The 516,652-nt window shown below is 45.9% G+C and overlaps 3 protein-coding genes across 6 annotated transcripts; 2 read left to right on the top strand and 1 right to left on the bottom strand.

Moving 5' to 3' along the window:
• Positions 1-11,177: 11,177 nt before the first annotated feature.
• IKZF2 (IKAROS family zinc finger 2) lies at positions 11,178-93,564 on the bottom strand. Of its 4 annotated transcripts, none has more exons than XM_056861130.1 (7): positions 93,519-93,564; positions 92,852-92,956; positions 53,761-54,030; positions 41,286-41,453; positions 25,237-25,374; positions 16,714-16,857; positions 11,178-12,002 (listed from the first exon to the last, which is right to left on the bottom strand). In XM_056861130.1, exons 1-7 carry the CDS (start codon positions 93,550-93,552, stop codon positions 11,278-11,280), a joined length of 1,584 nt encoding a protein of 527 aa, XP_056717108.1. In that variant the 5' UTR covers positions 93,553-93,564; the 3' UTR covers positions 11,178-11,277. The 4 variants fall into 4 exon arrangements, with proteins under 4 accessions (XP_056717108.1, XP_056717105.1, XP_056717107.1 ...); XM_056861127.1 differs by having other exon boundaries at positions 53,839-54,030; positions 93,519-93,552; XM_056861129.1 differs by lacking the exon at positions 16,714-16,857 and having other exon boundaries at positions 53,839-54,030; positions 93,519-93,552.
• Positions 93,565-94,113: 549 nt separating this feature from the next.
• On the top strand, positions 94,114-314,322 carry SPAG16 (sperm associated antigen 16). Its single transcript, XM_056861239.1, has 17 exons — positions 94,114-94,304; positions 94,796-95,238; positions 95,577-95,800; positions 128,774-128,872; positions 136,202-136,329; positions 139,144-139,281; positions 141,530-141,637; positions 143,408-143,525; positions 145,754-145,823; positions 146,612-146,757; positions 159,277-159,407; positions 231,519-231,662; positions 250,055-250,240; positions 274,163-274,289; positions 296,896-296,961; positions 313,743-313,869; positions 314,237-314,322. The coding sequence occupies exons 1-17, from the start codon at positions 94,114-94,116 to the stop codon at positions 314,320-314,322; spliced, it is 2,532 nt and encodes an 843-aa protein (XP_056717217.1).
• Positions 314,323-406,086: 91,764 nt separating this feature from the next.
• Positions 406,087-465,315, top strand: VWC2L (von Willebrand factor C domain containing 2 like). Its single transcript, XM_056861516.1, has 3 exons — positions 406,087-406,485; positions 429,409-429,538; positions 465,167-465,315. The coding sequence occupies exons 1-3, from the start codon at positions 406,093-406,095 to the stop codon at positions 465,313-465,315; spliced, it is 672 nt and encodes a 223-aa protein (XP_056717494.1). The 5' UTR covers positions 406,087-406,092.
• Positions 465,316-516,652: the final 51,337 nt, after the last annotated feature.

Below are 516,652 nucleotides of genomic sequence, written 5' to 3' on the forward strand. Positions count from 1 at the left end.
TCCAAATGTCCAAGTAAGAATGCCGGCAAGTATAATATTTCAGGTATTGTTCTGTAACTAAAAATACAAGCAAGTATAATTGTCCAAACAATAGTCTTGATCTAGCTAATGCCAGTTCCTCCTCCTCCGTACGTGAGTGAAACTGATAAGAATAAAGTAATGAAGCCAGACGATGACCAAGCAATGCGTTACTTGTGGGAAATTCATTACAGAAATTTTGTAATGTGAAAATTGCTATGTAAGCGCTTGAATGTGTATTAATGTGCAATACTAATTTGTGTTGTTTTGGGGATACCGTTTGGCCGTCGGGCTGTTGATTAGATTACTGTCCGTGTCTGGTGTAGCAGTTCTAGAACATCCGGCCTTAGCTATGCATGTCTGACAAAAGACTTTCTGTCTCCAAAACGCCACTGTCCGTTATTTGCACGGAGCAGCCCAGGAACTCCGAAGCCACCTGAGCAGCCCCTCTCTGCCTTCACACGTCGCCTCTTCCGAGTTAAGAGGCCCCACTGAGAACTCCTCAAATCCGCTGCCCAAAATTTCCTCCAAACGGTCCAAAGGCCAAAGTGGTTTCTACTAACAGCTTTTCTTCCTGGAAAAAGACTCACCAGGGGCGAGGAAAGTTTCAGTAACAACCTGTTTCATGTGAGAAGTTTATTTTTATTGGTAAAATATTAAATAGTATACAGAATTAAAAACTGCACGTACACATTTGCGAAATAAGTCTTGGACAAATTTTATGCTTGTTCCTGAGATTCCCTACATTTAATTCCAGTAGTTGTGCACAGTACAAACGTTCATAATATAATCATTTTCACAAAGTTTCTGCAGCTCTGTCTTTTATTTATATACATATTCACTCTCTCTCATGCATTTTCAGCACCCACATCCATATACGGTGCACACGTACATGTATTTAAACCATTTGTATGCTTTTAAGGAAAGGAAAAAAATATATGCCCCATTTCAGTGACTAAAATGTACAGCAGCTGTATACAAACTTTGATAGCAACTCTAGCGTCGCTTACTCTAGTCTCGTTTCACTGCAGCATTGCTTCCTCTTCTTCGTCATTGGGTTCTACAGGGTGGGGAGAAGAAGACCTAGCCGGGTCTTCATCCCTCATATGTACATGACTTCACATCCTCCCCCTTCCCTTACAGAGCAGTTGCTTGGTCATTTTCCCCAGTTCAGGAAAAGGGGGGGGGAGGCTCTTGTTGTGGCCCAGCCCAGAGCCCAGCTCCAACCAACAATACCATGGGTGGTGACCACAAAGCACCCTCTCCTGAGCATCTCCAACCCCCCGGACAATTTTCCCATGTGTCCAGTAGAAAGGCTACTTCTGTGGGGTCCATCATTAGCCACTATTGGAAAGACTGTACCATAATGTTGCTTACACAGACCTGATCTAAAGCCCTTTCTGATTCCACAGAAGTTGCTCCCAATTGTTTCACCTACGTTTGCTTGAAATAAGAAACACTTGTTCATAACTGTAACTCTGCAAAACCTCTCATAGTTAGAGGGGAAAGTGCATAGTCATTGGGGTTACTTAATTTTTAATTTTGTCCAGAAAATTACATATGTCAAATTTAATCACAGCATAGGCATACTGGAAATCCACGTAACGCCATTCTCTTCAATTTTCAAACTGGCTTGTTCACATCATGCCCCACCACACGCTAAATATTCTTCCAAACTGTGGACAAAAATAAATTGTAAAAATATTCCAGCTTTTAAAGGAGGGATCACTTTTAATATCAAAACAATGAACAAATGTGGAGCTGGTTGACAAAGGAAAATGTAAGATGGGTTAGTGACGAGAAAAAAATGCAACAAGAAACCATACTGGATGGAGTGTGCAAGAACAGCGCATGGGGGGCAGCAGTCCTGGCTTTAAAAGCGAGCAGAAAAGCCAAAGAAACCAGACAGATGATCCACACAAGACATCCCTTCGTGTTGTGTTGACGATGCAATGTGTGGACTTGGTGAACTTTTCCCAGTTACTCTGCCCACAGGAATGGCTGTCAGATCAACGCTGTTGCCTGCTTCACGTATAAAGTTATCTATATGAATGTACATCTGGGAATCTAGAGGGAACATCTTGGGTGCATCTTGCTTTAGATTTTCAGGCATCCAAATTGTGCACCATGTACCAGATGATGAATGTTAGGAACAGCAGAGGGAATTAGGAGGCGGGTTCTATTATATTTCCTAATATCTAGAGGCAAAAGAAGCTGCTCCTGGCTGTCTAGTAAGAAGGACTCCCAGCAACATATTCTCCATGCCCCTCCCCAAGGTCCCAATTGTGCTACGGGCTGGAGAAGGTAAGAAATTGTCTCTTTCAAGCAACAGGAGAGATTCTGCCTCTTTCCTCTCTTCTCCATACCCAGTGCAAATGAGAAAAGGTGGCACCTCTCCAGAAACCTTTCTGGCTGTGCCAGTGACCAAAGGAACTGGGGGGGGGGGACACAAAAGCTGGTAACACCAACTGCAAATAGCCATGTGAACCCCCCCCCAACATTTGTGGCCCCACCCCCAGAAGCAATCCAACTGACTCAAAAGGAAAGTTCCACACAATACTCAGGGCGAGACCCCAAATAAAGAAATTCAGCCTGCACCAAAGAACATGAGCCTCTGGCTACGGACTCCTATTTGGGATGTGCTTTTACTTCTTTAAATAAAAATGTTTTTAAAACTATTTTTTTGGCAAGTGCTTAAAATACAAGATTAATTTTGCTAACCTCTCTCAACTAAACAAAAACGCCAAGAAGCTTCTGCGGTCAGTGGCCGCTTCCCAAGAAATAACACGAAGAATTTCATTCCGTACCTAGTCACATATTTACAGTGCTTGTCGTTTCCAACTATTGGATTTTAAAAAAATATGACATATAAAACAAGCCCCATCACACTTGCAAAAGCCAGGAAAATGGAAAGCAAGTTGTCCTGGTGAGAGAAAAACCTCTCTTGTGCTTCTCCCCACAGACAAAACTCCTGCTGATATAAGTGGATCCAACACTTCTATCCTGCTGGAGAAAATACTCCTTCCCCCAGCAGAAAGCGTCTACCTCCGAGGGAAGATCGCCCACTTGTGAAAGCCGACTCATCGCAAGTGCCAAGCCTGATCCTTTAAATCGGAGGAAAATCTGGAATCGGCTTCCACAGACTTTGGATCCACAGGTCCCTATTAATGTTAAGTGCTTTAACCAAGGAGGAGGAAAAAATCTCACAGATAAAGGGGGAAGCAGAACTCTGGCCTTAACAAGGACTTACTGAGGCTGCACTGATCAAAGGCACGCTTGTAAGAAGGGAGAGGGCCCAAAGACCCTGCCGCGACAATCCCCCCACCGAAGAAACGATTCTGCATTTGGGGGATTGGGCTGCATCCACTGGTTCCTCTCAGTCCAGTCCAGCTCCAGGTGCAGACTTTTAACATTTGTGCTCTTTCCACTCGAACCATCCTACCTCATTTCTTTCTAAACCAAAGTGTACATTGAAATGGGTTCTAAGGAAAATACAGTATGGGCGAAAACGCAGGGTCGATTTATCCTCCTTTAATCCCTGTTTCACTCAGGATTCAGCCAGGATCGAACCCATGCGTTTCGCCTAATGTGCGTTCGATCCTGGCTAAAACAGGGATTAAAGGAGGATAAAGCGACCCTGCGTTTTCGCCCTAAGACTCAACAGGCCCAGCCAGCGGCCCACAGGAACTGATCATGCCCCTCGGGAGATGCCCTAGAATCCTCTGCAATGCGTGGCGGCCTGGTGGTGCACGCGCAGGGGCTCCACAGCTGATGTCAAAAGGGTCCCTTGAAGGGAGAAATTTTTGAACCCAGTGTTTTAAAACATTGGCCTGAATGACGGCTCACGCTGCTGGTCAGTAAGCTTCCTGACTTCATGTAGTTACTCAATGAACGTTAAATGTACAATAAGACTTCCAGTATTGCACTTGAGCAGACAGTGACTCAGATCGGTCAGCGGGTTGTTTGTTCTTTTAACCTAAATAGAAATGAACAAAGGCTCCAAGCCTAGAAGTATGCTCTAAAATCAAGGTCCAAGAATGAAGCATGGCGAAAAACCAATGTGTGATGGATGGGCTGTGTGGTAGTAACTCCTAGACCTAGGTATACAACAGTAACAAAACTTCCTTGAAAGCATATTCTTCTATCAGGAAAAATTACATATTTTAAAAATTCAAATCTGTTGCATTGTAAGTTTCCAGTAGATCATAAAAAGATACACGTTTTAAGGAAAAAAATATTACAACCAGAAAAGAAAACCAGCATAAAGGGAGGGAATTATACCGTTCTGTAGCTCTGTCATCCCTTTAGGTACCGTAGAACTGAAAGTGCTACAAAGATTATTTACCTTTACATCTACCTATGTTGTCAGATCTGCTTTTTTCTTTTTGTTTTTTTAATATAAAACTATGTTTGAGTACAAAAATATGTAAACAGACTGTAAGCCAATGAACAGACAACCACAAATTGAAATTAAAAATGAGACATCTAAAATGCTACAGCTAAGAAGCCTAAAGCTAGAACTGAAAAAAGACAGGAACAACTGGACACGAAGAGACCAAAAGGAAACAAGAAACACCTTCCGTGTGACACAAAAGTCAGAGGGCTTGGTAACAGGCCACATCTCAAATCACAACTTCCAAGTTTAATTACTCAAAAAAATAACTCAAATCCTTCCCTTTTACAAATTTCTCAGACTTGAATATGTACTTCCACAATACACTATGACAGGGGGGGAAATTGTAATTTTAAAGGGCATGACTAGGTAACGTTGTGGATTTTAAAGGGCATGACTGGGTAACGTTTGGTACTTGGAGCCCCACTGATTGAAGCACACACATTTATGAGCATTACAACAAATTAACTTCTCCATTTGTTGAGGTAAAACTTTAGTTTTGAGGATGAGGAGCCAAAAACAGTCTCCTATGTATGCCCAACTACATCTGAACACACAAGTCAACAGAAATAAGATATGGGCTGTTGTTCTGCACACACCCCTCCCTCCCAATGGACTTCAGCAGGGTTTCATTTGTTTCCAGGAAACTTACTGCCACTTAAAGGTGACCACGACCACAGCCTTAAAGTCTAACCCTTGTGCATGTTATGCGCCATCGGCGCTTCAATCCTACCCGTTTAAGTGGAGCTAAACAAGCGAGCATAATTTTGCACACTGGAATGAACACCTTGGATATCTCCCAACACCACACCGTAACAGTTTATCTACACAATTAAATTGTGGAACTCAAGATTAATCCATCAATTATTATTAATCTGTCAGTCTGTAATAGCTGAACCCCAAGAACTGCAGCCCCAGAGTCCAAAGCCAACAGAAGGCCATATCGGCTCTTCCACGCTCACCTCAATGATACAGACTGGAATAGACATTTTTTTACTGGCATAACCAATCAAAGTGTGTGCTGAAGATCAGGACATGGAAGATCTGCATGTCACAGAGAAAATACTCTCCCTTCAGAATATTTAATATACCATTGGAAGGAAGAGAAGAACAACAGTTACTCTAGAATGCAAAAAGTTTGTGAGCATTCAGAATATTATTGAATCCTCACCAAAAAGAAAGTTTGGAAAGGGGTTATGTAACAGGAAAATAATTACAGACCTGTCACTTGTATTAAGATAGGTAAGTCACATTCTTTCTAGTATGCACAATTTCCAAAGATATGCATTGGTCTTGCAATGTGATAATTAGTAATAAAGGAAATTGATAGTTCAAGTATGTGTTGCTACTACGTAGTTGGGACTGACTGACGAGTATTGTATTTTGTAGGAGGTATATGTTGAGTCAATTGCTGGAACTTAAATTCTCAGTGTTATAATTAAAGGTTTGCCTCTTGAAAACAGCCATAAATACTGAAAACTAGCTGCTAAAATCAATTTCTGAAATATTTTTTTTCAGACATCTGCATTTGTGCATTCAAATTTTAAAAAAAATTCATTTCACCCTTATTTTTAATCATTCAAAAAAAATTCACTTCACATGCTTCCAAGTTTCACACCATTAGAATATTCCAAGTGAAATCAATCTCCATTCCCCCAAACCATTTAAATTATTTTTTGTGGACTCAAAGCCTGATTTAAAGAAAACAGGACACAAATTTACCACCCTTGGGTAGTTTGATCATTCTTCCTGCAATGACACCACTATGCTCTAGTACATATAATATAGTATAAGAAACACTGAAAGCGATATTATAATCCAGGCCCAAACTGTCAACCCCCTAACTATAGCATTCAATATATGCTGACTATGCTTTTTGGAATGCTCAATGCTAAATGAACAGCAAGGAGATCCTGGAAATGTAACAGAAATGGTAGCACATCTTACTCCTTGGTAGAAATGTATGAGAAGAATGAGAATGGGCATGGATTCCCAGATTTACATAATCTCAGATTTAAATAATCTGAGCATTCTAAGAAACTTGGCAGAAATCAAATTGATTTCAAAATCTCTCCAATATAATCTATAGAGCTGGCCATGAATTTCAAGAGCATTACAATATTTGTGGAGATACCAATCTTTTTTTTGCCTGTTCACTACACTCCAAAAGCTTCAAAATCTGTGTCATTATGTGGAGTAATCCTCAGGGTGACACAGGGCAATGGGACTGCCTTTTCTGCACTGTTTGTGGCCACACAGACACTGACCGGGAGCCAGGTGGACCTACAGGAGCATTTACAGATCTCTTCAGCACAAGAGAAAAGGATCCCTCAAGGGAGGGTTGCCAGCCCTGAGTTGGGAAACACCTGGAGATTTTGGGGGTGGAGCCTGGGGAGGGCAGGGTTTGGAAAGGGGAGGGACCTCAGCAGGGTATGCCACTAATTCCATCCTCCAAAGCAGCCATATTCTCCAGGGGGAACTGATCTTGGTTGTCTGGAGATGAATTGTAACAGCAGGAAATCTCCAGGTGCCATCTGGAGGTTAGCAACCCTACCTCGAGGGTGTAATGGGTCGGGTCCTATGGATGCATGAGTGGAAAGGGCTTGTGCAAGAGAATCCTCCTAGCTTTCTCCTGCTCCAGCAGCCTCTCTCCTGAACAGGGGACCCTTGTGAACAAAGTGCCTTGAGGCCTGGGAGACAGCAAAACCGCCTCTCTCACTCGACAGAACAGAAACAGGGGCTTGGCTTGCTGTGCCACACGCAAGGAGCAAGCGCCACCATTTTCCTTCCCCATTACCATTTAAAATGATGCCTCCTAAACACTTCCTAAGGATCTTCTGAACCTCGGGAACACCCTTTTCAGGCTGTGTGGTGCTGCAATATGGAGGGAGCACCAGTCCAGTGCTGCTTTTCTGACGGAGATCTTGCATACAATAAAGGTTTTCGTAGGTCCCCAACTCAAAACACTTCTATCAGTCACTCTGACAATGGATTCCACCACTCCACTGAGTATTTGGGAGCTCTCCTCCGACTGGCCTCCGTTGCAATGTCTTCTCACCCAAAGTTGGTTACCTGCCACTATCTTTTTTCTTCTCCTGCAAACTATGTTGCTCCTCAATAGGGATCACAGAGAAATTCTTTTCCAATATAAGTTTGCGAACCTCTCTTCAGTTAACAACTTGAGTTGTGATAAGTCAGCAGGAATATCACTTTCTCACCTGCCTCACAGAAGCGATATTGACATCCAAACCATAACATGAAGAACAGATCCTATGAAGATCTGTTCCATCAAGGTCCTACAATTTGCCTTTTGAAACCCCTTAGGGTTCTAATTCAGATGTATGTGTTTCCATGGGAAACTGAAAGTATGGATATTATTATGTTGGGACCAGGCCTCCCCAAGGACTGTTCTGTCAGCAGCTTATTGCTCTTCCAACAACTGTCCAACTATTACACTTTACTTTCTGATAGCTCCGGTCACTCATGGAAATATTTCAGTAGTTATCAGCAAGGGCGGAGGGCTCTAGAAGGTGCCAGCACAACAGAAAGAAGGAATCGCCTTTTCTGTACCTGTAAATTCACCCAGAGAAAGGGAGAAGCCAGTGTGTCATGTACATAAAGATGGGGGCCTAGAACTAGAGGGGCCATGCATGCACATGCTGCATCCAGCATTTTCCAAAACAGCATTTTTGCTGAGCTCCTTATAAAACCCCCATGTTGCTCCTAGAATCCCCCCTCCTGATTGGTAACGTAAGAAGGCAGTGAGGCAAGAGATATTTATACACCCCGATGGCTTTTCCACTGTGGTGGAAAGCCATCTTTTTTGCCTAATTCCAAAACTTCTTTTTGAGTTGAGAATAGGTTAAAAAGCAACTTGGGTGTGCATGGATCAGCTGTAAAGTCAGCTGAGCCAACAGCTGGAAATACATGCTAGACAGAGGGCTTGTTCATGGAATCATAACTTCAAAACAGGAACCACTATATTCTCTCATTAGCTAACATGATCAAGGGATTAGCCAAAGGAAAAGTCAAGAAAAAAGATCCAGGATAATTTGGGGCTGTTGGCTTAGCACTATTTCATCCTGGAACAAGAAACCACACAAGCAAAAGAGGCCACTCTCTACGATACGCATATATGACCAGAATTCAGAAATCTTGCCCCACCAGGAAGTTCTTACATTTCTTAAACATTTCAACCTATATTGCGTTTTACGCACACTTATTAATCAAGCCCTTAGATATTTCTGCTAAGAGTATAGTTAGTGCTGGACAGCCATCACACAATAATCCGGCTTTGTCCTTTGAACATAGTTTGTACCTGCCAAACATATGGCCAGAAAGTCATCTAGATCATTCCGCTCCTATCAGATGCTTGTGCAAACCTGGAAAGGGGTAAGAAAACACGCCAAAGCAGACAGTGGGGTTAAGCCTTCTTGCAGTCTTCTGTGGGGGAATTTGCTCACTGAAGTCACCTTAAAAAAATTAGCCAGATGGTTCAAAAACACTTTATGAAGGATTCAAGTCCACTTGTATGCATGGTCATCAGAGCTCAAACAGCAAATATCAAGGAACTGGGTTTGAACTGAACTGGAGTTACAGAAGAACAGTCAGACAGACCTACTGGGGCACCGTCCAGCCTCCGCTTTTACCACAGGGTGGAGATACTTCCCACAGTTCTTCAGACTTGTTACAGAGCCCCAGTGAAATGGCTGCTGGGGCTGACGCCGGATGGTGAAAAAAGCAAGCCGAAAGCTACAAATTATTTGTCCAAGGAAGTACCGTAGGAGCTCATCAAATTCAGTAGCGTGCAACTTTTTATGGATTTTCTTTGCAGTTTTAGAGCAAAACATCTTAACCCAAAAGCTGGGGGGGGGGGGGGCGGAGAACCAAGGATGCAGACAAATATGAGGTAGCCAGTGATTTAAAAATAAAAACAACATTAAGCAAAAAAGAAAGATCCTAATAAAAATAAAAATCCAGAATCCAGATATTAAGTCACCTAAATTAAAGTCAATAGAGGGTTTGTCTATACAATCATAGCCTCAAAGTAATAACCTCTTTATTCACTTTAATTGCTCATTAATTAATATCATCAAGGGATTAACCAGAAGCCAACATTTCTAGCGAAGAAAAAAGCCCCATGCCCATTCAGGGCCCTCAACTTAGTTCTGCTTCACCTTGGAATAAGCGATTGTGTAAACAATTAAGAGGTCATTATCTCTGGCATGCAAAAATGTAAGCCAAATTCACAATTTGCTGTGGACTCCGACTACACCTGTAACCCGAGTATTACTGAACATGTCAGTCAGAGTGTATGTCGGTGTGTGACACCGAGGGCTACTTCACACATGATAGCTTTCCAACATGGTACAGGGGATATTCTCATGCGCCTACTGTTATGCATGAAACGAATGTCTGTTTTGTTTCACATACGTATACTTGGAAGCTACTGTATGCTTTAGGTTTCAAGAAATTTGTGAAATTTTCTTTCCATGCGCCATTGTTTTTCTCTGAAACCTGTGCTGAAATAGTATCACACGGGAAGCGGATTGGGCTTCCCTGAAATCCCTGCCCATGTAAACGAGAGCGCTGGAGTCAGAAGAACAGCCCTGGTATCCTTGAGCCTTTGCAACCAAGTCAGGGTATCCAGAAGGAAGATCACCAAGTCCACAAAAGCGCACCAGGAGAAGACCTACGTTCTCCAAACTTTAAGCCTCATTTTAAATGGCGGCTGAGTGGTCAACACTACAAGAAAGTTTTTTTTAAAAGTATTTCATAATTAAAACCTATTTGTGATTAATACATCTGAGATTCTAAAGCAATATTTAAAACAGCAGAATCTGTTACATAAAGTTTGATTCTTGTACTTCTAGAACTGCATTCCTAAACACACTTACTAGGAAGTAAACTCTTGCTGAACTCAGTAGAACTTACTCCTGAGTAAACATGCATAGAATCCGATTGTTAGTCACCTAATCAGGTAGATTTGAAAATGTCTTTCTTTGTACACAGGGCTCAACTCGTTAAGGCTAATGGAGTGTCTATAAGAAGCCAGTAAATTAATGTTTGTAACACAATAGCATACCAGCAATTCTTTTGTTTTGAAAGTGCATGTTAGAGTAAGATTATAGGACTTCAGGTCCCTTGCAGAATGTCATACCATGTCTAAAATCAAGCATCTAAGATATGATGGTTCAGTATTACATAAAAAAAGTTTCAGTTATATTCCAGGGGAAAAAATAACACAGGGGGTCATCATGTTCACATTGGGAAGCAACTTCTGAATGAATATCAATATTGGTTTGCACTCCTAAATGGCTGGAATACGGCTGAGCCTTGAATTACTCCCCATCCCCACCCCCCATGCTGGAAAATTTTGAAAAACAGGAATTATCCCTCCTACACCCCCAAATCTACGTACTGGAAAGGGATTTTCTCTGAAATGTATTACTCATTTGCCTGAAATTACTCATCTGCCAAAAGCTGACACCTTGATAAGTTGTTGGAGCACGTAGCGGGGTTCAGCAGTACCTTTGGGGATTATAAAATCTATGGAAAATGGTTTGCACCAATGCACTGCCTGTCAATTTCCACCAAAAAGGTAACGCCGGTTTTCAGAGCAAAGCAACAGAACTACACTGTGGTCCTTTCCTTTCCTTCCTTCCCTCGTCACCATGGGTGCCAAGTGAGGTTGGGTTGACAAAATAAGGTTAACAAGAAAACAACAATAATTAAAAAAAACAGCAACAAAAATGACAATAAAGATAACCAACGGTGTGTTAACATCTGAGGAAAAGTGGGATTGTAAGTGCAGAATTTCTTCATGTGCAGCTGTCTACTTCAGAGTCCCCTTTGGAAGAGAAGGCCTAATGGAATGTGTGCTCTCCTCGAACGATGTGCGACGAGAACTCATAGCGGTCCTGACTCCGGTAGCCACAAATGTTGCACTCTAATGGGTCCCGGTAGCCATGACACCCCATGTGTATGGTGTACATGACGTGGTCTAGGAAAAGAACTCGACAGTGCTCACACTTGAAGGCCCTTATCTGTTCTCCTTCGCCATTGAAGACCTTGTAGATATCCTTTAAAGAGCCCTTAGATGTTTTGGAGACATCAACAGCCTTGGAGTCCTCCTTCATGTACGCTGGGCTTTGCTTCCTCTTGGGGTTTAAGGCAGGGTTTCCTTGGTAGGATTGGTGGTCTTCGTGGCTGCTCTCTGAGTCACTGGAATCCAGGCAGCTATTGCTGGGTGAGGCCTCTCTTTCCTGGGGTCGACTCTTTGGTCTGATGAGGGAGATGGGGCCGTCCATGTTGTTCTCGTTGCTGTCCGCCGTTTCTCTGCTCACCGGCCTTTCTATCCGGTTCGGGTTGTAGACTGGAGCGTAAGCCGAAGTGATGACCGGCGCAACGTCAGCCATGGTGCTCGGCGTGTGCTGCATCAAGGGGTGAAGCGCCTCTGCTCCCAGGTAAGAGATGGCGTTGTTGATCGCTTGGTCCATCATATGGGTCTGCATCAGCTCAGCGTCTCTCTCGTAGGGTAAGTTAGTCTCGTAATGGATGTCTGGATAGCCGAACCTCATCAGCTTCTCACCTACATGAGAATGACAGCAACAAGGCAATACATTTATATATATATATATATCACTCACAGGATAAGAAAAAAAATTATTGGTGCTCTACAGAGAATCATAGAGTTGGACAGGACCTCCAGGGTCATCTTGTCCAACCCCCTGCACAATGCAGGAGATTCACAACTGCCTCCCCCCCCCCACACACACACACCCCAGTGACCCTGATTCAATGCCCAGAAAATGGCCAAGAAACCCTCCCTCTCATGATCTGCCTAAGGTCACAGAATCAGCATTGCTGACAGATGGCCATCTAACCTCTTCTTAAAAACCTCCAGGGAAGGATAGCTCACCACCTCCCGAGGAAGCCTGTTCCACTGAGGAACCACACTAACTGTTAGAAAGTTCTTCCTAATGTCCAGATGGAAACTCTTTTATTTAATTTCAACCCGTTGGTTCTGGTCTGACCTTCTGGGGAAACAGAAAACAACTCGGCACCCTTTTCTATATGACAGCCCTTCAAGTACTTGAAGATGGTTATCATATGCCCTCTCAGTCATCTCCTACGTATCTCCTTGGTATAAAAAGAGAGTTGCTTGGAACACAAATGCAGTCACATCGGCAAGAAAAGAACAGCCACAAATATTCCAAAGTAGGCAGGGGTCCCGAAGAATTTACCAAATCAGAAAGAGCTGCATCTATATCATAGAATCATAGTTGGAAGGGTCCACCAGGGTCATCAAGTCCAACCCCTGCACAATGCAAATAATTCACAACTACCTCCCTCCCCATACCCCCAGTGACCCCTACTCCATGCCCAGAAGATGGCCAAGGTGCCCCCCCTCTTATGATCTGCCTAAGGTCATAGAATCAGCATTGCTGACAGATGGCCATATGTGAAAGGCATTCTGGTGATAACTTTGCAAGAGTAAGAAACAAGTCTTCTACCTAGGTTGTGCAGTGTATGTTCAGTTTAGGATTTAATGCATTATAATTGATAATGTTGGACTCGTAACTTCACAGTCCATAAACCAAAATCGTAGTTCTATAGCATGCTTAAAACACAGTCTGTTAAGCACTCTTCAGTCTGCTTGACAGGCACGTTTCAGAGATCAATCAGAACTGCATTAATAAGAATAGAAGATATACTGCGGTACAAAATATCCACAACTCTTTCCAGCCTCAATGGCAGATGCATGTAGAATGCAACATGGACACCCTTGTAGTATGTGGAAATAGTGACTGAGAAAGGATCGGGTCTCTGTTTTCATGCTCTGAGGAGCATCTGTCAAGTTCTATGCAAACTCTGAACTTGGCAAAAAGGCACACGTGTTTTTCAATATGGCAGATATGCTGGAGTGTAAAATACAAAGGCACTGAAGCAAGTGAAGCTCAGTAAGAGGTAGCCTTGGCTAGCGAGGGGCTCCCAAGTAATATGTGTTTCATCCCTTCATGTAAAAATAGCCTGACTATTATGGTGCAAAGGAGCAGGATGGGACAGAAAAAGAGCGGGACACAAACACTGCTGAAAAGATGGCACAGAAGAATTTAGAACATTGTTTTTGTATAGTATTTAATTCTCCACCTATATCTAAAAGCAGAATATTTACACTATATACATATATATAAGGACAATGTACTACTGGTAAGACAAGTACTGCTAAAACGGCAGCTAGTCTACTAACAGAAGAAGCGAACAGAAACACACCAGGTTCATCAGATACGAAAAGGTTTTAGGGTTAACATTTGTGTCATGAAGACAGCTCAACAAAATTTGCTTCACTCAGATTTCTGAGAAATGTCTCGTGAATACCAAGACTTGCTTAGCCTGCTTCAATTCTTCCCTGTTTTGGGAACGTGCCATTTCCCTTCCTTTGTCCTGAAATTTCAACCATAACATTGAGATTGCTCAGATCACAACCCCACCCACCCGAGAGTGAAAGGTCACCAGTACTACAGGCTGCAAGGAGCCCGTGCCAGAGCATGGATGGCACCCTTCCCTGCTCTTCCAAAGCAGCCAGACCTACTGCAAGTTGGTTCCGCCCAGTTAGGGTTGCCAACCTCCAGGAACTACTGGAATTCTCAAGCACTTATGGCAAAAGGCAGATACAATTTTGCTGATAATTAAATCACTATATTGTACATACAAGCACAAAGTAGTGGTACACATATCAATTCCGATTGAAGTGATACAAAAAGCCCATGTGTCTTCAGGTCCTTGCAGCTTATAAATGAGTCCTTAAAGCTGCAAGGACCTGAAGACACACGGGCTTTTTGTATCACTTCAATCGGAATTGATATGTGTACCACTACTTTGTGCTTGTATGTACAATACAGTGATTTAATTATCAGCAAAATTGTATCTGCCTTTTGCCATAAGTGCTTGAGAATTCCAGTAGTCACATTTGGGGCACTAGCTCTTGTTTCGGTTGCACAACCTCCAGGAACTAGCTGGAGATCTCCTGCTATTACAACAGCAGACAACAGCCAGCATCATAGATACTCCCCCCTCTCCCCGTGCGAGTCTTGTCTGGACATCTTCTGTTTGCTACCTCAGACCCACAAAAAGGGGCCCTGGGTGCCCATGATTTCAGGAATGGGTACTTTCACCAACAGACCTCTTGGCTGCCTCCTCAGGCTCTACCAACAGGATACCACAGACTTCCTGAGAAAACTATAGCCCCCTGGCTATAGTTTCTACAGACTTTACCCTAGCTGTTCTCGTTTGACTAATCCTGTTTTATGTTAAAGACCCTAACTGACCAGGCTTGACAGGGAGCCACACTGTCCAGGATGGGTCCAGCAGGTAAAGTGACAGAAGGGCCACCTGCAGCGCTCCGCTAAAGCCTCTCCGTTGCATCGACTGTGATCTTCAGCCCTTCCTGGAAGACGATCCTTCCTCCTCATAGGCCTTTGGGGGGCAGGCAGAGGGGCTGGCCCTCGCTTTACAACAGTCCTCTAATCTGGAGGACCAAATCACCAGTGGTAACAGACCACCCCAAGGAAACAAACCCAAGGGTCAGCCTCTGCATAAAGTCCCATTTCCAAATTAGTCCTGGTACCACATGAAGCTGCCTTCTACTGAATCAGAACATCAAGGTCCATCAAAGTCAGTATTGTCTACTCAGACCGGCAGTGGCTCTCCAGAGTCTCAGGCTGAAAAGGGTCTTTCACATCACCTCCTTGCCTAGTCCCTTTAACAGGAGATGCTGCCCAGGATTGAACCTGGGACCTTCTGCATGCCAAGCAGATGCTCTGCCACTGAGCCACGGCCCCTCCCCAATTGTTGAAGGTGCCAGAAGATTCCTTGTGATTTTGGCTGCAGCAGGCCTTCACGGCTGGCCCTCCGGAATTTCCCACTACGGATTTCTGAATGGCATTATCGGAAGTTCAGCCTTTCGGTTTCACTTCTTCAGCAATCAAATGGCTGTCAAACTTCAGATTTACTATGAAGATGTGATGGTACTACTCTTCTGAAGCTAAGACAAGTTTTCTTGGCGATGAGGGAACTGTTGCTGTGCCCAATCCTCTGAACTCATTCTTAAAGGGATCGTTTGTAAATATGTTGGAATTAAAAGTTTGGCAAAGAGGGGAATCTCTGCTTGTATTTGCATTACACTGACCTGATCTCATAGACTCATAGAGTTGGAAGGGGCCACCAGGGTGATCTAGTCCACCCCCCTGCACAATGCAGGAAATTCACAACTACCTCCCCCCTCACACCCCCTTTGACCTCTGCTCCATGCCCAGAAGATGGGGGAAACCCTTCCAGGATTGGCCAGGGAGGAAAGTTGCTTCTTGACCTCAGAACAAAGGTAATCATTATACTTGTGCTTTCAAAAGTTTGGGATCACACTTTATCCTTAGCCCAGGGGTCCCCAACCTTTTTGAGTCTGTGGGCACCTTTAGAATTCTGAAACCCGGAGTTGTGGGCACAACCAGAAGACGGCTGTCATGGGAGGCATAGCCCCCCCCCCCACAGAGAGATGAAGCCCAAGTGCAGGAGAGAAGAAGAGTAATTTTTAAAAATACATGGGGAAACAGCAGTAAGAGAGAAAATAAAATTAACACTGTGGTGGCAGCTGCCACTGAAATGGTTTAAAATATGCACAGCCAATCAGATCTCCAACAGCCAATCAGATGCTTGCTAGGCAAAAGTCCCACCTGGCCTCACCCACTGCCTAGAAAACACCTGGCGGGTGTCCGTGGTCAATCCAGCGAGTTTCCATGGCAGAAGTGGGGATTCAAACCCGGGGAACCCAAAGTCCAGTCCACCACTCTGCCCACTACGCCACACTAACTCGCTGGCAGCGGCTCTCCAGGTCCTCAGGCGGAGGTCTTCCACATCACCTACCTGCCTGGTCCTTTTAACTGGAGATGCCGGGGATGGAACCTGGGACCTTCTGCGGGCACAGCAGAGGCTCTGCCACTTGAGCCACGGCCCCTCCCAAATTTTTGGAACTCTGAACAACTAGATATGTTTTTTAAGCTCCCCAGATTCCTAAGCTACTCTGCAACCCTGAGGAATGGCACTCAATTCTGCCCAAGAAGCCGTGTTGTGGGGCGCTCGTGTGGCACCACCTTCTGGCTTGGCCTCCATCCAGCTTGCCTGCCCCACCCTCCCAGCGGGACGCCCAATTCTGAAAATGCCAACAGGGAATGAGTTTTGAGGATTTAACAGCAAGCTCTCCTTTGGGCCACAAATAACAACAGAACGGCTCGTCTGACGCTTACCCACAAACTTCTGTGGGGTGGAGCTTTTACGCTTTCCCATGTTGCTGGTCAGCTTCTCTATAACAGCAGGTCTTTCAAAAGGCACCAGAGTAACATTGTTGTCCATCACAGGTTCTTGTTCCTTACAATCTTCCATAGTAGGTACTACATAAAACCAAAAATCCAAATCAGAGAGGTCTACCAGAACCAACGGGTTGAAATTAAATCAGAAGAGTTTCCGTCTAGACATTAGGAAGAATTTTCTAACAGTTAGAGCGGTTCCGCAGTGGAACAGGCTTCCTCGGGAGGTGGTGGGCTCTCCTTCCCTGGAGGTTTTTAAGCAGAGGCTGGATGGCCATCTGTCAGCAAGGCTGATTCTGTGACCTTAGGCAGATGATGAGAGCGAGGGCATCTTGGCCATCTTCTGGACATGGAGTAGGGGTGACTGGCGGTGTGTGGGGGAGGTGGCTGTGAATTTCCTGCCTTGTGCAGGGGGTTGGACTAGATGACCCTGCTGGTCCCTTCCAACTCTATGATTCTATACCTACGCTTCCAAGAGAAACGTAATAAATAAACAAAACGGTCAATGTTTTGAAGTCTGGAAATGCTCGTTAGTCAGGAGAGTGATTGTGTGGAGAGACTAGAGCTGTGGGGTAATGGATCAGCCGGGAAGTTATCTCCGCCAGGGATCCGGCGCTTTCTCTTCCACTTCTTTAGTCCCAGCCCCACCGCATTATGTTATTTAATAGGGATCTTTGCCATTTCGGCTCAGATGTTGTCTCCATATTTTGTAATCCGCTGATTGCCTGACTCGCTTTATTTCACCAGGAATCTTTGCTGTTAGATTCAAATGTTATCATTCAAAGGTTGCTACCGTATTTTGTAACTGGCTTATTTTATTTGTTTACTTACAACAACCCTGTGAGGTAGGGTAGGCTGAGAGTGTATGACTGGCCCATGGTCACCCAGGAAACTTCCCTGGCAGAGTGGAATTTGAACCTGGGTCTTCTAGATCCTAGTCCAACACTCCAACCATTATACCAAGCTGGCATGTTGGTAAACTGAATAGATCTATCGTACTTGTAATCTGCCTTAAGTCCCAATGAGAAAGGCAGAATATAAATGCAATTAATTAAATAGAAATAAACCAGGGCCTATAGAGGCACTAGTAAGTTTGGGAAGTCAAGGGTACTCTCTCACGTTTGTCAGGTATCAGTGCGGATCTGTGGAAGGCATCCGTCTCCTCACATCTGAAACCGAGTCTGATGAGACCACAGACAAGGAGCTCCTCCACCCCCCCATTGCAGGGAGGAGAGGAGGGGATTTAGGAATGTCAAAACAGGAGGGATGATATGGACACAGGACTTAGTAAGTCACTACGCAAACAGAATGGCTGCATGATTTCCAGAAAACAATTTCTGAATTTGTGAACTGAACTCATGGTTCAAAGACATGATGATTTAAAGTGCACATTCGAAGACTACACAAAGACTGTTCTGTCTGTGATCATAAAGAGAGCAGTCAGATTATTATTATTATTATTATTATTAATTGGACTTATATCCCGCTCAGAGCAGTTAACATCCAGTCAAAACACAATACAACAAGATATTTCTACTTGTTAAGCAAACAATCAGACTTCTGTATTAGCCTCCACATTTCTTGCTTCCAAAATGATTCCAGCTCTCCTGTAAGATATCAGCGGTTCCAAAGTAGTTATATGAATCCAACACCCCAAAGGAGGAATAAGGGCAGACTGTGACTGGCAAACTTCCACCATCGAGAGAGCAAATGATTTTGGAAGGTGAAAAACCTAACGGGACAGAAAACTGCAGCTGAAGCAGCCCCAGAACAAAAATGTTGGGGGGGGGAGGATAGGGAAGGGACTGAATATGGAGACAGAGAAAGACATCTCTAATGCAAGAGCTCCTCTCTTTGATCAACAAGAAGCCACCAGGCATTTCTCCCAGGTAAAAGAGCGACTGCAGACCTCCCGCTTTCCATGGGTCAAAAGAGGAGCACGGCCCCTACGCTCCCCACCGGAGTCATACCGTTCCCTGCAATGCTGTTGGCTCAGCTCCACTCACTGGGTGTGGTGTTCTTTCAGCCGAGATACCCTGAAGCAGAAGGTGTTAGCACACTGGCCACAACCATGTCCTTTTAAAAACTTAGCATTCACCAGAATTCAAATAGAACACCTGAAACAGGCTACACCAACATGGCGCCCATGGGTGCCATGGCACACACCAAGACCCTTCCTGGAGCCCGCCAAGTGTTTTTAGGAAGTGGGTGGGGCCAGGTGGGGCTCTTGCCCAGCTGGGCTTCTGATTAGCCACAGGAGATCTGATTGGCTACACAGATTATCATGTTTCAGCAGCAGCAGCAGCTGACACCACATTGTGGGTTTTATTCTTTCTCACGCTCCTCCTTGGGCTTCCTCTGTGTTTCTGTATGTGGCTCCACCTCCCATGGTGCCCATTTTGTGGTTGGCTCCACCTCCTGTGGTGGTTATGCCCATCGCCCTATGTCAGAATTCCAAAGGGGACCACAGACTCAAAAAGGCTGGGGGGACCCCCGACCCGAAACAAAAAAATCTAGCAGTGTTTCTTACAAAGGGAGGTGTTCATGGGGGGATGGAAAGAAACCAGTGACCTGGGGCATCTGACATATCTTGCTCCATTCTGAACCAGGCTATTCTGTTCCTTCAGGCCTGCTGAACAGAGTCCAGAAGGCACAGATGGTGCCCCTCCGGGTGTTTGACCCCTGCCCACCTTCGTTCTGCTGTTACAGGCAGGCAGCAACTACAGGAGGTAGATTAAACATCTGGGGACTGCCTTAAATGGCTATGTTCCCCTTAACGGGGATATCAGTCTGATACAATGCACCTGCCAGCTCTCTAAATACGGATGCGAGGCCTTCAGAGTGCAGAGGAGGACATTATTTTATGTGGCAAATGTTTTACTACAGATTTACAGCACAGCGCTTTACAGAGTTCATTGTCAGACGTACAATGGGCAGTTGGCCACCACCAAGTGGAAAGTGCACATGACTTGCCCACGTCTGACCACTTCGTCTCCACGACACCATCATCAAAGTTCAAGTCTAGGGCCAAACGGGATGTCGCCCAGGAAACACGAGAATAACATCGTGATGGAAGTTCTGTTAGAGATGATCAGCAACCAGGGGTGGGGACTGCTTGGCCCTTTCCCAACTGGACTTTTTCTTCTCAATACTGCGTCTCCTCCCCAGCTGCTTTTTTCTATCCACAAGAGGAAAAACGCTGGGGGGTGGGCCAGTTCTGCATGGAAAAAACAGTCTAAGGGGATACAGAAAAAGGTCCTTCTGTCGATCCAGCAGACTCCTGCAGCAGCTTTTCATTAGGAAAAAAATCCCCCAGACTCTCCTTGCATCTCCTGCATAGCATCTAGGACACTGTCCAGCGAGATCTCCTGGCGATTTGCAAGCCCTTTGCCCAGACCAGCTTATGAACTGTTTGGCTGAAGTGTACGGCACTAGTGTCTCAAGCGCGGATTCTTCCGTAGCCTCACCTCGTCTCTGCGCCTTTCATAGAAAGCAGCAGTTACTACATCTTCATCCAAGGATACCCTGGAGCTAACTGGATGGCAGCAGAAGCATAATTACAATAGTCAATCAAAAACTTGGCATGTAAACAACTTGCAAGAAAGCACTGCGTGAAGCCTGTCTAATCTGAAGGGCCTGTAAGATTTCCCCGTACGTTCAGTCCCAGTCAGAAACTGGGACATGCTGGCAAATTCTCAGGAACTGGGGATTAGTTGTGATTCTCATCTCTCACATCAGGCTCTAACACAGATGGCCCAGTGCACCATCTGGTCTGTTTATTGATCATTTCAGCCTGGAAACTGTGAGGGATGTTGATAGGATCTTGGGATCTGCGAAGACCACCACTTGTACTCTTGATTCCTGTCCATTCTGGTTACTGAAATCTTTGAGGCCCACACTAATGAGACCCTGACGTTCATAGGGTTGCCAGGTCCCTCTTCGCTACTGGTGGGAGGTTTTTGGGGCAGAGCCTGAGGAGGGTGGGGTTTGGGGAGGGGAGGGATTTCAATGCCATAGAGCTCAATTGCCAAAGCGGCCATTTTCTCCAGGTGAACTGATCTCTATCAGCTGGAGATCAATTGTAATAGCAGGAGATCTCCAGCTACTAATTGGAGGTTGGCAACTCTATACATGGAGCCTCATGGGTGTAGGGTTTTTCACCCTCATTTTAGCTCTACTCTTTGCACAAGCATTAAGACTTTTGAAAAGTGAAGGTGAACTGATCTCTATCAGCTGGAGATCAGTTGTAATTACAGAAGATCTCCAGCTATTACCTGGAGGTTGGCAACCCTAGACATCCATCATACGGCAATCATCGACTCAGGGCGCCTTTCCTCGGTGACTATAACGGGTGGTCTTCCACGCATTACTTTAGAAACCATCACTAGAGAAGAACTGCCCTGGCTGGGTAAGGGGATTGAGAGCGTGGATGCAGAAGAACTCCAGGTCTTTCTGGATGCCTCGTCTGCTGTTGACCCCTTTCAGTTTGGCTCCGGGGCAGGCTATAGGGGTGGAGACAGCGCTGGTGGCTTGGGCTGATGATCTCTGTTGGAATGTAGACCCCAAAAAAGCCTCTTTGTTGTTCTTACTGTATTTATCAGTGGCTGTTGATGCTTTGGACTACGCCACATGGTTGAGGATATCTGAAGACCGAGGGAGGTAATATGGGATTTGTTTTGGATTGGTTTAGATCTTTCCTTATGGACAGGACTTGGAGGGCAGCTGTTGGAGACCAGCTGTTTGTTAAAAAATAATTCTAACAGTTAGAACAGTGGAACTGGCTTCCTCGGGAGGTGGTGGGCTCTCCTTCCCTGGAGGTTTTTAAGAAGAGGTCAGATGGCCATCTTTCAGCAATGCTGATTCTTTGACCTTAGGCAGATCTTGAGAGGGAGGGCACCTTGGGCACCTTCTTGGCATAGAGTAGGGGTCACTGGGGGTGTGTGGGGGAGGAAGTTGTGAATTTCCTGCATTGTGCAGGGGGTTGGACTAGACGCCCTGTTGGTCCCTTCCAACTCTATGATTCTATGATTCCTGTCGTGCTAGCGAGCCATACAGAAGTTTAAGAAAAAGAGATCTTAAAAAACACAAAAAGGTTTATGAAACTGCAGAACCAGGGTACCAGCACTGTTTTACAGAGTGACACAAACCCTTAGTGTGTGAAACTAATTCTTTCACACACACTAGGAAGCAAATTTAAACCCTAATTTCTGAAAGTGATCCGGAAATGGGCCTTGGGGGGGAAAGTGTACCCTGCCATGGACGCTCTTCAAAGTCGCCCATAACATTTAGACGTCAAGCCTACACGGATCTATTTTGGGACTTCCAGGTTATGGGTAGACTGAATCACTACAAACAAAGCCAGTTTGACCAGAAAGCATGACAAGATAGGAAAGAAGGGGGGGAAATACACCACCCGGCTGCATTCACACCAGCAGCTATTGTTCCACCCCCACGTCTCTTAACCGCTATCATTTGGGTTCGAGCAGCTCTCACCCAACAGAGGTCGGCAAGGGGTGTTCTCAGGGCTGGAGGTGCCACACCCGGGAGCACTTCTTCCCACCTGTCTCTTTTCATAAGAACAAGAGAACATGAGAAGAGCCCTGCTGGATCAGACCAAAGGCCCATCAAGTCCAGGATGCTGTTTACGCAGCAGCCGACCAGCTGCCTCTTGGAAACCCACAAGCAGAACGACTGCAGCAGCATCCTCCAGCCTGCACCCCCTAACAACCCATGTAAAGAGGCACCGTTCTGCCCCTGGTACTGGAGAAAGTAGAGATCCATCAGGACCAGCAGCCATAAATTATGCACACAAGCAAGCACACTACAAAGAGGTCTCAAGGCCCAGAAAAGGATTGGGAACCACAGCAGAAATGACAGAGCCGAGTTTGAATCTGGCCACTGGCAGTCTCTGTCTAAGTATGAGCTTATCTGGCTGAACACCAGTGGAGGTTCATGCTTTGCATTTTTTGTGGCATCCAGCTACTCCCCAAACCCACGGGCCCTGCCCCCACTGTGGCTCCCGGTCTGACTTTTCCCATTCTGACGTGGTGGCACCTCCACGGCTCACCTACGTCAGTCCTCCACTGTACCACTGAGCTCTTGGAGAGTGAGCCAAACGGGCATGGGGACTGCTGCTACCCCAAGGCTGTGTGACACTGGTCAGAGCCGAATTGGCTGTATGAGCAGTATCACGAAAGTAAAGCTACCCCAAGGCACTTGGAGCAGACATGGCTCCATAAGAACATAAGAAAGGCCCTGCTGGCTCAAACCAAGGTCCATCAAGACCAGCAGTCTGTTCACACAGTGGCCAACCAGGTGCCTCTAGGAAGCCCACAAACAAGACGAGTGCAGCAGCAGCATCCTGCCTGTGTTCCACAGCACCTAATATAACAGGCATGCTCCTTTGATACTGGAGAAAATAGGCATGCATCATGACTAGTATCCATTTTGACTAGTAGCCATGGATAGCCCTCTCCTCCATGAACACATCCACTCTCCTCTTAAAGCCTTCCACCTTGGCAGCCATCACCATATCCTGGGGCAGGGAGTTCCACAATTTAACTATGTGTTATGTTTCCTTTTGTCTGTTTGGATCTCTCACCCTCTAGCTTCAGCAGATGACCCCGTGTTCTGGTATTATGCGAGAGGGAGAAAAGCTTCTCCCTGTCCACACTCTCCATGCCATGCATAATTTAATGTCTCCCTTATCAAGTCTCCCCTTAACCACCTTCTTTCCAAGCTAAACAGCCCTTAGCGTTTTAACCGTTCTTCATAGGGCAGTTGCTCTAGCTTCCCAATCATTGTGGTTACTCCATTCAGACATAATGTCAAGACATCGTTTGGCAAGCAGGAGCCTTGTGGACACGTGCGGAACACATCTCATCGTTCACGAGTGGATTTTCTCCTCCATCTCCTTATTTGACGTAACTGTATGTGTGCTACAACACCTGGAACTAGAAACTATGGCTACCACCTTGCCTGCAGCATGCTATGAACTGAAGCCATAGTTTGAATTTGCACATCAGGGCAAACTAGGGTTGGCAGCAACCCGGAAGTGGAGAGGAGAAGGAGGTTGGAGGGGGTGTGCTCCCAAGCCAGCGTTTGCTTTTGGCTAAAAGAAGCCCCGGGGTGGTACCGGCTCCCCTCCCAGCGGACTGCTAAGGTGCAGAGATGGGAGAAGCTGCCTCCCACGGGAAAGGCTCGCTAAATCCTAAAAATAAAACCTAAAAACATTGTGGCCGACAGAGTGAAAATCTGCAGCTGCGGGAATCCCTTCCCCAAAATGTGGGGAATTCCGCTGGAACAAGTTTGGGATTCTTTCCGTTTGCTGTTTAAAAATCATCGCTACTGCCCAGACACCTCGGAGAGAATATTTTGCAATTGACAACATCAGGTTCATCTTGTACTTGACGCTGCTACACAGGCAACGCAGCCCTGACTCACCCAGATTAAAACACTTTTCCTTGATTAATAACAATTTAGCCTAAACACCCAAGAAGCAAGATTAATGCCTGTCAAATTTAACATCTCATGGCACAGGTCATGATACACCATGTATTTTTTTTAAGTACCAGTTTGTAGTCCTACCCAAAGCCTTGCTTGAGACGCCAATGCGCCCGAGTTCCTGTGGTGTTTTGGCTGCCCCTCCGTTTTAAGCAAAGAAATGCGCAGGCAGCTCCATGTGCAGACCCCCGGCTATGGCAAATGGCGAAATCGTCAAAATTACACTCATATCCTGCCCTTCACCCTCACCGAAGTGTTTTACTTCAAGACTGCCTTTCATTTCATCACTATCCACCAAAATAAGCCGCTGCTGAGCTCAGCCGGCAACCTGACTGTACAATGCTAATTCTGTAGGCCGGAGGGCTGTCATATATATACAGGATGGTGCCAAGTTGTTTTCTGTTGCCCCAGAAGGTCGGACCAGAACAAATGGGTTGAAATTAAATCAAAAGAGTTTCCGTCTAGACATTAGGAAGAATTTTCCAACAGTTAGAGCGGTTCCTCAGTGGAACAGGCTTCCTCGGGAGGTGGTGAGCTCTCCTTCCCTGGGGTTTTTTAAGAAGAGGTTAGATGGCCATCTGTCAGCAATGCTGATTCTATGACCTTAGGCAGATGATGAGAGGGAGGGCATCTTGGCCATCTTCTGGGCATGGAGTAGGGGTCACTCACGGTGTACGTGGGGAGGTAGTTGTGAAATTCCTGCATTGTGCAGTGGGTTGGACGAGATGACCCTGGTGGTCCCTTCCAACTCTATGATTCTATGAGTTTTTAGTTAATCTTCAGAATCCCTTTGGGTATGTGAACCTACTTTTACAAGTGCTCCCCTTCCTGTCTTTGGGGAGGGGGAGCAAAAACAGGCAAGGTTTATGATTTTGGGAAGGTACAATCACCTAAGCAAAAGCAAGAAGGAAGGAAACGAGTCAGAAGTGAAAAGCACCCTGAAGTCGGGCTTCTACTCACCATGGTGACTCATTACTGGCCCTGTAGCTTCCATACTGACATTCTGAAGGTAGTTGTGACACCGTTCCTTGTGTTCCTCCAACGAGCTGCGCTGCTTGTAACTCCGTCCACAGTAGTTACATTTGTGAGGTTTACCCACTGTGGAAAGAACAGGGGGGCGTTGGGTTAAGCATCACCGCCATGCCGGCCCGCAGCGCCTCGAAACCCCGCCCGCAAAAGGTCATTCCACCACCCCCCGCCTCTGCTCCTTTCTCGACTTCAGTGTACCGCTGCCCTTGCCGTTCTTCAGCCACACCGTGAACAAACACCTGCCAGATGCTGCAAGCAGACTCACAACAGTGGAAACAGATTTACGTGCAGCTTCAGGGACACTTTCCTTTCCATAGGAAGAGTGAGGTGGAGATTCCAAAACGGGATACAGAGAAGAACCTCAAGCAAACTCTTATAATTGGGGCTTTTTTTTATGTACCAGTTGCTGTGGCCATGAACCTCTACCTCTGGTAATGGCCGACAGCTTACGCTTGTAGTGGTTTGGCCATATAAAAACAGAGGCCGTTGTACATGTGCAACATTCCCACAATCTGCGGTGTTGCACCAGGAAACAAAATCACGTAGGATGTAAGATGAGCATAGCAACTTTGGACAGCGCAAAAGTCCGGTGTGAACTAGAGGGACCATCTTAATGTGCTCTACGGTAACCAGGCATTTACTGTGGCCTTCGGAATGGTTTCCACTCACTGTAAAAGTGTACTAGGGAAAAGGCTTTGGTCATTTATGCATGGCCGCTTTTATGAACCTCCTTTATTAGATACAAGTGCTTTGAAACAACCTTTAGAGCCACTTCTAACATCTAATTTTAAAATAAAATGTGTAAACCAGATCTCCTCTGTTTCCTGGTTTGGGGTCTCATGGGGTGTGTGAATGTACCCCATGAGGAATGTGCATTCTGTCCCTGCATTGGGAAGGAACGTGTCTCCCCTCTTTGTATCAAACCCAGAAGGGGGGGGAATCACAGCACACGCAGCCCCTTTCCCCTGACTGAGGGATGCACAAAACCACCGTGATCTGGAACAGATCCTTTCCAAATGCTGACAAAACAGCACAAAAAGTGAAAATTGTTTTTGAAATCTAACATACAAAAACTACAAAATAAAACCCTTTAAAAAAACAACAACGACAGAATTATTATTGTAGTAGAAAAGAGCAAGGAGCCCAGTAGCACCTTAAAGACCAAAACAATTTTCTGGTAGGGTCTGAGTTTTAGTGAGTCACAGGATATCTGAAGAAGTGAGCTGCTACAGACATCCGAACACAGCTACCCATCGAGAAAGATGACTGATGATCTTTTAGATCAGTATCTTCACTTTATTTATGGCTGTTTTGGTGTAGACGACCACTGAATATCGACGGTATCTGGCACTGTCAGAAAGACTAGACTGACTTCCTGTACGTATTATCATGTTTGTAGTGACTGAACAAATGAGGAGTCTTAATAATGTATCTGATCTCAGGCTGAAAGACCCTCTGTTCAACCCCCTTGCCTCTCTGTCACTGCGTGGATTTCACCGAATTTTAAAATGAGTAAATCCCAAACTTTTGGTTTTGTATTTACTTAAGTGAACCTTCACTAACCTAAAATACAGATGCTTATCACATCAAGGTTGTTCCTAAATTGGTAGCATTTTAGTACCGGGAAGAATAAACAGTTGTGAAGGGTTACCTGATTTTTGTCGAAGGCTTTCACGGTCAGAGTTCATTGGTTCTTGTAGGTTATCCGGACTGTGTGACCGTGGTCTTGGTATTTTCTTTCCTGAAGTTTCGCCAGCAGCTGTGGCAGGCGTCTTCAGAGGAGTAACACTGTCCTTCAGCTGCTGGCGAAACGTCAGAAAAGAAAATACCAAGACCACGGTCACACAGCCCGGATAACCTACCTGATTTTTGTTCGACTGCTTTTGCCATTACTTTACACGGCAATTCTAAATTGTTTTTAAAGTGAATCAAATATAAGATGTTTTAAAACAAGCCTAGCAGGCTGATACATGCACTCCCTTTAAGTAAGTGACCATTTTTGCTCTTCATTCATGGTTTTTGTTCCATGAAGTTAACATTCAACCAAATAAAATCAACACTCTACTACCATGAGCCTAAATCATAGAATCATAGAGTTGGAAGGGGTCATACAGTCCACCCCCCTGCACAATGCAGGATCCAACCTAGAGCATCCCTGACAAGTGCTTGTTCAGCCACTGCCTGAAGACTGCTAGTGAGGGGGGGGGGGAGCTCACCACCTCCCTAGGCAGCTGGTTCTGCAGCTGAACGACTCTTACTGTAAAATAAAAAATTCTTCCTAATGTCCAGCTGGTACCTTAAATGAAATTGCCATCCTCTGGAGATGGACTGCAAACAAAATCCTGAGCAGTTCTGAGTGCGAGAGAAAACAAACATACATTTACTACACAGGTTCCAGCAGCTGATCACTGCACCACGTTTTCCTCCGAGAATCAGTTACAAGACCACATCCTGGACTGCTTGGTCATGAGACACTCTAAAATTTAGACACGAAACTCTGACGCTTTCCATCAGGTCGCAGGTGCAGCCTTACCACACCGTCTATTTACGAAGCGAGCAACTGCAGAAACGCTTGTCGGCAGCAAAGCCACAAGGACAAAGAAACGGATTCCGTCCCCTTCACCTCCCTTCTCGTACTAGCTGCTGCGTTCAAGGAGAAGACGGCGGGAGATCCCAAAGTTAAGGCCACCAGGTGTCCCGAAGTTCAGACTCTCAAATGCAAGGAGTGGAGCTGGGAGCTAGAGCTGGCACCTGGCAGATCTGGGTGGCGTTTGGGATGGAGCTTATCGAGGCCTGGAGAGGGCAGTGGACGCTGCTTAGCTTACTGGGCAAACCCAGCTTTGTGTTTTGCTTCTGGGTTAAGACAGCTGGGGGGGGGGGGGAGGAACAGCAGAAGCTCAAAAGCCAAGCAGAAAACGGCTGGCCCCTGCATGATTCTATACTGCAACAATGAAATTTAGAACTAAGACCCTGAAGTTTCACATCTTTCCTGATTACCTCCCTGTGTTCAACGGAAAACCTGTGAGGTAGGTTAGGCTGCAATTGCGTGCCTGACCCAAGGTCACTCAGCGAACTGCCACGGCAGCACGGGGGTTCGAACCTGGGTCTCCCCAACCCAAGTTTGACACTCTAATAACTACCCCACCCTGGCACACCTTGGCTCAAAATGCTGTTCCCCTGCCTCCTGAACCACTGAGAAGACCATACTGGCATCTTGCAAATGCATCTGTACAACCACTTATTTATTTAAAACATTTATCAGCTGCCTTTCTTCCTTAGGGTGCTCAAGGTGGCTTACAAACATAGATAAAACACACAGGAAAAAATACATCAAAAAAACTATTAAAACCAAAATTTAAAATCACAACTCACGACTGCTAGTAAATTGAGCCAAACGCAGTCCTAAATAAAATTGTCTTCAACTGCCCCCCGAAGATCGAACCTTGAGGCTAGACGCACCCCCCTGGGGAGGTTGTTCCGTAATCATGGTGCTGCCCCTGAAAAGGTCCTCTCGCGCGTACCCACTAAACAAGCTTCTTTGATCAATGGGACTGTCAGGAGGACCCCTCTGCGTGATCTTAATTCCTGGGCAGGAACATCTGGGAGGCAATGGTCATTTGGCAAGAAACCTGCCTAATAAAGGACCTCAGCGGCTTTTGTGGTGCCAATTAGGCATAGCCTCCTTGGGCAAATGCTTGTGCTCCTAGAACGCCCCTCTAGCACATGTTCCCCACAGCTCCTCACTTGCTCCTTTGCCTCGGGTGGGTGGGCAGCACCTTTCTCCCTCAGCATACGGGTCCTCCCTCCAACTGCTTTCCTTCCTCTCTGCCCACGGGCTCTCCCGGCAAGCAATGCAGAGCCAGCAGCAGCAGGCAACACTGGGTCTCGAGCCTGGTACCGGAACCCAGCTGTAATGCCACAGCCCTGCCTACAGCATATGGAGGTGTTTGGGATTACGTCACCTCATTTCCTTTCATCGGTGTAAGTTTTTTGTGTGTGTTCAACATCAAGGAATATGCAGGCAATTTGCCAAGAGCTTGAGGGCCACAATTAATTTGAATATAAATCTCCGTTTATCTGAGGCAGACGGCCAAGATGTTTGCTGGAACCTGCACTTTCCTTGAGAGTATAAAGTGCCTCCTTTGTTTTCTTCGTAAGCACTGAGAAAGTATTCAACGTGGAAGATACAGTTATAAACTATAAGGATGTTGCTTACTCAGCTGGAGGAATCTAAAGGAAGGGAAAGTGGTCAGTAAGGGGCACTAAGAGGAGGAGGAGGAGGAGAATATTCTGGGGGTCTTGGTCTCTCTGAAGCCAAACAAGTCATGCAATTTTTTTTTGAGTGATGCTTGAGTTGGGCCCTGGGGGTCCGGAGGGCAGAGGGGATCTTCGTCCGGGGGCCCATGGCAGTTCTAGACAGCTCTGGCCAAGACTCAGTGGTCTGCATGTAGAAGGTTCCAAGGTCAGCCTTCAGTCTTTCCACTTTAAAGGATCTCTGGCGGCGGCTTCTCTCTGCCCAAGACCCTGGAGAACTGCAGCCATTCAGGACAGACAACGGCAAGCTAAGTGGACCCAGGTGAGAAGGCAGCTTTCAACTGATTCAGCAAAGATCTGAAAAAGTCAAGGGCCACCAGCCGCCGTAAAGGTAAAGGTCCCCTGTGCAAGCACCAGGCCATTCCTGACCCATGGGGTGACGTCACATCCCAACGTTTACTAGGCAGACCTTGTTTACGGGGTGGTTTGCTAGTGCCTTCCCCAGTCATCTTCACTTTACCCCCAGCAAGCTGGATACTCATTTCACCAACCTCGGAAGGATGGAAGGCTGAGTCAGCCTTGAGCCGGCTGCCTGAAACCGACTTCCGTTGGGATCAAACTCAGGTCGTGGGCAGAGCTTGGACTGCAGTACTGCAGCATTACCACTCTGCGCCACGGGGCTCTCACCAGCCGCCTACATAGAATGAAATTCTGTGAACTTAGGCAGATCAGGAGAGAAAGGGCAGGAAGGGATGAGTCAGTGTTTGGCTCTCGTGGCCCTTTCTTACATGCCCAGGGAAATGTTGATCGCCACTTTGGGGTCAGGAAGCAACTTTCCTCCAGGCCAGATTGGCCAGGGATCCTGGAGGGTTTTTGTTGCCATCTTCTGGGCAGGGAGTAGGGGTCACTGGATGTGTGTGTGGGGAGGTAGTTGTGAATTTCCTGCCATGTGCAGGGGTTGGACTAGATGACCCTGGAGGTCCCTTCCAACTCTATGGTTCTATGAAATGGGAGTGGGAGGCCAAAGTGTTGTTAATGTAACAAAACAGGAAGAACCCTGCTATACCAAACCAAGGGACCATCTCATCCCCCCCTCCCATGCCCAACAGCAGTAAGTGTTCCCAGTAAGCAGGGCACAGAAGCAACAGCTCTCCTGTGTGGCTGTTCCCTGCAGCTTGGATTCAGTGGTACACTGCCTCTGAACCTGGAGGTTCCAGTTAGTTGTCATGGCCAATAGCTAACAACAGATACTCCACAGATTTGTCTGATCTCCTTTTTAAAGTCATTGGCTATCATCATATACTGTGGCAATGAATTCCGTCATGTATTATCCGAAGAAGCGCTTTCTTTGTTCCTGTTTTGAATCTACTACCCATCAGTTTCATTGGGTGAGTCCAGTATTACATATGAACACTTTGTCTTAAAAAAAGGTGGTACACCCCCTGGGATCATAGGCTGATATATCTATGCAGTTCCTTTCTCCCACCTATAGACTTCTTATCTTTTGGAATTGGAGTACTGCCGTTTAGCCATATATGGACTCACTGAAATTCATAATGACCTACATTATTACAATTAAGGTCAGGAATTTTAGTATACAGTCTTTCTAAAGCTAAAGGGGAATTTAGGATAGGGCCAGAAACAGAACAATGAAATAGGTCTAGGACTCTAGCTGTCTTGCAAACAAGACAAGAGAGCAATCCGTCAGCAGGATGGATTAACACTTTACAGAACAGAACAATATTAGGGCAGAATAAAACTAAATATTTTATGCTAACAAATATTTACATTAGTCAAAAAGGGCAAGAGTCCAGTAGCACCTTAAAGACTAACAAAAATATTTTCTGGTAGGGTATGAGCTTTCGTGAGCCACAGCTCACTTCTTCAGATATCTGAAGATATATTCTTCAGATATCTGAAGAAGTGAGCTGTGGCTCACGAAAGCTCATACCCTACCAGAAAATATTTTTGTTAGTCTTTAAGGTGCTACTGGACTCTTGCCCTTTTTGACTACTGCAAACAGACTAACACGGCTACCCACTGTGAAATATTTACATGTTAGGTACATGTTATATAAGCATGGTTTGGCTTCTCCATGGCCTTTATTCTTCATGACAATTGTAAGGGCAGAAAGCAGGGCTCTCAAAACAAACAAACAAACAAACCAACCAACAAGCTAAACCAAACAGGTTACAATACTAAGGTCTGAGTATGTATTCCACACTGAATTCAGATTTCCAGGCTGTGAGAGAAACATAATTATTCTTGGGCCCAAAAGACCCCAGAAAAATTGATTAGGGTTACAACATTATATATCTGGTTACTTGGAAGTAGGTTGGACTCATTGAACTCAGTTGGACTTACTTGTGAATATTTGAGCCCAGGAGCACCTTAGACTCAAAAATATTGTTCACAAGGTTGGAAGAGACCACAAGGGCCATCCAGACCACAAGGGCCATGCAGGATCCCACAATCAAAGCACTCCTGACAGATGGCCATCCAGCCTCTGCTTAAAGACCTCCAAAGACGGGGACTCCACCATCCTTCGAGGCAGTGCATTCCACCGCCGAACAGCCCTCACCGTCAGGAAGTTCTCTAAGGCGCTACTGCGCTCAAATTGTTGTTCTCTAAGGCACTACTGCATTCACATCAAGCTGTTCTACTGCAGACCACTACAGCTACCCTCTGAAATGGATTTTTTTTTACTAGAAACCCAGTTGTCCCTGCAGGCCTTGCTTGACGATTAGTGGTGAAACGAACCATGAGTTTTTCCCTTCAAAATGTATGCCCTCACAATCCAGATCAGAATCATAATTAACTTTTCCAGGGGATTTTAATCTATTCATTTCATACCTTTCCTTTCCAGATTTAAGGCCCAGTCCGAAACATGTTTTCTCAAAAGTTTAGCCCTGCTGAGTTCAAGGGGGCCAACCCCCAAGTAAGCATGCATAGGATTGTGGGGTCATGAAGAAGGAGAAGAAGGAAAGAAGAGTTGGTTTTTAAACCCTGCTTTTCTCTAACTTCTTCTCCCTTAACTTCTTCTCCCCACAACAGACACCTTGTAAGGTAGGTGGAGCTGAGAGAGTTTGGAGAGAACTGTGACTGGCCCAAGGTCACCCAGCTGGCTTCATGTGGAGGAGTGGGGAATTGAGCCCAGTTCTCCAAATTAGAGTCTGTCGCCCATGTAGAGGAGTGGGGAAACAAATCAATTTCACCAGATTAGACTCCGCCGCTCATGTGGAGTGGGGAAACCAACCCAGTTCTCCAGATTAGAGTTCGCCGCTCTTAACCACTGCACCACACTGGCTCTCCTCTGTATCTAACAGGGGGCTTTAATTTTGCTTTCAAGATGATCTCTCTCATTGCAGAGGAAAGGAAAAGAAAATACCAGAGAAAGAAAGAGCAAAGAGCTGCTGGGCTTACTAAGATCCACAGGATCTCTGTGTGCATGTAATGAAATGCATAACTTCGTGGTGTATACTGTATATGCCCACAAGCCCTCTGTGACATCTTACTTTGATAATCTACTCCTAATATCTACAAGAGCCAGAAGTAATGCTTGGCAAGAAGGAACAGGTTTCTGGACAAACAGGTTTTTCTGACTCACCTGCACGGATCAATTGGGAAAAATAAAAAAAGGCCGAGGGTGGAGATTACAGAGAAGGGAGAAATCACAGGTAAGAGGAGTGAGTCACACAGCTGGCACGGGGCCTGGTAACACTTGCTCCTAAGTGCCAAGGATGTCAAGCTACAGGCTCACCTCTCTGGGAGGAAGAAGGGAAGAGGAGGAAGTAGGAGAAAGATAGAGAGGAGGTGAATGCAGCTGGTATAGTTAGTTCTGGAGGTGGGGGAGGAAGGGAGAACAACATACCCAGTTAGGGTGTGTGTGTCTGGGAAGGGTCTTCAAGTCACAGCCAGCTTGTGGCCACCCCCCCCCCATGGGGTTTTCAGGGCAAGAGATCAACAGAGATCGTTTGCCATTGCCTGCCTCTGTGACCCTGGTGGTCACATATCCAAATACTAACCAGGGCTGACCCTGCTTAACACCTGTGATCTGAGGAGACCGGGCTAGCCTGGGCCATCCAGGTAAGGACAAAGACAAATAGAGGTGGTTTGCCATTGTCTGTCTCTGTGTGGTGACTCTAGACTTCCTTGGTGGTCTTCCATCCAAGGACTTAACAGGGTCGACTCTGCTTAGCTTCCAAGCTCAGGCTAGCCTGGGCTATCAAAGTCAGGACACACAGTTGGGTAGGGGGTTATATTCTAGTATCCTTCTAGTATCCTTCTAGCAAGATTGTCAGGGATGCTCTAGGCTGATCCTGCATTGAGCATGGGGTTGGACTAATTGGCCTGTATGGCCTCTCCCAAGTCTATGATTCTATTATTCTTAACCTACGTTTTGGACTCGTGGCTACATTGAGCAGGAAAGCGTTTCACAGATCAGTCCTGAGCTGGACTGAAAAAATCTGATTTCATCTGCTTCAGTTTCCCACTTACATGTTCCGTCCCTGTCACATTATTGGGGGTTCCTTACTAGATCTTCAGGAATGTGGCTTTTCCTGACCCACAGCAGAGACTGTGTATCTAGCAGGTGAACTCAGTAAGAGATGGTCAAATAGGCAAACAAAAGAAGTTTTCAAATGGACCAAATAGCAGCTGGTTATTTAATTCCTGATGTCCAGCTCCTCCAAAACTATTTGATGCTATTTATTTAAAAGTGGCAACTTTAGTTCTATCAAATGAAGTATGAGTCACTGAACGATGGTTATACAATCGGCACGTACATAAAAACGATACCCTTGTGCAGAAAGATAATAGTATAAGGAAGTGTACCAAAGCTTTTACAGAGCAATATGGACATTTACCTTCAATCTTGATTCCCGGGGACAGGTGCCAGTTAATTTCACAAGAGGGACCAACCCAGCCAAATGAGCCCTTGAAATCCCTACAGACTTTGGCTGGTTTCCCAACACTTCTTGAAGGAATTGTTTCTTCCAGGATTCCACCAAATTTTGCCATACAAATGCAGCATTCGTAACAGTGGCATTATTAAAGAGTACAGGAGTTTGGAGACTTTTTTTGGGTAGGGGAAAGGTCTGTTAGGTAGACAGAAAACACCGATTGCATGCAGCAGGAGTCCCCAACCATTTTGAGCCTTTGGGCGCCTTTGGAATTCTGGCACAATGTGTTGGGGTGAGCCACAAAATGGCTGCCACAAGAGGAGGAGGCAGCCACAAAATGGCTGCCGCAGCTTACCTTCAGTCCCACACTGAAGATAAGAACATAAGGAAAGGCCCTGCTGGATCAGACCCAGGCCCATCAAGACCAGCAGTCTGTTCACACAGTGGCCAACCAGGAGACTCCAGGAAGCCCACAAGTAAGACGACTGCAGCAGCACCATCCTGCCTGTGCTCCAAAGCACCGAATAGAATAGGAATGCTCCTCTGATCCTGGAGAGAATAGGTATGCATCATGACTAAGAACATAAGAACAGCCCTGATGGATCAGACCAAGGCCCATCAAGTCCAGCAGTCTGTTCACACAGGGGCCAAGATCCTTGTGCTGTGATGCCGGCTGCTGCCAGAGCAATGTGTTTTTTTTTTAAATCTGCACAGCCAATGGCCAATCAGAAGCCTTGCTGGGCAAAAGCTCCACCTGGCCTCTCCCACTCTATAAAAACACTTGGCAGGCACCAGGAAAGGTGTCAACGGGCACCATGTTGGGGACCCTTGGCATTCAGTGTTGTGCGCGCGTGTGTGTGTGTGGCCAGAATGATGACTAGGAACGAATATCCAGGGACTTCAACAAAAATCTCCTTTGTGGTCCTTAATGGCCTTGAGTCCAGCTTCCATAGGTTGTCACAGTGAGGGGGCAGGACAGAGACAGAGTTCAGCCAGATGTGACAGAGGCAGGCAAAGTTTGAGCTGATGGATCTGCTGTCTATGGAAACCTGATGAAAGATGAGCAGCTGCGCTCTCTGCTTCCTTCACAGTGACCTGCTTGTGCAGCTGCAGATCAAGTTGGTATCCCCAACTTTACTGCATTTGGTCCTATGTTATGTACAAGAGTACTTTTCTTCAAGATGAGGCGCATCTTTCCAAATGGCCTGCCCAGTGTATATGACATTTGCTGTTCTCCTATCAAAAACACTGTTTGAGATTTCAAAAGATTTCTTTCCGCTTTTCCTTCCATCTTTTTTTGCACCTTTGCTTATTTCTTTTTTTCCTGCCTTTATTTATGCTATCCCAACCTCTGAGGTGTGAAGATATAAATCTCTTCCTTTACTAGACATGGTTTGGGTACCTTTGTTGGGAGTCAACACAGCACAGTTATGCAAAACGTTTGCAAAGGACACCTCTTGTGGATTCCACCTGTATCAGCCCCCAACAGTAAGGAAGGAGAAGTACAAGTGGGGAAAGTTCACACTTGATCAAATACGGACATTAGAGAAGGGCCAGAGAGCTAGAACCAAGCTACAAGCAGGGCCTTAACACAGTAACCTTATAGAATCTATAGAGTCATAAACCTATCACGAATCATGATGAATGCTCTCTGCATACCTTCCTTTTTAAATTGCATCTTGAAGATGCAATTTTAAAAGGAACGAGTGCGGAGAGCATTCATCATGATGCATGATAGGTTTATGACTTGTTGGCCATCTCCTTCAGAAACCTCACCATCTGAGGTTTAGGAAGAGCCGTCCTGCCTTACCAAAGATCACTGTAGGAGAAGGCCTGATCTACTCCCGCAACAAAAAAGAATGTCTTTAGAGGTAGAATTCTGAAGTGGAGTGGCCTACACCACTTCTATGGATGGAGAGGGTCACTTATTAATACTTCTCTCATTTAAAAGAAATATGAAAATATACATATTAGCATATCATAGTCTCAAATGGGCCTCTCTGAGAGCCATGAGGCAAACATCACTGATCTAGAGTTTCCTATAATGAGATAAAGTAGAACATATTCTATCACCTACCCCAAACAGTAGATGAGAAATCAAACATTAAAACTGTGTCAAGGGAATTTCTGCTGTTCAATTTCCTATGCAAGCAAAAGCAAAAATATACTTTTTCTGTTCTAATCTACATTGAAAGACCAAAATTGAAAGTCAAGAGAGACCGATAGCTTCAATGCCTTAAGATGATGCTATCCCCTGCATACTAGGAGATATACCTACACCTGAGTAGGCCTTATGCCTAGAAGATTTATTTCTTCCTACATGGCCCAATGCCATTTTCTTTTTCTGTGATGTAAACACAATTTCTTATTTTGAAGCTGCTGTTTAACATTGTCAAGGAAGGAATTATCTTGTAACACTAAAGCAAAGAGCCCAACCTAAACTTCATAGGAGCCCTTCAAATTACTTTCTTTTTATTTATTTATTATTTTGACTAACTATCCTGCTCTCCCCGGCCAAAGGCCAGGCTCAGAGCAGCTATCTTATCAGTAGGAAGCAGATCTTTGGGGTTTAACATCTAGGGACTGGCTTACAATTCTTAACAGTTAAGAGTGCAATCCTAGACTGAGTTATACTTTCCTAAACCCATCAACCTCAGTGGAATTAGAACAGTGTAATACTGCTTAGGATTGCACTGTTACTGAGGAATCTTAAAAAAAAACTTTCCACTTCCTTTAAGGTAAAGAAAACCCAGACAATTCTAGATCTATATCCTTTAAGGATTTTGGAGTACATAGCCAAATTCCCACAATTAGCACAAAAGAGCTACCCATCAACAACCAACACATCTATCATTTTCCATTTTCAGAATGGATCAAAATTAGCCTTTTCAAATCATTTGCAAGTAGTCTTTCTTTGGATATTTTGATGTTATTGACAATACCATCAGTGCTGAAGGCACCAAATATTTCTGCCAGACTGACCACCCGGGGCATTTTTCACACTGCACTTGTGTGTCCAAATGGACACCCCAATGGACACAAATTGACAATCAACAACAGATCCAAGATTACCTTAAAAGGTAACTTTCAGTGACTTACAATCTGAACACCAAGTGTATGACGTGTAAATGAAACTGAAGAGAAACAGTAGAATATAGAAGCATACTAACAATAATTCTTAGGATTCATACCCAAAAAAAGTATTTTCAGAAATTTTTTGAACAAGCTCTTTCTCTGTACACTGTGATGTATGGTTCTCTATATCTTCACCCTTTATAAGAATTTGCTACTGTAGGTCATGGATCTTAACTAACATTTCCCGTACTGTTTTTTAAATTTACTTCATTTATATCTCACCTTTCTCCCCAACTGGGACCCAAAGCAGTTTACATCATTCTCCTCTCCTCCATTTTACCCTCACAACAACCCTGTGAGGTGTGTGAGACAGAGAGTTTGTGACCGGTCCAGGGTCACCCAGCAAGCTTCTATGGCAGAACGGGGATCTGTAAAACCTAGTCTTGGAAACCCTGATCCCACACACTAATCACGGCACCAGGCTGGCTCTATTCCTAGATTCTTCCTAAGATATACAATATTTATTTTATTAAAACATTTATATTCCACCTTTGCTCTTGGTTAAAGGCAGCTTACAATAATTCTAAGATATGATTCTTCCTAAGATGTAAAGTGAGGAAATGTTATGTGACTGTAGTTAAACACTACTGCTTCCTGTTGTCACGGAGTAGGGAGAAAGTGACAAAACAGAAGCAATTTTTGTAGCAAACTTACACGCAAGGAATCAGGGTAGTTTTTAAAAAATGCATGGTTGACATTTCGATATGTTACAGAATGATACGATTAATGCTAAGTTGTTAGAAGCCAAGCTGCTTTTAAGAGGAAAATCAGGCACAAGCTTAACTCTTCCCAATTATAAAAGACTGAAAAGTCAAATTTTGTGTAACTGTATGTTCAGGTAGATTTTATGAGCCCGTATGCTCTCTGGTTATGGGTACAAAAGGGTTGTTATAGTGTACCCAGTCCACTGCGTTCTTGTGAGTTTGCCCCAGTTCATCAACATTTTATGAGATGGAATTTCATTGATTTAAAACATTTGTTCTCAAAAGATATTTAAAGAATATCACAATGAGTTTTAAAACCATCAGCTAAATACACAACACTGTAATCATATAATCCAAAGAAAAAAGGCCTCCCCTTCATGATCCAGCTTACCATGTTTATGGTTGGTGACTCCCAGGAAAGCGTTTTTAGGATTGCAGCCTAAAATTCCCAGCAACATAATGCAGATGTTCTAATTGCCACAGACTGAAAAGATCTCACAAAATCATTGTGGGATTCTGGAGATGGCAAGCGAACAACTCAAAACACCAAATACATGTGGTAGCTCTTCTAAATGAACAAACACGTCACGTGAAAATAGAAGACTCTCCAGGGTGTATATACTAGACCAAAGAGACCACTTATCAAGTGTATTAGCCAGATTTAAATGCCTTCCTAAACAATCTGGCCTTGCAAAGCCTTCTGAAAGATTAACAAGTGAACACAACAAAAGTGATGTTCTTGGAAAGGCAATTCCACAATGAAGGGGCCACCACTGTAAAATCCCTTGACTGAGTTTTACACATCTGCATAAGGGTCTGGAGAGGAGATACCAGAGATGCTGGAAGGATTTGTGCAGGGCTTGGGGTATTAAGGAGGCGCGTATAAGGTACAATGTCCTTCAACATGCTCTCCTGATGGCCTTTCTAATAGTGCCTTTGCTGTTAATAATAAAGGTTGAAGGGCTCTTCATAGATTGCTTTCTCTAGAGTTTTGTTCACTCTCTCTTTAAATATTTCTATTTTGTTTGTTTGCATTTGATAGGTTTGTTTCCAAAGTAGGCTGGAGATGGCCAGGATTATTTCCTGGGTGCAGGAAGAAGGGCTTGTCCAAATACAAGCCCAGGCAAGCTGAGAAGACATGTGCTATGTGCATGAACACCAACACACAGTTACATGGAGCACACACCTCTAATACAGCCCCACCGGCTCTGAAATTCAGTGGCCATGCCCCCTGGAGCCTTGGAAGAGTAACAGAAATGAGCAAAGCCAATTCAATGGTTAGTGCAGAGACTATTCAACAAAAAGCTCTTTAAATTTTGGTTGCTATGTTTTTAATGTATTTTATGTGTTTTAGAACCATAGTGTGGGCCTGAGCTAAGGGTTAATGAAAATAATGAGCATTGGTTTTAAAAGGTTGTTGGCCAACAATAGAATCATAGAACTGGAAGGGGCCATACAGGCCATCTACTTATCTGTCTTGCAAGCCACCTTGAGCTCCATAAGGAAGGAAAGCAGCTAGCAGATGTTTTAAATAAACAAACAAATGGCACGTTTTTCTTTTTCCATTGTCATGCATGTGGGGAGGGGCAGCCCTAATGAAGGGGCCTTTATTCTTAGAAGAAGGGAAACGCTCATAAGCAACGTTGACAGGGTGAAACATGCAAAACTATGGGTTGAAAACAGACCCAGTTAGTTTCTTTAAAAGTGCCCAGATACCAATTGGCATGACAGGAGGATCCACATAGAACAGAAATATAATATCATAGAGCTGGAAGGGACCACCAGGGTCATCAAGTCCAACCCCCTGCGCAATGCAGGAAATTCACAACTACCTCCCCACCCCACACCCCCAGTGACCGGAAGATGGCCAAGATGCCCTCCCTCTCATGACCTGCCTAAGGTCACAGAATCAGCATTGCTGACAGATGGCCATCTAGCCTCATGCGTTGACATAGAAAAATCATTACTTTAAGTCATGAGTTGACCTATCAAGTACTTAAAAGGTAAAGAACTTTGTGTATAAAAAAAGAGAAATAATATTGTTGAAATTATTAAAGGAAAAGAAAAATGAGAAACAATATAAAAAACACCTTGTAAAAATCCCAGGAAATTCCATAGATTACCTGTGAAGTTTAGAATCAGTGTGGATTCATTTTGAACAACTATCTGGGACTGAATTGGAATGGACAGAGAACTGGGATGAGATCTGTACATGGAAGCATGGTATTGGCAAAAGTCACTTTGGGCATCATTATTAAGATTTAAAGGGGAAGGGTTGAAGACATGCATCCGAAGAGATCTTCCAGCCATTGGTATGGAAAAGAAGTGCCAAAAAGGGGCTGTCCACCCTTGTTCCAAACGCTTTTGTTTAAGATTTGAGCTTTTACACAATATGTGACTTTTTAACAGGATCAGCTGCTCAGAGTTACTTTGACACCTCACCCCAGAATGATGGAATGCCTTTCCTCTTGGATTTTGGAACCCGTATCACAGACAGCGAGTCCATCTCTACGCTCACACCATGAATCAGAAGCACGGTTTTTATACTGCTTGGCTTACCCGTTTCTACGCATGCCCATTTCTTCAAAATGCGGCTTGGGTTTTGTAGTGTTCACTACATGGAAGAGATTATCGGAGATAGTGGGGCATGAAAGCATTACTATACTGTGAGAATGCCCATGTCATAAGGGTACTTGCTGATGGAGACAGGGAAAACGTTAACATTTCCTGAATGAATGGATGGCAGATTCACAAAAGCAGCGGGAATTTCAGTAACACCAACAGAGTTGTCCAGGGGCTGGCATGAACTTTGCAGAGCCATAAAAATTAACTAAACTTCAGAAGCAGCATTGAGACTTAGTCGCAGGGAGAGAAAAAAGCGACTCACTTGCCTCTAGTTTACTTCTGACACCCTAATAAAACATCCTTATATTGCTACTACATATCACAGTTTAATTTAGAAGTGAGAGAGAGAACAGAGACTCACCAGAGTGTGTCCTGAGGTGTCCTGTGAGGGCGTCCCTTCTCCGGCAAGCATAGCTACAGAAGGGACATTTAAATGGTTTCTCCCCAGAGTGTAATTTGATGTGCCTCAGGAGGTTGCCTTTTTGTGTGAAGGAAGCTCCACATTGGTTACAGTGAAAGGGACGCTCACCTATGGTGGAGAAACACAACAGAAAATAACTGAGAAACCAGGGACAACAAACGCACCAATTCAGTACTCCTATATATGGATGCATTCGTAAATATATCTAATTCAAACCTACAAAGATTACAAATTTAATATTATATTACACTTAATTGGAACAATTTCATTGGTGGCAGTTTGGTACTAGAGAGTCAGCTGAGGAACCTTTTGAAGTCATGATTTTCACCATGGAAATCAAACACTCTGGAGGTTCATTCCGCCCTCTTTGCCAGTTGGAGTCGGGCTCAGGGCGGCTCACATCAGCAATAAATCATAAAACACAATAAAAACATTCGATTTCATACAATATTAATATAAAACCAGAAATTCTCAATTAAAAAGTAATTAAAACTCAATTGAAAAGTAAGTACTGGATATATTTCAGTTTTGCCCCAAATTTAATTCCTGCTCCCCTCCCACCAACCCCACCCCCTGCAAGCAAAACAGGGGAGAAGAGGTTTCTGGAAAATTTACATCTCTAGATTTGGAAAAAGCCAACCTTATTTCTATTTTTTTGACAAACAGCTTGGCTTCCCCAAGTCCAATCCCAGATCAAGCTGAGGGAGGCAAGCCCCATCTCCAGTAGGATCCATCTGAGTAGCTCATTCTTCCCTCATTCTCCTGTCCTGCATGCAAAGCGGACCAATGAACTGACGGATGAGCAGAGCAGAGCCCTGCCTGATTTGTGATTCTCCTCTCACGAGAGAAGCTTCTTTTCTTCCAAATGATGCCAAATTCTGGCCCGAGACCCTCTGCCAGTCAAGCAGACTTTTGGCCAGTCAACCACCATTTGCAGTCTGGGGACAGCGAATGAAACCAGCTCTTCTAGGAGTCTCATTAAAGACAGACGGAACAGAATGGGATTATGCGCGTGCCAGGTTCCTAATTGTTCCTAAAGACTGCTAATTAATTAAGAGGTCACCAATCAGTCTGTGGTCTCCCACATGCTTGAAGAGACATGGGCTTTGAGACAAAACCCTTGGGGCATGCTCGCCTTGCCACGTGACTAATCCAGCAAGTTCTCCTGGAGTGAACTTGAACAACGGGGTTCTCCATCACGACCTCTTCAAAGACCACTCCATTTATTTGAACAAGGCCCAAACAAGCTTGGCTCCGTCATAAGGGAACCTGAGTAGGTAACTACAGCGTAATGTTATTATAAGGTTCTCTGGAACAAGTGCTTCAAGTTGCAGAAATACAAAAGACATATAATGAATTTTTTAATTAAAGTTTCTGAATTAATGCACACTGTACACCAGCGTGGTGTAGTGGTTAAGAGCAGAAGAGTCTAATCTGGGGGACTGGGTTCGATTCCCCACTCCTCCACATGAAGGCAGCTGGGTGCCCTTGGGCCAGTCACAGTCCTCTCTGAACCCTCTCAGCCCCACCTACCTCACAAGGTGTCTGTTGTGGGGAGAGGAAGAGAAGGAGATTTGTTTGAGCAGTAGTGTGTGTGAAAAAGATCTTGGGGTCTTAGTAGACCAAACACTGAACATGAGTCAGCAGTGTGATGCGGTAGCTAAAAAGGCAAATGCAGTCTTGGGCTGCATCAACAGAAGTATAGTGTCCAGATCACGCAAAGGGATGGTATCGCTTTACTCTGCCCTAGTTAGACCTCAACTAGAGTACTGTGTTCAGTTTTGAGCACCACAATTTAAGAAAGATGTAGACAAGCTGGAACGTGTCCAGAGAAGGGCAACAAAGATGGTGAGGGGTCTGGAGACCAAGTCCTATGAGGAAAGGTTGAAGGAGCTGGGTATGTTTAGCCTGAAGAGGAGAAGACTGAGAGGGGATATGATAACCATGTTCAAGTACTTGAAGAGCTGTCATATAGAGGAGGGTGCCGAGTTGTTTTCTGTTGCTCAAGAAGGTCGGACCAGAACCAATGGGTTGAAATTAAATCAAAAGAGTTTCCGTCTAGACATTAGGAAGAATTTTCTAACAGAGCGGTTTCTCGGTGGAACAGGCTTCGTCGGGAGGTGGTAAGCTCTCCTTCCCTGGAGGTTTTTAAGAAGAGGTTAGATGGCCATCTGTCAGCAATGCTGATTCTGTGACCTTAGGCAGATGATGAGAGGGAGGGCATCTTCGGCATCTTCTGGTCACTAGGGGTGTGGGGGGGGAGGTAGTTGCGAATTTCCTGCATGTGCAGGGGGTTGGACTTGATGGCCCTGGTGGTCCCTTCCAAGTCTATGATTCTATGAGATTGTAAACCAGTTTGATTCTCCTTAAAGGGTAGAGAAAATTTGGGCATGAAAACCAACTCTTCTTCTTGATGTAGGTTTCTGGGAATGATTTCCCTCCTACATTATGTAATCTTGGAGGATGAGATTAATTCGGCCTGTGCAACTAAATCCTGGCAGGCCAGTAGTAGTATTTTTGTTCTGGATTGGTTAACTCTGGCTGGGTATGCAGTGGCCCCAGCACCTTGGGGCAAATGGGGAGAGGGTGGCCATAATCCTCCTGGAGGCTTTCACAGATGCCTGATCCAGACAGCGGCTGGCCTTGATTCTTTGTTCCCTTTGCTGGGCTCCAGGGGCAGGGGAGCAATCTCCCTGTTGTTCTCATCCCCCTTGCTTCTCTGAGCTCCCTGTTAGAGCTGCTGCTGGTGGTGGTCTCCAGCCTGGTAGTAGAGACTTCCCCGTGGTTCAGCGGTGCTGGGATTTTCCACTTCCATGCCAAGTCTTACCCACCTGGCCATGCTTCGGCCTTTTTGGCATCACCAAAAAGTGAACCTGAAATCAGGTCAAGAGGACAACAGGCGGTATGAAAGCGATTTAAAAGCAATGAGAGCCCTGCATACTCCCTGAATTGTATAAAGCTGTATCCCTGAATTGTATAAAGCGGTCAGTTAGGCAGCTTTTGGCAGACGCAGGCCTACTTCTGTACCTATAACTCTACAGCATCCTTTTGTATAAAACGAATATATGCAACTTGCTCGTGACCAACTGTAAGACGGCAAGGTCTGCGTGGCCATTCACAGACTTTTCCGAGAATCGGCCTCACGTTATCTCTCAGCTGCACACTACTTTTTCATGGGTGTGCAGTTTGAAGATCAAACAGTGACAGGCGCCTCTCTTCTACGCTAGGGCTGCCCGTCGTCTCGGGGCCTCCTGATACAATCAGAGAATGAGAGGCCAGGCCAGAATCAAGCAGGCAGGATGTTTGCTGCTCGGCTTGAACGTTGTGGCCATTACGCCTCCCCCTCATGTCCATCTGGCTTGACTCTGCAGCTCCAAGCACAGTCAGACACATTCCCTTGACCTCTCAGGGGACTTTAAGGCCTTACGTGGCTTGGGACCGGGGTAGCTGGAGGACCATCTTCTCCCTTTCATTCCTGCCCAGAAGTTAGGATCACAGGGTGAGGCCCTCCTGACTCTCCCACCGACCCAAGAAGCTCATTTGGTGGGTACATGAGAGAGGGCTTTTTCAATGGTAGCCCTATGTCTATGGAACAATCTCCCCAGGAAGGCGTGTCTGGCCCCCTCACTTTCCAACTTCAGGAGGCATCTGAAGACAGTTTTATTTAGGACTGCATGTGGTTAAGTTTAGTTGCAGTCCTGAGTAGTGGTTTTAAATTTTGGTTTTTGTCTCTTTTTAATTATTATTTTTTTGCAGCCTCTTTCCAGGCTACTGTTTACCAAACAGATGTCCTGACTATTTTTATTGATACACTCTAACATAATATAACAAGATGCTCACATGATGTTTAAAATCAGTTGTATGTAGCCCATCTCTAGCACTGCGAGTGTGGGTACTGTGTACCTTTTAAATGATGAGAACCCCCATCTTTACCACCAGGACCATCACTGGTTTCATTTGAAGTACCGTCAATGGTACTTACATGTAAAACTTGGTCAGAGCTATCTTGCCTGGTGTGTTGCAGTATTGATGATGTTCTGAGACAAAAAATCAAATGTACATATTCTTACAAGTGACCCATCAGTAGATCGGAAAACTGCTATCAATAATATCAGTTAACTGACCACTAGGTGATTTGGCCATTGGTGTTTTTAAAATATTTTTAATGTGTTTTATCTACCTTGCAAGCTGCTTTGCACTCCATAAGGAAGAAAGGCGGCTAATATGTTTTACATAAAATAAATAATAAATAAAAGCTGCTGTCCCCATCTGAGAGCCAGCGTGGTGTAGTGGTTAAAAGCGGTGATTGGAGCGGTGGACTCTAATCTGGAGAACCAGGTTTGATTTCCCACTCCTCAACTTGAGCGGAGGAGGCTAATCTGGTGAACTGGATTTGTTTCCCCACTCCTCCACAGGAAGCCAGCTGGGTGACCTTGGGCTAGTCACAGTTCTCTTAGAGCTCTCTCTGCCCCACCTACCTCACAAGATGACTGTCAGGGGAAGGGAAGGTGATTGTAAGCCAGCTTGATTCTTCCTTAAGTGGTAGAGAAAGTTGGCATATAAAAACCTACTCTTCTTCTTCTCTAGATCTCCTGACGTTCAGACCAGGGCAGTTTAAAGAAGAATCAGGGAGTTTAAAGGCAGGAATCATTCCTTAGCTCCAGGGCAACCTGCATGACCATACAGTTGTGAGAACCCATCCTAAGAAGACAGTCAACTGGGCAACACTTGGATGTCACTAATTGACATCTGGTTATTAAGAAAACGTTAATAAATGTCGTCGGTTTTGGCAGTGAAGCCAGAGTCATAATGCAGGTGCATGGAAGTCCCCTAGGTGATGCCTGGCACATGCTCATGTCATTTCCAGAGAAAGCCAGATAACTAATTACACTTCAGAGCCTCAATTACTCCTTATTTAGTTGCTTACGTTATACTGGCCTGTTACATCACCACAAGTAAGAACTGCCTCCAGGAGAGCAGGTAGGGAGATTTCAGTCAACTGGACCGGTTGGACCTTTCCCTCCCCTGCGTGTTCAGGCAGTTTGATGTTCCACAGGTGACTAAAAAGAAGGGCACTCAGGTAGGCTAGCAAACGGTTTGTGGGCTGTGACCTGGGGCTGGCTTATTTGCAAAGAGATTTTTGAAAACTCGGCAAAAATGAACAATGAATACCAGTACTTAGCAGTTGCTGACTACACTTCAGACTGCACAAAAGCTAGAATGCATGGTGGGAGAGCGGAGAGCAGGCTGCACCATTGAGAGGGGTGGTCGTGTTAGCTAACTGTAGGAAGAAGGAGAAGGAGAAGGAGAGGAGGAGAAGGAGGAGTAGTTGGTTTTTATACCCCAAATTTCTCTACCTTTAAGGAATCTCAGACCGGCTTACAATCACCTTCCCTCTCCCTCACCACAACAGACACCTTGTGAGGCAGGTGGGGCTGAGACAGTTTGGAGAGAACTGTGACTGGCCCAAGGTCACCCAACAGGATTCATGTGGAGGAGTGGGGAAACCAACCCGGTTCTCCAGATCAGAGTCTGCCACTCTTAACCACGACACCAAGCTGGCTCTCAAAACAAAACAGCAAAACAAAAGTCCAACGACAGCTTAAAGACTAACAGGATTTATTCCAACGTGAGCTTTTGTGAGTCAGAGTTCATGTGTGGGGAGCAAAAGGGTCGACAAAAGCTCATGGTGGAATAAATCCTGCTAGTCTTTAAGCTGCCCCTGGGCTTCTGTTTTGTTTTGTACCATTCCGACCAAAGATGTGGGACCCTCCTCCCATCTGAAATGCTCCATCCCATTTGAAAAAGAATTCCCTGAAAATAAATGCACCAACATAACCATGGAGGAAGATTCTCATTCAACCTGCTCACTGTTCTGATCCTTTCTACTCTCGGGGAGATCATTTCAGAGAGTAGCTGTGTTGGTCTGCCATAGAAGAGCTGGATTCAAGCGCAGAAGTACCTTAGAGACCGGCAAGATTTTCGAGGTATAAGCTTTTGAGAGCCAGAAACCTTCATCAGCATTGACTCTCAAAAGCTTATGCCTCAAAAATCTTGCTGGTCTCTAAGGTGCTTCTGGATTTGAATCTAGCTACTTTCAAGGAGATTTTCACCTACAGATAATCCAAATACATGTTCTCCTGTCTGTAGGATGGAGGGGGTTCCCACCCCAGAACTCAATACATCAAACCCATTTCCTTCTGATGCTTGTGTAGACCTGGCCACAGAAATCGTTGCAAGCACCTTGAAAGAAGCCACGGTATGATCAGCCCAGCATTGGAGATCAAATGCAAGCTTTTATATAAATGTGAGCTCTAGCCCTGCGGCAAACCCATAAACAGATTCCAGCAGATGGCAAGTCCATGAAAGCAGTTTTATTGGTTAACATTGACAGGTTACAGAAGCCATATTCAGAAAGACACTAGTAAGGGGCTACGGCAAGGTACATGGCATATATGGAAAAGCAAAAGGAGATAACCGGTAGTCCAGGCAACCCCCCCTCCCCCAGAGGCAGGAAGGAGTACTTGGCAATTCCCACACTAAAGGAATCTATGAAGGACTCTATGAAGTCTAAACACGGGGCACGGGCTGGCCTTGGAGAGAACTGCAAAACAGCACCTGGAAGCACAACCATGAACCGTCTTCATGGCCTGCTCCTGACAATAGGATGGAATTGTTTTTCTCTTTTAAATTAAAGTAGGGGATTCAATGTGTACAGGAAAACCCATCAAGAAAAGTTCTGGATCATAAAAAACTGAAGTGGCATTTGGAGTCAGCAGAAGACAAACCACTTCTGCACAGCTGAGAATATTTGAACAGCCGATGCATTTGCACAGGATGAATGGCGGCCATTCCTCTGTGCAGGACTTCTAACAAAAGGGAAGCTTCTTACGGAGTTCCATTTCTTTTCTTTTCTTGTCACGATGCTGCTTCAAGAAGAAAGCCCTGAAGTGCTTAAGGCATTGAATGTACAAATCATCTGTACACTTGTCCACTACCACAATGCAAGGTAAAATCTGAAGGGGCGCTTCACAGGGACGGCCTGTGATTTTCTTCTGTGGCCAGTTCAGTGGCAGTTATTCTGGGCCACTACCCTCCATTCACCTGCATGCCCAACCATGTGCCCCTCAGGGACATCAAAAGCCGCCTTGAGCTGGAGAACCAGCCTTCCTAGCCCATTCAGGTAGGCTGCAGGTAGGGTTGCCAGCTCTGGGTTAGGAAATACCTGGAGATTTTGGGGGTGGAGCCTGAGGAGGGCGGGGTTTGTTGAGGGGAGGGACTTCAATGGGGTATAATGGCATACAGTCCAATGCCAAAGCAGCCAGGGGAACTGATCTCTGTCGCCTGGAGATCAGTTGTAATAGTGGGAGATCTCCAGCTACCACCTGGAGGTTGGCAACCCTAGCTGCAGGTCTCCCACAGAGGGGGCGCTGCCAGGGACTGAGCGCCCACCCAGGGCATCCCCTATTGGCCCTGGCAGGGTCACCCAAGCAGCCTTTCACCCTGCAGACGTTTCTCAGCCACACTGGTCAGTTTTTCCTCTGAACGACAGTACCCTCTCCTCTTTTCACCCCCACTCTGTTCTTCTTCCTTCTTCTTCCTATTCTGCTTACTCCTTCTCCTTACTATTTTCATACTGTCAGTGAGGGCACCCAGTCGGACCCGGGATGAATAAGCTCCGTGCTCATTCCTCCCCCCTTCCGATCCCATGGGAAAAGGGATGGAGACTGGGAACTGTAACACCTCCACTTCAAAGCCTTCCCGTTGTAAATCAGAGATCGACTTTCCTAGTGTCATTCCTAACACCTTGTGGAAGCTTCAAAGAGACTTGATGTTTTTGCATTTCAAAGTCTACTTGTAATTAATTCTTTGTATGTTCTATATATGCTGTGTCTTGTCTTTGCCTTGCTATTCTGTCGTTGAATTTCTCAAGGATACTGATCTCGTATGCTTCTCTGAAATAAACTTTAAACTCTCTGTAACGTCTGGAGGGAAGTTTATGCTACTGGAATGCTACGAGGTACTGAAACCCTGACACATACCTTCATACTTAAGTTCCTGAGATTCTTTTCTCTCCACCCCTACCCCAAATCCATATATTTAATTTGTTTTTAATTCCTGCATCTACACGCTGTGGAGCTTGAGAATGAAGCTTTGTAAGAGAGCCAGCATGGTGTAGTGGTTAAGAGCGGTGGTTTGGAACGGTGGAGTCTGATCTGGAGAACCGGGTTCGATTCCCCACTCCTCCACATGAGCGGCGGAGGCTAATCTGGTGAACTGGATTGGTTTCCCCACTCTTCCACATGAAGCCAGCTGGGTGACCTTGGGCTAGTCACAGTTCTCTTAGAGCTCTCTCAGCCTCACCTACCTCACAGGGTGTCTGTTGTGGGGAAGGGAAGGGAAGGAGGTTGGAAGCCGGTTTGATTTTCACTTAAGTGGTCGAGAAAGTCTGCATATAAAAACCAACTCTTCTTCTTCTTCTGTAAATATTAGTGAAGGATCAGCTGCTGGTGGGTCATGAACCGGCTGCCGTTTGGACACGGTGACACGGAGCCCAGTCTTTACGGGCAGCGTGCCACGTAACCTCCCGCCAGTACTCACAACACACTACATGTGCAAACCCACCCACCCCCCATAAAACAAACTCGGCTTTGTGTTTAATCTCTGAGTGAGGGCGAGGCAGGCAGGAAAAAGTCCTGCCTCTTCCACAGCCTGCCCTGACCTTGGTGGCCCAGGCTAGCCTGATCTTGTCAGATTTCAGAAGCTAAGCAGGGTCGGCCCGGTTTAGTACTTGGATGGGAGACCTCCAAGGAAGTCCAGGGTTGCTACACAGAGGCAGCCGATGGCAAACCACCTCCGTTCACAACTTGCCTTGAAAACCCACCAAGGTCGCCATAAATTGGCTGCAACACCACGGCGCTTCCCGCCACCGTTCCACGACCTGGACGCTCTTGTGTGCCACAAACGGCTGTTACCGGTGCCCACTGCATGCAGTTGCTTTGTCTTATTAAAGAAATAGCCAATTTACTTAGGGTGGTGGGGGGGGGGAGGTAACGCACCTCTATGCGGTGCCCTTGCCGGCTATTTCAGCTCAGATTATCTGAAACGGATCCTCCGGGATGGTTTGATCTTCCGCTTGCGATGTCTTATTATGGAACTTCTACCGGGAACAGGGCAGGCTTTTCAAGGCAGAGTGAGCTCACTAGCGGTATTCTCCCTATATTTACCCTTGCGATGCCTGCAGAGCAGAGAGCCACGGCTGCCCGTCGAAAGCCATTTCCTTGCAAATTCCATCAAGCCTCATAAGACACACTTCGCATGAATGTTCCAGAGGGGAAGGTGCATTAGTCTATGGCAGTAAATATAAACTACGAGTTTCAGATTTGGTGAGAAGGAGGAGGAGAAAGAGAAACAGAAGGAAGAGATGGTTTTTAATACCCCGCCTTTCTCTACCTTTAAGGAGTCTCAAAGTGGCTTACAATCACCTTCTCTTCCCCTCCCCACAACAGGTAGGTGGGGAGGTAGGTGGGGCTGAGAGAGTTCGAAGAGAACAGTGGCTAGCCCACAGTCACCCAGCAGGCTTCATGTGTGGGAGCGGGGAAACCAACCCAGCTCGAGGAAGAGGAAGAAGAAGAGTTGGTTTTTATATTCCGACTTTCTCTACCACTTAAGGAAGACACAAACCGGCTTACAATCACCTTCCCTTCCCCTCCCCACAACAGACACCCTGTGAGGTAGGTGAGGCTGAGAGAGCTCTAACAGAGCTGTAACTTGCCCAAGGTCACCCAGCTGGCTTCGTGTGGAGGAGTGGGGAAACAAATCCAGCTCACCAGATTTGCCTCTGCCGCTCATGCGGCAGAGTGGGGAATCAAACCTGGTTCTCACATAAACACATGAAGCTGGCTCATACTGAATCAGACCCTTGGTCCATCAAAGTCAGTCTTGTCTGCTGAGACCGGCAACGGCCCTCCAGGGTCTCAGGCAGAGGTCTTTAACATCACCTACTTGCCTAGTCCCTTTAACTGGAGATGCTGAGGATTAGAGTCCAGATTAGAGTCCACCACTCCAAACTACTACACCACACTGGCTCTTAACCACTACACCAAGACTACGATCATGTTATGCTTGCATTCACTTTCATGGAATAGAGCCCATTCCTTCAGGCTCAATGAGAAGATTTCCATCATACATTCATTTTACGTAGGGGTATGGAGGAGGGGGGAAACCAAGAGCAAATAAACAGCAAGGTTACGTAAGGGGTCATGAAATTAAAGCAGTCCAGGGTGAAATGTAATTATATAAAATTCAAACCAGTCATCAAGAAAAAATCACACAAAGAGCATGCTATTCTAACACCTGTAGTTAACACCTGTAGCAGGTGGGAAGCACCAGGTTTTGCCAAGATAGTTAACACCAGGAATGAGCGAAGCCAAATAAAAGGGTTCAGGGTTAAGGGCAGAGACTGAACTCTTTCTTAATAGACACACTCCGCCATATCTGAAAACGACTTGCACGAACAATTAAAATGGAAACAAATAAATTATGCATGCATTTATCAGAAAGACGCAAAATAAGGACAATCCTTTTGGATCAGAACAAGGGGCCACCCTCCTCCGTCCAAAGCAATGAGCTTCAGGGATCGGCTGCGTCCTAACACAGAGTTTCCATTTAGCAATATGGCTAACAGTGGCAGACAGATCCATCTTCCATGATAGGTCTTACCACTCATGCCATGTTTTTAAAATATTTTGCATAGTGAAAAGTGTCCTGATTTTAGCAGTAGAAAAGAGCAGGAGTCCAGCAGCACCTTAAAGACTAACAAAATTTCTGGCAGGGGATGAGCTTTTGTGAGCCACAGCTCACCTCTTCAGATACAGCTAGAATGCGAATCCATCTATCCTTAAGTAGAGAACAGTGAATTAGACACACAATGGAAATGGAAATGTGAAAAGCAAGTAAATGACATTAGTGGGCGTGATTGGATTGGGTGTGATATGCAGAGGGATAGTAGGCATGGAGAAATTAGCACTGGTAATGAGACAGGAATCCCAGATCTCTATTCAATCCAGGAGAATGCATAGTCTTGAGCTTCATTATTTGTTGTAATTCAGCAGTCTCGCTTTCTAATCTCCCTTTGAAATCCCCTTGTAAGAGAACTGCTACTCTTAAATCAGCAACTGATTGTCCTGGAAGGCTAAAATGTTACCCCACAATAAGCAACTCTTCTTCTTCTTCTTCTTACCCAACAAAGGGAGCTTTGTGTGACTCATGAAAGCTCCTACCCTGACAGAAATGTTATTAGTCTTTAAGGTGCTACTGGACTCTTGCTCTTTTCTACTGCTACAGACAAACACAGCTACCCATCCTGATTTTAGCAAATATCCTATTCTTGGCAAGTGGCTCAGGCACTTGAACACTTGAAGGTAGATAGGAATTTGCAATGGAGACCAGCTTTAAGAAAGCTGGTGGGGAATGTGCCCTTACAAAGAAGAGCAAGATTCAAGTCCACCCGCACCTTAGGGACCAACAAGATTTTTGAGGTATAAGCTTTCAAGAATCAAAGCTCCCTTCATCAGGTAAGAAGAAGAACTGGATTTTATACCCTGATTTTCTCTACCCTTCTAAGGAGAATCAACCTGGTTTACAATTGCCTTCCCTTCCTCTCCCCACAACAGACACATTGTGAGGTAGGTGGGGCTGGTAGTGTCTGGAGAGAACTGCGACTAGCCCAAGGGCACCCAGCAGACTTCATGAGAAGGAAACCAACCTGGTTCTCCAGATTAGAGTCCGCCACTCTTAATCACTACACCACGTTGGCTCACCATAATCCATAAAAACCATAATCCATGGAATCCACACTGGGTAACTGACGAAGGGAGCTTTGACTCTCGAAAGCTTATACACCGAAAATTGTGTTGGTTTCTAAAGCACTACTGGACTCGAATCTACCTGTTCTAGTGCAGACAAACACTGTTACCCACTAAATCTGTCTTCACAAAGAATGACACCTTACGGGGAAATGATATTTCTATTGCTGTGAAGTGGTTCAGTCTGCAAGTCTATGCTGTGATCCCCCCCTTCTTTATCCACATGAACACATGAAGCTGCCTTATACTGAATCAGACCCTTGGTCCATTGAAGTCAGTATTGTCTACTCAGACTGGCAGCAGCTCTCCAGGGTCTCAAGCAGACCTCTTTAACTGGAGGTGCTGGGGATCGAACCTGGGACCTTCTGCATGCAAAGCAGAGGCTCTTCCACTGAGCCACATGCCCTTCCCCGCCAACAGACATCCACTCTGAAGAGCAACACCATCCCTAGCCCCCGTTGGGGCACAGAGAAAAGCAAGAGAGCACGTCAGCAACATCAACACGAGAAACCAAAGGCAGTCATCACGTTTTTCTTTCGGCTGCTTACCAGTGTGACTCCTTTTATGTACCATAAGCACATTGGGACCAATGCAAACCATGCCACAGACGTCACATTTCAGTTTACCATTCGGAAGCCGGATTCCTCCCTCGCCCGACAGCTCCTGCAGCTTCCTGTGGTCCACCATCTCGTGGTTCTCAGAGAGAGGCTCCTCCAGGCGGCCCCCTTCGTCGTGGCCCCTGAGCCCGTCCTCCTGCTTCAGGGGCTTCCTGTCAGAATCCTCATCATCACTTTGCATTTCTAGCTTTATGGAATTTGCTGCAAATTAAAAAAAGATGACATTACTGTTAATTTTGTTTTTCCCCGAACTGCTAGAATAACGAACAAGTGTTGCTGTTTATGTTAGTTGTAAAAGTTGGAAGATTCCAAAACTGGTTCACGGGACATTTCCCAACACTAGCACACTGTGCATTGCTTGAGGGTCAGTGTTGACTTACTGCAGGGGTCCCAAACGTAGTGCACGTGGCACCCATTAAGTGTTTTTATAAACACTTGTTTGTGGGCTTCCGAGAGGCACCCAGTTGGCCGCTGTGTGAACAGACTGCTGGACCTGATGGGCCTGGGTCTGATCCAGCAGGGCTTTTCTTGTGTCCTTCTGTATATTTTTATGTAAAGTGGGCAGGACAAGGTGGATCTTTTGCTCAGCAAGGCTTCTCAGTGGCCACTGGAGAACTGATCGGCTGTGGGGATTTTCTTAAAGCAATATTTGGACAGCAGCGGCCACCACAGCACAAGGATCTTGACCGTGTGACTGATGGGTAAGCTGCGGCAGCCTCTTTCTGGCTGGCCCCACCTCCTGCGGCAGCCATTTTGTGGCTGTGCCCCTCACGCCGTGTCAGAAGTCCAAATGTGCCCACCGGCTCAAAATGGTTGGGGACCCCTGACTACCTGTGAGGCCAAACTAGCTCACCAGGGAGGAAGAATGGTTGGCCTTATTTGACTACAAAACATACAAGCTTGTCTTCTTACTATTAAGCTCAGTCAAATCATAGTTTAGTTAAATAATCCTTGAAAACTTTAACCAAAAGCATTATCAGCGGGAGAATAGTTTGAGAAAAGTTTCAGTCAGCCTTCACTGAAACTTTTTTTTGCCACTGAAAATGCTTTTGATAAAAGTTTTCAAAATTTATTTCACTAAACAATAGTTTAGATCCCATGGAGTATTTCCTCAGGCAGAGGGATATGCACTTACAAAACGAAACTTTCTCGCCTCCTCCCACCCTGTGGCAGCCTGAAATGCCCCCTAAAAGTTGTTCCTGGGGGACCTCCAGTGATAAGATTGGGGGGGGGGGTTGCTGAAGGAGAGAGGTGGCGAGAAAGTTGCCTTTCATGAAGTGTGTACCCCTCCGCCAGAGGAAAAAACTCCATGGGGTCCAAGCCAATGATTTGACTAATCTTCGTGAGAAGACCATTTTCTGTTCCTCTGAGCACTGATCTATATTTTGGTTCTTGCTCTTCACCCTGCCTCTTAAACAACAAGTCTTGATTTTCAGAAGGGTCAATTCCTCACCAGACACATCCACTGGAGTGACAGATTGTGGTGGTTTGCACATCGGAAACCAACTGACAAAACACACTTAATACTCGAAAGATTTCCTAACAACCCCTTGATTCGCCTGTGATGTTCCATTCTAAACTCTGGCTAGAATCCAGTTGGGGAGAACGGCAGGGCAAAACAGCAAGTCCGCTTCCACTCAAACACACCGCCTGAACCCACTTGCATCCAAAGACATCCACGCGGAGCAGAAAAGGTATGAAGTCACCCATCTCCCTTCGCATCACCTCGGCACCAAAGCCAAGCCGTGCGCGCTTGCTGCGAAACATCTCCACCCTCCCTGTCCTCAGACCTTACCCTTGTCGGGAACCTGCCATTAGAGCTTGTTGCTGAGTGAAGATTTCCTCTCCACCTGGGACCGGCAGGTCTCCAAGGAGGGGAATGCTGCTACAGCAGGGATCTCCTCCGCTCTGCAGAAGTCGTTTGCTACTTAGGTAATTCCCACTGCCTTAATCTTACTTCACTCACCTTCAGATACACATGTATATTTATATAATTGTTTATATAATGAACAGAGGATACAATCCAGTAATTTTAATAGGAGAGATTTGCATGCATGCGGCAATTTCCTACTGAAATCAGTAACACTCCAAATCACAACTCTGTGAGGACCATGAGTTCTTTTTATTTTGCAAAGCGCTTTAAACTGTTATTGGGTTGACCACTGTATGTGGTTAAGCCTTTGCAAAAATACTGTTAAGGAAGTGGGGAGGAATGGCCAACAGGATAGGTAGGACTTTATTTCGTTAACATCACACATTTCTTCAATGGAACTCAAGGCAAATTTTGCATAGCAGAAGGTCCCAGGTTCAGTCCCCAGCATCTCCAGTTAAAAGGACCAGGGAGGAGGTGATGTGAAAGACCTCTGCCTGAGACCCTGGAGAGCCGCTGCCAGTCTGAGCAGACAATACTGACTTTGATGGACCAATGGTCTGATTCAGTATATGACAGCTTCTCTCCAGGATCAGAGGAGCTTGCCAAATATAATAGGTGCTGTGAAACACAGGCAGGAGAATGCTGCTGTAAGTCATCTTGTTTGTGAGTCTTCCTAGAGGCACCTGGTTGGCCACTGTGTGAACAGACTGCTGGACTTGATGGGCCTGGGTCTGATCCAGTGGGGCTTCTCTGATGTTCTTATGAGTCAGCGTTTATATCTCGTGGTCCTTTCTTGCATGCCCAGGGAAAGGCTGATCGCCACTTTGGAGTCAGGAAGCAATTTCCCTCCAGGGCAGTTTGGCCAGGGATGCTGGACAGGTTTTTATTGACATCTTCTGGGCATGGAGTAGGGGTCACTGGGGTGGGGGGAGGTAGTTGTGAATTTCCTGCATTGTGCAGGGGGTTGGACTAGATGACCCTGGTGGTCCCTTCCAACTCTATGTGTCTATGAGTGCAGCAGCCATGTGGACTTCACAATGTTAACTAACACCTCTGAGTTCCACACGTCCAGTCTGCTTGGCATCCTTTGACAAAGTGGGCAACAGCCCGTATTAGTTCTCATGTTCAGTTTTGAAGCCTAGACTAGTTGAGATGACTGGACCAGTGCATACGTTCCGTCAAATTAAACTGGCAAAATATGCAATTAAATAGCTATTAAAGATTTCCCCCCCACACACACACACTATATGTTTCTGGTCTGTACTTCTTGTTCCAGCGACAGATGGCAATGAAAAGAAAGAAAGAAATGTAAAGTTACTCAGGAATGCAAACTTTCCTTCGCTTCTGTGTGTGCCGCAGTCTTTACTGTAAATAAATGGCCTTGTGGTACCTCATTAAGTCCATACATCTGTGTAGCAACTTGCAATTTCTGGATATTTTCTGACACAATGTTTAAATCGACAGCTTTTGCTCACATGTTTCCTTTCTCACAATACCACAAGAAAGGCAAACAAAAGCAAAGATGTCCTGTAAATATTTCACAAGTGCTCTTATTTGCCATTAATCTCCTCTGCTTGTCTATAAAAGACCGTGAAGCGTAGCAGCAATTAGGTTTTTGCTAATCGGGACGTGCAGCCGAAGGAAGCTTTCCTCTGTTAAACAGTCCCATATGCCCGGCCTACAGAGCAAACTATAATCCCGTTCAACTTCATCTAGTGGCAAATGAAATAACGCCGGGCATCCCAAGTTCAGAAGTGGACGTGTTTGAATACGTTCGAAGCCACAGCCTGCGTTTGCTCTTGCTGGGCACGAGGGCAGTTTGTCGCCCGACCCCCTTTTGCCAGTTTGCGGGCAGAAATCAAACTCCAGTCAGCAGAAACGGCGGAAATGCACCTGTACCTTTCCTCACCCAGTTCAGATTAACAGCAAACTGTGACTTCCTGAAAGCGAGGAGTTCACAGAGGGAACAGGAGCACGCAGTGGGGATGAGCACATTCGTTTCTCTTTTTTTAAAAAAACTGACCACCAGACTCTTCCCTCATGGCTCATCCAAACTGTTCTTGAAAATTCTCCCATTTCTAAAAGCATTGTGAGCTACATGGCATGGGGAGAGGGCTAATATTCAGGAAATACAAGTGCAAAGAAATGTTTTCACATGGAACTAGGAAAGCGTTTCTTTGGACCTTGGCTGCGAAATGCAGCTCCCTGGCTCTCGAGCAAGGGGGAAATCAAGACGTGAGCAACACAGCGGTGTGGGATTGTGGCACATGCATGTAGACAACAGTGACCTGGCTGACATTTTGACAAGGTACTTCACCAAATACTCCTGAGTAAACTCAGCATGGTGTAGTGGTTAAGAGCGGTGGTTTGGAGTGGTGGATTCTGATCTGGAGAAAAGGGTTTGATTCCCCACTCCTCCACATGAACGGCAGAGGTTAATCTGGAGAACCCGGTTGGTTTCCCCGCTCCTACACATGAAGCCAGCTGAGTGACCTTGGGCTAGTCACAGCTCTTAGAGCTCTATCAGCCCCACCTACCTCACAGGGTGTCTGTTGTGGGGAGGGGAAGGCAAGGGGATTGTCAGCTGGCTTGAGTCTCCCTTAAGTGGGAGAGAAAGTCAGCGTATAAAAACCAACTCTTCTTTAACATTTTTAGGATAGAAAAAGGGCAAACGCAGATTGCTTCATGATGGCCCAAGGAAGCAAGAAGATCCTGGCATTCCCCTTCTTCAAAGAAAAGCAGAAACTAAGATGGCTGCTGAGATAGAAGAACTCTGATTATGTCACACTCTGGTCTTCAAGGCCTTATCTGGGCAGAATTTGGCGCAACAAATGAACGGGGTCATTATTTCAGGAATGCTGTTTTTCTTTGCCGTTTAGGAGCCGATACCACGAAAAGTGTCCCTAGGAAACAGGATCCTCGGACTGCCTGCAGTGGTGTCTGAACCCGTTTGCCTGGGACTGGGCCGGCTGAGCTGCGGCTCACTGGAGCTTTCCTGTTCTTCCAGATGGTGATATGATTTCCTTCACTTCTGTGCTACAACTGGGATCGGCCAGCAGAATCCAGCCAGGACAGGAACGCTTCCCCTCTCGTCTGCGAGAACCTCGGCAGAAAGAGGAACAAACCAGCCGTTGTTTTCCAACTACATTTTATGCTTCCATGAACGTGTCCCAAGAACACGGGGACTGATGGATGGTGTACAAAGGGGAAGCAATAGCAAAAGCTTTTGTTAAGTCCCTATTCCAGCAGATTTTCACAGGGGGGTGGGGAAGAAAACACAAAACTGTAAATTCTGGTGTTAGAAAAACCCTGATCTTACAAAGCCAAACGGTCAAAGAGACAAACTCAAAGGCTTTAATTTCACATTCAGAAACCTACATACATAGATATAGACATATAGAGCCATAAGGGGTGTATATCTAACAATTTGTAAATAGTAAACAAGTTTGAAAAACGCTCTTAGGTTGGTTTTTTTCTTCCTGAGGGCAGCTAGAAAATAAGGGTTGTTTACAATGGAAGTTAAAGTTTTTAGAATCCCACAAGACCTTCTAATGTCTGAGTTAAGGGGCATCATGGCAGACATTCGGCTTGCCAGGCATGGCCCAGCAACCAGCTTGGGAGGGTGCCATCAGGCAATCAGGGAAGTGGTGTCACGCCTCTCTAGGAATCGCTAGAAACTCTACGCCAAAACAGCAGACTTTCTGGCAACCCCTACAATAGACTGAAATAACTTTTAAAGATTATTTTAGGGTGTTTTTTTTTCTTTTTTACATTATTTTTCTCCTGCTGGCAGCCTGAGCAAACTTCTTTGTTCAACTGTGGAGATAACAGAAATGGTACATGGGACCATGTCCCTGGCCATAGGCACAGTGACAGCACAGAAAAGGAATGCAAAATCCCCCCCCCCGCAATCCATATGCTGCTCCAGTAACATGATTAACCTGCCCTATGGTTTCATCCCACATGATTCTGGTAAAAGAGGAATACAGGAATACAGGAAACGATAACCATCTTCAAGGACTTGAAGGGATGTCACATAGAGAATGGTGCCGAGTGGTTTTCTGTTGCCCCAGAAGGCCAGACCAGAACCAACGGGTTGAAATTAAATCAAAAGAGTTTCCATGTAGACATTAGGAAGAATTTTCTAACAGTTAGAGTGGTTCCTCAGTGGAACTGTCTTCCTTGGGAGGAGGTAAGCTTTTCTTCCATGGAAGTTTTTAAGCAGAGGCTGGATGGCCATCTGTCAGCAATGCAGATTCTATGACTTTAGGCAGATCGTGAGAACGAGGGCATCTTGGCCATCTTCTGGGCATGGGGTAGGGGTCACTGGGTGTGTGTGGGGGAGGTAGTTGTGAATTTCCTGCATTGTACAGGGGATTGGACTAAATGACCCTGGTGGTCCCTTCCAGCTCTATGATTCTATGATTCTAGGAAAACACACAGATAGCTATATTCTGAGATTAGAAGTCAGAGCTGCAAAAATACATGAAAGATAAATAGCTCAAGCCCAGCAAACTGGTCCTGACCTGATATAAAGAACATGGAAGTAAGGTCACCCACCCACACCCCCGCCGCTGTGGTTTATGGACATGGGCCAAACAATAACCAGTTCCTGAAAGGCTGTTTCCAAAAAATGTTAGGAAGCATGGAACAAGTTCCTCCTCTAATCCTTAGAACATAGAATCATAGAGTTGGAATGGACCACAAGGGTCATCTCGTCCAACCCCCTGCACAATGCAGGGAATTCACAACTACCTCCCCCCTCCACACCCCTAGTGACCAGAAGATGCCCAAGATGCCCTCCCTCTCATCATCTGCCTAAGGTCACAGAATCAGCATTGCTGACAGATGGCCATCTAGCCTCTTCTTAAAAACTTCCAGGGAAGGAGAGCTCACCACCTCCCGAGGAAGCCTGTTCCACTGTGGAACCGCTCTGACTGATAGAAAATTCTTCCTAATGTCTAGACGGAAACTCTTTTGGTTTAATTTCAACCCGTTGGTTCTGGTCCGACCTTCTTGAGCAACAGAAAACAACTCGGCACCATCCTCCATGTGACAGCCCCCCAAGTACTTGAAGATGGTTATCATATTCCCTCTCAGTCTTCTCTTCAGGCTAAACATACCCAGCTCCTTCAACCTTTCCTCATAGGACTTGGTCTCCAGACCCCTCACCATACTGGGAGTAAGCCCCACTCCCCACTGAGTAGACTTGAATAGGATTCTGAGTAGACCTGCTTAGGATTGCTCTGTAGGTTTCGGAAACACCAGTGGAATTAAGAGTTGGGGATTGCAGTATACTGAAACTGGCAACAATGAGAACACCCTCACGCACACATTATGGCCAAGACCATCCGAACAGCATATGCCAGAGCGGAGCACCCCCTCGGGATTTCACCAGCTGCAGCCGCACTCGGCATTACACCACTCTTTATCCTCAAGGGGACACATTCGCCGTTGCAAAAGCAAAGGTAAAATCCCCAGCGCATATGCACGCTCTCTCTTCTGCATGCATTACTGGCTCTTCAGAACTAGTCACCTCAATTGCTGTTTATTGCACTTCAGGAGAAGTAAACTAGATAATGGGAAAGAAAATAGCCTTTAAATGATCAGGAACAGGTTTTTATCACAGCTGTCAGGAAATCAAATTTTCCAGTTTATGCAAATTGTGGCTACCCAGGTAGTGTTTTACTTTGGTGTCAGGACTGCAGCATGAAAGAACGATGGGGTTCTCAGATCTTGCTTCTGTAAAGATGCCTCAAAAAGAACTAAGCCCCACTCACCACTTACTGATGATCACCTTACTGAGTGTTTATATTAGTCACTGGCTGCTCTTATTTATTTATTAGTTTCCTCTTCTCAACCATTTTTCAACCACGCGGCCCCACAAACACACACGGACCTGCCTTATGCTGAATCAGACCATCAGTCCATCAAGGTCAGTATTGCCTACTCAGACTCTCTAGGCTCTCAGGCTGAGGGTCTTTCAAACCACCTACTGCCTGGTTCTTTTAACTGAAGACTGAAGCTGGGACCTTCTGCATTCAAAACAGAAGCTATTCCACTGAGCCAAAGCCCCTCCCCAAAACAGGAAGATCAGTTTTTGGATCTCCAGTATCACATATGAAACTGCCTTATACTGAATCAGACCTTTGGTCCACCAAGGTCAGTATTGTCTACTCAGATTAGCAACAGCTCTCCAGGGTCTCAGGCAGAGGTCTTTCCCATCACCTACTGCCTGGTCCTTTTAACCGGAGATGCCGGGGATTGAACCTGGGACCTTCTGCATGCAATGTGAAAGTAGGTGATGTGAAAGACCTCTCTGCCTGAGACCCTGGAGAGCCGCTGCTGGTCTGAGTAGACAATACTGACTTTGATGGACCAAGGGGGGTCTGGTTCAGTACAAGGCAGCTTCATGTGTTCATGTGCTGGATGGAGCAAGACTGGCATCATTTTTATGGGGAAGGGCTGTGGCTCAGTGGCAGAGCATCTGCTTTGCATGCAGAAGGTCCCAGGTTCAACCCCTGGCATCTCCAGTTAAAGGGACCAAGCAAGTAGGTGATGTGAAAGACCCCCGCTTGAGACCCTGGAGAGCTGCTGCCGGTCTGAATAGACAATACTGACTTTGATGGACCAAGGGTCTGATTCAGCATAAGGCAGCTTCATGTCTTCATGTGTTCTTCTAGATTCGAGTCCAGCAGCACCTCAGGGACCAACCAGATTTTCAGGGTAGGAGCTTTCGAGAGTCAGAGCTGCCTTCATTGGATACCTGACAAAGGGAGCTTTGACTCTTGAACGCTGATACCCCCAAAATCTGGTTGGTCCCTGAGGTGCTCTTGGACTTGAATCTAGCTGTTCTACCGCACACGCCTATCCCCTGAAACTACCTACTAGATCTTCACTCTCCACAGAGTTCACATGAGAAAAGGTGTCTTGTCATGGAACTACTAAACATTGTCAATTGAAACATTCTCAGGTGGTAGCTTGGCACTAAATCCCACTAGGTTAGGAAGATAAAGGTCAACATAGTTCCTTGAGGGCTTATGATCTAGAGCAGGTCTATGTAATTTGAGATGCACCAAGTCAAGCAGCTGTCTATCGGGGCTCTGTGAAGCCCCTCGTTTTCACAGTTTTAAGACCTGTCGGGCTGCTCTGCGCGGCTGGTGCCCACACTGGGATTTGGCAGCCCACCTCCTGTTGGCACACCACTGAAGAAGAATGAAGAAGTCAGTGTCTCCGTTCCAGATTCAGAGTTAACTACTTCAGTCTCCTGGGACTGTTCAAATAGACATTTCTTAGAACCACTACGACTGAAGTAAGTAAGGAGAGAGGAAACAGCCCAGTAGGAAATTCGATCAGCAGTATCTCTAGCATGTGGATGAAACAAAGACCAAGCAGGCTGCATAGTACCATTTTGGGGGCCGGCCCAATCTGGGTCGCCCACCAAGGTCTCAATCAACCTGACTTTGTTAAGCGCCTGGCAGGCCCCGACATGGGCTATACTGGGTTGGGTGGCTGAGGTCTCCTATAGCAGGAAGCACCGGAATAGTAACTCTCAGGGGAAAAGATGAGAACACACAAATACTCGCATAGTATCACTGTGACCTAACAACAGCTGGGGGGAGGGAGGGCTCATATTCTATAGCGCTGGAACTAGAAAAGTCAGTCTAAGAATGTCAGGTGCCTGATTCTCTACTCTGCGGTGGGAAAAACAAGGCCTTTTGTTTCCCCATTCCCACAGGGAGGAGCGCCTAGAGAGAAACAGAGAAGACATGCACACTTTAAAAGCCTTCTAGGAAAGCTACCGGTGGTTCTCCCCTCTGCTAACAAATACCTCCGCGGTGATTTGTAAAAGAGGGTCCTTCATGACATCGCCACAATACAGACACGGTGAACAACAGAGAAATGTGCTCAGGGGAGAAACATTCTTTAGGTAAAGATGTCCTAAACTTATAAAATTAGAAATACCCAGTATGAATACTTCTTTATTACCCGTTTTCCCCCAAAAGAAGCTAAGGTTGCAGCAAGGAATCCTGAGAAGAATGAGTCTGTTTTGACAATAAATGAATAAAACCAGAGGGGGTTCCCCCCCTCTATAATCTACTGCATTTGCAATAAGAATGTATTCATTCTGGACAAAAAGTTTCGCCAATGAATCTGTAAAATAGTCAATTATTCTAAAGCATTAAATTTAGAACAAAAATACCTTTCAATTATTATTTTTTTAATTTGAAAGATAAATTTGCCATTGTTTGGTATCCTTTTTAGAAGTGCAAATGATTTCACTGAACAGTTCTCTATCTTTTTCCTCCTTGCAATTACAAAACAAACAAAATAAAACAGCGAGAATTATTTAGAAAGGAACCTGTGTGGAGATGTCTGCTGCCAGGTTTGCCCCCAGATCGGCTGACAGACAAGATCCTCCTGAAATGACCACGGCCGAGTAACACCTAACCACACCTTGGCATTCTGACCATGGTTCGATAACCAGCGGCCAACAGGCAGTATGCACCAACCTGTCGGGGCAGTATGCTATGTGCGAACTCCAAAGAACTCTCTGATTTACTATATCTTCACTTGCTCCTGCCCTTGAATCCAGGGTCACACACCCCGTCCTCATGTATGTGTGAGTGAGGGGCTCCACCAGGAGAAGGTACCTTCCGCTCACTTTCTAACCACTGCCTACTACAGGGGGCCCCTAACCTTTCTGAGCCTGCTGGCACCTTCGAAATCCTGACACAAATTGGTGGGCGCAGCCACAAAACAGCTGCCCCAGCTTACCTTCAGCCACCACAGCAAAGATCCTGGTGCTGTGGTGGCAATGGCTGCCAAAGCAACACTTTCCAAAATCTGCGCGCTCAATCTAATCTCCAGTGGTCAGCCAGAAGCCTCGCTGGGCAAAAGCCCCACCTGGCCCTGCTCACATTCCGAAAACACTCGGTGGGCACCAGGAAAGATGCTGGCAGGTGCCCTGGTGCCCACAGGCACCAATTTGGGGACCCCTGGCCTACTAGCGCAACATCTGGATGGAGTGAGCTCATAATGAGAAGAGAAAAGGAAGGGACAGCACACACGGTCTTGGACATCCACGCCTCTAAAAATCCCAGTTTTTTAAAAAATTGCTGTACTGTGCTCAAAACTGAAAGTTGAGAATCCAGCACACGTTACTCTGACCCTTTGCCAGCCGCTTCCATCCAGCACCTCCAATCAATGGCAGGGCTTCTCAAAGATGTGATGTTTCATCTGCCCTGCTAATGTTCTTTAAGTGCAGGTACTTGGCTGAAGGTTAACTGTCAGTCACGTTTATTTCACAGCAGATGATAAATTCATTTATCGCACATCTCTCCACGGGCCTCCTTGGCTTTCTTGAGCAAATCACTGCGGTGATCCATCAAGATCCACCAACAGCTACATTACCCTTAGCCGGAAACACTAGGCTAGGTGTTCTGCAGGCCGGAGCCTCCTTCTCATTCGAGTAAACAGACTCTCAGGTATTCAACTGGGGCATCAGAAAACACAACAGTTAGGAAAGCTATTACACTGCCCAAGGAAGTCATGTTTTTTGTATCAAAAGCAAATGTTTGTTCAAGCCATCTGTTACCCAGAGGTACCAAGTCCTTTGGCTAACACCATGCAGGACTTCACGGCTTTAAAACAAGTGTTGACCAAAGTCTTCAATCACCTCCTATCATCTCACAGACAAATACTTTCTGCCTCTGCAGCAAACATCTACCAAATTCCAGCTGTTCACTGAGTGGTCTGGGAATAGAGGAAACGCTCCACCCCCTTTGAAATTTGCCAGCTGTGAAACTAGCAATCTTGGATCAGGGCTAGTGCTGCAGAGACAAGGAGGAGAAGCTTCCTCTGCTCTACAGAAAACCTTCTCTACATTAACTTCCACTTCAGCGGGCAGCTTCAAAAAAGTTCAGCTCAGCAGCTGGAAAAAACAGCTCACTGTTAAATTCCACACCTTTCATGTAATGTCTGTTATTTAAGAATCAGTAACATTATTCTGATGTGACAAGAAACTGAAGTGCTAAGAATACAAGCAGTCTTGCCTAATTCAAATATTACACTAGGCGGGGGGGGGCAACATGGTGCCCTCTGACACCTTTCCTGGCACCTGTCAGGAGTTTTTAGAAGAAGAAGGGTTGGATTTTATTCCCCACTTTTTCTCGACCGTTAAGGAGTCTCCCCACAACAGACACCTTGTGAGGTAGGTGGGGCTGAGAGAGTTCGGAGAGAACTGTGACTAGCCCAAGGTCATCCAGCTGGCTTCATGTGGAGGAGTGGGGAATCGAACCCGGTTCTCCAGATTATAGGAGGAGAGGGGAATCGAACCTGGTCCTCCAGATTAGAGTCCAACGCTCATGTCGAGGAGTGGGGAATCAAACCCAGTTCTCCAGGTCAGAGTCCACTGTGCATAACCACTACACCACAGGACGGGGCTAGGTGGGGCTTTCACCCAGCAAGATGTCTGATTGACTATGAAGATTTTTTTTTAAAATAAAAAAACAGCTTTGACAGCAGCTGCTTCCACAGCACGTGGATCTTCACTGAAGGGAAGCTGCAGCAGCCGTTTGTGGCCGGCTCCACCTACCGTGGCAGCCATTTGGTGGCTGCACCCACCACACGGACTCAAAAAGGTTGGGGGGACCCCTAAAATAGGCATTTAGGTATTAAAAGAGATTCTCTTTTTTTTATCGTATTTTCAATTCTCAGCTAAAAGGACATAAATAAAGGCAGGCCCAGTCCTTCCATTGTTTTTGTGATGGGATTGCCTCCACAAAGACACCACCCTGCTTTGGGCTCACAAGCCACTTCACTCACATGTTTTCCTGAGTGTGTCATCTCTACGCAAGACTCCCCGCTCCCCAGTCAGTGGCAAAGCGCAGACTCCTAAGGCCATGAGCTCTGTAAGGAGCGTTAAGAATCCCTAGATGTCTGGCTCTTTTCTGACTCCTTTCAGACATACAGATATTCTTAAAACAGGAGCCAGGGACTGATGAGGAACACTTGACCCAATTTCCATCGGGGCATGAAGAAGCTTCCTCGGTCCATAATATACAAATAATGTGGTGCTGTATTTCAGTATTTGTATCTTGCTTTTCTGCTCCATGGAGACTCAAAGCAGCTTGCAGAGAAGCAAATATAACACGCAACAACAAAGACGGATCACGATGGGTAGCCGTGTTAGTCTGTCTGTAGCAGCAGAAAAGAGCAAGAGCGCCTTAAAAACTAACAACATTTCTCACAGGGTATGAGCTTTCGTGAGTTACAGATCACTTCTTCAGGTATCTCACGAAAGCTCACACTCTGCCAACAACAAAGATGTAAATGAAACTTTACTAGACTTTCTATCCAATTTACAGAATGATGCTGTTTTTGTAAGAGGGCAAGAACATCTGCTTGGCATGCAATAGGTCCTATGTTCAATCCCTGGCATCTCCAGTTAAAAGAATCAGATGGTAGGTGCTATGAAAGATCTTGACCCGAGACCCTGGAGAGCTGCTGCCAGTCAGAGCCGACAAGACTGACCTTGACAGACCAACGGCCTGCCTCATACATGTAAGCAGCTTCACGTATGTATATCATCTACCAGCCTCAATGTCACGGCCTTTTTCTGCGCACAGTACATTCTTAACTCACTTTTGGATCAGAGGCCCAACAGCACACACCCGAGCAATTCTCCCCAAGATTTCATTGACCCCCCACCCCAAAGTCAAAAGTGTCATCTTACTCCAATAACAAAAAGAGGGGAAGTGCTTTTCCCACCCTTCTCCTTCACTTACATCCATCCGAGTAGCCCAATCTTCCTGTCTTTCCACATTTTCTAGCAACCTAAAACCATCCCCAAGGCATATCCTCAAGGATCTCAGAAGACGGGACAGGTTCTCAGCTTACAGTTCATCCCTGTATTTATCTTATTAAAGTCTTAGTGGAATGATACAAACAGCATTTCATCCAAAGACTTAATTCCACCCCCTCCCCCTCGAATTAACGTTGCCATGAAAGTCACAGGATTTTTCTGAGCAGGAACCCATGGGGCAGGTCAGCCTTGGGGCAGGTCAGCCACTCTGCTCAGCAAAGCCTGAACCTTTCCCTCCAGCCTAAGGAGACTTCAGCCATCTTCAGTGGCTCAAGTTGCCAGGGGAAGAGCTGCTGACGTCCGAGAAAGGCTTCAGAGGAGGGTGGCCACATTCACACCAACAGCACTGGGTCAGAGCAATCCTTAAGGGGTGTGTATGTGAAAGGCTTCTGGAGGGGATGTGACCCCAGCGCCGGTGTAGATGTCACTTGCAGTGTGAAAATGGGCATCTACGCAAAAACCATGGTGCAGCCCCATGTAACTCAATGGGGTGTTACATGGGGTTTTGGAAGAAAATACATTTTCAGGTATCCCCTTAGGATTGCATTCTAAGTTAAAACAAAGAGACTCAAGTTGCAATACTGGAAGAGTCAAGCCAGTGAAATCAATGTGATTTGCCCAAACAGGATGATGAAGAAGAAGAGTAGTAGTTGGTTTTTATATGCCGACTTTCTCTACCACTTAAGGGAGAATCAAACCGGTTTACAATCTCCTTCGCTTCCTCTCTCCAAAACAGACACCTTGAGAGGCAGGTGGGGCTGAGAGAGCTCTAAGAGAGCTGTGACTAGCCCAAGGTTGCCCAGCTGGCTTCGTGTGGAGGAGTGGGGAATCCAACCCGGTTTACCAGATTAGAGTCCACCGCTCATGAGGAGGAGTGGGGAATCCAACCCGGTTCTCCAGATTAGAGTCCACCGCTCCAAACCACCACTCTTCACCACTACATCACAGTAAATGAAACAGAAGAACACAACAGGAAGGTGTTTGTGTGTTTGGGGGGGGGAGATTTTGGGGGCAGAGCCAGAGGAGGGCGGGGTTTGGGGAGGAGAGGGACTTCAGTGATCTCTATTGGCTGGACATCACTGGTGGCTGGAAGCTGGACGCCTTCAGGTACCTGCTTTACTCATTCCCGAGTTTCAAACCTGCCTTGCTTTACAAAGAGTTGTCAAGGGCACTACTGATAAACAAGCGCCATTCAAATCGCCTCGCTCTATAGACTGGCTAAAAAAAAGGCAACCTGGCATAGCCAGAAGCGGAATGATGCAAGCAGAGAGAGGATTATAATGTGAATCCTCCAGGGAGAACATTTTATTCACTCCGGCTTTGTTTGCTCAAAGGTTTCCTTGAAGGGAAATGTACGCCAGGTCTTTCCCTCAACACCGGCATCCCCCACTCCTGGAATTAACAGCTGTGGGAATCTGCAGCCTCCGAGGTAATCGCCCTGAAAACCAGTACCTCCACCTGCCTGCTGCGTAGTTAGTCTTTTTTAACACCCTTGCTTTACACAGAATCTCCAAGCAATCACAGTTCGATTCCTACCGCTGTGTAAGCACAGGCAAACACCTACACAAAAGGGGGATCGATACTTACAAAAAACAAAAAAACTATTGCCCAGGCTGGTGGCCCAGGCTTTTCTTAATCCTAGTCAGGGTGTGTGCAGATCCAAGTCTATATTAAACAAATATCACCACACTGAGACTGTATAAACTTCCCACAGGAAGTTGATTATTCTGGGACAGGAATAATGCAGAAGGTGCTTGGCCAAGGAGCCTTGCCCCTGGAATTCATTTACTCTCAGCGATGACTGTCTACAATTACCCTTGTGAACAGTGGAAGAATCATACATTACATAATACAGGCGAGAAAACTGTGGTTATTTGGAAAGCCCCATGTGAAGGAAGAGACTCGCAAGCTCTTCCCTGTTCCTTCTGGTTGTTCCCTGGAAGGTTGGGAAAACCCACGGCCGTCCCAAGTCTTCCCTTTACTCCCTAAGGGTGTCAAAAACAAACTGGGTAACTCCCACTGCCACCAACGACTCTGAGAGTATCTCCTGCTAAACTGAGTTGTAAGTCTAACTCCCTAAACCTGCATTGCCATTTAGAGGCTCCACCTAATGGCTGCACCTCCCACTATACTCCAACAAGCTAGCACGGGGATGAGAATTCATAACTTCACAATTTGCAGCTATCGTGCTCCGGGCATGGTGAGCTCACCCGCTGACCCTCCCCATTAGACTGTAAAACTGAATAGGAGTGGTGCATTTCCACGGGTCAGGCTTAGAACATTCAAATAAGGAAGTCTGTGAATAAAAAGAATACACACATCCTATTCAAGCATTCTGGCTGAGCAAGGAAACAAAGAAAATGTGAAAACACACAGTCCCCCTTTCTTCACACTAGTACTCATCCTAAACTATGTTTAATTAGAGCAGGCTAGTTTTACTTGAAGCAGCACTGGTTCAAAGTTCAGCATCACCTCAGTCCTCTGGGTTGGGTCTTCTCCCCATGGTCCCTGGTCACATGGACAGGAAAAGATGGAGTCCCTACGCAATGCTCAGTCCTTCGTAGTTTGTGCTTCCCAGGCCAAAAGCTGGAAGCTAAGAGAATTTCTTCTCTGTGTCATGAGAATTTATAATCTCCTTGGGACAGCCCACCTGCTCCCACCCTGAGTGGAAGTTAGTCATTCAGATCTTCCTGTCCTATGAGGAAGAGAATACATTCTAGCAATTTGGCTGTTTCCCCCTCTGTCCCTGGGAGTCATCTTCCAACCAGGTGTGGGGTGATCAACCATTGCCCTGCTTCAGCCAGAGCCATCAGCAAACCAAGAGCTTGAGTGATCTGTGCATGAAGCTTGATGGCTCCTTCCCTTAATCCCCGCCTTTCTGCAAGCTACAAGTTTGCATCTGGGCTCCTGAACACATATAGATTGTAGAAACAATGACTGAAACACCTGGATGAATTCTTGGGTGAAGAGCATTTTCCAACAGACCCCTAATTAAGAAAAGTATGCTTACATCTGTATCAGTGGCCTGGCTGCTGTTGCAAGCCCCTCAAAAGCCATCATTGTGGGACAAACACAAAAATCTGCTTTGCCAATCCTTGCTTCTTCTGTTAAAGGTAACCACTTTGTCATGCTATTAGTGCTGCCCAAATAATTCCTTCAGTTGTATGTTTCTACAGCCAGTATGATGTAGTGGTTAAGAGCGGTGGACTCTAATCTGGAGAACTGGGCTCGATTCCCCGCTCCTCCACACAAAGCCTGCTAATTGACCTTGGGCCAGTCACGGTTGGGGGGGGGGGGAGAGAAGGCAATTGTAAACTGTGCAGAAAAGAACAGAATCCATCGTATTGGATAATCTTAATCTTTTCCTCAAAACTCCATGTTTATTTATGTTCCCATGCTACTTGACTGCAGCGTTTCCTCATGCACTTGCGAATGGGAACAGCTCACTAACCAACATGGCAGCTCCCCCCCCCCCATTGTAACCAGTTAGTTATGACATGAATTACCTTGACCTGCAGGGGGAAAAGGGAGAATTATTGTGGGCCACCTTCTCTTCTTACACCTATAAAAAAAGCATACCCTTCTTCAGCTTCTACCCAAAGGTTTTTGTGAACAAGAGGAGTGGTGTGCTTCTGCATTGTGCTGTTCCCATTTGCTGAGTTATTTTAAACAGCAGACCTATTGTGAGGATCAATGGAAGATCCATCTCTATTGTCTTCATTCCTTGGATTACGGGTACAAGCTCTTTGGCTTCCATTCGCTTTATTTCCAGCCTCAGGCTCACAGCCTCCCAGCCGCACCAGGATTGCTAATGCAACGCTGAAAGCAAGCTATGTCAACTCTTGTTTTTTAATACAGGAACCCCAGAAGCTCTCTGCTTCATTGTAACGATGCACCAGAAGAGAACCTTTACTTATTTTCAATTCTTGAAGCACCCCTTTCATGCAATTTCACATGAGCCCTGTTTCAAATTAAGACATCCAGAAATCACAGGTGAACACACACATGAAGCTGACTTATACCGAATCAGACCCTTGGTCCATCAAAGTCAGTCTTGTCTACTCAGACCGGCAGTGGCTCTCCAGGGTCTCAGGCAGAATCCATCACCTGCTTGCCTAGTCCCTTTAACTGGAGATGCCAGGGATTGAACCTGGGACTTCTGCATGCCAAGCAGATGCTCTACCACTGAGCCACAGCCCCTCTCCGAGGCTCTCCAGGGTCTCAGGCAGAGGTCTTTCACATCACCTACTGCCTAGTCCTTTCAACCGGAGATGCCAGGAATTGAACTTGGAACCTTCTGCATGCCAAGCAGATGTTTTAACAGAAAAGAAGAGAGTTTAAAAATGAATAAGGCTTGGCTTCCTGTCCTGAAAACCTCCAGATTAACAAAGACTACAATCCACAATAGCCATGCAGATTAGCTTTGGATTTAACACATTAACAGATCACTTCAGGATACAATGGTTCCATATTAACATACCACACCCTCATTAGCACATTATCTTGATACTTACAGGACAATGATTAGCCCATTACCTTTGATACTTTTTGCAGGACAATGATTCAGCTCAAACCCAACCCCTTTCTGACTATATATTACTCTTCCTACACACTTGACAGAGAGACACTGTCCTTCAGTGTTACTCCTCTGAAGATGCCTGCCACAGCTGCTGGCGAAACGTCAGGAAAGAAAATACCAAGACCACGGTTACACAGCCCGGATAACCTACAAGAACCAATGAACTCTGACCGTGAAAGCCTTCGACAATAAAATCAGTTTTCTTTACAAATATCCATTCACAGGGAGGGAAAAAGAAAAGGATGCTGCCTCACCATACGTCGTCATTTTAAACCAATTGGGGGGGGGGCTGATGGGGGGGGCTGATCATATTGCACAACCTCAGAGAGATGCCTTTTGCACTACACCTCTCTTCTTTGTAATAATAGAATAATAGTTAGAAGGTACCACAGAGGTCATCTAGTCCAACCCCCTGCTCAATGCACGATGAACCTAAAGTATCCCTGACAAGCGTTCGTCCATTCGCTGCTTGAAGACTGCCAGAGAGGAGGAGCTCACCACCTTCCTAGGCAGTCGATTTCACTGCTGAACACCTCTTACAACACGATGGGTAGCCGTGTTAGTCTGTCACTAGTAGCAGAAAAGAGAAGGAGTCCAGTAGCACCTTAAAGACTAACAAAAGTTCTGGCAGGGTAGGAGCTTTTGTGTGTCACAGCTCACTTCTTCAGTGCTTGTCTCTACTTAAGGACAGATGGAATCACGTTCTAGCTGTATCTGAAGAAGTGAGCTGTGGCTCACGAAAGTTCACACCCTGCCAGAAATTGTGTTAGTCTTTAAGGTGCTGCTGGACTCCTACTCTTTTCTGCCTCTTACAACAGACACTCATCAACTGACCAGAATGCCTGTCTTGGGGAGACCACTGGACAATCCATGCCAATTCGCAGGGACACTATTAATTGTTGTGGGGCCAGAAAGTGTTGGGCACACAAGTGCTGAACCGTCCTTAGCTTCCTGCTCCAACTCCCCGCTCCCTTCTCCTCTAGCTGCCTAATTAGTTGTTTCCATTCTTAGAGCCGCTCCGCTTCCCAGTTTGGTTAGAGGCCCACACTAATCAGAAGCCGAAATCTAAACGGATGATTTCTGAAGTCTCAACAGATGCAGAAACCAGGGGGAAGCAGACAGATGCGTCTGCTGCCTGTGTGTTCAACGAGCCAAAGGAATGCTTTAGTGAGGGGGGGGACCACTCAATCCATCATATTGATTATTTTATTCCTTTTTTCTATTTATAACCCGATTTCTGCCGAATCTGTGCTCTGTTTACATCTCACGCACCCGAGCCAGTGATAGAGCATCTGCTTGGCACGCAGAAGGTCCCAGGTTCAATCCCCGGCATCTCCAGGTAGGTGATGTGAAAGACCTTTCTCAGCCTGAGACCCTGGAGAGCCCCTGCCGGTCTGAGTTCAATGGACCACTGCTCTACTAGGTTGATACCTGCACACATAGTATATGATAGACATATACTAACCAGTATTACAACTAGAACCAATCTGACCAGATGTTTGAGTAATTGGTAATAGATTTTACAACCTATACACATGCCTGGTTGGGTTTCAACTGTCTGTGTATGTATTTATTTATTTCTGTAAATGTGTGCAGGCTTAACATGTGTTTTAGTTAACCACTGATGAAGGCCCAATAGGCTGAAACACGTTTGGTATGTGGTTACAGAGATCAACCCTAGGAAATGCCATTGTGCTATTTTAATGTTTTTAAATATTTTTAACCTTTACATAGCGCTTCTAATAAATTATATTTTCAGTATTTATACAGTAAAACATCTTAAGCCACAAATAAAGGTAGGATATAAATATTTTAATAAAGACTTTAAGATTTTTAAAAGACCGCCATTTTTAAAACTAATGCATTTGTTTCTATAACCAAGCTGTGGTTCAGCTGTAGAACAAAGATGCACTTGATTCATAATGTTACTTTATGCCCCTCACTACTGTAAGATGCTGCAATCGCTCAGACGCTGAGGGTCTTCTTAAATAAACACAGCATAACTTCACTCACAATAAATGCAGAGAGGACAAGGCCTAACTAGGGTTGCCAACTCCGGGTTGGGAAATTCCTGGAGTTTGACACCCCTGTTGTAGGGCTATTGTAAGAATGACTGAACTCATATACTTTGAAACCCTGATACCTAGAAAAAACAAAGAAGTTTTACTACTTCTGAACCTGGGTCATAATTCTATAGGCTGCTGGTGAAAGCATCACAAGGAGGTTTCTTTGCATAGCTGCCCCGCTGTCAAAACAAACTTGGCATTGGGAGCTTGGAATGTCTATTATAATACATCTTCCATTTAACTGACAGAATGTGATGTTATATTACTGAATTGTATCTTTAAAACATACTTCCCCTACTTCATCTCATGGACTGGTGCGTTCCCCCCCTCCCCCGAACTTCATTCACAGCCACAGCCACACGCCAAGGCTTCCATGAATGCGGGAGCTTTCTCCTATGGCTGAGTAGAACTGGGAGGTGAAAAACCCAGCTGAGGGGTCCGTATAGGTCTGTGGGGCAGCTCCGCAAAGGACTCTTTGGCCTTTTATGCATGGCTGTTTCCTCGCAGTCACCTGACGACTTTGGGTCTTTGTTTTGATTATGCCTGCCGTTTCCAACAGTCAGAGGTCGCCTCGCTCTCACATGAACACATGGGGCTGCGTTATACTGAACCAGACCCTCCTTGGTCCATCAAAGTCAGTATTGTCTACCCAGACCGGCAGCGGCTCTCCAGGGTCTCAGGCAGATAAAGTCTTTCTCAGCACTTACTTGCCTGGTCCTTTAACTGGAGATGCCAGGGATTGAACCTGGGACCTTCTGCATGCCAAGCAGAGACTCTGCCACTGAGCCGCGGCCCTTCTCCCCGCTCGTTTCCACAAAATTTGCCCACGTTTTCAGGGACCTGTTTTATCACGAATTTGAAAACGTGGGCAAAATATGGAGAAATGAAGGGGAAGAGCGAGGCAACCTCTGTCCGAAATGGCATGCATAGTCAACACAAAGACCTGAAGTCGTCGGAGGGGGGACCGCAAGGGGAAAAGCCATGCATGAAAGGCCTATGTGTAATCCTGGTTGCTCCTTCTGTTCCTTTGGAAGCACCAGAAGTAGGAAGGAATATAACCAAAATAAAATGCAGCAAAATGCAAGGATTAAAGTTTAGAACTCAACAGCTCAAGATCAGTTGATCTTTCTTGAATCTCATCACTAGCAACATTTCCCTATTTATCAATCCTCTGACAAAGCTAAAGTCTGATCTAGGAAATCAGAAGAAAAAAACATGCCCGGCAAGGAATAGAAGCTGCATTTCAGGGCAGGATGATTATTGATTTCTTAATGGATTACTACTGGACAAAATTTACACTCCCACCAAAAGCATCAATCTTGGGATAATAATTACAAACTCTCTCTGTGTTGAACATCCTGAGTGAAGAAAAAACTTATTACTTTCTGCCGGGAAATGGCCCAGATTTCTATTTCTCCTTTCCCAACCACATTACGGCATAGATTAAAAATATATGCTATTATAGGATGGTTGGTAACAACTGAAACACATATCGTTGCAATAAAGTTACATTAAGGAGGTATCTGGCTGAACATTTGAGGAAGCCAATAAACCGAGCTAATCATGACAAATTAAATAGGATAATAGCTGCTTTGTCATTAATTCAATACCAAGTAATTCATCCCCACAATGCCCCGCCAGGTCTGCTCTTACATGGCAACTTCTTACACTTAAGAACAAAGTCACAGAAAACTTTAACTGCAATTTCTGCATCTTCACTCACTCCATCTGTTCTCATATAGTTGGATACACACAAAATTTAATGCAAAACAGATTACAGTTAACACATTTTAATTGCTTTCTACACAATCAGGGCATTCCACCATTAAAATTAGGGGCGTCAAAGAATTGTGAATAGTGTGGAGAGAGACCGTTGCCTCTTAAAACTACAACCTGGTGTGGTAAGTGAGCTCTCTGCAACGCACTAGGGAAGAAGGCAGAGTTGCCACATCTGGGTAGGGAAATGCCTGGAAATTTGGGGTGGAGCCCAGAAAGCCCTGCTGGATCAGACCAAGATCCACCAAGTCCAGCGGTCTGCTCACACAGTGGCCAACCAGGTGCCTCTAGGAAGCCTGCAAACAAGACAACTGCAGCAGAAGCATCCTGCCTGTGTTCCCCAGCACACAAGATAATAGACATGCTCCTCTGATACTGGAGAAAATAGGCATGCATCATGACTAGTATCCATTTTGACTAGTAACCATTGATAGCCCCATCCTCCATAAGAACATAAGAAAGGCCATGCAGGATCAGACCAAGGTCCATCAAGTCCAGCAGTCTGTTCACACTGTGGCCAACCAGGTGACTATAGGACGCCCACAAGCAAAACGACTGCAGCAGCATTGTCCTGCCTGCGTTCCACAGCACCTAATATAACAGACATGAACCTCTGATCCTGGAGAGAATAGGTATGCATCATGACTAGTATTTGTTTTTACTAGTAGCCATGAGAACCCATGAGCCATCAGTTAGTGCCAGAGAACCCCAGCTCACTGTATAGTTTACAATGTTTTATGCTTGGTCCCTCCCGCCTAGGGCTGTCGATTTGGTTCATCCGAACCGAATAAACAGCCGAATTTCCCTCGATTCAACGGTTTTCAGTTCGGATGGTACCAAACTCAAAAAAGGGGGGGAAACAACGCGCCGAATTCGGCGAGTTTGGGGCGATCGCCAAATAAATTCGGCAAATTCGGGGTCCCCGAGTCAGCAGCATAACCGTCAGTAAGCAACTAGCGGCATTCTCCTGCGGCCAATCGGTGGCCAAGCTGGGTCTTCTTCTGGCCAATCAGTCACGGTTGAGTGTATGAGCCCAGCTGCTGCGTGGCCCGGGGAGAGAAAGAGAGAGCGTCTGTTTGTGTGTGAGAGAGATCCCCGGGGTATGTGTGCACATTGGCGGCATTCCACGGCTCCGGGGGGCATTTTTGGGGGTAGAGGTCCCAAACTTCCAGGGTAGCTTAAGGGGACCCTTCTTGCAAGAACCCCCACGTTTTGTAAAGATTGGGTCAGGGGGTCTTGAGATATGGGGCCCAGAAGGGGTCGCCCCCCAAAAATCGCCCACAGGAATAAAGCCACTTCAAGCACATTGGTGGCATTCCGCGGCTCTGGGGGGGTATTTTGGGGGGTAGAGGTCCCAAACCTTTAGGGTAGTTTGAGGGGACCCTTCTTGCAAGAACCCACAAGTTTTGTAAAGGTTGGGTCAGGGGGTCCCAAGATATGGGGCCCGGAAGGGGTCGCCCCCCCTCAATCGCCCACAGGAATAAAGCCACTTAAAGCACATTGGCGGCATTCCGCGGCTCCGGGGGGGTATTTTTTGGGGTAGAAATCCCAAACTTTCAGGGTAGCTTGAGGGGGCCCTTCTTGCAAGAACCCCCAAGTTTTGTAAAGATTGGGTCAGGGGGTCCCGAGATATGGGGCCCGGAAGGGGTCGCCCCACCCATCTGCTCAGCCGAGGGTCTGGCTGCCTCGGCAGTTGGGCTGTACCATTACCCCGGCCTGGAGGAATAAAGAACTTGGGGGTTCTTGCAAGAAGGGTCCCCTCAAGCTACACTAAAAGTTTTGGACCTCTGCCCCCAAAAATGCCCCCCGGAGCCGCGGAAAGGAGCGAATGCGTTTTTAATGGCTTTATTCGGATGAATTTTTCCCCGAACTCGGAACTTGGCGCTGAATTCCACGGATCCGTATTGGGGGAGTTCGGACTTCGGCATTTCCCGAATTACAATGGGCTGAATTTTGCTGAATCCGAATTTTACCGAATTTTTTTTCAACAGCCCTACTCCCGCCCCTTTAAGCATTATCGTTTGACCAGCCCATTGGGATGATGCACTTAAAAGCCTAAATAACTGCTGCTTTTTTCCCTAGTTTATTCTGTGCAGCAGAAGAATGCACGGATCCAGCCAGTCCTCAGTCTAATCACAAGGCTTCTATGTCTGGGCTTGTTTTACCAAAAAAAATTTAAAGAAGGTTTTTGTGTTTTATTGCTGTATACAAAATGATTTTATAGATCCTTGCAAACTATCATGAACATTTGGAAAAGTGGTGTATACACCTCGAAATAAATACATATTACATTTTCCCCATTAATTTCAACTGGAAAAGCCAACAAGGAGGGAACAAGAACGAACTTCAAAATGCAATACAGATCCTTAACAATATTAATCAGTATTTCAAGACTTCGAGAATCTATTTGAGGACAATGTTTTTATGATGTATACAGTAAAGAAATGCTATCATATGTCAGTTTTTAAACAACAGAAGCCAGAAGTTCAACGTGCTTTAAGTTACTCACAGTGCAGTCCTAAGCCAAGTTATACCTTTCTATAACCACTGAAGTAAACGGGCATTGAATGGTGTAACTCTGTTTAGGATTACACTATTCATTTGTTAGGCTGGATCCAGCCATCTTTTCCACCCAAAAAGCTATGACGGGTATCACGGGCATGCGTGGATGAAAGTCATGTGGAACAAAGACTATAATAAAGAGGGAATTAGGGTGAGTTTGAGTGGGAAAGATGGCTCGATCCAACCCATTAATCTACACTGGATTGGATTTTAGGTGTCAAATGTCAAAGTGTTCATCTAGGACGCATGTAACATTGGTGGTGGTGGAAAATCAAGTCTCAGATTACTTACAGTGACCTCGTAGGGCTTTCAAGGCAACAGACATTCAGAGGTGGTTTGCCATTGCTTGCCTCTGCGTAGCAACCCAGAACTTCCTTGGTGGTCTCCTATCCAAGTACAAACCAGTGCCAACCCTGCTTAGCTTCTGAGATCTGATGAGATCAGGCTAGCCTGGGGCCATCCAGGTCAGGGCCACATAGCATTACTCAATTTCACTTCTGCACTTTGTATACATCAAAATCCACGATTTGTATAAGCATGAGGGAAAATATCCTTAAGATTATCTATCAATGGATTTGAATCTGCTAACAATCAATAAAAATTTTACACGGACTAACACATATGACCGAAATGTGGACTAAGAGGAGTAGATTTCAAGCATATGGTGTGGCCGTGCCCAGCAGTAAAGAACTTTTGAGCATAAAATCATAGAGGAAATGAGACATATGACTGAGACATTCAAAATATCAGATCATCCAAAGCAAATGCTAAAGGGTTTATAGGGAGATTCAGTTTCAGCAGTACATAGGTACATGATACAAAATTCCTTGATAGCAGCAAAAATGGCATTGGCTAAATGCTGGAAAAGTACAGAACAGTTAAATATTAAAAAACTGGATATTGCAGCTGTGGCAGACGACTAAATTGTACAAACTAACTGAATTAATTCAGTTGAGAGAGGGAAGCGTAAAGAAGCCATAGTTTTCAATAACTTGTAAGCCCGTTTTTGAGAAGTTAAAGCTATCAATTGAGTCATATAATTGTGTAACCCTGCCAAATTTCTTGTGTTGTGCGTTAAGGTAAAGGTAGCTCCCTGTGCAAGCACCAGGTCATTACTGACCCATGGGGTGACGTTACATCACAACGTTTACTAGGCAGACTATGTTTACGGGGTAGTTTGCCAGTGCCTTCCCCAGTTGTCTACTCTTTACCCCCAGCAAGATGGGTACTCATTTTACCAACCTTGGAAGAATGGGAGGCTGAGTCAACCTTGCACCGGCTGCCTGAAACCGACTCCCACTGGGATCAAACTCAGGTCATGAGCAGAGCTTGGACTGCAGTCCTGAAGTTTACCACTCCGCGCCACGGAGCTCCTGTTGTGTGTTATGTGCCGTCAATTTGCTTCTGACTTATGGTGACCTTATGAATTATCTCCAAAATGCCCCATCATTAACAGCCTTTCTCAGGTCTTGCAAACTGAGGGTTGTGGCAAATTTCTTAGATTTTCCTTTTTCTTTATGAAAAAAAAATCACCTAGAATATGACAAATTGCACAAATAACAAAGAACTGTGCATTTTGTTCCATCATACCATATATTGATGGTCTGTAGGAATTTTTGCTTTGTATATTGACTTGTATGCATATTTTCAAAATAAGAAATGAAAAAGTTTTAAAAAAGAACACTCATTAGCATTCTGTGCTAAGTAGGAAACGGAGCGGCCCCCTTTTGTCTGTGGTTCACAGAAAAACGCCACCCAGGCAGCCCCCTCCCCCACAAAAAACCACTGTAAAAAAAGGCAGGCATTATTTGAACCATCTGTCAATAGACTCCTAGCAACAATTGCTCATTTACAACTGGAAATATATCACATTATTCCAGCCCCACCTATCCCCTATAACACCCAGCAAGCTGTCAGAGATCGTGTTACAAAACAGTTATTGTAAGAGATCCCCTTAAGCAATGAAATTAATTTGACCTATTTTATTACCGAATTATTACTCCCACACAACTTCTGTATAGTAGATATCTATCAGTGTTGACATCGGCATTCTAGTTAGGTGCTCTCGGCAGCAGGCAGCCTCCGCTGTCAAAGAGGACCGAGGAGATGTGAAATAAACACTCTGACACCAGACGGATCGGGCTGCCTGCATCGCTGCAGTCGATAATCTACATACACCATATAGAGTACAAATGAACACCCGAAAACTAAGCCTAAGCATGCTTATTTCCCATGGTATCTGAAGGAGCGATCTGTGACTCACGAAAGCTCCTTCCCTGCCAGAAATTTTGTGAGTCTTTAAGGTGCTACTGGACTCCTGCTCTTTTCCGCTGCTTACAGACAGACTAACACGGCTACCTGTCGTCATCTATTTCCCATACATTTGCTCAGTGCACGATTGGCTTTCATGTCTACATTTCAACTTTGGCAGAAACTGGCAAAGCAGCAAGGTGATGGCAGGGAAAGTGAGATGGGAAACTGTGGAGAAAGTGATGGGATTTGAGGTTGTGGGCGGAAATAAACCCATCTGGGGCTCGCAGCTTCTACGTTGCAAACACCAGAACACGTTGCAGCTTCTGCCTGTACACTCTCAAGCATAAGACCACCGCTAAAAAGCCTGCTGGCAAGTCTACATGGGAAACAAGAGTTATAAGACTCGAAGTAAAATTCAGCATGTGTAGAATTACAACAGATGATAGTATTTTGATATATTTAGTAGCGAGTGTGTGGATGGCCCAGGCTAGCCCGATCTCAGAAGCGGAGCTGGGCTCTCCCTGGTCGAGTCCTCTCCGTCACCGACCTCGGCTCCTCAGATTGGATTCGCTGGGCCGGTCAGAGGGGGTCATGGGAGAGCTCCATCTTCTCCACCCCTGTGCTTCCTACCCCAGAACTGCTTCGCCTCAACAGTTCCTTCTCAAGGAGACTCCCAGTCTAGAAGGCACAGGAGCACAGTGGTTTCAGACTGAAAACACCTTCTCCACCCATCTCCTTCCCTGACACCCCCCCCACACACACACACACACACCTCGGACAGATTTGGCAGGATGCGAGTTTAATCCACTGTCTCCATGTGCTGGACTCTTGTGAATGCCGTGACTCTTGTGTCATAGTAAGTGTTGCGGTGATATGGCCGAAGTTTACACCACTCGGTTCAAGTGTATACCATGCATCTGTCATCATATCGATCCAGATTTCTACCTCCCTCCAGAACTGGAAGAGTGAAAGACGAATGAGGCCAGCCCTACAAAGTGACAGGCAGCCAGAGGGGAGGAAAAGCCCTATGGATTGCCTTCAACCCATCCCTCCTGTGTCCGGATTACCAGATTAGGACTAATATTCTTTTTTTTAAATAATGTTTTATTTTTAAAATGGAGCAAAGGGGTAGGCAAAATACAGGAAGGGGGGACATTCGAAAATAGAACAATTCAGATAAAGAGGAAAGGGGGGAAAGAGATTACTTATGTGCATACAAGTTACATGGCTGCATGGCCTACATATATCAAGACAGTTTACCCAACATAGAAGTATAGTTTATAGAAATATCAAGATTTTGTCAGTTCTAGCCTTCTAGCCTCAATTGTTCTACTATTAAACCTTTATATGTTAAACTAAATTATGAAAATATATACAGGGACTAAGATTCTTAATGCGATAGCATGCTCACTCATATGTTTCACAGGCCACCCAGTAAAAAAGAAAATAAATCATAACCAACCATCTCCACACACCATCCATAATTTTAGAAAGAACTTTACAAAATGATGGTTGATTAACATTTTGTGTGTGTGGGGGGTTCTGTTTTAGAGAGAGCACAGAGGACAAGAATAATCCTCCCAACACACAAACCACTGCAAAGGCCACACACGTCTATGGGGGTATTAACCTCATGGACCTCACTGGGCCAGTGTTAGAGTATTAGATAGACCGTTGTTTCAATCCATCAAAACTCACGTGGAGGAAGAAACTGCAGATTCCAAAACGAGCCAACGAGTCAAGGAAAAAGTTGCTTATTTCCCCACTCCTACACACGAAGCCAGCTGGGTGACCTTGGGCTAGTCACAGCTCTCTTACAGCTCTCTCAGCCTCACCTACCTCACAGGGTGTCTGTTGTGGGGAGGGGAGAGGAAGGTGATTGTAAGCGGGTTTGAGTCTTCCTTAAGTGGTAGAGAAAGTCGGCATATAAAAACCAACTCTTCTTCTTCTATCCGCAAATGTTAGTTGCACAAATCTGAAGAGCAATCTAAGATACAGTTTGGGCACAAAATATATTCTTAAAAACAGATCCAAATCTTCAACATTTAGCAAATGCCGTAAGAATGCAAGCAAGTGAGCTTTTACATTTTTAAAGTGTAATAGGGTGTATGATGGCTAAACATATTCCTTTTTCACTTCAAAAAACACTGCTAACTGCACATATCGGTCCAGCGGCTGCTAACACAAAACAGTTATTTCCTCACTTTATGGTGACCAAAGCCTCTGACAGAAATGCTCTCATTTCCAGGACTGTAATCAGGGGCTCGTTCACATGCGCCCTGCGTGGAGGGAGTCCTGTTCTCCTCTGGTTCAATCCTACCTAGCACTGATGGTTTTTCTGCCCGGAAAAGCAAATGGAGGGGATGGCAACTTGGGAATAGAGCATAGGTCAGTCACAAAGCCAAAATGGTGTATTGGTTAAGAGTGGCGGACTCTAATCTGGAGAACAGGGTTTGATTCCCCACTCCTCCACATGAGCGGCTGACTCTAATCTGGTGAACCAGGTTCATTTCTGAGCTCCTCCACATGAAGCCAGCTGGGTGACCTTGGGCTAGTCACAGCCCTCTCTGAACTTTCTCAGCTCCATCTACCTCACAATATGTCTGTTGTGGGGAGAGGAAGGGAAAGTGATTGTCAACTCGTTTGAGACTCCTTAAAGGTAGAGAAAATCAGGGTACAAAAACCAACTTTTCTTCTTCTTCACGTACAATCCCAAGAATCTCCTGTTAAGGACCAGGCATTAGGAGATGGGAAAAACTTCTGCCAGAGACCCTGGAGAGCCGCAGCCAGTCTCAATAGACAAGACTGACTTTGATGGACCACCAGTCTGGTTCAGTATAAGGCAGCCAGAGGCAGCCCATATCTGAACTACAACTGTCCCTACTGTCGTTTACATGGAGAAAGGCTCTGGAGATAGCGTGAATACAGTGCGGGGGGGGGGGGGAAATGTCTGGAAATAATTTAATAATCCTCCGGAAAAGCCCTTGGGAATTCTCAGTGTAAGCAGGATGAGCTACCTTTGACAGGACTCTTGCAAAAAAGAAAAAAAAAGAAAAAAAAAACATGTGCAGCCAAGAAACCAACAACCAGATATCTGTCCATGCAAGTGTGTGTGTGCATATATACACGCGCACACTATATAATTTCACCTCTATTACTAGTAAGCTATATTTAACAAGCATTACACCCAGTAATGAAATTTGACAAACTTATGGTGAGAGGGAAGAAATAGTCTCAAACAAGCTTTACAGCATTGCTATACAATTACTGTATGCAAATTAGGCAGAATCATGTCATATGCCAATTGGGTGAGTCATGTCTGGGGTAATGATCCTCCCAGGAAAGCAGATAACTGTCTGTTAAGCCCTTCATAGGCCAGTTTGGGGTGGGTGGGAGAGAATTCACTTACTAAATCCATTTTCTAAAAGATACCAGCATACAGGTATTAAATCTTGAAGCAGTTTTGTCTGGCTTACTGGAAAAACAGGGGGAATTGTTAGAAATATCACACACAAATATTTTATAAACATCACAGAATGCTTGTATTTCTAAATAGTAGCCGTAAAAATATATATATCTCCATTTTCTGCTCCCAGAATACAAAGATAGGTGTAACACAGACGCACACAAGTCTGCTTCAAATGGTGCAAACCACTGTTGGGAGAAGGCCCCTCTCAGTATGGCCAAAGCAGGTCAGATGTTGACACATATGAAGCTGCCTCATACTGAGTCAGACCCTTGGGCCATTAAGGTCAGTCATTGTCTACTCAGACTGGCAGGTGCTCTCCAAAGTCCCAGGCATAGGTCTTTCATATCACCTTGTATCTAATCTTTTCAACTGGAGATACCAAGGATTGAACCCTGGACTTTCTGCAAGCCAAGCAGATGCTCTACCACTGGGCCACAGCCTCTCCCTAACTGAAGCTGCCCTATATGGAGTCAGACTCTTGGCCCATCAAGGTCACTGTTGTCTACTCCTACTGGCAGTAGCTCTCCAGCAGAGGTCTTTCCCGTTACCTGATCATTTCAACTGATTGAACCTGGGACCTTCTGCAAGCCAAGCAGATGCTCTGCCACTGAGCCACAGCCCCCTCCCGGACACTCCTCGCTGCACACGGCGGCTTTGTGCAGAGGATGTTCCCGACCGTGTGAAGCAGCCTGCCCCCTTCCCCACCTACCCTGCCCCAAAGCACTTTTCTCCTCAGCCCCACCCTCTTCCTGCACCAGGGCAGCCCCCACCCGCCTCGTTTAGCCCAAAGATTCCAAAGCAAACAATGTTCGACGCTGAATGAGCAGCCACCAGACACGACTTCCAATTTCACAGGGTGTCAACCTGACGGCACGACTGTTTTACACGCACACAACAGGAGAGCAGGGTGTGACAGCCTGCACTTTATGACCGGGCAATCTCCCCAAAAAGCCATTAATGTGGATATAATCGTATTCAGGGAGATTAACCAATGAGTCAACCACACCCTGGCAATAACCTTTGACGAGAGAGGAATGGCTGAACAACCGAGGCGCTGGCACCTCCGGAGCATTTCAAGGGTTTTGCAGAGGTGGGAGAGCCAAAAGTTGCCCCCAACCTCTTCTACAAACTCATGGGGAAGGGGGGGTGCTGTTCAAGGGGGGAGAGAGCTCATCTTCAAGGAAGTTCTTGCCTTGGCTTTACATACCGTCAAAAACATTTTTTCATATATTTTTTAAACTTTTATTACTATGATTATTTTTGTATTTTGTTCCTCTGCATATCACCCTGAGCATTTTCCTGAAAGTGAAAGGTGGTATATAAACGGCACAAATAAAGAAAGTTGGGAATGACCGTTCCAACAGCGCCTGGTAACGGGTTCAAAAAAATGCAAGCCCTCTGCCCATTTTTCTTTGGCAAACCCACCTCTGAATCAAGCAGCAGAAGATGGCATCTCTAGCGCAGACAGTCGCCACACTGAGAAATTTAGAAGAGTTGGTTTTTATACCCCACTTTTCTCTACCATAAGGAATCTCAAAGCGGCTTACAATCTCCTTCCTCTTCCCACAACAGACACTCTGTGAGGTAGGTGGGGCTGAGAGAGTTTGGAGACAACTGTGACTGGCCCAAGTTCACCCAGCAGTAGGGTTGCCAACTTCCAGGTAATGGGGGAGAAAAAGGCACCACTGTACCAATATCTAAAGATAAGGAACTTAGTACAGGAGCGAAACATACAACGAAGTGCAAAAGTACAAACTTTATATGCTACAAAAATAACCCAAAAGTGACAAGGTGTCTATATAAATAATACACCAACAACAAAGACAAACAACGTGGCTATGTACAAGAAAAAATAAATGTTCATGAAGTAAGGTAGTTTTCTCATAACATGTCTTTCTATAGTAGATGGGTAGCCTCCGAACATGAGGGATCCAGAAAGAAGAAACTTCACAATGAGGAGACGATCGTTTCGAGTTCCACAAAGCAACTCTTCATCAGTCCTTCCTATATTTCATACAAAAATGTATACTAGATATTTGTTCATACAGTCACAATTTTTAAAAGGAGTACCAATAAAAATTATACTTACAAAAATCTCTTATACAATCATATGTTTAAATGCATTCCCATTCCGGGTAAAGTTTCAAAATGCCAAGTTTGTATAGCTTCCCCAGCTCTTACCCCTCTGTAATACCCATGCAGCAACAGGGATATTAGCTAATAAGAATGGGGACATGGATTATGGCTAAGAGATTATTAAAAGCCCGCAGTACACGTACATACAAAACAGAACCTGAGAAGAAGTGCAACAGCTTGGTCCTTCGTCAAGTAGCCAAAATCCCATCCAGCTCAGTTATAAATGATGCATTTCATATTGTTAAAGATCTAAAACAGCGGTTCCCAAACTCTTTGAGTCATGGAGCACTTTTCAGGAGAGAAATTTCTCACAGAGCACTAATTTTCACCTAGCACCTATATATTAAACTGAATGACAGTAGTACTTTTCTTTCCAATCTCTTTACGGAGCACTGGGAGATGTTTCGCGGAACACCAAGTGCTCCGTGGAGCACAGTTTGGGAACCACTGGTCTAAAATGAGGCTTGAGAAGACAGTAAGTACTGCCTACATTTAGATTTTTCTCCCAAATTTCTTCTGTTTTGTTTGAAAAAAGGGTTTGTCCATGGCTTCAAAATTCCCAGCAATTTTACATCTCTAGCAATAGATCAAGCCACACAACTGGAAAACACAGGATGGCAAACTTGAACAAAAGGCAGCCACTTGAGTCTCCCTGCGGGGGGCTCATAAAATCACACGTTCTTCCATACAAAGACACCCCCCCCCAACAATCTGGTTTGCTGTGTGGAGAAAATGTCGTTTCTTTCCCACACAGGAGCATTCGATCCTATGAGCCCATCCCTAGATCCTGAAGCCCAAGAGTCGAACCATAAGAGGAAGCATTTTCGTAACCCTCACAGGCCTCAAGGAAGGCCTCAGGCATTCATGGAGACCGACGTCTGCTCTGGTGCCATTCAGCTCTGGCAAACACGGATGACTGTTAATCGAGCAGAAACTTAGCCCAAGAATATACAGGCACTGCCTGTCAGTACCGATTCCTTGTCTATACATCTGTTAACCAATAAAAATAACAGAATATACGGATTTAAGTAAGAAAAGCAATTGTCAGATATGCAAATGTAATAACTCAAAGAAGGTAATATTTGCATTGCAATTATAAAGTAAGTTCCAGTACAAATTCATAATTTGATGATTATGTTTGTATGTTTTGTTTTGGGAGGGGGAAAGTACCGCCTTCCAAGTGGTGAGGGGAAGCGGAATATTTTTCTGTTCTCACCTGGAAAACCAGGAAGCAATTCTCCTCACCACCTGACAGAAGACTGGAGATCTCTGGGTTACCAAGCGGGAGCCCGTATTCACCCTCCTCCCCATTTCTTCCACTAAATATTAATTTCTTCCAAGTCTAGAACTCCACATCTCTAGCCTGCATGTGCGTATCTGCAGGTAAAATTCCATACTGAGTAACAGAGAGATATCACTGCCTGGTAACCACTATATCGCTTACTTGCTGAGGATAAAACCAAAACAGACACCGCCAACCACACTTGGATATGCGTCCATTGAAAAGGCAGATAACATTCCAGCAGCAACCACCATTTCTTACAGAGAAAACGACAACATGCAAATTAGGATGCATCTTTCTAAAACTTGGTCACCCAGGAACCCCACAAGTCACCTGAACTGGAAAAAAAACAACTACCTCTTTATCATAATACATCTTTTTGTTTTTCTAACAGTCTTGTTCTGTCCTCTTCATTATAACAGAAGAGGGATCTTGGCTTCAACTGTGATCTACACATGTTCTATGTAATTAACGATGCTGTAACAAAGAGACACACCTGACATCTCTCCAGCATCTGCCAAAAACTTTTGACCTGCAACCTTTTGGAAGCAAACCTGAATACATTCATGATTTAGCCAAGTCTTACTCACTTGGAATTGCCCGTGGCTAATACCAAGGGGAAAACCCTCTCTCACAAGCATGCCGCTTTACTATAGTTGGTTTGTTTCGAACAGTGTCGTTTCCCCCTCCTGTCTGGTGCGCACACTATTGACAGTACATAAAAAAGGCCAAGAAAACGGCCTGTTATGGCTTCCTGCCTTGTTTCAAATGGATACAAACACAGCGAACATAAATCAAGGGGCATATAGTCCTAAATGGTCTACTCAAAACAGTCTCTGTGCAGAATCTTCTAGGATTTATTTATTCATTTATACTCCACCTTATCCCCCAACAGGGACCCAAAGTAGCTTACCTAATTCTCCTCTCCTCCACTGAATCCTCACAACAACAACCCTGTAAGAGGGTGAGGGTGAAAGAGCGTGACCGTCCCAAGGTCACCCAGCAAGCTTCCATGGCAGAGTGTGGATTCAAACCTGGGTCTCCCAGCACCTAGTCCAACATGAACCATTTCACTACGCTGGCTCATTAATGTTTGGAATAGTGGAAGAGCAAGAGACTGCGCTGCTGAACTTGAGGAACAATATAAAGCCCCACCTTGTTTTTGTTAAAGCTAAAATAATAAGCCAAGATTGTGTGTGTGTGTGTGTGTAAGTGCCATCAAGTTGCAGCTGACTTACGGTGACCCCGTAGTGTTTCCAAGGCAAGAGACGTTTGGAGGTGGTCTGCTATTGCCTGCCTCCACGTCACAACCCTACCCTTCCTTGGTGGTCTCCCATCCAAGTACTAGCCAGGACCGACCCTGCTTCGCTTCTGAGATTGGACGAGATCAGGCTAACCTGGGCCGTCCAGGTCAGGGCAAGCCATGATTACCATGTACGAAAGTGCAAGAGGGTCAAATATCACCACCAACACTTTGTGCATCAGTCAGTAGCTACATAAGTAAAAACGAAACCAGGACGGAGTAATTTCTGTTGCTTTCAAGGGAAGGGTAAACAACACGGAGTAGCTCTCAGGCCCCAATAAGCCATCAGCACAAGCTGCCCAGCCCAGTCCCCTTGGGGAAAGATAGGATACACTTTAAAAAAAAAACAAAAAAAAAAACACCTCGATAATCCCTGTATTCCAAAACATGCAGAAAACATGAACAGCCACTGCATATTAAAGCAGATTCAAAGAGCACGGTTTTTCAGGGGCTGAACAGGCACACACACGTCAGAGCAGCGATTTAGTTTGGGGGTGAAAACACTACAGGAACACAGAATGGCTACTGGAGCACGGGGTGGGGGAGAGATAAGAAAACATCTGCACTCCATACTGAGAAACCCCAGCGTCAACTGGGTTCTGCATCTCTACCGAGCTGCACCTCAGCGAAAAGGACCCTATTTTATGCATTTCGTTGTATTGCAAGCCGCCTTGAGATCCATACATACAGAAGAAAGGAGGCTGATAAATGTTTTCAATGAAATCAATCAATCACGGATGTCCAATGGAATCACAGATGCCATACAAATAAAACGGAAATTTCTGTACCCCAATTCTGATGCTACTAGGGACTCCCAAGAGAAGCACATACACACTTTTCAGAAGACCTATTTTTGGGGGTAAAAGGTAAAGGTAGTCCCCTGTACAAGCACCGGGTCATGTTAAAATCATGGGGAACGTATTCACATTATTTCAACAACCATATTTTAACTCAGTACATAAATGGGCGGGAGTTTATTGTCTAGATGATGATGATGATAATATTTTATTAATATTCCGCCCTCCCTCACGAAGTATATGTAAGGCAACAGAATGAATTCTCTTTCAGTATTAATAAAAGCAGAAAATAAAAGAAGTGAGTAGTACACTTTTATAATTCATTAAAATATGTATCTGAATCCCAATTCCACGTTGTCTAAATATGCTGAATTATGAAAGACTGCCATGCCATATAAAGTTTGCCTAAGAATACTAGCAATTATGTTCTTTAACAACATGTATATAATAATTTAAGATTTCATAATAACCCTACATTTTAATGCTCATAAAATCTATGTTTTACTCATAAGTTGCTGGAGGACAAGAGAAATGTCTCCGTGTGGCACCTTCCTCTCAGTCAGGAAATGATTGGAATATCATTTTTACAACAAGCTCATTCTGAAAGTTTCATCTTCCTCACAGAGCGGTATTTGCAAAATAAAAATTCACTTAACCAGTAGTTTACACATGAATGCACACCCAGAGAAGGGCAGATACACAGAATACAAAGTTGTAAATTCAATATTCTCAGTTGGATAGAACCTGGTCAGATGATTATTAGATTTCTAATCAACTGCAAAACAATCCACATTCCTTAATAAAAAAAATATTTTTTGTGCAATTACAGACTGTACTTTTATATTCTCTGTCTTAAAAGCAAAGAAATTGTGAGAATGAAAACACTGTCAATGAGAAGAATGTCTCAAAGCTGCCGAGAAAGGAATAAAGCACCAGAACAGGAAAAAAATATATTCATTGAATCCTGGACCATGCTGGACTAAACCCTCTCTGTCTTTGGTTTGAAATCATGCCTTAAAAATGTTTTGATTGCAAAACCTAAGGGACCCCAACAAGTACTAGGTTTTTTCCTACCTGCTTCAGGTAAGGACCACCTCCCATAAACCAGCCTAGGATAACTCAGATAAACTCTCAAGTTCATTGGTTCTTGTAGGTTATCCGGGCTGTGTAACCGTGGTCTTGGTATTTTCTTTCCTGACGTTTCGCCAGCAGCTGTGGCAGGCATCTTCAGAGTAGTAACACTGAAGGACAGTGTCTCTCAGTGTCAAGTGTGTGGGAAGAGTAATCTATAGTCAGAAAAAGGTTGGGTTTGAGCTGAATCATTGTCCTGCAAAAAGTATCAAAGGTAATGTGCTGCTAATCATTGTCCCGTAAGTATCCAGATAATGTGCTAATGAGGGTGTGGTATGTTAATATGGAACCATTGTATCCTGAAGTGATCTGTTAATGTGTGAAATCCAAAGCTAATCTGCATGGCTATTGTTGTTATTTCCTATGGGATAAAGAATTTTATGAACAGATTGATGGAGTAGCTATGGGAAGTCCACTCAGTCCAGTAATAGCAAACTTTTACATGGAATATTTTGAAAAGACAGCATTAGAATCGGCACCTTACAAACCTACAGTCTGGTTCAGGTTCGTAGATGATACATTTACTATTTGGAGCCATGGGGAAGAAAAATTAATGGACTTTCTAAGCCATCTTAATAATATCCATCCAAACATTCAGTTTACCATGGAAAAGGAAATTGAGGGTAAACTCCCATTTCTTGATACCCTTGTCATCCGTAAAACAAACTTTCAGTTAGGTCACAAGGTCTACCGGAAACCAACTCACACAGATCGCTACTTACACAAAAACTCCAACCACCACCCCCGACAGAAAAGAGGAATAATGAAAACATTAATGGACCGTGCAAGATGGATCTGTGAACCACAGTTTCTCAAGGAAGAAACTAATCATCTAAATCACGCACTGCTAGCAAACGGCTATTCCAAGAATGAAATCAGAAGGGCCATTAAACCAAACAAAACCCAGAAAACTCAGGAAAAACAGTCTCCCATAGGAAAGGCATTCTTGCCATTTATTAAAGGAGTCACTGATAGGATGGAGAAACTTTTGAAAAAACATAACCTATAAACAGTGTTTAAACCCACCAAGAAAATACAACAAATGCTACGATCAGCCAAAGACAAAAGAGACCCCCTCACCTCTGCGGAAGTATATCGTATACCTTGCAGTTGTGGACAAGTTTACATCGGGACCACAAAACGCAGCATATAAACAAGGATAAAAGAACATGAAAGATACTGCAGACTTGGCCAACCTGAGAAATCAGCAGTGGCTGAACATGGACTGACACAAACAGGGCACAGGGTCTTATTCCAAGACACTGAAAGACTGGACAATTCTACAGACTATTTTGTCAGATTGCACAGAGAAGCCATTGAAATTCATAAACATCAGCACAACTTTAACAGAAAAGAAGAGAGTTTAAGAATGAATAAGGCTTGGCTTCCTGTCCTGAAAACCTCCAGACTAACAAAGACTACAGTCTACAATACCCATGCAGATTAGTTTTGGATTTCACACATTAACAGATCACTTCAGGATACAATGGTTCCATATTAACATACCACCCCCTCATTAGCACATTATCTTGATACTTACAGGACAATGATTAGCACATTACCTTTGATACTTTTTGCAGGACAATGATTCAGCTCAAACCCAACCCCTTTCTGACTATATATTACTCTTCCTACACACTTGACACTGAGAGACACTGTCCTTCAGTGTTACTCCTCTGAAGATGCCTGCCACAGCTGCTGGCGAAACGTCAGGAAAGAAAATACCAAGACCACGGTTACACAGCCCGGATAACCTACAAGAACCAATGAACTCTGACCGTGAAAGCCTTCGACAATATTCTGAAGTTCATGTTTAGAGAAGACAGTGACACCAACAAGATCAAATCTATCCTGTTCTTCCCCCGTCGCTCGCATTAGTAAACCACAAACATGAGACCAATTAACTTGCTTTAAAAAAAGAAAACTTACTGCTTGTCATGTGACTGGGTGAGGTATGCTGCCCATTGGGGGTGCTTGAGGTGAGGTCAATCGCCATATTTGAGTGTTCCCTTTCGGGCGAAAGTTCGTTGTCACCTGTGCCGCAAAAAAAAGAAGCTATTATTTCTATTACAGGAATAATTGTCGCTTTTATGCAAAAAAGAAAGCATAACCTCAAGAAGGGGGAAGCCTTATCTTAACCCACAGCAGGAATAGATTCTCCCACTGTTAGTTTGAAGGGGTCCCACCCTAACGTTTGCAGATCTGCTGACACAAGAAACGGCAGCAAACGCTTGTTTTGCTCGGGGTGAATCAAGTGGTTTTATATTCCCGTTCTGGGACAAGCCCCCGAGGCTCTGCCATGCTCAGCTACCTGAGTTTACACACAACGCACAGTGGAATGTGTCAGCCGGCAGGGAACTGCACAAGCACCCGCCTCCAATTTCAGTTTTACAGGCTGTCCCTTTTCTGCTCCCTCCGGTGCAGGCAAGCCTTTACGGACCCACCCCCCTTCCCCCAGCCCTGGCCAAAGCCAAGTCCCCCCCCCCTTCATGAATTCATCAGGAAGGCAGGCGAGGCGAGAGGCGCTTTGTAACGTTTTGGCTCTTCAGGGGGAAAATGCTGCGAGGGCACAAAGAGGAAGAAAGCCGATACTTACATGGCATGTATCCATCAGTAGCCTCTGCTTCCATACTCAAAGTGCAGTGCTGAAAGGCAAAAAGGGCCCCGGTCAGAGCTGCGGCTGCCCCCTTTCCCCCCTCCGCTCCCCCCAGTGCCTGAGCAGCGCAGACCCCCCTGCCTGCCCGAAGCCGGTCTGCAAACTCCAGGCATGGCTGCAAGCCCCCCTCCCCCCCCCCCCGGGCTGCAACTGGCAGGAAAAGTCAGCTGATGTGCCAGGAACAAACCTGTCCTGGTTGGGGGGGGGGAGGGAGGGAGAGAGAGAGAGATCCCACTTGGACTGGAGAGTTTCTCTCTTCTTCCCAGCAAGGTCCTGCCTGGAGCCCTTCCTGCCCTCCCCAGAAGCCCCCCGGTCTCCTGGGCACCTGGCGGCCCGGCGGCCCGCCCCGCTGGCAACTCCAACAGGTGGAGCCGGCCCCTTCCCAACTTTCTACCGGGGAGGGAGGGAGCCGCCTCGTCCTGCCCCTTCCCAGGTGGGTCTGAACGGCCCGGCCCCCCGGAGCCCCCCCGTCCCCGTTCCTGGGCGGCGGCGGTTCCTTGCCAGTGGCTGGCGGCGGCGGGCCAAGTACCGGGGGATGAGCCGGGCCGCGCATCGGCCGGCCGCCGGGCCAGGAGGGCTGCGCGAAAGGCCACCGGGCCGCCCCGCTCGCTCCGCTCCCCGCCCGGCGCTCCAGCAGGCAGCTAAATTATTCACCAGCAGCAGCCGCCGCATCCGAGCCAGCCAGCCAGCCGGCCAGCAGCCCCAGCGGGCATCGATCGCTGCCGAGTATATTTAGCCGCGGCTCCGGGCAGCGCCGCGCGCCTTCCTGGAAAGGGGGCTGCCCGCGCCCCCCCCCCCAGCCCAGCCCGCGCCTCCAGCCCCCCGGCCCAGGGAAGAGGCCCGCAGGGGCGGGCAGCTGCCCCGAGAGGCCGGCGGTGGGTGGGGGGGGGGGAGCGCCCCCCCCCCATGAGGAGGGCCGGAGGAAAAGGGCCGCCGGAAAGTTGCCTCACCATGGCCAGCGCCGCCGCCGCCTCCCGGTCCCGAGCGCAGCGCCGGAGGGACGGAGGGGGGGGAGGGAGGGAAGTGCGGCGCCCCAGCGGGCGAGGGGAGCCTTCGGAGAGCCGCCTCCCTGCCTGCCTGCCTGCCTGGCTGCCTGCGGCGGCCCAGGGAGGAGGAGGGAGGCGGGCAGGTGGGGCAGGCCCGGCGGGGAGGAGGAGGAGGAGGAGGAGGGGGAGGAGGAAGTTGGTCGCCCTCCTCCCGCCCGCCCGCCCGGCCAGGGGCCGCGCCGCCCGGCGGGCGGGCAGGCAGGGGACGCGGCGCACCAAGGGCGCCCGCCAGACCGCCCGCCCGACCGAGGGGGCAGCTGTGGCGCGCCGGCTGGTGGGCGCGCTCCTACCTGGGGGGCCGGCGGCGGTGGCGTTGGCGGCGGGGCGGCCCATGGGCGTCCGAGGCGAGGGGCCGGCGGGGGCGGCGGCGCCCACCTACCGCCCGCGCGCCCCGCCGCTGGCCGAGCCGGGGCCGGAGGGGCAGCCCAGCGCCGCCCGCCCGACGCCCTCGCCCTCGCCGCCGTGTCCGGCCTCCATCTTGGTGGCGCAAGGCCGGCCCGGCCCGGCCCGGCTGGTCAAACCCCGAGAAACCGATGCATGCGGCCCAAGCAGCGCGCCACATCGCGCCCCCCCCCCCCCGGAGCCCGATGCCCGCCTGACTGGCTGGCTGGCTGGCGAGCGCCCCGGCGGGCGGGCGGGCGGGCGGAGGCGGCCGCCGCTCAGCCCACTCGGCGATCGATTGGAGGACGAGGCGCCCCCCCCCCGCCACGCGCGCCGCCGCCCCCCCCCCCCCCGGCCGGCCTGCCGGACGGACAGCAGCGGCCGGACGGACAGCCAGCCAGCCGGGCCGGGGCGGCCAGGACCGCCCGCAGAGGCCGGCGGCGGGGCTGCGAAGGGGCGCTTGCGAAACCAACGCGCCGCGCAGCCCACACAGCCGCGGGCGGCGGAGGGGGGCGGCTGGACAGGCCGGCGAGGGGAGGGGGACGGGGGTCACTTCACGACGCCTCGGCAGGCCGGCGGCCGGGAGGGGCGCGCGCACTCCCCGGGGGCCAAGGCAGGGGCTTCAGGTCAGCCAGAGCGGCTTCAGACGCGGCCGGGCCCGACGGGAAGGCAGGCAGCGCGCACGGGCCAGTGGCCGGACTGGCCCTCTCGGGAGCCACAGACAGGGCCGAGCGCCAGGCCGCTTTGCCGGACCACACCTTGCCTGGCCTCCCAGTGCCCCGAGAGTCAGCACAGGTGGGCAGACGCCCCAGTTTCGGGCCTGGACCTCCAACAGGTGCTTCTTGGCAGTGCCCGAGGGTGGGCCTTTGCCCAGCAGCCAAAGGGACTGTTCCTGCCTTGCTCTTCTTCCAGGAACACCCCCCCCCAAACCCTGCCCCGAGGGGAACAGCCCTGGGCACGAGGAAGGGGTCTGCAGTAGGCTGCAGGGGAAGTATTTTTGTGTTGTCCAGCGCTGGCCCCCCAGATCCATCCCACTGGGGGTTTAGTATTCAACAAGCCGGTATACATCTGCCCCAGATCACCTCCATGTGGCAGAGGAGTCTGGGGCACACCTTAGGATGGACAGGCAAACACCCTTGGTGCTGACATTTCCCTCTGGGCACCCAGAGTGTCCTAGAACTGGGGATCCCAACATGTTCAGGGTAAGAACATAAGAAAAGCCCTGCTGGATCAGACCCAGGCCCATCAAGTCCAGCAGTCTGTTCACACAGGGGCCAACCAGGGGCCTCCAGGAAGACTCACAAACAAGACAACTGCAGCAGCACCATCCTGCCTGTGCTCCACAGCACCTAATGTAATAGGCATACTCCTCTGATCCTGGAGAGAATAGGAATGCATCATGACTAGTATCCATTTTGACTACTAGTAGCCCTATCCTCCATGAACATGTCCACTCCCCTCTTCAAGCCTTCCAAGTTGGCAGCCATCACCACATCCTGGGGCAGGGAGTTCCCCAATTTAACAATGTGTTATGTCTCGAAATACTTCCTTTTTTCTGTTTTGACTCTCTCACCCCCCAGCTTCAGCAGATGACCCTATGTCAGGGGTCTGCAAACTGCAGCTCTTTGGCCCGTTGAGTGCAGCTCTCCAAACTTGGTTCGGAGCCCCTGCTCTCGCGCCCGCTCGCACCGGCAGCCAGGCTGCGGAGCCAGCGCGCCTGAGAGAGAGAGAGAGAGAGCACGAGAGAGCAGGCAAGCGGGCACACTGTCTCTCCCCCCTCCCCCCCGCCGTGGAGAATGGCCAGGTCCCCCTTTCCCTTGCCCTCAATGGTTGGGAGGCTAAAGCCTTCCCTCCCCTCTAGCCACGCGATTGCTGGGCGGGCGGCTCGGCGGTTCCTGCCCCCCTGCCTTTCAGCTGTTGGGCGGGTCGGGCTTCCTTTGGTAGACCTGGCCTCCAGCTGAGTCCCATTGGGAGGCCATGTCTACCCATTGGCTTTCTTGGCAGTAGACCTGTACTCTGAGGAGGGGCCAGGTCTACCAATTGGCTTCTATGGGCCTCTGGAGGCCAGGTCTACTGCCAAGAAAGCCAATGGGTGGACCTGGCCTCCCAATGGGACTCAGCCGGAGGCAAGGTCTACCAATAGGCTTTTATGGCGGTAGACCAGGTCTCCAGACGAGGACTCCGGACGGGGAGGGGGAAATGGCAGGGACTTACAATTTAATTTGTATCAATAAATAAGATCACTATTAACTATGATATCAAGTTTTATTCAGTGTACCTATAGTTTAATTAAGACAAAACTTTAATTAAAGTTTATTAAGTTAATAAACAGTGTACCTACCTATATAGTTTAAGTTTAAGAAATTTGGCTCTCAAAAGAAATCTCAATCGTTGTACTGTTGATATTTGGCTCTTTTGACTAATGAGTTTGCCAACCCCTGCCCTATGTTCTAGTATTATGAGAGAGGGAGAAAAGCTTCTCCCGGTCCACTCTCTCCATACCATGCATCATTGTATAGACCTCTATCATGTCTCCCCTTAACCGCCATCTTTCCAAGCTAAACAGCCCTAAGTGTTTTAACCACTGCTCATAGGGCAGTTGCTCCAGCCCCCTGATCATTTTGGTTGCTCTTTTCTGCACCTTCTCAAGCTCTGCAAGAATGGAGACCCACCAGTCCAAATTTACTTGGTACAGTGACCCATCTAGAGCTGACCCAAAGGTTTGTTGGTGCCCTAGACAAACTATGACCTTGGCACACATCTAGTTCAGCAGTCCACTTTCTACAGGTGCCAAACAGATGTTTCTGAGAAACCAACAAACATCGTACAAAGGGTACAGCTGTCCCCGCTATGAACCCCAAGCAAGTGGCATTCGGACATACACTGCCTTGGCATATGGAGGTTACATTCTAACCTTTGACCAACCTCTCCTTCTCCGTTACTCCCCCTAATGGCCCCAACAAATTTAAGATGCTCGCTCTAGTAACCATCAGGACACATTTTACTTGATCGTTGTGTATGCAGTGAACAAAAAAAATGCCAACTAATGTGTGACATGGAAGATACAGTTTGCAGGGTCAGATCTTGGTGTCCCAAATACAAAAGAGAGCAATGGAAAGGCGAAGGGGTGGCCATTTGGGAGGGCTGACCCACAACCAACTTTTGGGTCCTGACTCACAGGCTGAGAAACACAGATCTAGAGTACCCCCAGCATCCCCTCGTGGCTGGCTGGACAAGCTGTATCCTACCTTCTCTTCCTACTAAGGATCCTCTGGCAAGCGTTCAGAGATTCTCGGGTTGCCAGAAGATAGTCTGTAAACCACACACGCATTGTAATTATGGTCAGTATGCAGCAGCAGTTAATATCTTTTTTAAAAAAAGAAGTAAATCATTTTAAATTAGGAACTGATGCCTCATCCAGAAAAACCTGCAGCTGCATGACCGCTGCTCTCTCAACTACCTTACCCAGGTACGAAAGATTCAACACTGGGCAATAGTTGGGCAGTTCTCTAGAATCTAATGATGTTTTTTTAAAGAACCGACGCACCACTGCCTTCTTTAACCCCCCTGAGAAGGTCCCATAAAGGACAGGTTGATAATCTCTCCCAGGGGGTCTGTGCTGCTTCCCAACTGGCCTTAACCATCCAGGCGGGGCACGGAGGTCCAGAAGGCAAGTGGTGGGCCTTTCAGATGACAGGATTCTGTCCACATCATCCAGAGAAAGCCGGCCGAAGTAGTCAAATACTGGACCTCAAGACGGGCAAGAGACCTCCAGCTTCATTACTGTATTAAAGTTGGCCGGGAGGTCATGGCGAAGCAACAAGACTTTATCCACAAAATAGCTCAAGAATGCCTCGCCGCTGTGGGCCGAATCCAAACTTAAATTTTTGCTGTCCCTCTAATAGGGACATTAAAGACCTAATAATTCTAAAAAATCTTTTTGCCAGGTGAGAGCTAGTGGACAAAATGGGGGCTGCATAATATTCCTTTTTAGTAGCGTCCACGGCCGCCTCGTCGGCTTTAATAAGCATCATATAAGGTGCTCTTGAGGCCTCGTCACGAGCACCCAGTCAAACTTGCTCTAGCCCTCTAAACTCCCGCTTCATATCCCTGAGCCCCTTGGTATACCACCAGGCCCACTTTCTGCGGGGGGCAAAGAGGGCATCGGGGAGCGATTTCATCAATGGCCATGGAGAGTCAGCCATGCCAGTCCTCTACAAGCACATCTAGAGAATCGCCAGGATTTATAGGATCCCACAGAGCCCTCTGGAATCCAGCCGGATCCATGAGTCTCCAGGGACGAGCATAAATCAGCTCATTGCCCAAACAGGGAGGGAGTGGAGAGTCAATTTGGGCCTTCAGGACAAAGTGGTCTGACCAGGGTACTTCCTCTTTTGGCATCAGACCCACACCCACCCCTGCCCCGAAGATCAAGTCCAAAGTGTGTCCTGCTTGAGCTATGCTAGACCATCTTGGGAATTACGCTAGACAAATGTCACCTTAATTTGTAACTAGACAGTCTGTGTATTTAAAGGCCAAACCCAATATTACAGGTATCTGTTTTCCTTACCATTAGAAAACTGTGTGTGTGTGGCGGGGGGGGGGGGCATTGAGGTCGGTGGAGGAAGCCATACATGGGGGGGGGGAGACATTAAACTGCCCCTCCTTGTGGTGCTGTGGTTCTGATCCAAACCAGCATCCCTTTTCCTTGTAGCCGTCAAGCCACAGCTGACTCAGGGTGACCCCGCAGGGTTTTCATGGCAAAAAGAGACATTCGGAGGTGGTTTTGCCATTGCCTACCTCTGCACAACAACACTAGTGCTTCTTGGTGGTCTCCTGTCCAAGTACTAACCAGGGCTGACCCTGCTTAGCTTTTGAGATCTGACGAGATCAGGCTATGTATTGTAATGTTGCGTTTGGTCCTATACCAATAGGGCAGTGCCCTCGGGCTGCCCAGAAAGAGGTAAATCTGGCTCTGAGAAAGAAGAAAATTGCAAGAAAATCTACAACTCCCTGTGTAAAAAACAAACAAAAAACAAGCAATGAAATCTTCCTCTGCAATGAAGACTAACACAGCAAGAAATAAATTCGTTAACCAGCGTGCAGTAAATAATTTCAAACATAGTATCCGCCCGGCCATTATTCTGCCCCTGAAAGAAATGAGCATAGGACTGATTTATTCCTCTCCTCTTTCTCCCAAGAGGCTGGTGATTTTAATCAACAGCCTGAGTCCATCCATTCTTGTCACCGACCAGATTTTTAAATCAGTTGACATATTACAGTTGGCTTCCTTGCTCTCTCCCCCCACACTGAGGCTCCAAAGAGGCAGGAGGTTGGTTAGAGGCTATAAGTTCCCAAAGATATTCCCATCACACGGAAGAGAAGTGGGCAGGACAGCCTCGTTTCCTGTCAGGAGTCAGTACCCTTGAAGGGAAACGGGATTGTTACCAGGAACACACCATGCACGGGAGGGTTCTTCAGGTCTGATGCCACGGAGTCAGAATTTGTGGTTTTGGAACTGCAGGTTGAGAATGTGAGGCAGCTCTTACAATGACGGCACGGGTTCCTTTCTCTGCCTGTTTTCCGGAACGGCTTCCATCAATGCACCCCACTTACAGAACTCTTCAGTTTCTCCTGTCAGTACAACACATGTCCCAAGGGCTATGTTCAGCTGCCCCTGTGAAAACCACGGTTTACTTTAACTATGGTTGGTTTGTGAAGCCAGAGTTTGACTCACTCAAAGGCTGACTTCACTGGCTTTGCCCTTCCCTCCATTCCAGCCTCCAGCGCCTAAGAGCAAAGTTGCCAGTGGCCTTTAGAGGGCAGGATGGGGAATGACCCCTCTGGTTGGGGAGTAGGGTTGCCAGCTCCAGGTTGGGAAACTCCGGGATATTTGGGGGTGGAGCCTGGGGAGGACAGGGACCTCATTGGGGTACAATGCCATAAACTCCACCCTCCAAAGCATCCATTTTCTCTGGGGGGATTGATCTCTGTAGGATGAAGATGAGCTGTAATTCCAGAAGATCCCCAGGTCCCACCTGGAGGCTGTCACCCCTAATCGGTCATGCTCGGCCGACCCCCCTTTCTCAAGCTACCAGGTTTTCCTCATGAGTCCCCTTCTTCACCGCAGCAGACCCAACATCCCAGTGCTAATTTAACCACACCTTACATATGCACTCCCCCCCCTCTTGAAGTTCTGGGGCCTGGGCTACTTCTTATGGTGGAAAGTGTCATCAAGTCGCAGCCAATTTATGGCGACCTTGTAAGGTTTTCAAGGCAGGAAGAAGAACAGTTGGTTTTTCTATGCCGACTTCTCTACCACGTAAGGGAGACTCAATCACCTTACCTTCCCCTCCCCATAACAGAACCATGCTGGAGATGTTCAGAGATGGTTTGCCGTTGCCTGCCTCTGCATAGCAACCCTTTCTTGGTGGTCTCCCATCCAAGGACTAACCAGGGCCAACCCTGCTTAGCTTCTGAGATCTGATGAGATCAGGCTAGCCTGGGCTGACCAGGTCAGGACTTCTCTACTTCTGCTTTAAGAAAGGACCGAGATGCCTTTTGCACAACCACAGCGTTTCTACCAGTGTCGGTCACATCTGTTTCTGCTCAGCAGGGCTGTCAATTCGGTTTGTCCCGAACCAAAAAACAGCCAAATTTCCCCTGATTTGGCGGTTTTCAGTTCGAATGGAACCCAATTCAAAAAAAGGCGGGAAAACGACGAGCCGAATTCAGCGAGTTCGGGGCACCCCAAATAAATTTGGCAAATTTGGGGGCTCAGAATCAGCAGCATAACCGTCAGTTAGTAAGCAGCATTCTCTCATGGCCAATGGTGGCCAAGCTGGGTCTTCTCCTGGCCAATCAGAGCAGGGATTCTCAATTTTGAAATGGCCAGAAGAGTCTAAAAACTCCCGGCCCTCCCCTACCATCCTGACAGTATTCATTGCCTTCCAATTTGGTGGCGGTGCTGCTGAGAGATCCGATTCCTGACTGGGCCGAGCTGCTGGTGCTTACCGGAATAGGATTGGATTTACTTCTCCTCCATGCTCCTGCTAGAAGACATCCACACAGTTTGATTTTGGGTTTTTTCTCTATACCTTTTCTCCTGTGTGTGTGTATGTGGGGGGGGGGAAGCAGAGTCTGTGTGTGTGGGAGGAGCAGTTTCTGTGGGTGGGGGGGAAGCCAAAGGGGGCTTTCACCCATTCTGCTGAGAGGTGCCCGCTCACCTCTGCGGGAGTGTGTGTTCTGCTTTTAAAGTTTTAAAGTTTAAAGTTGAGTCTGTGTGGCGGCTAGCGAGTCTCTCTCCGCTTAGCACCCGCGCCTCCTCCACCTTGGTTTTTCCCCCGTTTGGGGTTGAGCCGAGCCATACTGGTTTGAGGGGGGGGGCTTTGCCCGTTCTGCTGAGGGGGGTGTGCCCGCTCGCCTCTGCGGGAGTGTGTGTTCTGCTTTTAAAGTTTTAAAGTTTACAGTTGAGTCTGTGGGGCGGCTAGCGAGTGTCTCTCCGCTCGGCACCCGCGCCTCCTTCTCCTTGGTTTTTTTCCTGTTTGGGGTTGAGCCGAGCTGTACTGGTTTGAGGGGGGGCTTTCACCTATTCTGCCTGGGGGGGTGTGCCCGTTCGCCTCTGCGAGAGTGTGTGTTGTGCTCTGCTTTTGTTTTTTGCCCCTAGCCTGGGGTTGAGTGCGACTGTGCGGCTTGCGTGAGTCTCTCCCCAGCGCCGCTCGGCACCCGCACCTCCTCCTCTGTGATTTTTTTTCCGTTTGGGGCCAAGCCATACTGGTTTGAGAGGGGGGAACTTTATGGCTTTATTCCAATGAGGAAATGGAATAAAGATGCACATTAAGGATTGGGGGACCCCTTCCGGGCCCCATAATTTTGGACCCCGTGACCCAATCTTCACAAAACTTGGGGGTTCTTGCAAGAAGGGTCCCCTCAAGCTACACTGAAATATGGGACCTCTACCTTCAAAAATGCCCCGCCACGGAGTTACGGAAAGATGTGACTGTGCTTTATGGCTTTATTCCAATGAGCGAATGGAATAAAGATGAACATTTAGGATGGGGGGACCCCTTCCGGGCCCCATAACTCCGGACCCTCTCACCCAATCATCACCAAACTTGGGGGTTCTTGCAAGGGTCTCCTCAAGCTACAGTTAAAGTTTGGGACCTCTATCTTTAAAAAGGCTACCCCCGGAGCCACGGAAAGCCGCAAATGTGTTTGTAATGGCTTTATTGCAATGGGCAGATGGCGGGCCAATTCTGGGCCCCATAACTTGGGACCCTCTGCCCCAATCGTCACAAAACCTGGGGGTTCTTGCAAGAAGGGTCCCCTCAAGCTATGCTGAAAGTTTGGGACCTCTACCTCCAAACATGCCCTCCCGGAGCCACGGAAAGGTGCGAATGTGTTTTTAATGGCTTTAAACGGCTGAATTTATTCCCGAACTCTGAATCTCGTGCCGAATTCCATGGATCCGAATCGGGGGAGTTCAAACTTCGGTGTTTCCCGAATCAAAACGGGCCAAATTTTGCCCAATCTGATTTTTACCGGTTTTTTTTTAACAGCCCTACTGCTCAGCTAGTCTTGGCTGAAATTTTGCAAGCCCCGTCAAAGCCGTTCGATCCGCTGCAGGGTAAGCATGTCGGGCAAGAACGAAGCACCTAAACTCCGTCCTTGATTTGCATCATCAGAATAACTGCGCTGTATCCTCTTGCACTGGACACTATAAAATTGTATATGGCTTAATCTGTGCATTATGCCCTCTTTCCCCCCTACATTACACATTTCTTATAAAGTATTCCTTTTTATGTTTAGATGCAGCAATACCAATAAAAAGGCCTATAAAGAAAATAATGACTCTCTTGAATATTTGCAGGACTTGTCCTATTAATTTTTAAAGGGATCTTATGCATGACAGCGATTGTTTTCCATTACGACAGACTACTGTTTTTATTAAAACTCTGGATAGTTTGGGTGCATATGTATTGGATTTATAGAGAAAGTCAGAGTCTTTTTTTTTAATTCAGATTTTTCATTCTGTTTTCTTCTGTGAGAGGGAGAAATGTCTGTTTTCATAGGAAATTATTCTGCTGCACACTGGGTGTTGGGGGTATGTTTCTGTTGTACTCTTCACTTCCCTGAGCCACAAGAAGTCCCGATCTTTGGAGCAAAGAAAGTTGAACTGGGGGGGGGGTATTTTTGGAATATTATGCTTTATTTACAAGTATACTAGCAGAGCACAGGTGGATGCAATGCAGAGTTCCTACAGGCCAGGAGACGCACTGCCCACCCTACGTAGGGGATCTCCTGAAACTATAACTGATTTCTAGGCAACAGAGATCAGTTCCCCTGGAGGAGGAGGAGGAGGAGGAGGAGGAGGAGGAGGAGGAGGAGGAGAGTTGGTTTTTATATGCTGACTTTCTCTACCACTTAAGAAAGAACCTAACTGGCTTACAATCACCTTCCCTCCCCCTCCCCACAACAGATTCCCTGTGAGGTAGGGGAGGCTGGGAGAGCTCTAAGCTAGCTGTGACTTGCCCAAGGTCACCCAGCAGGCAACCCCAGGATTCCTTTCATAGAAAAGAACAAGTGGGTAGAGCGGGAAATAGAAACTTGAGGCACGATAGGAAAAGCTTATTGAACTTCATTCGATAGCTTCGTCTTTGAGAATGCAGGCGAGGCAACCATTTGCCGTTTCATATATCCCAACATACATCAGCTTGATAAGTCACTCAGTCTTTTGATCCACGAGTGTTTAGCAGCACCTGTTGCACCCGAGGCAACCCTGAACAGTTCCAGCCCCAGTGACTCCAGCCAAATTCCTGATTTCTGGATTCCTAGATTTCTATCAGGCAGCTGTTTCTCGAGACTTGAAGTCAGGTGTCAGTCATGTTAACAGGTCAGGCTGTCTTTTGACTCCACAGTACCCGAAACACGGCTCATGTGTGCACTGCGCCCCTCAACAGGTTTTTTTGTCACCAGCAATTTCTTGTGTTGCTTGAGTGTTTAGGCTGGATTTGGGTTTACTAGTCCTGAGGATGCTAGCTGCCTTCTCTTGCACTGCCGGCCCGAACAGGTGGAAAGTGCTTTACTATCTGCAGTGGAAAAGCCATTTATACTTACAGATACTGCCAGAGTTTTCCAGCTTTTCTTGTTTTGATAGTAATTGGTTTTGTTTTAAGCTGTTGTATAAAAAAATGCAAGCTCCGTGTGCCACCAGTATTGAATGGAGGGCAGGGTGTAAATGCCCTGAATAAACACCATAGTCCTTGCATGACCCTTTGAGGTTTCAGGTGTTATCTTTGACACTGGGCTGGAGGAGGAGGAGAAGAAGAATTGGTTTTTATACCCCGCTTTTCTCTACCTTTAAGGAGTCTCAGAGGAGGGAAGGCAGCATGGTACAGCCCAATCTTGTCAGATCTCGGAAGCTAAGCAGGGTCAGCCCTGGTTAGTATTTGGATGGGAGACCACCAAGGAATACCAGGGTTGCTGTGCAGAGGAAGGCACTGGCAAACCACCTCTGTCAGTCTCTTGCCATGAAAACCCCCCAAAAAGGGGTCGCCATAAGTCAGCTGCGACTTGAGGACACTTTACCCACATACACAAGGAGTCTCAGAGCAGCTTACACTTGCCTTGCCTTCCTCTCCTCACAACAGGTGGGGCTGAGAGAGCTCAGAGAGAACTGTGATTAGCCCAAGGTCTCCCAGCTGGCTTCATGTGTAGGGGTGGGGAAACCAACCCGGTTGACCAGATTAGAGTCTGCTGCTCATGTGGACGAGTGGGGAATCAAACCCGGTTCTTCAAATTAGAGTCCACCACTCCAAACCACTACACCATGCTGGCAGATCACAAGTTGTGATCTGCTTGCAACTCAAACATGTCCCGCCTTCCCCCTGTCTTCTGCATTCCTGGCTGTGCCACACAAAAAGCCGCTTCTGAGGTTGAAGGACTTTCCGGAACAGCGTGGGAGGCCAGAGGGCTGCAGCACAAGGGGGAAATCCATGGAAATCATGGCTCTCCCCTTTGTGTAGAGGAAGGTCCTTCTACTCACGCAAGGGACGTTGTATCCAACCTATTCTTGGCTGTGTGTCTCTGTGTGTGTCTTCTGTCACCCACATCTGTCATATTTATGATTGTCATAGGCCAGGGCTCTGTGCCTTCCTCACCAGGCAACAATGCCAACGACTCAGCTGGTCCTTTGACCACCACCGAAGGAAGCATCCGAGATGTCTCCAGGAGGACCCTTTGATGTCCAGGATGCATCCACGAAACTGGTTCAGCTCACTTAGGACAAAATCTTGCCTTCTTCCTTAGACTCTGGGTCCAGATGCAGCCACTGAGGTCTCTCCCCAACTTACCACAAGCTCCACAAGTCAAGAAACCTCCCAACCCCTCTGGAGCGCTCGCTCACTGCTCTAACCAAGCAGGGTACCTTTAACAGCCAGCAGCCTTTCTTTGGCTTACATTTTCACTGACAAGTAAAAGGACTTGATAACTGCAGACATTAAAAGATAAATACTGTTCGTCACACACTTTGAACAGGGCCTACACAGGATTCATCGACATTCTTCTCCCCCTGCTGAAGTTCAAACCACCGCACCGTCTCCAGAATGTTCTTCTAGGCTCAATATCTTTCTCATTCTATGAGAGAGAGAGTGTCTGAGGAAAACATCCAAACAGGTGACAGCAAAGATATATATTTGGAAATATGTGGAAAAGAGAATAATAATTATGAATTAGTGATTTAAAAAAAAACATGGAGCGAGGCTTGAGATCTCTCTTGAGTTGAAGGAAGGGCCAATGATGTTACCTGTGCTTCGCTAGGCCTCTGTCCCTGGAGATTCAGGAGACCTGGCAAGCCACACTTCCCCCGGCTCTTCCCCAACATTTTCTCTCTCATTGTTCTTCCTTATTCCAGTGCCTGGAATATATCTTTTTCAATAGATGAAACTGCCTGGCGTTGTCTCCAAGCAGTTTCCCAAGGTCTCAGATCCCTGATCTCCAAGACGGTGTGAATCGTAGAATCCCAATATATCATACCTGGCTTTAACAAAGAAGGGACAATGTAAGAACACGGGTGAGGCATTTTCTATTGCTCCAGAAGTTCAAGAACACTTGAATCACAGAATCACAGAGTTGGAAGGGGCCACACAGGCCATCTAGTCCAACCCCCTGCCCAATGCAGGATCAGCCCAGAGCATCCCTGACAAGTGTTTGTCCAGCCTCTGCTTGAAGACTGACAGTGAGGGGGGCTCACCCACCTCCCTAGGTAGCCGATTCCACTGTGAGTAGAAATACCACTCGCCCTGGGATCTTACGTATGCAACATCACAGAAGAGTGCTTTGCCGTTTATACCTAGCTACTGAGTGCTACACTGACTCTGAAATTATAGTCTTGGGGAAATTTCTTTTTCCATTTAATTGTTTTTCCTGGTAATTTAAATGGCTAAACTTTATGCATATTAGAGTGAAATGTCCATAGGGCTGGCAGTTGATTAGCACTGAAACACCCCACATCTGTTAATCTTGTGTCTGACTTATTTTTTCCAGATAAGGGCAGTTAACTTTGATTTCTCTTTGCTGTACTTTCTTATTGATCGCAGGCCCTGTGGGCGTAGCTGATTTACGGCATCTGTTGCATCCGTGGATTCAGACATATTTGCTACCAGGCAGTTGAATCCTTGCTAAGATCTAAACGAAACAAAACCTGAGCTATTGTATTCATTTTTAATCTGTGTAACAGTGTTAGGTATCCTATTATGTCCTTGTTTATGTAAATTCCAGATAGTGTAGTTTCAGAGGGTAGAGCATCTGCTTGGCATGCAGAAGGTCCCACGTTCAATCCCCAGCATCTCCAGTTAAAGGGGCTAGGCAAGTAGGGGATGTTAAAGACCTTTCTCTGCCTGAGACCCCGGAAAGCTGCTGCCAGACTGAGTACACAATACTGACTTTGATGGACCAAGGGGGGGGTCTGATTCGGTATAAGGCAGCTTCATGAGTTCACATTGTCACCCACTCACCAATTTGTGGAGATCCTCCTGGAGCTCTTCACAGTAATCCTGGGTTTTCACACTCCTGAATGTGTGAAAATTTTGTGCCCGGATTGTGTACTTATTTTAGACATGGCACTCTATGTAAGGAATGGATGCATACTTTCCCACAAAACTCAAAGTTTTCCAATTTGCAAAAATATTGTGCAGTCGCAGTTCTGAAACGTATTCCTAACAACTGTCAGCACTTTCCCGAAATGAGGAGCTACCACATTTGACCCAGAAGCACCCTCACCTCTTCCACAATAACAGTATTACTGAAATAACTTTACACCGCTTGATACCTACCGCCGATGGCAATGTACCATGTATTGATTTTGGCATTTTAAAACTTAGTTATGATTCTCACCATATAAAAAAACTGTTCTAGAAGAGGGTCTCTACTATAAATTGCTTTTATGTTAAAAAATAAAATTCACTGTAATGCTAGTCTGGGATTTCAAAGACTTATCTTACACAACCATGAGGTTATTCTTAGAATATAAATAAGCTCCAAGCGTTATAAACAATCATTCATTTCCTCCCCTCCCAGCTAGTTTGATTGCAGAAGAGAATTTCCATATAGGCTACCCAGTTTTTCCCTTGATATATTCTGTGGGTGTCTTTGCATGATGGAGATCTACCCTACACTTTTAACGAGACACTCAAACCCCAGCCCTTTCTGTCCCGCCCAACTCCTTTCCTTGTCTGCTGTCAGGCACACCTGTGGTGCTGGGAATTACACCTGATGTCCAGCTGCATCAGGGCATGTGAAGGTCCCACGCAGATCTCAAAGCTGGTCCCCAGCAATCCTGTGAATTGGAAACCAGCAACTCAGAAGAGGCCAATTGGGGCCTACCGTAGGGTGGCCAACCACCAGGTACTAGCAGGGGATCTCCTGCTATTACAACTGGTTTCCAGCCGATAGAGGTCAGTTCACCTGGAGAAAATGGCTGCTTTGGCCATTGGACTCTATGGCATTGCAGTCCCTCCCCAAACCCTGCCCTCCTCAGGCTGCACCCCAAAACCTTCCGCCGGTGGTGAAGAGGGACCTGGCAACCCTTGCCTACAGTTTTGCCTAGTGGCTTTCCCTGGAAAAGGCCCGCCTCTGAATGCTGACGGAACCAGCATGGCCACTAAATCTGAGTTCACTTCCCTTGAGTTCAAGCAAGACCACAGTTAGACATTGCATGAGACTAAATGCCAGAATTTTAAGAGAGTGGCATAAGCAGACGGAAAGTAGTTGCTAGTTTTTGAAAGTGCAACAGTAGAAGTTTGGAATCACGCAATATATCACCCTAGATGTTCTGACAAGAGCTGCCCGCTCCAGGTTGGGAAATACCTGGACATTTTGGGGTGGAGCTTGAGGAGGAGGGGATTGGGGAGGGGTAGGTGTCAGGTTGCCAGGTCCCTCTTCACCACCGGCAGGAGGTTTTGGGGCCGGGCCTGAGGAGGGTGGGGTTTGGGGAGGGGAGGGACTTCAATGGGGTACAGTGCCATAGAGTGGTGGCTGGAGATCTCCTGCTATTACAACTGATTTCCAGGTTTTAGAGATCAGTTCACCTGGAGAAAATGGCTGGTTTGGAAGGTGGACTCTATATGGCATTATATCCTATTGGAAGTCCCTCCCCTCCCCAAACCCCACCACCCTCAGACTCCACCCCCAAAATCTCCAGGTATTTCTCAACCTGGAGCTGGCAATCCTAGGAGGGTAGGATTCTAGATAGGAGCACCTCCCCTCAAATCCACTTCCAGTTAATATATGCTTCTCAGGTACAGTCTACCGCCCCTTCTCCCCTGTTCTCTCCTGCTCTTCCAGTCTTCCTGTTGTGGGGGTCCTAGAATATAAACCTATGCAGAACAAGGATTTGCAGGCCCCACATGCAGACTGCTGTTTAGAGGTGGGGGGAAATTGTGCCCCTTGGACACCCACCCCCTTTGCTAAACTAATACCAGTATCAGAGATTTCCTGTACTTTGAGTCTGGAGACTCAAGTTCATGTTAATCTGAAATATTAATTTGAGGAGATTCCTTCACATAGAGCAACAGTATTGAGTCTTAGTGAGAAAGGTAGAGTATAAATAACATCAATGAAATAAATAGAGTGGCCATGCCCGAATTATACAGGGTTTAGAACAGATATCTTCTTGTACAGCCGAGGCCGTTAAGAAGAGATCTTTCAACTCCATTTCCTTAACAGCTCCTTAGCATTTTGCTGGTTAAACGATGAAAGCATACTAGAAATTAATTTGCAAATACTTGTTAAACTTGATAGAGTAACATGCATACTGGAAAGAATGCAGACCTCAAATTCTACATTTAATGCCTTGAAGTGATATAACCTCTAAGCCTGGCCCTTTACACAGGTTACTGTTTGTAATGAACTGATCAATAAATGAGGAATGACAGAATAAACCACAATACAGCCCTACCCAATTAAATATATGTTGGTATATATACTGGGGGGTGGGGCTGTTGGATTAGCATTGAAAGAGTTACTTCAGTTTTACACTTTAAAAAACTGGTGATCTATTGGTCTATCTTTAAAATTTCATTTTTAAAATTCAGTGCAGCACTAAGTTTCATTAAATGTTTATGATGCTATTACATGATACATTTTTAGATAGCTATAATAAAAATGAAGTTGATAAAACTTCATTATCTGGTGTCAGAGGAAGAATAAAATCTAATATCTACAAAGTTTGTCCATAATATTTGTTGCGATAGAGCTTCAGGGGGAAAACATTCCTCTAACCGCATTTAATGTCACAAGAAGACACTTCTTGGTTTTTTTGATGCTAACAACAAAAATAACGAGTGGAAACTTGACTAAAAAGCTTGAACAACATTTTTGTATTTGTCGAAGAAGCAGTAGAGGTTTTAGCCCTCAGATATTGGCTGCCCTGCTCGAATGTCAGAGACCACCGTCGTTACCTGCCAGTTGGTATAGAATTTGAGATTAGAATTTCCAGCCTCCAGGTGGGCCCTGGAGATCTCCTGGAATTACAACTGATCTCCAGACTACAGAGATAAGTGGAGAAACAACTGCTTTGGAGGGTAGACTCTATGGCATTACAGTCCCCTAAGGACACTCACCTCTCCAAACCCCAACCTCACCAGGCTCCAGGAATTTCCCAACCCAGGGTTGGCAACCCTAACTGAGAGACCATCAAAGTTTTGGAAATGCTAATGGACATCCTGATCGGAGACAATTAAAGGGTCAGCTCATACCTTAACTGGGAATCTAACACCTAGAAAGGACAGAGAGACTAGGGGGTGTGAGGAACTAAACATAGAAACATAGAGCTGGAAGGGTCATCAAGGGTCATCTAGTCCACCCCCTGCAATCTGGCCTGGAGGAAAATTCCTTCCTGACCCCAATGTGGCGACCAGCCTTACAGATCCCTGACCTTTTTGAGCCCTCAGGTGGGCTCAGCAACAAAAGGGCTGCCCCAAAAGGGCTGCTGCAGGAGGCGGAGCCAGCCACAAAAGACTGCCACAGCTTAGCTTCAGTAACGCAAATGTAGATCCTTGCGCTGTGCTGGCAGCTGCTGCCAAAGCAACATTTTTTAAAAATCTGCACAGCCCATCAAATATCTAATAATCAATCAGAAGCCTTGCTGGGGCTCACCGTCTTTCTAAAAACACTTGGCAGTCACCAGAAAAGGTGTCTCTGGGCACCATGGTTTATGGACTACTAATATTAGGGTTGCCAACCTCCAGGTACTAGCTGGAGATCTCCTGCTATTACAACTGATCTCCAGCCAATAGAGATCACTTTGTTATGTATGTAAATAGTAGGGTAGTAAGCAGGGGGAGAACATAGGAGCTTGAGTCCCAGGCAAAGGCTCCTAAACCCTGCTCGCGCAATTGGCCCAAGCCAGCGCGCCCCATTGGCCCTAAGCCAGGTCGTGCTATTGGCGACCCGGGGGTTGTTCCCCCCCTATCACGGATTGGGGGGGGGAGTTGCCGCAAGTGGCCAGGGGGAATATAAGCAGGGCCGGTTTTCACAGTTCTCAGTTCTGTCTTGTACTACAATAAAGCATTGTTGTTAGAACTCCGTCTCGACCTCGTGTGTCCTCCCCACACGGACTTAACAACTTCACCTGGAGAAAATGGCTGCTTTGGCAATTGGACTCTATGGCAATGAAGTCGCACTCCAAACCCTGCCCTCCGCAGACTCTGCCCCAAAAACCTCCTGCTGGTGGTGAGGAGGGACCTGGCAACCCTAACTAATACTCCTCGATCCTTTCCACACATACTACTGCCAAGACAAGTCTCCCCTATCCTATAATTATGTGTTTGATTTTTCCTACCTAAATGCAGAACTTTACATTGATCGCCATTGAAATGCACTTTGTTAGTTTGAGCCCAGTTTTTCAGCCTGTCAAGACCATCCTGTATCCTGACTCTGTCTTCTGCCGCATTTGCTACCACTCCCATCATAAGGTCATTAAAATGACCTTGAAACAGCGCCTCCCGATCCCCTCCCAGATAGATGGTCCAGAAAGATACCAAGATTGATGGTACTGAAAGCTGCTGTGAGGCCCAGGAGAACATGACTCAGGAAGACCACAGGTTGTAAAGATCCAGAAGCTTTAAAGGGCCGAGAAGCAAACATCAGGGCAGGGCAGGTCCACATCTGTCTTCCGTGATGTTTGCTCTCTCTCTCTCTCTCTCTCTCTCTCTCTCTCTCTCTCTCTCTCTCTCTCTCTCTCTCTCTCTCTCTTGTATTTTGAAGTTTAACCGACTTGACATGCATAATCTCAATAATCTGTACGACAGCCCTGTCCGGTATGGCTGTGTTGTTCTTCTCATATGCCAAGTTGGCTATTGAGGCTGAGAGGAAACGGCCTGAAGCGACTTGGTGTAATTCATGGCTGCGTGGAGATTCAAACCGGGGATTTCCCAGCTCACATTCTAAGATGCTGCTGCACACCAGCCCACCGAATGAGTCCTGTTCAAATGCTGTGCTTGTCTTTGAGGAAAAGGCCTTCCAGCAATTCCTCAGACTCCACCTGAAAATACAGTGCAGACAACCACATCTTAATAGGGTTGCCAACCTCCAGGTAGTAGCTGGAGATCGCCTGCTATTACAACTGATCTCCAAGTGATAGAGGTCAGCTCACCTGGAGAAAATGGCCGATTTGGCAATTGGACTCTATGGCATTAAGTCCCTCCCCAAACCCCTTCCTCCTCAGGCTGCTCCCCCAAAATCTGCAGTTATTTCCCAACCCTGGAGCTGGCAACCCTACATCTTAGTTATGACGCAGGGTTGCCACGTTCCCCCTGGCCACCGGCAGGGGATTGGGAGGGTGGGGTTGCCAGATCCAGGTTGGGAAACTCCTGGAGATTTGGAGATGGAGCCTGCGTAGGACTGGGGCCTCAGTGGGGTACATACAGTCCACTCCCCAAAGCCTCCATTTTCTCCAGGGGAACCAATCTCTGTAGTCTGGAGATGAGCTGTGATTCCAGGGGATCCCAGGTCCCACCTGGAGGCTGCTGGCATCCCTATTATGACGGTGTATTTCTTTTACTTTCTGTCTTTCATGCTAAATATAAGACATTTTAAAATCAAAGAACAGGCGAGTGGAAGGCCATGGGTCTTCAAAAATTACTAATTTTTTATTGTGGCCTTGAACTTTTAGGAATATGCCTAAAAGTCAAAATAAGCAAATACAGAATCAATATCAATTTTTTTATTTTGAATGCCCCTGTGGGCCCTTTTTCACAAAATGGTGCTGTGCTAATTCAAACCGCCTAAAACAATGGTAAAATATAACCACTATCGCAAAATATCATCAGATATGATAGAAAGTTCCAGGTCATGTTAAATATTGAAGATAAAGCTACTATCATCTGTTAGTTATTGGAATTGAGAGCCCGGCTTTTTTTATTATGCACTAGGTGAGGAGTACTTTATAAATCACAATAACTCCTGACATGCAATAACATTCCATCTTATTAATATAAACTGCAGGGATTTTTTGAAAAGCCTGTTGGCAGTAAAACCGGCCTTTGCAGATAAATTTGGCATTCACTCATCGCCTGCAGGCAGCCCATCACCTTGAAGTGCTACAGATGATCTTCAGCGGCTCAGCGGGCGCCCTGCCAGAGAGGGAGACCCTTTCCACGGGTGTGTCTGCTACACACACACACACACAACTTTCTCTCTGGGACTCCAGCAGCTGTTTGTCTGAAAGAGGAGGAGGAGGAAGAGGAGGAGGAGAGACTTCGGATTCTTCTGTGATCCTGCTTGGCCCTGCTGCCACCTGGATAAGGTTGCCAACCTCCAGGAACTAGCTGGAGATCTCATGTTATTACAACTGATCTCCAAGGTGATTGAGATCAGTTCACCTGGAGAAAATGGCTGCTTTGGCTATTGGACTCTATGGCAGGGGTGTCAAACATAAGGCCTGCGGGCTGGATCCGGCCCCTTGAGCGCTCTTATCCGGTTCGCGAGCCAGCCGAGGCAGCCACCACCCCCATTTTTGCTTTGGGCTGGTGAGGCCCAATCAAGTGACATGTATGTTATATCTGGCCCTTGTAATAATTGAGTTAGGGAAGGGGTTGTGGCTCAGCTTGTAGAGCATCTGCTTGGCATGCAGAAGCTGCCAGGTCCAATCCCCAGCATCTCCAGTTAAAGGGACCAGGCAAGTAGGTGATGGGAAAGACCTCAGCCTGAGACCCTGAAGAGCTGCTGCCGGTCTGAGTAAACAAGACTGACTTTGATGGACCGAGGGTCTGATTCAGTATAAGGCAGCTTCATGTGTTCATGAGTTTGACACCCCTGCTCTATGGCACTTAAGTCCCTCCCCTCCCCAAACTCCACCCTCCTCAGGCTCTGCCCCAAAAACCTCCTGCCAGTGGCAAAGAGGGACCTGGCAACCCTGTACCGCCTGGACCTACCCACAAAGGCCAAAGCAACAAATAACGTTTGTTTTGATCTTAACATTTGCTATAGTCCGTTCAGTCTTAAAATATGTGAACTGGGCAACTGGGAGAAGCTTCTAAAGGTCTACTACACAACTATCCCACACATCTTTCGGAGAATTTTCCTTTTCAAATGTTGCACCTGAAGAAAATCTTCAAGTGTGTTTTTGGAAAAGAATACGAACCACCCCCACTTACACAATGAAATGAGATGTACAAGAAACAACTTCAGCTAATTTTCAGCAAAGTGTGCATTGCCCTACAGTTTTTTTGCATGCTGCCAGAGATTGTGCAGAAGCGGAAAGAAAGACGTATCAGCAGCCTGACACTCTTCAAAAACTGCAGGCATTCTGCTGCGGGGCAAGAAGGGTTAGGCCACCTAGCCGTCTTGTCTAGGGAGTGCGAACTTGCAAGAGAAATGGACTTCGGGCGGGGGGGATAATTCATGAGTTTGCAATGAAAAATAAAACTTTGAAGTTAATTGGCCTCATGTTTGCAGCCATATGGGTCCATAAGAAATAGGGCTGCCAACTCCAGGTTAGGAAATTCCTGGAGATTTAGAGGTGGAGCCTGGGGAGGGTGGGATTTGGGCGGTGGGGACCAAAGTGGAATATAATGTCATAGAGTCCACCTCCAGAGCATCCATTTTCTCCAGGGGAACTGATCTCTATAGTCTGGAGATTAGTTCTAATTCCAGGAGATTCCCCAGGCTCCACCTGGAGGTTGGGAACCCTAAAATAAAAATAATCAGGACATTGACAGGATAACGACCAAAAAGTTACAAAATAGTTAGCAAACTTGTAGCGCTCTCAGGCTTGGTGTTATTATTTAAGCAAAGGATGACATTTTCCAGAAATGTAGAATATGTAAACTGCTCAAGATGGTGTGTTCGAGATGAGGGATTGTGGTGTCCAGGTGGGGGCGTTTACACCCTTAGGTCTTTGGGGGCAGCCTCGCCTTCCAGCCCAGTGGCCAAGGCTCCAAGATCTGTCCCCGCCCCCACACCAAGAGTGGATACAAATCTGGTGGGGTGGTTCAAAAAGGGAACAAGAACCCCAAAGGCAAAGCCATATTTTGCAGCATGCCTGGGAGTACTTTTCTGACCTCGGTGCCTGGCCTAAGGTTGCCAGGTCCCTCTTCACCACCGGTGGGAGGTTTTCTTGGCAGAGCCTGAGGAGGGAAGGGTTTAGGGAGGGAAGGGACTTCAATGCGATGGAGTCCAATGGTCAAAGCGGCCATGGCAGAGTGGGGATTCGAACCTGGGACTCCCAGATCCTAGCCCTACACTCTAACCACAACACCTCCCTGGCTGTCAATTCAATTTAAATTCACTGTATCAAACAGTACTCCCCCCCCCATGCAGATAATGAATGAGCGCAATGAGGCCAAGCTAGGGTTGCTAACTTCCAGGTACTAGCTGGAGATCTCCTGCTATTACTACTGATCTCCAGCCAATAGAGATCAGTTCATCTGGAGAAAATGGCCACTTTGGCAACTGGACTATGGCATTGAAGTCCCTCCCCTCCTCTAAACCCCACCCTCCTCAGGCTCCACCCACAAAACCTGGTGGTGAAGTGGGACCTGGAAACCCTAACTTTGTAAGGTTATCAGAATATATTGTTCTGGCTTTGCTTGTTGATAATGGGTTTGCTTTGGGCTGGCTAAAAACACCCCACCTGAGGACAAACCAAGAAGAATGATTTATTTATTTTATTTTATTACATTTCTATCTTGCTCTTCCCAACCCAAAGGGTTGCTGTCTGTTAGTGGCTGTGCAGATTTCCTTAATGAGCGCCAGTAGTCAAGCTGTGGGCATCTGACTGCTTTCTCCTCCTGTTCAAGGATGGAAGGTGCTGCCCTCTCCCGGTGAAGAGTGCGTGTAAATGAAGAGCAGTTTCAAGCTGTGGAAGAGACAGAGAGAGACACGAACAGCATGTTGAAGCATCTTGGGGTCTGTCTCCCCCAGACTACTGGGAAGAGGTGCAACCCTGACCAGAGCAATTCCCCTTTTTCTCCAGTAGATGTCACTGTTGCCATGCTGCCAGGAGGAAGAAAATTTTAAAAACTGCTCACATTCTGGGATGGAACAGTTTTAATTTTAAAAAGCTACCATAAAATCTAAAGAAAACATAAAAGGCCATTTCAATGGAGTTCATAACATAATGCTTTTAACAACAATGGCAATATACATATATACATATTTAATCACATGAATGCACTCTTCAGAACAATAAGATCTACTCACCTGTCTAAAATTCCTTACTGCCCACCATATTGCAACCAGAATATGCTGTTTTTAAAAAATCATTCCTGTGAAACGGGAGACCTAGATGTGCCTTAATAGAGAACTTTTAATAGAGAAGGTCTTTTCTTTGCAGTCGGCTTCAGTCATTTATGCATATAGTTAATTTTAGTAAGTGTGGGGAAGAAATGAAGAGGAAGGTATGTAGACAAATTGAAGTCAGAACCCCAAACAGGAAATAAAGAAGGAACGCTGGAACGCTCGACTAATTTATCACTCTGCTGCGAATGCTGAGTAATGACTGAGCCACTGCCCTTTATCAGGAGGCTGAAGGCGTGTGTTTTGTACTCGGCCACGCTGGGCCCGGACTCCTAATTAACAGTCCGCCCCGTGAGGCTAGGGTTGCCAACCTCCAGGTGGTTAGCTAACGCTTGTTTACCAACCTCCAGGTGGTGGCTGGAGATCTCTTGCTATTACAACTGATCTCCAGCAGATAGAGATCAGTTCCCCCGGAGAAAATGGCTGCTTTGGAGGGTGGGCTGGCTCTACAGTGTTGTACCCTGCTAAGGGTTCTCCCCCCAACCCCCGCTCCTCAGCTCCCCACCTCCAGGAATTGGAGCTGGCAACCATAGCTCTGTGTGTGTGTGTGGGGGGGGAATCTTTTCCCTTTTTCTGTCCAACCTCAAACCCCCCCCCCCCCATGTGGAACTTTCTCACGAAGCTGGTAACGTCTCCAGATCTTTTTATGTTTATCTGGGATTGATTTCAACTGCTAACTGAACACGTTGAACTTTGCACCAACTTTTTAGATGTGGTTTCTCACCCTAGCTTTTAATTAAATATTTGATTAGTTTCCATAGTAAAAAGAAAATTTCAGCTTTACAGCAATCCTATTGTTTTTAAAATTATTGGCATCTTTGACTTTGCAAGTATCACATACATAAGATAATTAAATGTCAGTTCTTCCTTAGTCACCCAGTTCTTCCAGGAACTCGCAACACCAGTCTCCCACAGTCTTCTTCGAGAGCCTTCAGACCCCCTAAAGAACGTATACCAATCGCAGTCAGATTTAAGCAGTCTGTACAATGCTTAAATCCCCTGAGACAGTGACTTAGTTCTACACAGCTAACATTTTGTTTGTTCAGTGTGATCCTAAACAGTTGCACCCGTCTAAGACCAGTGACTTCAACGGATTTAGAAAGGTGCAAATCAGTTTAAGATTGCATTGTTTGTGTTGCAGAAAGCAAGCACTAGTTTACCAGTGGCTAGGGTTGCCAACCTCCAAGTACTAGCTGGAGATCTCCTGCTATTACAAGTGATCTCCAGCCGATAGAGATCTGTTCACCTGGCAAAAAATGGCCGCTTTGGCAATTGCCGTCTAGGGCATTGAAGCCCCTCCACTCCCCAAACCCCGTCCTCCTCAGGCTCCACCCCCAAAACCTCCCGCCGGTGGCGAAGAGGGACCTGGCAACCCTACCTCCTATTGAGTCCAACAAATGGTCCATCCAACCCAGCAACGCCCACTCTGACCAGCAGTGGATTTCAGCATCTCACCAACAGATCACTCCAGCCGTGCAACCCAGGATCCTTTTACCTAAACACACCAGCATGGGAACCTGGGGATCTGCATGCAAAGCAGATTTCTTTATCTGGAAAAAGTGCATCTTAAAAAGGTGGCTCCGCTTCCGGTTGCCAACCTCCAGGTACTAGCTGGAGATCTCCTGCTATTACAGCTGATCTCCAGCCAATAGAGATCAGTTCCCCTGGAGAAAATGGCCGCCTTGGCCATTGGACTCTATGGCATAGGAGTCCCTCCCCTCCCCAAACCCCGCCCTCCCCAGGCTCCACCCCAAAAACCTCCCGCTGGTGGCAAAGAGGGACCTGGCAACCCTACTCTGCTCTATGAGCTCTTGCCAACAGAAGGTGTTTAACCCGTCATTGAGTTGCTGCAGAACTCCTTTTCACTTTTGGGATAAATTATTTTTTGCATGGAATTTGAACTAAACATTGTACCGGCCCACTGAACAACAAATGGCTAGTTGTTTATGACAAGCTCAAATACTTTTTGTGGTACAAACCATATGAAATTATTGATTGCCCCAAATTTCTTCTCATGTTGTGAAAGAAATCTCTCTCCGAAAATGTCTAAAGTGGTAAAAGTTATGTATTTGCGGGCACAAAAGTGTAAAAATATGAAAGGGCCAGAGTTAACAACAAAATTGCTTTAAATGTAAACATAATTTCATGCGCTTGTTAATTTAGATAAGATTGAAAGCATTTTAGTATTGACATTTAAAGAACTGTTTCCTTTTTATCTTCATCTGCCCACCCCCCCAGCCTTCACCCCACCCTCTTTCCTCTCCCCTGGCAGCCTATCCCTGGGAAAACCCCAGTCCAGGTGCCCAGTGGCCAGGGGGGCCATCCCTGGAAAGTCCTCTTCCATCAGAGGTCATGACAGGGGAGGGGGGGGATGGACCATTTCCCAGAGATGCTTTGGCTCCAAGCCCACCCCTCCTCCATGGCTTTGCTTTACAGAAACAAGGCTTGGAAAGCTCAGTAGTGTGATAAAGTTTATTGTCTGTGGCCGAAGGCCATCACCATCCACCCACCACGCATTGTTGTAGTTGCTTAGCAACCTCCGGAATGGCAACTGAGAGCTCAGCGGGTTTTGTTTCTAAAAGGTACAGATGGTGTTTTTAGTATTTCGGACAATTTCAATTCTCCCATCTGTTCCTAACTCCATTTTGAAGAGCTATTGATCCACATTCTGTGGCCCAGCCACTTCCAAATTAGATATATGACGTTGTGTTTAATTGCTTTTGTTTAATATGTCTTACATTCAGCCCAAGGCACAAATAATTCCATAGATTTAAACTAATTCCATTTTTAGATTAGGGATCTATAGACTGTTGCCTTAAGGGAGTATCAAAAACCACAACATTTCGCTGACATTACAATGAATTACAGCTTTCAGAAAGGCATATAATAGTTCAGCAGATAGGGCTGTAGGAGCATTGTCTAGGGTTGCCGGGTCCCTCTTTGCCACCAGTGGGAGGTTTTCTTGGCGGAGCCTGAGGAAGGTGGGGTTTGGGGAGGGGAGGGACTTGAATGCCATAGAGTCCAATTGGCAAAGCGGCCATTTTCTCCAGGTGAACCGATCTTTGTCGGCTGGAGGTAGGGTTGCCAACCTCTAGGAACTGTGAATTCAAAGTGAAAGCACAAGCAAAAGTAAACCCACAATAAGGTTGCTACAATACAATATTGCTGTTTAGAAAAATATATTGAGAATAAAAAGCTCACAAACACAACCTCAGTTGAGCAAACAGGAAATTTGCAGTTGGTCTAATACAGACCCAATATAACGACGCAAAAAGCGTTACAAAATGGTAAGTATAGGCAAAAATGCTCAATTCGGTTCAAGTCCATACATATAAATTGCAACAATCAGGCAACGGAAACAAGACGTTGTGCAATGGAAATCCGGTATAATTCCATTTCATGTGAAACTTTTTCAAGCTCTTAGTCCTCCCGTGCACAATTCATTCAATATCCGAAGGAGTGTGCCTTCCTTGTATGCATGGACTTCCTTCTTTGCCAATTGGACTCTATGGCATTGAAGCCCCTCCCCAAACCCCACCCTCCTCAGGCCCCGCCCCAAAGTCCTCCCGCCGGTGGCAAAAAAGGGGCCTGGCGACCCTCCCTGGAGGTCACTTGTAATAGCGGGAGACCTCCAGCTAATACCTGGAGGTTGGCAACCCTAGCATTGTTCCAGCTATTCCTTGCCAGTATCTGACACATCATTCTCAATTTTAGGAGAAAGAGGTGTTACACCTGTATTGGACGTGGGCTGTGATGTTATGCTACTAACACATTTAAATCCAGACAGGTATAACAGGACATAGGTTACATCTAGGATCCACAGGGGAAACAAAGGGTCAAGGGCGAGATTTGTTTTATGAGCTGCAGGAAAAGCCTGTTGGACGACCCTTAAAGGTTTATTTCCCGCCATCGGGGTGCCCTATGTGTTGCTATGGTAACGGAGCCTGGGGCGGCGGCGGAAGGGTCTCCGCCCTGGGGCTTCGGTGGAGAAGGGAAGTAAGAGAGCGTCACAGCCCAGCCGCAGATCCCTCCGCGCTCAACACGCCGGGCGGGCCGGACTTCTTCCCACCCACCCCAGGTAGAGCGAGCGGCCGGAAGTCTGGCGCTGTGGGCGCGACGCTCTGCCCCCCTCTCTATGGCGGAGCGGAAGCGGGCCCGGCGTTGCCCGTAGCAACGGGGGACGCGCCGTGCGAGCGAAGGGGAGGCCGAGGGGGCCATGGAGGAGGTCGCCGCCGCCGCCACCCCTCAGGGGGACGCTTTCTGCCTGCAGCGTATCCTTCCCCGGGGGGGGGGCGCTTGTAGCGTAGGGGGGCACCGGCAAAAAGCCCCCCACCCACCCCACAGGGGGTCTCCTGCTTCACTGTCTCTCGGGGGGGAGGGGGAGGGGGAGGGGGAGGGGGAGGGGGCTGAATAAATCTCAACCAACTCTTCCTCTGACTGCTGAACCGGCCAGCACTTTGCACATGCCCAGAGTACTTTATGAAAGGGCTTTCTCCAGAGAGAGAGGCCGGTGCCTGGTATGAGGCGGGGGGGGGGGAGTTGCCAGGCTCAGGGGGCTCCCGTGTAGGTGAGTCATAGCAGAACTGAGGGCCACCGCACAGCAGGCCCTGCCAGGTCTCTCTCTCTCTCTCTCTCTCTGTGTGTGTGTGGGGGGAGTTGGCACAAGTCAAAACAAGGAAGGAGGAGCAGCAGCTGACTCTCCCCCTCCCGCCCGCCCCCATAGCAGGGGGCAGCCCAAAGCACAATGATGGTAGCTTCACGAACTCCTAAAGCCCACTTCCATGCTTGTAGGCCTCTTAGGTTTACCCTAGGGTTGCCAGGTCCCTCTTTGCCACCGGCAGGAGGTTTTGGGGGCGGAGCCTGAGGTGGGTGGGGTTTGGGGAGGGGGGGGCTTCAATGCCATAGAGTCCAATGGCCATTTTCTCCAGGGGAACTGATCTCTGTTGACTGGAGATCAGTTGTAATAGCAGGAGATCTCCAGCTAGTACCTGGAGGTTGGAAAGGAAAAAGACACCACTGGGCATGTACCTGGAGGGTTTGGAAATCAGCACAGGAGCGAATGACTATTACAAAGTACAAATATTTATATAAATCGCTACAACATATAACATAGAGTCACAACTATACATTTATTGAAACAAACAACCTAAATAATCTATCCTACTAGATACAATGTATGTTACAACAATCAGGCTGGAATGAACCAGACTGAAGATTCAAAGTTGCTAAAACAGATGAGAAAGGTTAGCGTTCTTCCCTTTCACACACACCAGCAAGCTATTTACTAGCTAGCAAACTAGGAGTATACTGCTACACATCTGCGTTACCCTATGTGGGAACTGGTTGAAATTTATCCTGCTTGAAGTTTTAGCAAATATGCAATATGTAAGCTGGAGATATTACATGATGACTGATTTTTGTAAGTCTGTTTATAATGATTACATGTGAATTTATGAATGCCTATTGGGATGATATTACATGAGTAGCTATTATGTTTTTATATGTCAAAGGAGGGACTGATGAAGAAATTTAAAGCCAAAGAATTCGAAATGGCCGTATCCCCTTTTCATTTTTTGGCATCATCTCATGGTAACGTCAGAAACACCATTTAAAAGCTTGAAGAGAAATCAAGGACTTCCCTGTGATGATTGAATATAACCTAAGGACTATACCTATACTTTGAATCTTCAGTCTGGTTCATTCCAGCCTGATTGTTGTAACATACATTGTATATAGTAGGATAAATTATTTAGGTTGTTTGTTTCAATAAGTGTATAGTTGTGACTCTATGTTATATGTTGTAGCAATTTATATAAATATCTGCACTTTGTAATATTCACTCCTGTGCTGAGTACCTGGAGGTTGGCAACCCTAGTTTACTCTTTATAAACCAAATCAGCCACCAATGTGACTAAGAATAATAATTAAAAAAAATTAGAAGAAGAAGAGTTGGTTTTTGTACCCCAATTTTCTCTCCTTTTAAGGAGTCTCAAAGCGGCTTACAATCGCCTTCCTTTCCCCTCCCCACAAAAGACATCTTGAGAGGCAGGTGGGGCTGAGAGAGTTCAGAGAGATCTGTGTCTGGCCCAAGGTCACCCATCAGGCTTCATGTGGAGGAGTGGGGAATTGAAGCCAGTTCTCCAGATTAGAGTCTGCCGCTCTTAACTACTACACCACGCTGGCTCTGAAGCACCAAAACATGAGATAAAGTTCTTAAAGTGTATGCACTGCACTTTGAGGAGGGAATACGGCAGAGCTGGAAGATATTCTTTAGTACCACACTGATCTTTGTGTGTGTGTGTGAAGTGCCGTCAAGTCGCAGCCGACTTATGGCGACCCCTTTTGGGGTTTTCATGGCAAGAGACTAACAGAGGTGGTTTGCCAGTGCCTTCCTCTGCACAGCAACCCTGGTATTCCTTGGCGGTCTCCCATCCAAATATTAACCAGGGCCGACCCTGCTTAGCTTCTGAGATCTGATGAGATCAGGCTAGCCGGGCCATCCAGATCAGGGCACACTGATCTTTAGCCCTGCCACAATCTTCCCTCCCTGCCCCTCTAACAGATAACTCCATTAGCTCAGGATTAGACCTTTCTGCTTCAAAGGTCCCATTGGATGCCTCTTTGCGTCCTCTTCTATGGTAATGTTTTTCCTCCGAACCTTTAGAAGCCTCTCATGTTGCTGGATGAAATGTAATCACTGCCATGAATGAGCTAGAGTCCAGTAGCACCTTCAAGATTTCCAGTGAGATTTCCAAGGGTCTGGGTAAGCATTTGAGAGTCAGAGCTCCCACGAATGAGGCTGAGTTGCTGTATACTTGCATAGTGCAAATATTTAGTAGGAGAAAGCTATATCGGACGGGGCTGTGATGAGAAAGAATATCCAGCAGGGGTCACCCTAGAACAGGGGGACTCATCATGTGGCTCCTAGAGCAAAGCTTCTTAAACTGTGGGTCACAACCCCATATGGGGTCACATAACTGAATGTGGGGGTTGCGAAAAAATCGGCATTCATCTGCAAGATTCACTGCGGGGTCTTTCAGATGACTTGGGGAGGTAAGCCATCTCAGCCCCTGTAAAGCAAGACTCGGAGCCACCTACCTAACATGGCTGTCAAGAGGCCAAAGCTCAGTGAAGATTTTAAAGTGCTTTGAAAATTACAAAAACGATCAGCAGCATGCTGTGTCCCTAGTACAGTAGTCACACTACAGCTGATCCATATGAACTCAAGGGTCTCAATGTTTTGCCCGCTGTGCCTTGCTGTCCAGCCCACAAAGGCTAAAGGCACACTTCAGAAAGTACGTTCAGGTCATTCTTTTTGAAGCGTAAGTCTTGAGAGTTCAGTTCCAGACTGTCTATCCTGCAGGCTGTAGCCCCCAAGTTTATGAATGAGAAGGCACTACAGTACTCTGAGGGGAGCAGGTGTAGAGCTGCCCAGCGTGATTCTGACTGGTGGGAAGAGCCTGATGTCGCAAGGTGGGATCTGGTGATGCCATACTGAATAGTAGTATTAATGGTATGGGATGCAGAAGTAGCTGTTGTACTGCATGGGATCTGTGAATGTGATCGGTCATTGTCAAGAGAGAATCTGTCTTGGAGGAATTTTCCAGTCTGAAGTCTTTTGCTGACTTCTGCAGGTTCAATGGCCTCTTTCCAAGGACAGGTTCTCAGGCTAGCTAAATTAGGTCATACGTTTCAGCTACCGACCTAGTATGGGAGGGGGGAGCTCACTCACACCCTGGAAAGTACCATGGATGCAGCCCCATGATTGGTTGTAGAAATCAGGAGGTTAAGGCCAGCTTTCTCCATAGGTGTAGCTAGTGAGAAAAGTTTAGAATCCCTTGACCTCTTCCTCTTACCCCCTCGTTGCTGCAGAAAGACACTTGTATTATGCTCTGGAAAATGTTTGCCTCAAGAACCAGCTTTGCTGTGTTAGGGCTCCAGTAAGTAAGATAGCTTTGTTATTTTATTGCCACTGAACTGTATGCCTTGTTTGTAAATATCTTTTCTAACTTCCTTCAGTAAAGCCTTATTTAGCTTTATGGTGTGTGTTGTTCAAGGAGTTACTGGTACCAAACCCAGGTGAGCTTGGTTGCATTGCCGCACCATGGAAAGCCAATCCTGTGGCTTTCAAGAGGTGGGATGTTTACTGCGCTTAAAAAAAACATACTTGGAAGTTAATCATGTGTTTGAATGTAAAATGTAGTTGAGGTGCTAGTATCAGATTATTGCCTTCTATCTCTAATTGACACAGTTACCACAAGCAGGCATGCACAGACACCATCATGCGCTAGCTGACAGCTCTGGTGTTCCAACCGGTGGCCCTGAGAATGAACCACAAACTGGAGTCTTGCTGGGAAACAAAGAAGAAGGAAGTCCAGGGCTCAGGGGGAGAAAGGCGAGGCCATGAATTTGGTCAGTCAGTTTATGTCTCCACAGCTGGGTTGCAATTACCCCTCCCCTAAAGAAGAAGAAAAGTTGGTTTTTATATGCTGACTTTCTCCACCACTTAAGGGAAACTCAAACCAGCTTACCATCACCTTCCCTTCTCCTCCCCACAACAGACACTCTGTGAGGTAGGTGAGGCTGAGAGACCTCTAACAGCTGTAACTTGCCCAAGGTCACCCAGCTGGCTTCGTGTGTAGGAGTAGGGAAACAAATCCAGTTCACCAGATTAGCCTCCGCTTCTCATGTGGAGGAGAGGGGAATCAAACCTGATTCTCCAGATCAGACTCCACTGCTCCAAACCACCGCTCTTAACCACTACTGCTCCAAACCACCGCTCTTAACCACTACACCACACTGGCTCTCTCCCTGGTCCTTCCCACACAATCGAGCTGAAAAAAATGTTTGCCAATTTTTTTATAGCTCTGAGTACAGTTTATTACTTTTTGTTGTTAAATTTAATATAGGAATTCAGAGAGGAGGCATGGGGTATTGCTAAGGGAGTGCTATCCCCTCAATCCTGTAGGAGTGGACTTTAGAAATATTGTGATCACACTAGAAGCAAAAGGAAAAGTGTGAATGCAAGGAAGTGGAGTTTTTCGCATTTCTCCATGAGGAAGCAATTCAGTGGATAGAGGTGTGGAAATCATACAGTCCTAATCTTAGCAAATTCTGCTTAGTCTATGATTGGGAGCATTTCTTCCTAGCCTCAAGGGCTATACGTGTTCTAAAACATTCAATTGGGATTGGTTGTTGGATGAGCAACAGCTCTGTGAATAGCCCCTGACAGCTACAGAAGGCATAAAATCTGGGGAGCCAACGATAGCATCACCAAGAATGGAATCCAATTCTATGATTGGAGAAAACAGCCGTGTTGGGGTTCAGACTGTATTGTTATATCAAGGCAAAGAGAGGCTTAAGTAGTGCTTGAGGCTAACGGTGCCATCCTAAGCAGAGTTGCCCACTTCAAAATCCATTGAACTCAGTGGGCGTGGAAGGGTATAAATGTTCGTAGGATTTCACTGTTGGTCTCGTTGAGTGATTTTTTCTATGATGTGTTCATTGGCAGCCAAGACGATAGCTCTGAATAGATGGAGTTGGCTTCTGTCAAGAACTGCAAAGAATTTGTTTCTGAATGAACAGCTTGACACTGTTCCGATGGCAGAGAATTGATATATAAATTGTAAATAAAACATGCTATGAAATCACGTTTGAAGTAACACAGTCGCTATTTTCCGCTTAACCGAACATGCAGAGATTACACTAACAGAAGGCTCTGAAGATGACTATCAGTATGAAGAGGTAATAATCTCCCTTTGCCTTAATTTGTAGTTGCACGCTGTAATATATATATAGCTGGCAAGGATGTTGTTTATTTTATTGTTTGCAAAATATGTACATGTAAAATATGTAAAAATATTTCACAGTCAACCAGAGTTCAGATCCATGTTAGCTTGGGTGTGCAGTACCTACATGCACACAGATATCTGTAGAATCTTGTTCTTTATCCCCAATTCCCCCCTCCTCCCGCACTCTTTCTGCTTCCCAGGTGTGATTTTTCTCAAGCTCTGAGGTCAAGTAAATTGTAGTAAATTCTCCCAAAAAGGGAGAAGTATTAGAGAGGTGTAGACCGGAAGTGTTTCTTCCGGCCTTGAAAGGTTCAGTGACTCTGTGGATGCCCTATTATGTTCCTCCCATGAATGCTTTACCTATGCTAAGATATGTAGTGTTCTTCACTTTTAAACTTACTGTTGTGGAATTGTTAAAAAATTGTTTTTTAAATATACTGCACCAACATTTTAGTGCAATGGTGTGAAGTTCTTAAGCTGCCCTCAGCAGTCCCAAAAAGTTACTTGCTCGAACAGGTAGAGTTGAAGCAGGTAAATCTTTATTGAGGAGCTTGAAGGTACACAGCATGAGCAATTCACGGAGTCAAAGCTGCTAATGGTGGCCAGAACTACGAAGCATAACTTTAAGCATGACACCATCCCAGGTGCAGAGCTAAGCGGGTTGGGAACCAAGAGATAACAGCGCCTGGTAGAAAGTAAGGGAGTGAACCAGCCATAATACTGAGAGGCCAGCTAGGGGCTCAAGGTCAGAGTAGGGAGGGAGGATGGGAAAGTGGGCTGCGTGAACAGTACAAAGAAACGAAACAAAAATGAGATGTGTGAACAGCAATGGGCCTAACTCATGTCAAGAGCCTGTCAGACTGCTTGACAATGCACAGTGAAACAAAACCACCTGACCTGTTGCTTGACAGAACCAGGCATCAGACCGTCAGAAACCTGATACAGCGGTCAGGATCCTGACAAATGGAGTGACTGTGTTGGTTGGTGGGTGGGAAGGAGAGAAGAAAACAGGAAAAGACAGCAGGGATAGCATATAAGGGCTTTCAGGAAAGAGGAAGAAGAAATGGGGGGGGGGGGGAGGAAAATCAGGTGCTGCCCACAAATCTTTTTTTCCTTGCCTACAAAGGAAAACTCTTTCCACTTTTGGGTCTGCCATGTCTCCTCACTGACAGAAGTGCAGCAGCCCGTTCATGCACAGAAGCCTGTGCCTTTTGCAGCCCCGTTCTGAGGATTTGTGTGCCTTGGCAGTGCCATTAATTTAAGTAGAGGGGGCCAAGTAAAAATGTGTGTGGTTTGACTTTGCCTGTTGAGTTGAATACAGAAGTCATTTTAGACAAAGAAGCGATAATATCAAGAGCTGCCTGAGAAAGAATCAAGCCACTAGCCCGTCTACCCAGTACTGTGGCTGGTAATAGAACTCAAGGTTCTCAAGCAGAGGGTTTTCCTAGCTCTGCCACCCAGGATTATTCTTTCTTTGAGTGTGTGTGGAGATGCCAGGAACTGAGGCTGGGGGACCCAGGCCCTTTGCACAAGATGGATGTGAACTTTCAGCGTTCTTCTCCACTGGGCTCACGTGGCTGATCATTGCAGTACTCTATGTGCTGTTTTGTGTCCAAAGAGGTTTTCTTGGATTCGGCGAGCGTGCTCATTTTCCATGTCTTTCTTTACCATTGTGGCTTAGATACCAGCAGATGATGATTTTAGCCTGCACGAAGGTGATGAAGACCTGACAAAAGCTTTGCAGACGATGGAAGACCAGGCCATCGATGCCCAGATTATGGTAAACGTTTTGTTCTTCAAAATGGCTGATCAGTGACCCGCTTTGCAGTTCATAAAGTGATACTTGTGTACATGATACAGATGAGTGAACACAGGCTTACTTTTATGTCATATAGTGTACAGCATGTGCACGATTTATACACAGAAAGAGGGAGTAACATTTAAGGATAAAAGATGATATTGCTTTGAGGATGCTGGAGAGTGCGATTTACAGCAGAAACATAAATGACATTTGAACTGAAGCAAGTTGAACTATTTAATATTTCCATGAAGTGTGGTGAACTTTACAATGGTGTCCAGAGCAAAGGCTGAGGTAAAATGTGGCATATTGTGATCTTTCATATTCAGATTGGCTGACTCATCGTCTAGTAGCACTGAAAGTAACGGGATCGCCGATTGGGAATAGATGAAATGTAATCCAGTGTCCCTGCCACCAGCCAGGCTCAAAGGAGTTGTTCTCAGCGGGCTCCCTCCTCCCTTTGGACAGCAGGGCCCCATGCTTCATCACAAGAGAGCCAGCGTGGTGTAGTGGTTAAAGTCGGTGGTTTGGAGCGGCCGGAGCAGCCGGAGCGGCCGACTCTGATCTGGAGAACCGGGTTTGATTCTCCACTCCTCTGCACGAGCATCAGAGGCTAATCTGGTGAACAGGATGGGTTTCCCCACTCCTCCACATAGAATCATAGAGTTGGAAGTGACCACCAGGGTCATCTAGTTCAACCCCCTGTACAATGCAGGAAATTAACAACTACCTCCCCCCACATCCCCAGTGACCCCAACCCTCGCCCCACAATGCAGGATCCCACAATCAAAGCACTCCCAACAGATGGCCATCCAGCCTCTGCTTAAAGACCTCCAAAGGCAGGAACTCCACCACCCTCCGAGGCAGTGCATTCCACCATCGAACAGCCCTCACCGTCAGAAAGTTCTTCCTAATGTTTAGGTGGAATTGCTTTTCTATTAGTTTAAATCCATTACTCCGTGTCCTAGTCTCTGGAACAACAGAGAACAAGCTAGTTCCCTCATCAACATGACATCCCTTCCAATATTTAAACATGGCTATCATGTCTCCCCTCAACCTTCTCTTCTCCAAACTAAACAAACCCAACTCCCTAAGTCTCTCCTCATAGGGCATGGATTCCAGACCTTTGACCATTCTGGTCGCCCTCCTCTGGACACGCTCCAACTTGTCAACATCCTTCTTAAATTGTGGAGCCCAAAACTGGACACAGTATTCCAAGTGAGGTCTGACCAATGCAGAATACAGTGGTAGTATTACTTCCCTTGATCTAGACACAATACTCCTATTGATACAGCCCAGAATTGCATTGGCCTTCTTAGCCGCCATAGCACACTGTTGACTCATGTTCAGTTTGTGGTCCACTAAGACTCCCAGATCTCTTTCACATGTACTGTTGTCAAGCCAACTGTCTCTCATCCTGTACCTGTGCCTTATGTTGTTTCTGCCTAGGTGAAGTACCTTACACTTCTCCCTATTGAAATCCATTTTACTACTTATGGCCCAGCTCTCCAGTCTATTGAGGTCATTCTGAACTCTGACCCTATCCTCTGGGGTATTAACTACCCCTCCTAACTTGGTGTCATCTGCAAATTTGATTAGCATGCTCTCTATTCCATCATCCAAGTCAATTATAAAAATATTAAATAGTACCGGTCCCAGGACAGACCCCTGTGGTACCCCACTAGTCACTCCTCTCCAGGATGAAGTTGTGTCATTAATGAGCACCCTTTGGGTTCGGTTGGTCAACCAATTACCACTCCACCTAACAGTAGCAGTGTCCAGCTCACATTTTACTAGCTTTGTTTCAAGAAGATCATGGGGGACTTTATCAAAGGCTTTACTGAAATCAAGGTACACATTCCCTTCAGCTACCATACTTGTCACTTTATCAAAAAAAGATATGAGATTAGTTTGGCATGACCTGTTTTTGAGAAACCCATGTTAACTGTCAGTGATCACGGCATTTCTTTCTAAGTGCTTACAAACTTTAATTATCTGCTCTAGTATTTTACCTGGTATTGATGTCAGGCTGACTGGGCAATAATTGTTTGGGATTTCTTTCCTCCCCTTTTTAAAGATGGGGACCACATTAGCCCTCCTCCAGTCTGCTGGAACCTCTCCATGAATTCTCAAAGATTATTGCCAGTCGTTCTGAAATCACTTCAGCCAGTTCTTTTAACACCCTTGGATGCAGTTCGTCCGGCCCCGGAGACTTGAATTCATCAAGAGTAGTCAGGTATTCCTGTACTATCTCAGATTCTATACTATGCTGTAATTCCCCTATTGCAGTGATGGCGAACCTTTTAGAGACCAATTGCCCAAACTGCAACCCAAAACCACTTATTTATCGCCGAGTGCCAATGCGGCAATTTAACCTGAATACTGAGGTTTTAGTTTAGGCATTCCCGCACATTTGGAGTCATGCATAGTTTGGTTCAAGTCCTGCAGCACCTTATAGACCAAAAAGATTTGCGGGGGGTGGGGGGGGAGAGATCTAGCCATTTATGCATGGGAGGTTTTGGCTTGGATTTGCCGCTCTCTGGATGCGCATTTCCCCCATCCGAATTCTCAAAACAATAAGCTTCCATGTAGTTTTGAGAATTCAGACTGGGGAAATGTGCACCTAGAGAGCAGCAAATCCAAGGCAAAACCTCCCGGGCAAGAAAGGACCTCTCTCTTTGGAGAGCCAGAGGTCCCTTCCTCAGATACAAGCAGGAGCGGAGACCCCGAGCCCCTCTATCCCAGTCAGAAGGCGGGGAGGGGTGTTGCAAAGAAGGGATGCGGGGGGACAATGCAAAATTGCCAGCAGCTTGGTTAGAGCCGGGGAGGGGGGTGTAGAGGGAGCAAGAGAGAGGGCGAGAAGAAAAGGAAAGGCCATTTACGCATGGGAGGTTTTGCCTTGGGATTTGCCGCTTTCTAGATGCACATTTTCTCCATCTGAATTCTCAAAACTCTGCTCTCCAAACGCACATTTGCCCCAGCCAAATTCTCAGAACTCAACAATAAGCCCCTGTGCAGTTTTGAGAATTGATTTAAATTGCGCCTTCTATATCTTTCTTTTAAGAATTTCCCATCCTTCATGTACTCCCTTCTCATTCAATATTCTCACCCACGGGATCACACCCAGTAGTTCCCTAAATTTATTGAAATCAGCTTTCCTAAAGTCTAGAATGCATGTTTGACTATTTCTTGCTTCTCCTTTCTGCTGTATAACAAACTCCAGGAGAACATGGTCACTCCCACCTAAAGATCCCATTCCTTCTACCCCCGTGTTGGCGAACGTATGGCACGCGTGCCGCAGCTGGCACACCGAGCCCTCTCTGGGCACGCGTGGACCCGTCTCATCTGCCTAGGGCTGTGCCGTGTTGCCGTGGTGAGGGCGCTGAGGGCGGTGCTCCTCCCCAAGCCCATGCTCCCCAAGCCTGCGCTGGCGCCCTCCCTCTCCTTGCACCCGGGGCAAGCCCCTCCCTCTCTCTCAGCTGAGCTGCGGCCGCAGCTCAGCTGTTTGTCAGGGTGCCCCGCCCGTCTTCAGTTTGGACCGGGAGGCTGTGGCCGAGCACCTTGCCACGCCCCCCCTCTCAGCTGAGCTGGGGGGCAGCTCAGCTGTTTGTCAGGGCCCCGCCTGACCTGGAGGCTGTGGCTGAGCACCTTTCTTCCCTCCCTCTCAGCTGAGCTGCGGGGCAGCTCAGCTGTTTGTTGGGGCCCCTGCCTGTCTTCAGTTTGTCTGGGGCCCCGCCCGTCTAAAAAAGCATTTAGAAAATTCTACAACATTTGCAGCAATCCTTCAAGCCATCAGGAAATCTACAAGGAATTTTCTAGCATTGTAGCAGCTGCAAAGGTGAATTTTAGTAACAGATTTTTACAGTTCTGTAAGATGGAGACAACCCTGTGTTTTCTTACTTCTCCAGATAAAGCCAAATTTGAAGAACTTGATCTTTCCTGCCTACACTGGTTAGATTTAGAAAATCTGGAAATGGAGCTAATAGAATTTCAAGAAAGCTCTATCTGGAAAAGGACAGCACAGTTAGTTCTGAAAATGAAATCCTTAAAGTTTGGAATTCTCTGCCAAATAATTTTAAGTCAGTGAAAGCACTTGGGATTGCTTTCCTTACTTTGTTTGGATCATCTTATGCTTGTGAGCAGCTGTTTTCAGCTTTGAATTATATCAAATCTGACACCAGAAACAGGCTAACAGGTGACCTGAGTGCTGCATGTGTTGCTCTCAAACTTACAAAGTATGAGCCAAGGGTAGACAAATTATCAGCATGCACACAACAGCAAAAATCACATTAATTGTTCAAAAAATTTGACGATGTCCTCAAAGATGTCACAAAAATGGTGAATTATATCATGGCTCTTGCTCTGAATTGTCGACAGTTTCAAGCACTTCTTGAGGAGGTTCAGGCACAATATAATTGTTTACTTATGTACAATAATGTCCGGTGGCTGAGCAGAGGACGAGTCCTGGAGAGATGTATGCCAAATGCAAACTTTTACCTTTCAATAAAAAGTTGTTTGTATCATTGAAAGCTCTGTTATTGTGTTTTTCTTTTAACGCAAAATACGTGAATGTATGAGTTGTTTTTTTCCTAAACTAAGGCCTCAGTATTCAGGTTAAATTGCCGTATTGGCACTTGGCGATAAATAAGTGGGTTTTGGGTTGCAGTTTGGGCACTCGGTCTCTAAAAGGTTCGCCATCACTGTTCTACCCCATAAACAGTCATCATTATTGGTTAAGATCAGATCCAAAATGGCTGTTCCCCTTGTCGCTTCTTCCACTTTTTGGACTATGAAGTTGACTGCAAGGGAAGTGAGGAATTTGTTGGACCTAGTCGTTTTGGCAGAGTTAGCCTTCCAACAGATATCAGGTTAATTGAAATCTCCCATTACTACTACATCTCTCTTTCTTGAATGTTTGGACATCTGTTCCAGGAAAGCATCATCTAACGCCTCAGTCTGGCTTGGGGGTCTATAATATACCCCCACAACAACATCACTATTTTTCTCCCCCTTAATTTTTACCCAGATGGTTTCAAGCTGGGTTCCAGTGTCTAAGACCTGGATCTCCTTGCAGATGTAATCATCCCTAACGTATAATGCTACTTCTCCCCCCCTTCCGATTTGGTCTGTTTCTCAGAAATAGGTTATATCCTCCAGTTAATATTCCAATCATGAGACTCATCCCACCAGGTTTCCGTAATGCCTATTATATCATATTTGCTTTGTACTATTAATAGTTCTAGTTCATCCTGCTTATTTCCCATGCTCTGTGCATTAGTGTAGAGACACCTTAGACCACAGGTCCTTCCTCTTGGCAGCTTATTTAAGATTGTTTCCCTCCCATAGTTAAGTTTTTGAACTGTCTTTCCTTGCATCTGTGCTACCCTCTGCAATTCGTTCCTATCTATATTTGCGGTTATTGTCCTCACTTGAGGCTTTAAATTAACGTCTCGCTCTCCCAGGAAGATTTAGTTTAAAGCCCTCCTTATCAGGTTTCTTGCACACTCCCTCAATGGTAACCCTACTAAAAGCTTCACGACACTCCCAGTTTCAGAGTAAACTACAAATACAAACTTTGTTTCACGACCCCAGGCTAAGAGCCACAGGTCAAGAGCCCTTTGGCGAGCGCAGGCTTCTAAATGAACAACTCTCAGTCCCACCCCTCAATGCCAACAACAGAGGGCGGGGCCAGCAATTACCCCCAGCAATTACACTGCCCTCTTCACTCTGGAAACCACACTAAACAAAAGAACAAAGAGAAACACTCAGAAACCCCTCTCCAACAGGCCCCAAGCACCTCACCCACACTCTCTCTCACACACACCAGCCTCAGCTGAAGCTCCGAAACAGCTGAGGAACAAGCAAAAGCAAAAACTTACACTGACCTCTTTAGCAGCTCTGAGTCCTGCAGAATCACAACACAACTGCCTGTGGCGAGCGCAGGCTTCTAAAGCCTCCTGGTGACCTTGGGCTAGTCACAGCCCTCTCAGCCTCACCTACCTCACAGGGTGTCTGTTGCGGGGAAGGGAAGGCGATTCGAAGCCGGGTTGATTCTTCCTTAAGTGGTAGAGAAAGTCGGCATATAAAAACCAACTCTTCTTCTTCTATGTGGCCCTCCCGTAAGTGGCTTGTGATGGAGGGCTCCCATTGGAGAAGCACAGCTCCCTTGGCCCTTTCCTATCCTGACTATGCATTTTGTGGAATCTCTTGCTGCACGTGTCTTTGGAGGGCTATGAGGAGAGAGTTGCTTTAGGGGAGTGAACACCGTGTCGTTGTCCCCATTTCAGTAGCAGAATGATATGGGAGGAGAAGTGGACTTTTTTTTTGATGGCATGCCTATGAAAAACCCCTCATCTTGAATTCAAGGAAATGCTGCGCTGTGATCACACAAGACATCAGGCGTTACTGAAGTGCCAAAGTGTTTCCTTCAGTTTCCACACTATTTTAGTAATTCACTATGTGGTTGAGGAGGAATATTTCTAGTCAGTTACATACTGATTTAGAAGGCGGTTTTGGCATTGGATCTAGCCATTTTGGTAACACCGCAGGTGCCATTTTGCTCTGAGGAGGACGTTTACCTCATTCTTGACCTTGTGGCAGCCGCTGTTTTCTTGACCCCCCACCCTGCAGAGATGCTCATGGATCAAGTGCACTGATGTGTCTTCTCTTCATGGGCAGGGTGCACGCAGCATAGTCAGTCAATAGCCATAATAAATGAAGCTTAAGGAGGATGGATCTTATTTCCCATTATTATTTCCAGCTACAATTGGTAACGGTTTCCTTTTATAGACAAACGTATATCTACAGAAGATAGCTAGGGAGCGATGTATGTAAAAGCAGACTCTTGCTGACGTGGGTGTGGCCACGCATCTGGCTACATGTTTGCATCCATATCATGGGACTCAACGTGGGCATCGCTGATGGCTGGATGTGCCGGGTGTTTGTGGAAATGCACAGGGGTTGACCCTGAGTCACTGATCGCTCTCCAAGGGACTGAGTGGTTGTTGTTAGGACTGACTGGGGCCACTTTTTACTTAAATGAAGCACAATCCAGTGCAGTTATTACAATCAGAGTAATCTTGCATGGGATTGTGTTGTCAGGCAGCTAAGAGGAGCTGTGTTTTTTGGAGAAGTTCGATAAAAGCCACATGGTGTATTTTGATTCTGAGGAGTGACGAACTGCTGTCATTACACTGTAAGGGGCAAAGATACCCACAAATCGGTGTTCGAAAGTGTTTTCCTGAAAGCAATGGTGATTAAAACCAGTCCAGCACATTTCCAACAGTGGTACCTGGTTTTATTTTGTTTAAGGCTCAGCGACCAGGCCAGGCAGTGAAGCCTTCCCTGTCTGATATACCTGAAGCTGTGGATGACTTCCTCTGCAATTTTCTCGTCAGGATGGGGATGAACAGGACTCTGGACTGTTTTCAGACCGAATGGTAAACCTTTCCGACTGCAAAACTACAGAAAATAAATGTAGTAATGCTTGTGAGCTTCTATTGCTAATTATTATCAGTTTTGAAAAACAGAAGTGCTTATTTTTTTTGTCCCCCCCCCCTTAATGATAGGGAAAGATTCTCTGTGTCAGTGCAGACTTCAAATCAAAGTTGTAAAATTACTAAACAGACAACCATTGGTAAAGCAATAAAGCCTAGGATCATGGCTTTTTTAGAAAAGTTAAGTTTCCGCCCTCCCCAACAGTTCAGCCTTATTTGCTTTCTGAATAGTGGATAGACACTCTGGACTGGGTCTTCTCTGTGCCTATAAAATGGTGCTGGTGACTCAGATTCTAGGCCAAGGAGGCTGAATTCTACTACTGATGTAATTGTCCCAATTAAGCAGATTTACACATCTTTGTAAAACATACTTTGTAAAACATACTTAGAGCCAGTGTTGTGTAGAGGTTAGAGTTTTTGACTGAGTTCTGGGAGAGCCTGGCTCGAAACCCTACTGTTCCTCCATATAGCTGTGGTGATGGTCCTACTCCGCAGGGGACATTTTTGAGCTGAGAACAAGAGAGCCCACAGAAATTGCACATTTCCCCTGCTAACCAGAAGAGCTTGAATTCTATTGTAAAGGCCGTGTTCCACGTACCGTGCTTTGTTTACAGCCATTTATTACTCCAGATCTGAGGGTGCATATGTGAACGTTTTCTGAATCAGTGCTTGTGATACTGAAGCACCCATGTTTAATATCTTGTGGGTTAATGTCCTAAACATGTATTCCATAAATGTTTCTAAATTGCTTTTAAATTGTTAATTGGCGTCATTAATAAGTAAAAGCAAATTACAGTCATCACATTTTTCTTTGTACAAGTATTTTTCTCTTGCTAATAGGAAGCAGATCCATGCTGTGATCAACCTCTAATGGGATTTGAAGTGAGAAAATAATTAATGCTGAGAAAGTTGATTCATTTATACCTATAAGGCCTCAGCTCATTTATTAAATGACCCTCTTGGATATGAAAGCCTGCTTAAGAATTAATTAAATTAGGCAAGTTAATTAATGTATTTACATCACAGCTTGTGAATTATTTCGATTGTCTATTTAGATATAGAAGCTTCATTTTTTACATTAATATTAATGTTTTAATAGACGCATTAAATAATGACACTATTTTCTGTGAATTGGTGAGTGGTACTAAATTGCAAAAATAGAACTTTTAACCATTTGAACAAAAGTAACGCTTAATAAAATTTAAAAGGTATTTATTTATAAGTGTGGCTTTTAATGCCTAATGTGTAGAAATGGGCAATTGAAGTTTTTGTGGCATGGAGGGTAAATAATATCACCTAGTAAATAACATGCCATTAATCTGTTATTTCTCCAGGCCCGGTAGGAACCTCCTAACGGGTAGACATTTAAAATTGCACTTACAAATACTTCTTCAGCTTAGCTTTATTAGGCTGTATGGTTTCTAAAAGTCATGTTGACCCAACATTTGTATAGCAATTGACAATAGGACACAGTTGACAGAACTGAAGATGAATCTGAGGATTTTATTTATTCAACTATATTAATTTTGGCTCTGACCTGGATGGCCCAGGTTAGCCCCATATTGTCAGATCTCGGAAGCTACGCAGGGTCAGCCCTGCTTAGTATTTGGATGGGAGACCACCAGTGAATACCATGGTCGCTATGGAGAGGGTTTCCTTGAAAATTCTAAGGGGTCGCCATAAGTCAGCTGCAGCTTCATGGCACTTTCATATTGTTATGGTGTAGTGGTTAAGAGTGGTGGTTTGGAGTGGTGGATTCTGATCTGGAGAACTGGGTTTGATTCCCCACTCCTCCAAATGAGCAGTGGACGCTAATCTGGTGAACTGGATTTGTTTCCCCGCTCCTTTACATAAAGCCAGCTGGGTGACCTTTGGCTCGTCACACTCTCTCAGCCCCACCTACCTCACAGGGTGTCTGTTGTGGGGAGGGGAAGGGAAGGCGATTGTAAGCCGGTTTGATTCTTCCTTAAGTGGTAGAGAAAGTCAACATATAAAAACCGACTCTTCTTCTTCTGACCAAACTGGTTTTATCCTGGATCAGTTTTTGGCCTTAAATATTAACATTCCAAGCATGTTAAAATTGCTCTGCAGGTCATCTCCTTCCATTCTTCCGCGCCCCACCCCCCACTTTGAACTTTCTCAGATGTAAGGAGGCAATACTTGAATGGCATTCTAGGAAGGAAGGAAGAAGAGTTGGTTTTTATATGCCGCCTTTCTCTACCACTTAAGGGAGAATCAAACCGGCTTACAATCCCCTTCCCCTCCCCACAACAGACACCCTGTGAGGTAGGTGGGGCTGAGAGAGTTCTGAGAGAGCTGTGACTAGCCCAAGGTCACTCAGCTGGCTTCGTGTGTAGGAGGAGTGGGGAAAACAACCCGGTTCATCAGATCAGAGTCTACCCCTCCAAACCACCGCTCTTAACCACTACACCACGTTGGCTCCCACTACACCACCGCTGGTGGGCTGTATTTATCTGCAATTAATTACAAATGTTTTACAACTAATAGCTCACATCCATTTCATCAGTTATTTCTTTATGTGCCTTTAGAGTGATGTTTTAAGTGTATGGCCGGCACCCTGAGGCTTGCCAAAGGGTTTGCTTTTTGTTTTGGGAATTCCAATGTAGCAGTGATCGATATAGTGTGGTCCAGGCTTGGTGCTGTACTCTGAGTAAAGTGTTTTGTTGGTGTGTGTTTTTTAATCCTAATGGTTGAGAGTAAAAAGAAAAAACCCTCTATGTGTTCACATAATTTTAGGTATGAACTGATGCAGAGAGGTTTGCTTGAACCTAAAGACATTGGATTTGTTCCAGATGCATACACCTGCAATCAGCATTTGGAAAGGGAAAACAAATGTTTAAAGAAGGAACTAGAGAACTACCAGCTTGTAGCCACGTATGTTTTTACTGTTGTTAAATTGGTCTTCTGTTTTCTCTCCTGACAAAATAAAGCACAGTTAAGTCCTGTTAATTTCACTTGAAGAGCTAAGCATTTGTCTCAACTTTTTATTTGCAAAATTTATAGATAGTTTTAATTGCAGCAGCTTTAAGCAGTGAATTGACTGCAGCAGCTTTAAGCAGTGAATTGGAGTTGGTGGGTTTTAAAATGCCTGGCTGTATTGTGCCCATAGAAAACGTTGTACTAAAGTTCAACAAAACATGGAATTCGTAGTTTCCTGAAGAACCCTGTTAGGGGAAAGGTGGTCGAAAGTGTCGGGACGGCATGCCAAATCCCAGGCCCACAGTGACTCATTAGGATCTAGGACTGAGAAACCAACAGCCTGGGGCCTCCAGGTAGACAGAGAACTGAACGGGTTCAAGACCCAACAGGAGAACAGGATTCTAGTCTTCAGGCAGAGCAGGCTTCCGAGTCCAGATGGGGAAGGGGTCACACTTATCAAAGTACCAGGAAGCAGCATCCATCGAGAGGACCCCGCCCCTCTCCCGGCTCTGAAAGGCTTCTCCATCTTTTGATGCAAATAGTTCTTTGGCAACTAATTCTTCCCACTAGGCAGTGTGCCCTTTTAAAAGTTAGCATTCACCATATTTCTTTTGCCACTACAGTTACATAGGAATGTCTTCTCAGTATGAAGATCAAGGAAAGAGAAATGCTAACAGTGGAGGCCATATAAAGAGCACTGAAGAGAAATCGCCATAGCACTGAAGTTAATATGGGACTAAGCTACTGTTGTTTTAGAATGTAGCTTTGAATTCAGTGACTAGTGATAATTATAAAGCCATTTAGTGTATACTTTGTTGTCCTTTTAAAATGCTGCCATGCCCACAGTGTCCAAGAGATTAAGTGCTCCATTTATTACATGCTGAATCAGATTGGGTGTTACAAAAGCGATCCTATGCCTGATGAGGAGTGAGGGGGGGTGTCTGCCTGCCATTCCTGTGTGATGTGCCCCCCTCCCCCCCTCCCTAAGCTTAACATCCAAATTGGGTATTTGTGTTTATAGATCCTCCAGCTGATTTTCGGGCAAAACCCAGGCATTGGCTGTGAGGTTGATCTGTATATCTAAGCCCCTGTTTGAGTATTCAGATTTGGGAAATTGGTGCCCCCCCTCCTCACTGCACTGTGTAATCATAATGACTGTGTACAGAAAGAACATTTGCTTCCTTTTATGTTAAATTCTGAATATTTTTGAAAAGCAAAATAGCTTTTGAATTTCAGAAGGGAAAATTGTATAGAATGATTGATCGTTTTTGAGAGTGTATGCAGTATAGAAACATTTATAAAATACCAAGCAATTCACATATTTTATGTAAGAAGGGAAAAATCCACTGGCTTCATGCTGGAGAGAGGCAACAGAAAGCGATCCTTGGAGAGGCATTGTTCTTTAGGAAGAGTTTGCTACATCTGCCTTTGTGTTCATTCTTGGCACAAAATGACCCTGCCAGAGCTCCACCATGCACATTGACGGGGGCGGGGGGGAAATGCACTGAGCAGCAGTAGTTTCACAAGCCTGGATGTTCCTCAAAGTGCTAATGTTTGTTTGGGATTGTACTTCCTTCTGGGCACTGATTACAGAAACGTTAAGCAGTTGTCACTGCTTGTGATGTTCTGAAGCAGTCCGGAGTGAGGAAAAAAATAACAGCAAGCAGGTCTCACAAGTAAAATTGTCAGTCAAACTATGACATAACTATAGTTAGCCAGAGTGCCAGGTCCAGTAGCCAAAAAGGCATCAGATAAGGAGTGTTCGGTGTCAACACGTACTCCAGACAAGACATTATCAGCTAGCAACAAAGCCAATACAAGGCATGGCAGAATAAAACCATTGTATTGTGGAGTCATCTCCTCTCTCTCTCTCTCTCTCTCTCTCTCTCTCTCTCTCTCTCTCTCTCTCTCTCTCTCTCTCTCTCTCTCTCTCTCCTGTTAATCAGTTATGTATCTATATCTGTTAATGACTTCTTTTTCTGGCTGAACTGCAGGTTGTTGTGATTTGGGTTTGATCTCAAGTGCCTTTACCTCTTGAGCTTTCACAGTCCTAGTGTCTGGGTGTTATAAGAAGAGACCCCTTCCCTACTAGTTTCAAGTTGGAGGTTGTTTACCCATCGTAATCTCGTGCTTGATATTCTCCTTCCCTTGATAAGTAATTTATTTTAAAAGACCAGAATTTCCTTCTTCTTAATTGATGCAGCAAGGCTAAGGAGGCACTGCTGAAGATGCGGAGAGAGCGGGACTTCCACCGCATGCACCATAAACGAGTGGTCCAAGAAAAGAACAGGCTTGTTAACGATATTAAACGGTAAGTGATGATGACTGAAGTGACCTTGGTTTTTAAATCCTGGTTCTTAACCCGTTTGGGTTTCAAACATGGCCTAAGGAAGATCCTCTTTGCAAGCCACAAAGGATCAGTTGTATAGGTACTCAGCAACATATGGGAAACAATTCCTCCAAGTCCTGATTACCAGCACAGCTTGGCAGAACTGTAGAAATAGTAGAAATGGAAGTTGTGAGCTTTGGTGGTACTGTTGATGCCAAACTTTCTACTGTTGAATGAGTATACGAGCTCTCTGTCAAAGTGGCTCTTCATCAAATAGAGTGCTTATTTCTCCACATGGTCACATTTTAAATTATGATTTTAAAGCCCGCATACCCGAATGACCACCTTCCCTGCAATGGGCTTGTGTGCCATCCTACGCCTCTGCCATTGGTCGCTTCAATTTTTATCCTCCTGGTATCCACCAGGAGTTGAGCTTCTTCTTGTACAGCCCCAGCCCTGTTCCAGCCTGCCTGCTGCGTTTGTGTCACCGGCTTGATCTCTTTTAGGGTAGCTTGCAAAACATGCCTCCCAAAAGGATTGTGCAGGCTAATTAGTATTCATTTCTGCCGCTTAATGATGTTGACTGTATTTTGTAGTGTGATGTTGTTTCTTTGGGTATCTAGTTTTGGTGGGATTATTGGACATTTATTAGGAGATTGTTTTGCATCATTTTATGCCATATGTTTTGCTAGCTGCCTTGAGGTTTTTCTGGGATAGGCAAACTGTAAATGTTTTGAAACAAAGCCCATTCATCTGGGTGGCCCCCATAGCCTTTGTTCTTGGGCTTTCTGCTGACCGGGCCCGGCAGCATCGGAACCTGAGTTGTTGAATCACTTTTTCCATTCTGATTGCAATTCATTACAGTTATTTTTTTCAGAATTCTGAGGTGGAAATCAACATTTTTAGCCTTGCCAAATGTCCAAAATATTTCTAAATGTTAACATATGAAATGTACAGTAGATATACCTGAAATAACAGCATGGGTTGCTGGTTGCTTTTACAGAAGATTTCAAATAATTAATGTTAAAAAAAACTCACTCTGTGCTTGATCTCTGTAAATTAGTCATTTGTTTTCCCAATTAGAACTTATCAACCATGGAAAAGCTTTCACCCTCGCTAGGTGCCAGGTCTTACCATCGGTGGTATTGGAGGAAAGATTATAAGAAGGTCCCTATAGCAGAAGGGCTTTACCCTTGTGGGTCAGGGGATATAGAAACTTCAGAACATGTCTTGATCTGCTGTTCATTCTACCAAGAGGTTTGCAGAAGGGTTCTTCCCTCTTTGCTTAACACTTTCCCTGACCAACCAGATGCTCCTAACTGATGAAAAATCACAGTTTACACTCTTGATTGCTAAATTCTGTGCTGTAGCTATTAAAATACGTCATACCCTGACAGGATAAGAGTAGCAGAAATACTTTATTACTCAAAATATTCAGGGGGTCAGACCAAATTGTACAATGCTTATATAAATTTTATTCATACATGTAATATGTAATTTTTAGGTTTGTTTAATTGTAGTAGCAGTAGTAGCTGTACAGATCACTAAGAGTGTTTTGATGATTAGGAAAATCACCGGGGGAGTGCGTGGGGTGTGGGGTGGGGAGAGCTTGGTTGCCAGCAATAAGAATTCTGCAAAGGAGAGGCCTTTTCCCTTTGGCACAGTTGGGGAGAGTGAGATGCTAAGGAATATTGCTTTTCTCTTGTGTAGTGACCTTTCTGTTATTTTTCACACCACTTTTTTTCTTTGTAGGCTGAAAACACATTATGCATCTTATGAGCCGATGTTACGGCAACTGAATGAAAAATATGAGACTCTGTTGAGACAGAAGATGCTCACCACCTTGGAAAGAGACCGAGCTGTTGGGCAGGTACAGCTTCAAACACTTTTGACTGACAAGTTCATACAGACCCTTGGCCTTTTGGGCTTATTTGATTATAATTACAGGTTTAAGTTTCTGTTCTGTGTTATCCTGAAAGTTATCCTGTGTTATCCTTGGAGTGGGTTGCAGAAGAGCCCTAAATGCATTTTATGTCTGATGGAATAGATCTCATCTCAGAGGTTTTGAATTTTTCCTGGATGCCAAGTTCTCATGCTTGGAAATTGCTTGGTCGTGTATTTGAAAGTATAATGAAAATATGCTATTAAAAAGTTTTGGAAAAAGGTGATAAGAGAAACTAATAATTTGATTAATATGAGAGTAAAAAGAAATCCTGCATTTTGCTTATTGGGGGATTCCTCAAGAAAACATGGATAGAAACGATAAGGTCATCTGTCAATATAGTTTTGCTGCTGCAAGAATTGTAATAGCTAAAGTTTGGAAGCAAATAAATAAACCTTTAATTAGGGACTGGAGAGAAAAATTATGGATGTATATGAGGATGGCCAAATTAACAGAATTCCTACACGGAAAAGATATGGAAGAATTTAAAAAAACATGGGCGAAGGCCGTCACATATTGGGATAAACTGGCAAATATGGATTTTACTAAATTAGTTGGTGAGTTATAGAAACAGGTTTTGTATATTTTTTACATTATTGTTAATAATGATATTCTTAAAACTGTTTAGACTCTTCTTCGGAAGTCCGGTGATGGGACACTTTTTATGGTGGGTGGAGGGGCAAAAGAGTTACTTGAATTCTCTAATTTTCTAACTTAGATTGTATTAATGTAGATTATTTTATTGATACTCTTTTGTATTTTCTTTTATATTTTCTTTTATTATTGTTTTTTGTCTTTTTTACTTTATGTTATAAAAATAAAAAAAAATTATAAAAGAAAAGAAAAGAAAATATGCTCAGAGAGGGAAAAGCCTTTCTGCAGAGTGGAACAAGCTGGAGTGGAACAAGCCCTCCGCTTGCGAGTGAAAACTACAAGAGGCTTTGTTTCGAAGCAGTTCATTTCTCGATGTTTTGAGACCTTTGGAAACACGATTTTTAAAAAACAGAACTGTTAAAATCAGCCATGATTTCTATGCCAGGAGACAGCTGTTTTTCATCTAGGATCCTTATATCAGCCTAATTGTTTCAAACTGAAAATTAAGATGTCATTTAGGGGTTTTATTTAAAAAAAAAAACCCACAACTGCCATAGTTGTACTTAGGGCAGACAGGGACCCCTGTATCCTCAGCCGGATTACACAGTTGGTAAAATAATACAATATACAACATAGTGGCACTAGATGCAGAAATTGGTACCAGTGTTTTGGTTTAGACCAGGGGTGTTGAACTCATTTGTTACGAGGGCCAGATATGACATCAGTGTCACTTGGTCAGGCTGGGTCATGCCTCGCTAGTCCAGATCAAGAGCAGGGGTGTGTGTGGCTAGCTCGAGAGCCGGATAAGAGCTCTCAAGGGGCCGAATCCAGCTCCCGGGCCTTGTGTTTGACATCCCTGGTTTAGACAAACAAACAAACACTATGGTCATGAGTTCATTAAATTGGTGAAGAAAATTATTTTAAACTCACACACAAGATCCACCTTTTCTTCAGTGGGGGTGGTATGAAGTACAAGGCACCCCGGGATGGATCCAGCCACTGGCCTTGGCAAAGTCTGAAGTGTTCCATCAGCTTCTGTGGCTCGGCACAGGAGGAGGAGGGCTCCTCAGGCGGGAGGAAGGCTTCAGGCTTTGCTTAGTAGAGTGGCAGGATCCACCCCATTGAATTTAATGGAGGCCATACAGCAGTAGGTCTGGCTGGAATTTGCATGAGTTAGGCATGGGCACCGCTCCCAGCCTGCATCGCTGGGCCCACTGCAGCTTCTCCTTCCCAGTCATCCCTTCCCCCAGCCACCCCCTTCATCGTTGCTGCCTGAAGGAGGTAGGGTACATTGTCTGCACATGCTCAGACAACGCTTTTGTTTTTAGGGGATTTATACCCCCAATGTGTTTTTAATTGATTTTAGTTTCTGCAAACGTGGCAGGGATCCCATAAGGTCAGATAAAAATCTCCTTTCTGCCATTGTGGGCCCGATCTGCAGATTTAGGTATCCGCAGATGAGCCCACATGTGACTATTAGATATGTAGATTGCTTATAATTTTCTTGGTAAGGGGAAATAAAAGTTCTCAAAATGTCTTCTTTCTTCTCTCTCATTGTTCAGATTACTGGCTTGAGAGCCACCTTGGAAAGCTTAGAACCTGGAAGCAACATACAGATATCGATGTCTAGAGGTAAAAATTCTCCTATATACAGAAATCCAATACTTGGCAAGAAAGATCTGCATCTGTCGCCCATCCCGGTTCATGGCCCATGCATGGAAGGATTGCTGCAGAACTCAACAAAGCCTGATCCCGCCACTACCCCTTGCAGGAAATTCACAGCTACCTCCCCCCACAGTCATCCCTACTCCACTCCCAGACGATGGAGGAAAATTCCACCCTGATCCCAAAATGGCGATTGGCATTACCCTGGGCATGTAAGAAAGGGCCACCAGAGCCCAGCACTGACGCGACCCTTCCTGCCCTCCCTCTCATAATACCTATAATACCAGATAGATTCATTCAACGCTGGTGATTCCATGATGTCACTCACCTTCAGTGCTTGAAATGTGAGTTCTGCACAGCCTTTCCTGTTTAAAGTCCCTGGTCCAGATAGTCTTTTATGCTTCCTTTCTACAGCCATGTCTTTTACTGTCGTTACTGATTTGGGGAGTATCTCAAAAGCTACATAATATAACATGGGAGAAGAGAACCACATGTGGCTCTCCTTGTATCTCATTAGAGATGTGCTGAATTTGTTCAAGACTCACATGTTGTGGTTGCAGTCCCTTTTGCTTAAACATGACTCATTCTCTATTTACATGGGTTATGGCTAGTTTTATTTTATTTAAAACATTCTTCACTTCTCAGTCAGTTGATTCCCAAGGTGGCTACCACAAGAAACGAATGAGTTATAGGATACCTGTTGTTATACAAACAGTGAAAATAATTAACAACAGACTGCTTTTATTTTATTGCAGGTCATCGGTGTGAAAGAGAGGATGGCTTAGAAGGACCTTCCCAGAGACGCCTCAAAGAAGCCAGGGATCTGAAACCATATTCCGGGGTTACTCCAAGCGACCCAACCAAAGGTCCAACGAAGCAGATGGGCAGGAGGTATCCAAAGGTATGATGCTTCTCATTTGGAACTTAGAATTTGGCCTAATATTCTATTATGTAATATTGACTCAAAAAGCAATGCAAGCAGCACAAAGATTGCTACATCACTGTTTGGCATAGGGGTTGTTTAGCCTCTTGACACCTGCATCCGTTCCAGAAGGACCGCCTGCTCCCGTATGAACCTGCCTGACCAATACATACTGCAGTCCTCACATTAAAGTCCCAGTGTATCCTTATCTCTCTTTTTAAAAAGGCTTTAAAATGATTTTATTTGTATATTGCCCTTTCTGTACTACTTAACCCCCGTGTTGCAGATGAAGTGCTGAGGCAAGTGGTTCGCCTGAGGCCACTTATCGAGTTCGCAGCTGGGGCAGAATTTGAAGCGGGAACTTGCCGAATCCTCGACCACTCATTTTAAAGTCCAAAGCCCTGTATGCGTGGGAAGGTGTGGTTTCAGACAAAGTTACCGCCTTCACGTTTCCAAGAGCTGGAAGTCTGTTACCACTTTGTCTTCTCCAGCAAGCCCCGCCCCGCTCCCAATTCTTTCGCTTTCTTTCTGAGAACTAGTCTTTGCCAACAAAAAGGCAGGAGAGAGAGCAGAATTCTGTTGTGCCCCCCAGCATGGGTGTGTGTTTGTTGACTCATAGTGAGTGGAGTGGGGAGGCACTGTGCTGACCCCCCACCCCCACCCCAAGACTCACATCTGCTCTGTAAACTAGACAAAGGAGACGGGGGCTGTCAAAATTTCATGGGGATGAGAGCTTTATTTTCAGTGAGCTTGTTTTCACTCTAGAGTCTGGGAAAGAAACCTTCTTTATAGACCTGTAAAGTCTGCCTGCAGCACCTGTAAACAAATTGCAGCCATAAAGTAATAGAGGACAAATTGAGACTGTCTCTTGTGATTTAAATCTGTTGCAAGCAATTTCCCTAGGTTTCCCCAGGTTAACCAGTAAAGAGAACAAATAAACAAATGAAAAAAATCCCATTATTTTTAAAACCTCGGTCACGTTCTACCAGTCTTTACTTCTTCGCATACAAATTTTTTCATGCAAATGTGGTGTCCTTCAGATAAGACAAAACCTTTTATACTTTCTCAGTGGAGGTCTTCAGTTCACGCATTAGATAGCCATATAGTCCTTTATTGATTAATAAGTTTAGCAAATAGCTGAAAATGCATCTGGTATTTAAAGGTATTTTCTTACATGCATTTAGCTGATGCGAACAGCTTAGCTTACCTTTGTTGTACTCTCACTAGCAGAATATGTATTGGATGCTGTTAAGCAGCAACCAGATTTCCAAGCATGGGGGTCCTCGCATTTCATTGGAAGAAATGCTTTCATGGGATAGAGTGTTGCTATTGGAAGCAACGAACAAAAAACATTAATGGAAGGAACCCTTGCAGAATCTTCCTGCCATCCCCATATATTTTGGCCATCTTCTTGGCATGAAGTAGGGGGTCACAGGGTGTGTGTGTGGGGAGGTAGTTGTGAATTTCCTGCACTGTGCAGGGGGTTGAACTAGATGACCATGGTGGTCCCTTCCAACTCTGATTCTGTGATTCTATATTGCAAATACCTCTGTATTAAAAATCAGTAATAGCAAGTATGTCTAAGCCACAACTTTTTATAGTATGATATATTGAGCAGCTGTTCATGAATCAAGATGGAGCTTTGTTTAGTGTCCCCCCCTTCCTATTCAGCTCTAAATGGTGCCTTCATACTTACCATATTTACCAATATAGCAAAGGCTATCCTCTGCCAAGCTAAATACAGTCCAGATTACATTGTAGTTCGTTGCACATTCCAGAAGGGAGCTGCTTTAACAACAGAGTCCAGTGTGGCAGTCTTCTCACTTAAAGTTACCTTTTAGGTATTTTTCAGGGTTCATTTGTAAAGTCATTCCATGCTACTTACACTGTCTATAGCATGAAATGCAATAAATCTCACATCTGTTAATTTAATGCTGAACACATCTCTTGCCTAACTGCATGTAAATGTCAATAGCAGGTAATAGCATTGCCATCCGGTGTCTGAATTCACTCTTCTCTGCTTAAGGACAGATGGACACATTCTAGCTGTATCTGAAGAAATGAGCTGTGACTCATGAAAGCTCATTCCCTGCCAGAAATGCTGTGAGTCTTTAAGGTGCTACTGGACTCTAGCTCTTTTCTACTGCTGCAGACAGACTAACCCGGCTACCCAGTGGGATCAGTATCCATCTCAGAACCTATTTGAGAGCTTTTGTCACAAAGAACTTTGCAAATGCATCGCAACTAGTAATCATTAGTTCCAGTGAATCCAGGAGTTCAAACTTGGGGGTCAGCAGGTGCCGCGACACTTTGAGCAGCTGCGCTGGGCGCAAAGAAGCTGATGCAGCGATAGTGGCAAAGTCGGATTGTGTTGCAGCCTTCTTCACTCTTGCCTCATCCAATCACCGCTGAGGCCAATCTGTGCAGTTTGATTTGAGTTTCCTGATAATGTCGTTCTAGGCCTCTTTGAGTCACTGAACTTGCTAGTCAACCAAGGTGGTGGAGGCTGGGTAAGGACAGCGAGGAGCAACCACGTCAGTAGTTTCCAGGAGCTCCTCACTCCACGCAGCCTCAGAAGTCCTGTTAGTTGGGATCTGGAAATCCCCGTGGGCATTCTGGAGACCAGTTGGATCCATTAGAAGCTGCCAGCAGACCAGTTTTACCAGCCCCTCCCTTTTGCAGAGTGCCGGTGCCACGTTCACCTGTGTCTTGAGCCGGCGGTTGCCAGACTGAACCTGTGAGCCCTTGCAAGGACTCCGTTATGTGTACAGCCCTTCAAAATCCAAGAGAGGCCCATAGTGGCCAGAGAGGCTACAAAATCTTGTGCTGGCCCGGACACAGTCTTGTCTGCATCCTGACTGAAATCACCCAGAACATTTGGTCTGGGGGTCTCCAGCACCAAATCTGAGATTATTTTTGCTAAATCAGACCTAGTTGGGGACTTGGAGGCTGATAGACAAGTAAAATGCTTAGTCTGTCCCTGGAACCTAATATCAGGAACAAAGACTCAACACCAGCTATGTTTTGCACCAGCAGAAGTAGAAGGAATCAGGAAGGATGATAGCTACCCCCCTTCTCAGCTGCCTGAGCAGGATTGGTGAAGGGCCAGATAACCCAGGAGGCATTACTTGAGTCAAACAGACCCCGTGATTGCATCCAAGCATGTTTCAGTCATACAAGCCAGGACAATTTTTTCCTCCCCCAGCCACCCTAGCAGGAGAGCAATTTTATATCTCCAGGATGACACATAAGAACATAAGGCCATGCTGGGTCAGACCCAGGCCCATCAAGTCCAGCAGTCTGTTCACACAGGGGCCAACCAGGTGTGTCTAGAAGGCCAACAGGCAAGACGACAGCAGCAGCATTATCCTGCTTGCATTCCACAGCATGCTCCTTTGATACTGGAGAAAATAGGCATGCATCATGACTAGTATCCATTTTGACTAGTAGCCATGAATAGCCCTCTCCTCCATGAACATGTCCACTCCCCTCATAAAGCCTTCCAAGTTGGCAGCCATCACCACATCCTGGGGCAGGGAGTTCCACAACTATGCATTGTGTGAAGAAATACTTCCCTTTCTCTGTTTTGAATCTCTCACCCTCTGGCTTCAGAAGACGACCCTGCATTCTGATATTATGAGAGAGGGAGAAGAGTTTCTCCCTGTCCACCTTCTCCATACCATGCATAATTTTATAGACCTCTATCATGTCTCTCCTTAACCACCTTCTTTCCAAGCTAAACAGCTCTAAGCTTTTTAACCACTTCTCATAGGACAGTTGTTCTAGCTCCCTGTGTTGGAAAATCTGCCCTTCCTAACGGTGTCACTTGCCTACACATTAAGAGGGGGGACTGACCACAGAGAGTCAGGTAGATAGACAGGACTCGGGAGGTATCTGTAGTTACACCTCACCCTCATTTCCTGTCCCCTTTGATGTTTAGAGATGTATTGTCAGGGAAACTTCCTCCTCTCTCTCTCTCTTTCCCTTTGCCCATCACCCAAGCAAGACCTAGAGCCGGGCGCTCCGCGTGTCCAGGCCTTCCCACCCCAAGATGGAGTGGAAGGCAGATACCCTTTTATACCTAGAGAATTAGCAAGGTAGATCAGGATAGGGGACCCTTGTTTGTCCTTTCCTATCCAATGTGTATTTTAACAATAAATGTACTTTAGTTTGATTAGAGCACATGACTGATGCTCCTTTTATTTTCACACGTGGGTATGCTTCTGCTGGATGCTAAGCTTGAAGCACTCTGCTAAATACAGGAATATCTCCACGACAGATATTCCAACACCCTGATCATTTTGGTTGCTCTTTTCTGCACCTTCTTAAGCTCTGCTATATCCTTTTTTAGGTGTGGTGACCAGAAGTGGACACAGTATTCCAAGTGTGGTCTCACCATAGATTTTTACAAGGGCAATATGATAGCAGCAGCATAAATGATGATGCCCTTACACTCCCCTTTCTTGAGGTGGGGTGGAGTAGCGAATTCCCTGGGGCACTAAACAGTTGGAACTAAATTTTTGTCTTCATATCTTCACATTTCCTTGTCTCTCTGTACATTTTCCAAATGTTAATCGAGAGTTAAGGAAGGATGAATATGGTACAGGTGCTTTTCAACCATACGCTGAGTTTGAGGGCCTGTGGATAGCAGAAAGTACATTTATTCTGTCAGGGTTGCAATTTTGGAAGAGATTATTGTGGATGCATCAAAAGAACAAATCTTTTGAGTGAGCTTGTGGTGCTTTTCAGAGCACAATTCGGTTTCGCCTTGCCACGCCATCTGCTGTAGCTCCCATGAATAATTTATCCCCCTGCCTGGAGATTTTAGAGTGAATCACAGGTCTCGAATAACAATTTGCACTTGGGATGGCCACAAAAGCGCATGGTGTTATGCTTTCTTGTGAGGAGGCCAGGTGGTAATAAACTGATTTTATTCTTCTCCAGCTCTTCCTGCACCAGTAAATACATCCGCTGTCGAACACAAACAAGTACACCAAACCATTTGAAACAGTATTTAAAAACCATAGTAGAAACTATAAAAAAAAACTGTAGAGGAATTCGGAGTACAAATGTTAGCAACATAACAGTGAGGTGTGGGACTCAAAATCCCTCAGCACTTTAGGGATACTCAAAAGTAAATTTCCAGTTCTTTTATGAATAGGTCATATTTGAGGAATTCCTGCTTAAATTCTTCTTTTAAACATCCTAATACCACTCTTTTGTTTAGTGCTTTTGAATAGCTTTCAACCACCTTTTTAAATGCTTGTCATTGTTATCCTCATTTTAGCACTTACTGCAAATGGCATAATGGCAGAAATGGAGGCGGGTGTTCTGCTCTGGAGAGGGACGGTGTGCCAGATTGGGAGAGGCTGCAGTGGCCGGCACGAGCCAGTCCCCTTTTTATCTTCCTGTCGCCTCAGAAGATCAGGAGACTGCCTCCTCCCAACAATTTGTTCCCACTGAGGTGGCATCAGCTGACCATTTTGAGTTAAAGAATGGTCAGCCAGTCTGAAGACAAGCTGTGCTTTATTTTTTAGCTCCACAAATTCTGAACAACAGGCATAAATATCTATATACTTGCTGACTGTTGAAAGAATTCGAAAAGGATTGTGAGGCCAGAATTCCACTTATCAAAATAACATGAGAAAACTTAGCAGCGGTGATAGATCACAATGGGTAGCCCTGTCAGTCTGTCTGTAGCAGTAGAAAAGAGCAAGAGTCCAGTAGCACCTTCAAGACTAACAACATTTCTGGCAGGGTGTGAGGTGCTACTGGACTCTTGCTCTTCAGCAATGGTGGTTAGACATGTACATTTGCTGTAAAACTTGAAGCTAGTTGGTGGCGGCGGCATTTCGTCAACTTTTTTCCAGAGAGAAGGAAAATTTGTGTGGGGGGGGGGGGATGAAAATGTGTTCAGTACTTTCTTATCAAAATTTCAAAGTATAAATGCCTTAGATTTGTTCAAACAAAATTGCAAAGGGATGCCCATGTCTTTCAGGGTCATGTCCGGTTGGGCCTCAGTGGTTCTAGCGTGGGCCAATATGTTGCCTGTACCTGGAGAGGCTGCAGGTTTCTCCATGAATACAATGTAAAGTAACACAGGCAGGCCCCCATCCAATAATTATCAATATCTGAATGAACTATCTAATTGTTGCAATAATAATTACAATAAATACTGTAATGAATGCTGAAAGGACCAAATAAAGATTCACAAGATCAAAATATTGTGTTTCAAAACACAAGAAAATACATACAGTCCTATCCCAACCAACACATCACAAAAACATGAAGAAGAATAATGTTCCAAAAATGAAAGTGATGTTATATAGTCCTGTTGCTGAAAGCACGTAGTGGAGTACTCAGATGAAAAGCACATCACAGAAAATGCCAAACAGAAGCAGAAGACGGTCTTCTAGAAGCAATCCGTTTCGTCATCTGACTTCTTCAGTTCCTAATAGTTTCTAATATATACCATCTTTTGTGATCTGTTGGTTGGGATAGGATTGTACGTATTTACTTGGTGTTTTGAAACACGATATTTTGATCTTGTGAATATTTGGTCCTTTCAGCGTTCATTACAGTATTTATTGTAATCGTTATTGCAATAATTAGATAGTTCATTCAGATATTGTTAATTACTGGATGGGGTCCTGCCTGTGTTACTTTACATTGTATTCCCATTCTAATTTAGTGGTGCTGACTTCTCCATGAATGCATTTGACGATTGAGTTTATCCATTTGAAGTAATTAATCTCACTGATGACAGATTTGACAGTTTCATTCCTGGGATGGTTTTCTTTCTTAACTTCCTTTCCCTTAATTTTGATGTCACTGTGTTGCAGTTTTGATTGCGTTTAGGATGGTTTGCCTTGACTTTGGGCTTTCTTAAGGCGCTGATCCAGCTGGCTGCCAAAAGGAGGCAATTTCCCCAGAGTAAAGGCTGCCACGGTCCAGACCCGCCAAGAACTAGGAATCCACAGCCATTACAGTGCCATGCATGTAGAGACATCTCTGAGTTTGGGTTGAATGTGAAAGGCCTTTGGCGGCTTCCTCTGAGAGTGGATAGGGAGAAGCTTTTCTCCCTCTCTCATAATACCGGAACATGGGATCATCTGCTGAAGCTGGAGGGGGAGAGATTCAAAACAGATAAAATGAAGTATTTCTTCACACAATGCAAAGTTTAATTGTGGGACTCCCTGCCCCAGGATGTGGTGATGGCTACCAACTTGGAAGGCTTTAAGAAGGGAGTAAACATGTTCATGGAGGAGAGGGGTATCCATAGCTACTATTCAAAATGGATACTAGTCATGCTGCATACCTCTTCTCTGTCAGGATCAGGCGTCTGTCCCTAGCATCCCATAAGCAAACTCATCCAGGCAGGTAGTCCTGAAGCACTAATACTTTATTAGGAACAAAAAGGCAGATTAAAGAACTGACTGTCATCAAACAGAAGAAGGCTGCTAATGGCGATACATAGGCAGGTTACATGTTTAAAAGCACTCTAGCCTGTGAAAGTAAAACAAAGCTAAGCACACCCGAGATAAGGGATTCCCAGGAAGTGTAGACTAAATATCATCACAGTTGCGGAAAACAGGATGGACAAAACTGTACACAGAGTTTACAGGCATGAGAACCAAGGCCTTGACATGGAGCCAGAGACTGGCCTACTCATGGCAAGAGCCTTTACTACAGCAACCAGCAAAGGCCTGACATTCTCTCCAGGATCAGAGGAGCATGCTGAATATATTAGGTGCTGTGAAACACAGGCAGGATGGTGCTGCTGCAGTCATCTTGTTTGTAAGCTTCCCAGAGGCACCTGGTTGGCCACTGTGTGAACAGACTGCTGGACATGATGGGCCTTCTTGGTCTGATCCAGCAGGGCCTTTCTTATGTTCTTATCCATCTTAGAGGAGCGTCTCGAATGAGCTGCAAGAATACCTAATCCTGCTATCATTTATGTCCAAGTAAGTCTGACTCAAATGTGACCCATATGAATAAGGAATCACACACCAATAAAGTAATTATTGTGCCAATTATATCAGCACCATTATGCATGTTTTATTGTGTACTTAACTATGGTCAAAATGTAGTTTTTCTTACCTAATATTTTAGAAGCCTGTACTATCTTTTTTGTTCCCGCATCAGCCCATAAACTGACTAATTCTGAAAATATTTGAACAGCTATACTAAAAGAATGTCACCATTTGTAAATGTCTTTTTAGACTGTTACACTCTTTTTATAACACAAGGTCTTGAGACAAGTTCTCTGTTGTCCTCCTATGTCTGTGAAGCAGAAAAGAAACCGCTGTATCTGTGCTATATTTTGTTTCCCTTCTCCGTGTTATGAGCAGTAGCTCGCTTTACCAGACCTTTTAAAAGGAAGACTTCTTTCAGGAGCAGTTTCGCTTTTCAATTGAACATGGGCATTATTAGTCACACTTCATATGAACAGTTGGATGAGCCAGGGCTATGAAGTCACAGCAGTTTTACAATGGCTTTTTTAATTAATCTATCTTTTACTATCTATTGCATATTATCTTTATGTTTATTAAAAAAATCTTTCAGGCTTATAAAGCTGAATGAGGGAGATTTATGTAGCCACAGCCTTTGTGAGTGATTTTTATGAGTTTTATTAGCAAGCTAAGCAAGATGTAGTATGTAATAAAGGTTTTACTGTGCTCTTTTTTCTGCGGTGGTTTTCAACTTTCCCTTGGTATTTCATCTGTTTATAAAATAATTGTAGTCATGATTAAACCATGGCTGATGACAGTGTGTGGGTGAGAAATGGAACGTTTTAATACAGAAATGCCTTCAGTTCACATATTTCCCTGTGCCTTCTTGTGCAGTTATCCTTGGTATCTTTGTCTTGCTTACATTGTATAATGGCAAGAGGTTAATTGAAATGGAATGGTAATTGAAATAAGCCACCAGATAATGTGGGAATCTCTGCGCCAAACTGCTAAGGGTTAGATCCAAAGAACCATGTGTGGAGGAAAATGGCTGGTAGAGTTCTACAGCAAACCTAGGTACAGTAGGAATGCAAAAGAGATTCTCACTTGATCTGTTCCACTGGAACCACTGTGCTTGGAAAGAAGCGTTGGCCAGGCAGAGTCCAGAATGGTGAACCATTTGTCAGAGACCAGGTCACTGGATGACTGAAGGGTCAGATCACAGAAGATCAGAAGTTATACCAGATCGTAAACTGTGAACAAAGATTGACAGCGTTAAGTCTTCACAGCAAGGGAGTATCCAGATTGGAACTTTGAAAATGTATAGTTGTAACAAAATGTTGCATCATTATTGTGTACTGTTTTGAGACAAGAAAGCATATATATAAGTAGTTAAAGGAACTGAAAGTCATCAGATTAAACGGAGCTAATTTTCTAGAAGACCATCTTCGCCTCAGCAGTCCAGTTTGGAGTGCTTTTCTAATATAGTTTTGTGGATATCACTTTGGAACTTTATAATAGCTTTGGAATTTAATGGACTTGACATTACACTTACCTGCTGTACATAATTCCCTTGTGGGTTATTACCTGGATACTAACCTGATATTGGTTGTCTTATTGTATATTTGTCAATTTCAATTGCTTGCATGTTAATATGTAACGGTAATTTAAGGTTGGCCGTTTATGTTGATTTCAATTGTTGTGTTACAGACCACATAGCAGTGCTACTAGTTTACTCATCAGAACATCGTGAGGAACCCTGTCAAAAGCTTTAATGAAATAAATTTATGTGTGTGGGAGGGTGTTAGATGGGGAAAGGATATCGTTTATTACTTATGATATTTTACTTTGCCCAGATGTTTTTTATGCCGATTGTCTTGTTGCATTACGTTATTCTGTTTTTTCCCTTTTGTTCTACAAGCTCTACCCAACTGCATTGTTTTGTCTTACTAGGAATCCTTGCTATTCAATTCAAAAATCGTATCTTGTCATCTGCTCACTGATTGAAAAGTTTTTATCATACTTATAATCCACCTTGAGTCAAAATGGCAGACTACAAATGAAAATAATAATAATAGTTGTAAATAGTTGCCTAGGGGTATCTTTCTTTTTGTAGCCAGCGTTTGTTTATAAAAATGTCTTTGCATACATAGTAAAGCAAAGAAATAGATAAAACGGGATGAAACAGCAGTTTGGGCCAACTAAATAATATTCACACCCCCTGTGGTAGAACGAGATAACTGCAGAGTTTGTTTTATCGCAGGCAGGATAACAATTTAGTTTTTTAAATTCTTTAGTGCAACTGTGTAAGGTCAAATATTCTCTTGACATTCTTAAATGAAAATGTTTTTTAATAAAGATCACTTAGCCTGCTTAATTTAATTTTCAGTCTTCTGACATGCTGATTAATCTTGAGAAAATACTTTAGAAGCAACATTGATCAATGGAATGAAAGCAGAATGTATTCTTAAGTGTATATGCAAATCTTCTGTAAAATTAAACTGATTGATTTGGTTGTTACTGTCTGTCTTCTCGATCCTCAAATATAAGTTTGTTTGCATGTATTTAGAATCATAAACTCAGCTGATTCATGTTATTTTATGTAAAATAAGTGCTCCCATTTGTCATTACTCTATTACTTTAATCTATTTGTCAATACAATTTAAATTTAGTTTCTTTTCCTTTAAATGCAACTTGGGGTGGGTAAACTAGCACAGTGGCTCTCAAATATTTTGAAGCAAGACCCACTTCTAAACTTGTTAAACCGTTCAGGATCCATTTAAAAAGTAATGCCACATTACTTTCCCAATCCCCAGCACAAAACACAGGGTAGCTATCACTGAGCAAGTTTATCTTCTTTTTACATGTAGTGTTGTAATGAACATGTGGCTGCATTTTCTGGCAGTCGTACACCTTCTGCAGAGGCAAACTCGCATTTGCAAAAGAGCCCCCCAGACACTCCCCTGCCCATTCACCCTCTTCCTCCTGGTCCCTCCTGGTCTGATCACCCACTTTGGTGCCTTGACCCACAGTTTGAGACAGGTGCCTCTGCACATGCCCAAGTCAGGGCCCTGGCTGTGAAGTAGGGGGCATAGCTTAGCGGTAGGGCATCTGCTTGGCATGCAGAAGGTTCGATCCCCAGCGGCATCTCCAGTCCAAAGGTCTAGGCAAGTAGATGATGTGGAAGACCTCTGCCTGAGACCCCGGAGAGCTGCTGCCGGTCCGAGGAGACAGAATTGACCTTGAGAGACACAGGGTCTGCTTCAGTATACGGCAGCTTCATGAGTTCATGTGTTCTATGTTTCAAGATCATGTCTCTCATTGGAATTGGGAATTTATGTTATCGAGGATCTGGCATAGGAAATGTCACAATTTGGAGTGAGAGACTGTAGTTCAGTGGAAGAGCCTCTGCTGTGCATGCAGAAGGTCTCAGGTTCAATCCCGGGCATCTCCAGTTAAAAGGACTAGGCAGTAGGTGATGTGGAAGACCTCCGCCTGAGACCTGGGAGAGCTACTCCCCATCTGAGGAGACAGAATTGACCTTGTAATTCCTGTGTTCTTGTGCTCAAGAGTGAGGGGAGGGAGGAATGCAGCCACCTTTGCATGTGCCGTCTAGTTGGCTTCTTTTCAGAGACCTCCCATGATGGCTCAGGGCATAGTAATTAAGTAGGTATGATCAGGGTTTCTACACAGAGGCAGGCAATGGCCAACCATCTCTTTTCGGCTCTTGCCCTGACCTGGATGGCCCAGGCTAGCCCAATCTCGTCAGCTCTCATAGAATCATGGAGTTGGAAGGGGCCATACAGGCCACCTAGTTCAACCCCCTGCTTATTGCAGGATCAGCCTAGAGCACCCCTGACAAGTGCTTGTCCAGCCTCTGCTTAAAGACTGCCAGTGAGGGGGAGCTCACCACCTCCAACTGATTCCACTGGCAAACAGCTCTTATTGTAAAAATATTTTTCCTAATATCCAGCCGGTACCTTTCCGCCTGCAATTTAAACCCATTATTGGAAGTCCTCTCCTCTGTTGCCAACAGAAACAGCTCCCTGCCCTCCTCTAAGTGGCAGCCCTTCAAATACTTAAAGAGAGCAATCATGTCCCCCCTCAACCTCCTCCAGACTAAACATTCCCAACTCCCTCAACCTTTCCTTGTAGGGCTTGGTCTCCAAGCCCCCGACCGTCCTCGTCGCTCTCATCTGCACCCGCATCTCGGAAGCTAAGCAGGGTCATCCCTGGCTGGAACTTGGATGGGAGACCACCAAGGAAGCCCAGGATCTCTACGCAGAGGCAGGAAATGGCAAACCACCTTTGAACATCTCTTTTCTTCAAAACCCTAAAGGGTTGCCATAAGCTGGGTGAACTTGATGGCAAGAGAAAAAAAAAGAATTGGGGGAGGCAACAGCAAAGTGGCCCCTGTCATTATCACGGAATGAAATGCTTAACACCCAGTAGCTGGCAATGAACACGGAAATCTTCCGTTCACTTCAACATGTCTTGCAGTAAGTATTAATCTTGAGAGCGAATTTATGTTTCTATTGTGTTTTTCTAGGATTCCGAGTTCCCTGAAGATATTCAAGTGAATCCTTACCTTGTCCATGCCAGAGAGTGTGTGCGGCCGCTGAAGTCTGGCGTGTACCGGCTGAGCAACACTTTGAAAGTGCATGATCTGGCCGTGAGCTGGTAGGAGAACTATAGAATTGCCAACCAACTATTTTCTGTGTAATTATGGCAGATTGTTTTTTTTTTAGCCAGCATGGAGAACGATAACACTTTTGCCAGTTTTTAAAGCTTAATCACAACAATCCCACCATTTCTTAAGGCCGTGACATAAAAATGAACATATGCACAAGGGCTCCATGTAGCAGAGTTGAAGGGTAGGGCAGCTGGCCCCAAAGAAAAGGGCCATTTGAACTGTGACATAGTATTTAACAGATGCCATGAAGGGCACGAATCCACGTCCAATCTGTCTCCTCCAAATTCCCCTCCCACATGTTTAAAATGGGAAGGGATAGTCCCCTATTACAGTTAAGTAGATTCCTTTGAAATGTGGTGTTGGAGGAGAGTGTTACGGATACCGTGGACTGCCCAAAAAACAATTCAGTGGGTTATAGATCAAATCAAGCCTGAACTGACCCTAGAAGCTGAAATGACTAAACTGAGACTATCGTATTTTGGTCACATTATGAGAAGACAAGAGTCACTAGAAAAGACAGTTATGCTAGGAAAAGTTGAGGGCAGCAGGAAAAGAGGAAGACCCAACAAGAGATGGATGGACTCAATAAAGGAAGCCACAGCCTTCAATTTGCAGGATCTGAGCAGAGCTGTCAAAGACAGGACATTTTGGAGGACTTTCATTCATAGGGTCGCCATGAGTCGGAAGCGACTTGACGGCACTTAACACACATAACACATTACAGTTAAAAGGATCTAGTGAGTCTGGAAAATCTGGGCCTAGAGGGCATCCACCTGAAAACACATGCTCTGAGTTCAGTCCTCCCCCCTTGAAGCCCCAGGCCGAAGCTAAGCAAGCAGAAAGGCTCAGAGCTGCTAGCTGCTCACTTGCCCCTGCATGCTGCTCCCACGGCAGTGTGAGGCTGGGGTGAACGTGTATGTCCCGGACTCACTGGCTTTGGCAGAAGGGTTGTTTCCTGCCCTCTGTCACTTCCCTGCACACTCGTGAGGCCTCAGGCATTGGGAGAGACTCATTCCTGGTACGGGCTCTTCTTCAGTGGAGGACAGTGGTAGGCAGTGATTATCAAAGGAATTGGATCTCTTGCAGAGAGACAGTTGAATCTGGAGGAACTGCTCTCTGGAGGACTTTGTGCCACATGAGTGTAGCCTCCCTGTTTCTCTCCTCGTCTTCTCCCTTGTCACCTTCCCCCCAATATTTGGAGCCAGGGTTTAGAAGCTGAAGTTCATGCCCGTCTGTGACGAGGGGGTGTGGGGGTGGAAGTGGAGGAGCGCCCACATCGGAGCCTCCGGCCTGCCAGGGCATTTTGAAGTGGGCTGTAAGTGGGCAACGGCTGCCTTCCCACAGCTTCCTACTTTATCCAGCCTGAATGTGGATGAGAACAAAGAAGCAATGACCTTTCTCTCTTGGACCATAGAAAACCCAACAGTTACTCAGATCTGTCTCTAGCCCTAATTGGAAGTCACGGGTCATTAATACCAGAGCCAGCTTTGAATAATTGCTGGGTTAGAGCTGTTCAAAGGGAGGCACAGAACTGTAATCTCCTTTGCATAGAGCTTCCTCAACTACCTTGTTCTTTGTTGTGGTGTGGGTGCTGATGCACCTCTGGAATGTGGTACTGGCACAGTGATTCCTTCAGAATCTTCTAGAGTTAAGCTAATAGCACATTTAGCACTGACTCCATCCACCTTGTGGGGGAGCATTACTGTACATGCCTCAAAGGGGGGGGGAGCAAAGCTTTGACCACCAATGCAGCAGTTCATAGAATCATAGAGTTGGAAGGGACCACCAGGGCCATCAAGTCCAACCCCCTGCAGGAAATTCAGGAAATTCACAACTACCTCCCCCCTCCACACCCCTAGTGACCAGAAGATGGCCAAGATGCCCTCCTTCTCATCATCTGCCTAAGGTCACAGAAACAGTATTGCTGACAGATGGCCATCTAACCTCTTCTTAAAAACCTCCAGGGAAGGAGAGCTTACCACCTCCTGAGGAAGCCTGTTCCACTGAGGAACCGCTCTAACTGTTAGAAAATTCTTCCTAATGTCTAGACGGAAAATTCTTCCTAATGTCTAGACGGAACAGTTGCCTTGTGGAGAACGTTCTTTCATAGAACTGAGAGCAAAGCTTTCTCTCATTATCTTTATTCTGTTTTTACCCTGTCTGTCTGTCTGTCTGTCTGTCTGTCTGTCTGTCTGTCTGTCTGTCTGTCTGTCTGTCTTCCTTCCTTCCTTTCTAGCTTTCTCTCTCTGTGTGTCTTTCTTCCTCACGTAGTTTGTTTGCACAGAGAACATGTGGAAGAAGAACAGGTGATATTTTCCAGCTGATCTTCTGTGCATACATACAACCTGCCCTCTTTTCCTGCAGTGGGTTCTCCATTTCTTGCTGGGTCTTCTGCTAGGAAGGTGTTGCCGTGGCCCACGCAAGCAGGTGTGGTAGCACTCCTTTCCTTGATGTGGACGAAGTGCTCTTTGCTTAACTCTAGAAAGTTCCAAAAGATTCTCTGTGCAGGCCAAGATCTGACAGGTGCAGCTGCACAGACGACTGTTTGGAGAACATGAGCTAAAGACGAGCAACTTGAGCTTAAGACTGTTTTGCAACCAGCAGCGTCTGCTGCCTCTTATGCCTTTCCCTCAGCCCTGCTTTTCCTCCCTTTTCTGAGCTAACCACAGAGCCTGAAGTAAAATTCTTAAGAACTCAACAACTAGATCACCCTTATGTGATTTTTAATTATCCTCCATACTTTTTTTTGGGACCTACATGGCTGCCTGCATTTGGGGGCGGGGGGCGGAATCTCCTAAGTTGCGATTGTGCTTGGATGTAGCTGGTGCAGATTTTTCTCCTGTTTTCTAGACTTGCTGTTGTAATACGGCAATTTTTAAAAATATGAACAGTAAGAGAACAATTTATAAAGAAAAGAAACAAATGTTCTTTTCCCAGCCCCATTCACTGGTGACCCGCGTTGCACACTGTGTGATTTTAGTTTTTCTTTCTATTGTTGTCATTCAGGGTCATTTTTGGTTTTGAGAGGCCGCTGGAAAATAAATTCTTGCACCTTCCTGTTTATTTCATGAAGATTCTTTGGGATAATACTATATATCCAACCGCTTATGATAAGCCTATTCCCACCGTGGTTATTCATTTGACTGAGTGGCTTCTCATATATCAGTCATGACACATTTGATATGTTGAAGTGTTTGTAAATGAATGCTCCATCTCATGAATTCACTCAAAATTAATTTATGCATTCCAATATTAATGTATCTGAGTGAAACTATTACTTGAAATAGTGGATAATATCACAGTTTTCATTGTGGCATCTGTGAAACCTTTCCTCCTTACACCTTTTTATTGGTTCCCTTTCATCCTTGACCAAATTCATATTTATGCAATCTGTCCTTCTGTGCTCTGCATGCCCTCTTCAAGCTCCCTTCTCTCTATTGAAAACTAAGATGACGACCAGGGCACTAAGAGCGGACCTTCCACTGCTAATGTAAGTTGGAATAATAGATCCACAGTGAGTGCAGGGGCAGCCAGGATTTGTGAGGTTCAGATTAGGCTCCAGGGGAAATGTTCAAGGTTATCCCCTCTCAGAGTTTCTATGAGTGTGTATGAAGTGGAGGTTCCAAAAGGTAAGTGTGGTTTACAAGCATGAAAAAACTTTATTTTTCAATGAAGACTGTTCGCAAATGTCATTGAGTCTCTTAAAGCCTGCATTGTGTTGTAATATAAAAACATAATAAAATGAATTACAGCACCCAGGAACTCTCCTCCTAAAGTAAGCCGCCACACTAAAGGGGATAACTTACAAAGACATTTCAGGAGTCAGATGGTGATATGCCACAATGGTATGACTGTGTGTATGTTTACATCTCTGGAAGTTGTAATCTTAGTTGATCTCTTAGTTGTAGTTGATTTCTCCGAATGCCATTGGTGGGTGTGCCCTTTGTACAAGGTGAAGAATAATGTTGGTGTAGAAGCAGCTGGTGTGTGGTCTAGTAGTTTCATCTGTCAGTCAAGCGTAGATTGGTCAGCCTGCTTGTGATTTATGTCCCATGTTGAACAAGGGATGGGATTTTGCATGATTACTTCATCCTTCACTATTGAATCCCAAAGTTTGGAGAAAAACATCCTATGTTTGAAAGTGATCATGAAGCTAATAGCTATGCTTATGCCTTTTGTTTTACTTTGCAAACTTTCCTGAATATTTGTCACAGTGTACAGATTGAAGAGTCCAAATAGCATCCTAGACCCTGCTTGAGGGGTCACCATATTCTGTCTGGCAATACTTTACATAAACACAAAGATTCCGTAATATTGAGCTGGCCCTTGTGTTATCCTTAGCTTTTTAGTTCTGTGGATGCTACTTGTTAGAAATCATCATGGCAAATGTGATGTGCAGAGGATTTTGATGTGTCTGATATTGTTGCTCTGTTCTTCAGCCACAACCAGTTTTCACAGTCATTTAAAAACTCTGAAATCTGTGTCTGCATTTGTGGACAGTAGTTTTATTTTAAAGGTATTCTAGGCACTTATTTATTTAGTCAGTTTTGTATCCCGCCCTCACTCCCTGGCTAAGACCAGGCTCAGGGCAGATCACAACTTAATAACCAATGAAATTAATACAATAAAATCAGAATAAAATCGTAAGAACAAAACATTTACAACACCAGCAATTTTACAGCCCCATAAACATTAGACCCAAAAAAAAAAAAACACACAAAATGGGGTTATTTTGCAGTATAGGGGCCGCTGCAGGGACTGCGGACAGTCAGGATTCCCACATATTAGTTGATAAATGATACAGAGCAAAGCAAGAAGGTGGGGGAGAGTCGGGTAGGGAGGCCAGCACTGATGGAAAACCATAGCTGTCCTCAGCTGTAGGCCTGGTGGAATAACCCCGTCTTGCAGGCCCTGCGGAATTCTTTAAGATCCCTCGGAGCCCTGGTCTCATTAGAAAGGGAGTTTCACCAGGCCGGGGCATGGGCCGAAAATGCCCTAGCCCTGGTCAAAGACAGCTGGGCACTCTTTGAGTTTTATCATGTAAAATACAATTTTAAATGTATGTACATATATTTTATAGATGTGGGCCTAGAGAAATGTTCATTTGAATGATCTTGAATGCAACCTGTTGGTTTGCACAATCTTTTGTAGTACCAATGGGGGATATGTCCCAAAGTGGATTTGCTCCCACCGTTCCTTGGATAACTGTGGTGATTCTAGAGCTAATACATGCCAGCGAGCATTGACCTCCAGGGATGTGTGCATTTATCACACCTGATCCTGCCAGTAGCATATGCTTTTCTCATATCTTAAGCCATACATGTCTAAGTACACACGGGCATTACAGTGAAACCGTGAATGGCTCATTCAATCAGTTATGGTTCCTTTGGTCGCTCTCAATATGCTCATTGAACGATCATGCCTGTGAAATTTGATAAACTCTCTAATCTGGGCAGTTAGTGGTGCAGTTTTAAACAGCCTTCTGACTCCACTGAAGTCAATAGGCTTAAAAGAGTGTCACCTCTAAACCTTGTGCAGAAAAAGCCCTGTGGTGGGTCATTCTTAGTGTGACTGTCTGTTGCTCTGCAGCCCCCTGCATTTATTTATTAATTTATTTTTAAAAATTGCACCCTACTTTTCTCCTGCACTGTGGCACTGAAAACAGCTTTCATAAAAGCACATTTACAGATTTAAAGCCACAATACATAGTAAATACCGGTACATGGCCTTCAGAAAAGTCAACACTTCTCTTACCCAGTATCCGAATTGTCTCTTCATTGGGGATCACGAAAAGCACATTCAAAAGTCTGACTCTGCATAATTTTGGTGGGCATCTTCCTTACCACCTCAGAAAGCTTGTTCTGTAAAACAGGAGAGGCTTATAGAATCATAGGATCATAGAGTTGGAAGGGACCACCAGGGTCACCAACCCCCTGCACAATGCAGGAAATTCACAACTACCTCCCCACATACCCCCAGTGACCCCCACTCCATGCCCAGAAGATGACCAAGATGCCCTCCCTCTCATCATCTGCCTAAGGTCATAGAATCAGCACTGCTGACAGATGGCCATCCAACCTCTTCTTAAAAACCTCCAGGGAAGGAGAGCTCACCACCTCCCAAGGAAGCCTGTTCCACCGAAGAACCGCTCTAACTGTTAGAAAATTCTTCCTAATGGCTAGACAGAAACTCTTTTGATTTAATTTCAACCCGTTGGTTCTGGTCTGGCCTTCTGGGGCAACAGAAAACAACTCTGAGAATGCCTGAGCCAAAACAGTCCCTACTACCCCACAGATGGAACTGGAAACAAAGCTTGGGGTGCTGAAGGGGTTCATATGGGTAGAGGTTCACAGATTGTGAAGGGCTTCCAGAGGTGCCCCTGGCACTTAGAATGGCACGTGGAAGCAAGCTGGATGCCAGCGTGAAGATTTCAGACTCGGGGCGATGTGCAGACGACACTTAACTCCTGTTAACAAAAGCGCTGTTGTGTTCTGCAGAGTCGAAGCTTCTGCACTGTGTTCAAGGGCAGCCCCTGTCCAGAGCGCATTACAATAGTCCCTGAGAGAAAATAATATTTAGGGGTACTTTAATGGGGGGAGGGCCATAAACACAGGGGAAGCATCTTCCTTTGACATTTTATAGGTACGCATTTCTGCGATCCCACGAAAAGCACCCCCATGTATTGTAAAATACAAACAAAGAAGCTGATGGAAAGTAACCCCTACAAAATTAGCCCCTTGAGTACCGAAAAGCATTTTTAAAAATTGGGTAATGGAGGGCTATTTTGAAGACATTATTTCTATTATTATTTTGTTTCTAGGTTACTGGAAAGTACAAGGGCACTCTTCTGTATCACAGAAACAACAAAAATAGTAATCTCTTCCAAATTAACCATTGCTAGAAAAAAACAATTTGGAACACAAAGGATGAAAGTGTTTGTCATTTTGTTTTGTCTTTACAATAAAAACACATACAGAACATGCCTCGAAATGGAAATCCATTCCAAAGTATCCCCTGTATATCCAATGCTTTCTTTTCTAGGCTTTTTTCTCCCATTGTTTTGGGGGCACATAGTGTGTTAGCTTTGAAGGGTCACTACTTGCTTGGGTTTAGCCTTACAGGGATACCAATACTCTGTAGGGGATGTAGTAATGCAATCTGCCCCCAGAGCCAGATGAACCCGAATGGCTTTCTGATGGCTCTAGGAAATTTTCCTGTCGATATGGCCGGTGCTCCTGTTGTTGCCTCGGTTGACCTCTGGATTGAGGAGATGACCTGAGCAGTTGGCACAATTGCTCCCAGTCTCAAATGTTCCATTCTTGATCAGGGTGATTGAACAGGTGGGTGGGTGGACAATTCCAAGCTTTCCTGGATGAGGCAAATTGTTTAGATCCCTTCCAATCTGGATTTTGGCCTGGTTGTGGGACTGAAATAGCCTTGGTCACTCTGGTGGATGACTTGCACTGGGAGGCAGACAGAAGTGTGTGACTCGGTTGATTCTCCTGGACCTCACAGTGGCTTTCAGTACCATAAATCATGGTATCTTTCTGGACCATCTATCTGGGAGGACATTGGCAGGCGCTGTTTTAAGGTCATTTTAATGACCTTTTCATGGGAGGGGTAGCAAATATGGTAGAAGACAGAGTCAGGATACAGGATGATCTTGACAGGTTGGAAAACTGGGCTAAAACTAATTACATGAATTTCAGCGGAGATGAACGCAAAGTTCTGCATTTAGATAGAAAAAATAAAATGAATAATTATAGGATGGGGGAGACTTGTCTTGGCAGTAGTATGTGCATAAAGGTTCTAGGGGTCTTAGTAGACCATACACTGAACATTAGTCCACAGTGTGTTGTGGCAGCTAAAAAGACAAATGTGGTCTTGGGCTGGAACAACAGAAGTATAGAATCCAGATCACACGAAGTGATGGAATCTCTTTACTCTGCTCACCTATTGTGTTCAGTTTTGGGCACCAAAATTTAAGAAGGTTGTAGACAAGCTGGAGCTTGTCTAGAGGACGGGAACAAAGATGGTGAGGACCAAGTCCTATGAGAAAAGGTTGAAGGAGCTGGGTATGTTTAGCCTGAAGAGGAGATGACTGAGAGGTGATATGATAACCATCTTCAAGTACTTGAAGGGCTGTCATATAGAGGATGGTGCTGAGGTTTTTTCTGATGCCCCAGAAGGTGGGACCAGAACCAGTGGGTTGAAATTAAATCAAAAGGGTTTCTGTCTAGACATTAGGAAGAACTTCCTGACAAAGTGGTTCCTCAGTGGAACAGGCTTCCTTGGGAGGTGGTGGGCTCTCCTTCTTTGGAGGTTTTAAAGCAGAGGCTAGCTATGCTGATTCAGTGAACTTAGGCAGATCATGAGAGGGAGGGCAGGAAGGGTTGTGTGTCAGTGCTTGGCTCTTGTGGCCCTTTTTTATATGTCCACAGTTATTCCAGTCACCACTTTGGTGTCAGGAAGCAATTTTTCTCCAGGCCAGATTGGCCAGGGATCCTGGAGGGTTTTTTTTTTTTTTTTTGCCATCTTCTGGGCATGGAGCAGGGGTCACTGGGGGTGTGGGGGGGAGGTAGTTGTGAATTTTCTGCATTGTGCAGGGGGTTGGACTTGATGACCCTTGAAGTCCCTGGAGGTCCCTTCTAACTCTTGAACACATGAAGCTGCCTTATAATGAATCAGACCGTCGGTCCATTAAAGTCAGTGTTGTCTACTCAGACCAGCAGCAGCTCTCCAGGGTCTCAGGCAGGGGTCTTTCACATCACCGACTTGCCTAGTCCCTTTAACTGGAGATGCCGGGGATTGAACCTGGGACCTTCTAAATGCCAAGCAGCTGTTCTGCCACTGAGCCACAGCCCCTCCCCACTCTATGATTCTGTGACCACGGGAGGACACATGTCTTCTTTTCTGTTCACAGATACATGCATAAATTTGGCCATAAACAGCAACAGAGATTACAAATATAACTTGTTTACCAAGGCGTGTTCAGGCCATGATCCTGGGGTACGTGGCTGCTACACATGTACAAGAAAGCTTGATATAGTCTATGAGTCGATCAGTGAGCAGCAGCATCAGGGAAACTGGTGTGTGTGGGGTGTGTGTGCGCATGCCATCACAGACCTATTTTTGTCTCTTCCTTCTCATGTCCTTTCTGTCCCACCATTTACACTTTCCCCCCTCTTCACCCATATATGTCGACTTTTTCATGCTTCTGAAAAAAAAATTGGGTCACACAATCTGATGCTACAATAAATCCATTCTTTTTAAAGGGCCTGTAGATTATTTGTTATTTTTTGTGGCAACATGACTACCCCCCTGAAGTTTTTTCTGTAAACAAATAAATGTCACCATTACCATTGACAGTTGAATGGAAACTTCCACACCCTTTTTGTGCTGCTTGGGCTTGCAGAGCCTCGGAACTGGAGAGGAGAGGGGGGTTTGCAGCATCTGCTTCTTCCTCCTCTCCACTGGATCTTTCTTGCACAGCCTGGAGAGAGAATGCAGCCACCTCCTCACTGGCCTGCTTCTGAGCCCCTTCTGAGGCTAGTGCAGCAGGTCGCACATGCTCAGTCAGTTCCCCCAACGTCTTGTGAGAACCAGCAGTCTCACGAGACCTCAGGGGAATTGTGGGCTGCCTCTTTCCCCCTCCCATTGCCTTGGCTGGGCGCCACTGCTGGTAGCTGTTAGCAGCGATTGAAGTGGAGCCTCAAAAGGTCTTAAGAACATAAGAAAAGCCCTGCTGGATCAGACCAAGGCCCATCAAGTCCAGGAATCTGTCCACACAGGGGCCAACCAGGTGCCACTAGGAAGCCCACAAGCAAGATGACTGCAGCAGCATTTATCCTGCTGTGTTCCACCACACCTCATATAATAGGCATGCTGCTCTGATACTGGAGAGAATAGGTGTGCATCATGACTAGTAGCGATTTTTACTAGTATCCATGGATAGTCCCCTCCTCCATGAACATGTCCACTAATCTGAAATCCTTGAGAAGGAGTGTCAAGATTACAAGTCTGTCAGTTAGTTTGACAGGTGCAGGATAGATCAGTGAGATCTAAGGATGATGTAATCAGCCTGGAAAGTACCTGGGGAGCTAGAGAAAGCTGGCCTGATCCAGCTATAGCCAGGTGGCTGATGCAATGCAGTAGCAATGCCAGGATAATTGGATATCTGCTGTGATTGGTGGTTGCAATCCCCAGGTGTATATATTGAAGTGAAACCGCAGTTCTATGCGGGATGTTATGAGCGGAGAGTGTGAAAAGAGTATCTGTATATATTTCTGCACTGTACAAATAAACTACACTTTTTCTATGTGGCCGTGGACTTTCTGATGGGTATCCTGGACAAGACTGCTAATCCGCTTGGCTTCCGCGTCATCCCAACAGGTCCATTCTGCAGGGCTACTGTTGCCCCATTCCTCTGCCTTGCTGCTGTTGTCCTGGCTGGCCTGGCAGCTGGTGGGTGTGGCTGTGTTGGGGCCTTGAAGGGCCCATACTGTGTTGCTGCATTTCTCCTTGTTGCCACTGCCAGAGCGGGCTTCCCTGTTGCTGGTGCCATGGGTTCCCGAGTGGGCATCTTATGTCTCCTGGGTAATTCTAGGGGCAGCTCCCAGACATGTGATTACTACAAAATGTAAGATTCTTTCCAGTGTATAAATGTTAACTTCAAAAATGAGCAAAAAGCATATACAACCTGTTCAGGAAGAAGACAAATTCCCTTGGGTATATAGCTTGGAAGGCTGAAACTAATTTTCTTGAGCACATTTCACCTGCTGGATATTTCCCAGAAGAATTCTTTCCTAGTTTGTCATCTTGAGAATGTCATTTGTAAGCCTTCAAAATAATCTTCCTAGAGATAGCCAACATTACGTCTTTAACTATCTGAGTACATTAGCAAAGAGAGGAAAAAAATTGAGGATAATTTATGAGGCAAACATCAGCTGTGAAAAACGCCATATATTCTTGTATAGGTGACAGAACTTGCCACTTGTAGAAATCCACGTAGACGTTTATAAAACTCTGCCTTAACAACTGAGTCTAATAAGAGTTTTCAGGCTCTTCTATAAGAGAAAAGTCGTTGTTCTGAATGCTGTTACATCAAATTAGAACAGCTGCAGCTAGGAACAGGCCTTGATAGTCCCAGGAAAATGTACCCGTTGAAGTACGGAGATGTTAGTCTCATCCACGTTCATAAGGCTCTAGAACATTTTATGCCAATTTATGTTTGGTTACCCCCTTTTGGATGCACACCTTACCGTGGTGAGGGGGTTTGTGTGTGTCAGGGAAGCTGAGAGCAATACCCTAAGGGGTCTAGACTCTATCAAGAGACTAAACTCCTACCAGAGTCACTCAAGATGGAATGGTCACAGCTGAGACACCAGATGAAGATGCATCCACCCCCTTAAGGGATCAATGACCACATCCGCAGAAGAGACCAGGCAGTCCCAGTGGTGATGGGGGCAGAAGAATCCTTGAAGGCTGGCTACTGAGCAGCAGCAGTAGTGGAAGGTGACAGTGGTGGAGGATCTTTTGTAGACAACAGCAGTGTCACTACAGCTAACCCTGGTTAGTATTGCGCAGAAGAAGGCACTGGTAAACCACTTCTGAACAACCTTTACCTTGAAAACCCTATGATGAGACAAGCCAAAATAAGATGGACTGACTCAATAAAGGAAGCCACAGCCCTCAGTTTGCAAGACCTGAGCAAGGCTGTCAAAGATAGGACATTTTGGAGGACACTGATTCATAGGGTCGCCATGAGTCGGAAGTGACTTGACGGCACTTAATATGCACACACACATGTTTGGCTAATTTCATTGGTGAGCTGTTGAAAAAAGATTATTTCAAGTATTCCAAACTGGCTCGCATTCTTTTCTCACTGCTGTTCAAGAATGGTAGTGTGAGGACTGGGAAAGGTAGGCAATGCATTGCCTAGGCAACCATTCCCCTTGCCTGAACTCATGATCTGCTGTTTTAAAGGGTCACACTGACTCTATGCATATCCTGCCCCCCTGGGATATATATGATTATTTTTCTAACTTGAAAATTCCTACCATTGTTATTTATTATCAAAAAATCCACACAATGGGGCCAGGTGCAGAAAAAAAAGATTCTTCTTCGCATGCAAGGGGTCACCAAAATTTGCAGAGGTTTCCCCAATTTTTTTTTTTAAATTGAGAGATTAAACCCTCCGACACTGGAGAAATGATATATATACCTGCACATACATCTCAACTTTTTAAAAAAAGTAACCAAGACCTTGTGAAATCATGAAAAGTATTACAGGGTTGTAGGTGAGAAGCTGCTGTAAGTTAGGGGACAGTATGTAAGGAAATACCTGCCACCCAAGCCTCGTGTGTGAAAGAGGTCATTATCCGGGACAGGCTGCAGATTATTAGTTATGCATTGAACTGGTTTGCGTTGTGAACCGTGGATGTTCTGTTGTTATCTCTTTTGGGCCTGTCTTGTAATAGGCTCCTTCTGGGTACCAGTCTCCCTCTGCCAGTCCGTTTCTTTATTTCATTGGATGGATGTTTTAATAGGAAGAACGCCTTCTGAGGGACAGGAGCAAATACAGTTGTAACCCAGTTCTTTTACTGTAGAGACCATGGATAGTTTGCTGTTCTGGGTGGTAGCTGGGAGCATGTAAATGCATAGGTTGTTCAGTGGTTTCCGGTATACGGCAGCATCCGAGAGCCCTCATGGAGCTGGACAGAAAATGTACCTGTTGCAGGGACTGATCCGTGGTCAGGTTGATGGTAGAGTGAAAGATGTGGAAGTCCTTCAGTTAAGTATGTGATTGCACTGGCAGAGGCAACCATTCCATGGACATTGCAGGGGAGGGAGGCCTCAAGTTCCTTTGCGCCGCTGAGCTTTCTGACCTGGGTTGGGCCAGTGAGGGAGTGCAGCTGACAGCTGCTGCTAAGGAAGCAGGTGCACCAGCAAAGGCACAACAGCACAGCAAGCTACAGAAATGGGGGCTGGCCAGGTCGCTTCCTGAGGGCTTTTTGACACAAGACGTGTGACGCAAGTCAAGTCAGGGGTCCCCAACCTGCCTGGCAGTTACATAAACCATTGGGGGAGTCACCTTAGAAAATACACCATTGCTCAATGCAACTTGGGAGGGATGCACAAGGGGAGGGGGGGCTTCTGACTTCCCTTCTGTGCTGTTTTCCAGAGTGGAAATGGCTGCCGGGGGGTGGGGGTGTCTGGTTGCTCATCTCTCAGGCTTAGATTTACCAGGTGGGGCCTGGAGATTTCCTTGGAATTGTAACTGATTGGCACACTACAGAGATCCGTTCCCCTTGGACAGAAAGCCTGCTTTGGAGGGTGCAAGCAAGATAGGGCCGCACCAAACACAGAGCGAAAAATCCCGAGAGACAGCTGGTGCGGTGGGGGAATTAATTTTAAAGCCTTTAAGATTTTTATTTATTCTTGGGCTCATTTAAGATCTCCTTGATGAAGAGTATGCAAAACTCATAGGGGTTAATTTTAATTTGACTCTTGAGTCCCCTATGAGTTTTGCATACATTTCATCAAGGAGGTCTTAAATGAGTACAAGAATAAATAACAACCTTAAAAGCATTAATTAAAAGGCATTCTTTTAAAAGGCAGAAATGACTGAGTATATCAAGAAAATAATCAATACAGCAGCATTTCAAGAGCAAAATATCCAAGCATATAACTTGTGAACCTAGGCAGATCATGAAAGGGAGGGCAAGTGTTTGGCTCTTGTGTCCCTTTCTTGCATGCCCAGGGTAGTGCCAATTGCCTCTTTGGGGTCAGGAAGCAATTTTCCTCCAGGCCAGATTGGCCAGGAATCCTGGAGGGTTGTTCCTCCCCCCATCTTCTGGGCATGGAGTAGGGGTCACTGGGGATGTGGGAGATAGTTGTGAATTTCCTGCATTGTGCAGGGGGTTGGACTAGATGACCCTGGTGGTCCCTTCCAACTCTATGATACTATAATACAAGAACTGTTTTCAGACTATTATATTTTACAGGTCAGTAATAATATGTCTGTATATATACACATACATATACACACACGTGTGTGTGTATGTTCTATAAAACCTTGTTCTTAATTAGGTATAAATGTGTAAAGTGTCTTTGGACTGTATCTGTGAAAGAATTCCTGGAGCCTGATATTATATGCTTGGATATTTTGCTCTCGACATGCTGCTGTGGTGATATTTTGGTTTATATGCTCAGGTTTTCCCCCGTCATTTAAAAGTGTGCCTTTTAATTAATGCTTTTGAGGTTTTTCTTTATCCTTTTATTAATTTCGGATTGCCCTGATGAAGCCTATGGGAAGCACGTACTGGGTCTCAGAGCTAAATTAAGATTAATTCCCCCACTGCACCAACCGCCTTTTGTTATTTGGACCGTGCTTCGGAGGGTGGGACTCTGTGGCATAATACCCTGCTGAGGTCCCTCCCCTCTCCGAAGCCCACCCTACCTGACTCCACCTCCACCCCCCAATCTCCAGCAATTTCCCAACACATCATTGGCAAGCCCACACAGGCTCCTCGTGTCTTGGGATCATGTGACTAAGGTCATGTGGAGCCCAGGATTGGGGCAAACATTTGTTAATAATAAATGGAATTGTTTTTCTTTTGCCACTAAGGGTGGGCAACTTTTTCGATGCTTTGGACCCATGTTCACATGAACACTTGAAGCTGCCTTCTACTGAATGAGACCCCACTTGGTCCATGAAAGTCAGTATTGTCTACTCAGACTGGCAGCAGCTCTCCAGGGTCCCAGGCTGAGGTCTTTCCCATCACCTACTTGCCTGGTCCCTTTAACTGGAGATGCCGGGGATTGAACCTGGGACCTTCTGCATGCCAAGCAGATGCTCTATCACTGAGCCACGGCCCCTCCCCAAAAGCTTTCAAGAGTCACATGAACACATGAAGCTGCCTGATACTGTATCATGATACTGTTCGAACTGTATCATGAGCTCCAGGGCTTCCTTGAAGGATTGAGATCAAGTAGAAGATGATGCTGTGGAGGAATATAAATGCAGAAGCTACAAAAGTGAGTCTCCCCCCCCCCCCCGTGTTCAAGGACGCGCTCTGTGCATATTAATAATGAACAGGGAGAACAAGTTGCCCTTCAAACTGCCTGATTTTTTCCCCTTATCCCTTGCTTTGCAGCTTTATCTCTGGCTTCTAATTTCAAAACTACTCTGTGTGCCCCTGAGGTGCTTTCTGTATTCGTTTATATATTCCAATGCAAATTTGCTTATGGCAACACTGTACCATGTTCTGAAGTTTGTCCTTTGGAAAGGTGTTGCTTGTGAAGATTGCTGGCATATGCAATATGACGAGAGCGTTTGTTGATTGAAGCCGCTACCTGGGAATAGATATGCTGCGCGAGGCGGTCTTGAAGAAGCGCTTCGTAGCTTCTCTGTCAGCAGCTCTGGGCCCAGCTTGGGGGGGGGCATGGCGGAAAGGAGGGGGTGGAGAGCTCTGACAGGCCTCAAAAGACTGCCCGGGGAAGCTTGGGTTGGCATCAGAAAAAGGCAGAGGAAAGTGGAGCCGGAGAAGCAGGGAGGGGTGGGTGAGGAGGAGAGAGGGCAAGAGAAAGTGGCAAGCAGGGGAGATGAGGCGGAAATGGGCCGGAGAGGTCAGCTGGAAAGTGGAAGGAGGGAGAAACAAAGTGAAAGACAGGACAAGAAGGAAGAGAGGGGAACAGTGGGCAACAGAGATTGAAAGCATGAGCGACAAGAGGGAATTACAGGGGAGAGGAGAGAGGAAGAGGCTGTGGCTCAGTGGTAGAGCATCTGCTTGGCATACAGAAGGTCCCAGGTTCAATCCCTGGCAGCATCTTCAGTTAAAGGGACCAGGCAAGTAGGTGATGTGAAAGACCTCCGCTTGAGATCCTGGAGAGCCGCTGCTGGTCTTGCTTTGATGGACCAAAGGTCTGATTCAGTATAAGGCAGCTTCATGTGTTCATGAGTTCAAGAGACTGCTCCTCAGTTGGGATGAAGAAGAAGCCAGCATGGGAAGGCTGCCAGGAAACGAGCTTGTGTGCGGGGAATTCCATGTGTCTGTTTAGGTTCCAGTAACTTAACGTGAACTCACATTTCCATCTGGAGATGGGCTTGTGTGTGAATGGCTGGCGGGAGGAGATACCTTTAATGTGTCCCTCCATGGGGATGACTGACATTCATTTGAAGAAGTGCCACCAATTAGAAGCGAGACATTCACTGTACACATTGCTAAAATTTCCTGAAACACTACAGAAAAGTCTGCGTCCTACAGAGGCAGACAAATGATCTTTCAGATGTACAGGGTGAAATGGGTATAGGTGTCAGGATCAGGCGTCTGTCCCTAGCATCCCATAAGCAAACTCATCCAGACAGGTAGAACTGAAGCAGTAATACTTTATTAGGAGCAATGAGACAGATTAAAGAACTGACTGCCTACAGGCAGGTGAGGCTGATAATGGCGAAACATAGGCAGGTTACATGTTTAAAAGCACTACAGGCTGTGAAGGTAAACATGGCTAGCAACCCCGAGATAAGCGATTCCCAGGAAGGAAGACTAAACATTAGAGCAGCTGTGGAAAACAGGATGATCTGGGCCCTTGGAGAGGGATCCGTCTTGAGAATGGGTTCACTGAGACCTGAACAGCCCTCGGGCATATTCGTGAGTCCTGTTTGAGATGTCTATTTACAGTTGTGCCATCCTTCAAAAATGGGCGTTTTGTATTGGAGTTGTATTGTTGTGGGAATGACAACCACAGATACCCCCATATGTATTTATACGCTACCTCATTTTTGACACAGCATTCATAAAAATGATAAGAAATAGTCAAAAGAGGCCTGGTGATAGCAGTTGTTTATAAAAGGATCTCCCCAAGCATCCGAAACTCTGAAGGCTGAAAGATGTGCCTGGCTCCTCAATTTGGGGGCCAGCCGCTAGATCCAAAGAACATTCGTCAAGGCCTGGCTTAATTAATTCCGTAAAGATGTCAAATTTATGTTGTGAAAAGGGATAATTTTCAAAAGCCTTTGTTGTTTTGTTTTATGTCCTTTTAATGAAAAATTAGGGCATGTTAATCCCATTTTATATTGCCTCTCTTCTCATTATCAGTCTTTTGTACTAACACCATGACATTTCTTGCCTGTAGGTTGCTCTTAGCCTGCAGAAAATACAAAATAAAAATAATTACAGCTTCCCATTAGCAGTGTAGTTAGTATACTGCAGACCAAATGAAAGGAGAGCCATTAAATGGCGTTGCAAGTATACCTCCCTAAGCAATCATGACTCAGTCATGTTAAATTGAAAGGGGGGGCATTGAAATGTTGGGGCTGGCTATTGTGATCAGGCGTCTCCCATTAACATCTCTCTCTTGTTCTGACTGCAGAGCCGGCGCGGCAGTTATTTGGCTCCTCTGATTGTTTCTTGTTATTAATGTAGATTATGCATTGGTGTAATAGGTAAGCAGCTTGGGATAAAGGAAGTCCAGTCGTGGAATCTGCAAATCCCACGATTTCTTTGGAACACAGGGAAGGCCATGTAGATACAAGTAACGATGCTTACAGAGGTTCAGAGAAATACAGCTACTTGGTTATTATTATTATCTTTTGCCGTTAAGTCACATCTGACTTATGGTGACCCTTGGAGGGTTTTCAGAGCAAGTGACGTTCATAGGTGGTTTGCAATTTCCTGCCTTCTGCGTGTTACTGTGGGTCATATTTTGACATATTTATCCCACCTTCTGCCTACTAGACAGTTAAGAAAGCCATACAATGCAAATTAAACAAGCACAGTCTGTGATAGACACCATATCTGAATACATTTTATGTTCACTGCTCCTCTGAAAAAGGACATGGGGAGAGACCTGATCCTTGAGAGGCAAAAAGTGGTCTGGAATGTTGCACACCGCAGCTGATATCCAGGGCAGACACTGCATTTCAATTTATTTTATGGGTTTTCTGGGGCCCCATGAAAATGGCTGTAGAGATTGAGCAGGGAGTTGTTACTGGAGCCAGAGTGTTGCGCTGAGCTTGTGTTCCAAATCTGTTTCTTCTGTTCCAGTAAAATGTCTCATTGCTTTTGCACATTTTCTAGCTCTCTCAAAGAATGGATGCAGAGGTCGAACTGGGGTTTTGTCCTTGAAATCCAGAATAATTGTCCTTGTCATTTTTTTATTTAGTGCACTTTTGTCCCCCCTGTTCTGCAAGCTGTTTGTGATGGCACCCTCTCCCTGCCTTCATCTTACCCTCGCGACAACTCTGTAAAGCAGAATAGGCCTAAAGAGAATGATTGGCCTGAGGTTACCCAGTAAGTCTCATATAAGGTTGCCAGGTCCCCCCTCTCCATCGGTGGGAGGTGTTTGGGGGGCGGGGCTGAGGTGATCGCATACGCCCAGTTGCATGTGACACGATTATGACACTTTGGGGTTTACCCCTAGAAGTGCCATATCGCTGCAGCCGCTGGCGTTTTGGGGATTTGAGTGCTAAAGTGGCCGCACCGATGTGATGCTTCTGGGGATTAACCCAGAAGTGATATAATCGCATCGCACACAACTGTGCGCATACAGTCCCTGCTCCAGAGCAGCCCAGTGGATTGGCGGGCAATTGTCCGCTGAAACTACCCACCTAGCAACCCTAGCCTCATAGCAAGCATGGATGTGAACTGGGGTTTCCCTGCTCTAGCCCAGCACTCTGTTCCCACAACATCCCACACTGACACACACACCCCAACATTCATTCCGTTGTTGTATTCTCTGCACTTTGCAGAGTGGTTTACGTGTTTCTTCTCCCCCTCGAATATGGGTGCAGGGTAAAGCGGGGATTTGCCCTTGAAATGTAGAAAGGAGTTTCGAATGTGATGGGAATCTTTCATTCTGGTGTCTCAGTCTTCAAGGCAAATAACGTTGTGTGCTGCATTTTCTGTTTTTCTGCTCCAGTATCTCCGTGTTCAAGACTTACGGTGCCATAAACAGAATCCTCTCGCTCTCCTCATGCTGCCACAGCACACAGGCACAAAGCTCGCACACACCCCAGTGAGGAAAAAGACCCCACCCTCTCTGGCAGGTGATCCTGATTAGAATCATAGAGTTGGAATAGACCACCAGGGTCATCTAGTCCAACCCCCTGCACAATGCAGGAAATTAACAACTACCTCCCCCCCCACATCCCCAGTGACCCCAACCCTCCCCCCGCCATGCAGGATCCCACAATCAAAGCACTCCCAATAGATGGCCATCCAGCCTCTGTTTAAAGACCTCCAAAGACTGGGACTCCACCACCCTCCGAGGCAGTGCATTCCACCATCGAACAACCCTCACCGTCAGAAGGTTCTTCCTAATGTTCAGGTGGAATCGCTTTTCTATTAGTTTAAATCCATTACTCCGTGTCCTAGTCTCTGTAGCAACAGAGAACAAGCTAGTTCCCTCATCAATGTGACATCCCTTCAAATATTTAAACATGACTATCGTGTCTCCCCTCAACCTTCTCTTCTCCAAACTAAACAAACCCAACTCCCTAAGTCTCTCCTCATAGGGCATGGATTCCAGACCTCTGACCATTCTGGTCACCTTCCTCTGGACATGCTCCAACTTGTCAACATCCTTCTTAAATTGTGGAGCCCAAAACTGGACACAGTATTCCAAGTGAGGTCTGACCAATGCAGAATATAGTGGTAGTATTACTTCCCTTGATCTAGACACAATACTCCTATTGATGAAGCCCAGAATTGCATTGGACTTCTTAGCCGCCATATCACATTGTTGACTCATGTTCAGTTTGTGGTCCACTAAGACTCCCAGGTTGAGCCAGTCAGTCACGTGTGCACGGTTAGAAGGGCCAGCTTTGAGCAATATCTTCAGGAAACCAGCAATATCTTCAGGCGATGTGCTTTCGGGAGTCGGGAGGCAGATGATGAGAGGGAGGGCACCTTGGCCATCTTCTGGGCATGGAGCAGGGGTCACTGGGTGTGTGGGGGGGGGAGGTAGTTTGGAATTTCCTGCATTGTGCAGGGGGTTGGACTAGATGACCCTGGTGGTCCCTTCCAACTCTATGATTCTGTGATTCTATAAGTCCAGGCTCCCTTCGCCAGACCTGTAGGGATCACTTCTCTGCGCAGAGCAGGGTTCAGATCCACTGAGCTGCACCCAAGAAACAGCATATTGTTTTATAGTTGTTTATTGCTGTCTCATTTATTGATCTTAAGCATTTCATTTTTATTGCTATTAAATACTATTTTTAAGTGTTTTTGTGATCTGTATTGGGTCTTCTTGAGAAAGGTGGACTGTCCATGCCCTGTCCTTTTCTTTTTCCTCCTTTCCTGACAGGGACCCCCGTCATCGGGGAATGCCCTTCTAATCCCTCGGCAGGGTAATCTGTTTTATGACCCCCCCTCGCCATTTTGCTGCGCAAGTTGCTCTGCATGTTGCTCTGCATTTTGCTGTGCAAGTTGCTCTGCCCAAGGCTCCTTGGTGGTGCGCGTGCTGTCCATCTTTTCTTTGGCCACATCGGACCTGCTTCACTTCTTTCCTCATTCTGGTGCAGCGGGTCTGCTTGTCCGCACTCCCGCTGACGACTTCGGGAATTTTGATCATCTCCTCTCCTACATTGTAGCGGTAGCCTTGGTTTTTTTCTGAGTGGCAGGCACCACTCCTTCACCGCCAGATCTTGCACCTCTAAGCGAAAAAGAGTCTCGTCTGAGGTTGTATCAGGGTTTGGACTCTGCTTCTTGTGGTGATGATTATGTTTTGGCCACTGGGTGGGACTCAAACTCTCTAAACTTTTCTCTTCCTTATTGGATTTCTACAGATATTGCTTGCAATTCCCTGGTGCTTCATTTATAATGTTTTTTAATTTAAATATTCAGCACTTCCGAGTGTGGAATGAGGACACTGTGGGTTCTAACCTGCTCCCCCTTCCGTGCGTGAACTTTCATGAGGATAGGGTGTGTAATGCCTTGGCCAGGATTCCCTAGCAGGGATTGTCTCTCAGTCCTCATGTCTCACAACACTATCCTGATGCTTGTTTCTGATGCTAAACATCTGTGCACTCCTTACATTCCTTGAATCTGAGTTTTCGTGGGTTTTGTCTTCTAGGTACACAATACTACTTTGCATGGGTGTTTCAGACTCCAAGAAGGACTAATCAGCATCCTCACACAACCTGCCCTTGTGGGTTGGTAGAGATCATCACACTCTGTCTAGAGTGTATGACTGCTTATTGGTCGTCACTGTTCCACAAAAGCACTGGTTTTCTGTGCCACGTTCCTGCATGTATTTTGGTTGGGGCTCTTGTAGAGATCTCCTTGCTCCTTTATAAGCCCCTCTGGGTAAATGTCAATTTGCGATGCTGAGCAGCTTCTGGGAAGGAAGGTCATCCATGGCCTCTTCTTTGGAGAGCTTCACACCTGTCTCCTTCACTAAGTGAGGTTGCTGGTCTCCAAGTGTGGGGCCTGTAGCTGTTGTTCAGCGGGTGGTCTTCTCTGCAGACACCCATCCTTCCCTCCCTCGTGCCCCTCTGTGAACTCTTTGTAAAACAGGGTTGCACTTACCTGTAACTGCTGTTCATCGAGTGTCTTCTGTGCAGGCACGCACGGGACTGCACTGAAAACACGATGATGAACCTTAGTTTCTTGCGGTCCCTGGTGGTGGCATTGGGAGAACCGTGGGAGGAGCGTCCCTCCTCCCGGTCATGTGATGGTTTTGTTGGGAAAGCACCAAAAGATAGAGGGATGCTCCTAGTTTTCTAGAAAGCTTTGGCAGTCTTTTCCGCAGCTGGTCCGCGCATGCACAGTCCCCTATGTGTGCCTGCAAAGAAGAAGTCTCGAGCAACCATTACAGATAAGGTCAACCCTTGGCTGTGGTTATTTTGAAAATCCCACTGCTTTTTCACTGAGAAGTATGTTCTTCAACTAATTTCACTGAACCTTGAGTAGGAAAAGCATCAACTTCTGTGAGAGTTAAAGACAATTTAACAATTCAGTACATGAATTTGTAAATATTTAATACATGAATTTGTAAATATCTTTATTGGCATATGTTTGGTTCCAGAAACCGTCATGTCGACTGTCAGCGGTGTGAATGGAAGGCAAACGGCTGCTGTGAGCCTTGACGGTGAAAACAGCACCTAGAGAGATTTAAAGGAGATCTTTAGCAAACTCCTTTCTAACTGCTCGTGCAAATGTGAGCAGTCAGCTAATCACCTCGCAATATATAACGATAGTTAAGTGTGATTAATTTACTGAAGCTGCCACGTTACTTCTTCGTGTTCTCTATTCATCACACGGATGCACTTTACATCTGTGCAGAGCTTCAGTTCAGCAACTTCTAGAGCTACTTTTTAGGTATAAAAATCCTCTCCCTCGCAGACTCAATTCAGACTGAGCCCCCACCCTGCCAGAAACATTGTTAGTCTTTAAGGTGCTACTGGACTCTTGCTCTTTTCTACTGCTATTGACAGACTAACATGGCTACCCATCATAATCAGTTCAGACTGTGCACACCCACGGGGATGATTTGGGCTCTCCTATTCAGTTCTTTTTCCTTTGCTGCTCAAGTAGCAGCAGAATGGAACCTCTGCTCAGAGGGCTGCCCTTCTTGAAAAGATCTGTTGCCAGCATCTTTCCCCATCTTTTTATCTCCTGTTCTTATCCCTTTTTTATCCTCTCCGTGGTCTTTCAGAAGGTGTCAGCAGTACGAGAGGAAGCTGCCTTGCAGATGGCAAATGCGATCTTGGGCTGTATCAACAGAAGTATAGTGTCCAGATCTGGTATCGCTTTACCCTGCTCACCTATTGTGTTCAGTTTTGGGCACTGCAATTTAAGAAAGATGTAGATAAGCTGGAACGTGTCCAGAGAAGGGCAACAAAGATGGTGAGGGGTCTGGAGACCAAGTCATATGAGGAAAGGTTGAAAGAGCTGGGTATGTTTAGCCTGAAGAGGAGAAAACTGAGTGGGGATATGATAATCATCTTCAAGTACTTGAAGGGCTGTCACATAGAGGAGGGTGCCAAGTTGTTTTCTGTTGCCCCAGAAGGTCGGACCAGAACCAACAGGTTGAAATTAAATCAAAAGGGTTTCCGCCTAGACATTAGGAAGAATTTTCTAACAGTTAGAGTGGTTCCTCAGTGGAACAGGCTTCCTTGGGAGGTGGAGAGTGCTCCTTCCCTGGAGGTTCTTAAGAAGAGGTTAGATGGCCATCTGTCAGCAATGCTGATTCTATGACCTTAGGCAGATCATGAGAGGGAGGGCATCTTAGCCATCTTCTGGGCATGGAGTAGGGGTCACTGGGGATATGGGGGGGAGTTAGTTGTGAATTTCCTGCATTGTGCAGGGCGTTGGACTAGATGACCCTGGTGGTTCCTTCCAATTCTATGATTCTAAGGTCATGACTGCAACATGACATACTCTTGAAGTCCTCCAGAGCTTCGCTTTGGCTCAAGGCACCCTGTAGGCCAACAAGTCCCACACTTCAGATACCCAACTTGTTGCATACCTCTGAGAGGAGTAATTGGGAATCCCTCCTCTGATATTACAGCCATGTGTGCCACCACCAGTGTTGCAGTGACAGTGATTCCCCTTCTACTCTCGACATCAATAATCTTTTCGAAAGGAAGTGTGTGGTTGAGTAAAACTTAGGACTTCTATTGGATAAGCCTAACTGGTCAACTTCTGTGGATAAGAATGTGTTACTTCCAGGCTGTTTACATGCTTGGGGGAGGGGGGGCATGTGCAGTCTCTCTGGGAAAACCGATAAAAACCTGTAATAATTTTTGGATGAATGCGATGCCCTTCTCCCTGGATAAGACTCTATGAAATATTGAGGGCGGATGCAATTTGTTATTGAAAAGAAGTCTATGAATGATTAAAATGTACCCCAGCTGTGTGGTGAGGGCAGGTTTCCTTTTTTTTTTTTTTTTTTTGGCAGATAATTCTTTGATAAGCCTGGCTGTAATTTTCTGCTTATTTTACAAGGCACCAAGGGCATGTGTGCATTCTAGATAAGGTTTTGTGTAATTTCCTCGTTGTTTACAAGCCCTTGAGGATACACACTAGCTCCATGGGAAATGTTTGAAGGGAGGTTTATGATCAGTAAATGCCCTTGTTAACTTTTGCATGAAAACTGAGTTTCCTTTCATTTTTTTTTTCTTTTCAAAAGAAAAACTCTTGGGTAATAGTTGGTGTAATTATTCAGTGGTTTCCAGAGCCTTGAAGGTACGTGCAGTTTTTGGGGGAAATCTTTGAAAGGAAGTTTGTAATTTGACACAATGGATTATCTTACCAAAAAAAATCAGAACTACATATTTTTGCATAAAACCTTTTAAGTAGATCTCCTCTAACATGCAGTTTCCCTGTAAAGCTGAACATCAATTGCTAGCTATACCTAAAGGCTGCTTGTCACATGACATAGAGTTGGAAGGGACCACCAGGGTCACCTAGTCCAACAAGGCAGGAAATTCACAACTACCTCCCCCTGCCACACCCCCAGCAACCCCTACTCCATGCCCAGAGGATGGCCAAGATGCCCTCCCTCTCATCATCTGCTTAAGGTCATAGAATCAGATGGCCATCTAGCATCTTCTTAAGAACCTCCAGGGAAGGAGAGCTCACCACCTCTCGAGGAAGCCTGTTCCACTGAGGAACCACTCTAACTGTTAGAAAATTCTTACTAATGTCTAGACTATCGATCATCAATCATCCTATCATCCTATCAGTCTATCTCTTCATACTTTCATATGATCAATGGTCCTGATCCAGCCAAAGTTAGCCACACTTTAAAACTTATTAATTCAGAAGGTCATCAGGGTGTCATAAGAGGTGACCAGATTTCGCTGGATGGGAGCCTTTAGCTGAATCTTCAAAAAGTACGGTGGGGGAGGCAGGGTTAGTTTGTATTATTGTACATTTTAAGTGAAATACAATTTATCAAATTTGGCCTGAATTTAAATGGTTATTTACTGTAGTCAGATATAATGGGAGGGGCCGTAGCACGGCAGTAGGGCTCAAGCTTTAGAACGGGACTAAATTCAATCCCTGACATCTCCAGTTAACAGGATCTTGTATTTGAGGGGCTCTCAGTGGCCAAGACATGGGGGAACCACAGCCACCCAGGATTGGTTGGACATTCAGTGGGTCAGACTCCATGCAAGGCGGTTTCAGGCTTAGAAAACTACTGTACAGAAGTATAATTGAAAAACACTAACCCTTTCTGGAAACTCATTTAGAAACAAATTAATCCAGTTAAATATTGATAGGTCAAAATGATGGGAGAATGTGTTGAAGCAAATGCGAGAGAATTCAAGTGGTTGCCCAGCAACTTTTCCTGAAGTCATTTTAGGCAAAACAGCTATCTTGTTAATTGGCACTTACTGGGTGCCTCTACTAAAAAGGCCCAACTTCACGTAGCCGCTTTTATTAGTAACGGCACAGTCTTTTGTCAGGTTTAATTGTGATTGTGTTTATCCAGCTGGAAAAAAGTTTGACAAAGACAGAGAGGAAGACAAGTCGGTTTACTGTCAATTAACTGCAGAAGAAAGGCAGCAGTTTTTTTGTTTTGCTAGATGTATCAAATCTGACACTTTTGGGGTTTTGTTTAGGTTAATTTAAGAAATATAGATAAAAGATGTCACCAGACTGACTCATATGAAAAGGCAGTTCGTGGAAGATGATGCATTTAAGAGCTAAGAGGAGTTAGTGCTTATTTCTTGTTATGGGAAGAAATATCACAGCAGTCTGTGGTTGGTGTAAACTGATGAAAAATACAAGTTGCTGTTAATCCTGAGTGATAGATTTAAATGGGAAAAGAAATGTTTGTTCCCTCTGTTTTGTTGGACTAATAGTTCTGTGTAAAATACAAAAGCCGTAAGCTTTGAAATATGATACTAATCAGGATGGTAAAAGTATGGCAGCTTCTGCACAACAAGCATTCTAGACATTTGCTGGCATTATTTCTGCATTCTGTGTTTTTCACAAGGAGAATTCCTTATGAGCAAGGGCTAGAAAATGAATATAGGACTACATACTAAATAGCCAAGCAGAAGCAATCATTCATCTCTATACGTAATGAGGAGCTTTCTTAATATTGAAAGGCCGCTGCTCAGAGTTATTTTCCTTTATGAGAAATATATTGCAAGTTATTTTAATTGTTCTGTAATAAGATCTTGGAGTGTTCTCTCTAAGCATCCTCATTTATTTGCTTCACCCTTTTACTTTTCTGCTTCATCAAATGATAATTGTCACAAAGTAAATGATTGTCAGGTGAGAATTTCCACAGAACGTATTTGATGGCTATTTATTGCCAGATTGCAAATTATTCTAAATTATCCTTATAATCTCTTCTTTCTTGTTCACTGCAGTGAATTGTTTGAATATAGCACTGTGTTAGCTGCGTAGCTGACTGCATTCCAAAGTCTATGATGCATCTTTCTCTGTGTGAATCTGGGCGCTTCAAATTTTCCCCAGAACAGAAGCCGTTCTGCAGTGCCCCCAGCATGGGGGTGGGGGTGGGGGTAGGGAGAGGAAGGAATAGCTCAGAAGTGCCAGGCCACACATTGAAAGGGGTTCTTGGGCTTCCCCTCTTTCATGACCAAATTTGGAAGAAAGGCGAGTGATGCAGACTGTCAAGAATGAGCAAGTGAGGTTTTACACTGCTCCAATGTATGGAGCTGGATTACATTATTTTGTGACATTATTTTGTGAGCAGGAATAACAGGCAATGTCTATCCACACAAGGTACTTGTTCGCTGTTTGTTTTAAAACGTGCATCCACACCAAGGGATTGACACATTTCTTTACTAGTTGATAAAGAACTTGCAGTTTTAGAAAGTGAAGGGACAATTCCTTCAACGCAGTTGTAAGAAACAAATCATGAGGAGCAGACAGGATATCAATAGAGCTATTTCAAACCACAGAAACAGAGTCCATCAAAATCTTAAAAGAATATGCCAACAAATATGAAAAACAAAACAATGGCCCACAGACTGGAAACTCTCAATCTACATTCCAGTTCCGAAAAAGGAGATGTTGAAGATTGCAGCAAATATTGGACCATTGCATTAATTTCCCATGCAAACAAAGTGATGCTCAAAATGTTACAAAAAAGACTCTCACCAAGAAATGGCAGATGTTCAAGCTGGATTCAGAAAAGGAAGAGGCACTAAAGATCATACTGCAAATTTATGTTGGTTACTGAAGCATACAAGAGATTTTCAGAAGAAATTCCATTTCTGTTTTGTAGATTACAGCAAAGCTTTTGACTGTGGGAATCATGAAAAGCTATGGAAGGTTTAAAAAAATAAGTATGCTTTAATATTTTATTGTTTTGATATGCAATCAATCCTCTAGACATGAGGCTACTGTTAGGACAGAATACGGGGAAGAGAATGGTTTCCAATTGGCAAAGGTATAAATCATATAAATTCTATTTCTATCTAATAATGCCTTTTCACCCATAGAATCATAGGTGTCAGACAAGGATGTATTTTATCTTGCTGTGTGTTTAATCTATATGTAGAACATATCATACTGAATGCTGGATTAGATTTAGTGAAGGTGGAGTGAAAATTGGTGGAAGGAACGTTAACAATTTGAGACCTGCAGATAACACCACATTACTGGCAGAAAATAGTAAAGACTTGAAATGACTATTGATGAAGGTTAAACAAGGAAGTACCAAAGTAGGATTATAGCTCAACATCAAGAAAGACAAAAGTAATGAGTACTGAGAAATAACACAGTTTTAAGTTTGACAATGAATGGGTGTGTAAGTTGGACAGTGAGGAAAACTGACAGGAAAAAAATGTTCAATTTGATATGTGTTGTTGGAGGAGAGCTTTATGGATACCCTGGAGCACCAAAAAGACAAATCAGTGGGTTCTAGATCAAATCAAGCCTGAACTTTCCCTTGAAGGTAAAATGACACCTACAAGTCATCATTGTCTTTTGATCTCACAATGAGTTTTGAGGTCACAAAGTGGCAACGCTAAATCTTAGTGATGATTTTTTTGCAGAGATTCTTCCACTTTTCTATCCTGATTCGAGCCTCTGCGCTGATTTAAAGCAGTCTGCTGAAATACATGAGCCGTTGGCCTCGTAAAGATGTGTGCTAAGTTGCTGTTACCATTTCATATATTGATATTAAATTCACAGTTGTTCTTGTCTACATATGTTTATATAGAATAAAAGGTAGAAGTGGACCTAGAATAACATTTAGCATTTAGATTGAAGCGGGTCGTGCTGTTCAGATGACAGGCTCTTAGAATGTATCACTTGCTGAGAAGTGAAGGTATCTTATTCAGCCAGTCATTGATTAAGCAGGACTCAACAACTTTACTTACTTTTAAAAAGCAAGTCTTTTTATTGATATACTTCTAGTAAAATATGTGTAAATGCAGATTATCAAGTCTTTAACACTTCTATAAAAACTCATAAAAATACAATGTATGTATTTCAATGTATGCAGTAAAAGCAAGCAAGTCTTACATACTATTCAGTTTCAAAATCCAACTTCTAAAATATAACAGTCAAATTATTCTGATTCAGTTCAAAGTATCTAATTCACAAAGTCTAGAGTAAAGTATTTAAGCCATACATACCAGTCAGCCTTTTCTGAGAGCCTTTTGGAAGGTTCTGATTCTCTAGCTGTACTGTGGCTGTATTTATACTGTTTCAGACTCATTAAGAGTGAAGAGGGATTTTTGTTCCCACTTTCAGACATTTTTATCCATCAAGAGGGTTACCTTTTATTCCCTCTTTCAGATAACATGAGCAGTGCAGTAATGTCATAGTTACAGCTGCTCAGCTCCCCATGACCATATATGGGCTTCCTTTCCTTTCAGTCTATTTTGCTTAAAGTATAAACACTCATTTCTGGGTTTCATGATCACATTATATACTTAATTTTTATACCATCCTCTTTGTTAGGACAATACGCATTAAATGAGACTACTTAGAAATCTGTAGCACAATATTTAACTATATAACTCATAAAACACAATTATTGCTTACATTGTCACTTTGTGACCATCTGTTCAGTTGAGCAAGGTTACAGAAAGCAAGAAAGCCTATTACTCATATCTTTGATAAGACTGCAGGAATCTTTAATGCCTTTAAGTTATAAAAAGCAAAGTTGAAGCTATTAATGCATTTTCAGTGCAGTAAGTTCTTTTCAGTAGACCTTGAGAAGGGCAAAACTGTTCTGCCTTTGAGATTCAGCTGACAGCTGAATCAGAAAAGGTGATTTTACTTACATCTTATTGACAGATAATGAAAAGTGCTCTGTTCTTCTCCCTTCAAGGACAAGACAAGTTAGTTAGTTAGTTCTTGAAAGAGCTGACCTTGAGTGAATTCTGTCAGCCTGTTCTAAGGACATTTGCAATACACAGGCTTTTCATTACACAAACCTCTGCAGTTTGTGGCTCAGTTTACATGATGGTTTTAAGCTCTTCATGGAATTAATTCTGCACATGTACACAAAATACCATAATTATGTCAGAGACCGTGACAAGACAGCACTTTCCTGTGCTTCATATACACATTCTTGCAATCTGGACAACACTACTTTCTGCAAGAGAGAGAACTCTTATCCTCTCCAAATTAGAAATAGGGAGCTGAAGCTAAGGCTTGCTTAAAGTTGCCTTGTGGTCTCTTAGCAGAAGAGTTAAGCACAGGCATTTCCTGATATGCAGCTGAATGAACCCCTTAGGCGCTATATATCAGCTCTCATAAAAACCTTACTTTTTCTCTCTATGGCATTATTCTGTGGCCTTTAGTATAGGACTTGTATGGTTTTTTTTTTTTTTTTTTTGAGGCTAGCACATGAGGTACAGAATTACAACCAATCCCAAAACATTTCTAAAATCCTTTGGAAGAACGGTAGATATACATGGAAAATCTTCAGCTCAAAATATACCCTAGTCACAGTGGTTTCCATGGAAGACTCCATTGGTCAACTGGAGAATATTTCATTAATAATAGTACTGGGACCTCATAAAGTTGCTATAAGGACTGCTGAGCTGATGTATATGAGCGCTGTATGAATGCTGAGCGCTACCTATGTGTTGCCAGAATGGAACACATCCTTTATTCACCTCTGACAGAGAGAGGGGCTCTATACTTTCATACAGTGGATCTCAGTGATACTTTTTTTCAAATACTTTTCTGTTTCATCGCTTGGAGGCAATCTTTTGAGGGTGCTGCGTTAGCAGCTAATCATCCTTGTGCATGTTAAGCGTCATCAACTCGCTTCTGACTTATGGCAACCCTATGAATTAACGACCTCCCAAACATCCTATCGTTAGAAAATATTGTCGAAGGCTTTCACGGTCAGAGTTCATTGGTTCTTGTAGGTTATCCGGGCTGTGTAACCGTGGTCTTGGTATTTTCTTTCCTGACGTTTCGCCAGCAGCTGTGGCAGGCATCTTCAGAGGAGTAATACTGAAGGACAGTGTCTGTCAGTGTCAAGTGTGTAGGAAGAGTAATAAATAGTCAGAAAGGGGTTGGGTTTGAGCTGAATCATTGTCCTGCAAAAAGTATCAAATTTCACATGTTAACAGATCACTTCAGGATACAATGGTTCCATATTAACATACCACACCCTCATTAGCACATTATCTTGATACTTACAGGACAATGATTAGCCCATTACCTTTAATACTTTTTGCCTGCCACAACTGCTGGCGAAACGTCAGGAAAGAAAATACCAAGACCACGGTCATAAAGCCCGGATAACCGACAAGAACCAATCCTATCATTAGCTTTGCTCAGGTCTTGCAACCAGCAGCGGCTTCCTTTATTGAGCAGCAGCTGATGGAGTGCCACCAGACCTGGTGGTCCTGTCTTCCAGCACAACATCTTCTGTTTTGGATAGTGTCATCATCAGGTTTTTGAGGGATAAGGGATGACCAGCTGAATGCATTACGGGCTGTTCTGAAATCCACTTGGAATTGCCACCTGGTCCCTTTCCATTTAGTATAACCTATTAATTTGCAGGAAACCCCATATAACTTAAAACTAATCTTCAGAATAGCCACCAAATTGTTCTCATTAAGACGTTAGTGTTAATTTTAAGACTGTTTATTTCGTTGCTTTGGTTTAATGTCTAATTAAAACACAGCCCAGGCCTCAGTACAACCTTCACAACTGCCAGGCTGTGTTCTCCAAGCAGAGGGCACGGGGAGCTACATTCCTGCTAATTATCTTCATCAGAGATCACTTTACAAAAGGGCAAAAGGGGCAGGCTTCCTGGCGCTATTTTATTGTTAGGTACAAACTAGTTTTCACTCATTTCATTGCCACAACATTCATCTTTATTAATGATATGTCAGGCTGGAAAACTCTGCATAAGGATTCAAAAGACTGCCAGATGTCTGATTCAGTGGAGTATAAAAAATTTGACTACTCTGTATTGGTATTTACTAGGGCAATGCCAAAAAATGAATAGTGTTAACCCAGCAGAATTGTATAACTGTGACTTTGTTTAAAAGTCCTTATCGGATTGGTTGGCACATGTTTCTTTCTATAAATATTTTTTTCTAGTATGTCACTAAGTGATTGCTGTGAAAATGCAGTTTTCTTATGGAATAAAAATTAATGTTATAAATTGAGTTAGATGTCTATGAAACACCACCTCCAGGTGGCCCCAGAGAATTTCTCATACAGGCCTTAGGCTGGGTTTGACTAGAAGTGCAATCCTAAAGCAGGTGGGGGGGGTAGTTTTGGGAGCTGACAGACCCTTAATCCAGCATTTCTTGGAGATACCTGCCATGTGGTGGCTGTGCAGCTACTCAACTCAGAAGCAGCGCTGCGCGCCAGTGTTGTTGTGGGTGGATCGCAGGGCGTAATTGGAGTTACTCTGCTCTCAGATGCCTTTAAGCTCAGGAATGCCCCTGACAGAGGCGCCAAGATGTGCCATGAAAAAAGGTGGTGCAGCCAATAGACAGCCATAGAGCAGCAAAAAGCAAGTGACCCTCCTCACTGCCACGGCCATGCCCGTGAAGTCCCAAGTACAGCTGTGCACCTTTCTCAGTATTTTTCAAGTTTAATAAACCCAGAAAATTTTGAGAAATCTGAAAGAGCCGAATATAAGGGATTAGACTTTTTCGAATAGTTGAAAATTTTTGAGTTTATTAAACCTGAACCCGAAAAATACACAGCACAGAACCCAGCGTTCAGTTCTGTGCTGCCTGCCCCCTCTGAAGACAACGTGGACTTCAAAGGCGGCAGGCGGCGATGAGGGAGAAAAAAAGGTGGGGCCAAAGCTGCCCCAAATAATGCAAAAATAAATAAATGGCATTATTCGGGATCCGCTTTTTGGCTCCCTTTGATTGTCGTCATTTTTTTTAAAACCGGTAAACCACCCCCCCTCAAATTCCAAAGAAATATTTTTGGATTTTTTCAGTTTGGCTTTAGTCGAATTATCACCCCTAGTCCCAGGCAGCTCTGGATGCCGACTAAGAATGTGACCAATCACAATTCACCTTTGCTTTGGTTTAATCGGCATGTCATAATGAATAGTCTCTGCTCCTTTACAACAAGAAATTTGTACTCTAGGGTTACTATTTTGTTGTTGTTGTTTAATTACTGTCACATTCTGCTGACTGTAGGACGTGCCCTTGATGTCTTACAATAGAGCTTTCTGGTCTCTGAGCGAGTCATTCCACTCATATTTGATGAGTACTTTTAAGAAGGGAGTTGAGATTTTTCCAATACTGTACATTACAGTTACAATGAAGGCCTCCCTGTTACCATCTCCAGCCCATCATTATCATGTAGGGGTGTAGACAGGGCCCATAGAATCATAGAGTTGGAAGGGGTCAGACAGGCCATCTAGTCCAACCCATTGCTCAATGCAGGATCAGCATAGAGCATCCCTGCCATTTTATATTGTATTAGTTAGATTAGGGCTGTGGTTTTAATTATATGTTTAACTTCTAGTTTTATGTATATATCTATGGATTATTGTTGTTGTAAGCCGCCCTGGGGCCGGCTTGCTAGGAAAGGGTGGGGGATAGATTTTGATGGATGACTGTTTTATATGTAGCATATATTGAGACTATAAAAAGTTTTACATTAGAATTACATTTGCCTTTTCTTTCTATAGTCTGTATCAGAACATTCTTCTCTTCCTTAGTTTCTTTGTCCCGTTGGCCTGAATGATATTATCTTACCTTAATCCATTCCAGTTCACAGGTCTGTAAAAATAGTTCTACAAAAATGCAAAAGGTCTATATTTTACTTATAATTTACAGTCAGTTGTTGGATGCTGTTGCCCAGTATCTGAATAAAATCTTTCCCTTTCTAAAATGGTTTTGTATTCTAACATTTCCTTTGAAATTCAGTGGTCAACCAAAAGGAGGCAAACAGGACAAGAGTGTGAGTACGTATGTGAGTTGTGAGGCTGATAAAGAAGACTGGAGTACAAGAAGCCATCTTTCTTTCCTGGCATGTCAAATAAAAAAGCCAGTCCTAAGAGTTACCCCTACTATATGATCAGGCAGTAAAGAAAGGAGCTTGTGTAGAGCAGGCTGTGTTTCCATGGTGTTTTTTGGTACTCCTCGGTATTTTTGCCTTTTGGAGAATTACTCTGTATTTTTTGTCTGTGCCATTAAGTCAAGGCAAAAGAAGTTCAGAGTTGGTTTGCCATTGCCTGCCTCCGCGTCATTACTCTGACCATGCATAGCTTCTGAGATCAGGCTAGTCTGGGGCTATCCTGGTCAGTACTACCCACCCCCAATTATAGAGGTAGTTTTTTTTTCTAATTCTCAAATCGCCTGCAAGTCATTTTGCTGAACGCCCCATGCTGGATTTCTTTGTGAGTGTTTGGCTTGACGTCTTGAAAGAACAGTTTGGGTTTGGGGTGGGTGGCTCCAGTACTGCATCTGTCTTTGTTTTCCTTGTTCTTTGAGAGATGTTCCCCTATTCCCAAGTACTGCCGAAGCTCTCTGTGTGGCTGTCTGTCTGTGACTGACAGGGCAGGGGAACTTTTTCAACTTGCTCACTGCTGGTATGCAGTCAAATTAACAGCAGCAGTTGTCAGAGGCAGCAGACGCCCCGAGGCCATTCCAGTTTCATCTTAAGAGTAAAAAACTATAGACCTCAAGGGACGTGGGAGAAATATGGAACCAGCATTGTTTTTGAAAGGGCGAAGCCTTTCCCCTTGCCATTGAGCTGTTGAAAATTGCCCAGCAGCCAATGAAAGAACACTCCTCATTGGATTGCCTCAGCTCTTTCCATGCAGACAGCATTTTGAGTAGTTTTGCTTTGTGTAGTGGCAGCTGGGTTGCTGCTTGTGATGTGCGCGGAAAGTTGCTGGCTGGTCAGCCTGGGTTATGTCTTCCCGGGGACAGCGGCTTCATCATAGACCATCACCCACAATGGGAAAACGGCTGCATTGGAAGGGTGTGCGGTCCTTTTGCCCCTTCCAATTAGAGTCATTCATCCATCGGCAGTATTCGTTATACTGGTGATTGCTCAGAACTGGCCATTACTTATTAGGTTATAGGCAACCTTTAATCTCTGTTGCTGTTTCTTGATTTTTGACTTTTATTGCTTTCGTTGATTTTTATTGGTTATAAATTTAAAAAGAGGTGGTGACCTCTCCTTCCCTAGAGGTTGTTAAGCAGAGGCTAGATGGCCATCTGTCAGCAATTGCGATTGTCTTTTACCCTTATTTAATGGATAAAGGTATGCCCCACCTCCTCACTTCTGCATGCTCAGCGGCTTACAATGAACGACGCATGAAATGTGAAAAAGGCAAACAGTTGAATAGCAAAACCACAACTGCAGTTCCTGGCAGTGAGATTATAGACAGACATAATCCCTTTAGCAGATACTTCTTTCTGTGCTAGACATTTTGCTGCCTCAGTTTAGCTCAGTTTCACACAGCATCTGTATTGCAGAGGCTAGAAAAGGCAAAACAAGTCAGTGTGGGAGTATTTTCCATACAGATGTGCTAATTATGGCTGAATCAAAGAAATGAAGAAAGCCTCTTCTCTCACTGTGCTTAGAATTTGAAAAGGCCACCGATGCACCATTTATGTCCTAGCAAACTGCAGAAAATTTCTGACACATGCATGCCGATGAAGCTCTTCTGATCCCCATCTTGATCTTTCTAGAAGCACAGAAGACATAAAAGGCAGGTTGCAGAAGGATTTGAATAAACCTAAGACCGTGCCTTGACATTTTCCCCTGAGATGGGTTGTTCAGTCAGCCTCAGCAATGCTAAATTGTATGGTGAATGCAAATGAAACTCAGGCTAGACATAGGCTTTGGAAGAAAGTCTTGGAAATACAAAACGCTCCAGTGATTCAAACCTTCATAAAGTGTTGCTTCCTCTTTATGGAGTTGTTTAAAAATGCAGCTTTGCCTGCTTTTCGTTTTCTAATATAGAACTCTCTGATATTGTCTGTTAACAGATCAGCTCTAGCAGCAGGACTATCCAAGACAAAGAAAGAGGCTTTTTGTACTAATAGAGATTGATAGCCATTGAATTAACTAAATAGTTGAAGTAGTTTCAGGATTATGTATGTTTTGTTTACTATGAACCTGCTGTTTGTCTGAGAGCTAACTCACATGTCAAGGAGTTGATTCTGTGATTAATTCCCTCGTTGCCATGTCCCATTATGGATGTGGTTCTATTTAAGGAATGTGAGAAGTTTCACCTTTTATTTAAATAAACCTTTTCCACCTGTCCACCCCCGTGGTCTGGGATAGCCACGGAAATGCTACATGCAGTCTTAGATCCTTGGATCCAAATAGATTCTCCCATGGGTAGAAAGAGGGGATGCCTGATTTCTGGGGAATCCCCCATTCCTGGTACTGAGGGTCCCGCAATGCTCTTGACCATCTCTCTGTAATGCTTCGCGTATCTCATGAAGTGGGCTCTAGCTCATGAAAGCTTACGCCGCAGTTAATTTGTTAGTTTTTCAGGAACCCCAGTATTCCCTATTACTAAGTCCCACATTTTCCATGGCTGCAAATTATGGGGAAGAGGTGAGATGAGATTACATACATAAGCACCATTAAGTTGAAATCAAGGGGTTTTCAAAGCAAGTGGGGAGCAGAGGTGGTCTGCTGTTGCCTTCATCTGCAGAGCTTCCTTGGTGGTCTTCCATCCAAGTACTGACCCTGCTTAGCTTCTGAGATTTGACAGGATCAGGCTATACTGTGTCTCTTTCCCTCCCAATATCAAATTAGGAGAAGACAAAATTATTTTTGTTGAAATAAACTTGAATTAGGAAAATTAGTTTTAAAATCTCTGTTCTGCAAGGAGATGCAAGACTCGTGCATGTGTCCTGAACAAAATCACTCAGCAAGAGGTTATGTGCACTAAACAGGCTTGGTTAGATTGTCTGCCTGTTTGAAAACCATAAATGGATGCGGAACTGGCAGCGATGAACTTATTAAAGAAGGGCTCAAAACTCAGGCTTTCCAGCAAGGGGCTGGCCTGGTGGACAAGTGGGGGGAGAGGGGATCTTCCTCCAAAAGTCTTTTGGGTTCCCCACTTGTCATATATCTATTTATAAATCATGGTGTAGAGTGTGGGTTAATAGGTCAGCAAAACTGAGTTGGGGGATTTCCCTGCCAGCCTGAAATAAGTCCCAGGTGTGCAGAAAACTCTGCAATCTTAAGGAAACAATTGGGGGATTAACTCTCCCCAAACCAATAGAATCAGTGCCTGTAGCTTTGAGGGGAAAAATGCCCATTGATCTCTCAGGCACCATTTTGGAGGTTGCTAGGCAACCAGAACAGTATCGCTGAGCCTTCTACGCCTTGGTGTCTGTACATCTGAGCCATTGGGGGTGGGACCTGGAGGCTTAAAACAGCCAGTCCTGACCCCCTCCCACTTGTGTGAACTATTCAGCACCTTGGTGTTATTGTTGTTTTACTGTGACAAGTAATTCAGACATACCTCAACACTAATTTTATTACTAAAGACATCCATGCAGAAAAATGTCTTTGCCAGGTTTACATTAAGCTACCAAAATCCATGTGCCTTCTACTTGAACAAACGATATTGTGGTACTTTTTCCATTTGAAGTAGGGATAGCTATCTTGAAGGTTCATTTGAGCCATTTATCACTATCTTTTGTGAAGGTAAAATAACAATATCGCCTCTTAAAAGACCCATCAGTCTTGTGTTCTGCGCTCAGACCACAGTCAAATGATACATGTACTTCGGAATATTTTGGAAGTGAATATGGGAAACAAAGCTGAGGTTGCGAGAAAGATCTAAGCTGGAAGATTGATCAGAAAAGCCGTTAAAATGGGGTTGAGTTGCTTGGCCGCTTACTCATGCTAGTCTCTCATTCATTGCAAAAACAGGTAAGACTGTTTAAAGACCATTAATCGGTGCATGTCCTTTTCTTCACAGATAACACAAATTTGGAATAAGCAATTCCTTTATTTATTTACCTACTTCTTTATTTAGAAAATCTGTAGGCTGCCTCTCTGGACCTGTTCAAGCCAGTTAAAAACAATAAAAACTAATCATAACAATAAAACATAATAAAACAATCCAGTCAATAATAATAACAATAAATAAATAAACATGCCAATGAAGACTACCACCAAAAGAAAGCCACAGCATAAAAGCACAAGTAACAACAGAGCAATCTAAAATGATATTAATAGAACAGTCTGCAGGCTAGGATAGGGTTGCCAGGTCCCTCTTCGCCACCGGTGGGAGGTTTTTGGGATGGAGCCTGAGGAGGGTGGGATTTGGGGAGGGGAGGGACTTCAATGCCATAGAGTCCAATTGCCAAAGTGGCCATTTTCTCCAGGGGAACGGATCTCTATCGGCTGGAGATCAGTTGTAATAGCAGGAGATGTCCAGCTAGCACCTGGAGGTTGGCAACCCTAGGCTAGGAACACACCATAAAATAGCTCAAAAGATGAAACTCCTTAGTTAAAAGCTTGGGTAGAGAGAAATGTTTTGGCCTAGTGCCTAAAGGAAAGTAGGTGCCACGCTAACCTCAAGTGGGGAGAGGCATTCCAAAGGCGAGATGCCATCACTGGAAAAAAAATCCCTTTTCTCTGGTCTTCACCTTCCTTACTTCTGAAGGTGGGGGCACGGAGCAGGGCTTAAGAAAATGATCTCAGAGGATGAGCTGGACAATATGGAAGGAGGCAGTCCTTGAAGAACCCCGGGCTTGAGTCATTCAGGGCCTTACAGGTAAGAACCAGGACTGTGAATTTGTTCAGAAATAGATGGGAAGCCAGTGTATACCTTTCGTACGATCCCTGTCTCCAGCCCCAGACAATAACCTTGTTGCCACATTCTGGACCAAATGAACTATCTGAACAATTTACAAAGGCAGCCCCATGTAGAACACATTACAGTAATCTAATCTGCATGTGATCAGAACATGGCTGTTAATTAAATCTCAGGTAGAACTCTGACTTTAATCCATTCCAAACTGGTTAACCTTTAGACAAAACTTGACATTTCCGGGTTTTCTCTTCCAAATGTAATGTTGAAATGTTGTGTCATGGTATTGTAAATGTAACATTAGCACATGGAAATTTTATTCTAAGCTTTTAGTTCTTGGCTGATAATTATGCACATATTGTTTGTTGTTTCTTTTTAAATGGCATATCTAAAAGTCGGCATTTTTGGAAAGGCTGTATTTGACATCCTTGGAGTTCTCTGAATACTCCTTACCCTTCTCCTTCTCTGGCATCTGGGGGTATTTTTTGGTTAAAGGGATTAGATAGGCGCTCCTCTCCTGCAGTGAGAGGAGGGCTGCAGCAGCTAAATTTCTTTCAAGAGCTTGCTCTGTTCATGATTTGGTAGAAACCAGGAATCATTTCCTGGCAAAGAGGTGGTTTATGGACAGCTAAGAATGAACGCTCCAGCTCTTTAATTTCCTCAGTTCCTAGCACAGAATGAGAGAAAGAGAGTCACTTTGTACCCGAGATTGGGGAAGATTGGAGGCAGCAAGAGAAGCAAAGGAGGAGAGAAAGAGGAGATCCTGACCGGTTGAGGTTTGGCTGTGTGGGTTCTTAACCTAAAACCTTCCTATATTTTTTTATGTGACTCCACAGTTATACTTCCATGATTAATTTTGTACACCCCTTTCATTTAGCGGAGAAATGGAACTTGCAAATATAAAAAATATATTAAATCATTAGAATTTTCTGTGCTACAGTTTGCTTTATTATCTCAGAACTTCTGGTTCTACTTTTCTCACCTCAGAACCACCCAGACTCTAAAAACACCTCAAAGCGGTAGCTTTATCGCTTGGTAAATGTGCCCTGTAAAGGAAAGTTGAAACCTTTGTCTTTTAATTTTAGCTTGATAGTTAACTGTACTGCCTATGTGCTCAAATAATAATGAGATGATTATTGCCTAGAAAAAGTCTTTCTTAATTTAAAAATAATTTAGTGAAGAAACTTCATTGTGGTAATTATAGTCATCACTGGCACGAACTAAGTCTATAATCAGTGAATCAAACTTTAGAAGTAGAAAGTTGAAATGTTTTTGGTTCGAAAAGTTTTATGCTAATAAATTTGGAGATGCACAGAATTCTTTGAGCAGCAATTGTTTCAAGAATGGAAAAGTTTAATTCTGAAGAGTTGCCCAGTGCTTTATAAGTTACGTCCTTTTTCCTGTTAGAATTCCATTTCTCAAATAAAATATGGACAAAGTATTCTCCAATAGCCTTATGAAATGTATGAAGGAAGGGGACCCATAAGTGCCATTCCCTGATCTCCCAGGAGGGTAGAAAAGCTCAAGGAGGGTGCCTGTCCCAAGTCTCCCTTTGGCGATCTTCCTCTTCCTCCTGGGGGAATCCCAACAGAACACGCCATTTTTAATGAGAGATAAGGGAGCAAGACCTGGATGGCAAGGAGGGGTGGGTGCCTGGCGATGGCCAAGTGGAGCAGCAGGTTGTCTCCTCACAAGCCGCTCCGAGCCTGGCTTTGTCCGGGAAGAGTGGGGTAACAAATGGAAATAATAAATAAATAAATAAAGTCTGCCACCTGAGGGGGCCCCTTCTCTTGGCTTGATGGCACAGCCAGCCCTGGAAGGAAACACTCTCAAAGTTATTTTATTTACAGTATTTTAATGCGGTCTTTCCACCCGATCAGAGTCCCCAGGGCAGCAAACATAAAAAACATTAATATATTTGAACAATTAAAATACATTTAAAATTATAAAATAATTCAATAAAACACGTAAACAAACAACACCAGAACCAGGGAGAAGGGCCAGCAACTATTACTGGGGGTATGCCAAATAATAATAATAAAAGGTTTCACTTGCTGATGGAAGACATCAGTAGAGGGATACAGATTATTCTACCTGGGAAGAGAGTTCTACAGCTTCAGTGCCCTGACTGAGAAAGTGCTTTCTTGGGTTGACACCCGTCTAGCCTCAGATGGTGGGGACAGCCAAAGCAGGGCCTCTGAGGATGACCAGAGTGAGCAGGTGGGTTCACATGGTAGAAGGCAGTCCTTAAGGTTTGTTTGTCTCAGGCTGTACAGGGGTTGAATTTAGGCAGGACTTACTATGGTTTTAGGTCACAGGCAGCATCCTGGGCTCTGTTCAACTGGACTTGGAATGTTGGTGGAACATTGTCCCAGCAATATATCCCTTGAAAGGTGTTGGCCTTGAGCTGAAATTTCTTAACCATCTTCAGAAGCACCACCTCATATCATGGCTGATTAACGGGGAGTATATCTCGGTGCAACGACTGCTCAATTTTTCAAGCACCTTAGTGTCTCTTGAAAGCTCTGCAGAATTATCCTCCTCCTCCTCCTCATATTGCGCTCTCCCCAGTGAATGTTTCTGATACGGGGTTATCATAAAAATGTGAGGAAGTGGTCCTTGCTGCCTTTTTAAGAAGTGACCAAATTGTCCTTGTCAGCTTGAACTTCACACATTTTAACTGCTCCAGGATTCATTTATTGCTTAATTTTCAGTTTGGTCTTTTTAGTCTGCATATTATTCGGCTGGTCCGAGCTAAGTTTATTGGTCCCAAAATGCATGTTAGTTAAGCCATGCCCTTTTCCCAGAGATGAGAATTTTCTAAGATCTCTTTACAGCCCTTTAGATATTCAATACCAGGCATGTCCCGACATTTGAAGCAAAAGAAGTGTTCCCAGATTTACCTCGCCCACGCCAGTGTTGAAGCTGCTCAGCTGTGGGTCAAAATGCCTCTCGCTCACTCTTTCTTTTATCTTGAGTTCCCCCTCCCCCGATCCATTGCCATGATCCTTAAGAAACTGTGATGTTAGCTCTTGTCTTGAGCAGTCAGTGTGATTCAGTGGCAAAAATGGCTAATGCGGTCTTGGAGTGCATCAACAGAGGCATAACAACCAAATTGCAAGATGTCATAGTCCTGCTGTATACCATATTGGTCAGTCTGCAAGTTCTGGAAGCCTCAATTCAAAAAGGATGTGCACAAAATGGAGTGGGTGCAGAGTAGAGTGACAAGGATGATCAGGGGCCTGGAGACCAAGCCCTACGAGGAAAGGCTGAGGAAATTGGGAATGTTTAGTCTGGAGGAGGTTGAGGGGGGACAGGATTGCTCTCTATAAGGATTTGAAGGGCTGTTGCTTAGAGGAGGGCAGGGAGCTATTCCTGTTGGCGACAGAGGATCATAGGATTTGCAATTATGGGTACAAATTATGGGTGGAAAGATACTGGCTGGACATTAGGATTATTAGTTAGTTTCATTAGCTCAATGAAAGTGTCAGCCCACTATGCTGCAGTGGTGAAAAAGGCAAACTCCATGTTGGGGGTTATTAGGGAAAGGACTGAAAATAAAATGGGCAATATTATAATGGATTCATGGAGGAGAGGTCTATCAGTGGCTACAAGTCATGTTGACTAAAGGGACCCTCCAAGTTCAGAGGCAGTCAACCACTGAACCCCAGTGCCAGGAGGGAACAACGAGAAGGCCTCAGCCTTTATCCCTGTTGTTGGACCCCCAGAGGAACTGGTTGGCCACTCTGTGAGACAGGATGCTGGACTAGAGGGACCACTGGTCTCATGTGCCTTTCTGTTCAAATAATGCTTCTTCAATAAAGGATGGAGAACACCTTTCTTCAAAAATCTAGGAATATTCACATCAGACAAGGAAGTATTCATGATCTACCTAAGGCGCTCCCTCATTTTGTCCTGGCAAGATTTCACCAGCCAGGATGAGTAAGATCACAAGCGGGCCTCCTCTACAACACTCACAACTCCATTGATATCTGTCAGGGTTACCAACCTGAAGCTGTCCATCAAAAGGAACAGATGGTGCCAGAGACGCAAAGTGCTGCTGCTGCCTGATCTCTTTGTAGGCAGACACCCAGGTTGGAGCAGACCTGAGATATTTTGTCAGCAACAAACCATGCAAGAAACATGGCAGCTAATTCATTCTTTTTGAAAGACTACACTTGGAGTTTTCAGTTGCTGGAACAAACTAAACAATTGTCCCTAACCTAGCTATGGTGCTGGTCTAGCTTTTGGAATAATGGACTGTCATGCCGTTAGTATTGCTTCTCGAATTTTTGCCCACGTCCTTCCGTGTGACTCAGTGCGGCCAAAGAAAAACCATCACCTCTGTTTCTCACACACTCAGTGTTTCTCACACAATCAGTGACAGGTAGAGCATGAAATTCTTGTTGAACAAATAGATTTTGTTGCCATGTTGTTTTTTGTTCCTCTACATCTTTTAAGAAATTTCTCATTACATTGTGACTAATGATTGTTCCTCAGACGGTTATGCTTTCTCTTTCTTGCTTTGGTTTGCAGAATAAGAAACAGAGGCCAGAGGCCCACTAAGGCAGTGTATAAAAGAAAGAAAAAACATTACTGAATGATAAAAGAGCTTTCTTGCTGGGAGAATCGAAAGCTCTGAGATTTTAACTGTGTCATAAAGAGGAATGCAGTTAGCATCCATGTTAGACTTCCCTACATGAAATAAAATACCCATTTTCTTCCCCATGGGAACATTAAAATGTCTTCTTTTGTTTTAATCTAATTGCTCTGTTTATAGCTTCCCTTGCTTGAGCTTATTAAATCCATGTCCTGAGTCTGTATTGAAGATGTTAAACACACTGGGGGGGAAAAATCAGAAATAACAGAAATTGGGCACCGAAACACTTTAAGGTACGAATTATAAACGGGGTGTTTGTCTGTTCCACCAAAAGGGCATATTTATTTTCAATAATTTCTGGGTACAGATAGTTTAACCTTTATCTTTTGGACAGCATACAACCGGTTCTGACAGGTATGCCTAGAAGCACTGAGCAAACCTGACAATACATGCTGAAAATAGGTATCCAGAGCTTATAGATACCAGCATTAACTCAGTGAAGCCAAAAATAAAGTTTCATTTATTACATTACAAAAATGTCACCGGCATAATGTTCTTATATGTTTGAGGTTTCGGGGACATTCCCCCCTTTCCTGAACAGCAGCCCCTCCCATCGATGATTCCACCTCTGCTGATGAAGTGAGGAGAGAGAGCGCGAGCCGTTGTTCCCTTTAGGGACTTGATGGAGAATGAGAGGCTGCGTCGACTGCTTGCTTCCCCTTTGCGCCATCTGGTGCAAAGCGTGGTGTAGTAGTTAAGAGCGGTGGACTCAGATCTGGAGAACCGGGTTTGATTCCCAGCTCCTCCACATGAGCAACGGAGGTTAATCTGGTGGACCGGGTTGGTTTCCCCACTCCTACACACGAAACCATCTGGGTGACCTTAGGCAAGTCACAGGTCTGTTAGAGCTCTCTCTGCCCCACCCACCTCACAGGGTGTCTGTTGTAGGGAGGGGGGGAAGGTGATTATAAGCCATTTTGATTCTCCCTTAACTGGTAGAGAAAAGTTGGTTTATAAAAACCAACTCTTCTCTTCCTCCTCCTCCTTTTTTTTCTTTTTTTCTTTTTCTTTTTCTTCTTCTTTCCTCCACCATGTTCCTGGTTCTCCCAAAGGAAACCCACTCCTGTCGTGCTGCTGCTGGCCGGCTGGCCACTCTGGGGCAGTGAGTGGAGTGAGTCAATAACAACAAAGAAAGGATAGATAAGAACTGAATTTCCAGCTTCTAATTGTAGTGTTCCAGTTGTTATTACGGTGTTTAATCTTCAAAATGGGAGATGCGGGAGATATTATATTTTCTTTTCCACCAAGTTCTTAGTGATATTGGAAGAAATAAGTTGGCTTTTGGTGGCAAAAAAGGTTATTTGACTGGAACAGGTATCAGTTGGCTCTATTTATTTATTTATTTTGATTTTTAACTTACTCTTTCCCAAATGGATTACATTCAAGGCATAATTTCAATACATTCCTGTTAAAATACAACCTCCATACAATAAATAAATATCATTAAAACCTATAGCATATCTACACAGTTTGGCACACTAAAAGCGAGAAATTCTATGACACCTTTAACATTAATACCCGTGGCGTTGTGAAGAGGTGAAGAGGCAGAATAAACCAATGTAGGAAATGGAGCAGGTGGCGCAGGGAGTCAGCCATGGTGGGACCGTCACTGCCCTCAGTCGTGGGCCTGGCGGAACATCTCTGTCTTGCAGGCCCTTGGGAACTGAGCAAGGTCCCGCAGGGCCCGGGTCTCACTAAACAGTTCCACCAGGCTGGAGCCAGAGCCGGAGAAGTCTGGCTTTTGTTGAGGGCAGCCAGATATTTCTCAGGCCCAGGATCACGAATATGTTGTTATCTAGTGAACTGAATGTTAACTTGGTTAAAGTTGATCAACATTAAGTGAAATTCTAGATTCAGATAGATATGTAAACATTAAAAGTGTGATGACTTTATCCAAAGTAGGTGATTGCCCAGTAATTATTGTCCTCAGATATTGCGTTCCCTTTGAAGGAATTTATGGTTTGGCTGTCTCAAGCATCAACCCCATGCTGTGAACCTGGCTTTTCAAGGGGAGTATAAGTCCACCCAAGACAGGGGAGATCTGAGGTCCCTGGTCTGCCTTTGTACTAACTCAGAGAAGGGAGAAGGAGACAAATTTGATTGAAAGTTGGATTTTGTATATAGAGTACTGGAATATAAATTTCTGTGGATGTGTAACTTTATGCTTTGTTCCCTTTGATTTAATTAAAAACATTAATAGAGGTTTTAATGAATGTACATCATCCAGTGATTTGTTCATGTGCTGTTGCCTTGCAGTTATTATAAGGGAGTTACAGAGGTCCAGTTTTGGCCACAGTTCCAGGCCCCTCAGTTGAACCTCTAGTTACTTTCTCTTTCTTTCCTAGAACATTGTAGATATCACTGAAAAAGTGGCCCACCTTTGCTCAATATAACCATTGAGATAAAGTACTAGATAGTGAAATAACTGTTAATCAAATTCTAATAATTTGTGTATTCTCTTTTAACAATTGTATCTTCAAAAGCTCTGTTGCCCATATAATAAACTTTGTTATTATTTAGACTGGAATGGAAAAGGCAAGATTGGGAAAGGGGTGTAAGAGAGTGTTGACAGCTGGGTGGTATTCATTCCAGAAACACAAAACACCATGATAAAAAAAATCTCATTAACAATTATTTACTATGCCGAAGACTGAACAAGTAACAAACAGATGTCTACAAGAATTACAAAATGTGGCTAAATAGTAAATACTCAAAATGTTAACGACAGTGTTTACAGTAGTAAGGCAAAATGTTTACGGTAGTAGGTACAGGAATGCGGATGTAATCCTGTTGCAAAAATCTTCATCAGCCAAAGCTTAATTCTTGATATACTGATGAAGTATCCTAAGACATGGGACGGGAGCTCTGTCAGTCTAACCGCTTATGAAGATTTGATAGCAGGCAGGAGCAGAAATTTAGCAAGAGCTAATACTGACTTGGCTGGCAAACAACATTCTCTCAGGCATAGACTGATTACATCTAGATTGCTATACCTACAACAGCAAACATTTTGCCTTACTAACGTTGAAAACATTGTGTGTATTTACTATTTGGCCACGTTTTGTATTTTTTGTAGACATCTGTTTGTTATTTGTTCAGTCTTTGGTGTGGTCAATAATTGTTAACGCGGTTTGTTATCACAGTGTATTGTGTTTCTGGTTTGTGTTTCACACTGTGATCACTCGTTTTTTTCCTTTGAGTGGTGTTCATCAACATTTCATACTCCAGAGTGTTAATCTGATAAGGCAGCGGTGATGCAGTTAAGTTCTCAAAATTGCAGTCTGTGTCTGTTGTTCCTGCTTCAAACAGATGTGTTGATGAGCACTCTTCAGGGCCCCTGCCCCTCATTAAGTCCCTGCCAGACTTCTTCTCTTCAAGATGCTGTTCTGTGCCTCCGAATCAAATCAAAATTTCACACCTTCGTCCCTCAGAAATGACTCTCTCTGCGTTCCAGGTACTGTGGGGGCTTCATCTTCTCTCTCTCTAGGTGAGGGACAGCTCCTTGGCTCTTTGAGTTCCAGTGAGGAGTGGAAAGCTGTTTGATTACATAGTGATGATATGAGAATCACACTGGAGGGTTACAGAAACGCAACGCAGACCTAATTGATGCATTGCCAGTTGGAGCAGGAAGAGGGCCCGCTGACGGCGAGGGGGCGGGAACCATAGAATGGCCCACGGGGAGGGGAAATGGACGGCCTCAAAAACGACCTCAAATGTTTCCTGGTGTAAGTACAGGCTGCATTTTTAAGCAACCTTTGCTTAGCTCTATAGCAGTCTGTATTCTTCAAAGAGCTCTTTTAAATGCAAAGCACCAGTGTTTAGAATAATAGAATCATAGGAAGGGACCACCAGGGTCATCTAGTCTAACCCACTGCACAATGCAGGAAATTCCCAACTACCTCCCCCCTCACAGCCCCAGTGAACCCTACTCCATGCCCAGAAGATGGCCAAGATGCCCATCTTGATCTGCCTAAGGTCATAGAATCAGCATTGCTGACAGATGGCCATCTAACCTCTTCTTAAAAACCTCCAGGGAAGGAGAGCTTACCACCTCCCGAGGAAGCCTGTTCCACTGAGGAACCGCTCTAACTGTTAGAAAGTTCTTCCTAATGTCTAGACAGAAACTCTTTTGATTCAATTTCAACCCGTTGGTTCTGGTCTGACCTTCTGGAGCAACAGAATTTATTCAGTAATCAAACATTGTGAGGCCTTCAGAAATTCCTATGCCCAAGGAAGCTTGGACAGTGGGACTGGAGGCAGGCCTCTGGAGGAGCGTCGCTTGCCAGTGGCTGCGGACTGTGTTTCGGCGGCCAGGAGATTCCAGTTTCTGCCCGAGGAGACCAGTGCCTTGTGCTTGCCAGTCGCGGTGCCTCTAACCACTGGCCGTGGAGGCCGGTGCTGGCTAGGGGAGGTGCAATGGACTGTTCATGGTCTGAGCATTATATATGGGATGGTTTCTGTGGTATCATCTATGTTCCCCTTTCCTCACCCCATACTGATCGAAGCCTTTTGTGAAGGAATGGACTGGCAAGTCCTATTCCCTCACGTCTGGGGAGCTTGGAGAATCCTTCTTTCCTTGCGGCGATGAGAGGGAAGTAAATTGTACATGGAGCATCACTGCTATGAAAAGATAAAAGTGGTGGGTATGGGCAAAATAGTATTCTGGTTTTTCAGGGCATGCCAGTACCCATCTCATGTCCCAGAACACAGGGCGGAAATCATCAAGTTGCTGGGTCAGGACTTAGTAACTGAATTGGATTCTTTGTTTAGTACATCATCTGCATGGAGTGATCAAGATGATTTTGTTGTATTTTTGCAGTTTTCTCAATTCAAATCAAGACCGAAACAAATGAAACACAACAGATCACTGTTCTTAATTAAGTTTCTAATGAATTTCTTCTGCTTTTTGTCTGTGTATTTGATCTGGTGATGTAGCCACTCAGTCTAGGACAGTCAACCCTCCCTTCTCTAGTTAGTTCATTGCTGCCTTAAGAAGGCCTTGTTGATTTAATATTATTTCCACATAGGTCTAATAGTAGATACATATACCAACTTGAATTAACGTAGGTGCTTGTTGTATTGATCTTAGAGCATTAGAGATATCCGGTGAGAGATGAACTGCTTCACCCATCTGGTCCAGAGCTTATGTTTTTCACTTGCATGCCCTTTGCAGCCATTCAGGAGTAGGGCCTTCGATAGTCAGTGCCCCACTTATTGGTCTCAGGATGTTGATTTAGCTAATGTGGTGCGGATATATGGATGCTCTACTGAGTCTTAAAGCAACTTGAATAGATTGGACTGGCCAAGCTGAATGGCAGACTGGTTCCTTTTTTTATGGCAAGAATCATTTTTTTGGTAATTTTCTACATAGCAACAATCCTCCTGCTTTTTTCATTCATCTATTATAGTTTACGCTGCTTCTTATTTTCTTTTAGAATTCACACTTCGTATTAAGCGTCCTGAACCTTGTCAGTGTCTTTGCTTGGTCTGATCTGTACGTCGTGATGAGAGAGCTTTGCTCCTTTACAACAAGAAATTTGTACTCTAGGCTTACTATTTTGTTGTTGTTGTTTAATTACTGTCACATTCTGCTGACTGTAGGACGTGCCCTTGATGTCTTACAATAGAGCTTTCTGGTCTCTGAGCGAGTCATTCCACTCATATTTGATGAGTACTTCTAAGAAGGGAATTGAGATTTTGGCAGCACTGCACATTACAGTTACATTGAAGGTCTCCCTGTTACCATCTTCAGCCCATCATTATCCTGTAGGGATGTAAACAGGGCCCATAGAATCACAGTTGGAAGGGGCCACACAGGCCATCTAGTCCAACCCCCTGCTCAATGCAGGATCAGCCTAGAGCATCCCCACCATCTTATACTGTATTAGTTAGATTAGGGCTGTGGTTTTAATGACATGTTTTAACTTGTATTTATATGTATATTTATGGATTATTATTGTTGTAAGCCGCCCTGAGCCTGGGGTATAAATCAAATGAAACAAACAAATAAGTTTGAATCACATTACTGTGACGACAGCTGAATACTGTCAGTTGTGTTTGCGCTTTTGAATTTACCACAGTGAACAAAACATAATCTACCCCTTCAAATTTTTGTCTTGAAACAGATTTCGGGCAACACATATGGCAGCAGCTGCTGCATTTTGAGTCTCATAAAGTTTAATTTCATATTTGTAACAGTATCCTAGACACAAGGTATGGTGAAATGACACTTCATCCAAGCATCTGTGTAAGAATTTTTTACTTTGTGAATGTTGCGTTTACACTATGTGAATACTCATGGTTAGGTTCTCCCCCACCACCACCACAATGTTGCTATTCCTTCTGAGCTCCAAACTGCAAAGTTCGTGGAAATAACACCACGTAGGGAACCTGAGAGATGGGACACGTGGTGGGGTTTGTGCACACGCCCAACAGAGACCTTCCAGTCTCAAAGTGACCAAACAGTTTTAATCTCTTCCCTCCCTGCTGGTTTTATACTGGGAGTGGTTTTGAAGGTTTGTGGGTAGAAGAAGCCATTTTAGAGGAGAGGGACCATCCTTGGAGAAGAGGGGCAAATATGCTTTAGAGCAATCATGATTAAGACTTTGTGGGGACTTTGAAGGAGCCGTGCCCTGGCCTCAGGTCTGGCAAGAGGTGACCAGCCAAAGGGAGGTAGGGATTAAAACTGAGATGTGCTGAGCCTGAAAAACAACCCTGCAAACTGTAAGATGTTTTTGCCTACCTTTAACATCACAGAGATGTCTGAGCCTTAAGGTGAGAAGATTGTGGTTATTCCTGTTTCAGTTTCTCTGTGCTCCGATGCTGTAGTCTTTTCCTGTTCACCTCTGTGCTTTTATTTGTTATATCCACTGATTACCTGTATATTTAAATATAAAAAGTTCTTTTTTCCTGCTGTCTTTATAATCATGGGGAAAGCCTTAAGTTTGGCTTACATTTATCATAGTATGAGACAGAATCAAGAGGAGAGGGGAGTATCTCCAACCAGTCAGATTTCCACCTGCCACCCCCCCCCCACGTTGGCCGAATAAAAGGGGGGGGGTTCTATTTATTTTTTTAACGTAGGGCCTCAGATTGCAGTTCTCTTGGTGGCCTGCTGATAGCAGCAGACAGTAAACACTGTTATTAAAGGGAACTGAGTGAGATAAAGCTGGAGAGGTGATCTCCTCATAGAGGTCTAGCAACTTGAGATCTGGGGCTGGTGAGTAATCCCCTCATTTTCTGTGGTAAAAAGAAAGACCTGAAGGTCATTTTACCAGACAAGAAACCATGAGCTAGGTACTTTCTGAGTTCTAAAGTTCCTGCTGAGTACTCAGGTGCCCTGCAAAACTACATGCCCCGGCGGTAAGAACATAAGAAAGGCCCTGCTGGATCAGACCATCAAGTCCAGCAGTCTGTTCACACAGTGGCCAACCAGGGGCCTCTAGGAAGCCCACAAGCAAGACGACTGCAGCAGCACCATCCTGCCTGTGTTCCACAGCACCTAATAGAATAGGCATGCTCTTCTGATCCTGGAGAGAATAGATATGCATCATGACTAGTATTCATAAGAACACAAGAAAGGCTCTGCTGGATCAGACCAAGGTCCATCAACTCCAGCAGTCTTTTCACACGGTGGCCAACCAGGTGCCTCTAAGAAGCCCCCAGACAAGACGACTGCAGCAGCACCATCCTGCCTGTGTTCCCACAGCACCTAATTTATGCATCATGACTAGTAGTACTTTGCTGGCCAGAGCAAACCCAAAAATTGGCTAACACTGCAAACTGGAGAACATGCAAAAACAGTACCACTCTGACATACAGAATGTGCCTCAAGATATGGCAGAATATTTCAGTTTGTAGGCAGGAAAAAATAGTTTGCAAACTCCTGGCCTCAATCTTGTTTATGCCCTGTGCAACACAGCTAAGTGAAAGAGCCTCTGCTTGGCATGCAGAGGTCCCAGGTTCAATCCCCGGCTTCTCCAGTTAAAATGACCCAGCAGATGGTGATGCGAAAGACTTCTGCCTGATACCCTGGAGAGCTGCTGCCAGTCTGAGTAGACAGTATTGCCCTTGATGGACGAAGGGTCTGACTCTGGATAAGGCATATTCTTGCATGGTGTAGTGGTTAAGAGCAGCAGATGCTAATCTGGAGAACCGGGTTTGTTTCCCGTTTCTCCACATGAAGCATGCTGGGTGACCTTGGGCCAGATACAGTTCTCTCCGAACTCTCTCAGCCCCACCTACCTTACTTACATGGTGTCTGTTGTGGGGAGAGGAAGGGAAGGTGATTGTAAGCCATTTTGGGACTCCTTAAAGGAAAGAGGGGTATAAAAACCAACTCCTCCTCCTCCTTCATGATACTGAGCTTGATAAATTATACTTTGACTTCGAGTTCTTTATTCAATGTTTGGTTCACAGAGCAGGCAGGATTCTATTCTAAGGGCGGCTGTTGCCACTTCTTTGAGTAGGATGTTGAAAAACTAGCTGATCCAGATTCAAAAGACTGGTGCTAAGGGGAGCTCGTATAGGGCCAGGGTACTCTCTGGGGTCGCGCCCACCGTCTGCCTGATACTTCTGAACCTGTTGTGCATTTGAAATGCAGGCGGCTAAGCTAGAAAGTGCTGGAAAACAGCATTTGTTTTTTGCATTCATAGCAACGGTCCCTAAATGGAATGGAGGATGTCTGAAGTGCCCATGCGTCTGGTCTCATGTTTAGCACATCAAAGAGAGGGAAGGGCATATCTATTATGCACTGTAAATCAAATGCAAATGATGTTTTTGGGTTGCATGAAGTCCTGTTCCAAAATGTTCCAGGTGCCCTGGCTATTTCTGCTGCTGAGATATTGGCGCTGGTAATAGAGAAATCGCTTTCTGTTTCTAGCCCAAGCGTTTTAGACCTCTCAATGTAACAAATTGAATAAGGAAATTGGTTTCTCACTTGATCCTAGCTCCTGCAATTTCATTTTTAAATTACTTTTGTGAAGTGGATGAGAAACAAAAGCGTAAAGATATTTCCTCTTTACCAAAGCACCAAGATCACAAAATAAGTAAAGTATCCCTACTAACACTGGAAACAAGGCATGTTAGTTATTGAATTAGCAGCAGTTACTTTCAAAAAAACTACTTTGCACAGATGCTGTTGGAGGAGAAGAAAAATGGGGCTGTTGGTTGGAAACAGGTGATTGAGTTCCTTAAAGGACTGTGCTGGGGAAGCGGGCGTACAGTGCCCGAGGCAGCCATGTGGGGGGAAGGGAGCAGGGCTGGAGCCAGGCGGGTGCTCCGGCTGAGGAGCAAGCTCTGAGGTCTGGTGAGGGATTGCCAGCCTCCAGGTGGTGGCTGGAGATCTCCTGCTGATACAACTGATCTCCAGGCGACAGAGACCATTCACCTGGAAGGTGGACTCTATGGCATAATACCCCATTGAAGTCCCTGCGTTCCCCAAACCCTGCCCTCCTCAGGCTCCACCCCCAAAATCTCCCGGTATTTCCCAACCTGGAACTGGCAACCCTGGGTCTTGCCTAGGGCCTGGTGACTGGGGGTGGTCCTTGAGGTCACCTGACTGCAGGCTGAGTTTGGTGAGACGCCTGATGGGACAGGCTAGACAGCAGCCTTGAAGGCTTGCAGCAGAATTTCCAGGGTGGTGGGGCAGGTGGTGAAGAGGCAGTTGGGAGCCCCAGAGGAACACACGCACAGAGGCCGCATTAAAGTAAAACAGGACACAATTCTTGACTCTTTTTCCCACTGTCAAGTCGCAGCCAACTTACAGCGACCCCATAGATGTTCAGAAGTGGTTTGCCAATTGCCTGCCTCTGCATAGCAGCACTGGGCTTCCTGGATGATCTCCCATTGAAGTACTAACCCGGGCTGACTCTCCTTAGCTTCTGAGATCTGAGGAGATTGGGCTGTCCTGGGCTGTCCAAGTTAAGGCTCCTGTCCTTCAGAAAAGAACAGGAACATAAGGGACGCAGGAAAAACTCTACATAAGAACAAGGATGTGAAACACTGCCTTGAAAAATGTTGGTTGTCTTACCAAAACTCCCTTGAGATGTTTTCCTTCAGGTGGGGAAACTCCAAATTCACTTTGGGTTGGATCCCATAGATCTGGCCTGCTAACCAGGTACTTCCCTGTGCTGCAAATATGCATTCCCCGCTGCATCAGGAAAGGCATCTTGCCCCAAGGACAAGACCATCTTGGCCTACCTACAGCCATCAGTCTGTATTAGGTTGTCAACCTCATAGAATAGAATCATAGAATCATAGAGTTGGAAGAGACTACCTCTTGGCATTACAACTGATCTCCGGACTACAGAGATAAGTTCCCCTGGAGGAAATGGCAGCTTTGGAGGGTGGAGTCTGTGCCATCACATCCCTTTGCTCCATCCTGCACCAATAAATATTCAGGAATTTCCCATCCCTGAGTTATTGCCAACAGTGGGTTGGTGAATTTGTGGGGATTTGGGGGCAGAGCCTGGGGATGGCAGGTTTGGGAGGGGAGGGGAGGGACCTCAGTGTACTGCCATAGTGTCCACCCTCCAAAGCAGCCGTTTTCTCCGGGGAAGCTAACCTCTGTAGTCAGGAGACCAGTTGTTATTATCCCAGGCAATCTTCAGGCCCCACCTGGAGGTTGGCAACCCTGGCTGGAGTCAGCAGGCCTCGTCTGTAAAGCTTTACAGTGACTGGCCCTTGCAGGGGCCAGTTTTCCATCTGGGAGCCTGAGATGTTGCCTCCAGCAGAACCTGTGCTGAATTAGACCTTCCAGAAGTCTAGACATGGCATGTGAGTTTTCTTCTGGAGAACTAATGCTTGGATGAGTGAAGGGGGAAAACATTTATTCCTGCAAATCGGGCAAAGCCCCAAGGGGCCTGGAAATTGTCGTATGAGATAACCAAGACCCGTCCTGTGTAAGAGGTGGGAGAAGGGCTCCGCACAGGGAACTAGAAGCAGGGTCGGGGTCCCGGCTTGTGCTTTGAGAAGCTGCCTGCTGAGAAAGAGAGGCCTGACTGTGCTACTAGGGCTAAATTATGCTGAAGGGCTGAGCAGGAAGAAGCTACGTCAAGGGCTGAGAGGAACAAGAGCTGTTGTTGACGGACTCTGTTTAAAATGGGAGGGGGCAACTTGGTAGAGTCAAGTTATCTTTTCATACTTGGTCTTGTCCTGCTCTATAACACATGCTGTTTAAGTAAAGTTAAGTGTTAAGTGGACAAATTAACTAAATAATTAGTCAAAGATAGGACATTTGGGAGGACTTTGATTCATAGGGTCGCCATAAGTCGGAAGCGACTTGACGGCACTTAACATACACACAAATTAGGTTATGAAGATGGACAGGAAACAGCATTCATCTTCATTTGCTATCTCTTTTTTATCTTCTTTCTCGTATATTTCTTTTTAAGAACCAACCTTGTTCCCTGTTAAGTCCTGTATGCCCAGCTGCACAGAAGATTATTTCACACTGCACAGAATTTTTTGACAGTGCACAAAATGTGTCTAGCTGTGTGTTAGAAGAAACTATGCCACAACTCTTCATCAGGCCAGATGTTACACAATGAAAACAATTTTTTTTAAAGGAGTGGGGGAAAGCAGATTTTCCAGGTTAAGATTTCAAGACCCAATCTTGTCAGCATTTGGTGTTCGATACTGACAAGCTTGTGAATTTTGATTATATCACTTCTGTTCTGGGCGGAAGGAGCAAACAACGGAGAGTCATCTCATGTGAAAAGCCAAATCCAAATGTCACTATTGCTTATTTCCCCTCAATCAAGCCGTTCAATCCAGCATTGCTAAGTATCTGCTGGGTTTGACTCCCTGGGAGCACAGCGCCGTGAACAGCAATGGCCTTGCCGGATCTCCTGTAAAAGTCCTTACTGGTTGACTATGTCAGAAGAGCAGAGGCTGGATTACCATTGGCATACAGATGGATCCGGATTTATTAATTCAGGGGGTGGGAATCTGAGAAAGCAATGTGCACCTGAGTTGTCCCAGCGTGGTGGTGTGGTTAAGAGCCAGCGTGGTATAGTGGTTAAGAGCGGTGGTTTGGAGCGGCGGATTCTGATCTAGAGAACCGGGTTTGATTCCCCACTCCTCCTCCACATGAGCGGCGGACTCTAATCTGGTAAACTGGGTTTGTTTCCCCACTTCTACGCCTGAAGCCAGCTGGGTGACCTTGGGAAAGTCACAGCACTCTCAGCCCAACCTATCTCACAGGGTGTCTGTTGTGGGGAGGGGAAGGGGAGGTGATTGTAAGATGGTTTGAGTCTGCCTTAAGTAGTACAGAAAGTTGGCATATGAAAACCAACTCTTCTTCTTCATCATCTTCATCATCATCATCATCATCATCATCATCATCATCATCATCTGTTTATGTTCCAGGGCTTGCAAAAGAAATGTCTTGAGATCAGGCAGCTCTGGGCCCTTAAACTCTCTCTCTCTCTCTCTCTCTGTTTGTTTGCAGCCGTCTATCCTGTTTAAATATATGCTTTTTAAAATTGTTTCACAATGGATGCAGACTTTAGGGCAATAATATGGAGCACTGAATCTACCCCTTCGCCCATCTGTGTCACTAACACATGCTGCATAAAACACGTTTCAGAGCAATTATGCTCTGTAGGCTCACAATCCCCCTACGTAACAAGCATTGCATGACACTGAGGTTCTAGAGGGAGAACCGGTCTAGGATGAGAGAGAGTTAACTGAAAGATTGAAGAAATTAAAGGCTCTGCAGTAGTTTGGTGGTCGAAAAAGAGAGGCACAAAATAACAGTCTGCAAACAACCTGGGATGGTAATTTAGAGGAGCAGAGCCTTGGGAAAAAAATTCTCCCATGTGAAAGAGATGAGAAAGGTTCATTTCATGCTTAATCAGAAAGGTTGTTGACCTAGAAAAGAAAGCGGGGCTGCAGCTTCAATTTGAGATTTTAAAAGGATAGCACTGGAGGTAAATGCATGAAAGGTTTTCTCCAGCAAGATCTTCTCCAGTCGGATTCCTCCCCCCCCCCCGCCTGTATCTCTCTGTATGCCCACCTCATGCCTTAAGCATAAGAAACAGCAAGGGAAGTAATAATCTCTTTCCTTTGGAAATTGTATACATAGGAAAAATGAATAAATACATGTAAATACATTTTTCATCGTAAATGTTTTTTCTCTTTAAAAGTAGCTTGGAACCCAGACATTTTTATCCTGCCCTTGCTTGGAGGAGGTCAGGCTGGTACATGGTTCTCCCTTCCTTCATTTTATCCTTATGACAACCCTGTGAGGTGGGCTCAGCTGAGACAGAGTGACTGGTTTAAGGTCACCTAGGACATGTCATGGCAAGTGGGGATTTGAACTCAGGTCTTTCCAGGCCACACAATTGATAATGAACAGGGGTGAGAAATTTCCGAATCAGAGAATCACAGCCAGGAGAGCTATAGTATATAAGGAATTCATGATTTACATTAGGTTAACTTGAGATGTTCTCTATAGTATCAAAAGCACTGTTGCTCATAAACTTAATACTAGGTTCTTAACACTTCTTCTTTGTCTACCTGTCTTCCACACCCTTAACAGATCTCTAGTTTTAAATAGTTAACTTACTTGTTCATGAAACCTCTGTTATTCCACATTGCTTGTAGCCTCCTGCCCCAGTTTCTAGAAATATTATTCAGAATGGATAGTCAGAATATGTAAAACTGAAATAAGTCTTTTTCCTCCAATTTACATTGTTGCTATCTCACCCTGTGGACATGGAAGGGAAGTATGTCTTACAAACTGTTTATTTGCAAAGCTGATTTGGAATAACAAGAGGACAATGGTTAGTTTTATTGCTAGAGGGAAGGGGACCAGCACCTTGAATTTACACATTTGTTTGGAAAGCACTGGGAAAATTAACATTCCTTTCTTTTATGTTAGAATCATAGAATCATAGAGTTGGAAGGGACCACTAGGGTCATCTAGTCCAACCCCCTGCACAAGGCAGGAAATTCCAAACTACCTCCTCCACCACACCCCCAGTGACCCCTACTCCATGCCTAGAAGATGCCCAAGATGCCTTCCCTCTCATCATCTGCTTAAGGTCATAGAATCAGCATTGCTGACAGGAAGCCATCTAGCCTCTGCTTAAAAACCTCCAGGGAAGGAGAGCTCACCACCTCCCGAGGAAGCCTGTTCCACCGAGGAACCGCTCTAACTGTTAGAAAATTCTTCCTAATGTCTAGACGGAAACTCTTTTGATTTCTTTTCAGCCCATTGGTTCTGGTCCGACCTTCTGGGGCAACAGAAAACAACTCGGCACCCCCTTCTATATGACAGCCCTTCAAGTACTTGAAGATGGTTATCATATCCCCTCAGTCTTCTCTTCAGGCTAAACATACCCAGCTCTTTCAACCTTGTTGTTCCAGCAACACATGTCAACATATATAGATATTAAGCCAACAGCCAGGGGAACAATTTTCTTCCTTGGTCCAAAGAGCCAAAGGTAAATGTTGAGCATGTAATAAGGACTTCAAGTGAGCAAAGAGGGGAAAGGAAAGTTTATTCGTGTGCTCAATTCTTTTCTTAGAGGGTTTATCTAAGGCTGAATCTGCCTGAAAATGAGGGATAACTCTGGATAATGTGACCAAGGGTCTGTGTAGCCTAGCATCCTGTTTCCTGCAGAAGGGCCCATAAGATGTCTCCTGGAACCAAATAATGAGAGTATGAAGGCAACCCTACCATCGAGCATAGAAGTTCCAGTTAGATACCCCAGCTTGTAGCCACAGATAGACCTCTCCTCCATGGATGTGCCTGATCTCCCAGCAGCCACGTGGTAATGAATTCTGCATGCTCCGTAGGAAGTGCCCCTCTCATCTCTGTCTTATCTTGGGATAAACTGTTCATAAGCAACGGCATGGGCACCTCTGTTGATTTCTGGGAGGAAGCGCCCAAGTCAGATGGGTACAGGCTCAGAAAAGGGATGTTACAGAAACGTGACTGCAATGGTGGACCCTCGAGGAAGAATTTTTCTAACAGAGCGGTTCCTCAGTGGAACAGGCTTCCTCGGGAGATGGTGAGCTCTCCTTCCCTGGAGGTTTTAAAACAGAGGCTAGATGGCCATCTGTCAGCAATGTTGATTCTTTGACCTTAGGCAGATGATGAGAGGGAGGGCATCTTGGCCATCTTCTGGGCATGGAGTAGAGGTCACTAGGGGTGTGTGGGGGGGAGGTAGTTGTGAATTTCCTGCATTGTGCAGGGGGTTGGACTAGATGACCCTGATGGTCCCTTCCAACTCTATGATTCTATGGGGCAAAAACACAGCTGCAAAAGGAGAGGTTGGAGGTGAGGATTTCCTGCTGTGACTCTGCGTGGGGGGGGGGGCTGTTTCCAGTATAAGTCTCGATGGAGCTGACCCCAGTGAGCAAAGGGGCCAACTGCTTCTCCTTGCTTTTATCAACCAGAATGGCACGGGTCCAACCAGTGGGTTGTCACCCTTTGCCATTGGGTGAAGCTGACATCTCTTACCTCCCAGGTGCTATGGATTGTTTGTTTTTGATTTCCTGTAAGCCACTTTTGGTACTGTAGGGGATACTTTAAAAAAAAAATAAGCATTGCTCATTTCCTGAGTATAGAAGACATAGAGGTAGATAGAAATATTTGCACATTTCAGACTTGAGCTCCAATGTAAATATTTCTTTCAGTGGTATTTTTCTCCTCTCTGTTTCAATCTACTATTTGATTTTGTACTTAGCAATACTCTTTTGGTTTCACAACGGAGAATGCCAGAGCCCTTTAACATTTACGGGGCAGCAGTTTTGACATATAAAGAAAAGCTTGTAGGATTTTGTGAGGCATGACTGAAAAAAATACCATTAGCAACTGTGACTAGCATTTTTATTCAGTACATTAAGAAGAAATATTCTGTATATTTTATTAGAAGTAAAGGCGGTAAATGTACAGCTCTATATATTAACCCAAATCAAGTTAAAATAACTTAAAGAAATTTTTATCACTTTGATATTACTCAGTAAAGAAAACATACTGTTTATTCCTCAATAGTATAAAGGCATAGGAAAAAATTAACAGCAAATTGGATTAAAACATAATAACATCAGCAGCTTTATTGATATGCACATATTGAAACCAAAACCCTGGAAAGGCAGGAGTACTGCTGGTTGGGGAGGAGGAGGACTTTGTGCCCCCCACTTTCAATGGGGTTCAGCTGACCCGGCTGACTCAGTTAAGAGCCTTGGGTAGTGCTGGACCCAGCATTATTGCTGGAGAAGGCAGCAGCATGGGGAGGGGCCGTGGCTCAGTGGTAGAGCATCTGCTCGGCATGCAGAAGGTCCCAGGTTCAGTCCCCTGCATCTCCTGTTAAAGGGACTAGGCAAGTAGATTATGTGAAAGACCCCTGCCTGAGACCCTGGAGAGCCTTGGAGAGGGGCCGTGGCTCAGTGGTAGAGCATCTGCTTGGCATGCAGAAGGTCCCAGTTTCAATCCCCGCCATCTCCACTTAAAGGGACTAGGCAAGTAGGTGATGTAAAAGACCTCTGCCTGAGACCCTGGAGAACCGCTGCCGGTCTGAGTAGACAATACTGACTTTGATGGACCAAAGGTCTGATACAGTATAAGGCAGGTCCATGTGTTCATGTGTGTTCAAGTTAATGAAGCTGCAAAAAATAAAAAAAATAAGGCTTTCTTCCAACTCAGCCTAGCTTGGGAAATGGCCCCTTACCTTGATGTGGATGATCCAGCCACCTGGATCCATGACATGGTGACACTGAGACCAGACTGCTGAGATGCACTGTATATTGGTCTCCCCTCAAAATCAATTCGGAAACTCCAGTTGGTCCAGAATGCCGCAGGTCTGCTATCGTTGGGAGATAGAGGGAGCACACGTACGACTCTCATTCCACTGGCGGCCCCACATTTACCGGGCTCAATTTAAGGTATCACATTCAAACCCTTCATGGCCTTGGGTCTGCAAGACCGCCTCTCGTGCTCCGCTATGTCCACTTTTCTAATCCGAGCAGGGCCTTCTGCCGGAGCCAGCCTGCCAGTGGGCAAAATCACAAAGTGCCCGTAGGCGTGCCTTCTCCGTTGTGGCCCCCACCTTGTGGAACAGCCTGCCTGAGGAGGTCTGGAAGGCTCCCACTCTCATGGATTTCCGCAAACGATGCAAGCCTGAGACTTTTACCTAGGGGCTCCATCTTGTCCAAGTGGCAAGGGAAAATGCGGAGATGTCCTAACCATGAGGCCTAAGGTCATACTGAACTGTAAAGTACTGCAGCGTCCTTTTAAACCATTGTTTAGGATAAGTACCAAGGGCAAGGAAAGGTGACTGTGTGGGTCCACCTTCTCTTTGTACCCTTCCTCTGCCTGAATGTTTGAACAGACCGTGTGTATTCTTTTCATTTAGTAAACTTCCTTGTACTTTGAATGTCCAAATCCTGATCTCTGGAAACACCCCATGCCTGTTCAGTCTAGCAATCTAAACTATGGAAACAGGGAGGGGCACTTGGTAAGCTCTCCATCCCTGGAGCATGACAGCACAAAGAGCTAGATGGTGCATCTCGGTTTAGCAGGAGATGCTCTCAGAGTCAGTGGTGGCCATGGGAATTACCCAGTTTGTTTTTGGCACCCCTGGTAAGGGAGGGGAAAGGGAGGGGTGGCCGAGTGGAGACTTGGGATAGCTGCAGGGTTGTGTGACCCCCCCACCCCGAGACCAACCTGGAGGAAAAAGGAGGGCTTGTGAGTCCATTCTGACATCAAGGTCTGGATGAATCTGCTGCTCCAATAAGAAGCCAGATGTCAAAACACCAATCAGTATTATGACTCATTGGACTTCTTATTGTTAACTGGATCGCCCAAGGTTATTTGTACAGAACTGTTATTTTTCAAACCCTTAGCTGTCTGGTTCAATGTGCTGCGGTCAGGTTGCTGAATGCGAAGGAATTGTGTGGCGCTGTTCTGAGATAATGCAGCACAGAAACAGGTCATGCCAATTAAAGTGACTGAGTAGCAGCAAATGCTGTCAGATGTAGATGTTGGTTTGTTTTTAGGGTGTTGAAATTGAACAATGACTTATCACTGTGTACAAATATTTTGCCAACGCGTTGAGTTCCTCATGGGCAATTTCTGTATAGAGTACTTTTTATTATTCGTTCCTCTCTAATTTATCTATTGAAACCCACCGCGTTTAAATGGACGGTGTCAAAGATGTGTCAGAAAGGAAAGCATTGTATGTTCACACAATCGAGCATGAGCATCCTTGCTGTTCATTTATGAACTGAAGCATAACGAATAGATCCTCCAAGTTAACTTGATGTGATTTTATCTGAGTCAAGGGCTGTTTCAGACAGAAAACGTTAAGCCTTCATCTCTTCATTTGTTGTCTACTTTTCTTACTACACTGTGGAGAAAGCTATTTTGAAACAGTTGTCCCTTTTCAAAGAAAAAGGACCAGGGGGTATTTGTCACGGGGAAACTATCGTTAGCGTGGTAATTGTGGAAGCCTGAGACGACGTACTGTTTAAAGATGAAGGTTGGCAAACATTTTGACTCCACATGGCAGCAAGTCTAATGGGCCACGTCCGTGATTCATTTCACTTTCTCCATAGCCATGCTGGGGTGTTACACACACATTTTACTTAATTGTTAGCTCATTCATGTGGGTGATGTTTCTTTTCCCCCCTCTTCTTGAAAATGCTTTTCTTACTCGATATATGGACCTTAATTAAACTCAATCTAATTTTTAAGGGGCCTTAAGTGTTGCACTAATTAATCATTAAAAGACAACACATGTCTTCGGTCTTGTACTTCATTTACTTTTAAATGCTTTAAAAAAATAAAACCTTTATTGAGAGATTAAGACAAAATCCATTTCTAGTTAGCCAGAAAAGCTGGCTCAGATACATTAAAACAACAACTACTACTACCGCCAAGGGATATACTACATTCTTTGATACCAACAATTTCTGTCTATGTAACCAGTAAACAACATTTATAACATGAAACTTTACTTGTTAATCCTTAAAGGCGTATCAGAAACTTGGTATCTTATTTTTGTTTGTGACACTGGCGCTGAGTGTATATATGTTATTCTTCTAACACGTAGGTGTCATTCAAACATTTGCCTAGTAATTTAATTTCATACTGTGCTATAGAGACTGCCAAACATAGCATGCTTGAAGGCAGATCATAAACTGCAGTTGCTTTTGCCACAGCCCAGGGTCCCAAACACAATCCCGAGGAGAAAGGAAGAGGCAGGTGTGGAAGAGTCACAGATTTAGGCTGTGGGGAATCTACATGGCGGGGTTTCCCTGTCATTGTGGTTTGAGATCTGTAATATATGATTGTGTGAGTTGCCATCTACAGGCCAAGTGGCAGATGTCTTTGTTAAGCCATCGGCTGGCCTGGGCACGCTTCTGGGGAAGGTGGGGCTTGTGCGGTTTTCCTCAGATGGATGCCCAGCAGAGCCCTTGCGTGCCATGGCTCCACTATAGCAGAGCTGCGACCTTGCCTTTCTGGTGTGCTCCAAGCTTAACAAGGTCATTTGAACACAAGAGATGATACAGGTTATGCAAGTACAATAGTGGCCATGGGCCATGGCTTAGTGGTAGAGCATCTGCTTGGCATGCAGAAGGTCCCAGGTTCAATCCCCAGCATCTCCAGTTAAAGGGACTAGGCAAGTAGGGGATGTGAAAGACCTTGGCCTGAGACCTTGGATTGCCACTGCCGGTCTGAGTAGACAATACTGACTTAGATGGACCAAGGGTCTGATTCAGCATAAGGCAGCTTCATGTGTTCAATAGTTGAAAAAGCCTGTGAGACTCCTTCTGTACATCCTTCTTCTACCTTTCGAGTACCCTGAAGCTATTGTGAAAAGCTTGCTTTTGACTGATAGTAAGGATTGCAGTAGGGGTTTATTTATTTACTCACTTCATTTATACCCCACTTTTCTCACCAGTCAGAGACACAAAGCGTCTTACAACCGTTCTACTTTCCTCCTCATGGCAACCACCCTGTGAGGTAGGCTGAGAGTTGTTGACTGTGACCACGGTCACCCAGCGAGCTTGCCTGGCAGAGCGGGGATTTGAACCTGGGTCTCCCAGAGCCTAGTTTGACATTCTAACCACTGGACCACACTGGCGCATTACGCTGAATCACGACGGCAAGCTAATGTGTACAGAGGGAGCCTGTGTCTAACAAAGATTTTGTGGATTTGTGTGTGCGCATATGTGCAATACATTTCTGTGCATTCAGGGTACTTGAGAGCCAGGGCTGAGGCAGTGAATAAGACCGAGAGAGTGAATAACAAAGTTCAGTGTGTTAATAAGGAGAACTATACAGGAAAGCCTTTAGAAGGCTTCATTTTTAGCCTATGGTCTGGAAAACATCTGTTGGAGATTTCTTGATGCTATGAGCAAACTCATTAATGGTAGAAAAGAGCAAGGGTCCAGTAGCGCCTGAAAGACTCACAAAATTTCTGGTAGGGTATGAGCTTTCGTGAGCCACAGCTCACTTCTTCAGATACCGTGTGACTCATGAAAGCTACCAGAAATTGTATTAGTCTTTAAGGCGCTGCTGGACTCCTGCTATTTTCTGCTGCTATGGATAGACTAACACAGCTACCCATCGTGATCTACCTCATTAATGGTGCATGAGGGAAACCCATTCACACTCTTACTTTTGCAATTGCCGCCGAGAAAGCCGTTCGCAAAAGCCTTCTGGGTAAAGGGTGCCCTATTCCCGAGCTCAACTCCGCACATATCCTTTGTGTGCAAAAAAATCTGATATTTGGCAGCCCAGCTGGGACTTTGGAGAGTTGCTGCGGTCCAGAATGGGCAGCACTAGGGTTGCTGGATCCGGGGGTGGGGGGGTGGGGGGGAGCCGCTTCATTAGATTCAGGCGGGTTTTCTTGCTGCCAGAATTGCTCCTGGTGAGAGGATGTCTTGCAGAGAGTGTTTATTTCTGTCCCATCTTGAATTCTAATAAGGAACAGAAGCGGTCCTCATTTTGCCCTTCCTTCGGGCCTGCAATGACCTTTCTCTGTGTGTGTTTGACTGTTTTGCCTCCAATCTGCTTTGCTAGAGAAAGACGTCTTTTTTGCTCCTCAGAAGAATGAGAAGAGCCTTTGCTATTTTCACCTCAGCCAGCAAACATGGAAGAAAAATGCACCTTGGCGCTTATCTTTCATTATAGTGTAGTTTGAAGAGAATTGAAAGCTGTTTATAAGTAAATCGCAGTTTATATCGCCAGTCAGGAAGATGTGATTTAATCACTGTTTTCTATGAAAAGTTCATTCTTGTTTTCTGATATAACCTTCCTTCGCAACTCGAAGACGAAGGCAAGTTTCCTTTTCAAAGCAATTTTCTTTTGAGAGGAAACTCTTCTCAGGGAGGTTTTTTCTTTCTTCATTTGAGCATCCAGGGCTTGCCTTTCTTTTTGCATTGCCTGCATTTCACACACATGCCTATCTGATGGACAATTAGAGGAATTTAATTCAAATGTTCTCAGACGGGTCTCTTTTGGCTTGCTGTTGTCAGGTTTTTGACACACACACCCCATGACCGAGATGCAGCCTCCACTCCGGCCACCTTCACTGGGGCCAGCTCTAGGTCTGGTTGCCAACTCCGGGTTTGGACATTCCTGGAGATTTGAGGGTGGACCCTGGGGTGGGCAGAGTCTGGAGAGGGGAGTGTACCCAGGAGGGATGTGATGCTATCGAGTCCACTCTCCAAAGCTGCCATTTTCTCCAGGGGAACCAACCTCCGTGGCTTCTGCCGTGGCTTCTGCCGTGGCTCTCTGCCTGCCAGAGGTAGGTCCTTTGCCTGGGGCAGACTCTTCAGAAAAACCGGCCAGAAAGGTTTTCTGAATCTCTTAATGGATAATTAGAAGCTTTAACTCTTATTCCATATTGACATCTTCCAGCTTTGTCTTTACCTAATTTTTTACAAAACAAAAAAACATTTTAACAAAAAATGTAAACTTCAATTTCAATTTTAAAATCTACTTTACAAAAAAAGCATTATTTTTTTAAAATCAGCCCTGCAAACTGGCAATTCCTGGAAACAAGCGATTGGCCAGTGTTTGTGACATGATGCGCAACAGCAAACCCAGGGGAGGGGTGGGTGGTTTTGGTTTTGATCTCTTCATTTCCCAAGTCAGTGTACCTTTTTTTTAAAGTGCCCAGAACAAAAGTTGAAATGTATGTATGCTGTTATGTTATGGGACACAGGACAGTGATTCCCAGGGTAAGAGGACGACTGGAATATTGGAGGGCATGTCGTGTCTCAGGGAGACAGAAAGTGCTGCCTTTAAAAAAATGAATCACTTTCCACCATCCAAAAAGACGTGAGCGTTTTGGGGGCTTGAGTGCTAAAGTGTCCCAGGGGTAAACCCGGAAGTGACGTAATCGCGCCACATGCGGCTGTGCACGAGTGTAATCCCTTCTCCAAGCCAGCCGATGGATTGGTGGGCAGATGCCGGCCAATACAAGCAACCTGGCAGCCCTGGTTCAGACACATGCCTTGTACGTGTTTAGAAAGGCAAGGAAAGCATTTCTTTTTCAACAGGCCTTTGGGGATGGCTAATTGGGATCCCCTCACTGTGTGACTGGTTTAGATATATTTTAAGAACTGGTTTCTGTTGTTGCTGCTTTGATAAGCTTTAGTTTTAAGACTATATTGCTTAACATTTCTATATTGCTGATGGTGGCTTTGAAGATAGGAGATGAGCAGGATATAAATATTTTAAGTAAGTCAAGGGAAAACAGTAGGAGCCCCTTGCTTGTTTATGCGTAGGAAAGAACTCGCACGGATCCTGACAGTCCTCTGGGCTCTGTACAAAAAGACAGTGTCAAGTCATGAGGTGACTCATAAGTCACCTGGAAAGCCTCGCGATCCAACGTTGTAAAATGTATAACTTCTGTAAATGTCAGGAAGCGGTTGTTCTCTGACCTTAAAAGAACTGTTTTGATGATGTCATGCAATAGATATATAGTCTTCAGGTCTGTGAAATGTCAAACCTTCAGCTGGATGAAACAAAAAAGGTTAGTTTGTCACTTAAATTAGTCTTAAGCAAAGACAGAAATCTTTAAGTTCCCATAAAATCCATCCATTCATAAAAGAGGTTTGAAATTATAGGAAGTGCCCATATTGTGCACTCTGAAATACATCCCAATCTCCCTTCATTATGGTTTGTCAAATTTTAATAGATGAAGGAGATGATCCAAGGATCCAAGGAACCGCACAATTCACCTGCATACTCTCGAAGATGGTCTAGGCTTGTGTGCCTCAAACTGCTGGCAGGGCATTCCCAATCAGGGATTGACAAATTTCATCGGGATCTCTTACAAACCTGTTTATCTGTCATCAAGGCTGGATCCAAGAGCATCCTCAGATTATTTCCTTAATGTACTAAAGAAAGCTTCACCCCACCTAGGTCTGGTAGATCTAGACTGTGCCCGGGCCATGACTTCCTTGCTTTGAGCCTCAGCCCAGGGTGCAGGCAGCATGCGGAGTAGCGGGGCGGGCTTTACCCGCAGCCTCTCACCTGGCTGCCACGGCGGTGCCCCCTTCTGCCTGCTGCCTGGGGCAGCTGCCCACCCTCATCCCCCTAGTTCCAGCCCTGTCTGGTGTTCAGATGGCCACATGCTCTGTTTCCCAATCTGAGTGTTACCTTCTGTGCACTGTGAAGAACAAGGAGAGTTGGTTTTTATATGCTGACTTTCTCTACCACTGAAGGAAGAATCAAACTGACTTACTATCACCTTCCCTTCCCCTCCCCACAACAGACACCCTGTGAGGTAGGTGGGGCTGAGAAAACTCTAACAGAGCTGTAACTTGCCAAAGGTCACCCAGCTGGCTTCGTGTGGAGGAGTGGGGAAACAAATCCAGTTCACCAGATTAGCCTCCGCCACTCGTGTGGAGGAGTGGGGAATCAACCCCGGTTCTCCAGATCAGAGTCCACCGCTCCAAACCACCACTCTTAACCACTACACCATGCTGGCTCTCAAGCAAGTAGGGGAGGCACAGAAAGGAGATGGGAGGCAGCGTCGAAGCCTCACGCCTGCTCCCAGCCTCACCAAGCATGGGATGGGCCAGCAAGGCCCCAGCGAGCAACCATCTGCAGGATCTGGGGACTCCACACTTTGGAAACGGGAAGTGGCAGTGCCTCTTCTGCTTCTCAAGGTGACGGATCTAGTCACCTTTGAAGATGTAATGTAGTCAGTGTTCATATTAATTTTGAAATTTGAATTGGCAGACCAATACTGTATTTGTAAATTAATTTCAAAATACCTTATTTTATAAACCTTTGTAATTTAATAGAACTTGCCAAGTGGCAAGTTTCATGTCACATTCTTTCTAAATGTGTACAGAACATTGCAATGCTTCTAACCATTTGTGAAAAGGCTGCCACGCAACAGAAACCTGGGAATTGCTAACAGTAATGGTGAATGTTAATCTCAAGCAAGCTACAGAGAGGAGTTGCTACGAAAGCAATCAGCATCATTTCACAAGATGTCATACACCACATTGGTCAGGCCTCACCTGGAGTATTGTGTGCAGTTCTGGAGGCCTCACTTCAAAAAGGATGTGGACAGAATGGAGCAGGTGCAGAGGAGAGCGACGAGGATGATCAGGGGCCTGGAGACCAAGCCCTGCGAGGAAAGGCTGAGGGACCTGGGAATGTTCAGTCTGAAGAAGAGGAGGTTGAGGGGGGACATGACTGCTCTCTCTAAGTATTTGAAAGGCTGTCGCTTAGAGGAGGGCAGGGAGCTGTTCCTGTTGGCAGCAGAGGATCATAGGACTCGCAATAATGAGTATAAATCACAGGCGGAAAGGTACCGGCTGGGTATTTGGGGAAAAGTTTTTTACAGTAAGAGCAGTTCAGCAGTGGAATCGGCTGCCTAGGAATAAGAAGAGTTGGTTTTTATATGCCAACTTTCTCTACCTTTTACGGCGAATCTTACAACCTCCTTCCCTTCCTCTCCCCACAACAGACACCTTGTGAGGTAGGTGAGGCTGAGAGAGCTCTAAGAGCTCTGTGATTAGCCCAAGGTCACCCAGCTGGCTTCATGTGTAGGAGTGAAGAAACCAACCTGGTTCACCAGATTAGAGTCCATTGCTCTTAACCACTACACCACGCTGGAGGTGGTGCGCTCCCCCTCTCTGGCAGTCTTCAAGCAGAGGCTGGACAAGCACTTGTCAGGGATGCTCTGGGCTGATCCTGCATTAAGCAGGGGGTTGGACTAGATGGCCTGTACGGACCCTTTCAAATGATTTCAAATGAGTCAAGCTAAAATTCCATTTGGTAACATTTGTTTTCTTTTTATAACAAAGGAAAATTAGTAAAATGGCTTATCATTTTAAGTCCTGCATAAATACACGTAATGAAAGTGGCAACGGTGACAGCAGGAATTACTGACCGGGGCCAAAGGATTCTTGCACTTTATTCCACAATATTTTTTTGTTTGCTCATTTGAGTTACATTTCAACACTGTACCCCATCTGTCTTTAAATGTTGTGGACTATTCCAGGAATCAGTGGGCCGAATCTAGCACTGAATTCACAGAATTCATGTGTGAACTGGCAGTAGAGAGTAAGGCTTATCTTTCACACAGTTCAACCTCCAATGCTGTATACAATTCACAAATTATGGGACAGAGTACTGGCTACTATGTATTTGGCCGCAATAAATATAGTATGTATATATGTGCCATCAATTCTCAACCAGCTTATGGCGACCCCAGCTAGGGTCTTTCAAGATGAGTGTGAAGCAGAGGTGGTTTGCCCGTGCCTTCCTCTGCAGAATCTTCCTCGGAGGTTTCCCTTCCGAGTACCGACCCTGCTTAGCTTCCAAGATTTGGCTATGCTATGCTGCCTTCCTCACGTATAGTATCAAAACTGTATTGTTTTATATTTTGGAGCAAAGTTTTTTAAAAACACAAAGTAGACTCATTTATGTCACCAGGGCAGGGAGAATTAAAGATAAAAATAAATATTTAAAAAAATAGTTTGTATCAAAGTGTTCTTTATTTCTATGCTGTGAGTAAGATAGACATGTATTTATCCTAAAGTTATATAGCATCTAAATTCTAAAAAGGAAACAGCAATCTTGTTAGCTGTACAAGATACGATTACTGATTCAAAATAAATCTAAAATATTGGGGTTCTGAGGAAGACAAGGGATCTTTGGAGGCTGCAGGGAATGGAGCTTGAGCAGGTCTATTCTTATAAATACCTGGGTAGCTATTTTGATGCACATGACATGGAAAATTCATTTAAAACATACAATAAGTAGCTTTCAGCTTCTGTCTAAATCCTTGAGGAAAATTGATTTTATGAAAGGTGGGCAGCCTTTTTCAGTGCTGCTCAAATTATATAAGTTATTACCAGCAATCTTGTATGGGGCACCATTATGACACCACACGATTGTTAAATATCCTGAGAGATTGCAAATCAGTTTTTTTCCAAAGTACATTGGAAATTCCAAATTGTGTCTCCAATTTGGTAATTAGATTAGAAAATGGGTTGTGCTCCCTATAAACAATTACATGGTAATATGCTATCAAGATGTGGTTAAGAATATTCTTGCTTGAACCCCTAGTCAATTACTAGGTCTTATGAGACAAGACTCATTTTTATCATCAAGCCTTAATACTTTTCTTGGGAAATGGCATGAGTTAGGATTTTCAACAAATAATAATTTATTTAAATATGATTCTAATCGCATACTGAATACAATAAGCGAGGTTATTTTATTGCAAGATTGGTCTGGGCTGTTTTCCTGAGTTGTTTAGGAAGTGTTCTCCTCTGTAGTATGGGTATATTCCCACTACTTGTTTTATGGTTGCCAACTATTTGATCACTATGCAAAACCCTAAATATAGTCATTTAATTTTATTAGCAAGGTGCAATTCGCTTCCAACAGCCGAATATACTGGAAGACTTAGAGCCATTCCCTGGACTGAAAGCAAGTTTTTTTACAGTAAGAGTTGTTCGGCAGTGGAATCAGCTTCCTAGGGAGGTGGTGAGTTCCCCCCTCACTGGCAGTCTTTAAGCAGAGGCTGGACAAGCACTTGTCAGGGATGCTCTAGGCTGATCCTGCATTGAGTAGGGGGTTGGACTAGATGGCCTCTATGGCCCCTTCCAACTCTATGATTCAAGTGTTCTTGTACTTCTGGAGCAATAGAAAATGCCTCACACGTGTTCTTACATTGTTGCTTGTTAAAGCAAGGTATGATACATTGGGAGTTCTTGTTAATTCTGATGTTCAGTGTTCTAGTCATTATATTATCTTGAAATTGTTGTTTTCTAATGTTATGGACCGGTTGGAAGATGATGCCAAATTTCTTGCACATGTTTTTAAATAGTTGTAATATTCAATGATTAATTGATCTGTTTTTCTCTTTTCCAAATCCTACCAATCTAAGGTTGGTAAAAGGTAAAGGTAGTCCCCTGTGCAAGCACCGGGTCATTCCTGACCCATGGGGTGACGTCACATCCCAACGTTTACTAGGCAGAGTTTGTTTACGGGGTGGTTTGCCAGTGCCTTCCCCAGTCATTTTCCCTTTACCTCCAGCAATCTGGGTACTCATTTTACCGACCTCGGGAGGATGGAAGGCTGAGTCAACCTTGAGCCGGCTACCTGAAACCAACTTCCGTTGGGATCAAATGCCAGTTGTGAGCAGAGCTTGGACTGCAGTACTGCAGCTTACCACTCTGCGCCACGGGGCTCCTATATAAGGTTGAAGGGACAATAAATAATAAAATAAAATAAATATAATTTTTACTTTCAATTGGAAGTCCCACTGATTCTGCTGGAACATAGTTCCAAACAGGTATGCTGTGAATCAGAGCTGTGAACAGATGACCATCATACTAACTTATAATTTAATACAAAGTTATTAATTGCTTCTCTAAATTGCTTAGCCTTTTCCTCTCTTTACAGTCTGTATTTCTAATTATCATCTATTTCACATCTGTTAAACATTCTCTTTGCGCATGCTCGCATTTCCTTCATGCTCTGGAGAGAGCTAAATGGTTTCTAATTTTGCTGAAGGTATATTAATGAAGTAGATACCACCAAAAATGACAAGAGTGGTTTATGTTAATATTGAAACTGTTGAGCGTAAAGACGAGTTGAAGGAGGATGCTCGCATGACATGTGACATACCCTCATCACTTAACTTTCACTCACATCTACTAGTTCTTCTGTACAGGAAATAATTAGACTCTCTGAACAAAGATGAAGCAAACTTTTCGTAAGTCTGAGTTGCCGAACGGAGGGCGAGGGCACCTAATTAATGCTACATACATGGCCCTCATTCGGGGATGGATTTGTTTCCTTTTTTTGAGAACCAGCCCGACCATACTGGTGTCACCAATCTGGCTGTTAATTAAATGTTGCTCACTTCTGGCTGTACAATTCTTGAGTGGCTGGAGCATGCGGGTAGGAGCTCTGCAATTAACATTTTAAAAAGAGGAGGAAGAAACCAATGAATTGTACATTTGGCATGACATTCCAGTGGCAAGCACTTATTTTCTTTGATATGCTATCCATATTATTTTTAACCACCATGCTCGGTGCAGATTATTACAATGCACATTGGATAATATAGGTGGTAAAAAAAAGATGTTTAAAGGAGAGACTATGGAAAGACAGTGGGTGGATAACATTCCACATTAATATAAGCATACTGAGGACAGTGGGATGTGTTGGGCTGAAAAGATTCTGAAGAAAGGGCAAGGGTTGATCCAGATGGAAATGGTAATGATTGTCCTATTTTTTTTAATATCACCTGGAAATAGGGAAACAAATATTCAAGAAGACCATAAAAGAGTTGATAATGGAAAGCGTCATTATTAATCACGACCCAGATGTTCATGGGGAAAGATCCGTTTCTTACTCGCCCATTCAGCAACTTCAGAATGGGCTGCGTTGTTAGGCATGCCAGCCTCCAAGTGGGGCCTGGGGATCCTGGAGTATCAGCTCATCTCCAGACTGCAGAGATCAGTTCCCTTTGAGAAAACGGCTGCTGTGGAGGGTGGGCTCTGTGACATTGAGGTCCCTGTCCTCCCCAAGCTCCATCCCCAAATCTCCAGGAGTTTCCCTACCTGGATCTGGCAACCCTATGCATTGGGTTCTTGAGGCACACCCCTGTGTCTCAAACAGCAACTAACCTAGGCAATGGGGTTTGGGACAGATGGGGTTGCTGCTGTCTCTGCCACATGTTACCAACAATAGCCCTATTCTGATACCATTTTTTCCCACGCGCACCTCTTTTCTTCCCCACAGTTTGGCTTTGCATCCAAGGAAAGACATTGTTGTCACTGGCAGCGATGACCGTCTGTGGAAGATGTGGGCCTTTCCCAACGGCAACATCATCATGAAAGGCGAAGGTCACACTGACTGGCTCTCTGGGTGCTGCTTCCATCCAAGGTAAGCAGAGGTCACACTGGACACAAGCGCAGAGCCCTTCTGGGGAAAGGCCTGTTTGCGTTGCCTCGTCTTGATGGCCTCCTTTCTCTTGCTGAGTGAAACCCTCTGCTCTCTGCTCAGTGTCCAAACATGGAGATTAATGTTCCTTCGGCTTTTGCTGTGGTGACGTAAGATGGCTTGCTTTCAGGATTTTGTATATTGCAAACTTTAGCCCACATGCCTGTGCATCTAACCGAGTATAATCAGCTTTTCAGATCTTGCCATATTCTGTCTTTCTGTGTTCCTCACAGGGACAAGCTAGAGGAACGTTAAAATCATAATTTTGTATAACAAATCTATAGGCCCAGAGGCCTACAGAACTAAAATTCAGATTTGAGGTCTTGGTGAGAACATTTTCATTTGGAAAATGCTGGCAGAGATTCCAGGACATGGTTTCTATTGATTTTGGGCCTTCGGGTCTTGGTGTTTGCTCTGCATCTGACCTAGGCAAAACTTGTTCTGATTGTGGCAACTCTGGTCAGGAATCCCAGCACATTATTGGCACTGAAGAAGGTCAGAAGTCAGAGCAGCTGGGAACAGTTGAGGCACACACTAGGTTTGGAAGAAAGACAGAGAAGGCACGAATCAATCATGATTTTTCAGAGAAATGAAACATTCTGACTTCTAGAGGACAAAATCTTACTTGCATCACTATTGGGTCTAAGGTTTAATGATTAAAGTACTTTGATGTAAGTAAGTCAAGTCAGGTTGGGATTTAAGGGAACCGAGAGACGTAAAGAAGATTGGTGTGGAGTTTGGGCACCCAGGGATTTAAATAGTCAAAATGAATCCATAAGGCTGTATGGATTAACTTAATTTCCTCAAGTTCAACCTAGAATGTCAAAAGTCACACACTAACTTCTCCCTATGCATTTAAATCCTCTTGCTATGCGATCACACTATCCATAGAGAGACATGTCTGGTCTATAGTAAATATATTCTATATACATCTGTTGAAACTTCAGGTTATCAGTCAAGGGATCCTAAAAGCCTTACACAGCCTGGGACCTTTGTATCTTCGGGACCGCCTCTCCTGGTATACCCCCCGAAGATCTTTACAATTGTCTGATAATAATCTACTGGCGGTCCCTGGCCCTAAGAGTGTGCAGCTGTCCTCGACGAGAGCCAGGGCTTTTTCGGCCCTGGCGCCAGCCTGGTGGAATGCTCTGACTGGTGACATCAGGGCCCTGCAGGACCTTAAAAAGTACCTCAGGGCCTGCAAGACAGAGCTTTTCTGCCAGGCCTATGGTTGAGGACAGCCACGAATGTCATCTTGCTGGCCTCCCTATTTCCCTTCTTTTATATTATAACTGAGGGGTAACCTGTCACCTCTCTCCAGCAACATGAGTGATATTTAGGCGTCATCTGTGGTTCTGTAGTTTTAAACTTTTAATTGGGATTTTATTGTTTTAAATTTAGATTTTTTGGTTAATTTTTATTATTATAATTATAAGCAATAATTTTTATTATTGCTTATATTGACGTATTTTATATGATGTTACCCACTTTGAGCCTGGCTTCGGCCGGGGAGGGCAGGATATAAACCGCAAAAATAAATAAATAAATAAATAAATAAATACACACATACATACATACATACATACATACATACATAAAAGGACACCTTTGGGTAGCTGTGTGTGAATAAGGGGATAGCTCTCACTCAGCCTTGTTTTTGAGAAGGACTGTTTGGGCCAGGTTCAAGATCCAACATCCCCAGGCGTGTCCCTTATGATCGGAGATATGGTCTGATTGGAGTTAGGGACAGTACTTGATAAAATCACATTTTAAAACCGTTAAAATCAATCCCCTCCCCCAAACACATATTTTTAAGACAAGTAAAAAACAGAGTCTAAAAAGAGAGCTAAAATACTTATGGGACAGGTAAAATGCAGACTAAACATAAAAACATTGGTTGGGAAGGGGGTGTGATTGAGGGAATGCCAAATGAAACAAAAGTTTTTGCCTGCTGGTGGAAAACAGCAAGAGAAGGGGACAGATGTATCTCCCTGGGGAGATAGTTCCAGAGCTTCGGGGTTATGAACAAGAAGGCTAGGGTTGCATGCTCTGGGTTGGGAAATACCTGGAGATTTTGAGGGTGGAACCTGAGGAGGGCGGGGTTTGGGGAGGGAAGGAACCTCAGCAGGTTATAATGCCCTAGAGTCTACCCTTCAAACTAGCCATTTTCTCCAGGGGAACTGATCTTGTTCACCTGGAGGTCAGCTGTAATAGCAGGAGATCTCCAGGTGTCACCTGGAGATTGGCAGCCCTAGAGAAGGCCCTGTCCTGTATTGCCAACTGCCCAATCTCAGAAGGTACCCACAGGACGCAAGAAGCAGAGAACTAGAGGCCAGTTGTAAAACAGAGAGCCTTTTCTTTCTCCGCTCCTCTTCTTTGGAACGCTTCACCGGAGGATATTCATAAAGCCTTTTTGTTGGTCTGTAGAGGACCCTGGAAAATTGTTGGTGATCTTGTGTGGTCAGGGGGATTTGGGATATTCTGTTCTAGCTGGGATAGTGAATTACTTAGGGTGATTTCTGTGTTGTTACACGTCAATTTTTACATGGATCTTTTAAAACAAAATTAGCTTAGGCCACCTTGTGCCAGTAATGGAGACGCACGAGGGACATTTTCAAATAAATAAATTCAGGGATTTGTAATTATTCCGGAAGATTGGTGTATACGTGGGCTCGTTGCTTACCGCGATGCAGTCCTTACTGGTCTTGTGGGCGTGCCGTTCATTTCTGGAAGAACGTGCCCTCTCGTTTGTACAACTGCTAGGCATACTAATAAGATTTTGATCCTCTATTGTTGCCATGGCATCCAGCGATGCAGCCTCCGAGGGTGATTCATTAGTCTTTGGCCATCACACAGTTTTCAAAAGGCTTCTCTCCTTCTCGTTCAGTTATTAAAATAAAAATGAGCTCGTCTGACTTGGTGTGGAAAGAATGGAAGGCGTCTGCGGCTGGGTTCGCCTGCTGTTGAAACTTTGCTGTTTGCCATGAGAGGACCAGCCGTGTCCTTCCCGCGTAGGGTTTTACTGTTCGTCAAGGCATTGACCAAGCCAGCCGTTTCCCCCGGAGTTCTTTCCCTCGTGGTGCTCATCTCAGCAGGCAGGACAGTTATGGTCAGTGAAGACCTTTGTTCTTTCCTCTGAGACAGAATAGTCCTGCAGAATGACCCATCCCCCGTTCCCAAAATAAGTGCACCCCTCCGCAGTGGTTAGGAACTGTCCCGCCCCCCTTTGCCCAAACCACAAGTGTAAAAAAGAGAAAGAATGGCACTCCTAGATGTAGAAACAAAAATGGAAGGAATACATAAACCAAACCAGGTTGGCTGTAGGGTGCAAAAGAAAGAAAGTTGATCAGATCTACCCTGCCTGATGAGGCAGTGCTGAGCTCATACTCATTCTGGGGAATCTTTGCTGCAGGCTGTTCTGGCACTCTCTGTAAGGGGGGGGTGGCTTAGTGGCTCAGTGGCAGAGCCTCCTCTTGGCAGGCCCAAGGTCCCGGGTTCTGTCCTTGGCTTCTCCAGTTAAAAGGACCAGACAGTGGGTGATGTGCAAGACCTCCATCTGCTGAGACCCTGGAGAGCTGCTGCCAGTCTGAGTAGGCAATACCGACTCTGGTGGAGCAATGGCCTGATTCAGCCGAAGGCGGCTTCTTGTGTGAGCCTCGGCCGTTGCCCAGCCCTTTTGGACTTGTGCGCCTCTTAACCATGTTCAGACTCATTTCCCGACTTCTCAAGTGTGCCCCTCCTGCCTACTTGTGCAAAGGCTAGTTGAATTATTCTGATTATTGTTGTCATCGATGCGTTGCATTGTTTGGAGTTTGGTTGCTGAATGACAATTTTCTTTCTTTTTTTAATGGGGTTTTTTAACCCTTTTCACGTCCTCAAACTGGGAGGGACTCCTTATTTCCAAGAGCTTGCCAAGAGCTTTGGCCCCGCCTCCAGAGGAGGAAGCAGTCCCATCCACTGAGAAGAATAAATCTTCATGTAACAAACAGTGTTCCTTTCTGTATTCTGTTGAATAATTGTCTGCACTTTTGTTAACAATAAAGTTAACATATTTTTAAAAATGACCACTGTAGTTGTGAGATTAGAAGAAGAAAGAGTTGGTTTTTTTACCCCAATTTTCTCTACCTTTAAGGAGACTCAAGCCAGTTTAAAATAGATTTCCTCCCCCCCCCCAAAAAAAAAAAACCAGGCACCTTTGAGGTAGTTGGGGCTGAGAGAGTTCGGAGAGAATGTGACTGGCCCCAGGTCACCCAGCAGGCTGCATGTGGAGGAGCAGGGAATCAAACCCAGTTCTCCAGGTCAGAGTCCGCCACTCTTCACCACCACGCCACGCTGGCTCTCAGCCTCCCGCTCACTGCCCTGCCACCCCCAGGCTCTTCTGTAGAGATTTTAGGCACAAGGCAGGGGGCAGCTTCAGAATTCTTGGGAAGCAAAAGGGAGCACACGCCTGCAGGGCAGCCGAGGGAGAAGAGGAGGCTTCAGTGTCTGCTTGCAAAGTGACTACTTCCATAAGGTTGTTTAGCCAACCCAGACGACTTGTGCTTGGTGGAAAGTGCAATCAAGTCTCAGCTGACTTCTGGTGACCCCTCATGGGGTTTTCAAGGCAAGAGACGTTCAGGGGTGGTTTACCATTGCCTGCCTCTGCGTCACGACCCTGGACTTCATCCAAGTACGAACCAGGGTCGATACTGCTTAGCTTCTGAGATCTGACAAGATCGGGCCATCCCTGTCAGGGCACTTGTCCTTGCCCATTCTTTAAAAAAATATATCACAAGACAACCGGACACGACTGCGAAGGGAAGGGTTGTTTCCTGATTCTTACCCTGTATTATGTCCGTGGTTTGATATTCTGCATGGAGGGCTGGACCATGAAAAGAGCAACCCGCCACGCTGCCAGCTCATCTCCATTTTAACTTGGCAGGGGGGGGGGGGTGGCACAACAGGAGCCGCTGAATCTGCCCCTCCCATGGAGTTCTGGGCCCTGCTCAGCCGCCGCTGCTCTCCCAGGACAGCTGCTGTAAGGAAGAGCGGGATGAGTTCTCTGCACAGTCCTCTGATGCAGTGTGCAGATCTAAGAGTGGAATTTTGCCTGGAGCTTTTATGAGGAGATTGAGAGCTTCAAGCCGAGGCAGTCAGCTTCAGTGCCCAGCGGCAGGAAAGGCGGGAGGGTGGGAAGCGCCACCCTTGCATGCTCATTGAATTTCAGGCGGCAAGTGGTCAGGCTTCAAAGGGGAGCTCGGTATTATGTTCCCACTTTGCACGAAGAGGAGCTGCTTTTAAGTTTTCCTTTGATTAAAACTGCTTTACCCAGGCAGTGGCCTCTTCCAGTGTGGTTATCTCAGGAGCTCTGCGGGAAAATGGTTTGTTCCTTTCCAAATGTTTGTTCATATCCAGCCCTGACCTGGATGGCCCAGGCTAGCCTCTGGGCAGATCTCAGAAGCTAAGCAGGTTAACACTTGGATGGGAGGCCACCAAGGAAGTTCAGGGTTGCTACGCAGAGGCAGACAATGGCAAACCATCTCTGTACATCTCTTGCCTTGAAAACCCCATGAGGGGTCAGCAGAAGTCAGCTGCAATTTGACAGAACTTTCCACCCCTGCCAAGTATTCAGGGTCTTTATATCCAAAATCCATATTCTAATTTGGAATCAGTTATGCACGACGGCCATATGTGAAAATTAATTTGCATAGTTTATTTTGGCAGTACAATGACCTTTTAGTTCAAAACGGCAGGTGAGTGAGCAAGCAAAGACTGGCTGGTTGTAAGCCGTGCTCATAAAGTCTTCCCATTTTGTAATGAATGGAAGCTCAATCTGCTCTCCATCTCAGAATAACTGCTGTAGCTACACTTGGCCCCACGACACCCCCGTGACTCCCTCATTCCAGTGTCGTAGGATAGGAAGACTTGCCTAAGTAGCAGGAGCCCTGTGGAGCAGGGAGCACATTCACTTCCTCAGGGGAAAAAACAACCCTAAAAGGGAGAAAGCTGTTGGGGAGGGCAATTTACCTCTTTCAGACAAAAAGCTAGGAAGAAAATGTTCTTGAAATGACAAGGCATGATTGTGAGAAGAAGGTGAGCCTTGCATTCTTTTTCTTGTTTGTATGTTTTTAAAAAGCCATGTGGCACTTCATTTGTCAAGTAGGTAGGTAGTCATCTGTTGCCAGATTTGTTTGTTTGTTTAAGTTAAAAATTGTAAGGAGACTTCCAAAGGTGCAAAGACCTGGAGATAAGGGACCTTGTAGCTCCTTATTAGTGGTGGTACCAGTGCTATCTAGAACAGGGGTCCCCAATCTTTTCCAGCCTGCGGGCACCTATGGAATTCTGACATAGTGGGGGGCAGCCACGAAATGGCTCCCTCAAGAGGACCAAGCCAGCCACAAAGTGGCTGCCACGGCTGACCTTCAGTCCCACAGCGAAGAACCTTGTTCTGTGGTGGCAGCTGCTTCCAAAGCAACGTTTTTACAGATCTGCACAGCCATTCAGGTCTCCAGTGGCCAACCCAGAAGCCTTGCAGGGCAAAAGCCCCACTTGGCCCTACCCACTTCCTAAAAACACTTGGCAGGCACCAGGAAAGGTGTTGGCAGGCGCCATGGCACCCACGGGCACCATGTGGAGGACCCCTGATCTGATATATGCCAGTGTCCGAAACCGTTCTGTCACAGCTGCACTCAAAGAGCACTGTGATAAATCCCCACAGTGTTCCTTTGCTTCTTGTTAATGTCTCCCACGTACATTTTGTGCCTATAAATATCTGTCCGGCTGTTGATTGCAAAGATCTCTCAGCAGAACCCTCTTCTCAGGCTTGTAGTGGCCATGAAGCAGCACCACTCTGAGCTACTTGGGAGACCAGAGAGGGGCGTGTGAGTGTATCATAAGAAATTAGCATAGGCTGCTTGAAAAATGATATTCTTCGTGATATCTTCGAGGCTTCTTCTGCTTGTGCACAAATGAGGGGGAGAGGATGATTTTGGTACCCCCCCATCGACCTCTTCCACCCTCAACGTGGAATCTTGATTTCCTACGGAGCAGGATGACTGGAAGTTGGCCAAGAGACGTCTAGAACGGCATTGGCAGAAGACTCTAACGGAATCTGACAGTGTGGTTTGGAGGAGCTGTGAGGCAGCAGTGACAGTGGCAAAAACCCTCTTTCGCTGCTATGATGGCCTCCCTTGGCTCACACCCAGCTCAGGTGTTTTAAGGTATTTCAGCGCTAATTGACTCCAAAACCTGAGTCTTTGAACTCCCAGGAACTAATGATTAGTTGTGATGTTATTTGCAAATTTTTATGTGAGAAAATTGTCAAATGCATTGTGATTTGGAAGCTGGTTGCAATGTAGTAGAGACACTAGAAATGTTGAATACCCGATCTGGTTCGTTTATGGTTCATTTTGGTCCGGTTACTGTGATAGATGTCAACGGGATCTTAGAAACCATGAAGGGCTCCACTTGTACTCTTTATCCTTGTCGATCCTGCTTGCTGAAATCTTGTAAGGATCTTATCGGTGCGCTCCTGATGTCCATCATAAGTCAATCATTGGCACTTGGCACTATTCCTCAGTCATTAAAACAGGCAGCCATCCGTCCATTACTTTAAAAACCACCTCTAGACAAGAATGATGTGGTCATTTATCACCCAGTTTCCAATTCGCCTTTTTTGGGGCAAGATGGTAGAGAGAACAGTTACAGAACAACACCAGATCTTCAGTCTGATCCATCTGCTTTAGACCCCTTTCAGTCCAATTTTAAGACAGGCTATGGGATGTAGATAGCGCTAGTGACTTTAGTTGATTGTTTAAATGTAGACAAGAGCTGTCTATCTTTGTTGCTCTTACTGGATTTATCAGCAGTCTTTGATACTGTGGACCAGGCCATCTTGTTGAGGCATTTGGCGGCAGAAGTGCTTTGACCTGGTTTGAATCATTCCATATGGACCGAATTCAGTGGGTTGCTGTTGGAGACCAGTTGCCCTCATCTTGGGACCTGTCCTGTGGGGATCCACATGGCTCAAACTTATCCCCTGTGCTCTTCAGTCTCTATGTAAAGCCCTTAGGAGAAACAATACATTGTTTGGAGTAGGTTGCCAGTCATATACTGACAACACCCAGCCTTATATTTCCAAATCCCCCACCGCCAGTGCTGTAGAGGTTCTGAGCAAGTGGCTGACTGCTGTGGTTAAACGTCTAAGGGTGAACAAGTTGAAACTGAAACCTGACAAGATGGGGGTGATGCTGCTTGGGAAAGCTGACGTCTTAAAGGACATTGCGCTTCCCACATTTGATAGGGTCCAACTGACATGTGTTGACTCTCTTGAGCCTAGGAGTTGTACTGGACCTAACATTACTTCTTGAGAAGCGAGTAAATGCTGCTGCAAAAAAAAAACCCAAACCCCCACCGCTTTCTTACATTTTCATTTAGACCAGAAGATGGCTTCCTGTCTTGACCCAGCCTGGCCATGTGGATTCAAACACTGGTCATCAGTGTTTGACGCTACATGGTTGTGAGCTGTGGCTTGTGGGGACAAAGTTCAAGTTACTTTAGGTGGTCTGTTTCAGCTTGCGATGCTGGTGACTATAATTCTGGCCCGCTGGTGGTCCTCCGTGGTGAAACTGGCCATCCATCCCTCTGTTGATTCTTTTTGTGGAACATAAGTGGTTCTAAATTGGATCAAGAGCCCCTTCTTAACCAGTCCCTTCCTAACCCATAATTTCAGGAATATAAATACAGAAAAGGAATCCATCTAAAGCAAGGGTCCCCATGGCATACACCAGCACCATTCCGGGTGCCTGTCAAAGTTTTCAGAAAGTGGACAGGGCTGGTTTGGGCTTTTGCCCAGCAAGGCTTCTGTTTGGCCAATGGAGATTTGCTTGGCTGTGCAGATTTTTTTTTTAAACGTTGCTTTGGCAGCAGCTGCCAGCACAGCACGAGGATCTATACTGTGTCACTAACGTTAAGCTGTGGCAATCATATTGTAGCTGTATTCTTTTGGATGTATCTCACTTTTCACCTATGCTCTGTAAGGCCATGTAACACTGCTGGGTCCCAAGAAACTGGGTCTTCTTAGCTTCTCTCTCCCCAAACCTTTGGTTTCAAACAATTAATGTATCTGACAAAGCGGACCCTTGCCACAGTATAGTCACTAGTCTTTAAAATGGCACAACACTTCTTGTTATTTTCGTAGCAGGACGCTAACACACCTGCCCCTCTGAAGTTCTAGCAGTGGATTTATAGACGTGGATATTCTTGTTTTGCAAAGTTTCAGTCGGTGAATTTGAAAAGCATGGCTTTTGATGTAAGGAAAATTAACGTATTGTGTTCCCATCCTTTCTTTTTGGTATCTCAAGCTGTAGACTTTATCTCCTTAAAAGTGAGCGTGGTTATATTTTTAGGAGATACCTGAACAGCTCAGCACGCTATATCAATCTTCTTGACAAAGATAATGCCCTCATAAATCAATGTCAAGCGAGATAAAGCTTTTGAGGACACGAAGTCCAGCTGATTCCAAAGTACGTAGGGATAGAGTTTGTTCATCAAACTTGTCAGGCAGCCTGATTCTTAGGGACCACTCAGTTGCCCACACACTAGGCTACCAAATCCTCAAAGCCGCAGGGGGATTCCCTGCCCCTGGCTGCCAACCCTTGCTGTGGGTCAGCCGGCCTACTGGCATCGGGGGGAAAGCCTAGCCCAGCGTGGTAGCAATGTTGCTGGCGACATGGTGACATAACTTCTGGCACGCGCCAAAAGCGACATCGTACCATCATCGGCAATGTGGGACGTTCTGGTAGTTGGGCAAAAACGTGATGGTAACAGCAGCTTCTGTGATAGAGTTTTTGCCCAAAGACCAGAGCGTCCTGTGTTCAAACAACAAGAGTTTAAGCACAGAGTGTTGTTAAGTATTTCGATAGCTTTAGGAGGTTTATTGGCCAAGCTGCCCTATCAAACCAGTGATTCCAGAGCCTCCTAACGACAGTAGCATTTTTAAAAATCTCTAGCTAAGTCAAACATATTTGTCTCTAGTGGAGCCGTGAAGAGGCATTAGTCTGTGGGTTCTGGCCTTGCTGTTTTAAGTGGCTGTTTGGTAAATCCACTGGAGGTTGTGTCATAGAATCATAGAGTTGGAAGGGACCACCAGGGTCATCTAGTCCAATGTCCTGCACAAGGCAGGAAATTCACAACTACCTCTTCCCCACACACCCCTAGTGACCCATACTTCATGCCCAGAAGATGGCCAAGATGCCCTCCCTCTCATGATCTGCTTAAGATCATAGACCTTAAGATGTCCTCCCTCTCATGATCTGCTTAAGGTCTTCTTTAAAACCTCCAAGGGAGGAGAGCTCACCACCCCCCGAGGAATTCTGTTCCACTGAGGAACCGCTCTGTTAGAAAATTCTTCCTAATGTCTAGATGGAAACTCTTTTGATTTAATTTCAACCCTTTGGTTCTGGTCCGACCTTCTGGGGCAACAAAACACAACTCGGCACCCTCCTCTATGTGACAGCCCTTCAAGTACTTGAAGATGGTTATCATATCCCCTTTCAGCCTTCTCCTCTTCAGGCTAAACATACCCAGCTCCTTCAACCTTTCCTCATAGGACTTGGTCTCCAGACCCCTCACCATCCTCGTTGCCCTCTTAGAGGACCTTACCATGCTCTGGGTAAGAGGACACTTGGCCTTGGCGGCTTCGCTTAGTATCAAGGCAGGGGAAGAATGCTTGGCTGTGCCATTGTGGGTGTGAGGATTCACGAGGGAGTAGGCAGAGTCACTGGCACTCTGCTGGAAATCATTGCACCCATTGCCTAGATCAGGGGTCCCCAATGTGGTGACTGTGGGCTCCATCACACCCACCAAAACCTTTCTTGGTGCCCACCAAGTGTTTTTAGAAAGTGGCAGGGGCTAGGTGGGGTGTCTGCCCAGCAGGGTTTGTGACTGGCTGTGCAGATTAAAAGGCATCCTGCTAAACAGAGCTTCTGTCTGAAATGTTGAAGAGTTACTGTTACACTTATATATAAATCCTTGTTCCCTGACATGTTGTGATTGGCTGCACTTCCTCTCTGATGACGGCCACTGGTTGGTGGTGCCCGCTGACCCATGTCAGAATTCCATAGGTGCCCATGGGCTGAAATGTTTGGGAGGCCCTGGACTTGATACACTGATAGATGTCATGAGGAAAGATGCTGGGTTGGATCCAGCATAAAGGGCTCTTGCTCAAGCAAAAACGCATGGAAAAGATAGTGGCAGACATGCACACTGAGTCAGGGGTACTCAATGCTCACCTGGGTTCTGCTTGCGCAGGGACATGTGCAACTAATTTCTGGGCACTATAATATATGGGGAGGAGAACCACTGGGTGTCGTACAAGTGGAACTGTGCTAAAGTCCGTTCATGTTTCTTCTTGCACATCGCTGAATCTAAGCCACTGACTGCTTTTATTTCACTCGTGTAAAAAGTACCAAACCGATGCTATAGTCGATCCATTTCTGTGGTCGTGAAACTCACAGAATAAGTGAGAGAGGATCTAAGGAAATGATGCCGTTCTTTTGGACCAGCCTGCTCATTAAGTTTGCTTTTTTATTTTAAAAAGGCATATGGAAGTGTGAGGGATTGTGAACAATGAATGTGATCTATATTTGTTTGTTTCAAATATTTATATCCCACTCATTCCATTAAAACAAAACCCAAGGCAATATCTCTCCAGCATTTTTCTTGTAAGGCTTAGGGGCTCCAAGGTAAAGTATACACAGGGAGAGAGAAAAGTTTCCCCTAAAACTCACAGCTGTTAGCTCACTGTTTGCAGTATCTGGCGATTTGAACTTCAGGCTCTTCTTCTCCTCTTGGGAGAATTTCCTAAAGAAAACAACAACGCCAGTGAAATTATGGATCTGTGCTTCCTCTCTGGCAGCAGAGATTAGTCTTAGCCCAATATAGATTTCAAGCATGTTTTTTATTTTTTAGCTCATTTGGTAAATATGACTCAGTGTAAAATGACTAAGAGCATTTTTATGCACGATGCTTAAATTGGCCCTTTTGTCAGTCTGTGAGGGACCATTAAATCCACAAAGGCAAGGAAGTGAATCTCCTTCCTTACTCATCTTCCGTACCATATTAACAAGATCCGTTGGTGTCACAAACACTGGGAAAGAATCAAAGGCACATGTAATATTTTTGATGATGATAAAGTATTTCACCCTCAACACACATTTATGAACATTTATATCCCACCTCTCTACAAATTGTAGTGGCTGACAGCAGAATAAATGACAAAAAACCCCACAAATCAAAATCCTGAAATGTCCCTAAAATGACCAAAAACACCATCCACCACCAATAAAAAGCACATTAGACCTATTTTTTTTTAAATCAGAAAATAAAACACATCAGATATAAAAAGCAAGATCCTGGAAGTGCAATACTAAACAGGCATACTTCTAAATACCACTGAGTTTTATATAAGTGTGTTTAAGGTTGCAGCCTAAAGAGTCAGTGCGATGTAGTAGCTAGAGTGTCGGACCAGGATCCGGGAAGCCCTGGTTTGAATCCCTCCCCTGCTGTAAAGGCTGCCAAGGGACCTGGGGCCAGTGGTGTGCTCTCAGCCTAACCCACCTCACAGCATGGTTGTGAGGAGAACGATGTCCGCCGCTTTGGATCCCCATTGGGGAGAAGGGCACGATATAAAGTAAATAATGTTTTTAAAATTTTCTTTGTCCTCTTGGCAACTGGGAAATTTAACAAACTGTATAACCAGAATGTAGCTATGAGTTTTTCAAGCTTAATTATTTCCAAGCATCAGACACCTTGAACTTCTGTGAGGAGTCAAACAAATAATCATTTGCCAAATTCTGAGGTTGTCTGGTCCAAAGCAAAACCCAGATCCAGAAGTCATCTGATATATTTTATTGGGACCAAAAATAACACAAAAGAAGAATTCATGGTCTCCAGAAGACTTCGTCAGACTCTTAATGCACCATCCAAATTAATCTTCTGCTTTGTGATACAAGGGCTATTCGCAGCCATTCCACCCAGCCTGGCATTGTACCCCGGACACAGGGGAGAAGCCTTAAGGTCAGGGCTTGAAAGATCTTCTCGGAACCCCTTTTGTTTTTCAGCATCCTGCCTAATTAAGAGGTCTGGAGAACCTGAAAGCCAGCACACGGCTTTGGGTTGCTTAGTCTAGAGAAAAAGGGTCCCATGGGCTTTCTTTTTTAAAATCCTCGGTTTTTTTATAGCTGTGTAAACTTTGTTCTCCTTTTGGTGCTCTCAATTTCATGATTTATTTTATTAATAACAGACCGAGTAACAAATCACTTCTAAGTGAAATGTGAGAGACTGCAAGAAAAGCTAAACTTATGTTTAAACTAATCTGGGCTCTTTGGACAAATGTCTGAATGTCATAGACCTCATAAATATTCTGCAAGACCATCTTGGCAAAAAGAAATCAATACGTAGGTAATGGAACTGATAACAATTTTTATTTTTTTCTTCTTCCTCCTTCTCCAGCTAAAATGCAAACAGTCTGTTCCCATAGCAATTCGTTGGCTGTGGTAGCGTTGGCTTCTGCTCGTAATATTTGTATTAAAATAGAGTGTTCTGTAGTACTTAACTCAGATTCATAGACTATCAGGGCTTAGGTTGACTGACTTTATTTGATGCCTTTTACTTCTACGCTGTCCCTTCTCCAAGTTGCTCAGGATAGCATTTCCCACATTTCCCTCATAACTATCCTCTGTGCAGTTAGTTCAGCTGAAAGAGCGCGAGGGGCCCAGCATCAGCTGGGGAAATTCATGGCAGAGTGGGCATTCGAACCCAGGTCTCACCCTAATCACTGTTTATGCATACCTATTCTCTCTAGTATCAGAGGAGCATGCGTATTATTTTGGGTGCGGTGGAACACAGGCAGGATGGTGCTGCTGCACTCATCTGGTTTGTGGGCTTCCTAGAGGCCCCTGGTTGGCCACTGTGTGATCAGACTGCTGGACTTGATGGGCCTTGGTCTGATCCAGCAGGGCCTTTCTTTTGTTCTTATGTTCTTATGTGTCACTGTTAGGATTGCTGAACTCAGACCTAGAGAGGGCCCTTATGTCAGGAGGAGGAGGAGGAGAGTTGGTTTTTATATTCTGACTTACTCTACCACTAAGGGAAGAATTAAACCTGCTTGCAATCCCCTTCCCTTCCCCGCAACAGACACCCTGTGAGATAGGTGGGGCTGAGAGAGCTCTAAGAGAGCTATAACTAGCCCAAGGTCACCCAGCAGGCTTCATGTAGAGGAGTGGGGAAATCAACCCAGTACTCCAGATGAGAGTCTGCCACTCATGTGGAAGAGTGGGGAATCGAACCCGGTTCTCCAGTTCAGAGTCCACTGCTCCAAACCACCACTCTTAACCACTACACCATGCTGTCTCAGTAGAACACAGAATTGTACCAGGTATGACATTTCCATACTCGGCAGCATGTTTTGTGCAACTCTTCAAGGCACAAAAGTCCTTTTGGGCTCTGCTCTGTTTTAATATCACCTTCGTATAACGGGTTTATTATTTCCCTACTGATGTGCAAGACAGATGATATGCCTTTATCCTGCTGCACTGTATGGCGGCAGAGTGCTCACTTTTGTGGTTGGATTGCCAGTGCAGGTGGTAGAATGTCCAGCCTGCCTGTGACTTGGGGTCGCCTGTGGGACACTTGTTTGCATAATATATTTTCCTCAAAAAAAACCCTCAAACTCTTGGCGGTTTGCTGTATTCCTGGTCATGCACTTTATCCACATCTTGTTCCCCTAACTGATTTAGAGACAAGGCCTGAAGGAGATCCGGTGGACTGATTTCTCAACACTTTCTGGACATTTCTTGATCTTAGGTGTTGTTTTTATCAACATATAAGACAAGAAAGTTTCCATTGAACATATGAAGCTGCCTTATACTGAATCAGACCCTTGGTCCATTAAACTGTATTATCAGAGTTAAAAACGGGAACAGTCTCCTAGTACAGGCCGGTATAACAAAGTGACTGTAATGCCTCTCCCTTGGAAGTGGGTTTCCATTGAAGTATGCGCCAATAAGAATGAAAACTTTGGTCTCTGTTGCTGATTTTTATGTTATTGGAACAGAGAAATACATTCATTTCTGTCCAAGTGGGACATTATGTGGGTGGGCACCTTAATTAAACGTTAAATTAGTGTCCTAAAGTGGGAGCCCTGATTTGTACAAAACTTTATGTCAAGTTCATTTTCAGAGTTATCATTTCCCCCCCTCTATTTTTTCCTTGCGTGGCTTTGGCAAATCCCCTCCTTCTCCCAATAAGCTTGAACAGGGGAATAAGCAACAGTTTCACTTCCTTCTAGCAAAATCCATCGTAAGTTGCCATCTGTCACTGATTATTTGTGAATGAAAGCCTTTTATAAGCATAAGCTGGGGAAATTGCTTACATCATCAGTGCAAATTTAGAAAATTTTGGATAATGCGGTAATCTTATTTACAGCTTTCTGTTAAAGTTTTCTGAACACAAATGAGGGCAAATCCTGTATAGGGTTTTATGTTGTCACATTTGTGTTCTCCATTGTGGGGGGGAAATGAATCCAGGTTTAATAGATTTTTTGCTAGAGATCACAGTTATTGATTAGATTTACTGCTTTGAGATGAGAAGAGTATCAAAAATGAGCTGCGGTTGGTTCTGGCATGATTATTTGTTTCCATCATCGTTACCACTCTTAGCACAACACTTTGTGAACATTGACTATGAACTGTGCTTCTCCCTTTCCCTGATTCTAAATCGCCTTAGATTATTTAATTGTAGGCTATGTCTAGGGTATTTGCGGAGAGTCATAGTAATATCCACATGCTTAGAAGCTCTGTTTCTTATGTCTGCTTTGTTAATGAGGAGTTCATTTGACAGTCTGATGATTTACGTGTGCTTCCTTGAGCAAGGAAGGGGAAAGGGAACTTTGAATGTACTGACCAACATTAGGGAATGTGAACGGAAATATAATGTATATTGAGGAAACAAATATGTAAAAAATTAATTTATATTTGGGACAGTCACATTTAAGCTGAGTTTAGGGACACACAAAGTTCACTGAAGGCCGATTAGAACCAATAACCCTCTGTATTCCCACCTTCATGGATGCTTTTAGCTGGTTTTCCACCATTTTCATACATGCATAAAGTGAAATGGAGATTCTAGTGTATCTTAGTGCTTCTGAGTACAACATTCAAACTTGTGTGTGTGTGATTTAATGCACATAACATAAGGAAGAAGCGGTCTTTTTTACTGCCTGCGACCTTTTTTTTTTTTTTTTTTTGCTATCAAGTCACAGCAGAATCATGGCGACCCCGTAGGGTTTTCAAGGCAAGAGATGTTCGGAGGTGGTTTGCCATTGCTTGCCTCCTCGTCATGACCCTGGAATTCCTTGGAGGTCTTCCATCCAAATACTTGCCAGGGTCAGGACTGAGAGTGTGTGACTGGCCCAAGGTCACCCAGCAAGCTTCCATGGTGCAAGTGGGGATTCAAACCTGGGTTTTCCAGATCCTAGTCTGACACCGTAACCACTACGCTACGCTGGCTATCTCACACCAGCCACTTTATGCATCTCTTTTCTGGGACCAGTAAAAAAATTGCTAAAAAAGTATTGCCTGATTTGAAGTAAATTATCTCCATGTGATGAAATACATACCCCATAAAGCGCAGAGCCAGTGGGGCATTTGGAAGATGCTTGGGTGTTAGTTGGAGCCTGGGGCAAGGCTTGACAGGAATTTGGGTAGTGGGCAGATCTGGAGATGCAGGAGGTCTTTGTAGCCCTCTCTGTGTCTTACATCGCTGTTCACATAAGGTGAAATGTTGATTCACCTGACGTGTCTGTATAGAACTTTAGAACATAGCATAGTGAATGTTGGATTTGCACCCCGAATGCCCTGAGGCTAAGCTAAAAGTACCTTTCAAGTGGTCAAAAGGTTGCTGAACAAATTCTTCTTCTAAGTTTCAGCCTGCAGAGGTTGCAGGATGCTAATTTGTATATTGATGGAGGTAGTCAGGAAAACAATAGACCTGCTTCTAGGGTGTGGAGAAAACAAAACATATTCAATGCAAGTTGTAAGAACTGTCTTGTTTTTAAGCTGGTGATTTCTCAGGATGACAGAGGAGAGGTCTTGTAGCATACATAGAGAATCTCTGTTCTTTTGTCCTGAGGAACTGTAAGCACATGGTCAGGCTGGAGAGAGATGGGGGAGATCTCAAGAGGGAGAGGAAGGCCAACAAGATTTTGGAGAAAGAAAAGTATCAACAGTGCCTGGCGATCCATCTGGGCCTGAGGATTTGTTCTTTTTCAGGGTTTCTTTGCTGCCTTGACTTCTTATTTTGTAATATCATCATTTAAGGAATCATATTTTTTATAAGTGGTGGACCTGTGAGGACTCATGGGGGCATTTTCCTCCTGTACCCCCCTCTCCACACTGTTTCCTCTTTCCTGCCCAGTCAGTCAACCCACCTTAACCTGCCTTCTCCCCAGACATCAGCCTTCCCTCTCCCTGCCGGCCTCTCCCCTTCTCTCCTGTCCACCTAACTTCCTTTTTTGTTCTCCCCCTTCAGCTTCTTCTCTTCCCTTTCCCCACTCCCTTCTCTCTCTTCCCTCTTTTACCTTTTTCAGTCACCCCGCCCCCCCAACTGACAGAAACCAAGACTTGGAGGGTTCAGCAATATTATAGTGGTTGTCTGGAAACCCTTAAATGACCACTATCTCAGAATGTAGTCTTGTGAGACCTTATGTGTTGCTTCTATTTCTTTGAGCCATTTCTGGTGATCTGATTGATTTGAAAGCTGTGTCATGGCCCAGTCATTCTTTGTGAAGGCACAAGTGGTCCTTGCCCGTCCTCTTCACAGGGGTAGTGGAACATTTAAGATCTTCTTCTCTCAGATGCTTATAGATCCAACGGAATGCTGTAGAGGATTTTGGAAGTACCAGCAGCAACCCTGTGGAAGCCCAGCTAAAAGGGCATGGAATGCTGAACCATCTTGGTCCGGTCAGAGCTGCTCCTCCGTGTCTTCTCCCCCAGTCCAGCCAAGCATCTGCCGCCTGGTTTACATTTGAACTGAGGGTTTAAAGGGGTCTGGCAGATGGGTAGAGCCTTACTGGGGAAGGATTCATGCCAAATTAGACAAAGCAAGCCACGGAGTCTAGTTGCTTTAGGGTGGTGGAGGTGGTACATAGCCCAGGGTCTATTGACACCTCGAGCCAATACCTTTAAAGGAGAAAAAAATTGATTGCCAAGTCTCTGGCTGTAGTCTTTTCAGATAAAATTTCTTTGATCAAGAATCAAATCTACACCTTTCTATTAATTTTTATTTTTTAACAACAGTGGGACAAAGCTGGTCACTTCGAGTGGAGATACCACAGTTAGGATCTGGGACTTCTCCAAGGGCGGGTGCCTTCTGACCTTAGAAGGCCACAGCTATGCAGCCTGGGACTGCGCCTGGCATTCCTGCGGAGATTTTGTGGCTTCTGCTTCTATGGACAAAACTAGCAAAGTCTGGGACCTAAACAGGTATGTGATCATTTATGTTAATTTCTGTGCTCGTTCTTGATTGAAATTTTGCGAAGCAATGGAATGTTTTTGGACTGCCACATAAACAGGTTGTTTTAGATCACTTGCAAACTGCAAAACGTTTTGACTACCTCTGGGAGGCCTAGGAAGGCCAAGGAACTTTACCACGTATTGGTTCTTGTGGGTTATCCGGGCTGTGTGACCGTGGTCTTGGTATTTTCTTTCCTGACGTTTCGCCAGCAGCTGTGGCAGGCATCTTCAGAGGAGTAACACTGAAGGACAGTGTCTGTCCTGAAAACCTCCAGACTAACAAAGACTACAGTCCACAATAGCCATGCAGATTAGCCTTGGATTTCACACATTAACAGATCACTTCAGGATACAGTGGTTCCATATTAACATACCACACCCTCATTAGCACATTATCTTGATACTTACAGGACAATGATTAGCACATTACCTTTAATACTTTTTGCAGGACAATGATTCAGCTCAAACCCAACCCCTTTCTGACTATATATTACTCTTCCTACACACTTGACACTGAGAGACACTGTCCTTCAGTGTTACTCCTCTGAAGATGCCTGCCACAGCTGCTGGCAAAACGTCAGGAAAGAAAATGCCAAGACCACGGTTACACAGCCCGGATAACCGACAAGAACCAATGAACTCTGACCATGAAAGCCTTCGACAATATTTTACCACGTATTCTTGAGCCAGCGTGGTATAGTGGTTAAGAACGGTGGTTTGGAGCGGTGGACTCTAATCTGAAGGACTGGGTTTGATTCCCCACTCCTCCACATGAGCGGCGGACACTAATTTGGTGAACTGGGTTGGTTTCCCCACTCTACACTTGAAGCCAGCTGGGTGACCTTGGGCTAGTCACCGTTCTCTTAGAGCTCTCTCAGCCCCACCTACCTCACAGGGTGTCTGTAGTGGGGAAGGAAAGGCGATTGTAAGCCAGTTTGATTCTCCCTTAAGTGATAAAGTCAGCATATAAAAACCAACTCTTCTTCTTCTTCTTCTTCTTCTTCTTCTTCTTCTTCTTCTTCTTTTGTTTAACATACATTATGATGGAGAGAGAATCTGATCAATTAACTTTTTCTGGCACATAGCCTAGAGGAGGTCTAAATCCTGTGGAATATACCTATTCAGACTTTCTTAATGATACGTTTCTAAAGGGTATTGAGTGGGAATGCACATGGATTGAATAATAAGAGCATTTCATTCATTTCCAAGTAATAATCTTGCATTTTCTCATTAAAATAAATTGCATATTTGCATATGCTCTTCATATTTACAAAGACTGCTATAGCTAGCATTTCTTATGATGCATAATCATTACCACAAATAATTAAATCCTTCACAACATAAATTTCATTATGGAATTGAAATACACTGAAGCTGTCATTTGTCTCTCATTTTCAGAGCTCCTGTATTTGTATAAATGGGCATAGTTTAGAAGATTATTTAATATTTTACTTTTATTTTGTAATTCAGGGTTGCTTTGGATTTGTAATTGATGTGGCGAACGATCCATAACAAGCACTTCTGTAGTCTGACCATATAGAGGCAAAGCTGACACTAACAGCATATGTTTGCTTGCAAATAACAGTAAAACCGTACCATTTCTGACTGCATGTGGGGTGATGGCATATTCAAATGCTCCCCCGCCCCGGAAAAGCCTCAATACAACTTGTCAGGATGAAGGCCAATCTTTTACCCTTCCCGTTGATGTCTAGTTTCCATGAGCCTTCAAAAAGGGCCATGGCTCAGTGGTCGAGCATTTGCTTGGCATGGAGAAGGTCCCAGGTTCAATCCCCGGCATCTCCAGTTATAGGGACTAGGTGAGTAGGTGATGGGAAAGACCCTTGCCTGAGACCCTGGAGAGCCGCTGCCAGTCTGAGTAGACAATACTGACTTTGATGGACTGAGGGTCTGATTCGGTATAAGGCAGCTTCATGTGTTCAAAAAGAAAAGGTTGGGATAGCCTTCAAACATTCTCCAGCTGCAACCAAGTCTCTGGGAGTCGAGCAGGAGCTAGGGGAGCATGCAGGTGGAGCGCATGAACAGCGGTGCTCACAGAGGGAACTAAATGTGGGTCTGGTGTTGCAGGCGAAGGGGTGAGTGTGTGTGGGTCTCTTGGCTTGGGCTGTATGGTTCTGAAGCTCTGGGAGTTTTCTTTGTGTCTGAAACCTGCTTTCAACTCCTGTCGTGTGCATGAACAAGAGAGCCTAGGACGGTGGAGGGGCTTTTGCTGACTGAGGTGAGGTAAGTCCGCTGATAGAGCACACTGTCATCTGAGGCTTGTGGGAGGAGCCATTGCTCACAGCCATAAGCAGAGTTAACCAGAGGTCAGGATGTGGTGGTGGCTGCCAACTTGGAAGGCTTTAGGAGGGGAGTGGACATGTTCATGGAGGAGAGGGCTATCCATGGCTACTAGTCAAAAGGGATACTAGTCATGATGCATCCCTGTTCTCTACAGGATCAGAGGAGCATGCCTATTATATGCAGTGCTGTGGAACACAGGCAGGATGGTGCTGCTACAGTCGTCTTGTTTGTGGGCTTCCTAGAAGCACCTGGTTGGCCACTATTTAAACAGACTTCTGGACTTGATGGGCCTTAGTCTGATCCAGCAGGGCTTTTATTATGTTCTTATTGAGGAGAGGGCTGTCCATGGCTACTAGTCCAAATGGATACTAGTCATGATGCATACCTATTCTCTCCAGGATCAGAGGAGCACACCTATTACATTAGATGCTGTGGAGCACAGGCAGGATAAATGCTGTGACAGTCACCTTGTTTGGGGGCTTCCTAGAGGCACCTGGTTGACCACGGTGTGAACAGACTGCTGGACTCGATGGGCCTTGGTCTGATCCAGCAGGGCTTTTCTTATGTCAAGGCTCAAAAAAGTCAGACAGTGAAGTGTGCAAAAAGGTGTGCTGACAGGCAGAGGTTTGTGTGGGAGTTTATTGGGAAAGTTTGGTGGGGGGGCAAGAGGTAACCACAGAAACAAAGCTTCTTTGAAAAAAGACACACCAGTCAGGCTCTTGTGCTAGTTCGAGATCAGGGTTAGACTTCTACACATCATCCTTCTTAGTTTTCAGGAAGGGTATCTGAAGAATTCAGTCAAATTGAGGTGATGGTAGAGAGCTGAAGTTCTGGGACTGCCAGGCAAACTGAAAACGGAAATGTCGTCAGGTTCAGATGGCCTGCATCTGAGGGTTGTTAAGGAACTCAAAGGGGAAATAGTTGATTTACTAACTATATGCAACTTGTCGTTAAAATTGTACTCCGGGTAACTGGCATTACAGGCCAGGTAGCCTACCATCTGTTCCAGGAACATTAATAGAAACTGTAGCTAAAGATGGCCGAAGGCTAGCCGGGGGCAGTGGAGAGGTGAGATCCTCACAGGTTATATCTTTTCCTGACGTCAGCTCGTGAGGACAAGTGCCCTAAGCCTCGACCCCGGGGCTCCTGACTTGAGCGGAACTCAGTGGGGAATGTTCTTTCCAGCATCTGCAGCATCTTCACTGCCTCTTTTGACAGCCTCAGTCAGCAAGTGTTGGCACTTTCAATTTTCACTTTCTTGTTTCTGTAACTTTTGTCATGTGGTATTTAGGGGTTCCCATTCAACCCCCTTGAGGAAGAAAGTGTGCTAAATTGCACCCAGGAAGGAGCTTGTTTCCATTCAGCCCGAACTGCAAAAGCTGTCACTTTTTTTTCAGGAGTTCATCCCCAAATGGCTGATTTAAAATTGGATTTTACTTTTCCCCCCAAAGAGCTGGATTTGCTGGTCAGAATGCTCTAAAAGCAATTTTATACAGAAACGAGGGACGTTTCTCTGTGAGTGGAAACTGAAGCAGGGTGGCTGCAGCGTGGAAAGTGCTGTGATACAGGATGTCAGACTAATGCGGCAGCGTCAGGCGGAGGTGACCGCAATGCTCACCAGAATGCCGCTTGTGGGGCTCTCAGCTGCCAACACGGAAGAGGTCGAAAATTCAACCTGCACCCTTCCCATCACGGTGATATTGAATGAGGGCCACACGGAAATTTTGAGAAAACCTGGCAAATATCAAATAGGAAGTTTTAGTGAAACAATTTGATTTCTGTTCTCTGCGATTTATGAACAAACTCCATTTAAGTTCTCCCCCCCTTGTTATGAATTGAATGCTAAAGAGAAAGAGCAAGTGAAAATGCAAAGAAAGTAGCCACAGTATTAAACTTGCATCTTTCTGAAGGAGGTGAAGTAAACCATCCTTAACATTTGCGTTCTATACAAAGAGCAATCTTTTTAAAAAACCAAAACAAAAAAAACCCAGACTTTTTAAAATAAACATTGGGTTTGGATTAATTATCAACAGAAGAAAACAATTCGTAGCACTAACCCAAAGATGCTTACACAGCAGGTTGAATAAGATCTTGTGCTCTGCTGTAAGAAATAGCTCCAACAGCGGGGCCAAAACAGATGGAAATCTCCATCAGTCTGCGAGAAATGCAAATTGCCCGTGCAGCTAAGAACGGCAAGAGGGCCCAACTTGTCCCTGGAGTGGAGGGATCGTTCAAAGAAGGGGCTGGGAGCCGACAGATAATCATACTTATGAGAAACATGGAATCATTATTCTGATATTCTCTGTTATGATTCAAGAATGTATTCATACCTCGTGTTTTCAGAAGATACATAAGTATAGATAGTTTTTTAAAAAACCACTTGGCTCCTGGTGTCCTTCAGCAGCCCCACTGTTCACCCTTGCTTGGTACTCAGACCCACAAGCTGAGTTGCCTGAGAACCAAGGTGTGTGTGTGTGTGTAGTTTAAAAAATCTCCTTTCCGTCCCCTCAGAGAACCAGGGACTCCTTCCTCTCCCTGTCTGGGATTCTTCCTTGGTATTGGCTTTTCTTTTATGATCTGGCCCCCTTGCTAACCAGAGGTCTCTGGTGTGTGTGTGTGCGCGCGCGCGTACCCGCGCACGCATGTGTTGCATGTGAGACTGAGAAGGAGACTTTTGGGGATTTCCGTTTCCTTTCTCCCCTCTCTCACAATGCCTCTGTGTACAAGAAGGAAAACATGCTGAAACCATCAGGACAGGGTGTGAGGTCATAGAATCATAGAGTTGGAAGGGACCACCAGGGTCATCTAGTCCAATGCCCGTCACAAGGCAGGAAATTCACAAGTACCACCCCCACACACCCCCAGTGACCCCCTACTCCATTCCCAGAAGATGGCCAAGATGGCCTCCCTCTCATGAACTGTCTAAGGTCATAGAATCAGCATTGCTGACAGATAGCTATCTAGCCTCTGCTTAAAAACCTCCAGGGAAGGAGAGCTTACCACCTCCCGAGGAAGCCTGTTCCACTGAGGAACCGCTCTAACTGTTAGAAAAATTCTGCCTAATGTCTAGACGGAAACTCTTTTGGTTTAATTTCAAGCCGTTGGTTCTGATCCGACCTTCTTGGGCAACAGAAAACAACTCGGCACCCTCCTCTCTATGACAGCCCTTCAAGTACTTGAAGATGGTTATCATATCACCTCTCAGTCATCTCCTCTACATGCTAAACATACCCAGCTCCTTCAACTTTTCCTATAGGACTTGGTCTCCAGACCCCTCACCATCTTTATTGCCCTTTTCTGGACACGTTCCAGCTTGTGTGGAAGAGGGGTTTAGCTGCCCTCACCAGCATGCCCTGGTTTTGTTCAAAACTAAACCCCATCAGCCTTCAGGATTTCAGGAAAGGAGGGGGGAAATCACATGCCCATATTGTCACACCTCCACCTGCCTATGTTATGGCCTCTAAACTGTGGCCTGTTATCCTACCTGCTTGAAGTTTGGCAGGGAATGGGCTTTGGTCGAAGGGTACAAACCCTGAGAATTTCATATCAGTTTGTTGGCAGAAAATGCATTTTCCCACGATAAAGAAAAGCTGAAGCAAGATTAATTCATTTCATGCCAATAGTAAAGAATCTAATTTCCCCCTGAAAGTAAACCAAGCTGCAGATGAAAAAAATATTCTGTGCACATCCCAAATAACCAGAGAAAGTCACTTTGGGAAAAGGATGGGTGGAGACTGTAACCATCCTTTCATTATTCATAAAAGTGTAACAAAGACTGAAAATATATAGCTATGCATATTAATAGCTCTGCAAACAATTTGAAGATTGGTTTGCCTGACCATAAATCTAGGGTTGTCAAAGTCATTATGGCAAGATTAATTGCAATTATAAATCCCTCCAGAGATGCAGGGACTTGTCTATGAAATGCAAATCAATTGTGTCTTATTCTGCCAAACACTGTCAGATATCTAGCTCAGTCGTATATACTGAACACAAAGTATAAAGTGCAAAGTGGCAGTTCTGTCTGATAAGTTCTTTTACATCTGTTACAATATGTAAAGTTTAGAAAAAAAACTTCAGTGGATCCTGCATTACTCTGTTATTAGTATGTTTCTTTCTGATATGAATGCCACTGCGGGACCTCCCGTTCTGTGGTTCTGCACAGTCTTGAAGAGACTTCATGAATGACCTCTGTCGACATATAAATGAAATTATAAATGAAATAACCCCATTAGTACTGAAAAACACCTGAGGGATGATAGTCTACAATCCATAACAAATTATCATATTTGGAAGTAGATCACGATGGGAAGATAAGTGAATGTATTTGGAAGATAAGTGAATGTAATCTTTGACGGATAACAGTCAGAATAATGTGTGAATCAAAGTAGGTATGGTAATACAGCAAAAGCTCCCAAGTTTGGGGGAAATTAATTTTCAGATGTTTAAAGAAAGGAATCTCAGCATCTTTTTCTTCAAAAAAAAATGTAACCAATGAATCAGGTATTCCTAAATGGACTATGCCATCTTGTTGAGACATTTGGAGGTAGAAGTAAGTATTGCACTGCATTGAGAACTCTGATCTGGTGGAAAGGTGGCACAAAAATGTTTAAAATAAATAAATCAGGCTGTGCTTTGGATTGTTTCAAATAGTTTTTCACAAACTGTACTCAGGGAGTTGCTGTTGGAGACACATTGTCATCAGTGTGGGTTGGGGTTTGTCCTACGGGATACTACAAGGCTCCGTCCTGCTCCTAGGGTTGCTGATCTCCAGTGGTAGCTAGAGATCTCCTGGGATTACAACTGATCTCCAGCTGACAAAGATCAGTTCCCCATGAGAAAATGGCAGCTTTGGAAGGTGGGCTGTATGGCATTACGCCCCGCTGCAGTCCCTCCCCTCCCCAAACCCCACCCTCCTCAGGCTCCGGCCCAAAACCTCCAGGAATTTCCCAACCCAGAGCTGGCAACCATTCCTGTTCCCCTGCTTTCCCCATGCTATTCAATCTCTGTGCAAAGCCCTTAGGACAACATACTTTCTGAAAGCAGAGCTGAGTCTCTGTCTGCACAGTAGGATTTTACAGTCTGTCTGCTTGAGGGATACGTTCACATGGAGGCTCCTTACTGAGAAAAGAAACAGCAGTTCTTTGTTGTAAGAGAACTTCATACTAGATAAGGATGGCAGCGTAAAGGCTTCCAGCTAAGCCAAAATGGAGAGAGAGGGTAGAAAGCATGTCCAGCCCTCATGGTGGACAGAGGGAGACAGCGAGAGAAGGGAAGCGACTGGAAGGAAGGAAGGAAGGAAGGAAGGAAGGAAGGAAGGAAGGAAGGAAGGAAGGAAGGAAGGAGGGAAGGGAGCCCTGAGAGCAGCATTCTGGGTCACAAAGGGAAAGCAGCTGGAGTGGACCGAGGGAAGGCCAGGGAGCTCCTTCTCCAGCCCTACACGGACCCTCTGGCACCCTCCCCTGAGACTCCGGTGTCTGTCCTCGCATTAAGCGACGCTGCAGAGTCCATTCCAGCCCACAGTTTTGGAGGTGACTGTCATCATATGCTGACAACACCCAGCTCTAAATCTCTCTATCCAAATTTCCTGGTGACGTGGTAGAAGTCTTGAGCCCCCGCTGCCTGGCTGCTGTGGTTAAAGGGCTAAGTGTGAATAAGTTGAACATGAATTCTGACAAGACAGAGGACATGCTGGTTGGAGTAGCTGATGTCCTGAACGTCATTGTGCTCCACATATTTGATGGTGTCCAGGTGACCCTTGCTGATTCTGTTAAGAGACTTGGGGTTATTCGGGACCCAGCACCGTTGCTGAGGAAACAAGTTAATACACCGGGGGAAAATGCTTTTTTACCATCTTTGTTTAGCCCGGAAGCAGGCTTCCTCCTGACTCAGCTGATCTGGCCATGTGGATCCATGGCATGCTGACCTCGGGACTAGACTGTTGTAATGCACTCTACCTGGGTCTGCCCTTGAAGGCAACTTAGAAATTCCAGTTGGTACACAGTGCTGCAGCGTGGTTCTATGAGAAGCTTTTCTCCCTCTCCCATAATACTAGAACGTGGGGTCATCTGCTGAAGCTGGAGGGTGACAGCTTCAAAACTGATAAAAGGAAGTATTTTTTCACACAACGCATAGTTAAATTGTGGAACTCCCTGCCCCAGGATGTGGTGATGGCTGCCAGCTTGGAGGTCTTTAAGAGGGGAGTGGACATATTCATGGAGGAGAGGGGTATTCATGGCTGTTAGTTAGAATGGATACTGGTCATGATGCACACCTATTCTCTCTAGTATCAGAGGAGCATGCCTATTATTTTGGGTGCTGTAAAGGAACACAGGCAGGATGGTGCTGCTGCAGTCGTCTTGTTTGGGGGCTTCCTAGAGGCTCCTGGTTGGCCACTGTGTGAACAGACTGCTGGACTCGATGGGCCTGGGTCTGATCCAGCAGAGCTTTTCTGATGTTTTTATGACAGGCTCTTTTGTCAGACCAAGGGGACCCATGCAGCTTCCTACGATTCTGAGGAAGCATATAAAAACTTCTAGTATATAAAACCTTTTAGCATATAAAACCTTTGCCTCAGCTCTTCCCCTCAGTTGTAAGGAATAGTTAGGGTAGCAGGAATAAAGGCTGCCATGAGGTATGTTTTGTGGGAAGTTGTGTGGAACACTGCGACTCCTGAGGCCAGAGTTGAATTTAAAAAATGTTTCGTTTATGTACAGACAAGAACAATCCACCTGCATAGGCTTCCCAAAAACTGTTGCTTGGCTGAAGGACTCAGACTTGCAGTTACTGGATACAGTGACAGGTTGGATGTCAACATCTGCTCAGTTTATGAAATCACAGACAATCTTATGCCAGGCCTGCTCCCCTCCTGAGCCAGGCTTCAGGGCATTCTCTACCCTCCCAGAGTCAGAGTTAACCCTCTCTGAGCATAACACTGTCTGCTTGCTGAGACAGACCACATTTGCACTTTCCCTGAGGCAGACGTGAGTCAAACTACCACCTGCTGTACTTCCCTCCAGCGTTCAATCCCCCTTCTGAAAGGAGATTGGATGCTGGAGCAGCATTCCTATCGGCTGCGCTATTAAACAGCCTGTTTTCCTTCTCAAGGCAGGACAGTCTCCTGCCCGTCACAGTTACTACTGGGAGTTGGGTAGAGTATGCATTTTACACCTATTCTGCAGTCACTCCATCGGTCTCTGGGTCCAGCTTAAGGTGCCGGATCTCCGGGTGTGGCTTAAGGCAAAGCCTTCCCCTCAGATATGGGCCCCCATATCTGCAGGACTGCCTCTTCGGCTGTGCTCTGCCGTGACAGCTTCACTCATTCTAAGCAAAGCCTTATATATTTAGGTGCCACCCTACCAATGGGTAAAATCAGCAGTTGCCTGTCTATGTGCATTCTCAGTTGTGAACCCCCTCCTTGTGGAACCGTATGGCTGAGGAAGTCAGGAAGGTGCCTGTGCATCTGTCATCTGCAAACTGTAAAACAGAATCGTTCAAGAAGGCCGTTTTATAAAAGGAATAAGGCTATAGTGTGATAGGACGGTTCAGGAAGGTGCTTTTATAAAGAGAATAGGATTGGAAGTCCATGTCACTGTTTATTATATGGATTATCTTGCTCTAACTGCATTGTTTTCTACTTTTGCAATGCCCCCCCCTTTTGCATTATTTACGGTTTCCATAATACTAGTCTTATTGCATTATTTATTATTGGATGCCTCATGCTATGTGACTGCCTTGTTTTACAACATGTGATCCTCCCTGAGTCCTGACCTGGCTATAGCCCCAGGCTAGCCTGATCTCCTCAGATCTCAGAGCTAAGCAGGGCCAGCCCTGGTCAGTACTTGGATGGGAGACCTCCAAGGAATACCAGGGTCGTGGCGTGGAGGCAGGCAATGGCAAACTGCCTCTGAGCATCTCTTGCCTTGAAAACCCTTAACAGAGTTGCCGTAAGTCAGCTGTGACTTGGCGGCAAAATAGAAAAAGAAAAAATCTGCCCTAAATCTCAGTGAGAAAAGCAGGTTATAAATAAATAAAGTGTTAAAACAGTATTGCCAGTTCTTGTTTGTGTGTGCGTGAACAGGTGTGCAAGGAAATGTACATCACAGCAGTTACTTTGACTTTTCAATTTCGAATTAATGTGACTTCAGTAATTTGCTTTCACACACAAACGACTGAATCCTTCGTAATCCTCAATCGATGCCTCACAGTAACTGCTAAGGTGTCTCTTTTCTCCCTTTGCTTCCCAGTCTGCATCAGCTCTCGACTTTATTGAGCACGATGCAATAGACTCGGCATCAGAGCATCTGCAAGGAGAGAAAGGAGATGCAGGCTGAGGCTTTTCACTTGGCTGGCAGGGTTCATCGGCGAGTGCAGCCATCTTGCTGTCAAGAACTTAATTCGTTAAGTTTTCACTTGAACACTCTAGTATGACAAAGTTCCATTAAAACGAATCCAGGCTAAGTCTGTTTAATTGTGTGCAGAAGGATACTCTTGTAAGCTACGCACAAGATGGCCTGTCTATCCCCTTGTCCAGTGGCTCTTCTCTCTGTCTCTGGCACCCACAGACAAGGACCGTAGAACGAACCGTAGCCCTACCTGAGGAGGCCAGTTATCCTGTGGAGCCAGGGTCAGGGAGCTACCGAACATGGCATTAGTCTGGCACTAGGATGGGTCCTGATGAGTAGTGAAAGGGTCTTGCGGGGCACTTCGTATCCGAACATCTGCCTCCCCCTGAAGCTCGGTTTTAAACTACAGGGGCCAAAATCTGTCCCTGAGGTATGCGTTCCCATCTCCTGCTGCCTCTGCAACCAGTGTGGTGGTGAGCGTGGGATCCTTACGGAGGAAGGTGTTTCAGAGGAGGAGTTGGTCTCTCAGGATGCAAGCAGTGAGCAAGGGGCAGAGGAATCTTCTCCTTGAATACACAGGAAGATGGGCACTCTCCCTTGGGCTGCCTCATAATTAATGCATTTTTTCTTGGTTCTCAGAGAATTCCGAGAAGAATTCTTTCAGACAGTTCTTTTAAGAAATCTCAGAAAGACAATGCTCAGAGAAGCCATAATTCACAAAAAACCCTAAAATGTGGGTGTCACAGAAGAAAAGCAGATGAAAAATAACAAATGAATAAACAAGTAAAATGTACCATATATTCCAGTTGGAAAGGCTGCTTCTGTGTATACTCGTGTGCATCCAGGTCTTCAGGGTTCGGCCTTCCTGCCCAGCCCTCCCCACTGCCAATTTTATCCTTTTGCAAATGTAAGTTTGCTCGAGAGCAGAGACGGGCATAGGAGGCTGGTTCTTTTATGAGCTGGGCCCAAATTTTGGTGGGGTCTGGGGGGGCTCGGAACGTAGCTCTTCCCAGTTCCAAAATATGCTGCCATCCTCTTCCTCCTAACATACGGAAGTCTCTGTCAGAGGAGATTCCTTTTTTGCTTATTCCCGAGATAGTTCCATTACTAGGGTTGCCAACCTCCAGGTACTAGCTGGAGATCTGCTATTATAACTGATCTCCAGCCGATAGAAAGTTCACCTGGAGAAGATGGCTGCTTTGGCCATTGGACTCTATGGTGTTGAAGCACCTCCCCTCCCCAAACCCCGTCCTCCTCAGGCTCCACTCCAAAAATCTCCCACCAGTGGCAAAGAGGGACCTGGCAACCCTGTCTGTTACCCTGTCCCACTTTCTCAGATCCAAGGCCTCCTCTGCTGATGTGGGATCAGTTCTGGGCCATGAAGTATATTTAGGATTGCACCCTACAGTATAGCCTCCATTTATATTCCCTTCCCTTCCTCCCCACAAGTATGCTGTTATATTTCCAGGGTGTTCTAAAAGCAACTCCTCTGCCTCCCTGCCTCTGGACCTTGTTCCGCGTTGCTTCTGTTTGTCACTTGAATCTCTTCTCATTCTTAACTTCGCTTGCCTAACTTGGGAGTCTCACCTTTTGTTCAAAATTCAATTGCTGAAAGTATGTAGACTGATCATATCACTCCTCTCCGATGATATCGCTGCCTGTTTTCCCTCATCTATTACATCCAACACCATACGTAGTTAGAGTCCGGACGAGAAGATTGCGTTAGAGGCAGCACCAGCAACAATCCGAGTTAACAAAACTGATAAAAGAAATTATACTTGGAATAAACCCCCCCGACAGAGGGTTAAGCGCCAAAGCACAGTTCCATGGATGGTGGCGGCAGGGCTGTCCCTGGCAAATACCTCTTCTGCTAGCACTCTTCCTCCAAGTGGCACACGTCGAATGCCCACAGAACCACCGCAGGGCAGTGCCTGCCCCAGGGTCACCCAGTAAACTGAATCCAGGTTTCTCCAAGGATTCGTTGTTAATGCACGAATAAGGAATCGCTTCAGTAACAAGCTGAAATAATCATAGAGTCATAGGCAATTTCCAGTTCCTTTTTTTCAGCAAACAAGGGTCTTTGACAGCATTCAAACTTAAAATGTCACAGAAGATATTTGCAGCATGCCTCTTGTTGCTGTGTGTTCGGTGTAAACAGTTTATAAAGACAAAGCATTTCAGGCACCGCTGGCGTCCTTTGCCCACAGCAGTCAAGTCGCCGTCTGCACACGCTCCCTTGGCCATGGCTTCAAGGAGCAGTAACTTGTTGGAAAGTACACAGTGCTGCCTCAGAGGAGAGTCCACAGCGCTTCCCCGTGCACAGCCTCTGAATGCCAGGGCCTCCACATGTCTTATTTATAAGCGGCACATGGCAAGTGGCACCCACCTGAGTCCTGGAGCCGTTGTGATGGCTTAATGTAGTCCGGTTTGAAATTAGATGAGCTGGTCATTTGCTGTCTGACGGAAAGGCCGTTGTAATGGATAGCTCCATATTTATCAGTGCTTCTCATTTCAAATCTAGGTCTTGTAGCCCCAGGCCCTCTGCGGAAGAGAGACCTCTCTTCCTTGCTGAGAATTCAGGAAGGAAAAGCTTTGCATAACATTGTTCGCAATCAAATGATTTTTATCTCAGCGTAGCTGAAAGTCTTGACTCCTCTACTTTACATGTTTTCAATAAAAGCAGTCGCTGTTAATCTTTGATTAGGTGAATTGTGAGCATGAATTCTACAACTGCTCAAAGGTAGTTTATTAGTAAGGAAAAAAATCTCCCAGCAGAGACACCAATGGATTTTTTTTTACCTTACTTGGAAATATGCACAATAACTGTCATTTGGTATAAAAATAACTCTCGTCTCTCCCATATGCACGGTGCCTTCCCCGCCTGTTTCCTATCCCATCGGATTGGGGGTCCCCCCACGTTTTAAGCACACTATTTAAAACCCAGAACTTAATCTATATGGGCATCTGGATCATTTAAATCTATGGGAGAAACATAATTTATCATGTTATGAAGATCTTTTCATTACCATTTTATGCCAGGGAGCTTGTTAGGTGACCTCGGACTGTGTATACCCTCTCTGCCTCACAGGGGAGGGCAAAATGGTGGTGGGGGAACCCAGTCTGCCACCCAGGGCTCCTAGAGGGAAGGTGGTACAGAAATTCCAGGGAGAAATTTTAATAACAGTAAAAACCAGACAATTATCAGTCCATTATCAGAAATAAGATCCTTTGATAGCTTGCCAGACCCACGAAGCTTGGATAGGTATGATCGTTGAATCCTTTTGGAAATTAATTCTTCTCTTTTTGTCATCCTGTAGACTCTTTTTGCAATAAAGAAGCTTTTCCCTGCCACCTTCCTTCGCCATTGGTTAGTACAAAGGAATTGCAGGCTTCCATGCATGAGGCTTCCATGCATGTGCCCACTAAGAGGGACACATTTTATTAAATGCCTTTATTAAAGTCATCACCACAGCCTAGGGCAGGGAGTTCCACAATTTAACTATTGAAAAATAGGAAGCAGAGAGTAGGAATCAATGGTCAGTTCTCACAATGGTGGGATGTGAGCAGTGGGGTGCCTCAGGGATCTGTGTTGGGACCGGTGCTTTTCAACCTGTTTATCAATGACCTGGAGTTGGGGTTAAACAGTGAAGTAGCCAAGTTTGCAGATGACACCAAATTATTTAGGGTGGTTAAAACAAAATCGGACTGTGAAGAGCTCCAGAAGGATCTCTGCGTACTGGAAGAATGGGCATTAAAATGGCAAATGAGATTCAATGTGAGCAAGTGTAAAGTGATGCATATTGGGGCAAAAAAATCCCAACTTCCCATATACACTGATGGGATCTGTCCTGGCAGCAGCAGACCAAGAAAGGGATCTTGGGGTGGTAGTGGATAGCTCAATGAAGATGTCAACCCAGTGTGCGGCTGCTGTAAAAAAGGCAAATTCCATGCTGGCCATAATTAGACGAGGAATAGAGAATAAAACTGCTGATATCATACTGCCCTTGTACAAATCTATGGTGAGACCGCACTTGGAATACTGTGTACAGTTCTGGTCACCACACCTAAAAAAGGATATTACAGAGCTTGAGAAGGTGCAGAAAAGAGCAACCAAAATGATTAGGGGACTAGAGCAACTGTCCTATGGGGAGCGGTTAAGACGCTTAGGGCTGTTTAGCTTGGAAAGAAGGCGGCTGAGGGGAGACATGATAGAGGTCTATAAAATTATGCATGGTATGGAGAGAGTGGACAGGGAGAAGTTTTTCTCCCTCTCCCATAATACTAGAACACGATGTCATCTGCTAAAGCTGGAGAGCGAGAGATTCAAAACAGATAAAAGGAAATATTTTTTCACACAACGCATAGTTAAATTGTGGAACTCCCTGCCCCAGGATGTGGTGATGGCTGCCAGCTTGGAGGGCTTTAAGAGGGGAGGGGACATATTCATGGAGGAGAGGGGTATTCATGGTTATTAGTTAGAACAGATACTGGACATGCTGCATACCTATTCTCTCTAGTATCAGAGGAGCATGCCTATTATTTTGGTTGCTGTGGAACATAGGCAGGATGGTGCTGCTGCACTCGTCTTGTTTGTGGCTTCCTAAAGTCACCTGGTTGGCCTGTGTGAACAGACTGCTGGACTTGATGGGCCTTGGTCTGATCCAGCAGGGCCTTTCTTATGTTAACTATGCGTTTTATCTGTTTGAATCTCTCACTCTCCAGCTGCAGCAAATGATTATGAGAGAAGGAGAAAAGCTTCTCTCTGTCCACTCTCTCCACACCAGGCATAATTTTATGGACCTCTATCATGTCTCCCCTTAACTGCCTTCTTTCGAAGCTAAACAGCCTAACCTGTTCACCAAATTAGAGTCCACCTCTCTTAACCAGTACAACGCACTGGCTCATGTGGTTACCCCTCTAGTACAAAAGAGGCTGTTTTGGGTTTTTAGCAACTGACCATTAATTAACACAATATTTCGATCTCAGCATAAGGAGCCCAATACTTTGGGAAGAACCACTGGTGGAAGAGCCTCTTTTGCTTGAGAAGGACCCCTTGCCCCGGAGAAGAGTTCTGCACTTAGCTCTAGTGGTGGGATCCAACCTTTATGCGGCAATCCTAAGAACACTTTCCTGGCAGAAACTCCCATTCAATAAAAACTGGATTACTTCTGAGTAGAGCTGCTTAGGGTTGCTCCCTCTGTGTCTGATCTCCTTGTGTATCATGATCACTCAGAGTGAATGTTTTATTCCATCAGCGAGTGCTCCAACATGTCAGAATTCCTGCCTTAGGGCTAGAATCCAGAAAGTTCTGGGGCTGACCTCGTCCATGCAGAGTCTCATATGTCTCACTGCACATACAGCCGTGTGACAAGCCCATTTTCAGATAAGTGCAACCCTGTTTTCTATTCAGAAGCCATAGCCATGACTTTTCTAATAAAGTAGTATTTGATGTTCAGTTGTTAAAGCAATTTGATTTTGACTTTGAGGGACAGACTTGATAGCTGTAAGAGGGGCTTTTGATTTTTATGGCACATAGGTATCTTGGACATTTATAAAAAATGATGCATCTTGGAGGTTCGGTACTTTATGTAACATAAAATAGCAAGTATTGCTTGAGGGAGACATAAATGTATTGCTTGAAAGTTTATGTAGGTCTTGCTAGGTTTATGTAGGTCTTACTAGGTTTATGTAGGGCTTACTAGGTAACTAATCACATATCGACATTGCTTTGATTCAGCTTCAGTAACATTTCTGTGATCTGAAGTACTTGACGATTAAGGGAAACGGCTTGTTTATCTAATAAAACATTTTCGTTTTTAATACAAAACAATGGTATATCCTTTAGATACTCGGTGCCAATTTTAAACCTAGCAACCACTTGTTCATTCGCCTCATTATCTTCAATTTGGTAATTTTAAACTTTGTAAACCAGAATTACAAAAAGAAAAGAAAAGAAAACGACTCTGACAAGAGCCAGCGTCAGCTGAGAATTTAAGGTGGAACTTACTCAAAGAAGCAAACCAAGCCAGTTCAAGGCAGAATTTAGTTAAAAAGTTGGTGCACACTGGGGGAGGGAGGGATCCTGACTTTAAGAATATGCTGGTTGGGTCTGAACTGGCCATGACTGAGAGGGAAAGAGATCTTGGGGTTGTCATGGACAGATTGATGAGAATGTCGACAGTGTGCTGCAGTGGTGAAAAAGGCAAATTGAGCCTGTCGGGCAGGGAGAAGTTTCAATAATGCCTTTTAATAATTCACTATCTTCCTTGGGAAGAGTAATGTACTGACGCTGGGAATGTGTTACAACAGGACCAAATGTATTAACCTCTCTTGACAATGGGCTTTTCCGAATTGCCATTTTCCTCTCTTGTAAGTTCCTGTTTCTTGGCAGGGGTGGAGGGTTTGGGCTCTTGTTCTGCATGTGTTTTGCTCCCTCTAGTAGCTGAGTCAATATAACACAGGTATATATCCAGCATAACATCCTGCGATTTAATTCTGCAGGGAGATATGCTGGACATAAACCTGTGTGATATCGAATCGACCACTAGAGGGAGCAAAACAGAGCTGGACACCCCAACCCCCCGCCCTCGAAGAAGTAGGAACTTACAAACCAGGGAAATGAGAATGTGGAAGTCCAATATGAGGCCCAGTTTCCTCACGTTCTACTAGGGACACGGCGTCTCTGTGCCCGAGGACACTTTGACACACATCGTTGCAGCAGGCAGTTTATGTGTAAAATGCGAAGCACATTCTCTCCATGCCTTGTTTGCTGTAAAATGACAATTCCAGTGGGTTCCAGGTCCCTGAAGAGAGGAAGAGACTGAGACAGGTCTTTCTTTTTTTGAAGTCTTTTTTTAAAGCTCATCAGGGCAGACACAATTGCCACTGCCTTAATTTCTGTGTAAAATTTCTCTTGGTCATCTTGCATTCATACCTAGAAAAGAAGTGTATGTTAAAGGAGACGGTTCCTCTTTTCTGTCGTGGCCTGTGGGCGTAGTCAGAGCATCCACAGCTTTGGTCCTCTTTTCAGGACAAAGCAGCCAGTAGTGTCCCAAAGGAGGCAGCATCCTAGATAATTATTATCCTAGATAATTATTATCCAGGCTGCATGGAAAGAGAGAGACACCCTCCCCCAGGAGAGAAAGTCTGAGTCTTCCAAAATGTTCTGGCTAGATGAACTCTTATAGTTGGACTCTTTTTCTATGTTTTTAGTTCAGCTTTAGGTCTTAGGTGTTTAAAAGCAAAACCATCCCCCAGCAGTCATCTCAGATGAATTGATCATGCGATTCAAACTTTAGAAATATCAAATGAAATTTTAGAATGTAGTGTGCAAGCAGAGCAAATTATTCCCCTCAGAGCGAGGAAGCAGACTGAGAACAATTTTCAGTATCTTCAATATTTTAGTCATAAAATATTTTTAGGCAGTTCTGACTCTGAAAAAGATGGGGGGGGGCATACCCCATACAGTAGCCTTCTGCAGGAGCTGTGGAAGAAAAACTAAATGAATGAAAATTGTTTCACCTACAGGTTAGATAGTTGGCGATTGTTTTATTTTGCTCTTCAACAGCGGCTTATTAGGAGAACCAGAATGAGATTGTATTTGTTGGGGGCCTTTGCCGAGGAGGGCAGCAAATCCATTATTCATAATATCTTCCCCGGTTCACAGGCCCACAGTAGCAATGCAGACTGTTTCTCTGAAGAATGCCCACCCACACAAGATCTATTTTATTGGGACAAATAACCAAACTCCACTCTTTAAAAAAAAAGCAATTTAAAAACACTTAGATTCTTATGTGTTGATATTTATTGCATTTCAGCCATTTTGCACTTTTTTTTACAAGTATTTCATATTGAATAGTTCTACGATGTTTTAGTCAAGTTTATGACTCCACAAGGTGGGGAGGCGGTGAAAAACCTGAATGTCTTGCAGAGTAATATATGCAACACACCGTTCTCAGGCTTAAAATGTAATGGATTTGTACTAGATAGATTAAATGCAGTCATTAAGATGCTAATTTAGAGGGCACTGTGTCATATCTCTGTTTCTGCAACGTAACGTCAACCTGCAAACACCCTATTGAATGGTGTATGGATATACTGGGTAAATCTCCTGAAGAGAACCTTTAGTTCCAAGCAAGGTCTGTTCAGTGAATTTCACACAATCCCGTATATTATAATGCTTTTCTATATCAACTGGAATCAAATATGATTGCTAATAAAATGAATGAAATGCTGTATTTCTTCCTTTTGTGTATAGGAGAGTTGGATTATAATAATAAAAGCTACAGAAAAGTACTAGCTGAGAAAAGTACTGATCAGAAAAGTGAACCAGCAGTCCAGGATACATTAATCTCCCTGCCTTGAAAACCTTGTAACAGAAAGGATTTTATGCAGTCAGCCAAACAGCATCACAAATCAAAATCACACACACACACACACACACACACACACATCACAGTTTCCTCCTTGAGTGTGTGTAATCTCCAAAGTCTATCATTTTAAACTAGAGTAGAAGTCTGGAGTCCCTAGCATTGCTACTATGGCTACTGAAACTAAAAGAACAACAGCACGTGCGGCCTTGGAGTACTGAGGCAGCTTCATACATATGTTCATAGGCACCTGGTTGGCCACTGTATGAACAGACTGAAGGCTCTCCGTGTAGTCTTCTGTTCAGTCCCTGGCCAGCCTCTCCTAGGAGGCCAGAGCTGGGAAGACACCCAGAGAGATGGAATAACAGCCTTGCTCAGCTGCTGGTCTTTCTCTTGACCCTCTTTGGCTAGCCAGGCCTGTCTCTTGCTTACTGACTTGAGTAGCTTCTGCTTACTTACAGTAGACCACATTGTTCCCCTCTGCAACCCCCTCCGCTTCAGGGAGAGGCATATCTTACTAGCGGTAACCCTTCGTGGAGAGCGAGTGGGTGTGAATCTGCTCCCTGGCTCCCTGGTTTGGTGCCGGGATGGCCAATGACATTGTCTGGGATTTAGTTGACATCCTGCCCTTTTCTGGCCAGCATAACTTTGAGGATGCTAGAACTGCACCCACATGTTGTCGTCTTCTCCGTGGTGACTTGGAAAATCAGACCCACCCACAGTCTGTGGAACTTTGTGTGTGTGTTAAGTGCCGTCAAGTCACCTCCGACTCTTGGTGACCCTATGAATGAAAGTCCTCCAAAATGTCCTATCTTTGACAGCCTTGCTCAGATCTTGCAAGTTGAAGGCTGTGGCTTCCTTTATTGAGTCAATCCATCTCTTGTTGGGTCTTCCTCTTTTCCTGCTGCCCTCAACTTTTCCTAGCATGACTGTCTTTTCCAGTGACTCTTGTTGTCTCATGACGTGACCAAAATACGATAACCTCAGTTTAGTCATGTTAGCTTCTAGGGTCAGTTCAGGCTTTATTTGATCTAGAACCCACTGATTTGTTTTTTTGGCAGTCCACGGAATCCGTAACCCTCTCCTCCAACACCACATTTCAAAGGAATCTATTTTCTTCCTATCAGCTTTCTTCACTGTCCAGCTTTCACACCCATACATAGTCATAGGGACTATGATGGTATGAATTAACTCGATCTTGGTAGCCAGTGACACATCCTTACACTTCAAAATCTTTTCTAGCTCCTTCATGGCTGCCCTTCCCAGTCTCAATCTCCTTCTGATTTCTTGGCTGCAGTCTCCCTTTTGGTTGATGGTGGAGCCAAGGAATAGAAAGTCTTGAACAATTTCAATTTCCTCATTGTCAACCTTAAAGTTGTGTAATTCTCCTGTAGTCATTACTTTTTGTTTTCTTGATGTTCAGCTGTAGTCGTGCTTTGGCACTTTCTCTTTTAACTTTTAGCAGTAGTCATTTCAAATCTTCACTATTTTCTGCCAATAATGTAGTGTCATCAGCATATCTCAAAAAATTAATGTTCCTCCCTCCAATTTTCACTCCACCTTCATCTAAATCTAATCCAGCTTTCCTAATTATATGTTCTGCATATAGATTGAAGAGATAGGGAGATAAAATACAACCCTGTCTGACACCTTTGCCAATTGGAAACCATTCCGTTTCTCCATATTCTGTTCTAACTGTGGCCTCTTGTCCAGAGTACAGGTTGCACATCAAAATGATCGGATGTAGTGGCACACTTATTTCCTTTAAAATTAGCCATAGCTTTTCATGATCCACACAGTCAACAGCTTTGCTGTAATCTATGAAACACAAGCTGATTTTCTTCTGAAATTCTCTCGTATGCTCCAGTAACCAGCATATATTTGCAATATGATCTCTAGTGCCTCTTCCTTTTCTGAAACCAGCTGGGAACTTTACTTTCCAAGAAACCTGAATAAAACTGATCTCTTAAGATGGACTTTAGGGCGTACAGCAAACCCTTTCAAATAATTCTCTGATTCAGCTTGTGCTTTCATCACTTGCCAGCCTTTTAATGCAATTTTCTCTTTTAGTTTTATGCAGGCGAATCTTTATCGGAAGCAGAAAACAATATAATACTTTCACAGCAAATTACATGTTCAAACAGTATAAAAATAATCTTCCTAATCCTTCTTTACAATAATTAGTAAAAGTCTCTCATTCATATCTCCAAGCATGGAAGGTGACAGAGATCACAAACACGCCCCATTAAATTGCATCACCCCCTCTTGTTAAATCCTGATTATAATATAAATAATTCTGAGGTTTCTATTTCAGGGTCATAGGGTGATAGCAAACCAAACAATATTATTCAGCCATATGCTGATATTTTGGAATGTGTTTCCCTAAGAGGCACACTCAGATATATGAAAAGTAAAACCCGTGGTGCCCCTTTGCTTCACTGCCTGATTCTGATCCACGCCGGAGCCCCCCCGCCCCCCGCCCTGCCTCTGCAGGAACTTCCTTAGCAAGCAATGCAGGAGGAAGGAAGCGCAGCCTCATTCCATCCTTAGAACAGCCTTATCAGGGACCAAGCAGGACTCCTGATGAACTCGGGGAAATGAGTCAGTGTGGTGTAGTGGTTAAGAGCGGTGATTTGGAGCAGTGGACTCTAATCTGAAGAACCGGGTTTGTTTCCCCACTCCTCCACATGAAGCCAGCTGGGTGACCTTGGGCTAGTCACAGCTCTCTTAGAGCTCTCACAGGGTGTCTGTTGTGGGGAGGGGGAGGGAAGGTGATTGTAAGCCGGTTTGATTCTTCCTGAAGTGGTAGAGAAAGTTGGCATAAAAAAACCAACTCTTCTTCTTCTTCTTCGCAATTTTTAACGCATTGTGTACATAATAGACACTTAAAATTCTGAATTTACACACACACACAACTTTTACACACATGCCAAATTTTGACCCTTCTGTATAGAATTGTCCTGGTCAGGAGGGGAAATGGGGTGAGTGGGGTGGGGGAAGGGGATCAGGTATAGACAGAGGGATGCCTCTTTTCTTTCATTCATCTTCACAGACAATCACAGACCTTTTGTCGCCTTTTCAGCCACCGCCACTTTGAATACAGCTGCACACTTTTCGTTTAAACTAGACTTGCTGAGAAGATGGATTTGTTCTATGTAGCAGTCAGGTTCACAACAGTATCAGTCGCTGTGCTATCAGAATAGTAAATTAAATCTGGAGGGAGTGAAGGGAGCTGGTTCATCGTTGCATGTTGATGTAGAAGGAGAACTGCGGCCGGCCCGAGTGTTTGTGCTCTTGATGGAAATGTACAAATTATTTCCTTCCTTCCTGTAGCTGTTTTGGTCCATCACTTCAGTCCATTTTCACCTGGCTAAGGGATTCTGAATGGACCTCCCTACTCTTGGCACCTCATTAATCTCCCACAAGCCTGTTCTTGCAGCTTCTCACTCTGTAGTTCCCCTCATCACATCTGAGTTCTCATGATATATCTTCCTGTCTCTTTCCTTGAAAATGCAGCTGGGGAGAAAAACCAGTATGTTCTTGTTACTCTACCACATAGGAATGTGTTCTCTGGTGGCTTCCACATGGGGAGTTCCGGTCCCTGCATGGAAAGCAGGAATCCCCTGCAGCAGTAAAGGAGACTGTCCGCCTGACTTGGCAGGACATTCCTAGAGCTTCCTCTTGAAGCAAGGGGGAAAAAAAGAAACCTGCTTTTCTCTGGCTCAGAGGGAAATCTGTGGAGTGTCTGCGGCACAGCGGGCTTCATGGAGAGGCTTCGGTGGTCACTTGCCGTATCTGAAGGAGTGGGTACCTGAAGAAGTGAGCTCATGAAAGCTCATCCCTTACCAGAAATGGTGTGAGTCTTGAAGGTGCTACCGGACTTTTGCTCTTTTCTACTGCTACAGATAGACACGGCTACACATTGTGATCTACTTGCCAACCAATGAGAGCTTCCGGTGGGCCCGCTCCCCATAGTGGCTTCTGTGAGTGAAGGAGGGGGGTCTGGAGGAATCAGCTGAAGGCATGGGTCGCCCCCTCCACCACTCCCCTGCCTCCCTCTCCTTTTCCCCCTCCCCAGCTTTCCCCTCGCATTCTGCTGTCTGCACACAGCATTTGCTCCTCCGCACTTGGGAGGATTCGGTGTACTTGCTGCTGGCCTGTACTAAAACGAAGGGCAGGATCGCCCATTGGGAACAGTGGGAGAGGCTTGAAGGCCCACTGGGTTTAACGGGAGCCAGGAATGCCAGTTGACTTGCATGGGCTCCATTGCAGTATCACAGCACAAAAAATGTTGCAATGAAAATGCAGAATGGATTTTGAATGAAGGTCTCTGGGTCCAGATAGACTGTTCTGTTCGGGGTTCCTTGGTTTCCTATTTGGCATGTCCTAGTCTTTAGCTCAGAAACCTGGCCACCCTGATTCTGGCCAGCAGAAGCATCTTCACGACCATTTAAGTCAAAGCCAGTAACTGCTCCCCTGTCTTCCTGGCCAGATATATATATGTTGGTCTCCATGAAGCATCTGGCTGGCCATTGTTTGAAGCAGAATCCTTCATCTGACCCAATAAGACCCTTCGTATACAGCAGGAACTCAATTATTTTGAGACATCCACCATTTCACGACTTTCTATGGAGTAATTTTGTTTTAACAGCATCATCTAAGTGTACATAAGCAACTGACTTAACATTTAAAGCTGAACTTCTATTCTCAGGACTGGAAGCAGTGATATGAACTGACGATCGCCTTATTATCTGTATGAGGCAAAGCCATAGCTGGTTGGCATGTTGTATTTATTGTTACCGTTCTTGTGTTTCCTTCCATTGCTGATTATTCTAAAATGACCACTGCTTCGTATGTACCACTGTGTTCTTTTACAGTGAGAGATGCAGATACACCTTGCGTGGCCATAAGGACTCAGTAAACAGCATCGAGTTTCTTCCTTTCTCTAACATCATCCTCACCAGCTCTGCAGACAAGACCCTGTCTCTTTGGGATGCTAGAACGGTAAGCGAGCTTCTTGCTTTGAAGACTCGATGAATTCATTCATCATAGGAAAACACGGTGGTTGTTTGATGAGCAAGGAGGTTTGAAGTTGTTGCAGTAATGAAACAACCAAGTAGATGAGACGAGATCTTGATGCCTAAAGGGAAGTGGGAGGAAATGGAGGATGTGTCTGAATTTAATAATGTGACTTTTCTATTTACTCTGGTTGCTAATTTGTGCATTCAGGCTATGGGATCTTACATAAATTTAGTGGAATTCCATGCTGGCCATCATTAGACAAAGAATAGAGAGTTAAACTGCTGCTATCACACTGCCCCTGTACAAATCTATGGTGAGACCACACTTGGAATACTGTGTACAGTTCTGGTCACCACACCTAAAAAAGGATATTGCAGAGCCTGAGAGGGTGCAGAAAAGAGCAACCAAAATGATCAGGGGGGTAGAGCAACTGCCCTTTGAGGAGCGGTTAAAACGCTTAGGGCTGTTTGGCTTGGAAAGAAGGCGGCTAAGGGGAGACATGATAGAGGTCTGTAAAATTATGCATGGTATGGAGAGAGTGGACCGGGAGAAGCTTTTCTCCCTCTCTCATAATACTAGAACATGGGGTCATCTGCTGAAGCTGGAGGGTGAGAGATTCAAAACCGATAAAAGGAAATCTTTTTTCACAGAACGCATAGTTAAATTGTGGAACTCCCCGCCCCAGGATGTGGTGATGGCTGCCAACTTGGAAGGCTTTAAGAGGGGACTGGACATGTTCATGGAGGAGAGGGGTATTCATGGCTACTAGTAAAAATGGATACTGGTCCTGACGCAGACCTATTATCTCCAGGATCATGCCTAATATTTTGGTTGCTGTGGAACGCAGGCAGGATAATGCTGACACAGTCGTCTTGCTTGTGGGCTTCCTAGAGGCACCTGGTTGGCCACTGTGTGAACAAATGCTGGACTTGATGGACCTTGGTCTGATCCAGCATGGCCTTTCTTATGTTCTTTTGTGCAATCCCACATATGAATTCTGCAGAGGCGCATAAGCAATTCTGCAAGTTCTGGAACCCTGGCCAAAGATTAGGGGCTCGAATCCCCTCCTCCAAGGAAGCACTGTGCACCTCTGTGCATGCCTCCCTCCAGGGATGGGGCAGGTGGCTTTCTGCTCAGCGCTCCTGTGACCCCTGCACTGGTAGCAGCTGCAGTTCTCTGTTTATTCTTGCCTTTCTTCTAATAGTGAGCATTCCTACTCATTTGCGACATAACCACCTTCTCAGGCCCCTGGCTTTTGGAGGATGTACAATGCGGGCTGTTCCTCTCTCTGTACTACTTGAGACAATACTGGGCCTACTCCCACACTGGAGGCATCTGTCTGTAGTATGAGTGGGATATCTGTCTCAGGCATCTGTAGAACGGGTTCATGGCACAAAGTGCAAAGCATCCAGAATGCAGCCTCATGATCAGCAGTGTGATGTCTGGACAAATGAAAGGGCCAACCATTTTGGTGAAGCTGGGAATAAACTGCCAATAGAAGCTGGCTAGCCCCCAAAACCACAGAATAGCTTTCTTGGTCATAGATCACACACAGTCCTTCAAGGCCGAAACTTTAAATAACAAAGTCAGTCAAATCCAAACATGATGTACCTACTGCCCTTCCTTCCTCACTGTTCATACTACTTAGCTACTTCTCAGGGTGAGAATACCCTATGTGTCACTGATAACATACCTATTTTTGCCTATTCTAGTACAAGTCAAGGATAGAATCTCATGTTGTATGTGGAAAGCCTCTGTTTGTTTGTTTGTTTGTTTATACGTTCTATCGAGAACCTTTTCAAACATTACCATTTTGTTTAACTACAGAACAAAACTAGTGAGATTCATGATCAGATCTCCTTAGGTTTTTTAAAAGGTTAATAGCTGTTTCATGGGGCCTTGGTTCAGATACACACTGCTCTAAAAATGGCTTAAATTAGGCTGTGTCTGAATTCTCTGATTTCTTTTAGTTTGTTTCTAAATGTATGTTGGAAATGACCTTTTTGGACTTCATTTCTAGCAATCTTCTTTCCATCCTTAATTGCTTACCTTTAATTGTTGCATTAGATACTTCCAGGAAAGCAGCCAGCTTCACAATCAATAATTTAATCAGAGTTTCAGGGTTAGGAAGACAATGGAAATGTCATCTTGTAGGCGTCCTTTCCAGGAATGATTGTTGTACTTGATTCATGTCAACACACTATAGTTCAAAGATGTGCACCGACATGTCCTTGCATCTTCAGGGCTGTTTTCTCATGCAGGTGTGTGTTAAGAACATAAAAACATAAGAACAGCCCTGCTGGATCAGACCAAGAAGGTCCATCAAGTCCAGCATTCTGTTCACACAGGGGCCAACCTGGTGCCTCTATGAAGCCCCCAAACAAGATGACTGCAGCAGTACCATCCTGCCTGTGTCTCACAGCAGCTGATATAATAGGCTGGAGAGGACAGACATGCATCATGACTAGTATCCATTTTTACTTGTAGCCATGGATAGCCCTCTCCTCCATGAACATGTCCACTCCTCTCTTAAAGCCTTCCAAGCTGGCGGCCATCACCACATCCTGGGGCAGGGAGTTCCACAATTTAACTATGCATTGTGTAAAGAAATACTTCCTTTTATCTGTTTTTAGTCTCCCACCCTTCGGCTTCAGCAGATGACCCTGCTCTCTGGTATTATGTTCAGGGACATGGTCCAGCCTCATATAGTACATCATGTATTTGGGATTGGCTTGTCAAGGACCGGCTGTATGTATATCACATCCATTGCAGGGGGCACCCAAGAGTATGAATGGAGGCGTTTCCTTTCCTAATGAGGATGAGTAGGGCTCAATTTCTCTTTTTGAAGGAAAAAAAGCTGCAATTTATGCACGTATGCTCTAGTACTTCAGTGTGGTACTTCAGATCCCCTCAAATGTTTCTTTCAAACAAATTTTTATGCTTATTCAACAACATCTCTGCTGAAATTGTTTCATTGGATGGTAAAATATAGCATTTATTTAGTTAGTTATTTATAGCTACCTTTCTGAGATACAGGGTAGATTGCAAAGTATACAAACGATGCAATCAGACATCATAAGACATCCAACCAGCAATGCAATAGGACTAGGATTACAAAATGAGAAAACAATGCAGAGAAAAACAACACACACATTACCCATGACATACCTATCCTTTCCTTTTTCCCAATAAAAGCTCTGTGATACGTTGATCTTGAGCAGTGAATACTTATTGTTAATCACATATCACCCAATAGAGAAAAGGAGTTAAAAAATGCAGCTGCTAGAGTTCTTTTTGGATCCCTGTCAGCAAGTAGTTATGTCACTAGGTCATAAGAATGATCTGGAGAACACGGTGAAATATAATGCATCCTGAGATTAGCATACAAAGGACACTCCAAAAGAATATATGCAATTGTGTCGATCTTACCTAAGAAACAGGCAGATTAGCTCGGAATAAGGTAAACGTATGAACCTTCCCCTCAAAACCGCCAAGGAGTGAGCATTTAGCCTGGCCAGGATGAATGCTCTTAAAAGGCTTTAGGAAGTCAACAGATAGGTATAGGAGGGAAGAAATTGTGGAGGAGGATACCTAAAAATTGGGGTGAACAGGTGCAGCCTGCTCTATAAGCAGAGCTTTGGTGATCATAGAAACATAGGCCATTTATGCAGGATCAATTTTGATGCTCGCTCAAAGCTTTTTTTTTTTTTTTTAAATGCGACTTTTAAAATGCTTATTCACGGTCAGGATGCAAAAGGAGAAATTCCACCCCCCTTGCCTGCTCCTTTGTTCCTTCCATTAGCAACCTCCGTTTGCATAGCTAACATGCGGCTGTTAATTTTGCATGGTTCCTTGAGGGGATTCTTCGCAGTGAGGGCAGAGCAAACACAAAAGGTCGCGTTAAAGGGGCTCTTAAGAAATGCAAAGCAGGTATGGGCCAGCTTCGCAGTCGCTTCCTGAATGACGACTCAGCGTGCAAAACTCAAAAAAAGCTGTGGGGCCCTTCAGCCTGGAACGTGCTGCTAATTACCAAGCATAGATGGCCATAGAAGCATAGAGCTGGAAGGTACCTCAAGGGTCATCTAGTGCAACTCCCTGCCAACACAGGAAATTCACTACCTCCTCCCTTCCCTCAGGGACCTCTTGTTCTGTGCCCAGAGGAAGGCAAAAAACCTCCAGGATCCCTGGCCAATCTGGCCCGCAGGAAAATTCCTTCCTGACCCCAAAGTGGCAATGGGCATTACCCAGGACATGTAAGAAAGGGCCACGAAAGCCGAGCCCTGGCTCATCCCTTCCTGCCCTCCCTCTCATGATCTGCCTAAGTTCACCGAATCAGCCTTGCTGTCAGATGGCCATCTAGCCTCTGCTTAAACCTGCCAAAGAAGGAGAGCCTACCAACTCCTGAGGAAGCCTGTTCCACTGAGGAACCACTCTGTCGGGAATCTTACACGATTTCTCACCAAAGCCTCAGAGTCAGTCTTGAATCATGCTGACCTTTAAGGGTCCTCTTTCAGGAGCACCAGAGAGCCCTCACTGCTCACATATGACGTGATGAACAACCTAAATGCTCGTAACTAGGCCCTTGCCTCAAGGGGAGGTTGGCCCAGTTCTGATGAAAAACCAAGCCAGCTATGCAATGAGGAATGTTTTAATAATTTCTGCAAAAAGAATAGAAGAAGATGGTCAATATTTCCATTAAGAAGAAGAAGAAGAGTTGGTTTTTATATGCCGACTTTCTCTACCACTTAAGGAAGAATCAAACCGGCTTACAATCTCCTTCCCTTCCTCTCCCCACAACAAACACCTGAAACAACCCCATGACATACCATCAACAGTGTCTTCTAGCTCCTGATAATAACTGAGCAGTGGCATTCTGTACCAGTAGGAGTTTCCAAGTTGACTTTAATGGCGGATAAATGTACAGCGCCTGACCGTCGTTTAACCTTGAGGTTCCTATGGCGTGGGTCCACATACCCAGGCTGGCTGAGTGAAGGTAGGCAGCCATCTGGGCTTCATGAAGGTGGAAGAAAACATTTTTTTTTTGCAGCTGCTTTAAACTGTTTCCCCAGATTTTGAAAAGTGCTTAGGAAAACCATCAGAATTAGTAAAGGGTTGCAAAGAATATCTTCGCACTGTGTGTGGGCTCAGTTGTGTCCCTGCTGAGTGTATTTTTGTTATCAATGCTATATCAGTACCACTCAGGTATTCTATCACTGTGTGCATTTGGCAAGCATGAAGGAAAAGAAGACTTTTAATAGGATTGCTGCTATGCCTGCCACCAGTGTTAAAACTCTTGTGTTGCTGGATCACATCTGTATTTAAACATTTTTTTTAAAAAAATGTGTTCCAGTTAAATAGAAAATTGGCTCAGCAATAGGAAGTTCTTCTTTCCTACTGCCATGACAAACGGGCAGTACATTTGCACACCTGTCTCTCCAAATGGCTGTCTTCTAACGAAAGAAACGGCCATCCATGGAGACCTTCCAGAGATTCCCTTTGCTATCTGAGGTAAATCTGGCCGTCTCTGGTGCCAGGGACTTCAAATGTGGCTCCGTGGCTGTGGAACTTACTCCCCCTGGAGCTTCCCTAATACTTTCTCTCTCTGCGTGGGAGCCAGACGAACGCTATTGTGTTGGTCTGCCTTAAAGGTTGAGTTTTCATTGTGAGCCCTTTTATTTGTAGGGCTTTTTGGTTCCTCGTACCAGTTCTGGCATTGTATCTACTAATATACAACCTTGGTAGGGATTTAAAGGTCAACACCAACATCTTGAGTTGGTCACAGAAGCAAATTGGGAGCCAAGTGTCGATGGACCAAGACCTGAGTGATACAGGGGCTGTGGCTCCAACCAAACTTCAGTACTCCATATGTAAAAAGTAATTTTGAGTATATCATTCCTGTCTTCCCTTTATACACTTTGTATTCACACCTCATACAGAAAGTAGAAAGAAAAACCTTTCATGTTGATTAGAAAGCAAGAAAATTGTTCTATTGCACTGGGAGCGGGGGAAACATGCCAGTCCTTAGACATTCAGGAGTTTCAAAGGGCTTGCTGCCATTTTGTTTATTATATTTGTCTTGAAGATGTGTGAATCATGCTGAGCATTTGGCATCTTCTCCTAAATATTCTGTACTATTCTGACTATATCAGAGTACCGTATTTTTCCGTGTGCAAGATACCCCCATGTATAAGACAACCCGTATTTTTTTAACCCAAAATTACAAACAAAATAGGGGTCGTCTTATACATGGGGGCGAAAGAGGCCCATGGCTGGCCGGCGTCCAGCGTCTGGCTGCCCATCCCACCTGACAGCTGACAGGCGAAAGAGTCCTGTTGTCCTGGCTGGCCGGCCGGCGTCCGACGTTCAAACCGGTCGGCGGCGACCGGCTTGAATGTCAGACACCGGCCGGCTAGGGTGACGGGCCTCTTTCCCCACTCGCTCTCTTCCCCGCGGGAAGAGAGGGAGCGGAGAAAGAGGCCAGTGGCCCTGTCAGGCCGGTGGCCGGCGTTCAAACTGGTTGCTGGCTGGTGGCGTTCCATGTATAAGACAACCCCAATTTGGGGGCAATTTTTTAAAGAAAAAAACATTGTCTTATACACTGAAAAATACGGTAATTGAATTGTGAAGCACAATATTGGTTATGGAAATCAACATAGTTGATTTATATTTCTTTGTTTTGCATAAAGGTGCTTGATATCCCCCTCTCCTGCCAACAACATGCCTGGTTTTGATACTTGAACTTTTGCAGAATTTGTGATATTTTCATAAGGAGCTCTGTAGTGGTGGGAAAACAAGGTTGAGAAAGTGCAATTCAGGGGGCAGTGTGCAGTAAGAAAGGCTGGAAGCGGAAGGGGTGTGGGATCAGCTGAGGTTTTTACTTCCTCTTTTTGCCACCTGTACTTTCTCAAACACATGACTGAAATTGTAAGGAAGCTGGAAACCCCCCATAAAATTCTGCACAATCAAAGTTCTGTGTCAGTTACTGCCCTTGCCAGAGGTGAATTTGTTTGCCTTAGAAAGGTTCAGTCCAAGATGCTTGGTTTCCTGTTCAGCATCACTCATCACTTTTTCCTTTTTCTTGAAGTCTGAACTGTGGCCGCTTGAGCAGAAGGTTTGGTGAGCATAATTCCCCCTCTCTGCTTAGCTATCACCAAGACGTCACAGGATAAGAAGTCATCTCCAAAGATACTCTTTCAGTATGTGGGGTCAACATAGTAACATGACCTGCTGAAAACAATCATTTTCAAGCAATACCCTGACTGGCCTCCTAGCACTCTGCTGCCAATCCCAGAAACCTTCCTTTGGTGCAAGAGCCACTAGAAGAAGGCTGCCAACTTCCCCGAGTGGAGTGCTAGAAGACAAACCAATAGCTGCTCAGCCACTCACACAGAATATTGGCCAAGTTTGCTTCCTCTCACGATATGTCCCCAAAAATGCCCTCTTTGGCTGTGCACAGTAGGGAAAACACCATATACTGATGACACCCTCCTCTACTTCTCTCTGTCCACATCTCCTGGGAATGAGGTAGAGGTATTGAGCCATGGCCTGACTGCTGTGGTGAAATGGCTAAGAATGAACAAATTGAAACTGTACCCTGGAAAGATGGAGGTCGTGATGGTTGGAATACCCGACCTCTTCAAGGACATTATGCTTTCCACTTTCAGTGGAGTTCAGCTGACCTTTGCTGACTCGGCTGAGATCCCAGGGGTTAGTATTTCTCCCGGAGAAGCAAGTTAATGCAGCTGAAAAATGCTTTTTTCCAACCTAATTCAGCTTGGAAGATGGCCCCCTACTTAGACTTGGCTGATCTGGCCACCTGGATCCATACTATCGTAATGCACTCTGTCTACACAGGTCTCCCCTTGAACTCCACTCAGAGACTCCAGTTGGTGCTTAATGCCGCAGCTCAGTTATTATTTGGAGCTAGGAAGCGTTTTCTGTGTTTCTCGGGATTTTTGTTTCTAGGATACAGAAAAGTGCATTTGCCCTCTTGTTCAACACAGAAACAAGCAAAAAATAATAGAAACCCTTCAGAAGTATCCCTTTCTATGCCAAAAGCATGTTTTAAAAAAATCAGCACACAATAAATTAGGTACGAAAGGGATTCTGTAACAGAAACTCCGTCAAAATTAGACCTTTTCTTGCTGAAAAACATTTGAAAAGTTTTTCCCCCCACAATACAGAAATGGTTAGTTTTGAAGGATTTTTTAAAAAAATACTGCAGAACATTGATATATCCCCCCCAAGTGCCCAGATGTTGGGGGGGCATAGGAAAGCTCACCCATGGGGGAGGGGGAATTTTTTATTCAGAGACACTCTGAATATGAGGAAAACCCAGAGGAGTTTCTATACACCTTCGGTTTTGCTTAATACGGCGCGAACCCCTGGGAGTAAAGGTAGAGGAGGAACCCCTGTTGGGGCAGAAATGGAGGAGTCCCTTCATGGGACCCATGCTTTCACAACAACACAAATCGACTTGTTCCCAGCACAAATTATGTTCCCAGGCTGGCTCAGAGCCTTTCCTGTTCACGTAGCCAACCAAACCCCTGGATGTGCTACTCTGAACTGCCTATGACGTTAGTAATACCTGGCAAACGAGAGAATTGGCACAGACAGAGAATTTAGCAATTACAGAGTAAATTGAGGGGGGGAACTGGAAGAGAAGAACTATATTTATTTGAGTAGAAGCTGTGCAAACTTGGTTACCGAATTGCAGAGATTGATTGCTCTCCGATGCTCTGCCCTCATTGTACCACCTCCTCAGTCTTTCAGCTGGGCGCTGCCTAGAGAAATCCCCAGGGACAGCGGAGTTTTGCCAAGATACTCCCCCTTGCTGAGATGGGAATTGGTAATCAATTTCCTTCCTGCCGTGAAAGATGCTTTGGCTCCGTCCACATTTGCTGTCCTCTCTCCTTCGCTCCCGAGTCCCAATGCACTTAAGGGAGGGAGCTCAAAGATAATGGGGGTTACAGATCCATCTCTTTTCAAGTCATGAGAGCTGGGAGCCGGAGGTCAGTGCCAAGCCAGGGAACGCTTTGGGGCCTCCCTGCCGCTGGAACGAAGTGCGGTCAGGAAAGGCTCTCCTGGGGAGTCGTGAGCTGAGCTCGTCCCTCGGGAGGGGAAGATCCGTCTCACTACCTGCAGGACTAAGTTAGGCCGAATGGGGCACATTTAACTGCTCATTATCTATTTGTTTAATTCTCACGTTAAAGTGGATCTAGGTATGAGTTAGGGTTGCCAACTTCCAGATAATAGCTGGAGATCTCCTGCTATTACAACTGATCTCCAGCCAATAGAGATCAGTTCCCCTGGAGAAAATGGCTGTTTTTGCGACTGGATTCTATGGCTTTGAAGTCCCTCCCCTCCCCTAACCCCGCCCTCTTCAGGCTCCACCCCAAAAACCTCCCATCGGTGGCGAAGAGGGACCTGGCAATCCTCGTGTGAGTGTTGATGGGTGCTCAATAAAGAACACAAGCGGCGATTCGGCTGAACTCGATTTGTGCCAAAGTCTGTTTCTGAAACACAAGGCAAGCTGCCTGGCAAGGCTGACACCAGCTGCCCCCCTTGATGCTGGGATGCCACCAAAAATGGCAGCCTTGTGTAAAGTTCTTCTGTGTCTTCCCATATTTACCCACATTGTGCCTTTTCTGTCCCATGTCAGCATTGGCAAATGACATGACATGGAGCTAAAGAAGCGTACACTGTGCCGTGCCACAAATGACTGTCTAAAAACATTGTGAGGAAAGGGAAGTGGCTTGACACAGGGCTACTGTTTTTAGGGTCAAACATGTTTATTTTATTTAAATATTTACATCACACCTAATCTTAGAATCATAGAATCCTAGAGTTGAAAGGGGCCATATAGGCCATCTAGTCCAGCCCCCTGCTCAATGCAGGATCAGCCTAGAACATCCCTGACAAGTGTTTGTCCAGCCTCTGCTTAAAGATGGCCAGTGAGGGGGGAGCTCACCACCTCCCTAGGCAGCCAATTCCACTTCTGAACTACTCTCACTGTAAAAAAAAAATCCTAATATCCATCTGGTATCTTTCTGTCTGCAATTTAAACCCATTATTGTAAGTCCTGTCCTCTGCTTCCAACAGGAACAGCTCCCTCCTCTAAGCGACAGCCTTTCAAAAACTTAAAGAGACCAATCATTTCTCCCCTAAACATCCTCTTCTCCAGATTGAACTTTCCCAACTCCCTCAGCCTTTCCTCGCAGGGCTTGGTCTCCAGGCCCCTGATCATCCTTGTCACTCTACTCTGCACCCGCTCGATCCTGTCAACATCCTTTTTTGAAATGAGGCCTCCAGAACTGCACACAGACCTCCAGGTGTGGCCTGACCAGTGCGATGTACGGTGGGACTATGACATCTTTCAATTTGGATATTATGCCCTTGTTCATACACCCCTGGCCACATTAGTCTTTTTTGCAGCTGCATCATACTGGCTGCTCATGTTTAACTTACGGTCCACCCGTAACTCAAGATCTTGTCACACAAATTGCTACCCAGAAGTGTATTCCCCATCCAGTATGCGTGTCGCTCATTTTTGTTACCCAGATGTAGAATTCGGCACTTGCCCTTGTTGAATTGCATCCTATTCACATCCGCCCACTTTTTGCAGTGTTTTCAGATCTTGTTGAATTCTAACTCTGTCTATCTCTGTCTTCACTGCTCCTCCCAATTTGGAGTCATGTGAGGATTTAATGAATAGTCCTTTCTCTTGCGGTGTCCACCCCAAAGGTAGCCAACGGGTGGTAGATAGAGGGGAAATCTCGCTATGAATTGGTGTGGAATGGCCTTCCTCTTGAATCTGTCACAGAAGTGTAATTTGCATAGAATAATTTTAAAAAGACTTCCTGCATGCTTCATTAATATGCATAGCAGAAAATATACCCCTGGGTCACCGGGCATGTTCATACATAATGTTTGAAACATTTTATGCCTAAATTAGTTTGTCATCTGATTGTAATGCCCACATTTGCTAAAATGTACAATTGAATGTCAAATACCTTTTTTTCATTCTGCTGTGTTAGCTCAAAGAAAGCGCAAACAGTTTAAACCTCGCATGTACAGAAATGCATCCCTGGACTCCTCTGGGGACTGGTTTCTCTGAAGGGAAAGTATTCTTCAAGCTTTGTTGAAGAAACACAAAGCTTGTGTGCTCTGTGAATAAATACCTCAAGGAAGGTGAATTGGAGTAATTGTGGTGGGGGGTTTTGAGTGGGGACGTGTGTTCTATTAATATAATGTGGAGGAAGTTTCTGGGAGCCTCCAGTTATGCTGAGGTCACTTGGGTCGTAGCCTAACTGCTTAGCCTCCCTGACTACACGTGCCAGGAGGAGGCTGGTCGTCTGTCTGCAGAGGTTGCCTTATGTTGTTCCCTGAGAGGGGAAAAAAGCCTCAGGGAACTTGCCAAGGATGCAAAAGGAATACATAAAATGGAAAAGAGAAATGACTAAAACTGTCCCTTGACAACTAAACAGTGGATCATAAATTGGAACGTCTATGCAAATGAAGTAAATAATTAAAAGCTCAAAGAGGAGCATCGACTAGGAGGCTGATGCGTGGCAATTACCAAGGCTGCATTTTTAATATGTGTACATCTCAGGAGCCAGTAAAAATTACCCCTGGATTAATGGACTTGCCTTTCTTCCAAGGCAGCATTTTAATGAGAGCATTATTTATAACAGGGTAGGGAAAAAGAGCGCACTCAAGTGTAGTCCTGTGGGATCGTGGCCTTTGGTCTTTTGCTGTTGGTTTCTGGATGCCCTTTTCTCGAGCCTGTGACCTAGGGGCAGAGAGGCCGCTTGGCGCAGGTGGCATGGCACAGATCAGCGGGCCTTTGCAATCAGTAGGGTTGCCAACCTCTAGGTGGTAACCAACAAAAACAAACATCTCTGTACTGTTATCATAGGTTAGGAAAATAGTACAAGAATATGCTGAGATATCTGCAAAAAAATATGCGTAGATTGCTGTATACGCTTATGGCAATTTATGTACATAGCACTTCACTGATGTGATTTGTCACTTCTGTATATAGCACTTTGCTGTTATGGTTTGTTTGGTTTTCCAATACAAACCTTTTTTGCAGATATCTCAGCATATTCTTGTACTAACCTCCAGGTGGTGGCTGAAGATCTCCTGGTATTACAACTGATCTCCAGGCGGCAGAGATCAGTTCCCCTGGAGAAAATGGCTGCTTTGGAGGGTGGACTCTGTGGCATTATACCCTGCTGAGGTCCCTCCCCAAACCCCACCCTCTTCAGGTTCCATCCTCAAAATTTCCCAATCCGGAGCTGGCAACCCTAGCAATCTGCCATGTGTGCTAGTGTTTCATCATGTAACACATCAAATATATTAGCAGTGGAAAAAGACCAAGAGTCCAGTAGCACCTTAAAGACTAACAAACTTTCTGGCAAGGGATGTGCTTTCGTGGCTCATGAAAGCTCATCCCCTGCCAGAAGTTTTGTTAGTCTTTAAAGGGCTACTGGACTCTTGCTCTTTTCTACTCCTAGTGGAAGACTAACACAGCTACCCATCGTGATCTATCATATATATTGTCATTTAGCTACAAATATGCTGAATGTTGTGGCCAAGTGCATTTCTTTAGAATTCTTTTTGGTGCTGAGAGAGCAGGACTGCAGGGTAGATCTTCAGAAGCAACGAGGGCCAATAGATTTCTCCGAATACCTGTGCAAAACTGTCATCTGTCCTGTCCAAAATGGTGGGCGGGTTAGTCATCTTGCATAACTTCTCCGGTCATGATTTCTGCTGCTAGTGGGGTGCTGCTTTCTGTCTTCAGTTTCTATACTTCTTTCACACAAGTTATGATAGGTTAGGTGCGGCTGCAAGTGCTCCCATCGCTGCCTTCCCTCGATTTTGGTGGTGGTGGAGAGTGTCCAAGTTGCAGCTGACTTATGACGACCCCTCATGGGGTTTTCAAGGCAAGAGATGAACAGAGGTGGCGTGCCCTTGCTTGCCTCTGCATAGCAACCCCGGACTTCCTTGGTGGGCTCCCATCCAAGTACTGACCAGGGCTGACCCTGCTTAGCTTCCGAGATCGGATGACATCGGGCTAGCCTGGGCCATCAAGGTCAGGAGATCCCTCTTTTTAGGGAACTCAAATAGAATAATAGAATCACAGAGTTGGAAAGGACCACCACAGTCATCTAGTCCAACCCCCTGCACCATGCAGGAAATTCACAACTACCTTCCCCCCACACCCCCAGTGATCCCTGCTCCATGCACAGAAGATGCCCAAGATTCCCTCCCTCTCATGATCTGACTAAGGTCAAGGAAGAAAGAGGAGGAGGAGGAGGAGTTGGTTTTTATAACCCAATTTTCTCTACCTTTTTAAAGGAGAACCAAACTGGCTTACAGATTAGAGCCCGCCACTCATGTGGAGGAGTGAGGAATCAAACCCGGTTCTCCAGATTAGAGTCCACCACTCCTAACCAATACGTCTCGCTGGCTCTCCAGAGAGCATCATCAGACCTGTTTCTTATTCCTGCTTATGTCTCAAATGTTGGGGAAAGGGAAGTCGTCAAAGGCACAGGAAGTATTTGAAGTGTTTCCACGGTTATTGTTTAACTGAAATGGAACTGAGAGTTTGGCTTCAAATTGAGGTGGGCTGATGTTTTTCTGTGAACACAACAGGCCTTGACTATGGGGCACCTGCAGCGTCGGGAGTTTTTCCCGCAAGGGCCTCTGCTTAATCATCTCTGTCCTGAAGCTGACAGTATTATTAATCCATGATTCATTATTTTTATAACCTGCTTTTCCCTCCCAAACTAATTTCTAAAGCAGCCTACGACAATTAAAATACATGGCAGAGATACAATGTAAGAGGTACATGGCGAGGGCGGAGGTCTGGTGAGGAGACAGCAAGAGGTTGGCAGATTTTTAACAGGTTTTGTTCACTGCATTTTCTGTTGTTCTTGGCTAGTTTATTCCTTCTTGTGCATTTCTTTATTTAGAGCCAATTGCTAATTATAAAATACCCGCCAGTATCCTGATGACTGCAGGCAGAACTACTGCCTTGTTTTTCCTCTTGATGGAAGAAGTTTCACGTGCTAATGCAGTGCCTGTTAGGACCTAGTAGGATTTTGAGCAACTGCTACTCATAACAGTGAGGGTTCATAAGGGACAGGGATAGGGTTGCCAGCCTCCAGGTGGTGACTGGAGATCTCCCGCTATTACCACTGATCTCCAGGCGACAGAAATCAGTTCCCCTGGAGAAAATGGCCGCTTTGGCAATTGGACTCTGTGGCACTGAAGTCCCTCCCCTCCCCAAACCCCACCCTCCTCAAGCTCCGCCCCCCAAAATCTCCAAGTATTTCTCAACCCGGAGCTGGCAACCCTAGGTAATGAGCACCCTAAACAATGCCCTGCTCTGTTTATTGCACACCCCTTGACTTCTGGAGAACAAAGGCTTGCGGGCAGCACCTTACTTTCCCCTGTACCCCCCTCAACATACTATTTCCTGTGTCCCTCCTCCTGGCAACCCCCATTTCCTTCTCTCCTTCCCACCCACCATCCTAACTTTGATTCCCCCCCTATTGTATTTACTTCCATTGTTAGGGTTGCCAGGTGGGTGGTATCCACCCACCCACCCGGCCGTGGCAATGCAGTGCTTCCAGAAGTATAACCGAAAGTGCCACCACCGCCCCGCTCCCTAAAACCTCCGGCCAGTTGGGAGGGGGGGACCTGGCAACCCTGTCTGTTATAACCGTGCCTTTCTGCACAACCATGAGAGAGAAACCAGGACATCATATTGGTGTCTACTTGTCAATTGTTGATACTTTGTAGACTAGTCTGTACAATCATGGCATTGAAAAGTGCAGATTTTTTTCCATCAAAAGAGGTCTTGCTTGAATGAAAAGTGTTTTAATTAACACACTATGTAAAAATTTATGAAGGAACACATAATATCTTGGTGAGACTTATGCTTCACGGAACGCTTTCGTTGTGCCTCACAGCTGAATTGTTTCCTCCATAGTTATCCCTTCAACAACAAAAAAAAGACCTGCAAATGTGATTTTTTTAAAAGCATATCTGCAGCTGAAGCTATCGAGAGTTGTTTAGAGCACACACGGGCAGACTAACACTAAAAAATGAGGGGGATTAGTGTTCATTTGCATATTTAAAAGATTTTAATTAAACACAGATTTCGCAAATGTTTCAAAGGCTGCGATCGATCTTTTGCAGTCTGCTTCGGCTATTTTTATGATCTAATGAGGACTCGAGCTTTTGTTAACCAGACCTCTGCTCCTTCACCCTCAGCAGTGAGATTGTCATACTAACAATGACTGAGCCTCGCTTTTGAAATAACACGTAAACCTGTGAATGGCGTTTTTGTCACCCACAGAAAATGAGGAGTCTACTCTGTAGGTTCTCCTTTTTAAAACAACACTTACACAATATGTGACTCTATGGCATTATGCTCCATTGAAGTCCCTCCCCTAACCAAACCCCGCCTTCTTCAGCCTTCCCAACCCAGAGCTGTCAACCCCATTCATAGAACAGCTATATTCAAGTCCAGAAGCACCTTAGAAGCCAACAAAGTTTGGGGGAGTGGTATGAGCTTTTCAAGAGTCAAAGCTCCCTTCATCAGATACAAAGCATTGACTCGTGAAAGCTTCTACTCCCCCAAATTCTTGTTGATCGCTAAGCTGATCAACTGCAGACCAACACAGCTACCCTGTGAAACACATCACGATGGGTAGCCGTGCTGGTCTGTCAATAGCAGTAAAAAAGAGCAAGAGTTCAGGACTAACAAAATTCCTGGCAGGGGATGAGCCTTCGTGAGCCACAGCTCACTTCTTCAGATACAGCTAGAAAAAAGGGGGACTTGACTTATCAGGTCCCCCCGTTGTGGACTTACCGGCAGGATGCAGGGCAAGGGAGAGGCCCCACGGGACTGGGCTGCTGCCCGTGGCCGTCTCGCGAGGCCACGCTGACCTCGCGGTTCTCCCCCTCCCTTCGCAGCGGCCAGGCGGGGTGTCCTGACGTCACCCTTCCCCGCGCTGATTAAAGCTGGTGCTGCCCAGCAGCCGTCCTGTTTGCTTCCTTAAGTAGAGAGGAGTTAATGTAGACACACAATGGTAATGTAAATGTCAAAAGCAAGTAAATGACATTAGCAGGTGTGATCCAGAAAGTGGATCAGCTGTGTGGACTGATCCATGCTCAGGTTGACAGTGGGGTGAAACGCATTACCATGTACCAAATGCATGTTGTGCTTGTATTCATAATGGCTTCACCACAAAGGAGAGTAAGTAAAGCTGTTTTCATTGGGACATATCTGGGGGGGGGGGAACTGCCCATCCTTTTTCCTGTTTTAAGAAGTCATCTGCAGAAAAGGATTGCTTAAAATCCTGAATTTCTTGAACTGCTTTGTTTCCCAAACTTGTTTGTTAAACTTTCTTTTCCTGTGTTAGAAGTTGATGAATCTTACAGGACTTTACTTAGGAAACAATCACTCTGTCTAGTCGAACGCTGCTTCTGTGAAAGGGTCTAAAAACTGCAAGTCTTGATAAAAAAAACTTGAGCATAATTCACTTTTATCTAGAGAACAAAGCCGAGCAGCAGAGCTTTTCCAGCTTCCTAATTCATGAAACTTTCATACTGACATCAGGTTTTATTATAATAACACAGATGTGCCTTGTCAACATTTCTTCTGTAAACCTTTGTTTCAAGAGCTTTAACCGAAAGCCTTAAAGGGTGGCTTCATTTTTCTTTGTTCAAGTTCAGTATTTCAGCCTATGAACATGTCCTATTTTTCTCCCTTTCCTAATTAGGAAAAGAACAGTTGAGATCTTTGGGTTTAGACAATAACTCTCTTCGTGCTGTATTCAACCAGTTCAAAGACCCCAAACAGTACACATTTGAGAACACACTGATAGCTGGAATAATTTATGGTATTAAAGGAATGCAACAGTACCTGGGAAACAAACAAGCAGTTTATCAGCGAAAATAATGTAGCAGGTAAATACAAGACCTTCAGAAACAACAAACAAACAAAAAGTCTTCCACTGGCATCAGAAGGCCTTTAGCCAAGGAGCCAAACATAATTTCTGGCGTTCCAGAGTCTACAGATCGCCACTGGAGAGGGCCTTCACAAGGAATCCCTCCAAGCAAACTGCCACAGCCTGTGCCTCCTCAGCTGGGCTCTGTGTCCGTGCGTGGAGAGGGTCCTGCAGGTTCCTCAGACCCAGACTGCCACTCCGTATCGGGTCCAGAACAACTGGGAGCCAGCACAGTTGAGGCAGCCATGGCTGTTGCCAGCTCATCGCGTTGCGCTCCCAGCAACAGCCTGGCCGCCATATTCTGAACCAGATCACCTCCAAGGGCATTACAGCCGTCTGCCATAGGTGTTACCACGGTACGCATGACTGCGGCCAGATGCGTGTTCTCCGGGAATGGCCTCAGCTGGCAAGCCACCCTAAATTGACAAAGGCATTCCTAGCTACTGGTGCCGCTGGCCTCTCCAGGGTCAGAGAAGAACGCAGGAGAGCTCCACCCTGTGAGCCTGCCCTTCCACGGGGCCGCCCAACCCCCCTCCAGAGCCTCCTGAACTCCTGATCCCGGGTCAGGATTACCGTTACCTCCAAATTAAGTTTCAGCTAGGGTTGCCAGGTCCCTTTTCACCATCGGTACCTGGAGGTTGGCAGCCCTAGTTTCAGCCTGTTCACCCTGAGTGTTTCCAGTTGCCAGCTGAGCATGTTCTTGTCTATCTTGCTAGAATCTGTAGTTGCTAAACAAACCTCCGTGAGAAAGGTGAAATGTAAACATATTAATGAATGAATGAATGAATCAACAGATAAAAGTTCAGGCTCCTGCTCCTGCTGTGAGGCCAGCTTCCTCCGTGGTGGTGCCCCCCCTTTCCCTTGAAGCCCTAAGCACCTGCTCGTTTTGCTTAATGGTTAGTCCAGCCCTGCCTGAACTTGCGACTCAGGGAGGCAGGAGAAGGAGCCCAGTTTGCCACGGCAGTGGAAGGATGAGCCAAAGAGCAGGGCGCTGCTTTCACTTTGATGGATTTGGGGGAGGGGGGAGGAAGTCTATAAAACTGCAGGGCTGACCCCGCCCCCTCCCCCTTTCAACCATCAGTTAAAAGGGACTAACCCTTCCTGCTACAAATACGTTTGGGGTGGGGTTTGGCCTGCGGGTGCCTCAGAACCCCTTTGTTCAATGTGAATAAATAATCGAATGAGCATGTCCCTTTTTATTTTCCAACCGAGGTGTTGGCTCTCCTTACTCTGCACCTGCAGGCCACTACTCCGAGTGTAACACACAAGACAGTAAACTGTGACTCATCAGGAAATTGATTTCTGTGCTTATGGGAGTGCGCTGCAGTGAGCCACTAATTATGGGGTTGCTTTCTTCGAATACTGTGACCAGAGAAAGCGCAGCAGTGGTAAAGTCTACATCATGTATTTAAACATGTCCCCAACCAGGTACAACTTATCATTCAGTGGAGCCTAATATTGTAGGACTTAAATAGTACAGTCCTCGGCAGAATTATACCTTCTAAGTCCATTGAATTCCATAGGCCTAGAGGGATGTAACTTGGCTCAGGATTTCCCTGAAATACAATTCCATATAGAAAAAGAAAGAACTTTAAACAGTTAGACCTTTGTTAAATTATCATCTTATGTGTTGTGGGAATACACACTCTCAACTATTGTTTTTTCCCCCCAATAATATTTTACACTAAAAATGACCAGTATAGTTACAATAATATACAACCTACTTCCAAAATTGAGAAATAAAAAGAAAATTTCAGTCACAGCTGACTTATGGCAGTTCCATAAGGGTTTCAAGTCAAGAGGCATTGGGAGGTGGTTTGCCATTGCCTGCCTCCACCCCATGACCCTGGTATTCCTTGGAGGTCTCCCATCCAAATACCAGCCAGGGTCGAGGCAGAGAGTGTGTGACTTGCCCAGGGTCACCCAGCAGGCTTCCATGGCGCAAGTGGGGATTCGAACCTGGGTCTCCCAGGTCCTAGTCCGACACCTTAACCACTATATAGGGTTGTGCATATCGATAAACCTGAAATGAAAATAAACCCGAAATTAGCAGTTTCGGCAACATTCAGATTTTAATTTTACCAGATACCAAAACCTGGGAATTAAGTTGAATAATCGATCGCCGAATAGGTATTTGGCTTTTTTTGGCTTTGGCTTTCCCCAGGCTTTTCACTATGGGAATTTTTTTAATGAGCTCTGGGGGAGGCATTTTTGGAGGTAGAGTTCCCAAATTTTCAGGATTGCTTCAAGGGACTCTCCTTGCATGAACTCCAAAGTTTGGTGAAGAGTGGGACAGGGGGTCCAATTTTATGGGGTCCGGAAGGGGTCACCCCCACTCCTCCATGCATGGTAAAGTTTATAATGTTTTTCTATTGGGAATGGAAGCTACTCCTTCCAGACCCCATAAAATCGGACCCCCTGTCCCAAACTTTACCAAACTTTGGGGTTCATGCAAGGAGATTCCCTTGCAGCTACACTGGGATTTGGTGACTCTACCTTGAAAAATGCCCCCAAGATAATTTTAAAATTACTTACCTTTTCACAGTCAGTAATGGCTGCCTGCTTGAAAACTCAATCTCCCATGAATCATTGCAATGGTGCTGCACAATTGTGCATGCAATTGTACCTCATTTATTTACACTGTACCTCATGCATAATTTTAGAAACTTATAGCATGTCCTTCCTGAGCCATCTTTTTTCAAGGCTGAAAAATCTCAACCTCTCCTGTCTTCCCTCATAGGAAAGGGGCTCCCACCCCTTAATCATCTTCATTGTCCTCTTCTGTGCTTTCCCAGCTCTGCAGTGTCATTTTCAAGATGCAGCAAGGAGAACTATTCACAATATCCCAAATAAGGCCATCCCAGAGAGGTATATAAGGAGTCCCATGGTGCAAAGTGGTAAGCTGCAGTACTGCAGTCCAAGCTCTGCTCACTACCTGAGTTCGATCCCGAAGGAAATCATTTCAGATAGGCAGCTCAAGGTTGACTCAGCCTTCCATCCTTCCAAGGTTGGTAAAACAAGGACCCAGCATGCAGGGAGCAAAGTGTAGATGACTGGGGAAGGCAGCTGTAAAACACCCCGTAAACTTAGTTACGGATTCCGTGGACTGCCAAAAAAACAAATCAGTGGGTTATAGATCAAATCAGGCCTGAACTGACCCTAGAAGCTAAAATGAATAAACTGAGGCTATTGTATTTTGGTCACGTCATGAGATGACAAGAGTCACTGGAAAAGACAGTCATGCTAGGAAAAGTTTAGGGCAGCAGGAAAAGAGGAAGACCCAACAAGAGATGGATGGACTCAATAAAGGAAGCCACAATTTGCAAGATCTGAGCAAGGCTGTCAAAGATAGGACATTTTGGAGGACTTTCATTCATAGGGTCGCCATGAGTCGGAAGCGACTTGACGGCACTTAACACACACACACACACAAACTTAGTCTGCCTAGTAAATGTTGTGATGTGACATCACCCCATGGATAAGTAATGGGGGCAGTAATCCACCCCCACTTTTAAATATATCAAACAATAGCACTTCCATTAGCAAGTTTTTCCCTCTTGTTTTCTACTTTTTTTTTAACTGTATGTCCTCTTCGATGTACAGAGCAAAACCATCCCTAACATGTCCATCCTTGTCCTGTCTATAGAGTTGATGTCCAGGGATAATCGTATGCCAATAATTTTACTGATTGTACCAAGTTTCTGAAATGCCCAGTGTATCTCAATTGCTCTTGCGCTCTGAGCACACCATCATCCCCATCCTGGCTCAGAGGCTTTTTCCTTTGGCATGGTGGTGGGACAGGCCATGAAATTCCAACCCATTTATGGTGACCCTGTAGGGTTTTCGAGGCAAGAGTCATTCAGAGGTAATTTGCCATAGCCTGCCTTTGTGCAGCAACCCTGAACTAACTTGGGGGTCTCCCACCCACACGCTAACTAGTGCCGACCCTGCTTCGCTTCCAAGATCTGACAAGATCAGGCTAGCATGGGGCCATCCAGGTCAGGTCACCTTTGGCATAAAGGTAAAAGGTAAAGGTTCCCTGTGCAAGCACCGGGTCATTCCTTACCCCTGGGGTGACGTCATATCCCGACATTTACTAGGCAGGTTTTGTTTTATGGGGTGGTTTGCCAGTGCCTTCCCCAGTCACCTTTGGCATAGAGACACCTAATACCATTTTCCTCTCTTTGAGGATCCTTTTGCCTCTCTCAGCTCTTTGGTCTCCTCACACAGCCTTTGTGGAGCACTTTGTTCTATTTCAGGGGTCTTTCTTAAGCAGAGATATATCAATAGTCATATTCCATTTTGTCTCAGAAAGGTTCTACATAGGAGAGGTTTCTCTGATCCTGGGAGTACTTTGCTATTGTTTGGCAACTATTGTGCTCTTTATGAAAAGTGCCACACGCTAAGCATTCATCCCACACAGGTTTCATTGAGTTGAGTGCCGCCACCTCGAGAGGCACTCGTGGCAGATTGTACTTTAAGGGGTTTATTTGTTTGCTTTGATTTCATATACTTGGTTCTTCTTGAAGGTTTCACTGTATAGTCTATTCAGCCCCCACTTGTACGTTCCTGAAGCCTGGGTGTAGATACATGTAGCATGCTGAAGTCTAGGATCCAGCTTGGAAGAAGAAGAGTTGGTTTTTATATGCCCACTTTCCCACTTAAGGAAGAATCAAACCGGCTTACAATCACCTTTTCTCCCCCCCCCCACAACAGGCACCCTGTGAGGTAGGTGAGGCCGACAGAGCTCTAAGAGAGCTGTGACTAGCCCAAGGTCACCCAGCTGGCTTTGTGTGTAGGAGTGGGGAAACAAATCCAGGTCACCAGATTAGCTTCCGCCACTCATGTGGAGGAGTGGGGAATCAAACCCTGTTCTCCAGATCAGACTCCACCTCTCCAAACCACCGCTCTTAACCACCACACCATGCTGGCTTTGTAGGGCACCAAAGCATGTGCCTTCCAAGAGTTACTGCTGTTATGTTTTTTGGGTTTTTTGTAGACCAGGCTGTCAGAGTTTACGTGTAAAGAGTAAGTCCTTGTGGATGCCTGGGTGCTCTAGGGCCTATATATCCTCTGATCAGTCCAGTGCACTGTCCATTTGTGTATTCAGATAAAAGAAACAGAGAGGCATCAGCTACAAACGCATCGACTTCAAAAGTGCCTCAGATTAGTGGAGAACGAGATGTTCAAAACATTCTAATTGTTTTAATGCAAAAACTTACAAAAAAAGTAAAAGAGGGGAAAGTCTCTTCTAAACCAGAACTTGCTTTATCTAGAGTGCTTTTCCTTCAAAAGTAATCTTGTGTTTCTATGCAAATTTCATCAAACAATTAAGACTTCTTTAATCAGATGACCGTCTTTAAAAGAATGAGTTATAGAAGTTTTCTGCAGAGAGATGTATACACTGGTCCCTAGACATTTACAGAAAGGAAGGAAGGAAGAAAGGAAGGAAGAAAGGAAGAAAGAAAGTGGACTGTAGCCAGGAGACTTTAGATCACTTTTGTACATTCCTGGGTGTGCTATTCTAACCTGTCTTGCTGATCTTCTTCTTCTTTTTGCAGGGACTGTGCGCTCAGACCTTCTGTGGCCACCTGCATTCCTGCAACCATGCTACATTCAACATGAAGGTGAGGAATAAATACTATGAAGGACTGCAGTCAAATGCACAGGGTGTATGTTCAGCACAAAATTATTGCCTTTTACCATCCAGCACCGCCTTCTACCTGAGACAAGTATGGAAACTGGTGCTGAGCTAAATGTTCTCTGGGTTAGATTTTCATAAAACCAAGAATTCCATGATTATGTAGTCACTTTCCCCCAAAGTTTCCGCCATATCATTTTCTCCTCATGTGGGAGCTGCCAGACAAGCGTCCCACTGGCTGTGTGTAATCAGTCAGATCTAGTTATGCATTTGTGTCACTATGGGCAAATGAAGCCTTTCGATCATTTAATACTGTGTGGTACCTTCAGTACTCTTGGTCTGAGTTTCCGCCTGAGCTGTCGTCTCCTGGCAACAATACTGTTTGATTGGAAAATACTGGAGTATGTTGAATTAAGGTGTTTTCAGGTAAAGGACCGACATTTCCCTGCATGACCTCAAATGACTAAATGAAGCAAGATGATTTCACAGATTAGTATATTATTTTGATATGGAATATTACAGCTGGCATTAAACATCATGCTGGAATCATTGGTTGACATCTTTAGTAACTTAATTAGGAAAGAAGGAAATTGCCAGTAGAGGGTTGATTAAACAAAGTGAGGGGTACAGTTTTAGAGTAGCTGTAATTACAGTTATATAAATTAATCATAGATACGTGCAAGGCAGGCAGCCGGCAGCTGAACTGTAGGTGCACACAATCCTTCTGCCAAATTGTTCAAGCTTATCTTTCAGTCTAAATCACTTCTACAGTTCTGAATATACCAGTACTGAAATAACATCTGATGTTTCCAGAAACCTACGTCCCAGGCCTGGTTGGCCTCAATGTGCAATTTCTTTTGATCCACATAGTTTTCAGTCCAAAGGACAATCTCCTAGGAATAAGCCCCATTGAATATCATGGTGCTTACTTCTGAATACACCTGAATCATAGAATCATAGATTTGGGAGGGACCACCAGGGTCATCTAGTCCAACCTCCTGCACAATGCAGGAAATTCACAACTACCTCCCCTCCCACACCCCCCAGCAACCCTTACTCCATGCCCAGAAGATGGCCCAAAAAAAAAAAAAAAGCTTCCAGGATCCCTGGCCAGTCTGATTTAGGATTGCTCCCGTAGTAGGCCATACTTGGCTATTCGCTGTATGATAAATACGTTTTCCCCAAAAATAATGCATCCTACTTGACATCAGAATTTACTACAGCCGTCTAATTAGATTTCATGTTTTAAACACAAAGATTTTTTTAAAAAACTTGATAATATAGCGGTCCCTTGGCAAATAGTCCTGTATCCTTTCCACTTTTACGGGTTCTCAGCCCCAAAGTTCATAGGATTCTGAAATAAACATCCACAACGCTGCCCGTCGGGATCTTGAGTTGAGCCATAAGGGTGGGGGGTGTTCTTCTCTGCTACTGGCTGAGGTAAGGCTTCTGTCCTCCAGCCAGACTCTCAGGCAAGTTATTGGTCTGCACAAAGGACTTTTCAGAAGAGATGAATTGTGCTTTCAGAATTAGAAGTCTAATTACAGCCGTACTTAAATTCAGAAAATAATTGTATATAAGTTCTTTGAGGATGATCTTGTAGATTTTCATACTCTGGGGCATGTGTGGCACTACTTGAGGTGTCTGGATTTGTTTTCGGGATGCATTTTTCACTCCACCGGCACCTCTGGCAGTGCTTGTTCTTCCTCTCTTTTCATGGTCATATTTTATTCCTTGGAGATACAGTCAGGAGTTGGACAAGAGAACCTTCCAGCCATTCCCAGCATCACATCTTCTCTGTAACTAAAAGCTCAGTTTGTTTATCATTATGACAGCTGACAACTTATTTTACAAAACTCAAATGGGCAAAAGTCAAGGCTATGCAAGCGAATTCTGCTCTGTGCTAATGATTTCACATCACAGACATAATTCAGCCGCATAAATAGAGATACTGGCTAGAGAACAACAACAAATGTGGTGTTGGAGGATACCGTGCACTGCCAAAAAAAACAAACCAGTGGGTTATAGATCAAATCAAGCCTGAAATGACTAAACTGAAGCTATCTTATTTTGGTCACATTATGAGAAGACAAGAGTCACTGGAAAAGGCAATCATGCTAGGAAAAGTTGAGGGCAGCAGGAAAAGAGGAAGACCCAATAAGGGATGGGTTGACTCCATCAAGGAAGCCACGGCCCTCAGTTTGCAAGACCTGAGCAAGGCTGTCAAAGACAGGCCATTTGGGGTTACAGGAGACTTGAAAGAAGTAAAAACTCAAATGACTGTTATGAAGACAGATATGCAAGCGATGGATGCATCAATTAAGAAAGTGATGGATGAACATAAGGATACAAAGAAAAAATTAATAAGCCAAGAAAAACAGATTGAAACAATACAAACTGATCAGATGGCGGCAAAAAATCAAATAGCTATGATGGAGATGAGAGTGAAAGAGACTAATCTTCGTATACGCAATTTTCCAGATATGATGGGAGACAATAAAGAATCTGCAATACCAAATTTGGCCTACTTATTTCAGATAGATGAACAAGAATTAAAACAAGCCATTAACAGAATATACAGGATACCATTACCTGCTAGAATGAGAAGATCTAAGCCAAGAGATTTGATGATAGTGTTTTATGACACTATAGTTAAAGATAAGATTATGAAGATTCATTATGAAAATCCAGTGTCTGCAGGAGATTCCTCTTTAATATTATTAAAAGACATTCCAAGGCATTTACTTTCACAGAGGAATAACTACAAAGATTTTGTGTCTACATTGAAAGCTAATGGTATCAAATATCGTTGGATCATGCCACAAGGTTTGGCTTTCACCTACAAAGAAATGAAAATGACAATTCTATCTCAAGCAGATGTGGGAAAATTTTTGAGAAAATACAAAATGGACCTTAAAGAATTATCTGGGGAATGGAAGGAGGAAGAAGAGGAGGAAGAAGAAGAGGCACAGGGTGCAGAAGGAGGCACCAAATTATAGACTTTTTACTTTGTTAAAAAATACCACACTATGGCAAAAGTAATTTCTTGGAATGTAAATGGATTGAATGAGAAAACCAAAAGGGCTAGAATTTTTAAATACCTACAGAAATATAAATACTCCCTAATTTGTCTACAAGAGACCCATATAGCTTTAAAGCATAAAAAATATTTGGAGAAACAGGTGCTTGGACAAGCATTTATTGCATCAGCTAAAACTAAAACAAAGGGAGTGGTAATATATGCCCATCCCAGTCTTTGTCCAGAATTATTATACAAAGATAATGAAGGAAGAATTGTAATTATCAGAACTAAAATATTGGGACAAAGGACAATTGTGGTTGGAATTTATGCACCCAATGAAGGGAAAAAATCCTTCTATGAAAAATTACACGACCTGATTGCCCAACACGCAAAAGATCAAATTTTATTGATGGGCGATTTCAATGGAGTTACTCTCCCATCTTTGGACAAAAAATCAAGAGCAAAAGATGTTAATGACGGATGCTTGCCTAAAACTTTCTTCACCATGGCTTCAGAATTAGAATTACAAGACATTTGGAGAACAATGAATACAACTGCTAAAGAATATACCTTTTATTCAGCAAGACATGACTCGCACTCCAGAATTGATATGATATGGGCCAGTAAATCAATTTTCACTCAGGTACGTAAAATCCACATCCTACCTAGAACTTTTTCTGACCACAACCCTGTTACTTTTGAGTGGAACAATAAACAAGCATTTAGATGGCGAATGAATGATAAACTTTTAAAAGACAATAAGATACATAAGGAATTACAGGTTTTAATGAAAGACTTTTTTGAAATTAATCTTAATGGGGAAACCTCTTTGAATACAGTTTGGGATGCATTTAAGGCTGTTTTGAGAGGTTTTATGATACAGAAACACTCGGCTTGGAAGAAGACTCAACTACAATTTACTAATAATATACTTTGGAACTTACAAAATTTGGAACAGAAATTGATAATGGCAACACAGGAAGAGGAGAAAAGAGAAATTCAAATAAAGATCTCTGCATCTAAACACCAATTAAACTTGGTCATAATGGAGGAAATGAATAAAAACTTGAAATTTGCTAAACAAAAATACTTTGAATATGCAAATAAATTTGGAAAACTTTTGGCAACACAACTGAAGGATTCATTTCAAAAGAAGATTATAACAAAAATCCAAACTGTTAAAGGACCAGTCTATTCAACTTCAGAAATTCAAAAAGAATTTGTTTCATTCTATTCCAAGTTATATCAGAAAGAAAATACTTCAAAGCAGAAAATAGACAAATTCCTAAATTCAATACAGATGAAAGCTTTATCAACAACCCAAAGAGAATGTATTGAAGCTCCAGTCACAAGGGAAGAAATACAAGAAGCAATACTGAGACAAAAAACGGATAAAACACCGGGACCAGATGGAATTACTGCACTATTTTACAGAATATTTAGTGACAATTTAGTGGTTTTTTTTGGCTTACTTTATAATGCAATTTTGGATGAGGGAACATCTCCGGAGACTTGGTCACATGCATTTATATCATTGATACCCAAAGAAGGAAGAGATCCAGAAAAAACATCCAACTATAGACCTATATCGCTGTTAAATGTGGATTACAAAATTTTTGCTTCGGTTTTGGCATGTAGGATAAAACAATTTATTAAGGATCTTATACATGAAGACCAAGCAGGCTTTATACCAGGAAGGCAAATAAAAGATAATGTAAGAATTTTACTGGACTCATTGGAATATTATGACCAGAATATCCAACAAACTGCGGCATTTGTATTTTTGGATGCAGAAAAAGCTTTTGATATGGTTTCTTGGAATTTTTTGAAACAGATTTTGGATAAATTGAACTTTGGAGACCGTTTTCAGAAAGGTGTATCGGCTATTTATACCTCTCAACAGGCTAAAATTTTAGTCAATGAATCAATGTCAGATAACTGCCAAATCACGAAAGGGACTAGACAGGGATGTCCCCTGTCTCCACTTTTATTTTTGTTGGTGTTGGAACCGTTATGTGTGAAACTAAGAAGTATGGAGGACATCCGCGGGTTAAGAATTAAAAAAACATGAATTTAAGGTGAGAGCATTCGCGGACGACCTCCTGTTAATTTTGGAGAATCCAACACAATCAATGAATATACTTCGGGAGACTTTGGACGACTTTGGGAAAATATCAGGCTTCAAAGTGAACCAAGAAAAAACAAAGATAATATTCAAAAATTTACCGCAAATACAGCAACAGGAATTTATATCATATACCGGTTGGGAGAAAGCCAACAAAGTTAAATACCTGGGAATTTGGATTACTGCAAAGAATAAAGATTTGATAACCAACAATTACCTCAAGTTATGGGGTAAGATTAAAACTGATATGATTATATGGTCAAATAAAAAACTGTCATTAATGGGACGTATCTCAACGATTCAAATGAATGTTTTACCGAGGATGCTTTTCTTATTCCAAAATTTGCTAATAATATCACACACTAAATACTTTGATACTTGGAGGAAAGACATTTTGAATTTCATCTGGCAAGGGAAAAAACCAAGAATTGCTTATAAATATCTGGTGGATCTAAAAACTAGAGGAGGTTTAGCATTACCTAATTTTCAACTTTATGCTGAAGCGGTAGCTTTAGTATGGCTAAAAGACTGGATGAGTTTGTCAAACACACGTTTGCTAGACTTGGAAGGTTACAATAACTTAAGCGGATGGCATGGCTACTTGTGGTATGATAAAATTAAGTTACAAGCAACATTTCGTAATCATATAATCAGGTCCTCTCTACTCCATATCTGGATGAGATATAAACATATTTTGGAACCAGTAACACCGATGTGGATATCCCCTCAAGAAATGTTAACATTGCGCCCACTTAGACCAGATAAATTTATTACCTATCAAGATTTAATTAATTGGGATGGAAAGAAATGCTCATTAAAAGACTTTCAACTTCTTAAGGAGGATCTACAATGGCTTCAATATTATCAAATCAAATCAGTTTTTGTACAAGATGTTAAAAATGGATTTTCTAAAGAAAAATCTTCTCTTCAAAAGATTCTATTGGATAACAATACAAAACTGATTTCTAAAATGTATAATCTCCTTTTAACACTATATGGTGAGCAGGATACGATTAAACCAACTATGATTGACTGGGCTCAAAATGTAGGACATGATATCGCTTTAAATAAATGGGAACGACTATGGTCCAAAGATCTAAAAGGAATAAAAGCACAGTCAGTGAGAGAAAACATTTATAAAATGATGAATAGATGGTATCTAACACCCAAGAAGATTGCAAAGATTTATAAAACAATGTCCCCTATCTGCTGGAAATGTAACAAGGAAATTGGTTCCTTTTATCATATGTGGTGGACCTGCGACAAAGCTAAAGACTTTTGGGACATGATTTACAACGAATTGAGACTAATACTACAAAAAAATATACCCAAAATACCAGAAATGATGTTATTGAGTATGATTCCTGATGACTTGTTTACACAAAGAACTTTTTTGATTTATGCCACAACAGCTGCGAGAATGCTTTATGCAGCAAAATGGAAAGGGACCGAAATTCCCGAGAAAAAAGACTGGATTGTTAAAATGTTTGAAGTGGCAGAAATGGCAAAACTCACAGCTATCTTAAATGAAGAAAATGATGTTCAGTTTTTGGGGGGATGGGAGGCGTGGATGAATTATTGTGAATATGAGTTAAAATTGGGAAGAATGGAAGAATATTTTCTAATCTGATCCAGGGGTTATTTTTGTTTTTTTTATAATGAATAAGTAAAATTATACTTATTAACAGATTATGGTTTAAAAAATTTTTTTAAATGATATTAATAGATTATTAAGATTAGATCAACTACGACGGGATGAACTTTTTATTAAGAGGCAGATAGAGGTGAAGGGGAAGTCATAAATTTTCCAAAATTTTCTTTTTTTATATATATATTGTATGGAATTATAACAACATTAAGTCAGAATTGAAATTTTATATTGTTATAGATGTTGATTATTGCAATAGAAAATTTGTAATATAAAACCCAATAAAATCTTTAATAAAAAAAAAAAAGACAAGCCATTTGGGAAGCGTCTTGACGGCATTTAACACACACACACATACATCTAGTTTATATTCATATAATGCCATAATACATCAAAAAGTCAAATACCAAAAGAAAAACTACAGACTTATAGATTTAGCCAAAAAATATATCAAAGATGAAAAACCTTTTATCAGTGTGTCGTAGTGGTTACAATGTCCAGCTAGGATCTGAGAGACCCGAGTTTAGATCCCCCCTCTGCCATGGAAGCTTGCTGTGTGTCCTTGGGCCAGTCACACACTCTCAGCATAACATACCTCACTGGCTCATACCCTGCCAGAAAATATTTTTGTTAGTCTTTAAGGTGCTACTGGACTCTTGCTCTTTTCTAGTACCTTACTGGGTCGTTGTGAGAGTAAAATGGAGGAGAAAAGAATGAATTAAGCCGCTTTGGGTCCTCATTTACAGGAAAGTTAATAAATACATTGTAGTACGACACATATTTCAAATGAAGTTGTCTCCATACAGTGGATTACATCTCTACATCCTCAGTCTAACTTTGCAGCATCCTCACTGTTTTGAAAATCTGTGAGTTTCAATAAATACACATACTTTAACCTTGCCCAACCAGTCTTTCTTTTCTGAGGATAATTTTTTCTGTTTCCAGACCTTTGCAAAACCTTCCTAGCTGCTGTCACTATACAATCACCCAATAATTATTTGGAATTGAAAGAACACAATTCAGTAAAAGCTACAACTCACTCGAAATTAAATGCCACGAGATAACACCAGTTGCCAAAAACATTGTGCTTGAGGACAATTCCACCACATATGTGTGAAGTTTGTTTTCACTGCAAAACCAGCAGGCACCATGAGAGGTTTTCACACGTTCTCGCCAGCCCTGCCGCCTGCTTGCGCATTCCTCATGCCCTCTTCTTGATGTTTTGCTGCATTTCAAATTCTGGAGGGACAGGATCACATGCTGGGAACTGTAACTCATCATTAATGATTGTGAACATTAATTGGCAAGGTTTGAAAGTCTGTGTAGTCATTTTTAATTAGGGGAACATGGTCAGAAGGTGACTTTACTTTCACAGTTAAATGAGAGTCTTTCTATGTTTTATTCATATGACTTCAGGAGATCTGAGCGTGGGCAGCCTGAAATACTAGATATGGCTGTTGTGCCATGAAAGTGAGACCCTTCAGTTGTTTGTAGGAAAAACAAAAAAACTCTGAATAAAAAGGTAGCTTCGCCTATTCTCTTGGAGAGTATGGTACGGTGCAGGCACCCGCTCTTCGAAAGGCTTCTGCGTGAATCTTTCTGGAGCTGGCCAGAATAGCAGATTAAAGAAATCCTTGCTAATGTGCAGCTCAGAGATTAACTATGATTATAAATTACACAATACATCCACTCTATCCATATGTATTTTTGCCTCTTCTAACAGTGTATTCTGATGCAGAGTTACTGCAGCTTAAACCCACTGAAGTCAATAGATTGGAATAACTCGGCCTAGGATTGCATTGTAAATCTTACCGTATAAGTAGGTATGCGCTTGGTGAGGCCCGTTGAAGCAGTTGGGCTCCTCAGAAGTGTGGAGCCCACCCTGTCTAGGCTCCGCCTTTGCCTGTCATGGCAGATAATGTCACGCCTGGCTAGGCTTGGTTTATTGCCAAGAGGTAATAATTGCCTTTCTGCAAGAGGACATCTTTCTGACCACTTTGAAAAAAATGGTTGTGAGACCTGCCCTGGAGAAGGTGCCCCCCTGCGCCCTCATTTGAGCTACATCACTCCCACTCAGAGGCCCCAATATAGCATTATGGACTTTTTTTAATTGTTTCTTTTTATACAAATTTCAATATATTTCTTATTCTACATACAATGTTTGTATAACATACTTTTCTCATTCCCTCCCATCCCTCCCATCCCCCTCCCTAGCCCCACTCCTTCTCCTTGTAATTTTTAGTCTCTTGTCCCCAGCCACGGGCACAAAGTCTGTATCTTCCACCGAATGTCTTTTCTTCCTTCCACTGATATCCACTCTAAGTAGGTCTTCCATCTACTCGTGATTTCCCTGCTCTTGTCGTCCCATGAAGTCTTCTGGTGCATCATCTCGACGATATCCGACTGTATAAATTCAAACAGATAGTTGTGCCAGATTTCTATAGTCCATTTACTTTTATCCTTCCAACTCAGAGCTATTACTGCTTTGCTTGCTAATAGCATAGTCTTGAGTATGGCCTGATCCCTCTTATTTACCCCCGAGTTCCCTGTTGTGCTCATTAGCATTAGCTTAAAATCTATGGTTAAGGATACTTTACATATTCTCCTTATGATTTCTAATATTTGTGTCCAAAAGTCCCTAACCTCTGGGCATTCTCACCACATGTGGGAGAACCAACCTTTAGATTGCCTACAATGCCAACACATGGGGCTTAGTCCTGGAAACATATTCACTAATTGCGTTGGTGTTTTGTACCATTTTGTAAAAAAATTATGTTCCAATAAATTTAATCACTTTTATTTCCTCTAGTCCTTTCATAATTTTACATGCTGTATTTTCTGATATCTGACCTTCCTTACTCCAAGTTTTTTGTAAATATGTTATTGTCTTATCTTTATTTGAAATCATTTTCCTGCATTATGGACTTTAATCTGGAGAACCGGGTTTGATTCCTCACCCCTCCACATGAGCAGCGGACTCTGATCTGGAGAAACGGGTTTGATTCCCCACTCCTCCACATGAGCGGTGGAGGCCTACACATAAAGCCAGATGGGTGACCTTGGGCTAGTCACAGTTCTCTTAGAGCTCTCTCAGCCCACCTACCTCACAGAGTGTCTGTTGTGGGGAAGGGAAGCTGGTTTGATTCTCCCTTAAGTGGTAGGGAAAGTTGGCATATAAAAACCAATTCTTCTTCTTATGGGGAAAAGGCTTTAGCTTGAATGAGTGCAGCTTCATGTGAGCCTGGAGGAGACAGATTCTCTAGACCCATTTCAGTCAGGATTCGGTCTTTCTTTATGTTTTCTATGCCTCTTCCTTTAAGTATTTTGGAGACGCAATTTCATGAAACCCACAAGGACTGTGGAAAATATGTTTACTATCAATAATGCACCCTTCCGCCTTCTCCCCCCCCAGCCCTCCCCCGCCCCAGCAGAAAGGCAAACATTTCAGGTCAGCCTTCCATTGATTTACTGAAGGACAAATAATGTCAGACAGATCTCATACCAAAACAAAATTTCAATATTGTTTACCTCTTCAGAAGTCCAGCCTGATGTCAGTTACCATTTAGCCAGGCCAATAGTATTGATATTTGATGTCAGTTCTTATTCATTACTGAACCCAAAGATTCTGGAGTCAGATCTTATGCGGATGACAGAAATAAAGAAGCTGCCGCTTCGCTACAGTTGACAGACAGAAACAGGCAGGGAACCGAATATAAAATCCAAAAGGTGCCTGAATAACCCTATTGATGTATTCTGGAGATTCTGTGCTTTGCATAAACTCAGAGTCAGACGTTAGTAAAGGTTACTTCATAATTTCCATGAGGTACCATTATAGATGCAGAAAAGCTAACAGGATCTTCGGTTGACGATTGATGCTGCTACTTGTGCAAGATGTAATTACGAAGTAGGATCACACTGAACTACAGAGATGGTGTCTGCTGCTGCACAGATTTCAAGACTCTTCAGAAATGGAAGTTGAAACAAGATTCCCAGATCAAAGCATAGCAGAGAACAGAATTATTAATCAGGGTGGCACATTAGGCAAGAAAATGTGTATTAAGAGATTGTTTTTCACAGAAGGTACTTTCTGTTCTCCTGGATCAAGATGTGGGTTGTGCGGTCAGCATCATTTCTTAAGCACTAGTGTGGCTGCGCCCTGACCTGGATGGCCCAGGCTAGCCTGATCTCGTCAGATCTCAGAAGCTAAGCAGGGCCAGCCCTTGTTAGTATTTGGATGGGAGACCACCAAGGAATACCAGGGTTGCTGTGCAGAGGAAGGCACTGGCAAACCACCTCTGTGAGTCTCTTGCCATGAAAACCCCAAAAAGGGGTCGCCATAAGTCGGCTACGACTTGACGACACTTCACACACACAGTGTGGCTGCAGCTTATGTGCAAATGGTAGCAGCCCACGCCAGAAGAGCCACGTGATCCCTGGACATCCGTGTGCAGCCGTGGTTTGGCTATAAAGGAGGGAGGTGGTGGGAGGCAGGGCCCATGGTGGGGGCGGGAGCAACGCGTGAGCCACCTGAGCTGGGACGCTGTGATTTGACACACCCACAAATGTTTTTAAAAACCCGCTTTTACATTCGTTACATGACAACTTCCATGTATAGCATAAGAGCTTCCTCTTAGAATAGTGGGTGCGGGTACTGAGTGGGTGGTGGCTCTTCCACCCCTTTCCTCCACTCCAGGGGTAGCCGCGTCAGTTGTTAGTAGCACAGTAAAGCAGGAATCAAGTGGCCCCTTCTGAGACGAAACAAGTTTATTCCAGGTTAAGCTGTGGTGAGTCAGAACTCGCTCTTCAGGCTCATCCTGTGAAACTGGACATATTTCACGAGTCATGGAGAAAAGAGTGGGGAAAGGAGACGTTGTGGTAGAAGGAGGCTTGTAATACATTATTCCAAGAGGCTGGAAAGGACAGGGGTGGTCACCTTCAATTCACGAGGTGGGGGTCTCAGGCCCCGGCCTCCCATCGTGCTCAGTTACAAAAAGCCTCCCTACAGGTCCCTTCAGGAATGTTCCATGTCCGCTTCGAGCATAAGGCAGGGAACCCTGGAACACACCAGAACAGCATGACAAGAATATGATCAGAAAAACATAACCCTCTCTAAAGGGTGGGCAATGCTGAACTGTTACAACTGCAGTGAGTTCGGCAATCCCAGTCCCTGTTCAGACCCCAGCCTGAGCAGGAAACTAGGCCACCCCATTTCGAATGGGTTCCCCGTCTGGTCGGTACGAAGGATGCATCACAGCACTCCCCATCCCCAAGGGAACCCCATAGTTGCCCCATAAGTACTGCGCTAGCACAGCCCGTATCACAGGACTCTTCTTGCTCATTGGACCCTGGAAGACTCTGGGGTTGGGGACCGTTTCATGCTCTTATTGCAGGGACAAACTGAAGCCTGGCCTCTTGGAGACTGTGGACAGCTCTCCACTGGCATCCAGCTCTGCCTGCTGGAAGTCTGCATCCGACAGCACCAGGAGCATTTCCCATGGATCGCCTCTGTCTCCTCCTTACCTTTCCATCCTTGGGTGGTGCCGTGACTTTGGCCCAGAGGCAGACTTTGCCCTCCCTGCGGCTGGCCTGGACCGAACCTGAAGCTGACGGGCAGTGGGAATACTTGCCACGCAGCAGCTGAGATGTGCGTATCCGTAAGGGCTTTAGGAGTGTTGCTTATTGGAGTGAATGTCTGAGGAGGCCGTGATCTTTGGCTTAAAGACGGCACTCTTCCAAAGGCTGCCCTGATGGTTGCTCACCTCCTCTTTTGACCTCATGGCTCCTGGGATCCAAGAGGCTCCACTTTGATAGATAAAACAAAACAAAAATTGATCAGCTAAGCTCCTTAAAAACAAAACAAAAAAAACCCCAAGCAGCATAGCCGAGGCAGCTGCTGTAGAAAGTGCCGTGTCAGGTCTGCAGTGATCTTGAGCTCGACATGCAAATGTACGCAAAGAACTTCTGCAAGCCTAACACGTCCGCTTCTCCAACGCCACAAGGAACTCCCCAGTCCTTGGTTTAGCAAAAGGTAAGCCTGGTTCTAAACAAACAAGGCAATAATAATCCACCATTATTTAACCATTTCTAGTGCAGGAAACATTTGCTGAGGGGAGGGGTCTTGCTTTTTATTCCTATTTTTATTGGAAGCTTAGTCCTGTCCTTCAACAGTATCAGACATTTGAAGAATAGGGAATAATACTCGTGGATGGGGTCACCATGATTTGGTTATGACTTGACAGCTTCTTCTTCTCCTTCATCATCATCATCATCATCATCATCGGTGTGGCCCCTGTAAGGAGTAACATCTCTTTAAATCCAGGGTGCTTTGTGGGCTTTTCCTCCATGTTTGTTCTGGAGGCCCATGTGCTTTCCCAATACCCCCCTCCCACACACACACACACACACACACACACAGCTTCCTTGGTTCTTCCTGCACTAGCCGGTTAGCAGTGAAAGCTCCCATTTATCTTGCTTGAAGCTAATAAGATTCACCCGGTAGGATGAGTGCACAGTAATTGCTCTGCACCTAAATTTATGAGTGGGGGAGCTCAACACTGGAGCCGTGCATTTTTATAAACAGCCACCCTATTCCATCCTCATTACAGCCCAACATATCAACCAGGGCAGCGGTTTCTATGCAGCCCCTTGTGGTGTGAAATGGAGAGCTCATGCCTGTCGGTCAGGATGTTTCTGAAGCAAAGGGTCTGCTTGGCCTCCTCCTTCCTTTGGGCTCTTGAATTCCTGCAGGAAAAGCAGCCTGTGAGACGACAGGAGCCAAGGGGGAGGAGGGGGTCTCCTTCCCTAACAAGCTTCATGAGAAGGGTTTCAGGAAGCAGCCAGACACGCACCAGAGACCCTTAGCAAAGTGCCTCCTGGATTTTGGGGTACAGAATTCCCTGGCATTGTCCTCATTCTTATATCTGTGGTTTCCGCACTTTGTTCAAACTTCAGTGCCTGTACCCTTTACCACCCCGTTCGGTTCCTTTCTTTTTCCGCTTCTGAGTTCCCTTCCCAATACACGCAAGGAACTACATGTGATAATTAAATCACGGCACAGAAAAAGAATCCGCATGCAAATATGCAATGGCGCTGCAGGTTCCTTTTGGCAGCATTCAGTCAGTGCTCACGCCCACTCGTGCTTCTCAGCAACCTTTACGGAAAATAGATGCGAATTGAGAATTGATTTTAGACATTCTTCCGGTTAAGCCATCAGGCAGGCAAAACAGTTTTGTTATCTGGCTGTTCAAAACTCTGCTTCTCGTCAAGTGTTTGGGGAGACTCAGGGCCGGGCCGGGCACACATGGGGGTGCAGCCATTGTGGCCCTTGAAAAAGGCACCATGGGAGCGGCTCAGCCCACCCAGCTGCAGGCCCAGTCAGAACCGCATTTTTCAATCCCTTCAACATGTTTGTGGCTGTCACGCGTCAGACCCATGGGTGCCGTCATTTCCAGTCTGCCCCTTAGTTCTGGCTCTGCACCCTGAAATGTTCCCCCAGCCAGGGGCATCCTGATGTGACCCTGAGAGATGGGACTAGGGTTGCCAGCTCTGGGTTTGGAAGTATCTAGAGATTTTTGGGGCGGAGCCTGAGGACGGTGGGGTTTGGGGAGGGGAGGGAATTCATAGAGTCCAATTGCCAAAGCGGCTATTTTCTTCAGGTGAACTGATCTCTATTGGTTGGGGATGAGTAGTATCAGCAGGAGATCTTCTGCTAGTGCCTGGAGGTTGACAACCCTAGATGGGACCCTTCAGAGGGAGGACAAGGGGAAGGGGCTCCTGAAGGGAAATCTTTGAGAGACAGTGCTGAGGGGAAGAGTTCATCCCCTCCCTTCCTCTGGAGGCCTGGGGCTGAGGCAGGCAGGAAGGACCTCTTGAAGAGAAGAGGTGACTGTAGCCATGGGATTTCATTGGAAATGCTAAATTCTTGGACTAGTGTCAGATATAATCACACCACAAAAGTTTAGTGTCAAAGCTATCTTCAGTTAACCTTTTTTCAAAATAGATTTTAAAATTTCATCTCTAATGACCTTGATAAACTACAGATAACATACCACACCCTCATTAGCACATTATCTTGATACTTACAGGACAATGATTAGCACATGACCTTTGTTACTTTTTGCAGGACAATGATTCAGCTCAAACCCAACCGCTTTCTGACTATAGATTACTCTTCCTACACACTTGACACTGAGAGACACTGTCCTTCAGTGTTACTCCTCTGAAGATGCCTGCCACAGCTGCTGGCGAAACGTCAGGAAAGAAAATACCAAGACCACGGTCACACAGCCTGGATAACCTACAAGAACCAATGAACTCTGACCGTGAAAACCTTCGACAATATACAGATGCATTGTTTTCACTGGATATAAGATTTTGACAAAATGCTCTTTGGATGTGTACTTCTACGGCATATGGTTGAGGCAACGGCTTAGCAGATCTGTTGGCCTCCCTTCTCTTGAACCTTCCTTCATCCCCCCCTTCTTCCTTCTCCCTCCCTTCTTTCCTTTCCCTTTTTGGTTCTTTATCCTTTCCTGATTTTTCTCCCGCCTCCACTCCCTGAGGATCGCTACTTCGATCGGTTCAGCCCTCTACTTGTGGCCACTGTGGACCCGCCTTACTGTTAGGAAATATTAAGTATTGTTACAGTAGGTATGGAGTTAGACGGCCATCTTTTAATCTGATTTGTATATGTTCTTAATTGATGTCTTAATCTTATGTTTTAACTTATATTTATTGTTTTACATACATTGACTGATGGAAGCTGCCCTGAGACTGACCTTGTTGGGAAAGGGGTATAAATTTAATAAAATTAAATTAATAAAGGAGAAGCTTAAGGCAAAAGAGGAGTAGATGGGAAAAAATTGGGAGTCATCAATATTGCTTCCTTTATAGTAGAAGTGAGGGGCCAGCAGTTTCCCCCTCCCCCTCTTTCCTGCTTCCCTTCCCTGCAATCCCCCATAGCCTCTCCAATTCTCCTGCTTCCTTCTCTGCTTCCCACCCACCAGCCAACCTACCTTTATTCCCTATACCTATCTTCAGCTTTCCTTCCTTTCCTCCTCCAGGCAGCCTCTACCCAGGAAAACGATAGCCCAATGGTGTAGAGCCTGCTGCCAAGCCAGGCCCAGTTGCGCATTGGGGAACCAACAAGGGTGTGCAGGGGGCGCTTCCCTCACCTCCATCTGCCTTCCCACACTATTTCCTCTTTCCGCCCTCCTGGCATCTCTCATAGCCTCACCTTTCCCTGTTGCCTTCTCTCCTTCCCACCCACCAAGCAACCTACCTTTTATCTGCCCCCCTCTTCAGCTACGTTTATTATTTATTGAATTCACTTATACCCTGCTTATACCCTGCTTTTCTCCACAGTGAGGACCCAAAGCAGCTCACATCATTTTCCTCTCCTCCGTTTTATTCTCACAACAACCCTGTGAGGTAGGTTAGGCTGAGAATGTGGGACTGGCCCAAGGTCACTCAGTGAGCACCATGAAAGAATTGAGATCCTAATCTGAAACTCTAGTCACTGCAACTTGTTGGCTTCCGTGGGGTAGCTGCTGTTGAACAGTAGTGAGCAGCCGGGCCTGAAGTCACGTGGAAGTCACATGGTGTAGGTTGCTAATGGCTGTTGCTGGCCCCGGCCCCATGATTCTCCCCCAAAGGCCAAACTGTTCTGGCAATGGCCCCGCTACCACCTTGATTTTTACTGACAGAAACCAACATTTGAAGGCTGGTAATACCATTTTAAGTGCCTAGCAATGGACACAGAGTGCATTTGTTTCTTAAAACTACAGGTGCTGCTTCTATTTTGGGGGTGGGTAATTTCAGATTTTTTGCAGCAAACCTGAGCCTTTTCTCAGGTTTGTAGAAAGATCTGCCTTCTCTGTTTGTGGTTCCAATTGCTGGATGTAAGTATCCGCAGCTCTGATCACGCTGAGAATTAGATATATTGATACGCAATGTTTCCTCCATGTTTTTCAGGGTGATACTATTGCTTCCTGTGACTCTTACGGTGTTTTGAAATTGTGGGACATTCGGAGGGGGGCACCAATGGTATCAATTGATGCTGGCCCACATCCTGGCAACCAAGTGGCCTTTGACCCTTCTGGTAAGAACTCTCTTGAAATTGGAGACTGTTTCCTGTTTCTTTTAAAATAATTTCTTGCAGTGCTGAAGCCGCTAGGATCTGTGCAGATTTCCTCTTGACTAGATGACATCAGTCCCTAAGCTGAGTTCACGCATGTAAGTTTTCATACGGGGACGCAGTGGTTCCACATCACTTAAGTGCCTCCAGTGATGGTCTTGAAGCGGCTGGCCTCGAGCACTGGCCTTTGTTCAGATCCAACAGGTGTCTATCAGTGGGGCATGTAGCAGAATGGGATGGTGGGATGCTGAGGCAGCCAGATGGAAAATGCCACTGCAGCCTAGGAGTGGAGGCCCACCTCTGAATGTAAAAAAGCACTCCCTGCAAACAGAAGACCCTCTCTGCAGAGCCCCTGCTAGGCTGGGGGTCAACATATGGGAGTATCCCGAAGTGTCTGCTTCGCCTCCTGCCGTCTAAACCGCTGCCGTCCGTTCCACCACCTCATTCTGTTGCTTGTGTAGAAGAGAGCCGAGAGGTGAAAAGGGTAAGCTATTAGCATGTTGCTGTCTATTGCGTCTGCGTAGGGAATACAGTTCATCTACTTTTGTCTACTATTGAAGGGCAAATACCAGTATTCATAAACTGTCCTTGATAAGCATTATCATTCTTTTGGTTGACATTGAATTGTAATAGAGAGTCTGCAACTCACAAGCAAATGAAAGATATGTATAGCTTAGCCATTTCTGCGTCTTCCACTTTTTCTAGACGTATGTCACAAAAAATGTGAAAAAAAATTATTTTAATGAATAGGGAATTTGGGGTAATAAGATGGGAAAGGGTGTGTCAGAACATCAGAAACTTAGTCTTCTGATGTTCTGAAAATTCCTCATGTTTTGGGCCAAGCAGGATCCTCCATATTTACCTTGAAATTTTGCCTCAGGTAAAATTTGGTAGCAAGACTATCTATTTGATGAGGGCTGCTTCCCATGAACCTCTCTGTGTGGAGAGGCTGGCTGCATTTATTCCCCCGTCCTCTGAAACAGGAGAGCAACGGCACCAAAGGTGGCTGCGGTAGCTGGCGCATGTGTCCCTCCACATACAAAAGAACACTTTGTGCTCCACAAGGAGCCTAAATGTGCTTTCTTTGAGAATTGTTGCAACACCTTTTGGTTCTCACAGACCACATTCATCAAAGTGATCCACAGGTGAAAACCTGCCTTCGTACGTGTATTGCTTTCTTTGGCTCAGAGTGCAACTGGGGCAAAGTTACTGATATGCATGAGGAAACAAACTAGGCAGAGAGGAGTGTTTGCGTCAAGTAACTGCCTTCCTCTTTGTTTCCCCCTGTTCTTAGACCAAGGTCTTGAACAATAAAACCATAAAACTTAAATAAGACTGATCTCTAAAAACACCTCCCTTCATCTCCTTTCTGCAGCCTCCAAAAAATGAGCAACAAAATAAGTACGCTGAGGGTCAAAGTCCTCTAAGAGGAACTGAACCTTTTGCTCCAAAATTGCTTGAGAAAATGTGGGTCATTTGTTAAAACATGGTATAATCAATTTTAGTCTAAGTTGGTATACGTAAGGACAATGTAAAAGGATATGTACCAAGGCAGGAACACAGCCAGTCTTAAAAAGGGATCTTTAGCATACGGCCCGGCAAAACCATCTTGAATGCATAAAAATTCTGCATAACTTTGGACTAACCAGAGAATCCAGATAGGAAGGAAGATTACCCTTAGATTACAGGCCCAGGGCAAGTGAAGAACATGTCCTTTGAGCATCAAAGCAAGTGTAACTCTTATCTCTAGCATAGATCAGTTTGGCCACATGTTTTTTTACGTTGATCTACAAAAGAAGAGTAAAGGTCTTCCACCTTCAAATTTACAAGTGATAGCTTCTGGTCAAAATGCTGGGGCCAGGATCAAGTAGTTGCAACAAATACATTTCTGTAGCTTAACTCTGAATATGTTCAAGGCCAGACATCTGAAGCTGGCTAAGAATCTTCCATCTCCCTTAGAAAAATCTCTTTGCCTCTTCCCTGAAATCTAAAATGGGAACTCCTAAAACATATGGATAGCTCCCCTCCACAACTGTGAAATCCAAGGAGATGCTGCAGTTTGTGCATGTGGCTGGGGGGCTCAGCTGCTGCTACTCCAAGGGAACAGTCCTGGCTCTTTTCAGAGAAGGGAGCGACTCTCCCCATGTGCCTTTTCACACGACAACATGTCAGGTGTAAGAAAGAGGCCTGCCTTCTCCACTGCCGTTCCTCTTGCAGTCTTCAGCACCGAGTCGTGATATGCAGTAATTTCAGGTGAGAGATATCAAAGATCAGAGCAAAGCGGGGATTTGGACCTGGGACTCTCTGGTCCTGGTCTGACCCTCCCACCATATTTCCCTCACATTCTAAATAATATTTCAAGCAGTTTGGGAGTTCCAGGTATCCCCGCTTCCTTTATATGCAAACCTGCAGATACGTAGAATCATTCATAAAAGAATCACAACCCTAACGAATTGCAGTAGCAGTTTTTTGAGCCAGATGGGAACTTTCCAGGAGAAAAAGCTTCTTCGCTCCAGGTGATCTAAATGGGAAGCATTCCCCATCACTTGGGTAAAATCCAAAAAGTGTTGCCACAGGAATAAGCTGCAGAAAGGATGGCGAACTTGGCTGAATGAAAAGAAGGAGCGTGGCTGGGAGCGAAGCTTTCACAAGCCGCAAAGAAAAGGCCTGGGCACCGTGGCGAGACGTCCATGTCAGACTCTGCCTGGTGCCGCCCCATTTCCCAAATTCAATCCCTGCTGCTTTTCTGTGCATGGGTCAGAGTCTTTCGGACTTGCACCCTCCCTCCGTCCCTCTCCTCCCTTCTCCCCTTGTGCATGTCGACGGCCTTCTTTCTCTTTCGGGGTGTGTCTAGCCAGCCTCTGTGGCTCTTCACCACATGGACTCAGCCGACTTTGGGGCAGTCTTTGTCAGCTGCCCAGAGTTGCTTATGAAAAAGCACGAAGGCTGAAGGGCCTTTGTGTGTTTATTTATTTACAAAATTTATATCCCGCCTTTCTGCCCTTGCAAGGGCTGCCAAGGCGGTTAACTCTTTAGAACACACATGATAAAATTACATAATAAAAACATTTAAGCCAACCACCCTTATCATAGACTCACATAGAGTTGGACAGGGCCATACACCCTAACCCCCTGCTCAGTGCAGGATCAGTCTAGAGCATCCCTGACTAGTGCTTGTCCAGCATCAGCTTAAAGACTGCCAAACACATATCATTAAAACAGTTTTTAAAAGAGTTAAAAGCAGAGTTAAAATACATACAAAACAGTGAAAATGTGTACAAAAAATAAAAATATTGGAAGGAGGGATCTCTGAGGTAATGTGGAAGGAAACATAAGCTTTTGCCTGCAGGTGGAAGACAGCAACAGAAGGGGAGAGAGTTTTGCTGCCAGAACTGGGAAGCTTGCCACCTGCCTGATCTCAGAAGGCGGGGGCATCCGAAACAGGGCCTTCGAAGACGACTGTCATGGGTGGGCGGGTTCATAAGGGATTCGGCAGTCCTTCAGGTATGTAAGTCCCAAACCATATTGGGCTTTGAAGGCCAAGACCAGTACCTAGAATTGTGCCCAGAAACAAATTGGAAGCCAGTGTAGCTGGCCTCCACTGTGCAGCTGCCAGGGTGGCGAAAAGGTCTTCTTCCTTTGCCACCATCACTGCCGTAGAGTACGCTTTAAACTGAGCTTTTGCCCCTGCCCTGTCGGATTCGACCCAAGCCTTCCTTCACTGTCGCCGTCTCCCTTGTCTTTTCATTGCTCGCGGTCCCTCAGTAAACTGAGGGGCTACTTGGGCTGCAGCAACTGAGAGAGCGTGCCTATGAGCCAGCCTGTCGACTGCCCATGGTCATTCCCTCATCCCAGAGGTCAACCAAGGCATCAATAGGAGCACCAACTATATCAATGGGGAAACCCCCTAGAGCTATCTATGCTTTCCTCAAAACAGAGCTTGCAATATTTGAATTCAGGTCTTAGATTCAATATGGTTGGGACTGCCTCTGGTTATTAAAAATGCCTGTGCAGACATAACGTTACACTCTGGTTTGCTTTGAAAATGAAAATAAAACTGGGGGTGGGGGGGAGAGGAGGAGGAAGCCAGCAAGTCCACCGGTGCCCCCAATCTCTAAGCCATGAGCAAGCGATGAGGTACATTTGGGATGGCTGTTTGGGGCTTATTTTGCAACGGTCCTCTTCCTGAAAGATGGCGTACAAAAATGAACGAAGCTTGTCGGCTGGACATCCTTGGTGGACAGATAATGCTCATGTGCATCACACTTCTGGTTCTTTGGCTGCCTCTCCGACAGATGAGGTAATTGTATTCAGGTCTCCCTTTCTGGATTCTGTGCCTTCCTTCCATCCTCCATCTCAGTTCAACTCGCAGTCCGTAGTGCTGTTTTTTTTCTATCTTCATCTTATTTGCTGTTGCATTTTCTTTTCTGAACGTTTAAACATTTTGGCTGTTTTACCCAGCACTGGACCCCCATTCTTGATGGAGAGGAATTCCATCAGAAAGGCAAGATGATGCAGAAACGGCAGCCCTAAAAACATGTCTTGTTGCCTAAGCAAGACATTAAATGCTTGCACTTATCATATGGGAAATGTATGTTCACTTGTCAGAGCATCACATCAAATACTTCGGGTTTCTCTTTGTGCCTTAGGTTGAAGACTGGGTGTGTGCTCTTCATTTGGGGCTGGAGGTATTTTTGCTCTGAGAAAGAGGGCCAGCATGGTGTAGTGGTTAAAAGCAGTGGTTAGGAGCGGTGGACTCTGATTTGGAGAACCGGGTTGGCTTCCCCATTCCTCCACATGAGCGGCGGAGGCTAATCTGGTGAACTGGGTTGGTTTCCCCACTCCTTCACACAAAGCCAGCTGGATGACCTTGGGCTAGTCACAGTTCTCTCTGAACTCTCTCAGCCTCACCTACTTCACAGGGTGTCTGTTGTGGGGAGGGGAAGGAAGGGTGATTGTAAGCCAGTTTGATTCTCCCTGAAGTGGTAGAGACCGTTGGCATATAAAAAACAACTCTCCTCCTCCTCCTCATTCTTCCTCATGGCTTGGATCCAAGGAACCACATGTATGACATTACTCTCTTGTCTCCCTTTCCACTGTACACACAACAGTGCTCAGGAGTGTATGGTTGCCAATTCTGGGTTGGGAAATTCCTGGAGATTTGGGGGAGGTGGAGCCTGGGGAGGGTGGGATTCGGAGAGAGGAGGGGCCTCAGAAGGGCATAATGCCATAAAGCAGATTGTTTGCTATGAGTCCACCCTGGGAGTCCCTCTCCATGTGCAGTTGACACAGGCAGGTTTTTAGCTGGACCTCTCCCCACTAGAGGGTTTGTTTGTTCCAAATGGGGAGGGGAAAGAGGGGGTGTCCCTAAAGGCTGGGATCTGAGGTGGGCTGGTTGGCTCTCTCTCTCTTGGGTGTGTGTGTAAATGCTCCCTGCTGATTATCTGATTTTATGTCTCACTGTGTCAATAGGAATCGGTAGAAGGACACCATGGGTGTGTTTATATGCTGCTCTTCCATTGCTAATGCAATATTTTCTCTCCCAGTGGAAAAACAGCATTTTAATAATGTTGCTTTGCTATTGTAATTTTATTCCTTGAGAAATCCCTTCTGTGCTGAGAACCATGAAGTGAACTTTTTCTTGTCTTTTGTCAATATTGTTGAAAGCTCTCTTGGCGTGGAGCCAATGAGATTATTTTGAATGCAATATAATTGTGTGAGTTACATTTGACAAAAGAGATGAATTAACATGAAGTACCACGATTGTGCCTCTGGATCGCTAAGAAGAGACGTAACGCTTTGATTTCATACACAATAACAGCAGAAAGGCCGCTGTGCCGCCAAAAGGGATGCGGCAGGAGGGAGATGCTGTTGCCAAGGGGATGGGGACACGGGATCAGCATGTCTCGCCTGATTTAGGGCGAGGAGCAGGAAGCAGACCCTGACCAGGATGGCCCAGGCTATGCTGATCTCGTCAGACCTCGGAAGCTGAGCAGGGTCAACCCTGGTCAGTCCTTGGGTGGGAGACCACCAAGGAAGCCCAGGGTCACTGTGCAGAGGCAACGGCGAACCACCTCTGACCGTCTCTTGCCTTGAAAACCCTACAGGGCCACCATAAGTTGGCTTCAGCTGGACGGCGCTCTCCACTGCCACCACCACGCAGGAAGTGCAAAGCTCCCTTCAAAGGCATTCATTGTCTGTTTCTGATGAAAATATGCACAATATTTGCCTAGTAGCCTACCCGAGATTGCATAGTTCCCTCCTTGTTGAAGAGTTTGTCCCATTGAGAACATTAACCAAATGGGAGGTGGGTATATTTATGGATCTGGTTTATGCTGAGACCCTGGAGCCATCTGCCACTGTACGTTCCCCTCTGAGCAGAGAGGGCCTTCGGAGTCTCAGGGCCAAACCACCAATGAGGGCAGGTGCGGGGCCATCCTGTGCCATCTTAAAAGCATTGCTTGTCCTTTAAAAATTGCCCCGAGGCCCTGATCCGTATAGGGCATGTGATGCAGTGGCCCCGGGAGCCCTGGCTTCCCCCCTGCACTTTTCCAGGTGCTGCAACAGCCCCCCCCCCTTGGCTGTTTTTACTCTAGGAAAGACACTGTGGGGGGGGGGAGCTCCTGGGGCTGCCGTGCCAGGTGCCCCCTCCATACTGGGGCCTCACAGCCATTTTTAAAGGACTGCCAGTGCTTTTGAGATGATGCCAGCGACCACGGGATGGACTCATGCTGACCTTCACTCCATAGTTTGTCCTTCAGAGAGAGGTCTTCCCCAGCACTTCTACATGAAATCTTGCTAGAGATGCCAAGGACAGAACCTGGGACCTTCTGTGTGAGTCCTAGTACACCACGGTGTCCTCTCCCTCATGAACAATTAGGGTTGCCAACCTCCAGGTGGTGGCTGGAGAGCTCCCGCTATTACAACTGATCTTCAGGCCACAGAGATCAGCTGCCCTAGGGAAAATGGCCGCTTTGGACTCTATGGCATTGAAGTCCCTCCTCTCCCCAAGCCCCGCCCTCCTCAGGCTCCGCCCCCAAAATCTTCAGGTAGTTCCCATCCCGGAGCTGGCAACCCTATATACAATCCAGTCCATGACATCTGTGAAGAAGCTCAATGTGATACTTTCAAGGCCCCTTGCGTGGGGGTCTATATCTCCATAAACTGGGAAAGCTGGGCAGAGCGAAATATGTGTCTTTTTCGCACAATGGGATGAGCGGGAGAGGCTCCCAGGATATTTCCAATCCCAGTTCCAGGCAGGTGAGCAGAAACAGGCAGAACACAGAAGCCGGCTGTGCAGGGGTGGTTGAGGAGTTTCAAAGGGAGTGAGGGATTTGGGTGGGCAGCTTGGACAGAGACCAGGACCCTTTTAGAAAAGGCTGCCAAGGGACATGCCATTCAAATGGCTCTGTTGCTCTGGGTTCTTTCTGTGCAAAGCTGACCTGGATGCAAAGGTGTGGACAGCGGCCGGCACCAGCAGGTTAACTGTTGACAATGCTGCTTTCCCAGCTGCCTGTGCTAATTTAAGCCCTGCAAGTGGGAGAGAGTCAGCAAAATTACTCTATTTGTTTAAGTCTTAATGAGACATCTGCATTTCTGTAGTTCGTGACAGCTCCTGTCAAAATAAATCTGCAGATCTAAAGGCGGCTGCCACTGATTTTGCTGCCGCAGACTAACTCGGCTGGCCCTCTGGAATTGGCCTTGTATCGGCTAGAAAGCTGATTATTTCTCGTCTCTTGGAAGAGCTCTGTATCATTGTACTTGCTTTCAAAGTCGTCGGTTCTTGGAGCCGGATCACTGGCTCTCCTGCCTTCCTTCTCATCCTCTTCTCTGACCTGCTGCTTTCATCTATTCTCTTCATCCCCTCCCTTATGAAAAGCTACAACAAAAACCATGTCTGTTTGCCAGACTGTCTTGAACCCAGCAGTTGTTTAGAGAGGCTGTTGCTTAAGACTGCATCACTAACGGTTCATCTTCTTTCAATCCTGAATCAATTAATGGTCAGTTTATATTGTCATTCCCTTTTCTACCCACCATCTCCTTTGGCCAAAATTCACTTCTCCTTCAGGTATAGTTATCAAATGCATTCATATTCCCCTTTGCGGGAGTCCTTTACCCCCCTCCCACAACTAAATAGGCCAATCTCTTTTAAGGAGTCAGTGGCTAAAGCCTTTTAAAATCCCTTTTTAAAAATCAATTGGGAGAAAGAAATTCTTCAGAATTAATAGCAAAGTCCTGAAGTGGAGATGGCTCAGATGCCTCCTTTGATTTGCTTCTTTGTGCCTGGCCCAGAGAAAGGTATCCAATAGTCCCCCATCTCATTTATATGGGGGGGGGGGAGGAAAAATTATCTCATGAGTTGACTGTCCCATTAGACATAGCCTCATTCTTGCCTTTGTGACAATGTCCTTTTATCTGTGGAAGTTACTGAGGGGATGAAAACGGTTTCCATTAATTTGTGGATTTTATATTGCCTAGGAATGATTAGAATGATATTGTCGAAGGCTTTCACGGTCAGAGTTCATTGGTTCTTGTAGGTTATCCGGGCTGTGTGACCGTGGTCTTGGTATTTTCTTTCCTGGCGTTTCGCCAGCAGCTGTGGTAGGCATCTTCAGAGGAGTAACACCGAAGGACAGCGTCTCTCTGTCCTTCAGTGTTACTCCTCTGAAGATGCCTGCCACAGCTGCTGGCAAAACGTCAGGAAAGAAAATACCAAGACCACGGTTACACAGCCCGGATAACCTACAAGAACCGATTAGAATGATATTTGTATTAAAACTATATTTACAGTCACAGTGCAAAATGTTCCTTTTTGAAGATGGAAAATGAATCCAAGGGGCTTCTTGGTAGTTTTCATGTATTTTGGATCTGCTGAACCATCAGGGCTGAATTAGGGCTGTTGATTCGGTTCGTTCCGAACTGAAAAACTACTGAATTTTCCCCGATTCGGCGGTTTCCGGTTCAGGAAGAACCGAATTTTTAAAAGGCGGGAAACGGGGGGAGCCGAATTCGCCGACTTCGGGGGTTCGGCAAATAAATTCAGCAAATTCGGGGTTCGGCTCCCCCCCTACGCCTTCAGGGGGCTTCCCTGAAGGCGCGCGTGGGAGGGGAAACAGATCTGTTTAAAGGGCCCCGCGCGCGCCTTCACGGGGCTTCCCTGAAGGCGCCGGGGGCCCCTTTAAACAGATCTGCGCCTCCCTGTCGGGAGGCACAAATCTGTTCCACCACCCCCCGCGCGCCTTCAGGGGGCCCTTTAAATAGATCTGTGCCTCCCGGCCAGGAGGCACAGATCTTTTTAAAGCCCCCCCCCCAAGCACCTTCAGGGAAACCCCCTGAAGGCCTGCGGGGGGCCCGAATTTCCCCCCGAACTCCAGATCTCGCCCAAATTTCGGGGATTCGAAGCGGGGAAGTTCGGACTTTTGCCGAAGCCGAACTGTACCGAATTTTTTTTCCAGCAGCCCTGGGCTGAATCATAACATGTCAGCAGTTTGCACAGGCATCCTGAACACGGTTACATCCACCTCTGTCGACTTCAGTGGCATGACTTGGCTTAGGATGGCTCGGTTACTCTATCAATAGAGATTGCAGTATGGCTGTCCCATATTAGCATCCAGGACCACCTTAGAGACCAACAAGGTTTTCAGGGTATGAGCTTTCGAGAGTCAACGCTGCCTTTGTCAGATACAAGTACAAATGCAGATCCCTGAGTCTTTATATCCTACTCTGAAGGTGGGAGTAGTGTAGCAAAGAAAGGAGACAGGATGCAGAGGTATGATGCAGTATTTCATCAGCCTGATTAAATCACAGGAGAAACTTTTGGGGCCAGCAAATTAACGTCTGTAACGAGATACGAATCCTGTGTCCCCATTCAGCCAGTGGGGTCTGTTGTTCTGAACTTGCGAATGAGCTCCAGTCCAGCAATCTCACTGTCTGTGGGGCTGCTTCTGAAAACCATCCAGACACTTCTGCTGGTTCAAAATGAGGCTGCACGTCTATTGGATGGGATCGATGAAGATGATGATGATGATGGAGGAGGAGGAGGTTTGTTATATGCCAACTTTCTCTACCACTTAGAAGAATCAAACCAGCTTACAATCGCCTTCCCTTCCCCTCCCCACAACAGACACCCTGTGAGGTACTTCTCCACATGAGCAGCGGAGGCTAATCTGGAAAACTGGGTTGGTTTCCCCACTCCTGCACATAAGGCCAGCTGGGTGACCTTGGGCTAGTCTCAGCTCTCTCAGCCCCACCTGCCTCCCAGGGTGTCTATTGTGGGGAGGGGGAGGGAAGGTGATTGTAAGACTTTGTTCTTCAGAGAAGGCCTTGGAAGGGCAGGACTGTCTGGTCCGGGAGGAGTTCTTCCTTAAGAGCCCCCCTCCCTTGCAAACAAAGGCACCTGCTTCGCCTGCGAGTATCTCTCCTGACTCTTGGCGTCTCTGATGTCTGCCATCTGCAAGGCCTCAGTTGTCCATTTTAACAAGACAGAATGCAGAGCAGTCAGTGTCTGTAAGGAGAGACCAGACAATGTGTGATACGGTCCGATTTGGAAACGACATCGTTGTGGATGGAAATGAGTGGCTGCCCTCCTTAATGAGCGTCTGCCACCCGCCTTGAGATTCCAAAGCGTAGCATTAATGGGCTTCCTTTCTTTGTTCCTTTGCTGCTTATTCCCAAAGCCAATTAAAAGGCAAACAGGAGGTTTCCCGCGTGTGGGTTTTGATACCAGGCGGTCAGGCAAGGAAGGGCGCTGAAATACTGCAGCTTAATATGAGGAGAAATAATTGGATTGCTAAAAACCTGACAAGAGGTAAATCTCTATAAACTTTACCACTCCAGCCATTAAATCACTGGATGTGGTGTATTATGGTTCCATAAGTGCTTTGCTTTCCCGTAATAATTGTTTGTTAAATTTCAGATTAAAATAGCTTATTGTCATTGCCTGAGCATTCTTTGCACAGAGCCGTAACCTATTTGTAGCTATTATAAAAAGGAATCTAGTTGGTGCAAACGCAAAGGAGAGTTCGCAAACCAGAGACCACCTGAACTAATGATTTTTCACATCTTAAGGCATCTTGAAATATATTATTACCATGCTGAAGTTCATGGACATTTTTGGGTGTAGCCATGCTCCCCTCTGGACACATCCCAAGTTGTATTCTAAGACGAGTTGCCACTGGTGTGTATGGTCTGACACCATTTTTTAGTGGTGGTGGTCTGACACCATTTTTTAAAAAGACATTTAAGGTGCACAATACTGTGAAGCTCACACTTCAGAAATTGTTCTTAACAAAAACCATAAAACCAATCACCAGAAGAACTAGTCATATTGCGAGCTGTAAACTCTATCCCTGGAGGTTTTTAAGCAGAAGCTAGATGGCCATCTGTCAGCAATGCTGATTTTATTACCTTAGGCAGTTCATGAGAGGGAGGGCATCTTGGCCATCTTCTGGGCACTGGGTGAGTGTGTGGGGGAGTTAGTTGTGAATTTCCTGCATTGTGCAGGGGGTGGACTAGATGACCCTGGTGGTCATAGAATCGTATAGTTGGAAGGGACCACCAGGGTCATCTAGTCCAAAAGGTCTTGCAAACACTAGTCCAAGTGTTTGCAAGACCTTTTGGATGTAGGCTGCATTTTGCGGCCACAGCTAATCATCTGTCCCTGAGATTTGTTTCCGCCTAATCCAGGGATTAGGAGATTGAACCTTATCAGGAAGGTTTCAGAGTGTGGAGGGTACCTTGATCAAGAATGAGAAGCAGAGTGAGATGAGTGAGGGTTCGAGAATGGTCATGGTGCTGGAGGCAGGTCTGGAAGACGAAGCTCACCTGCAATGCCAGCTGAAAGATGGATTGTTTACTCTTTAATTTTGCACCGTTTGCGGGGAAGGCATGCTCGTTTCTCCCCTAACATGCGAACGAGTTTTTGTTGGGCTGTGTGATATAGCCGTTTTGATTGTGTGTGCATTCAACCCTTATATTTTTCTTCAGCAATGTTTTAGCAAGATCAGTTAAAATGGGCCTTCGTGCCCCATGAGTTAGTTCTGAAACATGGCCTGGCCTTCTGGTAAACACAACAGCTGTCCCTTCAGAGCATGGTTTATTTACTATGCTCTGTGTCTTTTATGCCAAATAAATAATTAACAGGAAAATAATTGAATATTTAATATAGCCTGCCAAGGAAACAATATTTTACCAAATCTGTGGCCCAAGATGCTGTGTGTGTGCATTCCAATCATCAAAGAGTGGGCTTAGTAGATCCACAGGGCACCGTATGTAGAGTTACTTTAGTCCCAGCCCCAAATGATCTTAGATTGGAGTTATTGCCAGTATTTCAAACTGTTCATGATCTGTTTGTGCCAAAACCAAGTAGTCATCATTAAACCTTTTTTTTTTCATTTATAAACTTGGGGGTTTTCTTTAATGCCCTATTGTCAAGGGTTACATGTACCCTAGCCGTGTTTCCGCTTCCACTTTCCAATGTAGCCTACACTGTGCTAGCCTGAGCAAAGGAAGAAAGCTTTCCTTCCATCATCAGCTCTCCTTCCTCGCAGCTGCTACCCTCAGCCTAAGAACCAGCCGTACAACCAACCGAGGCAGCAGTCGGCACGAGTGGATCGTTTGATAAAGTGACACAGCTCTGCAAAGTGTGGAAGAAGTACTGCGAACCTGAATGTGGTAGAAGCCGTGATAGTTTTATTGGGAAGAATAATATAGCGCGCTCAGGCAGTCAGGCTAATACTATTCATAAAGCAACCATAACCAATACTGGAATGCCTGCTTTCAGATGAAGTATTTCGCTTGCCTGCAAATGTGCACTGCTCAAGCAGAGAGACAGGCAAGAGGCCAGAAAAAGCAGAGCAAGGAGGGAGGGAGGGAGGGAAGGAAGGAAGGAAGGAAGGAAGGAAGGAAGGAAGGAAGGAAGGAAAAGAAAGAAGAGAGAGAGAGAAAGAAAGAAAGAAAGAAAGAAAGAAAAAAAGAAAGAAAGAAAGAAAGAAAGAAAGAAAGAAAGAAAGAAAGAAAGAAAGAAAGAAAGAAAAGGAATTCCCTGCAGCCAGCCTTTCGCACCCATTGGTTTCTCTGTATACCCAGGAAAAGGGAGCAAAATGAGCAGCACTTCAGGCAGAGGGAAACCATCGGTGTAGTGCAACAGCACCATAGAGCATGTGTGGAGAAAGGAACCAAGGCTGGTGATGAGCCTCCAAGGCAGCCAACTCCCTGCAAAGCAGTGGGGAGTCGTTGCAGGTGGCAATCTGGAAAGCAAAGCTTGGAGAACGATGAAAAAAGGAAGTACCCAGAAAACATGTGGCCGCTCTGGCATGTTGGGCCTGGCCCTGCCTTCTTTGTGTCCACCAAGGCAACGTGAGGAATCCTCACTGTGTGGCAGAAGCCGCCTTTGCCTCGCCGAGTTGGAATTAGTGGTGGAAAATCCCACAGTCCTAATTAGACCCATTTGAACACCTTAGCAAAATGCTCAGGAGAGATTTCATTCTTTGCAAGACTCGAGCGCTCAGATGCCGTCCGATCCTTTTAACTGGAGTTCTCCTGATTAGTTAATGAGATGACCCAATCAATCGTTAGAGGCTTGTTTCTCTCTCAGCCAGCCTTTAGTGAGATTTTTCAGAATTATTTCCAGTCCTGCCCCTCCTCTGTTGGCCGTACTGTAGATCTTTAGAAACTCGTCTTCTGGATTTGATATCACTGGCAGAGAAGAGGTGATTTCACTGCCAGGATGGAGGGGAAGGGAGAGTATGGAGCATGGAGGCTTGGCAGCGGCTGCCTATGGAATACAGTTCAAAACTCAAGCGTAACTTCAGGTATTACGTAAAAAAAATCTGGTCACCTTCAGTTTCCTCAGGTCGATTCACATGTGCACATTACTCCATGAGGTCACTCCCTGCGCACTTCATTCTTCTAGGGCGCTGGAGTCTGATCTGGAGAATCGGGTTTGATTCTCCACTCATCCACATGAGCGGCGGAGGCTAATCTGGTGAACCGGGTTGGCTTCCCCACTCCTTCACATGAAGCCAGCTGGCTTACCTTGGGCTAGTCACAGCTCCCGTAGAGCTCCCTCAGCCTCACCTACCGCACAGGGTGTCTGTTGAGGGGGAGGGATGGTGATTGTAAGCTGGTTTGATTCTTCCTTAAGTGGCAAAGAAAGTCGGCATATAAAAACCAACCCTTCTCCTTCTCCTTCTTCTTCTCCTTCTTCTTCTCCTTCTTCTTCTTCTTCTTCTTCTTCTTCTTCTTCTTCTTCTTCTTCCTCCTCCTCCCCACAGCAGCTCACTGGCACTGCCTGAGTGTCATTAGCATTAGAAGCAACTGTCAAGAAGCTGAGGTCCCTCAGTTTCTTGGGGTCCATGGTTTCCTTGGTTCAGGCCTGGAGGCCTATGATTTTGTGATATTGTGAACAGAAAAATAGTTTCCTTTTGAAAACTGCTTTTGTGGAGGGAGTAAGGTAAGCCCCAGCTGGTGCTCGTTAAAGCCTTCTCTCCCCTTTCTGAAATGCAAGGCCGTGCATTGCCATAGTAACCAATCAATCAGCCATCATGACGATGTCCAAGTGCAGGTAGTTCTGCAGGCTTCCTCACCTGAAAACACCTCTTAGTCAGCATTTCTGACCAAGCGATTAATTAACAGCTAATTGCTTTCGTTTTCTGAATTGGCTTCTATGAGCTCATCCTTTTGAGAAAACGGATATAAGGACAGACCAGTCCTGAGCAAACTATGCACGCTTTGGGGTACAGCAGAAGAGCTGTGCTGGCGGCATCACAACCCATTTGATTTTGGCCCTTGAGGGGGAATCTCTGGTCAAGCTGACCTGCTTGGAGAAAGCTTTGGACAACCTTTTGAAACTCTTGAATGCTGGAAGCATCTTTGGAACTTGGTAACTATAAATCTGATGCAAGAAACCTTTGCCAATCCCTTTGAACCAAAAAGGCTTTTGAATGTATTCGTTAGCTATGCTAAATAGTTTATTATTTTCTTGCTTGAAACTTCATGACTTTTTCCTTCCTGTAAACCAGCATAACTTTGATAAATAAATTGTTAGCCAGCCTTTAAATGGACTGTGTCTTTTGAATTTGGGATTCCAAGCCTAAATTCTAAATGCCTTGTTTGAGTGCGAAAACCACCTACCAAAAGAACCTAAGACATTTTGGGAGTGTAATCTTTCCCTGGCAGGCCTCTACCTTGCAGGGTAAGCGTTGCACTTAACTTTTGAAGCTTGGCAGGGGTTACTCTGGACCCTGTGCCTGGTGGCTTAACTTTTGGTCCAGAGTTGGTGGCAGCTACTCCTTGGACTTGGGGCGAAAGCCTGGAGTTCAAGGTTTTGTCCCTTTTGGGAAACTTTTGACTAAACCAAAGCAGCTCCAGCTGGTGGAGGCTGGTTGGAGCTCTTTGACAGCAACTACCTCCCGATCCCTCCCCATGGGAATTATGGTGATCATCCAGAAGGCGACATCTTTCAGACTGATGGGAGAAAGTCTCCGTCAGGCAGTGCGTCCATCTTGCCTTATCTTGCCTCCTCTGGATGGTGACAGAGCTCTGAGGTCTCAGGCAGGAATCCTCTCCATCCCTGGTACCTGAAATATTTTTAAACTGGCGATGCTGAAAGATTCTCTCACTCTTCCTCTTATTTATTTATTTAAAACATTTATTAGCCACCTGTCTTCCGTAGGGAGCTGGAGGCAACTTACAAGGACAATGTGGCTCTTTAAGAAAAAAAGGGGTTTATGTGATGGCCTGTGCTAGTCTTTCTGTGATGTGAAGGTTGAAGTGGTCGGGTTCCTCTGCTCTTGGCTCCTGCCGATGCTCAGAGCAGCATTGGGAGGGAAAAATGGTGCGATGTCACTGCCAGAGAAAACCCCTAGAGTATTTGGTGGATTCTAAAGAGGTGTGACCACTGCCAGATTTCCCCCAGAAGTGACGTCACATTGTCACCAGCGGTGCCTCCCCATGTCCCAGAACCTCCTTTGCCAGGTCTCTATCATACCTCCTAATGAAGTGTAGACTAGATGGGTAGCATGTAGGCACTGCGGGATAATACCATGTGAATGCCACAACCCAGTTATTAGCTTCAGGTTTCCAGTTTTTTTTTATGCAGGTACTTAGAAAAATCTTTGGTATCAATTTTAAGAGACGATTACATCCCATGAAAGTGCTTCTCTTTTTAGCTGAGGGACACTCTTTTGAAATATTGGAGCACCCAGAAAAGCAGGCACCGCATGAAATTATTTTGATTGCTGCTATTTGATAAGATTATTTCCCCGACTGCCAAGATATGTCATTTGACAAAAGCGCACTAAAGTTATCAAAGTTACTCTGGCTTCAGTGATTTCTTCTTGTTGATGAATTCTTGCCAGTGATGGGGTAAACTTACAGGAAACACAGGGCAGAGAAAGGCAGGCATCAGAAGGTTGCACAAGACAAAACAAAGGAGAACATTTTAGCCTTTTCAGTCGGGAAGGCACAAAGGAAAGGTCTTCCCTTGCTGCTATCCTTTTATTGTGTGGCTCCTGGTGGCTCCGTTAGGAGGATTCTTGGAGGCTCTAACGTTATTTCAGAACTCTATTAATAGTTTTTAGTGCAAGCTTATTTCTGCTTGTGACTGTTCCGTAATTCCCAACTGCAGAAGATGGTATTTAGGCAGTCCAAAGTTGTTGAAGCTGCGACACCCAAGTCTCTTTTCTTTTAAAAATTGTGCTATGATATTCAGTCTGAATCATGACATTGAACACCCTTGCATTAAACAGATAAATGGTGTGTGATTTTCTTGACCTGTTTGTTCCCCTCAGTCCCTAGTAAGCACAAAGAAAGCGATTACGGCTTCCCGTGAAAATACAGCTCATTCTCTGCAGGAGGTTTGAGCAATGAGATGGGAACTGCATGTGGCCCAGAACTGGGATTTTCAGGCACTTCTTCCAAATTGGGGGTGGGGGTGGGAATCCTCATAAGAAAAGGAAAAGAAATTATTTCATTGCTGACATAAGGGTGGTTCTTATGTTAAAATTGTTTTGGATTTGTAGCGAAAATGTCATCGGAGTTGATTACCATCGCCAGACACTGAATCTACTTTCACCTTTGTGTAATCCTTCATACGAGTCAGAGCACAACATGTAGAAGCAGCCACGCACACTCGTCTCTTTGGGCTTGAGGGGGTGTTAAGTGTCGTGCTGATGACTGCTGTTTCCTGGGTTAGGATTAGGGTTGCCGTGTGCCTGTGGGGAGCAGGAGATCTCCTGCCCCAGCAGACATCGCCCACCAGCATTCCAGCGGCTGGCAGGAGAACAAATAATTTTTTTAAAAAAGAAGTGATGGCAGTTTTTCCTAGGAATTGGTGGAAACTCCATGGTTTTACCACAGAGTTTCCAGTGATTCCTAGAGAGGACTGATGCCACTTCCAGGTTTTTCCAGGAAGGGGACACAGCTCACATAACTGGCAGCATTCCAGCGCCTGGAAAGAGAGAGGGCAGCACCCTGGCCAGATACTGTCATACCTGTGGATTGGAAGAGATTCGGAATGATTTGGTGCCTTGTTTTAGCACCTGCCACTTAGCCCTTCTTTCCCAGATGGGAAGCAAAATGTATTCCTGTTGCGAACCATTCAGCCCATCCCCCTTACCCCTTCGAGCAGAGGCGGGGCTGAGACTGCTGTTTTCCAGCCCATGTATTATGTCCATGTATGGATGGATGTACTGCTCAAAGAGAAACGGCATGTGTGATATTCCAGACAGAGCCCAGCAATCCATACGCTTTAGTCTGTACATACTGGATCCATGCGCATCCACACATGGACATCCAGTCAACTTGGGGGGTGGGGTCGTACATTGGAAGGAACATTTTTCCTCCCCCACTAGACAAGAGGAGGCATCGTGGAGAGGACTGTCTGAACTAGGCCTGGCGTGGAATTCACACACATGGAACGGAAGGGTTGCCAGGTCCCCCCCCCCCGGCCACCGGTAGAGGGTAGGGGGTGGGGTTGCCAGCTCCAGGCTGGGAATCTCCTGGAGATTTTGGAGTGGGGGGCCTGGGGAGGACAGGGACCTCAGAGAGGTGCAATGCAATAGAGGCCACCCTCCAAAACATCCATTTTCTCCAGGGGAACCAATCTCTGTAGTCTGGAAATGAGCTGCAATTCCAGGGGGTCCCCAGGTCCCACCTGGAGGCTGCTGGCATCCCTAGAGAATGGATGGCTTCCATTGTCAAGTAGGGCTCATGTTCTTTTGCCTTTGGGGGATAATCTGCTTAATTAGATGTACCTGGAAGATTATCAGGTTCTAAACTACTTCTAAAAAGTTTTGCAGAGTTGGTACCCAGGCTTGTAATATGAGAATTTGATTTTACTAGCACATAGTAAGCTTTGGAATATTGGATTCTAGTGTTCAGTTGTATTAATGTATTTTATTAATAACACAGCCAAATTAAGGTGCAGGTTAATAGTTTGCAATTATATTTTAATCTGGAAATTTGTTATGATCTCTTTTTTCTTTTTGCTAGATTAATGTTATAGCTTTTCTTAATTAAAAAAATCTGTTAATATGACATATAAATTTCAGTGAAGCCTTAGATTGTACTGACTCTACTGAGTATAATGTGTTTGCTTGTATTTTTTCTCTGACCATCTATCTTCTCCTGTGCTTCACCTCCTGAAAGTGTATTTCTACTCCTAACCAGCAATTTGTCATTATTGCATAAGTTTGTTAAACACATTCTTGTGAACCAAAAGCTATTTGTAAATTTGTTACTGGTGAATTATCATTGAAATCTTAATCCTTGTTTGCTTCACTCAGTTCTATTTGTGTACTTTACCTTTGCAAATAGGTAATATCTTTAAGTTCCTATTATTTATTTGACAGGCCACCTCTCAAGGTACCTCATAAAATTTCCATTAGAATACTGTAAAATCAATAAAATAATCTATAATTTGTTTTAAAGTGATAGTAAAATTTTAAAAATCGAGCCAAATAGTGACAATAGCAATAAGAAGAGCCACGGCCAAAATGATGAGAATGTAGAATCAACAGAATTAACAATTACCTGATTCCAAAGGCATGGAGTAACCTCTTTACCTAGTGCTTAAAACTCAGAAAAGAGGCACCATGTGAAGGGGCCCGGGCAAGGTACAAGGAGAGAAAAAGGCCTACTCTCTGGCAGCCACCCGTCCCGTCCCCCCCGAAGACAGAGCAGGGCCTCTCGTGCAAACTTCAAGGGTTCAAACAGGCCCATAGGGTGGATTGTCAGAGTTTGGTGAACCTGGCCCATTTATATCAGATAATGTAGCTTTGTTTCTTTCCTAGTACCGAGCTGACCCAGAGGAACCAAGTTTCATGAACATTTTCATAGTCCTCAGATGTGCCCCCCAGTTCCATGGGTTTTCATTAGGGGATGTGGAGATTTGGGGGTGTGGAGCAGCGCCCCCATCCCTCATTGCCTTTCTTGCCGCCACTTGGATAGGAGCTTGGATTGCCTCAGTGCATTTTGAACCATCTCTTTTCCATTGTTTCTCATTGATTAGTTCTGCATTCTTTGGCTAAGTAAGAAGGTTACCTATGAGCCGCAGACTGACCCCCAGACAAGGATACACATTTGGAATGGTTTTTATCTCACCTTGACCTTACTGTGCTAGCCCTAGTACTGTTTTTTTTAAATCTCCTTTACCAGCAGACTCATTTGATCACTCACTTGCCACAGACGTGCATGTTTTATATGTTTTAGGTGCCTCATTCTTCCTCTTCCCATAATTATTTCATTGCCAGCATCTCCTTTGCATCCATAATAGCCTCATGGGTACTGTGGGCAGCATTCTTTCTCCATCACAATCCAAATGATGAGGTTAAATTCCTCTTCTGTGCAGTGAATTCCACATGTATAAAATCCACGCCTTCCATTGACTTGTAATTTATAAGTGTTTACAGATTTTAGCACCCTGCTTTGCACGAACTGATTCATTTCCCTACAGTAGCACTTAGAGTGCCCGTTTATATCACCTCCTGACTCGCACATCACACAACAAATTATAGTATCCGGCACCAGATCCACAACTGAGGCTCACCTCTGACTCTCTGCACGAAGCAACCGAGGCGGGCTGCAGTGCCCTGCTAGGCGAGATGTTATCTCCCCCCCCCCTCTCACTTTGCATTCACAGGAATGTCAAATGTCAGGAGAATACACTCCCTCATCTCTGCCATGGCTAATTTGAAGACAGGGCTGCTGGGCAGGAAAAGCACGGCTGCCTCGTTAGCACGGCTTGGCCAGCAACAACGGCCACGGCAGGACAAAAAAATACTCGGTGACCCTACTTCCGTACAGGCTGCTGCTGCTGAAAGTGGTTAATTTCAAGGCAGGGGCGGGGGGCAATTGTGTAGCTTTGGCATCAAAATGTTCACATTTCACTAAGAAATCACCCATCTCCTGAATCCCACAAGGCCTCAAATACAGGGCTCAAAATGAGACCAACCAATAGCAGATATTTATAGTTTCGTTGTAGCTGTAACTTCAGTCATGTATAACCTTTGGAGAAGCGACGCTTAAAATAATTTTTGGAGTGGAAAGCATGCTTTCAAAGTGATGAGAAGTAGAACATGGATAGTTTCTTCAATGCCGTCATCAAATGAGGCAGTAAGAACATTTATAGCCACTCGGTTTTTAGATGGAATAAGCCTGACAGAAAATTGTTTTCTGCGTGCCCAACATTAGACCCTTTCAGTCTACTTAACAGCATGGATCTGAAATCCATATGAAAATCAGAACTTGGGAATTAATTAACTCCCAAACGCAACTAAATGGATTTAATTGGTTCTGGGGTTTAAAGATTACTCGCTAGAGTTTAACTAATGAATAGAATTGTCATGATCTTAGGCAGTGTGTGAATTTTTCAAATGTATAATTGTAGGCATACAAGGAGAACGATGAGAAATGACTGTGCATCTAATTTCTAGTTTACATTGTTTATTGAAGAATATCATGAAGAGATTAAAACCCACAGCTTTCCCAAAAGCAAGGGAAGTGATTTTAATCACAAAAACGTTACTGCTTGTGATGAATTTTGCAATAATGGTTTCAGGTTTAATAGAGAGCTTTTTTCAGAAAGCAAAGTATATTAGTTGGTATTCCAGGAACTGCAAAACTAATTCCACGCACTCAAGGGATATCAGGGCCTGTGTTTTCCTAAAGTAGCTGTTGCCCTTTGGGTGCCGATTACCTGTTCAGAGAAAACAAAGGTTGAATTCACCCCACTCTGAGATGCTTTTCACCCGTAAAAGATTACCTGAACAGACATATAGATACCTGTGGGCGAAAGCAGCTTAATAGGGGTGATTTTGGCCTGCAGGGAAACAAATGAGGCCCTCCCCATCACATGAATTTTTGCTCCAGATTGCAGCATCCTGGCACTGCTTTGGGTTTAAAAGGGGGGATTCAGGGCAATAATTCCTTCTGCTGAGGGTCATTCATGTTTCATCTTTGGTGGTGGAGAAAAGTTGCTGTCAAGTCACAGCTGATTTATGGCAACCCCGTAGGGTTTTCAAGGCAAGAGAACGTTTGGAGATGGATTGCCATTGCCTGCCTCTGCGTGGGCTGAGAGAGTTAGGAAAGAACTGTAACTGGCCCAAGGTCACCCGGTAGACTTCATATGGAGGAGTGGGGAGTCGAACCCGTTTCTCCAGATTAGAATCTGCTGCTCCTAACCACACCACGCTGGTTCTCATGCTTCATCTTTAGAAGGGCAATATAAGTTCTTAAACCAGCTATTAAACCTAGTCCTCAAAACAAAAATAAACCACAAAACCTATCTATTCGCAGTAGCATCCAGGGCAAGCTCTGTCGTTTTCTGTATAGCCCGGCCTTTAGAAAAGCAACCAGTAAATTCAGCTTCCTCCTCTTATTTTATTTATTTACAACTTCATTAGCCACTTTTCTTCTATTGAGAGCTCAAGGTGGCTTATAACATAGATAAAATACATGAACATTTTTAAAAAAAACCCAGATTTAGGACTGCTAGTAAGTTGATCAAATGTGGATCTAGATAAAAACAGTCTTCAGCTGCCTTCTAAAGATGGGAAGTGAGGGGGGCCAGGCTAAGGTTGCCAGGTCCCTCTTTGCTACCGGTGGGAGGTTTTTAGGCCGGAGCCTGTATTATCCTACCATGTTCTGCACTACACCACGCTACTGCGATATGAGTAGAGTACCAAAGGTTATCATGGCGTGGAAGAAGCAGGCATAGAGCAAGGGCCAACTGACTACTCTTTAGCTGCTGATGGTCAGACATTTATGGCAGGCGATGAGGATAATGAGATGCTCAATCTCTGGAATTTTCAAAACCCATCGAAATAGGAAGCATGTTGGGAAAACTCAGGATTTTTGTTCAATGTATATTCTTTTTGGGAGGACTGCTTCATTACTGCAGCCATCCTTTATCTTTATTTTACCCCCATTTGAAAGGAAAGGATATTTGCTGAATTTACAGAATCTTTTCCTGTGGGCACTAGCCCCATGACAATCCCATAAACAACATCCACAGACGAATAGTCCAAAAGAGAGTTGATTTATTGGAACATCTGCAGGTTAACAGCAGCTGATATTCAAGACACTTCCCTGTGTCTTCTTGACTCCTCAGTTTTCTCAAGCTTCATTTCAAAGTGTACATCTTGTCGAATCCTCCAAGACCAGCAATATCTTATAGCCTCCGATTATGTAATTCAGACTATTCTGCACCTGTCTCGATTTTTCTATCTGCATAGGGTTCGAATTAGATATATGATAAATACATGAATACAAAGATGAATAAATGAAATAATGGGACATTTACTCAACTCTAACAGAAAATGGAAATACAATACACTGAAATGCTGATTGGGAAGGACCAGTTCAGAAAGTTGGGCTAATTCTTCTGCTTAGAGCAGGGGTGGGGAACGTCAGGCCCAGGGGCTGTTTTAAGGCCCGCGAAATCATTTGGTCTGGCCCTTTGTGGGTCCTGGCAGATCTCTAGCTCAGAAGTTCTAAGACTGGTGATCCGCCCCCTCCCGCAGACAGGAATAGCCTCTATTCAAGGTAGATGTGTTTGTTTTGCTGAGAAAAGGAACCTTCCCCCCCCCTTGCAGAAGAGTCATTAGCTATGGAGCTGCTAGGACCACCCAAGAAACTGTGTTAACCCCTTCCCACCCGGGCCGTGGAGAAACGTATTCCCTCTGTACTACAAGAGGGCTGGGGGTGGAAGTGGCAACAATGGAGGGGTTAAAGGGGGCAGGGCCAGAATGTGCGGGGGGGGGGGAGTTCTTAGCCAGTGTGTCCTCATTTCATCCCTGCAGGCGGAGGTAGCAGGAGCCGGCTGTAGAATCCAGCCCCGACCATGCAGAGCAGGAGCAACTCCGGCATGTGGCTGGACATCTACGCCTGGCTGGTGCAACAGACCATCCTGTGCCACCAGGTGGGCAAGTGCGCCACTAGTTGGATGCCTGCCTGCTTGCCCACGCCGGGTGGGGCAGCTGCCTGCTTGGGGCTTGGTTGGCTAATTTTTAAGTTGATAATTATGTATGGCCCACAAATGATGTCATAAATATCCAAATGGCCCTTGGCAGGTGGGAAAGTTCCCCACCCCTGGCTTAGAGTATGTCTCTGTCAGGTACATGTCTGTTGTCTCATTCTCTTCCCTTATTTCCTGTCTCACTTACTTCTGCTCAGGTAGGGATGCCAGGTTGCTTGAATGGCCCGCCAATCCATCGGCCGGCTCGGATCAGGGATTGCACATGCACGACGCAGTTACGTCACTTCCGGGTTTATCCCCGGAAGCACCGCATTGCGATGGAATGCTTTAGCACTTAAACCTCCCAAATGCTAGCATTTTGAGGGTTTGCGTGCTAAAGTGTCCCGTCGCGATGCAGCACTTCGGGGGTAAACCCAGAAGTGACATTATCGCTTCACATGTGGGATCATCGCCCTAGCCACGCCCAAAAAAACTCCCGCTGGAGGTGAGGGGGGACCTGGCAACTCTATGCTCGGGTCAATAAAATCAGACAAGAGATGCAAGAATTAATAAGACTTCTGTTCGCTCCCAGTACCTGAAATAATTCTGTTGAGATTCATAAGAACATAAGAAAGGCCCTGCTGGTTCAGACAAAGGTCCATCAAGTGTAGCAGTCTGTTCACACAGTGGCCAGCCAGCTAACCCACAAACCAGACAAGAGTCAGATTTACAGTTTTTACAAATGGGCATTGTTCAGTTTAGATCCTGACTAGCAGCAAATTTATCATTTATTGCTCCCAGCCAATAGGTACTACAGAAGAACAATGCTGCTCCAGAGGAGGTGTGGGAGATCATAATATTCTTATGGTTTATTTAAAACATTTAGCTCTTTCCTTTCCCCCTTAAATAGACTTGAGGTGGCTTATGAGCAATCTACACGACCCCCACCCCCAGTCGTTTCCATTGAACTACAGAAAAACAAGAAGATGGTCCTGAGGGATACAATGAAGTCCATATTCTGCTTTGCCTTCTTGAAGCTTGATTCTTGAAGCCCCTTCACTGAATATTGAGGGCACAGTTATTCCGCCCTTGTGTTTTCCAGCTACAAGTTTGCATGTCATCTCCCTGAATCTGCATAATTTCCCTACCTTGCATCTTCAGAGAAATCCTAATTGCTGGTTATTTATTTGTTTACCTGTGTATTGCAGCTTGCAAATTGTGTGTGTGTATAGCACTGAAATCGTTTATGTTCCCGGCACTTCACAAAACCCTGCGTCTTAAAATCAGCAGAGGATTTACAGACTATTTTTGCATACGCAATGAAGTCTTGCTTTTATTTTATTGTGTTGCATTACTAAATAACCTTGACTGTTGCTCTTCAAGGTCCCGAACAACTTGCAGCCACTGAAGGCAGACCCACTGCACTCTGAGTCGGTAGCTGCAAACGGGGGTGGGGTGGGGGGTGGATGGGGGGAGCGCTCTCTCAGGCTTAGCATGAGCAGATGGGCAGTTCTCTACTGCTAGTACAACAAGGCAGTGTTTATTTTGGAATGTTTAGGCAGAGTTCCCCTGGGGTGATTGTCCTTGAGTGATCTTCAGCATCTATAATGTAAACTGAAATTTTAAAAAAGAATAAGTAATTAGAGGCCCGCTCCTGTGTGGCCCAGGCTAGCCCAATCATAAGATCTTAGAAGCTAAGCAGGGTCGGCCCTGGTTAGTATTTGGATGGGAGACCCCCAAGGAATCCCAGGGTTGCTAGGCAGAGGCAGGCAATGGCAAACCACCTCTGAATGACTCTTGCCTTGAAAACCCCATGAGGGGTCGCCATAAGCCATTTGGCATCCCTTACCGCTACCACCAAGTAATTCGATGGTATAGAGCTTTTAAGAGGGAAGAGATCACACAAATGTTTAATCTCATGGAGTAGATGTGAAAAAGTACAATGGAAAGCCACAATAATGAGTAACAAAACATATATTTAATTCATATTCATATACATTTTTAGGAGAGCAAGTAAGTAGACCAACTCTTGCTCTTGATTAAAGTAACAATAGAAGCCTGTGGAGTTGCTTACTTCCTAGTTAGATCTTAGACGTATTTGACAAGTCCTTATCTGTGCACTAGAGAGTAGAACTTTAAAAAATTGAAATCCTACAGTGTGATCAGGCAAAGTCAGAAACAAGAAGTGCTGAGGTAAATATTCTCCAGGTTCAGTTTTTGTCTTGAAAATAGTGAAGTGTGTGAAATCCTCCTGTGAAGTCCTTAATTTTATCTGTCCTTGTTGCTGTTTGCCATTGTTCCACTGTTTTGCTCCTCCTTTCATGCTTTGGTGGTTTCTTTTTCTTCTTTCATTCTTCTGTAAGTGATCCCAGATTCCCAGCCCATGAGGGATCACGTATGAGATGTGATACCACAATCAGGAATTTAGCCAGGCTTTGTGATTTGTGGTCCAACTCAAAATTCCACATTCCTTTTGAGTGTTTTCCTCTATTTGACCTGAATTTCCAATCACATTATTGACATTTGATAGAAAAAATTGCTGCCAATATTGTCTGTTTGGGGTTTTGGTGTTAAAGCAGCTCCCCCACCCCCACCCCTTAATGTTCCCACATTTCCACAGTGGGTGGGAATCGTCAGGAGAGTAGGCCCCGAGAGCTTTGTTGGGTAGGCATGGGAGTTTGACGGAGGCGTAGGGAAGAGCCAGAGAGAGGGGGGATGTGGGTTTGTTTGGAAGACACAGAGAAAGAAGACAGCTGTAAGGGAAAATGCTCTTACTAGATTGATTGGTGATGTGGAGCTGCTGAGACGTTATCACATTTTCATGATGTGACTTTCAAAACACAAGTGTTGTGGCTATTGTTGTTGCATTTGTTCTCTCCCACAAAGTGGAGTGTATGGACTGATGGGCACTCCAACCCCAAACAGTCTAACCATTGCAGCCGGCATTGGGAAAGCTGACATGATCTGCACCGTGTGTGTGTGTGTGTGTGTGTGTGTGTGTGCACCCCATGTCCTCAGGGGCTGTTCTGCCACTCCAGCAACAGGTCCAACTCATGGAACTGCTTTTTGGTCTGTGGAGGAGGGGAGGGAGATTTTTGCTCTCCTCCCATTTTGCTTCCCCCATATTGCTCCTTTGGGATCACTGACCCACAGGAGCATAATTTTGCGGGGCACAGAAGGCTGCTGCGAGAGAGGGGTAGGCGAGGATGCTGCCGCCTTCTAGCGTAACTCATAGGGTTGCAACTGCCAGGTAGTAGCAGGAGACCTCCTGCTAATTCAACTGATCTCCAGCTAATAGAGATCAGATCACCTGGAGAAAAATGGCCGCTTTGGCAATTGAACTCTGTGGCATTGAAGTCCCTCCCCTCCCCAAACCCCACCCTCCTCAGGCCCCACCCAAAAAAACTCCTGCCAGTTGAGAAGAGGGACCTGGAAACCCTGGTAACTCAGCTCTTGCTGTTTAAGATCTGAGCCATGACATTTAAGTCTGGGGTTTTCATTTCCTTTTATTGCAGGAATTTTATTTATTTGCTATAGACATCAGAAGCAAAATTAGACAACGATCTCTTAATTCATAGCTCCATCCATTAAAGTTTGCCCTGCAAGTTTAAAATTAGTCCCCACAATTAATCAATGAGACTTTTAGCCGATTAATCAACCAATTCGGTATTAGCAGCTCTGATTTAATGGAACCAGCAAAACAACTGGCGTGAGATCACTGAGGACTTGTCAGGCAACTTCTGGCCGTTTCCTTCTCTTACGGGAAGTGTTGCTCCTTGGGCTCACAAATGTGCTGATGTTGGACGACCTCTGTGTTTGAAGGTCTCTGCATTCAGAAATATTCCAGCGTGTGATTCAGGAATGGCTTCTCTTGGAATGTTAGGAGCAAGTCAGTTGCCCAGGAAGTCTTTTGGCCTTCCTGTTCGCCAAACGCTGAAGTGCATGAATACTTTATATAAAATTTGAATGAATCTTCAGAGAATTATTTATCATGACTCAAGCAGCCCTCATAAAATGTGAGAGCTTCACATTCAGGAGGAAGCCACGGGCCACCCGTTTTTATAGGCAAGCGTGAAGGTGTTTTCCCCTTGCTACATGGATGCTATATTTAACTCTTAGCTTGTGTATTCCGGATGCTCAAAAAAGGACAAATTTTTTTTTAAGAAAAGCTATTATTTTTTGAGAGGGGTTGTTGGTGGGTTTTTTTTGGGGGGAATAGCTCTTTTGTGTGTGTTGCTCAGGAGGTGGTGGTACATATCGTCAAGGAATCAGCAGAAAAACAGACACCTTTAAACCTAACCCATTTGTGTCAAACAATGTTAATTTTTTCCATCTTTTAAAAAACCTTTCTTCCTTCTGAAGCCCAGTGTCACGTTGTGCAACACCAAAGCAACAGCAGCAAAAAACCAGACTCTTCAAAAACATTTAAAAATACAAAAATATTTTTTGTACAAAACAGGCTAATTTTTAGGGGGCTGTTTCCCCCCTAAAAAATGACGGTTTTGGAATACAGGACTGCTTTTGCACTCAAGAAGAAAAACATTTAAAATAAAAACTAAACTATTTAGAAATTTTGGTGCACAAAATGGCTTTTGAAGGCTTTTATTTTTGTCCTTTTTTTTTTACACAGGAATACTGCAGACAGCAAAGAAAAGTAAAACTTTTTTGTCACCAAATTAGTTTTCAAGTTCTCCTCTGAAACAGGATAGGGTCTTTTTACTGCTGGATGCTTTCCCGTCATTCCTTGTGAGGCAGGAAGTAGACTGCAATTTCTGACTCCTCTCTAGGGGCTGGTTCGCATGTTATGAAGTCCTCGTGTCTGCCAGATGGGTACTTATCAGACGCATACTGGGAGTTCGCCATAGGAACTTAGTTGCTGGGTGCAGGTGGGATTCATGTGGATTGGGACCACGTCAAGCAGGGAGAAGGGGCTTCGGCCTCCCCTGGCACCGTTTTCCCAACATGGAACTGACCAACATGGAACTGTTTGCCCTGCTGGGGAAATCCCTGTTTAGCCATCAGGACAACCGAAGATTCCCTAACGGGCAAGCAGCAGCACCCGGGGCCCTTGGAGGTCTGGGAAACTGTGCGAAGGGTGGCTACAGTCGCGCTCACAGCTGAATAACTGCTGACCTTTCATAAGAAAATGCTGATCATAGCTAAAATCAGTAAATTTAATTCAGTGAATGACGGTGCAATAGAGAACGATTGCAACCCTCTGCCATAATTAGGAATGACTTAGGAATTACCTTCAAGACATTTTTAATGGATTAATTCATCCCAAGGTCTAGTGGTAATATTTAAAGGTCTAATGAATGCCATCTAAGCCAATTGTCTAGGTCTGTACCATTATATCGTCCCCGGGTAAGGATCTGTTCAGTAGACCAAATCAACTTAGTCACTGGTGTTTAAATGTCATAGGACCACTGTAGGGTGAATCCTCAGAATAGCGCTGTGTGTAAGTAAGCTTGAGCAGTTGCAGATATTTTATTGTGTGTGCGCGCGCGTAAAGTGCTGTCAGGCCAACTTATGGCAACTCTGTAGGAATTTTCAAGGTAAGAGATGAGCAGGGGTGGCATACCATTGCCTACCTCTGTGTAACAAACCCTGGACTTCCTTATGGTCTCCCATCCAAGTACTAACCAGGGTTGACCCTGCTTAGCTTCCACGCTCTGGCGAGATCAGGTGAGCCTGGGCTATCCAGGACAGGTCCTGTTGGTTTGATGTGATGGTGCCCTCCTTCTCTGTAATGAAATGGGACCGCAAATAACAGTGTGCCCTCTGAGTTGGTGCGATGATAAGAGTGAAGGTGACACGTTGCCATCGAGGGAATCTTAAGGTGCTGCATAAATTTACACAGCTTTCTGAAACAGTTCTGTGAAGTAGAAGTATGGCTGTGCTGGCACTGTGGCAACTCACTGTTTCTGTAGGATAAAATAATTGTTTTTAAGGCTTATCAGATGTTCAGTGTAGATTGACAATAGGTGTATGGATTGGAAGTGACAGGTAGCCGCTGAATCCTTGCTCAAGGTCCCAAGCTGTGCTTCATGTGCGAGGAAACATCTGAAGCCTCCGGAGGCTTATTATTTGTGCTTTAAAACTTCAGCCCCAGAGCGTTCATGAGCATCACGGGAGGAATTTTCATCACCGTGATCACATCGGCTCTCAGATATATGACTTCATCTGTGGCGAAGAACTGCTGAGCTATTGATCATAGAAGAAGAGGAAGAGAAATGTTTCTCAGGCCAGATCTAGGAATTTATTTTCTTTGGTCGGTTCCATCATCATCATCATCAAATTTTATTTCGATACAATATCAGCTCTGAATAAAAATCAAAGTTAGGTTAAAATCATAAAAAGTTGATGGTTCTGGGAAGGATGATTTGAAGATGAGGAGGAAAGATCTTCTATGTTTTTGGTTGGTTAACCAAAGCCTCTCCTCCATCAGAGGGAATAATTATGACAAAAAAGATCAGTTAGCAGATAAACAGTTGTCTCGCATCTCAACTGCAGGACTGACAGATCTTTGTTGCACATCGTTTCTTTTCTTGCACCTTCAGGGAAAAAATCCATTTTAGTGGGAGAAGTACTCAGGGGGAGCAGTATTAGAGAACAAAAAGGAAATGGAGATTGTACAACTTCCATCATACAAAAAGGTGAAACCTCCATCTTCCTCATTGTTATGAAATCCTTTATTTTCCTGAACATTAAACTTTTTGGATAGTTTGTTTCCAAGTGTTACTTGAAAATACGGAAATATTATGACCATTCGATGTGATGTCTCTATATTCACAAGTTTGTTTAGATTAGTAATTGATATTTTGAGTTTGGCTCTGGTTTGGAGGTTTACAGCCAATCCAGTGTCCAGAAGGAAGTCCAGGTGAGTGGAATAGGGCATCGATTGTACATGCAAGCCTGGGGGTTCTAGCTTTAGTGCAGGGTAAAAAGGTAAAGGTCCCCTGTGCAAGCACCAGGTCATTCCTGACCCATGGGGTGACGTCACATCCCGACATTTACTAGGCAGACTTTGTTTATGGGGTGGTTTGCCAGTGCCCTCCCCAGTCATCTTCCCTTTACCCCCAGTGAGCTGGGTACTCATTTTACTGACCTCAGAAGGATGGAAGGCTGAGTCAACCTCGAGCCGGCTACCTGAAACCAACTTCCCTCGGGATCGAACTCAGGTCGTGAGCAGAGCTTGGACTGCAGTACTGCAGCTGACCACTCTGCGCCACGGGGCTCCCAACATAAACAGTCACATGGAGCATCTTGGTTAGAGCTAAGTGGCCACCCTGTGGCATTACCTGATTCTGCCCTGTGGCCACCTGCCTCCATTATGGCCCACCCAACCGTATGGGTTGAGATGTTTGCTGTCTGGGGAGGGGGTCAGAATGTTGGCTTTCTGACCTCCCTCCCCCTCCATTGCCAAGCCAATGGGATGCAATCTAGAATGTGCTGTCTTGGGAGAAGGCAGTTTTCCAACACCCCTTTTGAAATTTTTCCATTAGTCTGTAAGGTGCCACTGAATGTTTGATTTTGTACACTTAACGATGGTCAAAGGAGCCCCTGGACTGCTGCTACAGACTGACATGGCTGCCCGCCTGAGTGTTCGAGTGATCACGTGGAGGGAGGGGTTTACAAAAACAGAGGGAATGGATCATGTGTGCAAACAGGAGCTTGGGCCCCGATGGTCAGGGGTGCTCCACATGCTGACTTATTTGAATTCTCCATCCTGTGGCTTGACCTGGCCCACAGCCCAAGTTCACTTGCAGCTGGCTTCCAGCGTTCAGCAGAGTTTCTGCGCCCCCTCTTTCCGAAAACCAGCCCTTGGTCCCTTGAAGTCTCCTGATGTGAGTCATCCCTAATTTATGAGGGCGGCTGCTGTCGAAGTGTACGGGGAGAGTGACACGTCCTGATGTGTGCTGTCGCCCTGGCAGGTGCCTCGAGGGAATTTCTGGATCACAGGTTTAACCATCAGCTGGTTGGAAAAGCAGTTTCACCTGAGGCTCTCAGAATGTATACTGTCTAGGAAATGCGGTCTCTGCTGGATTTAGAGCAACTCCACCTACATGCCTATCATGGCATATTAGCTGCTTCAGAGCTGGTGTCTGTGCTTGTAAAGCAATACTCATTGACAAGGAGACTGCAGCTGATAATTCCATCTCTGGTGGTCACCATGTCCACCATTTATTTAGCTGGAGGTCTACAGTTTAAATGTTGCAAGTATGGATCTGTACTCAGAAGACTGGCAGACCTCCCAATGAATTGTTTGATCCTGTAGTTCACCCAGAACATGGGAAAAAAGAGAGGCAGAGAGTACCGGAGTTCCTACATATAGGCTAAGATCCAAAGAACTACTTTTAACTTTTTTAAATCAAATGAATACCCCTTACAATATTTTGAAAAGCAGAAGTATAAATTCCATCTCTTATTTTTTCATTCCAAAGTGTAATAGAAATTATCCAGTGTTCAGGAAATCCATGTGTGCAATTTGAATGATTTCTCTGCCTGTGTCATCCACAAAGTAGTCTTCCAGGCAGAAACATACCAGCCCTTCACTGGTGGAGATTTTGACCACTTCCAAGATGTGACTAAGAGCCTTTTCTGGCAGGGGGTTAACAGACTCCACACCATTCCCACATGCAGTCCTGCAACAAACTTTTAAATAATTTAGGAAAATAACGTTAGGTTCAAGAGATAAATTACAACTCAGCATTTCAACATAAGAACATAGGAACATAAGGAAGGCCCTGCTGGATCAGACCAAGGCCCATCAAGTCCAGCAGTCTGTTCACACAGTGGCCAACCAGGTGCCTTTAGGAAGCCACAAACAAAACGAGTGCAGCAGCACCATCCTGCCTATGTTCCACCGCACCCAAAATAATAGGCATGCTCCTCTGATACTAGAGAGAATAGGTATGCAACATGACCAGTATCCGTTCTAACTAATAACCATGAATACCCCTCTCCTCCATGAATACGTCCACTCCCCTCTTAAAGCCCTCCAAGCTGGCAGCCATCACCACATCCTGGGGCAGAGAGTTCCACAATTTAACTATGCGTTGTGTGAATTTTTCCTCCCTTTTATCTGTTTTGAATCTCTTGCTCTCCAGCTTTAGCAGATGACCCTGTGTTCTAGTATTATGGGATAGGGAGAAAAACTTCTCCCTGTCCACTCTCCAAACCATGCATAATTTTATAGACCTCTATCATGTCTCCCCTCAGCCGCCTTCTTTCCAAGCTAAACAGCCCTAAGCGTCCTAACCGCTCCCCATAGGACAGTTGCTCTAGTCCCTTAATAATTTTGGTTGCTCTTTTCTGCACCTTCTCAAGCTCTGTAATATCCTTTTTTAGGTGTGGTGACCAGAACTGTACACAGTATTCCAAGTGCGGTCTCACCATAGATTTGTACAAGGGCAGTATGATATCAGCAGTTTTATTCTCTATCCCTCGTCTAATTATGGCCAGCATGGAATTTGCCTTTTTTACAGCAGCCGCACACTGGGTTGACATCTTCATTGAGCTATCCACTACCACCCCAAGATCCCTTTCTTGGTCTGTTGCTGCCAGCACACATCCCATCAGTGTATATGTGAAGTTGGGATTTTTTGCCCCAATATGCATCACTTTACACTTGCTCACATTGAATCTCATTTGCCATTTTAATGCCCATTCTCCAGCAGAGATCCTTCTGGAGCTCTTCACAGTCCGATTTTGTTTTAACCACCCTAAATAATTTGGTGTCATCTGCAAACTTGGCTACTTCACTGTTTAACCCCAACTCCAGGTCATTGATGAACAGGTTGAAAAGCACCGGTCCCAACACAGATCCCTGAGGCACCCCACTTCTCACATCCTGCCATTGTGAGAACTGACCATTGATTTCTACTCTCTGCTTCCTATTTTTCAGTCAGCTCTCAATCCATAAGAGGACTTGAGTAACCCCCAAGCCTTTTCAAGAGATTTAACCCTCTTAACTGTTCCTTTCAACTTCCTCTTTACCAGTTTTCTCATTTTAGAGAAGTTCCCTCTTTTAAAGTCAAAGGTAATTGTATGAGATTTCCCAGTCACTTTCCCACTTACATCTAAATTAACTTTGATGCCATTGTGATCACTATTGCCAACTGGCTCAACTACATCCACATCCTGCACTAAGTCCTGCAGCACCACAGTCCTGCAGCACCACAGAGTAATAAATCCAGGATCGCTTCCCCTCTGGTTGGGTCTATGACCAACTGTTCGAGGGCACAATCATTTAGGATGTCTAAAATTTTTATCTCTTTGGCTTGTCTGGAGCATACATTTATCCAATCAATATGAGGGAAGTTGAAGTCTCCCGTTATTACTACTTTGGTACCTTTACATGCTTCCCTAATTTCATTCTCCATCTCAAGATCACTCTGAGCCATTTGGTCAGGGGGCCGATAGAACGTCCCCAGTACTAAATCTCCTTTGGGGCCCGGAATCGTCACCCATAAGGATTCTGTGGACGAGTCGGCCCTTTTTATGGTCTCTAGCTTATTAGACACTATGCCTTCCTTGCCCAAACCGGATGCTTCTCAGCTCCTGTTGGCTTTCCCCCCAGGTTCAGTTTAAAAGCTGCTCTGCCACCTTTTTTATGTTACGCGCCAGCAGTCTGGTTCCATTCTGGTTCAAGTGGAGCCCATCCCTTTTGTATAGGCCCGGATTGTCCCAAAATGTTGCCCAGTTCCTTACAAATCTAAAGCCCTCTTCCCTGCACCACCGTCTCATCCACGCATTGAGACTCACCAACTGTGCCTGCCTAGCTGGTCCTGCATGTGGAACAGGTAGCATTTCTGAGAAAGCTACCTTGGAGGTCCTGGCTTTTAGTCTCCTGCCTAGCAACCTAAATTTGGATTCCAAGTCCTCCGGACTACATTTCCCCATGTCGTTGGTGCCAACATGCACCACAACCACTGGCTCCTCCCCAGCACTATCTACCAAACTACCTATATGACGGGTAATGTCCGCAACCTTTGGACCAGGCAGGCAAGTCACCATGCGGTCCATGCACCCGCCAGAAACACAGCTATCTACATTCCTAAGGATTGAATCCCCCACTACAAGAAGCCCCCCTCCCCTCTGAGGCATATCCTTGGTACGAGAGGATATCTGTTCATCCACCAAGGAAGAGGTCCCTTCTACGGTACCACATTCCCCTACCTCAGTGAGATGGCCTCCTTTCCCAAGGGCTCCATCATCTGTGACTGGCAGTTTCATTAATCCAACAACATTTTGCCCCAAAGTCTGAAATTTAGAGCGCGTTCAAAACAATGTGATAAATGAACAGATGATGAACTGTATCTCCAACAAGATCCAAGTGGAATCTGTTTATATAAAATCTTTTTTGCAATGAGATCTAACAGAGGAACAAGAAGGTCCGGCATCTGTAAGGGCTGGCCGCGAGGTCATCTCTAATGGATGGAAAACTCACGCATAACTCCAAGTAACATCCGAGACAGACCGGGGGTGAATGTGAGTGAAAGTACCCACGCATAGACAATGAAAGTTACCTGGATGAATTATTGGGGATTGTGGTCTGTGCTACCGTGTATAGTTTGCTGTGGGTTGGCTCCCGTCATGTAATTTTTCATCATTTAATGTGTCATGTTAACACGCTTTGCTTCAGTTCTGTTTTTGACTTCTAGTTAGTTCTACAACCCCAATCCTATTTCATTGTTTATTGAGTGTCCCATTCTGTGAATTGTATTGGGAATTGTATTGCTGCCAGTAGCAGTATCAAAATCAGTTCCCTTTTTAAGGACAGAGAGTTACTAGATATCAGTTTTTTCTAGTAAGACAAGACATTACGAGGGACTTTGTATTGCATGATTAATTCTGTTTCTCGCAAGATCTTGTCCCAAAATAAACTAACTTTTGGGCATGTCCACCAGCAATGCAGAAAGTGAGCTGGGTTGCCACAGCCTTTCCAGCTTAGACCTGAGTGCCCTGGTATGATACGATGATGGCGAGAGGGCATGAGAGACCACTGGCTCGTGATTTTTGTAAGCTAGTTCTTTAATGTTGGTAGAAGCTGATTTAAGAGGGTATGTCTTCCCAACAGATGTCCAGTCATCTCAGAGATATTAGAACTGATCTCTCTCTGCCGCTTCTTAGTATATGAGGAAGCCAAAGGAGAGTTATCTTTAACAGTTTTGTATAAAGTTGAAATACTACCTTTACAATAAGTTAACTTGTTCAGTATCAGTGTCTCAAATTTTATTGACGGTCTAGTAATACTTTGTTGGATTGCTGGTGTCTGGAACAAATGCAATAATTGCAGATATTGAAACAAATAAATTTTACTTTCATTCATGATGTCTTGTAATAATGACCTACTTTTTAATGTACCTTTTCTGGACATGTCTTTTAATCTATAGATGTTTCTTTTCCCCAATGTATTATAGAGGCCTTTGTCCTGCCCAGGTGGAAAGAAGGCTTGGCCTGTAATTGTAGAAGCCGGTGAAATTTCTGGAGCCAAGACTTTCCTTCTATTATCCCAAATTTGCAGAGTAGTTGTAAGAAGCTCATTTCAATTCTGGCATTCACAAGGAATAGGTGCCAAAACCTGAAGTATGTTATTACACTACACACCCAGGAGGAAAGGGGGCTTTTCAGGCCTCTCTGGAATTTTCTGACTGTCTCTAATTAATCCCTATTTTTAAAATTGGGCTATTTACTTATGTCAGTTGTCGATAAGGTAAAAGCTGTTCCATATATTCTCTCTCTCTCTTTCTTTCTCTTCCTAGCTCTCCTTTTCTTACAGCTGAAAGACCGGTGAGGGCTGTTATTCTTTGGAATAAAAGACCTGTAACCTTCCCTTCTTTCACAGAAAGAGGTGAAAAATAAATCGTAGCTTATTTCTGATTCAGGCAAAGAAAATTAAAAATGGAGCTGGAGGTTGTCTGGCTGGGGTTGGCGTCAGCAATTACAGCCTACACATTCTGAGACAAAGCATCTGTGCACAGTAGAAACAATTTTCACAATAATTGGACCAAAACACTCTAGTAAAGAAGTGAAAAATCCTGCTTTTTACATTCATTTTTACAAAATAAGGTATGGATCATATTTAGGGCACTGGAGGGGAAATGAGCATGATTAATGGAGCAAATCAGACTTTTAATACACAAAGCAAAATTGCCATTCCTAGCTGAAAACAATATTATTAGAAAAATAATGTGAGCTTTGCCTGGTTTTAAGCATCCTTTTCTTCAACCCATTTAATTAGCACTCTGGAGTTAAATACATTTGCTGTTCAGTGGGATCCATTGATAAGGTGAGAAAAGGTTGTTTTCATCAACCTGTAATAGGACAGATGTGTTCCCCACCCCTTTATTTCACTGTGATTCTTTCAGTAACACAGAAACCGCCACAAACCACTCCCCAATTCTGGATCAACTGCCCAGTTCCTCACCCCACCCCCTACATCTTACCCAGCAAACATAGAATCATAGAGCTGGAAGGGACCACCAGGGTCATCTAGTCCAACTCCCAGCACAATGCAGGAAATTCACAACTACCTCCCCTCCCACACCCCCAGTGACCCCCTACGCCATGCCCAGACGATGGCCAGGGTGCCCTCCCTCTCATGATCTGCCTAAGGTCATAGAATCATCATTGCTGACAGATGGCCATCTGGCCTCTGCTTAAAAACCTCCAGGGAAGGAGAGCTCACCACCTCCCGAGGAAGCCTGTTCCACTGAGGAACTGCTCTAACTGTTAGAAAATTCTTCCTAATGTCTAGACAAACTCTTTTGGTTTATTGGTTCTTGTAGGTTATCCGGGCTGTGTAACCGTGGTCTTGGTATTTTCTTTCCTGACGTTTCGCCAGCAGCTGTGGCAGGCATCTTCAGAGGAGTAACACTGAAGGACAGTGTCTCTCAGTGTCAAGTGTGTAGGAAGAATAATATATAGTCAGAAGGGGGTTGGGTTGAGCTGAATCATTGTCCTGCAAAAAGTATCCAAGGTAATGTGCTAAGCATTGTCCTGTAAGTATCCAGATAATGTGCTAATGAGGGTGTGGTATGTTAATATGGAACCATTGTATCCTGAAGTGATCTGTTAATGTGTGAAATCAAAAGCTAATCTGCATGGCTATTGTTGACTGTAGTCTTTGTTAGTCTGGTGGTTTTCAAGACAGGACAATGATGTCATTTGCAGGACAATGATTCAGCTCAAACCCAACCCCTTTCTGACTATATATTACTCTTCCTACACACTTGACACCGAGAGACACTGTCCTTCAGTGTTACTCCTCTGAAGATGCCTGCCACAGCTGCTGGCGAAACGTCAGAAAAGAAAATACCAAGACCACGGTTACACAGCCCGGATAACCTACAAGAACCAATGAACTCTGACCGTGAAAGCCTTCGACAATCTTTTGGTTTAATTTCAACCTGTTGGTTCTGGTTTGTCCTTCTTGGGCAACAGAAAACAACTCTGCACCATCCACTCTATGCCAGCCCTTCGAAGTACTTGAAGATGGTTATCATATCCCCTCTGTCTTCTCCTGTTAAGGCTAAACATACCCAGCTCCTTCAGCCTTTCCTCATGGGACTTGGTCTCCAGACCCCTCACCATCTTTCTTGCCCTCCTCTGGATACTTTCCAGCTTGTCTACATATTTCTTAAATTGCGGGGCCCAAAACTGAACACAGTACTCTAGTTGAGGTCTAACCAGAGCAGAGTAAAGTGATACCAGCACTTCACATGGATACTAGACTTCTGTTGATGCAGCCCAAGATCGCAATTGCCTTTTTAGCTCCCGGGAAAGCATGTTGGGAAAGCACCATGCAGTGATGTCAGCCTTGCCAGCACAGTCTCTCCTCTGTCCTGGACCCCTGCAAGTGCCACAGCTCCGCCCTGGCCTCTTCTCAGGGGGAAGAAAGCTGGCCGCTGGCCTTGGGATCATGGCTGGAGCCACATGGGTTGCTTTTGGGAAGGGGCGTCCCATTCCTCCTCAAGGGTGAGGGTCACACGGCGGGCAAGGTCAGCACCTCGAAGGGTTTGGCAACTGATGGGCCAGCGGTGCACACAGCCTCACCCCGTGCCCCCAGTAGAGACTGCCGGGCAGTCCGCAGCTTCCCCCCCATTCAGTACAGGCCGCTCTTGATCCCCCCCTGCCCCAGTTGACTTCACAGGCTGGTGCTGCTTATGGGTCTGGAAGGAGCTCCGTGCCCCAAAGAGAAAGTTGCCTCCTCCGGCTATGATGACTTGGGCCTGGCTAGGGCATTGTTTGCAGTATGAGTTTGGTACCTGCTGTGCCACATTTTCACCCCACATTGTGTGACCTGCAGAATGTCCATTGCTTCTCACAGAAGCACTTTCCAAAGCGAACATTTTGGTAGATGAGGGACAGGGAGCCTGAGGAATAAGGAAGGAAAGAAAGAAAAATATTTTGGGGGTGTGTCAGCCCTTGGCCCACAGAACCAGAAATCACCACAAAGTCATATAGAGTCCAAACAGATGGCTTTTACTGGTCAAATAGGCATACAGTGCAAACGAATAAAATGACAGCTATGAGAGACTCACTAGCTGGGAGATAATATAAGGCAGAAAAGGCGGGAGATTACAAGCATAGGCTGAATACAGTTTCCCAGGAGCTGAGTTCCCAGGCCTAGGTATGCGACCTTGAGGGCCAGACAGTACAGCGCAGAGACAGAGGCAATAACGAAACCGAGATAGCAGCCTGACATTCTGCTCCCCTCAAGGCCCCCTCCCAGTTCGCAAGGGGGCTGGCCTATCCGGGTAAGCAATGTGAAAGGCGTTGACGAGGTCGGGGGCGGAGACATCCCGTGCGCGCACCCATTCGTCATAGGCAGGGGGGAAATGTTTCCAACGGACTAAATACTGCAGGTTGCCATGGTGAACACGGGAGTCAAGGATCTTGGAGACTTCGAAGTGTTCCTCCCCCCCCACCATGATGGGTTGCGCAGGAGGTGGATCCGGATGCCACTGTGGAGAAGCAACATGGGGTTTGAGGAGGCTAATGTGGAAAACAGGATGCACACGCCTCAAGGACTTGGGGAGAGCCAGTTCCACCGTGACAGGGTTTATGACCCGGGTGATGGGGAAAGGGCCAATGTATTTAGCACTGAGCTTATGGCACGGACGGGTGGAACGGAGATTTTTGGTGGAAAGGTAAACCAAAGCACCCACTTGCAGATCACCCCCGGGGGAGCGATGTTTGTCAGCTTGCGCTTTGTATTTACGCTTGGCTCGGTCGAGGTTGCTAACGAGCCAGGGCCAAGTGGTACGGAGGGCGTGTGCCCAGGAGGCAATGTCGGGGTTCCCCTCCCCCTCCACATCATCTGCAGGAGCAATAGGACTGAAATCTTGTCCATATACAGCAAAAAATGGGCTAAAACCTGTGGATTGATGCATGGCATTATTGTAGGCATATTCTGCTAAAGGTAACAGTTCCACCCAGTCATCCTGGTGGTAGTTAACATAACAGCGTAAATAACATTCAAGTACAGCATTGACACGTTCAGTTTGACCATCAGTTTGAGGATGGTATGCACTAGACAACCCTTGTTCCACTCCCACCAACTTGAGGAAAGCTTTCCAAAACTTAGAAACGAAACCACTTCCGCGGTCACAAATTATCTTACGCGGAAACGAATGTAAACGAAAGATATGCGTCACGAAGAGGCGGGCCAGTTTCTGAGCAGAGGGGATCCCTGCGCATGGAATCAAATGTATTTGTTTAGAAAACAAATCAGTAACAACCCACAACACAGTTTTACCCCCACTGAGAGGGAGATCAGTCATAAAGTCCATAGCAATCACTTCCCAAGGTTTGCTGGGCGTTTCAAGAGGTTGTAGCAGTCCCGGGGGTTTGCCCTGCGATCGTTTCGCAGCGGCACAAACGGGACAGCTGCGGATGAAGGAGTCAATGTCGGAACGCATTCCCCCCCACCAGAACTGTCTGCACAATAAGTGAAGGGTTTTCAGAAACCCAAAGTGCCCAGCTGTTTTGGCTCCATGAGCTAAATGTAAAACGTCCTTCCGGAGAGCTTTGGGTACATACAATTTCGAGTCCTTGTACCAGGATCCTCCTTGTTCCAAAACACCAGGAGGTAGGGTATGAGCGGAGCGTTCTAAAAGGCACTGGTCCCGAAGGACATTTAAAAAGGACTCGGAGATGGGGACTTTGGAGGGGGCCCCCCCCCGTCGGCCATGGAGATCTTAGAAACAGTTATGGGGCTAGTGCTTACGTGCGGCGGCGCGCAGACTGCAGGCGGCTGGGCGGCCGGAGGGGTAGGAAGGGCGGGAACGCCGGTCTGTTGCGGTGGCGGCTGGGCAGCCGGTTGGGCTGGCGGAGCTTGTAAGTTGGGTGAGGCGTGCTGATGCTGGGATCGAGTTTGCACAGCCAGCATAGGTAGGGCCCCACGTTGCATAGGGGTGAACAGAGAGTTGGTGGGTCTCTCGAGTTTTACCGGATATTGTGGTAAACGGGAGAGGGCATCCGCGAGAACGTTCTGCTTCCCAGGGACGTGCTTCAGGGTGAAACGGAACTGAGCAAAGAACTCCGCCCACCGTTGTTGTTTCGCCGATAGCTTATGGGACCCCGTGAGGGCAGCTAGATTTTTGTGATCGGTCCAAACCTCAAAGGGGACTTTAGACCCTTCCAAGAATTGTCGCCATAGAGTCAGTGCATGATGAACTGCTGAGGCCTCTTTCTCCCAGATGGGCCAGTTTAATTGAGCGTGCGCAATTTTTTTTGAAAAGTAAGCGCAAGGGTGAAGAAGACCATCCGGTCCTTGCTGGAGGAGAGCCCCTCCCATGGCTACATCAGAAGCATCGACTTGCACAATGAACATTTGATTTGGGTCTGGGTGCCGTAGCACCGGCTCCGAAGTGAAGAGGCGTTTGAGGGCCAGAAAAGCGGCTTGGCATTGCTCAGTCCATAGGATTTTTGCGGAGGGCAAGGCAGCCGAGCTTACTTTTCCCTTAGTTTTCAGTAGGTCCGTAATGGGTAGAGCCACCTGGGCGAAGTTAGGGATGAATCCCCGATAGAAGTTTGCAAATCCCAGAAATTGTTGTACTTGCTTACGGTTGGTGGGGGGAGTCCAATCGAGGACGGCTTGGACTTTGGCGGGGTCCATGCGAAGACCTTGGTGGGAGATGATGTATCCCAAAAACGTGAGTTTGCTTTGATGAAATTCGCACTTAGCTAGTTTTGCGAAAAGTTGATGGTCACGCAGGCGTTGCAGAACTTCCCGGACCAGAGCCACATGCTCGTTCATAGTTTTCGAATAAATGAGAATGTCATCTAAATAGACCACCACCCCACGATATAGAAGGTCATGTAGGATTTCATTGATGAGTTGCATGAAGACCCCCGGGGCCCCTTTTAATCCGAACGGCATCACTAGGAATTCATACATTCCGAAACAGCTAGAGAAGGCAGTGAGGTGCTCATCCCCTTCGCGGATACGGACTCGGTAGTAAGCTTCCACCAAGTCTAATTTAGAGAACACACGGCCTTCCTGTAATTGTCCCAAAATATCCGATATTAATGGGATAGGATAGGCGTTGGTCTGGGTAACCGCATTGAGCTTTCTGAAGTCAATGCACAGGCGAAGGTCGCCCTCTTTTTTCCGGACGAAAAACGCGGGGGCCGAGTTTGGGGCATTCGAAGGGCGAATGAACCCTCTGGCGAGGTTTTTGTCCAAAAAGTCCCGGAGGACAGTGCGCTCGGAAGCGCTCATAGGGTAAATCTTACTCTTGGTTAATGTGCAGTCCTTTACCACTTCAATCGCACAGTCTGAGGCCCGGTGGGGGGGTAAGGCATCACATTCCCTAAGGTCGAAGACATCTTCAAAGTCCCGGTATACAGCAGGTAGAACCGGTGGTGCTGGGGCAGTAGAGGTTAATGCTGGAACGGGCGGATATAGCAGAGCATAGTTCTGCCGATGCTGGTCGCAGGTGGGACTAGCGAAGGAGATAGTGTTTGTTTCCCAATCAATACTGGGACTATGTCCTTTAATCCAGTTAATTCCCAAGACCACTTCAAATCGGATAGGGGCTATAGTGAAGTCTATTTGTTCCCAGTGGGAACCAATTCCCATTGCCACCCCTATGGTGCGGTGATCAACTGGACCCCCCTGGAAATGGCTTCCGTCCATTTGGGCAAATTGGACGGGGGCGGGTAAAGCCTCAGAGTCGGCTCTGAGTGCAGCAAAAGTGGCTTCGCTTATGAGAGTGCGACAGCAACCGGAGTCAATTAGTGCTTTGACGGGGAGTTGTGGACCACCGTTAAGGTGTTGTAAAACTGCATCCACGTAGACGGTGGAGTCCACTTCTTTGATTTTGGTAGGAGCATTCGGTTTGATAGGAAGATCCTGAGAGGTCTGTGGAGACGCTCCATTCACCACAGACCGGAGCCGTTTTTTGACAAGTCGAGGGGAGATTCCAGGTTTAAGGCTGGAGAAATCCAAGGATTTTCCTCATCCGAAGAGGGAAAGTTGTCCCCCAATGGGGCACTTGTAATCCGAGACCCGGCGGGGTCGTTGGTAGTAGGCAGGGAGGCTGGGTCCCCGGCATGGAGTGCAGAGGGTGTGGGTCTTCCCGGAGCTGCGCTGCGGGTGGCCGCGGTGCCTCTGCGTGGTGGACGACCTCGGGCGCGGGTTGTCGTGCTGGGACGAATTAATTCCTGGCGGCGCGGGCAGACGGCTGCAAAGTGGCCTATTTCTCCGCAAGTAAGACAGGCACCCCTCTGAAATCGGGCTTCACGTTCCTGGGGGGGACGTGGGGGATTTTGTGGGACGAGCAGTGGTGCCTTGGGTTGCGGCTTTTGGGTGCCTTTTTCCTTGTGCTTTTGACGAACGAGAGAAATAAAGCGTCGGCAGCTTTCCACATCCTCGGCTAATAGGATCCAGTCTTCGAGGGTATCGGGATCGCCCCGCATGTAAGACCAGTTCAGAATGTCAGGATGCAAGGCTTCCCTGAAATGATGGATCAGGGTGGTCTCGGGCCAACCTACAATTTTACTTGCCAGTCGTTGAAATTCATCGGCAAATTCTCGAACTGTAGCAGAGCCTTGTTTTAATTGTAAGAGTTCCGTTTTGGCTCTTTCCCCCAGGAAGGGGTCCTCAAACCTCCTTCTCAGGGCAGTCATGAAGTTGTTGAGGGAACGAATAGCACGAGAGCGGGTGTCAAACTGGAGGACCATCCAGTCAGCCGCTTTACCTGTCAGAAGGGAAGCTACGTAACGCACCCGGCTATCTTCCGTGGGGAAAAGTTGTCCTTGTTCTCGCATATAACTGTCCACTTGATGCTCAGTATGTGCATTTAAAGCCCTTCATGCTCTTCCCACATATCTGAAGGACTGTCTCTCCCCATATGTCCTTGTGTTCAAGTTATGATCTGCTAGCCGTTACCTTCGGCATGGAGGGGCCGTGGCTCAGGAGCAGAGTATCTGCTTGGTGCACAGGAGGTCCCAGGTTCAGTGCCCAGCATCACCACTTAAAAAGGTGATGGGATAGACTTTTTCCTCAGGGTCTCTGCCTGAGACCGTTCTCAGTTCTTCATGAATATTTTCAGCACTGTTGGAAAATACCCCTTTTGTCAAGCATTTTTTCTGTACCTTTTCAACTTTTTCAACTGTTCCAAGTTACTGGCACCACACTCCCCATTACACACTGGTGCATACATGTTGAGTTGGGACAATGGAAATAAGGCCACAGCCAGTCCGGGAGGAATCCTCTGTGTGTAGCTACTGTGCTCGGGGAGAGACTAAATTGCTGCTCAATCAGTCAGAATTCCTTAATGTAGTACCACAATACGTCCTCTTTGGAACTTTTAATTTCTGCTGGAATTGTAGAAAGACGTGCTGTCCCTGAGTAGTTTGTTTAAGAGACAGCGTTAATGCTGTGTGCATCGTCTGTAGGAAAATTAATTTGCCTGGTTCACTGAAATATTGCGTTGCAGGCTTTCAGACTAATAGAATTATATTAATTACATAGATTGTTAAAAATGAAATAGAATATCATGAAGAAGAGTGTAGTATTTTGTGGAACCTGACTTTTGTTAATCAAGGTAAACATTCTGTAACAGGGAGAGCTATAAATTTTTGAGGTACTGGCACAAATCAATAATGACAGGGGCTCAAATGCTAATCTTAACAGCCAAATTGAAAATGAGTGGCGAAGTGAAAGCCATTACTCATGATCACCTGATGAAAATTTCATATTTTCTGTAGAGGACGGGTCTAGTTCAGATCTTACATAGAACTGAATATGGGAAAGAAACTCTCCTGTGCAATAATTTCAGAGGTAGCCGTGTTGGTCGGTCTCTAAGGCGCTACTGGAGTCGAATCCAGCTGTTCTGTTGTACAATGTTGAAGACAGAGATTTAGGGCACATTTTTAAACACCAAGAAAACAAGGAAACGCTGGTCCCTTGCCTCTGCGGCCAGCCCTGTAGCCTTGAGCTCTTCACTGTGATGGCACAAGGAAATGGTCGCAGTTGTCAGCTGTGTAGATGCTTTGCTAATGGAACACCACAGTTTCCATGTCTGGCTGGTTACATGAGCAGGTATTAAAAGTATACAGTTTTCTTTATTTCACTCTCCTGCTCCACATTAATAATAGCATGGATTTACCCCCAAGGGCCAAAATAAAGAGCAAACAGGGAACAGCTAACCTGGGCCCTGATGCAAGGGTGGAAGAGGGAGGGAGACTTAGCTCTCCCCTACTCATGGAAGAAGAAGAGTTGGTTTCTCTGCCACTTAAGGGAGACTCAATCTAGCTTACAATCACCTTCCCTTCCCCTCCCCACCACAGATACCCTCTGAGGTAGGTGGGGCTGAGAGAGCTCTAAGACAGCTGTGACTGCCCAAGGTCACCTAGCTGGCTTCGTGCGCAGGAGTGGGGAAATCCACCCGGTTCACCAGATTAGCCTCTGCCGCTCATGTGGAGGAGTGGGGAATCCAACCCGGTTCTCCAGATCAGAGTCTACCGTTCCAAACCACCGCTCTTAACCACTACACCACACTGGCTCATGGATGCACTTATCAACCCCCCCCCCCACACACACACACATAATATGATTTGCCCTGGGAAAGGAAAAGACTGGCACTGGCTGGGCCCGCCTATTAACAGTGGGGATGCTGGTTTTGATTGGCAAACAGCAAGGGGAAGGGGAGGTTCCTGCCCCCATGGTCCCACAGCCCAGTGCCCCCCATCTGAATCCCTCTCTTGTTTCTGAAAATGCTGAGAAGCTCTGTGCACAGACTGCGTTTGGCCCTAAGCAGACCTACCTGGTTATTTGGAAATGGCATTCTTGCCGGGCAACGGGGTCCTCTCGATGACGGTAGCGGCATCAGCTCCTCTACGATCCTTTTCTTAACTACGCGGAAATCGAGACGAGAGATTCTGAGTTACGAAAATGGAATAACACTTCTTCCCCCGGCCCTGCCCCTTTATTGCCACGCTAAGTAGCAGGTGTAGCACTTAAATGAATGACATCTTGGGTTCAGCGGCAGGATGATAACTAGATTGGGATATTCATTTCCAATTAAATTTTTTGCACAGAGATCAGCGAAGCACAGTCTTATAAATCGAATCACAGGGAACTAATAAACAAAAATTCTCCCGGCCTCCTGGTAGCAAATTATTATTTCCTTACCGTGTTAGATAACATCCTGGTATTAATTAAGAACACTCCAGCAGCTGGGAAGCAAGGGGGTCCTCGCTTGAGCGCCGGACTTTCATTTTAAATCTTCCCGTTCATCATATATAAAAGGGTAAAGAGTATACTGAGGGTGAGCAAAAGTAATCTTCTGAGAAGGTTATTAAGTCTGGTTTCCTGCCTGTGATCCATGAAGTTGTTTAAAATTCTTGTTGAAAAATATACAGCCACCGTTTGCTTTGTGACTGAAGGAAGCTTTCCATACATTTAAAATAGCAACACGGTAACCTTTGTATTCAATTAGCATAGAAGACTTCCGGATTGGGGTTTACAGATAATCATGGGGAAGACTTATTCCTGCATCCTTAGCCTCTCTGCTGCAGTTCCTCGATAAAAATTAAAATGTTAATTTAGTCATCTCAAATGTCAGATGTCCTTTTCTGTATATGACGATGGCATGAAACCACATTAGAGTCCCGTCATTGTTATGTAGAACTGGGGCCTCTCTTCCTCTTTCTCAGGTATTTCAGGTTCTGTCTCTCCCATTTTTTCCTTTTTTCTTTTTCTTTATCGACAGGCAGTGCAATCCTTTGTGCATCGGCCGCTGGCATAACTGTGGCACTGCTGATCTGCTCCTTGAAGGGTTTGGTTAGTGAGTGTGCAGCAGAAAAGAGTTTGTAGCCGGATTTTCGAGGCCACAACCATGACAGCGCCCCCAGCAACTGCGCCAGATCATCCCGTTCAGGTGTTGTGTTGCGGTTAGGGTTGCCAGCTGTGGGTTGGGAAATTCCTGGAGATTTTTTGGGGGGTGGAGCCTGAGGAGGGGAGGGTTTGGGGAGGGGAGGGGAGAGTCTTCAATCGGGTATAATGCCATAGAGTCCAATTACCAAAGCGACCATTTTCTCCAGGGGAACTGATCTCTGTTGTGTGGCGATCAGTTGTAGTAGCAGGAGATCTCTAGTCAACCCCTGGAGCCTAGCTTCAAGCCTGCCTAGTGAGGATATATTTGATCCAGGGACCTCTCATGTTATTCTCTTCGCCGGTACAGTATAGCAGTTTGCAAGTGCAAAGTATATTCACAGTCAAGAAGAATATGCTGAGGTTATTTAGTGTGGCTTCGAAATCCGTTTTGTTCATTTTTTGGCTATAAGGTTGCTTTTGCATCTGTTCACTGCTGGGGGATGAATCTGCTGACAGCCGCTTTTCTTCTGAAGGACATGCTGGCGAGGCACTGGGTTGTTCTGCCCAAATTTTTCCTGCACCTACGGGTGAGCATCAGTATCACAAAGCCAAATTGTGTGATTAAGAATGTAAGCCCCCTTTTGGAATTCATCTAAAACTGTTCTGGGCTCTAGTAATTGTTTCCCAACAGGCTATTTTGTTTTATTAAAATGTGCACTGAAATTTCTTAATACACTCTGTGTATAATGGATTTTGCACTTGTGGTCTTTTAACTTTTAGTTGTTAAACATGTCGCCGTAAGTCAGAAGCGACTTGACAGCACTTGAAACACACATGTGACTTTGTTGCACCTGTCCCAAAGTAGCAAACAGTGGGTTGGATCCCCAATGGGTTGGCTCCACTGGACAGTTTCCATGGAGGTGTGGGGGAGGTGTGGGGGAGAAGGGAAGCAATGTTCACTGATTCCTTCTTCCTGCTGCAGGCCCCTGGCTCCCCCCCCCATTCTGTTTCTGGGGGGCAGGGTCCATAGGAAGAGACAAGAAAGCTGGTACCCCCCCCCATAGAAATTTCTTCTGCCACTGGAAATTACCAGTGGATCCAAGCCACTGAGAGACAGATGAATATGAAGTTGCTTTGAATGGTATCAGACCATTGGTCTGTCTAGTGTAGACCAGCTGTTCTGACTGTTTCCTAGTGCAGTTCGTTCAACTGAAGAGGAAGCCCAGACTTCCTGCGTGCCCACGCGGGCGCCCTCCGGCAGAGCTGTGGCAACAGCAGTAATGGAGCCGCCTCCTCTTTTTTTGTCAGAAAATTAAGTTTATTAATACGCTATAGTATATACATAGGGATAGACACTATATTTTATAAGAAATGTTTCCCAAATTCTTTGCAACTGTGTCACATCCTATCCCTTCTTTAAATTTGTCAATTTGATAAGGAGAAAGATTTCCTTAGATTTGAGAATCCACTCGTCAACTGTAGGACTTAGGTCTGAATTCCAATGCCCTGCAAATTCTAGTCCAGCTGCTGTTAACAGATGTGCAGTTAAATTCCGTTTGCCTTTTGGAAAAATGGCTGTGTAGTTTAGTAGCGAGTAGTGAGCCCCGTGGCACAGAGTGGTAAAGCTGCAGTACTGCAATCAAAAGCTCTGCTCACGACCTGAGTTTGATCCCGACAGAAGTCGGTTTCAGGCAGCCGGCTCAAGGTTGACTCAGCCTTCCATTCTTCCGAGGTCGGTAAAATGAGGACCCAGCTTGCTGGGGGTAAAGGGGAGATGACTGGGGAAGGCACTGGCAAACCACCCCGCAAACAAAATTCTGCCTAGTAAACGTCAGGATGTGACGTCACCCCATGGGTCAGGAATTCCACAGGCATGAGCCAGAGTCTTAATCACTTGGCAAAAATGCCCTCCAGCACCTTTACGTTTTTTTTCTCCTAGAGGCACCTGGATGGCCACTTTGTGAACAGACTGGTGGACTTGATGGGCCTGGGTCTGATCCAGCATTAGGGTTGCTAACCTCCAGGTGCCGCGGTTCATGCCTTTCAGTTTTAGAATGGACCCCTTCCTGAGAAGAAATATGTTATCTTATTCTTCAAGACACCTACTGAGCAGGAATCAACATTTCTTACCTGAAAGTAAGGTTTTTCTTGAAGTGCGTCAATAAATTTATAAAGAGGGACATGATTGTATGTAATTCACAGTGGGTAGCCATGTTAGTCTGTCTGCAGTAGTAGAAAAGGGCAAGAGTCCAGTAGCACCTTAAAGACTAACAAAAATATTTTCTGGCAGGGTAGGAGCTTTCTGAAGAAGTGAGCTGTGGCTCACGAAAGTTCATACCCTACCCGAAAATATTTTTGTTAGTCTTTAAGGTGCTACTGGACTCTTGCCCTTTTCTATGATTGTATGTATAATTAAAACGCATTTATTTACATCACATAATATATGCTTGTATTATGGTTACAAAGTCTTAAAACATTATATAAATATAGACATTATAAGTCTTAAACATGTTTATGTTGCAAGCAATCTTAAGTAATCTCTATGCCTCTATGAAAGAGTATCCTATCTTAATATTGTAATAATATTTCATTTAAGAATATAACAGTTACAGAAATCTTGTAAGATATGGAAAAAGATTTGATTATAAGCATCTTTATTCAAATCATTTAGAATATCATAATATCTTAACACAGAAGACATACTATTCCCCCTCATGTCATCTGTACTCCTTCTCTACCTATATGTAAGGTTTTAGAGAGATCTGAAAGGATCCTAATTCATGTTAAGGATATATTAACCTTTCTTTTATATGTTATTTTAGTATTGCAAGGTCTTTGCTGTGTCTTTGCAAAGGTTAGAGAAATATCTGGTTCCATGGTTCTATGTAGAAGTTGTAATTATTATATTAAAGCATATTTCTAGTCCATGCCAGGACCAAGTCCATGAAATTATAGAGAAATCTTAGCCCATGAAAAGGCTTCTGATCTAGGATCAGGAATATCTATATCTGTGTCTGAATCAGACAGCAATGCAAAGCTTATGAAAAAGCCATGCCATGTATTATGTTTAAGCTTAAAGCTATTTGAATGTTCTCTCTGATAGTGCCAATTTCAGGGAGATCTGTATATGAACCTGTAGTTCAATATGTAGAATATTACTTCATGTAATCTGTGTAAGCACTATGTAAACCTATTACAGACTACAGAGGCTCTCCTGTCATTTAGGAAGACCTCTGGCTTCTGCTCAGAGAAAGTTCAGAATTCTCTCTGTTATCTAGAGTAGACTTCTGACACAAACTCCGAGAATTAGCTTTTAGTCCTATGTAAAGGAGACTATCTTCATGCTTGTTAGGCCTGGGAAGCCAAGCAAGACTTGATAGATCTTTGTGAGAATCCATTAATCCCTGTTAGAATAAATGGGCTCTCAGTGTTCCAAATATGGATACATCCAATACTCTTAGACCCCACCATAAGGTTGGTAGGAATTCTAAGAGCCTCCATTGTATGGAGAAGTCTGCAAGCATTCATTTCATACATCCAGCCTTAGCAAGAACTGGTTATCCTGAAAAGAATCTCCCTCAAAAGGGGTCTTTCCCATCCTTACAAAAAGGATTGTAAAATGTTAGAGGTGTCTGTGAATATCCAGAACTTACAAGATCTAAACATTCAAAGAAACCTCTGAGAACTTCTGTTCACGCAAGAATCAGAGTCTCAAGTATTTACATCTCACGCAAGAGATGGAGAGAGATCCATGCCAAGCCAACGTATGTGTTAACCTTCCAGGAAATCTCTAACCTTCATCTGATATCTTCCTTCCTTTTATCCCCTCAAGATCAGTGCTTATCTGATGAGGAGGAATGATCATGAGTATCACACTCATCCCATGGTTCTGGTTTTCCGTAACATTGTCCAACATTGTTTCCTTGTTATGGATACAGTTAGGCTGACTGTACCTTACTTCTGTAAAGGATTCCTCGATAACCCACAATGTGTCTTAGTTTAGTCAGCACCTTTACAGAGCGCTTTTATCTAATACTGTGTTGGTGCTTCCACTGTATAACTCTTATCTCTCATAAGAGAGGCAGTGTTCCCAGACAGAGCTGCTAAGCAGTTCTATTACAACACTGGAAGACCTTAATGGAGGTTTATTTTAGTTCAGTTTGTAAATAAGGTTTCTGAACACATCTGTTTCTTTACATATGAGGGCTTTATGGGGTTCAAATGAACAAAACATCTCAGAGCCCACGACACAGGTACTAGCTGGAGATCTCCCGCTATTACAACTGATCTCCAGCCGATAGAGATCGTTCACCTGGAGAAAATAGCCGCTTTGGCATTTGCACGCTATGGCATTGAAGTCCTTCCCCTCCCCAAACCCCACCCTCCTCAGGCTCTGCCCCCAAAACCTCCAGGTATTTCCCAGCCTGGAGATGGTAACCCTAAGTTCAGCGGTTGTCGCGTGTTCCTTAATCATGCTAACTGCCTGCCTTTATCATTACAAAGTTCCACTGTATTTCTTTCAATACAACGACTTGTTGACGGATATTCTTCCAAAATCATTATGTACAATCTGTGCGCAATTAAGCCGCGTTGAAACATTTGTATTTGCATAAATGGTATTTGTTGGTGGTACTTCACAGCTTCTTGATTTTTCAAAGGCTGCAGGCAGCGGTTTTTGCTTTCATTATTGATCTTTTATATGCTCACTGCAACTGGAATCCCTCTCCTGTTTTTAGGTTTCACACTTTACTGTTCAGTTATGACTAGGTTAGGATGACCTTGCTTCAGACTACTAAAGAAGACTCATTTTATGAATTTCTTTTGCAGCCCACTCACATTCTCATCTCTTACTTATATCTTTACAAATCCACATATGCATAAAGGAAAACTAGGCCAGACAAAGACAGAAATATACTGAACTTATACAGTTTTAATATATTCACTCAAGGACTAAGGTCTCCCCAGCATATGTGAGATAGTGAAGGAAGGAAGGATTATTTTCTTTTTCCAATTACATATATATATTTATTTTGAGAAAGAGAGAGGAGCATATATTGCACATATATATTGTATGCTCTTACTGTACATACATACACTGTTCCCACATCTCAGTTTTTGTGACCTTGAGTTGTGGTCTGAGCAGTCCTTCATATGCAACTACCACTCTTAAACTGCAAGTAGAATATCCAGGCCAAGAGGGGGTCCTGTGGAGGTGCCAGTTGGAGGAGCCCGTCCTCTGCCTTGAGAGCTGGACATACAACCATTGCGGTGAAAAGGGGGTACTGGGAGACATGAATACAACCCCGTTGTGGAAGTAACGGTTCAAATAAGTGGTACTCCCACACGCAAGCCTCTTGGCAGTGGGTGGTGCTGTGGTCTGTGTACTCTCCAATATGGGGGACATCAGATACAGAGACCGGTTCTTCTGTACAGCGTAAACAAGGGGAAGCATTTTTGTCACAGAGGTTTTGATGTACACAAGTACTCCAGTGTGCAAACTGATCTTGTGAATAATCAAGGCCTCTTTAGTCATCTCTGTTAATGACGGCTACATTTCTATACCTTGCAAGTAGGCCCTTTACTAAGATGGCTGGTTTACGGAACCAGTCACTAGGGTTGCCAACCTCCAGAGGGTGGCTGGAGATCTCCCACTATTACAACTGATCTCCAGGCAATAGAGGTCAGTTCCCCTGGAGAAAATGGCTGCTTTGGAAGGTGGACGTTATGGCATTAAAACCCAGTGAAGTCCCGCCCCTCCCCAAACCACACCCTCCTCAGGTTCCACCCCCAAAATCTTCAGGTATTTCCCAACCCACACCTGGCAACCCTACCAGTCACAGAAATTTCCCTATCATATGAAAAAATTGGGAACCCCCTATTCGTGTTGGAGGGCTAAAGAGATTTACAGGTGTACAGTTAGTGTTGTGTCAAGTCAAAAAAGGGGGGGGTGTTAGTAAGAATGGAAGTGTGATACTGATTTCTTTGTTTCAACAAGGAATATCACTGGAAATCTGTGTCGTGTCTCAGAAATCCTTGCTTTTAGAAGTCACAGTCATCAACTGGGTGTGCAGAGGAATGGCTAACTATTTTTGTAATGGCACACAGATCCATGTGTTCGTTCCTTAATTGTTTTTAAACTCCAGTCTAGCTGGTGCAAGAGATTCTGCATTCAGCTAGTTTTCTTCTGCTCTGACTATGAGAATTTGTACATAAACTAAGGATAATTTCCCCCCTAGGACATTTATACGTCATCTTTAAAAAAAATAGTCCAAGGCAGCTGACAATAGTCAAGTACATCACATGCTATAAAAATATATAATACACAGTGAAACATAAATATATAATAACAGCATCACCCAATTGAAACAGTATAAAAATTTAAAAGCTTTAAATAAACTCTTCTTATAAGAACAATGAAACACTTTTGTAGCAGCAATTAAAATATTAGTTTATATACTAAAATATAGCAGTAGAAATAAAAAACTTACCACAATATATAACAATTAGGAAAAACCTCTCAAATATAATAGGATAATTATCCACCCCAGTGGAACAAAAATAAACAGGATAGAAGCCGAGCATGTTGGATTGTCATCGTGTTACCCAAATCAGTCCCTGTGTCTAGCCTGTCACATGAAGAGCTTCCCCTGCACATGCAGAACTATTTTATTTATTTATTTTTACCCTTCCTTTCTTCCCAAGGCAGCGAACGTCATTCTCCTCTCCTCCATTTTATCCTCACAGCAACCCTTGGAGGTAGGCGAGATTGAGAATATGTGACTGGCCCAAGGTCATCCAGCAAACTTCCACGACAGAGCGGGGATTCGAACTTGGGTCTCCCTCTCACAACTATACCTCATTGGCTTTCTAGTGAACTAAAAAACAAGTCCTGGGACAGAAAGAATCCTTAAATCAGGCCCCAGCCTGACACAATAAACCTCAGAGACAGAGAAAGATGGAAGGGAGACAAGCATGCATCCAGCAAGTAGCTTTTGTTACTCTAACAAACAGAAGATAAGAACATGAGGAAAGCCATGCTGGATCAGACCAAGGCCATGCAGGATTAGACCAAGCCCAGCAGTCTGTTCACACAGTGGCCAACCAGGGGCCTCTAGGAAGCCCACAAACAAGACAACTCATTGTGAGCAGAAGACTCTTAAATTTGTGATGGGCACTTAGCACGCTGACAGTCCATTTGTATACAGAGCTACGCCCTTCTAAGCCCGTTCACGTCAATGGATTTAGAAGCCACTCTGCATAGGGTTGCACTGTTGGGCAGTCAAAATAATGTCCTGCACTAAGCAGTATTTCTTTATTTTGTCTGTCTAAAATATTCATATTTCATACTCAGACAATGGTGAAATATTGGGAGCAACTTCCTAATGCCAAGAGATGTCCAGCAGCAGAATAGGCTGCCTTTAAGGTGGTGGTACAAGGTTCGAGTCCAGAAGCTTCTGGGAGTCGCAGCTCCCTTCATCGGACTCATATTGGACAAAGGGACTTTGACTCTTGAAAGCAGGCACACCGGGGCGGAAATCTCATGGGTCTCCAGAACGCTACCGGACTTGAATCTTGCTCTTCTACTGCAGACCAACATAGCTACCCTCTGAAACTATCTTCTTAGGAGGTGGTGGACTCTGTGGACTCTATGACAAGACTACAGACACCTCTGGCTGTTGCAGTAGAGCTCGGCCTTTGCCCAAATAAGCCAAGCAGCGCCATTTCTCCACTGCCGTAGTAAGTTCCGCGAATTCCGCTGAGGCTGCCTTATAGTCCCACAGAAACGGTCTGAACTTTCATTGGACATACGGGTACCAAGCATTTCTTTAATGCTTTGCGAAGGAACCCGAAATCTAAAACGTGAGTCAATACCTACAGGTGCACAAATGCTTTTTGAGCAGGTTATACTTCAAAATCATATTTCAAACAGTAGCCAGGGACTTCCGAGTTCCTTGACAATAGTATTTGCATAGGAGATTTTGTGGCTGATTTATTGCACCTAACAAGTAGAAAGGAGATCCTGAAACGCAGAGGTTGGTCGTTGCTCGTGTCCACCATCGCTGGCATAACTAGGGTTGCCAGGTCCCTCTTTGCCACCAGCGGGAGGTTTTTGGGGTGGAGCCTGAGGAGGGTGGGGTTTGGGGAGGGGAGGGACTTCAGTGCCATATAGTCCAATTGCCAAAATGGCCATTTTTCTCCAGGTGAACTGGTCTCTATCGACTGGAGATCAGTTGTAATAGCAGGAGATCTCCAGCTACTACCTGGAAGTTGGCAACCCTAGACATAACTGCTGGTGATATTGGCCATTTATGCATGGGAGGTTTTGGCTTGGATTTGCCACTCGCTAGATGCGCATTTTTCCCATCCGAATTCTCAGAACTCAAAAATAAGCCCCCATGGAGAGTTGTGAGAATTCAGATGGGGAAAATGTGCATCTAGAGAGTGACAAATCCAAGGCAAAACCTCCCATGCGTTACTGGCCATTGTCCATACTCATAGCTCACTTCCCTCTTTTCATTTTAAGCCATCGCCTCGCTGTTGTCCTCTTTTTTCCTGTTGTTTCACTCTTTATAACTTCCTTATGCGGTGCGTCTGCCAATCGGTTGCAACTTGCTGCCTGCAGTTACAGTGATTTAATAGCTATCCAAAAAGCGGTTTCCTTCCTTGAACTTTCTCCAGATGCTTTTGACAGATTGAGAATCTCTCCAGGGCCAAAACTGAAAGGCAGCTTCATTTATTTATCCCTACATCTTTGGATTCTGTGAGCAAGGTTCTTGGCAGCTGTTTTTTAGGTATAAATCAGTTGGTGCCGACGGTTCTTTCACCCTCCGCCCTTTCTGATTAGCACACACCCTGCTTTCAAAGGCAGCTTTCCTGCTGTGGTGGGAACGGTTCTGTTTTGAGCGAGTCCCCCGTCTCCTTTCTCTTCCACAAAGCCCAGGCAGATGGAATTGAGAATGGCTGCATCAAAAGGCAACTAAGGGTCAAAGTAGGCCCTCCATGTCCCTGAATCTACCCCAGGGACATGATGCCATTTCTTTTTTGCTTTTCTAATCACCATGGAAGCCCAACCCTGCCAGCAACTGTGGCACAGAGGGAGGGGGCGTCCTGTCCGCCCTCTGCGCCATTTCCAGGGGCCTGAATGGCCATGCAGCCATATGCCAGTGTGTGTACTGGTCCTAGTGTTGGACTAGGATCTGGGAGGCCCAGGTTCGAATCCCTGCTCTGCCATGGAAGTCTACTGAGTGATCTTGGGCCAGTCACACACTGTCAGCCTAGCCTACCTCCCAGGGTTATTGTGAGGATAAAATGGAGAAGAGCAGGACGATCTCTTTGGGTCCCCTTTGGAGGAAAAGGCAGGGTATAAATGAGGTAAAATAAAATAAAAATCAGTATGCAGACAACACTCAGCTGTGCCTCTCTGTTTCCTCTGGTCAGGAAGAAGTGGTGGGGTTGCCCGTATTGACAAGCTTTTGGGATCATGTCTAACAATGGCTTAGATAAGAATGAGAGAATGTGTTGTGATCTAGGGGGACACCCCCAGTTCAGATCTCCCTCCAGCACCACTCTTGCTGGGCAGCCTTAAGCCAGCCTCAGCCTTTTCCCCTTCCCTTCTTCATAAGAGTATTGACATAACTTATCATCGCTTGTCGCAGGGATATTTGGCATGCCTGTTGAAATGCTTTCAGCACCGGTAGGCTGTATACATGCAAAGTATTATGATTCAGTTGAATGCCAATATTGAGGAGGCGGCTCTGCAGTTTACATTTTTTTTCCGGACTGAGGAGTGGCCGGGCAGTTGTGCTAATTTGTCAGAGTTGGAAAGTTGTAGTAAGGCATTTAGCAGGGGCCCAGGATGGATACCTTGCCGTCCTGCACTCATATGCCCATAAATTGTTTTAGTGGTGCTTATGCATCTGTAAATATACATATTCATTTTTCTTAACACATCGTTTCATCTTTGTTTCATTTCCCCCCTTGTTTTGCTTTGTTTCTCAGTAGCTAGTTAGACTTTTAAAATACAGCATGCATATTCAGCAGGCATCTGGCACAACTTGTTTATGGTAACTTAGAGCTGGCTATTAATTTCCATGATAATGTCAACATTCTTTACCACCACCATGCCAACACACACACCCCATTCCGTTTTTCTCATTTTATGCAAACCCTTTCATTGTTCTGCATGGGTACATCTGCAGCAAGCATCGATTGCATTCTCAGAGATTCCATTGAGTTGACCACATGAAGAAAATTGGCTGAATGCCTCTGTGTGAGGTCCTGTGGCCAGCCGGGCCTCTTCTTCCCTGCTGCTGCTGCACTGGAAGGACTCAGAAGATGGGTCTCCAGAGACAGAGCCCCGTGCTGCTCGGGTTGCCAACCTCCGGGTACTAGCTGGAGATCTCCTGCTCTTACAACTGATCTCCAGCTGATAGAGATCAGTTCACCTGGAGAAAATGGCCGCTTTGGCCATTGGACTCTATGGCATCGAAGTCCCTCCCCTCACCAAACCCCTCCCTGCTCAAGCTCCGCCCCAAAAAACCTCCCACCGGTAGTGAAAAAGGACCTGGCAACCCTACGTGCTGGATTGAGAGTATGCACTGCAAGGTGGAAGCCTTAAAGATAAAGACTGCTGTCTTGAAGTATTTGAAAGGCTGTCCCTTTGAGGAGGGCACAGAGCTGTTCCAGCTGGCTGCAGAGGATAAGACGTGCAATAAACCTCCAGACTAACAAAGACAACATTCAACAATAGCCATGCAGATTAGCTTTGGATTACACACATTAACAGATCACTTCAGGATACAATGGTTCCATATTAACATACCATACCCTCATTAGCACATTATCTTGATACTTACAGGACAATGATTAGCACATTACTTTTGCAGGACAGTACTCAGCTCAAACCCAACCCCTTTCTGACTATATATTACTCTTCCTACACCCTTGACACTGAGAGACACTGTCCTTCAGTGTTACTACTCTGAAGATGCCTGCCACAGCTGCTGGCGAAACGTCAGGAAAGAAAATTCCAAGACCACGGTTACACAGCCCGGATAACCTCCAAGAACCAGTGCAATAATGGGTTTAATTTACGGGCAGAAAGGTACGGGCTGGATATTAGGGAAATTGTTTCTGCAGTAAGAGTAGTTCAGCAGTGGAATCGGCTGCCCAGGGAGGTGGGTGAGTTTTCCCCCTCACTGTCAGTCTTCAAGCAGAGGCTGGACAAACAATTGTCAGGGATGCTCTACGCGGATCCTGAATTGAGCAGGGGGTTGGACCAGATGGCCTGCATGGCCCCTTCCAACTCTATGTGATTCTGTGATTCTCAGAGTGAGCATACCGACTTACTCATATGCAGTCTCTGTGCCTTTTTTTCTTTGTGAAGTTATTCTCTTAACTGGGAAGAAAACAGAAATACGAGTGTCTTCCTGTATCTCCCCAAAGCTTGCCCGGCATCTAGCAGCTGCCATCTTGACTGTTGTTTGTGTGTGATTACGGCAGAACAGCTGCCTGAGTGTGCAGAAATCTTTACCAACGGCAAGAATGACAGATTTAGGAGAAACCCTGGAGAGAGAGCCTTTGAAGATTTGATAGAGAAAAAGTTTGTGCCTGAAGAGCAAAAGTAAACAGTGCACACAACACTGCCTTATACGGATGTGAATGATTGGAGGTGCAGGGCCAGTATCACCTGCTCTGAGTGGTCAAGGCCTTTTCAGGTCTCAGGTCCCGGTCTTTCATATCCTCTGTTACTTTTTTATACTGGAGAGGCCGGGGATTGAACCTGGGACCTTCTGCATGCCAAGCAGATGCTCTGCCACTGAACCACACCCCCTCCCGTCAGTACTGTCTACTCAAACCGGCAGCGATTCTCCAGGGTCTCAGACAGAGGTCTTTCACATCACCTACTTGCCTGGTCCCTTTAAGTGGAGATGCCGGGGATTGAACCAGGGACCTTCTGCATGCCAAGCAGATGCTCTACAAACTGAGCCATGGCCCGATCCCAGTCTTTTCCCTCTCCACACACATTACCAACCCCCCCCCCACAGAAAACAGCCTTGTTTATTGAACTGTTCATCACTGTATAATTTATATGCTTTCATTTTTTAGAAAATTGTTCTGGTGACTGGCATGTGTTATCTTGTACTCTACAATTTAAAAAAAAATTATATTCATGTTCCCTGTTGGGAGAAAGTCATTCAAAAAGATGGAGAGGGGGGAGGCTGACATCCTTATTAGGCTGTCATTAGGAAGACTCCTGCTTTTCAAAATCTGTGTCTCCAAAGTGACAGAATAGTGCATTCTATTCCTAAATGCTAAATATCCTTGAGAGCACGTCACAAAAAGTTATCTTTAAAAATAAAACAAATCTGTTGGTGCCTTGATGCTGAAAGTCTTTAGAACATAGTGAGTACAATGAAACTGTTCAAACCCACTGAAAACACTGACACCGTAGTCTCGGGTGGGGGGTGGGGGGAGGGATGTGTGAATTTCTGAATGTGCGCCCTTGAGAAGCTTTGTCTGGTTCAGCACAATCAGCCCCAACCGGTCACGGTGACAGAGGAAGGGGCTGCGTTCTCACTTAGACACCATTTGCTTCTGCCCCTCCTGTCTCCGAGCCCAGAGGTTCTTATTTATTGTATATGTATTTGCAACATTTATATCCTGCCTTTCTGCCCTGTTCCTCAGGGTTCATTCTCAGGTGAGCCTCAAAATACCCCCCCCCCTGCTTTCAGCCCATGGCTTACTTTGCTTCAGCGTCTTTCTCATGCACCCCAGGACTTCTTTCCACTGCTCAGCCTGTTCCATCCTTTCCCTTATGGAATCTGAACAACATGCCTATTAACTCCCCAAGCAACCAAGCATTTTTGGCACCCCGATGGTGGGTGTCCGAGGCGTCACTGCCTCCAGCACAGGGCAGGACAAATGCCCGGGAGAGTTGTAAAACGTTTCCAGAGAGGGTGGCAGCTCCTGGAGCCCTGGCCCTTGAGGCTCACCGCCCGTTTGACTGAGGGCCCCCAGCATTCCATGAACTTCTGGAGAGAGAACAGACCGCAAAGAGCTTATCCCGGGGTGGGGGAGGCTTCTCCTTTTTATTTACCAATCAACATTTTTCTGCATGGTTACCCAAAGGAGACTCATGTCAGGGTATGCACAGGTAAGCATCCCTACACATGGAAGTCACAGGCACTAGCTTAGGGCTGCCAACCTCCAGGTATTAGAAGAAGGTTGGTTTTTCTATGCCGACTTCTTCTACCCCTTAAGGGAGTCTTAAACCGGCTTACAATCACCTTCCCTTCCCCTCCCCACAACAGACACCTTGTGAGGTAGGTGGGGCTGAGAGAGTTCAGAGGCAACTGTGACTAGCCCAAGGTCACTCAGCTGGCTTCATGTGTAGGAGTGAGGAAACAAATCTAGTTCACCCAATTAGCCTCCACCACTCATATGAAGGAGTGGGGAATCAAATTCGGTTCTCCAGATCAGAATCCACCACTCCAAACCACCACTCTTAACCACTACACCAGAGCTGGAGATTTCCTGCTATTACAACTAATCTCCAATCAGTTCACCTGGATAAAATGGCCGCTTGGGCCATTGGACTCTATGGCATTGCAGTCCCTCCCCTCCCCAAACCCCGCCCTCCTCAGGCTCCACACCAAAAACCTCCCACCAGTGGCGAAGAGGGGCCTGGCAACCCTACACTGGATCCAGGGCAATCTTTTAGCCCATGTATGCAAAGACGCAGTAATGCGTAAGCAAGAGGCCCTTGTTTTATTACTATTTTTTCTCTTTCTTCCTTTCTTTAAAAAAAAAACTGAAAAAAGAACAAGGGGAAAACACTTAAAAACCAGCAATTAAATAATTTTTAAAAAGAAAAGGAAAGAAAAAAAGATATACATAAAGTAAAGACAAAAATATAACAATAGTGGTGATGGATCTACACATACGTTTCTATAAACAATTTGCAAATATCTAAAGAGAAGTCTGTATGCGATTTCTGTCTATATGGCGTGTGTTCAAATATTGATAGAGTTCTAAGGTAATCTATTGATTTACCAGAGGTGGGCTTTTATCTTTCCTCTCAGCTTTCTTTATTGCAGCGAGGCCTTCCAGGTCTTCTGAGATGCAATGGGGCAGGGGGCTAAAGGATGGTGTCTTGTGAATCAGGGAAGCAGGACAGCTACTGAGCACAAGGGTTCCTGGTGGGGGGCAGAAAAGGACACCAGGCAGGCCTGGCCACTGGAAGGAGCTGGGGGGGGGGGATAGGGTAGCCAGGTGCAGGTTGGGAAACTCATGGATGTTTGAGGATGGAGCCTGGGGAGGACAGGGACCTCAGTGGGGCACAAAGCCATAGCGTCCACCCTCCAAAGCATCCATTTTCTCCAGGGGGACTGATCTCTGTAGTCTGGAGATGAGCTGTAATTCCAGGGGATCTCCAGGCCCCACCTGCAGGCTGCCATCTCTAGGTGAGCCTAGAGAAGGGGCTAGGGTGGCTGCAGCCTGGAAGGGATCTGGCAGAGTGGGGCGAAGATTGAGACATCCAGAGTCAAGCAGCAGAGAACTGTCTGGCCCTGGATTTTGAATCCCTGACCTTCAGAGACCCTGAGAGAAAGAGGCTCAAATGCTCAAGCAGGAAGCTCTAGTTGCACATCTGTAGAACATGTGCCTCAAGAAGCCAAGCATGGCTCACCAGCCATGTATTATGGCCAGCAATGGGGGATTCATAGCCTAGCAAACAAAGCTGAAACCCTAAGAACACCTTAAGAAGAGCCCTGCTGGATAAGACCAGTGGTCCATCTAGACAAACAACCTGTTCCACATGGTGGCCAAGCAGTTGTCCTGGAGGACCAAGGGCAGAGAGGCTGAGGCTTCTGTTGATGTCGCTTCCTGGCACTGCCTCCAAAGAGGTTCCCTTTAGACACCGTGGCGAGTAGTGTCCCGGTTTATGTCTCCTTAAGGAGTCCATCTAGCCCCCCTTTCAGTCCTACCCTTCAACCATTTGTGACGGGGAACAAGGAAATAAGATGCCTCTTCTATTTCTCCTTCCTTGCCAACTCATGGGCTTCCATCCTCTTCTGCCAAGTTTGAACGATCTTGTAGACCCCCCCACACACACACACACATACACACAACTGTCATTAAAATAATCCCCTGACACCTTCTGGCTTTTTTTCTTGTTCACATCTGTATTCTGAAGTTAATGTTAATGATTGAGATTAATAAATGGATTAACTGATTTTCCCTGTTGCTTGCTAATTCTAGTATTTGCATGCATTCCAGTAAAATCTGGATTGTGACAATTTTCTGATGTGCTATTTGGGTATAATTGCCTTTTAATAGAGTGGATTATAATGAGACTCTTCACTGGAAACTGTATGTTACATCAGCAAGAGGCATCTTACACATCTTATCAGAACTGTCAGACCTTAAGATGTAACTAACTTTCTAGTTATCTTCTGCGGAAATGAGGGTTTAATCAATAATGCAGCCACTGTTTATCCTGTGGTAGACAGCAACATGCAGAGAACTAAACCATAAGCCAATAGAAGAGAAAATAAGCCAATAGAAGAGAAAATATCCTCATTCATTCTTAAACATCAAACCAAAAATATGTACCTGTTTTTCTTATGACTGTCCATAACTTTGCAGTGCTGCTTTGGTTGACAGGGAGATTTATCTTCTGATCGACTGTTGGTAGAGTCAGTAGTTTTGCCTGAACCAGGCTCTGAAGCAGAGGTCCGTAGCCCAGGATCATAGGCCGGGGGGCAGGGGAGGTCTGCAGATTGTAGCTGGCGAGAACAGGACCGAAATGCATGGAATCCACATAAATCCATCCCATAAGAAAAGCCCTGCTGGATCAGACCAAGGTCCATCAAGTCCAGCAGTCTGTTCACACAGTGGCCAACTAGGGGCCTCTAGGAAGCCCACAAACAAGACGACTGCAGCAGCACCATCCTGCCTGTGTTCCACATCACCTCATATAATGGGCATGCTCCTCTGATCCTGAACAGAAGAGGTATACATCATGACCAGTATCCATTTTGGCTAGTAGCCATGGATACCCCTTTCCTCCATGAACATACCACACCCTCATTAGCACATTATCTGGATACTTACAGGACAATGGTTAGCACATTACCTTTGTTACTTTTTGCAGGACAATGATTCAGCTCAAACCCAACCCCTTTCTGACTATATATTACTCTTCCTACACACTTGACACTGAGAGACACTGTCCTTCAGTGTTACTCCTCTGAAGATGCCTGCCACAGCTGCTGGCGAAACGTCAGGAAAGAAAATACCAAGACCACGGTTACACAGCCCGGATAACCTACAAGAACCAATGTCCACTCCCCTCTAAAAGCCTTCCAAGTTGGCAGCCATCACCACATCCTGGGGCAGGGAGTTCCACAATTTAACTAAGCGTTGTGTGAAGAAAGTCTTCCTTTTCTCTGTTTTGAATCGCTCACCCTCCAGCTTCAATGGATGACCCCGCATTCTGGTATTATGAGAGAGGGAGAAAAGCTTCTCCCTGTCCACTCTCTCCTTTCCATGCATAATTTTATAGACCTCGATCATGTCTCCCCTTAACCACCTTCTTTCCAAGCTAAAACAACCCTAAGCCTTTTAACCGCTCCTCATAGGGCAGTTGCTCTACCCCCCTGATCATTTTGGTTGCTCTTTTCTGCACCCTCTCAGGCTCTGCAATATCCCTTTTTAGGTGTGGTGACCAGAACTGTCCATTTGGTTTATTAGGACCATCCAAGTTGACACAAACTGTTGCGCAAGCTGTCGAGCTCACCAGATCTCAGGGGTCACGAGCTAGTTAAATGGTGCAACAGAGAATGCCAGCTGGTTGGACTGCAGGAAACTCCCTGGGTAACAGTCCAGGCTGCATCGCCGAGCTCCTGATTAGAGGAGGGCTGTTGGGGTCTCCCAAACACACCAGTGACAAGCAGAACCTGCCTTTCTGGGAGGGGTTGTGACAGACCGAGATTAAAGAGCTGCAAATGTCAGGTGCTGTCGGGAAGCCGGGGGCCTCCGTGGCAGGTTTCCCAGGGCTTCGTCTGTGCTGTCTGACAGCCCTGAGAGGTGACAGTAATAAGAACACCTTGCTACAAGAGCAGGCCTAATAGAGATGCCATGGCTGACAATTACATCCTTATGTTAAACCATCATCTTCTGGTTCAGCTTTTCCTCAAGGGAAAAAAAATTACTCAACCTATTTCCTAGCTCTCTGCTTTTCATGGTTCTGGCAAAGCATTCTTGAGTTGCTTCTGGGGTACAATCTGAATCTGTCAGCCTGCATTTCAAGGATCCTCTGAAGCCAATGATGGGTTATTGGGATTATTTCTAGCGCCGGATGACCCTTAGCAAGGTCAGAGCTCCCTGGCATTCTGTACTTGATGAATAGAGAAAAGGTCACCGTTCATGATGGAAAAGCTGACAATTTAAATAGAGAAAGCAGACTGATAGTGGGAGACAGGGAAACACGATCAAATCCACCCTACAGCTGGAAATCCAAAGCAAAGACAAGGTCAGCGGCATCTTCTCAAATGTTAAAAAAGAAAGACTCTTGGGCTACAGAACTAAGACGATGCCTTTGAGCACTCCCCTTTTCTTGGTGTTTTGTAAAAACAGACAAGCATATATACAGGGCACTACTTCCCAAAAAAAACTATAAACTGCCACCTGTGCAGTTTGCAGGTTTGGCAGTTCATATATATTCTTAAAATGTTTGCATGAATTTTGGAAGTGATACCATGTTTCTAATGGAACAAATCAGCCCTTAGACAACTGGGAAGGTTAATAGCAGGTGCACAACTGTTCGACCTTTTCTCTTTGGGAGAAGTCAGCGAGTCTGGCGTCGTGAGGAAGGACCCTCCACCCCCCCACGGCAGATATTTGTATCTGACTTTTCTCCCTGAAAGGACCCAAAGGCTACCCAGGCACACGGGCCCAGTGCAGGCCAATTGGAATTGCCTCTGAAAATCCCAGCCTGATGCGGAGGACTGCCTTCACTCTGGAGCATCCCCTGGCTTTCTTCCTTTGGATATGACCTTCCTTCCAGTGACTAATTCCTGGCTGCTGCTCTTCCATCAAAGGTTGCTTCTTTTGCCTCCCTTGTTGAACTTTCTGTTGCTGTCTGTGACCGTTTGTTGAGAAGGTCCCCAGTTTTCTGAATGAGGAGGATTCTGGCTTCCCTCCTTGTTGCCTGATGACATCCAGCACATTGATTTATACATTCAGCACTGGCTTTTTAATGAAAATGTGCTGCATCTCCATCATGGTGTTCCTTACGTTCTTGTTCTGAACATGGGTTACTTCCCATGTGTTGTATAACAGGTCCACCAAACAGGCCAGTCCGCACCTGCTTCAGAGCCTCCTCTGCAACACAGCTCTTCCCTGCCTGGAACTGTGTATTTTTTTTTTAACTTGGAGCTAAATACCATAAAGAGAGACATTTGTTCTCTGTTATCTTAATAACACGTAAACACCTGTTTGGGATACTTGACCAAGCTGCCTGATGGTCTTCTTCTGTTTCCAGTTTCAACAGTTTTCCCCAGTTTTTCATATACAGTGTCTTCATTTACTGTGTTTCTTTTAACAAGATAGTGTACAATTGAAATACCTTACTGACGTGGTCAGCGTTTTGCAACATTCTTTCAGCATCAACTGCAACAAACAGTTTTTCTTCATAAGGAACTCAGGGCCCTGTATGTGCCCCCCTCCCACTAAGAACTGGGGGGGGGAACTGGGGGGGGGGGTGAAACTTGAAAAATGTTGATATTCCTCATACCTCCTCAACATGAAATACACATAAATTACAACTAGGGTTTAAAACTCTGCAAAACTGCTCAGTTCCCAGGCTCAATTCCCAAGAGACTCAAACAGAGTTATAAACTGAAATTTTAATTAGTATATGCAGACTATATGCCCATATACTTCTTATTTTAGAGACGATATTTTAGAGACTTCAAACTGCTTTTCGTTTTGGAGCTGTGATCCCATTCACCACTGCGTATTCTGAATTACTTAAACCCTTGTGAAGCTGATGCTAAGGCGTTGCTCCCATAGCCTAGCTTTTTGAAGCATGGCTTCTCCCATTTTTCAGACTTCCTACAGCAGGTGTACAGTTTTATCCTGCCTTCCATACTTCCTGTGCTGTTGTCTTCACTTGAAGCAAATTCAGGAAATCGTAAAACTAGTTGGGTTAGTAAGCTACTATCCCAGTTTTTTATAAGCCCTGACATTTTGTGGTCAGCTCCGCCTCACACAGCAGCTTTTTTGTGGTTGGCCCCCCACCCAGTGTCAGAATGCCAAAGGTGCCTGATGGTTCAGAAATTGGGGGGACCCCTGTCCTAGTGGGATGGGAAGCAGAGACCTGTCTTTATATCAGTCACCTGCACAGAGAGACCCGGTAGCAGTTTTGACATCCATCTTATCAAGAACTGCACCACATTCAGCCCCCTCCTGGTTTTTAGGGTCCTTGACTGGAGACAAGGATCCTGGGTCAGTGTGAGTACATCCATTACTTTTCAGATCTAATGTTGAGTTTGCTCTTGTAGAGATTTCTTAACATCCTGTACATAATATTTTAAGGGCTAAATTCTACTCAATTCCTGCTTTAAATTTCCCTACCCCCCCTCATGAAATTGGCCCCCACAGTCTCATTTTGCAGAGTCTGGCTTTAATTACTCTGTTGGCTCACAGAGCTGCAGGTTCCCTATCAGGGGTCTTACTCTATTTCTTTGAGCTCTGGCTTTCCCCCTTTTGAACCTAAGGCCATGTGTCCTTCTAAGGAGATCAACATGATAACAGCTGATCTGGTGGCTGTCGACACAGCCCACAGGGCATTTGAACTGAACGTACTCTCGGCGTTCAAGGATTTGTGTATTTTTCAAGCAGACAGATCTCAAACACATCATCCCACTTGTGTTCACAAAGTGAATCCTAGTTGGTGGGGTGAGGAAGCCCCCACCCTACTATGACTACCCCGGTGGGCTGCAGCCCCACCCCCTGCCCTCACTGCAGCCTGTGAACCGTTTTCAAGGGCAGCTCCCTCCCCAATTACCACTTTATAAAAGATTCCCAGTGATCTGTCTTTGAGCTCAGAATCTCATAAAGGTAATTTTATGGTGATTAATTCATTTAGGAGCTCCATCAGCAGATTATACTGTACTTTATTCTTGTTCGCAGTCACCTTCTGTTCTGGCAGCATTTTTAACATTTAACATTTTCTTCTCTCGTTGCTTTGCCCCAGGTGAGGGGCAGGGCGGCAGGTGGGATCGATTCCTGCCAAGAGCCTCATGGCAGGCATCATCTTTGCAGGTGTTGCTTCGACAGCGGCTGCCAATCAAGCCCTTGTATCGACTTGACTTCCTAGCATTTCCCATTGACAAAATATAAGAATGTCAGCCCTAATGGAGGCACACATAATAAGACCCACGAAGCTCAGGAAGTGAAAAGATGTGCTGTGAACTTCACAGATGACCACCTTTAACAATCCCGTTCCAATTAAGTCACAGCTAAATGAGTGATAATCCTGACCTTTCGTTTTAGCCCCAGTAGCCACCAAAGGAGAGCTCTCCTTGCGGTGGGAATTGACACTTTGTAAAATGGTTGTCCGACCACCTTTTAGCACTGCTGTTCTCCAGTGAAACATTCCCTGGGCCTTCAAACTGTCCTCTTGCCTTCTAAACTCTTCACCAAGTGTTTAAAACTGGTAGAATGAAAACCAGCACCTGGAAATATGGACCACCTTCATAGAGACCTCAGCCTCAATGGGAATAATAGGTATAGGTATAGATGAACTTTATAAGATGCGTGGTATTGATGACATACAACGGAGAGAGAACTAATGATGATGGAGATTAAGAACAAAAGACATTACCCCCTTTTGCCTTTTTTTTTTTTTTTAAGTAAGGCCTGGTGGCTGAAAATCATGTTAGGTTTGTTTGAAAAATGACACTGAAAACTTTACATCTGTGCTTAGCTGTATCCTTGGATGCCGATGCGTCCCAATGCATTTGGAGAGTCCAGCAGCCATAGCTGGCATTCCCGTTGAAGCCCTCGTTGACCTATAGAAAGTGGAAATGAACAGAAACAATGTGGTCAATTTGACGCTGTTGACACAATTACTCCCAGGTGTCCTCTTGTTGCTCATAAAACCCATCCAGCTCCTTGTCAGTCTGAGGAGTTGAGGACAATGAAACAAGTAGGGTGATGGCAAAGAGGGCCGGAGGGAGCCCGGTCAAGGCTAAGATTTAGCTTCCGCTAACAGTGTGTCACTTGCAGAATTCCATTTGACATTGTGAGCTCATTTAGCATTCACAACAGTGAAAGTGAGCTTTTGACGAAGCATTCAGAGACGGTGCTCACAATGGACAACATGCTTGTGGTGGAGAAGGGGAGAGTGTTAAGCCCACGGAACAGGCACGCCTCTGCTTAGGATGGTGCTGTTAAGCAAGGATGTGAAGGATACAACCGAATATATATCATATTTGAAGCTAGGGAATATATCAACAAATTTCCCCAGCTACATTCTAAATTTTGTTGGAAGAAATATATGGCGAATGAACTCTCGTTTAGTTGAACAGCACCGCATCCCATAATTCCCTCAGATCTTACTGTGATTAATGTTCCCTTGAAGGACTTCCTTCTTGATCGGGTGAAATCTTTTTCCTCCACTGAGTATACTGAATGATAATAAGATATTGTCACTCCTGTACTGGAGACAGGCTGATTAGCTTCGGCAGAAAACCCCTTAATATCTAACTTGTGCGATTATTTATCACTCAGCTCTCAGCTCAGATGGAATAAAAAGTAACACGCCAAGCACTCCCTTTCACATTGCGAGACACACCCAAATGTCACCCAAAGGACAAATGAAATCTGACTAAAAATATGGCCAACTGCAGAATATTGTTATGCAAATATAGGAGCATATTTAGTATCTCAAAATTCTTCCATATAAGCAATACTCATTTTTACAATAAATTTTCTTTGCTTCAAAGAATTTTCCTTTAATTATCCGATCAAATGATTTTAAAAAAACCCATGTGTTTCAAACATAGGAGTCCAACACACTGGTCTTGTTTGAGTTTTGAGGCACCGTTCGCCACACTGGAGAAAACCTGTTCAACCAAAAGGGCTGATTTACATAAGTGACATCACTAGTGTGGAGCCAAAATTGGGTTGGGGATAGAAAGTTTCATAAAATCTTCAGCATAATTTAAGCCCCCTCTCCCATTTCAGTGATTTGTTTGTGAATGTGTTCGATTCCCAGCTCTTCTGCTGGTTTTACATGTGTGTGAGTAAAGTGCCGTCAAATCGCAGCCAACTTATGGCGACCCCAGCAAGGGGCTTTCCAGGCAAGTGAGAAGCAGAGGTGGCTGGCCAACGCCTTCCTCTGCAGAGCCTTCCTTGGTGGTCTCCCATCCAACTGCTGACCCTGCTTAGCTTCCGAGATCTGACGAGATGGGGCTACACTCTACCATGCCACATTCTTGAAGTACTTGAAGGGCTGTCATATAGAGGAGGGTGCCGAGTTGTTTTCTGTTGCTCAAGAAGGTCGGACCAGAACCAATGGGTTGAAATTAAATCAAAAGAGTTTCCATCTAGACATTAGGAAGAATTTTCCAACAGGGCGGTTCCTCAGTGGAACAGGCTTCCTTGGGAGGTGGTGGGCTCTCCTTCCCTGGAGGTTTTTAAGAAGAGGTTAGATGGCCATCTGTCAGCAATGCTGATTCTGTGACCTTAGGCAGATGATGAGAGGGAGGGCATCTTGGGCATCTTCTGGTCACTAGGGGTGTGGAGGGGGGAGGTAGTTGTGAATTTCCTGCATTGTGCAGGGGGTTGGACTTGATGGCCCTGGTGGTCCCTTCTAACTCTATGATTTTATGATTCCTGGTTTTATATAGTTAGTAGTGAAGCGCGGATGAGAACACGGTACACATGAGAGGCAGAAATAATAAACTGGGAACTTAGTTTTTGAAGAAAGGACGTTTTAAAGAGGAAACCTACTTTTTTGAAACCGCATTCAAGATGAAGAGCACAGGGAAGCCTACTATTTAAAAAAAGCGGGGGGAAATCCCCTTCAACGAACGGCTGACTTGCTCATCTTCACGTGTGTGCCAGGATGGTTGCTTGGTAGAGTTGCCAACCTCCAGGTAGTAGCTGGAGATCTCCCTCTATTACAACTGATGATGTGGTGATGATGTGGTTTTCCCCCTCCACCTTGCGCATGTCTTGGCTCAGGGGTCCCCAGCCTTTTTGAGCCTGCGGGCATGTTCCGAATTGTGATACTAGGCGATAGCTGTTGTGGGAGGTGAGGTGAGGTTATAAAAAATGGGGACTGTAGCTCTTCGGCATTTCAGGCAGAAGCTCTGCTTGATGGAATGCCTTTTAAAATTAACATTCTTTAAAAATATTGTCTTGCTTACATACAAAATAAGTATACATATTGAGGCAGCCAAGAAATCTTCATCTGGCAGAAGCTGTCTTCGTTTGGCCGGAAGGAACCGCAAACACTTAGGCCAAAGCACAATGGGGGGGGGGGTGATGCTTCTTCTTCCGGTTGTCCCCTTCTCTCTCTCCTGAGCCATTTTCAACCTGCACTCTGACTGGGAACAAGACCGGTAGGTGCTGAAGGGCTTCTTGCACATGGATACAGTAAGGGAGAGATCGTGGCCAGATTTTGAAAGGAACATTTTGAAAAGTGAACACAATTTTTGTAGTGATGCTATCAACTTCTAGTAGGGTTGCCAGGTCCCTCTCCACCACTGGGGGGAGGGTTTGGGGGCGGAGCCTGAGGAGGGCAGTGTTTGGGGAGGGGAGGGACTTCAATGCCATAGAGTCCAATTGCCAAAGCAGCCATTTTCTCCAGGCCAACTGATCTCTATCAGCTGGAGGACAGTTGTAACAGCAGGAGATCTCCAGCGCTAGTGCCTGGAGGTTGGCAACCCTAACTTCTACCTGAGTTATAAAAATACATTTGAATTGGGAACGGATGAGGACTTCAGCAGAAACTGTAGTTAACTCTACGAAGGAATTTCACCGTGCATCCCACTCTTGCGCCGTCAAAATCAAGCCCCACTGTGTTTTCAGAATATCAGTTTGCTGATTTCACAGGTGAAGTACTTTACATAAAGCTTCTGCCTGCCTTCTGCCATAAATATCCAAAGCTCAAAAAGACCCACCGGCCCCACCCACTTTCTAAAAACATTTGGCTCGTGCCAGGAAAGGTGTCGGCATGCACTGGGGACCCCTCGCTTAGCTCCTTTGAGGATATTACTGTCTCCAGAGCGTTCTGTGTGGATAATACCTGCCCAAGAAATCTCTCAGTTTTTTGGGGTTTTTTTAAACCCTCAATGGAAACAATTGAGGTGGGCAGGGAGAGGGAGGGCCATATTTGTTCTGGCAAGAAGAAAATATTTTAAAAGGTTTATTCACACACTCGAGTTTAGGAATTATGGCACTGTCGCAGAAGTGCATTCCTAGGCAAAACATTGTATACATTAAGCAGACAAGAAATAATTACTATATTTGTCGAGAGCTGTTTATAGAACAAAAATGTATAAAACATATTTTGCATGGAGAAAATCAGTTGCTTGGTAAATAACGCTCTGCATGGTGTGACAGTAATGAGGAATTTTATCTACAGCTACTAAAATCACAGTTTGCAACAGCTGTTTTATGTGTGCTGTTCACTCTTAGTGAGGGAAGCATGCTAATATTTGCTATTAGAGTAGTTAACAGGGAAACCTGTGGGCTGCCTTTTTGCAGACGGCAACCCTATGGGCCAGCAAAAAGGCAGCCCGCAGGTTTTCATGTTAACTACTCTAATAGCAAATATTAGTATGCTTCCCTCACTAAAAGTGTATAGCACAGGCAGGATGGTGCTGCTGCAGTCGTCTTGCTTGTGGGCTTCCTGGAGGCCCCTGGTTGGCCACTGTGTGAACAGACTGCTGGACTTGATGGGCCTGGGTCTGATCCGGCAGGGCTTTTCTTACATTCTCCAATATCAGAGGAACATGCCTATGATCTTAGGTGCTGTGGAACACAAGCAGGATAATGCCTTGTTTGTGGGCTTCCTAGAGGCACCTGGTTGGCCACTGCGTGAGCAGACGGCTGGACTTGAGAGGCCTGGGTCTGACCCAGCAGGGCCTTTCTTATGTTCATAGGGTTGCCAACCTCCACGTGGGGCCTGGAGATCTCCCAGTATTACAATTGATCTCCAGGCGACGGAGCTCGGTTCCCCTGGAGAAAATGGCTGCCTTGGAGGGTGGAGTCTGTGGCTGGACACCCTACTGAGCTCCCTCCCCTCCTCAAGCCCTCCCCTCCCCAGTCTCCAGCCCCAAATCCCCAGGAATTTCCCAAGCCAGGGTTTGCAGCTGTGCCCTTATCAGCCTGGCTTGAGACCAGGGACCCTGCCAGGGACACCCGTCCCACTTGAGCCCCTCCCCCAAAGGCAGGGCAGTCTCTGGCTGCTAAGAACTTGGGCAGGTCCTCTGGAGACGGGTGGAGGGGATCGGGGGGGGGAGGCTGCCTTTCTCTCTGCGCAGGACAGAGGCAGCCTCTGGAGGCCCCTTGAAGATGGCCAGGATGATGGCCTGAACTTCCACGGAGCAGAGTCAACTTCAGCAGTTGGCTGTTAGATGGCACGGGCTCCAGTCCATGAACGTTTAGGCCGTAATCAATGGCTGACTATTGCAGGGGCCACCAGACACGTCTGTGTCACTGCAGTGGATGGCCACGGCTGCCCCGCTGGGATTTTCACTCTCTGCTTGTCAGCTACTTGTCCCTGCTTCTTCTCCCAACCCCTGTGGGAAATTAGATGCTAAAGGAAAGCCAGAAATAAGCATCAGTTTTCTCTCCTTCTCTCCAGAGGGAGCCTGCAGGGTTCTTATCACTCTCTTCCTAGAAACAGGATGAGGTCAGAATCACGTTCTGATGGAGCAGCAGCAGAAGAGTTGGTTTTTATATACCAACTTTCTCTACCACTTAAGGAAGACTCAAACTGACTTACAATCTCCTTCCCTTCCCCTCCCCACAGCAGACACCCTGTGAGGTGGGTAAGGCTGAGAGAGCTCTGAGAGAACTGTGACTAGCCCAAGGTCATCCAGCTGGCTTCATGTGGAGGTGTGGGGAATCAAACCTGGTTATCCAGATTAGAGTCCACCGCTCCAAACTCCCACTCTTAACCACTACACCATGCTGGTTCTGAATAGGCTTCAGATTAGTAGGGATGCCACCGTTGAATGTCCTTTTGTATAAAACATTTCCCTGCATGCAAAAACTAGCACAGAGATCACTTGACCGGGGATTATTTCTAGAGTGAATCTGTTGCAGCAAAAATAAGCAAGAGTCTTGCGGCATCTGAAAGACTAACACCGTTTCTTTCCAGCATAAGACTTTGAGGAGCAGAGCCCACTTTTCAGGTCAATGAGTGGATCCTTGCTATGCTGTCATTTTTTGTGGTGGTGGTGGTGGTGGTGGAAAATGCTGTCAAGTCGCAGCTGAGTCTTGAGTGTTCAAGGAGGCAAGGGGGACGTTCGGAGGTGGTCTGCTATGGCCTGCCTTGGTGTCCCAGCCCCGGCCTTCCTCGGTGGTCTCCCATCCAAGTACTAACCAGAGCTCCCGCCCTGCTTCGCTTCCGATTTCTGGTGAGGTTGGGCTGGCCTGGGCCACGGAGGTCAGGGGCCCACCAAATTTGACAAGAGGAAGTGGCAGCAAGGAAGGGTTGAAGAGGACTGTCTGGGACTGGGTGGGTGAGGGGAGCCTGCGTTTTATGTAGGGAAGTATGAAAAATAAACAGGCGGGTCAAGGGGCTGGGAAGTAGAGCCGGTGTCCCCAACATTGTGCCTGGAGGCCCCATGGGACTCACTGACACCTTTCTTGTGCCCACCAAGTATTTTTAGAATGTGGGTGGTGCCAGGGGTATATGGTTGCCAACCTCCAGGTAATAGCTGGTCATCTCCTGCTATTACAAATGATCTCCAGCCAATAGACATCAGTTCCCCCGGAAAAAATGGCCACTTTGGCCATTGGACTCTATGACATTGAAGTCCCTCTCCTCCCTGAACCCAGCCCTTCTCAGGCTCCGCTCCAAAAACCTCCCACCCGTGGCGAAGAGGGACCTGGCAACCCTACAGGGGTGGCTGTTGCTCATAAGGACATCCGATTGACCACTGAAGATCTGATCCATTATGCAGATTGTAACTACATGGTTTCTCTGGCGGCTGCTTCAACAGTATTTGTTTTATTCTCTCTCAGCCCTCTTTTCCAGTGTATTTTTTAAACTTACCCCTCTTCTCCCCAGCACTGGGGCTTCCTCCATGTGTGGAGCTCCACCTCCCGTGGCAGCCATTTTATGGTTGCGCCCACCACCCGATGTCAGAATTCCCAAGGAGCCCAACAGGGTCACAAATGTTGGGGGGCCCTGAAGTGATGTGAATTCTATAAAATTTCAATCTAATTGAGAAAAATACAGATCCTGTCCACTAGTTATTCTAAGCTAGTCAACACCTGTTAATGGGAAGGGAATCCCAGGAGTTTGGTAAAACGGTTAATACCCATCGAGAGATTAAAAACTCTGGGGTGGGGAGGGGTGGGGATATGGACATAGTTTAATAATGTATTTAATTCATTTATCACTGAGACTCAAAGTGGGTTACAGCTAAAAGCAATGCAATAAGAACAGCCTAGTACTTACATCTCACCAAATTAAAGAACATTGTGCTAAAAACTCAGGCAGTAAAGCAGAAATTACAAGATTGCTGAACAACGCAGCGAAACATTACATTACATACAATCAACAAAGTAGTAAAACCGAATTACAAAATTAGACAACGATGCAATAAACAGAACATAATGTATACCATGACGACCGCCTTAAATTCCACAGGCATGAGCCAGAGTCTTAATCACTTGGCAAAAATGCCCTCCCAAACAAATCCACAAGCTTCTGCTTTACTTTGACAGGCACAGAAGCTTTCTTCCTGGTGAGCTAGGTTTCTACTGGTGGGCATTTTTCTAGCTGGTGGAACATTCAGAAAGGCTGTTCGTACTGGTACGGTGTGTTCTGCCAGCTCATTCTGTCGTAGGTGTAAACCAAGGCTTGGAGATTGGCTTGCAGGGGGGGTGCTTTTATGAGTTTGATGTGCAGCCAGGATCTTATCCCTTATTACATTATACCTTTTCCTCACATCCTCTCCAGGTTTCCCCATATCCTATACACTGAGTTCCATACCTATACCCTCCAGTATCAGAGCAGCATGCCTATTATATTAGGTGCTTTGGAACGCAGGCAAGACAATGCTGCTGCAGTCGTCTGGTTTGGGGGCTTCCAGGTACTAGGAGCCCCATGGCGCAAAGTGGCCAGCTGCAGTACTGCAATCAAAAGCTCTGCTCACGACCTGAGTTTGATCCCGACAGAAGTCGGTTTCAGGCAGCCGGCTCAAGGTTGACTCAGCCTTCCATCCTTCCGAGGTTGGGAAAATGAGGACCCGGCTTGCTGGGGATAAAGGGGAGATGACTGGGGAAGGCACTGGCAAACCACCCCGTGAACAAAATTCTGCCTAGTAAACGTCAGGATGTGACGTCACCCCATGGGTCAGGAATTCCACAGGCATGAACCAGAGTCTTAATCACTTGGCAAAAATGCCCTCCGGCACCTTTACGTTTTTTTTCTCCTAGAGGCACCTGGATGGCCACTTTGTGAACAGACTGATGGACTTGATGGGCCTGGTTCTGATCCAGCATTAGGGTTGCCAACCTCCAGGTACTAGCTGGAGATCTCCTGCTATTACAATGGCTCTCCAGCCAATAGAGATCATTTCACCTGGAGAAAATGGCCGCTTTGGCCAGTGGACTCTATGGCATTGAAGTCCCCTCCCCTCCCCAAACCCCGCCATCCTCAGGTTCCACGCCAAAAACCTCCTGCCGGTGGCAAAGAGGGACCTGGCAACCCTATCCAGAATGGCCTTTCTTATGTTCTTATGCTGAGGACACAGTTCCCAGGCATATGCAGGCCTGATTCAGGTTGGGATTGTGGCATGCAGGGAGAGGACATTTAAGCTCCCCCCTCCCACCCATGCTGTTTCCTGACTTGAAATGCTAACCCCAGCTCCATTTACCCCATTGTGTACTGCTGACTTTCGTGATGTCTCGTGAGACCCTTAGGTCATCTGGGGAGGCCCTGCTCTGGGTTCCTTCTCTTAAAGAGGTCCTTTACAAATATATGTTTCTTCCATTGAACAGTATCGGTTAGTAAGTTACTGTCCCTTTCCTTCAGCTGGGTTGAACAATTCTGAATGATGCCATAGGTTGAACCATCAATGTTAAATCCTTAAAATGCAAGCAGGTCCTTGGTGGAACATCTTTCTGAAGAAACAATAGATTTCTCACCACTTGCACAAGATAAATCAATTGCAGAGATCAATTTCTCTCTTCACAGGTAATAAAATGCCAAGCAGCATTTCTGTCTATTTATATTGATCCTGTAGCAGTGCTTTAAATTGCTTCTGATGTATAGAAAAATCATTTCTTTAATTATCAAAGCTTTTTCTTTCTTCCTGTGATATGTTACTTCATCTCTACTATATGTAATAGATGCTAAAATTTATGCAAGTGAACAGCAGTAGGGAGAAATAAACAAGTGTTTTGGATCCTTTGAAAACTGTTTTGCTTGTGCCTTTAAGCAGAATCTTAAGAACGATTCTTCTTGATTTATTTTCAGTGGCATTTTGATGGCTTGAATTGGTTTCCTCCTTTTATTGGAACCCGGGCTCCACAGCCCTTTTGTCTACATGGAGAGTAGGAATCAGAATGGCAACAGTTTTGTGTTCCATGTTTAGATTAAAGATGCAATACTTCCTCCAGAGATGATGTATGAACCGCAGAATTAAATATAGGAAATAGGGCTGATTGCATCTTAGTTTATTCACACAAGTGTGTCTGATATTGCTACATTAAGATGTTGATTTCTTATGCGTTCATTAGAATGGGTTTTTTTTAATGTAATTACTCTGCAAAAACATCATAACAATATAAGGCATTTTAGCCATACTGTTTTAATAATAAAATGCTTAAAGGAGTCAGTAAGTGAAAGAGCAAACTGCAAGATGCCACCAGGTAGTTACCACATAGTCGATGTTCCATCAGAATCCCTCTCTTTGGACACTAGACATTACCTGCCCATGTGCAAAGGCTTTCTTGGACACATGAACACAGGAACACATGAAGCTGCCTTATACTGAATCGGACCCTTGGTCCATCAAAGTCAGTATTGTCCACTCAGACCAGCAGCGGCTCTCCAGGGTCTCAGGCAGAGGTGAGTCCACTAATCAGTGAGAGGCTTCTGGGAAGCCCACAAGCAAGGCAGGAAGGAAATGGCATTCAGAGGTGCATCGCCTCCAAACGTGGAAGGTGTAGGCTTGATGTGCAGATCGTTTGTGTGAGGGTCCGCTTTTGAGGGGAGGCCATGTCCCATGACAGATGCAGGCCCTTTCCCCTTCCATCAGAGGTAATTGGCTTTTTTAGCCTAGCAAATGAATCTTGTCTAGTTTTGTGTGCTGGTAGGAGATGTCATGCAGGAACAAATTCAATTAAATGGTGTCAGTAGAATATGTGATTTTCATTTTAGGGAACAGTTATTAGGATTGTGTACCATGTTTACATGAAATGGCTCCACTCTTCTTATTTATGTAGCACCAGATACATAAAACATGTTCCTCAGGAAAGGAAAAAACACTGTTCTCTGCTCACTGAAATCTTAAATTGTTTTGATACTGATTAAGAAGAAAAAGAATTAGTTTTTATGTGCCGACTTTCTCTACCGGCTTACAGTCTCCTTCCTCTCCTCACAACAGACACCTCATGAGGTAGGTGGGGCTGAGAGACTTCAGAGAGAACTGTGACTGGCCCAAGGTCACCCAACAGGCTTCATGTGTAGGAGCGAGGAATCGAACCCAGTTAGAGTCCAGATTAGAGTCCGCTGCTCATGTGGAGGACGGGGAATCAAACCTGGCTCTCCAGATTAGAGTTTACCACTCTTAACCACTACACCACGCTGTAATAAAAATTATTACAGATTACTGCAATTCCATAAACGAGTCACTAGAACTAACAGATGGATAAATGTAATGAACGGAAGGTTTCTAGATTGCTTGATTCTAAGAGCTCTTGCTGTCAGGGCTCCACAGTTCCTTTGAAAAGCCCTGGTGGATTGTCTTGGGTGTTTGGTTTGTGTGGTTCTTTCACACCTGGAGTCTGCACTGATCAAATGTAAACTGGCCTTGTGTGTGTGTGTGTGAATGAGCCAACCTTCTGAGAACTGCTCATAGCCAGCCAGTAGAGAAGCTCTGTGGCCATCAGCAGAGCAAAAGGGAATTGACACTTGGACCAATTCCGGTTCTTATTTGAGTGTAAATCAGAAAACATCTGTTGAACATTAGAGCGATGGCCATTTATACCTGTGGTGAGTCAGTCCTCTAAATGTGCATTGTAATGTATATTATGTGTTTCTTCAAAACACATTTTGGACACACAGGGAAGGAAGGGCATGCATTTCAAGCAGATTCGTACCCTACAATAATTTCATAGGTCATTTTGGAGCTGTTAATTTTAATTTTTTAATCAGCAATGAAATCCCAATTTGTTCTCTCTCCCTTCAACAAGAAAATCTCTTTTTGCGGGAAAGGATGGAGTGAATTTACATTATAATGAGCAAATTATTCAGTGCAAGTGGATCAGTGTTGACATAAAAGGTAATGGAAAAAAGACATTCCCATTCCAAGCTCTTTCATTTCCATTCTCTGTCTCACATATTCGCCTCCCTGCTACTGAGCAAATAAGTTACTTGTTCTATTCAGCCGACGGTTGTAAAGCGTTGAAGCTTGGCTAGAACTTTTTCCTGAATCAGGACAGACAGACACGGGGGTGGGTGGGGGAATCTTTTGCTCAGTCCAAGCAGTGGCGGTTGCTAATTTCTTGGAATGCCATCCAGGCATGTCCTCAAGGCGTTCAAATGTACTTTGTAAAGCCGACAGATCTTCTGCCGTGTAGAATATGGGCAACCAGAATCACCAAGGTGCTGGAATCACACTCTCCTTACAAGGAAAGGCGGAGCATCTTCTGGAGCTTTGAAAGGTGGCCAAGACAGAACGGGACACGGGCCTATAAAGTTATGGGTGAGGACCACAAGGGTGAGTGGAGTTAATGAGAATGGGCAGACTGGGATTTCAATATTTAGATGTCTCTACAACACTCACCAAGAAAAAAAAATCATTTCAACACCCACTAAGAAACCACAGTTCATGGGGCAGGCTGCGTGTGTAAAATGCCCTCAAGTCACAGCCGATTTATGGTGACCCCTGAGGGGTTTCAAGGCAATTAATTAAGCAGAGGTGGCTGGCCATTGCTTTCCTCTGCAGAGTCTTCCTTGGTGGTCTCCCGTTCAAGTACTGACCCTGCTTAGCTCCCCAGATCTGATGAGATGGGGCTTTGCTTTGCCCTTCCACATCCCGATGTCACACTTAGCCCAAGTTTAATCACACTACGGAACAGAAATTGTGATTTATCATGTCTGAATTCAGCCCAAGCCAACAGAACATAATACAGCTCCATAAACGGTGCCCATGATAGCACAGTAGTCAACTGCAATCTAAAGATCATTCTAGGTAGAGCCAGGCAGATCTTCCTGGAGATGGAATTCCAGAGTTTCAGTGGGGACTTTGCTGGGAAGGCCCTGTAATGTGGGGCAGATCAGTGGGATCGATTATAACCATGTGCTTAACTTTTCTGAAACAACTTCAGGTACCATTTCCCCCCCCTTTCCCACCCCCTTTTTATTTCAGCAACGGGAATTAGTCTGTGATGCATGCATTGCTTTGTGTGTGGAGATTGTGTTAAACCTTTCATCAAAATGAAGTGAGCCAGGGAATAATCCTGCCAAAGATAAGCATATTCAGGGCCCATTTATTTCACTGGAAGAGTTAAACACATTTTAATGACCTCTCGCTGAAATGAGTGGAGCTTGTGTGTACTTTACTTTAGTGGGACTCTGCTGTTGGCTTTTCAAAAGCGCCCAGATTCTCCTGGATCCAAATTGTAAGGAGGACACCTCATGAAAATGTGCACTCATGCAGAATAATAGAAACTATATGGTTTATTCTACTGCACTGTAAGAGCTGGCTTCTAATCCTCTAGAAGGTAATGACATTTTTAATTAAACATTTCAGTACAGTTTTTGAAAAATGTAAATTTTATTATAGTTTTCAAGGTGTCCAACAAGACACTAAAAAAATGTTTTTTGTTTTTTTTTGTTTTTTAAAGAAGAGTAAAATTAGGACAGTGAAGAAAGCTGATAGGAAGAAAATAGATTCCTTGGAAATGTGGTGTTGGAGGAGAGTGTTACGGATTCTGTGGACTGCCAAAAAAACAAATCAGTGGGTTATAGATCAAATCAAGCCTGAACTGACCCTAGAAGCTAAAATGACTAAACTGAGGCTGTCGTATTTTGGCCATGTCATGAGACGACAAGAGTCACTGGAAAAGACCGTCATGATAGGAAAAGTTGAGGGCAGCAGGAAAAGAGGAAGACCCAACAAGAGATGGATGGACTCAATAAAGGAAGCCACAGCCTTCAATTTGCAAGATCTGAGCAAGGCTGTCAAAGATAGGACATTTTGGAGGACTTTCATTCATAGGGTCGCCATGAGTCGGAAGCGACTTGACGGCACTTAACACACACACAAAATTAGTATATTTATTAGTGGTTTGACTGGCTGAGGTGATTGTACCTCCCGTCAGACATTGAAGAAAGCATTTGCTTGCCTCTTATCTAGTGCCTGCGGAGCCCGGCTGCAAGGAAAATCCATACGCAATACTTCTGTCAGCAAAGACGTACTAAAGAAGAGCTTCTAATAGATATTCACATCTGCCGTTTTGGACACCCTAATCCATCGTAGAGATCTCTGCTGTGTCAGACTTGTTCTAGATGAGCTGGCCCAGTAGTTATAAAGGCGTGTAAATGAGGGCACATTTATCATGCTTAGCAAGCCTCCCCTTACTTGCACAAATATCCATCTAAGTAGAGCATCTGCAGGAATGTTCCAAAAGAACTTCTGAAGTTAGATTCGTCCCTCCACACCCGGCTAATATGGGATTCTCACCTCTTTGTCCTTGATCTGTGTGTCTCTTCTGCTCTTGGCCTCACCCTGTTCACCACTGAACACACATTCATAGAATCGTAGAGTTGGAAGGGACCAGCAGGGTCATCTAGTCCAGCCCCCTGCACAATGGAGGAAATTCACAACTACCTCCCACACACACACCCAGTGACCCCCTGCTCCATGCCCAGAAGATGGCCAAGCTGCCCTCCCTCTCATCATCTGCCTAAGGTCACAGGATCAGCAATGCTGACAGATGGCCATCCAGCCTCTGCTTAAAAACCTTCAGGGAAGGAGAGCTCACCACCTCCTGAGGAAGACTGTTCCAGTGTGGAACCGCTCTAACTACATTCAGCTGCAGCCCTAACTGCATTCAACTGCACCCAGCATGGTGTAGTGGTTAAGAGCGGTGGTTTGGAGTGGTGGACTCTGATCTGGAGAACCGGGTTTGATTCCCTACGCCTCCACATGAGCGGTGGAGGCTAATCTGGTGTACTGGATTTGTTTCCCCATTCCTACACATGAAGCCTGCTGGGTGACCTTGGACTAGTCACACACTCTCAGCCCCACCTACCTCACAGGGTGTCTGTTGTGGGGAGGGGGAGGGAAAGTGATTGTAAGCCAGTTTGAGTCTTCCTTAAGTGGTATAGAAAGTCAGCATATAAAAACCAACTCTTCTTCTTCTTCTTCTTCTTCCCCACTTGGGACTATAGAGCGATGCATTAAGAGAGCCCCCCCTCCCAGAGGCCCCTCTTCCCCCTTCTCCATCATCCCTGCTTTCCATGGAGCTGCTGGGTGGGGCTGCTGGCAGTGGCCAGTGGTGACCAGGCAAGGCGGCGGGGGGGGCGGGGGGGGCCGGCTGACCAGCTGTCAGACAGGAAGGAAGAGAACATCTCCCTGCCCCCACTCCTTCCCTCCACCTTTCTTCCCCCTGGGAAATTTAATCCACAGAGTGCCATTACTAAGGGGCACCTTGGCTTGGCCCCCTGAATTCTGTGCGTGGAGGGTGGTGAGATGGTCTCAGGCTATCTGCTGATGGGGCAGCCCTGCCCCCGTCACACCCTGCGTCTGTCTCCAGACTGACCCGACACCTACCTGTTTCCTGCCTGCCTTCCAGCGGGGTTGAACATCAGCAACAACAGATCACGATGGGTAGCCGTGTTAGTTTGTCTGTAGCAGTAGAGAAGAGCAAGAGTCCAGTAGCACCTTAGAGACTCAGAAAACCTCTGGCAGGGTAGGAGCTTTCATGAGTCACATCTCACTTCTTCAGATACAACTAGAATGGGAGTCCATCTGTCCTGAAGTCTTTTCTGCTTAAGGATAGATGGACTCATATTCTAGCTGTAGAAAATAGCAAGAGTCCAGCAGCACCTGAAAGACTAACAACATTTCTGGCAGGGTAGGAGCTTTTGTGAGCTACAGCTCACTTCTTCATAGACTCACAAAAGCTCCTACCCTGCCAGAAATGTTGTTAATCATCAATAATAAGTACATTGGTGAGGGAGGGCAGGTTGGGAGGTGCTCACTGACTGGAGAACCCAGGAATACACGTTTCCCCCATCTTCTCCGCTATTGCTCATGAGAGCCAGTTTGGTGTAGCGGTTGGAGGATCAGACCAGGATCTGGGAGAGCCAGGTTCAAATCCCCCAGTCTGCCTTGGAAGCTGGCTGGGTGACCTTGGGCCCGTCACCCCCTCTCAGCCTAACCTACCTGACAGGGTTGGTGTGAGGATACAGTGGAGGACAAGAGAGTGATGTAAGCCACCTTGGGTCCCCATTGGGGAAGAAGGTGGGGTACAAATGAATAAATAAATAGATAGCCCAGCCCTTTCTGTTGTAAGCCCAAAGCAAAACACCAATCTAGCTTAATTCCTGCATCTATCCTCAGTACTGGAAAATGAATAAAGCGGGATATATTTCCATAACAGAATAGAATTATTCTATTTCTTTTCTATTGGAGATTATTCTATCTCCAATTTTGTAAATTCCTTACGTTTTCCTGATAATTCCATATGAAGTTCTCTAGGAAACTTTAGCTGAATCCTGCTGTCAGTAAAGATAATGGCTTATTCCCTTTGAAAACCATGGTGCCAGTTAGTTGTGTCTAATGAAGAAAGCCAGCGTGGTATAGTGGTTAAGAGCAGTGGTTTGGAGCAGTGGACTCTGACCTAGAAAACCAGGTTTGATTCCCCACTCCTCCACATGAGCGGTGGAGGCTAATCTGGTGAACCGGGTTGGTTTCCCCACTCCTCCACATGAAGCCAACTGGGTGAACTTGGGCTAGTCATACTCTCTCAGCCCCACCTACCTCACAGCGTGTCTGTTGTGGGGAAGGGAAGGTGATTGTAAGCCGGTTTGATTCTGCCTTAAATGGTAGGGAAAGTTGGCATATAAAAACCAACTCTTCTTCTTGTTGTTGTTCTTAATGTTACTCCTCTTGTTTCCGGTGGATAGAGACTTATTTGCCTAAAAGCTTACATGGGTTTTTGTGTCCATCGTCTCAGAATAGCATTTTGCCCTTGGCCTATGAAGCTGCTGTTGAGCTTCGTAATGGTGACTGTGAGCCAAAGTCCAGCTCTCCTTTGCATAGTGATCCATAAATGTGAGCACAGCTCTTTCCTTACTGACCTCTACAAAATTAATCCATCTTCAGGTGGATTTCCAAGCTTGTATGTCTGTACACATGAAGGGCCTGTAATTGTTTCGAGCATATATAGAACTTGCTTCTGTAGCCTGAATTTAATCAGGGCTTGAAATGCAGCAGCGTCTTTGTCTAAAGGAGTGCATCTGCTTTGAAACAAACCTATTGATTTTTGTTTGTACGTGACGTTCATGATTATTGCACTTAAATTTTAAGAGGGATGTTTCAGGTGGGAAAGAGGCTAATTCAAATATATAACTTGCCAGATGCTGGCTTAACTTCATCTCACTTTGTAAACGATTTCTTCATATGGTAACTGGGCTTCTTTAGCTTTTAAGTGTGATGTTTGTGACAAGCGCAGTCACTGGACAAGAAGTAGGAGTAGAGGGCAGGTTCCCTGGGTAACTCTCAGCCCAGGAGGATGTGGGAGTTTGTGGTAGAGTGCGGAGTCATTCCAGCCCTGCAAATATCAAGGGTCTTGCTAGAGACCACCTCCCTTGAGTTCCCTTCTTTGGACATGCTCTCTTTCTGGAGCACAGACTGATAGATGGCAGTTGTAGGACACATTCTTAACTAATAGCCTTCTGTGAAATGATTCCTTACACAGAAAACTGTGAGGATGGAATAGAAAAGTGTAAAATGTTCATTGTTGTTGTTATTATTATTATTATTATTATTATTATTATATAAGAGGGATACAGAAAGGGGGGAAGGGAGGGGGGAAAGATAAGAGATACATCATCCTCCAAGCTTCCACATAGATTAAGTTTAAAAGGAAAGAAGAAAATATTAGCAAATATTGTATTATTCTAAACATTACTCTGTCTCAAGAGTTGCTAAAATGAACAAAATTATGTTTCAACTACTGAGCCTCCACATCAACTAAATTTAGGAAAATCTAATACCATGTCTTCTATTCAACGTCTTAAACATATGTATACTTTATATACCTCTATAAATTCTTTTTTAAGTTTCATTCAACCTTATTGAATAATTTATTTACCACTTAAATAATAATCATAAAAAGGCTGTCATCTCAACATAAATTCATCTGTTGATTTCAAATTAACCAGTTGTGTTAGTTTGGCCATCAATGCAAAATCAGAGAGTTTATTATTCCACTTTGTGATATCGAGAATTGTATTAGATTTCCAGTATTCGGCATATACAATTCTGGTGGCTGATGTTGCATACTGGTAGAGCTCTTTATAATTGGAGTTCAGTTGAGGGGGGGCGGGGTCATACCCAACAGTATGTGTTTGGGTTCTAATTCATCGTTCACCCGAAGAAAAGTGTAAAATGTTCTAAGCCACCTTGAGTTCCTGTTGGGGAGCGAGGTGGGATATGTAGATAAACTCCACACTTGTCTTTTTAAAGGGCATCTTCTACTTCTACTCAAAATAGGTGCCTCATAGGACAAAGTCCTGGACATGGGACAAAGCTTTCGACTTGGACTCTAACTATTAGCTGATGTTAGAGCCTCTACTACAGTCCTTTATCAAAGGAATGCTTGACTCCACCGGCCATCTCTATTGCTTTTGATGGCCTGCAGATTGAACGCCACTTGATCTCTAATTCAGCCCTTTCCCTTTAAGTCAGTCATGTCCAAAGTCTGGCCCGCGGGCCAATTGCGACCCGTGGACCGGTTGAATCCGGCCCCCGGGGAGAAGGGTAAAGCTGCCGAGGGGCCCTGGGAGCCATGGCCAACCCCCAAGATCCCCGCTGGTCCATGGGCCGGGAGCCGGCTGGGCCGCCGCCGCCCAGCGCCTCGGGAGCCTGGCACGCCTGGGAGCCGGCTCGGATGCCGACAGCCAGCTGTGGGGCGGGGCCCTCCAGCCCCAGCAGCCCAGCACCGCAGGAGCCCGGCACGGAGCCGGCGCGCCCCAGGAGCCCGGCGGAGGCCACAGTAGCAGCGCGGACTGGAGCTCCGTCAGTGCCCGGGGAGGGAGTCTGTGGTGGCGGCGGCGCTCCTCCTCTTCCTGCTACCACCACCGGGCTTGAGGGCAGGCAGGAAGCCCACTGGCGAATCGTTGTCCTCGTCGTCCACCTCACCTCATGCCCGCCGGGGACTGGCCTGCCTGCCTGCTCGCCCTCTCAGCGCCGCCGCCACAGCAGCAGCAGCGCCTCATAGTCCCTCTGCTGGGGGGGGGGGGGCGAGGGGGAAGGGAAGGGAGTGTTTCTGAGGGGAGAGTTTATTTTAAATTTATTGTTTTTTTTTAAGTGGCTGCTCCTCATGAGGAGGCGGAGGGGGAGAAGGAGGCTGCCCGAGCCACGCGCGCCCCCGCTCGCTCTTTCTCTCATCAAACCTCCCTCCGATTTCTCTCTCTCTCTTCTCCTCCTCCCCCCCCCCCGGAATTTCACTGCACTCAGGCGCCGCGGAGCGCAGGTGCCCTGGGAGCCTGGTATGGAGCCCACGTGCCCCGGGAGCCCAGTGCGGAGCCCATCCTCTTGGTGCTCCAAAGGGAGAGCAGCTGGCCGGAGGCTGACCCAACAGGGGGAGGCTGGAGGTTCCACGCAAAGCCTGAGGATTGGCATTTCCCTGCACAGTATTACAAACGCGAGTCCTTCCGGTTGCGTGGGAAACTGTACACACACACACACACACACACACACACATGCGGTTACTGCCTGCTACAATCTCCAGTGCAAGAAACAAGGGCTAGGCAAGGCCTGCAAGCGTGGAGAGAGGTGGGTTTCAGTAATTGCCCAGTTGCAGATCTGCCAAAACCCACCAGGACTCCTGCTGCAGCCAGGACAGAGTCTACCCCAGAAGTGATATTGGCAGTTGGTCTAAATCAGGTATAAATATATTTGGACACAACATGTATACCTGGTGTTATGTTCCTGTTCATATTTTTTGAACTTAAAAGTTGACAGACAACCTTTATTACCAATAATATGTAATGTACTTTACGATGTTCCTGACATATATTTCAGCTTCCTGGATTTTTTTCCCCATCTGGCCTTCAGATATGAAAGGCAGAGTGCTTTAACACCTGTTTAGATTTGTCATCCATGTGACAAAATGAAAAATATGCCGTTTGCAACAAACTTTGCATAAAATAGTTAATTTGCATTTAATTTTAATGGTTCAAAGAATGTCAGGCAAAATGGTCGGCCCTCACGCATGTTCACTTCATCGAATCTGGCCCTCTTTGAAAAAAGTTTTGACACCCCTGCTTTAAGTCATGAATCAACATGTCTCATAGCCTTTGCTGATGATGTACGTGACAAGTCTGTTCCTTTTATCTTGCCCCATCTTTTTTACACTGCCCTACACCATGCTAGGAACGAGTCGAGAAGGGATGAGTCAGTGCTTGGCTCTCGTGGCCCTTTCTTACATGCCCAGGGTGATGCCGATCACTTACCACTTTGGGGTCAGGAAGGAATTTTCCTCTAGGCCAGATTGGCCAGAGATCCTGGAGTATTTTTGCCTTCTTCTGGGCATGGAGTAGGGATTCACTGGGGGAGTGGGAAGGGGGAGGTAGTTGTGAATTTCCTGCGTTGTGCAGGGGGTTGGACTAGATGACCCTTGAGGTCCCTTCCAGCTCTATGTTTCTGTTTCTAATGTTCTATGGGGAGTAACAGGCTTGCTGTCAGATCCTTAAGAGTCACCTCTTCAATTAAATAATTGCTCCCACAGTACATTTCTTGGCTTGAATGGCACTGTGAAACCTCCCCAGTTCATTTCATTACTCTGAAATCTAATCTCTTTTTAGTATTGATTTGACTTGCTTTTCTGAAAAGTACATGTTTATCTGCAGTCACAGTTTTGTGCAGAAAATGGATGTGTTTGATGCGAGATCCCATCCTCCAGCCTCCAGCTTGGAGCTCCTAAGGTTGCCTGTGTGCTTTGCGTTCTAGACCCCCATTCTCTTTGTTGTCCTCTCCAGGTCACATCGTAGCTCTCGCAAGCAATGAAGGGACCGTGAAGACTCTTGAGCTGAAATCTGGGCAACTTTCCAGCTTGGTGGGCCATGAGGATGAAGTCCAGAGTGTCGTATTTGATCACAAGGCAGAACACCTGATATCCGGTGGTTCCGACGGCACCGTTCGAATCTGGAACTGAGACTCTGAACCACGGCTGAGTGAAATCTCACAGAAATGGTTTGGCCACCTCCTAGTGAGGGATGTGGCTTTGGGGGGGGAAACAAATTTGCCTTCAACATTTGAGGTAGAACAGTTGCATGGAATATAACGTTTCTGTATTACACTTGAATAAAAAATTAACTTCTTTTGTTGCCTGTTTATTTGTCCATAAAGAAAGTATGAAAGAAGCTCACATTTGGCATATTCTTGGAAAAATGGCTTTACCATGACGCCTAATGACAGAGGAGATGAATTGCAGGGTGGAATGTCCCCCTCCCCCCAAGGTAAGACAGCAGACACCATAACAGAAATTTACCTTTAAAAAATGTCATCTATCTTGACTTGTTCCAGCCACTGGAAAGATCTGCATTCTGTGTGCATGTGTTTTCTCTCTCTCTCTCTTCTCTCTCTCTCTCTCTCTCTCTTTCTCTCTTTCTTTCTTTGGTACACACACAGAGACAAGCACACACGCACACAGAATGTGTATTTTTCTAAAGAAGTGATTCTGATTGACGGCAAAATATGAATACACAAGTTTCGGAAGAATGCCTTGCTGGTTACCTTTGCTGTATCACTTAGTAACTGCAGAGAGAGAGCTGCTGTCTTTCACGGCCACTTCCTGGAAGGGAGCCCTGCAGCGCACTCCGCTACCCGTGTCTTGACAGCAGCAGCATTTTTTTGGTTACTGACTGAAAGCTGCACGTTTATAAATCTGTTTGTGTCTTGGAAAGACCTCTTCTGCCAGGGGAAGGTGTCCAAGGGCCAGAGCCGATCCACAGCCTTCGCTTCCTTCGGCCCGAGGAGGAGGGTCCGGCACATTCAGCCGGCCGGATGCGAATCTCTGGCTGCTGTCCGCGGTGCTGAAGGTTTCGTCTGCTGGACCGAATGAGCTCCACAGGAGCAGCTGCCCAGCTGCTGCTGCTCTCCGGGGTGCTGAATCTCACCGAAAGTTGCCGCCGTTCTTGAGACCCGCACGTTCCCCACCGCTCGGCTGGAGGTGCTGGAAAGGATGGTACTGCTGACTGCATTTCGGTCTGGATTGGCTGCGAGCTCCGGGAGGCTGTTGCTGTTCCTGGAAGTGGAAGCATAGCACATTCTCCACCCTGGTGTGCCTTTTTGCAGATATACAGAGTGTCATGATCTGTTGGGTTTTTGGGGGGTGAAGACTGGACCCAAGGATTTAAGGAGATAACAGATCAAGCGAGCGATGATGAGCGTGTGTTTGGCGTGTGGTTTTCTACCAGGCAGACTCACCTCTGGATCCCTTTACGGTTGCTTCCTCTGAATTCTGAACCCTGGACCGAAAGCCAGAGTCTCCTGGTGCATCTGCTGGGGGGCTTCTGAGCAATGGGAGCCGCTGGGGAAAGGGATTTTCCACTCTCATTCCTGGGAAATGTAATTAAGAAGACTGGCTGTTTCTGATACCTTGCTGAAATGTTGCTGGCCTGCGACTCTGCCCAGCTCTCACCCTGACCAGGTAAGCATGCATCTCCCAAGAGGTACTGGGTTTTTCAGGAGTAAGATATGGAGACTCACTGAGACTTTCATAGTAGCTTAAAATGCCTTGCATAAAAGAAATAGTACAATAAAGTTTAAATGTATACCAATGGTTTCCTAGAGCTTGTTTACATGTTAAATTCTTCGTCAACCAATCAGATTTTCATTCCGTTCCCATTTTGCTTCTGTCCAAATGAAGCAGAATCAAGTTACAGCAAAGCCTCTAAGATGACAAGATGTTGGCTGTGTTACGAATTTAATTCTTTGTGAAAGCTGTTTTCTTTTTAACCCTTGTACCTGAAATGGGTTGTTCCATTATGTGCTAGTTACAAATCACTGGTTTTTTTAAAGTGTTCATTTTTTAAAGATTGTACAGCTTTTGCACTTAGCAGACAGACGCCTACCTGTAGCATGCAAGTGGCAGCTTGGTGAGAATGGGAAGGCAGTCAGACAGTCCTGCCGTACGCACAGGGAGAATAGTGTTTGGGGAACGAATACTCTTGCTGTTGCTGCACTGTTGACTCTGGTGGGGAAAATGTATCTGGAACTTCAGTCGACGAGACGTCTTAACATTCTGAGCAGGTCTGGGAAACATCCAACATCTCCCTTTGCAGAAGCACTGGAAAATCTGCTTGGCCAACAGGATGGTTTTGATTGTTCTGCAAAATGCGAGGCTGGCTTTTGTTTTTTCCCTGAGTCATTCTTGGTCGACTGTGGTTTTAAGTAGATAGATAGAGGGGAGGTTCGAATATATAAATGTGTAGAACCGTTTTCAGACAAATGATGCCCAAACAGTGACTGTATCTATAACAATTTTCTATTGTTATTGGAACATCTTTAGCAGTTTAATATTAGACCACTGTCTCCAGAGAACAAGAGACACAATTGAGGTAAAGAGGTATCTTTTTTTTTAACATCCCTATCCAGTTAACTAAAATGCTTCTTCAGACCCTATGAGGTTTTTCATTGTCATTAGTTTAGAAGCATCTGTTTTGTGGCTGCTTTCCTGAGAAGAGGAGGAAAGGGAACCAGCCCTGCGGTCCTCCTTCTTTTTCAGGCTTTGGTTAGAGGGCTGATACCGAGGGTGCAGCTGTTCACTCTGGCGACAGTGGCCGGCACTTCACTGACAGTGAAATAGCAAAAAAGATGTAGCGTGGGAGAGGAGGGGAGGGCTCTCCTTTCTCAAACCAAATAGTCATGGGAAACAGATCCTTTCCTGAATGCTGTGGCTGCTCCGTGCATCTATGGAAGCGGACGAGGTTCTCAGCTGTCATGGCCAGCGGAGACCCTGCCATGTACTTAGTAGGATGCTCAGGTGAGAATCAGTACTTGTCTGTGTCGAAACATCCTTTGCTGCCCTAAGTCCTACAAGACAGAGCGAGGCCACCTGTAAAACAAGGGTACTAACCAGCTCGTGAGCCTAGGCCTTTGGGGCCCCCTTCTGACACAGGAATGTGCCACAGTTGTGACAAGACCCAAAAGTCTTGCTCGTCTGAACCAGCCCTGGCCGTGGATCTGGTATCCTTTGGCAAGAACAGCATGAGCCACTGGGATATTTTACTCTACCCAAGGCTGGAATCACTGCAGCAATTTTTTCATGTTTGCAGCTTGCGTGTAATTACACGTCGGAATCATTGTTCTTTCTTTTTTCTTTTGTTTTTGATGAGAATCCCTTTTCATCATGCTGTGAAGGCAGTGTTGCATTGTGAACCCAGCAATTAGACAGGAACAATTGCAATCATTGGTATGAGTCTCAGTTTTCTGAAAGACTCATTCGTAAGTGATTCATCCTCTCAGCACTTCAGCAAACCCGTCTGCAGCGGTGTGTAAACAAATGCCGCACCTGTCACCCAGATGTGGGCAAGGATTTGCTTGTGTGTGTCCCCCCATGTCATAAATATTCAGCACCTAATATGGCTCTGTTGTTCCTCGTGTAGGAATCTGACTAATATCAAGGCCTCCACCAGGCTAGCAGCTGTATTGTCCAACCCAACTGGGATTAACATTAACATTCCCTTACCATTTTCTGGGCTGGATTGCATTATCCACATCAGGTTTAGTAATTGTGCCATTGGGTTTGGCTCAGTGCAAACTTTAACCATGGAAAGGTACTATTAAATAGGCAGTAAATCCAGGTGAAGATAAAAGAATCACCAGTTCCTGCCATGAGCCAAATACTGATAACCTGTGGGGTTCACAAAATCACACAAGGTTGGAAGAGACCACAAGGCCCATCCAGTCCGACACCCTGCCATGCAGGATCCCATAACACCCTGGTTATATTAGATTTGAGTCCCACGTCACCTTACACTGGACTCTTCTACTTCAGACCAGCACGACTACCCTCTAGAAACCTGGTTATGGTGTACATCTTCTTGTATTGTCTGCCAACACGTAAATGAATTCTCAGGAATTGTTAGAAAGGTGAGATTTCGCTTGAGTCTATGCTAATATTCAAGTACTTGAAGGGCGGTCATATAGAGGATGGTGCTGAGTTGTTTTCTGTTGCTCTAGAACCAGAACCAACGGGTTGAAATTAAATCAAAAGAGTTTCCATCTAGGCATTAGGAAGAATTTTCTAACAGTTAGAGCGGCTTCTCAATGGAACAGGCTTCCTTGGGAGGTGGTGGGCGCTCCTTCCCTGGAGGTTTTTAAGCAGAGGATAGATGGCTATCTGTCAGCAATGCTGATTCTATGACCTTAGGCAGTTCATGAGAGGGAGGGCATCTTGGCCATCTTCTGGGCATGGTAGGGGTCACTGGGGATGTGGGGGGGAGTTGACCCTGGTGGTCCCTTCCAACTCTATGATTCTATTATATTAATAGTTGCACATCTCTAGGAACTGTAGAAAAGAATAATTGTGCAAGAAGTTCTTTTTTAAAAAAATATTCCTGATTGTTCCTGTTTAAATTGTTTCCCAGTCCCGCCACGCTGGCTTCTACATGGGAGCATCCATGTCCATCTGAGACTGGGGCCACAGGCAGGGGCTGAGGAGGGGGATGGCTCTCCACGTTCACGGAGCCTGCCTGTTTCTGCTGCTGATTCCTCGCGTGGTCACCCCAGCGGCCTTCGCTCACGAAGACTACCCTGCTGATGAAGGGGACCAGGTGTCCAATAACGAAAACAATCTGATCTTTGATGACTATCGAGGGAAAGGTTGTGTGGATGACAGTGGTTTTGTATACAAACTGGGAGAGCGGTTTTTCCCCGGGCATTCCAACTGCCCGTGTGTCTGTACTGAGGATGGGCCTGTTTGTGACCAGCCAGAATGCCCCAAAATCCACCCAAAGTGTACTAAAGTAGAACACAATGGATGCTGTCCAGAATGCAAAGAAGTGAAGAATTTTTGTGAATATCAAGAGAAAAGTTACAAAATTTTGGAAGAATTTAAGGTAAGACCAACCCAATTCATTCCATCTCTATATCTATAGATATAGAAACATTTAAAAGCATGTATAAACAGTACCAAATACTACTTTATCAGGCTTTCGGTTCAGCATTTCCAGATTCCCTATCCTGTAGTCTAATTGATATTTGTGAAAACAGGTTTATTCTACTCTCTAGCTTCAGTGGTTAGTCTGTTAACTGTCAAGGTAGCTAATCCATACTGGCAGGTCCATAGCTATGGGGGGCATTAGATGCAATGTCTCCGAAGAACTATGATATGCCTCCTCCCTGAATTCCTAGAATTTTAAAAAATAAGTTTCTAGTCCTTTTTGTGGTGGAGATATAAGGGGAAATGTATGAGCAATTTTTGTTCCAATTACTTGAGAATGAATGGAGGAGAGAAACCGGCAAGATGGCAGGAGGTGAGTCAGTTACTCTCTTCCTGACCAAATTCACAATTTTTCCTTGAGCCCTTTGCATCTTTCTTGTTTGTTTCTCTCCTCTTTGATGTCCTCAGTAACAAGTGAGGACACTGGGCAGAAAAAACTGGAGTGAGAGTTATATGACTTTGGGTTGCCTGCTCTGTTGACGTTGGGAAATTTACCTCAAAGGGCCATGAAAGGGGACACAGGAAGAGAATAGTCAGCCAGATACTGTTTTAAATCATTAACGGTAAACCATCTTGCTGTAACTTGCCTGTGTGAAAGACTAAGAGCCTCTGAGCAAGTGCAGAATGCCTTTTACTCATCAGTGAGTCTCCACCACTCTGCTCTGACCCGTACCCCTGAAAGAACTGAAGAGGCACAATCCACAGGCAGGTTTACTTCCTACAACAGAAGTAAAGAAGTGCTTCACTACAGAAGGCCAAAGGGCTGAGGGGCCGTAATATCCAGGCAGTCTTAAGCCCTACAGCCTCTCACTGCAGAAAAATAAGGACTTTGGGAGGGTAACCACACACAGTATAACCACACACATTGGCCTACCTGGTAATAGGGGATATTTCCTAGGAAGGAGGAAGTGTTTTACAGTCAGGTTTAGAAATCTCTAATTTTAATAAGGCAATTATTAGTTGGTATCTACCCCCCCTTAGCTTTCCCAACCGAGTTTTGAACCCTACCCAGTGTTCTTATGCTCTGCAGCAGTTCTTGAGAGAAGAACGTAGGTCCAAGAATTAAATCAGCCCAGGACTCACCGTGTGATCCTAGAAGTGAAGGTGTGCCATACTGCAAAGAAACAGCTTCTTCAGACGTTTCCGTTCCTGCTTCCTTGGGGTAACTCCTAGACATATAAACTGGAGAGGGGGAGCCGGAGGTCTGGCACTAATAGTTCAACTGTGTTTTTCATTCAGCACATAGTTAATTTCCATGTTATTTTGGAATGTTTCCATCTCTTCAGAGCTGCATCATTGTGACACACAGCTCGCATGCGCTTTATGTCTAGCAGTGTGTGCAAGTGTTAATAGTGTGACCTCGCTATGGGAATGCTGGACCCCACCCATTACATCAGGCCCCACCCAATGATGATGCCTCCCCCCCAGTGAACTCTTCACCATAACATTTCTGGCTATGGACCTAAATACCAGACAGACTATTAGATATCCTCGGGGGGAATTCAGAAAGTGGATGGGAAACAGAAAGTATTAAGTTTTCTTTGGTAGTGTCAGATTCTAAACTGCCCACCTCAATGAGGGGAGAGCCTTGCTTTTGTGACAGTAATTTCTTCCTGCAGAAAGAAGCAAAGTCTCCCAGGCTGGTGTCTGGCCCATTTGGGCCGTGGGGCCTCTAGGGCTGTGAGAGACACCCCCACCCATGGCAAACTCCACAGTCTGCTTTTTTTTCTTGCTTTCCAGTCCAAATATCTGGCCTTTTTCAAAAATTGAAAATTGCTTTCATTTCTTTTGGAGGAGTATAGGCAGCACTTGGATTTTCCTGTGTGTGTGTGTGTGTGTGTGTGTGTGTGGTGTGTGGATAAAGGCTACTAGAAACACAATTGTTTCACTTTACTGCAGGAGTAGGATTGGGGTGGTATATGTGGTTTCAATATGGCAGTTGACCTTAGACCTTAGAAACGCCAATGAAGATGAGCCAAAATGGACCCAGTCCGTTTGTATTCTGTAGCCGTGCAGGAAAAGTCAGTGGTTTATGGGCAGTTCCTCTGTTGTCAGCACATTAACTGGCTCTAAGTCATATTCTTAATGCAGGAACGTATTTTGTTCCTACGAAGTCTGCTCTGCTGGTCAAATGATCTTCTGCGATGGAAATCATGGTGCCTCTCCCGATTGTCTGGTTGTCTCCGACTCGAATGCTCTCAAGCAGTTATACTCCAATTACACCGAAGCCAATCTTTTGATACATGTTACTTTCAGCACCGAAAAGCCTCTTCAAGTCTGAAAATGAGAGCCTCTGAAATGGGAAAGGAATTGCTTTATTCAGAGGAGACCGATCACCCCCGTCAGGTTTAAGGGATTTTTTGTTTTATCACACACAGCTCTTCAGAACCTCAAACCGGGGGTCCTTCCCCTCCTGTGTTCCAGAGGTACTTAGCTTGCAATATCAGTGCCAAGCTTCTGTGTTCCCCAGAAGACATAACTGCAGGATGTAGACCTTTCGCTAGGGAAGGCCTCTCTCTTGTAGATTTTTTTCTTTTTAATTAAAGTTCTTATAAAGCCTGTGGGTTTATACTGGTAGGAAGATCTCTTCAAAGTGGAAGAGATCTTCAGAGTGATCTCTGGTTTACGCCATGTGCACATGTGCACATGTGAGCATACCCTGTATGTGTTCCCATGTTTGAACCAGGTGGTCAGGTCATAGCTGTAAGTTTGTAAGTGATAGTTTAAGAACAGGATTGTGGTGCTTCTTAGGGAATCAAGTTCACACGAGACTGGCTCTTTTGGAATCGAGACAGAAGTTCTTCATTAGAGTAGAACGTCATACTGGCCAGGAAACGGCAGAGACTGCAGCAGTCTAATGATCTGTCTGTGTCAGGATGGACAGAGATAGACGAGAGGACATCATCTGTCCCTCATGGAGACTAGACATAGAAAGGGAAGACAAAATGGTAGGCCGGAAGGAAGTTTCCCGGAGAATAGCAATCTAAATTTCAAAGGGACAAGAGCCATGCAGATTTAAGGAATGATGAAGAGAGTTGTGACCTCTCTGTCTTTCTGGCACCATCATTTACTTTGCTTTATCCAGTTCAGTCATGGATTTCAACTAATTTACTATATTGAGTTTATTTTGTAGTATCTGTCTTCATGATGGTAAATAGATTTTCTCCAATCTCCGCTTTTGTTTTAAATCAGGAGGCCTGTTTTGAGAACACAAGCACTCACCCCTCCACTGCCACCACCCAAAAAGAGCCACTAATGTTTTCTGCAATGAGATTGTCAGAGTTTCCTTCCCTGCAAAACTAGAATGAAATTTCCTTGCTGCCTGGGAATCCCCTTGTGGAAAAAGGCACAAAATTATCCCCGTGATAGCTGATGAAGGTGAAGAATGAGCCATGAAGTTAAAATAGTCTGTTTTCATACAGTTGCAGGTCATGTCCAATTACAGATACAGGAAGTAGAAAAATGAAGCCATAGTTCTTAAGTACTGGTTAGAAGTCCAGGGAGACATGACTGTGTGACACTGGTGGCATAGACTGTTGCCCCATATCACCCCATTCTTCTGGCTCTGGAGCAACCACAATGACATGACCCTTCAGCTCCATTGTCTCATTTTCAAAGCTTCATGGGAGCCATTTCCCACAGTTTTCCCTCCTATGCCACTGCAGGGCTTTTTTTTTTTTAAAAAAAGATAACTGCTATTCGCTGTATACCACTATAACATTATAATTATCTCTTATTTGTTTCCATTTCAAATATCAGTTCCTATGAATTTCCAGTTTTCTTTTTTTAAATGAAGCATTCAACCCTTATCATTGCAAAGATGTAAGGGGAAAGGTACAGGCCTGGAAAGGGATGGGTAGGGGAAGCTGTCAGATGGGTGGACTGGGCAGAAATTCCCTGCCCAACTGATAGTTTCAAATTCCACTGCACAGTGATTTCTTCGCATAGTAGATGAATGAAACATAAGATGTGAGGTGGTTCTTCAGGTGAAGGGTGTGATACTATTTGTATACTGAGATTGCAACACAACAACAACAAAAGGGGTGGTGAGTCACAGTAGGGAATGTAATAACCACATAAGTGGAAGGAAAAAGTTTTAAAAAAAGACTTCGAAAGGTGTTCAGAAAACTCCCCATGCAGAAGCTCCATTGTCAGTGTGCATATGCCTCTGGGTTTGTCGTGATAATGAAAGCAAAGGGGAGAACATTTGCCACATGGAAGGGGCCAAATGTGGATCCCCACCATGCAGGATCATCCAAAAATATTCTACACAGAATTCATGTGTATCATTCTTAGTATAATCGAAGCAAAATGCAACTTAAATGGATGTAGGTTTCCATTCTCATATATAAAGAGATGCATAGGATATGATACTTTTAAAGTGCTGGGGACACTTGCAGATTATTTCTCGGTGCTGTAGGAGCTTGTGGCAAAATTCTTCTGGAGGACCAAGGGATGCAGGTGGGATTGCGGGGCCGTTCTGTTCGGGTGAGCAAATCAGTTCTGGGGCCTGTTTTGACTCTTGCGTATGGTCTTGTCATCCAATTAATAACTGTCTTGATAACCTTGTCAAGCACGGATGATCCATTAATTATGAGCACTTTTGTTTTGGGATATCCAACATCTGCTCCCTTGCTGGTTATCCTGAAACAAGTTTCAATCAATGCAATTATATTAGCAAAAGTTCACATTATACCTATATTGCCTTTCATGTGTGTGTCATTGCATTTCAGCAGATATTAAATTATTCACAATGTTAGGTCAGGCGCATCCTCTCAGGTGCAAATTGAAACCGCATAACTGCAGAGCACCTTTTCTGGCAAATATTACGTCTTCTGTTCAACGAAGCTCAGATAATATAATGGCTTTTTAAAACATTTGACTCAGACCATTTAGTTTTGAACTTGGCCAGGTGGGTTGGAGGGGAAGAGCAGGCCAGGCCAAGGCCAAAGGCCAGGGGACCCTTCTGACCACTGGGGAAGACATCGATTTTACTAGTTTTATTTCCCCCCTCCTAGGGTTACCAACCTCCAGGTAATAGCTGGAGATCTCCTGCTATTACAACTGATCTCCAGCCCACAGAGATCAGTTCATCTGGAGAAAATGGTCGCTTTGGCCATTGGACTCTACCTGGCAACCCTCCCCCACCCCGCAGCCTGGATGACTGTGAAGCTGTACTAAACTGGTAGGGACTTTGAACTAGGCCTACCAACCTTTCCCAGCTTGTTTTCTGAGAGGGAAAAGACCCTTCAGCTTAGTTCTGCCTTGAAAGCTCTCACCTTATTGTGGAGTGGAGTCCACCTTGGAGTGGTGGACTCTGATCTGAAGAACCGGGTTGGATTCCCCACTCCTCCACATGAAGCCTCCTGGGTGACCTTGGGCTAGTCACACTCTCTCAGCCCCACCTACCTCACAGGGTGTCTGTTGTGGAGAGAGGAAGGGAAGGTGATTGTAGGCCGGTTTGATTCTTCTTTAAGTGGTAGAGAAAGTTGACATATAAAAACCAGCTCTTCTTCTCCACACAACCTCACATCCCTGAAGCAAACAGGATGAAACCCTCTGGGCAGCCGGCCGGCCGGCCAGTGATGCTTGTCGCCAGGAGTTTTGCACACCTGGTTATAAAGGACCAAAGAAAGGTGTCCGGTGGGCCCCCAAAAGAGCCCCCTTCTAAAAGGAGCCCCTTCCTCCCCTGAAGAAGGCACGTGGTTGGGTTGGTTTTTCTCTCCACAATATCACCAGAGACCCATCCTTTTTATTTTGAGTTCATGTGCTGCTTGGAACTCTGCACACAAAAGCATTTTCAATAATGTGTCTTATCCTTTAATAAGAGGAACTATGAACAATGTAAGCTTGCCGACAGAACTCAGTTGCTGAAAACCAGACAAGAGAAACAGAACATCAATCAAATGGGAAAGTATGATTTATTATCTCCCTCCTAGCAAAATTACAGGGACGCTGCCTATGCCACTGTATCTGAAATTACTGACTGACTATATTTCTGTCAGGACTGATAAAAGCAATACATATTTAAGTAGAAGGGCATGCCAGACAATGAGCTACAGTAATGCCTATATTAAAAGTAAATAGTTCCTCGTGGCACATCTGGTGAAAGGAAACCTGTCTGGGCGAGGAACAGAGCCGAGGAACATCCCCACTTTTCAAAGGCAGGCAAGAGCTGTTTATTTAGTTCCATTTTATTGTTTTGATTCATAACCTGTCCTTCTTTCTGAGACTCAAGGATTACAAAATTAGAAAAAAACAACGCAATAAAATATAAATTAAAAACCAGAGAACTATGCGGCACAAGCAAGCAAATACATTCAGTAGATGGTGCAGTAACTACAAAAACTTTTCCCCTTTATGAAAGCACCTGTCTGACTAATTCCATTAACTGCACCTCTAGCCCCTTAATAAAAATGCCCTCCCGAACAATTTCCATTTCAATCATTCTGCAGAAGGAGTGGTGAAGCGTGGGGGGCCTCCCGAGGCAGGCTGTTCCAAAAATCAAAAAATGTTCCAAGGAAGTGCCCTGCTGGACCAGACCAGTAAAACTATTTCCCAAAAACTTCATTGGGTGCCCCTGAGTTCTAGTACTACAGGAGAGGGTAAAAAGGTTAGCTGCACTTTCTCCACCCCATATACCTGGATTTGTAACCCTCTTTCATGCCTCCCCCGGTCTTCTAAACTGACAAGCCCCAGTCGCGGCAGCCTGTCCTCACGGGAAAGGTGCTCTGATCCCCTCAGCATCATCTGGCCCTCCCTCTTCGGCAACTCTGCAATATCCTTTTCGAGATGTGGCAGCCAGAAATGTACACAGTATTCTGAGTGAGGCAACGCTATGGACCTGTATAGAGGCATTATAGTACTGGCCGTTTGATCTTCAATTACTTTCCTAATAATCCCCATCATGGAGTTCGCCTTTTTCACCGCTGCTGCAGCACTCAGAGTCGACGTTTTTATTAAAACTATCCACAACAGCCTCAAGATCATTTTCCTCCGAGTCTCAGCCAATTCAGCTCCATCAGCATGTATTTCGAGTTAACATTTTCTTGTTCCAGTGAGCATCACCTTGCACTTATATTGAACTTCGTTTGCCATGCTGTTGCCCACGCTCACCCAATTTAGAGAGAGCCTCCTAAAGCTTTCTGAAGTATATAATGTCTATTGGTCTGGATCCCCCTTATCAATATATCTGTTTGCCTGCTCAAAGGACTCCAAATGGTTGGTGAGGCAGGACTTCCTTTGCAGAGGCTGTGCTAATTTTCCCTCAGCAGGCTCTGTTTCTCAATGTGCTTGATAATTCCCTCTTTAATGACAGATGTTAAGCTAAATGGCCTGTAATTCCCTGGATCCCCCCTGTGAGTTACGTGTCATCAAGTCGTTTCCGACCAAAGAAGACCTTGTGAATTAATGACCTCGAAAACATCCTATCGTTAACAGCCTTGCTTAGGTCTTGCAAACTGAGGGCCGTGGTTTCCTTTATAGAGTCAATCCATCTCATGTTAGGTCTTCCTCTTTTCCCACTGCCTTCAGTTTTTCCTAGCATGATTGTCTTTTCCAGTGAGTTCTGTCTTCTCATGACATGATCAAAGTGCCATAGCCTCAGTTTAGCCATTTTAGCTTCCAGAGAGTATTCAGGCTCGATTTGATCTAGAACCTACTTATTTGTCTTTTTGGCAGTCCATGGTAGCCATAAAACTCTCCCCGAACACCATATTTCAAGTCAATCAATTTTCTTTCTTCTCTGGTTTCCCCCCCCCCAAAAAAAAACCTTTTAAAAACTGTTGTGACATTTTGCCACTTTATAGTCCTCCAGCACTGAGACTGATTTTAGCAACAAGTTACATGAACAGTAGATCAACAGTTTTACCTTTGAATACCTTGAGAATCCTTTTGCACCTGGAGATTTATTCGTTTTCATTTTGCCTGGTGGTCCTAGAACATCACCTCTCGTTTGCTCAGTTTGACTCCATTTTTTAGAGACCCTTCCTGAAAGCAACAGTTCAATATTGTGTCCTCGGTGTCGTATCGCCTGGGAACTGTGTAGGCACAAGCCAGCTGTGGAGATAGACTACTCAGCTTCTCGAAGGTTTTTGCTTCTGAGGAGCACTCCCAAACAGTCACGTGCCAGAGGCAGGGAGCGCTCCCCTCCCTCCGATTTCGCTTTGCTGCCGTAGATGTCTTCTAACTACTTCTATTCATCGGCGGAAAGAATTTCTGAGGAGATGGCTGTTTTCAAAAAAGAAGAAGAATTGGTTTTTATATGCCGACTTTCTCTGCCACTTAAGGGAGACTCCAACCGGCTTACAATCACCTTCCCTTCCCCTCCCCACAACAGACACCCTGTGAGGTAGGTGGGGCTGAGAGAGCTGTGACTAGCCCAAGGTCACCCAGCTGGCTTCACGTGGAGGAGTGGGGAAACCAACCCGGTTCTCCAGATTAGACTCTGCCACTCATGTGGAGGAGCGGGGAATCAAAGCCGGTTCCCCAGATGAGACTCCGCCGCTCCAAACCACCGCTCTTAACCACTACGCCCCGCTGGCTCTCCAAGAGCAAGAAATATAACACCAAAATGGCTCCGAGTGAGGAGCAGGGTGAGTGCCTCTTCTGTTCGGGCTGGAGATTTGTAGCATCCCCACTGGTTTCGGGCCTGAGACCCTGGGCTCAGCTGCATCCATTCTCACTGAGACGTGGCAACCAGCAGGAGGCCTGTGGACCGGGATATGGGGGAGGGGGGGCGCGGTGCCAGCTGTGGTGTCATGTGACATAGTGTAGCTCTAGGAACTGCTGGAAACTCTATGGTAAAGCTGTAGGAGGTGAAATGACGCCACTGCCAGGGTCACAGGGTTTTTCATTTTTTTCTCCTCCCCCCGGCAGTAGGTAGTGGGGTATCCCTTGCCCTGACTGGAGGCCTGGCATCCTTACCTGGTCAATGATGGTGGTGGAAAGTGCCATCAAGTCACAGCTGACTCACGGCCACCCCTCGTGGGGTTTTCAAGGTAAGGGACGGTCAGAGGTGACTGGCCATACAGCCTGCCTCCCCGTACTAACCTTGGACTTCCTCAGTGGTCTCCCATCCAAATACTAGCCAAGGTGGTCCCTGCTTAGCTTCCAAGATCTGACGAGACGGGGCCATCCAGGTCAGGGCTGCTTGATTAATGGAAGGTTTTTAATCAGCCACCTCAGATTGAATAGAGGTCTGTCCCTCTTTTAGATGTTTTATGTCTTCAGACCTTTCCCTAAGTGGGGCCGGGATAGCTGGAGTCTCCTCTGCTTTCGATTGAGCGGCGGCCGTTTTAGTTGGCCCTTGTGGTTTTCTCTTTAGATGCTTCCTTTTGCCTGCCAGGTAGGGTTGCCAACCTCCAGGTACTAGCTGGAGATCTCCTGCTATTACAACTGATCTCCAGCCGACAGAGGTCAGATCACCTGGAGAAAATGGCCGCTTTGGCAATTGGACTCTATGGCATTGAAGTCCTCCCTCCTCCACAAACCCCGCCCTCCTCGGGCTCTGCCCCAAAAAACCTCCCACCGGTAGCGAAGAAGAACCTGGCAACCCTACTGCCAGGGTGTCCAAATCTCAGCCAGCATCTTTTAATCAAGATGGGCAGTAGCAAGGAGACCCACTCCCCAAAGATTTCTTTGGGGGTTACAAGTCCAGTAGTAGCCAGGCCACTGCCGGCAGCCCCTGGGACTATTTTGGGGGCAGGGAGTGGTTACAAAAAACGAGGAGTTTTTGCAATGCCTAGGGGTGGCCCATGGCAACACTTCCAGTTTTCACCAACAGCAATGTCAGTGCTCTTTCACTTCCTCACAGAGACGGTTTTCAAAGCAACAGGAAGGAAACTGCCTGGTTTATGGACCTGCTGAAGCCCATCCTCAGACCCCTTGGGGGCTGAAGACCACAGGTTACGAACCCCTGCCTTAGGCATACTCCGCTAGGGGAAATCTTGGCTGAAGACACCTCTAAAAGCCCAAGGAGAGGAAGCCGGTGTGTTGCTGGGTGTGTGCCCCCCGTGCGCGCGGGTGCTCAAACGCGCAGCTGGGATTTTTTCATCTCAGTTCACCGTAAGGGTATGAAGCCATGAGATGGTTGGCAAGAATCAGGAAGGGGAGATTATTCTGACCCACAAGGGAAGCACGCTAATCCGATAATACTCTAATCCTATAAAGATTCCCCCCTCCCACAAAACCTCTGTATCTTCTCTGTAGTACCCAGGGAGAGATAAGCCATGGAAAATCTGTGCAGCGTTTATTATTCACTGCCAGAAGAGACCATGACATCGAGGAATGTTTGCATTCCTTCTTTATGACATTTCAAATCTGTGTGTAGAATTATGTACATTTTGCTTAAATGGCCCATGTTGTTCTGAAGCAGGTCCTTGAAGTTCTGCAGAACTCAACCTTTTTTTAAAGGAGCTGTAAGCAGGCATCAAAAGGTGGACCAATAATAGGGTTGCCAACCTCCAGGTGGTGGCTGGAGATCTCGTGCTATTAAAACTGATCTCCAACCAAGAGAGATAAGTTCCCCTGGAGAAAATGGCCACTTTGGCCATTGGACTCTATGGCATTGAAATCCCCCCTCCCCAAATCTCCCGCCTGTGGTAAAGAGGGACCTGGCAACCCTACTTGTAGGAGTGGACTTGGGTGCCCACAGGCCTCCATGACCTCTTCCAGAGGGCAGAAGCCGGCAAGTGATTCTGGGACTTTTTGCCACTTTGCTACTGGCTTACACAGAAGCTCACGCCTCCATTTTGCCCTGATCCTGTTTAACATCTCCATGAAGCTGCTGGGAGAGGGTCATCTGGAGATTTGCAGGGGAAATGAAATCGTATAGTTTTATCCATCCAACTGCAGGGAGGTGGTGGAAATACAAAGGAAGTACTCCCTTAGCCAAAGAAACATTAATTTGTAGAATTCTCTGCCAGAGTATATACTGTTGTCTCTAGTTTGGTTAGCTTTAAATAGATGTTAGCAAAATTTATGGGGTACAGGTCTGTCAGTAGCTAGGATGACTAACTGGATTATCTCTGCTGAGAGAAGTGACCTTCTGAATCCCATAGCTGGAAGCCAGCAACAACAGGGAGCAGATTTGGCCTCTGGGCCTCCCAGGTGATAGAATTCCCTTCCCAAGAGGAAGGGCTCACATCTGCATTTCAGGGCTTCTAGAATTAGGGTTGCCAGGTCCCTTTTCACCACCAGTGGGAGGTTTTGGGGGCAGAGCCTGAGGGTGGGGTTTGGGGAGGGGAGGGACTTCAATGCCATAGAGTCCAATTGGCAAAGCAGCCATTTTCTCCAGGTGAACTAATCTCTATTGGCTGGAGATCAGTTGTAATAGCAGGAGATCTCCAGCTAGTACATATCTAGAGTGGAATATCTATCTATCTATCTATCTATCTATCTATCTATCTATCTATCTATCTATCTATCTATCTATCTATCTATCTATCTATCGTCCAGTCTATAATTATATATACCGTATATATGATTCTGGAAGACCTTGGGGGATATTTTATGATTGTCTCCCTGTCTCTTCAATTTTCTTTTTATTTGCTTTACTTAAATATTTACTGCTGCTTATGAAAGTGTAATTTGGTTGGTACAGGAGGGTTAATTCTGTAATGTACCTCATATTGTCTGGCATGTATTGTGTGGTTTTTGTGGTTTTGTGAATTACCTTGAGTGCCCTTACTGGGCAGTTACTGAATATATTAGGTAATGTATGTGGACAAGCAGGTATAATCCAAAGGTCTGTTGTTCATCGGTCTCAGAATAAGACGAGGTGTTTTGTGGTCTCTGTTACTCCCAACGCACAGCAGCAGTAGTGGGCAGAATGCAGAGTTTTGGTGACGTGTCCCCTGAGTTCTGCAATTGGCAGGACTTTCAGTCTCGTAACATAAAAGCCCACCTATGGCCAGAAGTTGTAAGGAGGCTTAGATGGTGGGGGAGCTCTTTGCTTTCCCCTAGTAGTGCCTGCAGCTTCTCCCCTTTCTGTCTCCCCTTCCACCTTTCAGCTTTTCTTCCCCCACCCCACCCCCGCCGGAAGCCCATTTCCTTCTCTCCATCCCACGCACCCACCTACATTTTTCTGTTACCCTCCCCCATATTCAGCTTTCCCTTTTAATCTTTTTTTATTCTCATCCCTACAGGTTTACCTCCCCCCCTTACATTTTTAAAGTCTGTCTCTCCCTCCCCTATAGTGACACTAACCGAGACTTGGATTCTCAGCAGTGTTGCAAGATCTTGCGAGATCTTGGTGGGATTCTTTTCTTAAAGAAGCAGATGTTGCTTTTTTGATTTAGGGTTTTTTTTAACCCTACAATGTATTTTAATATATCTTTCTACAAACTTGGGCTTACAGAAATATATCTGTACATGGCCCCATCATGTGGATTTTCTGATCCACGCACTGAGACTGTTCAGAATGTGGGACCTGCAAGGGCTTGTGGGGGCATCTCATTTCCCCCTGTATCTCCTCCCCCACTATTTCCTCTTCCCCATCTCTGGCAGCCACAAACCTCTTCTCTCTTTACAGCTCTCTTCTTCCCACCCACCAGACAACCTACCTTTATCTACACCCCTGCCTGTCCTCCGCTTTCCCTTCTTCCCCATCCCTGGCAGCCTCTCCCTCAGAAAAGTCTAGCCAAGTTGATCGGTGGTCGTCAGGACAGGACCAGCCAAAGTTGCACAGTGGCTGCCACTGGGCCTGCTTCCTTCTTTCCTTCCCACCCACCCACCAGCCAAACTACCTTTGTCTGCCCGCATGGCATCAGCTTTCCCTCTTTCCCCATCCCTGACATCCTCTCTCTGTGAACAGTCTGGCTGGCCTGCACAGAGTCTGGGCCCAGTTGTGTGGGGGCCTCTGCTGGGCCAGGTTTAGTTGCATGGTGGCTTCCACTACTGAGCTAGGTTGAGTTGTGTGGGAGAGAGTTGTCCGGTAGTCACTGCTGGGCCCTGTCCCCAGTGAGTCTGCCTCCATCAGGGGACATGACAGAGGAGGGGGAAGGATATTCCTTGGACTGTTTTGGCCTCCCAATCTATTTTGGCCTCCCAATGGGTGTGTGTGGGGGGGAACAAGGTTTGGAAGGTTGTTTGCCTAGCAACCTCCAACAGACACTGAGAGTTCAACGGGCATTCTTTCCTTAAAGCTACAGGCATTGTTTCTCTTATTTGGGGGAGTTTCAATCCCCCATTTCTTTTCTTTTTTTCCTAATTTTTCAGATTTGTCTGCAGCCTTAGGACTTCCTTTAGGTCTGTACAGAAATCCCCGAAGTGTGTTCCTAGCTCCATTTTGCTGCTCTGTTGATCATATGGAGTAGGGGGTCACTGGGGGTGTGTGGGGGAGGTAGTTGTGAGTTTCCTGCATTGTTCAGGGGGTTGGACTAGATGACCCTGGTGGTCCCTTCCAACTCTATGATTCTATATCCTCTATGGCATGGTTGGGAAATAGTTATATTGATATAGGGAGCCAAGTCAAATAAATAAAACCATCTCTGAATCACATTCCTAAGGGCATCCCCCAGCCCCAATAGTCAGCTCCCATTCTCCGTTTCTAAACAAACTAAGCTTTCATCCCTCCTGATTGCTGATTTCATCCACTTGCTTGACTGCTGTGAAGGTGAAAGTTCCTGGTCTATTTTGGGATTCCTTTTAACACCTTCTAGATCTCTACCTCTCGAGCATGAGGTTCCTTTCAATCCCCAGCCATTTCCCTCAAGATCAGAGGCATCTAAGCAAAGATGAAAGTCATCTCCTTTTCTACTTTAAAAAAAAAAAAGCATCCTTGAACAGTCTGGGACTTCCCCCCCCCCCGCCCCTTAACCATCTCTTCCCATTTCTAGCCCTCAGCCGTGGCTCTAATTATAAAAGCACTTTTGCCCTTGATTTGTCTGATTCATCTTCTTTCCAGCTCTTCTGTTGGCTCCCTTCTCATCTTCTAGCAGAAATTACCATTACAATAAACATCTCCTTCAGAACCAGCATTGTCTTGAGCATCATTAATATTTACAGCTGTTCTACAGATATAAATGTACAATTTGATAGCTTCACTTTCCTCCTTTTAGAATTTCCTGCTGTGGTATCTTCCAAGAACACAAAGTCATCAGAGCCAGGAGGAGGAAGCGGAGCCATGTGCAAGGAAATGGAGCAGGATTGTTACCCAAGCACACCACATACCAGATATTAATTAAAAGTGGTGTCGCTATTACAGATTAGTTCACCTCAAGGGCCTACTTAGGATTGCCAACCTCCAGGTGGCGGCTGGAGATCTCTCCCTATTAAAACTGATCTCCAGCCAATAGAGATCAGTTCACCTGGAGAAAATGGCCGCTTTGGCAATTGGACTCTATGACATTGAAGTCCCTCCCTTCCCCAAGCCCCGCCTTTAGAATCAGAATCATAGAGTTGGAAGGGACCACCAGGGTCATCTAGTCCAACCCCCCTGCACAATGCAGGAAATTCACAACTACCTCCCCCCTCCACACCCCTAGTGACCCCTCTTCCATGTCCACAAGATGGCCAAGATGCCCTCCCTCTCTTGATCTGCCCAAGGTCATAGAATTAGCATTGCTTCTCAAGCTTCGCCCCCAAACCCTCCTGCCAGTGGCAAAGAGGGACCTGGCAACCTTAGACCTACCCCTTGCAAGCCTAGTTTTAATTAATTAGCATGGTCAGTGGCCAGAGTGCCATATATTAATTCCCTTCCATGCAACCACAAAGAACAACCCCAGGGCTCCTCCCACATTTAAAACATTTTTTCCTAGTCTGTGTGTTTTGTGTCATGAAGTGTGGAAGTGTGCAGGGATGTCTGAATGTCCACAAACTATCCACTTGGGGTTTCTCTGTGGTCAAGAGTGTCTTCCATTATGAAGCCGAGGGGTCTTTGGCTCGGCAAAGATCTCCATGCTTTGCCGTCTCTCTTATGTTCCTTTTCTGCTCCTGCATCCATGAGAGGTCTCAGGCAGGAGCGGGGCTACCAGGGGCCTTCCCAAGGTCACGACGGCCTGAGTTGAATCCCAGGTCAATGCAAAATGGATTTTAAAAAGCAGTCCCTGATGCTGGGGTCAGTGGTGTGCCCCCCACAAATCCTTGAGGGTTTGCTGCCATGCGAGTGTGCCTGGCCCAGAGGCCAGTACCACGCAAATGTGCCAAAGTTTTCCTAGGTAGAGGCTGCCGGAGGGGTGGGATGGAAGCTGAAGACGGAAAGGCAGATAAAAATAGGTTGACTGTTGGGTGGGAAGGAGAGAAGGAAGCAGGAAAAGGAGCTTTCAGGGAAAGGAAAGATGAAACGGTAGGGGGAGGGGGAAATGAGATACTCCCAATGAGTCGTTGTGGGTTCCTGCTTGTAGTGCTCCTATTATTTAATTGTTTTGGACGTTAAGCCAGGAGTTCCCCAGCTCTTCCTCCTGTCTCCCCAAAAGGACTGTTCTATACAAGCCAGGCAGAATTTTTCTTGTTGTGAGTGAAGTTTCATATTTCAGTTTGACCAATTGCTGGTATTGCTCTGGCAGGATTTTATCTATTATTTTACTTCATTTATACCTCACTTTTCTCCCCCAGTGGGGATCCAAAGGGGCACCCATCATTCTCTTGCTCTTAGATTCTGGCTTTCTTTTTAAACAATAATAGCCAGGCCTCTCTAAAGTCATGTTTTAGAGCGCAGTCCTAGGATTCTGTTCTCAGAATCCTACTCAAGTCTGCTCAATGGGGGTTTACTCCCGGGAAAGAGTTGATAGGGTCTGAATGAAAGCTGCCCCTCTCAACAATGAGGCACGAAGAAGAGTTGATTTTTATATGCCGACGTTCTCTACCACTTAAGGCAGAATCAAGCCAGCTTACAATCACTTTCCCTTCCCCTCCCCACAACAGACACCCTGGGAGGTTGGGGGGGCTGAGAGAGCTCTAAAAGAGCTGTGACTAGCCCAAGGTCACCCAGCTGGCTTTATGTGTAGGAGTGGGGTTCACCAGATTAGCCTCCGCCACTCATGTGGAGGAGTGGGGGAATCAAACCTGGTTCTCCAGATCACAGTCCAGCCTTCCAAACCACCACTCTTAACCACTATACCATGCTGGCTCCAAGGAACCCCTGAGAATCGTTAGTAATGTACAAGGAAGAGGAAGGGGGGAGGGCTTCTGAAGCAGGCTAGGACATGACCAAGGTGGCTGTGGGGCGGGCATACACACACGCAAGGGGGGGCAGTGCCCATAAAGAAGAGCCCGGGCAGAAACAGCCCCAGCGTACTTGCAGCAGGAAGGCATAAGCGCCTCTTGTGGAATTCGTAACTCTCCAGAAATCCATGTCTGCTTGGAAGCCAGGTATGGTTATTGTCATTTGCAGGATGTGAGATGGAGCATTCCTGTCTGATGAAGAATTAATAGTTCTCCCTGGGAAGTTGTTATTTTCTACAGGAAAACTGATCACTGTCGTCTGGAGATCCATTGTAATTCCGGGAGAACTCCACCCCCCCACCTGGTTGCCAACCTCAGGCAGGCGTACGAGTCTCTTGGAGAAAAGTAATACCGCTTTGCAAACCTCTAAGAAGCCTGAGTGCTTCTGTACATTTATTAGGGGAACGGAGTCCCTTGACAGTCCAAGTAATAATATTTAGCCTACTCATTATGCAGCATACAAATTAATGGGGGTAGAGTATTGATACTGACGGGGCCGTTTGTCTGTGACTGCTCAGCTCAGGATTTTGTGCTCCATGGGCTGTGGCTGAGTCAGGGAAATGGAGGCTCATTATTTGACGGCTTACTGGACAATCACTAGCGCTAATTTTGGGTTCACCTTCATGGGCTAAAAGAAAAGAGAAAAAATTCCAAACCAATTTTTAAGAGAAAATAAACGATACAGATTAAAAGCAAACTGGCAAAATACAGAAAATGCTTGAGTGAATCCTTCCCAAAAGAGTGAAGGGTCTCATAACTTCACATTCTTTATGCCAAGGAAATGAGGGATCTCAAGATACCAATATGAATAAGATGTCTTCTTAATACCACAAGTATTATCTTTTAATTTAAAATATTAATTAGCCCAAACAGAAATAAATAAAAACAAAATATATCGACAATTGCCGGGAGGGAGGAATACTGCAAGTATTATTAGTGAAAGCCCGGCGTAGAACCAAGGCCATTTTTTCATCACATGATTGTTTTCCTGATGAAGACAGGAGCCGGGTGGTCCAGCCCTTTCTGAATACAAATCTCAGAAAGCTGCTTGCTGAGCTGCCCAAGGCACCCGAGACATTCAGTCGCTAAACCTGCAGAGCATTCAGAAAAAACAAAAACATTTCCAGAGCAAATCCAAAGGCAGTTAGCAGGAGATTTTCTACGTTATAAAGGCATTATATTGCACAGAGCTCTTTCCCAATCCCACATCTCAAACCCCACCCCAGGTTCCCTGCCCAAATCCCCCACCTGGAATTGCACAACCCAGACTTGTTATCCTGACGGTGTATTCCTTTGCAACATTCGGATGTTGAACTACCTGGAGTGGTGATTATTTTGCTGAATCAACATACAGTGTTGCTGGATATCTGAAAGCTATGGTTGCCTTGGTTATACGCCCGGCTTTCACTAATAATACTTGCGCTATTCTTACTTCCCGGCAATTGTTGTTATATTTTGTTTTTATTTATTTCTGTTTGTGATTAATGTTTTTAAATTAATTAATTAAGTTAATGTTTTTAAATTAAAAGATAATACTTGTGGAGTTAAGAAGACATCTTATTCATATTGGTATCCTGAGATCCCTCATTTCATTGGAATAGATAATGTGAAGTTATGCGACCCTTCACTCTTTTGGGAAGGACTCACTGAAGCATTTTCTGTATTTTGCCAGTTTGCTTTTAATCTGTATCGTTTATTTTCTCTTAAAAATTGGTTTGGAATTTTTTCTCTTTTCCTTTAGGCCATGAAGGTGAACCCAAAATTAGCACTAGTGATTGTCTAATAAGCCGTCAAATAACGAGGCTCCATTTCCCTGACTCAGCCACAGCCCATGGAGCACAAAATCCTGAGCTGAGCAGTCACAGACAAACAACCTGGCGGTTGGCAACCTTGCTGAAAGCCTCGCCTCTGATTCACAACTTCCGTTCTCCACTGAGTGCTCTCCGTTTGCAGCCATTTCAGATCACAGGCCTCTGGCAGACCTGAAAACTCCCATAGGAGGAATATAGAATCATAGAGTTGGAAGGGGCCACACGGGCCATCTCGTCCAACCCCCTGATTAATGCAGGATCAGCACAAAGCATCCTTGACAAGTGTTTGTCCAACCTCTGCTTGAAGACGGAGAGCTCACCACCCCCTAGGTAACCAATTCCACTGCTGAGAATCCCCCCCCCAATATCCAGACAGTACCTTTCTGCCCATAATTTGTACCCATTATTGCAAGTCCTATCCTCTGCTGCCAACAGGAACAGCTCCCTGCCCTCCTCTAAGGGACAGCCCTTCAAACACTTAAAGAGAGCAATCCTGTCCCCCCAATCTCCTCTTCTCCAGACTAAACATTCCCAGCTCCCTCAGCCTTTCCTCACAGGGCTCCATCTCCAGGCCCCTGATCATCCTCATCGCTCTCCTCTGCACCTGCTCTATTCTGTCCACATCCTTTTTGAAGTGAGGCCTCCAGAACTGCACACAATACTCCAGGTGCGGCCTGACCAATGCAGTCTACAGAGGGACTATGACATCTTGCAGTTTGGATGCTATACCTCTGCTGATGTGCCCCAAGATTGCATTAGCTTTTTTTGTTGTTGCATCAAGCTGGCTGCTCTTATTACACTTACAATCCACCCGTTCCCCAATATCTTCTTCACTCACAGTGCTACCCAGAAGTACATCCCCCATCCAGTATGCATGCCCCTCATTTCTGTTACCCAGATGTAGAACTCGGCACTTATCCTTGTTGAATTGCATCTTGTTCACATCTGCCCACTTTTCCACTGTGTTCAGATCTTGTTGAATTCTACATCTATCTTCTGGTGTGTTTGCTGCTCCTCCCAATTTTGTGTCATGTGCAAATTTAATGAGTAGTCCCTCCACCTCCTCATCCAGATCATTTATAAGGATACTGAAAAGCACCGGGCCCAGAGCCGAGCCCTGTGGCACCCCCGCACTGGACACCTCCCCCCTTTCAGATGAAATGCCACTGACAGCCACTCTTTGTAGAAAGAAAGGTCTTCCGGCTCTTCACTGCTGCACGACATGTAGATTCTCCCCCTGTAAAGGGGCCGCTTCACCATCTAGGGCTGTAGGAAGAGCTCGGGGCTCCCGTCGCCCAGCTTCCTATCCCTTCTGTGTGGGGTTTCCAGGTCCCCCCTAGCCACCAGTGGGGAATGGGAGGGGTAGGGTTGCCAGATCCAGGTTGGGAAACTCCTGGATTTTGGGGGTGGAGCCTAGGGACGACAGGAACCTCAGTGGGGTACAATGCCACAGAGTCCACCCTCCAAAGCAGCCGTTTTCTTCAAGGGAATTGATCTCTGCAGTCTGGAGATGAGATGTAATTCTAGGGGTCCCCAGGTCCCACCTGGAGGTTGGCATCCCTACCTCTGTTCCTTGGTTTGCTCTTTGGCGTGGCGCTGCCCCCTTTCTGACTCCAAGGTTTACCTTGTTTCTATGCCTCTCCTGCTTGCTGATATGGATCCTGGTATTACTTTGGCTGTGGCTGAATTTCTGGCAGCAGCGGCTTCTGTGCTGGGATAGAAATAGAGCATGGTATCTGTAAGATAGAAATATGCTGGGATAGAAATAGAGCATGGTATCTGTTCTGGCCGAGACAGCCAGGGCGGTGGACTGTTCAATAAAGAAAAAGATACGCTGCTGCCCTCTCTGTTTAGTACATTGATGTGATGCCTTTCCAGATAATTGCTTGAGGTAGCTCACGAGTAAAAAAACAATTCCATAAAACCATAAAAACGGTAACATAAATTATCAATATGAAGAACACACTATGGCCATTAAAAACATTATGAAACAACCTCTGGGCAACCCAGAAATATACACAAATCAGTTCTCAGGCTCAAAGGAGATAATGAAACAGCCAGGGAAGATAAACTCCCTTAGTAAAAGTCTCAGTAAAGAGAAATGTCTTGGCTTGGTACCTAAAAGACAATCAAGGAGGTCCCAGGTGAACCTCAAGGGCATTCAGGGGAGGCATTGTCCCTGAAGATGCCCTGTCCAGTGCCACCTTTCCACCCAAAGAGGGTCCCCAAAGCAGTGAACATTAAAACATTTCAACTATTTGATGTTTTAGCTATCATGCCAATAAATAAGGTTATGAATGAATGAATGAAAAAAACATTTCAACATTAAAACGGCATTTAACATGAATTATTTATAAAATAATTATAATTATGAATTATAAAATAATTCAGTAACGGAACACCAGCACCAGGGAGGGGGGCCCAGTAACAGTGCTTGAGGGCATATGCCCCTCACCACGTGGAGGCAGCAAGATCAGGGCTTAAGAAGAGGGAGGGAGGGAGGGAGGGACTCATCCGCCGGGTCGGGCACTGTGGCGGGGGGGGTGGGGGGGAGGCAGCCGCCTCTGACGCCCGGCGGCCCCAGTGAGGGAGGGAGGGAGGTTTTAAGAACGCACGGTTTCCAGACTTTTCTAGCCACTGTTGGATTGTGCGTGTGCCAACGTCATCTTTCTATGAGCTGTGGAAAGGCTGTCACCATTTTTATAGCCCTCTGATTCTCTTGCCCCTGATTGGCACTTGGCTCTTCTGTGAGCACAGGTGGAAGGGGTCTGAGGGAGTGCCGACAGGTAGGACTCATACCTTTGTCTAGAACCCGTGAAAGCATTTGAGATGTGCGTTGCCCTGCGCCCTCAAGCTTTAGGATAGGACTTAGGAGGGCCTGTGGCTCAAGTGGCTGAGCATCTGCTTGGCATGCAGAAGGTCCCGGGTTCAGTCCCCGGCATCTCCAGTTTAAGGGACTAGGCGAGTAGGTGATGGGAAAGACCCTTTTCTGCCGGAGACCCTGGAGAGCCACTGCCTGTCTTAGGCAATACTGACTTTGATGGACTGAGAGTCTGGTTCAGGACAAGGCAGCTTCATGATTACCGCACACCAGCTTTTCATTCCCAAGTTGAAATGTTCTTCATGCCATACCGTAATGTGATTTTCTCTCTTCCTGACTGTTGCCTCTGAACATCAGCTAGCACCCTGTCTCTCTCGGGTCTCCTTTTCAGGTAGCCCTCACAGCAGAGAGGCAGAAAACAAAAGGAAAAAAACCCCTTTCCTCTCTCATTTACACAGAGCCAAACCATGGGGGAGGGGGCATCTGGCACGTCTGCTGACCCTGCTCCCATCCTCCGCATGTGCTGCTGGCTCACAGAGCCTCTGGGAACGGTGCCATCCATTTCTTGCCATCTCAGAAATGTGTGTAATCTTTGGATGAAAAGAAAATCCCCCAGGATGGGATGGTGAAGGAAGGTCTCCTTACATCTCAAAACCTAGCTTAAATGTCCCACTAAATTGTGAACGGGGGGTTGTGAGGTTTCCTTATGGATACCATTGCAAATCAGCCAGCTTAGACCAAGGGTCACCAGCTTTTCTCAGCCTGCAGGCAAGTTAGGAATTCTGAAACAGGGTGGTGGGCGCAGCCACCGAGCGGCTGCCCGTTAGGGTCACCAACCTCCTATTACAACTGATCTCCAGGCAACAGAGATCAGCTCCCATGGAGAAAATGGCCGCTTTGGCAACTGGACTCTATGGCATTGAAGTCCCTCCCCTCCCCAAACCCCGCCCTCCTCAGGCTCCATCCTGAAAACCTCCCGCCAGGGGCGAAGGGGGACCTGGCAACTCGACTGCTACTGAATGACTGCTGCAGGAGGCAGAGCCAGCCACAAAAGGGCCGCTGTAGCTGGTTATTTTTCAAGTTCAATAAACCTGGAAATTTCCAAAAAAAATCAAAAAAAGCTGAATCCTTATATTGGCCTTTTTTGGGTAATTGAACATTTCTGGCTTTATTAAACCCCAACCCCAACCCCCCAAATGTGGCGCAGAGCTGAGCGCTGGGCTCATCTCTAGACTACAGAGATCAGTTCCCCTGGAGAAAACAGATGCTTTGGAGGGTGGGCCCTGTGGCATTGTACCCCACAGAAGTCCCTGTCCTCCCCAGGCTCCATTCCCAAATCCCCAGGACTTTCCCTACCAGGATCTGGCAACCCTAACCCCCCAGAGCCCCTCTGGTGGCCGGGGGGAGGGGGACCGGGCAACCCTACTTTGGGGACTTCAGAAATTGGCCTGTTAGTGTTAGTGGAGAATAAATATTCAAGGTGCTCCAGAAAATGGAGGTGCTTTCTGAAAACAACAGCCAAGAAAATGGAACTAAAAATATTGCTGTTCATCTCTAGATGCTTGGCCTGAAGGCAACAGGTGAGGCGACCCAGCTGGAAATGATTCCCCAGGTCCGAATTTGAGCTGTTCCTCCTCGACCTTCCTGTGCTAGTGGTTGGGCAGGCCAGGTACAGGGTCCTTCTCTGCCCTGGGGATAATGCCTACAGAAGTGCCAGTGAAGTCCTATCTTTTTATCCAGTAAGGAGCCCCTGAACCTGGTAGGGGAAGATTCTTAGGGAGAAGAGTCTAAGCAACATGGCTGAGATGCTTCACTGCTACGGCCCTCGGCCTAGGTCTTTGGAGGCATGAGCGAAATACCAAACAGAGACAGCTTGGGAATGAACCTCCGCTTTATAACTTTGTGTGTGTTTGCTACGTTGCTGGGAATGCTGGATAAATTAAATGTTTTGAGAACAAATTCTTATGAACCTGTTGAGCTGCCAGAAGAGGGGAAAACGGGCTAATCTGAGCTTTGTTCCTAGCCCTCTCCGTGCGAATGGTGCCGCTGTGAGCCCAGCAACGAAGTTCACTGTGTTGTAGCAGACTGTGCCGTGCCTGAGTGTGTCAACCCGGTCTATGAGCCAGAACAGTGTTGCCCAGTCTGCAAAAATGGTAAGATTTCAATCCATAAAAAGCAAAATGTCATCAGAACATCTTCCATTCCGTACATCGCTTAAAAAGCTTCACTTGATCGGGAAAGGCTGGGGTTTCGAAGCATGGCCTTCTTGCACGGAGCGTGGCTGTATGGTTCTAGTCTCCCCTCAACGCGATAAGCAAGAGAGAGAGAGACCTAGACCTATTTTATTTTGGGCCTGCAATTTCCCAGTGCTCAGGCTTTACTGCTCCAGCCTGGAGGTTCGTTTCTGGGCAGGGGAGAGCCACGCACAGACTAGCCTCACACCTTTGCTTAAATAATACAACAAAGTTTATTGGTTTCAGAGAGAGCGAAAGAGAAGTGAACTCTCACGCCATCACAGCGACTAAAGAGCTTACGCTACTTACAAAGCAGAGCTGGTCCTATTCGGTTCTTACTTCCCGTCACTGTAGCAAAAGCCAAAAAACCCGAACCAAGCCAAACCTACCCCAGAGCAGCCTCCCTTTTTCACTGAACCGCCGACCTTGGCTTCCTGCCTCCTCATTACTTTCACCTGTTCCCAAAACTATCCCTGTGGAAGCTGGGGTTCCCTAGGGCGTGCAACTCTCAAGGCCGGATTGCTCAATAGCTCCTTCCTTCCAGTGGCGGTGAGTGGCGCCATCAGCGATCAACCAGACTATCCTGCCAGTGCGTTGGGCGCTGATGCTGGCAGAGAACATCCCATACTGGCAATGTCCCTTCTCGCATATCCTGTGGCATCGCACAATGGCTCACTTTCTTCCCCCCATCAATGTCCTCCCCCATCCCAGCAGAAATGGCAGAAGAGCATGAGGGGGAGGAGCTAAATCATGGGACCCGCCCACTCGGGCACTTTCTCTTGTGAGTGGGAAAGGGAGTGTGGCTGGAAGAGATGGCGGTCCCCGGTCCCCACCAACCCCTTTAAGCACAGCTGAGACACTCAGAACATTTTCTTGCCTCGCTTGCCACCCATGAAGACTGGTAACTTAATTTTATTATGCTCTTGTGTTTAAATAGCCAACTCCAATTTAGTGCAATTCTTAAATTAATCAATTATAGATTAAAATTTATTCTTCCTTAGCAATGGAATGTCTTATAGTAAACTGAGGCTTCTAATTATGCACACTAGGTATGTTCTGCTTCTGTCATTGATAAAAGAGTAAAGGTGCAGATAACCCCTTGGGGACCTCACCGTTCTTAGAGGGAGGCTGGGGAGGAACGGGGACATTGGGGGAAGGCCATCGGCATAGCTGTGGCATCACTTCTGGGGGAAACATGGACCTCATACCTGTCTAGGAATCCTAGAAAGGATGGAGTCCTAGAGAAGAATGATGTCGCTTCTGGGTTGTCCCCCGAAAGTGACGTCGCGCCATTGGCCTGAGGGCCATTTTAAAAGATTTTTCTCAGGAGCTGGGGACAGGGAATTCCCTGCCGCCACCGAGGGCCAGCCCCCCTGGTTATGGCTAATGTGAGTCACCCCAAGGAGCGGGCCTGGGTCTCCTCTCCCTTTGTCTGCCCCAAAGGCTTGCTGTGATGTTTTCCCCTTGTGATTTGTCCTATCCCTTCACACCGTAGCCAAGGAAGTGGAGTGAGTGTGGGGGAACGTGTAGTCCAGTGAAGCTGCTGTCTTGATCAACTGGCAGGGGGTGACTGCCCCACCCCCAGGGACCTTGCCATGAGGCCGCCATGAGGCAACAGCCATCTGCCCCACCGGACTGCAGGATTGGGGCCGAGCAAAGAAAAGGGCACACAGTCGACTGGCACGTCTCTCTGTTCTCCTCTCGGCTGCCCTGACCACCAAGCTCACTTCCTCCTGTGCCAGGTGGGCCTCCTTCCAAGTAGAGCTGGAACATTTGGTCCATTAGTCAGTTAGAGTAATGAAAACATTTTAATCAGCCACAAAACTGCTCCTCTTTCATCAGTTCCATCACTGTTTGTACGGACCCGTGTTCACCATCCTTACAGGCTACAGACTCATACTCGTAGGTGAAAATACAGCAGTGCCTACTACTGCCTCAAATAGGATGCAGCCGCAGACCCCAGCAGACTCGACCTGCCGTGCTTCTCTGGAAGAGCAATGAGGTTGAGCAGCTGGAGGGTGGAGCTCTTTCTAAAGGGAAAATGGCCGGCAGCTCCTCTTGGACTGGAACTTGCAACTGCTGGAAGATGGCTGCTCGTCGGTGGTTCCAGGGCTCATTTGTGGCCGTGCTCTGGCTCATATTCAGATCCTGTTGTGTTGGTACCGCACTCCGTATTAGGGATACAACAGTAAAAAATATCCTCAAGAAAAACTTGAGATGTTGCTCCTTATCAGTTTAATGGAGCAACAGTCGATTTTGGCTAGCAAAGAGCTCTTCGGCATTTTTCTGCACTTCCCGCAGTAAGCGTTTTGGCTGACCCACCTGCAAACTGTTGTGGCTGTTAAGTGGCCAACAGTTCCCTCTCAATACATGGAGATCGATTTTATGCCTTGCCTAATTATAACTTGCCAAGAGCAGAAAGCTATGCAGGAGATTCATGAAAAAGCCAGCGTACTTTCCCCTCCCACCATAATTCAGAATCTGATGTCTAACTTACACTAACTTGTTTCTCGTTTCTCATGTGATAAATTGTCATGTGATAACTGGATTGCATGAAGCAGTTATCCACAGATGGCCTTAACATGGCTGGGTGAGGAGAAGATGGTGTTTGGCTCTGTTAGGAAATAGCTGGTGACTGCTGAGTCTTTCTCGTCTTTCATAGTCCACCTGCTCTGTCTTTGCAGCTGGTTTTGTGTTCTTCTCCCCCCTACCCCTCTGATTAGGCATTCCCAGGTTGGCTTCACCTGAGAGGGAGCAGATGAATTGTGCAGAGGTGGGGAGGGAGAAGAGGCACGGCTGCTCGGTGAGAGGGGGCAGATTCGGCGTGGTGGAGTTCCATGTCGTTGCTATGACATATGTGTCATGGGCGTGCCATGTGCGTACCAGCTATGTTTGCCAAGTGGCAGTGGTGCCAATGTAAAGGTGCTGCAGGGGTGTGTGGGCTTGGACACTCAGAAAAGCCAGCCCTCCCAACGGCAGCCACCAGAGAGGGGAGCTTTTGGCCACAGGGCCTGGGGAAGATGTCGCATCTGAGTCAGCACTTAGCAAGCAGGTGGGGTTATCTGCCGCAAGGGAACTGCCGGTGCAGCAATCGCTTTAGCTCTTGTATGCTGGGAGATAGCATGATGATGTTGCTGGCAGTTGGATTTGATTTCCAGCTCTTTTTTTTATTTACAGAGGTCCCCTTTTAATCCTCTTGATTGTATGCGTGGGGGGAGGGGAAGCTGCAACTCAGTAGGCTGGGAGTGTCCAAGACATTGTTGGGGAGCAGGGGCTGGAAAAACTGCCCAGGCGGGAAGCTCTGCTCAGACTTCACTGTGTCCAACTAAGTTTTCATTTTATTTTTCTTCATTTATACCCCTCCTTTCTCCCCAGTGGAGACCTTGTGAGGTAGGTGAGGCTGAGCGTGTGTGGCTGGCCCCAGGTCACCCGGAAAGCTCTCATGCCAGAGCAGGGATTCGAATCTAGCTGTCCCAGATCCTATTCTGAGAGCCAGCATGGCATAATGGTTAAGAGCGGTGGTTTAGAGCAGTGGACTCTAATCTGGAGAACTGGGTTTGATTCCCCACTCCTCCACATGAGCGGTAGACACTAATCTGGTGAACCGGGTTGGTTTCTCCACTCCTACACATGGCGCCAGCTGGGTGACCTTGAGCTACTCACAGCTCTTTTAGAGCTCTCTCAGCCCCACCTACCTCACCGGGTGTCTGAGTGGGGAAGGGAAGGAGATTGTAAACCAGTTTGAGTCTCCCCTAAGTGGTAGAGAAAGTCGGCATATAAAAACCAACTCTTCTTCGCCTTCTTCTTCTCTAAGCACTACACCACACTGCCTCTCAGTGGACTTTAGGAAGGAGTGATTCTGCTTGTGCAAATGGGGATCACCACCCCACCCAGTACCTGGAAGCCCAGGGCCTCTCCTGGCCGATCTAGAAGAGAATGCGTAACGCATGAGAAACGATGTTCCAGTAAAGAGGCACGTGGTATCGTCTTTTATACACCATGTCTTGGACCTGTAGTTTTACATCGGATGGCAGTATGTATTTTGGAACTCTTTTTAAGGGATAATTGAAAGGTTGGTCTTTCCCGTGCCTTTAATCCTCCTGAGTGCCGTCTGGCACGCAGAGGCGGCTCCATCTTTCATCTTCCATTTCTCTTTGCCCAGCGTGGGCTGCGCTCCAAGGGAGGGGGCTCTTTGGAAGCCGAGTGAAAAAGTTCTGGTTTTGGGAGGACCTTTTAGCCATCCCTGAGGACTCAGTCGTAACTCACCCTTTTTTTCTCAGTCGTGGTGACAGACAATATGGGAATGAATAACAACATGTTCCCTGAGTCACGGAAACCAATATATAAAGATTAGGGGGGGGGGATTCTTGCTCGTAACAGCTTCCCCTCTCCTCCGTAACATAGCATCTGGCCATTAGATTTGAATGACAGAGGAGAAACTGAGATTCCGCATGATGGAAACCACGTGCTTGGGGACTTGGGGCTTTTTCTTCCATTCCCTAACATATTTCTGAGCAATGAGCAAATGCAAAGTGGGGAAAAGAGAAATACGTTGTGGAAATTTGTTGGCTGCAACCCTGCATACTACTTAAATTCCATTGGCCAATGGGATTTTAAAAATGGTATTTGTGTTTAAAATACAAAGTGGTTTCAGTACGAAATATTTAAAATACAACGCCCTTTGTGGCCTTCGACCCTCATATCTGCATGACCACCTGCTCCACCATGACAGCTTCACTCACCTGAGCAGACCTTCTGCAGGTGCCAACCTGCAAATTGGAAAAAATCAACCACTGCCCGTATACCTGCCTTCTCCATTGTGGCCCCCACCTTGTGGAACGGTCTGCCCCAGGAGGCCAGAAAGGCTCCTGCTCTCCTGGCTTTCTGCAAACGATGCAAAACTGAATTTCTCCGCCGGCAGTAGGGTTGCACTGTATAAAATGATTCACCAAGTTACTTGGATAAATGATTAGGCACTGTGGTCTGTACTACTGTGTATTGCTTGCTGAAACTAGGATCCAACAATGTAAGTTTTGCATCATTTAATGTATGATGTTAATACTCATGCTTTGCTTCAGTTCTGTTTTTAGATTTCTGGTTGGTTCTACAGCCCTAATCCTATTGTATTGTTTGGTGAATGTTCCTTTCTCTGCATTGTGTTGACTCACTGTGTAATCTGCCTTGAGTCCCAGCAAGAAATGCAGACTATAAATAATGTCAATAAATTTAGGCCGCTAACGGCAGGATTGAACGCACTGGAGGCACCTGTCCAACAAAGGCATCTGAGGCTAAGGATGCGGCTCTAGACACCCTTGCATGGGAGTAAATCCTATTGAACTCCATGGGACTGCTTAGGGGTGTTTAGGGTTGCATTGCATGTACCACTGATGTCTGTGGGGCTTACATTTGTTGTGGCAAATTTGTTCTAGCACATCCAATGGGCTTGAGTTATGACTCAGCTATATGATCTTTGATTGCCCTCCCAACTGTTTAGTTCTGACAGGACCGATTGCTTTGGGGGAGGGGAGGCTGGCACCAGAGTCACAAATGCTCCTTCTCCTCCCCCCTTCACACCCTGGCGGGAGAGATGGAGACTGGGTGTGCCTGCTCCCCTCAGAGTCCTAATTCCCTCAGTGGTTCCCTCAGTGGTTCCTCAGTGGAACAGGCTTCCTCGGGAGGTGGTGGGCTCTCCTTCCCTGGAGGTTTTTAAGAAGAGGTTAGATGGCCATCTGTCAGCAATGCTGATTCTATGACCTTAGGCAGATCATGAGAGGGAGGGCACCTTGGCCATCTTCTGGGCACGGAGTAGGGGGTCAACTGGGGGTGGGGGGTAGTTGTGAATTTCCTGCATCGTGCAGGCGGTTGGACTAGATGACCCTGGTGGTCCCTTCCAACTCTATGATTCTATGATTCCCTGGATAGGGAATGATGTGACTCTTCACCTGAGCATCTATGCAAAATGTTCCACTTGGCAGTGTGAATGCTCTGTGCATACTTGGGAAGTTGGGATAAGTCTGCTCAAGTGTCAGAGAGGGAGCCATGCAGTAATTTGGAGGCTCATGACGGAGAGGCGGCACTCTGACCTGGTCACGTAGGTGACGGAGAGATGATTGATCTTTCTCACTGTGTGTGAGCACTTGCCCCGTGACAATTCCATAAACAACATCCACAGACAAATAGTCCAAAATAGAGTTGATTTATTGGAAATAGTCTACAGGTTTACAGCAGCTATAGGTAAGTTGGCATGAATGGGGGATTAGAAGCACAACATTGGTCATATCTAGATAGCATTGGTAGGCATGGTAAACCCCCCCCCCCCACTGAGGTTAGATTCCCATGCAACTCAGAGTCATAACAGGAATTCGGCGGTTAGCAAAGCAGTCCTTGGTCAGCACCTGGCAAAGCCAAAACAACCCCAGTCTGGCGGCCTCTGCAAAGAGCAGGCCTGACCCTGTGGCTTATTTTCACGAGGGCGTTGATGTGATGGGGAGACACTGGATTGAGGGGGGATGGCCATGTTTTAGGCAGTTTGGGGAAAGCCACACATCCAGACACAGCCCTTCTTTGGGGAGTCTTCCAGGGGTAGACGGGCTTGGAGGAGGCCGTCAGAAACAGCCGTCAAAGAGAGCAGAGAAACACCTGGCATGATTGGCCAGATGGTCACTGGGGTGACAACAAAATGGCTGCCAATAAGACAGACCCCCTCTCTCTCTCTCTCTAAACATCCCAGAGATGTGTTAAAAATGTTGTAATCTTATGCCATTCTGCTGTTGGTTTGTTTTTGTGTATATCCATTGTATGCCATGCAGTTTCTGAAATTGGCCCCAGTGGGTAGCCGGGTTAGTCTGTCTGTAACAGTAGAAAAGAGCGGGTGTCCAGTAGCACCTTAAAGACGAACAAAATTTCTGGCAGGGGCAGAGTCTTCATGTCACGGATCACCTCTTCAGATACTTCTTCAAGTATTTGAGCCTGGCATTGGCTGGGGGAAATGGAGGAAGAAGTGAGCTGAGGCTCATGAAAGCTCACACCCTGCCAGAAATTTTGTTAGTCTTTAAGGTGCTACTGGACTCTTGCTCTTTTCTTCTGAAATTGGTGTCATTTGGTGTCTGCGCTCACAAAACACCTCACGCTTGGGCTCATGCTGACCAAGCCATAAGAGAGAAGCAGGAAGCTCCTGCTTGATCAAAAACATTGCTAATGTCACATGTGAGGTTTTAAGAATTTCCCCGTACCTCCACACAGGCTGGTGTAAAAAGCAGGATTCTGCTGCTTTTAAAGAAGGGTCCGGTTTAGGCTGGAAAACTGCAATCCTCTTAGAGGCCCACCTGGGGGGTGGGGTGGGATAAGGGTAGGAACGAGGTGAACTCCTCCCAGAAGTCTAAGAACTTGACACCCCTGCTAGCAGTATAAATCCTTCATTCCCTGCAGCTAAACAAGGGCCGTCACTTTCCCCCAGAAGGTCAGCAAGTTTATGAGAATGGACACATTTTCTGTCATTTCAGTTTAGTGTCTTCCTTTGCAAAAGAGTTAGTTGTACCACAATGAAGATAAAACCCAAACATATTGACTGAGAAAGACTTCCTACCCACTGCATGAATCATTGGATGCAAAGACTAGTGGAGAAATTCATGATGAAATATCAGACAGAAGACAGATGTTCCCTAGATAAGCTCTCAGGGCCTCCATAATTAAAGTTGTAAATTCTCACAGTTGACACAGATTCTGACAATACCGTGTGCATTTCTGCCTTCCAGTAGTCACTTAAGACTCTTGTGAGCTTCAGTCAGAACATTGCTGATATAAAGAGCAAAAGGTCAGGTGTAGTTATGTACATTCGTTTTAATATGCAATAAATATTTATATGGCCTCAGTTTTGAGGGCACTGCCACAAATTAAAGTAAATAAGGATTTATTTCCATGCATGCAAATCTCCATCTTATTGAAGCTTCTTTTTTTAATTTACTCAAAATCATATCCAGGCTCTGGACTCCAATGAGCACTGTGCAAACTCCATGCAGAGGGCAGCCCCTGCCACACACCGCCTCTCTGGCATAAACACTGAAGAAGTGGGCGATCAGGGGACTCAGAGACCCATCAACCCAGGACTTGGGAAGGGCAAAAAGTGAGCTTGCGACTGCATGAGACTCATAGTCATTCCATGGCAAATGTGGTGGTTGCTGTCAGGTCTTGTCAGATAAGAAGAAGAAGAAGAGTTGTTTTTTATATGCCGATTTTCTCTACCTTTTAAGGAGAATCAAACCAGCTTACAATCTCCTTCCCTTCCCCATCCCCACGACAGTGAGGATAGGTAGGGTCTGTGTGAAGTAGGTGGGGCTGAGAGAGCTCTAAGAGATTGAGAACTTGTGACTAGCCCAAGGTCACCCAGCAGGCTTCATGTAGAAGAGTGGGGAAACCAACCCGGTTCACCAGATTAGCCTCTGCCACTCTTAACCACTATACCATGTAGGCATTACATTGTTTTAGAGGTACTCCAGGTGGAGCTTCTTACATTCTCACTCACCTAAGCACTTATTTCATGAACTTATTTCCCAGCTTTTCTCAAACCTGCTTTGCTGTGAAGTTTGGGAAAGTATCACAGTAAAACCTGGATAGCTCCCATGTGGCTGGGAAAGTTTGGATTTTCACACATGCATGGCAGCCATTTTCTTCCCCTGAGAAGATAATTTTTGGAGGTAGAGTTATTAAATTGTGCAGGCCCATTGCAAGCATTCATGGGAAACTGAGTTTTCCCATGACTCTTGATTATGGATGCAGCCATTACAGACTGTGAAAAGTAAGTCTTTTAAAAATTATCTGGGGGGCATTTTTTTAGGTAGTCACCAAATTCACAGCGTAGCTTCAAGGGACTCTCCTTGCGTGAACCCCAAAGTTTGGTAAAGTTTGGGACAGGGGTCTGATTCTATGGGATCTGGGTTGCCCCTCCTCCATAGAGAAGTATGGTAAAGTTTACAATGCTTCTCTGTGCAGGAGGGGGCGACCCCTTCAGGGCCCAATGAAATTGGACCCCCTGACCCAATCTTCAGCAAACTGCGGGGTTCATGCAAGGAGCATCCCTTGAAGCTACCCTGAAAATTTGGGAACTCTACCTCCAAAAATGCCTCCCCCCGAGCTCATAAAATCCCATAGGGAAAAGCCTGGGGAAAGCCAAAGCCAAAAAAAAGCTGAATACCTATTCGGCTGATTCGGCGATCAGCTATCCAGCTTCGGATTTATTCCCTGGTTTTGTTATCTGGTAAAACCGAAACCCGAATATTGCCTAAACGGCTAATTTCAGGTTTATTTTCGGTTCGGGTTTATCGATATGCACAACCCTAGACACCACATTGCCCTGTAGGTGACTCTGCTGCTGAACGTGGAAATTTCATTTGGCCGTCATGGATTGACGTGTCCATCAGTTTGTTGGGCTCTTTCTGAAAGCCATCTGAGCCAGGGCAAATACAGATGTGTTGATACGAAAGGAAATATTTTAAACTACTGTTATTCAGCCATCCTTCATTAGAGTTGTCTAAAAGGTGGCTAGATTGTGCCTCCTCCCAAGTAGATATACCTAATCAATTTTATACCCAATTTTATTACTGCCTTAATTTTACAACGAATAGAGTTTCAGGCTGTATAGCGGTAAACCACTGACATACATACTTTGCGAATGGCCCCGTCTGACTCCCCTCCCCAAAGTGTGAATTCTTGAGGAAATTGTTTTAGAAAGCCCGCTTAAGGAGGACAATTTATTTGCCAAAGAAGATTCATCCATGGGTATATCTTCATGCGAAGCCATTATTCCCTTGTACTTACAGGGAACAGCCCACTAACTGAAAAGAACGCATGCGTGATATATGGAGTTTTGCCCATGTTAACGAAGACTTAATTATCACAGAAGTGTTGGTTTTCAGCCCATTTCTAAGCAGACACCCACTTAATTATGGGCAGGACCATTTGAGCTATGGTTGTGCACCATAGGTGTGGCCAGCTCCCAGGCAGGCGAGGAGAACTTCCAGACATGGAGTCAAACTGCAGAGAGTGATCCGCGATGGCTCTTGGTGCCAGTCTGAGCACCGCTCTTGCAGACAGAGGAGGACTGAGAGGGGCTGACAGAAATCAACATCCGAGCTTTGAAGAATTAATTTGCCAGAGGCACCAAAATTTTCCAACGATGCTTTCAACTGAAGGATTAAAGCGTGTCAGTTGCACTCCGGAGGCTATGGCCCACGTTTTGCATTTTACCTGCATTCTGTTGGAGGACTGTAGCACTGTGGCTTTGTGCTCTCTCTGCTTACACGTTAGTCCCCTTTTCCCCTATATAGACTCATAGAGTTGGAAGGGACCACCAGGGACATCTAGTCCAACCCCCTGCACAATGCAGGAAATTCACAACTACCTCCCCCCCACACACACCCCAGTGACCCCTACTCTGTGCCCAGAAGATGGCCAAGGTGCCCCTCCCTCTCCTAATCTGCCTAAGGTCACAGAATCAGTGTTGCTGACAGATGGCCATCTAGCCTCTGCTTAAAAACCTCTGGGGAAGGAGAGCCCACCACCTCCCGAGGAAGCCTGTTCCACTAAGGAACCGCTCTAACTATTCCCATGATACAAAGACATGGGGCGAAAACGCATGGTCACTTTATCCTCCTTTAATCCCAGTTTCAGTCTTCCCATATATCTTCAAACATAGGAGTGTTTTGAGCCAGGACTCCATGTTATTAATGTGTGGTACGGTACGTGACTGTGAACATTCACAAGTTATTATGGCTGAGCGCTGAAAACATCAGGGAGTGAAGCCAGAAGGTTTCCTGGCTGATTTTGCTCAGAGAAGAGCCATCCTTAGTGGTCAGATGATGTCCTCGTTGTAGCTGCACTTGCTAATTCTGGCTGTCTCCTGTGAACTCGGAATGCCCTTTGCCCTCTGACCCGCTGGCTGTGTAGGGTTGAGTCTCCTTCTGCTCCTCCGGTTCATCCCAGCTTCTGCTTTCTGTTCTCTCTGAAACAGCTTCTGATGAACTTCCTCGGCCATCTGTGCCCTGTGCACATCTGGCGCTTGGAATCATCATCCCGTGGTTCTCTGCACTGAAAGCCGCCACGGAAGGCACCGTGTTTTAGAAATGCTCGAGTCAGTTTTGTCTGGATTGATAGAAGTAATTGCACCACCGACTAAATCCCCAGATAGTCTGTGATGTACATTTGGCGCTGGCTTCCCTGTGGAGCTTCATGCTGGACGTTCCATTAGAAGTGAACTTGAATGTCTCTCCAGGCAGCGCAGCAAAGGAGTGTGAACCACACAGTCCCAGAGGCACTCCTCCCAGGCGCTTCCAGGGGAAGTGTGGCTTGCCGAGCTGGGCAGCCCCCTCTCTGGAGTTCTTTTTGTTTCCATCCTTCCATCCAGAGCCTCTCCACAGTCTCCCATTGCTGATCGCCTGCCTATTAAAATGGAGGGGTCGGACCAGACTGTCGTTCCTCTGTGGCGGCTGCCAGAGTGACCCACGTGCAACCTCTCCAGCGTCTTCTGACAATGGTCCTCATGGCGAGTCTCTCTGCTGTAGGCAGAATGAGTGCCTGGAGAAGCGGGCACATGGCCCTAAGCAGCCTTTCTAGGTTTTGGGAGGATTTGTCCTCATGATGCATAGAAGAAATTGCTCCGTTTTCAGCCCGCACCGTTCCTGCCCTTAATGGCAGGCCTCCTTGCCATCATGCAAAAAAAGAAGAACCAGCAATGTTATATTGTACCAGCAATTATTATATTGTAGTGGTCTATGTTGCTGGTTCTTTTCTTTTCTTTTCTTTTCTTTTTTGCTTGTTCTCCGTACAGCATGTTTGTTTCTTTTGCTAGCTTCCTTCCCATCATGAGCAGTGGGCCATGATAGGGATACATCATTGGGGGGGGGGGGTAGGGCTTTCTCTTTCTGCAGTACTTTTTCCATGTATGACAGAAAAGAGAACCCCCAGCCTCCCCACTGTCCTACACTTAGAAGCTCAAGAAAGCCAGGTGCTGGGAGTCAGTTGTCCTGTTGATGGATTCATAGCTCAGCCCCGGTCGGCTGCATTTCGGTGCAGGAAGAGTCCTGGGCATCTTGGAAACCCGTGCTTTTGCTTGTCTGTATTCTGAAGCCAGCCCAGCGAGTTCTGCCTGGGCATTCTCGTTGCTCGCGTCCCTTACACACAGTATCTGTGTGAGGAGCCCCTCTGAAGTCAATGAGGCTTCTCACTTGAGTGAAGACCGTTTGTTGAAAGAGTCCAGCTAATGCTCTGGAAAGCAAGGGGCGGAAACGCCTGCTGCTGCAGTGGCCAAATGCCTGGCTCGGGAATCCATAGACTCACAGGTGTCGTGGTGGGTGACAGAACATGGACCCAAATGCCAATCATTAAGGAAAGAACTGGCTTTTTCGTCATTTGACGCACAGCAGGTAGCCAGCGTAAGATGTTTGTGCTGTGACAAAGCTGTCTGGAAAAGGCTTGGGATATAATTTTTGGTTACTTTCCAAGTGATGTCAGTGGAAGGAAGAAATGCTTTGCAGCAAATGTAGAACATTAATTATTAAAGCACTGGTTACAAGCAAGCGAGAGGATGGTGTTTGAACACCTCATTTTCTCCTGGAACCGGCCTTTGGTCTGGAAATCTGAAGAGGGTTAAAACCCACCTTTTCCGGACATTGTAAGCCTCTATATTGAATGCCCGTGATAATCTCTGAGAATCCCACCTGCATTCAGCAGAGAATCCCCCCCCCCGGGTAAATTCTGTTTATTTCCCTGTGATGCGTCTCTGCAAACTTACCTGGGGGGGAGGCTGTGATTTTGCAAGGTTCCTGGAGGGGATTCTTCGTGGCGGGGGCGGAGCAAACACAAAAGGTCTCGTTAAAGAGGCTCTTCGCTTACCCTCTGTTTTGTTTTGTTGTTGTTCTTTTTTGTACTGAACAAGCATCCCGAGGAAGAAGTCCAGAGTTTGCTCCATATTCTGTGACTTTTTAAAAATCAATATGCTGAAGGACCCCAACTCTGTATCTCTGTGTTGAAACCAGCTGGTGATTCTATACAGAAGTTGAACCCGTGCCCTGCTGCTGGGGTTAAGGGTAAACAAGGTGAAACTGAATGCTGACAAGATGGAGATCGCGTTGGTTGGGGAAGGCTGAGGCCTCAAAGGACAATGCACTTCCCACTTCAGCTGGCTCCAGCAGACACGCTCCAATTCCCTGGAGAGGTCGGGCTTTATATGGGATCCCGCTTTATTGCCAGAGGAGCAAGTTAATGCATCTGCAAAGGCATTATTTCAGCTTCCCTTAATTTGCATAATGAGGGTTTCTGGCCTGAGGCCACCCGTGGAGTTCTTGGCACAGGTGAGTTTCCAGCCAGCCCTACCTCGACTCGCTCAGGTGCGTGCCAGGCTCTCCTGCTGGCAGGCTGCTGAGTTATCACGCTGGTCACAAGTCCTGCTTCGGGCCAGATGCGGTGGACTTGGATTTCCCTTAGGAGCTGCGCTTGAGTTTTCTCCTTCCAGCCAAAATCTCTGCTGTTCAGTGAGACTGAACTTTGCCGGCCCCAAACAGAGTTCAAGGTGTCGCTTTCGCCACTGCTTCTTTTTAATTAAGGCAGATCACAGTGGCAGGTGGAGGACACGTGGCCAATAAGCCACGGGTGAAGGGAGAGGAAATTAATCACAGCGCAGAGGTGACAGCCTTTAAGGGTGGTTCCAGCTGCCGTCTGCCGTAATGCTCTGGAATTCGAAGCAACGTTTCGTTGCCAAGGTGCGAAACTGATGGCATTTCCTTGAGGGATTTGTTTAGTGATGATAACCTGAACTTTCCAACTTCACACATTGGTATTGGTATTTCCAAATGGTAACATAGGTCTGATCCAGTGGTGCTTAAAACAGGACCACGTGACTCCCCCCTCCACCGAGGCAACTGACAAATCTTGGGAGATATTTTGGCAGCAAATTGTGGGTTTCTCCCCACTTGTCGTAGCTTCCGGTAGCCAGTTGAGAAGAGTTGTTTTATACTGGGTACCCTACGCTAAGAATAAAAATGCCAGATCCAAGATTTGTCCCCCAGGCCCTTAAAAAGTGTCACACTTCAAATAGGAATCACACTCAAGGATCTGACTGGCCATCGGGCCCAAGGGTGTTATGGAATGTATTCCTGAGATCTCTGTGTGAATGTCCTAAGTTTACCTATAGAAATAAAATGGCCCTTTCTGGAACACTGTGTGTGTGTGTGTGTGTGTGTGTGTGTGCTGTTTTTCTACTTGTGGCTGGGTAGCTGCTAGCACATCCAGGCCAAATTTTGAACAAAGGCAATGACTGGCTTAATTGCAGATGGCCAGTGGCTTGTGAGGGAAGAGCACGTTGTGCTTGTGAGTCTCTAAAAGGTTTAATAACCACATCATTATTTAACAGCTGTGTTAATCAAATGATGCCACATTTGGTCCATGTCAGCCTTATGAAAGATTTATCTGAATATTAGAGTTGCTCATAGAGTCAGTTGTACTTGCGTAAATAGGTCAAATTTCTGGGCTAACCCAGTTTCTTTCCAGAATCTTCTGCTAGCCTGAGCTGGGAGGAGGCCTGCATTTGTGTGAGCCCCGTGGCGCAGAGTGGTAAGGTGCAGTCCTGCTCTGCTCACGACCTGAGTTCGATCCCAACGGGAGTCGGTTTCAGGTAGCCGGCTCAAGGTTGACTCAGCCTTCCATCCTTCCGAGGTCGGTAAAATGAGGACCCAGCTTGCTGGGGGTAAAGGGGAGATGACTGGGGAAGGCACTGGCAAACCACCCCATAACCAAAGTCTGCCTAGTAAATATAGTAAACGTCGGGATGTGACGTCACCCCATGAGTCAGGAATGACCCGGTGCTTGCACAGGGGACCTTTACCTTTACCTAACACCTCCCACTGAGATATAGAATAAAAGAAAGCTTTTCCGGTTTGTGCCCATATAAGCTGAGCCCCTAGAGTCTGGAGGGGGCCGCCCAGCAGGGTATCTTAACAGGGTCCCAATTTCTGAATCAGTTGTGCAGGAGTGAAGCCAATTCTTGCCTGACCTGGAGGGGCCCTACTAACTTGTCAGATCTTGGTAGCTAAGCGGGGTCGGCCCTGGTTAGTACTTGGATTGGAGACCCCCAAGGAAGTCCAGGGTCGCTATGCGGAGGCAGGCAATGGCAAACCACCTCTGCTCATCTCTTGCCTTGAACCCCTAACGGGGTCACCATAAGTCAGCTGTGATTTGATGACATTTTCCATCACCAAAACCAATTCCTATCATCTGGGCTCCGGCCGTATGCAAACAGTCTCAGTTCAGATTCCAAAATTAGAATTATGATCCTTGGTCAAATTCTTTCCAGTTTTGGAATCTAGAAGGACATTTTAACAGCACCTCAGTTTTGGGACAGGTATAAAACAGACCCATTGTGACATCGTATGAATGAAATGAACAGTTCAATGGAGACACTTGATCTCCTGCAGGTAGAGTTGCCAACCTCCAGGTGGTTATACCAATAACTCACTCCACTGTAAATAGTAATGATGCAAATGAAACAGTAGTAGGCAAAACTGAATAAGACAATAGGCCTGAAGACATGTTGAAATTGACTAAAATATGACTGTGTCTTATATGAACTTTTTTGTACCTATCATCAGCAACCCTAGCTGATTTTTTTCTTGACCTTGTCATTTCCTTGCTTTGTAACCCTTGTTGCTTAGCTTCGTTTGTACATTTATTTTCTTTGTAATATAGTTACAGCCTCGGCTGTTTTGCTGCCTGCTATCTATTGCCTATTGCCTTATTCAGTTTTGCCTACTACTGTTTCATTTGCATCATCAACCTCCAGGTGGTGGCTGGAGATCTCCCGCTATTACAACTGATCTCCATCACAACACCACTTGATTTTCTTTATGAACAGAGGAATTCGACTCCGTTTTATGAACACAGACTCTAAGAATTGTATATGCTGCCTGTTGCACTGAAACTTTTTGCTGCTACTCTCCTTCTTGTAAGGATTAGTATTCCATGTCTACTTTCTTTGTTTTGCATGCCTGTGGTATACAAGCCCCTTCTGCTAGATTTTCTTTCACCAAATGTAGACCCTGTGTGAAGCATGACCCGGCGGCCTGGCCTTGGTGTGCTCCCCCACCCCATTCATACGTTGGGAGCACCTGCTGTAAATTGGACCTGATGTTGGCCGTAATGTTTGTTGATCGGTCAAGGAAAGCAATTAAAGGAGCTGCACAGATCCGGTAACTCCTGGGACTGGCAAACATCCCTCTTCCAAGGTCAGGGCTGATTTCATTTGGAAAGGGTCCTGCGCTCTTCTGCAGTTTTTGGCTAGCTCCATACTCCCAGCCATCTGTGGAGTCGCCATCTGGAAATCGGTTCCTAACTTTCCCAAGCAATGCACCCCTTTATCCCAAGACTGCATGTCCTCGTTGACACCGTCGTTCTGTTTCAGCAGGTGGCTGCATGGTTTTCTCTGAGTTCTGCTTAACAGTCAAAATAATGAGGGATGTTGAGCCCACCACCCACGGAGATGGGGCCCACAGCAAGTCCAGAAGGCTCCACTCCGTGTTTCTCGAGCATTTCTACTCAGGGTTTAGTTTGGTAAATTGCCAGAGCTGTTATGTTTGGCTTCGGTCGCACATATTGTTGACGGTGGGAGCGTTGGGTGTTGTGGCTTTTTTTCAAGATTAGGAAATGCTCAGAGGTATAATCAGGTCCTTCCACAGTGTTTAATTAGCCATAATAAAAGGCATCTACACAAAGCACAGGATTTTCAAAGCCTATTCTTGTGTTACACGGATAATGAATTAAGTAATTAATTGGCACTGGAAAACACAATAGAAAAACATCAATCTTTCAAGTGAAGCATTAAAAAAAACCAGGGTTTTTTTGTAAAATGATTTCACCAAGATTTAAATCCTAGGACAGCTCTGGTATGCTCCAATATCAGTCGGGGAAGGGGGTAGATTTTAAAAGAAAATAAGCAATAAGCTAAATGCTTTTGCCTTTTTTAAAAATAAGCCATCATCCTGGAACATAGTTTGACTTAGTAGAACAGTGGAGGGGCACCTGGGTACATTCCTGTCATCTTATTATTCATTCATTCATTTATGTTATTAAATTTCTACCCCGCCCTCCCCCGCAGAAGCCTTATATTTTACGGCATTTATTTATACCTCAGCGTTCCCCCCCCCCAATGGGGACCTGAAGCAGCTGACATCATAGTCCTGTCCTCGATTTTAACCTCACAACAATCCTGTGAGGTAGGCTAGGCTGAGGTGTATGAGTGGCCCGAGGTCACCTGGCCAGCTTCCCTGGGCAGGGGCTTGTTTGCGCTTCAGCTTGGAAGGGGGGGTGCAGCGGCTGGCATGGGGAGGGGGGAGGATTTCCAGCTCCAGGATGGGAAATTCCTGAAGGTTTATGGGGCAGAGCCTGAAGAGGGTAGGGTTTGGAGAGGGGAGGGACTTCAATGCCATAGAGCCCAATTGCCAAAGCGGCCATTTTCTCCAGGTGAACTGATCTCTATAGGTTGGAGATCAGTTGTAATAGCAGGAGATCTCCAGCTAGTACCTGGAGGTTGGCAACCCTACTTATGGTTGAAGCAGCAATGGTTTCCATCATAGCTGGCCTCCCTTTAGGGTTGCCAGCTCCAGGCTGGGAAATACCTGGAGGTTTCTGGGGCGGAGCCTGAAGAGGGCAGGGTTTGGGGACCGGAGGGGAGGGACTTCAATGCCATAGAGTCCAATGGCCAAAGAGCGAGGTAACAAATGGAAATAATAAATAAATAAATAAATAAATAATTGAAGCTAAAGTTCACTTCATTTTTGTCTTTGTTAGTCCTGGAGGTGCCTCCTTATTGCTTCTACTTACAAATGCAGATTTCCCCAGAGTTTAACTGTTAGTCTAAGAGACTCTTCTTCATACTTTTAAGAAGTGTCTTGCACCAGCATGTAATTTACTGTGAACTTTTGCACAGTGTTTCCAATAATACGAAAGCTGTGATCATAAAAATGCTGGCCTAGAAGCAGGCCCTGTTAAAAGCGGTGGTATTTTTGAGTCCTTTAAACCTGCCTACGCATTCAGCCAGACCATGCTGACTTCTGGCTAGGAAGCGCCCCGGCCCTGCTGCCTTTGGCTAGAGCAACAACCCCCCCCCCATCATTTCCATCAAATGGGACTTGGTGGGTTCTTGTTGTCTCGCCCCACTGGATCACACCGGAGCACATGGAGGGAAGAATAGCCAGAAGTGGTGCGGCGTTCAGAAGGCTAACTGACGGATTGTGCCTCAAGCTTTTGTAGGCGAGACGAGAGCCCCCCGCTCAGTCAGGAACCAAAGGCAGAGACTCTCTTTCATCCGATGCCCAGAAATTATTGGATGCTGCAACTCCAGACAGACCGATTCATAGACAATGTGGTTCAGATGCCCAGAATGGCCCCGGGCTCCCTTTTGATGATGGAAGGAAACTGTCAGGATCCCCTCTGGCCAGTCCAATGGCTCCGGCTTGAAGGGAGGAGCCAGAGGAGCCTCCAAGGCTGGTGCCTGAGCAGGGTCAGGGGGGTCAGGGAGGGCCTGGCAGGCACCACCAAGGGAGCCTGTGGACAATGGACCAATGCTTAGGGCTGTTCAGCTTGGAAAGAAGGCAGTTAAGGGGAGACATGATAGAGGTCTATAAAATTATGCATGGTTTGGAGAGAGTGGACAGGGAGAAGCTTTTCTCCCTCTCTCATAATCCTAGAATGCGGGGTCATCTGCTGAAGCCGGAGGGTGAGAGATTCAAAACAGACAAAAGGAAGTGCAGAGGAGGCGAAGCGCCAGGCTGGCTGGGTGCAGCCCCTCCTCCCCCCGCCCCCGGGGTTTGTGGGATGTTGCTCTGACAATGGGACTTCCTTGCAGGATCCTGGTCTGGAGTCCCGGCCCCTGCCAGCGATGCATCCGGGACCAGCACCTTCCCAGCCTGCTTCGGCTGAGGCCTTGCTGGATCAGCCAGTCCACTCGGCACAGGCCTTGTGTCTCCATCTCCAAGCCTTACTAAACCCACGGCCAAGGGGCCAGCAGCATCCCCCCAAAAGCAACCTGACCGCAGGGAGATGGACAGAAAGGCTTAGCTGTTCTCCTTTTCCTTGGACTGCTTTGGACGTGCCCTGTAAATGCAGGAAAAAAACAGGCCTGGAAACATCTTGGGAATGAGCTGTGCTTCAAGTTACGGTACTTTGTTTCAATGGTAAAGTTAAGCAGTTACTTAAATATCTGCCACTGAATCCAGTGGAACTTAATTGACCGTGCTGAACTTTTGAGAAGTGCCTGTTTTTGCAGACTTGTTAGCCTTTGCGACAGAAGTTATGAATGGCGTGGAGCATGGACTTTTCTCCTTCTCTAGACCTTGAGGTCAAGCAATGGAATTGATTGACAGAGGGTTCAGAGACGACAGCAGAGCGCACCAGGGCTCTCACACAATAAGTAGTTAAATGGCAGAGGACGGCCACAGAACAACCAGTAGTTTGGATGGCTTTTTCAAAGGATTAGATAATGTCTTGAAGGAGAAGTCGAGCAGCCATGATAGCCTAAATGGAACCTCCAGGTCTTGTGGCAGTCTACCTCGGAATATCAGTTGCTGGAGATGAACGACAGGGAAGGGAAGCTGCCTGCATGCCCCAGTTGTGTGGTTCCCAGAGGGAGCTGGTCGGCTCCTGTTGGAAACCAGATGCTGGACAAAAAGAGTTCTTCTGTTCCTAGCCTGGTAGCCTTCATACCATTCCTGCTCGTTTCTCGGAGTGATTTGGTTAGAAACAGGATGCTTGGCCTGATCCAGTAGGGTTCTTCTTATTTTAGTTATTGCAAGATTGTATAGGAATAAGGATATCAGTCAATCAAAGTTAGGTTTAAAATAATAAAATGAAATAATAAAAGTTGATGATTCTGGGAAGGATGATTTGAAGAGGAGGAGGAAAGATCTTCTATGGGGAAGGGTTTTCAATTAGCCGTTTACGAATCCCAGTAGACCGGAAGCAAAATTTGGCTACTTGAATGGTTATCTCCCGAGAGGAGTCTGCTAAGAGAAGGGAAACTTTACCTTGAATTAGGATATAAAATTATTACATATAGTATGTTATATCCACTTTGTAATACAGCCTTTCCCAGACCAAGATGTCGGCACAGAGTGGAAGGCAGGGACCGGCCACGGGGCCCGGATGGCCAGCATGTGGGCGCCAGGGCAGCTTTCCTCGAGCCGTTTAATTAAAGGCAACCGCTTGCACACAAAAGAGTGGGCATAGGTTCGTTTCCCTTTATTAGCAACTCGACTCTCTGCACAGCACTCCAGTAAAGCCAGAGATGAATATGCCACAGATGTAATTAATTAAACGGCAAGGGCTCGGTGACACGCAGGCTTCTGAATCCATCCCTCCACCTGTCACGGGAGGGGAGCGCATGGCAGAGATGTGTCGGTGAGGGGTCAGTAAAGTGAAATGTAAATAGCGAGACGCTGGATGACTTGCTGGAGGCCCTGCGTGGACCGGGGGTGGGGGTGCAGTCCAGGGCTCAGGGGCGATTTTCTGTTTTTGACTCATTCAGACACCTTGTTTTAGCAAACCCCTCATGTAGGGGTGGGGGAGCAGGGGAGCCAGCAAGGCGTGATGGTTAAAGTGTCGAACTAAGAGCTCGGAAACCCAGGTTCGAATCCACTCTGCCCACGGGAGCTTGCTGGGTGACCTTGGGCCAGTCACACACCCTCAGCCTCGAGTCTGGCAAGTAGCTGGACAGGAGACCTCCAAGGAATACTGGGGGCATGATGCGGAGGCAGGCAATGGCAAGCCACCTCCCAATGCCTCTTGCCTTGTAAACCCCACCCAGGGGCCGCCATAAGTCAGCTGTGACTTGACAGCAAAAAAATAAATAAGCATGGTGCCCATGGATGTCACGGTGCCCACAAACACCTTTGCTGCTGTTTGTGGGGCGCTTTGCTGTCAACGTGCCCATCAAGCATTTTTAGAAAGTGGGTGGGACCACGTGGGGTTCTTGGCCAGCATGGCTGCTGATTGACCACTGGAGATCTGACGGAGCAGATTAAAACAACAACGTTGTTTCAGTGGCAGCAGCCCCCACAGTGTAAATTTTATTCTCTCACACTCCTCTTTCCCAGTGCATTTTTACACGACCCCATTTCTCCGCTGCACTTGGGCTTCCTCTGTGTGCTCGGCTCCACCTCCTGCAGCAGCCATATTGTGGTTGGCTCCACCTGTTGGTTTAATTTCAAGCAGTGGTTGGATGAACGCTTGTCAGGGATGCTCTAGGCTGATCTTGCATTGAGCAGGGGGTTAGGCTAGATGGCCTGAGTGGCCCCTTCCAACTTTATGATCCTATTATTTTACCTCCTGCGGCAGCCATTTTGTGGCCGTGCCCACCACCCTGTGTCAGAAATCCAAAGGTGCCCGCAGGATCGAAAAGGTTGGGGACCCCTACCCGAAGCAGAATGTTGTCAGAGCGTAGCAGTTTTCAAAATTAAGCTGGGCCGCAGTTCTCGGTAAGGTCCATCACCCCCACGCCCAGGGTGACAGAACTGACTCTCCTGGTGAGAAAGGTGGAGGGAGTTTGCCTGGGACTGAGGTTCCTGACCTTTTCACTACAGACTTCACCACGCTGCTGGGGATACTGGCAGTGTGGGTCTTCTCCACTTTGTCCCTGAGGTTCTCCAGTCCGGTCCCCCCCCCCCGGGCTCAGACCCTGAAGCTGAGGTCAGCGGGTGTCTCCCGGTTCTCCCTCGACCCTCCTCTCCCCCATCTCTAGGCTGCTGCATCAACCTGCCGAACACAGGATAGCTGGTCCCGCCCCGGCCCAGTCCCTCCTTTTCTATATCTCTGCTTGAGCCCCAGCTGACCTCTTGACTGAGCCCCCCCCCACACACACACACACACTTCTAGCCCCTCTTCTCACAACCTCCCCCCATTCTTTCCCACAGAGGAGCCATGGCCTCTCGTTGGCTGGAAACTCTAGGGATTTACAAACACCCAGGGGGATCAGGGATTGGCTGTGACACCTGGAAGGTGGAACTGGAACCTATCCGTCACAGGCTCACAAAAGGGGGGGGATGTGTGGGTCGATAGAACATGTCTTGATCCACTGTTCATTCGACCAAGAAGTCCCCAGAAGGGTCCTTCCCTCTTTGCTTAACACTTTCCCTGACCAACCAGATGAGTTTCTGGCTAAGAAGCTCCTAACTGGTGAAAAATCACAGTTTACACTCTTGATTGCTAAATTCTGCGCTGCAACTATTAAAATACATCTTACCCTGACAGGATAAGAGTAGCAGAAATACTTTATTACTCAAAATATTAAGGGGGTCACACCAAGTTATACGATGCTCATATAAATTTTATTCATACATGTAATATGTAATTTTTAGGCTTAGATTAATTGTAGTAGCTGTTATTGTGGTTTTCTTATTATCTGTTGTGGCTGCTGTTGTTGTTGGTCACTGCTGGTCAGTGACCGTCTTAATAAATTATTATCAGTGTGGGTCGATAAAAAGGTTAAAATAGCTCTCCGTCACTAGGTACCGTCTTTGGTTAATGCCTTTGTTAACTCTGTTTGAAGGAGGTTTGGACAGTGAAGCCACTCAGTAGCTACACGGGAAAGGCTTTCTGTTAACCAAATACAGCTGGGACCGTGGAGCGCCACCCATCCCCTGGCCGTCTCATGGATTTGTCAGTAAAAACTGTCCACTTGAGGTAAGCCAAGATGAAGGGATGCTGGAACCACAGCACTCAAAAGGCCAATGCAGCCCTCTGTGACATAGAGATGTACCTGCTAATTTCTGGGGTTTGCACGGGTATATCTCACATTGTCTCACAGGCTCAGTATGGCCAACAGGAAATTAAATAAGGATACAAAATAAGCCAGGTCACCCATTTCCCCACCAAGTCACTAGCTTTGACAATGATTGGCTGGTGCATTTTCCATGGACAATCGTTTTCTGAATGGGTCCACATGGTGACTCTCTCCATAGCTGCCATGATACATCCCAGGTGCTGCTGAACCTCTGCCAACACATAACACCTTTGAGTTCCATTTTAGGTCAAATCCAGGGGAAAGAACCTGTGAAATTTCTGGTTACTTTCTGTCTGTTTCACCTTGCCAAGGGGGACCCCGTGCTAGTTAACTGTAGCACCATAGCATACTGGCAGTGCAATCCTATGCTGGAGTAATTCGGCCTGGGATTGTGCTGTTACAGTAAAAAATCCTTTGCCAAGGCCTTAAGAAGCCGGTCAGAGGAGACCATTCCAGGCCAGGCTGCCCCACAGTGTAACAGGCAGGTTCGGGGAAGTTCTGGAATTGGGTGGGTCGATCACACAGGCCGGAGACGGCCGGCGTGTTGACTCGGGAGATTCGCGACATGCCTGGGAGATTCACCAAACAAAACGGCCATGCATTTTTTACCATTGTTCTCCATTTTGTCTTCTCAACACCCCTGTGAGGTAGGTCAGGCTGAGAGTGTGTGACACCCAGGAAGCTTCCATGGCAGAGCAGGGATTTGTACTTGGATCTCCCAGATCTTAGTCCGACACCCGAACCGCTACACCACAGCTTGTGGCAAAGGATTCCAGAAGTTTAGTACATGTTGTGTGAAGATGTTCTTACCATTGGGTTGGATCCAGACTAAATTTTCCATCTACAAAATGGGACTTAGCTGCCTCTCCCTTCTCGCTGCAGCCAACTGATCTCCACAGAACTCGGCTCCTGAGGGACGGGGGGGTGGGCTTGACAAATTAGGAGGGATTGGTAGAGATTGCCCCCTCCTTTCTGTTAGTGGGAAATTTACTGTGGCTCCAACGCACTCTCTGTCTGTGGTGGTGTGCTTTCTTTGTGCTGTAAGTAGTTTGCCTCGTAACGCACCTTCCTGTTAGCCATCGGTCTACTCTAAAAAGCGCCAAATACATTGCCCTCTCCTCATAAGGAAGGTGCCCTTTTCCTGGGTTCTTTTGTTCTCTGTGGGGTCCTGGGATAACCACTCGAGTGGCGTTCAGAAGGTCTGCCCGCCCTCAGCCCTCCCTCAGAACGTTTCAGTGCATCCAGTTGTATGAGACTGGGAAGGGCAGCCATGAAGGAGCTAGAAAAGATTTTGAAGTGTCAGGATGTGTCACTGGCCACCAAGACTACATTAATTCATGCCATCGTATTCCCTATGACTATGTATGGGTGTGAAAGCTGGACAGTGAAGAAACCTGATAGGAAGAAAATAGATTCCTTTGAAATGTGGTGTTGGAGGAGAGGGTTACGGATTCCGTGGACGGCCAAAAAAACAAATGAGTGGGTTCTAGATCAAATCAAGCCTGAACTGACCCTAGAAGCTAACATGACTAAACTGAGGCTGTCGTATTTTGGTCACGCCATGAGACGACAAGAGTCACTGGAAAAGACAGTCATGCTAGAAAAAGTTCAGGGCAGCAGGAAAAGAGGAAGACCCAACAAGAGATGGATGGACTCAATAAAGGAAGCCACAGCCTTCAATTTGCAGGATCTGAGCAGGGCTGTCAAAGATAGGACATTTTGGAGGACATTGATTCATAGGGTCGCCATGAGTCGGAAGCGACTTGACGGCACTTAACACACACACAGTTGTGTTTCAAAGCAAACTTTTATAATGGGATCATCACCAAGGAAGCCACCGAATGCTCGGCCCAGGCTGTCTGTATCTCAGACATTCCTCTTGGGGATGGTCACTGTCGGTCAAGGTTTGAAACCAACTAGTAGATGGGGGAGGAGGTGAAGAATGGTGAAGTCAGTCCTGCAGTTCCAAATTTGGCATCATTACAGCTTCTGTACTCTTTACTACTGGGATAAAATAAATGTGTGAAATACTGTGCAGCAGCTGTGGGTGAAAAAAGGGTTTCATACTGACTCCACTGCCAGCCAGAAGAAGTATAGATTACCCATTTAAAGGTGAGATGTGCCATCTTTAAAAAGACAGACTAAAGCAGACCATTAAAATGTAATAAATTAATTAGATCCTGAGCTTAAACTTGAGAAGAATGGAAAATTCCACTGCTCAAGGCTGGATTTTGCACTGGTTGCGTTGCAAGGACTTTCCCAGAGCGTAGGTGCTTGCCCACGGTAGTGGGTTGCGACCCCCAAGACCTTTTCCATATCCCTATAGGCACTCCCTCCCCTTCCCCCCTCCCACACGCTTAGACTCAGCCCCAGCCATCACCTGCAACTGCTGTGTGGCAGTTCCCTTGTGGCCCGAGATGCCAGAAGCACCTTTCTCATGGCACGCGCACAGCCTGCCGTCAGCAAAGCAACCCACAGGCAGAAGCCGGCTTCCACATGAAGACTGCCCTTGTGGCATTGTTTCCTTCTGGTGAGTTTAGATTGGGAAGGTGGCTGAAAGACTGGAAAATATGGAGTGGCAAAAATCAATGAATTTTTCGCTTCTGTGTTCATTATGGAAAGTTTGGGGCTGGCCACCCACCCTCCCTCTCGCAGAGCCTTCGTCTGGGCTTGTTCCTTTATAGGGTTGGCTCAGCTCTCTGTGGTGTTTTGCCAGGAGAAATCGGGACACACACACCTCCCCCCGTTCCTCGGGCAGGGCAAACTGCCCTTTCCAGGCAGGCGGCTGATGGGTAACAGGCTGGGTGGTGCGTGGGGGATGCGGGCTGGGACGGCTGCTGATGTTTCAGCTTTGGCTGGCTTATTAAGTCGCTTTGAGCCACCATTTGCAGTAAGAAAGGCAGGATGCAATATTTTAATTAACTAATAAGTAAGAGTCACAGTCCCTTTTGTGATCACAGTAGAACAAAATGCCAGGCTTTTTTCCCCTTCCAGAGCTGACATTGTGGAGATCCCCCTGTCTCTCCTCCTGCGGGAGGAAAAGCAAATGTGTGTGTGTGTGGGGGGGGGGAGTTTGCATGAGCAAATGACCAGCAGGAAGAGAGAGGGAGAGAGCCCCCTCCCTTCATTGGTCCTCAGCTTGGGCCTTGAGGCTTGGCTGTTCTGCCATGGAGAAAACCGTTGCGAGAAAGGATCACAGGGCTAGCGGTAATTGCAGGGAGCCCGACAGTCTCAGGCTGCCTGCCATGGAATAATTGGCTGAGGACGAGCGCTGGGACTTGGAGCAGCATCTCTCTCGCTGATCTTTCAGAAAATGGTGGGATGGACGCAGCAGGGTTTCCCCGAGAGGCCGGCTTCTGCAGCTCCGGCCTTCCCCCTCCTCTGACGTAAGCCAAAAGAGCACTTTGACACGGCTGCACCCAAACATTTCTGTTTCCATATCTAGCGTTGCCGGCATCTCTGCCTCTCCCTCCAACCGTGCCACGGAGCCATCAATAACAAAGAGTAATGCGTTCTGTTCCAGCCAGATGCCTCCCCTCCTCGATTGGTTTGGGACTGTTGCTCTTGATCAAGAATGATAACGCGTCCGTGTTTAATATTCCACCCTTGATGCAAAACAGCCGAAGCACAATCCATCTGTGTCAGAGGGAGCCACGCGGCCGTTTAGGAAATGCAAACTTATTATGACTCAACTTATTAGTCCCAAATGGAATTGACTTTGGAGGCTGTCTGAGAAAATCACTGTGATGGGGCTTGAAACAGCTCTGCATTTGTGAGGCTCCATCAAACCACGTGTGCTGGATGGAAGGTTCCACCTCATCAGAGAGAAGCGTGTTCTTAAAACTGTGCGCCTTTACAGAATCCTTTTTGCATCTCAGTTTGCCTGCTAAGGAATTTAGGTGTGATGGTTCAGGGGAATGTTCTCAGGTGTTCATGTGTTTCACTTTGGGGAGGGGCTGTGGCTCAGTCCAGAGCATCTGCTTGGCATGCAGAAGGTCCCAGGTTCAATCCCCGACATCTCCAGTTAAAGGGACTAGGGAAGTAGGTGATGTGAAAGACCTCTGCCTGAGACCCTGGAGAGCTGCTGCTGGTCAGAGTAGACAGTACTGACTTTGATGGACCAAGAGGGGTCTGATTCAGTATAAGGCAGCTTCATGTGTTCGTGTGTTCACCTGGATGTACAAAGAGTGACCCAGCAAGCATCAAGCATGTCTTGAGGAAGGGCTGTGACCCAGAGGTAGGGTCTCTGCTTTGCATGCAGAAGGTCCCAAGTTCAAATCCTGGCATCTCCAGTTAAAAGGATCAGGCACTGGGTGGTGTGAAAGGCCTCTGCCTGAGACCGTGGAGTGCTGCTGCCAGGCTGAGGATACAGTACTGACTCAGATGGGCCGTGGGTCTGATTCAGTCTGGGCCGGCTTCATATCTTTCAGGAAAACTTGTCTTCTTCTCATAGAAGAATGCTCTGTGGAGAACCCCAAAATTCTCTGGGGCAGAGTTTAAAAACAACTGAAATAATAACCTAAAATATATATCCCTCTGTAGAAGTTTGTACTTATTTCTTCATTTGCTTGAGGCAGTGATCCTATTCAAGCCAGCTAGACTGTCCAGGTTGATTCTGGCAGGATTTGATACAGGCAATCCGTCCTGTCCCCTCATCTGCCCAGCACATCTGCACATGTGATGGATTCATCTGCTCCTTTTACCCATTTCCACCTGTGGGAACTGCTGCGCATGTCATTGACAGTGGCAGCAGCTGAGCATTGCGACGGATGGGGCTTTGGATGCCCCTGGCCACACTGACCAAACTTGCTGAACCGAGAAATACATGGAGCCCAGGAAAGGAGTATTTTGAACCCAGTGACCCCTGTATTTTCGCTTTTTGGGGGTGCAGAACAGTACGTAGATGGTGCCTCGCCCACTCCGCACCCCTATTGAGTCTTGCACTGTCCACATTTACTATAATGTAGTGAAATCTCCGTTTGGTGATGGGCTACTCCTGAACATGCTTGCAAGGGAAGTGAGGAATGTGGGACAGACCCTCCAAGAGCTCCGCTGCACCCCCTCCCTCCCTCATTTCCTCATTTGGATTCTCCGTAGACTCAAGTCAAAGCCTACTCAGGGCCATGGGAATTTTATTATTTTCCCAGGAAGGCTCTTCTCTGGCGGAGGGGAGCTTGCAGCCCAGGTTCAGGTGGCATGAGAGTCAAATGTGCTTGATTTTTTCCACGTTGTCTCCCCGCTCCACTTGATCAGGTTAAATTCCACTGCAAAGGCTGGTAACTCTGGAACCGAGGAGTTGTTGTTAACTCTCATCCCTTGCCAATGGGAACCTTTCATCCTGTGTGGTGTAGTGGTTAAGAGTGGTGGTTTGGAGCGGTGGACTCTGATCTGGAGTACCGGGTTTGATTCCCCACTCCTCCACATGAAGCCAGCTGGGTGACCTTGGGCTAGTCACAGCTCTTTGTCCCACCTACCTCACAGGGTGTCTGTTGTGGGGAGGGAAGGAGATTGTAAGCTGGTTTGAGACTCCTTAAGTGGTATAGAAAGTCAGCATATAAAAACCAACTCTTCTTCTTCTCACTTGGTCCCCTATACCTGCCATGTTGCACATCCTAGCTAGTGGGAGCAGGCAAGAAGGCAAGAGAGGCTAATATCCTGAGGCCAACTGGAAGAGGAGGAGGAGGAAGATGAAGTAAAAAAGAGGCAACTGGAGGGGCTAGCTTGGGGGAATGTGGGGCAGAGCGCTGGAGGGATGCCGAATTACCCACCCAGAATGGCAGCCCCTTCTTTGCTTCCATGCCTCACAAGGGTAGAAAATGTGCCGCCTTCCTTGAGTCCCAGTGAGGAAGTCCACCTATAAATGACATTAAAAAAATTAAAGCAAAATACATTCCCGTAAACAGCCACTAGTATTACGGTGTTTATTATTTTTAAGCACCTCGGCACTGCACAGGACAAAAATTAATTGACACGCTCTCAGACTTAACAATGTTCTTGTTCCCATGTTTGCCAGTGATGCTCAGTGATGCTGTTAAAAAAAAAACCCTGTAAATGTCCATAGAAAAATGTTGACAATAAAAAAAATTAACCAGCAAACTTGACATTTAGAAACAAACAAAATTAGTTTGCTGTGGAGAAAAGATGTCACTCCTGAGCCCTGTTTCTAACCTGGGTGTCTCTGCTAGTGAAGTTTGTCATTCTCCGTGTAGTAGATGGTTCTTTCGTTTCACTTTTTTCAAAATTAACACAGACTCCAAGCCGTGGTTCTAGAGGGTAAGCTAAGAGGATTTATAACAATTTAATCCATGTTGTCAGAGATATGGAAATCCTTCCTTGCTCATGGGATGCCGGCCAGAACAGTTCAGCTGTGCTTGACTTCCCATTTCCATATCCCTGCTACTTGGTAGACAATCCACGGTCACTTTCCGTGGTCCCAGGTGGCCTCGCTGCGTTCCTAACAGGCTGCCGTTGGCAGACGGGAGACGGAACCGCGATCAAACGTGGGCTGCCGTGCCAAACTCAACAGACACGCTGAAGCTTTGCTGCTTCCCCCGGAATGCACTGAAAATATTTGCCTACAACTGCCAGAGCTTGCGAGTGGCAGCGTGTCAAGGATTAGCATGTGGGATGGCAGATGGGACGGCAAAGACTTTGCCTACGGCTGTGTGGATTCACACCTACAATATCCCCCCTCCTTTCCTTTGCAGGGATTTTTAATTGGAAGCTTGGAAAACGAAGTTCAATAGATGCTAAGCCGCTCCCGTACGTGGGCTTAGGTGCCCGACTCATGTTGGTCCCAGAGAAGACACAATGGCGAATTCCAGGTTTTGGACTGAATTACCTCGTCTTGTTTCCAGAGTGGCACCAGCACATTTCTGATTGGCTTTGGTTTTTTTTTTATTCTTGCCCTTTGTTCAGTCTGTTGCTCATGCAGGGCTCCCAGAGTCCTAGTTAGGGCTGCCAACCTCCAGGTAGTAGCTGGAGATCTCCTGCTATTACAACTGATCTCCAGTCGATAGAGACCAGTTCGGCTGGAGAAAATGGCCGCTTTGGCAATTGGACTCTATGGCATTGAAATCCCTCCCCTCCCCAAACCCCACCCTCCTCAGGCTCCAGCCCCCAAAACCGCCCGCCAGTGGCAAAGGGGGACCTGGCAGCCCTAGTCCTAGTGGGAGTAGCAGATGCCCCCCCAGGTCCCTCGGTAAGAACTTCTGGTTTTGCCATAGAGTTTCCATGGATTCTGATAGCTATGCTTTGTCACTTCCGGGTAGCACTAGGAATCGCCAGGAACTCTATGGGAAGAATTTCCTGAAAGTAGACTAGGCCGTCTTTTTATTTTTAGTTTTTCTCCCAGGATGCTGCGCCCACTACAACCCTCCAGCTGGTTGCTAGGCACCGCCTGGCAAACCTATGCTCATGTCAGTTTACAGCTGGGGATCTCCTGATTCTTTAGAGGCGATGGGCACTTGTGAGCATATACTAGCTTTGTCTGACTGTAGATCACAGGACAAGAAAGAATCTGGCCATAACCACATAACCGCGGCATCAAGGTTCTTTTTGCCCTGAGAAACTGAACTGTTGCCCCTACAGGAAGGTGCACAGAAAGGAAGTCTGAGGCAAGGGGCCGTGGCTCAGTGGTAGAGCATCTGCTTGGCATGCAGAAGGTCCCAGGTTCAATCCCTGGCATCTCCAGTTAAAGGGACTAGGCAAGTAGGTGACATGAAAGACCTCCGCCTGAGACCCTGGAGAGCCACTGCCAGTCTGAGTAGACAATACTGACATTGATGGACCGAGGGTCTGGTTCAGTATAAGGCAGCTTCATGTGTTCAAGCTCTGAGGGCATAAGCACTCGTGTGCAATAACACCTGGTAAGAAAAAAAGGCAGAAATAGACTCAAACTTAAAACTTTAGTGAAATGCAATAGGCTAATTTTGAAATTAATCTTAGAAATTTTCCAGTTTAGGGCAAGCGGAGCAGAACATGTCAGCAGGAAGTCATGAAACACCCAAATATTCAAAAGGAAGAAGATCGGAGCTGTGTGACCCTGTCCTCTAGACGCATGGTACCAGGTGGCCAGTAAGCAATGAATGTGGCCACGACAGCCCTGCTGGGTTGGACCCAGAGTCCATCTAGCCAAGGATACTGCTTCTAAGAGTGACCAGTCAGATGCTTAAAAGGAAGCTCTCTTCACAGGGCATGAGGAGAAGAGGTTTGTTCCTTGCCTTCCAGGAACTAGAATTCAGAGATGAAGAGTTGGCCTGGCTAATCACCGCAGATGGACCTCTCCTCCACAAATTTGTCCAACCCCATTTAAATGCCATTGGCCATCAGCACATCCTGTGATTGTGAATCCCGCAAGGCAAATGACATGCTGTGTGAAGAAGTGTTGCTTTTTGTCTGTCCTGCCCTGGGTGTATATTCAGGAGAAGAGAAGGAGGTGCTAGCGTCATGGCTCTGTCGTGGGCAGAGAGACTTGGCCCTGCCCGGATCATGAGATGGGTTTAAAATGGGGCTAAGGGTCCCAGGAGAGGTTCAGATGGGCACTGGGGATTGTGGACAACAGGCAGAGTGGCAAATTGAGGGGGTGGGACCGAATGGTCCTGTTACTGACTCTTTGCATTCATCTGAGTCTAGTTTCCACCTTGTATGATTGTATGCAGTAACTCAAATTAATGTGTACGGTAAATGGTATTTTCCACCTAGTATTGCAGAAACAATTTTTCTTTCATGATTATCAAATGGAGGCAGGCCACAAGATCCACTGCCTTTTTTTTTTAATTGTTACATTAGCAAGAACTGTCTGGAACAAAGGGGTGCTTTGCTAAATAAATAAAGAGCCCCTTAATATGTCAAGCTAAGAATAACTTGGTCTATTTTGCCTGGATCGTTTGGGAGCTGAGCGGGCACGAGAAGGGTGCCGGGGAAATTGCTGTGGCAGATCTCTCCTGCCAAGAGCAGTGGCACAGAGAGATAGAAAGGTGGGGGCAGAAAGGAAGCTATAGATCAGACAGCCTGCTGTATTCTGACCTGCTTGGACCAAGTCGATCCCTCTCCATCAGGGCACCAGGGATTCACTTTGTTTGCTTTGTATTTGCTGTAGAGAGCCAGATAGATCATTTCATGTGTGGAGCGTGTTTATATTTAATTTTGCTTCTACCAAAATCCCATCACAGCTTTCATGGAACAAAATTTGGGATTCCGTGAATATCCTTGCTTTCCCCATGAGACGATTGTATATCTTCTGTTGCAAATAAGAATTCAGAAGCGGCATAGGATTTCAAACCTTTTTGGCAAGAACCATGAAAATTTAGGCAGTTTCACATACAGCATGCAACAGCCATTCAGATGGGCATCACACTGCTTCTGAAAGGTACCTCTAAATAGGAACTGTGCATAAGGATTGTGGGTAAGGATTGGGAAGGGCTGTAGCTCAGTGGTAGGGCCTCTGCTTGGCATGCAGAAGGTCCCAGGTTCAATCCCCAGCATCTCCAGTTTAAGAGACTAGGCAAGTAGGTGATGTGAAAGACCTCTGCCTCAGACCCTATTCTGCATCATTTGTTTGGTTCTAACAAATGCTATTAGATGGATTGATTATTTTCATTTGTAGTTCAGCATTCTCATTGGAACCCAGGATCAGAGGAGCATGCCTATTATATGAGGTGCTGTGGAACACAGGCAGGATGGTGCTGCTGCAGTTGTCTTGCTTGTGGGCTTCCTGGAGGCCCCTGGTTGGCCACTGTGTGAACAGACTGCTGGACTTGATGGGCCTTGGCCTGATCCACCAGGGCTTTCCGTATGATCTTAACCCAAAATGGATTACAAGGATGATAAAAACTGTCAGTCAGTCAGTAAGCGATTACAAAATAGAATAACATCAGGCAATCAATGAGTGGATAACAAGGTATGATAATCTTTGAATCTAACAGCAAAGACTCCTAGTTGGGATGCAGTTGTTGAACAGGGGAAAGAAGGAGGGGGAAACATCGCACGTAGACCCCTCAGTTTAAGGCAACAAGACAATAAGTGCAGGGGAGACTTTATCCTTAATAAAAATTGCCTCTTGAGCTGAACTGTCACCCCACAACCTTGCTTCTTCTAGAAGAATCCGCTCCCCGGCCGGAACCACCGCCGCCCACAGATCTGGCAGAGAATCTCCTGCTGAAAGGAGCTCCCTTTGCTGCATTGCTCCACTGAATTGTTTTTGAACATTTCTGCTTTCTTTCCCCGTGCCAATCTCCCACTAGATTGCCTCAAAGGATTCCTGGCAGGGCTTGTTCGTTGGCATTGAAAGGAAACAAGACCAGCCGTGAAGCTATCTGTAGTTAGTCTGTTTGCTTTTGTAGAATAGTGCTTAGGTTTTAATTCAATAAACGGCTCTTGTGGGTGCGAAGTACCCTGTTGTGTTTCCATCACACATAGCAGCCTTTTAAATAACATGATTATTTGCATGTGCCTTGATTATCGGCTGAGCTACCAATAGCAACGTGGTGGCTTATTCAAGACTTTGTGGAGCAAAAAGAGAAGCTGGCGATCAATAACGGAATGGCTTTCTTTTGGCAGCACACAATTGAATACTTCGCTGTTGTCCTTCTCAGGAGTCTAAACTCTTTTCATCCCTGGCGCCCACCATGAAGTGCAAATGGCAAGTGAAGACCCGCGGTTCGATTTCTTTGTCGCTGTCTCTAACTCTGCTTTTCTGATTTACTCTTTCTGTCTTGCTCACTCCCCCCCCCCAGTGACCAATCTCCAGTGCTTTTTACTTCTGCTGCGCCAGCACATAGTTTAAATGGCAACGCCACAACTGTAGCCAGCCAGCCCTTTTTTTGGGGGGGGGGGTGTTAAGAGAAATGGACACCTGTCTATCAATCAAGCCGACGGTTTATAAACATCAGCATTTGGCCACGTCATAAATTTAAAACCATGGCCTGTTTCCTCACGTGTCATCTGAGGGTCAAAGAATAGCACAGGGAGGGTTCCATACAAACCACCTCAGGAGGAGGTGGGCTCTCCTACATTGGAGGTTTTTAAGCAGAGGCTAGGTGGTCACCTGTCAGCAATGCTGATTCTATGATCTTAGGCAGATCATGATTGGGAGGGCAGGAAGGTTTGGGTCAGTGCTTGGCTCTTGTGGCCCTTTCTTGCATGCCCAGGGAAATGCCGACCACCACTTTGGGGTCAGGAAGCAATTTTCCTCTAGGCCAGATTGGCCAGGGATCCTGGAGGGTTCAACCCCCGCAACCATCTTCTAGGCATGGAGGTGGTGGCATTGGGGGGGGGGGAGAGGGCTGCAATCCATGCAGGTTGCCCAGGGGTCTCAGTCCATTAACAGATGTTACCCTTTGGAAAGAAAGGAACGTTGTCCCCGAGAGGGAAGGCCACTCAGGTGGGCTGTGGAATTGGAAGTTTGGATCAGTATTCTGCAGCCTGAAACCCCCGCCCTCAGCATTCCCTCCGCAGGGTCTGTTCATCCCTCTGAATTCACAGGCCGGTGGGTCTCTGGCCCAATTAGCCCTTCTTGCTGAGCTCGGAATGAACTCGAGAAAGGAGTTGCTGACTGTGGACACGCAGCAGCCCGCCAGACAGCAGCGTCCAGGCCTGGTGTTAGATTAATGCTGCTGGAAGCCGGCTGTCTGCTTTGAAGGCAGCTCAGCTTCTGTCTCCAGGTGTTTCTGTCTTTATTGCTGGATTTTGCTGACAACAACGGATGGGGGGGGGGGGAGTCTGTCTTCTCCCGGCAGGAAATGCCCTGGCTTTGGAAGGAGCTGGCATGTCGGTTGAGACCTTCATCGTCGTCTTCATCGATGGTTACGGGGTCACCTGCCCCAAAGGCTTATTCATGTGTGGCAGGACCCCAAACCATTCTCTGGACTCTGAACAGGGGCTACCTGCCTTGAACCACAGGGAAAGGCAGGATATACATGTTTGAACAAATAAACAAATAAAATACTCCTTATGGGCAAGTTTGCCAGCCTGGTAGCAAGAACAAGCCGGCCACGGAGGATAATGGAGGGAACGCTGACTGCTCAGGCCTCATCTCAGTGGTCCAGATTCAGCCAAAGTAAATCTCTTGAGGCCGGTGCTTCCCGTGGAAGAGAGTGAAGCACCTGTGTTAACTCTAAAGGGCTCAATTTTGGCTGGACCATGTCTTGTGTAAACAAGCCCCTGTTCCCCAGCCTGCTTCCCCTGGTGAGGGGTCTGGAGACCAAGTCCTATGAGGAAAGGTTGAAGGGGCTGGGAATGTTGAGCCTGGAGGAGACAACTGAGAGGTGATAATGATAATCATCTTCAAGTACTTGAAGGGCTGTCATATAGAGGAGGGTGCTGAGTTGTTTTCTGTTGCCCCGGAAGGTCGGACCAGAACCAACGGGTTGAAATGAAATCCAAAGAATTTCCGTCTAGACATCAGAAGAATTTTCTAACAGTTAGAGCGGTTCCTCAGTGGAACAGGCTTCCTCGGGAGGTGGTAAGCGCTCCTTCCCTGGAGATTTTTAAGCAGAGACTAGATGGCCATCTGTCAGCAATGCCGATTCTATGACCTTAGGCAGATGATGAGAGGGAGGGCCCCCTGGCCATCTTCTGGGTGTGGAGTAGGGGGTCACTGGGGTTGTGTTAGGGGGGAGGTAGTTGTGAATTTCCTGCACTGTGCAGGGGGTTGGACTAGATGATGGTCCCTTCCAACGCTATGATTCTATGATTCCCCATTTAATTTATTTGTGTGTGTCCACTTCCAGGTCCAAACTGCTTTGCAGGAACCACCATCATCCCAGCCGGCATTGAAGTAAAAGTGGACGACTGCAACATCTGCCACTGCCACAACGGGGACTGGTGGAAGCCGGCTCAGTGCTCCAAGCGAGAATGCCAAGGCAAGCCGGCTGCGTAGGGCCAGCGCCCGGTCCGGCTCCTGGTGCCTCCATGGTGCACGTCAGACCTCCTGCCAGCTGTTGCAGGGTCACCAGCAAAACCTTTTAGAGTTAACAGAATTGAACCTGTGACTGGGAGGCATGTTTGTTCTCTCTCACAAAGGGGGATGCCCGCACCGAAGGATCTGACCTGCTTTGGCGAGCAGCGCAGACAGGTGTTGCGGGTGTCGGGGAGGAACACTCAGCGGAATGTCCTTCTCTGGTGCCCCCACCCACAAAGCGAGAGCTCATCACATCCGTTACCATGAATACTTTGTGTGTGTGTTTCTTTTTCTCGGAGCCAGGGTAATTGGGACGGGAGAGCGAAGCACGGGTCGCTGTGACAGGTGGACACTTGGTCCGTAGGAGAGGGGCACATCGAGCCAGAAGAGGAAAATACCTCCAAGAGGAACACGGTGGAGGCCCAGATACCCAGCGGCAGGGTGCCCTGGGAGCCATCTGTATCTGTTATGCTTTCTCCACCACGTGGGGACCACTGAGCAGAAGACATGTCCACCTTCATCACAACTGGTGCAGCCTCATGTAGCCGGCTGAGGTCTCAGGCAACTGGCCAGGCTGATCCTCCCCCTGCCTTTGGAATGGATTGTGGGACCCAAGGGAGACAACGCTTCAGGAGAGACCCCTGCACACACACCAGACGCCCCCCTCATCGAGTTCTTCCTTTCCCCCACCCCCTTCTTTTTATGTAGGTTTTGCAAGGGAGGGAAGGTAGGACAGGCCCTCTCTTCTGAATTGCCCAGCCTCTGCTGAATGCTTGAGCGGAGAAGGGATGAGGAAAGGGTGCGAGGCAAGGAGCCTGAGGTGGGCAGAAAGCGGGGAGGGCACCCGAACCTCCCTTCTCCCCCCCCCCCCACAGTCTCCGAGTCATCTCGTCCCAGACTAGAAAGGGACAGGCCTTAGGGAGAATAGCTACACATACACGCATATTTTGGCACAACTAAAATTACACTGAATACATGAGCCCTTTTTCAATATCTGACATGGTGGACTTCAGTGGGATTTACACCACAGATCTATTTGACTAGCCTCGATACCTGGAACTACGGCGAATGCCCCCCCCCCTTCATGCCGTGTCTGTTCCTGCCAGAGCCCAGATGTAATTTTCGGCCCTTTCTGGCAGCAGGGATGTGGTGCCTGCAGCTGGCCAGCTGTGGTGTGCTCGGGGAGGAGTGAGCCAACAGCCGCTCGGTGCAATCACTGGACTCCTTTGGGAACTAGATTAAGTTCATCACACTCCTGTAGGCAGCGAAGGAGGTCATAGCCGAGAAGTCACGTCTCCAGGCTGGCCCCCTCGCTCTCTCCCCAGCATCCCCCTCGCATTACAAGGCATCTCTGCCTAGGGGATATCCGAGCCATCTTCCTTAGAGTTATCTCATGTAGACGGGTCTACAATCCTTTTCTTAAAGTTCCAGAATGAGTTCTGTCTTATCCTGCTTCCCCATCTTTACCCCAAACAAACACTGTTATGCTCAAAAGTGTACAATTTAAAAATTGTTCTTCAGTTGTACGTGTAAGATCCTGGGTGCAGATCCAGTCAGGAGCAAAGGATACAGCGTCCCATACCGGAGGAGGTGGGTCTGTGTTGCCTGGGAGGGTGGGACGTCTTTTCCTGGGTCTCTTGATCTGCATTGCCCAGGCACGTTGGATGAAACATTCCTGCCCAAGTAGCCTTATTGATCAGTGAGGCAGCAAGTCCCATGAGGAAATTCTTCCTAATAAAACACACACACACAGGTGTAGCATAAACAATGGACATAGAACAAGGGGTGGGTGAGGTGGGGGTGATAAGGGGCCAATAAGGACGCAAGCCCAACCCAGGGCCACGAGGCAGCCCCAGCCGCACGCCACCCCCTCCAGACCTCCTGGGCCAGGCAAGGCAGAGCATGGCGGCTCCAGTGCGGGCGGCAAGAGGCAGAGCTGCACTTGAGGGCCCAGAGAGTCTAGAGGGCCAAGGGCTCCGCTTCTCAAGGGCCCCGAGCGGGATGTGGACCCCCGGCGGACTACCAAGGGCGAGACCAGCCCACTTCCCCCTCCTGCTGCAGCCCACAACCCTTTGTTGCTGGGGGTGGGGGGAGTGCAGCAGACCCTCAGCAATGGTAGCCGGGGGGGGGCAATCAGTGGGAGGGCATCAGTGGAAACCACCCCACACCCTGTTTCAGCAAGCCAGAATGCCCTTCTGCTGGAAGCACTGTGGTTAGAGAACAGGCCAGTGAAGTCATGTGCCAACCAAGCCTTTGACTGCTCTCCTCAGTCACCTCCTTGTGCCCTGTCAAGTCCCTGGCACCGGGATCTGATCAGCCTTCGACCCCCCCAGAGCCCCTCCCTGCCCTGATTTTGCTCAGCCTCTGACCCTCCAAGAGGACCGGTCTTTCTAAAGTCAAACGTTGTCCACCTTAACCCAGGATCTGCAAAGCAGTGAGGCCAGCCAGCTCCGCCCTGTGCTGCAGGAGAAAGCAAAAAGGGAAACCCGGCCAACAAACGCGGGCTGAGGCCGAGACGCACACCCCCCCTCCGGCCCCACACGACCACCAGGGAGAGTCTGGGACGAATAAAGCCGAGCGACCGAGAGCAGCTTCACACGGCACAGGATTAAAAGGCAGGTTCGTGCCGTTGCCCTCGTCCTCTACCACAAATATGTATATTTCTGCTCACATAGGTTGGAAGTAGAGTTGCCAACCTCCAGGTGGGGTCTGGAGATCTCCCAGAATTGCAACTGATCTCCAGACTACAGAGTTCAGTTCCCCTGGAGAAGCTGGCTGCTTCGGAGGGAGGGCTCTATATGGGGCATTATACCCCACTGAGGTCCATCACCTCAGGCCCCACCCCCAAATCTCCAGGAATTTTCCCACCCAGCATTGGCAGCCCTGCATGGGAGCGCCCCTTCTACCGCCCCACTTAGAAGCCTGTCGTCACTGAGCACCCAGAGCACTGCTGCCAGGGTTGCCAGCTCCAGGTCGGGAAATACCAGGAGATTTGGGGGGTCATTTTCCTCAGGGGAACTGATCTCTGTCAGCTGGGGATCAGCTGTAAGAGCAGGAGATCTCCAGCTACTACCTGGAGGTTGGCCACCCTAATTGCTGCCCAGGTAAACTCAAGGGGGGGGCGGAAGTGTGAGGAGTCGGAGCCTGAAAAGCCCCTTTCTGCTGACAGCAGACCAGGCAGGGTGGGGGCTGCCCCTTTGGCCATTTGTCCATCGCTCCAGCCGGCCTCCTTTGGCCCCAGGTTGGGCTCCCCGGCTGCTGCGGCCTCAGATTCGCAAATGAGCTCCCGTAAAACATTCATGAGTTGCTTCCCTGCTCTCCCCCCCTTTCCCTTCCTGATTTATTCATGCCCACAAAGAGCAGACACGTCCCACGCTTTCCATTCACGGAGAAAAGCCTTCTGTGATTCTCCTTTCTCACATAAGTGAACAGAGGCCGAGGCAGCCTGGAAAATCCTTCTTCCCTCGAATAATGAAAGCTCCTGCCTGGCCAAGGCGGCCTCTGCAGGCCTCCAAACACCTGAAGCAGCAAAAGAAAGAGCAGCAGCCCCATCTCTTATTCAAGAGGCATCGACCTCCTGCTGGGGAAAGGGGAGGACGGAGAGGCAACGGCAGCTGGCCACGATCCACCAAAGCAGAGACACCCTCAGAGCTACACAGGGGCATTTTCTCACACGGAGAAGCTGAAAGACACTGAGAAGCAAACTGCCAAAAGCAGTTAGTGGTGGAACTGGAAGGTGACGCCCCCCCCCACCCCCCACTCCATCTCCCATTCTAGGGAAGCCCCTCCTAGGGTTGCCAACCTCCAGGTACTAGGCTGGAGAGCTCCTGCTATTACAACTGATCTCCAGCCGATAGAGATCAGTTCGGCTGGAGAAAATGGCCGCTTTGACCACTGGACTCTATGGCATCGAAGTCCCTCCCCAAACCCCCAAGCCCTCCTCAGGCTCCGCCCCAAAAACCTCCCACCAGTGGTGAAGAGGGACCTGGCAACCTGTGGCTGAGGCGGATGCTGGTGTTCTGCTGGGGAGCTTCAGGAGGACATGGGAGCCAAACACACCCCCAGCTGTTGGAGGAAATGTGGCACGAAGAACTGCAGGACCCAGCGTGGCTTCAGAATGGCACAGGGGCTACAGAGTTCCCTCGCCAGGTTCAGAAAAGGGTCGAGCTCTGACCTCTTGGGCAGCACGGCCCGAACCTTCTGGCCACGAGTGAATCTGCCCGCAGTGAAGGGATGGGGGGGGGAGGAGGAACTGGGGGAGATCTCTCTCTTGCCGGCATGGAGGGAGGAAGAGCAATGCGCCAGCTGGTGCATTGGTCCAGTGGGGAGGGTGGTTCAGCTCCGGCACCTGTGTGAGCCAACCGGCAAGCTGCAAAACACCTCCGGACGCTCTCCTGGGACTGCTCCGCTCCAGAACTCAGGCGGCAAGTGGATGGCGACAGATTTCTCCAGAAAGGACAACTGCCTTGTTCCTCTACAACGAGCATGGGAAGGAGAAGGCTGGACTAGAACTGGACTAGAGCCCATTTCCTGGGCTTTCCAGGTCCCTCTTTGCCACCGGCAGAAGGTTTTTGGGGCAGAGCCTGCGGAGGACAGGGCTTGGGGAGCGGAGGGACTTCAATGCCATAGAGCCCAATTGCCAAAGTGACCGTTTTCTCCAGGTGAACTTGAAGTGCCCTGGTTGTCTTATAGAGTCCAATGAAGACAACTAGGAGGAGGTTAAAAACAGCAACAGTTATTTATTTAGCTAAACACAGACCTGGGGGTGAAATAACCCACAAATAACATGCAGAGTTACTCACCCGAGAAACAAAGGAAGCTTAGGATCATTTATGCATTCGCATGGGGCAGGCCTATGGCTGCTGACAAGCAGATTGAGACACAAAAGCACCAATGCACATTCAGTGTCTACTCCACTCTAATTAGCAGGACCGATCGATCTTGGCCGAAGGCGTCACTTAGTGAGTGCCTGATCTTGTGAGCTCGATAACCAGAAACCACATTCCTGAAGATGAACGTAATTCAGAGCTCTCTACTGGTGAAAGGCCATACCAAGCACAGAGAGCATGATTTGTTGGTTCATGGCTCCCGGATGCCAACTTCCCAAAGCTTCCATGTGTGTGCATATGAATACATAGTGTTCTAAACCAGCCCTTATATCTGGGCATTACAAACTGATCTCTATCGACTGGAGATCAGTTATAATAGCAGCTAGTACCGGGAGGTTGGCAACCCTATCTATTGCAGCTCACCTGCCTGGGAGGCAGCCCTCTTTAGGGCTCGTCCTGGCAAGAAGAGCACCGCAGGGGTGCAGATGCTGACCCTGTCCCCTGCCCACAACCCAGCCACAAGAGGCCGTGGGAGAAACAGGGGCTGCTGCTCACGGGCCCTTTGCAGAGATTCAGAACACTCCCCATGACACAACTTGCTGAATCCGGTGTGGGGGGGGGGGTGGACAGGCAGGGCGGGCCCCCCACAAGAAGCAATGTCCTCACCCAGGCCACATTGTCAGCTCAGGCGCTCACAGTGTGGCTTACTCATTCTTACTCAACACCCACAAAGCTGTGCTGGATCCTGTCCACTCGGGCGCTCTGAAGATACCTGAAACGCAGGGATCGTCTCGCTCTTGGTCAAGAGGACACCCGTCAGCAAAGACAACTTCTTTGAACAATCATGTGCCTGAAAACTAGTGAAAACAAAATAACCCCCACTCTGATGTAAAAAAAGGGATTCTAGAAAACAATATTTGAAAAAAATATATTATTAAAAATTATTTTGTTAAATATAAAGTGTGTTTATCCAGCCAATGGTGTCTCTCGTGTCCCTCCTCTTTCCCACCACTGCTGGCCTCTGCCTCGGATTCCCGCTGCCTTTTTTTGCCGCGCTGTCAGGAAATGGGCCAGCGGCTTCCCTCGGGCAGACGGGGGCCAGATCCAGGCATTACGTCTCAGTATGAGGAAGGCGGCACAAGCAGCAGCGTAAGCCACGCAAACATCTTTTGGTAAAAGACATACCAAGAAAACGGTTATCCACACATTCAAAATATGTACCTTCTTTTGCTGGAGCCCAGGGTGACGTTGAGGGACTCCCCAGCCACGCGTGCCACGCAGACGCCAACCAGAGCTGGACTTTCAGCAAGACCAAGGGCCCACCACCACCATCTTTGAGCCTGCGGGCACCTTTGGGATTCTGACCCCGTGTGGAGGTGGGCACAGCCACAAAATGGCTGCCACGGCTGACCTTCAGCCACACAGGGAAGACCCTGACGCTTCGGTGCCGGCTGCTGCCAAAGCAACTTTTTAAAATATCCATACAGCCAATCAAATCTCCAGTGGCCAATCAGAAGCCTTCCTTGGCAAAAGCTACCTGGCTCTGCCCATTGTTTAAAAACACTTGGCGGGCACCAGGAAAGATGTTGGTAGGTGGCATGGTGCCTGGGGCCCCACTACCTTAGACCCTGCCCTGCTCTGGGCCGACGCTGTGGAGCAGCTGCTGTGTATTAAAAGGGCACGCCGCACACTGCCTGGTGCGCTAGAGATAGGATACACCCACCACACCCCACAGAGATTTAAACCTGCTTTTGTTGAAGCCGTTCTGCATTCCAGCAAATGCCAATCATGGCTGCCCATTCCAGAAGCTGTTTTATCATCTCTTGGAGGATGAGAGTCTCCTGCGCAGAGTAACAACTGTGTGCCCAGAGGGACCACTTTTGGCATCCTGGACTAGAGCAGTGTGAACCAGGGACAGAACTATGATCATTCTTAATTCATTTTAACACCTTCTCCCCAGGATCTCAGGGTTTCCCTGGAGACCCAGCGTGGTGTAGTGGTGAAGACTGGTGGACTCTGATCTGGAGAACCGAGTTTGATTCCCCACTCCTCCACATGAGTGGCAGAGGCTAATCTGGTGAACCGGGTTGGTTCCCCCACTCCCACACACAAGGCCAGCTGGGTGACCTTGGGCTAGTCACAGCTCTCTTAGAGCTCTCTCAGCCCCACCTACCTCAAAGGATGAAGGGAAGGGAAGGTGATTGTAAGCTGGTTTGATTCTCCCTTAAGTGGTAGAGAAAGTCAGCATATAAAAACCAACCTTTCTTCTTCCTCCTCCCCCTCCCCATTATTCTCACAACAGACACGTGAAGTAAGTTAGGCTGACAGAGACAGCAGCAATCGCCTCTGAGGAAGGGAGCATTGGCTCACAAATGTACGTACAGGAAGACACGTTGGGCTTCAAGGCACCACCAGACTTGTGTCCTGTAGTGACAGAGATTGCCCAAGATCACCCAGTGAGTTTTCATGGCAGAATAGTGATTTGAACCCAGGTCTTTCCAGTTCCAGTGTGACATGCAAACTGGACAAGTACACCACAATGCACGTCAGGGCAAAGGAGTCTAACCTGAGCTTTCTTCTCCGCATACTAGTTTCCCCAAGTGCAGAGCATTTGTCGAGGTTTGGGAAAACATTTGCGTATGAGACACAGTCTGACGTGTACATTTTTTTATTGCAGAGATTCTTCCAGGCCATGAAATTTTTAATTTGGTCCACCATCTCTCCAGATCCAGTGCTTTAAAAAGGGTTCCTGCTGAGTTTGATCCCCTTCATGATGTTCCTGAGTTCCATAACGACCGTCAACATAGACCCTGCTTGGCTGCATGGAGCAAAACGGAAGCTCCTCTCCACTGGGTGGTTTTGGCCAATTCATGCTGTCTGCAGTGGAGGAGGGGAAAGCACACTGCCGTCTCTCACAAGGTTGCTATAAGGATTCTAGTGAGATGCCCGATGAAAATTGCTCTGGCAACTCACAAATGCTCTATTATTGCTATTAGGCTTTGAGGAAAGGAGAGGCTGTGGCTCAGTGGCAGATCATCTGCTTGGCATGCAGAAGGTCCCAGGTTCAATCCCCGGTATTTCCAGTTAAAGCGACTAGGCAAGCAGATGATGTGAAAGACCCTTGCCTGAGACCCTAGAGAGCCACTGCCGGTCTGAGCGGACAATACTGACTTTGATGGACCTTGATGTTCTGATTCAGTAGGAGGCAGCTTCGTGTGTTCATGTGTTCACCAGGCCAAAACCACAAGATTCTCCAACCACAAACCTTTTTAATGTAAAAGAAAAGTCTTCTGTTTGTTAAATGGGCTTTGCTGTGTCACAAGTCTGAGCTTGCATGATTGTTGTGGGTAAGGTTGCCAGTCACCAGGTGGGGCCTGGACTTAATTTGGAATGACTACTGATCTCCAGACTATGGAGACCAGTTCCCTATTGGAGGGTGGGTGGACTCCGGGGCATCACATTTCTACTGAGCTCACCCCCCTTCCCAAACTCTGCCCTCCCCAGCCACTGACAAATCTCCAGGAATTTCCCAAGCCGGAGTTGGCAACCCTAGTTACATCAAAAAGAATTTCTAGCAGCAGGGCTGAAAATGGAAGTGTAAAGTTGTGAAAAGGCAAGTTCACACTTGAAGGGCACATTCAAATATCATGGTAGTTTTTCAAACGCTTTCAAGCCCCCACCCCTCCCAACCACAGGAGCTGTCCCCTCCTCCCTGGCAGCCCCCGGTCACAAGACCTTTCTCTGCCAGTGACTCTGAAGACAGCAAGACAGCATCGACACAGTTTAATTCCGAATAAAGGCAAGTTCAACAGAAATCCAGGATGATCAAGCTCTTTCCCCCTCGCTTATGAAGATCTCTGTTGAATGCAGTTGCCACAATTCACATCTGGGATTGGATTCCTCGGGAGAATGCCACGTACCACCCTCTGGATTCACCCTGCCTTTGTTGGACACATTCCTCATTCAAACCTGTTAGAGTTCAGGATGCAGCCGTGACAGGTTTGGGACCAGTGAAGAAATCTGCTTTGCCAGACAACAGCCTGACCCTAGACACCAAGGGGCCGTTTCTAACATGGCCACCTTTTATTCTGTTTCATTAGTTGATACATTTCCTGTCATGGCTCAGGATGGATGGGAATCGGAGGATGCCGCAAAATCATCCTTTGACTTTTCTTTTGTCACCTCATCACAGATTAGTTCAAGCAGATTTCACCACGGATCCAATCCCTGAGAGTATAAGTGTGTCACATTCCTTGAGATGGAATGAAAGCAAGTAACGCATCTGCCGAGATTTTTCCATCTCTATAAGGCATAAGAACATCAAAAGGAAGAAATTACTTTCATTCTTGAGCCGGCGAATATCGTGGGCTCAATGAGCAGCAATTTGGGGGACTTGAAGTCGAGAAACCTGGACATGTCACAGCCTGTCTGTCATCGTTAAAAGCTATTAATGGCTTTAGTTTGAAGATGCAAACTCTTGGGGGGCGGCCGTGTTCAGGAAGGGCGAAGAATTGGAGCGTTTTAGAAAACTAGAAGGTACAAAAATGGTCTTTCATGTGGCTCCAGGGCTAAGGCTACCATGTAATGGCATGGAAGTAAATGAGGCTCCTACCGCATAAAAGAGGATGTTTTCAGGTTAGACTTTGTTCATGATGGAGTCAATGGGGGGGGGGAGGGGGGATTCAGACATCACGAAATTCAAGATCGGCTGCAACAAGAATGAGTAAGAATGAGATTTGATAGCTTTTACTCAAATTTCTTTCCCAGTTTTTCTCATGGCAATAAACCAGAGCTTATCTATAGCAATTCTGTTCTGAGGGACTTTCTCTTGTTGTCACAGCACGGGAATTGGCAATTTGAGGAAGTTTTTAAAATATGAGGTGCTCCTTTCTCTTCCCCCAGTTAAAGGTTGTGAAGGATGGGGGAGCAGCTCCCCCCCCCCAACACCAGTCAGTTCTCTCTCTCAACACTATGGAGGCACACGTGTGCTGGAAGGAAATGCTACAGCTAGAAGGAAAGGGGCAGGTAGTATGAATGCCCAGAGAGCCACCCCCAGAGCAACTAGATTTGAGTCCAGTTGCTCCTTCGAGGCCAACAGGGCCATTTTCGGGGTCTGAGCTTTTGAGAGTCAAAGTTCCCTTCATCATCTTCAAGTCAGAATGAAGATACTGGAGTCCTTATATCCTGGGAGGGGTGTTGCAAAGAAGGGACATGCCGTACCTTTGCATGCTGAGTCCCTTCTTTGCAACACCCCTCCCACCTTCTGACTGGGATATCAGGGCTCGGGGATCTCCATTCCGACTTGTATTTGACAAAGGGTGCTTTGCCTCTCGAAAGCTCACCCCCACCCCTAGTCTCTGGGGTGCTCTTGGACTCAAATCTAGTTGCTCTGCTGCAGACTGACACGGCTCTACCCCTCTGAAAAAAAGCCTGTGAGCTCTGGCAATGTGGGTGTGGGCAGATCTGTTTTCTCCGCAGGGATAGGGGCCATGGCTCAGTGGCGGAGCCTCTGCTTGGCATGCAGAAGGTCCCAGGTTCAATCCCCAGCATCTCCAGTTAAAGGAACCAGGCAAGTAGGTGATGGGAAAGCCCTCTGCCTGAGACCCTGGAGAGCCGCTGCCGGTCTGAGTAGACAATACTGACTTTGATGGACCAGGGGTCTGATTCAGTATAAGACAGCTTCATGTGTTCATGTGTATTCTTGGTTGACTCAGGATAAAATGTTCGGGGAGGGGCCATGGCTCAAGTGGCAGAGCATCTGCTTGGCATGCAGAAAGTCCCAGGTTCAAACCCAGGCATCTCCAGTTAAGGGGACCAGGCAAGTAGGTGATGTGAAAGACCCCTGCCTGAGCTCTGGAGAGCGGCTACCCATCTGAGTAGACAATGCTAACTTCAATGGACCAAGGGTCTGATTCAGTAGAAGGGGGGTCTTTTTTGAAACATCTGTTGTCTCCACAAGCCGGGGAGGCAGCCCCCAGTCCAGAGCGATCACCGGACAGTCTGTTTACTCAACAGGTTGGACACAAACAAAATACTCTGAGGCAAAGAAAAAGGACATGGTCAGAAAGAGGATCTACAGTGTCCAGAAGCATTGTCCACGTTGAGGGGAAACACGTGAGAAACAGCATGTGCGCACTGCGCATGGGCAGACACACCCAGCCTCGCTCCAAGTAGGAAACCAAAGGGCCCATCTGGACTCGTACTTGCCCCGTCTTCGGCGTACAATGCTACACTTTTAAATTATGTTTTAAAATCCTTGCTTTGTGTGTGTGTATCTTATATATTACATCTACATCTACAGATAGGACCAATTGCATGTCTCCACCCGACAGTATCTCTGTGCGGTGATTGTTGGTGACAGAGTGGCCGGCCCTTTTTAGGTCTCAGGGTACGTTGCTTTAGGAGGCTGGCAGATCTCACAGGGCACAAATGAAGCCCTCGTGTATACAGTGACTACATTAAGCTCTGAGGACAAAAAAACTTTCATTCAGTGATGTGTTTTGCAGAGGAATTTACCACTTTGTATTTCAAGTCTCCCTACTCTCTTGTGAGGTCACTTACATTTTCCTTAGTGGAATCGGCATTTGCCAAAGCTCATTTTCCTCGGGACCCCTTCAGTTCCTTTGAAGCCACAGCTGTGAAGATAAATGAGATTATTTTTAACCCAATCACTGCATTCTCTGGGCCATTATAAGGGGCCACTTCTTCTCTAGATAAAGCATTAACATTGGGGAAACAGATGTGCAACCCATGTATAGACCATAATATGTGGGATGCCCAGAAGGAATTTTCAACCTGCATGTGGCATACTATGTTTGGGGACTATATCACAGGCACGATACATCTGCACATTGTAAAATACTAAGCCTTACATTATTGCTCTGACCTGGTTGGCCCAGCCTATCCCAATCTCGTCAGAGCTCAGAAACTAGGCTTAGGTTAGTCCTTGGATGGGAGACCACCAAGGACATCCAGGGTTGCTGCACAGAGGCAGGCAAGGGCAAAACACCTCTGTGTGTCTCTTGCCTTGACTTGGATGGCCCAGCCTGATTACGTCAGATCTCAGAAGCTAAGCAGGATCAGCCCTGGTTAGTACTTCGATGGGAGACCCCCAAGGAATACCAGGGTTGATGTGCAGAGGAAGGCACTGGCAAACCACCTCTGAATGTCTCTGGCCTTGAAAACCCTACGGGGTCAGCGACTGGATGGCACTTTCTACCATCATTACATGATTCAGACATGAAGCAACGAACAGGGCGTTCTGTGCAGGGATTCTGTCACCTCTGGAAAAGTTCCAGCCAGTGTCGTGCAGAATAAAAAATGGGCTCATCAAGATAAACCCAGACTGGACTGGAGCTGAGGTGCTCTTTGCTGAGGTCCTGCTGCAAGTCCTGGGCCGGATGCCTCAGTGGGGCAAAGTGCAACTCTGTGGGGTCGCTTCAGGTCAGGATAAAGGCTTCAGCCACCCCTTTCCTGGGGCTGCAGTCCCATTCCAAAGGAAAAGGTACGTGGGAGCTCATTCACAGAAGTCTCGGCATCAGGTCTGATTTGGGCCTGGATGCTCTTGGAGAGGGGGCATGAATATCAGTGGGAGAGGGTCCTGGATTCTGCCCTGCCCTGGGTAGTTCCAGTACAGGTGGCTGAGGTGGGCATGAGAAGCCTCTACCTGAAACTCCAGAGAGTAGCTTCCATTTGGAATAGATTCCCTAGCTGTCCTCAGATTCTTATTCAGATAAGATATGTCACAATTCAACATAAACAACAAAAATAAATGGTTCAGGTAGGCATTCCTTTCTTCATTGAGGATGTAGACCAGGAGTCCCCAACCTTTTGAAGCTTGTGGGAATCTTTGGGTTTCTGACATAGGACAGTGGGTGCAACCACAAAACGTGTGCCGCCAAATGGCAGAGCCAGCCACAAAGTGGCCACCACAGCTGACCTTCAGTCACATGGTGTCAGGCCCGGCCTCTCAGCCTTAGCCTGACTTTGCTCCTCGCAGGCTCTTGATCCGAGCAGGCCAGAGTTTGGCTCGGTGTCAGGGGGCCCTGGTCCCGTGCTCCTGGTTCTCATGCCTTTGTACAGTAACTGTATCCTGCGTACTCTGCCCAGTATGGTATCCAGTTTACCACACCTACCACAGCTGCATAAGCCATGTTGTGTCTTCCTACCCTGAGAAAGCTTATCATGGATTGTATTTGCCTGTTTGCCTTTTGCCTGTCTGTCTTTGAAGTCTGCTATGCATTTTAACCATGTATCCTTGCTTTGATTCCTCATCAGTAGCCTTGCATGCCCAGGAGGCAGCCAGCGTCTTACTTTGTCTAATTTTGCTCCTAATAAAGTCTAAACTGCTTCAGAGCCTTTGCCTGAGGGATGCTAAGGACAAACCCCTGAGTCTGACACACGGGGAAGATCATAGAATCATAGAGTTGGAAGGGACCACCAGGGTCATCTAGTCCAACCCCCTGCCCAATGCAGGAACTTCACAACTACCTCCCGCACACACACCCAGTGACCCCTACTCCATGCCCAGAAGATGGCCAAGATGCCCTCCCTCTCATGAACTGCCTAAGGTCACAGAATCAGCATTGCAAGGAAGGAGCACCTCCCACCTTCCAAGGAAGCCTGTTCCACTGGGGAACTGCTCTAACTGTTAGAAATTTCTTCCTAATGTCTAGACGGAAACTCTTTGGATTTAATTTCAACCTGTTGGTTCTGGTCCGACCTTCTGGGGCAACAGAAAACAACTCGGCATCCAAACACTTGGACCTATCAGAATGTGACCACGCATGGAAAGATTTCTGCCTGTCAAACAAGATCTCTCTCTCACACACACACACACCACACCCCCACACCCACACTCCACCACTTGTGGAAATGCTCCGGTGGATCCAAGCCAAAGATAAGAAAAAATCAACAAAATCAGTGATGGCATTATTATTCTTGTAAGCATATAAGGCAAAAAGCTTCCTGCAATTTGCTCAACAGAAAAATTATAATCTAGGAAGAGATGCTGATGACGCCTCCAGATGCAAAAATAAGGCTTCTGCGTAATAAGGGCCATCAATTCAGGCGATGTCCAGTAATCATACAACAAGGTAAATGTTTTCAAATGCATTGAAATCTGGAAATAACTTGCGTGCAAAGAAAACTAATCCTTTAAAAATAGTGTTTACAAATATTCAAAACGATACCGAATTTTCACCTATAATAATCTGGTCTTAGACCAAGTATTATTTAAATTATAATATAGTTATTGGGAAGGGAAGGTTGCATAGTATAGCCCAATCTTGGAAGCTAAGCAGCTTCGGAACGTGAAAGGGAGACTTCCAAGGAAGACTGCAGAGGAAGGCCCAACCAACTCTGCTTCTCACTTGCCATGAAAGCCCCTTGCTGGCGTCACCGTACATCGGCTGTGACTTAATTGCATTTTACACACACACACACACACACACACACACACACACACACACACAGTGTTAATGAGTCCCAGTATTTTCAAAATTCCACTTCGGATTCTTGAAAATTTTACTGAAATCTTGATTATAATTTGAAGTTGAAAATAATTGGTTTAATTATTATTTATAGGAAAATTCCATGCCGCCTCTCCAGAGGCCTGCTCAAGGAGGCTTACAAATAAAAACAGCATAAAGGCATCGTAAGTTGTCAATAAAAATAAAACAAAGGGTTAAAGACAAGCCATTATACAGACCTCTAAAATGTGGTACACTATTTCGGTCTCCACTTGATTTTATTTATTTATATAATTTGTATACCACTTCTCCAGACTTGCTCCAGGCAGATTCATGGCAATAAAACAAAAAGAAAACCAGTAAAAACAAATCAATAAAACTGTCCAAGTCCATCAATCATCATCATCATCTTGGCACCACAAGACTGGGAAACGTAACTGTGAACAAACCACAGCTGAAAGGGCTTCACAGTTGGGAAGACAGTAGCTCTCATTACCTTCCCTTGTTGGGGAGGTTTTTTTTGGGGGGGTAGGGGTTGGATTGTACATAAAAGACTCATCAGAAGTTATATACCATGGAGAGAATCTCTGGGAAGATTTCATACCTGCCTGATAGGCTACGCCAGGGGTGTTGAACCCATTTGTTACGAGGGCTGGATAAATGTCACTTGGTTGGGCTGGGACATGCCTCGCCAGCCCAGATGTGGGGGGGGGAGTTGCTGCCTTGGCTGGCTTGCGGGCCGGATAAGAGCTCTCAAGTGGCCAGAACAGGCCCCGTGGCCATATGTTTGACACCCCGGGCTACACTGTTGAGAGTCTGTATCCTGTCATTCAAGTTCCTCTCCCCCACCAGCTTAAACAAATTCCTTGAGTTCATCCTTTTTGTGCTTCTTCAATGTTTCCAGCAAAACAGAAGTTGCAGCCACCAGTCAGCTCTGGACACTGAAAGGGAGAAATGAAAGCCAAGTGATTCAACTTCACACACAAAGAAGCAGCCGAGCAGTTTTAAGGTGAAGCCACGGTGCGCTCTCCTGTCTGTTTGCGTAAGCTCCACGGCTGCGTTAAAAACTGACTTGTTCGCCGGCCACTTCTAGGACCTCCCAGGCATTCAGTGATGTGATGTGGTCACAACACATTGATAAAAGACTCTAACTGCTCCCCAGGACAAGGACGGCAGCAGAATGCAGACATATGTTGACACATTTTGAGAGGAAGTGAAACCTGAATGGAAGGGGGGGGACCCGCACTCCTGCGTCGCACGCAGAATGGACTGTGCGTGCTGTTGACAGGTAGCAGGAGAAAAGGGCCAGAGTCCAGAGCTGGCGGGGAGGCCGAGCGGTGGAAAGAAAGCAGGAAAAATGGGAGCTCAGAGCAGGACAGAAAAGCCACGGGCTCTGGGCCGAGGAGCCTGAGGACGGCTGGGGGGCAGAGAGAAGGGGGGCGGAGATGGAAACGCGTGACGGCGGGGCCCAGGACATCTTGGAGAAGTCCCTGGTGAGGGCCTGGTGACAAGCGGAGTTGTGCGCAGAGGCCGAGGAGAACCGGTGGGTGCAAAAGACAGTTGAAGCGAAGAGGCCGTGGCCGGACAGGGGGGCAGAGAGTCAGGGGAGGGCAGCGTTGCCCATCGTGGTTCCAAATAAGCAGCCTGTTCTTTGTCTGCATGTTTCTAGGCAGAGATAATTCAGGGAAACGTGGTCACAGGGTCAACTCAGGAGATCTCACAGCAAAGAGAAAGGCTCAATAGGAAATTATTGAAACAATTTTGCTTCTCCGCAGGAACTGAAAGCCACCACTAGGCTGGGAAACAAGGCTGGAACCCCAGAGGGGTCGATGAAGGGCGACGGCCTCAGCCCTGGCCCCCCTCCCAGGCAGCTTCCGGAATAAATGCGCCTGGGATGTAGCAGCTGATTTGACCACAGAAATCCATGAGCAGTTTGCAGTGGCTTTGAGAGGTTCGCCGTTGTCTATCTCAAAAGCAAAGGCGGGAATAAAGGAAACACCAAAGGCTTCCTTATTCAGCAAAAGGAGCAAGCCGTAAAAAGCCACGACGACATCCGGCCCCAAAGGCGCCTCAACGCTGAAGGTGGAAGGACTCACCACTGGCAGCTCTCTGTTCAGCCGGCAGCCCCTCATCACGGGGGCACCCTCGGTTTCACCCTGCAGCCAGCGTGGCACCCACTGCAGCCCCTGGGCCCCGGAGTTCAGGAAAACAGGCAGACCTGGAGCAGACTGATACCGGTGGCAGGGGATGAGCACGCTCAGGATGGGGCACCCCCTTCCCCGGAGGAATCAGACTTCTGCTTAGGATGTCTTGGGCTTGGGGGCAGAATTCGAGAGGGTGAAGCGCAAGCAGTCATTTTGGCAATTACCGAAAACACCTGGCAGGCAGCCAAATAGGCTTAAATTAGACGAGATCGTAGTTCAAGGACACAGTTACTACGTATTTGCCATACAGAACAAGGTCTGTTAGGGTTGCCAGGGTCCCTCTTGGTTTTGAAGGTGGGAGGGAGGTTTAGGGGGTGGAGCCTGAGGAGGGTGGGGTTTGGAGAGGGGAGGGACTTCAATGCCATGGAGTCCGATTGCCCAAGCGGCCATTTCCTCCTGGTGAACTGATCTCTGTCGGCTGGAGATCAGTTGTAATAGCAGGAGATCTCCACCTAGTACCTGGAGGCTGGCAACCCTAAGGTCTGGGTAGCCCCTGTTATCTCCTTCAGTGGGGTTGTTCTTTGGCAGCTGTATTGGTTCGTTCTCTAATAGAGAGGTAGAAGGTCATCAGAGGGGGCTCGTTGGGAGAAAGAGGTGAAAATCTGATTGTTGGTGTTAAAACGCACAAGCGAGACGAGTGCAGCCTGAACTGAGAATTCAGGTGTCTTCTTATGGTTCCAATTGGCTCTGGCCTCAGGGCTGAGATAGAGAACTATTAAGCCAACGAAGGATTCAAGGATCCAGCTGCCCAAATGCAGGCTATGAATAGATTCTGGTGAGCTCAGTGAGCCCCATGCAGCTGGGGGTTCGGGCGCTGCAAGCCCCCCGAGAAAAGGTTGAAATGTGACCAATTACAGGGACATTTTGAGGCCACATGAAACGGGTATTAGAGCATATTCTAAGGTCAATATTAAGTACTTCAACCCATTGGCTTATGATCCTATCACTAAAATAGCCTTATTTTAATATCAAACACTTAAAATCCATCTGTTTTGTTGAATAATTAACTCATTAAAAAAAAAGTTGCTTCAGGGCCCCTCTGGGATTAGCCCCCCCCCTCAAAGCTTCATTACTTTCATAGTAGATCCGCCACTGTCTCCGTACTATTTTCGACAGCAGTGAAGCAAGTTACTAAGTACTGTGGCTTCTTCCTTTGAAAACACTCAAACAGTTGACTGTTCATTTACAAGAGGAATTATGTGGAAGAAGGAAGGATGCCAGCCCACCGCTCGCCCCCAGGGGCTGGCCGCTTCATTTGAGGCCCCCACCTTCTGCCTCTGCTCTCTTGGGCTCCTTTTACCATCACTTTCCGTGCTTTTACGTATCACCTCTCTCACGTGCGAGCCTCCTGAAAGTGGATATGGTTACAAGGAAGCCGAGAGATAAATTCATTTTTTGCTAAGAAGGAAAGTGGCCAGAAGCATAAATTAATTAAACGGGCAGGCTTCTTTGATGTCCGTTACAAAAAGAAAGGTGTCTTTGATTTAAAATGGAAGCAAATAAGTATTTTGAACTCTGAGATCTGAGAGGATTAGTTCCAGAATCAATGAAGACCACTGGCTCAGTTCAGAGATCGTGTCAACTCCCCAGCTCTGCTTCTAGAAGTCACAACCACCAGAGACAGAAAGCAGATCATAAAAACGCAGCTGAACAGTCCCAAAACATGACTTGCCTGCTGTGTATTTGTGGGTTCAAGACTGACTGTTCAAAGCATGCATACGCACACTCAAGCGCCAAAAGCCAGCACCTAGAGCGGTCCCTCTCAACACAGAGGAGGAGAAGGCATGGGAGAGTTGGGTTGGGATGGGGGATTAGAAGCTCATTGGGAACTGAGGTGGACTGCTCCAGCCTTAAGAACGTAAGAGCAGTCATGGGCCTTTTATGCAGGGATGTTTCCCCACAGTCCTCCCCCCCACCAACTGTTTGGGGGCTTCCTTTTGATTATGCATATGCCTTTTCTGACCGTCAGAAGTCGCCTCGTTCTCCCCGCACGTTTTGCCTGTGTTTTCCGGATGCTGTTTTAGCCAGAATCTGGAAAATACGAGCAAAACGTGCGGGGAGAGTGAGGCGAACTCTGACGGTCAGAAAAGGCATATGCATAATCAAAAGGAAGCCCCCAAACAGTGTGTGTGTGTGTGTGTTGGGGGGGGGGGTGACCGCAGGGAAACGTCCCTGCATAAAAGGCCAAGGTCACTGTGAGAACATGGAAGTGCGCACCAAGTCAGGGTACTGGTCCATCTAAACTGTAGAGTTTGCTCTGACTGGCTCTGGCTAGCTGTTTCAAGTGACTTGAACTAACTGAACCGCAGATGCCAAAGTCTGACCAGGGACCTTCTGCATGCCAGGCACAGCGCTCCTTCCGCTCCGGGGAAGAGCACCTGTTTTCAAGGTCAAAATTCATTATCTTCATCTTTTCAGGATAATGCAATAATAATGAAAACTTGATAATAACCACGAGCCTTTGCAAGCTGAAAGACACATTGCTTAACCGAGCTTTCGGGTAACCCCGAGGGAATAGCTATTGGTGCCAAGTCTGTGCTAGGGATAAAATTAAAACCTTTGCATGAGAACTTGCAACCCTTCTTCCAACGCATTGGGAGGACGTAAGGAGTAGAAGACAGGTGAGATTCTGAATATTCTTTAGGCGTTTCTCCTGTCTTTTAAATTAGTTTGGTCAAGACTGTTGTTTTTGTCTTGCCAGCTCCGCTTCACACACACATTGTTCAGGGTTCTGGGGGAGTCAGTGTGGCAGAAGCTATTTTTCAAGTAAGAAACCTCAGATCCAGATGGATTACATTAGTCAGCATTTCAGTGTCGCCACTAAGGACCAAGGCATACCTGAAAGGAGAGTCCTCTGACTCATTTCTTTTTCCCTTCTGCGTGGTTACTCTTGGTGGTAGGCTAGATATGGATGGGCAGATTTTGACACCGTGAAGTTGACCATGTGCCAAGTCGCTCCTCTGAGTAAAGAAAAAACCAGTGGGTCATACGATGAGCATTCTCTTGATGATCCTGTAGTCACACCTGGATGTTCTTGAATTCAAATAATACAGGCCTTTATGAGCTTGCCCCGTTGTGCTCAAAAGGGTGGGTTTGGCCCCAGGCCTAATACCACTATGCTTGTTGGAAGTTAACTGCATTTTTATAGTGGGATTTGGGAAAGGGGCGGGAGCCTATAGACTCTGTGCAGTTCCTGTGTATCACCGGAGACAAGAGGGGAGGGGTCGTGGCTCAGTGGTAAAGCCTCTGCTTGGCATGCAGAAGGTCCCAGGTTCAATCCCCGGCATCTCCAGTTAAAGGGACTAGACAAGTAGGTGATGTGAAAGACCTCAGCCTGAGACCCTGGAGAGCCACTGCCGGTCTGAGTAGACAATACTGACATTAATGGACCAAGGGTCTGATTCACTACAAGGCAGTTTCATGTGTTCAAGAGTGTTCCCCTCTTCACACACACATCCATACTTAGTACGAGATCATCATGCAACACTGGAAGGCACCCTCGGCTCTTCAGGTTGGAGCCCTCCACTTCTGTGACTTGGGAAGGAGAAATCACGTTTCAGCTCTGTGACCAAAGATAATTGGTCAAAAAGCTTTAATTTTAGAGTTGCCAGCAGCCCCCCCCCCCCACCTTGTGCGCCTTGTAATGCTGAGGCTTGGCTGCCGCTTCTATTAATGTCACCCTCCTTGTTTTCTGATGGGCTTGTCTTAAAACAAACTATTTAGAGTGTATTTCTGTTGAATAAAATTCCCTTTGTGCCGCCCCATCCCTTCATGTAATGGAAAACCACTGGTGAGTGAAATTCTGTTGAGCTTCATTACTTTCTTCCGGTATTTGCTATACAAGCTTGGAGAAGCCAGAAATCTCTGTGCCTGTTTAAAAAGAGTGTCATTCTTTTGTCTTCTGTAGCCCTGCTGTTAACCTTTATCAGCTGTTTTTTGGCACAGAGCAAAAAAACAAAAACAAAACAAACTGATAAAAGTATTTTCAACTTTCATCGTGGTGAAGTGTTTAAGAGAGTCAGAGTGGTATAGTGGTTAACAGCGGTAGTCTCTAATCTGGAGAACCGGGTTCGATTCCCCACTCTTCCACATGAGCCAGATTCGATTCCCCGCTCCTCTACATGAAGCCTGCTGGGTGACCTTGGGCCAGTCACAGTTCTCTGTGAACTCTCTCAGCCCCACCGACCTCACAAGGTGCCTGTTGTGGGGAGAGGAAGGGAAGCTGGTTTGAGACTCCTTAAAAGTAGAAAAAAGTGGGGTATAAAAACCAACTCTTCTTCATAGCATAAAGCTTTTAATTTTAAATGCTGCTGTTTGGCTATCCAGAACGACTCCTTTACATTTACTGCCACAAGTAGCGCAAAGCACGCTTGATCCCACTTGAAGTCTTAATGTGGCTTTTGACTTGGGAGTGTTTCTAAAAATAACCTTTGCAGAGGTCTGTGGTGCAGCTGCATTTGGAAACTGAGAGCACGGTCGATCGCCCCATCTCAAAAGGGAGCTCATGGAGTTGGGGAAGGGGTGCCTGACTGGTGGCGGAAAGGGCCACCAAGTCGCAGCCGACCTCTGACAACCACATCAGGCTTTCAAGGCAAGAGACATCCAGAGGTGGTTTGCCTCTCCATCAGAGCCCTGGACTTCCTTGGTGGTTGCCCACTGAAGTACTAATTAGGGCCGACACGGCTGAGCTTCCCAGATCTGATATCAATCTCGTCTGGGCCACCCAGGCCAGGGCCAAAAACATACAGAAGTGGTGTGCCACTGCCTGCCTCTGCAGAGCAACTCTGGATTTCCTTGGTGGTCTCCCATCCAATTACTAACCAGGGCCGACCCTGCTTAGCAAACCAGATCTGATGAGATTGGACTCGGTCGGGCGAACCAGTTCCAGGAGGTGCCTCTGCTGAAGGGGCTGAAATCCCTTCCCTATGAAAAAAGGCTACAGAGTTTTGGGCTTTAGAGAAGCTGCCTCTGCCTTTTGCCCTGCTGGTGTGATATCACAGCTGGGAATGTGGGGGGGGGGTAGTGGTTAAGAGCAGTGGACTCTAGTATGGAGAACCAGGTTTGATTCCCCACTCCTCCACATGAGCGGCGGACTCTAAACTGGAGAACTGGGATTGTTTCCGCGCTCCTCCACATGAAGCCTGCTGGATGACCTGGGGCACAGTTCTCTCCAAACTCTCTCAGCACTACCTGCCTCACTAGGTGTCTGTTGTGGGGAGAGGAAGAGAAGGAGATTGTAAGCTGGTTTGGTTCTCCTTAAAAGGTAGAGAAGGTTGTCATATAAAAACCAACTCTTCTTCTTCAATGGTCAATGTGCACAATGCAGAAAGTGGGAAGTCTTAGATGACCCCCCCCCAAAAAAAAAACTGAGCTGGGATCCAACTCCTTCTCATCCGGCAGCCACGTCCAGTGCTCCTCTCTGCCCGCTCCAAAGCACAGCAAGCCTGAGGACCGGCCACCAAGTATTACTTGTGTGCTCTGGTGAGAGCTACTCTTCAGTGTCGTCTAAGTGGACTTTGGCAGTCGCCAAACAGGAGGTAAGATAAATAAGCAAGAGAAGAGGGGGGAACTACTTTTCGTAGACAAATGTTTCATCAGCGGGAGTCCAATTATTTGTTATAACAATCTTTAATGTGTAATGACTCTGAAGAAGACTAATAGCAAAGACTGGTGGGAACAGATGGAGTCGTGGCGTTAATTACAGGCTCTCTGCCGCATCGGAGCCCCCAGTTATTCTTAACACAGTCCACCAGGGAGGGGAATCGCTAGCTTTTAAAAAAGGATGCTGCCTACTTACGAAGCCGTGGATATTAAAAAGCCAAGCATACTAATCAGTACATTAATAACTCATTAAATTGAGTTCAGGAACAACGGAAGAATTAAAAACTATCTTTAAGGAAAACATCTCATCAAGAGAACGTTTATTGGGTTTTTAGAGATGTTTTCCGTGGAGATCGTTTCAGAAGGTAGCCAGGCTGGGCTGCAGGAGACTCCAGTCCAGGAGCACCGTAGAGACCGGCAAGATTTCCAGGGCACCCGCCTTCAAGAGTCTCACGAAGGGGGCTCTGACTCTCGAAAGCTCCTACCCCGAAAATCTTGTTGGTCTCTAAGGTGCTGCTGGACTTGAATCGAGCTGTGCATGTTTTGTAACACCACTTTTGAAATCCCCACCAGCAGTCAATGTGTTTGTAGGTAATGGCTGGAATTATTAATAGTTGGTATTTCTCTAGTGGGTTTGCGTGTTGAAAGCACTTCAGTTCATTGGGCTGGATGCTAACTTTCCTTCTGCTTCAGTGAGATTCCCACTCATTTGCTCTCCCACTGTAGAAACTCCCACCACGTTGCCCACCCCCGCCCCTGTTCCCAAGGGTCCACTGAATCCCCCTCCACCCCTCAGCCAGGAGCTGCATTTCTGGGAGCCCAGCAGGGAAAGGGAGGTGGGGAAGTCCCCCTCCCTGAGCAATGCACTGGATCTCTGCTTCTGCTGTAACCCTCAGTGTATGAACCCCAATAAGGTAGGTGGGGGGTGGAGTGGGACACTGAGGTCAAAGAGGGAGACCCCCACCACGGATGTTCTGCTCATGCCCAACAAGTCTCTTGTGATGCGAACTAACTCAGGTTCGACTGGCTGGTTATTTATTAATATATGTATATCCTGCCTTTCCTCATGGCAATTTACAAGTCACTATTCAAACGTTTTAGGTCACGTTATGAGAAGAGTCACTGGAAAAGACTGTCATGCTAGGAAAAGCTTTGGGCAGCAGGAAAAGAGGAAGACCCAGCAAGAGATGGATTGATTCCATAAAGGAAGCTACAGTCCTCAGTTTGCAAGATCTGAGCAAGGCTGAAGATAGGACATTTTGGAGGAGTTTGATTCATAGGGTCGCCATGAGTCGGAAGCGACTTGACGGCACTGAACACACACATTAAAACATTACAATTTAAAACTAATAGAATAAAAACTCAGATCTCCCCTTTGACTTGACCAAAGAAAGATGGCGTGTCAATATTTTAATAAATGTAATAAAATTGAATCAGCCCGATATTTAGCAGAAGACTACCTTAGCATGCATTTTGAAGAACCCAGGCATCCAGCACCCACGAAGAGCTGCCTGTATCCATCCATGAGGAAAACACAGACCGCCCCCCCCCACCACCACCCCCGGGATATTCAGCTGTCTCCATAAGACCCAGCAACCTGGGTCAGCTTCAAACATTTATTTATTTACTTTTAAAATGTTTTTATGCCGCTTTTCCACCCAGTCAGGGTCCCCAAGGTGGTGCACACAACATTAAAACATTTGGACAATTTAAAGCCTTCAAAATGATAAAACAATGCAATCAAACACACAGCAGCCAACCTTCCAGGCTGGGTGGGGATGGCGAAGTCCTGAAGAGGCGAACCGCCCTCCTGCCCGAAGCCGGCCTCCCGCCTCCCGGCCCCCTCCCGCCGGACCTCCCCGCATGGACTTCGGAGGCCCTGCAGTGCTGACCACTCCTTCCTACGCGCACCGGCCAGTGGCGGGGGGGGGGGTTGTGGCGGTGGCCTTTTCTCCAGCCTCCCCTCGGCCTTGAGCCCAGCCAGCCCTGCCTGCTGCCACAGGGGTCGGCCTCCTTTGATTGCCCGGCCTTTTTCCTGGAGTGACCCTGGACCTTTCCTCCAGAAGCCCCGCAGTGGGCGGCGGCAGCAGCCCCTCCTCGCCTACCGAGACGCTGATGAAGGCAGGAGCATCTCCGGAGCAGTCAGAAGAGGCCCTGGCCTGCGCATCTGTCACGGACGGAGTCCTACCCAACGGGGAACTCTTGCTGCTCGCCTGGTCAGGAACCCCAGGGCTTGGGAAGGAGCGGTATTTCTGACGGGGGTTACGAAAAAGAAATCCCGCTGCATTCACGCGGGTTTTATTCAGCCTTCATGCCAAAACATGCATTTTCCCCCTCGCCAGATGTCAAAAGTCACTGGCTGGGTTGCTGACCGTTGCTGACCAAAACCACCCGCAGACACATCGGAGCAGCCAGCAAGACGCAGCTCGCGGAAGGTTGGTTACCCCCCCCCCTCCGATGTCAGGCCCCCGCCCCAGGCCACAGCTGTCGCAAACCAGAGAGCCTTTCCCAACAGAGGAGGAGGAATTCATCCCCCTTTGAGTTCTCTGCAGAATACTTCAGACCCCGAGGCGCGGAGAGGCCGGGTTGCTCAGCCGGGACAGACCCCGGCCCCTCGCAGGGCTGCCACAAGAAGGGAGCTGAAAGGCAAAAGCGGGCTCCCCAATGCACCCGCCGCCTGGGGCAGCGGCCCTGCTTCCTCGCAACCGCTCTGCTCAGAGAATGACCTTTTTAATGGCCGCTGCAGGCCCAAAGAGTAATACTTAGAAAGCGGCAATTAGGCCCAAACCCCCTCCCCTTCTGAGCACACCCTTGGATCTCAGGATTGTGGAAGGCCCAGGCAAGGACACCCGGAAAATCACGGCCACGGTAAACGCACTGGCCAGGGATCGAGCCCCATCGAACACCACGGCATCAAACACGATTTCTGAGCAGACGTGTTTCAGACTGACCTATAAAGGTGTAGATACTGACCATTCACAGCACGACACAAATCTATCCATCCATCCCTCTCTCTCACACACACACACACAAACACACAGTAGGGGTGTGCATCGCTGCACTGCCGTTGTATATTGTTCATGCTTTTAAAGTCTAACGCCACCCTAGAGTCCTGAAAACCAGGAGAAAAGTGAGATATAAATGAATGGGATATGAATAAATTGGCATACATGCATAAACACATGCAAAGCTAAGTTTCCGTTAAACATTAACCCACATTTTAGCTGATGAAACTTTTTTGAAAAAAGGGGGCACTTGCTCTAATCGAAGGGGATTCGTTCCTCATCGGCAGCATTAGAAGTCACTTCCTTTTTTCCCATTTCAGCATTAATCTGTGGGTCTTTCACTGAATATATTACTACTGAAAACAAGGACAAATGGATTTCAGGTTAATGAAGAGTGTGACTTGATTCTTAACTCCCTGGATATAGTTACACTGTAGGCTTTCTACCATTTTAATATGCAGTTTCCTGGAAAACTGAATGAAAAGTCCAATCAAAAAGCTCAATTTAAGACCGATGGATTCAGCATAGCAAACAGATGCATTCAGCATAAAACCCAGGAGGTGATACACAAACCGCTTAGATGGGTTTGCATTTTATTATCTCTCACCAGGATTTCTCCTGGATTTAGGGACCAATTTTAAGCCACTGCTATGATATGATAAACTAATATTTCCTTTATTTTATGTGTATGTGGGGAATCAGAGTTGGAAGGGACCACCAGGGTCATCTAGTCCAACCCCCTGCACAATGCAGGACATTAACAACCTCCCCCCACATCCCCAGTGACCCCAACCCTTAACACTTAACACACCAACTTGGTGTCAGTGTCTGAACTGCAGAAAGGAAGTGGGGTGAGGAGGAGGAGGAAGAAGAGCTGATTTTTATATGCTGACATAAGAACACAAGAAAGGCCCTGCTGGATCAGACCCAGGCCCATCAAGTCCAGCAGTCTGTTCACACCATGGCCAACCAGGTGCCTCTAGGAAGCCCACAAACCAGACGAGTGCAGCAGCACCATCCTGACCTTCCCTACCTTTAAGGAGTCTCAGAGTGGCTTACAATCGCCTTCCGTTCCCCTCCCCACAACAGGCACCTTGAGATGTAGGTGGGGCTGAGAGAGTTCAGAGAGAACTGTGACTAGCTCAAGGTCACCCAGCAAGCTTCAGGTGGAGGAGTAGGGAAACCAACCCAGTTCTTCAGCTTAGAGTCAGCCACTCATGTGGAGGAGTGGGGAATCAAACCCGGTTCTCCAGATTAGGGTCCTCCGCTCTCAACCACTACACCACGTTGGCTCTTTTAGAGGCTTGACAAGACAGACAATAGCAGGAAGAATACCTGCTTTGTGTGAGAGGTGTGTCCTTCAGTTAAGGCAGCTTCCTGCGTTCACAAGTCCTCTCACCTGCACTCCACTCTGGTCCAGAGACATGAACCAAGGTTTCTGTCCCTTTGGCACATCCAACACCGTGGTTAGCTACATCAGGACCAACATTCCCACCTTGCCAGAGCTACCCAGTCTAAATGTGGAGGCGAAAGGGGTGAATGAGAGAGGCTGGTGGGCATTTTTCTGCACAGATGCAACAAGGAAGAGGCCCTTAGGCTACAGAAATCTCTCCCTGGCTGCCTCTTTAGAGAGAATAATATTTTGCTGCTGTTATTTCAGATGCAGAAAGGAAAGTGTTATTCTGGTAAATTTTTTGCCTCCTCTCAGTCTAACAATTAAGGATCATTTAATGCAATTACATGAGGAAACAGTTTAGCATAGCAAAGTAAACTACAGGAAATGTACAAAAAAAATCCAATGAAACATCTGGCACTGGCAATTGTTAGCGACAGCCGATTAAACGACGAGGATCACTAGCGCCGCTTTTTCTTTTCTTTTGCAGATCAGTCCTGTGCCAGATAAAAATTCCATTCGCTCAGCTTTAATAAAGCTCCAGGACAAATATGTTCCCAAATGGGCTCCCTGCTGGCCCCCTCCCTTGATTCCTGCATTTTCCAGGGGAGAGTTTGAAAGGGCTAGAGGAGTATGGGATGCTAAGGTATGGTACAACCCTGGACTGAGTAGAGGTATAGATTTGGTGGATAACAGCTTGGTTTTTTCCTTTTATGGAGATTACAAAAAAAAATCCTAAAAAGGTGGCTTTGTATCAATACCTTTAAACAAAGCTAGAGGACTCCAGGAAATCAAACTCTGAACAAATGTTTAAAAGCCTTCTCTTTTAATGCTTGACTATTCAATGGAACAGTGCCTCAAAAGGCATTTGTTGCCCACTACTGAAAATGGAGCCCAAACACAGAACGCCAGCTTGTTTTCATAGGGCTGCCAGGCAGCCTCCGCGTGGGGCTTGGAGAGCTCCAGTCTCCAGAGATCTCAGTTCCCCTGGAGAAAATGGCTGCTTTGGAGGGTGGGCTGCTCTAAGGCATTAGACCCCTCTGAGGTCCCTCACCCCCCCCCAAGCCCTGCCCTCCCTAGGCTCCACCCTCCAAAGGGCCAGGAATATCCCATCCCGGATTTGGCCATCTTAAGGGAGGGGCTATACACTCAAAATGCAAGGCTTTTCCTGCACCGGGGTGTTAATCTCATTAAAGTCCAGGAGTACCCTTTTACAGACTATGATCTACAGGCAAAAATCTAGGAGCAGGCACTCAGCAGGTGAGATTAGTTTACAATCTGAATGGAAAACACATGAGAGTTGAACTACGCCTCCATTTCTTTCCCCGGTTTTTCTGGGATTCACTGTCTTGCTTGCAACTGGCCCAGACCCCTTCACAAAACCAGCTGTTCACATTGAGGAGTATCAGGGGCTGCCCGAAGACCAGCTCTGCATATGAAGCCGGCCGAAGTCCATGACTGTAAGAGCAACTCTCCTTTTTTATTTTACTTTTTTTAAAAGTGAAAGCTGGATCTGTAGAAATTTAGATTCTGTGCCTACTATCAAATGCCACTATAAATACATTGAAACAGAAATAACCTTCACTCATGGCTAGATTCGAGTCCAGGAGCACCTTAAAGACTAACACAATTGCAGGCAGGGTAGGAACTTTCGTGAGCCACAACTCACTTCTTCAGGTACAGCTAGAATGTGAATCACTCTTCTCTACTTAAGGATGGGTTCCTGGAGGCCCCTGGTTGACCCCGTTGTGAACAGACTGCTGGACTTGATGGGCCTTCTTGGTCTGATCCAGCAGGGCTTTTCTTATGTTCTTATGATGGATGGACTCGCAATCTAGCTGTATCTGAAGAAGTGAGATGTGTGGCTCACAAAAGCTCCCACCCTGCCAGAAAGTTTGCTAGTCTTTAAGGTGCTGCTGGACTCCTACCCTTTTCTGCCCCATAAACCTTGCTGGCCTCCAAGGGGCCACTGGACTCGAATTGAGCTGTGCTACTGCAGACCAATCTGGTTACTCGGGTTGCCAGGTCCCTCTTTGCCACCGGTGGGAGGTTTTGGGGGCGGAGCCTGAGGAGGGCGGTGTTCGGGGAGGGACTTCAATGCCATAGAGTCTAATGGCCAAAGTGGCCATTTTCTCCAGGGGAACAATTTCTGTCGGCTGGAGATCAGTTGTAGTAGCGGGAGATCTCCAGCTAGTACCTGGAGGTTGGCAACCCTACCGGTTACCCTCTGAAACAACCTTACCGAATTTTTGTGAGGATTGAATGAATAAGGATTACTGAACATCCTTCCATTGAAGCGGAATTTGAAGTAAAATGATTGTTTGGACAAGGAGGTTCCTTTTTTCAGATGTGTTCCTAAAGGCACTATATATGGCTCTAAACAACTGTTCCCCCTATACTAGCCTGGCTGTATTCACATTCAGATTCACACTGGATGGAACTCATCCTTCTTCACTAAGATGTAAAGAAGCAAGGCAGCTTCTCCTAATATTAAGCTTACTTTCCTTAAGGGGAAATCAGGCAAAACAGGTCCAGCGGGCTGAAAGCTTTTATGAACAACTGGAACTGCAAATGCAGAGAGAGCTAATTTTTCACGTCACTTGGCTGGCTGTGAAGCAAGACAGACAGAAAATTCAAGAGAGCAAACCCCTGAAAAACAGCTATAAAATATGAATTACCTACATGCAGGAGATTAACTTTTTAAAAATTAACTAGGCCAGCAGAGCAATTAATAGGTCCAGTGGTCCATATAATATTTTCCATTTGTAGCACTGCAAGTCACGACACAAGGTTGGAAAGCAGGGCTGTAGCTCCTAAATTGTGGATATTTTCACAGGGCTGGTTTTCAGAATAGACTCTCCTGCTTTTACTTCAACAAAAATGAGAATTGTTTTTGCATTTTTGTGCCCTTCAACCAGTGCCCAAAGATATATTGATTTTCCAAGAATGAGAGCAGAGGAAATAATTTAACATGCGCCAGATGGAATGTAATTGCTTGAAGTTTCTACCCCGAGGTGTGAGATCCTGGACTGTTCTGTTATGGCTCGGATCCGAAGGCTCAGCCGAACACACTCGAGTTTTAAATATTGTTTTCTCTTTGCCCAGCAGACACCCAGCCTTCCATGTCGCATCAAAAGTTTTTCTGGAAGTCCCCTCAATTTCAAATTCAGTTTCTCACAAGGCAGGGAGGGAAGCAGTCTGACAGAAGCACATGGAACGTGGCCTTGGGCCCGTGGCACCTGCTGCCTGGATGCCGCCCACTCTCTGTCTGGAAGTGTATAAATAATAAAGGGGTCTATTTCAAGTCCTCTATATTTCATGCTCAAAATCATTTGAAGATGCAATAAGTGCAATACAACGTACGTATCAATAAAGAGGAAGGCCCAACAAGAGATGGATTGAGTCCATCAAGGAAGCCACGGCCCTCAGTCTGCAAAACCTGAGCAAGGCTGTTAACAAGAGGGCCTCTTGGAGGACGTTGATTCATAGGATTGCCATGAGTTGGAAGCGACACACACACACACACACACACACACACACACAAGCAAGCTTTATCTGGTTGGCTTTGAAAGACTTCTGGGTTGCTTCCAGGTTGCAGCACCGTGTAGTGGAAGAGAGTGGAGAGCCCTCTTGGCATTTGTGTCAGCTGCCTGCCTCTCACAACCTTGGAAAAACTATGAGGGAAGAAGGCCTTTGGTCATCTGTCAGAGCTGTTGAGAGCCCCCATGAGGCCCCAAAGGCTCCCAACAGGCCCCGAAGGAGAAAGGTGCCGTGTGAATGAGCCGTAGGGTAGCCATGTCTCTGAAGGCCAAGGAAAAAAACGAAGGGGATCTTTGACCCAGCGGTGGTCCAGCACTGTTACCTGGGCTTTCAGCTGCATTCCTCTCCTCATAGGGCAAACTAACCTTTAACACATATCCTGTTCCTTGAACACAACAGTCGGCAATTCTTCTTACACTAGTAGAGTGAAACAGATAGGACAGTAGTATTCTTAGAAGTATGGTAAGAAGGAAGTATAGACTGCTTTTCTATTGGTTACAATTTTGTGTAGAAATGAGTTGTCATTATACAATTGGTGTAAACGTTCTGAAAGGCCCTGATGTCATTTTGCCTATATATGAAGAAGAGTTGGTTTTTTTGTTGCCTTAACAGGAGCATTCACAAAAGAAGCTACCAGATTTTGACCAACTGCCCTATAACAGATACTCATCAAGATATACCCGCCAAGCCAATGTTAAGATAATTATGCAACAACACTTGGATAATTAACACTGATGAAAACTGTAACAGAGGGCCAAACTCACCATCATAGATGGTATTTTTATAAAAGAAAGTTACAAACCTTGCTATTTGTATGTAACTACTTTTATTTCACCTTTAATGAGTATGGTGGGAAATTTAAAAAATTGATTGGTATTTACTAGGCAAATAGATGAGTTTGCTATTGAATTGCACTACTAAATAGAAACAAACGTGGCTAAGTCTAAAACGCTTTTTCAGAGGCCTGGAAGCTTTCAGAGTGTCTATTATGAGTGCCAAAGTAGTAAAACAGGAAAGGCTTCCCTGCAGTTCCAATGTAGATTTATCTGAAACACCACAATACACTTAATTTTAAATGCTTAATGTTTTAATCCTCTTTTAAGAGTCCACAACATACAACTCATTTAACTTTCATTAACTTTGGTGTATTAAGTCTTACAAGATAATGAAAGTAATATAGATTTATCCAATGAATGAAATTCCAAAAGAATTAAGTGTAATTCTCATCCACCCTCTTTGTTTTGCTACCCAGACTGTTGCCATTACCCTGACAAATTGACAGCCATTAACTGCATAAGAAATTTGGAAAACTTTAGTAGGGGAACTACAGAAAAAGAAAATAGCTTTTCTGTTGGGTGCAAAGTGAAGCTTGGATTTCCTTCCATGAACTGTTACTGCAAAAACCAGCTCCTCTATTTTAACAACAAAAATCCAGGTAGAGAGCTGGAACTGGGCTCTCCCTGTTGGAAGGCCTTTCCTGCTTTTGGAAACAACCCCTGCCTCAGGGCAGGGTAGCAATCACAGGGCAGGAGAGCCAACTTTAAACTTGTGCCACAATCTCTGGTGAAAGGACAACGCAATAGAAGAACAGGGCAAGAAGCAAAACCAACCAGAACAGCATGCATATTCCAGACACACCATCAACCACTTGGCACCCTGTTGATCTGCTTCTTGAATGTTCTCCTTAAAACAAATTACAAAGACTGCCCGGCACCTGTTATGGGTGCTATCTATATCTATATATACACATACACACACACACACACAAGGAAGCCTGTTCCAATGAGGTCAGGAAGTTCTTCCTAATGTTTAGCCGAAAACTCTTTTGGTTTAATTTCACCTTGCTGGTTCTGGTCCGACCTTCTGGGGCAACCGAAAACAACTCAGCACCCTCCCCTCTATGACAGCCCTTCAAGTACTTGAAGGTGGTTATCCTATCCCCTCTCAGTCTTCTCCTCTTCAGGCTTAACACACCCAGCTCCTTCAACCTTTCCTCATAGGACTTGGTCTCCAGACCCCTCACCATCTTTGTTGCCCTCCTCTGGACACGTTCCAGCTTGTTTGCACACAGTATTTTAATGAAGAAAATGCTCGTCTGAACAAAGCAATAGCCGTTCCCCTGCAAGCGGAACTAGATTCAGTACAATTTTGAGCACCCGCCAATTAATTAAATACAAATGTTATCAGATGGGATTTGTGTGCAGTAACGCTCAAAGGACCTTTCCACTTCAAGGGATGAGCACACTTCTCAGCCCCTCCCCCTGGTCTTTGAAGAACCAGCTTTACCATCTAGTCATCCAACATCATGACAGACATTTTGGCAACTGCAATGAAGAATCTCCAGCCCAACTGTTGTGGGGTTCACACCCGGGCAAATGGAACAGGGGCACTGCTGGTGAACTCAGGAGAGGGTGGGGCTCCATCCCTGCTGACCCCACCAGGTGACCACGCAGAGACCACGTTTCTATCGAAGTATCCCTTTTATTGAGGCTGCAGCTGCTCCTTCCCCCAGAGCTGCCATTTAACTTCCCCGGGCTCCGGTCACAGTGCATTCTCCCAGCTTCCCTCTGCCAGCCACGCCAGCATGTACCCAACCACCACCTTTAACGCCCTCCCCCAACCAGCGGCCCCACCCTGTTGGCCTCTGCCCTCCCGGCTCCCGCTTCCCTCTGCCAGCCACGCCAGCATGTACCCAACCACCACCTTTAACGCCCTCCCCAACCAGCAGCCCCACCCTGTTGGCCTCTGCCTTCCCGGCTCCCGCGCCCAACGCAAATCCCAGAGACATAACGGCACGCCCTCCTCCCCACCAATGGTAGCTGCGTCCGGCCACATCCTTCCCGCAGCCTTCCCACCTTTCCGCCCCACGGCACCCCACTCGACCACAGATCCTCCTCGCCCCTCCTCAGGCTGATCTCAGGGCTGCAGCCAGCACCCCGGGTTGCCCTCAGCTCTCCGGGCACGATGAGCCACCCCCACTAAGCAGCTTTTGCTCCCTTCTATGGAAACAGAAGGATTTGCAACCAGCAAGAAGGTGTCGCCTAATCATTTGCAACTGCTACATAAAACACCAGGAGAGTAAATCCTGGCCCCCATGCTTCACGTCATCATTTCCCATTAGCTCCATATTGTTCTCAGAACTCAATCTGCAAAACACAATTGACACCCTACCCCAGTACGCACAATATGGAGAAAAGTCTCCCCCTATATAATTTCTCTGGGCTGAGATTATCAGGACACTCTTGGAGAAATGCATGATTTGAGGAACCTCTTTTTGAATAGGACTTTGGGGGCACAGGCAGCTTCTCTGGGAGTGTTTCCTTTAGAGGTTCTCCGTGTGGCTGAGGTGCTGGAAACGGACTGAGATGGAGACGACCTCATTCAGTCAATGGAGAGAGACTGACGACCAAAGGAACCCCACATTTTCCTGAGTTCCACCTCCATGCTCCTGATCAAGTCAGGGGATATAATTCTTTTCGTTAGTCTGGGTATGTTTAAGTCCGTCTCCTTAGCCTTTTCATACATTTCAGCTGGGATTTCTTAGCCTCTTTGAAAGGCTCTTCTTGAGAAGGACTGGGGGAGTCACAAGCAGAAGCCACCGGGACAGGGGGCTGCCTCTCTTGGTCGGCCACCGCTCTGTCTGCCTTCTCTGGTCTCTTTGTTAGATGCTGAAATCTCATCTTCCCGCTGCAAGGACTGAACCACATTTTTATCTGCCTGTTGTTTCCTCTATCAGCAACTGCCTTCCATGGTGAAGAAGCCTCAGTTCCAGAATCTAGCAGGGAAATTTGAGGAAGGGGAGGAAAAACAACAATTAAATAGTTAACACAACAGACAGGCTACTTTTGAGTAAGCTGCGGACCTGCAAACCCTAGCTCTGTATCCCTGCAGGTGGGAGCACACGTGATGGAATGCCCTTAGACACCAAGTATTCCCCCGCTCACAGTAAACCCTAGTTTTCCAGACACAGGTTCACCACTTCAGAAGAATTAAGTCTGAGCAAAAATGCTACATGGAAAAAGACAATTACGTTTATACATTCAGTAAAGACTAGTTCGCTTTAAACCTAACCCAGAAGGTCCCTAGAAAACTAACTGATAAATGGTTAGGGAGTTATTTATTAATTGAAATATTTATACCCCTCATTTCCTCTTGGCACAATGCAGACCACAAGTAATTAAAACATGACAGATTAAAACCAGATTTGAAAACCCACATACTCCCCCCACTCCAAAAAATATTCCTGTTAGGAATCTATCTGGCAAATTAGGGCATAGTGTTATGCAGAGTTTAACATACTTGGCACCAAGTACCATGTTCTTCAACAAATACCTCTGGGAGCAAAACGCACCACATGAAGCAGGTGCTTCAATGAGGACAGAGAGTCAGACTTGCTCTGCTGGGGGGTTGTGCTGACATCGCTGTATTATATTGCATGTTATCTAGACACCTGCCATTGGGTACCAAGGAATCCTCTGCCTAAATGGAAGCATGGATCATGATGGGTAGCTGTGTTAGTCCCTAGCAGTAGAAAAGAGCAAGAGTCCAGTAGCACCTTAAATACTAACAACATTTCTGGCAGAGTAGGAGCTTTCGTGAGCCACAGCTCACTCCTTCAGATACAGCTTCAGAGTGTCATTCTAGCTGTACCTGAAGGAGTGAGCTGTGTGGCTCACGAAAGCTCCAACCCAGCATGAAGTTTTGTTAGTCTTTAAGATGCTACTGGACTCTTGCTCTTTTCTACTTCCAACATGCTTCCATTTAGCTTTCTACTGAAAGGACCCAACTTCCTAGCATTAACCTTTCATGGAAATCCTTGAGTGTAAACATTCACAGCAGACAACTTCCCGATCTCCAAAGATTTGTAGCAACAAGTGGAGATCATCCAAAACTGCCCTGCCACACACTAACAAGCGATAGATGGAAAAGCAGAAATTAGAAAATGTGGTTTCACTATCATTAATCTGTATCAAAGGAATATAATGATGCACATTGTAAGCTTCTGAAATTATTCTCTATTATGGGTTTTCAGAACAGAAGTTGAGAAATCTCTTTTATCAACTAGTCCCTAAAAATCAAAGGGAAGGGCCTTGATACCACCTGTACAACTTTAGTGCTTTCACCAAAGAGTGATTCATTTGTGTGTTAAGCACTCAGCAATAGGGGAACAAAAATTAGGAGAAATTTCCAGTTATTCAACCACTCATTTTGAGCCATTGTGAAAATGATCACAGAACTGTGCAGTTTGCAGCAGAAAGCGCTCGAAATGGTCACCCTGCATCACAAAGTAAACTGGAGACCCTCTTAACGTTCGATTTGTCCTGCCGTCCGCCTGAAACAGCAGACGCTGAAAAGAACCCACCCAACACCTGCATAGTTTTTAAAATACAAGAAAAGGAAATGGATTTCATTCCCACTCTCTGCCAAAGGCAGTGCTACGTTACAAAGAATACGGCAGAATTATCTATGAATAGGTGTCGGGAAAGGCCATGACAGACAACTGCTTCTCTTTAAAGTATGCTGAACCAAGGAGGGGAAAAATCAACTAAAATAGCTGAGAGCTCATATTGAAAAAGAGAAAGTTACTCTAAATCACAGCTCTTTATCTTTTGTGAGACAGACACCATGTCCCTCAATCTGACAAATTCTTCCTAATCACCCACCTTAATTGCAACAATTATATACTTTAGTCCACATGCGGGTAACAAGGTGCGCTTGGAAAGGATGCAGTCAAAGGCAATGCCAAGTGAATACCCCCAGCCCACAGCGATCAGGACAATCCCTCTGGGGAGCTGTTTACGTTCTCCCCAGAAAAGGGGGGGGCATTTTGAAAGGAAGTCAGGATGACAGACAAGAGCGAAGTGACAATTGCTGGAGCCGTCACAGCCCACGGGCAACAGGCAGGGAAGTGCTCAGTGGACAAGGTTTCCTTCCCTGTTGCACAAACAAATTGGGGGTGGGGTTAAGAAGTTTACAAATCAAGAGTTTAAAAAGTTCCTGCCCTTGGGTTGAGGCTTCCAGTTCAGGACTCTGCCCAGACCTGCTTCAGCTAATAATGGGCACAGAAAAAGCAGCTGCTTACGTGTAATCCCCCCCCCCCTTGCACTCCAGTATCCAGTTCAGTTCACTCCTGCCAAAGAGCAGTCTGTGAGGGGGGAAAGCACCCATCCTTCCGCAGATGCTGGAGCCGGGATCCTGTGGTCCTGGCAAGACTAAACCTTAACACCCCTCAAGCCGGCTCCGAAGAGGCAGCACAGACATTTTCTAAATACAATAAGGGACCATCGTACCCGCAGGACCGCCTCTTCCGATACAACCCCCCCCAAAGAGCGCTACATTCAGCTAACCACAATTTACTGGTCGTTCTTGGCCAAACAAGCACCCAGCTGTCCTCAACCAGGGTCAGAGCCTTTTCAGCTCTGGCCCCGGCCTGGTGGAACTCCCTGTCAAGTGAGACCCAGGCCCTGCGGGACCCGCCAGGCCCACAGTAGAGGTAGCGATGGTTGCATCGCAGCTGGACTCCCTCTCCTTACCCCTATGTTTATTTACCTTCTTTCATTTCTTTAGTAGACTTGGGTTATGTTTTCCCTCACCTTCGCCTCCACTCCTTCCTGCTGGCCCATTCCCATCACTGCGCTGCATTTATTTAGTTCTTTACTGACCGGGTGCCTATTTGATTTTAGATTGTATAAGGTTTATGTGGTTCAATCAATCAATTTTCTTTATTACCATCACTGACCAGCATCACAAACAATCCAATTACAGAAAAACTTAACTTATGGAAATAATTTAAACTGTGACCTTTTAAAAACCATTTAAGGCCATTTAAAATCTGCCGCAACTCTAATTTTCCAGATCCTACTTATCAAAATACAAAATCTGGCTACTTGGAGTGATGTCTGAGAGTTCTTATCTGATAACAAATAGTCCAACTTAATTTTGGCAGTTTCACCAGAAATCTCATCTAACAGTGGATTAACAGTGGATATTTTTAGTCTAGCCATCTTATAATAAGGACGTCTCCAGAGCATGCGTTCTATTGTTTCTATCTCACGTAACGGGCATAAACACCACCTTTCCAGGTACAGAATCTTCTTGAATTCGCCTTCAAGCACCGCAGAGAGGTGACCAGTGGGGGCCTGGAGTCTCCCTTTCAGCCTTGGCTACCTAGAGACGTTACATTTCTGGAAATTTTGAAGCCAAGGGGAAAACAATAAAACATTCTCCCTTGTACAGCAGAAATTTTTTGGGAAATTGAAATACATGCAATACTTACTTCTCTATCAAACAAAATTCTGCTACTGATTTAACATAAAATGCATCCCTTATACCTTAGCATATAAAATTATACTATTTGGTATATTTACAGGATTTAAAAGTATACAATCTTCTTAGTCTTCTATAAGAAAAACTGCAAATATACCCTATACTTGGGGGTGGGGGGAGATGAAATCTGCTGTGCCCTGTGGTACCACTGCACACAGACCTTACTTTGAGAGGTAGAACAAAATTAAAGTTTCAGGAAGAAAACAACATCTGTAGTAAACAAAAATATTATTTGCACAGAAACACTCTTCAAACACAACGTCACAACGGCTAGGACAGCCTGCACATTTTGATATTACGTTTAACCTGATAACACTGGAAAAACTGGACACTGTAACAATCATTAAACACATTTCAGTATATTAATTGTTGCCAAAATTTAATTTAAATAAGAGAAAGCACTCTTGACAACACTGTATATGTCTGCTTCATGCCTAGCAAACGTCATTACATAATGCTGCACTTTGCCTTACATAAACATTTAATTACTTTAAAATGCACACTATGTATCTGGACTAGTTCCCACCCCCCTCTCCCCACACACACAGCTCAACGTTTTCCAATTTTTCTGTTTTTTCCTGGGCCTTCAAATCTCAAAAGCCACCGCCCCAAACCCTGTCTCTCTGCCCTACTGTCCGTCCGTCCAACCTTCCATTTTCTTCCCCTTCCCCAACCCCGCCTTTTAAGTTTTGGTAGTGATTGCTCGGCAGTCAGTTTTTGGTGCAGCGTCTGTGTGCGCTCCCCTGGAGAAGATTGGGTACCCCTTTTAGGTACAGAGATGCATCTTGAATTTAAGAGCTGTATGTGTGCAACATGCTCACCTTGTCTTTGAAAGCATTTAACTCATTCTAAAAGAGAACATATTTTGTAAGATTCCCCCCGTCCCGAGTACTTCCCCAAATTTCTAGCTTTTCCACCAAAAAAATGGGGGGAAAGCCCTTGGGGAAAAAAACAGGACAAACCCTCCCCCTGTACACACATTTTCCCATCTCCCCCCCCCCCCAGGCCTTCACCTCTCTAGGGAACATTGAGCCTTAACCAAGTATAAGAATGGAGAGAGCAACTTTTACAGCATTGCTAATCTGGTGCATCATCCACCATACATACATACCGATGCAAACATGCATACATTTTCATCTGAATTCAACAGAAAATCGTGGTGAATCAAAGACAAAACTGCCGAGTGTAGTGTTACTCTAGAGAAGCGCTCTCAGAGTATTAGGAAATAAGCCATTCGTATTTCATCGTTAAGTTTCTGGATCTTGCCTGAAGTCCTCTTTCAGAAACCTCACCCATATGAGCAGCACCACTATTATTTCCCTTACCTGGGAGGTCCCCGTCCTGCATCCTCTGCAGTTTTCTGTACAGTCTGGCGATGTTGTCCAGCTGCCTGTTCACTTTCACATCTTGTACCATGTTTGGGATGCGACACACTGGGCAAGCGTTGCCAAGGCAGTCGCCCACACAGGCTCTGGAAGTGAAAGGGGAACCCACGCCTTGTCAAAGGGGTGGATCTCAAAGATCCTGGAGATCTCAAATAAAGGCGACACAAAAACAACAACCCCCAAGCCACAAATGCTAGCCTGACCCTCCAGCACGAGCAGCCAGCAAGCTCCAGCCAGAACTGTTTAATAAAGCTTCCTGAAAGATTACAAGGAATTACAGAATCAATTTCAGCTCATCCGTCTCTCACCATCTGACAAGGGTCGGACAACGGCCCTATACCCGCGTAAGACTCTGGCAAGGGCAGGGTGCAAACCAAGGTGCCAATTCCTAGTACAAATTCATGTCTTTCCTTAGCCACAGTTAAATGCTGCCTTGGGCACCAATCAAAGGTCTTGTACAAACCGTTTAAGCTCTGGCTCATTACTGTTGTGGTTGCCTAGCAACCCCCACAGTGGACACTGAGATCTCAGAAAATAGCCTCACAAGAGCTCATTTTTTCCCTTACAGCCAGAGGTGGTGTTTGTATCATCTTGGAGAGTGTTAATCCACCTGTGGGTTTTTTGTTTTGAAAGGTTAAAGATTTTTCTGGAAACTTGGTGCTTCCCTCAGATTGGTAGAGAAACCCGGTGTTTTGTAAATTTTTTAGAATTTCACTCTATGGATTTGATAATTTTTCTTGGAGTAGGATATACTTTTATAGAACAGCAACTTACAAGCAAAAGACGTGCTCGCAATTTCCTAGGTTCACAGGTTTCTTCAGAAGATTATGGCTGTCCAGGAGAGAAAAATTCAGTTAAACCACTTGTGAGAATCCAAAAACACATCTGTTAAACTAACAGGGCTCTGCCCTCCAGGTGAGCTTGTCTGCAAAAACCCCAGGAGGTGGGCACGCTCTCCAAGTCTCAGCAGCCTGGCAGAGGAGACTCTGTCAAGGTTGCAGCACCCTAGAATAGGTGTCCCCAATATGTGTTTTCAGAAAGTGGGTGGAGCTTTTTGAATTTTGGATGTTTATGGTGTAATGCTGAGAGTGTCTTGGTGTAAAATGATTCACCTGCGCAAATAGACTGATATTCTAAAAACCTGACTAAACATGACAGGTCAGCATGGCTAATGTGCTTACTGCACCTCACTTGAACTTTGACTTAAGTCATAAGATTGTTATAAATCAGGAAGAAGTATATAATAACATAAAATTTTGGTAACTTTTCAAAAAAAAACCATGTACGTTCTTATCAAAATCTGGCAAGAACACCCACCAGCATCTGTTGCTATTACAAGAAATAGTGTGGATTGAAAACGTCTCCGTTTTGCACAAGTGCTTTAGATGCTGGGAAAGTTGAGACAGAGACGGCCTTTCTCAGCTAGCTCAATACCGCTTGCTTATTCTGTGTGTGTGAAAGGAAACATTTTTAAATACGTTAATTTTAAAAAGGCCTCCGGATAAAGAACTGCCACCAGGGTTACATGTTGGGGGTGGGACTGGATGGCCCCTTCCAACTCTGTGATTCTATGATTCAGAGGCTAGATGGCCACCTGTCAGCAATGCTGATTCTACGACCTGATGAGATGATGAGAGGGAGGGGCATCTTGGCCACCTTCTGGGCACGAAGTAGGGGGTCACTGGGGTGTGTGTGTTTGTTTTAAGGCTTCACGTGTAGGAGCGGGGAAACCAATCCAGTTCACCAGATTAGCCTCTGCCACTCATGTGGAGGAGTGGGGAATCAAACTCGATTCTCCAGATCACTGCTCTTAACCACCACACCACGCTGGATGCAGTTGAATGCAGTTAGGGCTGCAGCTGAGTGTAGTTAGAGCGGTTCCGCAGTGGAACAGGCTTCCTTGGGAGGTGGTGAGCTCTCCTTCCCTGAAGGTTTTGTAACAGTGGGCCAAAAGATCTCCCGGTAATAATTGGCATCCAGACTGCTAGGGAAGCTGGGGGAAGGAATGTCTACCTAGACACAGGCTTGCTCTCTGTGTGCTTTCAGTAAGTGGGTTAAGAGTCACAACAGTTTTGAAGCAGAGGCTGGATGGCCATCTGTCAGCATTGCTGATCTTGTGACCTTAGGCAGATGATGAGAGGGAGGGCGCCTTGGCCATCTTTTGGACATGGAGTGGGGGAGACACCGGGTGTGTGTGTGGGGAGGGGGGAGGGGGAGGTAGTTGTGAGTTTCCTCCATCGTGCAGGGGGCTGGACTAGATGACCTCGGTGGTCCCTTCCAACCCTAGGGCTCTATGAATTGGAGGGGGGAGCGATTTGCTTTGGGAGGGAGGGAGGGGTCCCCTCGCCCAGCAGGCAGCCCCCCACCCTTGCCAAGTCCACCCCCCACAGCAGACACGTGGGGGCGGGGAAGGGGCGCCCCCCCCCAAGGAGGCCCCAGCGGAGCCGGCTCTCTGCGCGCGTCTCCGCCCTCCTAAACGCCCGCCCACGCACCCACCCCCGCAGGGCCCTACCAGCGCGAGCAGCCGAGGGCCTGTCCCAGGCGCCGGAGGGCGGCCGCCGTCTCGGGCCCCGCCGACGCTTCCGCCATCTTCCCGCTCCCGCGCCTGCGCAGCATCCGGGGCCTTCCCCGTCTCCCTCGGCCAATCGGAACCCTCGCAGACCCCCCTCCCCCTGCTCCTGGCGAGGCCCCGCCCCCCTCGGGGAGCGGCTCTAGGGAAGCCCCGCCCCAGCACGCACGCCCGGTCTCCCATTGGCTTCCCCGGGGAGGGGCGTGGCGGCGGGCCCCGCCCACTGGTTGCGGCGTTGCCACCCTGGGGCCTGGAGACCTCCCGTCGGCAGGAGGGGCGGCGGAGCGGGGTGGGGGCTCTGTCAGACCCTGCTGAGCCCCTCCCCCCTTTCTCCAGGCATCCCCCCCCCAAAATAAACCCTTTTGGCTCTGTTCCAGACACGCCCCCCCCGTGTCTGAAGCTGCCCCCAGGCCCTGCAGGGCCCTTTCCCTGCAAGAAGAAAGGGCTGCTTTCTTCGCCCGGGGAGGGGGGGGGAGGGGAGGGGTCCCTGCAGGCAAAACCCGCCCCCTGAAGCCCCCCTGCTCCGACTGGAGGGAGGCTGCAGGGGGGCGGGGCGGCAGCCCCCTCCCCACTCCTCTCCCGGCCTTCTCAGGCCAGCCCCTTGGGGGCTGACTTGGAAGGAGGGCTGCCAACCTCCAGGTGACACCTGGAGATCTCCCGCTATTACGACCCATCTCCAGGCGATAGAGGTCAGTTCCCCTGGAGAAAAGGGCCGCTTGGGCCATTAGACTCTATGGCCTTGAAGTCCCTCCCCTCCCCAAACCCCGCCCTCCTCAGGCTCCGCCCCCAAAACCTCCAGGTATTTCCCAACCTGGAGCTGGCAACCCTGCTTGGAGGTAAACCCAGCCCCATAGACCTGGGTCTCAAGTCAAAGCTTCCGTAGGCAAATAGTCTGCCTATTTTTGTTGCCACGGATTATTTGCATTACGGGCAGGAAAAAGATTCAGCACAAAATGGCAAGAGAAGCATAACCGAGCCGTGTGACCTGTTGGCGAGGGGCTGGGCATCACCCCCCCACCCACCGACCCCTCCACACCCTCATCTTGCTACCTTGAAGGGAGAGCTGAACACAAAGCAGCTTCACTGCTGGGCGTTTCAAGTACAACTGCTAGTCACGATGCACACCTGCTCTCTCGCCAGGATCAGAGGAGCAAGCTTATTATATCAGGTGCTGTGGAGCACAGGCAGGACAAGGCGGCTGCAGCCGTCTTGTCTGGGGGCTTCCTAGAGGCACCTGGTTGGCCACTGTGCGAACAGACTGCTGGACCTGGGTCTGATCCAGCAGGGCTTGTCTGTCCTTCAGTGTTCCTCCTCCGAAGATGCCGGCCACGGCTGCGGGCGAAACGTCAGGAAAGAAAATACCAAGACCACGGTCACACAGCCCAGATAACCTACAAGAACCGAAGGGCTTGTCTTATTTGTTATGTTCATACCCATTCTCTCCAGGATCAGAGGAGCAGGCCTATTACATTGGGGGCTGTGGAACACGGGCAGGATAAATGCTGCTGCTGCCGTCATCTTGCTTGTGGGCTTCCTAGAGGCCCCTGGTTGGCCACTGTGGGAACAGACGGCTGGACTTGATGGGCCTGTTTTATGTTCTTATGCTCTAACTGTCTTGTGCTGTTTCAGCAGCTGCTGCCAAAGCAACATTTTTTAAAAAAAAAATCACAGCAAATGAAATCTCCAGCGTCCATCTGGGCCCACCTAGTTTCTAAAAAATAATTGGTGGCCACCAAAAAAGTTTTCAGCAGGGAACCCCTGGCTTACTTGTTTGAAATGCAAAGTCGTGATGATGCAATACTGGTGCTACTGCTCTGCAAAGTATCTTTTGAGGACAACCTTTGGGGAAGGGGTGGGAGGAGCATGTGCAAAACTAGAACAGCTTCCTGGGGGTCTGAAAAAATCTGTACAACACAGGATTATAAACACGTTCCAAAGGCTTCTGTGTCTTCCGTGCCGTTCATTCATTTATCAAATTCTTTCTGACACGGATATTTCACTGCCCATTGTTTTTGTTCAATAACATTTCAGGGTTCATCCCTTCCCACCTCTTTTTATTGTTCGCTGCTTTTAAAAAAGATACCTTTGTAGAGATCTGCACACAGACCCATTTTGTACAGTTGTAATTACTGAAGCACATAAAGCAGTTATAGCAGGAATTTATCACTTTCAGGTAGAAAGGCTTCTAGCCAAATAAAAGAGAGTGGGGATGCCAGAAGCCATTTATAATAGGCTCACTGACATTTTATGTTGCAGAAGCCCTGCCGGGGAATAAGCATCAGGCCATAAATCTCTAGGCAAACATGATTAGAGCGAGCCAGCGATTCTTGGGGGGAGGGGTCCTCATAAAAGAACCCTGTGATGCGGAGCATCAAAATTGGGTTGACAGAAAGTAATTAAAAACAGCTGTCAGTAAAACAGAGAAGCAGCTCATTTTTTAAAATTTCCCCGCCATCCCAGCAGCTGTTTGGGCTCACATAAAATGTGCATTTGGCAAAAGAGCTCTGGCAGCCGCTGCATCTCCTTTGCATTTGATAATAACCTTAACTTAGATATTTCTCATGCTGTTTTTAGCGTGAGTTTTAGGGGCCCAAAAGGAAATCGATGCTAAATGTAGAGCTGGGCGTTCTGTTCCAGTTTTTTGCAGAGAACCTCCCTCCATTACACAGTTCTGTGCCGCCGCCGCTGCAGAGTCCAGCTTCCCTTCCCTGGACCATTTGGACATTCTGCCTTGATGCTTGCTGTCAGTTGGGAGGCCCCGACCTGGATGGCCCAGGCGAGCCCGATCTCGTCAGATCTCAGAAGCTAAGCAGGGCCAGCCCCGGTTAGTATTTGGATGGGAGACCACCAAGGAAGTCCAGGCTTGCTGTGCAGAGGAAGGCACTGGCACCTCTGCGAGTCTCTTGCCATGAAACCCCCCCCACCAAAAGGGGTTGCCATAAGTCGGCTGTGACTTGACGGCACTTCACACACACACACTCATCAGTTGGGAGCCTCGAGGTCTCCGCTGCCATGTAGGACCAAGAGCATACAGATGTTTGGGTGTTCAAAGGCTCATGTTCCCGTCTGAACCGTGAGCCACTGTCAAGGAGACTACAATGACACAAAAAAATAAAAATAAACAGGAGGTTTTCCTCACATTCGTGCACACTGGTGGCACAACAGGAAGTAGGGGGTGCCCATTTGAACACCAACACACTGGAACCAAGGTAATGGATGATTTCTAATTGCTTGCTGCTTCAAGAATTATATTGCCTATCTCTAAATACCATCTGTAGGGATATGTGCGGAGTCAGGGCTGCAGAAGTGCAACTGAGTCACGTTTCTTTTTATCTTTGCTTAGTCTGTTGTGCTTTCGTATTCTGTGTGCCCTTTTCTTTTCTTGTTCAACTTCTTTTCAGGTTTCCGAAGTATAAAGCCTCTTCCTTGTGGCATCTGGGCAGAAAAAGGTTCACCTGCCTCTCTCACTCACCCACTGAAGAGGACAATTGTGGCATCTTGGAGCTTACAGAAGAACTCACAACGCTGTGATTTGGGCGGCGGCGGCGGGGGGGGGGGTCATTATTAGGACTCCCCCCCCCCCGGCTTCTCCAGGACTGGAACTTGTGCTACTTGTTAAGGAACCATTTTGACATTTTTTCGGGTTCTGGAATGTTCTTCGCCTTGCTTCATTAAATTGTTGCAGAGTCCTTGAAGCATTGGGTGTGAGCCTCACCTTAGACTACAGAACCCAGCCTTTGGGACAGAAAGGGGTTACACATAGCAGAGTGGGGATTCGAACCTGGGTCTCCCAGATCCTAGTCTGACAGAAGCCTCGGAGGTGTCCACTTGTTACGGAACCCGGCCATTGGGACAGAAAGGGGTTATATAACACCCCCCCCATACACACACACAAACTTTTAAAGTGTTCACCATCCCACCCCCCCACCCCCCTGAGCTCTTTGGGTATTGGAGAAAAATGCCCCATCCCAGAAGAGTGTGGCAAGAGGTCTTGGGGGCTCTTGCTGCTTTCTTGGAGCAGAGGCAGAGTATTCTGGTTGGCCAAAGGTCAGCAGGAAAGCGTTTCCAAGCCCTGGCCAGGGGTGGGGGGTGGTATCTGAGGCTGGGGAAGAGGAGTTTTGGGGGTAATCTTAGTTGCCTCATAAGGTGAGGGTTGTCTCTACTGACTGTGCATGATGGGTCTCATATGAGAGAAACGTTTTTTTGTTCAAAGCACCAAGGAACCTTTAGTGCAACGGGGTGGTCCCCATGTGCCCGGCGGCACCATCTCTTCTTCGGAGAGGTCTGTCGCGGGCTAGACGGAGCGGCTGTTTTCTCTCTGCCTTTGCCTCCCGCTAAATGTGACTAGAGCCGGATGGACAGGTGCCCAGTCCTGTTCCCTTTGCTGCCATCCATCGCCTGGCAGACGGCTCAGACGCCCTTGAGGGGCCTCTGCAGGGCTGGCACAGAACGGCTGGTCTCACTCTCAAGATGGAGACCGAGATGGCAAAGAGACCCCCCCTCCAAAAGGTAACGGTGTGGGGAAGTGGAAAAGCTGCCGTGCCTGGCCTCGAAACCTCGGACAGTGTGCTCTGTGTAGCCCTTGCCAATTACAACCATCTTATCTATCGAGGTGGCAATTCCTCTTTACCAGCTGCTGAAAGAAAGAAAGTAAGGCTAAAATTATTCAAGTACTTATTCAAGGCTAGAATTATTCAAGTACCTGAAGGGCTGTCATATAGAGGAGGGTGCTGAGTTGTTTTCTGTTGCCCCAGAAGGTCGGACCAGAACCAACGGATTGAAATTAAACCAAAAGAGTTTCCGTCTAGACATTAGGAAGAATTTTCTAACAGTCAGAGCGGTTCCTCAGTGGAACAGGCTTCCTCGGGAGGTGGTGAGCTCTCCTTCCCTGGAGGTTTTTAAGCAGAGGCTAGATGGCCATCTATCAGCAAAGCTGATTCTATGACCTTGGACAGTTCATGGGAAGGAGGGCACCTTGGCCATCTTCTGGGCATGGAGTAGGGGTCACTGGGGTGTATGGGGGAGGTAGTTGTGAATTTCCTGCATTGGGCAGGGGTTTGGTCTAGATGACCCTTGTGGTCCCTTCCAACTCTATGATTCTATCAAACGTCTTCAGAATTTTCTTCTGATCAAATTGTTAGGAAGAAGACCTTTATTTCTCACACCAGCGTGCAGGTGTGTTGTGATCCTGGACAAGTGGAGTAGTTAAACAAACCTCCTTTAAGTTCTTATTTGCTGGTGCAGCAATTCTTAGGATCAGATTGGAATGAGGGAACAATCAAGTGGTATTTACAAGCCGGAACATTTTGCTTCTGTATAGAATTACTTGCTAAATCCAAATTAATACAGAGGCGGAGCTGCGTGATTTATGTTGGCATAATAAAAGCAACCACATATTGCTTTGTGTATGATTAATGAGGCTTATTAACGGCACTTCTAGTTTACCTTTACACACTTTTAAACCTGGGTTACTTTTTTGTTTGTTTCTCTTGAATTGTTAAATTATATACCAGAAATCCCATTTGGCAACTGCACGCTAGTGTAGTGTCTAAAGCTTGGGTTATGCTGGGTGGGGGTGGGTGTTTGTGCGCTTCTTCCAGTGCCATTGGAGGAAACGCACTCCGGTCTGAGTAGACAATACTGACCTTGATGGACGGGGTGGGTGGGGGTCTGATTCAATATAAGGCAGCTTCATGTGTTCCTATGTCTTTACTCCTTAAAAACAATTAAAGGGTGGTAGCGCATGGGGAGAGGAGGACCACACAGCATCCACACAACCAGATTTAACTGAGAAACGGAAGGAAAGTAGAAACATGACTAATTCCTCACAAATACAAGGAACAAGGGTGTGTAAAAATAAGGTAAAGGTAAAGGTCCCCTGTGCAAGCACCGGGTCATTCCTGACCCATGGGGTGACATCACATCCCGACGTTTACTAGGCAGACTGTGTTTGCGGGGTGGTTTGCCAGTGCCTTCCCCAGTCATCTTCCCTTTATCCCCAGCAAGCTGGGTCCTCATTTTACCGACCTTGGAAGGATGGAAGGCTGAGTCAACCTTGAGCCGGCTGCCTGAAACCAACTTCCGTCAGGATCGAACTCAGATCGTGAGCAGAGCTTGGACTGCGGTTCTGCAGCTGACCACTCTGCGCCACGGGGCTCTTATAAAAAATGAGGTACATATACTTTATTTCACTAAATACCATGCAATTAATTCTTGGGGTGGGGGTGATAAAATAGTTAACTTTTCAACCTGTGTTTCATGTAATCACTTATAGACCTTGAATTCTTTCTTTCTTTCAGTGTGTTGGGCTATGTAAGGCCCGCGCGCCCCTGAATCCCTCCGCTTGATGAAATTTTGTTGAAATGTAACGCTTAGAACCTTGTTGTGCCAGCAATTGAGATGCACTGTGGATGCTTGACTTTGATCCAATTTCCTTTACTAATTAGCTCACCAAATGGGCTGTCAGGGACAGAAGCAGTAAACAGAGGATAACTCACTCCACCAAAACATCGGAAAGAAACTGGTGTGGAGCAAAAAAGACAAACTTCCCTGGCTGGTGGAGTTCCCTTATCGCACCGACATTATTCATAACTATAAAACAAAGACAACTGTGATGCAGCCAGTTAGGAGATAAATAGGCTGCCAGGGAAGGTAGACAAGTAAATCTATCACCTGTACTGGCTCAGGAATTGCCTGGATATTAAGGCCGGGACTTCAGAGCCTCAAAACCCAGAAGAGACACTCCGGAAAAGTACATCTGTGATGTTTCAAAGAATATCTGAGCAATGGGGGGTTTTGAGTTGGCCCAAATGGGGAGTAAATAAACATTACTTTACTCTTGTGTCTGGAGTGGGGAGGGGTGTGCCAGCGCAGGCCCCAGCAGAAAGGAAACCGAAGGGAATGGGGGAGAAACTGAAGGCAATAGGGGCACAGAAGGTGCTCTCCTCGATCCTTCCCATCAGAGGAAGAGGAATGCGAAAGGAACAGAAACACTGCTAAATTTTGTGCCACCGCATCCAAAATTAGGCGCAAATTGTTGGGATGACCTGTCTTATTATCTATGTACATAGCAGCATTCTCTTAGGATTTTATGTCGTCACCAATGTATTTTATACTTAGAATTTCTGGTTTTAATAATGATGGGATTTTATCTGTTGACTATTCTTTTCTTTTGTATATGTCTGGCTATGTGCCGTATTAATAAATGACTGACAGGAACAGAAGATAATGGAGGTGAACCACTGGCTGCGTTGGTGGTGTTGGCAGGAGCAATTTGGATTCTAGGACCAAGAGCTAGATTCTTCTGGAAGACGGCCTACTAGCACGCGATGGACTTCACCTATTGAGGTTGGGGAAGACTGTGTTGGTAGAAACCTGTGGAGATTCAGCAGGAGGGCTTTAAACTGGCACCCCAAGGGGGAGGAGATGGCCAGCATGGGGATTTCAGTTAAGGCGATCAAACAGCAGAGGCCTGGGTCAAATGGAGACAAAGGTGTGGGGCTTCAGGTGCCCATGTACCCATAATGCCCAAAGCTTGGGCAATAAGAAGGAAGAGCTTGAGCGTCTAATGCAGACAGAGGGATATGACTTAGTAGGCATTACAGAGATGATGATTCCCATGACAGGAATGTACTAGTGGATGGATATGAGTTGTTCAAGAACAACCAAAAGGGTCAAAGAGGAGGCGGAGTGGCCGCTGTATGCGAGGAGAGGGTTTACTTGTCAGGAACTATGGGAGGAGGCAGATGACAGGGAAGCTGGGGGATTCCCCCCCCCATCTTCTGAGCATGGAGTAGGGGTCACTGGGGGTGGGGGGGGAGGTACTCGTGAATTTCCTGCATTTTGCAGGAGGGGTTGGACTAGATTGCCCTGGAGGTCCCTTCCAATTCTATGATTCTGTGAAACAAAATCCATCTATTCTTATGCAGATATACTCAAAAGGATAGATTATCCATGTTTTCTGATTGAAAGCAGATTTAAATTTTGGGAGCACCAGCTTGAAAATCTGGTTCTTTGAGGAAATCCTCCTTGAAAGATTCTGAGAGAGAATAAAAACAGAGGCAAGAAGAAATGTGCTTCCTAGAAAGGACTGCGTTCCTGGATTGAGCCTACTGCTGTTTCTAAAAACATCGGCTGCTGCTTGATTCATCTGGTATGTGTTTCACTAAAGCTGGAACTGATAGCTGCCCCATTCTGTTATAACTGGTTAAAGTATTTAAATGACTCCTTTCCTGGTTTTCATTACTGAAATGTGAAATAGCACAGAGAGAGAGAGATCGCTCCCCATTCGTCTCAATCAAAAGTAAAGCAAAATGAGACTCAGAGGCCGTCTTCCTCTGGTACTGCACAGCTACTGATATAATAAAACAATGCGCTTCCTGGAATTAAAGATAGGATTTAAATCATTGGAATTCAGGCACGGAACCCTTTGCAGCGACAGGAAGCCTACCATCAAAGAGACACTTAATGCAAAACAAGAAAACCAATTTGCAAAATAGGAACAACAGTGATAATGAAAAGCAGAATGAAGAGCTCCGAAGCATTTAAGAATGCCTTCACATTTACCTTTTGCTCAACAAGATCCGCTTCCCATTCTGTTCACATAAATGGCGGCACCGAAGCACTTAATTACTGTTGTGTTCACAAAGTTCCACATGTGAAGTTCAAGGAGTCTTATTTTCTCTCATCTGATGGTAAATAGTATGTTGTAATTGTAAATAAATATGTATGCCTTATAGTCCTCCATGAGGAGACCGCGGAGGGTGGCTTTTCCACTCTCTTGCAAGCACTGCCCACATCAGTTGCCAACCTCAAGGTACTAGCTGGAGATCTCCAGCTATTACAACTGATCTCCAGCTGATAGAGAACAGTTCCCCTGGAGAAAATGGCTGCTTTGGCAATTGGACTCTATGGCATTGGCGCCCCTCCCCCTCCAAACCCCGTCCTCCTCAGGCTCCGCCCCAAAAACCTCCCACCAGTGGCAAACAAGGTCCTGGCAACCCTATCTCCCACTATTATGACTGATCTCCAGGTGACAGAGATCAGTTCACCTGGAGAAAATGGCCACTTTGGAAGGTGGATTCTATGGCATCTATACCCCATTGATGTCCCTCCCTCCCCCGAACCCCCACCCTCCTCAGGCTCCAAAATCTCCAGGTATTTCCCAACCTGGAGCTGGCAACCCTAAAGAAGAGTAATTTTTAAAAATGCCCTGGGGAAGAGAATAACATAAACACTGCGGTGGCAGCTTGTGCTGAAACCACGTTACTTTGCCCTGCACCAGCCCCACACCAATCAGAAGCCCTGCTGGCCACCACCCCCACCTGGCCACGCCCACTTTCTAAAAACACGTGGCAGGCACCAGAAAAGGTGTCGGCAGGTGCACGGCACCCGCGTAAACAACGCTGGGGACCCCTGCGTTAGAGCAGTAACAGAAAGAAAGCAAATTATTCCAAGATTTAAAAGAATGTTTCAGGGCTGGGCAAATTTCATGTAAAAAAAAAAGGAAACATAAATTCTGCACCAATGGGCTGATGGTTGCCATTTTGAATAAACCACACAGCATCATACAAATGTTCTTATATTTACATTATATAATTTATTCTGATTTCAGCATTTAGGTTTTTACAGAGTATTATGGTAGATGACCTAGAAGGGTGGCGTTGCAGATGGGAGTCCCAGCCGGAAGGCACTGAGCCAGACACCCCCGGGACCCCTCTTTACGGAGGTTTTAAGGACTCGACTACTGCTCTGCTTCTTCAGTGCGATCGGAACATCCTCACTCAGGCCAATTCTGCCTCTCGGGCCACAGAAGGCTGCGCTGTTTTGCCATCATTAAGCAGCTGGGGCTCTCGCTAAGGACAACGGAATCTGTAACTACCTTGGATTTTAAGTCATTTTCTTTAATACTGACACAATTCATACACACAGCACAACATTAGCTTATGGTTCTGGATACAGAGCAGATGACTCCTACTAAACATGGTACTTACAG

The sequence above is a fragment of the Euleptes europaea genome, chromosome 15 (assembly GCF_029931775.1).
Source record: "Euleptes europaea isolate rEulEur1 chromosome 15, rEulEur1.hap1, whole genome shotgun sequence".
NCBI classification, from domain to species: domain Eukaryota; kingdom Metazoa; phylum Chordata; class Lepidosauria; order Squamata; family Sphaerodactylidae; genus Euleptes; species Euleptes europaea.

Bases quoted from the DNA above. Each gene is read 5' to 3' on its own strand.
- IKZF2 (XM_056861130.1), bottom strand. From the start codon at position 93,552: ATGGAAGCAGAGGCTACTGATGGATACATGCCAT. The intron at 92,957-93,518 runs GTAAGTATCGGC...TTTGCGGCACAG, and splicing joins TACTGATGGATACATGCCAT to GTGACAACGAACTTTCGCCC. The intron at 54,031-92,851 runs GTAAGTTTTCTT...TTTAATTTGCAG, and splicing joins ACCCAGTCACATGACAAGCA to CAAATTCCATAAAGCTAGAA.
- SPAG16 (XM_056861239.1), top strand. From the start codon at position 94,114: ATGAGCCGGGCCGCGCATCGGCCGGCCGCCGGGCCAGGAGGGCTGCGC. The intron at 141,638-143,407 runs GTAAGTGATGAT...TTTTCTTTGTAG, and splicing joins CTTGTTAACGATATTAAACG to GCTGAAAACACATTATGCAT. The intron at 296,962-313,742 runs GTGAGGAATAAA...CATGTTTTTCAG, and splicing joins ATGCTACATTCAACATGAAG to GGTGATACTATTGCTTCCTG.
- VWC2L (XM_056861516.1), top strand. From the start codon at position 406,093: ATGGCTCTCCACGTTCACGGAGCCTGCCTGTTTCTGCTGCTGATTCCT. The intron at 406,486-429,408 runs GTAAGACCAACC...CTTTGTTCCTAG, and splicing joins AAATTTTGGAAGAATTTAAG to CCCTCTCCGTGCGAATGGTG. The intron at 429,539-465,166 runs GTAAGATTTCAA...GTCCACTTCCAG, and splicing joins TTGCCCAGTCTGCAAAAATG to GTCCAAACTGCTTTGCAGGA.